Source organism: Lepidochelys kempii, chromosome 1 (assembly GCF_965140285.1).
Source record: "Lepidochelys kempii isolate rLepKem1 chromosome 1, rLepKem1.hap1, whole genome shotgun sequence".
Classification (NCBI taxonomy): Eukaryota; Metazoa; Chordata; order Testudines; family Cheloniidae; genus Lepidochelys; species Lepidochelys kempii.
Window position 1 is genome coordinate 231,521,182 of NC_136380.1, and position 483,264 is coordinate 232,004,445.

Below are 483,264 nucleotides of genomic sequence, written 5' to 3' on the forward strand. Positions count from 1 at the left end.
CTGATGCAGAAAGAAAAGTGCCACCTCGAGCCTTGCAATCTGTTAGGACCTGATTACAAGTATCAGGTTCAGATGTGAAGACAACCTACTCTCTCAGACTTGGGTTGGGTTCTCTGATCATCTCCTGCTGCCCCTGAGGTTGGCAGCTCAGTGGCAGCTGCATGCCCTGCTCCCACTGACTGCCACCACCTCGCTGCTCTCAGTGTTGTGCAGAGTGAGTGTGCCAACAAGTCACAGCACCTCTCAATCCACAGTGCACACACAGAAGTGAGGCAGGAGCAGGGCACATGGGCCGGCACATGGGCCACCACATTGCCAACCCCATAGGCAGGAGACAATTGGAGACAAATTGCAGTCACAAGATGTGGGGAGCGGGAAGCTTCCATGAGGCCAAGCCTCAAGGATGAGGCCACAAAGTTAACACAAGTTTGGGGGAAGTGTTAGTCATGTCTGAAAGCGACTTGACATGAGTTTGGGTTAGTTGGGTTGAAGATGGGCTTAAAATGAGGCCAGCGCAGACCTATATTGCCATCCTCACTTCTTGCAGCACCTAAAATTTTATGTCTGTTTCTCATCTTAAAACTTACTCAGCCTGAGATCACTGCCTGATGTGAACTTCCTCTTGTCTATACTGAAGAAGATTTTAAGTCTGGAAGCTGAGCATTTAAATGTCAACATTCAGCATTAGTTGCTGTTATTTGTAAAGAAACATCAAGCAGAAGTGCTTCTCCTTTGTATCTGGGCATTTTCTACCTGTCCCATCCTAATGTTCCATAAATATTAGGCTGCACACTTAACATATTTATGTGAATATTTAATCACAGGAAGAGAAATCCTGCATGTTCTGTTAAAAACAAACCTACTGCATAAACAACCCAAATAAATAGCTACATGATTCAATAAAAATACTTTGCTCTTCTGAAGTACTTTCCATACAAGATCTCAAAGCACTTTACAAACAAATGGGCCCCAATTCTCAAGGTACTTTAGCATGTGCCTAATGTTAAGGACATGAGCAATCCTATTGAATAAATTAAGGGATTGCTACATTTCAAAGTAAGGCATGTGCTTAAATTTCCTGCTGAATTGGGGCCATAATATCATTTTAAGCTTCACAACAGTCCTGTGAGGTAAGTGAGCTTGTTACATGTATTATATGCTATATTAATTATCTTTGTTCTGCCCTTTGGATGCTTACCGAACCCCACCCTTCCCCTGCAATAGCCCCTTTGAAGCCTCATACCTCCTCTCTGGAGAGGTTTTAATAAACTTGCATGAGGTGGTCTTTTGGGTCAAGATATTCAAACATGGACACCAAAATAAATAAATAAATAAATATTCTCAAAATAAATGGCTGGATTTTTTCCTAGAGCTGAGCACTCGTCAGAGATGATGTTCTGGACTTTTAACAGAAATTAAAGGTTTGGGTGACTTTCTGTCCAAACTTTCACCACATTTTAACCTTTTAATGGCTGTTCACTACATAAAAAAATAATACTGTAGTTTTAGGCACAATGCTATATTTAAGTGCCAACAGCGTGGTTGATGCTGCACAAGAAACATGTGAAGACAGTCCCCTCACCATGAGCTTACAATTTACAAATACATCTATTATACATTGCTACAGCTATTATAGTAGCACCCTCAGGCCACCATCAGGATTGTGGCCCAAGATACAGTACAAATGCGTAGGCACATAGTCCTTGCCCTGAAGCTCTTACAATGTAATTTGAAACAAGACTCCCAACGTGAGTGTACTGAACAAAAGGAGGAAAGAGGGAGAGGGATGATAAGATCCGGTGGCTGCATAGGTTTGATCCTGCTCCATAGAAGTCAATGGCAAAATTCCTATTCACTCCAGTGGTACAAGTTCAGGTACAGGTTGACTGCTCAAAATCATTTGACGTTTTTAAATAAATCCGATGTTCCCAAATGTTGTTCTGCCTACCAATTGGAGGACCAGGTCCTCAGCTGGTGCAAACTGGCATACTTCCATTAATTTCAGTGGAACTATTCTGATTTACATCAACTGGAGACCTGGCAACCAACTGGTTGGCTTCTTCTGGGTATTTCAGCAGTTGTCCTGAGGAAGAAGCTTGTGGATAAATGCAGCACTATAATCCTGAACTAATGCAATCAATTCATACAACAGATCACGTCCAGCAGAGGGCAACAAAAATGATTAGGGGACTGGAACACATGACTTATGAGGAGAGGCTGAGAGAACTGGGATTGTTTAGTCTGTGGATGAGAAGAATGAGGGGGGATTTGATAGCTGCTTTCAACTACCTGAAAGGGGGTTCCAAAGAGGATGGATCTAGACTGTTCTCAGTGGTAACTGATGACAGAACAAGGAGTATTGGTCTCAAGTTGCAGTGGGGGAGGTTTAGGTTGGATATTAGGAAAAACTTTTTCACTAGGAGGGTGGTGAAACACTGGAATGCGTTATCTAGGGAGGTGGTGGAATCTCCTTCCTTAGATATTTTTAAAGTCAGGCTTGACAAAGCCCTGGCTGGGATGATTTAGTTGGGGATTGGTCCTGCTTTGAGCAGGGGGTTGGACTAGATGACCTCCTGAGATCCCTTCCAACCCTGATATTTTATGATCATCCTTGATTCTAAACCAGGGTGTTGAGGCCACATTCACAATGATTCAACCGCTGTTACAGAAAAAGAACATAGCTCAGTGGCTAGGCATAGGATGATACTGTCAACAGTTTCAATGCTTCTTGTTCACACCAGCAACTGTGGTGCTGTTCGAATAGTCTTCAATATAAATTAATGATACGTTCTCATTAGCTCTGGAAGTACATTTTCCATGATGTACCCTGGTACATGCAGTCACAATGTCTAAGCAGATGAAGAAAAGGGGACATTTATAGGTAGTGCCTATTGAAAAAAGCCAATCTCACCATCAGCTATAAAGCAAGTTTTGTTACTTCTATATTAATCCACATTTTATAGCTCTATCAAGATTGTTCTTTTTATTAGCTATTTCATTGTGTTCTAAGTGCAAAATATTATTACTTTTACTTTTACAAGAGCGTAGCATTGGCAGAGAACAAATAGCTATCCTAAGAGGATTTACTTTGTAGCTGTTGGTATATTTGAAGGATAGACATATTTTTTCATAGTTATAATGCCAGTGGGTCTCATGGCCCTTTCCCATCAAAGTCTTTACTATTTTAACGTGGTGCAACATCACAGCAGAGTGCATTTCATGGATGCGCCCTTTCCCAGAGTGCTCTATAATGTGATCCTATGGCATTTCAAAAAAGCATAAAGTGGAAGGAGATGGTAATTTGAGGGAGAATTTCTACAAGTCTACAGAGGTATGTGTGAATTAGTGAACAATTTAAATATCTTGTATGTTAGATTATAACACTGTGTGGTGAACTTTCAGTTTGTTGGATATACATCTTACATATAAATTCTTTTCCTTATGGCTTCTTTGAATATGTCGTGGCACTGGAACCAAGATCTTGAGCTGATCTGGTCCACAGTGGAGAGTGTGAGCCTGTGCAGTTTTCATTGGCATAATTGCCCCCGCGATCTTCCTTTAAAAACACTGCTTTGCTTTTATAGTTTATGAAATGGAATGTACGTGAGTTTCTTGTATTTTTTTTAATACCTTTTTAAATACAGGTTTGAAAAGATTGGGATACAAACACTTAAATATCCAGAGTCTCCCAGAGTTTCTTTTGCTTCACCCAAGTCTGAGACGAGTAATTAACAGGTAACATTTTCAAATGCACCTAAGTCCCATTTTCAAAAATAACTTAAGCATTCAGGAGCCTTTGTTCTATTGACTTTAAGTGAGACTTAGGCTCTAGAGTCTGGATCCTCAAAGGTATTTAGGCTCCTAAATTCCAGGAGCCTAAGTACATTTGAGGATCTGGGCCAATGTCACTTAGGTGCTTTTGGAAAATTTACCCAATATCTATAAAATGTGTGATTACGACCTAATGGTTAGGGAAGGGGACTTGGGTTCTTTTCCTCATTCCCATCATCAGCTTGCTGTGTGAGTCTGGGGAAGTTATTTAAGCATTCTATAAAATGGGCTGATATTTCTACTCCAGTTTTTCAGAATGTTCTGCGGCTTGACACTTAAAATATATTCAGATCCTCAGATGAAAGGTATGAAGTTTTTGTTATTAATAAAGAGGGAGAAATCTTTCATAGAGAAGTAGAAATGCTATTCTGACCTGAAGAGGTCATTTAAATCAAGATATATATATTTCTCGGTGTTGTAGGGGGGTTGTAGGGGCCCTGACCCAAAAAGGAGGTGGGGGGGTTGCAAGGCTACTGTAGGGGGGTTGCAATATTGCCACCCTTCTGCGCTGCTGCTGGTGGCAGCGCTGCCTTTAGAGCTGGGCAGCTGGAGAGCGGCGGCTGCCGGCCGGGAGCCCACCTCTGAAGGCAGAGCCGCCGCCAGCAGCAGCGCGGAAGTAAGGGTGGCGATACCATACTTTTGCACTGCTGCCTGCAGAGCTGGGCCTTCAGTCAGCCTCTGCCACTTTCTGGCCGCCCAGCTCTGCAGGCAGCAGTGCCGAAGGAAGAGCGATGTGATACGGTGTTGCCACCCTTACTTCGGCACTGCTGCTGTGGGGGACACTGTCTTCAGAGTTGAGTGCCCGGCCAACGGCCACCACTCTATGGCTGCCCAGCTCTGAAGGCAGCGCAGATGTGAGGGTGGCAATGTCATGACCCCCTCTTACAATAACTTTGTGACTGAGCCCCGCAACTCCCTTTTGGGTCAGGACCCCCAATTTGAGAAAGGCTGGTCTCCCCCGTGAAATCTGTATAGTATAGGGTAAAAGCACACAAAAGATCAGATTTCACAGCAGGAGACCAGATTTCATGGTCTGTGACAAACTTTTCATGGCCGTGAATTTGGTAAGGTCCTATATATAGGCACTGTCTGAGCTGTATCAGTACTTGCCTCTTGGCAATCCTTCCATATCAATCTGTTGCTTCAAAACAAACCACTAACCTTTTGGTTTTTTTACCTAAATCTGTTTCTTTTGGCATCTTGCATTAATTGTTAGTTCCAGAATTCTGTATTGTAACATCACCTTGTAACTTTTTTAGGGTTTAATATCTTTTTCAAATTTAAAACAGAATACAAAGTTAAGACGCTTATCATTTGTGCATCTTCTTCCTGAGTAATAGACAAACGTGCCTCTTTTGAGGCAGATTCTTAGTATAATCCAGATTTAGGGTAATCTCTTCTGTGAATATTGCCTTGGTCACTGCAGCTAGTAATATCTACTTTATAATGAGGTGGGAGTTGATATTTTGGAGGCTGGAAAGGTGGTAGAGACTGAGGCAGTCTTGAGGCAACAGAAGTTACATTGGGCCTGCAAGGTTGCTCTTGGGAAGAAGGTGGCACGGGGATCCATAAATGCAGCGTGGGTGGAACCTCCCGTTGAAGTACAGGCACTTTGCGGGGTTTCAGCATGTCCATTTCCAGGTCAATATAGTCAAATAAGGCTCTTCCCTGAAAAGTCATAGACCGTGATTCAAGAATCTTCTTGTGATATTTATAACAACGGTGGGCAACAATTATCAGAGCCACCATGACGGTTGCACATAAGCTAATTAGCAAGATATTTCTAATCCGAGAATTGCTCTCTTCGTTATATGTAGGAAAGGTACTGTTTAAAGTCAAGGATCCATTAAATGGCTTTGTAGTGGGCAAGCAGATTCCTCCATATGAAACCTTCTCAACTATGTCAATTTTGTATTCTGGCAACATTGCCTCAGCAAAGTGTGGGCTGACATTCCCATCAGGTACTCTTAGTTTATTCAGCACTTCCTGGATTTCATCTCTTGAGCACCAGCTCAGTGATCTGTTGGTTCTTGTACACAGAGATCTGTTGTACCATGAGATTACAGTGGACCCAGGTCTGAGGGCAGTCAGTGTGATGCTCTTGAGACTGCTGGAGTTTAAATATTTAGAAAGCTTGTCAAGGAATAAACCAACCCTTTCTCTCTGTCTCAGGAATGAGCAGTAACTATTTTTCGTTCTGATGGTATAAATATGACATGGAATGCTGGTGGGCTTCAAAAGCTCAATGATGAGAGGTTCCCAAACAGTTAGACCCCCTGAATCTGTGGCAGATAGTACAAACTCCTGAGGTGAATACTGAAAATCGGTACTGAGTGGATAGCCATACATGGCTTGGTGAGACGCATTAAACTGAAGCCAGCTTTCTGGCCCTGATGGTGAGCCATCGACTGGGTTTATTCCAAGGGTCAACTGAGTTGAGTTGCCATCTTCCTGATCATAAAATGTGTCAGCGGGTACTGAAAAATGGAACTTGCATCCAATAGTTGCTGTTATGAATTTAATGGAGTTAACAACTTTAGGGAAAGTGTTTGTTTGACCTACAAAGGATGAAGTAATGGGGAGGGAAAGTTACTAGAAACAAACAGCCTGGCTGACAGTGAATGATGATAAAGAAACCTGGTAAAACTTATGGCAACTAATCAGTCACACAGATTTTTATCTGGGGTCAGTGTGTCCCTGCCCCCTCTCCAGTGCATCCCTTGACCCATCCTTTCTTGAGCACCACAAATGACACTTTCCTATGAAATAGGTAACATCTACCACATGCAAAATGATGCTTGTACCTATGCTGAAGATAGCTTGAAGTCCCTTCAGTCACTTCCCCTCTTACTGATTCATCAGGAAGCTATAGCCTTGCACTTGGGTTTCTATAATATCCATAACAACTACCTTCCCCTTAACTAGGAGGGTCACGTAATCTTGGATGGCAAGGTATGATTCAACCTCCAGTGTCTTCTTAGATGAAGAATGGCTCACGTTCATTAAAGCAATAGCAATTTCTGAAAGATCTGGGCATCACAGACAGCCTTCATTAAAGTTTCGTATTCTGTGACAGTTGTACCCAAAATCCAAATCCCAGACTTGAATTACTTTTCATTGCTTTGAGTCTCCTCTAATTGCTTCTGATTGGTTTCAAGTTTGACGGGTTTTTTTGTCTACATTCTTTGTTTCCTTTACACTAATGACAGTAGTTCCTCAGACCATTTCAAAGGGAAAAAAGCTATTTCACTTATTTTATCTGCATTACGTTGGGTAGCTATCCGGGCTTTTAGAATGCCTGGCAACCACCTTGCAGGGCCTTTTGAACTTCCATTCTGGGAATGGTGGGTACAAATGGGAGAAGGGAAGAGGAGGTGGAAAACAGTGTAACACTCCAAGAGGCCAGGGAAGGAAATGGAGATGATATTCCCTTTTCTCCAGCTGTGCAAGTAGGGTGCTATGGTTTCGTACGCCGTACCAGCAAGATATTTATAGTTGGTATGGCATACTGGAAAGAGGAGCAGTAGAACATGGAGCCGCTAAGCGGCCCCACACCTGTGGCTTCTCCAGCACAGCTGTACCGCCCCCAACCCTTCCACGCAAGGTCTCCTCCGTCTGTACAGCAACCACACCGGAGGACAGGGCTGGGGGTAGTACAGCCAAGCCGGAGAAGCTGCGGGCATGGGGCCGCCCGGTGGCCCCACGTTCTGCTCCTTTCCACGCTGTGGTTCCTGGGACAGCCCTATGGGGCTGGAGGTGGTACAGCCACCAGAGGAGCTACTGGCATTCTGCTTCTTTCCTCGTTGCGGTTCCCAGGAGACCCCTGAACCACAGGGCTCTCCCGGGAACCACAGCAGGGAAAGGAACAGAACATGGGGCCACAAGGTGGCCACACACAGGCAGCTCCTCTGGCTTGGCTGCTGTCCTGCCCCCAGCCCTGTCCTCTGGTGCGGCTGCTGTACAGGTGGAGGAGAACCTGCGTGGGAAGAGTCAGAGATTAGATCAGAGGGGCAAGAGATTTTAAATTCCATGATGGAGCATGAAGAAGTAGGAAGGAGACTTCTGAATTCTGGAAAGTGCAGGGAGGCAGAGGGATCTTGCAAGACTAGAAAAATACGTTCCAACTTCTGACTATGGCTGATATTAGAAGGGAGGAGCCACTCTGCATTTGGGAGAGACTGAAGTTTGTTATGCTTGTGCTTTTCAAAGTAATTGTGTATATTACCTGGAGTTATGTCCTGAGACACCTGTGACACAGAAAACAGAGGATGAACCCATGCAACTTTTGTAGATTGCAGTGATTCATATGTGGGGAATGGCAAGCTGCTTGTATCTTGGTAGACCAATGAAGATGACATCTGTACCAGCTCTGTGAAAATGAAATGATTAATATTTGTTACAGTATTAGAGGAGATATTCTGGCTTTAAAAAAAACCCACATTTGTTTTGATAAGTTCCAGTGTTAGTAACACAGAGATAAGACTTTTTTAACCATGTGATTACAAAAAAATAAAATCTAGTGGAAAAGGTGTGTGTTGAGGCAGAAGCCACAGGAGAATGGAATGTGAATTTCCTCATTTATGAGTTGGCAGCTACCTAATTCTGCCATTGATTCATTGTGTGGTCTTGGTCAAGTTACTTAACCTCTCCATCTTGATTTCCCATCCTTAAAATGGGAATGATGCCAGGTGGCAACAGTGGTACTAAGAATCAATTAATTCATTAATTAACATTGAATGTGTAAAGCCTATACATGTGAGGCATTAATTTATTTTATTAATTTATTTATTATGCAGCGAGTTGATATTAAAGGTCACTTTGGTCTCAAGTTGAAAATATGTATAGCCAAGTGTTCAGTGGGAAGAGGGTAATGGGAGAGTTGCTTGACTCTGGAGCACATGCACTCCCCGCCCCCTCCTGTAGACACGGCTGACTGAACCGGCACCAGGATGGTTGATGGTTAGAAAGATACTTTTGAAAAGCACCGAATGTCATGTCCTTTCAAACATATTGGTGGGAAAATCTCTCAAGGGTTGTGTTGCTCCCCTGTGGCCTTTGATAAGTGACTGAACACTGGCAGCCTCAATAGTTAGAGCTACAAATTTTCACTACTTGTGCATCAAAATAGAGACTGAACGTAATAAAAACCCTTTTGTGAAGGGCAGTTACTGGGTCATACGCTGAAAATGGCCAGACTGACATAGGCACTCAATTCATTCCAAAATCTAGAAATATGAACCAAAGATGGACCAAAAGACTTCACATCATTTTGCTAGTATTTAAGATCTGCCGCAATTACCACTTATCGTTTTTTTTTTTTACAGGCAAATTATTATCCACAAAGGAAGCTGCATGAGCAGTGGCACTGCAAGCTTCTTCCAATGGCCTGAGAAATGTACTACCTCAAGATCTAGGGTATAGCAGAGTCTCTGAGTCCATTCAGTTGCTATCCCCTCTCCTCAGGTTGCTACGATTAGGTGTTTTGAGAGTGGATGTGGGCTCATGTGTGCTAGAATCAGGAGAGAATCCACCAACTCCCTTCACATTAGTCGGCATTTCCATAAATACCATGAATAACAAGACACAAACCTGAAACGTACCTTGTGCATTGTTGTAGAGATGAGAAGTGGCATTAAATATAGTTCTCGCAGATATTTCTGCAGTGTAGGATGGGATGTTTGACATTTCAGTCAACTCCAGGGTAAACATTGTGACGGTTGGCAAAGGCATTCTGGTTCCAAGAGATTTGTCTGAATTTAAATCCTTTGTGCCACTAGGTAAAACACTTGGAAAATGATTTTGTGTTCTGAGCTTGCTGCTGTCATAAGAAGTAAATATCTTTGTTGGTCTGGACAGCTCAGAGCTGTCAAAGCCAGCAAAATCTGTAGGTAGAGTAAGCAGTGGAGCATTACCAGGATAGGACTGAGCTGTCAGACCTGTTTCATGAGAAGTTCCAGCATCACTGGGGAAAGTGCTACTTAAAATAGAAGAACCCAATATGGGGGTAACATGGCTTGAGTTGGCTTCTCTATCCCAAATCAATGTGTCCATGTGGATTATAGAAGGAACTGAGGTTTTTCCTTCAGAAAATGGAAATCTGTCCGTCTGTGGGATAGTCATAAAAGAATTAGACATGTATTCATAGCCATTAAATAGCTCCTGACTCAGATGGCTACTACCACCTGATAAAAGTAGAAACATGTCATCAGTAGGAGGTGTAAAGCCAAATAACGTAGTCAGTTGTACTGAAGTTGATATGAACGTTGAAGGGAGCTTTTCTGGAGAGATGGTTGCACTAGACGGTATTCCAAATTCAGGAAAATGGGCATAACCCGAGATGCTGTCCTCCTGACGGCTATAAACTGATGTAATTAATATTTCTTCTGGAAAATGTGTTTGAGGTGCTGTCTTAACAAGAGATACTTCTGGAGAGATTAGAGGCCATTCGTAATGTGTCTCTGTCACTAAAGTGTAAATGGGTCTTGAAAACTGGCCTTTACCAGTTGGCTCAGCGATGTCAAAAGAAAGGACTGATAGAAAATGGTGCCTTGATGGCTCTGATTTGCCAGACTGCAAAAATGCATCCAACTCTTGCATGTGAGATTGTGGTTGCTCTAATAAGAGTGGCATACTGGAAACTGTATTCTGCGGCCCCTTAAATTCTGTTGATAGAGAGGTTGCTGTAATGATCAAAGAAGGTGAAAGTTCAGGAAAAGCAAAAGCAGAGAGATCTTGAAAAATAGTACTAGACATTGGTCTTTTACTCTGAAAGTTCTGTGATGGGTCCATTTCTAAGACCCCTAAACTCCCTTGGCTTGTTACCAAAAGTGGAATGAGATCCGTGTAACTGGTGACAGCTGTGCTTGCTTTGTGGAAAGAAAACCAAGTCTGACCAGGTGATACCGCAGTCTTTCTGTGTAAGTAAACAAGTGAATTTGGTGGCAAAGTAGTGAAGACATCTTCCCCAGTTGGCTTCGCCATGGTTTCAGTCATTTTCAGTGTAGGTGTTGGTGTAACCATTAACTGTCTGCGTTGTCTTCCTGAACGTTTTCTTTCAAATCCTTCTCTTTTAATTATTCTCCAGCCTGCAATTTCATATCCTAAGAGCTGTGAGAGATGGTGTGAATCAACATTGTGTCTTAGAACTTGAATTAATTCATTGAGCATTGCAAAAACTCCACATCCAACGGGCCAATAGAGTCCTATGTAATGGCTTTCCATGAAGCTGATGTGTCTAATATCTTCAGCCAGTATTGTTAGGTTCCTCCTGCTTGTGTGTATCGAACCCCGATATGGATTTAGGGCCAATGAGGTGGGATCCAGATGGAGATACTCTGCCATGGTGCATACCAGAAAGAGGCGTTGTTGAACGTCCAGCGATTCAGCTGCAGCATGGATGATGATCTCGGCAGAGGTGAGAGAGCTGTCCCTCCTACATCTTTCAGAACTGAAACTGAAAGTCCAAAAATGTAGACAGTAAAACTCCTTTCATCTGACCCCCTTTTATGTGAAAATTCCTGTTGTTTGAATTTAGGCATGTCCCCTGACATACATCAATTACATGGGAAAACTCTACCTCTTAGCCAAGCTCCCTCTTACCTGGATAAATTTCAGGTCCCCATTCCATTCAGGCAGTATTTGTATATAATTACAGTTGTTTATATTTAGCTTCATGATCTCCTATTCTGATCTCACAATAAACAGTTTATCAACCATACTTTTTCTGGGTCAGAACAGGTCCTGGCTCCTTTCTGGTCATAGAACATTGTAGTACTCATTCAATTACTGTTTCTTCCCTTGCCCCGCCCTGCCCCCCACCCCATGCATTTGATAGTTATCTATCATCTGTAGGTTAGGAAATTAAAATTTCTTCCCACCTCTTAGCTCTCCATCCCAGTGTTGATTTTTGAGACGCTCCTCACCCCATACAGACCCCAGCTTCCTTGATGATTATAGTCCCCAATCTAGTGCCCACTAAAGTCAATGGAAAGACTCCTTTAACTTCAGTGGGTACTAAATCTGACCCTGTGTCTGCCTCCTTCCATTCAACCCACACTTCCTCACCCTTTTCTTCAGCTTCACTTTCCTTAATAAACAAATCCTGCATCGGGTAGATGCATCCACATTTTTTGGTGCTTTTGGCCAAATGCATTTGTAAGTTGCTGACATTAAGGATACTCACATATTGCCCTTGGGCATGTGACTTAAGCCAGTCTCCTTTTCTGGGATCAGAATGCTATCCTGAACATGAAGGGTGAAATTTACATTGGCTCTTGGTGTTTTCTGAACACACCCATCTTCCTGGGCGGCTATATTCAGGTGGTATTCTCCATTCTCCTTGTTCATTGGCAGTCCTTGCAGTGTACTTGTGTTAGGATTGAACTCCAACCATTTTGGCAAATCTGCACCATTAGCCAACGTAATCTATTCCATAATAGGACAAAAGATGTACTGAGTTCTAGGAGCAGAACATGGACATCACTATGATAGCTGAAAAGTATACAACAAAAGCTCTGTGCAGAAAAGACTAAGCTAGTCAACAGAATCAGCTGCAGATGTTCTTAAACACAGCTGTAAGCTATCAATAGGGTTTTATTTAATTACAATTGTTTTTTTGTCTTGTTTTGTTTTGCAACTTTTTATTAAGGCAAAGTTACAATAAAATGTTAATGTACTACATCATTTATTACTTATTCAGGATCAGCTTAATATTCAAAGAAACTGGCTAAAGATTCTGTTTTGCTGGCTGGGGACTCATCCTCCTGTAAGTACAGTAAAAAGGAAACCAGATTTCTAAAAACCTGTCCTCCTCTTGGCCTATTTCTTGCATAAGTTCTTGGTGTGAAAGCTTTTCCATTACAAGGACAGTCCATATTTTACTATGTATGCCACAGTTCCATTGGAAGAGAAGTCATGTTTTTGCAATAATGTGCAATACAAAGTCTTGTTGCTAACAATAAAAAATAAATGTGTCTTTCTGTCTAAAATGTAGATAATGGAGTATTAAATGATCAGGTCAGAGGATCTCTGGAAAAGCTGACATTATTAAAAAAAAAATGTTTTTGAGACTGCAGTCAGCAGCCATGTTTGACATTAAAGACTATTTAGTGCCTAAAATATGTTTTGGGTTTTTCTTTAATACATAATTAATTGTTATGCTGAAATCGAAGTTAGGTTTTAAAATAGTCTTATTAAAAATCCCTCTCCGTGCAGGTATTCCTGAGCTGTATTGTAATTAACTAGAAATTATTGAAAAGATCTAGAGTAAATAATGTATTATACAGAAGAGTGTATTTAACTCAGTATTACCTTGTACTGGGTTATCTTTCCCTGAAAGGCAAATGGTGGTACTGGGTAGTAAAATATTTTCCCCATAAAGGCTATTGTGTCCGGGATGCCTCGAAGGATCTGGATCTCCTCACATGTGTTGTTTGATTCCCTGGCAACCACAGCAGGCATGATTCCTGAGAGAGATACCAGTGCAAGAAGCAGTAGTGTTGGTAAAACTCGCTTCTCCAGGGACAGATGGGACCCGGAGACAAGAAGCCTGTCACCAGCATCACTGTATATCCTCAAGGCATCCATTCTCATATTGTATGTATGTGCCTCTGAGGTAACCAGAGGCTGCTGCTTCATTGCATTTCAGAGCTGAAGGAGGGGGGAAAAATACACATTTACAGTTAGTCGGCTGCTGCTTGTGGGGAAGCAGAGAGATTTAAAGCTTCCTAAGATTTAAACTGTGTTAATTAGAACCCACTTGTTTAATTCTAGGTGAGCAATATCCAAAATGATCAATTGGTTTACAGACTTTGAGCCACCTTTAAAAAGCTACAATACTCACCGTTACTGCTCAGCTCAAAAGTCTTTCCTGAAAAACAGTGTAGAGACACAAACAGCCCCTTATGCTTTTTAGCATGGTTTCCTTTAGACACAGTGATGCTCCCATTTCTGCTTCTGTCATGAGCAAAGACCACCTGGTCTCCAGGAGATGAAATATTAGACTAGGGCCTCCTGAGGGGGGCCTTCAACATATGGCTTAGAGAAGTGCCTGGGAAACTGCAGTGCCGTAACCTGACCTGGCATGCTTTTTTTTTTTTTTTTTTAATGGTAGCAAGGGGAAAAGCATTATTACGGGACCAGAGGCAGTTCAAGGGTTAACTTGTCTGTCCGGTTTCATCCTTGATGTCACCCCATTGAGGTCACTGGAGTAGCAGTGGAGATGAATTAGATCCATTATGTTTTGAGGTACCTTTTTTCACTGGGGATAAAACTATTACAAGTAACACAGCATAAAGTAGTTCCTGCGGATGGAGAGATTAACTGGCTAATGTGGACCTGTCAATGGGGGTAAAAGATGTGTTCTACTTGTCCAGAGAGAGTTACAGTATATTTGATCTGTACTGGTGGCCAGGCAAAGCATATTCAAAACATGGTTACAGGCACCATTCTTAAATGGTGTTTACAATGGCTTATTAATGCCATTTTCTCCCCACTGTAGATGAGATCTTTAGAACACCGCTGTGGATGGAAACATTGGTTAAGATCCTATCAGGGCTGACTCAGTCTTTCATCCTCCTGAGTTAAGTAGTTTATTGTGTGGAGTGGATGAAGCCTTACAAATCAAGATGCTGTCCTCTCTGCACAGGCATTCAAGCGTCTCTGAAATGTGGCCACCGTGGCTGTGGCCACCATGGCGGTTTTCCTGCAGCTACTACAGAATCCTGGGCAGAGATGAGGGAGGGGGCAAAGCACCCAGGGGCTCCAGGGGAGGGCATCAGTCCTTCCCTCCCATCTTCAGTCGCGGGACTCAGAGCGGGCTCCAGTCCCCCTTGCCTGGTTCAGCCAGAGGCTCCAGTGGTGGGCTTCAGCCTCTCCCTTCTTTCCCCAGCTAAGTCACAGGGCTAAAGGGGTGGGCTTAATCCCCCTTCAGCCTTAGGCTCTGGTGGCAGGGTTTGTGCTTCAGCCTGCCCCCATGTTCTGGGCAGGGCTCCAGGCTTCCGCACCCCCCAGCTCCAGCTACAGGACTCCAAGCTCAGGGCTCTGGGCTTCAGCCTCTTCCCCGGCTCCAGCTGTGGGGCTCCAGCTCTGGATTTTACTCCAGGGCAGCAGGGCTTCAGCAGGGCCGGCCTTACTTGGCAGCATGGTCAAGAGACAAGGAGCAGGGTGAGCTTGGGGTGCGAGGCCATGGAAGGGAGCTTGGGGCAATGCGGGGTGGAGGAAGCAGCAGGGCCCAGGGGTGCAATGGGTAGCTCAGGGTGGGGTGGGGTATGAGGTTGGGGGAGGCAGTGGGGGCCAAGGGGGGATCCATGGGGGGTTGGGGGAGGCAGCAGGAACCAGAGGCAATGGGTGGGGGGTCAGGGGAGGCAGTGGGGGCCAGGAGCACCTAAATACAATGGTACATTATTTTTATTATTGAGTTTCCAAGAAAACCCACCCTATATAAATAAATTACAATGATTTGGGGCATGGATATGCACATATCCATTTGTTTTTCCTAAAGTTAATTATATTTTAGGGAAATGTGTCTGAGCGGCCACCAGCAAGAGTTGTGAGAACCCCACCCAGTGGCACTTTTCATGAGAACACTGATGTGCCCTGCTGGCTTTGGCCAATGGTTTTGGTTTTGCATTGGGCTTTGTATCAATTGCAGGCCTTCCTGCCACCCTCCCCTCTACAGGTGCCTGTGTTTTAGCAATGGTATTCTCTGAAATGCTTTGGGATCCTTTAAAAGATCCTATATAACTATAAATTAATATTAATTCGCAGATAAGACCACAGAATCCTGTGGCATGGAAATGCATGTCCAGCTGCTGGAGCCCACAATGTGTTATGTTTGTTATAGGTGGCACTCTGCGCAGCAAAGCAATATTTAATTCCCCATTACTTAACTGTATACAGCTCAGTGAATATGCTTGAGGCTATGTAGAATTACAGGACTCTTTTGGAATTAAAAGGATCTATGATCAAACTAAATGTTGATTGCAAGGGTTTTTTTAGTTAAAGCCATGATTGGCTATGACTAAATCTAAAGTTCTGTTCTTTATGATTATGATTAATTGTTTTGAAAAAGAAGTTGTGACACTGAACTCACTGTTTTTGCCAGTCTCAGCAGCATCCTTCAATAATCCCTTTAAACAATTTACTTTATTAGATGTGATTGGGGGAGGGTGGAAGTACTAGTTAGATGTGAGAATTTTTATTTAAACTATTTAGTGCTTGTGAAAGATGCTGGCTTGATGAGTCTGGAAACTGAAACCCCGTTTATTTATAATTAGATATAGCATAAGCATGTGTCCCCTAGGGACCCTGGCCCAGCAAATCACTTAAGCACATGCTTACCTTTTAAGCATGTGAATAGTCCCATAGACTTCAATGGGGCTACTTGCAGTTTAAGCACGCACATAAATCTTGCAATTTTATAATGAATCTCACGATATTGGGTTTGTTTTTTTCTTAAAGTCTCACCTCCTACAGATAAGAGATTGCATGAGAATCTCAGATTTCATTAAATAAATAAGCATCCTAGCCCTCCTGATTGGGCAGAACAGCCTGAAAATGTAGAGCAAACATTTCCTAAAGGCTCAGAAAACAGAAGGCAGCTAAAAAGAATGGAAAATGTATTTGGCTTAAAAATTAAATTGCTTTAAAGCAATCTCATGATTTGGGGCAGGGGGCTAACATGATTTTTGAATGCTTGGGATTGGCAGTACTGGTGATTCTTTGAAGGCTTTGCTATGAAAAAATATGTTGTTTCTTTGGTCTGTTGGAATGGCAATCAAAACTGATCTACAGCATTGCTAGATTTGTAATATTTTAAAACTTTTTATTTTGTTAAATGCCCAATTTTGTTTAGCATTGTAAGGATACAATAGCTATGACATTGTGTTAGTATGGGTGTGGCTAGGCAAATTAGATGATGTCATCATGTCCGTATAAAAGTGACTGTGCAGACATCTGTATTAATCCTGATCATGCCCAGTTATGAACTAGCTATTTCCAGATGGCTCAGCAGACTCCAAATGAGCTGTGTCTTGGCAGTTGTGTAAAAGTGCTGTGCCTCCTTTCTTAACCCATCTGGCTCCTGAGTGTTTAGTAACCGTTCTGTAATGACATACTGGTCATCTGTCCCCTCTCAAATGGCGGGAATCCTGTTGTCACAAGATTTCTGCCATTTTGGGCTGAATCCAAACCAAATCCAGAAAAGAGGCCCCTTAGAGCTTTGGACATAAAATCACAGAGCCGAATTCAGATCCAGGGATTCAAATCCAAACCCTGAAATTCAGGGATCAGGGAATTGAAACTGGTGTTTCCCCTATTTTGGTCCCTCTTTAATTTCCATCCAATTAGTGACCTGCTAGAGCTGACTGTAGCAAACAATGCTTATTCTCAATTTGCTTTGTCTGTGGTTTCAAATGCTACTGATCCATTTGTCAAGAAATGTGTAGATATATATTTACCCTCACAACATGCTGCCTTAATACTCCAAAGGCAAATGTGCCAGCACCTTTGTATGAAGGTGGTAAGGAAAAGACCATCAAATCTCCAGGAGGCTGATCAGCAGTTCCTGCTGCAGTACAATCACTGAGCTCAGTTAGCTCATGCTTCATTTTCCATTTAAAGTGTAACAGTGGCACGTAGGCCTGAATTAGGTCAATGCCATTTGGTAAAGCAGAAGACAACTTGTTCACAGTGCTCGCAAACACAAAAGGAAAAAACCCTGCGTCTGTTCCCACTGTCTCCTTCCAAGGCCAGAAGTGACAAAATGTCTCAGGTAAAACTGGCGTAACCAGAAGCAAGTTATTTCTGGCCAAACTGAATAATATCAGAAACCTCATGGAGAATTTCTATTCTCACAAGGCGTCCTGCCCAATTTTGCAGACTCAGCTGTTTCAGGTATTTTAGATAAGGATGGATAAATGTAATCCAAAGCTCTGGGTATTTATCTAAATGAAACTGAATCTTTAGAGTGTTCACCCATAAGTACTTGCAATGAAATAAAAAATAAAATTATTTAAAAAACCGGGCAAACTCATTGCTCCATTTCTAGATATGAGCATGCGCTGATTTCCTAAGTGTCAGCTTTCCATTTTCATGTGTGTGATTCTGAGATAGAGAAGATTCATCCCTAGTGAAAAAACTATCAAATATACTCGAGCTACACCACAATTTTCCCAAGAGATTACAGAGGATCAGAAAAGAGAGACGGAAACAGATCCATAAACTAGAAATCATTATTAAATGGCTTGTTTCCTGGGCTCCCCCCAGCTGTCTGGCTGTATTCACCTGTTGTTCTCTTATCTTACACTTTTAGATTATGAACTCTTTGGAGGTGGGGACTGTCTTTTTGTGATGCTTGTGCATTCCTTAGCACTATGGGGCTGGAGCCTCTAGGTGCTATCACAATACAAATAATTCCAAATTGACAAGTCTCACAATATTTGCTGTCTTTCTGAAAGCCCCAGTGGCTGGAGCCGAAAGACTGCTTGAAAATCTTGCATTTCATTTCAAAGGAAGAGTCTTGTCCTGGAGGCATATAGAGAAAAGCTTGAAACTATGAAACTAGGGTACCCCAAATACTCAGAAACCAGAAGGTGAATAAAAAAAGAATTCAAAACATATTATTTTAAAAAAAATCTTCTTGTTTTGGGGGTAGGGAGTGCTGACTCACGATTTTGAAATGCTTCAGCTTGGCAAAATGAATAACCACAGATCCCACAGCTGGATAATTAGGCTGGCCATTTCAAATTGTTTTGCAGTGATGGGACATTTAGGAAGACCTGTGACAATACTTTATCGGATGAATTGCAGAGCATAGAAAAGCTGGAAAGGTTTGTTCACTCGGTTCCTTTGACTTTTTCAGCATGTTCCAGGAGAGGCCTCTGTGCTTGAGTTGGTTGGTAACATATACAAAGGTACCTGCAGGTTGGTTCTCTTGTTGCAAGAATTTTCTAAGCATGCTAATTCCTGGGAGAAATATCAGAGACGGTTTTGTTTGGACTGTTGCAATAAACCTAATCCTGCAAAACAGAAACAAAGTAACGTTGACATAGATACACGAAGCACAGGAGCAGAATTTTATTTGCGTCTTATGTACTGAAGATTTTCTTTTGTTTCTGAATTGGATAGAGTTCTCTGTGCTATAGGCTAGCCAGAACTAGCCCTAGTCAACACACCCTATAATGCAAGTACAGGAACCTTCAGGGCACTAGATACATTAATCTTCCAGTTATTTTTGCTCTACCTCAGTCTCCTTGCAAGAGTTTATTTTAAGCAATTCCTGCTGTGCATATATGATTTAGGTCAGTGACTTTCAACCTTTCCAGACTACTGTACCCCTTTCAGGAGTCTGATTTCTGTTGGATACCCCAGGTTTCACCTTGCTTAACTACTTGCTTACAAAATCAGACATAAAAATACAAAAGTGTCCCAGCACACTATTACTGAAAAATTGCTGACTTTCTCATTTTTACCATATAATTTATAAAATAAATCAATTGAAATATAAATATAGTACTTACATTTCAGTGTATTGTATATAGAGCAGTATAAACAAATCATTGTCTTTATGAAATTTTAGCTTGTACTGACTTTGCTTGTGCTTTTTATGTAGCCTGTTGTAAGACTAGGCAAATATCTAGATGAGTTGATGTGCCCCCTGGACGACCCCTGCATACCCCTAAGGGTTCATGTACCCCTAGTTGAGAACCACTGCTCTAAGGACTTGTCTACATGGGAAAGCTAAGCTAAAGTATGAATAATAATATAAGCTACGTATGAATTTAAACTAATACACTGGAATTAACCCCCCGCATCATGTGGACACTTATTCTGATATAAGAATGCCTTTTTATGGTTTGCTTCTGTTGCTTCGGAAGCAGTTTAATGTAAGATGAAAAAACCCACTCTTATTCTGAATGAAGAGCATGCACAGGGGGATTAGGCCATTTATAACTATATCATTTTACCTACTCTGATATAATTATACTGATATAACTGGTAAAACTTTCTCATTTTTCCCTTTCTCCTCAAACTGTCCCTCTGCCCCTCCACTCTTTCCAGCATGGGGAATAGGGGGGAGGGCTTAAAAATGGAGAGAATTGTTCCAATATTTTGAAATGAGTTTTTTCAAAAATGTCAAACTTTGACAAATTTTTCCATTTCAATTTTTTTGAAAAACAAACAAAAATGGGCAAAAAAGAAATTTTGCATGAAAAAAATGGTTTATTTTAGTTTAAACCCCATTTTTTGGTGGGGAAAAAAACTTTGATGATAAAAGTTCAACTGGCCTAGACATTTGAGAGCTAAGCCATCTGACATTTTCTTGGTTATGATCTTCATTGATTAAATGGTTACTAAAGTGTATCTGAGATGGGAGAAGTACACGGTATTGGGAAGTGTTTTATTATATTGCTGCAGCCTGCAAGCTCTTAATTTGGTCCTACATGTAAGAGAGGGTGTATAAACTAGTGGTTAGAGGAGACTGTGACCCAGGTGTCTGGGTTCTATTCTTCACTCTCACTAATTCACTGGCTGACTTTGTAACTCACTTAGTCTCTCCCTGTCTCGATATATTATATAAATAACCTTACCAAAAGACTTCTCAGAAACACCTTTTTTTACAATTGTTCTGAGCAGTTCTTCATGGCCCACATGGCTGCGAACTGCCAGCTTTTAGCAACATACCACCCTCCTGGATTTGCCACTTTGTAAAGTGCAGAGGGCTGAACTATACAGAGGTTTGTATAAACACGGCTACAGGATGGGAACCTATATGCCAAGTTTCAGCCTTATATGATTTTAAATGGGTGGGGTGTGTACAAAACAACTGAAACAGGGCTTATAATGGCCATGCTGACAGAACCTTATATATATATATATATATATATATATATATATATATATATATATATATATATATATATATATATATATATATATATTGCCTGGTACGACTGGGCTCCGCTTTATATTAATTGGTGTTTCTGGCTTCCCACTGCAGACTTTCAAATAGATTGTTATAATATCCTAGTTATGTTTCTGTGTCAGCTGGTGCACCAATTTTAGCCCTAGTGTTAGAGGATGTGACTCCATTGGACGGCACTCCACCCACTGGCACCAGGTCTGAATTTAGCTGAAAACATTTGGTGTAATTTTAGGAGGCTTTCCCCCCCCCACCCTTCCCAAAGCCAAAGCTGTAACTTTTTCTCCTGAAATATAGAGGCTACTGTTATTGGCTGTGCCATGGTTCCATTTTCATTTTGACAGTTCCTATCTCCGCTGCTGGGAAGAAGTGAAATCACATTTCCCATGTTGTTTTCAGACCTTTCTGATGAATAGTGTTTCTTCTGGCTGCTGGCCAATTTCTGAAAACCATGGGAGAAATAAATATCAAACAACAATATTTCCCAAAAGGTGACAGGTTCATGTAGCAGAACAGAGTGCAATGCAGCTCAGAAGCTGATAAACTGCTATGGAGATGACCTGCAAATAGGGGTGAGGAAATTGGACTTGTGCCCCCTCCTCCTCTTTTGCAGTTGCTTCTTTAAGATGTATAATAAAGTCCTGAACATTTTTAAAAATATCCCCTGGTTGTCTTACCTTAGAACTTCAGGTCTTTCTGCATTGGAAGAGTTTAAACTGTAACATCCCAGAAGCCATGAGAGGTGAGGGGAAGGGATTTTCAGCTGGACTCTTTAAGTAACTTTATTTTTTGTATGGTTTGATTAATGCATTTATTCAATCACTAATTTAACATTTGGGATGAGGGAAGCCTTTGTTAAAGGTCCATTCCATTACGTTACAGACGTTCACAATAAAAATCCTTGATTCCCTCATGGATCCTTTAGCAAAGGGGCTGTCAACTTTTCCAGACTGCTGTATCCCTTTCAGGAGTCTGATTTGTCTTGCGTACCCCAAGTTTCACCTCATTTAACTACTTGCTTACAAAATCCATTATAAAAATACGTAAGTGTCACAGCAAATTATTACTGAGAAATTGCTGACTTCCTCATTTTTGCCATATAATTATCAAATAAATCAACTGGAATTAAATATTGTACTTACATTTCAGTGTGTAGTAGATAGAGCAGTATAAACAAGTCATTGTCTGTGTGAAATTGTAGTTTATACTGACTTTGCTCGTGTTTTTTAATGTAGCCTGTTGTACAACTAGGCACATATCTAGATGAGCTGATGGTACCTCCTGGAAGACCTCTGCGTACCCCCATGCGTACACATACTCCTGGTTGAGAACCACTTCTCTAGCAAAACCAGGAATGGATGAATTTGACATGCCTGACTGTGATGGGTTTCCCCCCTCCTTTGGGTGCCTCCTGGGACTGGGGTACCACTGAGCCCGCCTAACCCACCAGCCTGAGTTCCGTTTACACTGTACGGCTGTGCAGCCTGTCAAACCCTTCCCCAGGCTTCAGACTGCACTTTTCCAGCACACATACAGGTAGGGAAACAACCAGCTGCAGCTATACACACAGATGCTGAGATCAGCTCTGTATTGGAAGGCTCAGCTAAGGAATTGCCCAGTACTCAAGTGTGCACGCCCCTTTAGAGGGTAAACCCAAAATTGTACTGTCTTGCGCTGCACAGAGAACTGAACAGCGTAATCTCATGCAATTCGCCCCTCCCTTAGTGTGGAGAGGGATATACATAGCTTTCTGCCCCAAGTTATGATTTCCACACACTGGCTTTAGACAAAACAAAACACGTTTATTAACTACAAAAGATAAGTTTTAAGTGATTATAGGGGATAGCAAACAGATCAAAGCAGATTACCTAGCAAATAAGACAAACACACAATCTAAGCTTAATATACTAAAGAAACTGGTTATAAGTAGCAAATTCTCATCCTAAATGTTGTTTTAGGCAGAGAGTTTTGAAGGCAAGCAGCACTTGCTTGTAGCTTAAAATGCCATATATTCCTTTCACAGGCTAGACAACCTTCTAGCCTGGGCTCAGTCCTTCTCCCCTAGTCCATCTTTTTGTTCTCAGGTGTTTCCAGCTGTCCTCTTTCTTGGGCAGGGAATCAATGAAGAACGAACCATGATGTCACTCCCCTGCCTTAAATAGTTTTTGCATATGGTGGCAATCCTTTGTCTACTAGTGTGATCCCCACCCCTGGTCAGTGGAAAAATACTAGTATTATCATGGAGTCCAGTATCCGGTGACTTGGTCACATGTCCCTGCAGCCATAACTCAGAGGCTTCTTGTAGCGTCCCCAGGAAGGCTTCCTGGAAATTAGCATCTTCAAAGACCTGTTGTTCTCCCTAATGGCCCTTCCCAGCAAGCCATCCAGACTGATTGCATTCTGTCTCGTGGGCATTCCCCAGGTGTAAACACATTTGTAATAGATGCATAGACAATATTCCTAATTTCAGATACAAAAATGATACATGCATACAGATAGGATAGTTATGTTCAGTAAATCATCACCTTTTCAATGATACCTCGTGACCTATCTGGTATAAAATACATCATAGTGATAACATAATCATATCATAACAATATCTCTATGAAGAATATGGGGTATAATGCCACAGTAATATTAAAAACTTTATAACAAAACAAACATTTCAGACTGTCTTTATCATTAAAAAAAGTGCAAGCTGAGTTTTTAAAAAAAGTCATTTATAGGTTGTCTTGAAATAAAAAATATTGTAAGCTGTTTGTGGTAGGGGCAGACTTTTTGTAGACCATTTATATGAAGATGACTGACATTTATTTTCAACATGGCTTACCTAAGTGTGATGATGCTCTAATCAATGGTGGGATTTGGTTCCTGCCAGTAATCACTCTGCTCCTTTCCTCCTACCTAACTCAGCAACCTACTTGCTCCTTGATGATCTGCACTGTTTCCTCTTCCAAAAGGGTATCCCAGTCTCTTCTCAGCCACACAGATTGCCCAGGTAAGTCATAGTCAAAGAAGTGTTCCTCTTAGTGAGTTAATACAATCGTCTCAGAATTATTGGGGTTTACCAGGAGATAGAGCCATAGCAGGCTGCTTCCATATTTTCAAGAAAGTTGTGACTTACCTCCTGGACTAATTTCATAGTTGGTTTCTGATGAAATAAGAGTATTGCATGAATAAAGAAGAAAATAATTGTCATATTTCAGAGTGGGCTTGGACTTCTGTTGTAAACAGCAGTGAACAGGTAGATGACTGACATGGGTTACTCAAGGATCTTTTATCAGGGCTTATCTGAACATGAGGGGGACCCTCAACAGTAGACACACCAGAAAAAGGGTACTGTCTGTGGCCTTTGCTTAACATTGTTTTGGGTGAATCTAGTGCTAATGAAAGTAAGTGACTAACAATGGCCAGAGCCATGTATAACACAAGCAAGTGCTGTGAAAGCTTCCCTGACAGAGTTCTATCAATGCCTCTCAGTCTTGGCCACTTTCAGTAATAGATACTAGCTGTTCTACGATTGATTTATTCTTAAGCCAAGACTGTGAATTGTGCCTATTTGCGTGGTGTGGTTTTTGTCACGTTCACCAATAGAGACTAATACGTGGCCCACCAAACATATTGTGACCTAAGCTACCATTTGCACCCTTTTTTCCACAGGTGAAAGGCTAGTGCTATAACCTGTTGCACCTAGCCCTCAAATGGGAATGGTTGGGGGACAACCAGAGGAGTTTTAACGAGCATAACTGCTTTTTGTTGTAGACCCATATGGGGTCTAGATTTTCAAAAGTTAAAGCCTTAACAGTAGGCTCTTAAATCCACAATGAGGCACCAAATAAGAGGTCTGACTTTTCAGGGAAGCTGAGCATGCAACAATGAGGTTGGGTGGAGCTCTGGCTGCACAGAACTTCTGGAAAGCAAACCATTTATTTAAGGATTTTTATGGATCTAGGAGCCTAATGTTAAGCTCCTACTTTGGGAAATCTTGCTCTTGAGTCTGTGGGAATCCTTTTGCATGGTTGTGGGTGTGTGGTCACTTGAGAAATTTAGGTATGGTGCTCTTTGATACAGTGGCCACTATAAAAAAGCCATTTGCCCACAGTTATCACACCACAATAATACTGTTATTTCCTTCTTAGAATATAGACAAATATTATAGAGGAAGAAGCAATGTGGTCTAGTGGATGGGGCACTGGACTGGAAGTCAAGGGAGCTGGGTTCTATTCCTGGCTCTGCTGCTGAGATGCTGGGTGACTTTAGTCAAGTCACTTCACCCCTTTTTGCTTCAGTTTCCCTTCCCTGCCCTTTGTCTATGTTGTCTGTATAGACAGTCAGTGCCCTGAAGAGTTTATAGTGTGATTAGTACAATAATTGTCTCCAATACCACTGTGGGCAACTATTGTTGACATTCTATTGGCAAGCACTCCCAATGGCTTTTGAGGAAAAGAGTTTAACTCTAATCTTCCTATCGTTCATCCTGGTGCCTACTTTGTGTTCACTTTTTCTATCCGCAAACCTTTACCCGTTTATGAAGCAGTAAGCATGCTCTGAGCTGTCAAAATGATAACTATCCTCATACGTTTAATAAAATGAACGACATGCTTTTTGATAATAACACCACCATCCCTTTTATACAGTGAGTTCTCTTCACCTGTCGATCTCCAAGCACTGGCCAAAGGAACTCAGTATTATTCTCACTTTAAAAATGCGTAAACTGAGGCACAGGGAAGTGAAATGACTTGCCCCAGCAGAGCCAAAAATAGAATCCAGGTCTCCTGAGCCCCTGTTCAGTGCCCTACCCAGTGAGTCACTCTGCCTCATGTATTGGTATGGTATTAATCCTTACAGGATCAGGCCATTGGAAGCGTCTGGAACAGAGCCTGTATATCTCCAAATTGTGCTTCTATTTGTCTGTTTGACAATCAGACCCAACCTCCTTAGCTCATGGTACCCTCTTGGGGCATGACTGACAGATTTATGGTAGAACACAGTTTCCTCTGTTTGTCTGGCAGGGACTGATCAGGCTTTGCGATTATGCAGCTGACTTCTTGCTTGGCTAACACTTCCAGTTGGATTCAGAAGACAGGAAATGATTTAGCTAAAGGCTTTCAGTGACAATTAACAGAATTCCTGCTGATAATTTTTCCCTCCAGTGTATTTTTTTTTATATAATAGGCTTTCAGTTGCTACAAAGTGCCATTGTGTAGGTGGTTACAATATAAATATTTGAGTACTTTTATAAACACCCTTTCATTTATGTTTCTGTTTAAAGTACTTTTTCATCCTCCAGTTCCCTGCTATTCCAGTCAGTGGCCACAGCAACACTAACACTTACATTTGTTACCAGACAGTCTTCCTGAAGCGCAACCCAGCTAGTGCTGACTTCCATGTGTCAGCTTGATATCCAGGCTTGCTCTTAATTTCTGCTGTGCAGGTCGGCCTCATGCAAAAGGGTAGCTATTGTGAGATTAACCTAAATAAGTGTGTTATCTGGGAATCACAACCTCTGGCTCATGATCCTGGATGAGGGCCATTTCATGCCTACATCAGAAGGGTGCAGCCTTGGAGTGGGGTGGTTACCCCCCTCCAGCCCTGAAGGGGTTAAAGCAGCCCTGGAGAGGGCCGCAGCTGGGGAAAAGCTAGGCTGGTTGGGGGAAGCAGACACAGCTGGGGCCATGCCCCAATCAGGCCATAGCTGGCCCTATAAGAGGGCTGAGAGCCAGACGCTTGAGGAGTCTCACTCTAGCCTTGGAGTGGGAAGGGCTAGCTGTCTGAGAGTGAGGTACCGTAAATGGAGCAGTGCTGGGGGGCTCCAGCCTGGTAAACCCCCAGGCTGCAGGCCTTGGAAAAGACCCCGGAAGGTACTGGGGCTTCAGAGGGGCAGCTTGGGAATAGGCAGAGGCAGCTGGTCCTAACCCCTTGCCTGTGATGAGTGGCCATTACACTGCAGTCTGTCCCAGTGAGCGGGGCTTAGCTGATGACTGGCAGCAGCCACTGAGGCAAGGTGGGTTTAGAGGGTTGGGGGTTCCCTTGGGAGGGAAGACCCAGAGCGAGGGGGTACTGCTAGGGCAGAACCCCGAGGTAAAGGGCACCAGGGTCCAGGAGGGACACGGGACCAGTGGCAGGTGAGACACTGGCCTGCAGAGGGTGCTCCATACACTGGAGAGTTAATTCCCTGGACAACCAACAGGAGGCACTGCATTGGTGAGTCGTCGCCTCGCTACAAGCCTGAACTGTAAACCGCTGACTTTGACAGCAGTGGATTTGGGATCCTGATATAGGACTTGTGGTGTATAAGGAAAGGGGCTTGAGCTAATGGTGTGGGGGTAGCAATAGCACTGTGAACGACTGAAATTGTGTTTTTAAAAAATGGATTTCCATGGAACTGTCTGGGGCGAGGTGCTTGCTCTTGTGAAGAGGGAAAATGAGACTTTCTATTATGGGCGAACAACTTATGGCTGTGGCGGAGAAAGCAGCATATAGATCCTGGATATGCAGGTTAGAAAGTTACTGGAGTTGGGCCCAGGACCCTATGACATTCTGAGGTGCAGGCCAGGCCAGGGAGGGACTGTGTCACCACTTGCCCTGCAACTTGGGGTTTCTCACAATGCTTTGCTGCAGCGCCCAACCTGGGCTGTTCAGAAACAGCATGCAGGTCACACCCTGAGTATGTGTGTTGGACCAGGGCTGTGGCTATACACACCTCATCCCTCATTTCCCCCCTAAAATGTTTGTTCTGCACTGACTAGCCCTCTCCTGGACAGTCCAGATTTATTCGGCCCGTTGCCCTTCTAAGGGGATCAATATACAACAGTTTGCTTCCAAAAATGGAGTTACCCACTCAGTTCAGTCTAAAGATAACACAGTATTAGTTTTAATTAAAAAATAAAACCAGTGTACTTAAGTACAAGGAGAGAGGTTTTAAGTGAGTATAAGTTATTCAAGTCAGAAGTGGTTACAAGAGAAATAAAGATAAAACACATCCTAGTGCTAAACTGAACATGTTAGACTCAGTTCAAAGTAACATTCTTACTACATGCTTCTAGCAACAGGGCTGCCCAAACTTCAGGTCAGGATCTCTCCCCAGGTCAAACAGGCTGGTTTCTTTCCTCTTCTTAGATGAAAGAGCAAGAGATGGGAAGGGAGAGATAACTTGGGGTGTGTTTGCCCCTCATTTTTATAGTTGTTATCCTTTGAAATACTTTTTCCTGTGGATTACCCCTACATAAAGTGCATTCCCACTGCCAGGACAGAGACGAGGCATCTTGTGGTGAAAGAGGTTTCATGCTGTTTGCTAAGATGTGGATGTTTGTTCTTGCCCACCTTCCTTGCCAAAGCAAGGCCATGCAATAGGTGATTGCCCATCAGCTTTGATGCCTGGCTAGAGGTGTCAGCTTTGTCTTTGAGAAATGGGTTTACCCACTCCTCAGACTTGTCTAGTAAACACACTTCAGTCATGATTTCTGTTCTTTCTGTTCATGACTTTACATTGGTCACAGAAGCACAGTTGGGATCCAGACCTTTTTAAAGCTTGGGACTCTTTATATCCAAAGTCTTATTTGGCTCTTTTAAAAAGAGACTGACCAGCCACAAAGCTTGGATCCCTTATTTAGGCTTCCTCTCCACCAAGAGGAACCCAAGAAATTATGCAACTGGGGAATAGAGTGCAACAGTCCAATTTTTAACAGAACCATTACAATTCTGGAAGTAAGGCATAAGTGAAATGGATATTCATGGTAGGGTAAATTCAGCCCTGTTTGGAGATCCCTATCTTGAGAGCTTAAGAGGTGAATAGGCTATGTGCTGAGGGTATATTTCACCCAATAATGTTTATTACAATATGGTTCTCTGAATAGGAAATCATTAAAAAAATTGAAAGCATGATAAAATATTTATTTTAGGCTTGTAATATGATTCAATTATTCATCATTTCTTTATTTTGTCATTGACACATTAAGGAAGTGCTGTATGTAAAAATGACAGGGGCTTTCCTTGTATGTATATGGTGCACAGGGAAACTGTTTTTGCTTAACTTCACACCAATTTGAATATTGAGGGTTCAGATGTTCAGCTTCTCTTAACCTGACCATCAAGGGATTTGCATTTTGTGTAGAAGAAACTGAGAAATGAAGCAGAGATGGGAGGGGTAGAAGATGTATTGAGTTACTGCTGTAAAAAATTGCTTTTAGATAGTTGGAGTAGGTGGGCAGGGAGGGGAGAGAGACAGTGGTGTTTCAAATTAAACCATTTAAAAAAAAAACCCCACAATAGCCTGTGAGATTTGCAAATGCTTGACTTCTACAAGGTTCCCCCATCCCTAATTATAAGTGATATCTGGTTCATATTTGTGTTGCTATGTATTACATTTGTGGTTTTGCGTGACACTCTCTCTTTTGTGGTTAAATTCTAGCTACTTTTAAGTTTCTATTTATCTAGGGCTTTTATGGCATCCCTCCCCATGGTATCTGAGCAGAAATAGGTAAGCACAACAGTTGTAGCCAGCACTTATGTGGCGGGTGAGTGGAAGGGCTAGGAATAAGAAGACCCTGTGGCCCCATCCCCTCTAACATGGCCTACATAAGGACTGCCCAGAATCATAGTCCCTTCACTCAGAGGAGAGGGTAGAAGGCAGAGCTGGCCAGCCACACAGAATGAGTTTGCTGATCCCCTTGAAGGGAGTGGAAAAATACTCCCCACCCTGTCCCTCACAGCACAACAGAGATGCAATAGGACAGCATAACCCTTTGTTATTAAAACAATAAAGCAGTCTGAAAATACTAGAATGTCCCTGCTTGATGATAACCTGTTTCTCTTTAGTCACTTGGGTGTAAATCCTGTGCTCTTTACTTAGGCCAACTCCTGTTGGCCCTGTATCAGGGATGTGTGCCACGTATGCACTACTGAAAAAACTAAATAAAGGTCCAATGATCACAGGATGTTAGAATAACCAGATTTATAACTGAGCTATGAGTCCAAATAACTACATGGAGTACAGTAACTCCTCACTTAACGTTGTAGTTATGTTCCTGAAAAATGTGACTTTAAGTGAAACGATATGAAGCGAATCCAATTTCCCCATAAGAATGAATGTAAATGGAGGTGGGGGAGGCGGTTAGGTTCCAGGGACATTTTGCCGTACAGTACTATAGTTGGGAGGTGCCCCTGCCTTACCCCACACAGGCCCAGCCCACTGGCACTGGGGACAATGAGGAACGCAAGAACGCTGAAGGTGCTGTAGGCTAGGAGAAGCACATTGTGTCGCAGCAGCTTCCCCTACTCTTCAAGCACCAGGGCGGGGGGCTCAACCCTCATCCCCCCCCACCTCTTCTTCCCCCTTTCCTTTGCACGCTGCGTGCGCACTCCTCCCCTGTCTCCTGTCCGTGGCAATCAGCTGGTTTGCGGCGTTCGGGAGGGAGGGGGAGCCTGCATGCCGTGTCCTCACTCCTTCCCCCATCCCTCCTGAACGCCACAAGCCAGCTGATTGCTGCAGGCAGGAGGCGGGGGGAAGGCACCGATCCATGGGGTCTGCTGGCTGGCGGGAGGTGCCGTGTGTGTGTGGGGGGGGGTGGAGGGGCTGCCAGCTGTGGACAAAGCAGGCAGCCCAATGACATTATAGCAAAGCACTGCACAACTTTAAATGGAGCATGCTCTGTAATTGAGCAGGGACATGAGATTGAAACAATGGTAAGTGAGAGGACGTTAAGTGGGGAGTTACTGTATAGTGAACCCACAGGCTGCTGATATGAGAAGACAATGAGGACTAAATCTTTGAAGGTGACTATGGCAAAGGTCAAGTTTGAAGGAAAAACTGTAATGGCTGAGCTAATTACTCCCAATATTTTAGTCCTAAATCTCCACCTAATTCCAGAGGAACCATGACAATTTTTGTCTCCTCCAAGCAACCTTTGCATGCAGTCTGTGCTTGTTGGGGAGCTACCCAACTGCAGTGCTACATTTAATAATCCTTTTTAAAAGAAGGCTAATGGTGTATCCTACTCCCATTTGGCTGGATGCAGCTGGAAGGAGGAGACTAATTGGCAATGCATTCAGCTGTCTGTAGCTCTCCAGGCCTGCCTATACCCACCCTTGCTCTTAAATGCCAGGTGCCTTTGGAGTAGTGTGTCTAAAACCCGGGGTGGGGGGGGAAGGGGGTTACTTTTTATCTCCTAATTGTACACCAATGCTGCTTCTCTGTGTCTGTATAAATATAGCTGTAATAGAGATACACAATGGAGTGTGTGTGCATGCATACATATAAGTGTTTACATGCTGAAGGAAGGATGTCATTGGAATTTGCACCAATATAAATAAGAGAGGAATCTGACACCCTCATTAGGTTAATCCTCATCTTCTGAAATTACCATCTCGTTCCTCTATAGCTGGTTCCTAAGGCACAGCAGCAGGCAGTGTGGGCTAGCTTGCTCTGCCAGGATATCTGCAATATTTCTTTTATGCAAATAACAAGAAACCAGATCCTGCAGTCCTCACTCAGGCAAAACTCCAATTGAAACAAAAGTGTGAGGTTTTTGCCTGATTCAGGTCTGCAGGGATTGGACCAAATCACAATATTTTCAATGCTCTTCCATTTCTGTATGTTGGTCTCTCTTCTCTTGTTCTGATCTTTCAAGCCATGATTGGGGTTTCCAACTCAGTTTAGCTGCTGTCAATTTACAGACCTCTTTTCTGTCACTCGTGGCATTATGGATGACCTAGTAGAATTCTCCAACATCTCCAGAACACCTCTTCCTTGATTAGAATGGCTACTGTTTTAGACCCCAGAGGTGGCTGAGTGATCCCTGTGTATACCTAGTGAAAATCTATTTTCAGTTAGCCTAGGGCAACAGGACTGACACCAACAGGATTGCACTGGTGTAATGGGGAGTAGAATTTGGCAGACGTTTTGTAAACCAGCTTGGAAACTTTCTGGATGAAAGGTGTTCAATAGAGGCTGGAGAATTCTATCATTTTTCCTAGTAAGGATGAGGTAATGGTAACTGACTACTGGGAAAAAAACCTGTAGCTTTTTGTAGCAACAAGTCTCTATTCAAGCAACAGTTACTAATTCCCCCCTCCCCACCCCGATAGGTTGAAATAGAAGATGACGGCAACAGATAATTCTTACTTTTGCTTTGTAGCTGTATGTTAAGCTTTCTCCAGTTGACTGTGTTACACTTCACAAACTCAACCTTCCCTCACAAGTTGAGACACTTGAGACCTGATCCTGCCCTCATTTAAGTAAATAGGAGTTTTGCTATTAACTTTAATCAGAACAGGATTGGAACCAGGGTGTTGTAGATGGCTTTGTGCCAAATGAAATAAAAAGGGGAGGGGAAAAAGACATCCAGCTCCTAGAAGCATCAGCCTGCGATTTTTGTGTAGACAAGAGGCAAGCCAGTATGTTTGTATGCTTGAGTTAATGAACCAGTTGTTGGAGTTGTTTATACAAGAGGGTTCTCTAAGCACAAGCACTTACTTTTGCTTATATATGGACCCCATCTGCTAATCTGGTGGCAAGGAAACAAAGGCTGGAATGAGAACAAAATGTCTGTTAGAAATATTCACTGTGCATTCCTCAGTGCCTCCATGCAAAGATCTACCTGTGTGGACTCTAATAGAGGACTGAGGTTTACTTGTGGTGTGTATGGAGCTTTAAGAACCATGGTGACTCTGTGCAATGGTGGTACTCTCAGCCCCTTGCTCCCAGCCCCTTCAAACTCTCAGCCCCTTGCTCCCAGGCCATCAGGAGGTTGAAGGACTGCACTCTTTGCAGAAAAAGGAGGACCCTTTGCTGTATTCTATCCTCCTGACTCAGGAGTGGCAATGACCAGCGCCAGAGAGAACTGTGTCCAGGCATCTTTAGCCGGAAGGCTGGCTGTCCGGATGCAATGCTGAATTGAGAAGGTTGAGTCAAAAGGGCAGAAGAAATTATTTTATTTTGATTTTTCTGAAGGACGCTTTTAAAGGATGTGTGTCAGATATACAAGACCCCTTTGCTTTTGAATGATCTTGAATAAATAATGGCACAAAACAAAATATCTTCCTTTCCTGGTCAGACTTGCAGAAAAAGGGTGTGCATCTGTCCTCTGACACCCACTCAGCAGAACAGTGGAAGGGTTTCTGTTATGCCCAATCGAGCTGTAATTTAAAAGCTATTGTAACCTTTAGCGGAGGGAGGTTCCCATGGTTCCTACACTGCTTGCTACCTAATTAAAACAGGCTTTTGGAGTGCTGTCTGCTTCTGTCTGCCCCATCACCTTCCACCAGTCCCCTACCGCTGTTGGGTGGAAACCCAAAGTTGACCACTTCTCAGACATCCTAGCAGGAAGTTGCACTGAACTGGTGGATAGTCTATTTTGCAAAGCTGAAGACCTCCAAGTTCAGACTCCAATAATTCATAACAGGAGGGGCTGTTACAATTGCCCATAAGAGAACTTGTTTTGAAGCAGTGTGGCTCAGTGTAAAGGGGATCAGACAAAGCCTCAGCAGTCCTGGTTCTAATCCTGATGCTGCCATTATCCTGCTGTGTAACCTTGGGCAGATTACTTTATCTCCATATGCCTCCATTTTCTCATCTGTAAACTGGGGATAATGATGCTTAAAGCACTTTGAGATCAATGGATGATGAATACTGTGTAAGAGCTAAATGTTGTGCAGAGCCAGAAAGTAGGACTTATTCCTGGTTTGAAAATCAGGCTCCAAGGTTTCCAGCCTACCCAAAGGATGTCATTTTTTTCAAAAACAGAAAACACCCCAGTATTGTCATGTTGGATAGTTACTAACCCTGACTGGGTTAGGCTATGTAATTCCGGTTCTGGCCCCTCCATTTCAGAGGTGTAACAATGCATAATTGTATAGCTTGAGCTGCAGCTACACCGATGTAAATCATCCAAGCATGTTATCTCTCTGTTTAATCAATTATTTGTTTGCCATTTGGGTACAAGAAGTGCTTGAGTCTGTTTTGTTAGAAATAACTTGGATACACTTCTGTTTAGGAGCATCAGCATGAAGTATCGAATAATTCAGCAGATATATTTGAGTATTTCTTTTTTAAGCAAATGTTCTTCATTTCCCCTTAATACTTCATGCACTGAACAACCAGTTAGCTTTGCACAACTGTAATGCAAAATGGTGCATGCTTCTGCACCTCTCCTGTTTATGGCTTCTCTGATTAATCTTTAACTTTTAGAAACAGATGTACTGTTTTCCTGCTCTTGCTGGAAGTTCACCATGATTTGAATCCTGCTTTTCATTTTCTGGGAAGTCTGTTTTCGATATTAACCCCCATTGTATGTTCATCACAGCTCCTTTTCTGTGGATCAGAAACTGAATATTGAATAACTGGGGTAAGAACCTCCCACCAAGCTGTTACCTGGCCAAGGGAGTTTAAATAGGTCTTGTTATGACTTGTAACCTAGGTACTTTGTGTTCTGAAGGCATGGCTAGAGAAATCCATGTGTGGGGGCGAGGATATAACTGCGCTATGGAGCTGATTCAAAGCCTACTGAAGTTAATGGAGAAACTTCCGCTGACTCTGGATTTTGGATCAGGCCTTCAGTGAATACTTCAAATTTCCCACAATTATTTCATAGTATTGGCAAAAGATGCATGAGAGACTTAGATTGCAAGCTCTTTGGGGGCAGGGACCATCTTTTTGTTCTCGTTGTCCAGTGCCTGAGGGCCTGCCCCAAGACTAACTCCTAGGCACCCTAGTTATACAAATAAAGAACAATGGTAACTCTTAGGCCTTTCAGTAGGTGATGGTTTTATTCTTCTTGCATGGTAGTTAAACGTTGGTTGTCTATTTTTTTATTCGTAAATGCAATGCAAACCTTGTATTTCTGAAATCCTTGACCTCTCGTATTCATTCCACAACTTGCTGTATGATGAATAGGTGACAGGAGTAGCTGAGAAGTTTTCCACAATGTAATGAGTGACATAGCAGCTATTTTGCTGTTTATCAAGGCAGACATGGTGGCAGACATTTGATTCTGGGTGTAGAGAACTGAACCCTTCTACATTCCCTCTCCCTGGCAGCAGGAATTTTAAAATGAACACTTAGAGCACTGGGATGTTCCAATATTACAACCAATTGGTTTCCTAACTGAGAGGAAGGATAGCCCAATGGGTAGGGGTAGGGCACCATGCCCTGCCATGGATTTCTTGTGAATTTGGGCAAGTCATTAAGGCCCAGATTTTTAAGTAATTAAGTGTTGCTCCAGTCAGCATTGTAGCCCCTAAGTAACTTAGATTACTAGATACCAAGCCCAGAAGGGACCACTGTGATCATCTAGCCCGACCTCTGGTATAAAACTGGCCGGAGTACCTCCCCAGCATTATTCCTAGAGCAGATCTTCTTGGAAAAGCAATACATACCCTTAGTCTCATTTTCAAAAGTGAATTTGGCATTAATTGAGACAGGTTCCTAACTGCCTATGGGACTTAGGCACCAAACCTTCTTAGGCACTTTGAAAAGTGGGATTCTCTGAATCTTTAGATGCCTAAATACCTTTGAAAATCTGGCTCTAAGGTGTTGCTATGCCTAACTGACTTAGGAGCTTAAGTCCCATTGAAGTTAGGTACCTAACTTGCTTAGGCGTTGTGGGACTTTCAATTAGGCAACTATATGGATTTATCGGTACTTAAATACCTTTGGAAAATCTGGTCCTTGGATCTCTCTGCACCTCAGTTCCCCTATTTTTTTGTGTGTTAGCTAGCCACACACCTATGTGCGCACACACAGGTAACAGTACTTCCCTACCTCAGAGGGGTACTGAGGATAAATACATTGATTGTGAGGTGCTCAGATACTGGTATGGCCCACTTTACTGTAGTATCTTCTAGATAGTGCTCCCTTTTAGCTACCTAGGGATCACTAAGGGACAGGTATGTCTACACAGAAGCTGGAAAGTGTGATTCCCAGCTCGGGTAGATGTCTGTGCATTAGTTCTGCTTGAGCTAATGTCTCAAAAAGCTGTCACTACAGTGGCTTGGGCTAGCTGCCTCAGTACAATCCCATCTGACCCCCAGGTACATACTTTGATGACTAGTCTGAGTCACTGTGGCCACACTGCTATTTTTAGGCGCTAGCTCAAGCAGAGGCGGGTGTGTGTGTGTGGTCTACCTGGGCTGGGACTCCTACCTCTCAGGCTGTGTAGATGTGACCTAAGGGTCTATGGCTCCTGGAGAGAAGGTTCCTTCTCTCCACCCAGTCTGGAAACCCTCTCTCTTTCTCTGTCCTAGGTGGAAGGTGCCTCTCCCTGATGCCATGAGCCACCTTCTGCTTCAAGCAGTGTTGTGGGAGGGGGAAATAGAAGCTTCCTGCCACAGAATTATGGAGTAGCCCTGTGGCTCCAAAGGGAGTTAGTTCTAGGAGGTGGAATGGGCATGGGTGTATGGTATTTAAGGATTAGATTCTGGAGCACAACTCTGCAGCAAATTCCACAGCCAAGTAATTGCAGAATCTACAGGGCTCTGACCACTGCAATAGCTTATCCTTCCTTTGGATGCAATAAAAATAGGTTTGTTTTGCTTTTGTATTCCAATGCATACAAAGTTCCTCTAGTGCAATCAGACATTTATGAACCAGAGTGTCTGCCACTTCCACAACAACAGAGGTGCTTTAGCAATTGCTTTACTCCCTTCTGCGATGTTGTGTTCAGATAATTGCGTATCCCTTGCTGCATTATTAGAGAGCCACCAAATAGCCCCATGTGGGAAGGAGAATGTTTGGAGAGTTTACAGAAGTATACTGTTGCTATGGGAATCTGCCTCATGTATCTACTTTGATATGTAGATACTCATGTATCTACTGTAAGTGTGTTTCTTTCTCTTGGATCTCAGAGAGGAAATTGTCGTGTGGTGAGGATACAGATAGTTTTAAACAGGAAAATTCAACTTGTCTTTACATCCTTGTCTTTACATTCATATTTTCCCTTAGAAATTAGCATTCTCCCATCTAGCCTGTCTTCTGGCATAGACTAGCCCCTGCTCAACATATGAAATTTATTGAGATTGTATCTTGATGTAATATAGCTGCAGGCATTAGGAGTATGCAACACAGGTTAAATCACCCATAATTTTACACCTCTTAAGCGAAATTCTGATCCAGTCACTGAAAAATCCTACACTGGCCACAGTCAGACATGATACTGAAATAGATGCACAGACTATCTGGGCTGCTGTGGTGAGCCACTGAGACTTACATTTCCCAAGCACTGTCATGTGTAACCTTAAGATTAAATCAGTGTCAGTGCTGTAATGTAGCACTGATCAGTGAAGTTCAAGTTCCAACACTAAAGCTATGCCTAAATAAATATATATAGGTCTCATTTTCTTCCTAAAAGCTGAGAGACTCTCCCATACACAGATGATAGTAAAGACTTACAAGCATCATTGACTATTTAATGTGTTTCACTTTCTACCCGGGGTGAATGTCTCCTTCTGTATTGAGGAAAAAGGAGAAGGAATCATTGATCCTAACTCCTACCTGGATGCAGATATAGCACAAAAAGGATTATTTCTCCACCAGTGGAGTAATTTATCCCCTCTGCTGCTGATTCTTGCTTTTTCTGGATTAATAGATGGGTGCTGCTCCTTTTAAATGATGCTATTTTACTGTTACCTACATGTGTTAGACAATTTTATATAACACTTCCATGTCTCTAAGTGCAACAATGAATAAAACCCAAAGCATTTTTCAAGAAAAGTTAAGTTCTCTGGATGATTTATCTTGTACAAATATTGAAAGAGTGGATTGCTTCTTTAATTCATTGAGTGCACACCTCATTTAACCATTTAAATATTATGTAGCTAAAGGAGGTGAGATTACACCTTTCAACCTGCCAGGGCTCAAATGTGTTTACACTAGTGAAGACACCAAAATGAGTTTTCAGTTTCTGGGTTTTCAGCTTTCTGACCAAAAGACGAAAAAAAAAAAATGTTGAGGAAAGCAGACACTCTCTGTAACAACTTTTGTTTAGTCAAAACCTCGGTTTTCAGTCCGCCCCCAATTTTTTTTGACTGAAGATTTTCACCCAGGCTTAGAGCAAGAGGCTTTCACCAACAAGGTTGAAGAGGCCTGTATAGTGCTCAGTGTGGTGAAGGATAGAGCATAATTAGGGAGAATTCTCCACTTAATCTTATTCCAGGGTCTCTCAACCTTTCCAGACAACTGTACCCCTTTCAGGAGTCTGATTTGTCTTGCATTCCCCCAGGTTTCACCTTACTTAAAAACTACTTGCTTACAAAATCAGACATAAAAATTACAAAAGTGTCACAGCACACTATTACTGAAAAATTTCTTACATTCTCATGTTTACCATATAATTACAAAAATAAATCAACTGGAATATAAATATTGTCCTTACACTTCAGTGTATAGTATATAGAGCAGGATAAACAAGTCGTATGAAAATTTAGTTTGTACTGACTCTGCTAATGCTTTTTTTTATGTCACATTTTTTTTTAAAAAGTGGGCAAATATCTAGATGAGTTGATACCCCCCCAGAAGACTTCTGCACACCTCCAGGGGTCCATGTATCCCTAGTTGAGAACCACTATCTTATAAGACACTGACTTTAATTACATAGCAGTTGCCTTTAAATTACAGTGATTTTACACCATATTGATTGTTTTGTTCTTTTTTTGAAAACTAATTACCACTGAGTCATATAACTGGAATGTTAATTGCATTGTGGAACCCATTATTGCTACAGCTGGTCCAAAAATGGGGATTTTTGTATGGAAAATTTGCCCCTTTTTTCCATTGAAATATTTAATTTCGGTGAAAGTCTCAGTCAAAAGTTTGAAAATTTCAACAGAATTATTACCTCTTTTTTGTTTTATATGCAATACACTATTTTATTTTTGGGGTACATTAGTGTCAATGTAGTTAATCACTGTCATAGTTAGATTTTCTTCTACAAATTTAGTAATTACAGGCATCCCAAAGTAATTCCAGTGCCGCTTCATAATACCATGACTGTAAGTGATGGTTGGGGATGGATCAGGACTAAGGAGCAGACTGGTACCCCTATAATGAGAAGCTGAAAAATGAGGATATTCCTTTTCATTCCCGTCACTGAGGAGGATTCTATTTGTTGCCCTTGTTCTAAGGGTGAAACCTTGCACATGGTAGCTCCCACTTCTTGAGGGTTTCTAAAATGCTTATAAAAAATTAAAACCATGTCTGTATATCTATATCTTATAAAGAAATAGTTCATTCTATACTGTCGAGAAAAGAGAACCTGAGAAAATCCCAAACCCCATTGATTGATTGATAAGCCTCTTGTGACTGACCATGGATTCTGGGTGATTGAATACAAACTTAATGTTACTATTGGCCCTCATTCTACAAGGGAATAATAACTTAATTTTGGTTTGCTTCCTGATGCTAGCCCTGCGGTTGTGAGCTGCTAGAAGGCAATGCTGCTACTTCCTGAATCCTCTAAATAGTGTGCTTTCTGCACAGATGCTTTTAAAGAAAGGGAACATTGTATTTTCTGCTTTGATAGATATTTGTGGTTCTCTGAATGAACAAGGTTAATTTAAAAAGTAGAAAAATACTTGAACAGGTTTAAATATATTGCACTGAAGAATATCCTCACTTGAATTGTTTAGAACAGCTGGCAGAAGTTTATATCACACTTGCTTTTTTCTACTGTTTGAGAGGTTTCCATTTTGTTTTGTCTAAACCCTTTGTATTTAGACACTAAGTTGGCAGTATTTTTCATTATTTCTGGGTTTGCTACTTTCAAGAAAATATTATAGTAAAACAACAAACTTCCAAGAAAATATTATAGTAAAACAACAAACTTCCAAATCCTAAAATAAAAATGAGCATGTATCAATTCAATGATGAGAGGAGCAAGTGTATCTGTCCTATATATTGCATAGATGTTATAATGTAGGCAACTACTGTGCAGAGGTAGTGGCAGACAAACTCATCCGCACCTTCCTGAGCAGGAAAGATCACCTCTGAGTTGAGAGGGTTATTAATTTTCCATGGCCATTCATTACTTAGGCCTATTTCACTAGAATGACCGTGATATCGGACCACCCAGTTATGGTGGGGAACTAGAATGAGCCCTCCAAAGTCAATTCATACAGATAACTGAATTAGAGTACTGGACCAGGACTGAGGAGATATGGGTTCCATTCCTGGCTCTGCCTGCTGGGTGACCATGGGCAAGCCACTTCACCTCTGTGCCTTGGTTTCCCATCTGGAAAAGGAGGATAATGATACCAACTTCCTTGTAAAGAGCTTTGAGATCTACAGATCATAACTAGAGATTATTCATATTATATTATCAGGTAGCCGTAATTTTGTCACTCCAAAATGGCTTGGATATAAACTGACTAACTAGAGGTGAAAGATTCTATATTCCATTTGTATCTTTCTTGATCTGAATTATTTCCAAATAATGATCCTTCTAAAACTTATTAGAGCATTATTTTATGTTCCATTGGTTTCTTAATTGAATAGGTTTATAAAAATCACATTTACCATGTTAGATTAATTCACTGAAAAAATCAATATTTTTCTCTTTATTCATAATTTTCAGTACTAATCAATACCTAGGTGTTGATTTAAAAAAGACAAGTTAATCCCAAAAGGAGAAAAAGGGACAAATTAACCCACATAGCTATTTTTAAAATTTATAAACCAAGAAGTCATATAGAGTTGTATTCTGGCATTAATTGCAAACAAAATGAAATAAAGCACTGCCAATGATAGATTATTCAGCACTACCTCCATATGAATAAATTTATCACATCTTTCTCTGACCCATTCTTAAAACAGGTCCTCTTGGTCATCCCTTTTATTTGTGCATCCAAAAATTCGGTAGCATCATAATCAAGGAGGACATAGCTCACTGTGGATTTTGCCATAAAAATAATCTAGGCACCATGTGCCCATATAGGAAGACATAATTGCTTACCCCTAAAAACTAAGACCACCTTGTCTTAAATCATCCTTAATTATACAGATCTTGAGATAAATCTATTGAAATATTACAGCAACAGCTCAGCCCAAGCCACAAAATTCAGATCTGTTTTCAAATATCAAAAACTTCTAGAGTGTTCAGAGTCTGGTTTTTATTCTGACTCATTATGAAGACAGGAAATAGCAGCAAGATTTAGGGTCCAGAATCTAAACTATGCTCCACCTCCCTTCCAAAGTTCAGAGGTGTTTGGATTCAGGATTTTGGTCCTGTCTCATCTCTAGCTGTTATACTATGCTTCAGCAACACTCCTTTCAAAATTTTCTCCTGCAGCTGGAAAGCAATATACTCTGCTTCCATTAAAACAAACATCAATGCTGCTTATTATATAAGCCTCTAATTTCCCTGGTCTGCTGTCACTTGAATGCTGTGTATCTATAGTTTTAAACAAGAGGTGTATTGTGTAGGTGCAGGATGAAAGCCTCTTGAATTAAGTATTTTGCACAGCAATTAGATACCATCCTTCTCTAAGGAACCTTTTCAGCTTATACAGGATGGAAAGGAAATACAAGCATCTTCCTAAGAGTGAGGAGGAGTTAGAATGTGATATCAGCATATTTAAATTTTGTTTTACAACTTCAAAATATTTTAGACCTCATATTGCACATTTTTGCACCTAAGTTGAATGTCCAAATCTTGCATTTGGATGCTATTATTGACAGTTAGGTAATTACATGCCTATATTTTATGCCTTAAGGTTATTTGAGCATCGGGATCTGGGATTTGGAGATCATGGTCAAGCTTCTCTATGTCAAAATTGGATCCATGGTTTTGCCATTTCTTCCCCAGATTTCATATTAGACGTCCCTCTAAATTTAACCTAAACTGTTCTTTGTATGAAAATAAATAGACTTGGAAAGAAATTTGAGCAGGAAAAGACTCTGACTTGTACTCTGTGCAGGGTAGTTTGTTCACTGAAGCACAATTTATCAGCACTAACTGGTGACTTTTTTGCATCTAGGCACTATTTAACAGAGACGCATGTATCTTTGCAACAAAGGATTATCAAAGATGAAAAAAACCAGAAAACTTGTTATGTCTATTGACTCAGCTGCCTCACCCTCACCCTGAGGCTGACTCCAAGGTTAAGAAACATAATAAAAACACCCCCCACCCCTATATTTTAGCAACAAGTTTTGTTCAACTTTCACTCTGGAGAACACTCTAGGCATAAGAACATACATAAGAATGGCCATATTGGGTCAGACCTATGGTCCATCTAGCCTGGTATCCTGTCTTCCAACAGTGGCCTATGGGAATGAACAGAACAGATAATCACCAAGTGATCCGATGGCACAATTCCATCATCATCTTGGACCATATCCTCCTTTTTCTTGATAGGCTTGTTATGAAGAAAATCTCAAATTCAGTGACTCTTTTTTTAGCCACCATCTTCAAAAAAATTTACATTCAGAGATGAGCAATCATTTTTAGAAGAGGATTAATGTTTATTAATGCTGCCATATTAGCAACCCTTAAATCTCAAGTTTTCTTGCTGTAAATGGGCATTGGCAATGCCAACTTCCATCAAATTATTTTCCCCAGTCAGCCCTGAGGGTCAAAACTGTTGGTCAATTTTGGAGAGAATCCACCTAGGAATATGAGTAATTTAGTCGTCATACTGATTTAAATCCCAATCCAGTAAAGCATTTCAGAGTGTAGTTAACTTTAAGTGTGAGTAGTCCAGTGACTTCAGTGGGGCTATTCATGTGTTACAAGTTAAGCATGTGCTTAAATATTTGCTGGATTGGGGCATTTGCCTTAACTTTTCTCTTTTTTTGTAAGCACCTTTTTAAGCAGAGTTAATTAATGCTAATTATCATTAACTGTGAGCACCTGTTTTTGAGGGAGTGGGGGGAAGACTGCTAATTCTTTTCACATATGTCACTGAGCTGCCATGAGAGGGTAACAAGTTTCAGTCACTACCACCTACTAGGCCCAGATTTGAACAGTTTGGCCTAGAAATGAAAGAAGATGGGATCCATGCATTGGCTTTCTTGTTGAAAAAGAGACGATCCGATGTGCCCACATACTCTGCAAATCAAAACACAGCACGTGGTACCACTTCTGTCCTATCGGTCTTGACTCTGCCCCAATAAGTAATTCCTTAGTATAAAAAGGGGGAGAGGGGGGGTTAAAAAAACAAACAAACCTTAGTTAGCCCTCTCACTTGGAATTCTTGAAACTCAAAATAACAGGATATTGTGGATATAAATACTGTGAAAGGGCAATTTACTCCCAGGGCCATTGTATGACCAGTGTTGGCCCAGAATGAACAGTAGTTGAGGTCAGGCCAAATTCTAAAGTTTTATTCAGGAAAAACTCCCATTGACTCAAACTTCAGAGTTTCCTATGCTATTAATAAACACTGATGCAGGGCCATTTATATGCATGGCACTTCACAGAATATAGAAAAGACAATCCCTGTCCTGGGGAGTTTACAATCAAATCAGCAATAATACGTAATTTGTACCTGAATTATAAATTGCTGACAAATCAGTTTCAGTAGTGTCTAACTCAACATTGTCCACACCAGGCTTCATATTTTCATTTTGCTCACTTAGAAGATCCTCCATATCTTCACACTTCCAGTTTACTAGTCAGTTCCACAGTGAAGTCTATCTACTTCGGAAGGAATTTCTGCATCTTGCTCCACCTATGTATCTCTCATTTGCCCCTCCTCCTCCTGTTCCCTATGCTCTTTTTAACCCCCAAATTTTGCTATTGTCTTTTTCCCATCTTCTATCACTCTTCTCACTACTCCTAAAACACTATTCCCAATCATCATCTCACCTGCAATTGGATCTATGTGGGATGGACCCCTCTGCCTGCACAAAGTCCTATAGTCTTCAATGGGGCTCTCTCTGGATACAAACTATGCAGATCCCATTGCAGGCATGGGCTCCGGGTTTGCAAAGAGCTGTACAAATTTGACTGCACAAAATATTTTATAACAACTCTTTGAGCACCTGGCATGTATATAATTTAACCAGTCCCCCGTTATGACAGTGTGCCTACTGACTACACTTCCAACATTTCTTGTCTTTTCCCTAAGGAATGTATGCATCAGGGCAGATCCTCAGTTGGTATACATTCTGATGTCTTCAGATGAAATGAAGACAATTTATACTAGCTAAAGATTTGTCCCATTATCTTTGTGTGTTTTAAATCTTTGCTGTAAGGTAGGCCCAATGTAACAATCTAACATTTTAAAGTTTCATTACATTAGACTTTGAGACTGTCATATCTTTCCCATACCTGTTCCTATTGGTTTTATATTCCAGACTAGTTCCAGGCCCTTAAATTGTAGATTTGATCCTTCACATTGCTTCTATCTACTCTTTCAAACTGCACATGCAGACAAAATATAAATGCCAACTTGTGATGATGGTTTTTAAGTATGTAAATACTAAAAAAGCACAAAATGAAAAAAAGTAATGAAAAGTTGCAGAGGGAGGAATTTGGAATGTTAGATTATCTATTTCTTAAAATGCTAAATGCATAAAGCTTTCTCTTGCCCTCATATTGAAGATTCAGCATTTTCCAATGTCAACATTTTCATAAAGAATGGGAACACTTGGTTTTGTGAGCGTGGGAAATTAAATGAGTGGAAAATAAAGTTGGTGCACTTTGTTTGTTACTCATTCCCAAAAGGTTGGAGCCTCTCTCACGCACATGTAAGTTCTTACCACTTTGAAGTAAGCAGCTGATCATGTTTTTCATTTGACCACTAGGGTGCATGTCACAGCTTGCATTGAACATGGTTCTGCTTTATACAGGCAATAGCAGTGGGAAAATAACACAATTTTGGGGCCTTGTGCTCTACTACTCAAATTCCCATTGGGAATTTTTGTTTGAGTGGAGACTACTGTAATTTAAGATTTAATCTTGTAATCTTTTATTATGTTACAGGTCTTTCTGGAGCTCCTATTTCTTAATCTGAATTTTGGCTATCCTTATTAAATCAATGGCAACTTTCTAGAGTCAGGAATTGAATTATCTGTTCCAGTAATTCCTCCTAAAGTGATCAGAATGAAGGGTAGAGGTTATTTTCTTCTTAAAGAAAACTTTTTATTTTTATATAAAATATAAACACAATGAAACAGAACAAATAAATACATGCAGAACATAGAAATAACAAAATTCTTGTTCATTATTTGCAAAACCTGGAAACAAATAAACAACCCTCAGCCTGTACAGGTCATGCAGGGCATCAATTATTGAAGTGACTACATAGATAAATAAAAGGAGTACTTGTGGCACCTTAGAGACTAACAAATTTATCTGAGCATAAGCTTTTGTGAACTACAGCTCACTTCATCGGATGCATTCAGTGGAAAATACAGGGGGGAGATTTATATACACAGATTTCAGAGTAGCAGCCGTGTTACTCTCTATCTGCAAAAAAGAAAAGGAGTACTTGTGGCACCTTAGAGACTAACCAATTTATTTGAGCATAAGCTTTCAATTTATTTCATAACTCACAAAAGCTTATGCTCAAATAAATTGGTTAATCTCTAAGGTGCCACAAGTCCTCCTGTTCTTTTTTGCAGATACAGACTAACACGGCTGCTACTCTGAAATCTGTGTATGTAAATCTCCCCCCTGTATTTTCCACTAAATGCAGCTGATGAAGTGAGCTGTAGTTCACAAAAGCTTATGCTCAGATAAATTTGTTAGTACTCCTTTTCTTTTTGCAGATACAGACTAACACAGCTGCTACTCTGAAACCAGGTCAATAAAGGAGACCCTAGCCTGTGAGAACTGCACTAAGCTACCACTGTATGTAATCATTTCATATGTAACCAAGAATTTATTTTCAATAAAAATGATTTGGTGCCTGAGTTTTGCATCATCCTAAAGGGTGGGCCAAATGAAGAGCATTGGAAACACTGATGCCCAAAAGACAATGAGACACCCTGAAAAAGAACAGAGTAGGAGAAAATTATACATACTCTAGCACTCTAAATGTCCTTTTTTTCCTTTACTCCACTCTTCCCCTAGCCTGCCATGCTCCCCAAGTTAGAGTGTGGGGTCGAACAGGCGGAAGGGATCCGACCAAGGGATTCACTGGTAAAATTCTGCCCGGGGGAAAGTGTTGGGGGTAGGGGAACACAAGGATAACTGGTGAAGCTAAGGTTTAAGATAGCTAATGTGCCAATGATGTAAACCAGAGCCAGATCTATCTATATGTGGGGAAATCCGATGTCTGAGAGTGGGGAGCAAATGCAAGCAAGAAACTACAGCCCTGCAGTCAACTATGCACCGACCTGGTTCCCCCCTCCCCACTCCCGAAGGGCTCCTGGCCCTGAAGCCTGGCAGCCCTGGGTGAACCTCCTCACAGCGCCTGGGGAACACACACACCTTGTTGCATTTCGGCTGTCTGTGTCTCCTTGCCCGCCCCCCGACGCTGCCGCGCTCTGATTGGCGGGGGCGCCCGCGCGAGCCCCTCCTCCCGGGCGCTCAATGCGAAGCCGCCTTTGCAAAAAGTTCAGTGGGGGAGAGAAACTGTGAGCGCTTGAGGGCAGCGGCGGCTGCCGAGCCTAGGAGGGGGAGGTGGAGGCAGAGGCAGGAAAGAGAACCGAAGAGGGGCTGAGGGAGGAAGCAGAGAAAGGGGGGGGGGAGCAGGGAGGACGAGGGGAGAAAGTGAAGGGAGGAGGGATCCAGGAGGACACTCCCCCCCATCCCGCAGCGAGGGAGAAGGAAATGAGCAGAGGACGGAGCAGTGCCGCAGCCCGGCGCAGATTTCCCGCAGCAGCGCGAGCTCCGCGGGCGGCGTGGTGAGAGGAGAAGGAAGCTGCTAGGGGAAGGCGGCGGCAGCGGCGGCGGCTCAGGATCCAGGCTCGCCCAGCAGCTGCGGGCGGCTCATGCCAGGCTGCGGCCACCGCTTCTCCCTTGGCGGCGGCGGCGGCGGCTGCTCCGGCTTGGCAGACAAGCGTCGGGCTTCGATCGCTGCCGGGCGGCCCCCCAGCCCCCGCGCCAGGCGGTTCGGCGAGCAGGGGAATGAACTGGCAATGAGCAAAAATGTCTGACAAAATGTCCAGTTTTCTGTACATCGGGGACATCGTGTCCCTCTACGCGGAAGGCTCAGTCAACGGCTTCATCAGCACCCTGGGGTAAGGAAAGGGCTGGGGTGTGCGTGGCTGCGGCTGCCCTCTCTGCGCAGCGCATGTAGTTGTTTTCTGGCAACACCCCCCACCCCCACGTACATGTCAGGCTGTGACATCTCGCTTCAGGACAGGGACCCGTGGAGAGAGCATTACACATTGCAGCACAGGAAACAGAGGGGAGAGGAATGTGCTGTCTAGCAGCAGCAACAGCTTCACAGCCTTCTGTAACGAGAGAGATAAAAGTAGGAAGTGATGTAAAAAACAAACAAAAACAAAACCAAACTTCTCCAAAAAGGCCTGGGGAAGTAGAGCACTTTAACAGCTTTGCTGGCAAGAGGCTGTTACACAGCGACACTTTCTTTTATTTATTCTCACACCAGCCCTTCCCTCCTCAGCTTGATTTACTAGCTAGAGCAGAAGCTGATTGTGTTAGGGAATAAGGTTAGCCCTCTCTGAAGTTCAAAATCAGTACATAGAAAGAAAAGAAAAAGTTTCCATGGATTTAAAAAAAAAAACAAAAACAAGTTAGGCTTTTTTTTTTTTTTTTTAAAGGAGCATATCCTTCTTGGGGCTGTTGTTACTGAGCCAAACCTGCTAATCTCATGCATTTGGCCAGTCTTGGGAGCATTCAGACTTCTGGAAGAAGTATGCCCTAGCAGCTGTTTGTCATCCTTTTAATAATTAAACCACCAGCACCTGAAATCCAACAATCTATTATATTTAAATACCTCAGGGCAGTGGAACTCTCCATCATACAGCCTTCAGGATTCTAGAACCAAGAAGCATTTAGAACCTTCTAGGTTTTAGTCTGTATGAGTGAAATCCTGGACCCATTGAAATGGCAGAACTCCTGTGAACTTCAGTGGGGCCAGGATTTTATCATCTGCCGGTGCAAAACTTCATAGACCCAGGATTCCTCTTGACCCACCTCTGAGAGCGCCCTGAAGAAGTTGGTTAGATAACATGGTAGTAGAAAAGAATTGAAATAAAGTTTAAAACCTATGACTTTTTCTAACAACTTGAGTGTTCAGGTTCTGTTGTGAAATGGAAAAGAGTAATTTCTTATTAAAACCTTATGCTTAAAATATTAATGTAGGCATCACAAAATATGGAACTTGTCTAGGTTTTCTGATTATCTCTTAATAAGTAATGCCATTAACATTTGTATCAAGTTGGTGTACAAGGCCCTGATCCTGAAAACACTTATTCACTGCTTAATATTAGGCACTTGACTAGACCCATTAACTTCAGTGGAGCTATTCAGTTGCCTAGAGTTAAGCATGTGTTAGGGTTTGCAGGATGAAGACCGGAGGGCCTCACTTGTAAGTGCTCAGCACCATCCAACTTCTGTTGAATCCAGTTGAAATATTGTCGAATGACTACAGACTCGCGTCCCAAAATTTCTCCCTCCTGTAAGGAGTGCAGCATGGGGGCTCTTTAAGACTGTACTTAAAAAAACAAACAAAAAACCCAAACAATACATTTTGCAAGAACTTAGTTCACAGAGAAATCTAATTCTTTAAAACAAACACATTAGGAAAAGGGAATATGTTCATTATTTTTAACTGCAGCTACTAAACTTGTTCTACGCTACTTCGTACGTCATACTTTACAATTGTTAATAAAGGCATGCAAGGGTGAAAACTTTGAATTTCTTGCTCCCCTTTGTAACCAACTTGTTAAATTTTTCAGCTGCACTTGTCTAATTACATGTTTGTGTATCCATTTGGTGGTGGATTTGATTTGCCTAAAGTCGTTTCTGTTTTCAACATTGATCAGACATTTAATTCCCTGGGAATGATTTTTCCTGAATCTCTCTCTTTAAAAAATGACTTACTGAAGAAAAGCTACTTCAGTGAGTTGTCATTAACCTGAGTGTTTTGGATCATCCTTTCAGTTTTATTTTGAAAAATATCCAATATAGAAAAAATCTACTGATGATGCATATAAAATGACATTGATAATACATTATTATGAAACCAGCATTGTTACAGTGACATGTCAAAAGGCTTTGGTAGTCCCCACTGATGTCAGTGGGAGAGTCAAAGCAGTGCCAGTGATTTTTTTTTTTTTTTTGGTAGCAAGTCCAAAGCAAATGTGTTCTTAATGATCTGTCATTAGAAATGTCTTATGGATTGTATGAACCACAATGATTCCAATGGCACATATTGGAAACAAAGCAGCTCCAAACCTAGGAGTTCCAGTGTGGGTTGTTTTTTAAACAGTGGCTATTAAACATCAAGCACTATATTCGGAACTAATAGTTAAGGCCTAATCTATACCAAGGGAAGATAACAAAATTCACTGTTAAGGCTGTGACTTCATCCTCTGCTAATTAACCCTGTTGTGCCTAAGTGTTGCAGAACATACGTAAGGTTGCTCATCTTCTGAGACTCCTACACCAGGAAACTTTGTGGTGAAGAAAGGATGGAGTGGAAGCTTTAATAATGAATTTTTGTGGTTTTTGTCTGTCACTTATTTGTTTAATGCTACTGGAAGGCAGTTGGTGTTCATTGTCTTTCATACCTTTCATCTTACTTCCTGTTAGCTCACTTCGTCTGCTTGCAAACATCTTTCCATGATGTATTCCTCCCTGTGTGCATTTTATGTCTTTCCTCTTCCACTTACAACTCTGGTATTCATTTCACATCTCTGTTTTGCTGACTCTTGGAATTTTAAATCCCATCTCAAAACTTCTCCTGTTTTCTGCACCTTCAAATAATTGGATAGCTCTTCCTGTTTTTGCAAGCTCTGTATTTCTTCTCAGAACCTCTTGTTGAATTGTTTGGGTCATAGTGCTAGGGCTGCAGGTTTGTCACAGTGGTAAAAATGTCACAGATAGGATGATTTTTCTGTTTGTGACTTTAATAAAGCAGTGTTTCCCAAATGGTGCCTTGCTAGGGGAGGTTTGCTGGAGGAGGGGGCCAGGTCAAATTTGACTGAGTGGCATTGGGATGTTGGGCAGACCTGGGAGTGTTGAAGTTATGATACCCTATAATATGTTCTGTGGCAGTGGTTGCAATTATTCCCTTTAGGTTGGTAGCAGCTATGTGGGGGTAGTTTCACCAGTAGTAGTTTCTGGGAAGAATTCTGCTAGGAAATCTGTCCCGCTGAAAGGGGAACAAGCTGTGGAGTGTGATTGTTCCTGAGTTCCTTTCCCTATTTATCCCCAGGTCTGTCTTCCATCATTCAGAGCAGCAGAGCCTCTTTCATATACAGGTGCTTCTTATGTGTCTGGAGAAAGTGGGGAGCAGGCAGTGGAATTGCTGCTCTCTTCACCTGACTGATTTGGGCCCTCATTTCCACATTTTGCTACCGTCCAGACTGCATAGCAAATGGTAGCCATGTAGCCCAGTATTTTGAGAGCCAGCAGGAGAGGGAGATAAATTACCTTGTCACCCAGTGTCTGGGTTATTATATAGTCCACCAGGTAGCCTAACACGGTTGCAGCAACTTTAAATCCAGCTCAAGTATACTGATCGTGAAGAAAAGACTTAGTTCTGTTTTATTTTAAGCTGCCAGAGGCTAACTGTTCCTTAAACAAAGCATGAGTGAGGCAGATCTATAAATAAGACGTAAACGTGCACAGTATCTCTTTAAGCAGGGAGGTCTGTCACGTAAACGGACATCGCTCCTTACAGAGTTGAATGAGCCAAGTAAGTTAGTGTGAGGAATGGAAGTTTTTAAGTGGATGCTTAATTCCACAGGTTTTTCTAAGGGGGGTGTTTTTTTTTTTTTGGGCTGACCCCCCCTCTTTTTTTTTTTTTTTTCACTTTCCACACTCAAAGTTTCCCAGAGGAAATAGAATTTAAAATATATATATATATATAACTCCAACGATGAGCAATTAAGATCAAGTTTGCGGTCAGTTTAGTGCCTGGTACATCCTAGAGCCAAGAAAAGTGTATCCTGCACTTGTGGTGCGGATGGAGCTGATAAGCTAATGATCATGTAGGAACTCGGGCACTTAGATGCAAATGATGGGTACGGTCTAAGAACCTAAATTAGACAGCTAGCTGTTTCTCCCCTCATGATTTTATTGTTACTTTAAAAATAAAAAAGAAGCCCTCATGTTCATAAACAAGAAGATCACATTGCAATGTAGTGAAGCTGGCCATGAACCAGAATTTCCATTCCATGAGAACACCTAGCATTTTGATGGTATTTTTTCATTCCAAACCAGAACAAAAGGCTGAAATTTCCCACAAAATGAAAATTCTGAGCCATTTCAATTTGGGACCATCAAAATGCTTTGTTTCAATAATATTTCAATTCATTTTGTTTCCATTTTTATTTTATGTTATACATATAGGTATAAGTGTACTATTGCAATTAATATTTCAATATAATATAAAAGTGGAAATGAAATGAATTGAACCAAAAGTTTTGAGTTTGTCAAAGTGAAATGTTTTGACTTTTCCCTCTGAAATTTTTTGTTTAAATTGATACAGTCCTGTGACACACTTTGATTCTGATGAAACTGTGTTTTTCGACAGGAAACTGTTCCATCGACATTTTTGTCAACAGCTCTACAATTTAGATGAAAAAATCAGGGAATGTTTTCCTTTTTGTTGTTGTTTGTATTTCAGTGCTGCTTTGTAGCTTCTACAAAGATTGTGGCCCCCTTGTGCTAGGCACTGTATGGACACATAATAAGAGACGGTCCCTGTCCTGAAGAGCTTATAATGCAAGTAGCTAAGACCCACAAAGGGTGGGAGAAAAGAAGTATTGTTATTACTGTCTATAGTTTTGGAAAGAGAGAATGGAGGCACAGAGAGACTGAGGTCCGGATCCTCAAAGGGATTGATTTAAATGGGTATTAGATGCTGATCACACAGGAAGTCTTTGATGGAGCTGGGAAATGAGCCCATGTCTCCTAGGTCCTAGTCCGGTGCCTTAACCATGAGACAAGTCTTCCATGTTTTAAGAATAAAATTGGAATAGTATATTATGAAAATTTTTATGAATGGAGAATTAAATTTCTGTAGTCTTCTGGTGCCATGAGAAGAAAAAGTGTGTGTGTGTGTGTGCGTGCGAGGGTGGGGGCAGGCTGATGCTGATGTGGCTCGGGATTGGGGGGAGGGGGGAATTAGTGCCAGCTCCCAGCCTGCTGGTTGGGAGGTTTGGCTGATCGATCCATTAGTCAGAAATCCAATGGGTACATGCCTGTCTGGCCTCAGTAATGCTGCTCTGTGCAACTGTAGATGGAGACCTCACGGAACATCGTTATGGAGTGCACTGCCTAAAATGCAGCTCTTGGTGGGGAGGGACAGGTAGAAGAGCCCTAAAGAAGAGCAAAAATGGTGTAGCATTTCAGTATATGCATATTTTTTCCTTTAGTTTGCTGTTCTGTGTTGTCTTTACCTGCTTCTGTTAGCTCCTTGGGACAGGTACCATACCTTTCTACATCTTTCATGAAGTCCCTAGCACAATTTCAGCCTAGGCTTTGTAAGACCCACATTGAGCATGATGTGGCTTTATTGAACCCAAGCTTTGTGCATAGACTGTATTTGTTGGATTCTGGAGCGAAAAGGTCACGTAGAAAACTGAGTGTTAGTGGAACAGTGCTAGCTTGAGTACTACAAAGACCATGCGAATTAAAATTAGTAGTGCTGGTGGCCTGAGAGGAGTTATGGTATGAAAGTCACAGTGACCAAGGGTGCTTAACAGTCATTGATGTAGCATACATACTATTCCCATTCCCTCCCAATCCTACTGCCTGAAAATGTGAGTGAGTGGTGAGGCACGTGGTGCACTGGCTCCTGTATTAATGAAGTTTTATTCTGCTTTTATGAACAAGAGAAATGTTAATACTTAGAATGAGTGACAAATTAGTATCAGGTGCAAGTCTGGTAGTTAGTGATTTCAAGCTGTCTAGAGTGGCTCACAAGCATGAGTGCCAACCTCACGGAAAAGTGGGTCAGGTAATATCTTTTGTTGGACCAGCTTCTGTTGGTGTGAGACAAACTTTCGCACTTACACAGAGCTCTTCTTCAGGTCTGGGAACCTAACTCAGACTGTCAAGAAACAGGATCCAGATTGGTTGTGTGTTCTGTTCTTAGATTTCACCAACTAAGCGGCAAGTGAACTCCCTCAGGCACTATAACAGCCTTAACATGGAGTCAGTCAGTCCTCTTGGGCACGATTCTGTCTCGCCACCCAGGCAAGCCTGCCTTTGTGATAGATGGTCCCTTACACCAGAAAATCACAGCAATATTTAGATTACTCCCAGTTCCAAAGGACCAGTCACTTATCCCAAGTCAGTTGCACTTCAGATCTCAAACCAAAAACAATGTTTGTAGCCAATCATATAATACTAAACTAAAGATTTATTAACTAAGGTCAGGTCTACACTATAAACTTACATCGGTATTACTCTGTTGCTCAGGGGTGTGAAAAACCTACACTCCTGAGCGATGCATTTATGCCGACCAAACTCCCGGGGTAGACCGCACTATCTCCAGAGGAGAGCGTCTTCCATCGATATAGCTATCACCTCTTTTGGAGATTAACTACACCAACGGCAGAAGCTCTCCTGTTGGCATAGCAGCATCTTCACTGAACCGCTACACAGTAGACCTGCCCTAAGAAAAAGAAATAAGACTTATTTACAAGGTGAAAGCAGGTAAACATACGCACAAAAATGAGATAGTCTTAGGTTCCAAAAGATGACAATAGCTGCTGTAATATGCAAGGTCTGCATGTCTTTTAGGGCTAAGCCAAGCAGCTTGTGGTTCCCTTGCTCATACTTAGAAATGTTGCCTTCTCCGAATTCCAAGCAGCAAAGTGATAACAATTTATCCTTAATAGATATTTTAATTCTCTTCCCCTAGCGTTCAAGCTGTGATGGGACGCGGGCCTTTGCAAATATCCTCTTCATGGATGTGGGGGAAGCAGTCAGCAAAGTCTTGTTCACTGATGTTCCACAGTGGTTTGACTGGTAGGCCTTTTGCTGGGAAGGAGACACCACTTGTGATAAACTAGTATTTCACACTTGGTCAGGCTTCTTGGTTTACAGTCTTAGCAAACATTTTTGATAGTTACAGAGCAAACACTTACATGTTACCTTATAACATCGGATACAGATATTACAAGTAAGAGTAATACATGTAGCATCCTACAAGTATTTCTTAAAGTCTAAACACATTCTTATAACTCTAATACCTATTTTAACAATACCAAGACACAGGTGAGCCAGATTGGTCTCCAGCAATGATTTTTTCAGTGTTCAGTGGGGGCTTGGCATAAGCTGGCACCTTGTCTGCCAGTGTCACAAGTGGTATAAATACTCAGAATTGCACCCATAATTTATTTTGCAGGCACAGTTTTATCAAGGCAAACAGCAGCCCCCAAAAAGGAGAATGAGTCTCAACCCTGCTGAAAACATATGAGTCTGGGGTCAGAGGGTGTTTTATTCTCCAGGCCCTTTGAGTCACTGCCCTCCATGCTGATAATGCCAGTGGAGGTGCTGATTTCGAGGGTGCATTTTGTGATAAAGACACTTGTTTGCTAACAACTTTCTTCTCGCCAGGGCCAGCCTTACTGAAAATGGTGTCCTGGGTGAACTTGTATTTTTGGCACTCCCCCTCCCACCATCCCCCTGGCTTCTAATACCAACACTCCCCCTCCCCCCGGGTCACCTCTGGGCCATTATCTATACTTCATATGAAATGTCCACAGGAAAGTCATTTCAGTGTAGATGGGCATCTCCCATGGTCCATTGTGAGTTAAGTGTCCCTTGATGAGCCACTTACTTTGACTAATTTCAGAGTAACAGCCGTGTTAGTCTGTATTAGCAAAAAGAAAAGGAGTACTTGTGGCACCTTAGAGACTAACCAATTTATTTGAGCATAAGCTTTCGTGAGCTACAGCTCACTTCATCGGATGCATACTGTGGAAAGTATAGAAGATCTCCTTATACACACAAAGCATGAAAAAATACCTCCCCCCCACCCCACTCTCCTGCTGGTAATAGCTTATCTAAAGTGATCACTCTCCTTACAATGTGTATGATAATCAAGTTGGGCCATTTCCAGCACAAATCCAGGTTTTCTCCCCCCCTCCCCCCCCCCCACACAAACCCACTCTCCTGCTGGTAATAGCTTATCTAAAGTGACCAGGCTCCTCACAATGTGCATGACAATCAAGGTGGGCCATTTCCAGCACAAATCCAGGGTTTAACAAGAACGTCTGGAGGGGGGGGTGTTAGCCGACGGCCAAGGATGTTTGGTGAGGTGCCAGCTATGCCTGTTTATACCATCCGTGACTTTAACCGCTAGGACGCACGGTCCCTTCGCGGCGGGCAGCCCGGGCTAGGCTGACGGATGCCCCAAGGTCCTAACCACCCGTGACTTTAACTGCTAGAGCTCAGAGCTCCTTCGCAGCGGGCAGTCAATACTGACTGACAGGTGCCCCAATGGCAGCACTAAGAGCCTCTCCACACCCGTGACTTTAACTGCTAGAGCTCAGAGCTCCTTCGCAGCGGGCAGCCAGGATTGACTGACAGGTGCCCCAAGAGTTTGCCCCGTGGAGGCGGCACAACTCAACGCTAGGCTCTTAGTACTCTCACCTAACGGCCAGGCTTTAGAGCCAAAACGGCTGAGGTTCTTTAATTGTGTTGGCTGCTTTACAGTAAACCAGAGAAAACAAGTCAGGCTTATGCACAAATGGTTACCAAAATTTATTAAGCTAGATTCTAATCATGTGGTTACAAAATGGCTAGTGCCTACTTATTTAAATGTAGAGATGTTACACACACAAACAAGTTACAAAACTGAAGCCACAATCCCAAAGAAAGAAAACAAAGTATAGAGCTCTATTTCAAAATATGTGTACACTAAAGATAGGAGATCAGGTGTGGGTGCTTCTTACCCTCCTTGCATCTCTCGATTCCAGCGGTGCCAAGCCAGGATCGGTCACTCAATTCCGCGGAAAGACGAATAAGGGACAAGGCGTAGGGACCCTCTTAGCTGCAGAAGCCTTGGGAGGCTGTCACTTATCTGACCAGCAGATAGATAGTGAAAAGCACTCAAAAATCATGGTGCTGTAGGTCCCCTACTTATACCTCTGTACTCCTTTATTCTCTTTCTCCTTTCTTATGCCAAATTGAGGCTGGTCTGTCTGGTTGACACCAGCTTTCGCAAGAGTAGTTTACCAAGGGAGAGAAACAATAAGTGTCGACTACTGGACATTTCTTTTATCAGGGTAAATATTTTCCCACCTAGGATGTTGGTGTGTGTGCATCACGCTATTTAGTAGGGGCTACGAGCCATGTCTGTCACAGGGCCTCTGCCTGCTGTGAGCTTAATCGTTGTATCTGTTCCCAGAGGCACATTGTAGCAGCACACCTGTGCTTTCACAGCTTCAAAGGCTGTGCTGGAATATATGTTAAGTGCCCTGTTCCGGCTTCCTCCTGTGTTTCCAGCAATGCTGGTCTGAGGGGGGGGCAGGGGGGCTGGCTGTCTGGCTACAGGGGGGTAGGAAAAAACAAGGGGAAATAGGTTACCTTGCATAATGACTTAGCCACTCCCAGTCTCTATTCAAGGTGTGTCTGTGCGGATTTGATCTTGTGCTTTTTCAGGGAGTTTCTTGAGCAAATGCTGTAGTTTCTTTTGGTAGCTCTCAGTGGGATCAGAGGGTAATGGCTTGTAGAAAGTGGTGTTGGAGAGCTGCAGCACAGCCTCTTGTTCATATTCCGACCTATTCATGATGACGACAACACAAGATCAAATCCGCACAGACACACCCCTGGAGCCCTGACCTGGGATATTCTATCTACTACCCAAGATCCATAAACCTGGAAATCCTGGGTGCCCCATCATCTCAGGCATTGGCACCCTGACAGCAGGATTGTCTGGCTATGTAGACTCCCTCCTCAGGCCCCACGCTACCAGCACTCCCAGCTACTTTCGAGACACCACTGACTTCCTGAGGAAACTACAATCCATCGGTGATCTTCCTGATAACACCATCCTGGCCACTATGGATGTAGAAGCCCTCTACACCAACATTCCACACAAAGATGGACTACAAGCCGTCAAGAACACTATCCCCGATAATGTCACGGCTAACCTGGTGGCTGAACTTTGTGACTTTGTCCTTACCCATAACTATTTTACATTTGGGGACAATGTATACCTTCAGATCAGCGGCACTGCTATGGGTACCCGCATGGCCCCACAGTAAGCCAACATTTTTATGGCTGACTTAGAACAACGCTTCCTCAGCTCTCGTCCCCTAACACCCCTACTCTACTTGTGCTATATTGATGACATCTTCATCATCTGGACCCATGGAAAAGAAGCCCTTGAGGAATTCCACCCTGATTTCAACAATTTCCATCCCACCATCAACCTCAGCCTGGTCTAGTCCACACAAGAGATCCACTTCCTGGACACTACAGTGCTAATAAACGATGGTCACATAAACACCACCCTATACCGGAAACCTACTGACCGCTATTCCTACCTACATGCCTCCAGCTTTCACCCTGACCACACCACATGATCCATCGTCTACAGCCAAGCTCTGCGATACAACCGCATTTGCTCCAACCCCTCAGACAGAGGCAAACACCTACAAGATCTCTATCAAGCATTCTTACAACTAGAATACCCACTTGCGGAAGTGAAGAAACAGATTGATAGAGCCAGAAGAGTTCCCAGAAGTCACCTACTACAGGACAGGCCTAACAAAGAAAATAACAGAACGTCACTAGCCGTTACCTTCAGCCCCCAACTAAAACCCCTCCAACGCATTATTAAGGATCTACAACCTATCCTGAAAGATGATCCAACACTCTCACACATCTTGGGAGACAGGCCAGTCCTTGCCTACAGACAGCCCCCCAACCTGAAGCAAATATTCACCAGCAACCGCATACCACACAACAGAAGCACCAACCCAGGAACCTATCCTTGCAACAAAGCCCATTGCCAGCTGTGCCCAAATATCTATTCAGGGGACACCATCACAGGGCCTAATAACATCAGCCACACTGTCAGAGGCTCGTTCACCTGCGCATCCACCAATGTGATATATGCCATCATGTGCCAGCAATGCCCCTCTGCCATGTACATTGGTCAAACTGGACAGTCTCTACGTAAAAGAATAAATGGACACAAATCAGATGTCAAGAATTATAGCATTCATAAACCAGTCGGAGAACGCTTCGATCTCTCTGATCACGCGATTGCAGACATGAAAGTTGCGATATTACAACAAAAAGACTTTGAATCCAGACTCCAGCGAGAAACTGTTGAATTGGAATTCATTTGCAAATTGGATACAATTAACTTAGGTTACCTTGCATAATGACTTAGCCACTCACAGTCTCTATTCAAGCCTATTTCCCCTTGTTTTTTCCTACCCCCCCCCCCACCTCAGATGTTCTTGTTAAACCCTGGATTTGTGCTGGAAATGGCCCACCTTGATTGTCATGCACATTGTGAGGAGCCTGGTCACTTTAGATAAGCTATTACCAGCAGGAGAGTGGGGTGGGGGGAGGTATTTTTTCATGCTTTGTGTGTATAAGAAGATCTTCTACACTTTCCACAGTATGCATCTGATGAAGTGAGCTGTAGCTCACGAAAGCTTATGCTCAAATAAATTGGTTAGTCTCTAAGGTGCCACAAGTACTCCTTTTCTTTTTACTTTGACTAGTCCCTTCAAGATGTGCTGGTTAACTACCTTGTGGGCGTTACCCTAGGAGCAAACATTTGAAATACCGGTATAGAGCCAACACTCATAACTTCAGATACAAAAATGATACATGCAAATAGCATAAACATATTCAGCAAATCATAACCTTTTCATAGACACCTTACAGGCTGCATTTTGTACAAGATTTGTTGCAAATATGTAACAGTGTTTGCAACAATGATGTACATGGTCAGGTTTTAATCAGATAACAACACAACGAGTAACTGCTACAATAGCAAATTCCTAGGCCACTGTCAGCAGAAGTAAGGGTGGCATGTTATATGGTGTATTGCCACACTGACTTCTGTGTTGCTGCTGTGGCTTGTGGTGCCTGGCGCTTGGCCTGCGGTTCAAGCCAGGCTTTGCGCTGTCACATGGGGGCTGCATCTTGCCAGAGCCCATGGCCCTCCCACAGCCCTCTGGCCATTCCTGGCTCACCATGAGCATTTTGACAGAAAGTACTAAGCAGTAATAACAATAATATTACAAGTGTGTGTGTCAGAGCGAGCCTGTGTGTGTGTGTGTGTGTGTGTGAGAGAGACTGTGCGTTGGGGGATTGTGTGACATTGTGTGTGTTGGGGAGTGTGAGACTCTCTCTCTCACACACATGCACACAATCTGTGTTTGGGGACTGAGAGACCGAGTGTATGTGGGTGCGAGAGCCTGGGTGTGTTGGGGAAGTTTTTGAGACACAGGGAGTGCACTGTCGCTTTAAGTCCTCCATTCCCCCCCTGGCTTGGCCCGGCTCCCACACCCCACCCCTTACTCATGTGGAAGTTTTGCTCCTCCTGGCCTGGATGGTCCCCGCTGGAGACCGAGCAGTGCAGGGCTGCAGGCAGGGAGGGACTTGGCTCTGCTCCGGGCAGCGAGCGGTGGGCCGCACCGCCAGTGACCGGCTCCGGCTGCGCTGCTCTGGGATCCCTGGGGCTGGGGTGGAGCCGGAGCGAGTGAGGGAGGAGCCAGGGGGCAGGGGCAGGGACAAGTCTGACAGCCCAGTGTGGGGGAGGGGCTGGAGAAAAGAGGAGTCTGCACGCAGCCAGCCAGGGGAAGCCCGAGCCCCTTGTGGCGCCCGCTGGCTATGGCACCCTGGGCATGCACCCCATTTGCCCGGCCCTGCTTCTCACTGATATATTAAAGGTTCTAGAAATGTGCTGCTCTTTATGTCTTCCTACTGTAAAATGACTGGTCTGAATTCTGCTCTGATTGGTGGAGTTACTCTAAATTTACAACATGTAGCAGAACAGAATTTGGCCCATTAAGTATTATTTTTCAGCTACCTGGTACATTGCATTTCTGATAAGTAACTATTCCCACTTAAACACAGCCCATAATATATATTGTACTAGATATTTGTATTGATTTTACAGTAATCACAACACACACACAGATGTAAATGTATAAATAAAACTCAGTGGCTTCCATTCCCTGCAATACAATACATTAATCAAACCTTGGATCTATTTTAATGCTCCCACTTGAAGTAACAGCTATAGAACACCCTATTTTAATTTAGCCCTCCATAATGAATTTCTTTAAATGCCTATCTGAAATGTGAAGTATTAGTGGTGCCATCTTTAGTTAAACTGTAACAAAAAGCGTCACATAAAACTCTCTCTTATGAGAGCTGCACAGGTGGTAAACTCCAGAGCTGGATTGTCTGTATCAGAGGTTTTTGCTTGTTGGAGGCAGAGCATACACTTTTAATGTATGGGAGCAAAGTATAACACTGAATAATTTTTATCTGTGAGAGCACCCACTATGTGTGGATGCTTTCTAAATATTTAGGTAGTACTGTCCCTGCTCCGAGATGCTCACCACCTAAGGAAAGACAGACAAGTCTACAGACAGTAGGGGAAGGGGAGAAAAGGGCAATTGATTTATATAAAAGTTGATTTTAATAATTATAAGCAGAATGGAAACAGTGTGACTTAAATGAGAATAAGAAAAGGGTCTTGCCAGCGCTGATAATTCTCAATAAGGTTATAGGAGATAGGTGGCCATAATCAACCTCTCCTTAGTTTTAGGACTAAGGCCCAGATATTTAAAGGCATTTAGGTGTTGCTGTGTTCCACGTTGCAATGCCTAACTGATTTAAGAGCGGTTTCAGAGTAGCAGCTGTGTTAGTCTGTATTCGCAAAAAGAAAAGGAGTACTTGTGGCACCTTAGAGACTAACCAATTTATTTGAGCATGAGCTTTCATGAGCTACAGCTCACTTCATCGGATGCATTCAGTGGAAAATACAGTGGGGAGATTTATGTACATAGAGAATATGAAACAATGGGTGTTAAAATACATACTGTAACAAGAGTGATCACTTAAGGTGAGTTATTACCAGCAGGAGAGGGGGGTGGGAAAAAACCTTTTGTAGTGATGATCAAGGTGGGCCATTTCCAGCAGTTGACAAGAATGTCTGAGGAACAGTGGGGAGGTTTTGGGGGGGATAAACCTGGGGAAATAGTTTTACTTTGTGTAATGACCCATCCACTCCCAGTCTCTATTCAAGCCTAAGTTAATTGTATCCAATTTGCAAATTAATTCCAATTCAGCAGTCTCTCGTTGGAGTCTGTTTTTGAAGTTTTTTTTGTTGAAGTATTGCCACTTTTAGGTTTGTAATCGAGTGACCAGAGAGATTGAAGTGTTCTCCAACTGGTTTTTGAATGTTATAATTCTTGACGTCTGATTTGTGTCCATTTATTCTTTTATCAAGAGACTGTCCAGTCTGACCAATGTACATGGCAGAGGAGCATTGCTGGCACATGATGGCATATATCACATTGATAGATGTGCAGGTGAACGAGCCTCTGATGGTGTGGCTGATGTGATTAGGCCCTATGATGGTGTCCCCTGAATAGATATGTGGGCACAGTTGGCAATGGGCTTTGTTGCAAGGTTAGGTTCCTGGGTTGGTGGTTCTGTTGTGTGGTGTGTGGTTGCTGGTGAGTATTTGCTTCAGGTTGGGGGGCTGACTCCCAAGATCTGTGAGAGTGATGGGTCTTCCTTCAGGATAGGTTGTAGATCCTTGATGATGCGTTGGAGAGGTTTTAGTTGGGGGCTGAAGGTGATGGCTAGTGGCGTTCTGTTATTTTCTTTGTTCGGCCTGTCCTGTAGTAGGTGACTTCTGGGTACTCTTCTGGCTCTGTCAGTCTGTTTCTTCACTTCAGCAGGTGGGTGTTTTCTAAAGGGATTTAGGCACTTAAGCACCTATATCCCATTGACAGTTAATGCCTAACTACTTTTAAAAATCAGTACACGCAGGGGGAAGAGATTTGTATAAAACACTTCTTACTCTCATAGATACTGTCTCTCCAGCAGGGCTGTTTACAGGTGCCAGCCTCATTAGGAGTCAAAGGTGATTGGATCCCAGGGAAGGATGGATTAATTACAAACCAAGTTCTGTTTCTCCGTGTGGGACTCACTACTAACTTTATCTAAGGATCCTTAAATGCATATAAAACCTTTTTTCAGTTTTCTTGTTGTCATATGGAAGTTTGTGTTTGTGTTATGAGAGAGCGGAGATTGACCCGCTGACCTGTAGTGTTAAAAGGATGAGTCTCGACATGTTGAGTTAGTCATTCTTATCACCAGAATCTGTTAGGCTTCTGTCCTCAGTTGATTTGTCGCAGATGGGGAGATATGTAAGACATTGAGCAGAAAGTTACATTTGCTTTGAAAAGGTAATTATTTCTTGCAGGAAAAAAAAACAGATGCACTGGTCTATATAAACATTATTTTTATTATTTGAATTGCCATAGAACCTAAGACCTTAGTCAAGGACCAGGAACACATTATGTTAGGTGACAGGTTTCAGAGTAACAGCCGTGTTAGTCTGTATTCGCAAAAAGAAAAGGAGTACTTGTGGCACCTTAGCGACTAACCAATTTATTTGAGCATGAGCTTTCGTGAGCTACAGCTCACTTCATCGGATGCATACCGTGGAAACTGCAGCAGACATTATATACACACACAGATCATGAAACAATACCTCCTCCCACCCCACTGTCCTGCTGGTAATAGCTTATCTAAAGTGATCATCAAGTTGGGCCATTTCCAGCACAAATCCAGGTTTTCTCACCCTCCACCCCCCCCCCCCCCCACAAACTCACTCTCCTGCTGGTAATAGCTTATCTAAGGTGATCATCAAGTTGGGCCATTTCCAGCACAAATCCAGGTTTTCTCACCCTCCACCCCCCCACACACAAACTCACTCTCCTGCTGGTAATAGCTCATCCAAAGTGACCCCTCTCTTCACAATCTGCATGGTAATCAAGGTGGGCCATGTCCAGCACAAATCCAGGCTCTCTCACCCCGCCCCCCCATTTTTCCCGGGGACACACACACACAAACTCACTCTCCTGCTGGCAATAGCTCATCCAAACTGACCACTCTCCAAGTTTAAATCCAAGTTTAACCAGAACGTTTGGGAGGGGGGTAGGAAAAAACAAGGGGAAATAGGCTACCTTGCATAATGACTTAGCCACTCCCAGTCTCTATTTAAGCCTAAATTAATAGTATCCAATTTGCAAATGAATTCCAATTCAGCAGTTTCTTGCTGGAGTCTGGATTTGAAGTTTTTTTGTTTTAAGATAGCGACCTTCATGTCTGTGATTGCGTGACCAGAGAGATTGAAGTGTTCTCCGACTGGTTTATGAATGTTATAATTCTTGACATCTGATTTGTGTCCATTTATGTTAGGTGCTGTACAAAGACAAATAAAAAGACCATCCCTGCTCCCAAAGAGTGTACTGCCTGAGGGTATGTCTACACTACAAAATTAGGTCGAATTTATAGAAGTTGGTTTTTTAGAAATCGGTTTCATATATTCGAGTGTGTGTGTCCCCACAGAAAATGCTCTAAGTGCATTAAGTGAATTAACTCAGCTGAGCGCTTCCACAGTACCGAGGCTAGAGTCGACTTCCGGAGTGTTGCACTGTGGGTAGCTATCTCGCAGTCTCCGCTGCCCATTGGAATACTGGGTTGAGATCCCAATGCCTGATGGGGCTAAAAGACTGCCGTGGGTGGTTCTGGGTACATATCGTCAGGCCCCCATTCCCTCCCTCCCTCCGTGAAAGCAAGGGCAGACAATCGTTTCGTGTCTTTTTTTCCTGAGTTACTTTGTGCAGACGCCATACCACGGCAAGCATGGAGACCGCTCAGGTAACCGTCACCGTATGTCTCCTGGGTGCTGGCAGACGTGGTACTGCATTGCTAGTAGCAACCCATTGCCTTGTGGCAGCAGACGGTGCAATAGGACTGGTAGCCATCGTCGTCATGTCCGAGGTGCTCCTGGCCACTTCGGCCAGGAGCGCCTGGGCAGACATGGGCGCAGGGACTAAATTTGGAGTGACTTGATCAAGTCATTCTCTTTAGTCCTGCAGTCAGTCCTATTGAACCATCTTATGGTGAGCAGGCAGGCAATATGGATTGCTAGCAGTCGTATTGTACCATCTTCTGCCAGGCAGGCAAGAGATAAGGATGGCTAGCAGTCGTATTGTATCATCTTCTGCCGAGCAGCCCTGAGATGTGGATGGCATGCAGTCCTTCTGCACCTGCTGCTGCCAGCCAAAGATGTAAAAGATAGATGGAGTGTATCAAAACAAGAAATAGACCAGATTTGTTTTGTACTCATTTGCTCTCTCCCTCCCCCCCCCCCCCCCCGTCTAGGGGACTAATTCCTCTAGGTCACACTGCAGTCACTCACAGGGAAGGTGCAGCGAGGTAAATCTAGCCATGTATCAATCAGAGGCCAGACTAACCTGCTTGTTCCAATAAGAACAATAACTTAGGTGCACCATTTCTTATTGGAACCCTCCGTGAAGTCCTGCTTGAAATACTCCTTGATGTAAAGCCACCCCCTTTGTTGACTTTAGCTCCCTGAAGCCAACCCTGTAAGCCGTGTCGTCAGTTGCCCCTCCCTCTGTCAGAGCAACGGCAGACAATTGTTCCGCGCCTTTTTTCTAGCGGACACCATACCAAGGCAAGCATGGAGGCCGCTCAGCTCACTTTGGCAATTAGGAGCACATTAAACACTACACGCATTATCCAGCAGTATATGCAGCACCAGAGCCTGGCAGAGCGATACCGGGCGAGTAGGCGACGTCAGCAAGCACTGGTGCAAGCACTGGTGGATCACAAGGGACGTTTCACCAACATCAACGTGGGATGGCCAGGAAAGGTACGTGAACTCTGGTCTGTTTCAAAAGCTGCAGGAAGGGACTTTATTCCCAGACCAGAAAATAACTGTTGGGGATGTTGAAATGCCTATATGTATCTTTGGGGACCCAGCCTACCCCTTAATGCCATGGCTCATGAAGCCGTACACAGGCAGCCTGGACAGTAGTTAGGAGCTGTTCAACTACAGGCTGAGCAAGTGCAGAATGGTGGTAGAATGTGCATTTGGACATTTAAAGGGTCGCTGGCGCAGTTTACTGACTCGCTTAGACCTCAGCGAAACCAATATTCCCACTGTTATTACTGCTTGCTGTGTGCTCCACAATATCTGTGAGAGTAAGGGGGAGACGTTTATGGCGGGGTGGGAGGTTGAGGCAAATCGCCTGGCTGCTGGTTACGCGCAGCCAGACACCAGCACAAAGAAGAAGAGCACAGGAGGGCGCGGTATGCATCAGAGAAGCTTTGAAAACCAGTTTCATGACTGGCCAGGCTACGGTGTGAAAGTTCTGTTTGTTTCTCCAGGATGAAACCCTCCGCCCCTTGTTTCACTGTACTTCCCTGTAAGCTAACCACCCTCCCCTCCTCCCTTCGATCACCACTTGCAGGGGCAATAAACTCATTGTTGCTTCACATTCATGCATTCTTTATTCATTCATCACACAAATAGGGGGATGACTACCAAGGTAGCCCGGGAGGGGTGGTGGAGGAGGGAAGGACAAGGCCACGCAGCACTTTAAGCACAGCACTTTAAAAGTTTACAACTTTAAAATTTATTGAATGCTAGCCTTCTTTTTTTTTGGGCAATCCTCTGTGGTGGAGTGGCTGGTTGGCCGGTGGCTCCCCCACTGCGTTCTTGGGCGTCTGGATGTGGAGGCTATGGAACTTGGGGAGGAGGGCGGTTGGTTACACAGGGGCTGTAGTGGCAGTCTGTGCTCCAGCTGCCTTTGCTGCAGCTCAGCCATACACTGGAGCAGACTGGTTTGGTCCTCCAGCAGCCTCAGGATTGAATCCTGCCTCCTCTCATCACGCTGCTGCCACATTTGAGCTTCAGCCCTGTCTTCAGCCCGCCACTTCTCTTCCTGGTCATTTTGTGCTTTCCTGCACTCTGACATTATTTGCCTCCATGCATTCGTCTGTGCTCTGTCAGTGTGGGAGGACAGCATGAGCTCAGAGAACATTTCATCACGAGTGCATTTTTTTTCTTTCTAATCTTCACTAGCCTCTGGGAAGGAGAAGATCCTGTGATCATTGAAACACATGCAGCTGGTGGAGGGAGAAAAAAGGGACAGCGGTATTTAAAAAGACTCATTTATAAAACAGTGGCTACAGTCTTTCAGGGTAAACCTTGCTGTTAACATTACATACATAGCACGTGCTTTTGTTACAAGGTTGCATTTTGCCTCCCCCCACCGCGTGGCTACCCCCTCAACCCCCCCACCCCCTCGTGGCTAACAGCGGGGAACGTTTCTGTTTAGCCACAGGCAAACAGCCCAGCAGGAATGGGCTCCTCTGAGTGTCCCCTGAAGAAAAGCACTCTGTTTCAACCAGGTGACCATGAATTATATCTCACTCTCCTGAGGATAACACAGAGAGATAAAGAACGGAAGTTGTTTGAACGCCAGCAAACATACACTGCAATGCTTTGTTGTACAATGATTCCCGAGTACGTGTTACTGGCCTGGAGTGGTAAAGTGTCCTACCATGAAGGACGCAATAAGGCTGCCCTCCCCAGAAACCTTTTGCAAAGGCTTTGGGAGTACGTCCAGGAGAGCCGCGAATGCTAGGGCAAATTAATCCTTTCACATGCTTGCTTTTAAGCCATGTATAGTATTTTAAAAGGTACACTCACCGGAGGTCCCTTCTCCGCCTGGCGGGTCCAGGAGGCAGCCTTGGGTGGGTTCTGGTTCTAGGTCCAGGGTGAGAAACAGTTCCTGGCTGTCGGGAAAACTGGTTTCTCCTCTTGCTTGCTGTGAGCTATCTACAACCTCCTCCTCCTCCTCCTCATCTTCTTCGTCCCCAAAACCTGCTTCCGTGTTGCCTCCATCTCCATTGAAGGAGTCGAACAACACGGCTGGGGTAGTGGTTGCTGAACCCCCTAAAATGGCATGCAGCTCATCATCGAAGCGGCATGTTTGGGGCTCTGACCCGGAGTGGCCGTTTGCCCCTCTGGTTTTCTGGTAGGCTTGCCTCAATTCCTTAAGTTTCACGTGGCACTGCTTCGGATCCCTGTTATGGCCTCTGTCCTTCATGCCCTGGGAGATTTTGACAAATGTTTTAGCATTTTGAAAACTGGAATGGAGTTCTGATAGCACGGATTCCTCTCCCCATACAGCGATCAGATCCCGTACCTCCCGTTCGGTCCATGCTGGAGCTCTTTTGCGATTCTGGGACTCTATCATGGTCACCTCTGCTGATGAGCTCTGCATGGTCACCTGCAGCTTGCCATGCTGGCCAAACAGGAAATGAGATTCAAAAGTTCGCGGGCCTTTTCCTGTCTACCTGTCCAGTACATCTGAGTTGAGAGTGCTGTCCAGAGCGGTCACAATGGAGCACTCTGGGATAGCTCCCGGAGGCCAATACCGTTGAATTGTGTCCACAGTACCCCAAATTTGACCCGGAAGGCCGATTTAAGCGCTAATCCACTTGTCAGGGGTGGAGTACGGAAATCGATTTTAAGAGCCCTTTAAGTCGAAATAAAGAGCTTCATCGTGTGGACGAGTGCAGGTTTACATCGATTTAACGCTGCTAAATTTGACCTAAAGTCCTAGTGTAGACCAGGGCACAGAGGAATATGTTGGGGCACAGGGGGAAGGAAAGTGGAATGGCAGTTCATGATTTTTGCAGGGAGGGTAGTACATTTTAGTTATACATTTGTTCAGTTTTTGTTGTTTTATGTATAGATGTCCATTAAAAATAGATTGAGGAAAAAAAAGAGGAACAAAATTATGTTCTTTTATAATCAGTGGGTATGAAGGTTTAATCAGATTCCATCTAATTATTGGAGCTGGTAGCATTACCTATACCTAAGATTGCCTAGCACTTCCCATTAGGAATCCTGTTTTCAGTTTCCTGTAACTTTGCAAGTTTGACCATTTGGGCTGAAATATTTCATACCAGGTATTTTTCCTCAGGCTGATTTATTATTATTATTATTATTATTATTTTTTTTTTGGGTAAGTTTCAGTTAAAATGCTTCAGCCATTTCAGAGAATGACATTAGGGAAGAATACATTGTTTGTACAATTTTTTGTTCTCTTTAACATAGGCAACCATTTTGTTGGGAAGCTCTTTTGCTACCAGGCTTTGGATCAGAGTCTTGAAATTTTGGCTGAGGTGTTGTCCTAGTGTCAGGGATGGGCCTTTTGGAATCCCCATGAAAACCTGGCCAAGTTATAAGCCTCTGTTAGAATTTGGCCACTAAATTCACCAAAGATTCCGTCTGTGGTGAGTATGCGCCAGACACTCAAACTCCTATATGCTGACCAGACTGGACATTTTATCCCTGCAGAACAAATGAGCATACTCCATCCCGGGGCTACAGGGGTAGAGCCGGACTTTCCCTGCCATTGCTCCTCTCTGCAGCTGGGAGGGCCTGTGGTATCAGACATGGAACTGAGAAGAGAGATGGTCTTTCTTGTGCTTTGTGCTCCCCCAGATGGGGCCTGTAGGAAGAGAAGGTAGTCACACTGGAATGCTGTGTGGTGAGTGTGTGTGGGGGAAGGAGAAGGGGTTGCAAGAGTCAGAGGATGGGGGGGTGAGCAGAAAGGTAGGGTGACAGCTGGTATTTGAAGGTAGATAGTAGTGGGGTGGGGGGAGAGGAGGCAGAAGCCTCTGGTTGTGTGTGTGTGTGTGGGGGGGGGCAGGGGTGTAATGAATAGGAACAGAGCAGCAGGGAGCCAATGGTTGGATAGGAACAGAGGAGAGAAGGGAAGGAACTGGGAGCTCTATATTGCTGCTGTCATAAATATAAAGGGAAGGGTAAACACCTTAAAATCCTTCCTGGCCAGAGGAAAAACCCTTTAACCTGTAAAGGGTTAAGAAGCTAGGATAACCTTGCTGGCACCTGACCAAAATGACCAATGAGGAGACAAGATACTTTCAAAAGCTGGGGCGAGGGAGAAACAAAGCCTTTCTCTCTATCTGTGTGTTGTTTTTTGCCAGGAACAGAAAAAGAATGGAGTCTTAGAACTTAGTAAGTAATCTAGCTAGATATGCGTTAGATTCTGTTTTGTTTAAATGGCTGATAAAATAAGCTGTGCTGAATGGAATGGATATTCCTGTTTTTGTGTCTTTTGTAACTTAAGGTTTTGCCTAGAGGGATTCTCTATGTTTTGAATCTAATTACCCTGTAAGGTATTTACCAGCCTGATTTTACAAAGGTGATTTTTACTTTTTCTTCCATTAAAATTCTTCTTTTAAGAACCTGATTGCTTTTTCATTGTTCTTAAGATCCAAGGGTTTGGGTCTGTGTTCACCTATGCAAATTGGTGAGGATTTTTATCAAGACTTCCCCAGGAAAGGGGGTGTAGGGTTTGGGAGGATTTTGTGGGGGAAAGACGTTTCCAAGCAGGCTCTTTCCCTGTCATATATTTGTTAGACGCTTGGTGGTGGCAGCAATAAAGTCCAAGGGCAAAAGGTAAAATAGTTTGTACCTTGGGGAAGTTTTAACCTAAGCTGGTAAAAATAAGCTTAGGGGGTTTTTCATGCAGGTCCCCACATCTGTACCCTAGAGTTCAGAGTGGGAAAGGAACCTTGACAGCTCTGCTGTCAACACATAGCTATGAACCCACTGGCACACTGTATATCTCATCGCCTCTTGTGATTAGTCCACATAGAGGCTCTAAAGGTCCAGACCCTGGTGATGACCCAAACTGAGGGTTCAAGATGGTTCCATGTATTAGAATTTGTTTTTTTCAGGCTTTTTTGTATTCGGAAATTACACTAAAAACCCCCTACATTAAAAGAATGTTAAGGTTACAAAGTGAAGCTCTCAAAGGGTAGGAAATGCCACAGTTAAGGTAGCCCATGCAATCTTAATTTGCCCCCTTGTGCATATGCATTATGACACAATCTTTAATTCATGATCACAAAACCCCTACCGCATTGAATATGCAGGGTGGACAATGCGCTCGGAATGAATCAGGGTTGTGTAGTGAAGGAGGCTGTTGTAATCTCTATATAAGAGAGTTTTGGACAGACAGGTTTGCATAAACTTCCTTTAGTTTGGTGGCCACCACATGCCAAATAGCACGCTGTTGAAACTGAGGTGAAAATATTTTGAAACACAGGGAGACTATAAAAACACATCCAAATGTGATTTCCAGAGTTTATCACATTGAACTGGATTTACTGTAGCTCCACTCAGTACGAAGAAGAGGTTTCAAGATCGGAATTGACTTTTGGTCTTTGGCCTCCTGACAGATAAAATAATTATCACAAAAATAAAACTGAAACTAGACAACTAGAGTGAATCACGGAATACAGAAACTTGCTAAGGATGTATGTTTGGAGTTCTTATCTTGATTTTCTTTTAATGGCTTGTTTGACTTTGAAACTGTAGATTTTTTTTTTCCTCCACTTGGTACACACATCTAACAAATGTACTAAGGGGAGCTAAGAGCGTACATGCATAGGAGAGTAAATATCTCTTAAATGTACTGTTAACCCCAAATTTTCAACCTCGGGAGCCTACAATTAAAACCTAGTACCTGATTTTCTTTGTGCCAAGCTCTGCTTATGCAGTGGTGTGGAGGTCAGGTAGGCAAAGGTGGTTATAAGTCACTCGGGGTATATCTCTACCACTGCTGGGAGTGAGTCTTGCAGCCCAGAGGGACAGACTTGTGTTAGTGGGACTCTTGCGAGCATGCTAATAAGAGCAATGTGGATGTTCTGGTTTGGGCTCTGAAGCCTGAGGGGGAGTTTGAGAGGCTGACTTCCAGCTTGAGCCCGAACATCAAAGTAACTTTTACACAGCTATCTTTAGCATGCTAGCCCAAGCTCCACTAAGGCAAGTCTGACCCAGGCTGAGAGACATACCCATATCAGCGTTTCTGCCTCCCTTTATCCTAGGACTGAAGCAACCCCTGGTATAAGAGTACCTACAGAGCCTGTTCTGCTGGCCTAGGATCACTGGAGCACAGTACACTATGGCCCCACATCCTTTATCCCGAGTTGTATCACAGGAATCCCCAGCTACCCCTGCAGGGCAGCTTTGAGTCCACTTGGGTTTTGGGTTTGGGCTGAACATCTGGTCCCTAAATCCACCTGCAGCTCAGCATCTCTGAAAAATCAGATAAATTGTTTAGGTGTTTAAACTTGAGGCACTTAGGTTTGACATATTTGGCCAATTGGTTTTAGAGGACTACCATTTACAGTGTTGCCAACAGGATTGTCTCACAAGTCCAGTCGATAGTTGATGTTTTTCTTAAAGCCTCAGCTTCTGGGGTCCTGGGATTCTTGGGGTAACCTCAACTTTCATGTAAGAAAAAGTAAGCTTCTAGCTGTTCTGGCTGTAGTGGAAAGCTTGAAAATGTGACTCCTAAAGGCTCAAAACCCAGAACCCAAGTAATTCTTATTATTTTAAAGAATCTCATGATTTTTAGCTACGCTCCTGGTTTTTTTGGGTTTTGATTTATAATATTGGAACCCTTGGGGTTGGAAATGCTGCTTTTTGCATGACCTTGCTGATAATATTTTTGAAGTTTGCTGTATTGAGATTGCCAGAGTGTTATCAAACTGCTTCAGACTAATTGACCAACAGTGCACTTTGGCCAAGTAATAGGTAATTCCATATGGCTTTTTTAGTACAACAGGATTTAGAAAATAATTAAACAGGAAAATAAAACTGATGTACTTGGAGGGACTGGAATGGAAATCTTTAAGGTAGTAAAAGCAATGTGATTTAAAAAAAAATCAGATAGCAAATTCATTATTCTAACAATAAAATAAAAATAACAAGACTAACCACAAAGTTTTTAAAAGGATTAAAAAATTCACGTATAGTGAAAAGGTTAACTACTTATTAAGGGTATTCGCTTTGATGTCTTAGATAAATTCCAACTTGGGTAATTGTGTTTTGCCAGTTTAGAGTCTATCCTCCAGTTTCAACTGAATGCGTTCTTTTCACTTCCTATCCTGAACTGTGTAACTCCATAGACTTCAGTTGAATTACAGCTGTATCAGCCCATTAATGCATGATATTCCTCACCTATACCTGTATGTTTTAAATCAGGAGTAAATGAACAGAAGTTTGAATTACATTGTTCTAAGACCAGTATAAGTAAGAGCAGAAAAAATAAAGGAGGGAAGGTGTCTAGTGCTCTTAAGGTCAAATACAGCTCTCAACAGGCCAATGTTAAAACTAAAGCAGGTTTCTCAAGTAATAAACTGAAGACGTAATAAGTGTTGCTAATTCGAATTTCACTGTATCACCCGTCAAGGTTACGGATGCAATGAACAAAAGAAGTTCACATCTCAAATTTGACTTAATCAGTCTTTCAGATAGTTTAATGGGTCAAGTTGTTTATAAAATCCCTTTGAATATAATTAAAGTTCTTAGCATGTCATTTAAAAATTATAAAACATGCATCCAACTTAATTTATTTTGGTTTTGTTGGCAGTGTTGAGGCAGGAATTTTATTATTATACCAGACTACAGACAGCAGTTTGTTATGTAGTGTGTATTCTGATTCACAGCCATAAAATAGTGCCAGAGTCTCACAAATTAATTTTTTACAGGTGTGCTGCTTAAAAATAATAAATAAAATCTGTTTAAGGCCCTGTATCATTAGAATACATTGACTTACAAATGGTAAGTAAATTTTAAGACAAAATTTTGGAGAGTCATTTCCTCTTTTACTTACCTGTCAAAGACCTGAGTTAAAAGTTCTGTTTTTCCTGCTAGAGTTACAGGCATTACTAATGACAGGTTTCAGAGTAGCAGCCGTGTTAGTCTGTGTTCGCAAAAAGAAAAGGAGTACGAGTGGCACCTTAGCGACTAACCAATTTATTTGAGCATAAGCTTTCGTGAGCTACAGCTCACTTCATCGGATGCATTCAGTGGAAAATACAGTGAGGAGGTTTATATACACACAGAACATGAAAAAATGGGTGTTACCATACACATTGTAAGGAGAGTGCTCACTTAAGATGAGCTATTACCAGCGTGGGGGTGGGGGAGGAGAAAACCTTTTGTAGTGATGATCAAGGTGGGCCATTGCCAGCAGTTTACAGGAATGTCTGAGGAGCAGTGGGGGTTGGGGTGGGAAATAAACATGGGGAAGTAGTTTTACTTTGTGTAATGACCCATCCACTCCCAGTCTCTATTCAAGCCTAAGTTAATTGTATCCAGTTTGCAAATTAATTCCAATTCAGCAGTCTCTCGTTGGAGTCTGTTTTTGAAGTCTTTTTGTTGTAATATTGCAACCTTTAGGTCTGTAATCGAGTGACCAGAGAGATGGAAGCGTTCTACAACTGGTTGTTGAATGTTATAATTCTTGACATCTGATTTGTGTCCATTTATTCCTTTACATAAAGACTGTCCAATTTACTAATATATAACTTAGGCCTCGATCCTGCACATTGCACAGAACTTTTGTTGACTTCAAATGGGGGAGGTATCTGCATGGAGCTGCTACAGGATTGAGTTAGCTGCTTGCTCAGTGTATATATTAGTGGCCTCTCTTGCAACAAACAAACAAAAACGCTTCTGGGGTTTCGGTATTCAGGTCCTGGCAGGTAGAACATTTTTGTTCGCCTGTTACCTTCATAATTCTTAAATCTAAGCATGTTTCTCTGCTGATGCATTTTGATCTTAGTTACTTCGTATTTTGTGTGTAATAGCCATGAAATATTTAATCCATTATATGCAAAGTTCTGTGTTATACCTTTGTATTTGGATGAGGATTGTACATTTAATCTATAGGAAGTGTTTGTCCCAGGTTGGGGCTGCTTTTATAATCATCACTCATGAATATAACTCGATGTTGGACCGTCCTGATTCCAGCACTCTAAAATGCTGATTTAAAGAGGTGAGGAACTATCTCCTGTCATTTGGTTCCTACTGTGTTCAGGAAGACAGGACTTCGTATTGTCTTTGTATATAAATAGGATTGCATCTACAAAGTATCTGCTTCCATCATCAAATTCTCTCTCTAATGGAAGCAATCTCTAGACCCCTCCAAATTGGCTAACTGGTGAAGTCAAAAAGAGGTAATATGACTGTCTATGACGATACCCGAGAGAGAGAGTCACAGTGAAAATTGTTGAGCAATCTGTCATTTCTAGACATGAATGTTAAACACAGCCCCAACTCCCAGTCCAAAAGGTTACTTCACTGTTTTGGGGTATCCATCCATCCATGGGTTCATATTGCTGCTCATCACTATACTGTTTGAGTGCCTTCCATTATAAAGCCAATAGCAAAGTCCCTAGTACACTTCATGAAGTCTCTGGAACTTTTCCCTTTATGGGGTAAGAACTTTGCTTGGAGTAGCGTTTTTTTGTGGGGGGCAGGGGCATAGGGGTTGGTAGGAGTTTTGAGATGAGAAAGGAGTGTTCATAATGAGTGTCATTTATAGTGGAAAGGCTTTCTCAAAGAGGAAGGTTTTGGAACATTTCCTAAAAATGATCGAACTCTGGATTTGCCTGATCCCTTCTGACAGGTTGTTCCATAGCCAGATACCCTTGACAGAGAACATTTTGTCCCTAGCTCTCATGTGCTTGGTGTTGGGATCTGCATTGTCCCATAGGAGTGCAGCTGTTGCAGAGATTCATACTGTGCTTAATTTGTGATGAAAGAGGTGCCGGGCTCAAGCAATGGTTTACTTTCAAACCTGATGTGTTAAGCTCAGTGGTGCCGGGACTATGAATTGCCAAACCTAGAGATGCCAGCCAGGGCTCAGCTCTGGCAAGCCCTGGGACAAATTAAGCACTGGATTCATAGCTCAAAGTTAGTGTTCTGACGTAGCTGGGGCATGGTATATTAATTGCTTTGGAAATTGGAGCCAGGGCCTTATACTGGCATTGGAAGCTGACTGGAAGCCAGTGGAGGGACCTGATGGGCTCATGGCAGCCTGAGCCACGGAGAAGATAGGCAGGTGCATTCTATACCAGCTGGAGCATGGGCATCCCCTTCACATTCAGTTTGATACAGTGACTCTTTCCATGTTGTAGAGCATGTAGTTGTAGCCTCTCCTGTCTGGTAAAAGCTAGTGAACATGGCTCCATTTCATACTCAAATATTTTTCAGGGTTTTTTGAGCTTTGGCGTATGTGATGGGACCAAACTCAGCCAGGGATGGCAGAGCAGATAATACAATCTGGTTAAGGTGGAATTTTGTTTCTGAGTTAGTTCCATATGTATTCAGTTGATCTAATCAGTGAAGTACGTAGACAGCTCTCCATAGTGGTTGATGGTTGGACTGGTGTTTGGATTGTGCAGCCTGGGTTGATTAGCTGGTTCACTATGTGAAATAACTCCTCTGGCTGTGATTCTGCCATGTTCTATGTGAAGGAGCAGAAGGCTTGTTTTTGTTTCCTTTATTGCAGTGGTGTAGTCCTGTAAGAGTTGTTTTGTGCTGCTGGAAGAGGGATTCAAAGTGTCTTTTGTGCCATTGGTATTTTAGCTTTCTGGCTGTGCGCTTCATCTGCCATAGTTCATCTGTGAACTGTGGTAATCCTTCTTGCACAGTGTGGGGGGAGTGCATGGCTTGGGCCAAAATGTTGGTGGTACTGGATATCAGGTGAGTCTTCTATTTGGGTGACTTATTCTCCTAGGGCAAGTTAAAGACCTATGGGAGTTCAGGAGTCTTCAGGGGTGGACCATCTTTTGTTGATCACTACCCTGGTGGGAAGGAGGGAAGGCTCTGACTTTTGCTTGCATGAGGTGGTGGTAAGGCCAAGGGAGTGGTATGTTGGTCCTAGGCTGAAGATAGGGTCCAACATATGTCCTGGCTGCATGTGTAGGTTCAGACTGCTTGGGAGAATCCCATGGAGGCCATGAGATCAAGTTCTACTGTATCATTAAGATTATCTATGTAAATGCTGAGGTCTGAGGGATTCCAGTACCATGATGGGTGGCAGCTCTGCAAGTTCATCCAGGAAGTTGACAGCATTGCTGTCTGCAGGCCTATACACCACTAGGAATTCTATGTTCCTCTTGTCCTTTACCTCACAGATCATATGGATGTACTCCTGTGTTTTTGTTTCTGGGATGGAAAGTCTTCTGCATCTGAAGGGGAGCAGGACTACTACTCTATTCTCCCTCCTTTTGTCTGGTGCATTCTGAGGTCTGTTCTGTCTTCTGACATATGCTGGTGTTTCTCCTTGTCTCTGTGACATGATAGTACTGAGTTGGCTCTAGGCCTGGTTATAAAGGTTTATGTTCTCTTCTGTTTACATCTGATCAGGGAGGGTGGAGTGGCCTCTGGGAGTCATTTATGGCTCTGTGATTTTTCTGGGCTGATCTGTGCCAGCCCCATGATGGGTTACATCAGCTTTGAGGTTGCTCTGAGATACATCAGCTGTTAATAGTCCCCCAGTGATTCTGTCTGCTGGGGCTTGCTGGAGTGCACTATGGTCTAGTTTCACCTCTGCCCCCTCTTGTGCAGCCAGATGGGGGGTAATTTGTACCAACTGAGAGCTCCTTCACAACGGGAGAATTCTCAGCTGGATAGATCAAGCTGCTTTCTGGTCCCTTTGCAGTGCCAGAGAAATGCAGAAGAGGATCTGTCCTGAAACCTTGGCAGAATCTTCTTAATGTGATTTCCAGTAATTTTTGCATAGAATTAGTGATCATAAATATTATGGTATCTCTTTCTTGTATTGGGATTGTAAGTACATAAAAATCTGTCTTCATGGCACTTTTATATAAAAATTATAATTATTTTGGTCCTTTTTTTTGGTGCTTTAAAAAGTCACCCACTACCTTTAAAAATTTAAATAAATCAGAATGCAAAATAAAATAAAATAAAACCTATTCAGACTCTGTGTGCACACATGCATGTGTAAAAAAATGAAAATAAAAAAAGAACACAAAAAGTCCAACTTTATCCCCAACACCTACACTTGCTAACACAACAACAGATGCAAACCACATAAACTTAATGTTGCAGGGAAAACTAAAAAGTATTCGGTATTGGCTTGCAAGACCCCAAAATCAACCTCCATGGAGACAGAATACCAAACATGCTGCCCTCTTATGGAGTGATTCCTGCTTCCTGGCCTTTCAAAATTATTAGTAATTTTGAGTTTCACCAATTTCAGTTATATTAGGCCAGGAATCATCTCCCAGGGTCCTGTTTAGAGCATTGCACTCATGTGAAATTCATAGGTGAGTGGAACTGTGGCATTAGAGGTTATTCATCAGGAGATGGGGCCTGATAGTTTTCCAAACCACTAGTTGACCTGAAAGGAGTGAATTGTTCTAAAGTACACTTTAATTATTTCATTAAATCAGGCCAACAATATCTCACAGGTAGTGTTATCAAATGTAGCTTGCAGATCAGATATCCATATGTAACTGTGTCTCAAACTCATTGCTGACAGCGAGTCATACAGCCCACAAACAAATGGTGTGTCAATGTCGTACTGAGGCCTGTTGCCAAATCAGAGATCCCACGTTGTCTGAAATATGTTGGCAGTCACCTTCTCAGAGAGGAACATTTGAATCTGGCTGATAATAGAATAATAAACATTTGAGGGGGGCTTTCTTAGCAGGGGGGCCAAACCTTGATTGACACAGCATGACTGACACAGTGCCCTCTGACAAGGGTTGGGGAGAGGTAGTAATAATTTAACAATTGAACTGTTCCATGGCAGTGTATGAGAGTATTCAAGACAATATATTGGAAGGTTGCTGGAACAATTTGTATAATGAGGGGGCTGAGAGCCTTTGAACCAAACTGTAAATCCTGTATATGACAGAAACCGCTTCAAGCCAGGGGGTGCAGCAGCACCCCTAGTTCCAGCACACCTGATACGTTGCTTCCTTGGGGAGAAGAAAAGCTTGTGTAATCAGTACGCAAAGCTCGCTGCAGAGAGGGCTGAATGGCTTTTGATTATGCAATGAAATCTAGAAGAGTGATTAAAACAATCAGAGCTAATATTGGGTGGGGTGACTTCAGCTGCACTGAAGAGATAGTACAGCATAGTTTACTTTTTGGGTATACATGAATGACTTGGGGAATTGTGACCAGGGTGATTAGAAGGCTTTTAATCTCCATGCCATAGGCAGTGGCATAACTACTGATAGTGGTGTAAAGCCGCCCAGAAAGGGGTGTGGAACCCTAAGGAAAGGACTTGAATAGTCTTACGCTTCTGGACATCATCGCACAATATTAGATTGACTTCCACAAGGCTGTTTTTAAAGGGGTCTGTGTATATTAATTAGCTTAACTAGAAACTAGGTTTACGCTTTGGTATACTCTTTTGGCCTCTGGTTGTAGAGAAAGGATTCAGTAACACTGCAGCCTTTTTAGCACCATTAAGTGTGACTATGGAAACCAAAAGGACGTGGATTTCACCCTTTGAATCCTAAGGTTGAACACAATTGTCTTTAGGAGTACACATTGGAGTAGAGGAGCTGAGTTAACTAGAATAAGTTGAAAAGTGAAATGTTCCCCCAAAATGTGTCCCTTAATTTTTTCATTGAAAAATTCTGAATTTTGACGTCTTTAGACCAGCTCTAAGAGATGCTGATGTTGTTTTTATTGTGTGTTTGTACAGTGCCTAGCACAGAGGGGTCCTGGTCTATGATTTGGGTCCCTAAGTGCTACCATAATATGAATAATAATGACCATTATTAACTCATTTCTTGCCTTCTGCTCCTCTTTCCTTCTTTGCTGTGGTCCTGTGGCTCTCTGCAACCCAGATCTGTCTTTCTCCCTCTGGTACGTTCTTTCCCACTGCCTATCTGTCCCATGTTCTGATCACTGCTCTCCTTTCTTCTCCCAGCAGGTAATGAACCTTCCACACTCTTCCTGCCTCCTCTGCCACTGAGTGCTTTAGGGCTCTCTGCCAGTGTGTCCCCTTCCTTGGCCTACCCTTCCCAAGCAGAAAACCTCCCCCTGCTGGTTTCCAACTTGAGAGAGCATGTGGGCACCAGCTATTGCTCACAGGTTGTTCACAGTGGCAGGCCAAGCTAGGAAAGCAGGTGGCTCCTTGTAGGGACAGCTAGGACTCTGTATAAGGGATATAAATAAATTAACCCTTCCTCTCAGTGGCCAGAAAACTTCCTTTCTGCTGGCCCAAACTAAGCTGGCCAGTATTTTAATAGGTAGCAGAGTGACTGGAGAGTGGGAAACGTGCTTTTCCATGTATGCAATAAAAGGAAACCTAATATACTGAGTGAAATAAAAAGCTTTCCCAGCACATTACCTTGTAACAACTTTTTTTTTTTCATCCTGTTTCTCTGTTCCAAGTCCTTTTTGGAAGACCTGTGCTGATTACTAATTCCTTAGGAAACACTGAGAACGTTCACGTTAGAGTTTGGCCTGGTGACAGCTTGCTTGTTTTGCTGCCAGCTCTTTGAGGCTCAAGTTTCTCAGCTAGTGTGGTGGGGATCTGGTGCTCGGTATCAGATGAGGGGCCTCTGAGCATCCCGCTCGTCCAAGTGCTACAGGCTACCAGAGTGCTTAAAGTAGATCGATGGGAAGCTCTCCGTTCACCAGCTAACAAGGAGGGGGAGCTCTGTGTAAGCCCTGCTCAGCCAAGCTGGGGAGAGGAAGGGAAGCTTTTGCTTTGTTTTAAGTAGATGAAGAGGAGCTGTGCTCCTCTTGCTCCTGTTTGCCTTAGCCTCTAGCTGACAAGAGCCAATTGGAGCAGCACCCTGCTTGCTGTCGAGGATGTGGGAACAAGAAAATGGCTGGGAGTAATGTTTTGCAGAGTAAGACATTCACCATGTTTCCAGTGCTGGTTGTGCAAAAGGCCTGAGTCAGAACCCCCAAAGTTATGAGATTGGTTTAAAAATCATGGGATTTAAAAATTCTGATTTTTTTTCCCTTTTGCTTTTTGAGCCTCTATAATGCACTTGCCTCACATTTTCATGCTTTTCTGAACAACCAGGAGGGCTTGAAACTTAAAAAAAATCTAAAGCTGAGATTCCTACATATTCACTTGACTCCAGGAACTAAAGCATTAAGAAAGACACCATATATCACAAGACTTGCAATAAAATCACAAGAGTTGGTAACACTGATACCATTTGTGATCTTTTCTAAATTCTCCTTGGGCTCATTCGCATTGACTTTGGGTCAGCCCCCATCAGATGCTGTTGATTTTTCATTTGATTTATAAAATATTTTAACTGGCACAGATAAAGACAAACTGGACTGTAGGCAAATACTCATTAGAACGTGTTTGAAATAATAATGCGTTCAACTATATAAATCATGATTTACACAGGGAGAGGTCAGAGTCCTCTTGAAGGACCTCCCAGGTTTGGGGCAAGACTTGCCTTTTGAAACCTGTGCATTTTATGTGGACTGTGCCATCGGTGTTGAGAGAAAATGAATGCATAGCACTAATATACTGATCAGCAAGAATAAAGTGGACTCCATTCATTCATTTACCGTACCCCTAAAGTACAGGCTTTGCAAAAGATTCCATTTTACTTCCTTTTTGGTTAACCCTCCAATTAGCAGTGAGTTGTTTAAAGAACTCCAGGAGTTTCTCCAGGTAGGAAGTGATTATTTGCAATCATCCATGGTCTCTTAGGAGGCCAGTGTAAACAGTTGTGAAGAGGGCTGAAAGTTGTTTGGGGCTGAGGCAAAAGAATGCTGGAAAGTCACAGGAAACATAAGAGCCTTAAAAACAAGGGGCCAGATTATCCCTGTATAACAAAGCTTATAGTGAAGCTACTCCTTAGTAGTTGTTTTTGCTTTTGGAGAATTGACAGCAAAGCCATAGCATCATTGTTCTTCACAGTTAACATTGAGCCACAGCATTGGAAGGCTACCTGGTGGTAATAAAACCTGCACCAAGTCAACACTAATGTTCTCATTATTGCTAGCACGAGTGGAACTGCTAAACCATTGGCGGGAGAATTGCCTACAATTCTTAAAGGGACATCATTAACTTGGAATCTGGTCAGTTTAAGAAATGAATTGCAATCAGTATTTATTATGAAACCTGCCAATATGTCATGAAAATGTATGGTATTATATTTTTACAAATGTTCTGTCTCACCAGTTGCTGTGTGAAAGACCTACACAAACAGCAGAGACTGATTAACTAAGGCCGTGTTGCCACTAAACTTTTTCTTTCCCCTTATATTTACCACTGTTGGTAACCAATGGTGCCCTAGTGCAGTGGTTCTCAAACTTTCCAGACTACTGTACCCCTTTCAGGAGTCTGATTTGTTTTGCACACCCCCAAGTTTCACCTCACTTAAAAACTATTTGCTTACAAAATCAGACATAAAAATATCGAAGTGTCCCAGAACACTGTTACTGAAAAATTGCTTATTTTCTCATTTTTACCACATAATTATAAAATAAATCAATTGGAATATAAATATTGTACTTACATTTCAATGTATAGTATATAGAGCAGTATAAACAAGTAATTGGCTGTATGAAATTTGTTCTGACTTTGTGAGTGCTTTTTGTGTAGCCTTCTGTACATCATGGGAACACCCTACACCCCCTTGTTCATCCTTATAATATGATTTTGTGGTATCTAATGCAAAGTTTGTCATGTTGGGTGTCTTCAGAAGGCTCATGATGTACTGAGCATTGTTGTTATGGTAATGTTATAGTAATGTTATAGGTTGTTATTTCATGTATATTAGTTATGAGGCTGAAAATGTGTCCTCATGGCTTAAAGCAAGCCCAGGCAAAAACTTCCCAAGAGCAGAGGGGCAGTTCACACCTCATCAGGTCATGTATGGGACAAACCCAGCCCAGCCTCATAGGAACAAATGACACTGGCCTAGGCAACAACAAAGGATCTGTTGGACTCTTGAGTGAGTCACCCCCCTTCCTTTGATCAGTTTGGGACTGCGATGAGGTAATGGTCTCCTGACCCTGAAAGTGGGCGGGGGGGGGAGGGGCACGGCGGCAAAGCCAAGAGGGAAGAAAGAACGTGATAAAAGGGAGAGACGTTTGCCATGCTCTTCCTTGCTCTTCCACCTCCATCTACAGACACCACACCAAGTGACTGAAGCACTGATCAAAGGGGAGAGCCTGGCTGAAGAGCAGCCAGCCAGCCTTTGGTGAGAAGCATCTACATTTGTAAGGGCATTGGAAGTGTTAAGATCAGCTTAGAATGCATTTTGCGTTTATTTCATTTGATCAGATCTGATTTGTTGTGCTTTGACTTGTAATCACGTAAAATTTATCTTTGTAGTTAATAAATCTGTTCGTTTGTTCTACCTGAAGCAGTGTGTTCGGTTTGAAGTGTATCAGAGACTCCCCTTGGGATAACAAGCCTGGTACATATCAATTTCTTTGTTAAATTGACAAACTCATATAACCTTTCAGCGTCCAGCAGGCATAACTGGACGCTGCAAGGCGGAGGTTCCTAGGTTATGTCTGGAACTGGAGATACTGGCTAGTATAATTCGTTTGCGAGTAGCTGGGAGCAGCTTACATGCCAGAGGCGCTGCATGAACAACCCAGGAGTGAGGGTTCTCACAGCAGAGCTGGGTAAGACTGGCTCCCAGAGTTGAGGATTGGAGTGATCTAGCAGACCACCAGCCCAGATAACATCAGGGGAATGTCACAGTATAGCCTGTTGTAAAACTAGGCAAATATCTTGAGGAGTAGATGTATCCCCAGGGGTATGCATATCCATGGTCGATAACCGCTGTCCTAGTGTAGGCAGCTGTCTGCTGAGAGCAGATCTGGAGGACGTAGTATTTAAAACATCAGCAGTTGCCAGAAGCCTTTCCACAAGAGCACCTCTGTTATTGTGGCCACCAACAGTTCTTCCTATTGTGGTGGGAAAATTTTAAGAAAGGATCTAATATATAATCGGTTAGGTCTTGTTTACAGGAGAAACAGTGGAACTGAGTATATACAAATTTACAAAACAAACAAAGGGGGGCGGTCCCTCTAATTTTGTTGTTACAGCCATTTTAGGGGTTATTTGTAATAACAGGGAGATACATTGTTTTACCTGACAAAAATGTGATTTTTAAGATTATGGTGTCCCTCTAGTAGGGAGCTGCTCTAGAGGGGTCAGTATTACTGATCTCGTCACACTTTTTGACTATGTGTTGCTGAAGACGAAGAAGGGCTTTTTCTTTAGTTCACCGGATCATTTTGTGGTGTGAATTCCTGCACATGCACATTTTACTCTTCCGCTCGGAGTAGGAGGAGAACAGAAAGCTCCATATGAAGGTTATTTCTGTGTTTCCAAAGGGGACTGTTTGTGTAGAGCAGGAGGAGTAGGAGTTCTGGCTTTTGGGAACTACTCCTGCAACTGCCTCTGACATACTGTGTGCGTGGCTGTCAGTATGTTAGCCTTACAGGGGTGTTCTGAGGCTAAACTAATGTTTGTTTCCTGTGATTATTTATTATGTATTTCAGCAGTGACTAGAGGCTCCATTGTGCGAAACTCGATAGATGTATTAAGAGACAGTCCCTGACCCAAAGAGCTTATGGTTTAAAAAGAAAAGACAGATCAAAGGCATGAAAAAGGAAGGATTTTTATCTCCATTTTTACAGATGGAGAACTAAGCCACGGAGATGTGAAATGACTTGTCCTGGGTCACACAAGAAATCTGTTGCAGAAGCTGGATTTGAACCCAGATTTTCTAAGTCCCCAGTGCTTGAATAACAAGACCATCCTTCCTCTTTCATGCCTTAAGATCATTGTTCAGTGACCAGGCAGAGAGAGGCTGGTTGTGGGTGGAGCAGAAACCTCTGAGGACTAGTCCAAGTTAATGCGAGAACAACTCTGAAATGATCTGGAACAGCTCCCAAAATGATCTGCCAGTAGGAAGCAGGCTCACCTTACTTCAAGAATAAGTAAACAAAGTCTATGTAATTTCTCCACTGTTTTTCGCCTGGAAGGCAATTTTTTTTTTCGTGACGCAAAAGAAACAGGAAAGCAAAGAGAATCTGCAAGTTACTTGGCACGGCCATTAAATGTTTTAAACATTTGTCATTGCAAGGCAAAATTTTAAGTCTTGTTTAGGAAATTGAAACGTGTTCATGTGTGGGGGGCTTCTCCCTTTGAAAAGTGTGCATTAACTCCCATTCACATCCGTGACCGCTGGGCACATATATCAAAGGATAAATAGACCTCTTTCAGTGGATTCCTGCAAAGCAAGTCATTGCCCCTGGAGGCAGAAACAAATGCTGAAACCAGAAGTTGAATTACATGTCTGGTACTGCTTTTGTGATTGCTGTTCGGTTAAGTTGCAGGTTGTCTAATGCATCAGAATGCCAGGCTGGCTGAAACAGACTGCCAAACTCAAGAGCCTGTGTCTGCAGGGGACCCAGGGTTGGAAAGGTTCTTGTTCCAAGTGGTAAGGCCCAGATTTGCTCTCCCCATTCCTGTCAGAATGCACTGTTCTTGCCAAACAAAAGAGAAATGAATCTGTAATAGAACTAAAAAATCAAATCTTTACAAATTATTTAAAGGCATCCGACCGGCCCTATTTCTAACACTGAGAAGTAGCAGGTATTTTGTTCAGAGATACTGTTATCAGAAAAGGAGGACTTGTGGCACCTTAGAGACTAACCAATTTATTTGAGCATGAGCTTTCGTGAGCTACAGCTCGGGGGGGATGTGAGAAAACCTTGATCTATGCAGGAAATAGCCCGACTTGATTATGTAAAGAGTTGTCACTTTGGATGGGCTAGCACCAGCAGGAGAGTGAATTTGTGTGGGGGGGTGGAGGGTGAGAAAACCTGGATTTGTGCTGGAAATGGCCCACCTGTTGATCACTTTAGATAAGCTATTACCAGCAGGACAGTGGGGTGGGAGGAGGTATTGTTTCATGATTTCTGTGTGTATATAAAGTCTGCTGCAGTTTCCACGGTAAACATCTGATGAAGTGAGCTGTAGCTCACGAAAGCTCATGCTCAAATAAATTGGTTAGTCTCTAAGGTGCCACAAGTCCTCCTTTTTCTTTTTGCGAATACAGACTAACACGGCTGTTCCTCTGAAACCTGTTATCAGAAAGAAAAGTAGCACATTAGTCCCTTAACAGCAAGATTTTCAAAGGAACTCAAATGTGTTAGGCATCCAGCTGGGAGTTGGGTGAACACAAGAATGGCCAGACTGGGTCAGACCAATGGTCCATCTAGCCCAGTATCCTGTTTTCTGACCTTGGCCAATGCCAGGTGCTTCAAAGGGAATGAACAGAACAGGGCAATTATCAAGTGATCCATCCCCAGTTACCCATTCCCAGCTTCTGGCAGTCAGAGGCTTAGGACCACCCAGAGCATGGGGCTGTACCGTGACCATCTTGGCTAATAACCATTGATGGAACTATCTTACATGAATTTTATCTAATTCTTTTTTGAATCCAGTTATAGTTTGGCCTTCACAACATCCCTTGGCAACAAGTTCCACAGGTTGACTGTGCGTTGGGTGGAGAAGTACTTCCTTTTGTTTGTTTTAAACCTGCTACCTATTAATTTCATTGGGTGACCCTGATTCTTGTGTTATGTGAAGGGGTAAATAACACTGCCTTATTCATTTTCTCCACACCATTCATGATTTTATAGACCTCTATCATTTCCCCCCCTGAGCCTCTTTTCCAAGATGAACAGTCCCAATCTTTTTAATCACTTCTTGTAAGTAAGCTGTTCCACGCCCTTAATAATTTTTGTTGCCCTTCTCTATACCTTTCCCATTTCTAATATACATTCTTTGAGATGGTACTGCATGCAGTATTCAAAGTGTAGGTGTAGCATGGATTTATATAGTTATATTTTCTGTTTTATTATCTATTCCTTTTCTAACGGCTCCTAACATTCTGTTAACTTTTTTGACTGCCGCTGCACATTGAGCAGTGAGGTGGTCGTTTGCAGATAGTACAAAATTACTCAAGATATTTAAGTCCAAAGCAGACTGCAAAGAGTTACAGAGGAATCTCACAAAATTGGGTGACTGGATAACAAAATGGCAGATGAAATTCAATGTTGATAAATGCATATTGGAAAACATAATCCCAAGTATACATACAAAATAATGAGGTCTAAATTAGCTGTTACCACCCAAAAAACAGATCTTGGAGTCATTGTGGATAGTTCTCTGAAAATATCTGCTTAGTGCAAGGCAGTGAAGAGTCATGTTCCCTACATGTATTCAGAGCTATTTACTCTACGGACAAAATTACATTTTTTTTTTTAAACTTAAAAAAATTTTTTTTTTTTTTTTTTACACAGATGCCATACTCTGGTCTGCAGCACTTTTATTACTGGTGCTGATGCAAAATAAAGAAGGAACCCAGCTTGACTCTCAAGTCTGTCCTAGGCTCCAGATTGAGTTTTCAGTGCTGACACTTCGGGGGGGGGAAAAAGTTTAAAATGTAGTTTGCTTTGTCTGTGTTTGATTTCTGTTGTAGAAATCACTGAGCACAATAAACAGAGGACTCCAAAAGATGCTTATAACAGAGTTACTTGGTGAGATTAGGATTGCACTTTAAGCAACAGTGTACTTACACCCTGGCATCTCCGGCTTTGTGACGCATCTTTGTGTCAGTGAAAAGCTTTTCTATTGTTTCTGTCCTTTGGCATGTGCCTCCTTTTCATATTATGGGTTGACTTTTTGATGTTTAAGTGTGAATGCCTTAATTAATGTATGAGGTCATTTTTTTGATCAGTAAACAGATTATGGTATTTCTCAACTGGACCTTTTGAGTACATTTATTTTCCAGACCTGTTCTATGCAGTTTATCATTGTGATTCATTAAATAGGGTTTACAGCCTTTCAATTTCTTCCAGGTAACATGTAATACTTCAAAGAAATTGTTTGAACCTGGAGTAGATGTTTAGCAGTTACAGACATACTGCTTTAGGAAACACCTAACAAATAATTAATTCTCCTAGTGTGACTGTCTGGGCTGGTCTTGGAATATTTTTCAGTTATACTTCTGTTCTCTCTCTGTACCCAAGTTCTCCTTGCAATCTCTTTTTGAATGGTTAGCCATGAAACAAGATTTAGGGTGGGATTTTTTTAAACGCTCCTGTGTCATTTAAGAACATAAGTCCTGTTGATGGCCTGTGTTCCTAAGTCACTTAGGCATTCTTGAAAATTCAGCCTGTAATTCACAGTGGTCACAATCTGAAAGTAACTGTGTGTCTTCAGTAACTTCTTCATATTGAATGAACAGGGTTCTGTTTGTCACAACTTGCACGTTAGAGGTTCTGAGTTACAAAGTTATCATCGGTAACTATAAAGAGGTAGAGTAAAGGGTACGTAGTCAATCTTGATTTTCTCATTTCCAGATACTTGCAGATTAACTAAGCACCCTTAACATTGTGTCAACATACCGCCAAACCCTGCAGTTCTTAAACAGGTTTTGTAGTCCGTAGGAATCTTGCTTGTATAACAACTGAGTAAAGGGATTGCAGCAGTGATGTCAGAGATTTTTGCACGTGTGCCTTAGAAATGACTAAAATAGATAAATGATTTGTAGAGTACCACAGTACTCATGGTTCTTTGCCAAACACACACAAAATACAAGGTACCTGCCTTGAAGAGCTTAAACCCTCCATCAAATACTGTAGGTGGGACAACAGTTCACATTGAAGAAATCATGTAGACACAGTCATGAGCAGATAACATTTATTGAGTTATATATGGACGATTATATATTCATTGAGCTACAATATATTTCAATAGTGCAATACAGAAAGGCTTTAAGGTCCTATTTTTAAAATAAAAAGAAAAGGAGGACTAGTGGCACCTTAGAGACTAACCAATTTATTTGAGCATAAGCTTTCGTGAGCTACAGCTCACTTCATGGAATGCATCCGATGAAGTGAGCTGTAGCTCACGAAAGCTTATGCTCAAATAAATTGGTTAGTTTCTCAGGTGCCACTAGTACTCCTTTTCTTTTTGCGAATACAGACTAACACGACTGCTACTCTGAAACCTATTTTTAAAATGTTGGCTTTGAATTACTCAGTTTCTGAGTTCAAATGTAAGTTAATGAGAATTAATATTTTTTGGCAATCTTTCCTGCAGATTTCCAAAGTTTTGCTTAGCTTTAACTATAATATTACTTCACAGCTCTGTCAGTGAGGAGTAGTTTAGCAGGCTTAACTTAAAGTTAACAGATGGTTTTTTTGCTCGGTATTAGTATCTTTTGAAACAAACCATTTCAACAAAGAAATATACCCATACATTATGGGACATATTTGATATGTTTTCCAGGAAGTCTTAGCAGCTTTGTTTAGAGGGACATGTTCTCAGGGTGTAAGCACGGTAATGTGCGTGTTCTTTGATCACTGCAGATCTGGTGATGACACTGTGCTCTGAAACTGCACGGTCATCAATCTAATCCTACTCGGTGTTAAACAGATGTTCTGTTGGTGGAAGAAGGCCTGAGGAACTTCTCACCCATGCCCAGCATATGCAGATTACACAGCACAGGATAAGCTGTCAGCACTCTTATTAAAGCTGGGAGAGGGGCCTACTAACTGCTTCCTGGTACTCCATAGACCCAAGAGGACAAGGTCAGACAACTTGAGGATGTGTGCAGGTGCCCGGCCCCATCTGCATGTAAACTGAATTTGGCAGCAGGTGTGTTTGTAGGAGTGTAGCGGCGTGGTTACCTGCTCTTGCCCTGTGGGGTTTAAAAGCCAGCCCTGGGAGAGAGCCAGGGCTGAGGGCAAGAAAGGCTAGGCTGATTGGGGAAATGGCTGCAGCTGGGCCACGCCCCAATTATGCTGCAGCTGAGCTTATAAAGGGGCTGCTAGGCTGAAGCTTAGCTAGTCTCTCTCTGCGTTCAGAGAGGGAAGGGCCTGGCTGCAGGGACCTGAGGGAATACCTAGATTGGAGCAGGGGAGCTCCGGCCTGGAAACCATCAGGTTGTGAGGCTGAGATTAGGACCTATTAGGTACTGGTGTTGCAAGGGGGCAGCCCATGGGTAGACAGAGGCAGCAGGTCCAGACCCCTTCGCCTATGAGTGGCTGATACGCTGCAGTCGGCCCAGGGAGCAGGGCTAAATGAGGACTGGCAGTAGCCAAGACTGAGGTGAAGTGGGGATAGTGGGTGGGGGCTCCCTGGGGAGGGGAGACCCTCAGGGATTGTTGGGTTTTACTGCCAGGGGGTAGCACCCCAGTGGGAGGAGGCACCGGGTCCTGGGAGGGACTGGGGCAAGGGGTCAGGTGGATCACCGGATGGCAGAGGGCGCTCCAGAGGTTGATGAGCTAATTCCCAAGGACAACCAGCAGGAGGCGCCACTGGGTGAGTCCGGCTCTATTACAAGGTGCTATGCCAACCATAACCATACTGCTGTGTGCCAACAGGGTGGCTCCCAGACTTGCTTCTCACCATTTCATTTCCGCTTTCCTCCACAGTGCACCTTTTAATCATGGGGGAGTTTTGTCATTGATTTCAGTGGGGGTAGGGTTGTACCTGTGCATTTGAGATTGTAATCTTCCGGCCAATGCAGAATTGTTCTCTGATCTACACTTAATAGAGTCTTGCCCCATCTAATTTAAATGTCCCAAGTGATGGGGCTTCTACAAGTTCCTTTGGGAGACCAGTCCATGAGCTAATAGATCTCGCGGTTAGGAAGTTTTCCTGGTATTCATCTTAAACTTTTCATTTTGTAATTTCTAAATAACTTCTCATAATTTCATCCTAAATAATGTATTTTCCTTTGTGGTGTTTATACCCTTCAGATATTTATAAGCTATTATTATCTCCTGCTAGCAGGGCAAGATTTTGCCCTTTGTATTTTTTAAAATAAGAATTCTCCTTCTTTATGTTACAGGAACATTATTTGGCTTCAGTACAGAGTAAAATAGATCTGAAATATGGAAATCGATGTAATATAAATTTACTGTATATGGTCCTTTTGGTGCAAAGGTTTTTAAACCTTGTACAAACATTAATTTACAAAATCCTGTAATATTGACAGGTATCATTATTCCCCTGTACACATGAGGAAGCAGTCACGAGAATTTGTTACTTACCCAAGGTGTCATAGCAAGTCAATGGCAGAATTAGGGCCAGAATCTAGAATTCTGGTTCCTGCCTCCTACTGTAAACATGGCATAATGATACCTAATTATTAATTAATTTATATTATTCATTTACATAATGTTATAAACATGGTACTAAAAATAGATCAAGTCTAATAAACAAATCCCTGAACATTTTACAGTCTAAAGGCATGAGTGGGTACAGCACAGCACAACACAAGACAACAGAATGGCTTTAGGACATTATAGCTGGAATTGTTCATGGAACAACTGAAACATCCTACTTTTTCTCTGGTACACAAGTTTACAGGTGACTGGTAACAAGACAGTTGAAATTTCTCTTGCATGGTCAAATAAGAGAACGTTCAACACTGGCTGCTCTTGCTCTATTCCACTCTTCCTGTTTCTGACGCCTTGTTTCCTTGGTATTTGATACGCTTTTGCAAGTCACTTTGAATTGTAATATCTCAATATGGTAAATGCAGTTCTTAATCTGAGTGGCTCAGGTACACTACGCTTGCATTGCTCTTTTATATAGCAGAAGGTATATGCTTAATGATCACCTATTTAAGACATTTTGACAGGTGCAGGATATTTTTAGGTGTGTAGAACTTTCTGTGAAGAGCTGGCATTTATTGAATAGCATGTTGCAATCTGGGCTTTAATAAATTTGTATTTGTAGCAGTTTAGAAAAAAAAATCTTCTAAAATAAGTGGCATACAATTACTGAAGTTAGAGGCAGCAAAGACCTACAAAATCAGGTTCTCTAGCCTATTTCCTGTGCAGATTTACTCAGACATGTAGGCTATGTTGTCACACTGTCTGGAGTGCTCACGACTGTGAGTGCCTACATCAGGGCAGACACCCCAAATTGGTGGTATGTTTTATAATTAGATTTCACCAACCCAGTACCGAATGTGAACTTCCAAAGTTCTACAATAGTCTTATGGAGTCACAGACCGTTCCTTTAGACACTCCAGTCTATCTTGCCACCTGGGCAAGCTGGACTATGTTATAAATGGTCACTTACACCAAACATCACAAAATATTTCAGATTACACCCAGTTCCAAGAGACCAGTCAATGACCCAGGTCAGTTTGCATCCTAGATCTCACCAAAGACAACACTGTTAGCCAATTCTGTAGTAAACTAACTAAAGATTTATTAGCTAAGAAAAAGGAATGAAAGTTGAGGGGTTAAAGCAGGTAAAAATATATGTACAGGTGAATCACCGTCTATATATCCAAATGGTAATACCGACATAGTACAGTAATCTGCCAGTTTCTCTAAAGTCTCTCAGGGCTACCCAGGATAACTATGGGGATCTGTGTCTTCTCGTTCAGTTATTCTGCCCTGTTAGAATTGAAACTAGTCCAGAGATGAAGAATTTTTCCTTGTGTCCACACTTACAGCTTCTCACAGAAAAACAAGTTGGCAGTTCAGCTGCCCACGTGGGCTCTTTCTTTGATGACTAAGAGAGAAGAATGCATTTAGAATCTTTGATCTGCAGTCTTCATACACAAAGACCACTTGCTTTGAAATGCCCAAGAATTAGCACTTTGCTGTTAAAGTTCTTCATTTGCCTTATACAAGAATGCTTTCTCATTTGAGGGGTTATTTAGTTACATGGGTATATATAATGTAAATGTTTGCTATTACATTATAACAGGTTACAGGTAAGTGAAAACAAAGCATACGGCATCCCATTACTTGTCATGAAGTTTAAACACAAAATATATTCCTATATGTTTAACAGTCTCTCTGATTTATACTAATACACAAGTGAATTGGCTTGGCTTCCAGCCGTGAGTTTGTCAGTTCTCTGCTGACACCTAGGCTTTGCCTAGAGCAGGCACTTGGCTTAACAGCGTGTCACACACGTTTCTCAGATGAGTTTGTATGGAAGTCTTTGAATGGATTTTTGATAGTTAAATCTGTGACCAGGAATGCTAATCTGGAATATGTATGTTTGTGTGTGGTTAACTATGGACCTTGGTGGATGACTCTTATTGTAATGTGTTAAGGTATGGAAATATACAGTTAAGTCACCAATATAATCTAATTCTGTCCTAGAGTGACACTAGGGGAGAGGGAAGAAAATATTTTTAAAAAAGCAGTTTAATTGGGAATGGTTATTGCTTGGTGTGACGACAGGGCAAAATTAAGGTGGTTTGGCAGCCTTAAAACCTACAAAGATTTTTAGGCTTTACAAACTTTTACTGAAGGCTTGTTTTGAATTTTTCAAAACAACCAGAGGCTCTCACTGCCCTACTCTGATAAAAAGCCCAGTTCCATTGATTGCCCAAGGCCCAGCATGCATTTGAGGAGTTGAAGCTTGCCTTCACCACCACTCCAGTATGGCCCACCCAGACATGATGCAAGTTTTCATTGTGGAAGCTGACGCCTCCGGTCATGAAAACCTGGAGTACCTGCACAAGGCCAAGGCCCTAAACCAGTGACCACTCCAGTGGGGCCCTATTTTTCTCTTCGATCAGCCTTATCTTGACTGTCTGCCCTGGAACAAGAAATTGCAATGCAGACATTTCTAAAGATATGGCTCCAACCCAGGAGGCCCTGGTCTGGAGCCAGCCCACATTCTCAAGTCGCATAATTTCCTCAGTGTGACTTGCTGCCAGGATCTGGGCACGCTCATCCGTTCTGCTTCTGTCTCCAGAATTCCACCCAACGAATTGGCCGTTATCAACAGAGAACCACATGAAAACCGGGAAGGAGCACGTTCTTAAGGAACACTGCAACTGTGTTTTCTCCCCCAGCCCTGCCAGAGTGGCAGTTCTTCAACTGTGTCATGCTTTCACCCTGGCAAGACACTTAGGGTGATACAAAACCTGATGCTTAATGTCCTGTTCCTTCTGGTGGCCCCGAATGTGCCCCACAATAGAGACTTTTATAGCTTCCTGCCAGGTACATGCCTTCCACTCCAGAAACCTTCTGTCTCCTCCAACTTTTGGACACTCTCTATTTCAGCCCTGGGGGGCTATTTCCTTGGACTTTTTGGGGGGAATTACCAGGATCCAGTGGTTTCATGACTATCCAGACAGTGGTAAATTGCTTTTTCTAGGCTCACTTCATTCTGTGCATGGATTTACCCTTGTGGGGGAAACCGCCTGGCTCTGAATAAACAATATAGTCCATCTTCCTGGCCTCCCAGATTACATCACCTGTGACTTGGGGCCCCCAGTTTACTGCCTACTTCTGGCACAAGGCCCTATGTTTATTAGTAGTCCTATCTCCTGCCTACCATCCTCAGTTGATTGGCCAAATGGAAAGAATCAACCAGATCCTCTAATAATACTTATGATGCTATATCAACCATCACCAGGATGACTGGTCTTCACTGTGACCCTATGCTGAATTTTAGTACCATAACACAGACCATGCATCCATCGGCCCAGCCCCTTCTTTATCAACTATGGGTACCACCCCCAATTTTACCCACAGTTAACCGCATCCTCCCCCAACCCATCTATCCTTTACCTAGTACAACACATCCATCACATCCAAGAGGAGGTGAAGGGACACCTTGAAAAGGTGAGGGAACACTACAGAAAGCACGCAGACAAGGGTAGACAAAAGGGTCTCACCTATTCCATAGGACAAAAGGTATGGCTTCGTACAGAACACATCTGCATGGACAGACCCTCTTAGCCCATACTGGTTTCAGTGACAAATCAACCTGGTCACCTTCAAGCTCCAGCTCCCTCAATTGCCTAGAGTCTATCCTGTATTCCACATCTCACTTCTAAAACCATACACCGAGAACACATTTCTCCGTAGAGCCCAGTCATCACTCCTACCGGTGTGAATACAGGGTCAAGAGGAATATATTGTTCATGAAGTCTGACTCTAAGATCAAGCAGGGCAAATTATGGTGCCTGATTTGATTGGGAAGGCTATGGCCTAGAGGAACTTGGGACCCAACTGAAAACATTCAGGGTGGCTCCTATTGAAGGCCCGAACCAGGATGAAATCATGAATTTGGCTCCTGCCTCAGACCATCTGGTATCCTGACACAGCCTGACTCTGGTTCTTGATACCTGGTTTTAATCTCCAGTTTCACTTGCTTCTGACCTCCCGGTATCCTGACCCAGTTGACTCTCTCCTCTCATGACTGTGGACTCTGGCTCTGACTACTCGGCCTAGCTACTCATGACTTAACCATGACAGCCACTTTACAAAAAAAATTAAAAAATAAAACTCAAGGCAACTTCAAAACAAAAAGTGGTTTCACATCAAAAAGTCAATGTTTTGAATTGAACATTTCAAAATGAAACGTTTTGATGACTTGGTGGTTTTTTTTTTAAGTAAAACGGTTTTCCAGAATCAACATGACTTCACAAAATGTTTTGGTTGACCTGAATACCCATTTTTTGCCTCTAAAAGTTTTAATCAAAAACTTTCACCCAGCTCTAGTAACAGGTTCCCTGTGTGATGGCGTGGTGGTTGAGTTAGGTGTTGTGTGTTTGGGTGGACGGTGATGGGGGTAAGGGTGGAGCAAAAGAGGCCCTCTGTGGCAGGGAAAGTTTGAGGGCAGGCTATTCATGTGTGAGAAGGGGTTGAGGGCAGGTCGTCTTGGAGACGTGTCTTGAACATGGCTTGTCCTTGGCTATGCTTGTAGTTAAACTGTCCAGCTGCACCTGTTGCTGACAGGTATAGTCAACAATGTCCCCTCTTCCTGTGCTGACCAGGCTTATGCTCATTGGAAAATGAGTGAAACCATAACCTTAAGGGCTAAGGGAGTGAAAGCTGAGCAACTGAGTGAGGAGGAGACTGTCTGTCTCAAGCTCTCTGTGTACCAAACTGTTTGAGGAGCAAGACTTACTACTCAGAGTAAGTAAAGGTATTAAGCCTGCCCTGTTGTATGGAGCTCTAAGTCCCTTATGGGCTTCCAGAATACGTACGTGTGTGTGTGTGAGTTTCAGTAGTAGTTTCAATTAACTACCCGGCTACAATAAAATTCCTTGGCCCTTTCATATCATCCATAAGTCCCTCAAAGTAAGTTAAGGATGTGCCTTCAGGTCGTAACTGGCCCTGTGCATTTTGGCAGTTCATGAAAGAACTGCCACTTCCCCAGCACACGTTCCTTACCCCCCAACCAACCTGCCCCTCTCATCATTAACCATTCCTGCTCTTATTCCCATTCCAGCTCCCCCCCACCACTCATTCTTGCCCCACTCATGTATACCACCTAACTCTTGCTGCCCCATATGCATATTCCCATACCCATACTCCTGCTTCAGACCCCACCTCTTGAAACAGAATTCCTCCCTTCACATATCCCTGCTGAAACCCTCCCGCTGCCCCCTTGTGATGTATTCCCCAATAGAGAGATGGGATTTATGGGATTTCACTCTGGACTTGTGTCATAATTCCAGGGGAGAAGGAGGTCTTTGGGGGTGGAGGAGAAGATGGGGTCTGTTTGTTAGGAGAATAAGAAAGTTTGTAATAAAGGTGTTTGGCATAATGAATGATATTACAGTAGAGGGAGCACTTCTGTTCTTGTAGTACAAAAATGGCAGGACATTGAATGAACTTGAAAAGCAGCAAATGTAAAACTGATAAAAGGAAATACTTTTTCACACAGTGTGCAATTAACCTGTGGGATTAATTGCCACGAAACATCATTGAGGTTGAGAATTTAGTAGAATTCAAGATAGGATTTGACATGTGAGCCATATCTATACTGCACTTTTCTGCTGGCACAGCAGTATCAGTCCAGGCTGTGAAGGGGTGTGAGCTCTGACCAGTGTAGCTGTGCAGGCATAAGGTCCGAGTGGAGTTTTTCCAGTATAAGCTGTGTTCACACTAGAAGTGCTTTGCCAGTATGGTGTACCAATATTCCTGTACTAACAAAGTGCTCCTAGTGTAGACATGGCCAGAGATGGATAATGAGAACATCCAGAGTTACATTAGGTAGGATTTAAACAAATGTCTGGAAGGGATATTCTTCAGGGCATAAGCCAAAAACTCAGTAATGAGGATTACAAAGGAACTTTCCCTGCGGGCAGGTTATTCCATAACTACCTACTGCAGGCTTCTTGAATCTTCATCTGAGGCATTGGGTCCTGGCCACTGTCAAGACAGAATGTTAGGTTAGATAGATAAGGGCTCTGAGTCAATATGACAATTCCTATGTTCCTAAAAATTAACACCCCCCTCTAAAGCCAACGAATGGGGAACCATTGGAAACGGAAGAGGAAATCTCCTGCAGACTTTTGCTTTATGGACAATGAGGAGTACGTTGTATCTTCTAGGCATATAGATCATTATTTTCAAAGGTTTCCATCTTTGCGTAGCCTGGTATTGTACACGGTAGCATGGAGACAGCAATGCAATAGTGGCCAATTGTACTGAATTGACCAGATTCTCAAAACAGTTTCCCACTGAAGTAAATAGGAAAACTTCCACTGACCTCATTGGGAGCAGGATTGGGACCCAGGATAAGAGATCCCCATTATATTGTTGCTTTCAGAATCTTTTTCCATAATGGCTGAATGTAGGGGGTGTAAGTAAAGGTCCAGTTGCAGAACTGTTGTCTTGTCTTCTGGAGCTCTGATGGTATATTTTAGGCTGCACTGTATTACTACACAACTTAATGACTACAGTTAGAAAAAATGGGTGTACAGCATCCACTCATAGGCATTGTACATAAAACAGGTATTTATTATGTTTAAAAAGAACATGCACAAATAAAAATCATGCCATAAACAAGCAGAAAATTCAGTTGTCTCCTATAAGTAGTCAACATGTGCAGAGCTGAAATGGAATAATGTTGTACCTGCTATGTTCTGTATTACAATATACAGTACAATGCAGTATTGTCTGTTTCCAGTGAGCAAAAGAATAAAGCTATTAAGCTTTTTTAAGCTTGCCAAAACTTCCTTGATGATAGAATAGCTAAAATAGTTGCTTTACAACTTTATTTTAAAGAGTTAGCTCGGTATATTGTATAATGTAGCCAGCTCGTTCTCCCCATTCCAGGTTTTTAAATTCTTTATTTGCACTATAAAACAAAACTGCAAACAAATGAAATTAAAAAAAAATCAGCTTATGTCTTTGGAAGTAGTTAAAAAGCTCTGAACCTGAAAGGTGCTTGTATTGCATTGGTTCAGTCAGGACTATTATTAACATCATGCATTTTAAAGTAATTATTTTGCAAGCACACAGAAAATGAATCATTTTGTTTGTTTGAAAACCAAATGCAGCGACCTAGTATGTTTCAGAGTCTTTTAGGCGTAACAAAGCAACAGATGCTTTTTATCTTTTTATTTATGAAATGTAGGCTAGGAATATTGATTCTGTACTCGGAGTAAGTGCTGTAAGTTTGGGAAGTATATATTTTGATTATGGAGGCATGACCAGTGCCTTCATAATCAGTGTGTGTGTGTGTGTGTATGTATATGTATATAATAAAAATAATAAGCAAGTGATTACTGAACTTTTTTTAAAAGATACATGAACATTCTTTAGGACCGAGATGTAGAAAAATGTCCATATATTATATGGACAAATTGGAACTTAGTCCAGGTTTTGTGCGGTGTTGTAAGATGTTTTGCAAGAGAGAAAGTGGTCAATGGTTAAAGCTCTGGACTGTGATTCAGCGGATGTGGGTTCATTTCCCAGCTCTGCTATAGACTTTTGTGTCACCTTGAGCAGGTCACTTAATCTTTCCATGCCTCAATGTCCCCCCTGTAAAATGGGAGTGATAACTTTTTCCTACCCTGTATCTCTCTGGTCTGTTTAGACCCTAAGCCCATCGTGACAAAGGGCTTTTTTTTTTCTATGTGTCTGTATAGTGCTTGTGAGGCCCTGATCGGGGTGGGGCTTCTAGGCATTCCAAATAATCAATAATCAAAGTCACTGAGGTTTGGGATAGAAATCAGTTATGCACATTTATTTCTTGCACTCTTAGAACACCAATTCAGGCTCATGGTGAAAGCCCACCATGCCACATGTAGGAAACTCCGTTGTTGTGAGGGTGGAAATGTAGGGGTGGTTCCTGTGGAGTCCCTGTTCCTATTCACCCCCTTTACTCCACTCTTAACAAGAGTCCAATCACACTCCCATCTATTTTAAAGGAGTTAGGGTCTGAGTCCCCATTGCCTGCGCCCTGTGCACATTGACCAGTATAAAGTGGGTATAAACCACAACTATTCTCATTTGCTAACGTTTTACACGCATAAAGTGTGGGACAGTGGTGAGTCGGGCCCTTTCTTTTTTCTCTGATAGAATGCCAGGGAAGGGCTCTTTTGTTAAGAATCAGAAGGTGTGGACCAGAATTAGAAAGGTGAACATGGCTCCTCCTCCACACCAGGTATTTCCCCCTTATTCTTCCAAGCATCCAGAGATTTACTCTGTAATCCCTCCATCTCCTTTCCTGGATGATGTACCATCCATTTTTAGGTACCCTTATGTGGCCCCCCGTTACCATACCATCTTTGGACCTCAGAATCTTCAATGTATTTATCCTCTCAACACCCCTGCAAGGTAGGGAAATACTACTGTCTCCATTGTACAAATAGGGCCCTGAGGCCCTGAAGAGTTTACAGTGTAAGTATCCAAGACAGGCACAGAGTAGGAGAAAAGTATTAGTATAACTATATTCCCTTTATAGATGGGGAGAGATTAAATGGCTTGCCCAAGATCACACAGGAAGTCTGTAGTAGAGCAGAGCTAGAACCTAGGTCTCAGGCTAGCACCTTCATCACTGGGCCATCCATCCTCTCCTTTCCCGATTTGGAGAGGTTGGGGAACTTACAGCAATGTCTAGCATAGCTAGTGCCCAAGAATCTTCATTCCCAAGGAGTGGGCTTCGTAGACTGGAAGATCTAAAAAAGATTTCCGTTTGAGAAATCATGATCTTAAAAATAGTTTGAATTATATTGGAATGGAAAGAGCAGCCAGTCAGCCTGTTGTATGCAGTACAGTGTCAAACTAAAACTGTATTAAACTGGGTATTGGGCTGCAGAACCAAGAGTATTGCATGCGTAATTGAAAAATCTTGTATGTAGCTTGAGGGCTAATTAATCCTTGGTGCAACTCCATTTACATTAGGGGTGATTGTGGTCACTAATTACTGTAATACAACTTTATGGCATTTTATCTTTGTCTTCCCAGAACATACAAAAGAGAGTGACTAATGTTAATTAAAGTTTACTTTCTATTATGCTTCAGTGCCTTGATCATGAGAACTGCTAAGTGCCCTCCACTCCTATCAAAAATGGCTGTTGAGGGTGCTTGGCATCTGGTAGGAAGTAATCAGCACCCTGCAGGATCTAGCCCGTAGCTGCGTGTGTTACTTTGCTGTAACGATGTGGCTCTATAATGGAGAAGGTAACAGTCTCTCTGTCTAGTTAAGGCTGCAGTTGAGGTCTTATTAGACGAGCATCCTTGAAAATCATACCCCAAATCCCCTACTTATGGTGCGAGTTCTGAAAACCATGGAGAAAATGTTGGGTTAGTTTTGAGACTAAAATATTTAGAAATAGCTTCTTTAAACATTTTTACAAAAACAGCAGAACCTCAGAGTTACGAGCACCTTGGAAATGGAGGTTATTCATAACTCTGAACAAAACATGATGGTGGTTCTTTCAAAAGTTTGCAGCTGAACATTGACTTAATACAGCTTTGGCACTTTACTATGCAGAAGAAAAATGTTGCTTTTAACCATCTTAATTTAAGTGAGACAAGAACAGAAACAGTTTCCTTACAGTGTCAAATCTTTTCTTAAACACCCCCACCCCTCCCTTTTTTTTTAGTAGTTTACATTTAACACAGTACTGTACTGTATTTTTTTTTTTGTGGTCTTGCTGCTACCTGATTGCATACTTCTAGTTCCAAATGAAGTGTGTGGTTGACCAGTCAGTTCGTAACTCTGATGTTTGTAACTCTGAGGTTCTACTCTAATGTTTCAAATTTTGTGGGATTAAGTGAATTCAGAATAGAAGATCAGAATCATAGGTGGATTTGGACATTGGCTTCTACCAGTCCGTTCAAAGGGCAGAGATAGTAGAATGTTTATAGAATAAAACATTATAAAGATCCTGTCCCCTTTTATCTGTCAGTGAGCAGAGGAATCTAGTATTGGTCCTGTGCTAGAGTAGAAGATATTCTGCAGCAGAGGAGGCCTTAAATTCTGCCCCTAAACTCCTGGGGGCTTCCTGCACTGTAGCTGGGAACGAGCCTCCCAGCCCGGGTTGACAGACTCGTGCTAGCAGGGCTTGAGCTAGCATGCTAAAAATAGCAGTGTGGGATGTTGCAGCACCGGTGGAGACTTGGGCTAGTCAGCCAAGCTCAGATCCAGGGGGAAGGGGAAAGGTGGGCTTGAGCTCTGCTGGCTAGCCTGAGCCGCCGCTAATGCTGAAACATCCATGCTAGCTCAAGCCCTGCTAGCGTGAGTCTGACATACCCGTAGCTCTGTATTGGATGCTTCCGGGAACTGGGAGCCAGACTTCACTCCCTCCGGCATCTGCCCTTACTGGTTTGCGGTGGGGTTTGTGTCCCTGTCATCCCTCCCTCCCCACCCCCCCATACTGCTAACCAACATAGCTCTTCTAGGAGAACTTTTAAGTGTAGTTCGGGCTCTACTGTCAAATTGCTCATTGAATGTTAACTGCTGATTTCCATAGTTGTTGTTTGTAAGTTGTTTTTTACTTTTGCTTTTGGGAGTGAAGGTAAATCTGAGCGGCCTGCTCTTGTTTCGTATGCCAGTGAGCTGCTTGTTGTTGTATTGTTTGTATTACTATAGTACTTAGGACCCATAGTCAGTGACCAAGACCCCATTGTGCTAGAGGCTGTACAAACACAGAACAAGAGAGCCCCTGCCCCAAAGAGCTTATAATTTAAGTATAAGAGAAGAGACAACAGGTGGAGATGGACAGGAGAGTACAAGGAAGCAATGAGACAATATCGGTCCATGTGAGAGGCTGTGATCTCAGCACACCAGCAGCCAGGTGGTGGGAAATGCATGTGCGTATTGACAGATTGCTCCTGCTCTCATTGTGGCCAGTGGCACAGCTCCCATCGACTTGAGTGGGAACAGAGTCAGGCTCTTCGTCTGAATGAACCAGATACTTAGGCTTGTCAGGATCAGGTTTTAATCGATAGGTGTTGGCAAACGTCATTTTCAGTTGGTACACTGAAATTGACAGGGGGAATATTCCCCCCCCCCCCCATCAGTTGGTGTGAGTGCAGCCTCTCCCCCTGCTACCGGCCTGTGCCAGCAAGAATCAGGTGTCACCAGCCCTGCAGCAGTACAGAGAGCCTGCTTGCTTGCTAACTCCTGTGACAGCCCGGCTGCCTAGAGCTCCCTGCTGCAGGGCTGGGGACACCTGATCTCTGCAGGCCCAAGGAGTGGGGAAGGCTCACTCACTCACCAGCCAGGCGTATGGGAGCCATCCGTGGGGCTGGAACCTCCAGGGCTGGGGGGTCCATTGTTGTCCGTGCTGGGGCTCTTTGATCTGTTGGGCTAGGATTGCAGCATCTCCCCACCTTGTGCCTTGGTGTCTTGGGCCCTTTGGCCTTGCAGGGAGCTCCCTGTGTCCCCACTGTCAATGCTGCTCTAACACTAAGCTCTACCCCTTTCCCACCTTAATTTCCAATAACTGTAAAAATAGTGCAAAATCTTAAAAATAAAACCCAATAAAAATAAAAAAACCCTTAAAGATAAAATAACGAGGAGTCCTTGTGGCACCTTAGAGACTACCACATTTATTTGGGCGTAAGCTTTCATGGGTTAGAACCCACTTCATCAGATGCATGGAGTGAAAATACAGGAGCAAGTATAAATACATGAAAGGATGGGGGTTGCTTTACCAAGTGTGAGGTCAGTCTAATGAGATAAATCAATTAACAGCAGGATACCAAGGGAGGAAAAATAACTTCTGAAATGGTAAGAGACTGGCCCATTACAGACGGTTGACAAGAAGGTGAGAGTAATAGGAGGGAAAAATTAGTATTGGGGAAATTAAGTTTAGGTTTTGTAATGACCTAACCACTCCCAGTCTCTGTTCAGGCCTAATCTGATGGTATCCACTTTGCAGATTAATTCCAGTTATGCAGCTTCACGTTGGAGTCTGTTTTTGAAGTTTTTTTGTTGAAGAATTGCTACTTTTAGGTCTGCTATTGAGTGATGAGAGAGATTGAAGTGTTCTCCTACTGGTTTTTGAATATTCTGATTCCTGATGTCAGATTTGTGTCCATTTATTCTTTTGCATACAGACTGTCTGGTTTGGCCAGTGTACATGGCAGAGGGGCATGTGGCACATGATGGCATATACCCCATTGCTAGATGTGCAGGTGAATGAGCCCTTGATGGTGTGGCTGATGTGGTTAGGTCCTATGATGGTGTCCCTTGAATAGATATGCGGACAGAGTTGGCAACAGGGTTTATTGCACGGGTTGGTTCCTGGGTTGGTGTTTTTGTTGTGTGGTGTGTAGTTGATGGTGAGTATTTGCTTCAGATTGGGAGGCTGTCTGTAAGCAAGGACTGGCCTGTCTCCCAAGGTCTGTGAGTGTGAGGGATCGTCCTTCAGGATAGGTTGTAGATCCTTGATGATGCGCTGGAGGAGTTTTAGTTGGGGGCTGTAGGTGATGGCTGGTGGCGTTCTGTTACTTTCTTTGGGCCTGTCTTGTAGTAGGTGACTTCTGGGTACTCTTCTGGCTCTGTCAATCTGTTTCTCAGATAAAAGTAAATATTGTTCATTGAAATTAGAAAGAAATAAAAAATGAATTCTGCTAAGCCTACGGATATTGCTTTGTCTGATGCCTTCTCCCAGAAAAGCTCCTAGAACTGCCATCAACTACTGATAGGGTAGCAGAGTTTACTTAAGTATGATTTTCCTGTGAAATTGTTTTAAATGGGGCAGATTGTTTACACTAGACTTCCTGAAGGCAAATTGAATTTGTTTATAAAGAACAGTACTAAGGTTAATGGTTTTTCTATTAAATGGGCGTAGTCATTTTTAAACTCTTATTTCACTTGCAAAATGTCATGACAACCACTTTGTTTTTCGAGTAAACATATGAACCCACATTAGCATATGAAAATGTGTTCTTGTTGTCTATGTGACCAAAGATTCAGACCTATATTTCACACCTCTCTATTTAGAGGGGAAAAATGGAAATTATAAAAAACTAAGGTATTAAGATGACAAAATCAGGAAATATTAACAGTGTAATCAGCCTGATCCTGCAGTCCTTTAATTCAAATTGCCAAAGCACTATTAGATCAATAATAGGTTATATGCATTTAAGACTATGTTGTCTTGGTGGCACCAATTTACATATCACTATCAATCCGTCTAGGAGATGAGTCAAAATAATGTCTGTGCTTGCTATATGCAGAACAGGTGGCATATATAATGTATGTAATAGTTATAGTTAATTTATGCTTGTAGAAATTGGTTATTACGAGTACTACCTTCAGAGGGAATAGTGTCTAATGGTTAGAGAAGTCAATTGAGAGCAGGATCTCTGTGTTCTAATTCTGGTACTGCCACTAGCATGTTGGTGTAGCGCGGGGCAACTCACCTAAGATCTGGTTAATTGATAGAGGGAAGATAATAATTGGCTACCTCATGGGGTGCTGTGACTTACAGTTCACTAATTTTTATAAAGTGCTTTGAGATGCTCAGTTTATTATTAATTATTTGTATTACTGTAGAGCCTAGGAGCCCCAGTCCTGGACCAAAGCCCAGTTGTGGTAGGTGCTGTACAAACAGAACAAAAGACAGTCTTTGCCCAAAGGATCTTACAATCTAAGTACAAGGCAAGAGACAACAGATGGATACAAAGGGGGGGATGCAAGAAAAGAATATACCAGAGAGAATATTGGTCAGCATGATAGGCCGTGATCTCAACACACCAATGGCCTAACCAGTGTGAAGAGAGACTACAGAACAGCGCAGAATTATTATAGCATTTTAAAAGACAAAGTTTATTTTGAAAATTTGAAGTTTTAACTTTATATTTTAGAAGTCTTTCATATTTTTTTAAAAAAGCCTCCTGGCTAATAAAGACAAATGCCATTTTGTGGCTTCTGTGACAGAATCTTTCAATTTATCTTCACAGTTCTGGGTTCTGTCCCCACCATAATGTACAAGGCAATATGTTTGGGTAGTTAATAGATACCATTCACATCTGCTTAATTTTGGGCAAATCGTTACTCCTGAGAGCATTCTGCGCCAAAAAATTAAAAATTCTGTGCACAATATTTTAAAATTCTGCAAAATTCTTCAAGTTGTATTTGTCAAATAAACGTGGAGGCGCCAGCATGGCGTTGGGGAGCACAGGCCACTGGCTGCACAGAGGTGGGAGATCATTTTGAAGATCCCACCCAGGACACAGATTCAGCAGTGAGGCTGCACTCAACCCTGACACAGCACAAGGACTAGGCCTGCCCCAGAAACACCTTAGGGCCCTGTCCTTCTGTGTCAGCTGTACCAGGTGTGGGCGGACAGGCTCAGCCCGGCACAGTCCAAGTGTGGAGGGGCTTAGTGTGGGGGGATCCAGGTGTGTGTTGAGAGGGTTCTGTGTGGGGCAATCTGGGTGTGGGTAGTTTGGAGCGGGGTCTGGGTGCAGGGGGGATCTGGATGCACAGAGGCTTTTGGGGCATTCTCGGTGCAGCGGTAATAGGACTCTGCAGGGGGTCCTGGTGAAGGTGATTTGGGCTCAGTAGGGTGGTCTGGGTGGGGGGGATTTACTGGGGGGGGTCCAGATACTGGGGGAGTGGGGCTCAGTGAGATCAGGATCCAGGTGCAGCTGGTTGGGGCTCAGTAGGGTGAGGATCCAGGTGTGGGTGGCTCATTGCGGTGGTCCAGATTCAGGGAGGAGTGGGGCTCGATGGGGGGTTGTTCTGGGTTTGGGAGGCGTAAGGCTTGGTGGGAGGATCTAGTGGGTGGGGGGGAGCAGCTCCCTGTACAGTGATCCCTCCCCCTGCAGCTGAGGAGTGATGGGCACAGGAAGCAGGGTGGGGGAGTTTGCGGAGCTTCCTGCAGCCTGGGGAGAAATCTGTGGGGGGGTCCGACCTGGCCCCGGATGCTGGGAAGGGGAAGTCCCATCCTCCCTAGCCCAGCCGAGACTAACAGCTGAGCCCAGCGAAGGGTAAGAGCCACCAGCCAGGTCTTCCCCAGTCCCGCCCCCTGTCCCACAGTGATTTACCTCTCTGCCGGCTGCCTTGGGCACCCAAAACATACTGCTGGGGAGGGTCACATGACCTCTCTTGTGGCTTTCCTTTGCTTCCCCCTCAAAGTCATTTTTCTGTGGGGAGGCAAAGAAATCTGCAGAGGACATTAATTCTGCGCATGTGCAGTGGCGCAGAATTCCCCCAGGAGTAAAATAGTGTAATATCTTTTGTATGGCACCTCCATTCAGATAGTCCAACCACTAGCGGCAACAGGAGGGCACACATATACTCTCACTGTGATCATAGACTATCAGACCTACTCAAGTGTATGTTGTCATTTGGCGTTCAAGTAGGTGCGGCCTGCAGATCATACAAAATTCTATATTTGTAAAGGGCTGTCCACAATCTGTCCAACATTTCACTATCCTGTGAGTTTACTGGAAGAAAGTTTCATCATCGCTTCCCCTGGGAGCGTTTGGAAGAAGTATTGGGCAGCAACAAGTCACCAAAGAACATATGTCCCAATCATGTAAACAGCCTCCTGGATGAACTCCTGCATCAGCAAGGAGCCCTGTTGCCGTTGATGAATTTAAAGAGGCGCTGTGTGGATGTAGAGATTGGCTTGCATGGAGCTGCTTGCAGAACTGAGGCCAAAGTTAGCAAGTTGTACTTTAAATGTAGCGCTTTAAATCCTTTTCTTCATGCTGCAAACATGGGTGCTTCAGCCTTCCTCTTCAAGGCCTAATCTAGAGCCCATTAAAGTCAGTGGGAATCACTCTATTGAGTTCACTGGACTTTGGATCAGGGCTCTGGAGCTTGGCTATGAGAATCTGAGAGCTGCCCAGAGGCAGACTGTTTATTATTCAGGGTTAATGTACCACTGAAAATGAAAGCTAAGAGTTTTGCACATAATATCAACATGCACATTGCAATGAAAGGGACTTTGGCCAGTTTTAAATGAAGCGGGATCTGAAATAGCTGCTTTGAATTAGTGCTATAAAAGAAATCCTCTTATGCAAGAGGAGAGCACAGATATTTGTTCTTTCCTTGTGCTGACATAATACAGGTTGTGATTTTTGGTTTTCATGTTTTTTACTCGAAATGGAAATGTGAGAACCCTGCTACCTTAAGTGTCATGGATATGTCTACACAAACATACATATGACAACAGTGAAAATAATGTTTAACATGTTTGTTTTTCTAGGTTAGTGGATGACAGATGTGTGGTTCAGCCAGAGGCAGGTGACCTTGCCAACCCTCCTAAGAAGTTCAGAGGTAAGTGAATGAGAGTTGCTTTTATTTCACACACGGGCTACAGCTGGATCTGTAGTTTACGAAACTGATCCACATTCTACTTTTGGGCAAAGATTTGCATTATAACACAATGGAAATCTCCAAATTTGCCAGTGCTGTAGGACTGGGCCACTGACTCTTGAAGTTGCAATATAAATGAAAAATTAATGTACAATATAAGAAGGCGAAGAACATGAAGAACAGTTGGAAAATATGGGGAGGGGGTTAATTTTCATTTAAACTGAGGCCCATTTACACTACTCTGGCAATCTAACATTTACAGTCATTTTAAGACCCCTTTATGCTTCTGAAGTGCCATTAAGACTCCTATTGTAAATAGGAAGCAAGCACAAGATGTTCATAACTACCAGAAATGGCTGATTCTTCTTCTTCTTCTTCTTTTTTTTTTAAACAGACAATTTTTAGGTGAAGTTTTTTGAAAACATTTCTCTCTGGTTTTTTGTCCAGCTCTACCTATAACCTTTCTTGCTTTTCTCCACTTCTCTGAACATATGCGTATGGATTAACCTAATATTTTGAGAGGTTTTTTTTCCTTATGCTTAATTTTCATGGGGGGGGGGGAGATGCAGTTTCTGTTCCTTTAAGAAAATTTTATTTAAAAATAAATACTTTAAATGTAGCTCTACGTACTGTTTGCATGTGGAGGGAGGGGAAATAAAACCTTTTAATGCCTTGTCCACACTTGAAATTACCCTTGATTTCAGCCATCGATATAACTGCACCAAAGCAAACCCAATGTTTCCTGATACAGAATCCTTTGAAGTCAGTAGTAGGTGCTGTTAAAAGAGGGGAGTGCTACCTCGAGTTTATACACCCTTATGCTCCTGCACCCTCCATGCACAGCCTGTCTCTGGTCACCCTAGGACAGATAGCAAGTGTGAAAAATCGGGATGGGTATTAGGTTGCCTATATAAGACAAAACCCCTAATATCAGGATGGTTCCAATAATTGGGATGGTTCTGATAATATCAGGATATCTGGTCACCCAACTCTGCCCTGCTCTCCTCCTATCCCTGCAACCCAGGCTCCTGCCACCTTCCCCTGCCCCCTCCTCCTCTTCTCCTCTCCAATCTCTCCCACCAGCTTCTATCCCCATCCCCTTTTCCTGCCCCTCACTGCTACTTCCTCATACCCCTTCTGGCTATGTTCCTCTCTCCCTGTCTGTTTCCCTCCCCCCTCTGGCTCCTGCAAACCTCCCCCCCCATTAGTCACCCCCCCCTGCATTGTAAGTCAGGCTGCTGCTTCCTTTTCTCGACTGCCTGGGCCCAGCAGGGGGGAAGCATTGAAATTGCAGGAGAGAGTCTCCTGTTCTCAATTCCAGTACCTGTTCCAGTAACAGATGCAGAGTCAGCCCCTGCATCCCTAGGATGGAGCATGCTCAATCGCTCTGGAGGGATGGTGCGTGTGGGGCCTGGTCAGCACAAGGAGCTGAGAGAGGCTTGAGTGTGCTCAGGGAAGACGGAATTTAGCCACCAAGCTCTTAAATATCTGCTGATCATGTGCAACAATGTGTTTTTTCTCTAACCTCGTTCTCAGAAATGACTGAGCTGTTTTAACAGAAACTTAAAATAAATAAATCAAGCTTAGGCAGACACGTGGCATGAAAAACTTAAGCCTGAATGTTTAAAATTTGGCAAAGTTATAAGCAACTGACAATAGGGTCTAATAACATGACGTGTTGGGCAATTTTAACTATCAGTATTGCTACCTGCACCGGCTACACTGTTATCATTGGTGGCTGAAATAGGGATGGATTCTTAGGAGCCAAGGAAGTGTGAGAGAGTTTCTAATATTGCTCTTACTCTCCGAGAACTGGCTCTGAAAAAGGTATCATGGGGGACTATGATTGTTGTTTTTTCAGTGATGCTTTCTCAATTTTGCTCAGTTTTCAAATAACCGTGGGTTTTTTTGTTTTTCTATCTGCCATACAGTATCTCTCCTATAGCGTTTGCACAGTTCAAAATTGAGTACTGATCTGCAGGGCTGAGTTGAAAGCATGTCCCAAAATAGTATACAGTTTCATTTTTGTATGTGTGTTGACTTTCTCTTTTAGGGTGAGTGGTGCTGCATTATGTTTCTATTTCAGATCACCTGGGATTGAGTATTGTTCAGTTAAACAAAGCTGTGGTTGCCTTTCCTTTTGGGGCTATTTAAAGATACCATGTGCCAAATTCTGCTCTCAGTCACAGTAGTGTAAATCTGGAGTAACTGCACTGATGTCAGTGGAGTTACTCTAGGCTTACACCAGCATGAATGAGAGCAGAATTTGGTCCCATGGGTGTTTCCTGTAGTCTGTTGTCTATTCACAAGAGCTCTTAGTATCTTGTGGTTGAATTATGCCCTACTATGTAAGGTGCTGTGGGCTCTCGTTTCCTGTTGAAGTGAAAGGGTATTGAGGGGTCTCAAAACCTTAATGGAGGTGCTCAGCACCTTAAAGAATTAGCCTCCTAGTGGTTATGAAAGGTGCTGGACTGCCAGCCAAAAGTCCTCTGTCCACAGAACAGGTACAATGTGGGCAGCAGAAGTGCAAGCTTTCTTAAACTGCAACCTCAAACATACTTCAATTAATTTAACATGTAGTTATCTCCACTGGGAAATACTTTTAGCCTCCAATAGATTACTATATACAATTGACCACAATTAAAAACACATACAGCACAAATATGGCAGCACTGGGGAGCACAAGGCCCTTCACTGGTATCATGAAGCATAGAAATGTAGGGCCGGAAGGGGCCTCGAAGTCATCAAGGCCAGCCCCCTGTGCTGAGGCAGGACCAAACAAACCTAGATCATCCCTGACAGGTGTTTGTCCATCCTGTTCTTAAACCTCCAGTGATGGGGATTCCAAAACCTCCCTTGGAAGCCTATTCCAGACCTTAACTAACCTTGTAGTTAAAAAGCTTTTCCTAATATCTAGCTTAAATCTCCCTTGCTGCAGATTAAGCCTTCTTGTCCTACCTTCTGTGGACATGGAGAACAGTTGGTCACTGTCCTCTTTATAAACAGCCCTTAATGTACATGAAGGTCCTCCCTGAGTCTTTGTGTCTCAAGACTAAGCATGCCCAGTTTTTTTTACCCTTTCCTCATAGATCAGGTTTTCTAAACCTTGTCATTTTTGTTTGGCTGGGTGAGCAGGGATCCTGTTACACTTGCTCGCTCAGGTAACATTGCCTGCTGTATTGAGCTTCTGTGCTGTTGGATTTGTGCCCCCTCTCAGGGTCACTTGGACTATCAAGTGATATCGGTTGCATCCTCTGAGGACTCTCTCCTGCACTTGCTGAGGAATGGACTCAGTATTATAAGTGGGTGTTTTCCAACTCTTGATGTCTATGACTAATAAATGACTGTTTCTTTATTAAATAAAATAAATTGATGCTAGTATTTAAATATAAAAATACTGTGGCTACCTATCAATCCCAAAACTTCTGTACCCCTCCTCGCTTTCTGAGGCATTTACAGGTGATTAATTTCTCCCAGTCTCCGACCTTGCATCTGTTTTATAAAAGGCCTTCTAAAGTATCTTTTGACAATCCGAAGTTTAAACCAGTTTCAGGAGAATTGTAGAAGAGGTGGGTAGATTTATAGTAATCCTAGATTTAAAGATGACCTGCAAAGGAAAAGAAAAATTGGCTTGTGCCCTTTTTGGCTTTTATATGATTTCGGAAGTGAGTGTGTATGTGTGCATGAGAGTGTTTTTCTTTAGACATTCCGATTATGTCTAGGCTGGAGGATTTAATAATGGCTCGATATCTAGTAAAATGGTGACATCACAAGGGTGAAACAAGCGAAAGTTGAGCAGTTGAAGTGGCATGGGCTTTTTAATTGTACTGTTTAAACAATGTTTGTTTTTTTGTTAAGACCTATTTAACTTCAGTGACTCAATAGTCTGTTAAATAAAGGAAGCTTTCATTAGAGTCATCTCTCCCACTTCTTCAAATAACGTGGTGAGAGTTTACAATAAACAATGCTGAAAGTGCCCAGAGGTCCTCCAACAAAACTGGGAGAGACAATGTTGTCTAGTGGGTAGGGCAGTGGACAGGCAGTCATCAGGAGAGCTAGGTTCTATTTCTGGTTCTGCCACTGGCCTGCTGTGTAATCTTGGGCAAATCAGTACATTTTTCTGTGCCTGTTTCCCCTCCCACCCTATGTCTGTCTTTACTGTTTAGATGGTAAGCTCTGTGTGGCAAGGACTGTCTTTTATCATGTGTTTTTGTGCAGTTTTTAGCACAGTGGGGGCCCAATCTTAGTTGGGATTTCTAGGCGCTGCCATAACACTAATATTATATATTATTGTTTATTACTCAGGAAAGACCTGACTTGACACATTCACTGTTTTTTATAATGTAAGAAATAAGCAGGGAGAAACCTAAACAACCAAAAACATTCAGGGTTTTTTGCCACATTATCAAAAAGCAAAGCAAGTGCACAAGCCTAGTTTTAATGAGGAGAAAAAAAATCCTTTTATAGGTCAGCTTTAAGGCACGGGCTTGGGACTAAGGAGGATTGCATTCATTTCACAGCTTCACCGCAGTCTTTCCTGTGTGGCCTTAAGCAACTCACCTAGTGCCTCCTTTCCTATACCAGGGAGAAAATAGAATTTCCCTATCACAGAGGGAAGAGAACAGTGTATTGGGCGGATAAATGCATTAATATTCAGGAAGTGTGCAGATGTTATGGAAACGGAGGGGCGGGGCATATAAGTCTAGATGGGCTCCCCATCTTCTCTTCCCCGTTTAGTTTATCTGCACAGTGCATGGCAAGTTTTTTTGTCAAGTATTTCCTTCTGCAAGGGTTGACTTTTTTTTCTTCATCTTGATAGGTGAGTAATTAACACAGAGCATGTTTGTTCTGATTAAAATACACTTAACATCAAGTGTAGATATATAAGCTATATTTTTCAGTAAATTAAATTGAGACATTTAGTCTGACTGGGAGTGGTATTTAGGAGTATAACTATGAAACAGTTGGATTACAAATGTCTGTATTTAATAAGGAAATGGTGTGATACTGCAGCATTTTTGCGTTTGCTGGTACTGACAGCTCAGAACATTGTAAAGCTATTTCCCTCTTTTCACCTATTGGTTTGTGTCAAATATGGAGGAAGTATTTCAATTGCATTACTGTTGTAAAGTCACGATGTTTGCAAGATTTGTTCATGTGATTTTTTTTTTTTGTGGAGGGGGGGGGGAAGATCTGCAGAGTATGTCTTTGCATTATAAAGCAATGCTTACTGGACTTCAGAGTTCAAAATACCAGTGCTGCCAAATGCTGTTGGTGTCCCACCTTTTAGAGGAGTCGCAGGGTTGGGAGCAAAATTTCCCTGGGAGTCTTTGTGTTCCATGAGTTTAAAGAGCCAGGCTTTCTGATCGCTTTCTGCTGCTACAGAGCTTTCCCCTGGTGAGTGGAATCTGCTGTGATTTTTGATTCCTGGCTTTTTTTTTTTTTTTTTTTTAAACCACTCTGAAGTTTCCTCTTGGGAGGATAAATGCTGCCATAATGGTCAGTAAAAATTGATTTCACATTAGTGTGTCATGTTTCTGTGCTATATAATAGGAACGACTGTACATTGTAGTGGAGACATTGCATGGAGTTGTGTGTTTACACAGCTAAGAGGATATGGATGGGGAGTAACTGGGGCCTGGAAGCAGATCATACAAGATGGTGGTAGTTCAGAAAATATCAGGCATCAGGGATATAAGTGTTGTATAAAGTGCTCTGAGAATGAGAATTTATAATTTATAGAATATAGGTTGTTATGCAAAATAATAGCTGACTTTGATCTAGAGGGCAAGCCCTGGATACTCAAACTTAGTTTTTCAACCTACAATATGGTTTATTGGTATGTAATGTTTTGTATTTGTTTTTCTTCTCCTCAGAGTTCAAAGTATTGTAAAAGTTCTACAAACAGCTATCATGCACCCTAGTTTATATATTGTGGTTTTCATTGTAAATATTCCCACTTCAAACTAAAGCAAACATTGCTGCAAGGTGGCATGGTTTGCTTTGCTAATGCCTGGTAACTCTTTCTTTTAAGGAGCAGCCGCACAGAATTGAGATTAGATACCCAAAATCCTCACTGTTTTGCTAAGTGCCAAGGAAAGCACCACCACGTTGGTTTGAATATAAATCCAGTTTCGAGCCCTTGAATGCCCAAGCAGGGCCTATTGCTATGAGAAAAAGGGAAAGGAGAAGTTTTCAATGAAAGACTGAATTTAATATAGTGTGATGGCTGGCATCTTGGTCAACATATCAGGGCTTGAACCAGGGATCTCCAGAACTAAAAGCATGTGCTGCTACAACTCAAACTAAAGAGCCAAGGCTCCTTAATCAGCAATGTAACGGACTCTTATCCACTAGGGATCAGGCATAGAGGGGTGTGCATAATATACACTTACCAGAGGGCTACAGTAGTATCAGAAAATTAGTGTCAATGGAGACGGGCTATAGTTGATTGAGGTGGTGACAATCAGGGCCCCAAAACATCACAGAAGTAGCTGCATTTTAAAAAAATGAGAATTTATTTTGCTTCCCTCGGAAACATAGGGACTACCTGAGCCGTACTCGACTCCTTCCCCCTTGTGTTCATGCTGTCTTTGGACTTCTTGCTGTGTTTCGGTTTTGCTAACTATTCACTTGTTGAGCGTGAGAGGATGTGTACAGTGAGCCAGATTCTGTTCTTGTTTCCACTGTCGGAGAACTCCACTGAGTTCACAGCAGTGAAACTGAGAACAGGATTTGCATCTGTTATCTAGTATAGCCTAGAGATAAGTTCTGAATTTGACACTTGGATGTCACCTATAAGTCTCCAGTGATGAAACAGGATGTACTTCCTACTACAAATAATGCATATGGGACTTTCCATATCTGTTTTAACAGATTAATAGGCTGTGCTTGAGAACTAGATACAGGGTAACTGCAGATGTGAACCTCTTTATGGTGAAGTGTCGTCCACAGCTGATCTAAATAGGTGGTTAAAAGCAGCACATTGCCTATCTTTAGTTCCCTAACATCTCAGAGGCAGACTTTTTTTTTTTTTTTTTTCCCCCTGATGATAACAAATGAACAGGTAATAATTACCTACATTTTAAAATATGCAAATTATTGAAAATATACAAAAATATGTAAGTTATATTTTTCCATAAATTAAATTGAGACATTTAGGCACTGATCCAGCGTAGTATGAAAGCATGTGCTTAGCTTGGGCATTGCATATGCTTGTTAATATTGAGGTGCTTAGAGCTTCAGTCCTAACTGGTATTGTGTGGGAAGAAAGCATTTTTGGCAGGGTGGATAAAAATCAATGATTTAAAAAAAAAAAGATTTTTTTTTATTTGAATCGGATTTTGAGGAAAAAGCCCATCTAAAGATATCTTTGAGCTATAATGTATCTTAATTAAAACTATCTCATCGTGGAATAGGGATTATAAATTTTAATTCTATAGTATGAGACAATCTATTCATGTAATGTTGAAGAAAAGTTTTGTAAATCAGTTCCAATAGTTTATGAATTAGGAACTCAATTTTATGGGGTTCCAGGGGCTTCTGTATAGAATATTTAGGTTAATCTTCCTATCTACCCAATGGGACTCAGTGCTCAGTCTAGAAGATACCATTTTGAGAAATCTTTTGGGACCTGGAAAAGCAGGAGAGCTTGTTTTTCTTTTCCAGATTATGAACAAACAGGAAAATGAAGGTGAAGATGACTGAGTTAGCTGCAGAAGCCAATATTTTAAGTTTCTCATGTTGACCTGGCTAACAGTCGATATATATATTTTAAATATTTCATTTAACAAAAACAAACCTGATTTTAAAACACTTGAATGTTTAACTAAATTCAGAAATTCATATGCTTGTTTTGTTATATTATGATGTTTGCTGTTGAAGAATAAATCCAGAAAATCCTCCAAATATTAATGATAGTTCACCTCCCAATGACTTAATAAATATCTGCTTCAATTACCTTTTGGTAAATGAAATAACCAAACAATGATTCATTTTCTGATACAGCTATAAAACTAATCTGAAAAGTTTTCAAAATAAATCACTGTTTAAAAATGTATAGTATGTACCTTCTAAAAATGAAACCTACATCCATCTCTGAGTTGTGAAGAACATGTATTAAGGTTATAACCAACAAGGATGCACTTTTGTGTAGAAATCCATGGTGAAATAGTTTTCTTGACTTAAAAAAAAGAAAAGGAGTACTTTTTGGCACCTTAGAGACTAACAAATTTATTTGAGCGTAAGCTTTCCTGAGCTAGTCTTTAAGGTACCCCAAGTACTCCTTTTCTTTTTGCGGATACAGACTAACATGGCTGCTACTCTGAAACCTATCTTCTTGACTAGTGATTTAAATCAACTTAATTTAAATCAACTTCACCCTGATTTTTGGGGGTAGGGAGAGTCTTTGAGACAGTTTATTTTGAAGTGGTTTTTGATGAATATGCATTATGCCTGTGTGAGCACTTAAATATAAGTGCAGTAATGAATAAATAAGCAAACATACCCATGGACCAGGATTCTCCAGCCTGCTAGGAAATAAATTTGTACCATATAAGCTGTGCAAAGTGGCCTTGAAACTGCCAGTGGAGAATTCCCACTCTGCAGAAGAACTCTCTGCTGGTGTAAAGGAGAGGAAGTGGCTTTGATTACTCCAGCACCAGTTGCACCCTTATCCCTAACGTAACACCCCCTCCTTTCTCTTATGTGGGTGACTTGGGAGGCATGTGGGAGCAGAGCTCCCTTATTCTCAGTCCTCTACTGAAATAAGATCCGACATCAATGCCATAAGTCAAAGCTGCTCTTGTACACCTCCTCTGAAAATCCCAGCGATAGGTTATTAACATTATGATTAGAAATAGTTATAAAATGTGATCATCATGTCTCACAATATTATTTTTTTAACCTTTTAGTTTAAATTACCCAGCTTTATGGAGTGTGGAGATCTGCGTTAGGCCCACTACCACACACAACATCACATCGGGTTTTATTAGCTCTCAAGCAGCGTGGTTTTTGTTTTTTAATTCCCTGGCTATAAAATTTTAATTGACAATTGATGCTTTTTTCTCATTGATTTCTAGATGCTGAGGGTGAAACAACAATTACCAGCATTTGCTGTTTAAAACAGAATTCTTCCGAGCCTAGCTTTGATAAGTTTCTGATAAAAGAGTACATAGGAATAAAAATAGTTTAAATATTTGTAGTTCTGAAGGAAGTCAAACTTGGGCAAGTCACTTAATCTTTCCATGTTTCTCCCCCATATATAAAATGGGGGAAAGTCCCTTTCTCCTGCCCCTTTTCTGCTTTGTCTATTTTGATTGTAAACCCTCTGGGGCAGGGGATCTCTTATTATGGATTTTTACAGCACCTAGCATAAAGGGGATCTTAACTGAGGCCTCTAAGCTCTACTGTAATTTACTAGTACTAGAGAACACACTGTGCTGTGTGATGCTGGCTGTGCTAGCCTGCTGAAAGGGTGGTCCTGTGGTTAGACGCTAACTTTGGATTGTAGAGTCGGAGTTTAATTTTCTGCCACACCACAGACTTCCTGCGTCACCTCAGACTATTCACTTAGTCTCTCTCTCTCCCTCAGTTTCCCATCTGTGAAATGGGGCTAATGCCAGATAGAAGTTCTGTCTCTCAGGGATCGTGTGGGGATAAATACAGCAAAGGTTCTGAGATGCTCATATCCTAATGTTAGAGGGGCAGTGTAAGATAGGTCATTACTGAGGTCACTAAAAAATGTTTGTTGTGTATGTGACTGCAGTATTGTTGTGTACAGTCCGTGTATATTTTCCAGTTTGCCTCGAGCAGCAGAATGCCCTGTAACCAACCCTGCTACCTTGGAGTAATGAGCAGATACCATTTGCAACTTCTACATGTGACATTCTGTCTCCACTAGGTGTTAAGAAACCTTAGGTTGGAGAGCAACTTTTGTCCCTTTGATACCGTTTTGTTTACGAACCTTGGGGAAAGCACACATGGAACTGAACAGTGTTAAAATTCCTAATATTCTTTGCATCTGAATGGCGATAGTTTTTTATTTTAGCACTGCCAACAGTATAGGAGGAGCAGATCGCTGAAGTCAAAAAGTAGTGCACTTATCCTCAGGGTTTCAGAAGTCACACACCTTCAGTCGTCAATACATATATAAAGCCATACCAGAGCAAAGAAGAATAAAGGGGGGAAAAAGCATGGAATTTTGCATATTTCTTGCAGGCTTATGGCCTACAGCCCTTCAGAGAACCTGCATTGAGTGGGAGGGTGTAGGAGTTGTTGAAAGATTTATAGTTGACTCTTCTATTTCCCCCACGTTTATGGTTTCATTACTGTCAGACTGTTTTCTATCTAATCTAATCCCAGACATTGTGGTAGCTAGGCATTGCTGGAAAAACAAAACAAAGGAACCCCACCCAGACAAATAAGGGAAGCATCTTTCAACATCACTTTTTTATAGGTATTTTTTTCAATTTTTTGCAGATTGCCTTTTCAAGGTGTGTCCTATGAACCGATATTCTGCACAGAAGCAATACTGGAAAGCTAAACAAGCCAAACAAGGAAACCATACAGAAGCAGCGTTGCTTAAGAAACTACAAGTAAGAGACGTTATCTGAATCTGTAGGCAATAGAATCACAATAGAATGAAACAACAATAAAAAATATCTGGAGAATTGCCATGTTGAGTATTATGCCACCATAGCAACCCCACTTATGTACCCCTCGCTCCACCCTCCTACTGCCTTGACTGGAAGTGTTGCCCTCTACATCCTGTCTATCTTGCCTTAGACTGTCAGTCATTTGGAACAGGACTGTGTCTTTTACTCATTGTGTGAAGCACCGGGGACTCCTGTGACATAATATTCATTTATCAAATAACTGACTTAATAGGAGCAGCCCTTTCTTTTAATTTAGTGTGTCACTTTAGGTCTGAATTCTAGAAGTCAAGCGAAGGGACATTTAGAGAACCTTTCCACACCTTCAGCCTGAAATATCTCCAGTAAGACTGTTTTTATTGCTTTCAGTCTAGGTGGTGGCACTTTCTCACCTATTCATCATTGGACACCATACACCTCCTCCTTTGCATCAAACATTGAATATGAGGAAAGGGTTGCTCTGTCACTGAAAAAGGGTCTGCACAGACAGAAAAATCAGAGGGATGATGCTGGTTGGGTGAAACATGATTACCTATTGACATAATTTCACACAATGAAGGGACATCATTCAACACTACTTTCTAAAAGCAATGAAGAAAACATCCAATGGAAGGAGGTGTAGATAGAACAGGGGACTAGGAGTCAGCATTGCTTGGTTCTATACCCATCTCTGTCACTGACTCTGTTTGACCTTGAGTAAATCACTTTAAACTCTGCGCCTGGAACGTGCAGTTTGTGAGCTGAATGCTGCACTTGAGCAGAGTCCCATTAAAGTCAGTGGGGGTCTGTGTGGGTACAGTAGCCTGCCCGCATGCCACACGTTGCAGGATGAGGGCCTCAAGAAGCTATAAAATTACTCAGTAAAACTTCCACAGTATTGCAAAGATTAATTCTATAAAGATTCGTAAAATATTTTTGAGAATCTTGGGTGAAACATACTATATAAGTGGCATTATTACTGTACGATTCTTTTTCCTGTAAGTTACTTCTGATATAAGTAGTAGTGTTTTGGTTTATACTGTCCATATATTTCATGCCTTTAAAAAAAAAAACCCAAAAAACATTTCAAGTCTTAAAGGAAAAGATGGGAGGGTGGAACTGCTTCCCCCCCTGCTTCCCCCCCCCCAAAAAAAAATTCAGGAGGAAATAAAACACCAGGAAATATATTTCTTCTTATTGAACTTCTAAAATAGCATGCAGCTAGGACATGATCTGTAAACGGTGAATCGTTCTATTTTGGGGAATATAAACCCTGCATGATTGTATGGCATCTGTGTGTTTATAGTGCACAAAATTATGATGCCGCAAGAGACTGGTTGTAAATGGTTTATATCAATAGTGCAATAATAGCTGTAAATCGAAGAAGGCATTTTTAATGTGATGCCATTTCCTTTACTTCCTCACTATCCCAAGAGCTGAATCCTAATATTGATTTGCTATTGAAATAAATAATGATTCTTTTGCAGCATGCGGCAGAAATGGAACAGAAGCAGAATGAATGCGAGAACAGAAAGTTGTTGGGCGAAATCGTGAAATATAGCAACGTCATACAGGTAAGCCACTGAGATGCATCTGCACTCTGAGCTGAAGGGGAAATGGATGTTTCATGTCAGGGGTGATTGGGAACATGAAACTAACGTTGCAATTCTTGTTGTGTCAGAGCAGGTAAATAAAACTTGGTAAAAGTTGTTACACTGTATTTTTTTTTTTAAAGATTACCAGAAGTACTGTATATTCATTTTCTAATGGTGTGCCACAATAGTATTTATCAATATGTAGTTATTGTTACTTCAGTCTGGGAAATGGATGTAAATATACATTTCCATGATGTATGTTGCTATCCTCATTGAAAAAATACTATGCAACTTCATCTCAATCACAGGAATCATTTCTCCTTCTTGACATAAATGTGAAAGATGTTATATTCTCAAGCTCAGTAAAACCTTTCCTTAACAAACAAGGGCCTAGAGTTGAATAATCTCATTAAAGGGCTAGTGACATTAAGAGCAGTCCGAGGGAAGAGGGCAAGGGGCACGCAGATATCTAGTAGTGAGTTTCAACTGGCCTGACCATTGTATCCCAGCTCACTATTGTTATAATCTGTATCTAAGAGATGTGGTGTAATATGTCATTGGAAAGCTCATAACTCACCTGTTAATATCCTTGTGTAATGTTAGGTGCAAACAACTGATGCAAAGTTAAGGACATAAACTGAAATCATAATTAATAAAATGTGTTTGCCAGTCAAACAGGAGTCACTCCACCCTAAGCAAAGGAATGTAGTTTCACCTCTGGGCAGTTACTTCTAAAGTACTTTGAAAGACCATGAAACTGTATTTACATATCAGATCAACACAGCTAACAAGTGGGGGGAAAAGAAACGTTATCCGCAAAAGCAGCGAGGAGTCCAGTCCGGTGGCATGTTAGAGACTAACAGATTTATTTGGGCATGCTCGGGGGTCGCATAACTAGTTAGCATTCCAGTCTCATTCGTTATCAGAATTAACCAGACAAATCACTCCACCAACTAAGAACGGCCATGTAAATCTCCTAGTCTTCAAGGTGCCCCCAGACTCGTTGTTTTTGTGGATACAGACTAACACAGCTACCCCTCTGAAACTTTATCTGAGCTATAAAGATCAGGGAGGGGGATCTAAACCTCAAATAGTAAGCAATTGAATCCATGGATTGAATACAATATTAGTGTATCATATAAGGAGGGCCCTACCAAACTCTTGGCCACGAAAAACCTGTCACGGATCGTGAAATCTGTATCATCTAGGGTAAAAGCACACTGGGGAGAAAGTTTCTCAAATTGGGGGTCCTGACCCAAAAGGGAGTTGCAGGGGGATCACAAGGTTATTTTAGGGGAGTAGCAGAATTGCCACCTTACTTCTGTGCTGCCTTCAGAGCTTGGTGGCTGCAGAGTGGCGGCTGTTGGCCAGGCACTCAGCTCTGAAGTCAGCACCCTGCCAGCAGCAGTGCAGAAGTAAGGGTGGCAATATCATACCAGGCCATCCTTACTTCTGCATTGCTGCCGTCAGAGCTGGGCGGCTGGAGAGTGGCAGCTGCTGACTGAGGGCCCAGATCTGCAGGCAGCAGCGCAGAAGTAAGGGTGGCAATACCATACAATGTCATCCTTACTTCTGTGCTGCTGCTGGAGACATCTCTGCTTTCAGAGCTGGGCTCCCAGCCATAGGCGCCAACTTCTCCTGGTGCCGGTGGGTGCTCACACCCCTATTCCAACCCCTTCTCCAAAGTCCCCGCCCCAACTCCCCGTCCCTGCCCCTATTGGACTCCTTCCCCAAATCCCCGGCCACGCCTCTTCCCTCCCTCCTCCCTATAGTGCATTGTGTTCCCCTCCTCGCCCCCTCCCTCCCACAACTTGTTACACCGCGAAACAGCTGTTTTGCAGCTATAAGCACTGGGAGGAGAAGTGGGGAAGGCACGCTCAAAGGAAGAGGCGGAGGCAGAGATGAGATGAGGTGAGCTGGGGGGGGCGGGGCAGGCTGGGGAGCTGCTGGTGGGTGCAGAGCACCCACCAATTTTTCCCCGTGGGTGCTCCAGCCCTGGAGCACCCATGGAGTTGGGGCCTATGCTCCCAGCCAGCTGCCCGGCTCTGATGGCAGTAGCGCAGAAGTAAGGGTAGCAATACCATAACCCCTCCTACAATAACCTTGCAACCCCCTCACAACTCCTTCTTGGGTCAGAACTTCTAGAATTACAACTTTGTGAATTTGCAGATTTAAATATCTGAAATCATGAAATTTACGATTTAAAAAATCCTGACCATGAAATTGACCAAAATGGACCCTGACTTTGGTAGGTCCCTACATATAAAGCCTTTTATGAATGTTTGTAACACAATGGTGATTAATATAATTGTAAAATGTAGGTATTAATACCATAGGAGGAAGTATGGGTATTTATTGATATTATGTTGTAAAGTATGTGGCTGAACAAAGGGAAGAATAGTTCCCGTCCGGACAGAAGTGGGGTTGGGGGAGGTGGTCTGGGAAAAGCTATTTACCTGTCTTCTTTGTAAATTAAATGGAAGCCCCATTTATATACCGGGGGCAGCCCACAGGAATGGAAGAACAGCATGAGGTCAGCTTCCTGGTGGGCACAGCAGGCTGGGCACACAGGAGGGCTTCCTGCCTCCTGAAGCAAGGTCGTTGAATTTTGGGAGATACAAGCAAGGACAGGAAGCTGTTTTAGGCATCCGTCACTAGGCAGACACACGAAGGCAGAGCTCTTGAAAGCTGAGAAAGATGGGTCCTTCAACCAAGTGTGGGTGGGGTGAAGTCTCTGGAACTGAATATAGATGAGAAACCTGCTTAGGCAAAGAACTTTCACCTAGGAGGACAAGGGAAACCAGCCCCTTGTGCTTCTGAGAAAGACCCTGACTGAGGGAAAGTCTGCCACAGCTGGGAAGAGAACTGACAGATGAAAGAAACAACTTGAGCAAAGCTTGTATCTTGCTAGATTAAGTTCTAGACTTTTATTTTCATTTTATTGGCTTGTAAGTCTTTCTGAATTTATTCCTTTTACTTGATCTCACTTCACTTATGTCCTATTGTAAAATAAAACAAGTTTATTAACTGCAAACCAACTCAGTGGTGTGTTTTGAAGGGAAGGGTGTATTCACACCAGTTAAGTTAAACTGTGATGTGTTTTTGTGTCTTTGGAGGAACAAGTGAACCATATTTCTCTGACCTGTCCAGGGGAGAGCTGGACATTGCCGAGCACATTGGTTTTGTGAAAATATGGGACTGGCTGTAACCAAAACTGGTGGAAGCTGCTGGGGCATTGCCGAGATCACAGCTGCTGAAGCAGGGTTGTCTAGCGCACAGCCATTCAGGGTGTGACCTGCATGCTGGTAGGCTGCTGGTGAGCTGCTGAGGTTGGGAGCTACAGCAGCAAAGCATTGTGAGGCACTAGGGTTACAGGAGGAGGGTGATGAACGCATCCCACACTGGTCCGGATTGGCACCCTGCACTGGCCAGACTGTGAGCCGGGTGTATATACTACATGTATAACTGATCACTACACTGTTTTCTTTAGGATCTTATACAGTAACTGTTTCCTTGGTTTATTCCAATGTACTTTGATCTCTTTTCTAGTTTGATTTTTGTCTTCATTTATTTGTTATGAAAAATTGCCAAAAGCTTTTAAATAAACTCCTGACAGAAAGGTAAGAGGAACCCTAATTATTTCTGTTATTGACAGTTACTGCACATAAAAAGCAACAAATATCTCACCGTCAATAAGAGGTTACCAGCTCTCTTGGAGAAGAATGCTATGCGGGTGTCTCTGGATGCTGCGGGGAATGAAGGGTCCTGGTTTTACATCCAGCCATTTTGGAAGCTGAGGAGCGAAGGTGACAATGTAGGTGGAAAATCTCAACTAAGTTGTTTAGGGAGAAAGCAAAGGGATGTAAGAAGAAGAAGAATTTCTTAGTTAATGGCATAAATCAGGACTCAAAAAGCACACAGAGTTATTTCTAAACAATGTCTTTGCTGAATATATAGTACATAAATTAAATACATAATGCTGCCTCAAATGCAAGAGGGAAGATAACGTCCAAGGTTTGGTTCTACACTGGTGATGCACAGTGGGTAAGAGTGTCAGCTGGTGTAAATTGGTGTAACAATGACATCAGTGGTGCTACACTGAATTACACCGGCTGAGAGTCCATCCCATTGTATATTGGGGGGCTTGGAGGGGGGAATATAGGAGAAGAACCCGTAGATTCTGAAATAAACTCACAAAAAGCAAGAACATTCAGCATAAAGGGCAAAATTCTGTTCTCAAGTCCATAGAGCAGCTTTCTAGCAAATATGCTGCACTTTTTCCATGCACTGAATTCCCTGTGCCCTCTCAGGAAAACTGTGCCCAACTCTAAGAGGGAATTGGATTTGATAATCGGGTGGGTCTTTTCCATCTCTAGCTAGTATGATCCTACTATTGAGTCCAGGCGAGTTTTACATGCTAGCTAAAGATAGAATTTAAGTAGAGATCATGACTCCAGATCTAAGAGAATTGTGTGCTAAGCTTGAAACTCAGTCCTCAAATCGTGGTTTCACATCCACTATGCCAGTTCAGATCCACTTCTGACAGGGCCAAGTTCTAGGTTTGGCAGCTTCATATTGCAGACCTGACTGGGGATTCCCAGGCAGGCTCTTCATTTGTGGAGTGCTAAGCAAATCTCTCATAAGCAGTAGCCACAAACAGTAGTGCTTTCTTAGACGACAATGGTTTCTTATGAAAATATACTGGAGGAAAATGTTTATCAAGTATGCTAGAGGGAGTTGTTAGAATGTATTTGATTTGTCTGATAGGTCACACTGTCACCTTTGATTCAGATTTCCCATTAATATGTTTAGATGCAAAATGTAAAAATAATATAAGCCCAAGGCTGGATCCTTGATTTGGTTATAGGTAATAAATTTAAATTCAGTTTAAGAACTGTGAGTGATACAATGAGGATGAAATTCATATTTTATTATATGATAAAACGAAAGCAAGCATGCATCAAAGCATTGCAGTCTAACAACTGAACTCTACATTTATGCTCACATTCCTAAGATGAAAAGACACCAAGGGGTGATCTGACCCTTCATTTAAGCTCTGTATGATGGTGTCTGCAACTCTCCATAAATTGGAAGCTACCCTATTTATAGTAAATAATAATATATTAATTAATATTAAATCCACCTTTCTACCATATGTGTTCTTCAGCTGCTGTATTTAATTATCTGTACCCCAGAACCCAAATATCTTCCACTTCTTTTTTGGCTATTATCAAACAACATTATAATGATCATTTGCATCAATGCAAATTTCTGCAGTTATCAATATTCCAAAAGATCCAAAAATTCCCCTACAACACTTGCTAAAACCAGTTAGAACAAAAACGTATTTACTACGTGACCCAAGGTTATGCCTTGTGTCACTACTATTAATACTTTTTATTCACTCATACGAACAAACTTAACTTTAGCTAATATGAAGCCTAAACTTTAGGCCTAAAGGCCTATGCCCTACTTGCATTTCAACACATTTTCAGTTAGCATAAGTAAATATTACCCTCATGGCTTACAATGCTTAGCATTGTGAGATTTTTCTTTTAAAAAATAATAATAATAAAAAGATTTTAATTTGATGTTACGCTGACTTCTTTGGAGCACTTCCATAGATATTTGTCACAGTGATTGAACCATATTACATAATACATTCTAGCAGTCTAGTTAGATGTTCTAGCAACTGCATCAGGGGGCTGGGCAGAAGAGGGTTGCATAGATCTGGTGGTTGGTCTTTGCAAGAGGAGTCTTCAGATGCCCTGTTAAATCACCTTTCCATAGCCTCTGCACCCTGAGATCTGGCCCAGAGATTGTAGGGACATATTTAGGCTCTCATTAAAGTCGAAGGATAGATTCTCATTGATTTAATGGTGAATTGCATCAGACCATAGAAGATACCTATTTGGGTTAGAAAGTGAAAGAGTTTAGACCAGGGGCTCGTTAATTAATTACTGAGACAAAGTGAGAGTGAGAAATGAAACTAAACTGGTTCAGGTGTTTGTAGGAGTCAGTTCCTTTCCAAATCTGTGCCTAGGGTAGCACAGCTATGTGCCACTCCTTACTTCTGGCCCTCCCACACCCATGTGAAGTCAGATATTGGTGCTCAGTGAATAATTCTTTTTTTTTTTAAAATGGGATACTTGGTTATGTGTTGTCTCAGTAATTTTGTTGTTGTTATAATCCAGCTGTACTTTCAATGGATTTTGAAGTCCTGATTCAATTCTGCAGGATACAAGCCTGATGGTTTATTTTGGTTTATGAATTGTCTGATCTTAACTTCTTACATGGCTGTAAGTAAAGTCTGTATGAAGCATGGCATGCAGGAATGTATTGCATAAGTAATGCACTTTAAAGGCACTTTTTTTCATCGTTGTTTTGGATTCCTTTAGTAAACTTCCTTGTTTTGGATCTGCTAGGATTTTGACATGTATTCTGAGCATGAAAACACCTTGTTTTGTTACCAGTATTTATTTAACTATTGTTAAACAACTCGAAACCTGTTTTCACCCCCCCACCCCGCAACCAATGGGCCAGATTCATTGGCTTTGATTTCAGTGGAGTTACATGAAGGATGAATTTGGCCCAATGTGGTGTTAATTGCATTAAGTTAGCAAATGCAGACATCAACTTTGTGTGTTTGTGTTCCAAAAAAGCATGGCTCTCTCAGCATTTCTCATGACACGGATCACAATTTTTAGTAGTCACTTCCTAGTTTTTGTCTATATGCGTGCTTAGACTTGCTGTGAACACCAAAACCAAATCCAAGCATCAACACCAAAGTTTGAACTGGGCTAATAGTGTTGTTCTACTTGGATTTAAAGTATTTCCTTTGTTAGGTGTGAGTAGAATTCTTGTCACACTAATCTGTTGTTTTTTAGGTTGGAGACTGTTTTCCATGTTGTTTTCCCCAGATCTGGCTGTTTTGTGTAGTTCTGGCAGTGCACAAGAGCTGGAATCTGGCTGTAGCTGACTGGCTGGCAATTCCTCCAAGAGGGAGGGATCTATCAGTTGGCATAGCTGGCATCTGTGATCACCACCCCCCCATTGTGTAGATGCCTTTCAGGACAGGGGGCAGACCATGATTTGATTTTCAGTTGGTATATGATCCTTTAGGGCCCACAGCCAGCTGAGGTAAGTTAGAGCACTCCTTAGGCTGTTCTAACTCAGATCAGGCCGGGGGCTTCACTGATTGGACAACAACCATTCACTTAGGCTGATCTGATGTTGGCCAAAAAAACAAAACAACAACAAAAAAACCTGGCCCCAAGCCTCTAAGGCTGTTGTGAAATCAAAGACCTAATGATGGAGAATTTTGGCTGATAGCAAGGGTTGGAGAGGGATCTTTCTTTCAAACTCTGGACTATTTTCCCAAGTTTAACCTACCATCTGACTGGCAGTACATGGGAATGAAGAGCAGTTAATGCAGTTTTTATCTGGATTGGTTTGTTTTTATAGACATGGAATTGATAGGTTCATAGGGCCATTTTTCCACCTACAAATCCCTACTGAATCAAGCAGCAAGCTTCCTGAGGGTGCTGAAACTTGTTGGGATGACATTTTGAACTTGAGCTGCTCACTGGGGATGAATTTGCTTACCTAGGTGAAAAAAATTCCATGGTCTCTGAATTGTCCTCAGAATAAGTTGGCCCGGCATAGGTTCAAGAGCATCATCCGCGATGAGCCCTAAAAAGTGTAGCATTGCTCCATTTTATTGGATAATTACATGTGACTAAATGGCTGTTTATTTCTGGCCTCCAGATAGTTGTGGGAGACAAAGTTGTACTGATGCCAGTCAACGCGGGGCAGCCTCTGCATGCCAGCAATATAGAACTGCTAGATAATCCAGGCTGCAAAGAGGTGAGTTCAGCCTAAGAGGGGTAGTTGGCAATTCAGAATGTGTATACTTCCTCCTTTTTTTTTTGGTATGCTCAGCTCCAGCATGAGCTAAAAGCCAGTAGCATGCACCAACTCTAACACTGCTGATACTACCCCTGAGAGAATGGCCCAGCTACTTGATAACCTAAAGGTAAAACAGGCCTGATTCTGCAAGGCACTGACAGCTTCCTGGGAGTTACTGAGTACCTGACACTCTTACTGATGTGAATGGGTGAGGCGGGTGTTTAGTACCTCTCAGGATCAGGTCTTTAGGGTCTCCTGTTAGTAAGCACTATAACCAGTCGTAAACATTTGGCCCACTCTATATTCATCATCATCATTGCCACCCATTGTTATTTATTAGTGTTACTGTATTATATGGGAACCCAATTCATGGACCAGGACCCCATTGCCCAGAACAAAAAGATTTTACTGTACCGTTTTATGTATTAAAAAGACTAAATCAGTGTTAAAAGAACAAACACCCTCAACCTATAGGTGTATATATATTTTTAACAGGTAAATGCTGTTAATTGCAACACAAGCTGGAAAATAACTTTATTCATGAAATACAGTTGCTACAGAGAAGACGTTCTTAAAGGAGTAAGTATGAGTCACACATTTTTGTAATCTTGTTTGTATTGAATTTCAAAATTTGTAACAGATATGCAATATTCAGGTTAATGGCACCTAGGAGAAATATTACAAAGAACTGGACCCGGAAAACTACCTTACAGAAACAACCATAGCTATCTTGCATTATCTAGGATCCTCCACCACTCTCCCACACCACTCCTATATAATAATGCAAAGGAAGAATACTGGCTTACTACTGATTAATCTAAAGTTTTTGTCTGTATTGTAGTATATCCCAAAGGCCCCCATCAAACTTGAGGACTCCCAGGGCAAGATATGGTACAAACACACGACTAAGTCTCTACCTTGAACAGTTTCCCCCTCTTAGTTTCATCCAAGATACAGAAAGCAACTGTAACCGGTAGTAGGAGGGAGTGGGGCGTGGATGGTGAGAGCACCTGATATAGGATGATGATGCTATAAAAGTGAATGTTGTGCACAACTTGAGAGTTCTGAATCGCTTACAGTTTTATTTTAAATAAATTAATAGCAGTAGTCCCCACATGCTCCCTAACTAGCCATTATCAACAGGCAATTTCATGGTGGCAGTGGGTTTTGAGGAGGAATGTGAGGGAGAAGGATAGGTGCTTTACAGAACTGTTTTTGGGGAGGGTGTTTCATGCTTACAGGAGAGGTGGAGGACAGCAGGAAGATGCCTTTGGAAGAAGCGGGTGCTGGAGACCGACATTGTTAGCACAGCAGAGGGGGCAGGACGCAGGAGCAGTATAACAAACAACAATAAACATGGAGGGGTAGACTTGTGAAGTGCGAGCAAGAAGCTGGAGTCTGACGCAGTAGAAAAGGGGAAACCGCTGGAGGGATTCAGAATGAAAGAGGGGTTACAACAGGCAAGGACATTGATCTGGAGAGGTGGAGGGCAATGCAGGTGCCAGGGAGTGCTGAGAGGAGGATGTTGTAGTAGTTAGGATGGGAGGTGATGAGGCTGGAATAAGAATTTTGAGCTGGGTGGGCGGAGAGAGAAGGTGGAAGCTTTAAAATGTTGTGGAGGAGGAAGAAATAGCATGACTTCAATGCAGCTTGGATGTGTGGGGCAAAGGAGAAGGAGGAGCCAAAGTTAACACTGAGTAGCAGGGAGGACAGAAAAAGTGCAGGGAGTGTGTAAAGTTTTGCGGGAGAGAGACCAAGGTCCTGATCCTCCCCTACCCTGGAACCTTATGCAGTAATTTACACTTGTTCCTAGGCCACTTGACATGATGCCAGATCAGAATTTCTAGCAGTTTACATGCAGTTGGCAGAGGTGTAAATGACCACACAAAGTATAAGACAGTGGAGGATTGGATCCAGAGTTCAGCTTTAGTCAGATTTAGTTCCAGTTGACGCTAAGACATCCATGAGGAAATGTCGGGGAGAGAGATGCTGAGATGAGGGGAGGACAGGTCAGGAATGGAGCATAAAGATGGTAATTGAAGCCAGGTGAGTCCGTGAGATCCCCTAAAAATAGAATGGGGAGAGGAGAAGAAGATCAAGCCCCCTCTCCACTACCAGAAAGTGATAGGGGAGACGGAGAAGGCCCCATTGAAACAGACATTGCTGGAACAATCAGATAGGCAAAAGGAGAACTGGGAGAGGACAGAGTTGCAAAAGCAAATGATAAGTTGTTAAGAAGAAGAATATGATCAATAGGGTCAAAAGCATCTAAGATTTCAAGGCCTTGCAATTTGGCAAGCTCTGCAGTGAACATGACTCTCCATCATCGCAGCACCAACGCTCAATTCAACATAATTAGCAATCTGTGTTAGAAAAGGCCTAGAAGAGGAATAACTGGGTATTGCTGTCTGTGTTGAGGTGCATTGGCAGAACTGTGTGAAGGGGAAGCGTGTATAACCCCTGGCTACAATATGCCTTATTCACACTTCTAGAGTGTGCTGCCAGCTATTCATTTTCACCAAGCACTAACTATGTTTAATCAAAAATAGAAAACCAGTTAAAAAAATTCCTTAAACTTAAAAATCACCCCAAGGTTGACTTGTCATCTTTTCACTGTCATGCTTTGAAATAGATTTTATTTTCATTAACGTTTCACAGGGTTTCTGTAAGGATAGACTTTTGAGTCATAACCTGTCTACATCCTGCAAAACCAGGATGTGTTCTCCCCTTTCCATGAGTCCCCAGCAACAGGAAAAAAAAAGTCAAAGGTCCCACTTACAGCAGTGAAAAGTCACGTGGATTCATGTGGCTCAGATTCTGGATTCATATGGATCAAACTCTGGCCCGGCATTTCCAATCGCCTTGTCTTCCATTTGGTAATACTTCCCTTCCCTGTTCCTTTAGGGGGATGTTGTTAGACTGTTCCATGCAGAGCAAGAGAAGTTTCTGACCTGTGATGAATATGAGAAGAAACAACATATTTTCCTTCGTACAACATTGCGTCAGTCAGCCACTTCTGCAACAAGTTCTAAAGCACTGTGGGAAATAGAGGTATTTTTGCCCATTATAAATATTTTAGGATGCAAAGGGCAGTGCTCAGTAAAAATGCATCATTCCTGGCCATAGTATCGCCATATACCTCCCAGTAACTATTCTTGTTTTTATGAAGCAGTTTGTGTAGGATGAACATTTAAGAGATGCTTTATTGCTACAGTTGTGTGGGGGAGAAGATGTTTTCTTGGCATAGATAGCTGCACAGAAGCAAAGTAATGGAGGGTCAAATTCAGACCTGGCAAGGTAGGTATATATGGAATCTCATGGATGCACATATTTGCCATTAATGACACATGGCAATAGAGTAGGGCCCTAATTCAGCAAATTGATTCAGACCATTCCTCTTCAGCAGATCATGTGCTTACAGTTAAGCTTTGCTGAATAGGAATGATTTGCTGAATTAGGGCCTAGAAGATTAGCAGGAGTTTTTGTTCTTGATAGAAGAATATGGGGCAATTGATAGGTCTTAAAACCTTTACTTCCATCCTGTGCAAGGATCCTAAACTGCTAGACAAACCTTACACTGTGAAAACAAAAGGCTTTTTGAGCAAACCCACATTTTTGCCTGGGTAGGGACTGCAGGAGTGGGCCCTGCATATCTAGAGATCACTTAACTCGTTAATGAGAAAAAAGGCAACACCAAACTGGAAAGTAGTTAGTAACACTATAAAACCGTGGAAGACATAAAGGAAAGAATACCCTGGCTAGCTCAACTGACAGTGAGGAGATTTGGCCAGACAGAATGTAATTATCCGGGGGTCCTATATCCAGAGCATCCTGATTTTTTGCAAAAAGTGCTATGCAATTTTTATTGTTTGTATTGGTGGTATAGCCATGTTGGCCCCAGGATATGAGAGAGGCAAGGTGGCTGAGGTAATATCTTTTATTGGACCAACTTCTCTTTCAGCAACAGAAATTTTTAATAAGAGAAGGAGACACAGTGTAATCTGATTTTAGCAATACCCATGTAAATGTGGAGTAGTTCCATTTACTCTGTTGGATTAAATGGAGTAACTCTAGATTCACACATTATAGGAGGCACATTTCCTTGCAAGCAGTGAAATATAAATGTAAGTAGTTATGATCTGTGGCAGATTCAGTGTAAGCATATAATTTCACCCTGTAGTAAAATATTTTATCATCATGGAATATGCGTTGTAAAGAATATTGACAGCATTAGCTGTTAGGGTTGCCAGTTTTGGTTGGACGTATTCTTGGAGGTTTCATCACACGACATAATCTTTCATTAAAGATTATTCTTTAATTTCTGGAGACTCCAGGGCAATCCTGGAGGGTGGCACCCCAATAGCTATAGTACAATTAGTATTTCAGCATAATGAAGACAGCAGTTTCTCTGAATGGGCTGTATTTGTGTGGTCCTCACGATGGCTGGTATGACTAATAATCTGTATTTCTGTCTGTAGGTTGTACATCATGATCCATGCCGTGGAGGGGCAGGACAGTGGAATAGCTTGTTCAGATTTAAACATCTAGCCACTGGGAACTACTTAGCTGCAGAGGTAAGAACAGCATCTAAATAATAAGTGGAAGCATGTAACAAAACTGGATGTGATCCCCACATTCCAGGCAACCTTGTGCTGTGTATTCTTCTAATTCAGAACTGCCAGAGTTTTCTCTATTACAGGACAAATGTAAGCTGGTTTAGGACAACTTCTGTCTTTAGTTTCAACTGTGCCATTCACTGTTGGGTCAGATTTTGTCACCAGTTACACCAGTGCAAACCCTACTGATGTTCATCGCTGTATTTTGATTTAAGATTGTTGCATTTTTTTTTTATTTCTGTGTCCTTGCTTCCCCTTGGTCTTGGGAATGTTGTTAGGATAAGTCCAATATTAATTTTTGCTGGCCCAGACAGCTGCATACAGGTTAAAGCTTCCTGAGTTCAACTGAACACAGGATAATTACTGAGGCTGATCAAAGAAATGGGAGAAGGGACAGTAATGCAGTTTCTGTATGCGATGCTGACAAAAGAGAAGCCCTTAGGTTTTCTTTTCTTTTCTTTTCTTTTCTTTTCTTTTCTTTTCTTTTCTTTTCTTTTCTTTTCTTTTCTTTTCTTTTCTTTTTTGGGTTGAAAAAGATTCCCATCATGCTAATGAAAACTAGGGGCCAGATCTTCAGGTGATGTAAAGTTAATGGAACTACATTTATTTACCCCAGCTGAGAATCTGGCCCTAGGTGTCTTAGAATTGTGCTCTGTAAGAGCTTGTCTTGAAGGACAAACTTGTTAGGTCATGATAGCCTGATATTTGTGTCACAACAATATGTTGTCATTAGACCTGGTTTTAAGTTTTTTAAAATTCAGTTAATTTTGAATTTTGACCAATAACCCCTGCCCTCACAAAACATCCCTCCCAAACACCTACCAGACTGTTCCACAATTATTTTTTGGGGGGAGGGTGGGAGCATTTTTTAAAATTAACTTTAGTTCTGATGTGGTGTTTTATCTGCCCCCCAAAAGCAACAAAATATCTTGCAACACACACACACCTGCCCCCCCCCCCAAAAAAAAACAAAAACCAAAAACTATCTGGAAAAATCTGGAGGAGAGCAGTCACTGAAGAGCTTCCTCAGTGGTGATCTGGAGTTTGTCTTATTGAAGTAGTTATGAGCTTTATTGATCCTGTTTATCTGCTGTTTTAGGCCTGGTTGTACATGTGACATTGTACTGATATAATAATTAAAGATATGATTTTCGTATTGATCTGGTTAAACCAGTGCAGTGCTATATGTGGACATTCACATCAATTTAAACCTGGTTTATATCAATTTGGCTTGTGCTTGCAAAATAGCTTGTGCTTGTAAATGTTCACATGCAAGCTATACTCCATTTAATCAGTTTTAAACCTGTATGAGAGAGTCCACACACACAAGTTGTACTGCTTGAACTAAACCAGTGTAAGTTAAGCCACTTCTCTGTGTGTAGACAAGTCCTTATATCCACGCAGTACTGCCATAACTCCCAGAATCCTGTCCTGACATGCACTGAGTTCAGATTGAGACCAGTTTTGAATTATCAGGAGCATTCTCATATCTAGTTATTGCCAAACCCAGGTCAAGAATACGAAGGGTGTTATCATAGAATCATAGAATATCAGGGTTGGAAGGGACCCCAGAAGGTCGTCTAGTCCAACCCCCTGCTCAAAGCAGGACCAATTCCCAGTTAAATCATCCCAGCCAGGGCTTTGTCAAGCCTGACCTTAAAAACCTCTAAGGAAGGAGATTCTACCACCTCCCTAGGTAACGCATTCCAGTGTTTGACCACCCTCTTAGTGAAAAAGTTTTTCCTAATATCCAATCTAAACCTCCCCCACTGCAACTTGAGACCATTACTCCTCATTCTGTCATCTGCTACCATTGAGAACAGTCTAGAGCCATCCTCTTTGGAACCCCCTTTCAGGTAGTTGAAAGCAGCTATCAAATCCCCCCTCATTCTTCTCTTCTGCAGACTAAACAATCCCAGCTCCCTCAGCCTCTCCTCATAACTCATGTGTTCCAGTCCCCTAATCATTTTTGTTGCCCTTCGCTGGACTCTCTCCAATTTATCCACATCCTTCTTGAAGTGTGGGGCCCAAAACTGGACACAGTACTCCAGATGAGGCCTCACCAATGTCGAATAGAGGGGAACGATCACGTCCCTCGATCTGCTCGCTATGCCCCTACTTATACATCCCAAAATGCCATTGGCCTTCTTGGCAACAAGGGCACACTGCTGACTCATATCCAGCTTCTCGTCCACTGTCACCCCTAGGTCCTTTTCCGCAGAACTGCTGCCTAGCCATTCGGTCCCTAGTCTGTAGCTGTGCATTGTTCTTCCGTCCTAAGTGCAGGACCCTGCACTTATCCTTATTGAACCTCATCAGATTCCTTTTGGCCCAATCTTCCAATTGGTCTAGGTCCTTCTGTATCCTATCCCTCCCCTCCAGCGTATCTACCACTCCTCCCAGTTTAGTATCATCCGCAAATTTGCTGAGAGTGCAATCCACACCATCCTCCAGATCATTTATGAAGATATTGAATAAAACCGGCCCCAGGACCGACCCTTGGGGCACTCCACTTGATACCGGCTGCCAACTAGACATGGAGCCATTGATCACTACCCGTTGAGCCCGACAATCTAGCCAGCTTTCTACCCACCTTATAGTGCACCTTATCCTATTCTACCTATTCTACCCACCTTATCCCCAGGACATTACAAATACCAGTCCTATTTTTACTTTAACAGCAGTTGAAGTTAGTAGCCTTTTTAAACAGCTCTGGTATAAACTGTGCATAGTATAACTGGGACCCTGGTAAACCTAAACTCCCTGTCTGGGTGAATGTGGAGCAAGGTACCTGAGACAGATATTGCAAGTGCCTGCAGTGTCTTTGGGAACCATACTGTTTTAAGTTTATGAATGGTTTATGTATCATTGTGGACCCGGGATTGTATGGAACTCCGGGGCGGGTTACCGCAGCTCCTCCAGGAACTAAAAACCGCAGGGGGTGATTAAGGCTAATCATTAACACTGTGAACACCTCCAGAGAGGTACCACCCCTTGGTTGGCTTGCAGATACTGGGTCTTCCAGCCACCAACAGACAAAGAAGGGGCTTTTGGTATAAAAAGGCTGAGTTTAAATTGGCACAGGGCTTTTTTTTTTTTTTTTTTGATTCAGTAAACAGGAGTCTCTGTTTGGGTGGGGGTTGGGAAACTTTGCAGAAGGGTTGGAAGGACTTTGGCTTAAAAGGGCCCATAAGACTGATGGGTGGCCTCTGGTAAGCTCTTAGCACAAGTATAGGAACATTTTTTCCCCTCTGTACTGCTTTTATAAATGTATTTTGTTTTGTGAAGGCTGTTTGGTTACTGGTACACACTATTGTATCCTCTGGAGAGAGATTAACCACAGGTGCTGGACCTTGGTCAGACCCTGCTGGGGAAATCACAGTGAAGTGCAGAGGGACTGAAAGTCTAAATCCCTGGTCTGGAGGAGAGAGACTTAGGTCTCTGCCCGAGATAAGTGGTGGCTGGGAGACTGAAACCTTAGCCCTCAAGGAAGACCGGGAGGGAGGTCAAAGGTTCAAGTTGATCCTGAAACTGTGGCCTGTATGGTGGTAGCGTGTGCTGTCTATGACAATGGGGAATTGCCAGTAAAGTGCCAACAGCAGCACTGAGTGCAAGCAGTGTAGAAAGGAAAAGCCCAGAGAAAATCCTCCTCTTTTCAGGAAAGGGATAGCAAAAAGAGAGATGGGAGGGTGGGGGGAAATAAGTTATGAACAGCTTAAAAAAAAGTCAGCTGGTTGAGAAATGCAAAGAAAGGCAGCTCAATGCTGAGGAGTGGACAAAGGCACAGCTAGTCAATTGGATCTACTGATATACTTTGAGGACTGGAAAAAGAGTGATGCTGCAGGAACACAGGGAATGCCCACTCCACTTGCAGAGAATCCAATGGGCAGGGAGAACTCTTGAAGACACCTCCCTAAAAGGAAGCAGTGAGGAGGCTGTCCGAGGCTGCAACCATGCTGCCTCCAGACTGAACACACTGCTACAATAGGAATTGTGGACAGACTGACGGTCAGAGCAAAAGAAGCTACAGCTGGAGAGGGAAAGACTGCATCTGGAAGCCCAGCGCTTGCGGATTGGGAATCGGAGAGAGAGCGGATGAGGAGAAGCAGCATCAGCATGAGAGAGAGGAGGACAATCAGGAAGGGAGGAGAGAGAGCAAGAAGGAGCATCAATATCTGCTCAGTGTGGAGAGACTGCACCTGCAAAACTCCGCTCCAGTAGGTGGAGGCAGACTCCATGTGTCTATCCCGGCTGGGTCACCTCCAGATTATTTCCCTGCTTTAGGGAGGGGGTAAGAAGGATGGATTTCAAAATGGAGTGTGAGTTGAGCAAGGTAGGGCAGGAGGACATGGTACGGTATCTGACTCCGTTGCTGTTGTAGAAGGCTCTAGATATTTTCACCCATACGGAAATAGGGCACTGTGACGGAATATACCAGGCCCTGCCACGCTTCGCCCCAAAAAAGGGCAGTGAAGATGGTCCTCCAAGCTACTCTAGAGTGACAATCAGGGCCCAGCAGCCTAGTATAAGAAGAGCTGCAGAGCCACTATACTGTGCTGGATAGACCAGGGGCTGGTAGTAACCTGCAGCGCTGGCAGGTCGCATTGGCCCCATCTGCAACAGAACCAGATCTGGCCTTGATGGTTCAGTCAGTAAATCTGACTTGTTCAGCCTCCAAAGGGAACTCAACAAAACATTCTTTCCTGGTTGAGGTGGATGGGAAAAGGCCGAGGGATGGAGGGATACTGGACTGAAGCAACTCTGGTGCTCCCTAGGATGGTGGACCACTCGAGAACTATCCCTTATAGACTCTTAACCATTCAGGGAAAAATGGGAACCTTCTTTCCAAATCCTGGCAACTCAGATCTATCTGAAATTGGGTGACAGTCAGGGACCTAAGGATGTTGGCATGCACTCCCAGCTGCTGGTAGAGGTCTTGTTGGGGAAGCTTGGCCCCAAGCCACTTATGTAATTTCTCAGAGCCAAAGGCACAAAACAGCCAGGAGCACCAGAAGCTCCAGAGAAGTGGGAGCACAACCGATACCCAAATGGTGGCCCCTCCCTCAGCCCCGCTTCTCTTCCCTCCACCCCCACCCCAGCCCTGCCTGCCGGTCACTCCTCTCCGCCCCCTTCCACCGTCTTTCCTTTAAGGCAGGCAAAAAGTGCTGGGGTTGTGGCCCCCTGGACCCTCCGTTCCAGCACCCCTGACAACAGCTTTTGGCTCGGACTCTGATCTGAAAGCCGACAGGCGGAGCGGCAGCTCTGTGCTGGTGCCTGACACTGAGTGCATGCCCTGGGGCTGAGCTGGGTCCTGCTGATAAACTGACCTCAGAGGTGGGGAAGCAGGTCCCAGGAAGCAGGCTGAGCCTAGCCTCCCAGCTCCTGATATGCAAATCAAGCAGGAACAATTGACTGACCCTACCCTAGAAAAACCTAGGGTGGTTGCAGCTGACTCCCTTGTGGCCCCGGGACAGGAGGGCACTTAGAAAGGTTTCTGGGGGATATGGGGCTGTTCTGTAGAGCGTGGAGGTCCCCCGAAGAATGTTGAGCCTTGGAGAATATGGAGACTGTTGGTAGCACCACAAAAGTACTGACTTCGGCTACTCGGCCTAGCCCATGATATATCCTTCTCAGGGCATAGGGGAATACATGCACTTCAGGATTTCCACTGGCCTGGGTTTTTGAGTACAGAAATACTGTGAATCTTGTGACCCATCCCAGAGAATGGGGAAGGGCCAGGACAAGGGTAAGGGTGCCCTAATTCCTCATTCCCGTCCTAGAGGAACGCTTTCAGAGGATCGCTGTGGACATTGTGGGCCCCTTAGCAAAGTTGCTTGTCTGCGGAAAAAGTGTATTTTGGTGGTAGTAAATCACACCATCCGCTGACCAGAAGCACTAGCCCTGTCCTCTATAGAGGCAGACAATGTGACTGATGCTTTGCTAGAAATATTTAGCCGGGTCAGGTTTCCCCCTGAGGTTTTGACCAGAGGGTGAAAGTTGTCTTCCCTACGTGGAGGTTTTTGGGAGAAATGTGGGGTTCAGCACTTTTGTTAATCTCCCTACCCCCCAGACATAGGGGCTGGTAGAGAGATTTAACAGAACCTTTAAAATGATGTTGACCATTTCTGTGGACCAACACCCTGGTGACTGGGATAAATGTTTATCATACCTGCTATTTGCCTATCATGAGGTTCTTTAGCAATCCACAAGATTCTCTTCTTTTAATCCGCTCCATGGGAGGAGGCTATTGTCGTTGTAGACTTAATGCGGGCTGAGTGGGAAGGTACATCCTCTCTGGTAAAATCATCTGATTCTGGTAAGCCCAGGCTTCGACAGCCTTTTATGATGTGCACAGACACCTCTGACACCGGGCTGTGTTGGTGCAAAATTATGAAAAGTGGGGAGATGCCCCTTTGAGTATTGGAGCAAGAAGTTGCTTCCCCAACAGAGAATACCATGCAACAATTGAAAAAGAATGTGTGTCTACAGTGTGGACCTCCAGGCAATTCCAGCCGTCTCTGTTTGATTGACATTTAACTGTGTACACTGACCACTCATCCTGTTGCATGCGATGAAAGGGACAGATGCCAAATTGCTATGGTAGAGCCTGATGCCCCAGGCTTATGATGTGGAAGTGATTCATGGGGAAGGAAATGCAAATTTGGTCACTGATGCTCAGTCCAGAAAATAAGCCAGTGGGTACCTCTAGGGCACCAAACAGACACCTTTACTAATAACTACTACTTTATGGGGGAGCTGTGACAGATACTGCAACTTCCTGCAGTGATTTAGAGCAACCACATTATGTGAAGTTTATGAAAGTTTTTGTGTGTCACTGTGGACCAGGGATGGTGTGCTGCTCTGGGAGTAGGGGAGAGGAGGGTTTGCACAGCTCCTCCAGGAGGAACTAAAAACTGTGTAGGAGTGAGGGTGATTAAGGCTAGTCGCTGAAACATAAAACACTTATAGTGAGGTACCCCTTGGTTGGCTAGCAGATACTTGTTCAAACTGGGTCTTCCTGCGACCACCAGACAAAGAAGAGGCTTTTGGTATAAAAAGGCTGAGTTTAAATTGACACAGGGCTTTCTTTTGATTCAGTAAACAGACAGGACCCTCTCTCCAAGGGGGGGCCCCAACCTTTGCAGTAGGGTTGGAAGGACTTTGGTTTACAAGGCTGCATAAAACTGATGGGTGACCTCTGGTAAGCTTTTAGCACAAGGAACATTTATAGCATAGGGAATGTTTATTGTTTTTTCATATTTTTCTCTGTACTGCTTTTACCCAAAAGAATAAACGTATTTTGCTTGGTGAAGGCTGTTTGGTAACTGCTATGAACTGTTGTGGCCCCCAGGGAAAGGTTAACCAGAAGTGCCCAACCTGAGTCAGACCTGCTGGGGAAATCACAATGAAATGCAGAGGGACTGCAAGTCTAAACCTCCAGTCTGGAGGGAGGGTGATAGGTGATGGCTGGAAGCCTGAACCTTGAGCAGGTGCCCTTGAAGAAAGCCAAGGCGGATATCAAAGGTGCAGTTAACGCCGAAACTGTGACAATCCCTTTGTAGCTTGCTGGCCAGTCTCACTCCACTGCACAGAGTGCAGCTGTCTAGCTTGTCTGAAGCCAGCTGGCTCTATTCTATATTTATTATTTCTATTACAGTAGCGGCTAGTGCCCCTAGCCGAGGTCAGAGCCCTGTTGTACCAGGTGCTATGCATACATGAAGAGCGTGCACACTAAATAGACAAGACTAGAGTAGAAGAGAGGCATTTTCTTCACTGCCCTTTTGAAGATGGGGACCTGAATGGAAATTTTCAAGTGCACTTTCAAGAGTGCTGGCTGGCTCTGCTTTCATCTAAGATCTCATGTGTCCAAAGGTTTTAACAAGGGCATCCTAAATGTTCACGTAAATGGGGTGTACCTCAGTGTGTGCTGATTTGGAGTTTAGAATCTTTAAACCTCTGTATTAGCTTTCCTGAGGAAATCACTGGCAATAAGGTTCTCAATATGGAGAGTAGCATAGACTCAGTGCAGTAACAGCTGGAAAGGAGTTCAGGTTGAACAAAGGTTATGCACTGTGCCTTGAAAGCAGCATTAACTACTACATCTGTGAAGTGTGAAAAATCTGCTAGGGGAGATATTAAAGGTAAAGCTATAATAACCTGTGAACCGCTTTTTGTACAGTTCACATGTCAGGCACGACATGCCAGCCAGGCATCCACATCAAAGATTTATAAACAAGCAGGCAGACACGTAATGTGTGTGAGGTAACTTTTAAATCAGTTGGGAAAAGCTTACTGAGTGCTTATCTGTACTCTTGCAGTGGAGCGATTACTCATGCCATGAATTATCAACCCCGTCACACATTGGCATCACTTGTTTTTGTTTGAGCCTCTACGATAAAGATATCTAGCGTGGAATAATAAACACAAACAAAACAAAAATTAATGACTAACTTTAAACTTTTTTTCCTTCCCAGTCTAATGGTACAAGTTCTGTCACAGTTGAGCTATTGTAAATCATGTTTCACAACTGGTGTTTACTTGTTGCATCCTTCTGTACGTCAGCTTGGTACGTCCCTCAGATGGCTCTGCAGTAAAATGTGGGTGGGTGGGAGTGGCTCCCAAGTGATCAGTGTTCAGAACTCTAATCCCTGAGGCCCAAACACTCCCCAGACTGTGAAATAAAGCAGCACTGAGCCAAATCCCCTGCTGGAAAAATCCACCGGTGAAATCCTGGCTCCACTGAAGTCAAGGGGAATTTTGCCATTGACTTCAGTGGGGCCAGGATTTCACCCCCAATGAACTGAGCCAAATCCTCATCTGAAGTCAGAGGATCTAGACCAATTTGCACCAGCTGAGATCCAGCTCACAGAATTTTATTCTGATCTTCATGGAGTCAGTAGTGTCTAAGGTTCTTTTCTAGTACTGGATATAGCAGGAATTCTGCAAGTCAGTTTTAAATTACTCCCTCCACTCTCCTCTGGTGACCAGATAGTTAAAAATCAGAATGGGGGAGGGGGCGGGGGGGAATATTTTGCCTATATGACAAAGCCCCTAATATTGGAACAGTCCTGATAACATCGGGACGTCTGGTCACCCTACCTCCTCCGCAGATGGTTTGTAAGTTTAGGTGAAAAATTATGATGCTGCAATTTCCCCATTTTTGTAGTTCTTTCAGTACATGTCTCCGGTATAGAATGTTCCCAAATCTGTGTCTGTTGGCTTGGAGCTGGCTGCATTCAACATGAACAGCATTTCAGATGCTCCAGGTTAGGACCCATACAGCTGTGTCTTTCTCATGACCAAACCTAACCTTTTCGGTATTCTAATCACTAGGATAAAAGTCTCTTTCAACTGGTGGTGGCTTATTGACTGTGTTAAGCTAAAACACACACCTCTGATACTGGTGCATGTGGGCCACTGGTTTTGTGATTACAAAACTGAGAAATCTGTATTGGAAACTGTACCGACACTTGCTAATCGAGGACTTTAAAGGCACCAAGCTAGAAATTTTGGGTTAAGACTATCATTCCATATTTAACGTCTCCAGTGGGACTCATGCATTACCACACTAAAATGAACATAAGTGCTTGTATGAATATCAGGTCAGACCATGTTCAGAGACCTCTGGGTAGACAACCATAATACAATGAGACATTGTAAATGCAGACAAAAATCACAAGACATCCTGGAATTTGTTAGGAAAGTTCCTGATAATTCTCTTTTACTTTGTTGAACAGAATGGGGCTTTTGGGTACCATTGCCAGATCTGGCAGTAACGGTGTCTTTTACTCTGCCAGAGCTATATTCTGGTTGAGTTAAGATGAAGGGGTTAAATTAGTAACTTTGAATTTTATAGGAGCTTAGAAATTCGAGATAGAAATGACCTGCTAGATCATTAATGCATCTCCCTGCAAATGCACAATACAGTCTTCAAATCAAATCATTATTATTTTAGTTATATTCCAGTAGCACCTTGAGGCCTCAACTATGATCAGGTCTTCACTGTGCTAGGTGTACAAACTCGGAGTAAGAGACAGCCTGTGCCCTGAAAAGCTTATAGTGTAAAAACAGACAAAGGGCTAGCAGAGGAAACAGATGTGAAATGACCTGCACAAAGGCCCGTGGTAGCTAAGAACTAAACCTCGGGGTCTCCTGTCTCCAAGACCAGTGCCATGTCCACTGCTTCAGCAAAGCCCTTAAGCATGTGTTTATCTTTGAAGTCAGTGGGACTTAAAAACATGCTTATGGGGCAGAGGACTCAACAGGTATTAAATGCATGTGGCTGGGGTCTTCATTCATGAAAAAATCCCATTACTTCAGTGAGAGTTTTGCATGAAGACTAGGATTGAAGCCTTGATGTTAGCCAAAAGATCATTTAAAATTTGCACCTATAAATAGTATATATGATATCTATATTCCTCTATGAGAGCTATGTGTATCCTGGTTGTTTGATGGGTTATTGAGGCATATATTAATGTTCCATAGATCTCTTTGATTATTGGGCTGTGTTGCCTTTTTGATCTTCTTGGGCAGTTTTTTATTTGAGATGCTTTATGGCATCCAAGTACATAAAGTATGAGTGTCCCATAAATACAATTTATTATCCCTTTATTGCTGTTGCTGTTTTACATTTAAGTCAGACTCTCAGTTATAACTTCCCATATTTTACTTTTGATTCCAGCATCCTTGTGGTAAGGTAATATAAGTACAAAGGGCCAAATCCTGCTCTCTGACACACCAGAGTAATTCCTTCCAAGTCAGTGGAGTTTGAACCTCCGAGATGAACCTGGCCTGTTATTTCTCACTCAATACAGGCTTAGGCTTGAATCTTGCAGTCTGATCCGCCTGTACAGACACGTGCCCATGTGAAATTCCAGTGACTTTGCACAGGCATCTTGGTGTGCCTGCATCGATCAACTTTCAGGATGTGGGCCTTGAACTGGAACAGTCCAAGAGTTAGAGTTGTGTTCTGAACTATAGTCTAGCTCAGGGGTGGGCAAACTACAGCCCGGGGGCTGCATCCAGCTCTCCAGACATTTTAATCCGGCCCTCGAGCTCCTGCTGGGCAGTGGGATCAAGGGCTTGCCCCCCTCTGGCACTCCAGCTGGGAAGCAGGATCGGGGGCTTGCCCCACTCCATGTGGCTCCTGGAAGCAGCGGCATGTCCCCGCTCTGGGCCCTACATGTAGGGGCAGCCAGGGGGCTCTGCACACTGCCCCTGCCCCAAGCACTGCCCCTGCAGCTCCCATTGACTGGCAACTGCGGCCAATGGGAGCTGCAAGGGTGGCGCCTGCAGACTGGGCAGTGTGCAGAGTCGCCTGCTGTGCCTCCACGTAGGAGCCGGAGGGGGGGACATGCCGCTGCTTCTGGGAGCTGCTTGAAGTAAGCGCCGCCTGGAGCCTGTACCCCTGACCCCCTCCTGCACCCCAACCCCCTTCCCCAGCCCTGATCCCCTTCCTACCCTCCAAATCCCTCTGATCCAGCCCGGAGTAACCTCCTGTACCCACAACCCCCCAGCCCCACCCCAGAGCCCGCACCCCATCCGGAGGCTTCTTGAGCCCCCTCCCACATCCTGAACTCCTCATTTCTGGCCCCACCCCAGAGTCCGCACCCACAGCCAGAGCCCTCACCCCCTCCCACGCCCCAACCCCCAATTTCATGAGCTTTCATGGCCCGCCATACAATTTCCGTACCCAGATGTGGCCCTTTGGCCAAAAAGTTTGCCCACCCCGGTCTAGCTGGAGGAATCATTCATTACAAATACCAAACCACACAGAGCATGCTCAGTTTTGGGGTTCATTGTACACATGCAAATTGAGCCAGTTTCTTCAAAAGGTTAGCTGTGTTTCAGGTTCAGCTATTGTCTGAAGTATGGGTTTGTGTGCAAACTAGGGTGAAGTTTGGCAGCTCCTGGGGTTTGACTTTTTGGGCTCGTTTGGAGTTTCTCTTTGAGTTTCAGATTTAATCAAAACTATTGAGTTTCACAAAACTCTGTTCTAAACTACTTGCCAGCAACCCTTGCATCAGAAGTCATTAAAAGTTATTCACGTTCCTCTTTTTTTCCCCCAGGTAATTTCCCTCTCTCCGTCCCATGCATTCATGCTAAGTGTCTGTAGAGAAGCTTGTGTCCAAGAAGTTGGAGAGAAGTTGATAGAAGTTCATTTTCTCTTGAAAATGAATTTGAGAACTGCTGTTTTACATCTATTAAAACTTATTCTTGTTCATATTATGTCCGTTAGTTTTAAAAAAAAAGCTTTCGTAAACCATCCTGTATAATAAATTACAAAGTGTATGACCTTTATGTGGATGGTCAGGGTCAAATGAATCCTGGTGTATCAGTATTAAAGTAACTAAAGTTGTACCGAGGTGAGTTTAGGCCAATACAGTTTAAAATTAAAATGGATAGAACACATCACATAATTCAACAACACATAATTAACCCATGAAACTCACTGCTACAAGGTATAGAGGATTAGAAAAAGTTAGTTATTTGTATGAGTAAGATCCACCATGCTAGACTAGGATAAAAAAATAAAAGGGAGATCAGTCCTCATGCTTTAGGACATAAGCAAAGATGAACTTCTTGGAGTAATGAAGAAATTTCCCCTGTATTCAGGGTATTCTGTAATGGGTTTTCTTTCTCCTTTTTCTGAAGCAGCTAGTGCTGGTCACTTTTGAGACAGGATACCAGACTACCTAGTCCAGTAAAGCTGGACATGCAAAGTCCATTAGCTTTGACTTCTTCTCTTCCAATTTTTGGAAAGGGGAGTTTGAATTTGTATCGGGGATCTTCATGCTGAAGATGCCAAAAAAGAGGCCAGTCTTTGCCGGCAATCTTCTTGCCCCCTTTTTCAAGGCACCATGCATCAGCCTTTAGGTACTGTGGTAATACTAGAAATGCTTATACATCTGTTACATGGATAAGGTAAATAATAGGGACTTAGTCATGTGGGGACATTGTGACATGAAGCTTGCCATAAAGCTTGGATATATAGAACCAACTATATTTTATGGACGTGAAACGTGGATGCTGAGGAAGGCTGAAGAACGCTGGGTTGACGTTTTTGATTCTTATTGTCTTTGTCAGCTGCTCCATGTTAAATGACAGGACAAGATCAAAAACAAGGATATTTGAAGCTGAACCCAGCAACTGCCTCCATCAGCACTAATTTGGTTTCGGCCGCTTTCTTAGTATTGACATATTATTAGAATGGAAGACCAACAAATTCCAAAGGAACCAAGGAATGCCACTACAAGCCCGGTGATCATGTGGGTGACAAAAGTTTCAGGGACACAATAAGATTGCCCATGATAGACATCAGCTAAATATCTAGCCAGGTCACCTTAAAGACCTAACTGGAGATTGATCCGGGTGGTGCTCAGTTGACAAGGAGGCCATGTCAATCTTGGGATTTCCCATGATTATGATGATTAGTAGTGAATTCTTCAAAGTCCCTTATCTCAATGAAGCAAATAACTTGAAATGAATAGCTTTATTTGAGCATGACTGTAGATTATCTTTTCCTTAGGGTGTCTGTCAGTTATTTGCAAACAGAAAAAACCACCACCAGATGGCAGTCCACACTCAATCCTTAACTCATCAGATAGCCACCACATTGGAATAATTTTTTTTTTTAATTTAGTTTCATGATACAACACAGTAGAATTCAATTATTTGAAGGGTGCTTCAAAATCCGCTCTTTATTAAGACAGTGGCTTTTTTATGTCCTTGTTAAAAGTCAATATAATGTTCTGATAAATTGTATCAGTTGGGCCTTATGATCAAAGGGAATGCCAGAATTACAGTGTGAATCCAGCATTCTGCAGGGTGTATCTTTTTAACTGTCTCATGGGTACAGGTTTTTTTTTATAAAAAAACCCACAATATACAAGGAATGAAGAATAATTTAGTTATGCACGAAAACCTGGAGCGGAAGGACCCCCACCGCCTGAATTGCTTCCAGGCCCCCTGAATCCTCCGGGTGGCCCTGCATGTTACTTAGGGTATGTCTACACTATGAAATTAGGTCGAATTTATAGAAGTCAGTTTTGTAGGAAGCGTTTTTATACAGTCGATTGTGTGTCCCCACACAAATGCTCTAAGTGCATATAGTCGGCGGAGTGTGTCCACAGTACCGAGGCAACAGTCAACTTCTGGAGTGTTGCACTATGGGTAGCTATCCCACAGTTCCTGCAGTCTCCACTGCCCATTTGAATTCTGGGTAGAAATCCAGTGCCTGATGGGGCTAAAACATTGTCGCGGGTGGTTCTGGGTACATATTGTCAGGCCCCCCCTTCCCTCCCTCCCTCCCTCTGTGAAAGCAAGGGCAGATAATCATTTTGCGCCTTTTTTCTTGAGTAACCTGTGCAGACGCCATACCATGGCAAGCATGGAGCCCACTCAGCTAACCGTCACCGTATGTCTCCTGGGTGCTGGCAGACGCGATACTGCATTACTACACATCAACAGTTTATTGCCTTTTGGCAGCAGTGCAGTATGACTGGTAGCCGTTGTCGACGTAGTCCAGGGTGTTCTTTTAACCGACCTCGATGAGGTCAGGGGCGCCTGGGCAAACATTGGAGTGATTCAGCCAAGTCATTTCCCTTTTAAGTTTTGTTTCATGGCAGTTCAGTCCTACTGGCAGTGCACTGTCTTTTAATCTGCAGCCAGCAGAAGACGATGGCCAGCAGTCATACTGTACTGTCTTCTGCCAAGCACCCAGGAGATAACGATGGCTAGCGGTCATACTGCACAGTTTGCTGACAGCAAGATGTATAAAGATAGATGAAGTGGCTCAGAACAAGAAATAGACCAGATTTGTTTTGTATTCATTTTTTCCTCCCTCCCTCCGTAAAATCAATGGCCTGCTAAACCCAGTTTTGAGTTCTGTCCTTAAGGGGGCCATTCTGTTTCTCGCAAAGCCACCCCCTTTGTTGATTTTTAATTCCCTGTAAGCCAACCCTGTAAACCATGTCGTCAGCCGGCCCTCCCTCTGTCAGAGCAATGGCAGACAATCCTTCCGCGCCTTTTTTCTGTGCAGATGCCATACCATGGCAAGTGTGGAGCCTGCTCAGATCACTTTGGCAATTAGGAGCACATTAAAAACCACGCGGATTATCCAGCAGTATATGCAGCACCAGAACCTGGCAAAACGAAACCGGGTGAGTAGGTGATGTCAGCATGGTGACGAGAGTGATGAGGACATGGACACAGACTTCTCTCAAAGCACGGGCCCTGGCAATGTGGGCATCACGGTGCTAATGGGGCAGGTTCATGCGGTGGAACGCCGATTCTGGGCTCGGGAAACAAGCACAGACTGGTGGGACCGCGTAGTGTTGCAGGTCTGGGACGATTCCCAATGGCTGCGAAACTTTCGCATGTGTAGGGCACTTTCATGGAACTTTGTGACTTGCTTTCCCCTGCCCTGAAGCACAAGAATACCAAGATGAGAGCAGCCCTCACAGTTGAGAAGTGAGTGGCGATAGCCCTGTGGAAGCTTGCAATGCCAGACGGCTACCGGTCAGTCGGTAATCAATTTAGAGTGGGTAAATCTTGGGGGCTGTGTGATGCAAGTAGCCAACGCAGTCAAAGATCTGCTGATATCAAGGATTGTGACCCTGGGAAACATGCAGGTCATAGTGGACGGCTTTGCTGCAATGGGATTCCCTAACTGTGGTGGGGCCATAGACGGAACCCATATCCCTATCTTGGCACTGGAGCACCAAGCCAGCGAGTACATAAACCGCAAGGGGTACTCTTCAATAGTGCTGCAAGCACTGGTGGATCACAAGGGATGTTTCACCAACATCAATGTGGGATGGCCGGAAAGGCACATGGCACTTGCATCTTCAGGAGCTCTGGTCTGTTTCAAAAGCTGCAAGAAGGGACTTCATTCCCAGACCAGAAAATAACCATTGGGGATGTTGAAATGCCTATAGTTATCCTTGGGGACCCAGCCTACCCCTTAATACCATGGCTCATGAAGCCATACACAGGCAGCCTGGACAGTAGTCAGGAGCTGTTCAACTACAGGCTGAGCAAGTGCAGAATGGTGGTAGAATGTGCATTTGGACATTTAAAAGCGCGCTGGCGCAGTTTACTGACTCGGTTAGACCTCAGCGAAACCAATATTCCCACTGTTATTACTGCTTGCTGTGCGCTCCACAATATCTGTGAGAGTAAGGGGAAGACGTTTATGGTGGGGTGGGAGGTTGAGGCAAATTGCCTGGCCGCTGGTTACACATAGCCAGACACCAGGGTGGTTAGAAGAGCACAGGAGGGCGCGGTGCGCATCAGAGAAGCTTTGAAAACCAGTTTCATGACTGGCCAGGCTACGGTGTGAAAGTTCTGTTTGTTTCTCCTTGATGAAGCCCCCCGCCCCCTTGGTTTACTCTACTTTTCTGTAAGCTAACCACCCTCCCCTCCTGCCTTCGATCACCACTTGCAGGGGCAATAAAGTCATTGTTGCTTCACATTCATGCATTCTTTATTAATTCATCACACAAATAGGGGGATAACTACCAAAGTAGGCCAGGAGGGGTGGTGGAGGAGAGAAGCACTGGGAGGGGTGGTGGAGGAGGGAAGGACAAGGTCACACAGCACTTTAAAACTTCTTGAATGCCAGCCTTCTGTTGCTTGGGCAATCCTCTGGGGTGGGGTGGAGTGGCTGGGTGGCTGGAGGCCCCCCCACCGTGTTCTTGGGCGTCTGGATGAGGAGGCTATGGAACTTGGGGAGGAGGGCGTTTGGATACACAGGAGCTGTAGTGGCGGTCTGTGCTCCAGCTGACTTTCCTGCAGCTCAACCATATGCTGGAGTATATTAATTTGATCCTCCTGCAGCCTCAGCATTGAATCCTGCCTCCTCACATCACGCTGCCACCACTTTTCAGCTTCAGCCCTCTCTTCAGCCCGCCACCTTTCCTCCAGGTCATTTTGTGCTTTCCTGCAGTCTGACATTGTCTGCCTCCACGCATTTGTGTGTGCTCTGTTAGTGTGGGAGGACAGCGTGAGCTCAGAGAACATTTAATCGCTAGTTTGTTTTTTTTTCACCTTCTAATCTTCCCTAGTGTCTGGGAAGGAGAAGATACTGTGATCCTTGAAACACATGCAGCTGGTGGAGAGAAGAAAAAAAGGACAGTGGTATTTAAAAAGACACATTTTATAGAACAATGGGTACACTCTTTCTTTCACGGTAAACCTTGCTGTTTACATACATAGCACATGTGCTTTCGTTCCAAGGTCGCATTTTGCCTCCCCCCACCGCGTGGCTAGCCCCTCATCCCTCCCCCCTCCCCGTGGCTAACAGCGGGGAACACTTCTGTTCAGCTACAGGCAAACAGCCCAGCAGGAATGGGCACCTCTGAATGTCCCCTTAAGAAAAGCACCCTATTTCAACCAGGTGACCATGAATGATATCACTCTCATTAGGATAACACAGAGAGATAAAGAACGGATGATGTTTGAACGCCAGCAAACATACACTGCAATGCTTTGTTCTACAGTGATTCCTGAGTAAATGCTACTGGCCTGGAGTGGTAAAGTGTCCTACCATGGTGGACGGAATAAGGCTGCCCTCCCCAGAAACCTTTTGCAAAGGCTTTGGGAGTACATCCAGGAAAGCCACTAATGCCAGGGCAAATTAATCATTAAACATGCTTGATTTTAAAAAACATGTATAGTATTTTAAAAGGTACACTCGCCAGAGGTCCCTTCTCTGCCTTGGGTGGGTTTGAGGGGTACTGGCTCTGGGTCCAGGGTGAGAAACAGTTCCTGGCTGTCGGGAAAACCGGTTTCTCCATTTGCTTGCTGTAAGCTATCTACAATCTCATCATCATCATCATCTTCCTCGTCCCCAAAACCTGCTTCCGTGTTGCCTCCATCTCCATTGAAGGAGTCAAACAACACGGCTGGGGTAGTGGTGGCTGAACCCCCTAAAATGGCATGCAGCTCATCATTGAAGCGGCATGTTTGGGGCTCTGACCCGGAGTGGCCGTTCGCCTCTCTGGTTTTCTGGTAGGCTTGCCTCAGCTTCTTAAGTTTCACGTGACATTGCTTCGGGTCCCTGTTATGGCCTCTGTCCTTCATGCCCTGGGAGATTTTGACAAATGTTTTGGCATTTCGAAAACTGGAATGGAGTTCTGATAGCACGGATTCCTCTCCCCATATAGCGATCAGATCCCGTACCTCCAGTTCAGTCCGTGCTGGAGCTCTTTTGCAATTCTGGGACTCCATCATGGTCACCTCTGCTGATGAGCTCTGCATGGTCACCTGCAGCTTGCCACGCTGGCGAAACAGGAAATTGAAATTCAAAAGTTCGCGGGCCTTTTCCTGTCTACCTGTCCAGTGCATCTGAGTTGAGAGTGCTGTCCAGAGCGGTCACAATGGAGCACTCTGGTATAGCTCCGGAGGCCAATACCATCTAATTGCGTCCACAGTACCCCAAATTTGACCTGGCAAGGCTGATTTCAGCGCTTATCGGGGGTGGATTAAGGAAATCAATTTTAAGAGCCCTTTAAGTCGAAAAAAAGGGCTTTGTCATGTGGACGGGTGCAGGGTTAAATCGATTTAATGCTGCTAAATTTGACCTCAACTCCTAGTGTAGACCAAGGCTAAAGATCAGATTTTCAAAGGGATTTAAGCACCTAAAAATGCCAACTGGTGCCGAGTGGGATTTTCAAGAGCACCTAAACAGTTTAGGCATCTAATACCCATTTAAATCAATGTGAATTAGGCACCTAGCCTATTTTTGGGCACTTCTGAAAATCCCACTAGGCACCTCTCTGCATCTTTGGATGTCCAAGTATCTTTGAAAATCTGGCCCTAAGAGCAAGGGCTTTGTCCAAGTGTTCTTAGCCATGTTGTATTGTGTAGTGAGCTGTGTACCAGTTTCCTACCAGGTTATTTCCATCCAGCCCAGTGTTGGATGTATGTCAGCGGTGCTTGTATATATGTGTGTGCTTTAGCATGCAAGGCATTGTGGAAGAATTAAATATTATGTTGATTGTTATTTAATGGTTATAACAACTTATTTTTATGAAAATAAGTTATTTGTTGGTTTTCTTCTTTCCTGTCTGGCACTCATTTCATTTTGCTTCATTTTCTGGGTAGCAAAAACTTAGAGGGTTTATCCACTAATCTATTTCTTTTTAAAAGATGACATGAGGATTTTTTTTTTTAAATTGGACTTTTCCTTTCCTTCCGAAGAAGGTCCGGAAGGATTTGAGAGGCTTTTTTTTTTTAGGGGTTTCATTTGTTTGTTTTTCACTGTAGAAATATCAATAATGTCAAATCTGGTCTTCCCTAGTTGTGTTGAACAATAACTGGAAGGTATAAAGCATACTTAGGGTGAGATCTTAATCCCACGAAGAGGTGAATGTGTTTTTTCCATATGATCGATATTGAGGCTAAGGACCATGATGCTCTTCTAGCTTATGCTGGGGGATTACCCTCACATACAGGAAAGTGAAAGGGGAGCTTAAAGCCACCTTTTTCTCCCCCTCACAGCTCAGCAGAGTTTGGGTGGAGCTGAGAATCAGAATCCATGGGGCAGGTTCTCCACCATGCCTGAGTTCCAGGAGGACAATAGGGTGAGGGGCGGCAGGGACCTTATGGTGCCAGTTGTGGATCCCTGATCCTCAGCCATGCTGCCCCTGAACAAATTGGAGCTTCATAGGAACAGCTGTAATTGGTGCCACTGGAGCAAGGGCCCCATCTTAAATCAATGTAAATTTGGGCATAGCAGAGTTGTGCTCTGCTGCTGCTTCTTCCCCTTTCTTCCTGAAATACCCCTGATATGCTGCCGCCTTTCTTCTTACACCAGGGATTGGGGAAGAGCTGGCACAGGATGGGTTAAAGCTAATTCTGTTCCAGCTTTCCACTGGCCTATTGTTTATCTGCAGGGGGGAATTTCTCCACTGATCTGTCCAATTCATACCACTTATGCGTCACAAAGTAGCTTTAACAGGGTGTTTTCTCCCTGAATGCTGCTCTGGTCTGTTTAATATGTTTTCTAAGCAGTGCCTCCAATCCAGCTCTTCTTCAGCCAAGAAGAGTAAACAAGGCTTATTTGGAAAAAAAAAAAAAAAAAAAAATCCCGCAGTAAAAGGCTTTGAGAATTTAAACCTACTTCCAAGGAAGATTGTCTAGAGTATCGTATCCAATGATCAATCAGGAACTCTGTGCCAAATGCTTCAAGGATGTTGTATAGAATCTATCTAAGCATAGACATAACCAAGATTTCTCCAGCAAGTTAATATAATAACAAAAGTCCTGTTGAATCTGTGCAAAAGTCCTTTGGATGTATTGAAAGCTAATCAGTGTACTGTTAGTAGAGAACAAAGCAAGCTTAATGAAGATGATAGATATGGGAAGTGTTTTTTCTTTTAGTATGTTCCCCCTGTTGATTGGGTACAGTGTTAATGAGTTGGATATCAAATGAAATGGAAATTGCTTTGTGTTTTGAATTATCTCCTTTCATTTTTTGTCTGTCAGTGTTTCCATTAGAAATCCCGTTTTTAACCCAGCCATTAAAATGCTCCTTGAGTTGAAATTTAGCAACTTCGTTTTTTTTCCTGGATAGACATTTTAAATGTTATTTTCCTTTTAAACAAAATTTGGTTAAAATCAGTATGGCTTTTTATCTTCCCCTTAATTAGGGAGCATCTAAAAATAGCCTTTTCAGGCACTTTAACTGAATTTCCCTGTTTTTAAAAGCAACTTATTTTCTAAATGTGACAGTTTCAAGCCATTCATCCGCAATATACGCTGAAATATGTAACTTAAATTGCTAAATGTAAAATATATCTTATGACAGAGAGATGCAGGAAAATGGCACCAAAATATTGAGACGTTAATATAACCAATAATATGACCTTAGTAGAGGATTCAAGATGATTCACACGCTTAAGAAACTTTAAAACTTTATTTTCACTGCAGTAAGTGTGATGATCCTCCAGTGGTCAATGGGGATAGAGCTTGGGACCTTCAGGACTAGGTCTTTTACCATTTGATCTAACAGAGTAGCTCCCTTAACTGGTGGTAATAGCAGGCTCTTATCCTTTCTATGGACAAGCTCCTATAGGTAACATACAACATGTCTGGGCACAGTATTACATGCTCCTCTAAGCAAACAAAGTGTGCAGGAAGATGCTCATGTGGGTAAGGCACTGGGCTGGAATTCAGGAGTTCAATTCCTGGCTCTGCAACTGACTTCCTGTGTGGTCTTGGGCAAGTCACTTAAAAAGCACTATTTCTGACTCGGTTCCCCATTTGTAAAATGGGGCTGCTGCTAATGTCTTCTGTCTTTCACTCTTTGTCTCTTACCTATTTAGATTGTAAGCTTTTTGGGGTAGGGCGGCCTCTTACTAAGTGTTTGTAACAGTACCTAGTACAGCAGCCCTGCTCTTATCTGGGGCCCCAGGGTGCTCCCAGAATATGCATGATAGGTCATCTCATGCGCCACCATTTTGTGAAAGGCTCTACCAGTGCACACTATCAATAGGGGTTGAGCACGGGAACTTCAACACCAACATCTGATCTTTTCAACTGGAGTGAAGCTCTTATCCTTTAGATGGACTAGCCACTAGAGTGAGACTTCTCACACTTAGCCAGCATGTTACATAAGACATGGAGTCTTATGTACATAACACAGTCTGAGTACATAACACTCTGCAGATGACAGGATTTATTAGTACTGTCTAGATTTAAAAGAAGGTATTACATTCTGTACACTGTGAATCCCTTTTATTGTAGATGCTGATCTAGTAAATTCTGTTTCAGTGAAACTCCTTTTTAATTGTTCGATCCTGTGAGGTGCTGAGAGCCTTCATGTGGTGCTGAGCACCCTCTCTCCTCCTTCGATTTCCATTCAGTAACCACCCTCAAAGCCCTCATCTCTCTGCAGTTTCAGCTCCCTAGTGAGCTAGAATCAGTCACAAACTGTTCCAATGAATTACACCGTGCAAATTGCAGTTACAATTACCAGTGTGCACATGCTCGTAGGACCATAGACTGGAGGAAAACTCTCACAATGCCTATTGACGTCAGTGTGAGCCCCATGTGTGCACACGTGCATCAAGTCAGAATATAGCTCATTGTGCTGTTTTGTGAAAGAAATGATACAGCTGTACTTCATCCACTCCATAAGAATCTGGAGGTTAGAGGTGGGCTGGATGTTGTGCAGAGCTGGGTCTGATGAATCTGTGACTGCTTGACTACGTGCAAAATCTCCCCCATCTGTGTGCACCGATTCCGCTAGCTCTGGGTCTGCAGGAGTAGCAGTAGAGTGCGGCTTTCCTTATGAATGCTTAGTTGACCCTCTTTATTTGGGTATGGCACAGGAACCAGGATATGCCCTTGTAAGATGATTGCTCTATAGTTACTTGTGCGTTTCCTGGATCAGTGTTTAGGTGTGGAACTGAAGTGGCACAAAGCTTGCCACGTAATGAAACACATTTTCTACTCTTTCTCTTAATCAATTTTCAGTAATTAGAGGTCTGAAGCCCAGACTATTATTTTGTGGTACTTTTTTTTTTCCTTCCCCCCTAGCATAGGCTAAAAATGCCCAAGTCTGAAATTGTTGAAATACAAGCTATGGAGGCCTAGTATGGTTGAGTTATTGGTTCTTCATTACAGGAGCTGTTGGAAACATACTGTACTACTTTTAAAAAGTAGCACACAATGAAGCTGTTTAAATGATGATTTATGCAGTCCCTCTGATCTGAGCTATGTAATTCATAATGCATGGCAGTCATACTATATATTAGCTGCATACTTCTCCTTATGCTGGCTGTTTCTTTGAAATACAGTTCTGTATGTTAAAGTAACACTGGAACTGTAACTGATCCATTGACCTGAAAATGCCTGAAGGATCATTTAGCTCAAGTAGGGCCTATTTTAGTTCTGTTTTCATATTTATAGTCTAAATATCTGCAGAGAAATTGTGGATTTCTACAATAATGGAGGGAACTTTTTACTAGCATTCTATTTGCAACTCTCCTATTCTTTGCTAGGCTGTTTGAGGGACCCTGAAAGTGTACTCTATAAATCAGGAAAAGGAATGGATTTGAAGCATTAAGACTTTATCCGAACTTAACTTTGTGGAGTTTATTATAGCTTTTGTGGTAGTGGGAAGAATACTGTAATTAAAGATGCACCTCAGATCTGCCCAGGCAGCGTGATCTGCCCAGGCAGACTACTAGCCCCACGGGGAGCCCCATAGACATCAACAAGGCTATGCAGATTAATGGTAGCTGAAGATTTTGCTCTGTATTTAGAGTTTTTTCTCTCTGATTCCTCCAGTACCAAAACTAAAAGTTGAGCCAGTTTGCTTTTCTTTTGTGTGTTATCAACAGAACTGTTAACTAAGTTCTGATTGTAGGATCAGATTCTGTCCCCAGTTACACCTGTGCACTTCTGTTGAAGAGAGTGGAGTTTGCATACTGTAACAGAGCAGAGTTTGGCCTGAGAACATTTATTGCTCCTGATGGTGGACCAAGCAGGAAGAACCCATCTTGACCTGGAGAATCAGGTTGTTTTCAGAACTGGCATTTAAAATAATCTTATTTAAGTAGTTTATTTCAAGCTCCTTGAGGCAGGGGCTGTCTTTTTGTTTTGTGCTTGTACAGCCCCCAGCACAGTGGTGTCCTGGTTCATGACCCGGGTTCCTAGGTGCTACCACACCACAAATAATAGTAATAACATTTGATTTTGGAGTAAATGCGAGAAAACTTAAAAAAAAAATCGATTGTCATGCTGTCTGGTGCGGCTCACCACTCAGAGTACCATCCTCAGGACAGACTATCAAAAAACAATGCAAGAACTCCAAATTGGTTGTGTGTTCTGTGCTTAGATTTCACCAACCACGTAGCAAATGTGAACTCGTAAAGCGCTGTCACAGCCTTAACATGGAGTCACAGACAATCCCCTTGGGCGTCCTCGTCTATCTTGCTGCCTCGGCAAGCTTGCCTTTTGTGACAGATGGTCCCTTACACCAAATATCACATCAAAATTCAGGTTAGTCCCAGGCCCAAAGGACCAGTCACTTACCTCAGGTCAGTGGTACTTCAGATCTCAAACCAAAGGCAATGCTTGTGGCCAATCCTGTCAACTCAAGGTTTATTTACTAGGAAAAAGAAATCAATTATTTACAAGATTAAAGCAGGTAAACATACACACACACGAGTTACAGTCAGGTTTCAAAAGGTAATAGAAACTGTTACAATATGCCAGCTCTCTATGTCATTTAGGCTAACTCAAGCTAAACAGCTGAGGACCCCTTGCTTATGCCTAGAAATCTTTGCTCCTCAGAGTTCAAGCAGCAGAGGAATAGTTTCTTCTGGTCAGGCATTTTTATTACCTTTCGTCTACCATTCGAGCTGTGATGGGATGGAGGCTTGTGCATATACCCTCTTCAGAGGTGTGGGAAAGCAATCAACAAAGTTTTTTGTCTCCTGACGTTCCACAATGCCTTGTCTGTTGTCTATAGGCATTCTTTTGTTGGGGAGGAGATAACACCTCTTGTGGCAAACTAATATTTCACACTTGGTCATGCATCTCCCCTGGCTGTAGCAGGCATTTTTATAGTTACAGAGCAAACACTTCCCTGAGTGCTCCTTTAATGCCTTGGTTGACTAGTGGCCTACTGTATGTTGGGCAGGCTTCCTATTTCTGATGTAAATAAAAAAAAATCTTATTGTTAGTTTTTGCAACTTTAGCAAGTTGCTTCTCAAACTCTTTCTTGGCCTACCTTGCTGTACTTTTACACTTAACCTGCCACAGTTTGTGCTCCTTCCAATTATCCTCATTATGTTTGACTTCCAAATTTTAGAGGATGCCTTTTTGCCCATAACTGCCTCCATTACTCTGCTGCTTAGCCAGGGCAACATTCTTTTGGTCCTCTGATTGTCTGTCTTTTCTAATTTGGGTTATACATTTAGTCTGAGCCTCTATTATGGTTCATTTGAGTAGTCCCCATGCTGCTTGCAACCTTTTAATCCTTGTGGTAGCTCCTCTTAATTTCTGTTTAACAAGCATCCTCATTGAGTTCCTCTTTTTAAAGTTAAATGTTACCATGGTGGGTTTTTTATCACCTCTACGAGGATGTAATGGTTGCTACTATCGAGCAGTTCAGCTATAGTCACCTCTTGGACCAGTTCCTGTGCTCCACTTAGGACTAGAAAAAGAATTGCCTCTCTGGTTTTGGGTTCCAAGGCTATCTGCTCCAACAAGCAGACACTCATGGTGTCTAGAAATTTTACCTCTGCATCCTTTCTTGAAGTGACACATAACCAGGCAATATGGAGATCATTTAAATCCTCCATTATTATTGAGCTTTCTGCTTTTTGTAGCCTTGCTAACCTCCTGTAGCATTTCACAGTCTCCATCCCCATCCTGATCAAGTGGTCAGTAGTTTGTTCCTTCTGCTATACTCTTATTGTTCAAGCATGGAATTTCTGTCCATAGAGGTTCTATGTTACAATTTGTTTCATTTAAGATTTTACTTTATTTGACTCTTTTACATATAGTGCTACTCCCCCACCAGTGTGACCAACTGTGTCATTCCTATCTATTTTGAACCTGGTATTATCATGTCCCATTCATTATCCTCATTCTCCCATTCCTGTTTCTGTGTAATAGAGCTATTTTGGAGTTCTAGTTGAGAAGTTATGGGGACCAAGAGCTTGAGACAGGATTTAGAGTGGGCATCATAGAGGGAAGAAAACAAGCTGTTAAAGCAGATTTTCAAGCCTGTCATGCTGGCTAAAGGAAATACCGAAATCAGTCAGAGCAGCAGAGCAGTCTCAGTACCGGACCTACAGACTTGTGCAATGGCACTAAAAATAGCAGTGTAGATGTTCTCACTTGGAGTGGAGTTCAGACTCTGAGACCCACCTCCCTTGCTGAGTTTGAGCCCAAACTCCAGCCTGAGCGGGAATGTCTGTGCTGCTATTTTTAGTGCTGTTGCCTGAGCCGAAGTCTGTACACCCGGATTCTGAGATTTGCTGCCTCAGGTGTGGTTGTTTTTTGAGGTGTAGATGTACCCTTGCCTACCTCAAACTTATGCCAGTAAAACCACTATACATACTTATAACCTTTATACATGCACACCACACTGTTCGTGCTTAAAACTGACTTGTTTAGATAACTATATAATGTCATCACAGTATTTGCAATATTGCATAGGTATTTCTAATACTGGGGAATGCTGCAAATACTGAGGTAGAACTGTTTCATTATCTTTCTTGAAAGTTTTTTTTATGTGCAACCATCGTGTGTCGGTGTTTGTCTGGATTTATGTCTACCTACATAAATGATCATCTCCTTGCCTATGTCTTCCAATGTCAAAAGTTAAATTGTAGTAATGCCGTTAAACAATAATACTTTGTGTTTTATTATTGTGTAGCATCTTTCACACAAGCTTCTTTCACTACTTCACAATAGTTTAATTCATTAAGCTTCACAATCCCACTACAACGTAAGTAAGCATTATCATCTCCAGTAATAATGGCTAAACTGAGTCACCCAGCAGTTAAACACTGTCCACTTGACTACGTCTTCAGTGCAAAAGAGGTGTGTGTTTATATATGTCTGTGTGTATGTGTGTGTGTAAGTAAAATCCTAGTGGAGACAATGCATTCTAGTTTTACCTCAGTGTAGTTAGTCAAGGGCAAACCCAGGTGGGAGCTGAAGTGTTGACTTTGACTGGCTACCTTGAGATAAAAATTACCTGTGCCTTGTCTCCACTAGGGTTTTACATAGTTAGCTCTATCTCAATGGAAAAACACCCCCCCCCCTTTTTTTTTTTTTTTTTTTTTTTTTGCACTAAAGATGTAGCCGGTGGAATTGAATCCTGGAATTTTGATTTTCAGATGCTGGCTTTAACCGTTGAGTCAATGTGCATAATAGGTGACTGAGCAAAAATAGGATACTTGCTGAGTATAAAATCAGTGTAAAAACGATGAGACAAAGTTATAACGAATGCTTTTCTTTTTCAGCTTAATCCACACTATCCAGATGGGAATACTGAAGGAAAGATCGTGGTAAGTGGAATGCTTTCTTTAAATGTACTGCAGGATATTTTGTTGTATTCTCAATCTAATATAAAGTATCAGCCCCGGGTGGAAGGGTTATTTTTGTTTTACGTACATATGAAATACAAATTATTCAGCCTCTTGGTGTATCATTGTAGCCCATCAGGGTACTGGGAGGTGTAATTCATTAAGGTTCGTAAAGTACTTTGAAATCTTTGGATGGAAAGTCCTATAGAACTGCAAAGTGGTGGTGGTTGTATTTGTCTAGTCACCTTTTCCTATAAGGCCAAAACACTGTTTCAGTTCTCCAGAAAGCAGGAGAAGGAAAGGGAAAAAGAAGAGGGTCACGGAGTATTGAAAAGATCACAGCAGCACTTTTGATTACTATAGCCTCTATTAGAGTAGATTTCCTTCTGCTTTGAATTCTGCTACCGCCGACCTTGGGCTCTCTGTATAAACAAAAGCACAACTAAGAACTATTGTTAGGAAAAGTTTTTCTCTTGCTTAATAAAAATGTTTGGTTTCCAATTGCAAATGGAACACTATGATACCTCTATACTATATTGGGGACTGAGTTGTTCAGAGGTTGGTAATGGGCTAGGGAGTCTTTCATGTCTAAGTTACTTGGTTGAATCCAGTGTCATATCGGCATGTACCAGCTGGTAATTGGTATTAACCAGTCAGTACTGTCTGGTGGTTGCATATGTGTCATTAATTGGTTGTCTTAATTCTTCTCAAAGTTGACAGATTTCCACATTGCTCTTTAGCACTGGGCTCTTTAGCAAAGAGACCAAGGACAAAATAAACTTGGTTATTTGTTGAGTTCTGAATCCATGCTCAGAGCTGTACAGATCACAGAGAAGACAAAGTCTCTGTCCAAAAGGAGCCGATAGCCTAAGGTCTGACTCTCCAAACGTTTAACCAGTGCATGACACGTACTGTCAAAGTCAGTGGGGCTGTTCATAGCAGTAAGTGTTACTCCCAAATGTATTTGCAGGGTTGGATCCTTAGAAAGGAGTCTATAAGCTCATACATGGAGCAGTGAGACTGAGCTACCCTAGCATCCCTAGAGATTTTCTTCAGATCATTGTAAATGCACATGAGAGAGTATAAACGCTTTGGCTTACAGTTCCTACCCCATCCAAAGCAGAGCATATGGAAACGGTGAGTAGGTCTACGCTGCAATCAAAACCCTGTGGCTGGCCATGCCAGCCCATTCGGTCTCACAGGGCTCAAGCTAAGGGGCTTTTTAATGCAGTGTGGATGCTTGGGCTGGTTTCTGGGCTCGAGGACCTGGCAAGGCAGGAGGGTCCCAGGGCTTGGGCAGCAGCCCAAGCCTGAACATCTACACCACAATTAAACAGCCCCTTAGCCCAAGCTCTTTGAGCCCAAGTCAGTTGACACTGGCCAGCTGTGGGTTTTTAACTGCAGTGTAGACGTACCCCTCTGTGGCCTAGTCTTGCCTAGGATTTAAAGATGTGATTGATGATGATAGCTAGCTCGATCTAAACCACAACTTCTAAAATGCTAGGCACGGCAAGGCAAGTTGAATGTTAGCACATGCTAAGGTGGTGGAGTTAAAGCCTGCTGGGAATCTGTTACCAACCAATCCAAGTATTCAAAATAGTGAGTCAATCCTGTCCCGCTCACCAGCCAAAAATCATGAGATTGACTTAAAAACTACAAGGTTTTTAAAAATAAATGTGGGGACATTTTTATTTGTCTCCTGTTTTTTAAGCCTTTAGGGAACTCATTTTCAAGCTTTTCTCTGTGCTAGAATCTTTTTAAAATGATTGCTGAGGTTCTGACAATCACATGACTCCAGAAGCTGGAGCTTTAATAAAAATGCCAAATGCTTTGAGGATTGACAGCACACTTCCTCATGTATGGCTTTATTGGTAACTCAGCAATACTAACCCAACATAAACCTCAACCTACAGTCACTCCTAGTTTTTCCTTCCAGGACCTCCTCTGTCCTAGTTCCCTCTGCACCCTCCTTCCCTTTATATCCAGGTTGGAGCTAGATGGCCCCATCTGCTAGCATGATTCATCAGTAACTACTTTGAATCTTTGTGCAAGCAACTGAACCTAGTGTTTCTGAACAGAAGAACCATGCATTCTTACACAAGGTTTTCCATTCTGCTATCCCGTTAGTGTGGCGATATTGGCAACTCTAATTATCGCAAGCCTCAGGATAAAAATAATGAATGTTTTTTTCAAAGCCACAACTCCTGTAGCTGAGAATCTTGCTTTTGTTTATAAAATATATTTATATTTCTAGCCCTCATGGTTGTGGAGAAAAGTCTGAATATGTGAACTAAGTGCATCCTATAAGGCACAGAAACCTAGAAGTCTAATAAAAAGAACTCCAGTCTTTTAAAAAAGCTTATGATTTTTAAGCCAAACTTTTTGGGTTTGGCTCATGGTTTCTGAGTGCTTGCCACTGACAAAGCTGGCGTGGGGAAGCCTGTTCTGTTGCTTCCCATACTGTAGCTCCTAAGGTAGAATAAAGTTAGAGGTCTGTGGTCTGTAGGGTTGTCAGTTTGGATGCTTTTTCCAAAGTATATAAAAAACAAACAAGAAGTAACTCACTAACCCCTCCATGCAATATTGGGGTTCATTTTCCAGTGCTCCAGTAACTAGAGCTCTGTGCTTGTGACAAACAAGCACCCCATTTGCAAGTTAGGCACCCCAAGCCCATTGGATTTCAATGGAAACAGGGCACTTAATTCTCTTAGGATAAAATTTTCAAAGTGCCTAAGGGCTTGTCTACATTACCTGCTGGATCGATGATCGCATCTAGTCCAGACACGATAAATCGACCGCTGAGCGCTCTCCCGTCTGCTCCAGTACTCCACTGGAGTGAGAGGCACAAGCGGAGTCGACGGGAGAGCGTCAGCCGTTGATTTACCACAGTGAAGACACCGTGGTAAGTAGATCTAAGTTATTCATGTAGCTGAAGTTGCATAACTTAGATCGATTGCCCCCCGCAGCGTAGACCAGGCCTCAGTGACTTATGAGTCTTAAGTTCCATTTTTCAAAAGTGAATCTGACACTTAGGAATCTCTATATTACAAATCAATAGGGTTTAGGCTCTTAAGGGCCTAATTCATTTTTAAAATGGGAGTTGTCACTTTGTCCCTTTTAAAAATGTTACCTTTAGGTTCTTTTGAAAATACTGCCAAATTGCCTAGTGAGGAAGAGCTTTAAAAATCCTGTTTCGGTTTCTGGTAATATTTGGCCTTACAATGAAGGTCAATACACTTGTTACATATTTTTCCCCTCCAAAGCCTAAGAGACTATGTAACATGAAGGTCTTCCTGTAATTTAGAAGCCTTTATTAAATGCTGCCTTCTCCAGCTTTTGAAGATTGGAAGGTTATAGTCTATAGTGCATCAAAAAGTCAGCGCTGTATGTTACAGCTCCCATTTAAATTCAGAATTGGTGTATTACGCTGCAAAGAAGTCTGTTATTTCCAATCACACAAATGTATAGCATCCACAGGGACACCATAAACATTGGGAAAATGTCAAGAACAGCTGGGAGCCTGGGTTTCATTAATTCCTTTCCCTAAGAAGGCTGTCGCCTTTGGAAGGGTAAACTAACTCCCTCACAAATGAATCTTTGTGAGATAGCACTAATCCTAAGTATTTCCAAACTGGCATTTACTGTTGTGATTTCTTGGCGGTGATTTATATATATATATATATATATATATTTTTTTGCTTGAATAAATAGGGTATTTCTGCCATGGAACCAAAAGGCCAGATCCTCAGCTTGTGTAGTTTTGACATAGCTCCATTGAGTTCAATGGAGTTTTGCTTTACATCAGCTGAGGATCTGACCCAGAGAGTGTTTTCTTTCTTATATAATTCCCAGGTGGAATTTTTTAAAAAATACTGTGTCTCTAAAGGCTTTTTCCTTTTGTCTTCCAGCAACTGAGCTTGTTTGTTTAAAAAAACAAAACAAAACTTTAATTAAAATTTTATTATGTGTAATGCAAGTCATCTGGTTTAAACAAGTGGAGCAGTATTTTAAAAGGCTCAGCTAGGAATTAATTTGGTAATAAATAATCCAAAAAGCACAGTTTAAAAATAAGTGTCTTTAGCTTTAAAATGGTAGTGTGTCTGTGCTTATCTAAAGCCAGCAGTCAGACCACTTGAGAGGCTCTGCACTTGCAGTGAGAGAGAGAGAGAAACACACATGGATGCTGACACTTTATTATTCTGCTGTTGCACACAGGTCTGAATCAGCTCTGAAAACGCATACATTGTTTCTTACAGAATGTCTCTGGCTCCTAACAACAGAATTGCAACGTGATGTCTCTGCTAAAAATGGGATGACTCACAAATGAGTCAATAGGGAAGGTGTTATAGGCGGCTAACTGCTGTGCTGTCTGCCAAGGTTCAGTAAAATGCAGGAGCAAGGGTAGCCATTAATTTACTCGTTTTTCATATAGAATTTTTTAACTCGTCTAACCTAAACAGTTCTGTTCACATTGCTGCTATATGAAAATGCTGGTTTTCTAAGAGCCTACTAAACTGGGTTAACATATTGAGATATTACGTTGTACTGGATTTAACAGGCATTTTAAGAAGTCTGGCTGTTGTTAAATTTCATTTCTACTGAAGTCTGTATTCATACAGGAACAGGGCATTATCCCTGTCTGTCTCTATGCCACAGGAGGTGGTTTTACCAATTGGAATTGTAGATTGGGTTTGCATTCTAAAAGAAATGATCTTCCAGGTCTGTCACATTTTTGCACTGTTCTGTGCAGTTAAAATGAATGCTCCTCCATAAGTGAAGCCACATGCAGGTCTCCTGAATTTTAGGTATAAAAGACTGGGGATAGGATGTAGTTGAACAGTGGTGTCTCTTGAGATCTGTGGTGGCGCATATCTACTAGCAAACCATGCTAGTCGCTGTGAAGTAGAGTAGAATCATAGAATCATAGAATATCAGGGTTGGAAGGGACCCCAGAAGGTCATCTAGTCCAACCCCCTGCTCGAAGCAGGACCAATTCCCAGTTAAATCATCCCAGCCAGGGCTTTGTCAAGCCTGACCTTAAAAACCTCTAAGGAAGGAGATTCTACCACCTCCCTAGGTAACGCATTCCAGTGTTTCACCACCCTCTTAGTGAAAAAGTTTTTCCTAATATCCAATCTAAACCTCCCCCACTGCAACTTGAGTAGTCTAGTGGGCACTTGGAAATATCCAGGTATTGGGAAGGAGAAGTCTGATTTTGCCTGATTTATGTTACCTCTGGTTGGACTATAGTATTTGGCTCCAATTACATTAAACTTCTGTTTCACAACATAAAGAAACATTATATGTTTTAGAAAATTCCTTCCTATATAATATGATATGTCAAACCAATGGCGGTAATCCAGTATCTGTGAAATTTTCTGTATTTTATATATAATCTACTGTAATTGGTTTAAAAATATGCATAATGGACTGAAATTTACAAGTCTTCTCAATTTTGTGCCGATGTTTTTTTCCAGATTGCATACATGACAGTGTTATCCGTTGTTTAGGAGTACCAACTCCATAAAGCTCATTGCCATCCATGACCACCTCATCTGTCACTCCTCCAATCTCGCTGTACTCAATGAAACCTGGATCCCACTCAAATGCTGCCTCTGCAGCCACTCTCTCTTCTCACACATCTCACACCATGACTTTAAAAACAAACAAATAAACAAAGATACCCTGGCAAGGGTGTTGGGCTTTTCTTCTTCCACATTTGCTGATTCCATTCCCTCCCTTGCCCCAGTCACTGTCTTCCACTGGATGGTACACCAACTGGATCTCCTTTCCCCTACCCATCTATGTAGCTAACTCTGACCACGCCTGCTAGTGCCTCTTAGAGTATTCTCTATAGTCCCACACATCCAGGCTGCCATTTTTTCTTTTCGAAGGGCAATTCTACACTACAGCCGGGATCGATGCTCTGAGATCGATCCACCAGCGGTTGATTTAGCGGGTCTAGTAAAGACCTGCCAAATTGACTGCAGATCGCTCTCCAGTCGACCCTTGTACTCTACCCCTGTACTCTGTGAGAAGAGTAAGGTAAGTCAACGGGAGATTTCTGCGTTATTCATGTAGCTGGAGTTACATAGTGTAACGTAGGTCGACTTACCGCGGTAGTGTAGACATAGCCTAAGATCCATCCTTTTCCTTCAGAGACCTAAAACTCTGGTCCAGGTTCTTGTCATTTTATGTCTTCATTACTGTAATCTCTTCCTCCCTACCCCTTACCACCCACATCACCTCTCTCCAATCCATTCAAAACAGAGATACTGACATCATCTTCATTACCTCTGACCGTATCACTACCCTCTCTGCATCCCATCTTTGTCTCCCTCTTCTCACTGCATCTAGATCAAGCTTCATGTCCTCACCTTGAAGGCCCTTCACAATTCTGCTCCTCCTACCTGTCCACTCATCTTTCATTCCAATGATGGACACTTCATTCACTTATTTGCCAGTTTCTCACACATACAAACAAATAAAATACCTTCTTCCATGCTGTCCCTTCTGAATGAAATGCCCTTTCTGCACTGATCAATAAAACTGACAACACAATAGGCACTGGATGCCCCTGAGGAAAGTGCAGTTACAGGAGGATTTCTGCTTCTCTCCCTTGTTTAGAGCAATGGGATGGAGTGTTAATATTTTCAGGGTTGATAGAAGAAGTGAATATTTAGCAAGGATTTGAAAAGTTTCTTCTCCTCTGGGCTATGAAGGGGAACTAGTTTCATCTGAATTGGTGAAATTCATTGCAATTGTGATGGCTAATCAACAGGCAGTATCCGTAATCAAAGCACCACCCAGATTATCTCTCACTATATAGGTCTTATCAAACGACTAATGCAAAGCAAGTGTATCCTTTTTATATTGCTTAGCACGTTCCTTGGTTCATGACACACTATAAATCATGTTAATCACATTTCAGATCTCCACTGTCTGATTTTCTTTTTTGGCATCCTTGGCTCCCCTCTTTCTCTCTCTCTCTTCCACACCATATATTTTGTGTGCCTGATGTGCCAGGAATTGTTAATCTGAAACTGATTGCAAATCTTTGATAATATATATAATTTAAAGGCCTGATCCTGCAGTCCTAACAGAAGGAGTAACTGTTACACAGACCAGAAGTCCTGTTGACTTCAGTGGGGCTATAGATGTGAATATGGATTACTCCTTTCAGAAAGGGTTTGCAGCGTCAAGCCCTGGGAATTTAGTATTTTGGGCCACATTTACAAAGATGCAGATAGGCATGCAGTGGGTTTTAGGTGTCTAGCTCTCATAGGTTAAAAAAACTGGGCATTTGTAGTCTTGAGAAACCACTGAGGGGGAGCCTGATAACAGTCTTCAAATATGTTAAGAGCTGTTATAAAGAGGACTGGGACCCCCATGTCCACTGACGGTAGGACAGGGAGAAGAAGTAATGGGCCTCATCTGCTGCAAGGGCGATTCAGGTTAGATATTAGGAAAAACTTTCTAACTATAAGGGTAGTTAAGCTCTGGAATAGGTTACTAGGGGAGGTTGTCCAAATCCCAGTATTGGAGGTTTTAAGACAGTGGTCCCCAAAGTTTTACCTTGTGTCCCTTCCCCCCAGGGCCAGGAATGGGGCTGTGGCTCTGGGATGAGGGGACGCATACAGGGGTTAGGGGGCTGAGGCTGGGGCTGGCAGCCAGGGCCCCGGGGCAGGCATGGGGCTGGCAGCTGGGGCCCTGCTCATTGATTCTAGGACCTGTTTCTGTTAGTTGATGAGCTCCCTCAATTCCACAGACATCAGTGGGATTTGGGACCACTCAGCACCAGGCAGGATCCAGCCCCAGGCAGGATCCAGCCCCTAATGTGCTGTCTGTTTACACTGAGAATTTTAGTCGAGTCCAGCTGGCTGGCTATGCCACTGCCAATCCATGCAGTGTCAGGTTGATTGTGAATGGAGCAGCTGCCTTGGCCGCTCTCATTTATCAGGTGCTATGATTATGACCACAAATGGGAAAAGAAAACGGACTCTTAGAACAGCAATTGAACTAATCTTTCTTTCTCTTTACATTTCGATTTTCATCCATTCTTTGCTTTGATCTTTGGCCCCTCCAAACTAGTGCAGTGTAATTACATCTGATGGGTGGCCAGGGTCTGCAACTACAGCACATTTTTGAAGTGCTGGTGTCAAGTAATAATCAGAGCCGGCTCTAGGCACCAGTTTTCCAAGCAGGTGCTTGGGGCGGTATTTAGAATGGGGCAGCAGTCTGTGTCCTGCGGTGGCAATTGGGCGGCAGCTCCGGTGCTCTTCCCACCGCAGCAGCTTTCGGCGGCAGCTTTCGGCAGCAGCTCTGCCACTGTTGTGGCAGCGGCAATTCAGCGGCGACTGCTTGGGGCGGCAAAATTGGTAGAGCCACCCCTGGTGGTAATGTATGTGGTACTATAGTCTCTCTGCAGTGTGTGACCTGCTCCTGTTGTTATGACTTTCTGAGACCCTGTGTCCACGGGGCAGATTGTATCCTCTGTGTTACGCTCTCCAAAGCTGGCCCTAACGCATCCTCACTGGAATGTAAAAGTAAAATTCAGATGTATTACTTGTCCACAAGGTAATTGGAGAATTTATAATAGGGCCCAGTGCAAGCAAAAACCCTTGTGCCTAATCAACAGAGAGACGGCGACCTTGCTGCTTCAAAGAAGAAACGGCAAGCAGGGGAGAAGATTATGTATACTTTGGTCTCTGTACCACATGGAAATGACATCGCATCTCTCTTTGAACTGGATGCCACCACTCTTCAGAGAGCTGATTGCCTGGTTCCAAGGTAAAAATAAAAATACTGCATTGACAAGGTTTCTCTCTAGCATTATACTGGTGAGTAAAGCTGAAAAATCAAACATATGCATCCGATGAAGTGAGCTGTAGCTCACGAAACCTTATGCTCAAATAAATGTGTTAGTCTCTAAAGTGCCACAAGTCCTCCTGTTCTTTTGCGAATACAGACTAACACAGCTGCTAGTCTGAGACATATGCTAGTGTTATTCTTCAGGTGAAATTGAGGAGCATTCCCAGATAAACAAGAGATGTATAAAACATGATCCTGCTGCTGTGACTAGATAAAATAATTATTAGGATAAAACAAGTAAGACTTAAAGGGACACTGCCAAGATATAAAAATAGTGGGGCAAACGTTGCACAGGTGTGATTGAGAGCAGAACTGGGCCTAGTATGCTGTTTGAAAAAAAATGTACTATTAATAAATCTGAGAGAATCATTCCCAGTAAATAATTTATGCAATGAATTTTGCCTTGTTTTCTGTGCATGCACTGCCCGTGACAGAGCATGGTTTCTTGGAATATATTTGTTGTTCAAATTCATTGAACAAGTAGTTTTTGAGGTTTTTTAGTCCAGAAATTAATTGTGAATATTTGAAATTTTGAACAGTATTGCGTAATTGTGATTGGTCAGATAAGTCATAAGGGTTTTTTTCTGTTCCATGATTGAACATTCAGTCACTTGGGGGCAAATTCTCCTGAGTCAATTTAAAATTTGGTTTTTGATCATATTTGTGTATGCAACTTTGAAATTTGTTTTCTGTGCTCCTTTTTCCTAGCACAATTCACTTGCATGAATATTCAGAGTGTGAACATGAAAAGGGAGACTGAAAACTTGGCCAAAGTGAATTAATCTAAAAAAGTAGAATGAATAGTCACTGAAAAATGTTTGCATTAATTGCCCATCTCTAACACCACCACAAACTGAAAGAATTTAAAAAATCTAATTCATGCTGTTTGTGCACTTGATTCTCAGCTTATGATTGATACTATAAGTGCTTGTTCACATGAGCGTTCTTATTGAAGTCAAGCTTACTCATGTGAGCAAGGGTTTTCAGGATCGAGCTATTAGACTGTGCCTACTAATGTGTTGCTGTTCTTTGAGGGTCACAACTCTGCAGAAGACTGTTCAAATAAAAGAAACATGTTTTCATACTTGGCTGAAATTCACAGAAGTATTTCTGTTCACGTTAGATTTTAGAACCTTCCCCTCATCATCTTTTACTTAAATAACTTTACTCGTGGTCTCTCTGTCATATTGTCTCAAAACATTCTGAGGAACAATGAAGTGTGTAGCTTCCATCATTTTTTCTCCAGACCTGTTGTTTTACTGTGTTTTGTCTTTAGGAACTCTTATGTTCGGTTGAGACACCTATGTACTAATACTTGGGTGACCAGTACTAGTATTCCTATAGATACAGAAGAAGAGAGGCCAGTGATGTTGAAGGTAAATATTGATACAAGTGTACTAACTTTCCAAACTCATTCCTATAATTATCTGTGAATGATTTAACTTCCCTACATATAAAGTTATATAATAATTCAGAGGAAGATAGAGGATTGCTCACCAAAATTAAACTCTGTTTAAAAAAAACACACTATTTCAGATTGGGACTTGCCAAACAAAAGAAGACAAGGAAGCTTTTGCCATTGTATCGGTTCCTCTGTCTGAGGTCAGAGACTTGGATTTTGCCAATGATGCCAACAAAGTTTTAGCATCCACTGTTAAAAAGCTGGAGAATGGAACAATAACACAAAATGAAAGGAGGTCAGTAATGTGGTTTTTTTTTTTTCCTTCAGGTCATTTTCATATAAAATGAATATGTATGTTGTCCAAACACCACAGTAATGGGGACACCAGTAAAATCTAGATAGATCGGTAGGAAGGCAGGTGAGGAAGGTGGTTAGGGTGCTAGCCTGGGACTTGAGACTGGCTGTGCCACAGGCTCCCTCGATGACCTTGAACAAGTCACTTAATCTCTCCTGGCACCTTAAAGACTAACAGATTTATTTGGGCATAAATTTTTGGGTAAAAAACCCATTTCTTCAGACGTATCTAGGTAAATCTTAGATGCATCTGAAGAAGTTGTTTTTTTTACCCATGAAAGCTTATGCCCAAATAAATCGGTTAGTCTTTAAGGTGCCACTGGACTCCTCATTGTTTTTGTGGATACGGACTAACATGGGTTACCCCCGATACTTAATCTCTCCTGTGGCTCAGTTCTCCGTGGGTGTAAAGGGGACAGCGGCACTGCCCTATCTCACAGGAGTGTTGTGAAGATGAAGTCATTAAAGATTGTGAAGTGCTCAATACTATGGTAATGGGGGGGGGGGGCTTAAAATGATCTAAAATAAGGAGAAATGTGAGTTTCAAGATTTACCTAGATTATAGAGCAAACTTTAAACTGTTTGCATTCTGTAGCATTTGGATCCAATGAGCCTGATTCTCATTTATATTAAGGACCTTTACCCCACTCTGGCAGTGTAATTTATACCCCCTTTACACTGCCAGAAAGGTGAATGAGAGTAAATGAGAATCTGGCTCAACATCAACTCTTCTCCCTTCTATCTATAACCCCCTGTCCTGTTCGTCCCTCCTACTTTCCATAGCCTCTTCTAAAGGCTGTTTGGAGTGGGTCTGCCCTTTGCATTCATCCGTGCTTCAACTTCAGTGCTATTGGAGTGTCTGCTCTTTACACCCTCCCAGGAATTAAGGGACTTTGTTGCACATTGTAGCCAAATATATCATACTGCGCTGGGTGTAGTATGCTAGTTATTTTCAACGCTCTCTGGAAAAATTAAATGTTAGATAGCATCTTTGGGTGCTGTTTAATTTGTAACTCTCATTCTGCCATGGAATATACACACCTTTTTATTGAAAATGTTAATTTTTTGGTGATAAAATTAAGCTTCTGTTGACAATTGAATCAAGAGGTTTTTGTTAATAAGAAATAGATTTATCCTAACGTGGCATGCTATAATGGCCTAAGCATTGGTACTTAACCCTAAAGAGCTGACAGGCCACTTCATCACTGAATAGAGGCAGAGAAGCACAAACTAATTAATTGGAGTGTGACGTAACAACAGTGCATCTCGCTATTAGGCTTGTGACCGTGAAACATTGAGATTCAGCATCATCGGGTAGTGGGGCTATTGCTGTAATATAGTGCTGAAAATATTTCATAGTGCTTTCTGGATGCTGGCATTATTTTTGTCTCTGTGATTTCCTGTGAAGGCGTAGCAGTCCTCATTCTTCCCTTCCCTGTCCCTTTCTGGCTTATAAAGGTAGGGTTCCTGCCAGCACCAGACTAGTTGGTCAGCCCTACAGTCGCATCCTTTACCTTTTGCTGCTTGGGCAGCACTCGTGTACTATAAGCCTTGTTCTACTCGGATCAGGTTCTAAACAGATTGATGTACTCCATGAGATCCACAAATGGGCTGAGATTTTTCAAAGCGGGCTAGGAGATTTAGCACATGGTTCCTCTTGAGAGTAATAGAAGTTGTGTGTTTAAATCCCCTAGTCTGTTTGTTTTTTTGTTTTTTTTAAATCTCAGCTGAAGATCCACATGCCTCTAGACCCTATAGTTTAGAAACCTGGGTCTAGAATATATGTAGTAGGCCAAATTCATCTGACACTTGGGGGTCTGTGGGTTTAGCTGCAGGCAGAATTTGGCCCACTCCTTGTTGAAAGCTTTTATTTTTCTTTCCTCCACTTTCCCTATGAGCTGGTCACGAACACCGAAGGTTTAGTTACTGAGCCCACATGGGATCATCTTGGCTTTTTACAGAGCTGCTGCTGGAAAGCCTGTAGCCCTTCTCAGGGATGTTTGTTAAAGTGGGTCTGTTGTCCATTTGAAATTCAAAGTTCCATCTATATATGTTCTGCCATATGCATGTACAACTTACCGTTTTTCATCTGCCTCCTTCAGGATGGAGTAACCATTTTCTAGTATTAGAAGTACCCCTCCCCTTTTGGTGCTGTTTACCATCACCCTTTCCCTTTAGCAGGGAGTGCAAGACGTGGTCTTTTGCAAATCCACCTTCAATACCTCCTTGGCCAGTAGGGGTACAGAATAGGAGGGGGATGCTTGCATGCTCTTCCACTGCATACAGTGCAACCTATCTAAAGTGGCCAGCATTAATGGTTACCTGAAAAGCTCTAGCTAAGCTGCATATGAAAACATCTTGCTGCTGTTGCTGGCATATTTGTGTAGATTACTTGTTTTGGGATACTGTCCATCAGTTCCACTTGCTTCCTGTTTCGTTGTGGTTCTTTAATGCTTTGGTAAACATCCTTGTGATGGATTTAAGCCTCTGCTGATTTAAGGTCTTGAATCCTTAAGCACGTGTCAGACTTGGCTTTGCAGTGGTTGAAGTTCTGCTGTGCCACAGAAAGCCTGTTCTAAAATGTATGGATTTTTTTTTTAAATGAATCCTAGCAAGTGTTGAACTTGCTAGTAAGGATTTCTCTACTTGTTCTAGGTTTGTAACCAAGCTGTTAGAAGATCTCATTTTCTTTGTTGCTGATGTTCCTAATAATGGGCAGGAAGTTTTGGATGTGTTGATTAGCAAGCCAAACCGGGAAAGACAAAAATTAATGCGGGAACAAAATATATTGGCCCAGGTATGTTTTGGATATTAGCAGTTTGTTTATATATGTACCTATTGGGGAGCTCCTGAAGGAAGATGGTCGTTTAATTAACGAGGCTACATAGTCCTTTGTTAACATCCACTTGGGATTTCTAGGTGTGAAATTAGCCACATGGGGCTCACTTACTGTTGCCTAAATGAAAATAGGAAACATTTGATGAGGGGAGAATTGAATATAAATGGCTATATTCTTTTCTGAGCTACGCCTGTGCAACCCCACTGCATCATATGGCTATAAGAGAGAGTAAAGTCTTGCCGAAGGATGATAAAGTGGAAACATGTTTTCTACTCTAGTCCCCAGTACTGTAAATGACTCCACAGCTGGTGAACCTCTGCATTCTCATAGAGCTGGAAGGATCCAGTTTATGCTAAGATCTGTGCACTTGTGAATCAGACTTAATATTCTTTTTAAGTAGCTTCTTTAATAAACAATGGTGAATAGGCTGGAAAAGAGGAATAACAGAATTGTCCTTCCCTTTGACTGTAAATGTATCCAAATTTTTTCTACACGATGTCAGTGAGTAGATCAAAATGGGACAATGTCACTGTTTTAACGTCTGAGATTGTCAGGATCCCCCACTCCCCCATCACATTCAGTCTTATGTAGATGGCAAGAGTGGTGCCCTATTTCTTACCTGGTTTAAGGTACTCCTGCGACAGTTAATGCAAATATGAATAGAAATGGCCAATGACAGTCATACAGAAATGTTAGTTTTGTTCTCATACTCAGTGATTTTGATTCTGAACAGATATTTGGGATCCTCAAAGCTCCTTTTAAGGATAAAGGAGGAGAGGGATCAATGCTGAGACTTGAAGATCTAGGAGATCAGAGATACGCTCCATACAAATACATGTTAAGGCTATGTTACAGAGTCATCAGACATTCCCAGCAGGACTATAGGAAAAACCAGGTCAGTTGTAGCCAAGATTTTTTTTGCCAAAATTGTTACATAATCGTATACTCTGGGTCTGACCCTGTGCTCTGTACTTGTATTTGGATTCCTGTTGTATTCCAATGAAACAACTCTTGTAAGAAGGGGCTGGTGGACTGGGCTCTGTGTGCATTAGTATGTAGCAAATCAATCATTAAAGTATTGACTTCTCTTGCTGAACAATGGTATTTTTGTTTAGGAATTTTTACAAGAGACCAGTGAGATGTTAGGGTTTCATTTCCCCGGCATGTGCTCCATACCATTTCTTCCTCTTTATAAGCTCCAGAGGTTCAAGCATGAGAATGGGACTCCCAGTTTGTGGGTCTCTGCTGTATCACTAAAATTATGCTCTTGGATGTCAGACTAGAAAGTGGGAGAGTTGCAGGGAATTCTGAATTCTTCTCACTGACAAATTTGTGAAGCAGAGTAATAGGGGTCTCAGAAGCAGGACTGATTCAGTCAAGCTGCCCAACCTACCGCCCCAGAGTACCCTTTATGAGTGGGAGAAAGTTCAAACCCATTCAGTCCAATATTTTTATGAACTAGAGTTGAGAATGAGTCATCAACCCAAGGACTTGGCAGGCATGGAGGGACTAAAGATAAGGTGTTGAAATGATGTGTATGACTTCTATGATTTCCTTTCTAGAGCCTTTCAAAATATTTCTTGCCTCTAAAAACAAGAAGAATACTTCTTCAAAATAATGTAAATCCCAAATTTTCCGTTTATTTTCTGTGTGTTTGGAGCTGGGGGAGGGGACTGTAGAAGACTCAGAAGTGTTGGCCACCCCTAAGACAGCTAATTTTTTCTTGGAGTATATTATTCAGTGATCCCAGATTTACTTCACTTCATGCCACTAGTGAGATATGTGTTTTGAGTATTAGTTTGAGGGATCAATTGAGCTGAATGTTGCTGATCCTAAAAGAAAGATGCTGCTTCTTACAGGCTGTTGAAGAGATCATCCTGAGGCTTTTTTATTTTTCAGGAATATATTGCTAAGAACTTCTGCATCATGCAGTCCCAGATTGGTTATGATATTCTGGCAGAAGACACCATCACAGCTTTGTTGCACAACAACAGAAAACTACTTGAGAAACACATCACGTCTAAAGAAATAGAGACATTTGTTAACTTACTGAGGAGGAATCGAGAGCCAAGGTTTGAAGTAGCCCACATACCTTTCTTCTGTATTGATACTCTTTTATTCTTGTAACAGCTGTGAATCTGCCTTCTATTTGCTAGTTTGTTATCTCTCTTTCATGGCTTAAATATTTTAATCCTGGCAGAGGAAAAAAAACCACACTACTCATATTGTGTATAAATTGTTAGACTAGAGAGAGCAGAAATTCCTGAAACTCTCTTGGTTTCACCACTGCTTCCTGTCTGAATGTAAAATAAATGGAGTGTCTAATGAAAAAAGGATCTTTAATGAAAAAAATGACTTCCAAATGTAAACATACAGTAATAATGTAAATGTATTAAATCAATGTACTGAGGGCCAAATTACTTTTATGGGAGCAATTTATAGTACTGCTGGGGGATGTTGCATTGCATCGCTATAATTACTCTGCATATATCTGCAGCCATATCACCTGGAGCTGTGATTTCATCACGTGTCCCAAGCTAAGCAATGTTGGGCTTGGTCAGTATTAGAAGAGGAGGCCATATTGGTACTGAGCCAATTCCCTGGTTCATTATTAGAAGGGGACAGGACCCTTAACAAGGTACAATTGACCTTGTTTATTTAAGATCTCACATCACTTTTTGCAAGAGGAAGGATCTTAATTTGATTGATTGAATTTATTATTTGAATGCAAAAACTTCACTTGTGCTTAAACCCTAGGTGCAAAAACAATTCATGCTTTAAAAGCACACCTTACAAAACAGTTCAGAATGACCCACTGTTAGCAGTTAGGACCTGCCCCACAGCACTGACTCATGTGAAAAATCCCACAGACTTCCATGGACTGGTTTGCATGAGATGAGGTATGCAGAACTGAGCTCCAGAACACATACACACACTGTAAAAATTAAAACCTTCCTCAGCGTACAATCAGGGTACGTGATTCCCACCTGCCAAGCCTGAGTAATTACATTCTGCCTACTCAAATTTCCACCACATTTTCAATCAGATTTAGTGGGATTTTTTTTAGTTTTTTGCTCTAAACTGTTATGTAATGTTGCTAGGTTACTTCCATTTTAGCAAGTAGCAGGTAATTAACTTCATTTTAATGGTGGAGGAACTGGTTCCTGAATATGATATACTGTTGCATTTAGACCTTTCATTCAAAAATACTTTATGAACACAAACATTCTAGAGTTCAGCTGTTGGTATTGTAAGTGTAACCTGGGGTAGTCAATTATTTTTTGTCAAGATCCACTTCTTTTGGTCAAGGTATAGTCAAAGTCCAGACTCCAGAGAAAATAATAAAATAATAATGATGATGATAAAAAGATTTCGGGGTCCGTTCAAAAGCATCTAGCAGTCTGGATTTGGTCCACAGTACACTTATTGACTACCCTGGTGTAACCTATGCTAATACAATGTGGTGATCTGTCCCCCTTGAGTGGCTAGGCTACATAGAAAGGTTTGTGAACCTGCTACTGGCTTCAGGCTAACGGTCCTTGTGGCAGAGGCTCATGTTTTCAGATAGAGGTCTTGGGTTTGATCCCTGGTCCTCACTAAGTGCCTGTGAGGCAGAAGGCATTTAAAGTTGCCTTAAATGGGTAGTTGTGGATTACTGTAGCATAGGGGATTCATTGGATGGCATAAACTCAGCTACACCTGGTTTATGTCAGTCACTCCCCCATCCTTGGTATTTAGATTAGGGGACAGTAAGTGGCAGGTGCACTAGAGTGGGATAGGTGGTCCATAGTACAGAGTACTCCTCTGGATCCTGGGCCAGTGATGAAGTCCTTAGTGGAGTAATCCCACAGGCACATCTTAGAGCATCCTTCAGTCTGGTGTAAATTATAAGAGGGACTGTTTGGGTCACCCTTGCCACACTCAGCCTGAGCTGCAGGGATTGAGAGCTCAGCATTGATCTCAAGATCTTACTCCTCTTTAGTGGTTAGAGGTTGTAATAATATGAATAAACAATGATCAAAGTTTCAATACAGCATGTATTTAGAGAACTCTAGCACTAGGGGCTCCCTTGAGGTGAATGTTTCAGAGATGAGCACTCTAGAAAAAATGAAGATCGACAGGTAAACAGATTTCCTTTGTGATGCTTCTGTGTATAATATTTTGTTTGCTTTTTTCCTGTCCAGATTCTTGGATTATCTATCAGACCTGTGTGTTTCTAACACAACTGCCATACCCGTAACTCAGGAACTCATCTGTAAATTTATGCTGAGTCCAGGGAATGCTGACATCCTCATCCAAACCAAGTAAGCAGCTGTAACTGAAACATACTTGTCATTGTTACCTTGCCTTTCTTGCCACATCGGTAACAGGGTTTGTGTAGCTACAGTTTGCGTTATTTATTTGAAGGCTGGTTTCAATGCAAATAGACAATCCCTTGGAATGCACCATCATCCCAGAGGATATTGATGAGGAGGAGGTCTGGCTCTACTGGATTGACAGCAATAAGGAACCACATGGCAAAGCTATCAGGCATCTGGCCCAGGAGGCTAAGGAAGGCACAAAGGCTGATTTAGAAGTCCTTACCTATTACAGGTAAAACAATATTTTTACTATTCAGGGAACCAGATGCTACTCCTGTTGAAATCCATTGTCATTATGTTAAACTGGAGCAAGGTCAGATCTATGCTCCGTTTAGAAACTGGATCTAAGTTTGTGATCCTTCCTACATTTAAAAAAAAAAACAACAACAATCTCTCCAATATTTTCCAAAGAGTGTTGAGGCTTCGATGCTTTTGATGCATCCCTGTGCTCTCAAAGTGCTGTGGTTTCAGCTCCTCCCTTCTCTAGCAAGTGGGATTACACAACAGCTACTTTAGTATACTCTTGCAGACCAGGTGTGCTCTGAGCTGTTGTCCAGAAGCACTGAGAAATTAGCACCATCAGCACTTCCAGGTTCCAGGCACTGGAAGGCAGGTGCATGAAACAGTCTTAAATGTATTGAAAGTGAATAGTTCAAGGGTTTTATCCCACAACTGCTGTTCTGTGTGGGGGACTTTCTTTGAACTCCAGTGTGAGTTGGGTATAAAAATCAATGGGGATAGGAGCCAAATACTAGTGTTTGCAATGGCAAGTCAGCTTCTTTGCTAACAAAGGGGCTGTATTATTTTCATTATGTTACATTGGAATGGCATAGATCAGGCTCCTGAGAGTATATTCTCAGGTATGTTGCTTTGTGCCATTCAAAAAAATCCAAGATACTACTGAAAGTGTAACATTATTTTTATTACCTTAAGGTACCAATTAAACCTCTTTGCAAGGATGTGCCTGGATCGTCAGTATCTAGCCATTAACCAGGTTTCAACACAGCTCTCAGTAGACTTGATCCTACGATGTATGTCTGATGAAAGCCTCCCTTATGACCTCCGGGCTTCTTTTTGCCGTCTTATGCTGCACATGCACGTTGACAGAGATCCTCAGGAGTCTGTAGTACCCGTTAGATATGCCAGACTGTGGACTGAAATTCCTACCAAGATCACAATCCATGAGTAAGTTTAAAAAAACAAACACCCCAAAGCATTTTAAATGGATCAGACCTACTCAGAATAAAATTGTAAGTGGCTGTAATTTTAATGCAACACACATGTGAACAGATATTTTGCTGGAGAACACAAACCATTAGGCACCATTAATCCTGGAAATTTAAAAGGGTCACTTTATTCGTGAGTGTGTTCTTTAAAATGCATTGTGATAGGGGAGATGAAATGGCCTTTTCCTGGGAACGACAAAGGGTGAAGCCATTACATTCAATTAAATATTACACCCTCACTAGGCTGAACCTTAGTTTTACAATTAGAGCTTTATTGTGGCTTTAAAGCCACAACCTATAGTCAGTTGAAGCAGTTCAGAGGCAATGGCCTCAATCCAGGAAAGCACTTAAGCACGTGCTTCATTTTAAGTATGGGAGGAGCTCCACTGACTTCAGTGGGAACTCTCACTTGCTTGATTGCTTTGATGCACTGGGGCCTTTATGTATGAGTCAGGCATAGTAGTTCTGGGCAGTGGCGTAGCCAGGTGGAGGAAACAGGGGCAGTGGAGATGATTAAAAAAAAAAAAAAAAAGACGCCACCCTCTAGTACTCACCCGGCGGCGCTCCGGGTCTTTGGCGGCGGGTCAGGTGGCACTCTGGCCTCGTGTCCTTCACTCACTCCGGTCTTCGGCGGCACTGAAGGACCGCCCCTCCCCCCACAACGCTGCCAAAGACTGGAGCGAGTGAAGGACCCGAGGCCGGAGTGCTGCTGAAGACCTCCGCCGCCAAAGACCCGGAGCGCCGCCAGGTGAGTAAAAATTTAAAAGGCACCAAAGAATTAAAAAGGCACCACTTCTGCTCAGTGGGGGAGCGACTGCTGCCTTGTTGTCCCCCTAGCTACGCTACTGGTTCTGGGGGGCATGTGCCACAGTGCAACAAATACTGCTGCATTCTTTCACAGGGTGCAGTGTCTGCCCCCCATCCTTACCAGCTCATTTCTTTTTTTTTTTTTTTTTTTTTTTTTGGGTGATGGAAGGATTGTGCAAAAAGGGGAGTTGATCATGGACTTAACTTCTTACCATCTTTTCTACTATCACCACTGGTGTTGAGTCCCCCCCAGACCTGTGCCACAAGTGGAGGGAAGATTTGTTTGCATCCTTTGCCTGCCACCCTGGTGCACACAAGCAGGACTAACTGCGATCTAGCCCTTTTCTGCACCAGAGAACTTAAAATAAGGTTAAAGCATCATGAGTGGTTGGAGGATTTGGTAATTTTTTACATTACAGCTCATCATATCAATGGAAGAGGTTAATTTTGCTTCTCCCTATGTTTTGCCTGGTAGGTATGATTCTTTCACAGACTCCTCGAGAAATGACATGAAGAGGAAATTTGCTTTGACCATGGAATTTGTAGAAGAGTACTTGAAAGAAGTTGTAAATCAGCCATTTCCTTTTGGGGACAAAGAGAAAAACAAACTTACATTTGAGGTACTTTTCAGTTATCTTTGTCACAATTTATTGTACCCCTTGAATCAAACAATGAAGTGGTAGGGCATAACTGTTAGCTGTATTAACCAGGTTTTCTTTTGAAAAGAAAAGTTTAAGAACATATTTGATTATACAGTAGAACAAGGGTTCGGACCCCTCGGGGGGTTGCGAGATTATTATATGGGGGGTCGTGAGCTGTCAGCCTCCACCCCAAACGCAGCTTTGCCTCCAGCGTTTATAATGGTGTTAAATTAAACACACATTTTTATATATTTATAAGGGGTGGAAGTCACACTCAGAGGCTTGCTAGGTGAAAAGGGGTCAGTACAAAAGTTTGAGAACCATTGCAGTAGAACTGCCTGAGTTATGAACACCTTAGGGATGGAGGTTGTTTGTGGTTCTTTCAAAGGTTTACAACTGAAAATTGATTTAATGCAGCTTTGAAACTACTATGCAGAAGAAAAATGCTGTTTTTAACCATCTTAATTTAAATGAAACAAGCACAGAAACAGTTTCCTTACCTTGTCAAATCTTTTTTTAAAACTTTCCATTTATTTCGTTTAGTAGTTTGTTTAACACAGTACTGTACAGTATTTGCTTTTTTTGGTCTTTCCTGCTGCCTGATTGCATGCTTCCAGTTCCAAATGAGGTGTGTGGTTGATTCGTAACTCTGAGGTTCTACCGTAGAATGTTCTTTAAGAAATATCTTAATACCCACTTCCTTAATTCCACTCTTTTTGCTTCCCGCTTTTGTTTTGTATACTGTACTGTGTGCTGTTAAACAGCTGCAGTTCCTCACTACACCAGAAGTGGCTGCATTTCAGTGGCAAATGAAGTGATTTGTATGTGGGAGGGGTGTATACACACATGCTCTGTGTACTTAAGAGGTTTGAGATCTTTAGGGTGAAAAGTGCTGTATTCTGTGTCGGATGTGGTAATAAGGGAATTGTATTGCACCACATAATCTTGTCCTTTATTACAGTCCAGAACACCTAACAGAAGAAAGGGTTACGTAGGATTGAGTCTTCTAGAATCAAATTAAAGAACACTTACAGCTGCCCTAGCTTAAACTGCCTCTGGCCATGCAGCATTGCCTCCACTATCTATTTACCTTTCCACAGTCTGGCGGCTGCTGTTTCAAGATGCTTCTCCACTGCAGCTGTTGCCATCTGGAACAGCCTTCTGGCTTCTCTCTGCCTCATAGACTTTCCTTCTCATTTCTTTTCTCCAATGGAACTAGATCTCCCCCCAGCTCTGCCTAAACCTCATGCTGTTTTCTCTCCTGCTTTCATTTAACCCAGTAATTGCATTATCTAACTCTGAGAAGCATTTGACAATTAGGGGCCTGGGCTCACATCGATGGAAAGGCTCCCATTGAATTCATTGGGTCTTGGATCAGCCCCATAGTCTGTATGAAAGACAAAAGGACAGGACAAAATATAACTGTATTGTACAGTTCAACACCACTAATGTTGCAGAGGTTGTTTTCATTGTGATTGTTTTTTTTCCCTCCCGCAGGTGGTGCATCTGGCTCGAAATCTCATATACTTTGGCTTTTATAGTTTTAGTGAGCTGCTCAGACTGACCAGGACACTGCTGGCTATTCTAGATATTGTTCAGGGTCCTATGTCATCATACTTCGAAAGACTAAGCAAATTTCAGGATGGAGGTGAGAAAAAGCAGTGAAAAGTTTTTATTAAAATGCATAATTCACTATTTGGGAAGGAAGCAATTTATGCTATATGTCTTTGATCTGTCTGTACACACATCCATCCAAATATGTGGACAGCAGATGATTTCAGAATGCATAAAAATGATCAATTTAAAAGAACTTTTAGACTGATTGACTGATACAGTATCACATGGTGCCACATGGGATACCGAGGCCTGGAACCTGGTTTGGAACGGTCAGCTCCAAACAAGTGGAGGGAGTAGCAGCTTTCTGGGTGTGGTGCAAGCAGTTGCACATGTATAGTACCGGCATTTACCAGTCATTGAGGAAGATGCTTGTCCACTTTGAAGTGAGATGCTGTGCTGGCAGCTGTTAGTCATAGAATCCTAGAAGGAGCAGATGGAAAAGACCTATTAGCCATCCTGTCCGTCTTCCTGCTGATGCAGGATTGTTCCCTAATGAACACTTTCTTGTATTTTGGCTAGGTCAGAATTTAAATGCCCTAAACAATGGGGCTTTCACACCTCCCTGGGGAAGAGTATTTCACAGCCTCACTGTCAGAGAGTTAAATTTTCCTGTTCTTAATTTTATTAGATGATATGCTCCATCTGTGTCGCACCCTAAACAATTCCTCTTCCTCCTTGATGTTTATACTCTTCAAATATTTATAGACGGTTACCATGTTTTTCCCTTTTGTCATCTCTGAGCCAAGCAACACATATTTAGTTCTTTTAATCTTTCCTCAGTCTCTGGTGTTACTCTTCTCTGATTTGCCTCCTGTTTGTCAAAGTCTTTCACAGAATGCCGTGCTCTGTACAGAACGCTATATTCCAGGTGATGTCTAATCAGAACTTTACAGAAAGGGACGATTATCTGTTACTTGTGGCCGCCATTTGAATTGGCTGTTTTTGCTGACATGTCGCATTGCAAACTCATAGATTCATAGATATTTAGGTCAGAAGGGACCATTATGATCATCTAGTCTGACCTCCTGCACAATGCAGGCCACAGAATTTCACCCACCACTCCTAAAAAAGACCTCACACCTATATCTGTGCTATTGAAGTCCTCAAATTGTAGTTTGAAGACCTCAAGGAGCAGAGAATCCTCCAGCAAGTGACCCGTGCCCCATGCTACAGAGGAAGGCGAAAAACCTCCAGGGCCTTCCAAACTCATTTCTAGAAATGGCCCCAAGGAGCAAAGTTTGTTTCTAGAGCCAAACTTTCACAGAGTCTGCGGGAGCTGGGCACTCAGATCTGTGATTTTGGGTCAGTCTGATCTCTGTGCACATCTGTAAACCTGGGGTCTCCCTCCACTCATTGTCTTTACTCACTGCTGTCACCCATAGCTCTGTTTCACCAATTCTGTGTTCTCCCTCCCTTTGACTGTATGTGTTTCAGGCTATTCTGGAGGAAGGAAAGTTACTCATTGAGCACAGAGGGTCAGGTTTTGCTCAGTTATGCTGATATAAATCCAGAGCAAATCCATGAAAATCCAGAGCTACCCCAATATAACTAAGATCAGAAAGTCAGGAGTTAGAGCACTGAAAAATACAAATAAGATCTGTGAGAATAACACTGCACCTGTGGGAATAACAGGTCCCGATGATACATATAGTACACTTAAGTATAGTGCTATTTAGAGAACAGTGAAAGTCCGTGGAGAAGATCAAACATAGGTGTGGGGGGAAAAACCACCTATTTCACTGAATTAAATCTATGCACAACACCTAGACAGGTTCACTGGATACAGCACTGTTCTTTAGTAATGTGTCACGTGCCATTTCCTCCATCTTTATCTCCACTTTCTTCAGCAAGAGGGTGCTGTCAAAGTGTTTTGGTCCCTGTGGCTAGCCTCCACCTTTGTCTGTGCTGACCCTTTTTAGTCTCCTTCTTGGATGTAGTTGTTTCCACGGATGTAAGTCTGATGAGCGCTGCAGATGGACTGTAGATGTGTGTAGCTCTGGGTACAACAGAGAACCTGTGTGTGTGGGACTAGCACTGCCTTGAGAAGGACTGACTTCTTAATGGTGTTTGTTTGGACATGGCCCCTACTCTGCCTTCCCCTGCTAGTCAAGTGGCAAGGAATCCTGACTCTTCTGAGAGAGTTCCTTGCCATTTTGAACTGGTGTCAGTCTGTTCTGCATCCTTAGGTGTGCATCCTGCGGAGTCATTAGGGTGTGCTGGCATGGCCTGGATATTTGCAATAAAATCTTGCTGTATAGAGATAGTCTTTCTTAGGTTGGAATAGCTTGTGAGACTTGCTGGACATCCCACACAGCCATTTCTAGAAGATGAGGATGTGCGTTTTCTCTAGTTGACCATGCCTTATCTCTAGTGTGTCTTCCCCTTTTCTAACTTATGCATCCAAAAGAATATGCGCTGCCCATTATAGTCGCTACTGATGTGCAGAGTGGTACTGAATGTGGAAAGACCTTTACCCTTGTGTAACCTGGCCTGCTCCCAGGCAGCTCTGCATTTCTCCCTTGCTCCTGTGGATGTACATGCTTTTGGCATGGACAAAATTAGGTTCTCAGGGTGCATCTATTACAAGGATGCATTCTGAGAGTGATTTATCGCGGGCCATTGAGTATTCTCAAGGGCTATGTTGCAATAGCTGCATAGCTGAAGATCTTAGTGCAGCGAAAAAGGAAAGTGCTTTTTAAAAAACAAAAACAAAAAAACCCAATCATTGTTAACTTTAGAAAAGATTAAAATAAAGGGAAAACTAGAAAGCAGTTCCAGGTATTGTAGTTGTTGACATTCAAAAGACAGCTGGTGTGGCTGAAATGTCAACTATTTATAACTTCTCCATAAGTTGATTTCTTGCTATAGCTTTCTGATGAATGAATGAATTGGACCTACGTGCTAGGTCCTCAGCTGGTGTAAATTGTTGAGTTCATATCCTAAAACTCAGGATCAAAGAGTCACTAACTAGGTTGTGACATGATAGACTCTCTTCCCTATGAATTATATCAGTAATATATCTTGAACATTAAGGAGTCCTTAAGTATGCATTGCAAAAACAGGAAGTAATGGCCCAGAAGCAGTGGAATAGCTGCCCTTTCTTTTTATTTTTTCCACATGATTCTGTGTCTTAGTCAGAGACATGAACATCCCCACTTTTTCCATCCCAACCCTCTTTCCCCACCCTTAGAGATCCATATAAGGAACAACCTCCGTCCTTGCAACCATGGAGGAACTGACAAAATTTCATCAAGTCCTTCGGTACATCTTTCTGGTTTGCTAGAAGGTTTGCTGTTGAGCACTTACTCCTCCTTTCTACGCCTAGTCTTAAGGCTTGTCTTCACTACTGGGGTAAGTCGACCTAAGTTACGCCACTCCAGCTATGTAGCTTTGGTTGACTTACCCTGGTGTCTTCACTCCGCTGTGTTGACGGGAGACACTCTCCAGTTGACTTACCTTACTCTCCTTGGAGAGGTGGAGTACTGGGGTTGACTGGAGAGCGCTCTGTCATTGATTTTAGCGGGTCTTCACTAGACCCACTAAATTGATACCTGCTGCGTCGATTGCAGCAGCCAAGAAGACAAGCCCTTATAGCTGTAGGATTGGTTTAATGCCATTGGGAGTCCTGCTTATGGAAGGGCTACTGGAAAAGGCCTATATGGGCTGAGCATGCTATCACCATGAAACTCTCTCATTCCTGATCACCCCAAATGCATCAGCATGAAACAATGTAGAGAGCCCCTCTGACTAATATGGTGCTGGCTGCTCAGAAACCAAAACAAATGAGAGCAGTATTAGAATAGAATAGAGGGGATTTGGACCCCACATATGGACTCCAGCAATCCTGTCTTCTGCCCCTTCTGCTGCACTTGGGGGTCCTCTGCCACTAAAGAAAAAGGGGCTGGATTTCATCCAGGGCCTATTGAATTGATGAGATGGTTTCTAAGTCTTGCATATATATCCATTTGCTGCTCCTTTTTATTGTTAACAAGTCTAAACATCATTTTGAGACAGGCTTTGATTAGCAGCACTAAGGCAGTTCCTACCTGTCAGACTGGAGAGATGATTTATCCCAACAGTTTTAAAAAAAATTATTCAGCAGACTATTTGAGGATTAACTCTTGGGAAATTTAGGCAGGCTGATCACAGATTTCTATAATGCAGTAATTGCTACATCTTGTTGACTATTATTTGGACAAAAGAAAGCCAGTACAAGTGGGAGTTACTTCCCCTCCAGATATGTTTGATTTTCTGGAGTGGAATATTTCTCTTTCATAATTATTTTTTCTGCCACTAGACCTGTGCCCCTATGTGATTCTGAAGCACCCTCCTTTTCCAGGGACCCCATACAACATACATTTACCCATCTCGCCAACTAGAATTCCCATGGAGATTCCCATGATCTTTTATGGCTTCGGGGCAGCATGCTATTGCAGAGATTAAATTCCCTGCCTTCCCTCCTCCCCTGTTGAAAAGTTGAACTTTGACAACACTTTCTGGTTTTCTGGTCCACGTAGTGGAAAAGGAAGTAGTACCACAAATGGCAGACCCTCACAAAAAGGGGAGAGTTGGTGGAGTTTCTTGGTAGCTGGAGTAGGTTGCTGGCAAACTGGAGGTGTCTGAGTTGTGAATACATGGAGGAGATCCAGTTTTATTGGGGAGTTGGGAGCTGGATGTGGCCTCACGTGTATTTTCAGATAGGGCCCCGTGGAATGTAGAGCTGGCCCCACTCTCTCTCCTTTAATGTTATGTATTATATTTCTAATAGGCTAACCTGAGGTCAGCTAGTTATTGAGGGGTGAATCATGGTTTAATGAAGAAATAAAGTGTGATGTTCGTTTGTTTATGGTATGTTCTACAGCCTTTATGAGCAAATTCTGTGGAAAACCTGTAAAAATTAATACCTCTTTTACAAATGGAGCTATAAGGCTTTATGTTCCTGGCAAATAATATATAGCTCAAAGGATTTGAAATAAAATGTGCTCCTTTAAGTATTGAAGTGATGTTGTTATATGTTTCATAAATGGCTATAACTTTTCATGCACAAAAATTAAATTACATGAAGAAATGTGGCCAGATCAACAAAGGCAAAGACATTTAGAGTTAAATTAAAAGCCCCATAGCAGCTTTATCTTATAGTAACTGGTCATTAGAGCACATGTGGCGCTCTGCCAGAGGACCCCATAGTTCTGGCCAGTGTTACATGCCCTTGGCTGGTTCTATATGAATAAAACTTAAAAAGCTTACACTGAATCAGTATTAAGAGTCTCTCAGGAATCCACAAAAGCAAGGGCATTTGGAGTTGATTCCTGTTCCAGCTGTAATTCACCTAATTGCAGAGGCCCTTACTGGCTAAGGGCCCATTCTTGATGCTGGTTTGGGCCTCCTGTGAAGCACAGTCAACCTTGAACTGCAGCTGACTTCTGTGGAAGTTGTGGGCTCTTAGCAGTTCTTGGGATCAGGACCAATGTAGGGAGGAGCGGCCTCTGCTGTGATCTTGGTTAGAGCGGGGAAACAGGCAATCCTTTGGAGTCAGGGGTTCTAATATTCAAGTGATATCAGATATCCAGACCTCAGAATCTAATCTGATTATCCACCACAGCTCAATTGTCTCCAGAGCCCCCTTTTTCCTAGGCCCCAGGGGCTCCCTCTCTCTACCAGGCTTCATCTGTTTCAGGAGTGAGAGGGGAATTAGCTGAGACATTTAGAGATGCTGAGTGGCTGCTCCCCCACATCTTCAAGGGGCAGTGTTTTAAATCCTTCAGTCCTGAAAGAGGCTCTGGCAAGTGTGTGTGTGTGTGGGGGGGGGCTCAAGCCTTGATAGAAGAGGGACAGTAAAACCTCTAAGTGTTTAGTATCCCTCCCATGGTTCTGACAGATGCAGCTGAGCAGCAGCCAGAGACTTTCTTCCATTCTGCCCCCTCTCTGAAGGAAAAAGGATCTTTGGGGGTGGGGTGTTCTGAGTCTTTTGGGGTCTTTTGTGACTGGAGTTCGGATGTCCGACAGCTGTAGTTTTCAACCTTTTTTCATTTGTGGACCCCTACAAAATTTCGACTGGAGCTGCAGATCTCTTCAGAAATCTTAGATGTAATCTGAGGACCCCCAGGGGTCCATGGACCACAGGTTCAAAACCACTATCCTACAGAGAGAGAGAGTTCGGGTAGGAGTGCAGAATATAAGTAATTTCATGATGATGATCAGAAATATTTGGCTCCACAAACAGGGACGATATTTGGGCTCATTGGGAAGTTTATTATTACTCATCCTTTCCTCCCAGTCTCTGTCAGTATGGGTGAGAGATGAGGTGCCGAAGCATGAAATTTCTACGTAGCACACGCTGCCAGATTCTTATTACACTGCAATGGGAGTGCAGCTATCCAGAGGACACAAGCACCGTGGCAATACAGAATATATTTGCAAGACCTCAATAAGTTTGGCTGTACAGTACTCAGTAACAAAAATGCTGAGGTAAAAATGTTTCATAGAGAGTTTGGCGTTGTGTGACACTGCTCACATAAAAATAAATAAATTTTTTGTCTGCAAAACCACTCATTTGTCCCCCCCTTCCCTCGCTTTTTTTTTTATAAATAAGATTGACCGACGTGTTGCCCTTTTACTGGACACGTTAATGAGCAGTTGTCAAAGTGCATTTGTTCTCTATCTGATCATTAAGCACCAGATTTTAAAAAAGACTCCATCACCCAGTGACGCCCATTTAGGCACCTAAATAAAGATTTCCAAAATTGTTCAGCACCCAGCAGCTCTGTGTTCTTAATGGGAATTCCTGGCTGCTGAAATCTGCCTGAAAACTTGGCTGCTTTTTAAAATGCCTTACTGAGAGCTGAGCACTCTTGAATATCTCGCTCCAGCAGTGAGTGCTGGAGCACTTTTGAACCCTAGGAATCCAATCTTACTTGTTAATGGCCAAACTTCCATTGATTTTAATAGCGGTGGGAACAGGCTCAGTCCCTTTGTGACTGATACGAACAAGAATAGAAATATATAACTGGTAGTACTAGGTATTACATTTAACCAAGTTTGATATTTTTGGATTGAGTCTTGTGTTCAGTCAATGATATTTCCGCAGAAAATATTTTCAGGCTATTTTTTTGGTAAAGTAGTCTCAACTCTCTTTCTATGTACTACCTTCTAAGGTTTCAAATAAACTAAGGGCCAAATAATGATACCTTCCTCATGTGGAATAGTACCTTTTGCCATGAGTGGTTCCACTGATGTCCAGAAGGCTACTTGTGCAGAAAGAGTATTACTCGCTCTGAGTAAGGACATCATAATCTGGCCCTAAGAAACATTAGGGTAAGTAAAATGTGTCAGCTAGCGAACTGTGGAGACTGAAGTCCATTGTTTATCTACAGCCCGGGTATGGCATGGGGCCCCGCTCTCTCTGAGCTTCCTCACACTAACTCATGTATCTCATCTCCACGTATACTTCATCTTCCATATCAGTCCTAGCCTCACCACTGAGACTGTCAACAAGGGTTCCTAATTGTGTCAGTTGTGATGCTGCTTGTAGTGTGCTTGATTCTTGTCCACTGGGAGCAGGACAGAAACCACCACATAGCCACTGGCTGGGAGCAATATTAAGACAAGGCATAGTTTGCCAATTCCTTTCCTAGTGGCTTTTCTCCTTGAATATAGCTTTGTCATTTAACATCCATGCTATATTGCATAGCACTTTTCTGTTTGTGTTTATTTTGCTCTTAAATAATTTACTGGTCTGAACAATTCTATCAGGACATATGTTTTATGCAGGAAGTGAGGTGTCCCATTATCCAACATGTCGATTGCATGTTCTTTATAACTTAACTCCTCTGAAATCTCTCTCGTCTCAGAGAGGCCATTGTGTTGTCAATCATGCCAAATTGTATGAGCTTATGTGCCACAGGTTTGTGACAGAAAGTGATATTCATTAGGAAGTTGTGATCACTATAATACAATGCAATGAAAAGGAGGTGCACAGTTGTCTTTCCAAAAGATGACAAACATTCTTTTTTTCCAGCCCCTCGTTTTAGTACCTGTCAGTCTGTAACTCCTTTAAATGAGCATCAGAACCTACCTTGATTTCACTCTTTCATTGTACTATATATTGGTGAATAAATCACTTATCTCTAACTCCCTGGACACATTCTACACTAGAATTGTGAAACCATAATAGGATGCACTTGTGGTTCTTGACAGTGCAACTCTGGGTAAGAGTCTCACAAAATACATTTTGTGCTCTCTTCTGAGAGGCATCTGCTCAGTAACACTCAGGATTTAGCCCAATTAGTAACAATGGAGGTGGTAGGTTAATTTATTATTTATTAATGTATTGTGGTAGCACCTAGCGCCCCAATGTGTTAGGCACTGTACAAACACTTAATAAGACACAGGCCCTGCCCCCAAGAGCTTACAATCTAAATAGATGAATGAGACAAAAGGTGGGAGGGCAAACAAATGCAGAGAAATGCAGTGACTTGCTAGGAATAGTACAAAGGGCTCTATCCATTGGACCATGCTGATTGGATGTAACAGATCTGAAGTACATACCTACTCTTGGTTAAACTTTTCTATAGATCTGATTTACCCCTTCCTCCTTCTAAGGCCGATATTTACATTGAGTGGCATGTAGATCACTTTGTTTAGGTCTCTTGGAGGAGACCTCTTAAAATCAAGTTTCTGTCTAATCTTCATGGATATTCCTAAAGCACAGGTTCCTTTGCGTGTCTTGTGCCCTCTCTGGCGCCCCATGCTTGTGGCACTGTGTACTGGTTGACGGTCACCCACCACCTGCGAGACAGTTGTGTTTCAGTGGTGGTCTGCATATACAGGCATACAGCTTGTGAAATATTTTGGGTTCTTTCACTTTGAAAAGTATACTGGTAACTAATTGTCCTAAGTGCTATTTCATTTTAATTCCAGAAATTTTCTCCCCCAAACCTGCTGGGTGTTAATTTAAAATATAATTGCTGATATCTTGCTGTTTGCTAAGATGCTGTATGAGATTGATTTGCCTGTTCCTCCCAGCCTTGCCGGTATTGTTGACAAAAAGAAAAGTATATTGGTTTAAAGAGGGTCTTAATCATTGCAGCTATAACTACTAAAATTGATTTAAACTGGCTTTTTCCCTACTAAAAACACTTTCAGCTGTATTAATGAAATACAACCGAAAATGACAACCTTCTTTAGTGGATCTTCCTCTAGCTTTTAGTCACACACACAGGTTGATGTTCAAGGAATGTTTGGGAGGAAGGAGTGTAGTGAATCCAGTGTAACTTTTCCTTTGTTATAGGTTCAATTGTGAAGCTGCCTTGCATCGCCCTTGCACTTCCTACCTCTGTTGCTAGTCTGTGCATAGGCTCTGACTCTGTGGGTGCTCTGGGGCTGGAACACCCACAGGGGAAAAAATAGTGGGTGCTCAGCAGCCACCTGCCAATCAGCTCCTCCCTGCCTCCTATCAGCTGTTAGTCAGCGGGTCGGAGGAGCGGAGTGGGAAAAGGCAGAGTGAGGGCAGGACATGCTCCGGGGAGGGGGTAGGGTTGGGTCTTGGGGGAAGGAGGGGCCTCAGGGCCAAGTGAGGGTAGAGCACCCCTGGGGAAAGCTGAAAGTCAGCACCTGTGAGTAGGGGCAAGGGAAGGAGGCTGCCTCTTTTGTTTTCTTTGGTACTCTTATAATTCCCCTCTCTGTAGTATCTGAGTTCCTCCACAATCTTTAGTATATTTATTCTCACAAGAGCACTCTGAGGTAGGGAAGTGCTATTATTCTCCTCACTTTTCAGATCGGAGAATGGAGAGAAAGAGATGCTAAGTGAGTTGCCCCAGGCCACACAGGAAATCTGGCAGAGTAGGAATTGGACCTGGGTCTCTCATGTCCTAGACTATCCTCCTAACCACTGCACCAACCTTCTTCGGACGTTTGTGGGGTATCTTCTCCCCTTGCACATGTGTGGGTGACAAGTGAGGGAGCAGAAGTGGGGATTGGGCATAACCTTGACTTTATCCCCCTCCTCCCCCACTGAACGTACAGAGCAGCACCGCTGATTTGTTGCAGATGGGGAAGTGATTACTCTTCACTCTGGAGCAAGAGAGGGACCAGCCCATACTGTGACTGAGTCACAGTTTGATTTCTGATTTGCTCCTGACACAGTGCAACTATGCATTGCCCTTGATCGGAGCTCATGGTGGGGGGGAAGTCTAATCCTATATTGCATAGTACCTGGGCCTTTGCTATTTCAGCAGGATTTATCTTAGAGGTTGGAATGATTGAAATATTCAGGGAATTTCCAATCCGAAATTGCACACTTGTATACTGAATACCTACTTTCAGTGGACCAATTCCTGAGAGGACTGCTAGGCACTTGCAGATCCCATTGACATCAATTAAAAGTACCTCTCAAGATCTTTTTTTTTAGAAAGAAATTGGGTTTGACATAAAAATCTAGAAGACTATCTTCTTGTCACTTTTTTTCAATTTATTCTGACTGGTTCTTCACTCTGCAATACCAGTTGTATTGTGCTGTAACTCCATTGACTCTTTTTATGCAGAATTCATTAACTTCTGAAATCTCCATTACTAATTGGGAAAATTTTTACCTCCATATACATTTTTCAAGTAATGGGATGACAAGTCACCAAGGAGTGATGCAGTCCCATTATCTTGTACTGTGGTCTTTCCTTTTGTTGTTGTTGCTCTGTTTCTTAAACCAAGGGGATACCTAAAAGTCCTACAGCTGCACTTCACTGTTAGCAGACTGTGCAGCTGAAAGGACAGGGTGTTATGAATGAGATCATCTGTTTCACAAATTGGTGGTAAATAGTATTTAAAAAAAACAACTTAAATGGAGCCACTTTAAAGGTCAAGGGACCTGATTCTTCTCTTCGTAAGCCTGTTTTACACTGATGTAACTCCATTGTAATCAATGCAGATAAACATTGTTTAGCATTTTGGGGGGAGGTGATCCTAGTCTCACGTTTCATGCAGTTTAAAGATCAGTTCTGCCAGATATATGATTTCCAGCACCATGCAGTAGCCAGGAGGATATTTGGAAACATTTTTATTACCTTACTTATGTGCAGGCAGTTAGGAGGATCTGCCTGTGTATGACCCTGATGTTCGGATTTAGTCTTCAGTCTGATACCCAGTGCTTTTCTTCCTAGCATGATGCAAAAACGGCCAGAAATTATTCCCCCCTACCCCCCCTTAACTTGTATGGACGTGAAGGAGTATTTTCAAAAGCCCAATTCAAACAGATTGCACACCAGACTGAATGCTGAACAGGACCTGAAACGTGACACTAATGTGTCTCATTCACTTTGAAAAAGCACATTCTTTCTTCTTTTTAAGTTAGGGTTAAAGGCCCCCTCTTTCCTCACATACAATACGTGAACTCCATGAATGGGGGCAAAAAGGCATAAGGGGAAGATATTGCTAGCAAAATATAATAGGATGTTGACCTTTTGCTGCAGATTATATAGAAAGAGGGTTATTGTGATGTTGCTGTTGCCTGCTGATTAAAGTATACAGAAGACATTCAAGGAACTACTTAAGCCTTCTACCAAATTATATCTTCTCTTCCAGCCCTTGGTTTGCTTTTGCATACTCTAGGTATTCCCGCTTAGAGGGAGGATCTCTTTCCACCATTGTCTCATTGTCTTATCCATTAGTTCGTATCTGTGAGTTACGAGTTATGAAAAGACTAATTCACACTGGTAGGAATCGTTATGTCCTGTCCAGAGCAAGACCCAAATTCCTCCTTCTCCTCCTCCTCTTCTTCCCCCATCCTAGAATGAAGATGGTCATTCGTTCATAGAACTGTTCACGTCAAAAGTCAGAGTAGAAGAACAGCAGCACAGTTTGTCTGAACAAACAGCATCCTCATGTGTTGTTTGATCCAACTCTTAGCAGAGTCAATAGAATGGATGGTTGAACTGGGCTCTTAGGGCTAGATTAAACTGGAAAGCTTAGCTCTGAGGTGAGTAAGTTTCTTCCTAGGAGGAGCCCAGGCAAGGAACTGTAACTGTAGAGCAGCGGTTCTCAACCAGGGGCCTGGGGCCCCCTCCATGGCCATGAGCAGGTTTCAGGGGGGGGGGACGCCAAACAGGGCCAATGTTAGATTTGCTGGGACCCAGAGCAGAAAGCTGAAGCCCCACTGTGTGGCGCTGAAGCCCAGGGCTCCTAGCCTGGCAACCTGGAGCTGAATTCAAAGCCTGAGCAACTTAGCTTTGTGAGGACCCCTGTGGTATGAGGCCCTGGACAGTTACCCTGCTTGATACATCCTATAAAAGCCAGGACCAGCATTAGGCAGAAAAACAGTTGTGGCACTGGCCAGCCATGGAGTTTTTATAGCATGTTCGGGGGGCCTCGGAAAGAAAAAGATTGAGAACCCCTGCTCTAGAGAATATTTTGACATTCAGGTCAGGCTATAAGGTCTGTCCCTTTCCCAGGATTTTTCTGAAGTGGGAAGGTTGAGCAAATGGGGCTGAGAGGTGGGAGAATCTTAGCTTGTGAGAATGTGGAGGCTTTTGCAATTTGAACATTGGTTCAGCTTGTAGGCTGTATACGTTTTATGAAGTGTGTGTGTGTGTATGTGCTCAGAGCTGTGGATGGGAGTATGTTGAGTACATCCAAATAAATGTTTCAAGATTGGTAACATAATCAAATGGCCAAGGGGTTTGGTAATAGGGGACAGCATACAAAGCTTTTTCTATCTCTAGGTCACTGGTTAAAATCAGATTAAGTCCGTAGAGACCAAAAGTCCGGAGAGACCAAAAGTCCTTACCAACTGATGGCATCTTTGTGTCCCATTTTAAAATCATTTGTTGGTCTCAGTCCAGTTCCTACGGTGCAGGTGTCTACATCCCCATCGTTGGAAATTTGAAAGAACAGGCTGGACAAATACCTGTCAGGGATGGCCTAGGTATACTTAATCTTGCCTCAGAACAGGAGGCTGGACTAGATAACTTATGATAACTTCTCGAGGTCTCGTCTAGCACTACATCTCTGAGATTCTACAATTCTATCGCCAAATCCACCACCCCAATTGGCAAATCTTCATGGAGAAGCCAACAAAGAGAGTGGGCATGGAAACTGAACTAGGCACTCTTCTCCTGAGGTGTTCCCTGCAGAACAAGGTTATGAGCACATTGATGGGGTGAACGAGTGTTTGGGGACCCTGGTCTCTTGGCCTTTCCGTTGGCCTGCAAGTGTGTCCTTTGCGGAACGGTGATGTGGCAGATTTATTTGGCTCCAAAACCATAGATATTTTGACTTAACTCTTTCCCTCCTGTGCAGCTGTAGCTGGAAAGAGATGATTTAGTCCTTAGTAGATTTATTAAGATTGTTGGGGTATTTTTGCCACATGAAGAACGTGTGTGTGTGTGTGTGTGTGTGTGTGTGGGGAGGCAGGGAGGGAGGGTTTGAAAGAAAGGTTCACCAATTGTATGATTTCTTTTTAATACCTAGGAAACAATGTTATGAGGACCATCCATGGTGTGGGAGAGATGATGACACAAATGGTACTGAGCAGAGGATCTATCTTTCCCATCAGCATACCTGATGTACAGCCAAGCCTCCACTCGAGCAAGCAGGCCAGCCCAGACAGTGAAGATGTGACTGTGATGGACACCAAATTAAAAATCATTGAGATCTTGCAGGTAAAAACCATGATGGAAAATTACAAAGCAGCTAGTTAATTTTAACCTACTTCTTTATTTACTTAGGGGCCAATTCTGCGACCCAGTCTTTCTCATTGAGGAGTACCTTTCTCTAATGGTCGTGCCTTGGCATGGAGAAGAATACCGCTCAGTGTCTGTAAGGGTGACAGAATCTGGCCCTTAAAACTATCCCAGAAATATTCTCTAGACCAGTGGTCCTCAAACTTTTGAATTGGTGACTCCTTTCACACAGAAAGCCTGTGAGAGTGACTCCCCACCCCTTGTAAAGTAAAAACAATTTTTTTTTATTTAGCACTAGTATAAATGCTGGAAGCAAAGCGGGGTTTGAGGGTGGAGGCTGACAGGTCACGACCCCCCGCATCATAACCTTGTGACCCCCTGAGGGGTCACGACCACCGTTTGATGAGAACCCCTGCTCTAGAGACAAAGGATATATTTCCAGATTAATTATCCTTGTCTTACATCAGTATAATTTCATTGACTTCAATAGTTACTCCTCATTTCCATCGGTGTATCTTAGAACAGAAATGAGTCCAGACACACTGGAGAAATGCAGGGCCAGACATTCTGGAAGCTCTCTCCAGATGTTCACTGGTGGAACTGAACAGAATTTGGGTCAGTGTCGTTGTATCCTAGCCATTCCATGAGGTACATCCACTAGCGTATATCTTTAGGGTTCTCACCTTGGGCTGCTGTAAGTTATGTGCCACACAGTGTCTATTATTCTGCATACCAACTCCCACTTCCAGGTACACACACTCTGTAGAAGTTTTTTAGTATTTTTTGTAAATTCTGCTATCTGTTGATACAATTTGTCACTTTTGAAGCTTTCCATTTATACTGAATGTTTATGAAGTACGTCTTTTATATTTCCTTAATTACAAGTTGCTGAAAGACTAGCAATTGTTGGGTTATGCTTACTGTAGCATATAATTGTTCAAAATGTGATAAACTGCATATTTCAGAGCTCAGAAATGAGCATAGGGTGATGCTAAACTGCACTACTTTAGGGAGAGCCCTGGGAAAATATTACTATCTGGAGTGTCACTCCCACTTCCTTGCTCTCTCCTTGTTCTGAGAGGAGCAGTAAGCTATGACACCGCTTTTGGGATGCAGCTTACTTTCCCTTCATACCTGGCTGGCTCTGCTGGTTGGCACTTGGGAGGGCAGAGCCACGGTTCCAATTTCTTCCTGCCCACTCCCTACCTGTATGCTCACAGGAGAAAGATTCAGGTGAGGCAGCTCCTCCTTTCCCTTCTTCTCTCTAGCCTCCATCCGAGCAGGTCTAATGCAGTTCCACAGGGAGTTGGAGAGGCCTTACCCGCCACTGTTACTCTCTGACATGGCTACGTAACACTAGGGCACAATCCCGTCTCATACAGGACAACCTCAGCATTACAGACCCCTCGGGAACGGAGGCTGTCCGTAACTCTGAAATGTTCGTAACTCTGAACAAAGCACAGTTCGGGTTCCAGATCCAGTAGCTGATGCTCCAGGCCAGGATTCAGCAGCAGCTGAGCTCTCTACTCAGCCCTAGCATGAGTTTTCAAACTTGGCCCCCTCCAGGCAGGGGTGTGTGTGTGTGTGTGTGAGAGAGAGAAAACAGAATGTTTCTCTCCCAGGGAGGGGGGTTAAAAACTGCATGTCCCCCTCATGGGGAGTGGGTGAAAGATCCCCGGTGCTGCACGTGCTCTGCTGGCTTCAACTGCCTTGGGCTGGCAGCCCCAGCGTCTTGCTGCAAGTGGTTGCCCCGTGAGTGGGGGTGGGGTGGGGGGGACAGGCAGCCCAGGTGTGGCTACCTTTAAGATGCAATACAGGCACAATATAGTACTGGCTGCTTCTTTTTTTTTTTTTTTTTTTTTGGTCTCTGCTGCTGCCTGATTTGTTTCTCTGGTTTCACATGGTGTCCGGTTCACTGGTCAGTCCTTAACTCTGATATTCGTACCTTTTGAGGATCTACTGTATACTTATGTGTTAACCCCCCTTCACACCAGTTTTATACCACAATACAGGCACAATGAGAGTTAAGCACACCTAAAACAGGGAAAAAATGTATACCCGTCCAAACCCTGCTGCCCTTATGTGAATATTTTCACAGAGCCAGATTCTGATCGCAGTTACCCTGTTGTAAATCCAATGAGCAAGTTACGTTTGTTTAAAAAAGTAAACCTCAGAAATAATCCTTTGTCCTTAGGTTTATATTCACCACAAAGTATCCTCAAAAAGCAAACACTGGCCAGGATATCACCACTAGTATTTTGCACTGAAAAATAAATGATTTGGCTTTAGTGTTTTCATGCAGCTTTGGGCAGATGGGCAGATCTCAGAGCTGCGGGACGAGTCTGAACTGACTAAAATATTCATGGTGAAGGAGGTGCAGCCTAAATGCCGCAGCATAGTGTGGGAGGTCAATCCCAGGAAAGAAATCACAAAAATTATCATTTGAAAAACATAGCTGTTTTATTTTCAGTAATAGACTTAAAATTAGCTCCTTCCCCCGTCAGAAAACAGGTTAGAGAGAGAGAAAACTGTATCTTATTTTAAACTCTTGTCTTGTAGTTTATCCTTAGTGTTAGACTGGACTATAGAATATCCTACATGTTGTCTATCTATAAGAAAGAATTTGGAGAAGACAGCGAGAATGTTGATAGCTCCACCACCTCTCCACCAGACACACCAGGGTTTGTCTCAGGTAACTGTTGCTATTGTATTGCAGTTTATTGTTGCGGTAATTTTAGTAAGCAATGAACTTAACTACTTCAGAAAGCTACACATCGCTCCAGATTGAAAGCTAGAGGGGTGCCCACAATAATGGATATTTGCTGAGTTGCTGCTCTCTAATTAAAATATGATTCAGTTTTCCTATGACGGTTATTTATTTATTCATTTGTATGCTTCCCAAAGGTTTGCTACATGACAAAACAAATGAGTGAGAACGGACCATGGAGGATGGAGTGGGGATGGATAGAGTTAAGCGTTGCTCTGTTTTTCTTTCTCGTGTTTTGCGTGCCTTGTGGCAGAACTGAGGTTTTCAGAGGGCTTTAAATGGGGGTGGGGCTGATGAACTGGTTTACAGAGAATGTTTATGGATAGAGCAGTGGTACGGAAAAAAGCCCGGAACTGTCTGAAGAGATGAGAAGAGGGTATTCTGGTTTTGCTGACAGAGCAGAGCAGGTGGGTGCAAAAGGAACGGCAATTAACACTAATTCTTCAACAAGTTTGTGTCATTGTCTGCTGTTTTGGGGGGTTGGTTACATCAAAGAAAATATGAAAGATGCAGCTTGCAAAGCCTTTGGGGGCATGGGTCGTCTTTGTTCTATTTGTACAGCGCCTAGCACAATGGGGTCCTGGTACATGACTGTGGCTCCTAAATGCTACTGCAATACAAATAAGAATAATTAAGGCCCGATCCTTCCCTCCTTATTATGGGAAAATTTCCATTAACTGCTTCAAATGGAGTTTTGCCTGGCCAAGGAGTCCATAGTTGGGCCTTCAGTTTGTTGCACATACTTAAACAGAGACCATAGTTTCTTTAGCTGTGAAAACTAAATTGTGGTCCTGTGTTTTGTTTTTTGGCAGCAATTGTTCCGGACATAGATGAAATTGCAGCTCAGGCCGAGACGATGTTTGCTGGCAGGTATGCTCTCTGAAGGTTATTCTTGTGTCTGTATGTGCTCAATAACACACAACATCTTTCTATCCGATTTTTGTTTCTAATTGACAATTTCTGTTTATTTTTTGTGTATCTTCCTCTCTCTTCCTCTCCTTTTACTGGTTCCTGTTGCCACATAGCATAACCTCCTACAGAGGAGGTGGTGGCAGTAGTAGCTCCACTGTAGCATAGATGTTCGACCAGGGCCATGAAGTTCAGATCTGGGTTCCAAACACCCTAAAATTCAAGTGTGTATGGATCTGGTTTGGCCAGTTGTGGGGTCTGGATTGGACACTCTACCCCCGAAGTTCAGGAGGGTTTGGATTCAGGTTTTTGGCTGGTTCCCATCTCTGCTGGGGCTTATCTGCATGGGAAAATTAAACTGGTATAAAGGAAGGTGTGAATTTGAAGTACTATAGTTATACTGGTATAACTCTCTGTGTGGATACTCTTATTCCAGTATAAAAGTTCCTTTTTCTGGTTTAGTTTTGTCACTTTGGAAATGGCTTAAGATAAACCAAAAAACGCCACTCTTATTCTGGAATAAGAACGTCCACATAGGGGAGTTGTGCTGGTATAACTGTATCAGTTTAACTCTGTTGGTACACTTGTATGAGTATAACTGGAAACATTTCCTGTGTAGACAAACCTTTAGATGCTAGTGATTTTCCCAGAACTGAGGAGAAGGGGGAAAGATGTCTGAGATGGGTGTTCTGAACTTTCCTCACCAAGTATGTCCCCTATGTGTTCTTAGGCTTTGCCAAAAAGGGGAGTGTCCTCAGTCCTGTCCCTGAACTCCTATAATGAAAAACAACACACCACTCTGGTGTGGCTGTTGGCACCTGCATCTTTCAATTGAACACTGACTGTGAATGGCTTCTTGGAACCATTATTTCTGCTTTGATATGCTAAATGTAATTCTGCTTTCTGTCTTCCAGATTATAAATATGATCCAGAAATATGGTGCCTTTGGCAATTTTTACTGGTTTTGTAGTTCATTTTTCCTACATTTAATTTTAGCAGCAGCGGATAGGGGACGAATAAAAAGGACAGGGCCAAATTCATCTTGGGTGCAACTCCATTGACTTTGGTGGGCTTGTACCAGCGATGAGTTGGTCACCCAGACGTAAAGTGATGTGTTTGCAAAATGGAGCTTAATCACAGTGTTTGATGCATTTCATACGTATTTATAAATTCATAGATATTTAGGTCAGAAGGGACCATTATGATCATCTAGTCTGACCTCCTGCACAATGCAGGCCACAGAATTTCACCCACCACTCCTACAAAAAAAAACCCTCACACCTATATCTGTGCTATTGAGGTCCTCAAATCGTAGTTTAAAGACTTCAAGGAGCAAAGAATCCTCCAGCAAGTGACCCGTGCCCCATGCTACAGAGGAAGGCGAAAAACCTCCAGGGCCTCTTCCAATCTGCCCTGGAGGAAAATTCCTTCCCGACTCCAAATATGGCAATCAGCTAAACCCTGAGCACATGGGCAAGATTCATCAGCCAGATACTACAGAACATTCTTTCCTGGGTAACTCGGATCTCACCCCATCTAATAGCCCATCTAATAGCCCATCACAGGCCATTGTGCCTATTTATGAATATTTAATTACCAAAACCATGTTATCCAATCATACCATCTCCTCCATAAACTTATTGAGTTTAATCTTAAAGCCAGATAGATTTTTTGCCCCCACTGCTTCCCTTGGAAGGCTATTCCAAAACTTCACTCCTCTGATGGTTAAAAATCTTCATCTAATTTCTAGTCTAAATTTCCTAGTGGCCAGTTTATATCCATTTGTTCTTGTGTCCACATTGGTACTGAGCTTAAATAATTCCTCTCCCTCTCTGGTGTTTATCCCTCTGATATATTTATAGAGAGCAATCATATCTCCCCTCAACCTTCTTTTAGTTAGGCTAAAGAAGCCAAGCTCCCATGTACTTTCAGACAGTACTGGCGATTCTGCTACAAGCATCAGATTGCCACAAAGAAAATAACCCTGGCATTGAAGCTTCTGTAAAATGAACTAAAGTGGGGAGTGGTTTTTAATTTACATCTCACAGTTTGTCCTGTTCGGTTTTAAGAGCGCTGTCAAAGTGTGTGTGTGTGATTTGATTTGATTTATTGATTTACACCACAGGTTTTTAACTTGTTTGGGCTTTTGCAGAAAAGAGAAAAATCCAGTGCAACTTGATGATGAGGGGGGCAGAACATTTCTACGAGTCCTCATTCACCTTATCATGCATGACTACCCTCCTTTGCTGTCAGGGGCCCTACAGCTGCTATTTAAGCATTTCAGCCAAAGAGCAGAAGTTTTGCAAGCATTTAAACAGGTACAGGTGCAATGGTGTTTCATGAAATCTACTGTGTGAGGAAAAAGGAAGTCGTCTCAAAGTCTAGTAGTCTCACTTAAACTGCCAGTTACAGTATTAGAATGTCGCTTCCTTATAAATTGAAGGTCCAAATTCAGCCCTCTTGCTCCATGGGAGCTGCACATAAACAGTTGCACATAAGTGAGCCAAGCTCCAGGTGTCTCAAGGCAGAGACCCAAAAACGGAGACACCTGGAATTGGAGCTGCTGTTGACTATGTAGGCCTGAGTGACTTGCCCACGGTCACATAGAACAGCAAGTGAATAACAGAGCCAGGCATAGTACTCAGCTGTTGTTCTGTCGACTAGATAACACCCCCATTTCTGTATAAATTTTTAACATGTTAACCCTAATCTATTAAGAAACCTGATGTAATGGGTTTAGATAATAGAGGACTTTCTTGGTTATGGTGACTGATAATTTACCTTTTTTGAGATAATTTGATGCTTATTTCAGGAGTTCACTAGCATGTTGCCACCTCATTATGTAAAAGGTGGTGGTTTTTCTTGTCGTAAAACCAGGCAAATGATAAATAGCTGGAAAGCCTTTGTTGTAATACTTTTGCAGAGTTGCATACTGGCCTCCCACCAGGATATTAAAGCGGGACCATGCTGATTAGGTGCATAAATAGCTGCTATTCCTAGTTAAGTGAGAGTTGCATACCTAATATGTTTGTTTGTAAAAGAAAGGAAAAGTCTAACTGGCAAATAAACTAAAATGGCTGTGGAGGAAGTGGAATGTGACTATGTATGTGGACGAGCAGCACTCATCAATTCAGTAGGATAACAAGTCTGTATACTGTTAAGCAAGCAGCCTATGAGAACTTCAAGATTATATTCTAAAATAGTGAATATTTGTCTGTGAACGGCAATTTTAAAAAATATATATTATCAATGTTCTTATCTGCCATGTGACAATATTCACTTGATGTGGCATTTTCTTTTACAACAGTTTGATTTCTTAGTGGTGGTTATTGGGTTATACAGGGATCATTGTTAGGTCAAATTTTGTTGAATCTCTTCATTAATAATTTAGGAGAAGGAGCAAATAGCCTAATAGGGAACTTTTAAAGATGATACTAAATTTGGAGGAGTTATGAACACCAGTGAGCAGAAAGAAAGATTAAATATATGGGCAGGAAATGAAAAAATAGATTCATCTGGAAAAATGCAAGCGGTCATAACTGGGGGTAAATTATATGAGATGTGTCAAGCATCAATGCTGAAAGAGATTTAGGTGTGTTTCCCTGTAGCTGGTAATGAAAATTAGGTCACATATGTTTGTTTTGTTTTGTTCCATTTTTAGTCAAAATGTTAATGATCTTTATAATTGAAATTTCAATATTTGGAAAATGTTGACTATCTCTACAGTTCACGTTTGGATCTCTTGATTTCTTGTAATGTCAATCTTGTCTTTCCATGAAATATTATTTACATGGGATAAACTGCTGCTTACTATATTCTTTTAATACCAGAAGGAGCATAATCCTGGTGTCCCCATTAGCTCTGCCATAGATCTCAGGGGTTTATAGACAGTTGTTTACATTGCAAACATTTTGCAGTGTGATGATAAAGGGAGCAGAATGTTTTAAACATTGTAACAGTTTTGCTTTGGGCAAAACAGTCTTCAGTGGCAATAACTTCAGTATGACTTAAGTATGTGATTAAAGGCTTTGCTCAACTGAGGCCAAAGAGACTAAGAATGGAAAATTTCAGTTCAAAAGATGATAATTTCATAAGGTCATGAGGGAGTGAAACCAGGGCATTAAAATGAAAACCATTAAACAAACTTCACTGCAGCTGGCTCTGCTGTAATATAACTGTGGATTACTGTATTTTCAGGTCCAGTTACTGGTGTCTAATCAGGATGTGGACAACTACAAGCAAATCAAAGCTGATCTTGACCAGCTCCGACTGACTGTAGAAAAATCTGAACTGTGGGTTGAAAAGAGCAGCAGCTACGAGAGTGGGGAGCTAGGTGACAGTCAGGCGAAAGGGGGTGAAGAACCGATAGAGGTGTGTCTCTAAAGTCCTAGGCCACCTGTGTTCCTATATAGTTAACATATAGTTTAATAAACCCTCTCTCTCTCTCTCTCTCTCTCTCTCTCACATATATATTATTAAACTAGAAATTCAAAATGGTGCTGCTGGCAAGCAGGTGATATCCAAAATGCTGGGTAAACGTTAGTATTAAAGAAGGAAGAAGACAAAACCAAAGGTGTTTTTCTAGGAGTTCTCAGTATTCTCCTCTGCTAAGTTTAATAAGAGCTATATTGTCTCAGAGAGAGTCTCCTTCAGTTTGGTCCAGCAAGAGTGCTACAGATCTGTTTGTGACATCACTCTGTTGCTGTGCAGGTGATCCAGAGGTCATACTTCCACTATTACAATGACTATTGCAAAATTGAATAGGAGGGGAAGGATAGACTTTCCCCAAAACTTTGGCCAACCCCAAAGTGAGCATTGATGTGAGAAAGGGGAAGGAGATAAAGGACCCTTATTCAGTTATGCTGGGTGGTGCTACACCTCTATCCAGATCTCAATTCTCATGTAGTTTCCTTAGATACAGGGGATTATAGAAAGTGTTTATAGAACAAGATGATGGAACCAACACCCAGGCAATGCAGGGTGGGGCCCAACAATGATGCCATAATCACAAATCACACGGAGAATTATAAGAGCTGTGAGGGGGAAATAATCATCTCTATGAAATAGAGTCTATGCTGGCATAACTCCCTACTGCAGATTCTGTGTATGCCAACAGGAGTTCTTCTGCTGACTTAGTAAGATCAGCTCCCCAAACTACTTTAGCTAACTCTACAGAAACACTTTTTTCTTTCAGATCAGATGTGGCTACACTAGGCATTCTGCTGTCACGGCCGTGTCTCCTTGGGGTGTGAGTTTTTTGTCACACTGCTCTCAAACATGCTTATGTCAGTGGAACTTTATAGAATATGCAAGGCCTGAAATTCAGTGCAGGACACTTGGCCACCCTTGTCACTTGAATGGAAGAGACAACATTTAAGTCTTGTCTACACTTGTAAGTTAATTTGGATTAAGGTAGCATGTGAATTTAAAAGTTCAATAGCTATTTCTTAACTCCATATGTGGATGCTCTTATTCTGGAATCAGTGTCCCCATACATGGAGTTATTCAGGAGCAGTTATGCAGAAATAACTATAACTTCATGTATAGAGAAATCTTTAGTTCCCCCACTCTGCCCCTGCTCTGGCTTCTGATAGGTTTGATTGTTGCCCTGAGTGTGTTTTGGGGAACATTAATTTCAAGCATTATGTATATTTTAGGGTTATGGGCCCAATCCTACAATCTTTACTCATGTAGTGAGTAAGCACTGGGCACCTAACTGTGCCATCCTTACTTGCGTGGAACAGTACCGTGCCGTCCGTAGTCCCATGAAAATTAATGATCCTATTTCAGTAGAAAAGTATAACTCAGTGTGAGAGTGGCAGAATCTGGCCCTGGCTTAGGGCTGTAGGATAGGATCCTATAACTGATGAAACAGTAGTAATTGCCTGTGAATTTTACAAATAGAGCAAGGAGCCATTTTTAGAAATTCCCACTCTCTAACAACACAAATATTCAGAATAGAACATAGATTAGTACAGGCTCTGTGACTTCTTTGCCCCCTGTGGAAAAGCATGACAGAGAACGTCTATCACAGGGCATAACAAGGCAAGATATGCAACCAAGTGCCTCTGATGTCCCAGAGGTGTGATTATCTCTTGATAACTACATCCCTGGAATACTCTTACAGGTTCAATAAACAGTTTTTTATTTTGTTAAGAGAGAGGATGGATTTAGTTTAATGCTGATCAGCACTTCCAGATAAGATGTATAGTTCTCACGGATTATAAAACTACTTTGACTGAGGAAAAATGCTGATAAACGTAACAGGTAAATTAATCTTGGTTAACCAACAGTCCCAGGGCAAAGGAGAGTGGTTAAATTATAGCAAAGAACCTGAAATATCTTCCACAACATCAATCCAAACATCTACTAAGAGGCAACATGCATATTAACAAACCCTAAACAAATAATAGTCGTCTTGTTGTTGCATAGATGAACACAAACATGCCAAATAACAGTGCTGACATTGTTATGAACTGTCATGAATGGCCAAGCAGCCTAGCTTTTAAATTTTCCGCTTTTAAATTCATTTCCACATCACCCAGAGATGAGCATTGAAGCATCATCTCTACTGGAGGAACATCTTCAATCCTCATAGTGGCCGGCTGGTGCCAGATTATCAACATCCATACACCTTATGTTCTTCATGCTTTTGAAAAAAAAAAATCTATTTATCTTTACTGCAAAGATTGTCTTCGTCTTATTCTCCAGATCTGCTGTGTTACTCACTTAATTTCAGTCTGTAATCTTTCCAGGTCCATTAGAGATAGGCTTGGACCAAATACTATCTATCTAAGATACTCATGACTTCCATTGCTATCTCATTTAAACATTTTACAACCTTTATTACGTTTAACCTCATAACACCCCTATGAAGTAGGGAAGTGCTATTATTATGAGGAAATGAGACAAAGTAAATTGTCCAAACATAACACACGAAGTTTGTGGCAGAGGAAGGAATTAAACGCAGATCTCCCGAGTCCCAGGCTTGCACCATAGCCTTTGGATCATCATTTCTCTTCTCTATACTTCCATTTTGCTCTTACCTGTTGTTGTTGCTCCTCTTCTTTATTTGTTGTTGTTAAAAACAGTTCGCTGATATTCAGTCAGTTGCACTAAAAACCATTTGTGGTTGTGTTTAAATTATAGGAACCGAATATTTTAAGCCCAGTGCAAGATGGGACCAAAAACCCTCAGATTGACAGCAATAAGAGTAACAATTACAACATTGTTAAGGAGGTTTGTATACCTACAAATGAGGTATAGTAGATTCATATTTGTTATTATGACACATTATATCCTTTACATTTGAATTTTGTGGGGGGCTTCGGGTTTTTTTTTTCCTCTTCCAGATTTTGATTAGACTCAGCAAACTCTGTGTCCAGAATAAAAAATGTCGGAATCAGCAGCAGCGATTGCTGAAAAATATGGGAGCTCACTCGGTGGTGCTGGACCTTCTGCAGATACCCTATGAAAAGGTTAGATTAGTTATTACTTATAGTAAAGTACATGAAGTTACTGACTGGACAGTCCTAAAAAGACCTGATACAAAGCCTTTTGAAATCACTGGAAAGATTTCCATTGACTTCAGTGGGCTTTGGAGCAGACCCAAAATCATGATATCCTAATTCTCTACTTTGACAATAAGGAAGCTGAGCTGAATTTTTAAGCATGGGTGCTGAAATACTGAGGACAAAATTGAAAACATGAATATTCATTACCTCAGGTACTCAAAATAAAGGTGGTGTCTTCTCATACTTTGAATAAGAGACCCTGTACTACTGCAATCACTCTGGGGGAGAAGGGACAGGCATTGACTAAATGGAACCCTACAGCGGGATGCACAGATTTGGGTGCTGAGATTGGTACTGTACGTACATAACATGGGCATTTATATGTCTCAGGACCAAACCATGTAATCCTTATGAAGTCTCTACTCTTGCTAAACTCCAGAGTTTTGCCTGAGAAAGGTTAGCATGATTTGGCCCCGTTTTACTGATCTGACCACCAAAATGAAGGATCTAGATGTCCTTTTCAGGAGCCCTTGTTTGAAAATTAGGTGCATCCATCTGTAGTAAGCACTGAAAAAAGACATGAATCCATTTGTGATATCCATTTACATTATCCTGAATTTGATAGTCTGCTGTTCCGACTTTGACACTGGGTTCAGTTCTCTTCAGTAGAATAGTTAGCTGTAACACTTCGTCATAGAATGGCTCACTACATGCTTGTTAACGTGTTATTCTAAGAGTGTAGAAACTAGGTGCCTAAATCTAGTCACCTAAATGTATATTTAAGCACCTAATTGGTCTGATTTTCAAAAGTCAGTGGGAGCTATGGGATGCACAGTACCTTTGAAAATCAGACCACTTGATAGGAGCCTAAATATGGAAGTAAGAGCCTAAATTTAGGCACTCATAAGAAAATCTTGTCCTTAGCTGTATTATCTTTGATGTACCCTGTTTATTATATTATTTAGTGGTAGAGCCAAAATAAAACCGAGTCAACAGCCTGGGCAAAAAAGGGCAGACAGGAGCACTGGGAATGCAGCACTTCATGTCACACTGTGGTGATTCACTGAAGAAGGAGCCATTGATGAGCTCTGGAGAAAAGTGGGTTCAGCCATTCTTGCTAGGGGGCAAGTTGCCATCTTTGGAAGGCACAGGAAATTGGAGGAGAATTGGCACATTACTGATCAGATTGTGTTGTGGAGTTTTAGCAAATGTTTTCTTTTTTCCCCCTTTTGTTGTGTTTGATGTTTTTATCTGTAGACCGATGAAAAGATGAATGAAGTCATGAATCTAGCCCACACTTTCCTTCAGAATTTCTGTCGAGGAAATCCTCAGAATCAAGTTCTCCTCCACAAAAACCTCAATTTGTTCTTAACTCCTGGTGTAAGTATTTCATGTGATTTATTGTTTAAAATAGATTAAGCTGATTTTGATTCACTGACATGTATTGCCAAATAAGTACATAATTGGTTTCTTTTGTTTGTTCTCCATTAATTTTCTCTCTCCCTTTCCTCCTTCCTTCCTTCTTTCCTTTTTCCTGTTACGATTCTTTGTCATTGCTTCTAAAGAGATCCATTTCTGAAAGTGGAAAGCAAAATTGCATTTATAATTTACCTGCCATTATCTGCAAGCATGATGTCTCATTGTCAAGACAGAGTATCACACATGGCTTGATTCTGATCTCACTTACACCTCTGTAAATTGGGAGTAACTCCAGTGAAATCAGTGGAGCTACTGTGATGTAAAACAGTGTGAATGAGATCAAATCAAGCCCACAGTATTTTACTCCTACATTCAGAATGCTGCTGCCACCAAGATCATTTTCCTAGCCTGTCACTTTGACCATGTCCCCCCCTGTTTTTATATCCCTCCACTGTATCTCCCTTCTCTTTGGTATCCTAAACTACTTGTCTTCACTTTCAAGTCGCTTCATAATCAATCCCCACCCTGCCTATCGTTTCTCATTTGCTATCGTGCTGTTGATGCTCACCTCCACTCAGCCCAGGATGTCAGCCTCCACTGCCCAGCCTGGTACATTTTCAAACAAGCACCGTTGTGCTTTCTCCCATGGGAGGCACTTCCCATAAACATCCACAAAGCTACCTCGTTCTTCACCTGCCAACCCCTCCTCAAATCTTCCCTTTGCCAAGATGCCGACAAAAGACGACGTGGGTTAGACTGTTAGTGTACTGGGACTACAGCCTATCATGGTGACCGGTATTGTTTCGTTGTACTCCTCGGTCTATCTGTATCAATCTCTTTGTTTTATACTTCAGTGATAAGCTTCTTGGGGCAGGGACTGTCTTTTTTTTAATTTATTTTTTTTATTTTGGGTTTGTACTGTGCCTAGCACAATGTGTCCTGATCTATGATTGGGGCCCCTGGGCATTATGGTAATACAAATTGTTGTTGTTGTTGTTCATTTTATTTATTTATTAACTAATCAATATTACCTGTGTGTCGTCCTCCTTCAACTAACCCAAAACTTGACCTCTTGTTTAGATAGGCTAAGATGTGAAAAGTGTGGTATTAATTCACTTCCCTTCCCTTTTAGTCAGTCTCCTCTTCCCATCTATCCCCCAGATTTTTTATTTGTTTCATTTATTGTTAGTGAGCCATGCATTGTCATTGAGAGCCAGGATCTTTTCAGCTTACTGGTTGAGCGGCCTGCTAAGCAAAACCCACTTTCGTTAGAAATAATATAATCATATTAGAAGTCCAGAATCTTGACAGACCATAATGGCCTAAGTACATCCCTCTAGAATTAATATGGTCCATTATTTTTTTTATTTTTGGTGTGGATTTAGTGCTGGTGAAGGGTGCTGGGCTGACAGTCCTGGAGACTAAGAGCTCAGTTATCCTAAAGTCCCTTTACAGTGCTCTAGCAGCATGTAGGTCCTTAAAGTGGGTATGAATTTAGTTTGTGACAATTTTAGGCCTTTTTGCACTTTGGAAAAGTAGCCTAAAGGAACACCAATATAAATGAGAATCAGTCCCTAAAGCTTCTATTTACCCCTTGAACAGGCACATGTTGGGGATTGGCCATGATGCCCTTTCAGTGTGTCCTTACTCTGACCTGGAGACTTCTGATCCCCTCTTCCAGTATCCATTCTCAGGACATTATATAAACTAGCTCTGCCATTCTGATGAGGCTGTCTGATTTAAATCTGTTTAGCTGCTTGAAGCTGAAACCATGCGGCACACCTTTATGAACAATTACCATCTGTGCAATGAAATTAGCGAGAGAGTAGTGCAGCACTTCGTACACTGCGTAGAGACACATGGCCGACATGTGGAGTACCTGCGTTTTCTGCAGACGATTGTAAAAGCAGATGGCAAATATGTGAAGAAATGCCAGGATATGGTAATGACAGAGGTAGGTTTACTGTTCAGGTTATATCTGTTTAACACACATACTAATATTCTGAGGTTGCTTTCCTCTGCTGTTAATGCCAATGAAACATGCTGGCATTATAGGTTTAGAATTTTAAATGTTACCATGAATAATGAATATTTTAGCGTACATATTTTTGAGTTAAATCTAATTTAGAAAGGCCATCTGTATCACTACTAGCCGTAAAATGCAAGAGCTACTGTGATGGTATGCAGAGTTCTAGTTCTGGGACTTGCAACAGAGAAATATTTGAACTCCATACTCAGACCTTCATTCTCCTGCACTGTATCCCATCTACCCAGGAAAATTTACCGTTTTGTGGCACTGCATTCTAACAAAACGTGCTCCTGCTTACATAAATTCGTCCAAACTTTGTTATGATCATTTTATGGAACCCCATTACAATCCCAAAGGCCAGATTCTGATCTCCGTTCCATTGGTGTCATTCTGGAGCAACTTTGCTGAAGTCAGTGGAGTTACTGTGGATTTACCCAGAGTAATGGAGTTCAGAATTTGGCCTGGTAAATGTCACTGCGTAGACCAGCTCTCTGAGGGCCAAAGCTTTATGCCATTGAAGTTAGTAGGAAAACACCAATTTGACTTCTCATGGGAGCACGATTTGGTACACACAGGGGCGGATTAGGGTTTTGTGGGGTCCTGAGCCAGAGCAAGTGGGGGCCCTCCCTACCCCTTCTGCCTGCAGTCCCTCCCACCCCTCCATGCTCCCGCTGGGGAGCAGGGTCAGGGCGTGGAGGCTTGCCCCGCTCTGCCTGCCCGGCTCTCCTGCCGGGGAGCAGGGTCAGGGCGTAGGGGTTTGCCCGACTCCATCTGCCCAGCTCTTCACACACTTATTCATGCATCTAACTGTAATTATGTGAACTTCATTAACTTCAGTGAGACTGCTCCATGTGAGTAAAATTACATATGAGCTTAAGTGTTGATAAGATCAGGGCCCAAGTATTATTTTCATTCCTTTGCAATTTTTTTTTCCTTTTGGGAAAAGAAACTCTAGGAAGAAAACAGAGAGGAGCAATAGTCCTGATTTAAGCAGAGTTGAGATGTACAGAAAATTCTCTTTACAGCAATAAAGAAGAAAAATTTCTAATTAAGAAAATAAAACTTCATCCTACATGGATAACCTTTAATTAATTCCATTTCAACTTTTTCAGTTTGTCTGAAGAGTTTTAATATGTAATATCAATTGCAAGCCTTTGCTTTACGTAATTCAAACAATTCTTATGCATTAGCGCTTTTAGAGTTCCTTCCCTCCTACACTCCGTATCATATAGGTTTTGAGCTTCTTATCATACAGTTTTTTTTCTTTTTTTTTTTCAATTTAAATACATTTTGTCAGTGAAGAGAGGTATTGCCATATTACCTCTTCAGACTGATTGCATGATGAAAAGAACTTAGCTCTGACATTTGGATCACAATTCCTTCAGGAATTAGCAAGAAAGGAACCATTTTGATGAGGGGGAAGAAAGAGGACCATTGTGATTTTAGGCAAATGACTTATTTTCCTATGCTTGTCTCCCCATCTGTAAAATGGATGTAATGATATTTACCTAGCTCAAAGACTCCTGAGAGGCTACTGTTAGGGAAGTGCTTTGAGGTTCTTGGATGAAAGATTGCCATATCAGCACAAACATTATTACAAAAGAGAAAACAGGACTTATTTAGGGCCCTTTGACCCAATCAGTGGAACAACAGAGCTTTCTAGTATGTCTTGTGTTCCAGAATGAAGTGCATTGCAGAATGTCGACAGCTAATCCAAAACTGATCATCCTTGTTGATGTTTACCTAGACTTCTTAACTGCTTAGTTGTGACTTACTCATATGGGACAAAATGCTGCAGCATTTTCTCAGTCACAACTGTGAGTGGGAATTTTATCTGACCTTATGTTGGAGGCTTCTTAGAGTTTCTTTAGTGAGGACATTCAAATGATAATTTTATGCTTGGATCCATGTTTGGTTCCCTTTGCAGGTCACCTTTAAACTGGAGGGGAAATAGTTGGGTGGGTAATTTGGAAAATAAGATACTTTTCTGCTTCCATTACCTTTATGATGATCATTTTGTTCCACTTGCACTATAGTTGCTGATGCAGCACCCTCTCTTTTATGTGTGTTCATGTCTTCACATTGAAAGTTCCCTCATGGTCACAAAACAAGTAGCTCTGTGTTCCATTGCCTTATCCAACATCTTGTTTCGTGCATTCAATAAATTAATCTAATTTTTCAGCAGCTGATCATTCTGTATACAGTGTAGGGGATATACTGCATTCAAGGCACATTTTAGGAAGTGACTCTGGGCCAGGTGATGTGTGGCTCTTAAATGGGGCAGCATGCAAGGAATCTGTGACAGGGCCAGATACTAGACTTGGTTGAAATATGGAAAAATATTCTCATGAAAAATTTCAAAGTTGTTTCCCTCTTGCAGGATTTGATATGGAACAATTTCTTAATTATTTTGTGAATTATTTTTTGAAAAAAAGTCAAAATTTCACGTTTTTGAATTTTGATTTCCCCCCATTTCTCCATCCTTTTTCATTTTTGTCACTTAGAACAATACAATAAATGATGTTTGGGTTATTACTTCCCCCCAACTTTATCATTTTTCCTTTTCTCATTCTAACTTTTCCAAAACTGAAGAAGTTTTCTAAACTTTTTCAGTTTTGGAAAACTTAAGATGTGGCAAAAGGGGGTGGGGAGAAAAAAAATGGGTGGGGGAAAAAACCCGAGACAACATTAATTCTGTTGCATTCAATGACTAAAAGAGAAAAAACAAAATTCAGAAGATTCTGAACTTCAAATTTTGAAATTTTCCAGTTTTGATGAAAAACTGGAAAATTAAAAAAAAAAAAAAAACTACAACTTTTCATTAAAGTTTTCTCTTTCCAAAGAGCCTATTTTTTATCCCTGCCATGTGCAAAAAATGTCAAATGAAAAATTTCAGGCAGCTCTACCAGGTACAATTGCCACCCTTGCACTTGGGGATGCATAAGAACTGCCTCTCCCCTAAGAGTGCACTATACCCCAGAGAGGATGGGGAAAATGCAGGGCTATGGCCATGTATGCACTCTGTGCCAGCTTGCTAAGTAGCAGTGGCACAGTAGAGGGAGTAAGCAGCAAGCCCTCAAGGGATGTAGCAGCAGGTACATTGAATGCCCTGGGAGAGCTCAGAGAAGAGCTCTGTCTACTTGGGACAAAACTTTTCCCTGAGATCCACCAGGATGTTGTTGTACCACGTGTACCTGGGCTCTGGGATGTGTCTAACTGGCATGTCTGAGCGCTCCAGGATGAGTGAGTTACTCCTATTACTCACATCTCAGATGTCTATAGCTGCAGCCTTTTTTTTTTTTTTAAGGGAATCACTGGCCTTACATTAACAATATTAGGATACAGATGGTCTCTAGTACATAGAGAAAGGAAGGATAGTTATGTGTTTAAGGCACTGGCCTGGGACACAGAAGACCCAGATTCAGTTCTTGTATTTGCCACCGACTTGCTGTGTGAGCTTGGGTATGCCATTTAATCTGTGCCTTATTTCCCCATCTAAGAAATGAGGATAATAATACTTCCCAACTTCACATCAGTGTTGAGGTTACATTAATTAATGTTTAAGTGGCACTTGGGTACTCCGATGGGAGTGGTATACCTACTAAGATAAATGTAGTCATAGACAGAAATCTGGAGTAACTCTGTTGAATTTCACTCTGCATCAACTGACTTCAATGGAGTTATTCCAGATTTGCAGGTATGCAACTGAGATAACGTATGCTCAGTTAGCCGTATTCTATTTTTCCTAGTGCTCTGTATATAATCAGAGAGCAATTTTGCACATTGCAAGACAGAACGAATCATTAGAAAGTGAACACGATGTGGGATACTTGAACAGTTGGGCAGACTTTTGTACTATCATTTCAGCTGATAAATGGAGGTGAAGATGTGTTGATATTTTATAATGATCGAGCATCATTTCCAGTCCTCCTACAAATGATGTGCTCAGAGCGAGACCGAGCAGATGAGAGTGGACCCTTAGCCTACCACGTCACGCTTGTAGAACTGCTAGCAGCATGTACAGAAGGAAAGAATGTATATACGGAGATCAAGTGTAATTCACTCCTGCCATTGGATGACATAGTGAGAGTGGTAACCCATGATGACTGTATACCAGAGGTAAGCTTGACTAGACAGTGCGGCAACTGAAGAATTATTATAAAGAGGAAAAACATTTGCAGAGCTTCTAAAAGCAAATAGGTTGAATGTTTGTCCAGAAAGCAGTCTTACCAGTTCACCTGTGCTGTTTGTTAAGCTGCACAAATGAGAGAGTAACATTCAGAACATTTTCCAGAAGTAAACTGTTCAATGAAACAATACGATGATGATTGAGTTTGCCATGCTAAAATATCCCCACTGCACGAGTTGGAAGGTATGAGGTGAAATCCTGTCCCTATTGAAGTCAATGGGAGTTTTGCCTCAGTGGGGCCAGGATTTCAGCAAGGGTTTCAAGTGCCTTTATTCACAGCAAGTACAGGCTCAGTCCTGCAAACACTACCAAGCATAGTTCAGCAGTGCTGTGAACTAAACTGTAAACCCTGTATATAATAGAAACCACTTCAAGCCAGGGGGTGCGATAGCACCCCTATTTCCAGCACCTGTGTTTCATAATTCAGCAGGAGCTGGCTCAGACTCTACACTTTGGTCAATGAAGTCAGTGGGACTTTGTGCAGCAGTTGGCCCATGAGTTATCAGTTGGGGACTGGGAATCTCTGATCTTTTTACAGGATCAGGTAATTTGCCAATAAAGAAGCACATCGTACTTTGTGGTCATCCTTATCACAATAAAATATTTTCTTGGTTGAAAATATGTATATTTATTTAAATTACTGCCATTAGTTTAGGAAAACCTCCCAGCTTTTCTGTTTACTGCATTTAAATTTGTCTATTATCCCTACTTTGGACTGTCGAAAATTTAAAAATATGTTATATGTATGTTACGTGCAAAGTGTGTTAAAAGAACATTAAGAATGAAAAGCCAAACATTCAAAAATTAGAAAATGCCAGAATTAAGGCTGCCCGTGCAACCTTAATTTGGCCCTCTTGTGTGTTATGGATTATGATACAATTTTCACACGATCACACAATTTTTTCCACAAGACCCCCTGTCTTATTCAGGGAACAGGATAGACAGTGCTCATTTAATGAGCAGTTCTTCCATATTTTGTTTTATCCTCATTGTTTAATATGTGGCCCCAGGCCTTATTTACTGTATTAACATTCTTTTAATCTAGGGGTTTTTGTATATAATACATATATGCACATTCACCTCCTGAATATATGAAAGGGCCATTTCTCTACCCTTATTTTCCTTAACATGGCTATTACCTTCAACGTGGTCACACTCTCCTTTTTTGTCTGGGCTTGGCTTCCATGCCTCTGCTTCTCCCTCTTCTCTCTTTGCCGATGGTTTCTTCATCGTTTCCTTTAATGGCTCCTCATCCTTCCCTCTTCCTCTTCTGATGATCCCTCATGGTTCTTTACTCCGTCCCCTACTCTTCCCTCTTGGCAATCACCCTGTTGATTGTACCCTGACTTAGCCCTGTCTGTCCAGTCTTACATCTTGAGTAGCCTTTCTGTCAGGCACTGTAGACTTCAAACTCAAGCCCACAGAGCTGCTGTGTGGGAGCTTTACCTTCTGCACCACCACACTGCATGGGCTGAGGAGGGAACTGCTGCTAATACCCCACCATCAGAAGCTGACTCAGTAGGGTCAGATGACTAACAGCAAAATGTTGATTGGACCCCGCTGGGTGTAAAGCTTCCTGTTCCTGTCCCATCCCTTGTCTGAGCAACTAGACACTAAGCTTGTTGCTGCCCAGACCTCTGAGACCAAGTTCCAAGACTTGTTCCTGGTTTCTGGTTTCTCTCTCTGGCTTTGATCCTTGGCATTATCCTAACCTGGACATTACTCCTGGCTCAGACCACTAGGTCAGATCACCCGTGTTAGGGGCCCTGACAACTTGCTCAGACCAACCTCAGTCTCCTCTGAGACTTATCATTGAATCCCTGGACTGAGTATGGACATTGCGGGGGTTCTCACCTTGCCATCGCTCCAGGGCCCTGTGAGTCCACAGGAGTAGATTGTTGCCTTCCAAGCAGAAAACCAGAAATTGAGGGACAAAATACAACAGCTGCAGATGGGAAATGGTTCCTTGCAGGAGCAAGCTATAGCACTTACGTTGAATTTTTGGGGTTCAGCCTGTCAGCAGATGGCCCTCAGAGAGTATCTGCAGTTCAGGATTGGGCCAAATCCTGGAGCATCCAAAAGATCCAAAGGTTCATGGGGTTTGCCAACTTTTACTGGAGTTTTATTCCAAACTTCTCAAAGGTCACAGCCCCTATAACTGTCATTCTCTGTAAAACTCCAAGCTTTCACTGGGCCCAGAGACCTGCAGGCCTTCAAATGCCTGAAGATAACTTTCACGTGTGCTGGATGTCCAGTTGCCATCTCAAATTCCTTCTCTCCAAACTGGGCTTATCTTTCCTCCTAACACATTTATTTTCCCTCTCTTGCAATTCTACTATTCATTCTGTCTCTTAGGCCTGCAGCCTTTGTCTAATCTTTACTCTCCTCTGAATCCTCTTGCTCCTGCTCCCAATCCTGTCATTTCTTCCTTTTTAACGTCACCCAAATCTACCCCTTTTCTCTTTGTCCCCACATCATTCTCAGGTCCTCTCTTTTCTTTATCACTGCAACCTCCTCTTTGGCTATTCGGCACATCAACTGGCACATTTCAGTCAGTCCACAATGCTACTGCTGACATCGTTTGCACTTTACTCTTCTTCAAATTCTGCATTGGCTTCCCAGCTTTCTGCATCTCGTTTGTGCTTTTGTTCCTCACCTGCAAGGCTGTATGTAATTTTGCCTCCAAAGACATTTCTGCTGTCCTTTCCACCTACTTCCTTTCTTTCTTCTATTACTCTTCCCAGTCTTCTCACCTTATTGCTCTTCATCTCTTCCTCTGCCAATCACCCTTTCTTCTTCAGCTTTCCCCCTTGAGACCTAAGCAGTCCCTCCCGTCTTCTCTTTATTAGGAATCCCCACATCCTCCCTTGTCTAAACTGGTGTCTGTTACCTTGTCCTATTTGTCCTGACTTAGACTATAGGCTTTTGGGAGATGGTTGTAATCTCTCTGCAGAATGCCTTGTAAATAATGGCATTATATAAATAACTTAATATATTGAGTTAGTTGTACGGAAGGGAGAGCATCTATCCTGTGTTATTGTGAGCAGTCAACCACTTTGCTAAATTCCCAACACTGTAGTCCTGTTACTACGTTGCATGCAGACTGGGAGCATTAGAGGAGAATACAGAACCAGAAAGAGTTGAAAAGAGAAAGCAGGGAAGGTGGCATGGCTGTCTGCAAATAGCAGACTGAACTTTCTGTGAAATGGCCCTACAAAGTTTCCTTCTCTGCAAATTCCAAAGACACTAAAGCTCTAGGGTCTCTTGTATTTAATCTGCCTAGATTTTGAGTCTCCATTTAGTGTTACAGGGATGATCTGGAAGAGACCCCTATTATAAAGGCTGCCCAACACTTTTGCAATTACTAGTTCCCATTTTAAGTTCCTTGTATCTTTGCCAAACTTGCCATAAGAATAGAAGTTTTCCATCTTTGTGCTCTACCTCAGGCTGCAGTTGTTTTGGTAGTTTCAGCAAAAGTGGCTTAACTGCCTAAGGGAAAATTAGATGGTTTTGCCACTGTTAAATTATTCCAACTGTTTCTTTGAAGTGCTCTGCTGCCTTCAGGATTTGGAGCAGGAGCTTGAATTTAACCAGCAACGATCCAGTCATCAGAAATATGCCTTTTGTTGTCCCCATGAAAATACACCCAGATTTGGCAGTCGGAAGCCTCTGAAAATCGCCACTTGATAATACTCAGTAGAGATTTTAGTGGCAAACCTCTAACATTTCATCTGCACTGAGAATGCTCCAGCTCTACAAATCTTCCTAACATGCCAGGTGCATGAGCACGTTCCAGGCACGGAGCTAGAGTTCCAGTTGGCAGGATTATGCAGCAATAACAGCTGCAGCTGCCACCCTCTCCTTTGGCCTAGGTGAGATGTGCTGTGGACCAGGAGGAGCCTGAGTTAGTCTTATTTCTTCTCCTGACTGGTGGCAATAATTATATGTATTTTACACTCCTGTTTTTTTTTTATTGAGCCAGGCTTCATAACTCTTTGGGAGCAGGCAAGTATCATTCCGCCATTTTACAGCTGAGGTAACTGCGAGGTTGCACAAGGACACTTCTAGCAAAGCTGGCTATAGAATCTGGGACCATATTCAGTACCGCCTCCCCTAAGCGATATAGCATGGAGTGTGCAGCAGGGCTTTAAGTTACTTTTGTGCATCCCAGATTCTGGGCTGTTTAAGGGGCCAGCCAAGACACCAGTATAAGCTAGAGCTGTTAGCAGCTCTAACTTAGAGCAGTGTTACCTAGTTGCTTATGGGCTTCTTCATAGCCCAGAATTGCTGAAATACTCTGTGCTCTGGCCACTCCATTAAGAAAAGGAGTACTTGTGGCACCTTAGAGACTAACAAATTTATTTGAGCATAAGCTTTCGTGAGCTACAGCTCACTTCATTGGATGCATTCAGTGGAAAATACAGTGGGGAGATTTATATACACAGAGAACATGAAACAATGGGTGTTATCATACACACTGTAAGGAGAGTGATCACTTAAGATGAGCTAATAACAGCAGGAGAGCGGGGGCGTGAGGGGAAGAAAACCTTTTGTAGTGATAATCAAGGTGGGCCATTTCCAGCAGTTGACAAGAACGTCTGAGGAACAGTGGGGGGGAGGGGAAGGGGAACAAACATGGGGAAATAGTTTTACTTTGTGTAATGACCCATCCACTCTCAGTCTCTATTCAAGCCTAAGTTAATTGTATCCAGTTTGCAAATTAATTCCAATTCAGCAGTCTCTCGTTGGAGTCTGTTTTTGAAGTCTTTTTGTTGTAATATTGCGACTTTTAGGTCTGTAATCGAGTGACCAGAGAGATTGAAGTGTCAAACTAGACAGTCTCTACGTAAAAGAATAAATGGACACAAATCAGATATCAAGAATTATAACATTCAAAAACCAGTCGGAGAACACTTCAGTCCCCACTGTTCCTCAGACGTTCTTGTCAACTGCTGGAAATGGCCCACCTTGATTATCACTACAAAAGGTTTTCGTCCCTCTCCCCCACACACTGTATTTTCCACTGAATGCATCCGATGAAGTGAGCTGTAGTTCACGAAGCTTATGCTCAAATAAATTTGTTAGTCTCTAGGGTGCCACAAGTACTCCTTTTCTTTTTGCGAATACAGACTAACATGGCTGCTACTCTGAAACCTGGCCACTCCATTGCTGCCTCCAACATTGAGTGCTATGAGGTAGATGAAATTCTATGTTGATAAATCCAAAGTAATGCACATTGGAAAACATAATCCCAACTATACATACAAAACCATGGGGTCTAAATTAGCTGTTGCCGCTCAAGAAAGAGATCTTGAAGTCATTATGGATTGTGCTCTGAAAACATCCGCTCAATGTACAGCAGCAATTAAAAAAGCAAACAGAATGTTAGAAACCACTAGGAAAGGATAGATAAGAAGACAGTAAATATCATAATGCCACCATATAAATCCGTAGTGCACCCACACCTTGAATAGTGTATGCAGTTCTGGTTGCCCCATTTTAAAAAAAAAGTATTAGAAATGGAAAAGGTACAGAGACGGGCAACAAAAATGATAAATAGAACAGCTTTCTTATGAGGAGAGATTAAAAAGACTGACTATTCAGCTTGGAAAAGAGACAACTAAAGGGGGATATGGTACAGGTCTATAAAATCATGATGGTGTGGAGAAGGTGAATATGGAAGCGTTATTTACCCTTTCACGTAACACAAGAACCAGCGGTCATTCAGTGAAATTAATAGGCAGCAGGTTTAAAACAAACAAAAGGAAGTACTTCTTCACACAGCGCAGCCAATCTTTGGAATTCGTTGCCGGGGAAGTTGTGAAGGCCAAAAGTATAACTGGTTCAAAAAGGAATTAAATAAGTTTATGGAGGATAGGTCCATCAATGACTATTAGCCAAGATGGTCAGGGATGTAACCCCATGCTCTGCATGACTGCCAGATGCTGGGACTGGATTACAGGTAGGGTGACCAGATGTCCCGATTTTATAGGGACAGTCCCGATATTTTGGGCTTTGTCTTATATAGGTGCCTATTATCCGCCCACCCTCTTTCCAGATTTTTCACACTTGCTGTCTGGTCACCCTAAAGATGGGATGGATCACTTGATGATTGCTTTGTTCTGTTCATTCCCTTTGAAGCATCTGGCCTTGGCCACTGTCAGAAGACAGGCTACGGGGCTAGATGGACCCATTGGTCTGACCCAGTATGACTGTTCTTATGTAAGTGGGGTCAATGTAGAGCCTCAGATTCCAGCTTCATGCTTCCATTTTGCTGATGAAACTTGTAACAGGGTTCACTCACCACTGTGGCACCTTCTGCTGCCTGTTTGGGAATTAGCTCTGCATGTTAACGCTTCCTCTTCAGGTGTTGCCTCGCCGCCATCATTCCTGTTCTAGAACCCAGGTCTCTCTAAGGACTGTGGCATCCTCTTCAGCAACACAGCCCCCTGGCCATGTCACACACTGTGCTCCCCACTTCAGGGGGACCTGCAGTCCACTGTTCAGCCAGTTCCCTTAGTGGCAACTGCAGCAAATTGTCTGGCCACTTCCTCATGGCCCCAGCATCATCTTTTCTCTTGCCTCAGGGCCTCAGCTTGCAAACTCCAGCAGCCAGAAGGAGCTGTCTCTTTCTCTCCTGGTCCCTGCTAGCATCACTGCTCTGTCCAGGGTGATGGCAGTTCTCTCAGCCCTTCACAGGCATAGTCCTTCCTCCCTGGGCTCCCAGCAGAGAACTACCTTCCTCTGCCCTGCAGCTCCCTTTTTATATGGGCCTGCTTGGCTGCTCCCTTCAGCCCTTCTTTGATTTGCTGCTTCTGGCACAGCCTCCCTAGGGCTGCTTTTAACCCCTTTTCTGCCAGTGGGGGGCAGCTGCCCCATCACAGAACTCTCCTAGGGAACAACTCTGCCTTTCATTTTAAAGCACTAGATTAGGATGCAGGAAATTCTGAGTTGTATTCCTAGCTCTGCTACAGACTTCGTACGTTATATTGGGCAAGTGTGTCATAATACATATGCACAAAGAAGTCAAATTACAGTTGCATTAAAACATTTAACACGCTGATGGCTTTCATGGTCATTTTCATGAGGTTTTTTATATTTGATGCTCTTACAGGTGAAGATTGCATATGTGAACTTTGTTAATCACTGTTATGTGGACACTGAGGTGGAAATGAAGGAAATCTATGCTAGTAACCACATTTGGAAATTATTTGAGAACTTCCTTGTTGATATGGCAAGGGTAAGCTTTATGATGCATTACATATTACAGTATGCACATTCAAGATAGCTGAATGGGCAATAACTTTTCTGCTTTAACTTCATATGTTCTATTAACCATATTTTCAAATGCACGAGAGTGAAATGAATGAAATCTAATGGTGCATAATTTCGATTAAAATTTTCTTATCATTATTTAACCTGTTTTATCTCAAACATCACCACCCTGGAGATTCTTTTTATTTTTTAAGATAAAGGTATAAACTGGATTTGGCTGGGTTGTGGGTGTGAGAGACTCAGTGTATATCAGCAAGATCCATTTCAAAATTACTGTGGGTCTAGGAGCACACTGACACTTTTGTCGGTGAAACGTATGTCAGATGGGGGTGGTGTTTTCACACCCCGACCGACAAAATTTTACTGACAAAAGTCCTTGTGTAGACGTAGCCTTGGTGTCCTCATAGTTGCCATTTTATGTATATTAGAAACAGTCATAACTGATGGTCTCTGCTTACAAGAGGCCTAGGAGGTAGAATAACAGGTGTTTTTGCAAGTTTAGGAAGATTAAGATGTACTGGCAGAGACATGGGGAAGCTTGTGTAACCCAGGGGTTTACTGTGTGGTTACATGTCCCCTTTCTAGATTAATCTGCATAAGTATAAGAGCCTACTACTAATGCTAATGGAGTTACTTCTTTAGTTTAAGTGGTAGAGGTCCATGCTTTTAATGCTGAAAGCCATGGATTCAATCCCTGATGCTGAACAAGTGTTTGGAGGTGAGAGCTGTTCTGCTTTTACAGCACACCTCTAAACTGGATGCCTGGCTTTGTCCCCTACATTTTATGGCACTAAATTCTCACTCCTTGTGTTTTCTTTAGTTTAAATTAAAGAAGAGGTGAAAGAACCGCAGTTCAATTCTGTGGTGGGCTTTCACACCAAAGTAATAGCGCCTCATGAAATAGTTTCTTTGAAACCTTTCACAGAAAATAGCACACTCCTGTAGTTAGCACGATTTATAGCCTAGAGAAGAATAAGTTCAGATATTTGTGCAGTACAATAGGTGCGGAAGCCTCTTCACCTCTGTGAAGCAGAAAAAAATGGAGTTTTATTTATTTATTTTTCTGCTAAGAGTTTCAGGGAACAGGATAATGCGAGTGTGTGTGTGCGTGCGCTTCTCTTTTAGAGAAGGCCATCAGTAATGAGACCTCTGCAAACCCTACACAGCTGCTACCTGTCTTGTTTCTGTAGCTGTTCCTACAGTGAGGCCTCTTCTGGGCACTCCAGGCTCAGTTGAGAATGAAGATCAGAATTCGTGTTGGAGGGGATTCTGTGCTTTAACCTCTCCGACTTACAGCCAGCAGCATTTTCTTCTGTTTAATCCCCTTCCCCCAGAGGGGTTGCTCTTATCTGACATGGCGCAGTTCTGACCCTCCAGCAGGAGCATTCACAAACCTCTCTTCACTTTATCTCTGTAATAGGACCATTTTTATAGAAGCAGACATGTATAGGGAGGCACTTCCCTACACATTCTGCTACTCCAACCCAGAGACTTTCCTTGGCAGAGACCACCGATCGCGTTAAATTGTGCCAAATGGTTTAGCAGTATGGACATCAGATAGAGGTATGATGCTTGGCACTACCAAGCTCATTTGCACTTAGTCCTCTAATAAGAGAAATTAAACTCCAGATTTTCAGAGGGGAATAGTGAGTGTGTTGTTAATGCATTGTGCTGCCCAGCCCACCAACCATCTCTTTATTCTTTTTTGTGTGTGCACGCACACATGCTCCTTTTTTTTCTGAAAAAGAATTGCAAAAGTGCACTTTTGTGTTGCTCTCCTGCAGAGCCCTCTGGGTAGCTGCCTAATTAGTTCCTTTTCATTTCCTGGTTAGTAGATCCTTTTCTTTTCCCCCCTCAGCTAAAAGAGCATGTCAGAAATGCTCTCTTCTGCTCCATGCTTCAGCCAGGCCCTCTGGATATCCAAATCTTCTAGAATGTTGGGTGTATTTGCTCAGATCTGCTTTTCGGGGCTGAGGCAGTGTCCACATGTTGCAAATACGTCAGCTTTATGTAGCCATCAGGACTGTCAGAAGGCTCTTAGCTTCATGAAAAGATACTATGACAGCTCTCAAAAGAGTTAGAAAGAAGAACCCTTTGATCCTCTATGTTCCAGTGAGCTAAAAGAGCTGCTACGGGTGGGAGGGAAGGGGGCTAGAGGGAGGGAGGGAAATGCTTTTCTTTTAGCTGCTACAACTGCCTGTCAGTGGTGAGTCTGGGAACTGAGTCTGTGTTGTTAGAGAGCGCTAAGGTGGAAGATGGCTAGAGGTATCCTCCAGCTGGATTTCTTTCTTTTTCCATTTGAGAAGTTGACCTGGTTTTTGTTATCAGATTCAAGATCCAGTAAAGGCTGGGAGATAATAAGGGGTGCGGGAGGATCATAGGATTGCCATTCTGTTATGGGACCTGTGGTGGAGGAAGATGGACCCCTTCAGTGGCTTTCTAGCAATGTTTTTTTAGACAAGCGAGGGGGAAATCTTAAAAGCATTTTGCAGTTTTTAGTTTTGACAGTTGGTAAAATCGCCATGCCAGCACCATGCAGCTCCCTGTATTCCTGTTGGGATCCTGAACGTTGAGCCTCAAAGCTACTGGTTCCAGCAGAAATCGGCATGCTGCTTAATTAAAGGCAGAAGAACATCCAAATGGATTTAGGTCTGTGTCTTTTCAAGAAGTTTTGATTAGTAACTGAACCTTTGTTTACCTCCCCTAGAGCTGTGGGAAAAAATGTCACACCTCTACTGACCCTAGAGGGTTTTTAATCTCAGTTTTATGGAATAGCTACTGTTGCTTTTCTGTCTACGTAACCATTCCCTTTCTTGCTGTTGGGAAAAACACTACGCGCACTCCATGCCTTGATGATCTTATACATTAAAATCGAACACGCCTTTTCCAGGGTCCTTCATGCACCTGGGTCTTACCTTGCTCTCTGAAGACTCCCCTAACTGCCTCATGGCAATAATGTGCCTTGTATTGTCCACTCATACAGTGTTCTACTCAAAATTATTTGTATTACAATAAACTGCTTTTTTAAGTAGTGTCCCTCTGGGTGCTCCACTGTAGCTGTGCTTGCATCCCTGTGCTGCTGATCAGAGAACTTTGGTAGCAGTGTCCGTTCGGCCCACACATGTGTTGTCCCCCTCGCTGTGCTCTGCCATGAGGCTAATCAGCATTGGGAGAGCAAATCCTCCACAGTTCCTTCTCAACCGCCCCTGGCTTGAGACGGCGCTTTTAGCTGTCCATTTATTGGATCATTAACCCACTAAATACTTGCTAATCATTCTTTTAATTTCTTTTGTTGCTATTACTTAGTTTCCTTTGGATTTCTTTTTCTTTTTGTTCTTAAATTGTGTTTATTTTAATTTTTATTCACCCTCCTCCCTTGTCCAGGGACCACCTTGGGATGGGATATGCTTGGTTCACCAGGCTTTAAGAGGTGTCTCAACTTGAAAGAGGCCATCCTGGTGATGGACAGATATCCTCATTGTGTTCATTGCCTTGGGGAAAACCACATTCCCCAGAAGTGGTGGTTTCTGCCAGCAGCTGAAACCATGGTCCCAAAAGGACTGAGAGCTGAGACTTAAACTCCTAATGAAAGCAGCTCTCCAACCATCTTCAGACCCAGGCAGCAAGGTTCTTCGTCACTACCCTATACATTCAAGGGCGATGAGCATACAAAGACAACTATGAGCCACTCATACAAGGCTTCTAAAAAGAGGGCTGTGAATCCCCCAGAGTGAGCCCTGAACCAGCTGAAAAAGATCACCAGCTCATTTGGTATCATCGGCACTGACAGCACTGAAGCCATCCAAACGTGGATGGAGCAAAGTTGGGCTGCCTAAAGACCCGATGGGCATTGGCCAAGACAAGGACAGAGACCTTGCCTTGGGGAAGACTCCATCGGCGTGGACAACAGCATTGGTACCGTCAATGGTACGTCAAACACCACTGGATCATTTAACCCAGACTACATCACCAATTCCATCAGTAGTCATCCTAGCACCGACAACCACTCCTGGTACTGGTACCTGTGGCACCACAAGACTTCAGATACTGAAGAGACATTACAATATCTGACATACCTGAGTCTCCTCTACTCGGTACCAGGGCTCCGGAACTGAGTCTGCCTTGCACTCTAGATTCCCCTTAGGTATTGTGCCGTGCACCCCTATTCTTCAGAGGGGAGTCAGACAGTGAGCAGGAGGAGGTGGACTCCTGTCGTTCCTTCCACACAACTTATAGTGCTCGTTACCAATCCGGACCTCCTCAGCCATACCATCCGTCTGATTCTCAGCCTCCCTGGTAGGGACAACAATGGTTCCCACCATCCTAGTGGCCTTACTGGGATCCATGGCAGGCATATAGACATCATGCCTCCCGAAGTTCTAGCATGGCCCACTAGGAACCTATGAAGTGCCCTCAAGAGGTGATGGAGGAACTGGAGGCTGATATTGAGGAAGAGGTTCCACCTTAGACCAACATCTCCTCTTCCTCACCAGGTGAGGCAGTGGTGCCCCCTCCATTGTCCTTTGTAGAAGGTTTTTTAAACTTTTTCAAAGCCTAGCTAAGAGGGTGTCTGACACACTGCAGTTACCACTACAGGAGGTGAGAGAATCACATCATAAATTGCCGGACACTTAGCACTCCTCTTTCTCATCCAAAGTAGCTCTCCCCATCAACAAGGCTATGTTTGAGCCAACCAAACTTGTATGGCAGACCACTGCATGGGTCCTACCAACCTTTAAACAGGCTGATAAATATTATGTGCCAGCGAAGGACACAGAATTTCTTTTCTCCCATCCACCCTTAATTAAATCATTGTGGATGTGGTAAATTCCAGAGGTCTGCAACATCAGGTGGAATCAGTCCCCTATGGTTGGGATTGGAAATGCCTCTACCTATTTGGGAGAAAGGCTTATTCATCTGCCACTCTACAATTCCTCATGGCAAATTTACCAGGCCCTAACAGCAAAATATGACCATATCAATGAACAAAACTCCATTCCTTGATTGAGCAGGTTCCAGAATCTCTCAGAGATTAGTTAAGGGCCATTCTCAGTGAAGAGCAACTGCTGCCCAAGATGGCACTTCAGTCAGCACTCGATGCAGCTGATATGGTGGTGTGATCCATCTCCACTCCCATTGTGATGTGTTGAGCCTCTTGACTTCCCCGAGAAAGTGCAAACAATGTTGGAGGACCTTCCCTTTGAAAGCACAGAATTGTTTGCAGAAAAGACAGATGCATCTCTCCACACTCTTAAAGATTCCAGGGCTATTCTTCAGTCGTCAGGGATTTACCCACCTGGGCAGAAGAGGAAATACAGTCCTCTGCCCTCATTCAAATCTTGCACGGCACACTACCCAACCCAATGCTTTTATGAACAACAGAAGAAGAAGTCTAGGTTCTCAAAATACCAACCATCAGGCCCACAGCCTGCTTCTTCCCAATCATCTACCTCAAAACAAAATCAGTTTTGACTGGTTGGTTGGGGTGCTGACAGACTACTCCCTTCAACACCATCTAACACTGGTCAACCCTTTGCATCGGCTCGCTCTGTTCTGCAGCACTTGGGAACGGATAACATCTGACAAATGGGTTCTGGGGATCATTCGCGATGTCTGTCCATTTCACCTCCCTCCTCAACACCCTTCCCCATTTTTCTTCAGGGACCCCTCTCACGAGAGCCTGTTATATGAGAGAGAGAGAGAGAGAGAGAGACCACCTCCTCAGTTTAGAAGCCATAGAACCAGTACCTCAACATCTATGAGGCAAAGGTTTTTATTCCTCATTACTTCCTGATACCCAAGAAAGAGAGGTTGGAGACGCATACTAGATCTCAGTGCACTCAACAAATTCGTCAAGACTTAGAAATTCAAGATGGTCACTTTAGTAGCAATTATTCCAGCGTTGCAACAGGGAGATTGGTTCTTGGCCCTCGACCTCCAGGATGCTTATTTCCATATTTCAATCATACCATCCCACAGATGATATCTCAGATTTACGCTGCGGCAGGACCAGTACCAGTCCAGAGTGCTCCCCTTTGGCCTTTCATCGGCTCCCAGAATATTCTCCAAGGTCCTCTCTGTAGTGGCAGCCCACCTACACTCCCAGGGGATCATGATCTATCCTTACCTGGACAATTGTCTCCTCACTATGTGCTCCTTCAACAAAGCACTGTGGGTTACCCATACGACTGTGAACTTGTTCAGAAGCTTGGACCTACAAATCACGTACAAAAATCAACAAGAGATTAGAATTCATAGGAGCCAATCTCAACTCTGTACAAGTGAGAGTGCTCCTTCCACAACACAGATTCCTCAGTGTTTCCGCACTCCTAGAGACAGTGCAAGCCCACCATTGAATATCAGCAAGACATTGCCTTCAGCTTCTGGGGCACATAGCTGCGGGCACATTTGTGATAACTCATGCCAGACTTTGCCTAAGTCATGGGTCAGCTCAGTTTACAGGCTGAACAAAGACAGCCTAGACAAACCGCTATTGCTACGCACCAAGGTCATACAACCCTTGAAATGGTGGAAGGACCCAGAAGGTCTGCACGGTGATTGCGTTCACACAGCCTCCTTCGTCACTACTCCTCACCACCGACGTATCTCTCATAGGGTGGGGTGCACATCTCAACAACCTCACAGTACAGGGCAAATGGTCTCCCTATGAAGTGTGTCTTCACAACAACCTCCTTGAACTAAGAGTGGTCAGCAATGTGTGCACTCACTTCCTTCTGCTGATCAGAGGCGTGCACACACACAAAGGTCGTGACAAACAACATAGCGTGCATGCACTACATAAATCGTCAAGGGAGCTCCAGATCACCATCCCTTTGCGTGGAAGCACTAGAGCTGTGGAACTGGTGCATTTCCCACCAGTGTTACAATATTAGCAGCCTACCTACCGGGAGTGCACAACACGACAGCAGACAGTCTCAGTCACAATTTCCCACATGACCACAATGGGAGATGGACTCAGTGATACTCCATGACAAGCTGATGGGGAACACTGATAATAGACTTGTTCGCCACTTACCTGAACAAGAAATGCCCATGATACTGCTTGAGAGCAGGCCTCAGATAACACTTCTTAGGGGACATTTTCTTTCTCTCATGGGACAAGGGCCTTCTTTACACCTTTCCCCCATTTCCTTTCTTACTGAAAGTTGTATTGAAAATAAAAAGAGAGAGAGAGAGCAAATATCAAACTGATTGCTCCTACCTGGCCAAGACAGAGGTGGTACCATTACCTGTCACAATTGGCGACGTGTCTTCCAATCCCTCTTCAACTCGCTTCTTAACTCCTCTCGCAGAACAAAGGATGCACTCTTCATTTCAACCCACAGATACTGCAGCTCAAAGCCTGGCTCCATTGTGGTTCCAACATGTAGAGAGATCCTGCTCTGAGGAGGTACAGGAAGTGTTACTACACAGCAGGAAATGGACTATCTGTCGTACTTACTTACGAAAGTGGACCAGGTTTCAGACCATTCCAGACATATTACCCTGGCATCTGCTACTTTACCACTAGCCTTAGACTATCTACTGACTCTTAAGAAATCTGGACTATCTGTTAACTTGCTCAAGGTACATTTTAGCAGCAACAGCGACTTTTCACCAGCAAATAGAAGGGTACTTGGTCCTCTCGCACCCAACTACATAGAGGTAGGTTCCTTAAAGGCATAGCAAACTTCTTTCCCCAACCCAGACATCCTACCTCACCATGGGACCTGAATTTAGTATTAAAAAGACTGACCATACCATACTTCAAAGCCATGGCCACTTGTTCACTCATGCAACTTTCAATGAAGATGGCGTTTCTGGTCGCCATCACCTCAGCGAGAAGGATTGGAGAGATAGCGGCTCTTATGGTGCACCCCTCATTTACTGTGTTCTTTCCTGACAAGGTTATGCTAAGACCGCACCCGAAATTCATCCCCAAGGTGACTTTGGCCTTTCACATGAATCAACTCATTCACCTCCTGACCTTTTGTCCCAAACCTCACCAGGATAATAGGGAAGCCATTCTACACATGCTAGATGTAAGGAGAGCCCTGGCCTCCTTCTTGGACAGGACAAAGGCTTTTAGGAAATCTCCTAGGCTTTTCCTCTCCATTGCGGTTAGGTCTGAAGGTGCAGTGACATCAGCCCAGAGACTCTCTAAATGTGTCCCGAGCTGCATCAAGCACTGTTGACAGGCTCGTAATTTAGTACCTCAATGTGTTATCCGTACCCACTCCACAAGATTGTTTTCCTCCTTGGTCACCTTCTTCAAGGATGTCCCCATCCCGGAAATCTTCAGAGCAGCTACTTGGGCATGTGCACATACCTTTACAGAACACTATGCCATCACAGTGCTGATGCTAGCTTTGACTCCGCAGTATTATTGTCCATACTAGACTCGATTCCAGTGCTCCAGCCTTCCATGGGGGGTGCTGCTTGGGAGTCACCTACAGTGGAGCACCCATAGGAATGCTACTTGAAGAAGTAGTTACTCAAATTGTGCAGTAACGATGGTTCTTCGAGATGTGTCCCCATATGGGTGCTCCTCGACCCATCCTCGTCCCCTCCACTTCAGTGTTCTTATCATGGACTCTGCAATAGAGAGGGAACTGAGGAGCATTTGCCTGCGCAATGCTGATTAACCTTGTGGCAGAGCACAAGGGAGGAACAGCGCATGTGCAGACCGAACGGATGCTGCTACCAAAGTTCTCTGATCAGTAGCACAAGGATGCAAGCACATCTACAGTGGAGCACCCATAGGGACACACATCTTGAAGAACCATTGTTACTGCACAAGGTGAGTAACTTGTTCATCTCCCAGCAATGACTGGTGCTGTTTGAAGTCTCCATAAATGTCCTTTAAACACTTCTGGCTATTTTGCCAAAGTTTCTGGCTTACAAGGTTCATGTGCCGTTACAGTACTGCGTAATCAGAAAGCTGGATGGCCTGACCTGGGATATAGGTCTTTATGCTCTTTCTAGCCCTGCCACTGAGTTTTTCTCTGTGAGATTGAACAAATCACTTACCCTCTCTGTTCTTCAATTCCCTAGCTATCAAATCTCCTCCCCCACAAAAAAAATCCTCAATTTCTTTTTACCATAAATGTATGCAGCATAAAATGATGAATGTTGTAGAAGAATGTTGTCTTCTAGGACGCTGTACAGAAGTTGAATCATTCCACATTCTTTCACAGCCCATTAATTGGCCTTAAGAAGTACTTCAGTTCAGCTCCAACCCTCTCTCAATGTCCTCCTATCCCCTCTTCTCCTTCTTCCTTCGTTTTGAAAATCTCTCATGTCTTACACTTAACACTGTGACATGATGAATCTACCATGTAGCTCACCTGGCAGAGTGGGTGGGTCTTTGACCGTTTTTGCAGTTTGTTCCTATGGAGGCCTGCTGACTGAATGCATGGGATTTTGCTTTTGTTATATCTGTGCTTGCTTCCTACTTGTCCTTTTTTGTTTGCTTGGTTGGTTTTGGTTTTTAAAGCTCTTACTTTGAAGGAGCTCCATCTTTCCCATCTGGCTGTAATAATTGAAACCAGCTCCAAATTCAGCACCCTTTGAGATCTTTCTCACTCTTCTAATAAAGTAGGTTTATCTTTCCATCTGTCTAAAGTCTCCTCCAACCCACCTGGAGGAATGCTCCTTTTTCCTCCTGAGTCTGTCTAGATGCGTAAGGTGGCATGTGATGTGTGGGCCTACAGGACTGACCAGTGTTATCCAACAAACTCATTTGTTTCATGGCGAGGGAAAGAGTAGCCAACTCAACTAGAGGATCTAGTTCAGGAAAGGTAGGGATCGGGAGGGAGTGGAGCTCCCAGGAACAAAGATAATTAAACAGAATACAACTTGACTACAAGGTAGGTATCTTGATTTTATATGTTTAATACAAAAATTAACATTTTTGAAAAAGGATTAAATATCAGTTCTCTCTCTCCTCTGTGTGTGTGTGTGTGTTTCTCTTTTAAAATGTTCAAAGATCACAAGTAAAAAAAAAAGCTAATATTTTCCTTTTCATTGTAGGTTTGCAACACAACTACAGACCGGAAACATGCAGACACATCTCTGGAGAAGTATGTCACTGAACCAGTAATGAACATTGTGAGTGGCTTCTTCAGTTCTCCATTTTCAGATAACAGCACCAGCCTCCAGGTAAGAAGAAGGGAGACTGCAACAAATGTGTAATTCAGATAATTAATGTGTCATCTTCCACTCGCTGGAGGGGAGTGCTTCAACTTTTTTTCCTTCTTTATTTCCTCTCCCACTCCTCATGATTCACACTGTGTAACACCTCCTGTAAATATGCCCTTGACAAATTGTACTCCTGATTACCCTTATCCAGAAAAGGACTCTTTCTCCACAGAGCTTTACATCTGACTTCTGTGACTTCATTGGGACTTTGCATGACTGATCTCTTTGCAAAATCAGGGAACTTTTCTTTGTGTTTCTAAAAGAGGAAATCTTTGTGGCCCAAGTTGGAAAGTTTGCCACGTGTTTGGGACCCAAGAAATCTCCCCGTTATTTTTTTGCAGTATGCCATTTTGTTTGATATCAATGGTAATTTTGACTGAGAAAGGACTGCATGATTTGGCACTCTATAAGAATGCCAAACTGGTTTATTTTTCATCCTGTATTGAAGAGTGATAACGGTTGAACTGAGTTGTACTTTGATTATAGAGGCTAAAAGTTATGCATGTAATTTATGTGGTGCATAACCTAGGGTAATTGTAAGGAGGATTTTAAAGTCTAAAACTAGTTGCTTACCTTTTTGTTTTCAGACACATCAGCCAGTTTTTATTCAACTGCTTCAGTCTGCTTTTAGAATTTACAACTGTAACTGGCCAAACCCAGCACAGAAAGCCTCAGTGGAGTCATGTATCAAAACTTTGGCTGAAGTGGGTAGGTGCCAAGTTTTTACTTAATAATTCTTCACTGTGTTTTAAATAAGCCTGAGTTGGGATCCATCCATTATTTTTCGGGTTGTAGCATCCTGGAAATCAAGGCACTGATAATACTAGAAAACTGTGTTATAATTTCATAAGAATGGCCATATTGGGTCAAACCGAAGGTCCGTCTAGCCCAATCTTCTATCAGTGGCCAATGCCAGAGGGAATGAACAGAGCAGGTAATCATCAAGTGATCCATCCTCTGTTGTTCATTTCCAGCTTCTGGCAAACAGGCTAGGGACACACCATCCCTGCCCATTCTAGCTAATAGCCACTGATGGACCTATCCTCCATAAATTTCACAATGACAGGTTTCAGAGTAACAGCCGTGTTAGTCTGTATTCGCAAAAAAGGTGCCACAAGTACTCCTTTTCTTTTTGCAAATTTCACAATGTAAGTCTCGGAAGCTCTGACTTTCAGGTCTCATTTCTTCCCTTACTTATACGCCATTTGAATCTGTCTGTTCAATGGGGTGGTTCAGGTGAATGGTCGTGTTCAGTGGTGTAAGTGAAAGTAGAATTGGACTCCAAGCAGGTGGCATTCGTCTACACTATTACATTAAGACCTCATTTTCTTATATAGAAATGATCTTAAACTGGGTCAGACCATAGGCATTCATAATCATTAAGGCCCTACCAATTCACGGCCATGAAAAATGCGTCATGGACCATGAAATCTAGTCTCCCCATGGCGAAATCTGGTCATGTGTGTGCTTTGATCCTATACCATACAGATTTCACAGCAGAGACCAGTGTTTCTCAAACTGGGGATCCTGACCCAAAAGGGAGTTGCAGGGGGGTCACAAGGTTATTTTAGGGGGATAGCAGTATTGCCACCCTTACTTCTGTGCTGCCTTCAGAGCTGGGCGGCCGGAGAGTGGCGGCTGTTAGCCGGGTGTCCAGCTCTGAAGGTAGCGCCCCACCAGCCATCCTTACTTTTGCACTGCTGCTGGCAGCAACTCTGCCTTCAGAGCTGGGCTCCCAGCCAGCAGCTGCCGCTCTCCACCTGCCCAGCTCTGAAGGCAGCACCACTGACAGCAGCAGCCCAGAAGTAAGGGTAGCAGTACTGCAACCCCCCACTCCCTACAATAATCTTGACACCCCACCCAACTCCTTTATGGGTCAGGACCCCTACAATTACAACACCATGAAATTTCAGATTTAAATAGCTGCAATTGTGAAATTACCAATTTTTAAAATCCTATGACCGTGAAATTGACCAAAATGGACTGCGAATTTGGTAGGGCCCTAATAATCATTGTGGACTCCATTCTGTGGTAAGGCACAGCCCATAGTAATAGGTGGTATATAGCTGTGTCATCCTTGGAAACATCCCAGGGAAGGAATTATGGACCAAGCAACCAACATTCCCTCCCTTGTTCCCCTTTGTTCCTGGGGGATGTTGAGTTATTGCTCGCCTGACTCTTATGCTAGCTCAGTTGTTCTGGCCAGTGAGTTGAAACCCAACCCTGATCTTCCCTGATCACTCTTTATTCTCCTGCTCAGGGAAAGGAATAAGTAGGTGCCCTTACATACCCTTTCACAACGTTGGTCCAGGTAGCCTGCCTCAAGGTGTACAGTGGATTCTTACTGCTCTGCCTGTGCACATACTCCCAATCCGAATTTGGCCCTTAAGTCAACTACATAATTTAGTAGTATTGAGCTAGAATTCATTAAGGGCTAGAGTATTCAGTCCTTACTCACTTTGAAACCAATGGTACTACTTGTGAATAAATGCTCATCCACAAAAGTAGCCCCAATCTAGCCCCAAACTAGTAAATGCTCCAGAAAAAGACCTATTAAACAATTAATCCATAAAAATTTGAAGTTTTAAACGGAATTAAAATATCATGTTGTCTGTGTCAAAGGAGAAGACTTTAAATTTTCTTCTGTGGGAATTTAATCCTAAAGAAGAATGGTTACAGGTATCTAGGTGACATTGGCAAAGGTTCAGTTTTAGGATTGAATTCCACAAAAACATTATTTTAAAGTCTTTTACTTTGTCACGGAAAAGATGATTTGATGTAGATATTTCTTTAAAAATGAGCCATGTTGATTGACATTTTCCAAACTCTCCCTATTTTGAAATCTGCTCAGCCAAAGCAAGCCCAATCAGTGCTATTATTCTAACCCCATTTTGTGGCACTACTCACTTTCAGTATTTTGAAAGCAGCTAGACAACTTGTGGACAACATGAATAAGAAGGGGAGGGAGGGACAGGATCATGATGACGATAGAAAAGCTTGATAGATATAGTTGCTTTAATTTTTTTAAAAAGTTACAGTAAATAATAGCACCACTCTGGGATGGTCTCTTGGACGTTTGCTGCGTCTGTAACATTGCAACAACTGACTCTAAATTTAGATTTCAGATTTATGTTACAGTAGTTTCATTTAATGCTTTTGCCAAAGCATCTCATTAACATTTTGTGTGAATTAGTCTAGCAATTTAGCAGTGTACAATTTTTATTTGTTGTGCAAACTGGTTTAATTATGGATCCATCTGGCAGGAGAACTTAAAAAGTTGAAGATGTTCTTTGTTCCTTATTCCACTGATTTTTACAGCTTCAGATAAAGGACCCAGTCCTACAAACCCTTATTCATATGACTAATGCTCACGCATGGCAATAGCCCTTCTCTGCTCCTCTGCTGCACTCCTGGTATAAGCGATCAGAAAATTACTGCCTTTGGGAACTAGGAGCAAACAGAGAAGGAATTGAGGGGCTGAAGGATTTTTGTGTCATAATGTCCCCTCGTGGATTAGTGTTCAGTGTTCCGCTTGTTCAGATCTGTACCTAAAGTGAAAATCCAGCCCACTTAAGTCAGTGGGCCACTTCATATCTACATGGGTACATAAAAGGTTTAGTTTTCTCTTGTCTGTGGCTCTCTTGTTTTTTCTGGGAGGGCTTATGTGATGCAAGTAGCAGATGTGAGGTTGACCTTGACTTTTCTTCAAATTGGTGGATTTATTCCATATCTTCTGGAATTCCTACATTCCTCTATTGTACTGTAATCTATTGTATTCTGTTTTCTCACATACCTTGTATTGCATGGAGATATTTAAAATAACACTGCTAGATTGTGCTGTTGTAAACGATAAGTCCAATAAAACAGAGGGCCAGATGTGAGTTAACCCTTGCATTGGTACATGAGGGAGAGGAGAATGGCTCGAAGAGCCTCCCCCATACTTTGGCCTCTCTCATGTGCTGATTGCATCTAAAGCCCTTGCAACCCTTCAAGGGCAATGGATGTTCAAGGCTAGCTTCACCTAAAGGGGTGGGGAAGAGATGAGGCCATGGCTTCCGCTACCACTGTGGAGTGGAGCTGGGCTGCCACTGAGGAGCCTCACACTGTATCCTTCTTAGGGGCTTCCTTAAGCACAATCCCTCCTGCAGCGCCTACTGGGACAGGGATCTTTGTACTACCTCTTAGGGCAGGGGTCGGCACCCTGCGGCTCTGGAGCTGCATGCAACTCCTTGCAGGCAGCCGTTTTGTGTGGGGGTGCGAGGTACAAGCTCTGGCCAAGAGGTGCTTCCCACAGGTGGCTCCCGGCTGGTGGCACAGCAGGGCTCTGGCCCCATGCCGCTCCCGGAAGCGGCTGGCTGCTGGCACATCTCTGTGCGCCCCTGGGGGGGAGCGAGGCAGCGTGTCTCCGTGAGCTGCCCGTGTCCTCAAGCACCACCCCTGCAGCTCCCATAGGCTGGGAACCGGCCAATGGGAGCTGTGACGATGGTGCTGGGGGCGGGGGCAGTGTGCAGGGGCACGTAGGCAGTGTCCAGGGGCACATAGAGACATGCCCAGCAGCCAACTGCTTCTGGGACGGAGTGGGGCCAAGGCAGGCAGGCAGTCTGCCTGAGTCTTGCTGTGCTGGCTGGGAGCCGCCTGTGGTAAGCGCCTCCCAGCCAGAGCCAGCACCTAGCACCCCTTCCCACACCCCAACCCCCTGACCCAGGTCAGAACCCCCTCCTGTACCCAGACTCCGCACCCCCTCCTGCACCCCTGCCTCAGCTTGGAGCCCCTTCCTGTTTATATTCAAATTCAAATGGCAAAAGTTGCATTAAAAGTATTGGTGAGTAATTTTAATACGTTCAATTATTATTAGATGATAAATTCTAGCTCTACAAGTAGCTTTGCATGTGATGCGGCTCTTGAAATATTTTGGTCAAAGACAAAAGCAAAAAAATGGTCCCTCTTCTTTGAAAGGTTGCTGACCCCTGACTTAGGGCTATGTGTCAGGGACACAGTCTGGTGATGATGTGCTGATTTCCCGATCTGCAGGGACATAGTATTTGGGGATTTAAAATATGCACTAAAGTGGTGGTGGTGGTGGTGTTTTGCTGTATTTGCAAACCAAAAAGATTGTGATGGATGAGGAGGAGTTTGGATGAGGCATGAACAAGTGAAAGCAAAGGTAAGGAAAAATTAGAGCTTTTTGCTAATAGCTCTGTATATACATTTAGCTAAGATTTAAACCTAGCGTTGTGTGCAGAGTTTGTAGACATGGTGCTAAATCCTGCTGGCCTTTCCTATGTGAGTCTGATTCTGTGCTAACTGAAGCCCACACAGCCGAATTGAAATCTGTAGGTTTGCATGAGGGTAGCTGAAGTCAGAACTTGGCCTATTGGAGAAGGACTAGCTGTGTAAGTAGGGGAAGCTAAGTGAGCCAAATTCTGCCTTTATATATTTACTATACAATTCCATTGAAGACAGTGGAGCAAATCCTACATACTTTACTCATGTGGTTAGTTCCATTGACTTCAAGTACCCATGTAAGTCAAGGATTTGGCCCACTGGGGTTGCACAGGGTCACCGCAGAATTTAGCTAAGCATAGCCAGATTTTTCAGCTGCTCAGCACCCACAATTGAAGCCAAATATTCAGAAGAACTCAGCATCCACTTAGGCACCTACATAATGCTTGGTACTCCGAAGCGTCCATTGTGGTGCTTATTTTGTTGCCTGGATAGGAGCTTGAACTCTTTGGAGAATCTGCCCCCAGATGCAGTTGCTGAGCATGTTTGAAAATCTGATCCCTAGTGATAATGTATATTGTACTCCTTTTTCTGTATGCTGCTCCATCGAGCACAAAATTCTGCTGCATGTCCACATGAAGAGATAAGAAAAAAATTTCTTCGTTAATACAGACAGCCATACCAGGCTTGACTTTAGGCTAGATATGTGAGCACACTCTTATCTGTTTCTTTTTAAATTGAGTGTTTGACAGTTTCAGTGTTAGGACCTTCATGTTTCACAGCATGGTTTTTCTGAAAACTCTGAAAAGATTTTGCCTGTGTCAAGCCAAAGGTGTACTGGGCAGATTTATAGCAGGGACCAAAAGTTTTTGCTGGAAAATAAATTTAGTGTAGCGTTGAATGAACAAACATAATTTTTATTCCTTTCGTTTTGTGGTAGCCCTGGGTTCAGAAATGAATCGTAGCAGGTACAACGATCATACACAGATTTCCCAGGATATAAAAGATCCATATGATAATAAACTTTTAAAAGCCCTGTTTCAGAGTAAGTTTAAGAAATGTACATTCTACTCGGTGCTGGCAGGTGGATGTAAGTATTGCCTTAAAAGTTTAAGATCATTACATCTGTTGTCTTATGAGCACGGCAGGAATGTATGTGATCTTCCAGGTCAACAAAAGGCAAGGTGCAAAAGCTAATTTCTTATCTCCCTGAGTCTTCAACTCCTCTTGACTATCAGGGAAAAACTTCATAAGTATTTCAGGCTTCCCTTACTACTTTTGTCTCCAGGCAGATTTACCTGCCTTCAGTTCAGAAAGGAGCTATAGGGACTTGTCTCCTTTTGCAGACTTTTCTCAGGCTCTACCCTTCTCATCACTGATACTTTGTGTGTGCTTCTTAACGCTACCTGTCTTTAGCCATCTGTCCATATTTCACTGTTACCTACAGTTATAGTGCAACATATATAACCGAAACCCGCCCCCCTAAGTTCTGAGCTCAGTTAGACTGGACAGTTGCTGGGCAACTAAATCCACTCTGCACAGTGACTGGAGGTGAGGGCTCTGTGTATCTGTGTTCTCACTGGCACATCTTGAAGTAAATTAACTACCGTATTTTATATAACACATTGCCACAAAGTTTTAAATCTTTGTCTGAGTAGACTATTATGGGTACGCATACCATAGTTTGGGAACACCTGCCATAAAAATTTGGAGGGCTTGAGGCCAGTCCTGAGTTTTTTGCATTTTAAACAATCTTGTGAAGTATCCGTTTTTCCACATGGTAATGTTGCAAGATGTCACCCATCCTCACCCCAAAGGGACTACGCAGTAAGCATCCACTTTCTGGTTACTATTTTCTCATGTTCCCCAACCCAGTTGTATGCCGATTAACTCAGGTGAAGAAAAGCATGTCTGGGTAATAGAGCCCAATCCTGCTCCCACTGAACTCAGTGGCAAAACCCACATTGATTTAATGGTGTGGGATCAGACTGTTAGTTTCCAAGCTAACCAATGTTCCAGGGTCCCTTTCAAATAGCTGGCATTGCTGCTTAGTTAAGCAATGACTGTTAGTGCATCAGACTCCAACACATGCTTTTTCTTCTGCTACGAGATCAAACAACTGCAATATATGGAATTACATGCTGGCTAAACCTGAATATATTATCCCCATTTTCTATAAAATATCTATTAGCATTGTTCTGTATTTCTCCACCCTCAAGGAATCAAAGCTGTTCGCCCTAGAGGCTTTTTATACAGCAATTTTGCATTGCACACAGGATGTCTGCTAATCTATTTATAAAGGTCTTCGTTATAGCTTTTTATCATAGAGGTCTTACTTATACCTTATTCCTTGTATGCATCTTGTCTACATCTCAGATAGAGAACGCTTTGTAAAGGACCTTTTAGTAGCAGGAGCATGACTTTACTATTACCATCATGACTGAAATAAATGGGATTACTCCACAAGTAAGCAGTGGCAGGATCAATCCCTACATTTTATTACTTCAAAGTAGGGAAGGTCAAAAAAATCTTCTGGCCTATTTCTTTAGCTCTTCCAAGGCAAGTGATGTCAGTCATTACCAACTCAGATTCTAGGACAATAGGTGGTAGGATGCTGTATGAGAGAAACAAAAAGAGAATTCCAATTACCATCCTACTGGAGCAGTGGATGCTAATGATAAGAATGCTGTTTCAGCTCACTGTTATTCCACTATAATGGTATATAGAATCTGGGGAAAACCTGTAAGGTATTTTCCTTCTACCATAAAAAGTAATGAATAGGAAACATTAAACTTGGAATCTAGGCTCAATATTATTGTCTTTTTGAAATGATTATTTGTGTGTTAATACCCATATAGATGGACTGTCCTTAAATAATTCCTTCACTTCAGCAGACTTCATTTGACTCCCACTTTAGTTTTTCACAAAATGGAGAAGGAAGAAAACTCCTCTTCCATTTTCAATTTTTTTTAGTTCAAATCAAATGATTATAATATTGTTACATTTCTGACAGCAGGGAGAATACATTTCAGACAAAGCACATATTTTATTCTATTCTAACTGTTTGTGTTTCCCTAATTGCAAGAAAAAAATCAATGATGATCTTTTTGTGGAATGATAAATATTTTAACTTAAGTTTTCAGCTGGAAGAAAATATGTGCTGCCAATGAAAGGTACCAGATTGGCAGCCTTGTGCCTTGTCTACACAAAGCTTTTATTTCCTGTAGAATTTCCTACTGTTGCTACCATCAATGTCTTTCCAACCAAATTTATTTATTAAGCAGTAAGTAAATGAGTAAGGAGCTAGAGAGACTGATTTATGAACTGAGATTAACTGAAATAAATATGTGTTGCTCAGTTAAGTGCCAACGGGGCTGGCTGGGAGAACACAATAGCTGTCTGTTTACACCCTGTAGGTACTGGTAATGAGGGAGTGGCATTGTTTAGGTTGGTACAAAGGGATATAAATTACTGTAAAAGATAATGGGATAAAAACCTCCTAACAGTGAGACTTGTTAGTCTGAGGAATAATCTTCCTAGGGAAGTCAATGGTGACAGCGCCATCCATGGAAATTCTGAAAATTTAAACTGAATGTAGCCGTAGACAAGGCAATGTAGTGGAAGAACAATCCTTCACCAGCAGGGGAATGGAATAGATGTCCTCCTTGGGTAGGGCCTGGTCTAATTCCAATTTCTGTGGTTCTGTGAGAGAACCTACATGTACATATTATTTTTCAAATATAGACACCCAGCTTCTAGGCCAGTATAGTCCTGTTGCTGGTGGGTATACAGTGCTCTTTTGACTTCAGTAAGTTAAGCCCACCTGCACATAGGACTTGAATTTAGCTATTTCTTATAGTGAATGTAATGCTCACTCTTTATTTTGGGTCCCATTCTGCCTATATACCCAAGCAGTTTGCACAGTGAAGGGAGCAGAGAAACTGGTGCGTTGAGTTCATAAGAAACCATTCCAGAATTTTTACATGATGGCCTAGCTAAGTGCATTGTCAGCGTCACTTTTTACTTTGGTCTTGGTGCTGGGCTGTGTGTGTTGCTCGTGGGAATATGTGTGCACTAGTGCAGGGGTTCTCAACCTTTTTCTTTCTGAGCCCTGCACGCCTCCCCGCCCCAACATGCTATAAAAACTCCATGGCCTACCAGTGCCATAGTAATTGGTTTTCTGCATATAAAGCCAGGTCTGGAGTTAGGGCAGGGCAGGGCAATTGCCTGGGGTCCCATGCCACAAGAGCCCTCACAAAGCTACATTGGTCAGGCTTTGGCTTCTGCCCTGGGTGGCAGGGTTCAGGGCCCCGGACTTCAGCCCCGTGCGGTGGGGCTTTGGCTTTCTGCCCTGGGCCCCAGCTAGTCTAACACTGGCCATGCTTGGAGGCCCACTTGAAACCTGCTTGCAGCCCCCCAGGGGACCCTGAGACCCTGGTAGAGAACCACTCTGCTAGTGGGAGTATATGTGTGTGCACCAACCTGGGAGCTACTCACATCTCTTTTTCCCAGCAAACCCTGCTTCCTCAGACAGTGAGGCACAACCCAAGTTATTAGAGGTGAAATTCAGCCTCGTGCAGAAGTGGGACTGAGATGGTATACAGGCCTGTGCTGACCCTCTACACAAGAGTGAATTACACTCTAGATGCGCATATGTTCTAGTCCATGGTGGGATTGTGGCTGGGTACACAGGTGACATACGAAGCTGCTTGTGCAGTCACACAATAGATTTAATCCTTTCCCCGCACTGCACATCAGTCACCCCAAGGACAGGATTTAATCAGTTTCTGGCCTCTTCTTCTTTTGATGACCCTAGTTTGCAAGTTGTTTGTCTGTTTTCGAAAAGTATTCCAAAGTGGAGCAAAAACAAACATGCTTTTAAATATTTCATTTTCATACTTTAAGGGAGATTGACACGTTTTGAAGAGGAAAGCAGCCTACAACACCTAAATTAAAAATAAATATTTATGTTCACATTTGTTCGTCAGCTTTCCAAAATGTAAAAATATGTTTCATGTTGTTTTAAATAATGAAATGTGAAACAAATGAAAGATAAACTTTCTACAAGCTTCAAGGAAATAAGAAGATAAATAAAGCCTTTGTTTATAGCTTAGATTTCAACAATGCCCTTTGACAATCAATGCAACTCTTAATTACAAATGGAATTATACATATAAGAACTGTTCAAAACAAAGGAGCATTTTTTTTTCTGGTTTTCTTTGTGATAGTTTTAATTAGCTGCAACTCTTTGAACAATCCTAGTCCTTGACTGCTATTCAGACACTGATGGAAGTTGTTAACTTCAAATAATGCGTGAATGTAGAAGTACAGGTGTTCCCGCACAACGTGCTCTGCTGTTAATAAATTCTCAGGTATATTGGAATTCTGCATACCTAATTTAAGTGCAAATTAGCATTATCCCATAACTTTCCAGTGATTGACATGCTAGGGAAAAATAATCCCGGGAGAATAACGTGCAGAAACAATAACTACAAATAATGGCCAATCATACACTGTGCTTTTCTCTTTATGACCACTTACCCCTTCTCCAAAACAAATAGAAGTTGAGAGAGAGAGGGGGGCAACTGGGCTGCCCCGTGAAAGCAGCTTCTCTTGATACTGGTGATGAGTGGGTTGTGCAGCTGCTGGGAAATGCATCTTCGGCACAACACAACTTCTTAATTCCCCAAGGCAAACTCTCCTTTAAGGAGAGTGTCTACCAGAGATGGAAACCTATTCAAGGGGAGCTGTACCTCCTGCACCAGTTACGCTCAGCTGCCTGTGCCCCAGATGCAAGCATGGTTAGGCATTGGGATATGTGTGGACCCTTGCAGAGTCCTATTGAAATCAATGGGTCTCCGCACTAATAAGTCCCATTGCAGCACTGGGGATGTGGAAGGTAGAGCAATCTTGCTCTAGTCCAGAAGATTATTGGTTCAAGTTCCATACCAGGATTTGGGTTTATTCCAAGTGCTGGCATTGCAGTATAGTACTTGGGGAGAGGGGGAGGTCTCTGCTGGTCTTCAGAGATGCATTGTCCTTGCCAACATATGCCCTAATCCAATAAAGCATTTAAACAGCTGCATAATTTTAAGCATGTACGTAGTACTTTTGAGGCTGATGCATACACACTGAAGTCAACAGAAACCCCCCCACTGACTTCAGTGGGGTTTGGATCAGGCCCAGTGGTACTTTTTGCATGATCAAAGTTGTACATGTGTTTAAATGCTTTGCTGGATCAGGACCATGTTCTGTCTCTCAGTAATGTGTACTAACTGTGCTAGAAAACATTAATCTTATTACAAAATGCTTTGGGGAATACCTTACTCAGGTTTTAAGAACTTACTTCAAAGGCAATGTTGGTGTAATAAGAAAAACAGGCAGCTTTTAGATATTGGTTTATTTACCTGAAGAACACTAGCAATCTAGACTATTTATTGTTACTCAGACATTTATTAAGGATAACACTGTGCTATGGAAATTTAAGTAAAGTCATAAATAAAATTAATAGGTAGAAAGGCAGTGATTCCTATCTTTTCAAGTACATGTCGGAAAATCTGCCCCCTGTGTCTGCTGTGTCTACCTGACGTTACTTGTTGAATCTCAGACATTCCACATAGACGCTTAAAAGAATGCCTCTCTGGTCCATTGCAGCATGGAGGGATCTGTGTAACACAGACTTCCTACATAGAAGACAATACATCAGAATTATTTATGGCATTCCCCTTTTTTGAAAAGGCCATTCAACATGCACAATTAACATGGCATTAGCTGAACTATCGGTGCCTTGTAGGAACTAGTGCAAGATTTCTCTTCCTCTTACCCTCAAATCTAAAAATCAAATTATTCTCCTGGATCTGCTAACTGTACAGTTCGTCTATTTATTAATTACTTTTTTGCATCATGATAGAACATAGGAGCCTCAGGCATTGTACAATACAATCAGGTGAAGGGTAGAAGTGTGCAGGGAAACAAACCCAAGCTGAAGTCCTTTTATACATCTAAGTAGTTTAAGTGCATAAAACATGCAGGCAACAGTGGGATATGTTGGGTAAATGCATATCTATGTCTAAGAAGACTAAAAAGATGATTTTTCAAATTTACTCTTAAATGGATTATAAGTAGCTACTGAAATAACAGTTACTAATTTTGCTGCTTTTGCTAATGTCTTTGTAATTGATTTCATTTGAATCATTGCAATTGATTCATTCTTTAAAGCAGAGATATACCTTTTACCTATGAGAAATAAGAAATCATGGACCAGATCCTCAGCTGGTATAAATTGGTGTAGCTTTATTAACTTAAATAGTACTACACTGATTAACACCAGCTGAGAATCTGGCCCTTATTTTTAAAGGGTGAAATCCCAGCCCCACTGAAGTAAAGGGCATAAGGCTCCCTGCATGGGATCTGAATTTCACCCAAAATGAATTGCAAAGGATCCGAAAGCGTTCTTTATTGTAAATGTCTTCTTCTGTTTAAAGCAAAGAACCGTGGGATTGCAATACCAGTGGATTTAGACAGCCAGGTAAATACCCTGTTCATGAAGAGTCATTCCAATATGGTGCAGAGAGCGGCCATGGGATGGAGAATGTCTGCCCGCAGTGGACCTCGTTTTAAAGAAGCTTTTGGAGGGCCTGCCTGGGATTACAGGAATATCATTGAAAAACTGCAGGTATGGTAGCAAATGCCTGATGCTGTGTGCGTGACCATGCATTTTGCCTAGATATGTTTGAGACAGTAAGAACAACTTGAGGGCAAGGAGCACTCTGATATCTAACAGTGAGTGTCAGCTGGCCTGAGCAGCTCAGTATATCCTAGCTCGCTGTTGTTATAATCTGTATCTAAAAGGTGTCCTGTAATATGCACACTGTTTTGGGGAAATTTGGGACTGGGAGTGTGTTGGGGTCATCTTGCTGGTTGTGACCAAGCTGGTGGAAGCCCGAGTGGTGATGGGGAGTGTAGACAAGCTGTTGGGGTCAGAGCTGCTGAGCCAGGGCTGTCTAAGCACCCAGATACGCAGGGTGTTTACACACCCCTACTACAGGTGCAAAAAGTTTAGAGTGGTGTAGGAGTCGCTACATTGCTTTGGTGTCACTGTGCTGGGAGATCATCCCGCGGTGTGAAATGTACTGGCTTTAGAGACACTGTATATTCCGAAGAGCTTAGAATCTTGTCTGCGTGGTGCAGTAATGCACACTAGAGGGGTGTGATTTCTAAAGCGTGGCAGCATGTTGTGCTAACTGGCCTGACAGACCTGCTGGCACAGACCAAAAGCTCCCTGGTGCACGTCAACATAGTGCTCTTTGAAAGGGGGCTATGTTAACGTGCACTAGGGCACCTTTAATGCACCCCAGCAGGATCTACGTGGGCCTGTTGGCATGCTTTAGAAATCACACCCTTCCAGTGCACGTTGCTGTGCCTTGGAGACAAGAGGTAAGCATAAGACTAAGAAGTAGATACAACAGGTGGATACAGGCAGGTAGGGGGAATACAAGGAAAAAATGATGCAAGGCAGTGGTTTCAGCACAGAGGTTTCCTAATCGTTGTCAAGTTTTTTTGTCAGGCCCCTGGTCAAGGAGAGTTTTGAAGGAGGGCAGGTAGGTAGTTCTGTGGAAGTTTGTGGAAAGCTGCTCCCAAGTATGGTGGGTAGCAAAGGACAAAGCCTGGAGGTGCTTGTTTGGCAGTGTAACAAGTGGGTGGTAAGACGGGCATCATGGGTTGATGGGAGGTGGGACAACAAATGACAACAAATATTTGTCCAATAGTTCATTCACATAATATGAAATTCATCAACTAAACCGTTCAAGTGTGATTGGACCAGCTCTTGCCATAATTGACATCCTTCTGCTGCTTCTTTATTTAGGATGTAGTATCCTCCTTGGAACAGCAGTTCACCCCCATGATGCAGGCTGAATTCTCAGTGTTGGTTGATGTATTGCATAGCCCTGAACTTCTCTTTCCTGAGGGGAGTGATGCAAGAATAAGATGTGGTGCTTTCTTGTCCAAGTAAGTGGCACAAAAAGAATCCTGGTTTCTTCTGTTTGTTTGTTTTTTTTTCTTGAAAATACAAGGATAAAATTTTGAGAAGCGCCTAAGTCCTGTTTACAGAATGCCCTTAGGAGCCCAAGTCTCACTGATACCCTTTGTTTAAATTTGTTTGTTATGTACGTTGTGTCCCATTCGTAAGGGAGTTGTATGTGTGACATAGTTAAAACGAAAACCCTTGCGGCTTGCTAAAATTAAGACAGTCTCAACAAATTTCTGTTTTCCTTATCACCATTTATGTTAAATTGCCCCCAAATACATTGCAAGGTCTCAGGCATTCCATGTTAGAAGTGTGTGTTTTTAATTCATATTCTTTGGGGGCATGCTGAGCTACCTTTTTGAGACAAAGTCAATAAATCCTTTGGTTTTATTTTAAATTGCAAACTCTGAAATAGCTCTTGTAAATGTACATTTCACTGGTACCTTTGCATGGTTTTGAATTACAGGAGGTTTTATTTGCAGTTTGGGCATTGGAAGAGAGCCTTTCAGTTTTGCTATATTGGTCCTTTAGTGAGATGCCCTATTTGCCCTTGAGGAACTATATAATTTAGAGGTAACTTGAGGGCACTGAAAATTTGGCAGGTTTCCTGATTCCTCCGCTTTTTGCATATTCTGCACAGGTAGCATCAGATACTTCATATGTTTTAAAAAAAATAAGACTAAATGCTGCATTTTTTCCCCTTTGTGTCAAAACTTTCACTGAAAGTTAATGGGATTTTTGACTTGAGTAAAGACTTCAGGATTTGACCTGTGGTGTACAAGGAATACAGTTGTTATTTTAAATATCTACTGTTGGCCAGTGATACTTTGCAATACTATGTAAATAGCACTATTAATATGCAGTCCATTTTAAAATTATGGTTACCAATATGATTTACATTTAGACTATGGTGAGCTCATCTCATGAGCCTGGTCATCGCTTGAATGGGAGACTTCCAAAGAAATCCCAGCATGCTGCAGGAAGTGATATTAGTACTGAACCCAGCATGATGATAGGGGGCATGGTGCTGTGGCTGATGCTCTCCTTTGGATTAGATGTAAATGATGCTTTATGCAAGATGTGTATATTAGCTCCGGTGTTTTTGCCTAATTCTGATTTGAGCAATGCCTTTCTAAACTCCTATTGAGTTTTATTTGGAGGCAGAATTCTACTTTGCTTCCTGCCCTAAACTGCCCTGCAGAGTTCCTGTGTGCATTTAAACAGCTGCTGCATTCCATACCATACAGAGGTGACTGCATTTCTGTGCAGAGCAAAGTGATTCTATTACAAAATTTTCTTAAAATACTTTGGATCATTTGGGTGGAAGCCACTGGATAATTGTAGAATAAGTATTATTACTACCATAAAACTTAAAGTTCCTTTTGAAGTTTGTAGGATAAATGATGCAGATAACATAATAATTTTTAGAAAAAGATAGGCCCAAATGGCAGAATTTGGATCCTGGTCTGATTTCAAACCCTCTAACATGTAGTTGTATTTGGATGTGGGATTCTCTTTCTGCTCATTACTTAGGCACCTGCAGCAAAATTGGGTGCAGACTCCAAACACCCTCAAAGACCAAGAGAGTTTGGGCTGGGGCTCATTTCTTTTTCATGATACCTACCTGGTCTGTTTCCTTCAGGAAAAATATAGTAACAAACAAACCATTTCTACATAAAGTGCATGTTGTCTGGCTTGGAGGTAAGGTGCAATACTCTACATAAGGTTTAATGTTTTACTTTAAGGTTGATAAATCACACAAAGAAACTAATGGAGAAAGAAGAAAAACTTTGCATTAAAATTCTTCAGACATTACGGGAAATGCTCGACAAGAAAGACAGCTTTGCGGAAGAGGTACTGCTGCCCTTTTAATATTAAAAATAAAACTTTTCATCCTGGCATAGAATATTGGCCCTAGAATTTCAGCAGAATGTTATGACTCTTAACTCCTCACATGTTAGAGGTAATACATTGTCTCTGAAACAGAAGTTACATAATAGAAATTTAGTCCACTTTTTCTAACACTCCTCCTGGCCCATGGCAGTCTACGTGTTGACCAGAGTCAGTTTTTCCTCCCGCCTGGGATCCCAGCCCTTTATAGTCAGTAAGCATTTTTGCTGCTGAAGGTATGGTAGGGAGTAGGTAATGTTTAATGAGATGTACCACTGGGGGGTGGGGAGGAGGAGGAGAGGGAGAGTGGAATCGACTCTGAGCTCTCTACAATGCCTGCTGTTTTCTGTATCTGCTAACATCCCCCTTGTTTAGCTCCAGAACTGTTTCTTCTCTCAACATCTAGGTTTCCAAATGCCCTTTTGATCTTACATGCACCTTAGGGTCATGGTGACTGGACCCTGGTTTTCATGTCAATTGGTCCATGGCTAGAGGTTTTAAACTCATTCAAAATCCATCTGTCTTGACAAATTTTTCATGTATCGTTTCCTCGCTGGTATTTCTTATAATTCATTCTTGATATTAATACTACTTTATATTAAAATGAATCATAGTGATTAATTAATGTGTCACAGAAATCATTTACGTTTGTCAGAATCAATGCCTATAGTCAAGTATATACACTGGAATCACTTTAAGAAAAATTGTTGACCTCAGACAGCACATTTCCCCTCTCCTTGTCCCCATGCTCCAGTATATACAGATTTTAATGTTCTGCTGGTCATCCATTTTACAGTACCTACTAGAATTATCAACAATCAGGATATACCAGGTAGTTTTAATGTTGAATATAAAGCTCCCAATGATGAAGGGAAGGTTTTGTGTGTAGTGAGATGGGTACATATTCCTGGGTGATTTGGATTTTAGTCCTTAAGTTCCATGTCTCAGTGCTGTCACAAGATAGCAGTACTTCAATTTCTTCTCTTATGGTAGATAACCCATATATGAAAAATATGGTGTATTCACAGTGCATGTGTTTTGATTATATACTGTTTTGATTTCAGCATATATCACACAAAAAGAACGTTTTGCCCAGGCTCTAGGCAGCCTACAAGATCGTTTAAAAAAAACAAAAACAAAAAAACAAAACCCAGTCAAACCAAGACAAAGACAGCAGTAGTAAAGCAGTGCCCTTTCTTTTCACAAAAACAACCCATCCACAGAGTGAATTTACCTCCTCCTCACCTTCTGCAAAGAATTTTGCTCCAAGAGCAATGGACTCAGTCCATGGCAGATAGTGATTTTGTCTTGGTGTCATAGCAAAATTTTCATGGCTGAATCAGATATTATTATTATTCATTTGTATCCAAACAGCCTTAATTCTTACATACCCAGGAGTAACATGTAAGAACGAAGTTTCCTTTTGAAACTGTTCACATTGGGGAACTATGCTAAGCCTTTCCAAAATAGCCACATACCCACCAGAAAATAAGACCTCAGAAAAAAAGGAAAGAGAAGACAATACCTTGCTTTATAGATATTCAGCAAAGGCTTGTCTGGTCAGATACACCTTTTACCCTGCTCTGGAGGCTGATCCACTGAGATTAAGGCAAACCACCAGAGGGAGTAAGTTCCACAGTTAGGGATCCTTTAACAAGACAGCCTGGTTTCCAGTCCTCAAAAGTGCGCATCTGGGGACTTCAACAAAAGCAGCTCAGTTGTGCATTGTTATCTTGATAGTGCATAGGGAGATGGTACATGTTAATGATTTTAGGGAAAAAATAAAAGACTAATACACCCCACCCCACCATCCTGTTCTTTCTGAGACCCATGCATTTTATAGTGGAGAGGGATAATAAACCAAAACATGTGACTTATTGTATGGTTTTGCAAGTCCTTTCCTCACTTACCACTCTTGGGAGTCGCAGCTTATGTTATGGACTTCAGAAAGTTCATTGTGCTATTTTTAGCCTGTCTTTTGTGTACTTTCCATGAAACAGTACATCACTGCATGCAATTGTACTTTACTGTGTAATCTAAATACTGAAAAACACAGAATTAGGGTACATGGGGCCAAATGAACTTTTGACAGCAGAAGGCCTGAATGTACGTTAATCATGAGTCTATATTTTGTGCTGTACTGTATTTGGAGCATTACATTGGGCACAAGCTATAAGCTTTCAGGTAAAGATTATTGCAGAACTTCTCATGATGAGAAACAGGGAGAGAATCATAATGCAATCTATTGATCAGTTGTGCTTATCTGACCCATATCACTTTAATGTCATATACTTATCCTCACCTTACCCTCGGGAGGTAAGACATTATCATCCCCCTGTTTTATAGAGGGGGAACTGATGCACAGAGAAACTAAGTGATTGTTTTTCTAAACTTTCTTTAGAAAATTTAAGAGCTTGATTTCTTTTCATTCCCTCCATCCCCCAAAAATAGCTTAACACAAATTATATTGAGACTATAGATGTTCATATACATTCACTTCTAGAACACTAATAAAACATAGCAAGCGAATGAGTTGATGGTATGTAGTAGGCTGGTGCTTCTAAAAAGACAAAGAATGCTGGAAGGGTTTATGGCAAAGTTTCGCAAGGTGTGGGACAAAACCCGTGGGATGTCATGGAAGATGTATACATTTAAGCTGGGTATGTCTTTACTAACACATGGTGAAGTTGTGGAGGGGTTGGATGGGGAGCCCTGTCAGTTTCATTTTCCTGAAAGGAAGCTTTGCTTTCAAAAGTTTGGTTTGGGGAATTACAGTAATAATGGGATATAAAACTTCTTCGTCATTGATTTGACTTCGATAGGTAATGACGGAAAGCTGTTAACACCGTAAGTCTCAGTTCAACACTTGGTGAATCACTAGCAAAATTAGTGCCTTTCTGCCTGGGCAGGAAGACTGAAGTCTCCTTTCACTTCTTTAAGCAGCCTTTCCATGGGAACATTGCAAACTTTGGTAAGGCATTATGGGAGGAAGCTTGTGCTACCATTACCCAGGCTCCAATTGTGTTGTGAATAAAGGTGGACTTTGATTTCCACAAGTTTGGTTTGTTTGTTTGTTTTTAAAGAGAGAAACAGATTAAAGAGAATAGGATTTTGTATTAGCTCTGTCCTGTCAAAGTTTCGATTTGAGTTCGGTTCAAGCTTTATGTGAAATCTGAGGTCAATTCTTACTCCAGCCACAGTTCCATCCCTTCTGTTGAATGGGTAAAATTTTCAAAAGTGCCTGTTACCAAAAACTCCTAAGAGCTTGGAGCTTCTGAAAAATTTACCCTCTGATTATGTGAGTGTGTATATGTAATGACAGGTTTCGGAGTAGCAGCCATGTTAGTCGGTATCCGCAAAAAGAAAAGGAGTATTTGTAGCACCTTAGAGACTAACAAATTTATTTGAGCATAAGCTTTCGTGAGCTACAGCTCACTTCATCGGATGCATTCAGTGGAAAATACAGTGGGGAGATTTATGTACACAGAAAACATGAAACAATGGGTTTTACCATACACACTGTAACGAGAGTGATCAGGTAAGGTGAGCTGTTACCAGCAGGAGAGAAAAAAAACAAACACCTTTTGTAGTGATAATCAAGGTGAGCCATTTCCAGCAGTTGACAAGAACATCTGAGGAACAGTAGGGGGGAAAGATTTACTTTGTGTAATGACATATCCACTCCCAGTCTTTCTTCAAGCCTAAGTTAATGGTATCCAGTTTGCAAATTAATTCCAATTCAGCAGTCTCTGGTTGGAGTCTGTTTTTGAAGTTTTTATATTGAAGAATTGCCACTTATAGGTCTGTAATCGAGTGACCAAAGAGATTGAACTGTTCTCCGACTGGTTGTTGAATGTTATAATTCTTGACATCTGATTTGTGTCCATTTATTCTTTTACGTAGAGACTGTTCAGTTTGGCCAATGTACATGGCAAAGGGGCATTGCTGGCATATGACGGCATATATCACATTGGTAGAGGTGCAGGTGAATGAGTCTCTGATAGCATGGCTGATGTGATTAGGCCCTATGATGGTGTCCCCTGAATAGATATGTGGGCACAGATGGCAACGGGCTTTGTTGCAAGGAGAGGTTCCTGGGTTAGTGTTTTTGTTGTGTGGTGTGTGGTTGCTGGTGAGTATTTGCTTCAGGTTGGGGGCTGTCTGTAAGCAAGGACTGGCCTGTCTCCCAAGATCTGTGAGAGTGATGGGTCATCCTTCAGGATAGGTTGTAGATCCTTGATGGTCTCTCTCAAGCGTTCTTACAACTGCAATACCCACCTGCTGAAGTGAAGAAACAGATTGACAGAGCCAGAAGAGTACCCAGAAGTTACTTACCCCAACTAAAACCTCTCCAATGAATCATCAAGGATCTACAACCTATCCTGAAGGACGACTCATCATACTCACAGATCTTGGGAGACAGGCCAGTCCTTGCTTACAGGCAGCCCCCCAGCCTGAAGCAAATACTCACCAGCAACCACACACCACACAACAAAAACACTAACCCAGGAACCTATCCTTGCAGCACAGCCCATTGCCAGCTGTGTCCACATATCTATTCAGGGGACACCATCATAGGGCCTAATCACATCAGCCACGCTATCAGAGGCTTGTTCACCTGCACATCTACCAATGTGATGTATGCCATCATGTGCCAGCAATGCCCCTCTGCCATGTACATTGGCCAAACTGGACAGTCTCTACGTAAAAGAATAAATGGACACAAATCAGATGTCAAGAATTATAACATTCAAAAACCAGTCGGAGAACAGTTCAGTCTCTTTGGTCACTCGATTACAGACCTAAAGGTGGCAATTCTTCAACAAAAAAACTTCAAAAACAGACTCCAACGAGAGACTGTTAAATTGGAATTAATTTGCAAACTGGATACCATTAACTTAGGCTTGAAGAAAGACTGGGAGTGTGTCAAGGTTCCTCCCCCACTCTGAACTCTAGGGTACAGATGTGGGGACCTGCATGAAAAACCTCCTAAGCTTATCTTTACCAGCTTAGGTCAAAACTTCCCCAAGGTACAAAATATTACCCCCGTTATCCTTGGAATGGCCGCTACCACCACCAAACTAATACTGGTTACTGGGGAAGAGCTGTTTGGACGCGTCCTTCCCCCCAAAATACTTCCCAAAACCTTGCACCCCACTTCCTGGACAAGGTTTGGTAAAAAGCCTCACCAATTTGCCTAGGTGACTACAGACCCAGACCCTTGGATCTTAAGAACAATGAACAATCCTCCCAACACTTGCACCCCCCCCTTTCCTGGGAAATGTTGGATAAAAAGCCTCACCAATTTGCATAGGTGACCACAAACCCAAACCCTTGGATCTGAGAACAATGAAAAAGCATTCAGTGTTTTACAAGAAGACTTTTAATAAAAAATAGAAGTAAATAGAAATAAAGAAATCCCCCCTGTAAAATCAGGATGGTATATATCTTACAGGGTAATTAGATTCAAAAACATAGAGAACCCCTCTAGGCAAAACCTTAAGTTACAAAAAAGATACACAGTCAGAAATAGTTATTCTATTCAGCACAATTCTTTTCTCAGCCATTTAAAGAAATCATAATCTAACACATACCTAGCTAGATTACTTACTAAAAGTTCTAAGACTCCATTCCTGTTCTGTCCCCGGCCAAGACGACTACAGACAGACACACAAACCCTTTGTTTCTCTCCCTCCTCCCAGCTTTTGAAAGTATCTTGTCTCCTCATTGGTCATTTTGGTCAGGTGCCAGCGAGGTTACCTTTAGCTTCTTAACCCTTTACAGGTGAGAGGAGCTTTCCCCTGGCCAGGAGGGATTTCAAAGGGGTTTACCCTTCCCTTTATATTTATGACACGCCCCCCAAATCTCAGCTAGGGTGAAACACTGGCTGGGATTTCTTCCTGGAGCTCTAGGAAAACAGAGTTAATAAGACACATGCATCTCTAAATATACTACCAAGTACATAAAGACTAACAATATTTTCCACATCTCAAGGACGATTTTAACCAGTTGATTCTGGGAAACTTTCACGGGAGAGTGCATCAGCCACTTTGTTAGAAGCTCCTGAGATGTGTTGGATGTCGAAATCAAAATCTTGGAGAGCTAAACTCCACCGAAGAAGTTTTCTGTTAGTTTCTTTGACGGTGTGAAGCCACTTTAGTGCAGCATGGTCGGTTTGCAGGTGGAAACGCCGTCCCCAAACATATGGGCGTAGCTTTTCCAGAGCGTAGACAATGGCATAACATTCTTTTTCAGTGACTGACCAGTTGCTTTCCCTCTCAGACAGTTTTTTGCTGAGAAACACTACAGGGTGGAATTCTTGATCAGGTCCTTTCTGCATTAAAACTGCTCCCACAGCACGCTCGGATGCATCTGTGGTTACTAGGAACGGTTTGTCAAAGTCTGGGGCCCTTAGTACAGGGTCAGACATGAGTGTCGCTTTAAGCTTGTTAAAGGCCTTCTGACACTTTCCGGTCCACTGAACAGCATTTGGCTGTTTCTTTTTGGTTAGGTCTGTCAGTGGGGCAGCGATTTGGCTGTAGTGCGGTAACAAATCGTCTGTAATAACCGGCCAAGCCTAAGAAGGATTGAACCTGTTTCTTTGACTTTGGGACAGGCCACTTTTGGATAGCATCCACTTTGGCCTGTAGGGGGCTGATAGTTCCTTGACCCACCTGGTGTCCAAGGTAAGTCACTCTGTTTAGGCCTATTTGACACTTCTTAGCCTTAACAGTTAGTCCTGCCTCCCTTATGCGCTCAAGGACTTTTTGTAGATGTTCCAGGTGGTCTGCCCAGGAATCCGAAAATATGGCCACATCGTCAAGGTAGGCGACTGCATATTCTCCTAATCCCGCTAGGAGACCATCTACAAGTCTTTGGAAAGTGGCGGGTGCATTTCGCAGCCCGAAAGGGAGTACATTAAATTCATACAGCCCGAGATGTGTGATGAAGGCTGACCTTTCCTTGGCAGATTCATCTAGCGGTACCTGCCAGTACCCCTTGGTTAAGTCCAAGGTAGAGATGAACTGGGCCCTTCCCAGTTTCTCTAATAGTTCATCTGTGCGTGGCATGGGATAGTTGTCTGGGCGAGTTACAGCATTTAGCTTACGGTAGTCCACGCAAAAACGTATTTCCCCATCTGGTTTGGGAACTAGAACCACTGGAGATGCCCATGCACTTTCAGAGGGGCGGATTACACCCATCTGTAACATATCCTGGATCTCCCGTTCTATAGCAGTTTTAGCTTGAGGAGACACCCGGTAAGGTTGGACCCTAATTGGGTGAGCATTACCTGTGTCAATGGAGTGGTATGCCCGTTCAGTCAGTCCTGGGGTGGCTGAGAACGTTGGCGCGTAGCTAGTGCACAGCTCCTGGATCTGCTGTCGCTGCATACGCCCAAGGGTCATGGAGAGGTTCACCTCTTCCACACCACCAGCACATTTCCCTTCGTAGTAGACACCTTCAGGCCACTCAGCGTCGTCTCCTCCCTGGGCTGTAAACTGACAAACCTTTAATTCTCTGGATCGATTAGAAGCGCTGAGAGGCGGTGGGTTGCTCCGTGCCGCCGTCCAAGCTCTCTGGAGGCTTTCATCTGCTTCCTGTTCGGTCTGGAACTGTTCCCTTGATGCTGGAGACATCAGTTCCTCATGGGATTGTGGACCTAGGCTTGGTCCCTCTGGAAGCGATATAGGGGATGGAGCTGTTTCTGTTGACTGTGAACCGCTCTCCGCTGGTGCACTATGTTGGGATTCAGGCTCCGGCTGAGCCTCTTGTGTAGGGTTATCGGCTGCTGCCAGTTCAGGTTCGGTGGGGCCCTCTGGTGTTGAGGTTGCAAGTACTGGATTCAGTGCTGACACGGGGTCTGGTGTTGGTTGTTCGGCTGGTTCCGGTTCTGGGACTGGTTCCGTCTGGGTCTCTGGGACTGGATCCACTACTGCTGTTGCAGACATTGGCCTGGGGTCCAGGTCCATCACCTCTGACTGGGTCCTGATAGAAGTTTCCGGAACAGAGCTAGGCCTCACGGCTTGTTTAGCCTGGTTGCGGGTGACCATTCCCACCCTCTTGGCCTGCTTCACATGATTGGCCAAGTCTTCCCCCAACAGCATGGGGATGGGATAATCATCATAGACTGCAAAAGTCCACATTCCTGACCAGCCCTTGTACTGGACAGGCAACTTGGCTGTAGGCAAATTGAAAGAGTTGGACTTGAAGGGTTGAATCGTCACTTGGATCTCTGGGTTGATTAAATTGGGGTCCACTAAGGAAGCATGGATAGCTGACACTTGTGCTCCGGTGTCCCTCCACGCGGTGACCTTCTTCCCACCCACACTCACAGTTTCCCTCCGCTCCAAGGGTATCTGGGAGGTATCTGGGCCTGTGGACCTCTGGTGTGATTCCGGTGCAATGAACTGTAATCTGTTGGGGTTCTTGGGGCAGTTGGCCTTTACATGCCCCAGCTCGTTACACTTAAAACATCGTCCAGCTGACGGGTCACTGGGGCGAGGAGGGTTGCTGGAGAACGGGGTGGTGGGACGATAAGGGGTCTGGAGGGTTCTTTGGGAGGTAGGTGGGGCTTTGGGTGGCCCCCGGTAATAGGGTGTGGTCTGGGGTGGTCCCTTCTGGTCTCCGCTCCAACTGCGACCAGTTTTCTTCTTCTCTGCCACCTCCACCCATCTGGCTCCAATCTCTCCTGCCTCAATTACAGTTTTGGGTTTCCCATCTAGGATGTATCTTTCTATTTCCTCAGGAACACCCTCTAAGAATTGTTCCATTTGCATTAGGAAGGGCAAATTTACTGGAGATTCAACACTTGCTCCTGATATCCAGGCATCCCAATGTTTTACAATGTGGTAGGCATGTCGGGTAAATGACATGTCTGGTTTCCACCTTAGGGCTCTGAACCTCCGACGAGACTGCTCGGGTGTTATCCCCATTCTGACTCTCGCCTTGGATTTAAACAGTTCATACTTGTTCATGTGTTCTTTAGGCATTTCAGCTGCCACCTCAGCTAAGGGTCCACTGAGCTGCGGCCTCAGCTCTACCATGTATTGGTCAGTAGAGATGTTGTACCCAAGGCAGGCCCTTTCGAAGTTTTCTAAGAAGGCCTCAGTATCATCACCTGCCTTGTAGGTGGGGAACTTTCTGGGATGGGAAGTGGTACCTGGAGAAGGATTGCTAGGGTTTGTTGGTATATTCTGCTGGGCCTTTATCCTCTCCATCTCCTCCACATGCTTCCTCTCTTTTTCCTTCTCCTCCTCCACATGCTTCCTTGCCTCCATTTCCCTCTTGTGGGCAGCCTCTTGGTGTTGTTCTGCCTCCCTTTCTTGTTCCTTCTTCAGCTGCATGAGTTCTATCTGTCTTTCATGTTCCCTTTGTTTTTCCTCAGCCTGAAATTTGGCTAATTCCAGCTGTAGTCGAGCTGAGGATTTGGCCATTCTAACCTCTCTGTTTTTAACTAACTTTACACCCGAGGTTTAGAAATAAACAAACAAAACTTGGCTGTAAAATTTTGCTGTGCTGGAATAGAATACCTATTCTCTGATAGTGATTGTCAGCCTACAGAAAAAGACAATTCCCTTGTCTCTGCTCTGGGCCCAAATTAAAGCAAAAACCCTCCAACTACTTGGAAACCTGCTTACCCAGCCCAAAGAAGAAAAAAAATTTCTTTTCAAACCTGTGCTCCTTGTAAAACAAAAAAAAAAATCAAAATCCTAAAAAAAACCCTGCCACTTTTGTCTCCAGGCAAATGGGTAGAGCACACACCCCCTATTTACTTTTAGGAAGAAAAGAAAAAAAAAAAAACCTCTGGGTTGGAAGACTGTGAATTTCCCTGCAGGAGTTAAGTACCCTGCCTCCAGGCAAAGAAAACCTGCAATTCACAAGATAATCCCCTTTTGTCTCTGCTTGGCCACAAAGCAGAGAGAAACCAAGCTGCTTTCAGTTTCAAAGCTGCCTTCTGGACTTCCTAAAAATTCCTTTTTAAAATCTGTATTTCTAGTTCAAAAAATCTCAACTGGATCTCAAAATGATTTCAGGTTAATCCCACCACTGTGCCACCATGTCAAGGTTCCTCCCCCACTCTGAACTCTAGGGTACAGATGTGGGGACCTGCATGAAAAACCTCCTAAGCTTATCTTTACCAGCTTAGGTCAAAACTTCCCCAAGGTACAAAATATTACCCCCGTTATCCTTGGAATGGCCGCTACCACCACCAAACTAATACTGGTTACTGGGGAAGAGCTGTTTGGACGCGTCCTTCCCCCCCCCCAAAATACTTCCCAAAACCTTGCACCCCACTTTCTGGACAAGGTTTGGTAAAAAGCCTCACCAATTTGCCTAGGTGACTACAGACCCAGACCCTTGGATCTTAAGAACAATGAACAATCCTCCCAACACTTGCACCCCCCCCTTTCCTGGGAAATGTTGGATAAAAAGCCTCACCAATTTGCATAGGTGACCACAAACCCAAACCCTTGGATCTGAGAACAATGAAAAAGCATTCAGTGTTTTACAAGAAGACTTTTAATAAAAAATAGAAGTAAATAGAAATAAAGAAATCCCCCCTGTAAAATCAGGATGGTATATATCTTACAGGGTAATTAGATTCAAAAACATAGAGAACCCCTCTAGGCAAAACCTTAAGTTACAAAAAAGATACACAGTCAGAAATAGTTATTCTATTCAGCACAATTCTTTTCTCAGCCATTTAAAGAAATCATAATCTAACACATACCTAGCTAGATTACTTACTAAAAGTTCTAAGACTCCATTCCTGTTCTGTCCCCGGCCAAGACGACTACAGACAGACACACAAACCCTTTGTTTCTCTCCCTCCTCCCAGCTTTTGAAAGTATCTTGTCTCCTCATTGGTCATTTTGGTCAGGTGCCAGCGAGGTTACCTTTAGCTTCTTAACCCTTTACAGGTGAGAGGAGCTTTCCCCTGGCCAGGAGGGATTTCAAAGGGGTTTACCCTTCCCTTTATATTTATGACAGAGTGGATGTGTCATTACACAAAGTAAAACTGTTTCCCCATGTTTATCTTTCCCCCCTACTGTTCCTCAGACGTTCTTGTCAACTGCTGGAAATGGGCCACCTTGATTATCACTACAAAAGGTGTGTTTTTTTTTCTCTTCTGCTGGTAATAGCTTACCTTACCTGATCACTCTCATTACAGTGTGTATGGTAACACCCACTGTTTCATCTTCTCCGTGCATATAAAATCTCCCCACTGTATTTTCCACTGCATGCATCCAATGAAGTGAGCTGTAGCTCACAAAAGCTTAGGCTCAAATAAATTTGTTAGGGTATGTCTGCACTACAAAATTAGGTCGAATTTATAGAAGTCGGTTTTGTAGAAAGTGGTTTTATACAGTTGATTGTGTGTGTCTCCACACAAGTGCTCTAAGTGCATGTAGTCGGCGGAGTGCATCCACAGTACCGAGGCAACCGTCGACTTCCGGAGCATTGCACTGTGGGTGCCTACCCCACAGTTCCCGCAGTCTCTGCTGCCCATTTGAATTCTGGGTAGAAATCAGAAGATGCGAGCGTCATATACCTTTCTCGGCCATCCCACATTGATGTTGGTGAAACGTCCCTTGTGATCCACCAGTGTTTGCAGCACTATTGAAAAGTACCCCTTGCGGTTTATGCCTGATGGGGCTAAAACATTATCGCGGGTGGTTCTGGGTACATATAGTCAGGCCTCCGTTCCCTCCCTTCCTCCGTGAAAGCAAGGGCAGACAATCGTTTTGCGCCTTTTTTCTTGAGTTACCTGTGCAGACGCCATACCACGGCAAGCATGGAGCCCGCTCAGCTAACCGTCACCGTATGTTTCCTGGGTGCTGGCAGACGTGATACTGCATTGCACAGCAGCAGTTAATTGCCTTTTGGAAGCATACAGTGCAGTATAACTGGTAGCCATCATCAACGTAGTCCTGGGTGCTCTTTTAATCGGGCGCCTGGGCAAACATGGGAGTGACTCAACCAGGTCATTTCCCTTTTAAGTTTTGTCTCGTGGCAATTCAGTCCTACCGGCAGTGCATTCTCTTTTAACCTCCAGCCAGCAGAAGATGATGACTAGTCATCATACTGCACCGTCTTCTGCCGAGCACTCAGGAGATGATGACTGCTAGCGGTCATACTGCACATTCTGCTGCCAGCAAGATGTGTAAAGATAGATCAAGTGGCTCAAAACAAGAAATAGACCAGATTTGTTTTGTATTCATTTTCTCCTCCCTCCCTCCCTCCTTCCTTCTGTGAAATCAACGGCCTGCTAAACCCAGTTTTGAGTTCTAGTCTTGAGGTTTTGAGTTCTAGCCTTGAGGGGGCCATTCAGTTTCTTGCAAAGCCACCCCCTTTGTTGATTTTAATTCCCTGTAAGCCATGTCATCAGTCGCCCCTCCCCCGTCAGGGCAACGGCAGACAATCGTTCCGCGCCTTTTTTCTGTGCAGACGCCATATCACAGCAAGCATGGGGCCCGCTCAGCTCACTTTAGCAATTAGGAGCACATTAAACACCACGTGCATTATCCAGCAGTATATGCAGCACCAGAACCTGGCAAAGCGATACCGGGCGAGTAGGCGACGTCAGCGCGGTGACGTGAGTGATGAGGACATGGATACAGACTTCTCTCAAAGCATGGGCCCTGGCAATGTGGGCATCATGGTGCTAATGGGGCAGGTTCATGCGGTGGAACGCCGATTCTGGGCTCGGGAAACAAGCACAGACTGGTGGGACCACATAGTGTTGCAGGTCTGGGACGATTCCCAGTGGTTGTGAAACTTTCGCATGCGTAAGGGCACTTTCATGGAACTTAGTGACTTGCTGATATCAAGGGTAGTGACCCTAGGAAATGTGCAGGTCATAGTGGATGGCTTTGCTGCAATGGGATTCCCTAACTGTGGTGGGGCTATAGACGGAACCCATATCCTATCTTGGCACCGGAGCACCAAGCCGCCAAGTACATAAACCGCAAGGGGTACTTTTCAATAGTGCTGCAAGCACTGGTGGATCACAAGGGACGTTTCACCAACATAAATGTGGGGTGGCCGGGAAAGGTATATGACGCTCGCATTTTCAGGAACTCTGGTCTGTTTCAAAAGCTGCAAGAAGGGATTTTATTCCCAGACCAGAAAATAACCATTGGGGATGTTGAAATGCCTATAGTTATGCTTGTGGACCCAGCCTACCCCTTAATGCCATGGCTCATGAAGCCGTACACAGGCAGCCTAGACAGTAGTCAGGAGCTGTTCAACTACAGGCTGAGCAAGTGCAGAATGGTGGTAGAATGTGCATTTGGACGTTTAAAAGCGCGCTGGTGCAGTTTACTGACTCAGTTAGACCTCAGCGAAACCAATATTCCCACTGTTATTACTGTTTGCTGTGCACTCCACAATATCTGTGAGAGTAAGGGGGAGACGTTTATGGTGGGATGGGAGGTTGAGGCAAATCGCCTGGCTGCTGGTTTCGCACAGCCAGACACCAGGGCAGTTAGAAGAGCACAGGAGGGCGCGGTGCGCATCAGAGAAGCTTTGAAAACCAGTTTCGTGACTGGCCAGGCTACGGTGTGAAAGTTCTGTTTGTTTCTCCTTGATGAAACCCACCGCCCCATGGTTCACTCTACTTTCCTGTACGCTAACCACCCTCCCCTCCTCCCTTCGATCACTGCTTGCAGAGGCAATAAAGTCATTGTTGCTTGACATTCATGCGTTCTTTATTCATTCATCACACAAATAGGGGGATAACTACCAAGGTAGCCCAGGAGGGGTGGTGGAGGAGAGAAGCACTGGGAGGGGTGGTGGAGGAGGGAAGGACAAGGTCACACAGCACTTTAAAACTTCTTGAATGCCAGCCTTCTGTTGCTTGGGCAATCCTCTGGGGTGGAGTGGCTGGGTGGCCAGAGGCCCCCCCCCACCGTGTTCTTGGGCGTCTGGATGAGGAGGCTATGGTACTTGGGGAGGAGGGCGGTTGGTTACACAGGGGCTGTTTGGGCAGTCTGTGATCCAGCTGCCTTTCCTGCAGCTCAACCGTACGCTGAAGCATATTGGTTTGATCCTCCAGCAGCCTCAGCATTGAATCCTGCCTCCTCTCATCACGCTGCCGCCACCTTTCAGCTTCAGCCCTCTCTTCAGCCTGCCACTTACTCTCTTCAGCCCGCCACCTCTCCTCCCGGTCATATTGTGCTTTCCTGCACTCTGACATTGTCTGCCTCCACGCATTTGTCTGTGCTATGTTGGTGTGGGAGGACAGCATGAGCTCAGAGAACATTTCATCACGAGTGCGTTTTTTTCACCTTCTAATCTTCACTAGCCTCTGGGAAGGAGAAGGTCCTGTGATCATTGAAACAGATGCAGCTGGTGGAGAAAAAACATGCTTGCTTTTAAAAAACATGTATAGTATTTTAAAAGGTACACTCACCAGAGGTCCCTTCTCCGCCTGGCGGGTCCGGGAGGCAGCCTTGGGTGGATTCGCGGGGGACTGGCTCCAGGTCCAGGGTGAAAAACAGTTCCTGGCTGTCGGGAAAACCGGTTTCTCCACTTGCTTGCTGTGAGCTATCTACAACTTCATCATCATCATCTTCCTCATCCCCAAAACTTGCTTCCGTGTTGCCTCCATCTCCATTGAAGGAGTCAAACAACACGGCTGGGGTAGTGGTGTCTGAATCCCCTAAAATGGCATGCAGCTCATCATAGAAGCTGCATGTTTGGGGCTCTGACCCGGAGCGGCCGTTTGCCTCTCTGGTTTTCTGGTAGGCTTGCCTCAGCTCCTTAAGTTTCACACGGCATTGCTTTGGGTTCCTGTTATGGCCTCTGTCCTTCATGCCCTGGGAGATTTTGACAAATGTTTTGGCATTTCGAAAACTGGAACAGAGTTCTGATAGCACAGATTCCTCTCCCCAGACAGCAATCAGATCCCATACCTCCCGTTTGGTCCATGCTGGAGCTCTCTTGCGATTCTGGGACTCCATCATGGTCACCTCTGCTGATGAGCTCTGGCCCGCGTGGCAAGCTGCAGGTGACCATGCAAACAGGAAATTGAAATTCAAATGTTTGCGGGCCTTTTCCTGTCTACCTGGCCAGTGCATCTGAGTTGAGAGTGCTGTCCAGAGCGGTCACAATAGAGCACTCTGGGATAGCTCCCAGAGGCCAATACCATCTAATTGCGTCCACAGTACCCCAAATTCAACGCGGCAAGGCCGATTTAAGCGCTAATCCACTTGTCAGAGGTGGATTAAGGAAATGGATTTTAAGAGCCCTTTAAGTCGAAAAAAAGGGGTTCATCGTGTGGACGGGTGCAGGTTTACATCGATTTAACACTGCTAAATTCGACCTAAACTCCTAGTGTAGACCAGGGCTAAGTCTCTAAGGTGCCACAAGTACTCCTTTTCTTTTTGTATATGTAATGTATTCATATCATGATGATATATGTGCTTACTGTGATATTAGTTAACTGATGGATATGTTTAACAAATGGTAGTACATTTTAAAATGCATGGTAGAATGGTAGGAACCAAACCTGCAACTCTCATGGACACTAATAGTTCCCACTGAAGTTAATAGTATTACTTGCACGAATAAAGACTATATGCACAAGTAAGGGCTTCTTATGCTATAGAACACAGTTTATACTGTTTTTGCAGTTTTAGATATTGAACCGCAGTATGAATGAAAAATTAGAGTACTGTTTAAGTATCAGTGGGGAGGAAAAAAACCTACAAGCTATTCAGTTGTCTATCAAAAATATGAGTACCCCTAGTTTTTTTCCTTTTTTTGGAATACTCCTGAAAATCATTTCCCCACTTCTAAAACGTTTTCACTGTTTCTTTTTCTACCACACAACTAGATTTCTGTTGAAATATTAAGATTTCTTTATTCATCTTTTAGCTACACAATGGGCAGGTCTATACTACAGCCTGGATCAATGCTCTGAGATCGATCCACTGGCAGTCGATTTAGCGGGTCTAGTGAAGATCTGCGAAATCGACAACAGATTGACCCCCGTACTCTATCCCCAACGAGAAGAGTAAAGTAAATCAACAGGAGAGTTTCTCCCATCGACCCTCTGTTATGTAGACCCCACGGTAACTCAACCTAAGGTACGTTGACTCCAGCTACATTATTCACATAGGTGGAGTTGCGTAGCACAGGTCAGCTTACCGCGGTAGTGTAAACATAGCCAAAGTTAACACCCCTTTTGTTTCTTGTTTTATCAGTGACAATAACAACAAAGAAACAGGTTAGAAATCTTTTACAAATGTATATTATTCCCTTAAGAACCTGTAGGTCACCTGTTGTTGCCAGTAAGGTGGTAATATATTCTGCCTTTCTAAGGGCCTGATTCTTTTCAGTTGAAGTCACTGGCAAAAGCCCAGTGATTTAATCAAGGGGCACATTCCAGATTCTGCCCTCATGTACATGAAACCAAAGGGAGTTGGATCCCTTTATCTGTTGGGAAAATGTGTCTCTTAGTAATCAGTTGGTGTTCCTGTGAGCTACGGCAGTATGCCATTGTTGCTGCTGCTGTTTAAATCAAAGAAGCTCTTAACTTAGTGTGCTCCATGATCTAGTCTAGTCCATTCTAGATCACTTTACTTATTTGCATGTATTGAGTTAAACAGTATTTAGATAAATCACAATAAATGTCGGCAAAAATAAATGGAAACAGGAATCATTCTGAAAACGCCAGTCTGTTGTGGAGTGCAGTGTAATTTCAAGTGACTTTATTATTTCAAGTGGCAGGGTGGGGAGAAAGGGAGAGGAATTCCATTACCTGTGTTACTAATAGCAGTTTGGATTAGCAGCACTGCAAGCATTTAAAAAAATCTAATTTAATTTTCACCACTTATGCTGTTTTGTTTTGTGCTCTGCTTTATGAAAGACGGTGCACTAGCCTATTTCAGTTTTATTTCTGGTCAGTGGACCAAAAATTGCTCACTTTACTCTCTGGTTTAGTTCAATGTGTTTTTCAGATTGTTTGCTTCAGTGCTGCGGTTGCAAACACTACAGGGAATATTTAAATCCAATCTAAAAACTTCTAATTGAAAATTTAAAAAAACTGGTGATATTTATTAATATTGGGTTTTGTGAAACATATTAAAACATGTTGTAAATCACCCTAAGATGACAATATCCCTTTAAGGTCTTTCTAACATAAAATCTTTTTGCTGTAGAAAAAGAAAAATTAGATTTGGAAATGAAAGTATTTAAATATGTAAGAAATCACAAGTAGTCAGCAATACAATACATTTATAAGCAACTAGAGCACACCTTCAGTGGGGTTTTATAGCATAAGGTAGAAGGTCAAATGACTTTTAACCACCTAAGAAGTACAATGATATTGTAGAAATTCACCACCTGGATTGACTTTTCTGTTACCTAATGGAGTTTATAAATGAAAGTAAGGGAAAGCATCAGACCTGTGCATTTATTGGATATCATTGGTAGAGGGATGATGTCATTGACAGCCAATTGGAGAGGACCATTAGTGATCAATGTTCAATAGAGATTTCATAATATGCTGACATCAGTGCAACCTTCTACTTTAGTGGTTTCATAGGTCACCTGCTTGCCTTTTGTTTCCTGCCTGTCATCATCATATTGCCTCATTCTAATCTGGAAAGTACTTAGAGATGTTGACTGATTTGGTGGAGTTTAATGAAAAACTGAAAAGATTTGGCTTTTAAATGCATGGTCCTGTGTGCTTGTTCTAGTGCTTGTAGGTGAGATTTATAAATTAAAAGTCAAATTATAAATGGTAGGGGCCAATGAGGACAGATACAGACATCTGGATTTTTTTGGATCCATAACCATGCCTTTACCTGTCTGTTATAAACATTAAAATATGATACAAGGCAGGGCATGTTCACAGAAAAGGCTGAATTTCTTCTATATGCCTGTTTCTCAACACCACATGAGCCTATGGCGGGGCCCAGGGCTACCCAATGAGAGCCCTTCTCTTAGAGGACTGTTGCAATAGGACAACCCCAGGAGTGTGTGGAGTTCCCTGTGGGCCCCACTTTGCAATCCCATGCTAGCTAGGAAGGCTAGTTAGTGTATGTCTTTACTTCGACATTCAAGAAGCCAAGGTAGTGCATGTGATATGTCAATTTAAGCAACAAGATGCGACAGTTTGATTGCGACAGTTCTTTGACATCCAGGATAATTTCATGTACCACAATGACGGCTTATGTAAAGTTGTGTGGTGTTCAGTGCCTGAGGCTGAGCCAGTGTGTTACAACGGAGATTTCAGTCTCTTCTGTTGCAATGACTGAACGAAGCCACTAATTTTTAGCAGCCGTCATGTGAGTGTATTGGGATACGTATGACCAAACACAAAATACTTTTCAAATCCCCTACATATGGTAATTTCTCACCAAACCCACATGGTGGCACTTTAAAAGGAAAAGAAATAAAAAGTACGGAGAAACAAATGAACAAAATTTGACTTCTTCCCCCTCTAAATTCCAAGTGTAATAATTAAACAAACAGATACTACAGAGCATGTGATGTTTGTGTATTAACTAAGTGTTGGCCATGATGTCTTAGGCCTTGTGACATCATCCACTGAAGCATGCTGTATTGAGTATTTCTGGCACATTTTTACACACACACACCCCCCCCACTCCCCCCAAGTGGTCTGCAGTAATCTCGCCAAACCTTGTAGCATTGTTATGTAACACATAGTGTTTCGGACTTTACAATAAAATGCGGCACTACTATATTTATAAGGTAAAGTCCTTGAGTGTCCTACTGGACTTTGTGTATTTATTAATATTTATAGAAATGTTTATTATTTGCAATAATCTCTAAGTGCATCTTTATAATCTTTGGTGGAAAAAACTCATAATGACAATGTTGTTCTTAGCGGCAGTAATAAGAGACAAGCCTCCCTGCTCCCCTTAATATATGTCCCTTAAAACCTCCTCACTGAACTCAAGATTAAGCAGATGTTTGAACAAATTGATGAGGTTGGCACTGACCTCCTGAAGGTCAAGAAATAAAGCAGGCTCTGGTGGAGCGTAGAGGAGGCAAGCGCCACAGCAAAAAACTTTGCATCAAGAACTACAGAGTTTAACTACAGAGTTAAAAGCTAGGAATGGTCCATAGAAGCATCTCTGCTAATCTAATAATTAAGAATGGTACACAGGGAGAGAAGTATTCTCATTCTGTAGGTTTCAGAGTAGCAGCCGTGTTAGTCTGTATTCGCAAAAAGAAAAGGAGTACTAGTGGCACCTTAGAGACTAACCAATTTATTTGAGCATAAGCTTTCGTGAGCTACAGCTCACTTCATACTGTAGGTAGCCAGCTCAGGGAATATGTAGGACTTTATAGATTAAAACTAACACTTTGGATTATCCTCAGAAATGCATAAAAAGCCATTCTTCTTCCTGGAATCAGGTATAAGGTGCTCATTGTGGCCTGCTTCAAAGATCGCCTCAAGCAGAGCACATTGTGCTAATCCACCCGGAGCTGACAAAGGAAAAAAACTAGGATTGGGGTATTTGTATGTGCATTCCTCTCTGTGGAGAATCCAAAACCCAGTAATGTAGATGGAAAGATTCCAACAGACTTCAATGGGTTTTGAACCAGGCCCTGTTACTCCTGCTATTGATCAAAAGTAATTGGAATAGGGGAAAGCTGTTAACTGCTGAAACCTTCATCGAGATTTGGGTAAAAATTCAATTCACCTTATTTATGTATATAAACTCATGGCCATCAACAGGACTACAGTGTGAGAAATACCAATGGGATGTTTGCCCCTTTTTTCTTCGAATGATGGTCATAATGATTTCACTAGATACTTCCAGGTGTCTGGAATTCAAATTACAGGCCAACCATGGCTATTTGGATCAAGCACTGCATCATCAAAGCATATGCAGCTACAGATAAATCAGTTCCAGAAAGGATCAGACTTCTCTGGCAGAGGTTGTTTTTGTTTTTGTTTTGTTTAATGGCAGATGTATGAAGCATCTAAGTGTTTTTAGGAAGTTAGAATAAATTCCTAGCAGATGGATTAGGGGGTATAGGGAGGTGAGGTGGTCAAAGGAGCATACTAAATTAATGTATAACAAGGCTCTGTAGTTTAACACATGGACCATCCTCTCTGTATGTGTGAAAATAAATAGTATATATTTCAATACCTTACTTCCTTTCAATTTCTCTTCCTCATGAGAACTGCATTACCTCAAATGTGGAGTTACGTTAATTGATCGGGATTTTTAATGCTCTCTGAGTCACTTAAAACAATGGAAATGTAATTTCCGTGGCCACCCATTTTTAAGTGATTGTGGCACTTGTTTAAAGCGTCAGCCCTGGAGACCTGAGTCATCTGGTGATCTACAGAACTGGAGCAACGCAGGCAGCTACAGCACAAGCTTTCCCACCCTGTCTTGCTAATGTGCCTCCTGGGCAGGGACCACCTCCAGGGAAGAGAAGGCTAGTTCAAAGGGACACGTGAATTATGGATATAGGGACAGAAATAAATTGCAGACAACCTGGAGTTTGAGACTCTGAAACCTGAGGTTTTATCTGTACGTATAAAATTAAAAGAGAATAAAAGCCCCATGGGGCACATTCAAAGATAGGGCTGGCATTGTACCCGAACATCTCCTGCATGCTTACCTCCTTGCCACCACACGAGTTAACCTCTTCTTCTAGATTGTGAGCCAACAGAATGCTGAGGAAGGCTTTCGTGCAATGGTTGCCATTAAAAAAGTCCACATTTACTAGCAGCTACCATACTGTGGTATTTGAGCGACTGTAAATATTTTCCTTAGTAAGGCTAGAGAAATGTTGCAGTATTTCAGACACCAGTGTGTGGCAACTGGGAACTTTTACAGTATGACCCCGGGGTCTCTAGGAGAGGCTCAGCTATGTCTCTGCACAAATGGACTCCCTCTACAGTCAAATGTCTGCAGCACACAGAGGGTGTGAGAGGAAATGTCTGCTCTAATTTTCAGCTCCCTTGGGAGGGGAGGGTGGATGGGTCTTGTTGACTGTCTCAAATTTAATGTTGCTGTATTTAATAGGTTAGTGCAACAGCCCTGTTTGTACTTCGCAGTTGCACCAGATATAGCAGTGAGCAGAATTTGATGCACTGTATTAAGGATAGGCAATGAATATTTATGATAGTCCTAGGGAGCCAGTAATAAAAATGAAATCAGCATGATGCCACTAGCTCCAAATCTTTGACCTGCTTTAAGAGGAAGTAGAATAAAAAACAGGATAATGGACTTACGATGATGGAATGGTTAGTTAGGGTTGGTTAGAGCAGTGAGAATAATTAAGCTTTTGTTGCTTTTACAGAAGTCTGTAGTCTGAGATGTATGACTCAGCAGTATGCTTTCAGGAATCTAAATTACATGGAAAATATCAGTTTATGGTATTTTTTTTTATTAAATAAAAAAATGTACCTCTCTTTTAGATGTCGGGGTAGCTTGTGCCCTTGTCTTATTCAGCCAAACAGAGGAATATGGACGAGCAAGGCCCCCCTCCATCCTACCCACTCCTTTGCTTGTGCTCGGATTATGAAACACTACCCTGGCTCTCCAGATACTCCCCCTGCAAGCAAATGGGTGGGATAGGGGCGAAGAGGCAGTGGAGCCTTGGCTCCGCTCGCTCAAGGGGATGTCTACACTGCAGTTAGACACCCGGGGCTGGCCCATGCCAGCTGGCTCAGGCTAAGGGGTTGTTTCATTGCAGTGTAGACATTTGGGCTGGAGCTCAGGCTCTAAGACTCTGTGAGGTGGAAGGGTGCTCTACACAGCAATGAAACAGCCCCTTAGCTCGAGCCCAAGTCAACTGGCACTGGCCAGCCGTGGGTGTCCAATTGCAGTGTAGACATACCCTCGCTGCCAGAATTACGCAGACAGACACGAGGCACAAGTGATCAGCACCTTCTACATAGCTGCAGGAGCTCACTCAATACCCCTAAGCAAGAAGGGACAGAGGCTGCTCCTGGGGCACAGGCCCAAGCTGATCCTGAAGTCTGATGAGCCATAAATGATTGAAAAAATGAAAAATTGCTATTTTCTGATCTGTTTCCTGCATGTGTAATTTCAAAGGGGTGTGATTTCACTGATTGCATTTGGCCAGTGATAAGTCCATAATGTAGTTTAAAAAGAAAGTATATACTGTATTCAACTTTGAAAAGCAGCTATTGTGCAAACACAGTAAGTGCTTCTGATGAGGATTTTACCCTGTCTCTTTGGCCTGGGAGGAATGCCCGGATGATATTGCCAGCTGGATGTGTCACAGCTGCTTTGTCTTCAGTCCCAGAAAAACAGAAGCCTTGAGGGTGGTGGTTCTCTCTTGTTTTCATGTCTGCACTTACTCAGTCTTGCCAGTCCCACCTGCTCAAAAATCACGAGTCAGGCTCCCAAAATTATGAGATTTTTAACAAAAAATTCGTTTCAGAGTAGCAGCCGTGTTAGTCTGTATCTGCAAAAAGAAAAGGAGGACTTGTGGCACCTTAGAGACTAACCAATTTATTTGAGCATAAGCTTTCATGAGCTACAGCTCACTTCATCGGATGCATTCAGTGGAAAACAAAAAATTAATATCTTTGGGGTTCTTTTTATTTGCTTTCTGGTTTTTGAGCCTTTTGAGTTCATGTTTTCAAGCTTTCCTCTGCAAGCACAAAGGATAGAAACTTCATGTTTACTTAAAATGAAAGTCGAGAATCTCTTGTAATCATCTGACTTCAGGAGGTGGAACTTTAAGAAAAATGGCCAGTTTCATAAAACTCATGATAAAATCCTGTGGGGTGGCCACACTGCTTATTGAGGGCTAAAAGTCTTGGTGCCATTTTATTCTTTGTCCTTTCAGTGAAAAAAGCCAAGGTTTGAAGGTATTCTTTCACTTTCTTGAATTGTGCAATTTGCACAGGTTCTGCCTCGTTTATCTTGTTGGCAGTCTTTCCCAAGCAACACATGTCCTCATGACAGGTCCTGATTATTGCAGGTACTTCCCGTTAGGGCTTCACCATTGTTCATGGCTTCTTGCGAATGCAGCAGCGCAGTTGCTCATGGCCTTGAGCATGTTATGCTGACTTGCATGCTTTGCACTGGATGCCTGGGAGATGATAACTTGACTTAAAATTGGCATGATTGTCAGGAAAGAAAATGTATGCTACTTCCTGTGATTGAGGCAGCAGCTGAGCTGGCATTTGGGGTAGGGGAGAGGACTGTGTTGCCCTGAGAATTGCCTCGACAGAACTCAGCAGAATTCTGGTCTCCAAAGGGCTACAGATGGCAATAGCAGCTCTCCTTCAGACTTCCTTTTTTCCCATCTTTTATCCCTTCTTTTTTAGTCCTTTGCCCCCCCTCATCTGCAAGCTTTTTCTTGATTTTTGGACACTTTTTAATTGGCTTGAGTGGCTTTTTTTGTTTCCCCACTTTTCCTTCTATCCACTCCTCTCCCAGCCATTGCTGGGGTGGGGCCTGTGAGACCTTGCAGCAGGTTTAGACTTTCATTATCCTGAGTGTGTCAGGGGAGTGATGTGATTCCCTTGCTCTCAAATGACCCCAGTGGAGAGGGAATGGAGTTCTCAGAGGATGGGTAGGCAGCAGCTGCAGGGCTCTCACTCGTTATCTCAGATGTTCTCAGCAAGGACTATAAAGGGGAAGAAGCATGCTAGGAATGCCCTTTCTGAATTCCCTTTCTGAATCAGACTGCCTTCCGTCCCCACCCCAGCCGTCAGGAACATGCCAAATCTCAAACCCTTCTTTGCCATCTCTCCCAGCAGGTCCCCAGGTGTCTCACTGGAAGTGGTATGCGCTGGATGTTCCTGGCCATAGGGAACCTCCCAGATCCTGGGGGTGCAGTTCAGCACCTTTGAAAATCTGGCCTCATGTCTGAACGTGGATTTAAATCCCTGCCTTTTGGTCACCTAAGTGTGAACCACTTAGCATTAAAACAGGGCTCAGAGGGGATCATAAAGCCTTGTGTGAGCCCTGTGCACTGGCGTGAGTTTTACCCTCTTTGATTGGCCCCAAATATTTCAGTGCAGCACTAGGTCCTACACAGGGTGTTTTTTTGTTCTTTTTTTTTTTTTTTTTTGAATGGACTGGAAAACATCACTGAAGAATGGAGTATGAAGTTTCAGCACAGTGGATTATTTGAAGAATACTATGGTAGCGAAGTTTTTTTTGCTAGCCAAAGTAGTAATTGCATTGATTCATTGTTGGCAGTGCAAGCACGTTAGCTGTGATGGTGTAGTGAAATCTAACATAGGGTTTATACAGTGGGCTGTTCTCAGTTGTTTCACACTCTTTATGAAATGTTTTCATTGTGGTTGGAAACATTTTATTCTCAACCTTCCTATATTAATCTGAAAAAATAATAATGAAATAAATGTTATTTTCAGAAAGCACGGTAAAAAGTGTGAATCTGAGCAACTGTTACTGTCCATTTGTCCCCTCCCTCCCCCCCAAATACTTCAATGTTCTTGCAGTAAATAAAGTTATATGCGGGAACAGCTGTCTCATATCTCCAGTTTTCTTACGTGGGTTTGGCTCTTTGTCCTGGTGCCATGTGAGCTAATGTCTGCATGAAAAAACAGTAAGAGAAAGAGTCTGAGAGATTTCCTTGGATTCTGATGTGTTTTATTCAGAAACAAATAATGTGCAGTACAGAAATCTGGTCAAAGCATTGCCTACTTCTGTCTGTGTGTGTGCAAATAACCTGCTACTCCACACACCTAGAGTGAGTGGAGTCCAGAAGAAAATGATACCTTCAGAACACACGTGTTCATAGCATGTTCCATATACAGACCTTTACAGATTAGCAATAGGTGGATTTACTGGCTAAGGTTGCAGTCTCACCTGATGCATTGAGAAGTTATGTACAGGTGCTAACTATCTAGGATCCTGACCTCGCGGTTATACACATGTGTATCTTTACTCACATGACTTAAATGGGGCTATTTACATGAATAAAGTTGGTATGTGTATGTGTTTTTTTTGTTTGTTTTTTTTTTGCAGGAGCTTGGCCTTATTCAATATCAAGTACTAGCACATTGGATAGTACGCTAAAATATAGATAGTGACTTACTGTTTTTAAAAGTAGACTATGTGATCTAATTTAATATATATAAAAACAGTATTTTTGAAGACAACTATATCGTGTATTCCACTGCCTTTATAATTGCCTTTGTCTTTACTATTTTCCCACACTTCCCCTTCTTTCCCTTTTCTCTTTGTTTTGATCTGATTTTGTGCGTGAAGAAAGACTGTTTGAATATAGGAAAGCAAGTGTTCAAGGGATAATGTTGTCTTTTGAGCCAGCCCACAGGTTATGGCTTCTGTTTAGGTAAGTTTGGTACTTTGATCAATAATCCGTCAGTTTTCCACCCGACCACTATGTAGTGGGGTTTTGCTACTGGGGCAGCTGGAGCACTGTCCTCCTCAAAACTGTAAGATGATAAAATCAGAGTAAATTAAATTTGCTTTCTCAAAACCCTATGTGTCATTCAAAGATGTTAATTTAACATCCCACTTCATCTGAAGAAGCTGGAAACTGCTTTATTGCCCTAGACTAGTGGTTCTCAGCCAGGGGTCTGGGGCCCCCTGGGGGCTGCGAGCAGGGCTGGCATTAGACTTTTTGGGGCCAAAGGCAGAAAGCCAAAGCCCCACTGCCTGGGACTGAAGCCCAGTGACCCAAGCCCCGCTACCCAGGGCTGAAGCCAAAGCCTGAGCAACTTGTGGCGTGGGGCCCTTGGTAACTGCCCTGCTTGCTACCCCCTAACATTGATTCTGGCTCTTATATGCAGAAAAACAGTTGTTGTGGGCTGTGGAGTTTTTATAGCATGTTGCGGGAGTGGGACCTCAGGAAAAGGTTGAGAACCCCTGCCCTAGACTGCATATTGCGCACACTCATTTCCAGCAGGGGGCTCTAGAGTAGCAGCAGGAAGAAAATGAATAGTCTGTCAGCCACAGCAGTTTCCAAAAGTTTCTTTCAGAAGCCTCTTTAATAGGCAAACACATGTGCGACTAAGACAAATTGTGGTGTCCCACATAAGATTTTGACCGAGAGCTTTCCCCTGTGAATCAAAACTTGCTGTTGGTGAGTATAGATTCATAGATTCTAAGGTCAGAAGGGATTACTGATATCATTCAGTCTGACCTCCTGCATAAGAAAGGCCAAAGAACTTCCCTGAAATAATTCCTTTTTAAACCAGAGCACACCTTTTATAGAAACAGCCAATCTTCACTTAAAAATGGCTAGTGATGGAGAATTGTAAATTGCTCCAATCTCTCCACTGCCTGTTTATGGCTTGATTAAAAAATACAAGCTTAAACCCACCCAGCATTTAGTTATACTTTTTCCACAATGAAGTAGATAGTTGATGATCTGCTTGGGGAAGGACTGGTGGAAACCTCCAACTCTTTTCTAGTCTGTGCTTTAACTAGCTACATACAAGCCACTTACTTTGAGGTGAGGTTTCCTTTGGAACTTGTCAGTGCAGCACATTAAACAGACAGAGGGGGCACTGTTGAGGAACAAGAGAAATTTCCTGCCTTGGTTTCCCTTCCACAGGGCGAAATGAACTTCCTCCATGCTACAGTCTGGAAATGGAACCTGAGCCTCCCACATGGCATTGCAGAACAATAGGACAGCTGGTGTGAACTCCTCTTTTTTCCCCCCTCTTTAAATCAAGCATACAGTATGCTCCTACACTTTGTGAATCAAAGATTCATTGAAAAAATGGTAGAAAGCCTAAATAAGTACTGATTTTTGAATGAATTTGGCTTTGTATTATCTACATAAATTCTTCCATACTTGGCTCCTATTGGAAAAAGCTGTGAGGTTTTTTCCTGCCTGAAATGCTGGCATTTATGAAAAGACTCACTTCTTCTCTAGTGGCATGGACTTCAAAGATCCTGCCTGCTAAATTGGCCTAACTTGAGCTGAAGTGTCCATTCTCCTGGAAGAAAAATTTAGTGTGATACTGGTTCCAAAGACCTGCAGCAGGTAGTTAAAATGGCTCGATAGGAAAAACACAGGGATGCGTATACAATCCCGTCTTCCCCTTCCCTTTCATAGAAGCATTGTTATCAGGGAGGGATGATGGCTACAAGGTTCTGATTTGTTAGATGGTACACAATGTGAAATGTATGCAGGTTGGGGTGATCATTAAGTACTCACATTGCTCAATCTCTGTCAGATGCCAGTTTATATTTGGGGACAGTTCTGCAGCTAGTGTAAATCAGGCTAATTCCATTGATTTTAGGTGGATCTAGCTCTTATTTTCCACGTGAGAAGGAGATTGCAGCATCATGAATATTTTTTTAAAAAAAATAAAGCGGCAAATATTAGCATCAGGTCTGGTGGTTGAAAATCGCTCCGGGTAGTTATTCCTTGTGTTTTGTGTGGGCACGTGAAGAGGAAGAAGGCGCTCACCCTCATCCCAGGGCACTTGTCTGATAGTTGGGATTACAGCCTGGCCTTCCCTTGAGTGGTAAGCTGGGAGAGCAGCTATCCTGCCTGCTGGTGCTCCACAGCTCCAATGGCAGGGGGGCGGGGGGGGTTGTCTGCTGGGTCAGGGGCTTGCCAGACTACTGCACAGATACAGTGGCAGGCACTAAATGCATGAGGTGCGTTCCTAGTGCTTCTTTCGGTAGCAGCAGGAAACTGTGCTGCACAATGCATTCCCTGTCGATCTCTCCATCAGCAGGATGGCTCAGAGACCCGACATGAGGCCAGCTTGGTGCTGCTGTCCCCTGTGGTGGTCTGGCGAGTACAGGGTAGGGTTTTGCCCTTCATATTATATATCTCTTAGCTGGTTGTAATCTTCTTTGCCTTGTGAGTGATTTAATGAACTGTTTTGCCTTGTAGAGGAAAAAAAAGTCCCATTCTCATTTGCTGCTGCAGAGGTCCTAAAACATGTGACTGTACATGTGAACGCTGTGTGCGGATTGAAGCTGCAGGGCATGATTGGAGGAGACGCTGACTGCCAAGTCGATGAGGCGACTGAGAGTGCAGTCCTTCTCAGCCAACAACAGCGTGTGATTATGTAACGCCTGCAGCGTCTGGCACTGTTCTCCACTGGAGACACATCACGTGTTGTGCAATGCTCTTGGCTCTGAAATTCAATTAGATTGGTTTGAATGATCGTGAGTCTGCATGAGATAAGCTTTTAGTGTTATACACTAGAAAGCAAATGGGTTGATTAGCTGCACATGAATTGATAAATTGCGGTTAGAATTCCAGCAAGGATATTTGCATTGCATATACATCATCATGCCACCCAGAGCTGAAATTAAGCGTTATGTAATCTGGCTGAACAACAACAGCAACAACAAAAGGAAATAAACAATCTCCTCCCATCCCATAGATTGCAGAAGAAAACATCTTGTTACATATGCTTACCCAACGGACTTGGATCCTCATACCTTATGCCATTGCAATGAAGAAGCAGTTCGACAGGCTGGGAAACTGATTCTGTACTGTGCTTGGTGGCTGATTGACGGTTTGGTAGTTGTTATGTCGACAGTTTTGGCAAGGGATGTTGTTTTGCAGATACTAAAGTTTGTGAATGCAGGTGGCCTGTTAGCACTCTTCATAAATTATTGTATATGTGAGGCTCCCTTGTGGCTTTACGGAGTGCTATCTCCATGAAATTACAAACTTTTCTGTCAATAAACTTCTTACCTTCTAGCAAGGGTCATTGAAGAGAAAATGTACTGTGACTATGGAGAAATGAAAGTAACCAGGGCAAGGGAGAAACACTTTTTATTTTATTAACAAGCAGTTGAACAAATTGACACGAAAAAGCTGATGACACAGGAGGTGATCCCCCCCCCTTGTGTTTCAAATAAACTTCGAAAAGTTCAGCATGCAGCCCCCCAAGAGAAGCTGAAAGCGGTGTGAAATCTTCTTTGCCTTTTAAGGGCCACATTGTACATTGATGAGCCACCAGTTTGCAGGGCAGCCAAAGCAAGTTTTTTGAGTATAAGAAGAAAATTGGTCATGTCCACTTTGTAAAAATCTGTTTGATGGGATAGGATTTTGTGTGCAGATTTTGCATTTGGGGAATTTTCAGTAAGATGATTCCTTACTGTATAACTTTATTTGAACCCCACCCTCCAGTATTGTATTTACAAGTAGCAGCCATGGGAGTAATTTTTTTTTTCACTGGCAATCACAAATCATAATATTTTTGATGTTTCATGAGGATTTCTGCTCTACATAAGCCGTTAACATGCTGATGTTTTCATATGAATAGCAATGTAACTGTATACTTACTTATACCTGGCTTGCAAAAGCTGAGAGGAGATCTCTGGCTTTCTCGGGTTTCTTAAAACTAAGTATAAAAGATATTTTTATGGGTGACCTACCACTGTTTAAAAACAAACAAACAAAACCCAGAAAGAAGCATACGTAAGAATAATTTTATATAAATCAGAATAAAATGTCAATTATGGTTCAACAAATTTCATATGCTACACCTGTTAGCCATTAGTCTTAAATTTAACGCCAGACTGTATAACTGTGTTTGTTACTGAGTTGATTTAATGAGTTGGTGATGCATTCAGTGACTGCTCATTATCATCAGAGAATTTAACCTACTGCATCAATTCAGAAAATAAATGACTGTAGTTCGGATTGGACTATACCATAATTGAGTTGAGATCTTTCTCTCTCTGCGTCTTTGGGTGACATGCAGTTACCATCATTGTAAATTAGGCTGGATTCTTATGCTCCTTGGGCACTATTTGGAATCTTTTTCCAAGCACTGCTAATTGAGGAGGAACATTTGGGTGAGCTGGCTTGATGGCCCAAAATCCCTTGCTCTTTGCAGGCTATCAGTGGCTTAGAAACAGAGGCAGCATCCAAATGGATAGTCAGTCTCAGATTTTGACAGTTGGAGATTAAAAAGGTGCATCTTCTCAGAACAAATCACCACTGCTTTAACAGAGTGTTATTAGCAAGACTCCACTTACTATACAGTAGAGATTTACATATACAGTACAATGTTGTATGCTGAAATTTGACCAGTTGCATTGCACAATATGTAGTGTTCAGGAACGTTAAAGGTACTGCATACACCAAATGTAACTGTAGCAATTGAGAAAGCGATGTAACAGGGTGGTTAGACAAGGAGACTGGGAGTCAAGATTCTTGGATTCTATTTCCAGCTCTGCCACTGACTCATTAGGTGACTTTGGGCAAGTCACATGGTAACTTTCAAACATTTCAGGTTACCATATGTAAAATGCGCATAAAAATACCAATTTATCTCATGGCTATCGTAAGGCTTAATTTGTGTGTGAAGGACCCTCAAAATTCTTGGATTAAAAGATTCTCCAAAAGTGCATTGTATTAATAATAATGATTGTGAAGTTTATTATTTTATTTTTAATATTAAATAGTCTCTTGGGGAAGCCAGAAATCACATTCAGGAAAAAAAATACAAAAATTGCAAGATATTTGTATAAGGTTCTTAGAACTCAAGATCTTTATACTATATCATTAAAACATAAATAGAATTGAGTTGTCTTGGAAGAGATCACGTTTCTGCCCCCCTCATCCTCTAACACATTCAGAGCCAGATTCTGCTTCCAAGTGCTTTGGTCCCATTGCAGGATTTTAACACAGCGCAGGGCCTCTTGGATGTAAGCAATGAACCTTTAAAAATGCACACTGAGTTTTGGGAATGTGCACCCTGTTTAAAAAAACCTGCCAACCTACAGAGACTTTAAAAATAGCCCAAGTCCACCAGGAATTCAATTAGAAATGCCTGCCAGCTGCTTCCTCTGCCTGGGACTAGCATATTTCTAGCTACTCTGTTCCTCTGGATGTTCCATGCAGACAAGCAGTTGCTGTGACATGACTGAGGAACAGGCACACAGATTGGAGAGAGTGGTGCTCAGATGTGGCCCCCTCCCCCACCTGCTGCTTGGGCTGCCATTTCACAGTCACGGTTTGGACTGTGTGATTGTGGTGCAGTGTGGATGCTGGCTGAGCAGCTATTGCTGGGACTAGCACTTTATTCTCATGCTATGTACAGTGACTTTTTGAAAAGCTGTTTATTTAGGCCCTCTAGCACTGCATCTTACAAAAACCACAATAGGAATCTCAGCCCCTTGGATTTCTATTCTGGCTGAGTCCACAGACAACATCCAACTACCCCCCTTTTGCTAAAACACGTAAGTGCAGACCCCGTGCAAAACAACAGGCTTCTTTCCCCATAAAGAGTCGTGCAGATTTTAGTGTATCTGGCTATAAATACATAGATTGGGCTTTCCTTAATAGAGTCTGTACTACTAAGGCAGTGTTTCACACCTAGTGATGCAGCTTCAGAAAAATCTGTGGCTACTTACTAAGTTACGTGGACTGCCTTTTGTTGTCAGTAGCCTCCTTTTCTATGTTCTGTAGAGCTGGCTGCAGACGTGAAATTGCTCGTTAGATAATTCAGCTGTCCACTTCTAGGGAAAAGGTGTCCAGTAATGGCATTTGGATGTAATCCTTTTATATCCTTCTGTCTTACCCCAGACAATGTGTGTGGGGCAATGGGTCCAGTCTGTCTGCAGGATTTCACTGATTCTGCACTGTGTTGCCTTCTTGGGTGTCATTTTACTTTGTGATTGAGAAGCATATGGTTTGACTGTCTGTGGTAGAAATTCTTGGGGGGGAGGGGGAGGAATAATTCCATGTATTATGGACCGGGATGTAGGTGGTCTAGCCTAGTAGTCAGAGCAGGAGTCAGGCCTAGTGGGCGAAGCAGGTTTCCAGGTTGGAGAACAAAGCTAAGGGTCAGCACCAGAGTCAACTACCAATTACCTGAGCCAGGAGTCAAGCCAGAGTCAGGAATCAAAGCTGCGGGTCAGAGCTGTGGTCAGATGCCAAATGCCAGGACCAAGGATCAGGCTAGAATCAGGGTTAGAAGTCGGAGGCTGGGGTTAGAGCAAGGAGTGGTAACTGATGATTGAAGTTGAGGAGTAAGGGCAGGAAGTGGAGGAGAGTCAAGGCTCAAGTACAGAGCAGGAGCATGGTGGGAACAGGAGGGAAGGCAGGAGTGGAGCAGGAATCAGGAACAGGGCTGGGTGCAGGAGGCAGGTACAAGCAGGGTCCGATGCTGCCACCACAGGAAATTGCCTTGTTGCTCAAACTTCCTGTGCTGCCTCCTGGCTTTAATAGCATGGTTGGAGCCAGGCGATCCTCCAATCAGGGCTTCTGGGAGTGGTGTCTTGGCCTAGGTGACTAGCTCCTTGGCCCGCCAGGTTTCAGCAGATGCTGCATGGAAGCCAGGATGCAGCAGTTGTCTGGGGACTCTTAGGTCTGGGTTAAAGACCTGAGACATCACACCATGGTACAGAGCGACAGTCCTCCAAGATGACATAGTCACAGCGCTTGGTGTGTTTGTTTTTTGAATCACATAGTCACCAAATCTTTGTATTTTCCAAGTCTGTTGTGTTAATAGGTGTGGTTATGAATCCAGGGACAGATACTGCCATCCTTATACTGTGTAGTACCCTACTTCAGGAGCGATCCCATAGATTTCAGTGCGATATTACTCATAACCTGATAGCAGAACTGGGCCACCAGAGAGCAGAAAGTACAACATTATGTTTGCCTGTCAGTTTTGGTGTATTTTTAATTTTCATGTAGGAATCCAGAGTTAACTTAGTTCACTGACGATCTGATTGAAAGCTTGTTGAAGTCAACTCCCATTGACCTCATTGGGATTTGGATCAGGCCTTTAGTCTCTATTGATGTAAACACATTTGTTGTTAAGAAACAGGATTATTTTATTTTCCTGAAAGATTTAAATTAGGATAAACATGCAGCCTCCAACATTGTCCTAAAAAAAAATTCTCTGTAGTTAGCTAATAAGTAAATGAAGCCAATGTTTTGAGAAGTGTAACTGCAGAGAGCAAGTCACTGGCACTGACAGGTTTCAAAGAGTTGTAGCTGGTTATATAAGACACTAGAGATTGTTTGATGTGATGCTATTTCCAGATGGAGCTGGGATTGCATGTGCCGGTGCTGTATGCTGCCAGACAAAAATCACAGCAATTTACCCTCAAAATAATTATCACCTACAGCAAGTCTAGAAGCTTATGAATAAAAAGGAGTGGGATTCTTTAACTAAGAAAACACCACCTAGTGATCTGTTCTCTCAGCTAATTCTGTTAGCACATCTACACCTCTCAGGAAACCAGTGCAGCTGCAAGGAGTTGTGGGGCAAAATATGGAAGGATTCCATGATTTCTTATTACATTTGACTGTTGGAAAGCTCTCCAAAAAATTAAATGAATGCCTGTTGTTTGAATATGAAATACTCTAGATATACACATCTGCAGTTAATTGAGTTGATTATGTTGAACTGACATGCATGTATCTGAATGAGATAATATTAAATTCAGGGCTTGTCTCCACTTACCGGGGGATTGATCCACAGTGATCAATCCATCAGGGGTTGATTTAGCTGGTCTAGACCTACTAAATCGACCACTGATCACTCTTCCGTCGACTCCAGTACTCACCTTATGCTTCTCGTTCTGGTGAAGTCTACGGGAGAATTTCTTCCATCAACCTAGCGCGGTGTAGACACTGTAATAAGTCAACCTAAGGTACGTTGACTCCAGCTACATTATTCACGTATACATTATTCACGTTAGGTCAACTTAGCCCCGTAGTATAGACCTGTCCATGTTTCCTTCTTAGTTTATAAGCAGCAACTCCGCAAGCATCTTCTTGGTTGTGTGCTACATGTTGCCAGAGACAATTGACCAGCATAGTTTTGTGCATGTAGATTTTGTAATCCTTTTGGAAAACAATATTCATTAGTAGTGTAAATACAAACTTATGTTAGCCACATGGGTTGACCAGGAGCTGTGGGCACCTTGTACCACCACAGTCTTTTTTGGGTGGACTTTCTGTTACCTGATGCCTTACGCCACATTAAACAAGGGCTGAATCTGTCTGTATATGTGTAATTGAATACCAAATACAATAGGTGTCATTTTTTTTCCCCCAAGTGATTTCCGGTGAATATTAATGGTCGGCAAAAGAGGAGACAAATTACTTCTCTGGCTGAAAAATTATTGCATGTTTGAACCAGGATCAATTCTTGGTTCCATTATGTATCCCATTAACTGAGGTAAAAGACATGGCTTTTCAGAGCACCCACCTGCAAGCTTCCAAGATGTTTCCAAGGTGCCTGAGGCTGTTGGACCATATGTCTGCTAGCATGCAGGTGGTCCAGTTTTCAAGGCTGTGCCTTCACCCCTGCCAAATATGGCTTAGAATGGTTTACTGTCAGACTCTTCATTCCCTGTACAGATTCCTCAACTGGTCCTGGACTCCTTGCAGTGGTGGATACATCCTGAGGGAAAAAAAGTTTGGCAAGGGCCGGACAAAGGGAATGCCCTAGCAACCAGCAGAGAGTCCTGTGGCACCTTCTAGAGTAATAGACTCATTGGAGCATGAGCTTTCGTGGGTGAATACCCACTTCGTCGGATGCATGTAGTGGAAATTTCCAGAGGCAGGTTTAAATATGCAAGCAAGTATCAGGCTAGGGGTAACAAGGTTAGTTCAGTCAGGGAGGATGAAGCCCTCTTCTAGCAGCTGAGGTGTGAACGCCAAGGGAGGAGAAACTGCTTTTGTAGTTGGCTAGCCTTTCACAGTCTTTGTTTAATCCTGAGCTGATAGTGTCAAATTTGCAAATGAACTGAAGCTCAGCAATTTCTCTTTGAAGTCTGGTCCTGAAGTTTTTTTGCTGCAGGATGGCTACCTGTAAATCTGCTATTGTGTGTCCAGTGAGATTGAAGTGTTCTCCTACCGGTTTTTGTGCATTGCCATTCCTAATATCTGATTTGTGTCCATTTATCCTTATACGTAGTGTGACAAAGTTCCTCCTCTACCTTGGTGGGTCTTGCGCTTATTGGCGGATTTGCTCGCCTTAGAGCTTCTCGGTAGCCCTCAGTTTGGCTGTTTTCGTGAACCCACAGTCCAGGACAACTCCTCCTGTTGCTGACCAGGAGTTGGGAGGCTTGGGGGGAACCCGGGCTCGCCCTCTACTCCAGGTTCCAGCCCAGGGCCCTGTGGAATGCAGCTGTCTAGAGTGCCTTCTGGAACAGCTGTGCGACAGCTACAACTCCCTGGGCTACTTCCCCATGGCCTCCTCCCAACACCTTCTTTACGCTCACCATAGGACCTTCCTCCTGGTGTCTGATAATGCTTGTACTCCTCAGTCCTCCAACAGTATGCATTCTCACTCTCAGCTCCTAGTGCCTCTTGCTCTCAGCTCCTTACACGCGCACCACAAACTGAAGTGAGCTCCTTTTTAAACCCAGGTGCCCTGATTAGCCTGCCTTAATTTATTCTAGCAGCTTCTTGATTAGCTGCAGGTGTTCTAATCAGCCTGTCTGTCTTAATTGTCTCCAGAAGGTTCCTGATTGTTCTGGAACCTTCCCTGTTACCTTACCCAGGAAAAAGGGACCTACTTAACCTGGGGCTAATATATCTGCCTTCTATTACTCTCCTGTAGCCATTCGGCCTGACCCTGTCACAGTAGGCACTGTCCAGTTTGGCCGATGTGCATAGCAGAGGGGCATTGCTGGCACATGATGATATATATTACATTGGTGGACGTGCAGGTGAATGAACCGGTGATGGTGTGGCTGATCTGGTTAGGTCCTGTGATGGTGTCGCTGGTGTAGATATGTGGGCAGAGTTGGCATCGAGGTTTGTTGCATGGATTGGTTCCTGAGTTAGAGTTACTATGGTGCAGTGTGTAGTTGCTGGTGAGAATATGCTTCAGGTTGGCAGGTTGTCTGTGGGCGAGGACTGGCCTGCCTCCCAAGGCCTGTGAAAGTGAGGGATTGTTGTCCAGGATGGGTTGTAGATCAGTGATGATGCGTTAGAGTGGTTTTAGCTGAGGACTGTATGTGATGGCCAGTGGAGTTCTGTTGGTTTCTTTCTTGGGCTTGTCTTGCAGCAGGAGGCTTCTGGGTACACGTCTGGCTCTGTTGATCTGTTTCCTTATTTCCTCATGTGGGTATCGTAGTTTTGAGAATGTTTGGTGAAGTTCTTGTAGGTGTTGGTCTCTGTCTGAGGGGTTGAAGCAAATGTGGTTGTACCTCAGCGCTTGGTACAACCACGGCTTACCCCTCTGAAGCTAGCAACCAGGTCTGTTGTCACAGATGCCGCCCTGATGGGTTGGGACCACACCTGAGGTCTCTGAAAGTCCAAAGTCTGTGGTCCAAGCAGGAGTCCTCACTGCATATCAAGGTGCTGGAACTCTGGACATCTACAATAGATATCATGCTTTTCTAGACCATATCAGGGGCTCATTGGTTCACATTCTTACCAACAATACCACCGTGATGTATGATGTGAAAGAACAAGAGGAAGCACGCTTCCGGATGCTCTGCCAAGAGGAAATAGGTTATGACAGTTCTGCATCGAGGAGAGCATTATTCCGATAGCCGACCTCTTGCCAGGGTTCCAGAATCATCTTGCAGACCGTCTCAGCAGGAATTTCCCCTGGAGTCACAAGTGTTCTTGAAGACAAGCATCCTCCGAGTTATCTTTGCAGCTTGGGGCATCCTGATGATTGATCTGTTTGCTGTGAGGGACACAGAAATGCCATCGGTTCTGCTCTCGAGGGGGCCTCATTCTAGGCTCCCTGTCTAACACTTTCCATCTCAGCTGGCAGTCAGCTCTCTTACAAGCTTTTCCCCCCAGTCATCCCACAGGTCATCCTCAAGATGAAGGCAGATTGCGTCAAGCTCATTCTCATTGCCTCAGCATGGCAGAGGCAATGCTAGTTCTCCAACCTTCTCATGCTGACAATTCAGCCTCCCTTTCCATCCTGACTCAGAATTATGGCCGCACCTTACATCCCATGCTCAGCTCCCTGCATCTCACCGTGCAGCTACTTCATAGCTAAATGAGGAGGAAGAGCGGTGTTGGCAGCTGTTCAACGCATCTGACTCAACAGCAGAAAGCCCTCTACCAGAATGGCCTGTTCTGCAAAATGGAAGCTGTTTTTGATGTGGTCGTTGGCCCACGGAATTCAACTAATGCTGGCTTCTAACCAGGGCATCTTGGAGTACCTGCTGCTCCTTCTGTCACTGAGGCTTGCGCTTAATTAATTGAAAGTGCATCTGGCAGCAATATCAGCATTCATCTCCTCATTCAGGAAAGATCCAATGCCATGGGACAGTGCTTCTTCATCTCCATCCTCTGGTCCAAGAGCCGGTTCCTCTGTGAGACCTGAACCCTGTCCTACTGGCTTTAATGGAACCTCCATTCGAGCCCCTGGCATCTTGTCCCTTTCCACTTTTGTGTCAGAAAACTGCATTCCTGGTAGCAATAACATCCTCAAGAAGAGCGTGAGAGTTGCAGGCTTTGATGATGGAGTCTCCTTATATACAGTTCTCCAAAGATAAAGTGACTTTACGACCACAGCCCAAATTTTTGTCTAAAGTGGTTTTTCGGTTTCATTTGAACCAGATGGTGTATTTACCTGTGTTCTTTCCTAAGCTGCATTCATCTCCGGAGGAGCTACATCTCTATGCATTGGATGTCAGGTGATGTTTAGCCTTCTATAGGGACAGAACTAAACCATTTTATGTTTTGCCTCACCTGTTTGTGTCATATGCAGATGGTATGAAGGGTCAAGGTGGTCTCCTCACAGATGATCTCTAAAGGAATAACATCCTGTATCAAGACTGCATATGAAATAGCTTTGGCTTCATCTCCTCAGCAAGTCATTTTACGGGAGCACAAGCAATGTCAATAGCATTCCTCAGTGACATCCCAATACTGGACATTTGCAGAGCTCCTAGATGGTTATCTATCCATACATTTATGAACCACTGTGCCTTTGCCACATCTTCCAAGGCGGATGCAAGTTTCAGTAGGGTGGTCCTGCAGCCCTTGTTTAGGTAGATTCTGAGTTCTTCCTTCTCGGGGGTACTGCTTGCGAGTCACCTTTGTGGAATACATGGCAGCATGTACTTGAAGAAACGGTTACTTGCTGTTTAACTGAGGTTCTTTTGAGATGTTATGCAGATGTTTATTCCACAACCCACCATCTGTCCCCTCCGCATTGGAGTCTTGTCTCTGGGCATTCGGTATGAAGGGACTGAGGGGACTCAGGGTAGTGTCACCTCATATAGCCAAGACATGAGGCACGAATGTCCCCCCTCTATGGGTACTGGTAGGCAAAATTCTCCAGCTCTGCTGTGCTGGGCATGCACCCACCTAAGTGCATGGCTGTATCATATCTTGGAGGACCACAGTTACAGTAAGTAACTGTTTCTTGTCTGAAAAATTTTGACCAGCTCCACAGTAGATATATCCTCTCATGAATTTGGGGCAGAGTTTGCCAAAAGCATTGGCGGCCTGGCCAACACAGCAGGAAATTTTGGTGCCCTTTCCTGTATGTAATAAAAAGGGAACCTAGATGCTTGGTGGTATCTGGGGATATTGTCTGTTTTAATGTAGGTGTATGATTTAATGTAAAATGATTGGCTTCTAATATAGCAAAATGACATATTGTGCTGTTTTTATAGGAAGAAAGGGCGTGGTGGAAGGTGTGATCACTTTTTGTTCTACTGTAATGGAAATTAGTTTGAGAAGAACTGTAAACTGAAGTTTCCACATCAGCCAGGATATTTCAGTACAGTACTGTCTGGATACTAAAAAGTCTATTCTTTTGTGTGACTATTTGGTAAAGTGACAGGTTTCAGAGTAGCAGCCGTGTTAGTCTGTATCCGCAAAAAGAAAAGGACTTGTGGCACCTTAGAGACTAATAAGAGATGCTCAAATAAATTTGTTAGTCTCTAAGGTGCCACGAGTACTCCTTTTCTTTTTACTTGGTAAAGGAGGCTTATGTGAGAACATAGGAATTACGAGACTGGCTCAGACCCAAGGTCCAGCAAGTCCAGTATCTTGTCTCCGATAGTGGCCAGTGTCAATTACTTCAGAGAAAAGTGCAAGCACAGAGGAAAACATGCCCCCAAGGAAAGTGGTTGGGTTTTTTTCCTTCCCCCTACTCCTTGATGGAAGCATTATTTAAACTTTGGCTGCATCTCTCGCTGCCTATGCTGGATTGGCCAAAATCCTGTTGTCCTCACTTAGGCAAAACTATCAGTTAAGTAGGACACGAGAGCTGTATCTTGAGAGAAGCTGCACACCTGCAACTCCCTTGTCTTCAGTAGGAGCTAAGAGTACTTGCACCTCTCAGGAATATGCCTAAAATAAGGCCTGCAGGAACGGACAATTTTCTCATCAATCTGTTTTTGTATTTTGCCTACAGTATGAAATTCTTATTCACGTGTCAGAAAACAAATCACAGGAGTTCTTTCCAAATTCATCGTTCCTTTTGCAACATTTTTGAGGAGGCTAGTATTCTAATGCCACCAAATTGTTTGTAATATTTAGCTTACACACCTAAACTAGCGAGGTATCCATGGTAACTGTCTAGCCTATACGTGGTACTCTAGTCTGCCTCCCCACTCAGGTCAAGGCGCACACGTTCCCGGATACTGACTCAATTTATTGTGCCTTAAACATCAGGCAGTTTTAACAAGGAACTGGTTCCAAATTAATGCATACAATTTCATATTTAATTAACAGCGTGAGCCTCTGCATTTTGATAGCAAATGTGACGTGCAAAGCCTCTGCCATTGTAAATACATCTGTTGCCCAGACCTGTTCAAATTAAACAAAAACCCTGTGCTGCAAATATTGTTAGGAGTTTTGCAGCAAGGAAATTCAACTGTAAAGCTGCTGGTGTGCCATTAAAGAACCTCATCGCCATTCTGAAGTGAACTTTAATACAACAGCACCCCTTTCAGGGCCAGATCCTCTGAGGTGTTGAGTGTCCCCATTTCTCATTGACTTCACTGGAAGTTGAAGGAGCTCAGCTCCTTCAGTACGAGATCCTAGAGTATTACCTACATGCATGTTTTGTATTTCCTTCGCAATCATTCTTGATTAGCAAGATATCTGTGTGTCAGTGAAACTCTGTTCCCATTCTGATCAGTGTGAGCCTTTTGCCTGGTGTCAGTAGTGCTCATCTGTGGTATCCAGGGCTGCATAAAATTGGAATCCCACATTTGGGACTTTTCTACACTGCCAGTCTTCACTAATCTCCAGCCGGTCTGCTACCCTCCACCCATCTTTTCCGTCTACTCTGGGCTGCTCTGTCAGTCCATTCCTCTCACTCATGTGTTTCTGAACTATGCACTCAGGATATGGAGCTGAGAGTGTAGAGGGGAATGTTCCATGCTCAGTTTAAAATACAAACACTCCTCTTACTGGAGCTCAGCTCCCCTCCAGCTGTGTCAGACAGGATAGGGAGTGAGGATGACTGGATTTACTGAGAGAGTGTAGTTGGTCCTCAGGTTGCATGTGTGTGGTACACCTACGTAAGTACAAGTAGAGGGCGGTGAGGAACAGCAGAAGATGGCTAGGTTCAGAAGGGGCAAGGGAAAAAATTGGGAAGAAAACAAAACAGGAGAAATACAATCCAAATCCACAGCCAGTCTTGTACAACATCCCTCCTGCACCTCCTTATAAATCTCTGTCTGTCATCTGGCTAGAACTTTTGGCAGCTCTGGATATAGTGGCAAGAATGTTAATACTTTCATGTGTAGCACCTTACGGTGAGAGAAGGACATTTAAATACGTAGGCAAAAGTGTCTGGATAGGTGACATTCAACCTTTAGCAGTCGAAAAGCTACTTCATCATCAAATGAACTCATGGAGAGACAGAAAGGAGTTTAACATGCATAGGAAACAAATATGCATAACAAAGTCATTACACAGTTGTAATTAATCAAAAGAACTAAATAAAGGTGACAGTCTGTACAGAGTTATTTAGGCCTGAATAAGAGGCCAGGCATTCATTATCTGTCACCAGTATTGAGAAGTGAGATGCTGTGTCTCTCTGCCATTCAAAGACATTTTTTCAATGTGTTTCAGTGTCTGAGGGGGCTATGTATTTTGGACTTACTTGTACCAGCAGAGAGAAATCAGCTGTAGTAGGTGGAGAAAACCAGGGAAATGTAATGTCTGACAAGCTTGGAGACTTACCCACACTCAACTTCTCACACAGGTTTCTGGATACTTTTGTTTCCAGTTGCCATGTATCCTTGCAGGGACGTCATAAAATGTCTCACTCAAACCCTCAGGTTGTGAAAAGCTGCATGTGGCTCCCAGACAGGATCAGACCCAACATCCAGTATCCTGTGTAAGACAATGGACAGAACCTGCTGGTTCAGTGGAAGATAGAGGAAACCGCACAGTAGGCAGAAGTAGGGTTATCTGTCCTCCATTACAGTCTTATGATAATCCCATGAGTAAGAGATTGGTTTAAACCCTGAAACATGAGTGTTGGAAGGAAGTGAAAACCTCCTTTTTGTTAATATATTAACTAATATAACTCTTTGCATGGTGTCAAGTATCAGGGGGCAGCCGTGTTAGTCTGTATCCACATAAACAACAAGGAATCTGCACCTTAAAGACTAACAGATTTATTTGGACATAAGATTTCATGGGTAAAAAAAACACCTCTTCAGATGGCCACCGGTCTCCTTGTTGTTAATATAACTCTAGATATTGTCCAATCCCTCTTTGAATCTTCCTAAATTCTTGGCCTCAGCAACTTTCTGTGGCAATGAATTACCCAGTCTAATTCTGTCTTGTGTGGAAGAAGAAAAGGAGTACTTGTGGCACCTTAGAGACTAACCAATTTATTTGAGCATGAGCTTTCGTGAGCTACAGCTCACTTCATCAGATGTTTACCGTGGAAACTGCAGCAGACTTTATATACACACAGAAATCATGAAACAATACCTCCTCCCACCCCACTGTCCTGCTGGTAATAGCTTCTCTAAAGTGATCAACAGGTGGGCCATTTCCAGCACAAATCCAGGTTTTCTCACCCTCCACCCCCCCACACAAATTCACTGTCGGGCTATTTCCTGCATAGATCTATGCAGGAAATAGCCCGACTTGATTATGTAAAGAGTTGTCACTTTGGATGGGCTAGCACCAGCAGGAGAGTGAATTTGTGTGGGGGGGTGGAGGGTGAGAAAACCTGGATTTGTGCTGGAAATGGCCCACCTGTTGATCACTTTAGATAAGCTATTACCAGCAGGACAGTGGGGTGGGAGGAGGTATTGTTTCATGATTTCTGTGTGTATATAAAGTCTGCTGCAGTTTCCACGGTAAACATCTGATGAAGTGAGCTGTAGCTCACGAAAGCTCATGCTCAAATAAATTGGTTAGTCTCTAAGGTGCCACAAGTCCTCCTTTTCTTTTTGCGAATACAGACTAACACGGCTGTTCCTCTGAAACCTGTCATTGTGTGGAAGAGTATTTCTCTTTTTTTTCCTTTGAATATCCTATCTTTAAGTTTCATTGAACGTGACCCCTTCCTCTTGTATTATCAGAGAGAGAGAATGGAAGTTCTGATCTAGCTTCTCTACACCATTATTTTATATACTTCTACCATGTCGCCTCTCACTGGTCTCCTTTCTAAGGTAAATAACCCAGTTTTTTCCATTTCTCTTTGTGTGAGAAATGTTCCATATCATTAATCACTTTGATTACCTCTTGGAATCCCCTCAGATTCTGCAATATCATTTTTAAGATGGGGTGACTAGTATGTCACACCCTATTCGTGGTCACACCACGCTATTGATTCAGAGCATAGAATTAGAATTTTTTTGGTGGTATTCTCCATCCTCATGAAAGATCTGATCAGGTCTTCCACAGCGGTGTTCTTACTATGTATTGATGAGAGGCTATGTTAAGACTAACAGGTTTTGTTAGTATATTGTAATAAGAATAGGTATATACTGTAGGTTATGGAGCCTAACAGACTTTAGTTGGATGTTGGTTAGTATTCTCCCAAAGCATTGACTGAATGAACTGTAAGCAATATATGTCTCCACAGTTAGCTGAACTGGAAGGTTCATCTTGGGTTGTCAGTTGCTGTCAGTTATGACATCTCTGTGATAAATGCCACAAGTGGTGATGTCAGTACCCTTGCAACATTGTAGGCAATGTCACATTATAGGGTCTCCAGGTCTGGATTCTCCCAACACTTGGGTTGATGTGTACAGTATAAAATGACTCCATAGAAGGCTATAGTGGTGTGCAGTTTCTTGGCTACACGCTGAAACAATCATAATGTACAATGCCTCTTTGGAATCAGCAAGAATTTGTGTATTGAATAGTAACAGCTCCGTAACAAATGTGTATTAAAATGTGTTCTGGTAGATCAGCTACCGTACATGTGCAGCAGTTTGATTTCTGTCATAAATAACTCAACAGTTTTAACAAATATTAAATGCTAAAAGAGAGCACTTACTATTATGGGCTAACAGCTTGCATATTAAATTTTATATAAACATGAATCTGTCTTTTAGCTGTGGGAATGAAAAAAGCTAATACAGCCAGATGAAAATGTCTCATTCTTTCCTCCCCCCTCCCCCCCACCTCTAACTTAAAACTGCTGGTTTAATTTCAACCAAATTTTCTTAGTATTTTAAAACAAATTCTTGGGGTAATGAAATTGATTTCTTTAGTTCAAGCTAGAAAATTTCAGTGACTGAATTTCCTCAGCCTATGAAAACTGGCATTTAGGAATGGCTGTCGTTCCTGAAATACCACAACATCTAAGAGACTCTTGAGTCTTAGCATGACAGCCAATATACCTCTGAATAGTATTAAAAACAAAATGTCTCTGTTTCATTCTGCAGCTCCAGTTAATAAAAAGGTTTATGAAACCTCTGCTGTGGATTTATGCCACAGAGTGTCAGAATTATTTCCATGACACACTTCAAAAGACTTTATTAGGTTTATTTGTTTAAAATGATGAAATGCTAGAATCCAAGAGTAGGAAGCTAATATCAGAGTCTAACTTAGAAACAGAGAATGAAAACTGCTTCACAAAGAGCTCACAATGAAGAACTTTTGCTAGTAACAACGCCTTCAATCTAAATATTACATCATTTGAATGTGAAGCACCGTTACTGTGCGCCCTGTGTGCCCTTGAATCAAATGCAAAAGTCAGGTCACATTCTAAGGCATTCAGATGAGCACTAGCAAGAAACAAACTACCATTGATTTTAGTGGAAGTTGAGGTACCTCAGCATCTCACAGGATCTGTCCCTAAAAGAGCAACCAGCCCCCCACTCCTGGAGTGCAGCCACGGCAATTTGTGTTTCCCGTATGATAAGGAATAGAGGCCTAAGATATCCCCTAACCTTAGTCTCCCAAATGGCAGCCCATCAAGCTGCCATGAAACTAAAGGGGGCCAGACCTCAAAAAGGAAGTTAATTGTGAATTTGTTTAAATTCCTCCCTTTTCCTGATGTCTCATACTCACTTTCTAAAAGGGACCCTACCTTCTAGGGTTTGATGGGATGGTCTTACCCCATAATTCTAGGATGCCATTAAATCTCAGTTGTTTGGGCCCCATCGTTGGCTCTGTGGTGATTTACTGAACTGCTTCTTGAGCAGGAGAAGTGGTGCTTTGCTGCCTTTGAAACTGTAGCCACGTGTCACTGCATCCATATACAGTACCAGGATTTGAATAAGAGCCAGATTGCTGACCAGGTCATGCACAAGTGAGGATCCAAGCCTCTTGCAGTGCACAGGATCAACATATCTCATCCAGGATGTTCCTGAATTCATACTCAGTATTGCCTACCTCCAGCATTCAAAATCATGTGTCAGGCTCCAAAAGTCACGAGATTCACTTAAAAATAGTGAGATTTTTAAAAAATAAACTTTGAGTTCTCTTTATTTGCCTTCTTGTTTTTGAGCACATAGGGTTAATATTTTCAAGCTTTTCTCTGCAACCATAAGTGCTAGAAACTTTTTTGATATTTTTTTTCCATGTTGTAAGAGCTAAGATTTTCATGTAATCCCATAACTCCAGAAGCTGGGGCTTTAAGCAAAACACCAAACATTGCAAGACTCGCAATAGAATTGAGAGTTGGCAATAATGCATATCCAAGCGCAATACAGGAGGAAAGTTCAAACTACCATTGCTTCATCAAGGACACTAATTCTAAATGTCTTTAACTCATAGTTGACGCCCATGACAGTTATTAAAGACCATGGGCCAGATTTGTTGCTGTGTCCAGCTTATGCAGGGTACAGTGTGGGGTATCCATCTGGAGGCTCGGTACAGCTCCCTGATCCTCTGCCTGCCTCCTCCCCCAGCTGCAGGTTAGAGCAGTGAGCACATTGCAGTCTGGTTACTCCTACTTCCCCATCCCTCTCTGACCCGGATATGCTTCCTGTGCTCAGGGCTGCAGTGGAGTCAGTATAGGTGCTGGCTGTACTCCAGGGGGGAATTGCCTATCCCTTGGTAGGAAGTTAGTGAGTCTCTGGTTCCTTTGTGCTGCCTGCGCAGTGCAGAGGGAGTGAGTGGCAGTGAGAATGTGTCCCCGTATCTGCAGCGTACTGCAGCATAACATCCATTTTCTACAGCGTACTGCATTGCTCTTAGGTTCTGTCCACACAATTTTTAACCCACCATGGTTAGCTCCGAGCATGGTATGTGCCCACATTCCATGTGGTTGGAATTCTGTTAGTAACCCTGTCAATTTATGGTGTTTCACCCCAGTCAGAAGCCTAGACTGGCATGAGTTTGCTTCCTTTAACCATTTCAGCACAGTTATTTTTATAGTGTGAATCGACAGGAGCTTCTAAATATGTTTATGTAACTGGTTCTGGCCAGTTATCCTCCCTTTTAGTAATCTGATAACATCCCAGAGTGCATTTCTGTATTTTCTGTTGGCATTGCTCTGCGTGCATGTCCTTCAGGAACTCAAATAAATAGGAGCATAAGTCCCCAAGTCACTTAGGACCAGACTTTTAAAAGCATTTACATGCCTAAAGATGCAGATAGGCATCTAGGCTTTTTGGAAGTGGCTTGATTTCAGTGGGATTTAGAGAGAGAGAGACATTTCTGAAAATCCCAGTAAGCATCTGTCTGCAACTTTGGACACTTAAATACATTTGAAAATCTGGCCCTTTTGAAAAATTTACCCAGGATCTCAAACCACTTTTAAAAAAATAAAAGATTAAAAACTGTAGTATGGACAGTATCTACGTACATATTTTTTAAATGGTATGTGATTGTAGGAAGGAGACTCGCTAGCAGAGAAACAGTTGTCTTTAAGGTCTCTGTGCTGACTTAAGAACAAACATATCCAATAGATTCTTTTGCAGTGTAATGACAGGTTTCAGAGTAACAGCCGTGTTAGTCTGTATTCGCAAAAAGAAAAGGAGGACTTGTGGCACCAGTCGGAGAACACTTCAATCTCTCTGGTCACGCGATCACAGACATGAAGGTCGCTATCTTAAAACAAAAAAACTTCAAATCCAGACTCCAGCGAGAAACTGCTGAATTGGAATTCATTTGCAAATTGGATACTATTAATTTAGGCTTAAATAGAGACTTGGAGTGGCTAAGTCATTATGCAAGGTAGCCTGTTTCCTCTTGTTTTTTCCTACCCCCCCCCCCCCCAGATGTTCTGGTTTAACTTGGATTTTAACTTGAAGAGTGGTCAGTTTGGATGAGCTATTACCAGCAGGAGAGTGAGTTTGTATGTGTATGGGGGTGGGGGGGATGTGAGAACCTGGATTTATGCAGGAAATAGCCCAGCTTGATTGTCATGCACATTGTGTAAAGAGTTGTCACTTTGGATGGGCTATCACCAGCAGGAGAGTGAATTTGTGTGGGGGGGTGGAGGGTGAGAAAACCTGGATTTGTGCTGGAAATCACTTTAGATAAGCTATTACCAGCAGGACAGTGGGGTGGGAATAGGTATTGTTTCATATTCTCTGTGTATATATAAAGCCTGCTGCAGTTTCCACGATATGCATCTGAGGAAGTGAGCTGTAGCTCACGAAAGCTTATGCTCTAATAAATTGGTTAGTCTCTAAGGTGCCACAAGTCCTCCTTTTCTTTTTGCAGTGTAGTGAACTTTTGATGGTTAGTCCTCCTGTAATCTCATTGTAAATGGCATAGAGCTGCTCTAGCTGAAATAACAGGCATTAACCAGATACCTCTGTAAATATTTGGGAAACTATTGACCATTAGAACTGAATGAACCTCCCACAATGAAACCCCAAACCAGGAAAAAAATTAGTATTTAGTTACTGAAAAACCCAGTGCTTGTGCCAGGTTCACTGAAAAGTTTGCGGGAGTTAATTAACCTGTGCTGTGCGTTACCAAAACTTGCAGTTTTCTCGGAAAGAATGAAATTTGGGGAATTGGAACCCATGAAAACCAATTCTGATGAAAGTTTGTACCGAGTCCTGCAAATTGGAACTGAGGTGTTATATAACTCAGTGGAGCTAGTGGGTGGGTGAAATTGACACACAAAGATGCCCTCTGAATCAATTAGTATCAGCAGGTGGAGATCATAATGTATCTGATTCAAAGTAGGGTAGGCAATAAGTACTGTCTGCCTTGTGAAGCTCCCACTGCTAAGCATCCATTATCTAGTAGATCCAATATCTATAGTACTTTAGCATTGAAGTTCAACATAATAGCAACATACTGAAACAGAATAATGTGATGAAAACACTTTTTAGCTACTCCTGTTATTTTTTCCAAGCTACCTATCTAATTTTATCCTTAAATGTCAAAGCGCAGTAGTGCTCCTAAGTATGTAGCTGGAAATTAAGTGTGTGTTTTGCCAGGGCACTTAGGCGTAAATTTTCCTAGCAGGGCATGGAGAGTTCCTCACACAAATCCTGTTAACAAATAATAGGATCTGTGTGGAAAACTCCCTCTGCATCACTTTGAAAATTTACCCCCTGCAGTACGAGTTAGATGATTTTAGCCTTCAGAAATTATGTATTTCAGATCCAGTCTGTTTCCTTAGCATTATTGATGCTAAAGACATAAATGTGTCTATGAATAAATCTTGATCAGATCTCAGATGGTCAGTGATTTAAAAACTTATTACAGTGCATCCTGGTATTTTATTGTCTAAACGGCAAATATTTAAAAATTGTGTAGGTGTAAAAATTGGCCTATTTTATATATACAAGTATTATGATTTCACAGAGAAATAAATGTAATCATGCAAGCAAATGGACATGCATAACATTTGATGGACTAATAGTAAAAATATTCTAGACTCTACAAAGTCAATCTATTATTTTGAATGATCCATTTGCAGCAATTGGCACAAATAAATCTGAATGCCCCAGTGTTGAGGTGTACCTATCCCTAATTTATATTCTGTGCTGCTATATTTATATTGGACATATTAGTCTTTTTATAATTTAGTTTATTTTTAATATTAATATTTTTATGTCACCCAGTTTAGTTTGTATAAGTACCCCAAGAGTTCAGGCACTTTTCTGAACTTCTTGGGTCTGCAAAATTGGGCTTAATACCAGGCAAGAACCAGTTTTCATGCGACATATCTAGTTCTCCCTAGTCTATCTAGACTAGAAGTACCCAGGCAGCAGCATTTGTTTTTGCAATATTTTGGCACTTATGCTTCCCTTCTTAACTGATACCCAGAATTGCCGAGGCAAATAAAATCCAAGAACAAATACATCAATAATAAAATCTAAATGTTAACTATTATTTTTTTAAACCACAGCAATTTGGTTTGAATTCAGGTTGAGTTTTGAGAGAAGGGGTAGGGCATGTTTCTGGATTCTTATTTTATCTGAACTGATTCACTCATCCCTACAATAGCTGTAACCTCAGCTTTAATCATTTAGCATTTCTGATGGAGGCAACTTGGATTAACACAAGTGGGATTTAATACCAGATTTGTGTAGCATTGAAACAATAGTGTGTTTAGAATGTGGAACATCCCTGCTTAATGAAAGAGAGTTGAGAGGTGTGGGTCGCCAGTTCTTCTATGCTAGGAGAAACTGTGTAATAAATTCTGGTACATATTTTTGATGTTCTTTTTACAGTTCTGTAAAAACTTTTGCCAAAGCAAAGTACAGCCCTGCTCCTTCTACTGAAGTCATTGCCAAAACTTCCTTGCTTTAATGGAGGCAGGACTGGATCTGAGATGTACATGATCTGATTTTTAAAAGCACTCTCTCCTCATAGAGAATGAATGCCCAGGTGCACAAAGATTAGCTTTCAGGTATCCTACATTAATTATCAGTGGAAACGTACCTGTGTCACCCAGTCTATTATTGGTGGAAACATCTTGTTTATAAAACAGAATCTGTATTTGCTGGAAACACACAGTAAGGATAGAATTTTTCCACTGGTTTTTATGGATGGAGTTCAGGGGACCAGGGTCAGGACTTACAGATTCTATTAATGGCTGTGCCATTTACTTGCTGCATGTTATTGGACACCTTTGTGTCTCTGTTTACCCATATCTGAAATGGGAAGGTAATTATGCTTAGCTACCTCACAGGAGGGTTGAATCTTAATGAAAAATTATAAAACTTTGAGAAAGTTGGGAAATGGGAAAGATTTATATAAAACTATTATTGTTATTACATACATAAAAACTATGGTTAAAAACATTTAGGCTGCAAAATCAATCACTCAAAAGTTAGGAGATGCCAGATTTAAGGCTGCCTGTGCAAACTTAATTTGGCCCCCTTGTGTGAATACATTATGATAGTCCTTACATGATGAAGTATATTTTCCCACAGGACCCCTGCCTCATTCAGTGCACAGGATGGTTGGTGCTCACTTAATGAGCAGTTGTTCAGTACTTTGCTTTCTCCTCATTGTTCAGTGTGTGGCCCTAGGTCTTATTTACTGCACATTATTCATACCCTGCTCTGAAGACAGAATTGTTAATTTCCTCATGGGCTTTTCTGTGGTGTTTGTCACTATGGTATCTGAGTGCTTTATAAATATTAATTAATTTATTTTCTCATCACCCCAGTGAGATGAAAATGTGGTATTCTCCTCATTTTACAGATGGAGAACTGAGGCACAGAGATTAAGGTCAGATGTATCCCAATTTGGATGCCCAATTTGAGACACCTAGGACCTGATTTTTCAGTGTTCTTAGTGATATACAGCACCTCATATGTTTAAAGAACAGAGCGCTCAGCATTTCTGCAGATGAGACTCAGGGTCTGAAGTCAGGAATCCAGAAAATGAGGAACATGCAATTAGTGATCACATGTGAAAAGTGTGGTTTAAGTGACTTGCCCAGTATCACAGGGGAGCCCTGTGGCAGAGACGGGTAGAATCCAGATATTCATGACCTTATTTAACTACCTTAGCCATGAGACCATTCTTTCTCTACCAGCAATCCTCTGCTTCATTCACTGCACAACTTTCAATTTCTGGAAGAAGTGTAGCAGGGGTCCAACAGACAACAGCCTCCTTTACTGTACAGCCCTTATTCATCCCCAGAGCAGGACCATCCTGTGCCACTGAATGAGTAGTTGTAGGTTGCCATCCTATATGTGGATGGACATAAGAAGGGGATGGGACAGTTTACCAGGGGTTCACAGATATTTCCTAACAGCAGAGGAATGATGGTACTCAGGAATCTTGGGGAGCGTGCTCTAGTCTTTCTGCCCATTGCCCACAGGCTTGACCCCTTCCAACATGTCCCAGCTCTGCCCCATCTCTTCCAACCTCTTCCCCATCCTTGACTCCTTGTCCCAGTCCGTTTCTTCACTAGCCAGTCCTGGTTTCCACTCCTCAAGCTTCTCATTCCAAGCCCAGCCTTGCCAGTCCCAATCCCCCCTCCAGCTCCTTGTTTGATTTGTTCCCCCCTGCTCCCCTGGTCAACATTTCCCATCCCCACTGACTCCCAGTCTTACTTCCAGGGCTTCTCATCCAATCTGTGTCTCCTCCCCACTCCTGGCTCCTTGTCCCAATCCCTTTGCCCAATCAGTATGTTTTCCCCTTGCACCTCGACTCCTCATCAGATCTGTTTCCCCTCCCCACACAGCATTGGTTTCCAGTACCAGTCTCCCCCAGCTCCTCATACAGTCGACCCAGTGATGCCCAGTCCCCCACACCATTGTCCTCTTCAGCTTCCAGCCCAGCAAGTCCTAGTCTTACCCCAGCTCCCAGTACCAGTCTCCTTTACAGCCAGTCCCAATCCCGCTGCAGAACAGCTAGTCCCAGTTTCCCTCTCCCCGCTGTCAGCCTCCAACTCAAATATGCCTCCCAGGCTCCTGCTCTAATGTACTCCCTCTGCCTCTCCAACCCCCCCGCCCCCCAGCCAGGCTCTTGGCCCCTCTGCATTCAAACCAAGTGTTTTCCTCCTCAACACAGCCCTGGCCCAGCAGGGGGAAGCAGTTTCATTGAGAGCACAGGAGAGAAGTTTTCCTGCTCCCAGTTCAGGTGCCCAAACCCAAACTCAGCACAGCCTGCAAAAGCCCAGTTCCGCAGTTGCAGTGAAAGTCCTGCTCAGCCTCGGGCTGGAATATGCCCAATGTGGATGGAATCTTTAGGGAATTTAACTGCTAAAATCTAAGACGTCTTTACTGAGCATGTGGAAACTGATTTTTTCCCCCAGAGGTTTATAACTTGACCAAATGTGAGCAGATTTTCATGGGGAAGGCAAAAGGCACCTCTTTGACACAAAGCACCCTCTCTGCACCTCCCCCCTGTTCTAGAGCTTCTCAAAGAAAAGGCAACCAGAACTTTTTAACATAAATAAAACAACTAACTGTGTTCTCAGACACAACTAGAGTGTTTTGACTGAAGTCTTCTAAAGAACATTCCTCCTGCAGCAGACACCCAGTATAGAAAATTGAATGGTTGGGGAAAGCTATCAGCAACTGAAAACTGTTTCTTATAATAGGAGGTGTTGGGCAACCTTAATAATAGGCCATGCCACTTGTCTTGCCGACAATTACTAAAGTGAAGGAATGGCAGAATATGTATAGATTCACTGAACCATTTTGTTTTAGCCAGACTTTAGTAGAAAAGCAATTAAAAAATTGCTTACAAGGTTAACTATTCCCTTTTACAACAGTAATGACAAGTATAATGAAATATGGACTGAGAGCAATAAAATTTGTACCTATTTGCTTCTATTGAATCCATATTTCCCTTTTGGAAATATTTTTCTGTCAGTCAGTGGCTATTTAGAGCTCCAATAAAGAAATATTTATAAATTGTTGTTGTTGTCTTGTGTCCTCATGTCTTTTCCCTTCAGTAGCTTTTGTTAGAGACAATGCAGGGGCATTCACTGATAACAATAAGACTGTTATGTTTTATTGTGTTCCTTCAAAGCCGTGATCAGCCTATTTTAGCTATTCATTACATAAGTAGTGAGGAGTCAGCTGAGTTCTGTTTATATACCACTTCCATGTATTAATAAAAGCTACAGAAGAAATTCCATTGTAGCCAGCAGGAGGGAGAATCAGTTAGGCAGGATTTGGGTCCAAAATGTGAAGAAATACAAGAAGGTGACAATATCGCTGCACTATCTGTTATTTTAGACTCTGTGCCTATATTAGGAGTTTTGGTAATGTTTGTTGCAGACTGCTAATTCAAATTGCATTGGTGATTGTGCCCTTGCTTTGGTACTGAGCAAGGAAACTGTTACAGGGACATGGATTGCATAAAATGGTTGATTGTCTCATTTGCTTCCTTAACTTTCTGCATCCACATGACATCTCTGTTTTTGACTGACCTATTTTAGTCAGCCTACAAAAGCCCACTATACAACCAGGGCTGTCCCAGTGCATCCTGGGATTGTCCAGTTACCTATTCCATAGTGTGCAGCACTTTTGCTGGGAGTACGGGCTTTTCAGCAAAATGGTGCCCCATGGAGTGAAGCTGTGGGAGCTTAGGGGCATTCTTGGAATTTTGCATATCTCCGAGTTCCCCAGGCTCAGTCAATATTGCTATACTGCAGAGAAACAGTGCTTGCTCTTTACACTGGCAGCTAATTTCATGACAGAATGGATGGCTTGGCAGAGTCACATGGCTGTTAAAGGTCAGAAATGAGGTAGGTGAAACTCATGAGGAGGCTGAAGATCTCAAGATTGCAATCATGTGGGACAAGCTTGAGGCTGCATTTTTGTCACAGCTGTCACGGAAGCAAGGGATTCCATGGTCATCTTTCTTTTCAAACAAAAACATCCTTGACTTTTCACATTTTGAGAACTTTGAGAGCTGCCAACTCAAAGCCTGAGCTTTGTGGGAGTCTGAGAGAGGGAGCAAGAGAGAGACAGAAAGCAGGGACTCTAATAGTTAAAGCTAGTAGTATGTCATAAGACGGGGCATCAAGCATTCTGTGATTTATGCGGGAGGGAAGTCTTGGAGTTACTGTGACACTAAGTACCTCTGAATAATCTTGTAATAATCTTAGTACAAGATATGCTTTGTGTGGTATCATCTGAAGACTAATAATTCACTGATCATTAATATTCTTGCAGGATGTATGTATGCAATGGGTATTAAGAGTTATGAATGTATGCTGAAATGATAACTAAAGTGTGTGTGAACCAGGTATGTCAGGGGTGTTGTTAAACAGATCTGTCGTTTTATCTCAATTTGTGTATAAGTAGTAAAAAGGTTCCTTGAGACAGCATGGGCAGGAGATGGCAGGAAGCAGGGTATTTGGATTTCAGCAAACACAAGTGGGGGAAGAAAGAGCATGGAGCCTCCTTCACCAACAGACTCTGTCACCTCCTCTATTACTTGAATAAACAATACTTTGAAGGGTAACTCTCAGAACAATCCATGTCAAAGGTTCACTGGAGTGTAGAAGAAAGAGGTAGAGAAGTTCTCTCTCTCTCAGCTAAGATGAGAAAGGCACCAGCACCTTTGGAACTCTGGGAGAGATCCTGACCAAGCAAAAGTCAGTCACCATCTTCCTGGAAGACTGTGGGTGAGAAAGTCCATCTTGAACAAAACCTTGAATTGAAACTTGCTAGATTAAGTTTCAAACTTCTAGGTGTCTTTTCACTTTTATTTGCTTTATCTCTTATACTTGGATTCACTTAAAATCCTATCTTCTTTTGTTAATAAACTTTTTTTACTCTTAATTCTAAACCAATTCAGTGCTATTTAACTGGAGTTACCAAACAGCTCAGTTTAAAGTAGCAAATTGTTGAATATTGACTCCTTACAGTGGCAATGGATCTTAGTATATGAACCCTCAACAAGAGGACTGGACACACATTTTGGAAAAATTTGGGACTGGGGGTGTGTTGGGGTCACCCTTCAAGTAGTAACTAAGGCTGGTGGAAGCCAGTGTGTGAATGGAGTGTTGCTGACTGGCTGCTGGGAATCAGAGCTGCTGGACCAGGGCTCTAACTATACACAGCTACTCAAGGTGTGACCTGCATGTGAGTGGCCCAGGTTGGGAGCTATAACAGCAAAGCATTGTGAGGCACCCAAGTTTACAAGGCAGGAGCTGACAACCCCTCCTCACTGGTCTGGATTGCTCCCCGGAATGTGACCGTTGCATAGCTGCTTTCAGAAGTGTCTCCATAGCATTGCTCTACTGCTGTCTTTGTAGAGGACAAGACAGGTAAGAAAGGATGAAGAAGAGGCAGCAGTTGCTGTCTCCTGAGCAACAGGACTACAGTTGTAACTCATTCTGAATTATTAGACAAATGTTATTATATGGACTTAAACAGTGTTTGTTTTAGAATGACGATGTTTTGATTGAATAATGAAATAATAATGAATAATGAAACACGTGACATTTGACGTTGTTTTTTAAAACTATATATCAATGCCTTTTGGTCTTCTTTCCCATGACGGCACTGTGACTTTTGGTATCGCTTACCATGGCACTTTATTAGTTGTAAGTGCATTGCATGGGTTGCGGTCTAGGATGTTGCCCCAAGACAAGTATTTAGTCACGTGGCCTGACAAACACTGTCCTTTTCCACTGTATGGCCATTAAACATTCTCAAATGTATTGCCCATTCTGGAACAAGTCCCAGTCTGTGGAGATGGGAACCTGGTGTCTGTGTCTGTGAGTAGCTGAAGATAATCTACCTTTGTGTAAAGCTTTGCTTATAAAATGAGAAATTCAGACCCTGTGGTCTAGGAAATAACTATTGTTTTGTGCAGGCTGGCTACATGTATAGAATATTGCATGCCACTACTTGCTTGGTTCTAACAAGTCCATTATGTCTGAGATGTATATAGCAATGAAGTCCTACAGAGTCCTGTGATTACTGTTAGAAATATTGCTGAGATAACAGAAATATTGAGTGGGGCTTCCCAGCTGTTCTGGAGGTATTGGTGAGATTCACCTGCCTCCTTTCTGCCTACCAGAGTAATCACAGGAGTATGTCAACTGGAAAGTCTACTGACCCATTGCTTTGCAAGTCCTGGAGACCATTTCCTGTTTCATAGGTTTTCAAAAACTGGTTTGCACAAGAAGGCATGGAGAAGAATTTGTAAATTTTAATAGTGTGCAGTGAGAATAGACTCTCTGTTTGTATGGCAATTCTTGGAGACCCTGCCTGGCTTCCTTGGTTAACTAAACCGAACCTGGATTACATCAGCACCTGTCATGATAACTACCACCTCATTAAGATATTAGCTTTGTCTGAAAGTGTTTTTGGGAGGGTGAAAGCAAGATGAAAATGCCTGCTGAAATGCAGTGAGAAAGGCAATGCCTGCATCCCCATTTTTAATTCCTCATGTCATGTTTTACAGAACATGTGTGATACAAAATGGGAGGTTTTCTGCATGGAAAGGAATAGAGCAATAAATATTATTGCTTTATATTTAGAAGTGGAGGGACAAGGAGGTACAGGAATAATTTTGTGACAGCTTAAATATATCATTCTTTGTCATACCTCTCTTTTTGTAATACTTCAGTTACGATGCAGCTTACTCTAATTGGTTAATACAAATGTACCGTGTTAGCCAACTGCTTTTAACAATTCTGATGACATGTTATCTACCCTTGTACACAGGATTGATGGCTCTGGCTCTTTTCTCTTTTTGTCATCCTTTATTACAAGCGGCACGGTAATCTTTCCACCTGAGTTTAAGATCTTCCTCCTCCATGAGGACTTAGCCATCATGATCTTTTATTATGTTTGATTGAGGGAAAAACCTTGTGGTAAAAAATCTGACCACGGTGATCATAGCTCTTGTATTATTACTCTCTTTATAATTCTCAAGTTCCATATATTTTGCTCTTGTATATTCACTCGTCTCATCTAGTCTGCCTTTGAATTAGTCTGTTCAGTTCCTTATGTTCTTTCCTACATTCCCGTCTCCAAGCCATCTTCTTTCACTCTTTATCATTTAATTGCCAGCTCAAACACCTTCTCAGTTAATCTTGGATCATATGAAACAAAGGATAGAAGCAGAACTACCACCACAACATGCTAGTTTCAGAGGCCAAGGCACATGTGACCAAATCATGAATATCTGTTACATCACTGAAGAATGTAGGGAGTACATTCACCCATTGATCTTGTGCTTCACTGACTTTTCAAAAGCTGCTGATATCATCCAGCTCAGCCATCTTTGGAAGATATTGGCAGATGTGGAGATTCCAAAGGTTCTCACTGAACTCATCACAAGTATCTACAAACAGGCAGTTGCATGAACAGGAGTCTGTGACAGTGAGTGCTTTTCCATTGTTCAGCATGTGAGACAGATTTATTTTGTCTCCATGTCTTTTTAACCTATATGCAGGATTTATTATGAGGCAAGCCTGTGAGGTTTTGACAAATTGGAAGGACCTGGGATCTCCATTGGTGGACACCTCTGAACTATCCTCAGATATGCTGATGACCTGATGCTCTTTCCTACAACCACCAAAGCAATGCAACAAATGTTGGAGTTTGTAAAAACAGTTAGTGAGGAATATGGACTATTCCTGAATGCGATGAAAAGAAAATGTCTGTGCATTGACATGACTACCGAAACATGATGAAAGCAGGTATCCCAATTAATGGACAAGCTGTGGAGGAAGTAGATTAATTTAATTATCTGAGGTCATACATATCCAGCCAAGGAGGCTGTTCCAGAAATCAGAGGAAGACGAGGGATGGCTCACTCAGATATGCCCTCTCTTAAGAAACTGTGGAAAAACCATGGCATCTCAAAATGTCTGACTGTGTGACTGGTGAAAAGCCTATTTTTTTTTTATGGGATGTGAATCCTGGGAAGGTAATGCTGCTGACACGAAAACAATTGAAGCATTTGACATGTGGTGCTGGCGAAGAACCATGCGTATCTCCTGGATTGAAAAAAGACAAATGCCTATGTTGGAAATATTATGGGAAAGAAGCAAGACCCTGATGTCAGAAGTCAACAGATGTATACTTGGTTGCATTAGCCGTAGAGATGGAAATAGCTTTCCAGCATAATAATAATGTTATTATGGAAGGAATGGTGAAGGGTCATTTATAGTAGGGTACAACCAGTGAGGAGATGGATGGATGGTGTGTGGAAGATTAGTGATGGATCATGAAGGCTTCAGAAAATTCTGTTATATCATCAGCAATATTTAGACATGAATAAATTGTTTTACTTATTTTAATGTTTCCCAAACAATGTGTCCCAATCAGGCACCAGATCACAATGACACTCGTTCAAATTTAGCCCAGTCATCCCTCTGTCATGATGGAGGGGTGGCCGGACCAGAGTGGCACTGTGCCTCCATGTGCCAGGCAGTGCCCAGAGCGGGGAGTCGGAGCCGCTACTGCGAGGTGTGTGTGTGTGGGATGGGCTCATTCTCTTACTCTCTTCCCCCAACCCACTCCAGTGCCTCCCCTCTGCATCGGACCAGGATTAGGGTTGTGGTGCTGGGGTGGAGGGTGCATATATGTAATGGTGGGTTGCAAAACAATATCAAATGTAGTTGGTGGGTTGCCTTATTAAAAAGTTTGGTAACTGCTGCTCCAGGTCAGGGGTGGGCAAACTTTTTGGCCCGAGGGCCACATCTGGGTGCGAAACTGTGTGGAGGGCTGGGTAGGGAAGGCTGTGCCCCCCAAACAGCCTGGCCCCAGCCCCCTATCCACCCCTCCCACTTCCCGCCCCCAACTGCCCCCCTCAAAACCCCTGACCCATCCAACACCCCCTGCTTCTTGTCCCCTGACCACCTCCTCCTGGGACCCCCGCCCCTATCTAACCCCCCCACTCCCTGTCCCCTGACTGCCCCAATGCCTATCCACACCCTCGTCCCCAGACTGGCCCCCCGGGACCCCACCTCCTATCCAATCCCCTCTGTTCCCTGTTCCCTCCCCCCCCCCCCGAACCTCTGCCCTATCCAACTGCTCCCTGACTGCCCGCAGGGACCTCCTGCCCTATATTCAACCCCTGTCCCCGACCCCCTTACCATGCCGCTCAGAGCAGCATGTCTGGAGCTGCGCCACCTGGCCGGAGCAAGACACACTGCCCTGCATGAGCACGCAGCCCCGCTGCCCAAAGCGCCGCCCATGTGGCGGCGTGCCTGCGGGGGAAAGGGGAACAGCGGGAGAGGGGCCGGGGGCTAGCCTCCCCAGCCAGGAGCTTAGGGGCCAGGTAGGACGGTCCCGCAGGCCGGATGTGGCCCGCAGGCTGTAGTTTGCCCACCTCTGCTCTAGGTAATAGTCTATGAGTTCATACAGCTGGGATATACAGTGTCAGTCAGTCTGAGTAATATAAGATGACTCAAGCACGGAGGGGTAGGAGACAGCACAGTCAAGGATAGGTAGGACAAAGGGAAAGGAAGAACACGTATCTGTCTTTATGGATCCAAATGAAAAATATAGGCCTTAAAGACCACAATTAAAATATTTTTTTTAAAACACTTGATTTATTTTGAGTTTTAAAAATAAATATATTGAAAAGCAAGTTAGAAAATTTGCCATGAGATTTGTTAGGTAAAACCATACTTCTCTCAGCTACCATCCCCATTTATATATTTGCTGTTTATCTAAAACTGAGTTAGCAGAATATTACTGTGGCAAACGGCTTGTTTTCCAGAAAGCAGAAATTGGCAGCTCCTGTAATGTCTCATTGCTATTTTTCATCCTTCTCCTAAAGGGCAACACTTTAAGGAAAATACTTCTAAATCGTTACTTTAAAGGAGACTATGGAAGTGGTATGAATGGGCCTCTGTCCGGCAGCTACAGCAAAACTGCACAAGTGGGAGGTAAATCAACAACGATCATTTAAGAAAAATAAAATGTCACCCTATTTTCTACTCAGGTGCATGGTAAATGCTAAGGGGATTTAGTCAGTAAATAGTTCAAACAACTGTTGACCTGTTGGGAGAGGAGCAGCGCCAAACTGTGTTAAATTGCATGCACCTGTGTCAAACAGTTGGCTTGTGTTTGGCAATCCCAAAGAATAAAAAATAAATATACAGCTCAATCCAAATTCAGACTGGCTGTGTGTAAGCATGTGCCAGAAAATCTGCAGCCAGTAGGCAGAGCAAAGCACAGAAGTTCTCCACACGTGTCCTGGTGCCACTCAAAACTCATGGAAAGGATTCTTGGCTTCACAGACCCTTCACTACCAAAGCAATTGAGGGGTCTTCAAGGAGTATGATTTGAAGGTCTGTATGTTGACAGTAGTAATTTAAGTAGGGCATGGGGAGAGGACTGTGCATAGAGCCAGATTGTGATGCACCTTAATACTACTTTTGCAGCATATACTGTATGTACGCCTGCTTTTGTGGGCCACATTTCCAGATGCTGATCCAGATGTTCCTACATAAGTTTCCAGATGTTGGCCCTATGGAAATATTTACAGTCGCTACTCTGTGGACCAAATTCTGCTCTCAGTCAGACCCTTGTAACCTGCTGAAGTCAATTGGTTGCATGTGTACAAGAGTAGAATCTGGCACTGTACATTTACACTGTGCATCTGTATGTTTGTACAGTTCATTTGTTAGTGAATATGGTGGTGACTGAGTGTGTATTCTGTTTAGCTATAACAGACGTAAGTTCTGAAGTTTATAGAATCCAGTGGAGAACATAAAATGTAGCTAGTATTGATGAGACATCATACGGGTAGCTACAGTCATACTAATGCCATTATGTCACTTAGATAGTAATATGGGTGGTTGCGGAGGGGCAGAGATTTTTGTTTTCTGCTTGCTTTTTAAATTATAAACGCAGGTACTATCAGGACTGGAAGACTTGTGGATGACTGGAGTACTACAGAAATGGTGACATAATGAGCTAAGCAATGGAGAGGGAAAGGGATTTTCGGACAGACTGCTTGAAACCTTTTCATAGATTCATAGAATATCAGGGTTAGAAGGGACCTCAGGAGGTCATCTAGTCCAACCCCCTGCTCAAAGCAGGACCAATCCCCAATTTTGCCCCAGAACCCTAAATGGTCCCCTCAAGGATTGAACTCACAACCCTGGGTTTAGCAGGCCAATGCTCAAACCACTGAGCTTGATTTTATTAAGGCCTGTTTAATTTAAGTGATTCATTAACACTTTGAACAAAGGTAGTCTTTTGTTCAAGATCAAATACTGTTAGTGTCAGCCCTCACAATAAAGATCCTTAAGACCTCCCAAAGGTTCTCCAGCAGAATCAGGGAAGACAGAATTTGACGTTCCTGAGGGCTTATCTATGCTTAAAACACTGTAGTGAGCTGTGTGTTGTAGCACTTCAGTAGAGACACTACCTACATTGGCAGGAGGGGCTTCTGCCGTCAGTGTAGGTACTCCCCCTCCATGACCGTCGGTAGCTGGGTTGACAAGAGAATAGAAGTAGTGCTGTCTATACTAAGGGTTAGGTCAGTTTAACTGCATCACTCAGGGGTGTGGATTTTTCACACCCCCTGAGCGATGTATTTATACTGACCTAATTTCATAGCGTAGACCAGGCCTCATGTTTTTAATGCCTTGTTTACACACACAAAAGTTGTAACATTTTACTGTGGCAGTATAGTTCAAATGGTACAATTGCCCTAGTGTAGATTCAGTTATATCCATACAGGTGTTTATACCAGTATAATAATAATAATTAATAATACGTAGCGCTTATGTAGCTTCCCCGTAAGGGCAGGTGAATAAGCTGTACTTGTGTAAGACACCTTTATGCCAGTATAACTGCATCCAAACTGGGGGGCCAGGGTTGTATTTTTTAAAACTATTTCTACCCCTAACCAAAACAGTATTATCACTACAAAATCTGGGTGTAGACTGTACCTTAGGGTAAAAAAACCAAACCCATCAAGATAACCTTTCAGCCCATGTTGATAATTTATTAAGAAGCAAAAGAGGACATGGGTCCCCTGTCTTCAGAAGCCCTTGCAGCTCTGCTTACCTTTCAAATATGCAATAATTCAAATAAAAATGCATTTCTGTGAACAAATCACTGGGGCTCCATCATCTTTGTTGTTGGAATTACTCTGTGTTACTACGGTTTTGATCATACGTTATTTCATGTTTTTTTATTCTTGGGTCCCAGCCCTAAAGTCATTATTTATGCGAAATTATCATTTAAATCAACGGGAGATTTCGCTGAGGAAAAAAATATCAGGATTGGATTTGTTATATCGCTACTGTAAACTGAACACTTTAGAAATTAATATCCAGTTATGAGGCAGTTTATTTTAACATGTATACACAAATAGCAGTATAAATGTACAGGATCTATATTTGTCATATTTGCAGGTGGCTTTTCAGGACAAGATTCAGATAAGTCTGGGATATTGATGTCTGATATTCAGTGCCTTCTGGATAAAGAAGGTGCATCGGAACTAGTTATAGATGTTATAGTAAGCACCAAAAATGACAGAATTTTCTCAGAAGCCATCTTACTTGGTATTGCATTGCTTGAAGGTGGAAATACACAAACACAGGTATTTACTTATCATTCATTACTTTTGAAATGCACGTAGTGTGGAGACAAATGAAAAGAATTTTTTCAGTGACTTCTGTGAAAAGTTTCTCTCATGAACCAATGTATCATTATAATACAAATGCAAATGTGCTTTTGCTAATAATGCAATATCTTATGCTGTAGACTCGTCAATAGTGGAAAACACTTTTTAACTATCTTTATGTATGGAGTGCAGTACAGTACTTTTTTAACTTGTCCTTTGCCTTATGGCCGTATGAATATTATGTCCAGTTGCTTTATGTTTGTGTTTCTGAATTTAAGAATTTTGAAGAGTGCTTTTAAATAAACCATACCATCAAGTCAAAAATAGCAACAAAATTAAGTTACTTTCTGAAAAAGTTTGACACTTCTCAAAAGCCTCAAAAACCGAATTAATGTAAAAGTGACCAATATTCCATTTTGTAAGTAATGCATAAGTAATACTCTTAGCTTAAGGATTCTAATTTTTGTCCCGCAAGAATGATGCATCTTAGGGAGATCATTAATTCCGTTCCCTTTGAAAAAGAGTGTCCCTCTGAAAAAGTCTGTAGATTTAAGTTTGAGAAATAGCATCTGACAAAGAAAACTTAAAGAACGTGTATAGTTTAAGCTGTAGTACTATATATACATAATTATTATTGTTATTAAACGGGAATAATAAATCACTAGAACTGTTAGAAAAATGGAAATTTCACAAAATAATTTCACTCTTTCATTTTCTTTTCAAAATTTAATATTTTGAAATGTGAAAAATTGCAGCTTACTCAACAGGCAGTCAAAATAGCATTGAAATTTTCCTCAGTTTTTCCAAAATTTCAAAATGTCATTGAAGTTTCAAAATTTGAAACATTTTGACCTGCTCTGTATATTAATTTATAAAAGAATCAGGTTGTCAATACCCAATATTTGTTTTTTGTTAGTGTACATAATTTAATGATAATCTAGAAATTACTAGTTTTGTGGAAACAATGTGTTTCTCCTTGTTTAAAATACTGACATCTAAAGGATACCTTTTCTTGCAGTATTCTACTTACCAGCAATTGAACGAGCAAAAAAAGTCAGAAAAATTCTTTAAAGTTCTGCATGACCGCATGAAAACTGCTCAGCAGGAAATACGATCAACAGTGACAGTCAACACTATTGATTTGGGTAGCAAGAAGAAGGATGATGATAGTGACATAACCATATCTGCTCCAAGAAAGAGAGGTAAAGGGGATTTTCTCTAAAATAGAGGCAAAAGAAATGCTTTGTATACGAACAGAATGTATAGCATCACTGATACCATAGCTGCTTTTCAGAGCAACAACAGCAGACTCCGGGCTGCTGAAATAAAAGTAGCTGTTTGAAAATTGTCTCTAAATTATGGGCTAGATCCTCAGTTGGCTATATCAAAATAGCTCTATTGACATCAGTGGTGCTACGCCGATGTACACAGGCGAAGGATTTGGCCCTGTATTTTTATACAAACAGAAATAAAGCTGAAACTAATAGGGCTGTTTGTGAAAGACTTATTCCAGCATAAGAACTGAATTCCCAGTCGGTGGTTCATCCATTGTTCTCATCGTTTATTGTATGTGGCGGAAAGACAGTGTTTTTTTGTTTCAGTTTTCTGTTTCAGCGTTCGTGGTTTATTTGGAAAACATTATTCTTTTGTGAACATGGCTCTGATATTTTTTTATGTGTTGCCTAGAGGTCTTTAGGGGTTGAGTGTAAAAAAAAAAAACAACAAACAAACAAAAACCCCAAACACTGTTGTTGTTCATTATTTATTAATGAATCGAGCCAGGGGGAAAATGGGAATTATCGTCTTCATTTACAGTAAGGGATTCAACACTGCACCTGAAACAGGGCATGAAGGGGCAGTTAACAGAAGCGTCTTCTGCAACATCCAAAGCTTACTCTGTGTATAGAAGAGAAATGGACCCAGAAATAGATCTTATGGGCTCAGCAACAGATACTACAAACACAGAAGAAAAGTCCACGGAGGAAGCAACAATGAGCCCTGCTATCACAATCATGCAGCCAATACTGAGATTTCTTCAGTTGCTATGTGAGAACCACAACCGAGAGCTCCAGGTATGGTTCTGTAGAATAGGTGGAAAGATTGTGCATTTGACTTAATTTTTTGTATTTCCTGAATTCTGAGTACTTAAATTTACAGGTTTTTTTGTTTTTTTTTGGTGCGGTGAAATTTTCACCTGTTCACAAGGTGTCAAGGCTAATTCCCCACTTTGGCACTTATAGAGTGCAGAAGGTGGGGGCCTTCAAGGATTCTAAAAAAATTAATACTGGCCACTCCAGACTTGTATTAAACTCCCAAGGTTACAGCTTTCTCTGACCTTGGATGGGTAGATGCTGCCACCACCCAAGTGCAAAAACCCCTTTGAGAACCCAGGAAGGCACACTTGGGAATTCCTTCCTGTGGGGTACACTCAAGCCCCTTCTTTCTCTCTCTCTCTCTCTCTCTCTCTCACGCACACATACACACACCACACACCCTCTGGGGAAGAACTGAGGAAGAAAACAAAGGAAATCAGCTGTTTCTACCAGCTAATTAAACAACATGTGTGCACAGACCTCTTAGGACACAAATCCAATCCTGTTCTTAAAAAAGGTAAATTTTATTAAAACCAAAAAGAAAGAAAATACATCTGGAAACTTAGGCTATTGCTAGATTTAAAAAGAAACCCACTTACAAAAACTAAGCATCAAGAATAACCTTCTTGAGGTCCTGCTTAAAGGTTACAAGCAAAACAAAAGCATTTGGGATTAGCACAGAGGAGTCCACAAGCCATAAAGAAATAAACCTAATTGCGTCTTCTGCGGGTTTCAAGTGAGTAGTTTCTAGTTATGATTTGATGATTTTTCATGCCTGGTTCAAGCTCTTACAACATAACTGCAGTCCTGTCTTTCTGCTTCTCCCCAAGAACCACAACAGACAGACAAAGGGGAAGTTTTTTCCCAAAAGTTCTAGGCTTCCCATTGGCTCTTTTGGTCAGATGCCCACTCTCTTCCTTTTACCTATGCAGGGAGACTTTTTAACCCTCTACAGGTAAAGCAAGTAGAGAACAGCTACTAAGAGGGATTTTATAGCTAGCTGGCTGGCTGGGTCCATAAAAGGGAGCTTCCCCCACAGCCTCCACCTTCATTTATCACACCAGGTAAGTGGAGAATTGCCATTAAAATGTAAAGCTATTCCGGTGTGGTGCCTAATCTCTTATTTTCTTTTCAGACCTTCTTAAGAAATCAGAACAACAAAACAAATTACAACCTAGTGTGTGAGACTCTCCAGTTCTTGGACTGCATTTGTGGAAGCACGACAGGCGGCCTGGGCCTGTTGGGGCTATACATCAACGAGAAGAATGTAGTTCTGGTGAACCAAACCCTTGAGAGCTTGACCGAATACTGCCAAGGCCCATGTCATGAAAATCAGGTAGCTGGAATAATCGTTTTTTGGCAAGGAAGAATTTACCTGTGTGTCCATGGGCATTACATAACCTTTTCATATTCTTAATAATTCAGGACCTGATTCAAATTATATGGCTGGCTGTACCATACTTGAAGCCTTCATAAGGTTTAAGATGCCTTTGAAAATGCACTTTTATAAGAGCTTGGACTCGTTTTGTCTAATCAGGTCTTCTCTGTAGTACAATCTCTCAGATATAGGTGGGGTGAAATCCTGGCCAAATTGAAATCAATGGGAGTTTTGCTATTGGCCATAATAGGGCCAGGATTTAAACCAAACCTCCCCCACACAGTTTGAGAGTCCTTTCAGGTTTTGAACTGTAATTGTGGCAGCACATGGCAAAGTCATTAGTAACCAAATAAGCAATAAAACCTAAATCTCGCTCATTTCTTAGCTTTTATCTGTGGTGGTCTTTCTGCAGGTTTCTAGAATATGATGACTGTAGTTCATATAGTTCCCAAGTGTTTAATGCAGCATTCTGCTGTACTTGTAAGACCAGCATCTTCAAGACTGGGTAGTGGTGATGCAATTCTTCAGTCAGATGTCAGGGATTTTCCTAAAAAATACACTCAGAAAGAGGCAGGTGTGAGGTGTACGCTGCCATGCTTTTCTGTCCTCAGCAGTTACTTTAAGGTGTGTTCAGTGTTTGCTGGCACAGATTTAGGGACCTAAGCTTGTTTGACTTTAAACACACGAATGGTCCTGTTGAGGACTTATAGTTAAATGTGTGCTTAAGTGCATTGCTGGATGGAGTCTATAAAGTCATATACCTGAGTATTTTACATCACTGTACTTGGCCTGGGTAAACGAAAGAAAAGATGTAACAGCAGATGTAATTTCACAACTTTTGTTATGGATTAGGAATGGAGAAATTTGCAGTGGACAGAATTACAAAATAAAAGCATGTTTCTTAATACTAAAATGGTTAGCTGTTGGATCATACAGTTAAATATTAATGTTACTTCCTAGCATATATCTTGCTTAACTACAAAGTGTGTTTGTCTGCAATACTGACAATCAAGCAGCCTTAATTCATACTTCAAAAAAGCTAAAGTGCACTGAAAGATAATCATATTTGCTTAAAAACTCATGGGTCAAACTATTTGAAAATACAGAGATAATTAGAGTGCTGTAAAAGGAAAGAAAAATGTGTTTTCAAGTTAACTTTCTATCTAGCTTCACAGAGAACACTGGTAATGAAAAAATATGATTGATTGTTTAGACTTCATTACCTAGACCGCTGTGAAGTAACTAAGGAATGAAGTTATGCTCTTTTACATCAACTGAAGACGTGATCTTGTGTATTTCAGAGGCAGATACTCAGTTCTGTCATTTCTATCTCATTTTCTCTGCTTTTTATTTTTAAGCTTTTTCTTCTCTAATGTTATATAATGTTTTTAAAAGAAAAAAAATCCACAAGCTTTTTTAGCCTGGTGTTTGTTATAGCTGAAAAGGGCCAGAACTCTAGTTGTGAAAATATTCAGAATTACCGTTCGCCACAGTTGCAAATTTCAGATGCTGTATTTTTTAAAAAAACAAAAACAAGCACCCTCCCGTGTGTGTGTGTATATAAAATATATAAAACCTGCATTTGTGCACACAAATCATATAGTCATGTAGGCTACGTCTACGCTACTGGTGGTAGCATGTAGTATTATGTGTAGCTACCCGCTGCAGAGAAAAATAGGCTGTGTCCATACCTCAGTGTGTACGTGTAGCTACACAGTTCAGACAGAGGCTCTGGCAGAGGGGCGGCAGGGGGGAAAGGCTTCAGTAGCTCCCCCACCATTCAGAGTCTTTCCCCGGTGCTGGAACATTTCGCTGTGGAGGGGGAAGGGCTCTAGCAGCAGGGAGCTGGCGGACCTTTCCCCAAGGCCAGAGTCTTTTCCTGAGGCAAGGAAGGGTTCTGGAAGGGGGGAGGCAGCAGGGAAAGGTCCATCAGCCTTTCCCCGCAGAGGGGAAGTACTCCAGCAGCAGGGAGCTGGTAGAGCCTTTCCCCCTTGCTTTCCTCCTGCCAGAGACTTTTCCAACTGGGGGACGTTGTTCGCCCCAGAGGAGAGAGGCTCCAATAGTGGGGAATCAGTGAGACACCACAGTGCTAAAAATAGCAGCGGGAGGTAGCAGGGACTTGTAGCAGGGATGGGTGGTGACATGTTGGCTCTACACAACAGAAAGCTCCTGCTCCACGGGGGTGATCCTCCCTCCTATGGCCAGCTACCGTTGCTTTAGGGCCACTTTGCACTGGCCATTGGGTATAATGCTGCCACAGAGCAGCCTAGGATCTGAGCCCTTGTTTTGAAAATATGCTCATATGTGTGCATCTCTCTCTTTTCTTTTCATTTTAAAAAGACCTGCATTGCTACCCATGAGTCTAATGGAATTGATATTATAATTGCACTGATCCTGAATGACATAAACCCTCTTGGCAAATATTGCATGGACCTGGTGCTTCAGCTAAAGGTATGGAAAATATTTTTATTTATCTATTCAGATTCAAGTAATGATGATGATGATGATGAAAATGCCTATGCAAGAGTGCTAGGCATCCTGACACTTACTTAGTGTCATGACGGCATAATATACCTGGTGGCCTTAGTAAGCAAATTAACTCGATTCGGCTCAGCTCAACCAGTGAATCAGACACAGAGACATTCCTTTCTACCCACCATCATATCCAGGAACTTGCCTTCAACTTCCTCTAAAAACCTTATCAAATAGATACTGTATATCTGGTATGAAGAGTCTGTGTTCTGGATATAAAATCTGGTGGTGTGCTTCTCAAGTAATGTGACACTTCAGGTATTGCTACATATGAACAGAACTGGTCTAAATTTTTTCATCAAACATTACAAAATGCCAGGAATAAGGTTGCCTGTGCAACCTTAATTGGGTCCCCTTGGACATCTGCATTATGATACCATCTTTTAATTGTATGATTACATACTGTTTTTTTCATAGGACCCTTCATTGCACAGGATGGATGATGCTTACTTAATGAGCAGCTATTCAGCCTTCTAATTTCTCCTCATTATTCAATGCCCCACTCATTTGGGGTGCCCAATTTAAGACACCTGCGACCTGATTTTTTCCGTGTTCATAGCATTGTAAAGCACTTTATATGTTCTGTAAATCAGTGCTCAGGGGCTCAAGTTGGCCACCCAGAAAATGGGCACACAGTGACCACCTGTGAAAATTTTTTTTATAAGTGACTTGTCCAACATCCTGCAGGAGCACTGCGGTAAAGGGCTAGAATCCAGTTCACCAGTGCAGTATTCAACTGCCTTAATCATGGGACCATCCTTTTTCTTCCTGCAGTCTCCCACCTCATTCACTGCACAAGTTCCAACTTCTGGAACAAGTGCAGCAGGGGTCCTACAGACAGCAATCTCCTTCCCTACACCACCCTGATTCGTCCCCAGTGCAGGTCCACCCTGTGCACTGAATGAGGCAGAAGTCTTTTGGAAAAAGTAGTATGTCATTATGTAAATAAAGATGATCTCCTTATGCTTGATTCCTCCTGCCCTGTCCACTCCAACCTGTGCCTGTCTTCTTGTCCCAGGCCCATTCTTCTCATATACCCAGTTCCAGTTTCCACTCCTCTGGCTTCCTATCTCAGTCCCAGTCTCCTTGCCCAGCCAGTTCTTATCTTACTCTCTAGACACCCCATCCCAGCACCTACCTTCTTTCCACCATATCTTGTGCCCAGTCTCCTTGCCCAGCCAATCTCTGTTTCTCCCCCTCCGCCCCAATGACTCTGTCCTTTGTCTCTCCCACACACACGCTTTCCCTGTCCCCACTGGTTCTCAGTCACTCTCTTCCTCCCCAGGTTCCTCCTCCAATCTCAACCTGCCCCCACATCCTCTTTGGTTCCTTGTTCCTGGCTCTTTGCCCCACTGTCTTTGCCCAACTAGTGCCAGTTCTCCCCCCTGTGCCGTGGCTCCTCATCAGATCTGTCTCCCTTCCTCCCCATCTCCTTCCTTCCACCCCACTGGTTCCCAGTTTCAGAATCCTTGCTTAGCCAGGCAGTCTCCTTCACCAGCATCTCATCCAATGGGACTCCCTCCAGTCTGCGGCTCCATGCCCAACCCATCCTACTCTGCCCCCCTTCCTCCTGTCCCAGTTTCCCCCTAGGGTTCCTTGTCCAACTGGGACTAGTGTCTATGGTGGGGGGGCTCAAGAGAACAGGAGTTCCAGTGACTGACTTCAGCACAGCCTTCAGCATCTCAGTACGTCAACTGCAGAGAGAGTCCTGCACAGCCTTGAGTGGGAACATGCTTCACTGTGGACAGAACGCTTTGAAGATTTTAAAGTTGCCAAGCAAGTCTCTACCAAGCATGTGCAAACTGTGATTTTTTTTCCAGAGGCTTATAACTTGGTGAAATGTAGGTGGATTTTCATGTGGAAAACAAAAGGCCTGATCCTCCCACAAAGGTCACCCCCTTCCAAATTTCAAGTCCCCACTCCAAAGCATGGGGGTTATAGAACTGCTCAAAGAAGAAGTCACAAGAATGTTTTAACATGGGCAAAACAATGTTTTTTGCCTCATTCTTGAAAAGGGCTGAACTTTTATGGCGGAAATTTTCCAAAATAGTTCTGCCTGAGGCAGGAACCCAGCGTGTCAAATTTCAGCTCTAACAGTTAGTTTGGCAAATTGATAAGCGACTGAGAACAGGATTGGGAAATATTGGGCAGCCTTAATAATAGGTGCATTTCCAGCTGTGCTTCTAGCAAGGGACGCCATTATGCCTTCACATTTTCATACAGGGGACCTCTTGGGGTTAGCATAGTATCTCAGCAATTCACAAACACAAATACATTTAGCCTCACAACATGCTTGCGAGGTGTAGAAGTATTATTATCCCCATTTTATAGATGGGGATCTGAGGCGCAGAGAGGTTTTGACTTGCCTAGGATCACACAGGAAGTTTGCGGCAGAGCTGGGAATTGAACCAAGGTCTGCCCAGTATAGTGCTTGAACCATGAGACCAACCTTCCTCCCCAGTGGACTCCAATTGATTTTAATTGGAGCAAGATCAGGTCCCAGACTCTTGGAAGTTATGGAGCTACTACTGTTTAAGGACATGGTATTTTCTCCCTGGGAGAGATCTGAGTGAAAATCTGATAGTTAACACTCCTGCCAGGAGTCCAGGAATATGCTCAGTACTTGGTATTCAGATTAAATTTGAAGATTATGAAATGCATGAAATCTGTTGATTTTATAGCCTATCGGGTAATTAATTATGCTTTAAAAAACAAAAAGGGAAGGAAACATGCGTCATAGGCAAAACCTTTTGTATGGTACACTTTGTAATTACCTCTGCTCTCAATTGTTTAACAAAATGACAAAAACTGTGAGCTGGGCAATAAGAACAGGAAATGGGATCTCATTTGTTGTGCTCAATGCAGAATAAAGCTTTGTATTTAAAAGTCAGACATTTTTCAATATTTAAAATACCCCTTCCAATATATTATACGTAGTTAGTTATTTTTACAGCACATTGACATTAAAGTCAGAGGGCAGCTATTTACAATGTCAATAACATAAAAGATGCAAGCAGTTTAAAATCGTATCCACTAAAAAAAGTGGTCCTAGTAATTTCAATTAAAATGAATGCAAGGATCGTTAATCCATGAAATAGATTTTACATTTGCATTAACTTGGTTTTGTATCTCTAGAACAATGCCTCTAAGCTTTTGCTGGCTATTATGGAAAGCAGGCATGACAGTGAGAATGCAGAAAGAATCCTTTTTAATATGAGACCAAGGGAACTGGTAAGAAAACTTCTGAATATTCATAAATCTTTTGGCTATACCCCACCCCCAATAAACTCTATCGTCAAAATATTTTGTAAAGGATCTGTGTCTAAACTGAACAGTAATGGCTGCATATAGGGATATAGCATATCAAGCTAGTACTAATCCTCCAAAGGTATTTTTGAAGGATCAAGCATGCATGATCTCATTCTTTATGACTTCATTATTTTTATCCGTTCCAAGCACTTTTCTGTAATTGTTTCCTAACTAAATGATCATACTCCAGTAAACTGTCTTCAAGTACATTTTGTCAGTAGCTGGGAAATTAAGCTTATACTATTTGTGATACCACACTAAGAAAAAAAAATGCACCTCACAGGCAAAACAAAAAAGTCAAAAACATATTTTTACTTTTATCTTTGAATAGGGATAATATTTGTAATTGTCCCCCGTGAATTTCTGTTACGGTGGAAAAGCTGGGGGAGTGGCCAGTTCCATCCAATATGGACAATTTGGTGACTGGAAAAAACATGATCCCATCCTGCAGTAAGATCTGTGTGGATCTCCCCTAGTGCCTGTGCAGAGCACTTTGAGTGAGTCAGGCTCCACCCTGCCCCCATTTCCTCTCCCCTGGATCTCATTGCAGGATCAGGGCCTGTGTGAGGTACAAAGAAATTATATTTTCTGTAAACTCTCTGAGAGACCTTAAGATCCCTGACCCATCCAACATCCTGTCCCTGATTCCTACCTTCCCTTCCTCTTTGACTGCTCTTCTATACACAGCTTGCTGCTGTGTATACACATGTTGCTGCATGCTTCCAGCCAGGAATAGGTTGCAAGTGTCCTGCATTATAAGTCCCATCAACAAGGCACTGCCTGCAGTGTCAGCAATCTTCCTTTAAACATACATTTCAAAAAGCGCCCTTTCTCGAGGCCCAGGATTTGTGTTGATTTCTCACAGAAGTTTTGTTAGTGAAAAACGTTGCCATTTTGAGCTTCACAAAATTTAGTAGAAATTAGTGGGGGGGGGGGGGGTTTCAAAGAATTTGCTAAAACAGAGTAGATCAGTGGTTCATCTAGTCTGGTATCATGCTTCTGGCCTTGAGGCTTTGAGGATAAGACCAAATAAACTAAGTAATTGTGCAGTGTTGTACGTGGAGAGAAAAATTCCTTCCTGACCCTTGCAAAGCCATTAGTTTATCCCTTGAAGCACATGACATGATTAACTTGGGTTTTAAAAATGGAAAAGGTGAATTTCACAAGCTCTTCCACACAGTTCGTTGTTAGATTTTAATCTTAATTGTAGATAACTTAATTTTTCTTGCACTCTCTCCCAGAAACCCATTTTTATACTGTTTTACTGGTGACTATTAGGAAAAAAAATCAATGCTTGAATTCCTGGCGCTACTGAAGTCAGTGAAAGTTTTGTCATTGACTTCAGTGGGGCCAGGATTTCACCCTGTCAGTATGTAAGACATTCAGAAGGTTAAAATGCGGCCCCCCGTGTACAAAGTTTAAGAAACCAGGGATGGAGTGGTACAAACTTCCCTCCCAACATACAGCTAGGCCGTGAGACTGTAACACAACCCCTCCAGGGCTGCTATTCCAGCCTACGGGAATAATCATTATCCCTCTGTGTAAGCATGGATTCAGTCACCCTACTCTGCCCCGTTCCCTGTGCCCCCTCCATATCAGCTTGTTAGTTATTAATGCAGAAATCCCATATGGCACATACAGCGGGGGGTCGAGAATAATCTGCACAACCCCCTCTTTTCCTCCCCCAAAGCCCCACAGCAGGGCTTCACTATCTGTCTAGCTAAAGTACCTATTGGGTCCCCATTACTGCAGTAGATGGAGAACCAAGGCATAGAGAATATAAAGCCGAAATCCTAAAAGGTGTTTAGGCACCGAACTCCTATTAAAATCAATGGGAGATAGGCACCTAAACACCTTTGAGGATTTGGACCTTGTCCAAGGTTACACAGGAAGCTGTGGCAGAGCAGGCAACTGAACCTAAGTCTCCTGGACCCAGGCTTGTGCTCTAGCCATGAACCATCCTTCTACACTGGTATCCAAAATCCTCCACGTCTGGATTAATTTCTCCTGAAATACACAGACTCAATTTTTGCTGTGAACTTGGCAGTTTGTCTTACAATGGCAAAGAGGAAAAACAGCAAAGCAGAGTGCAATTGGTTGAGACAAGAATAAACCGAACACCTTCTGAGACTGCTGTTCATTCAGAATGTGCTTTTCGGCGTACATCATCTTCTTGTAGGACTTCATGGGACCTGTCCAAATTTGAGCCAAGCACAGTGAGCAAATCTGAATGCAGTTCACATTTTTCATGGAATTAAAATATTTGACAGCCCTTTGATTTTATTTGTTTTAAAGGTGGACGTAATGAAGAACGCATATAATCAGGCTCTGGAATGTGATGATGAAGAGGAGAATGGAGATAATATTTCACCAAAAGACGTTGGCCACAATATATACATACTGGCACATCAGGTATGTCTTTTGTTATTGTGTGTCTGAGTCCATAAAAGAGAAGTGTTAAAGGCTGCAAGATGGCATTCAATTCTACCCTAGATCTGTGTGCATTAACAATTGAAGTTTTGCCTAAGTAACGTCTGTAGGATCGAGCTTATATAGGATATCATTTTCTCTAGTGTGTCTTTGGGGCCAGGATCAAAGTGTGTATGGTTTTGCTGTGTGTGTGGGCTGTGCCCATGATGTGTGAGTACTGTTGAGATGTAAGTTATAACCTAGAATGGAGCAAGTAATGTACACTCAGTTTATTTTCTTTTGTCGTTTCCTAGTCTGGGAGTCTTTGGCTCAGATCAGCATGTAAAAATAATTTATCTTAATTAAAGCATAAATTGAATCAGATTATCATCAATTAGATTTTAATTCATGTTTTATATTCTTATATGAAATGAATATTAATAAAATACTAATATTATTTTACAGCTGTTAATTTTACATTAATAGTATGGCCATATGGGAATTTTGTTCCTTTTGGGATATGCAGTTGTTGCGCAGGGCTCTCTTATCACACATCTTTTGTGCACTGTAAAGGTGATCATACAGATTTTTATTGGTACGCCAATAAAGAGAGCGAGATTTCCCTCCCCCTCCCCCCCGGTGGAAAAAGGAAAGACTGCAACTTTAGTAATGAAGCCCTGTAATAAAGATGGTACAGGCCAATAGTACTTGCTGTTCCCTGGTAGGAACCTTATCTTTTGTTTTTAATTATTTTTTATTAGAGCAGGTGCATGTTAAAAATGTAGAGATATGGGAGTTTCTAAATAAATTGGCAGAAAATACAAAGTTAAGCATATTCCTTAAAATGTGAGTAATATTGACTAGAAGAAGAAAAGAGAACAGGTTATAATTACACTAATAAGGTGAAAAATGTGAATTATGTTCATTTTTGTGTCTTCAACATGTTCAATGAAGAGCTCTCATTGCTATTATGTTATGGAGAGCCATGTTCTACCCTTACGCTGCCTGCAATGCCCCTAATAATGACAATGGGAATTTTGTGGACCTTGCACCTAGTATAAGCAGTTGCACCACCGGGAACATTTTACACCCACTTCGTGCTTAGTGTGCCTGGTATCAATGACTACACAAGGTTCAGGACAAAGGGGAATTAGGGCTAAAGCTATGTAAGAAAAGATTGTTGAGATACTGTTGCCCTGCCAGGAGCTATACAATCACTACTAAGAAAGCAACACCAATTCCGTATGTCTGATCCTTGGTGGGGCATTTTGGTCACATCCTGGATGTTGGCAACGATTTACAATTTATCTCCTTCATGCCCTGCAGAAGACAACGGGGATATTGGTTTGGCAGGAAAACCTATGCTTGATGTATAGATTTTACAAAACTGACTGATTTCCCTTCCTGTAGTTGGCTATCCCAATGAACACATCTATTTATTATTATATGTACAGCCATGCTGAACACCATACAGCCACATAACAGAGCATTAAACGATTAAACCATGTTGTTTAGGCCCTTCCCCCGACCCCTGTTAATGAAAAGCTGATTTTTGGCACATGAAAACAAATCTTTGACTACCAAACTCTTTCTACTGCGTCCTTTCAATTACTCTGGGCTGGGTAGGATATGAACTTTTGTCCCTCATGAGTAAGATCATTGTTGCCTAGTTCCTATCCTGTTCTCTAAACACCCTCTAATGCTGTCTTATGTATAAACAGCGTACTGGTGACTGTACTCTCCGCTCTGTGTAGCTGACCTAATTTACATCATATTTCTTTGCTTTGCTCCTTGCAGTTTCATTGTTAGTTTTTTACCATTTTCACAATTGGTATAGCTTTTCAGCTGCTTCCGTGTGGCCACCTACTTTGGCTACAGCATCTGTACCATTCTAGCAGCAGAGTCCAGATTAGAGTTCCTCTTTTTATGATCATAAACTCATGCACAGACAGTTTATTTTGGAGCACTCAGACTTTCCGTTTTTGTCGTTGCTCTTTTAAAGGCTGGAGTGGGTTCTGCATTTTGCCACCACTACATCCTTCCCTGCCCTTCCTGTGGTTGGTTTTACCAGAAGCAAAAGACTTTCTTGTAAATGTCTGACCTGCTATGCACAGAAAGATATAAATACATCACAAGAAAGGTTGAGGACTTTGTTATGGCCCCACACTGCAGAGCAAGACACAGAAGACCCCTTACTGTTAACTGTGCATCATCAAGTTGGTCAACATTTCTTCTTCTCCTCACCCTGCCCTCACATCTCTTGTCTATCATCCCTGTCCTCCTCTACAGACCATGTGGGACCATTGTTCATGCTGGTTCCCCTCCACTGACTTCATCCCTTTCCTGGCACTACTGCTTCCCACTCTTCCTGTCCCGTGCATTGTAAGCAGAGTGGGGAACTCAAACCAGAGGAAACAGAACTGAGCCATCCCCAAGGGACCAGCATAATCTTCACTCCCATCGTACAGTGGAGTGGGGGCAGATTCCAAATGAAGCCTTTCTGTTGCCCACAGCAGTACAGAGTAATGACGCAAATGGGTGCTCGCTACTACGGGCTGGAAACCCCCCCATTATTACCAGATGGACAGCGTGCGTGATTTGTTTCACAAGAATCTACTGTGGCCAAACATTCCATTTGTCTGTGTCATGTTCAAGCTCCTTGCTCAGAGCCAAACCTTGAGTTTTTCTCAGTTACTTCTTTTTCAGGTTCCTCCAGCACTCTTGGATGAATACCGTCCAGTCCTGGTGAGTTCTTGATGATCAGTGTTCGTTCCAGTACCTCCTCTTTTCACACCTCAATCAAAGGAAACCTGCATGGTGTTTATAATAATAATTTAAAATATAGATTATGCTAAATCAAGCTGACTTCTCGTTTGTGATATTAGAAAGGCTCTCAGCAAGGAGAACTCAGATGACATGCTGTGTCTGTGATGTGATGTAAATTTAGACTTTACAGAGGCTTCTGAAACAAGTAGCACATAAAAGTTTGATCTGTACACTGGCCCTTCGAAGTCTGGAATGTCAAACCAGATAGTCAATTGGTTAAATTGTGCAACAAAAATGTGACCGTGTATAGCACAAAGAAACCATCCTGATTTTCACATTATGAGAGTGATGGGTCGTCCTTCAGGATAGGTTGTAGATCCTTGATGATGCGTTGGAGAGGTTTTAGTTGGGGGCTGAACGTGATGGCTAGTGGCGTTCCGTTATTTTCTTTGTTGGGCCTGTCTTGTAGTAGGTAACTTCTGGGTACTCTTCTGGCTCTGTCAATCTGTTTCTTCACTTCAGCAGGTGGGTATTGTAGTTGTAAGAACTCTTGATAGAGATCTTGTAGGTGTTTGTCTCTGTCTGAGCGGTTGGAGCAAATGTGGTTGTATCGTAGAGCTTGGCTGTAGACAATGGATCGTGTGGTGTGGTCACTTTCACAGATCGTGGGAGACAGGCCAGTCCTTGCTTACAGACAGCCCCCTAGCCTGAAGCAAATACTCACCAGCAACCACACACCACACAACAGAATCACTAACCAGGAACCTATCCTTGCAGCACAGCCCATTGCCAGCTGTGTCCACATATCTATTCAGGGGACACCATCATAGGGCCTAATCACATCAGCCACGCTATCAGAGGCTCGTTCACCTACACATCTACCAATGTGATGTATGCCATCATGTGCCAGCAATGCCCCTCTGCCATGTACATTGGCCAAACTGGACAGTCTCTATGTAAAAGAATAAATGGACACAAATCAGATGTCAAGAATTATAACATTCAAAAGCCAGTTGGAGAACAGTTCAGTCTCTTTGGTCACTCGATTACAGACCTAAAGGTGGCAATTCTTCAACAAAAAAACTTCAAAAACAGACTCCAACGAGAGACTGCTAAATTGGAATTAATTTGCAAACTGGATACAATTAACTTAGGCTTGAAGAAAGACTGGGAGTGGATGGGTCATTACACAAAGTAAAACTATTCTCCCCCCGCCCCCCAGCTGTTCCTCAGATGTTCTTGTCAACTGCTGGAAATGGCCCACCTTGATTATCACTACAAATGGTCCCCCTCCCCCCCCCCACTCTCCTGCAGGTAATAGCTCACCTTACCTGATCACTCTCATTACAGTGTGTATGGTAACATCCATTGTTTCATATTCTCTGTGTATATAAAATCTCCCCACTGTTTTTTCCACTGAATGCATCCGACTAAGTGAGCTGTAGCTCACGAAAGCTTATGCTCAAGTTAATTTGTTAGTCTCTAAGGCGCCACAAATCCTCCTTTTCTTTTTGCGGATACAGACAAACACGGCTGCTACTCTGAATTCAATTAAAGTGGGCTATTATCAACAGGAGGAAAAATCACTTTTGTACTGGTAATCAAGGTTGCCCATTTCAAACAGTTAACATGAAGGTGTGAGTAACAGTAGGGGGAAATTAGCATGGGGAAATTAGTTTTTAGTTTTTGTAGTGCCCACTCTGAAACCTGTAATTTATTTGTTAGTGTATTTCAAGAGGTTGACAAAGATCACTTGACCTTCAGGGATAAGGGTGTGCAGGGAGTGGGGAGAACCAGATTTTCTTTGTTTTAGATTATAATAAAATTTTCAATGCCTCATGACCCCCCACATTCCCTGTTGCATTTCATGACACCCTTTTGGGTCACACTCAATGGTTAAGAAACACTGATGTAGGGTATCATCCCTCTCAAGATCATGCCTTGAGACTTCTGATCCAGCAAAGTATTTAAGCAAATGCTTAATATTAAGCCCATGCTTGAGTGCTTTGCTGAATTGGGGCCAGAGAGAGAATAATTATGAAACGCCACAATGCCCTTTATGAGCAGATTATAGCTTCCTAGAAAACAGAAGATTTTTTTATAAGCTTAAATTAAAAGTTTAGTTAAATACCAAGGGAGTGCCAGAAGTATTTATGTAAATACTACAATCTCCTGATGGTACCGAGATCTGATGAAAGGATGGTTTCCTCCCACCCCATGTGGTTAGAAGAAATTAACACTGCTTGATATCTGTGCAGGTATGCTGCATAAACGAACATTGGCTTGAACCAAACAATCTCCTGATAGCCTGGCACAGTTGGAAGTTCCCTTTCATTGATAAATTCTTAAAATAAACAAAAGTAAAACTAAACATACAGTAGCAATTTGAGTTAATGGGTAACTCATACACATTCCCATCTGGTGCTAATTATCAATGGAGTGAGGGAAACAAGTAATTCAGCCTTGTACATTTGAATTGCTAAAATATATTAGCAGTAGAATAAAGATTCGTTGATCAAACGTAGCATGAAATATCTAATCTCCTTATTGCCATGTTTACTATGTGTAATGGTAGATTAATAGGTATATGCATAAAGAATATTTGTTAAATAGACAATTGATGGCCTGCATTTATACTTTGGGAATAATAGTACCCTACAGTCTATTTAATAAAAATAATAATTTTGTCAGTTCAAATAAGATTGGTTTGATAATGAGACCTTTATTAAGGAAAAGTTTCAAGTAGTTGTTGAAATTCTGGTTACCCACATAGTTAAAAATATAAGCAGTGCACGGCCATATAGGGGCTTGTTCTATGACTATCTACTTAAACATATTAAACTGTGAAATTTCCTCCAATATCTCTGAGCATAGCAGGGGCAGAGACCATCCTTTGTTCTGTGTTTGTACAGTGCCTGACACAACAGAGTTCTGGTCCACGACTGGGGCTCCTAACTACAGCAGTACAAATAATAATAATTCTGGAAATATTTAGGAATCACATTTGTCTTTTATAGCATATTCTTTTTGAGGGCTTCAAAGCACTTTAAAACATTAACTGCCTACATTTTCCCAACAACCCTGTGAAGTAGGATGCAAAAGAGATGAAGGCAACAAGTCATTGGCCGTTATGGGAAAAGAAGCCAGGTTGCCTGATTTCTAATCCTTTGCACTAGCTGGTCCGCTTCTCATGCTAACTCAGTACCACCTACTATACTAATGAGGAGGAATTGACATTGAATACATCAGAAAGGCATCATTGCTGGTATCTTACCATTCCTTAAAGGAGACTGTTAAGCCTATTTTTAAATATGTACTTTCCTGTGCTGCTAATAATATAGATTGTTAAAGCTGGGAGAACTTTAGTCATATGACTGGCTGTTTGTGCGCGGGGGAAGGTGGTACTGATTTTTACTGGGGGGAGTTATTTTTGGTTTGAGGGTGTAGAGCAGCTGTTGGCTTTCTTTCAGTTGGTAACACTTTTGAATTTTGGCAAAGGTACGTATAGCTCTGGATAGGCTCTTTCTTGTATATGTTATATACATGTAAATAAATAAAAAGAAACGTATTGAATAGAGACAAAAATTATTTTGTGTCAGGGCAAAGGAGAGTCACAAGTAGGAGATTGAAGTGATGGAGCTAAACAGGCTTTCCATGATTCAATGGCTGTGGAAGCTAAGGGGCATTTCTGTAGTTGTGTACAACCAGATCCAAGGTAAGATCACTCAGTGCATCTTGGCCTTTGGCATAGGAATCCAGGGTTTCTGAATTGACTATGCAGGCAGCAGTAGACAACAGAGCAGTGTTCCTCAGGAAGGAAGTGTGACCGGAATCAGGAGTACATTTGTGGTGAAATTGACTGACTGGGCTGAAAAGAAATGCTACTGAAGAAGAAGTGGGTTACTTAATGAAGCATTTAAAAGAACCCACAAGAAGACAAAACAAGGAAATAGAGTGTGAGAAGGGCTGTAATTCTCGCAGTAAGGGTCTCCATTAACTGTGTGACACATGAACACCAGGTGATTCCAAGGAAAAGGTGTGGGTGGGAGCCATGGGAGAGAGCAATGTCTTTTCCCCTCTCCTCACTAGTGTGTCAACGTTTCCTCCGTACCATCTGCCGCATAAGTAAAGCACTACTGAGGTTCACTACGCTCCAGAGGTTTCCAGCTGTGAGGAACAGCCTTAAATTCCAGCAAGAACCCCTTGGTTCACGGTACATCTACGCAGCCCGTGGCAGTGAGCCTCCCAGCCCAGGTCGACGGACTTAGGCTCACAGACCTCGTACTACTGCGCTAAAAACAACTGTGTAGATGTTGCAGCTTGGGCTGGAGCTTGGGTTCTGACACCTAGAGAAGGGGGATGGGCTTCAGAGCCTGAGCCCCAGGCTGAGCTCAGCTTCAGAGTGCTGTCTACACATCTGTTTTTAGTGTGGTAGCACAAGCCCAAGTCTTGGGAGGCTCGATTGTGTGGGCTGTGTAGACAGACCCATGGAGTCTGGCAGTGAAGAGTGCTCATAGAATATCAGGGTTGGAAGGGACCTCAGGGGGTCATCTAGTCCAACCCCCTGCTCAAAGCAGGACCAACCCCAACTAAATCATCCCAGCCAGGGCTTTGTCATGTCACATGAGACATACTGTGTTAAAAGTGACCCATGAACTACTTAAAATTGTTTTGATCATTTGATTTTTTTTTAAATAAATCTGTGGCTAATTTACTCTAAAATGTATCTGATATATATGGGAGTAGGAACTCCAGAAATAAGGCACAAGTACAAAGTGACTGATCTGCAGGTGGTGTAAATGAAGCTACCCTGATTTACAATAGGTGAGGATCTGACCCTTTTAATCTATAGGTAGCGCCAATTTTTGTACAGCCAACTATTTCCATATTTTGCAGCACGGTGTGAGGGTTCTCAAGACATTTAATGAGAGTGTCTCCTCCCAAACAGCTGTTTGTGCATAAAGAAAAGCATTGTACATACTTACAGGAGCATCGCTAAGTTTTTAGTTCAGAGTATGATCCAGTGGAGATGGCACTGGACTGGGAATGAGAAGATGTGGGTTTAGGTCCTGGCTCCAGCCCTGACTTTCTTGTGATTTTGGCCAAGTCACTGCACCTGTTTCCCCTCCCACCCTTGATCTGCCTTATCTATTTAGCATGTAAGCTCTTTGGAACAAGGATAGTCTTTCATTGCACGTTTTTGCAGCGCCTAGGAGAGCAGGGCCCTGATCTTGGTTGAGACAAATAATGAGGAATCTTAGAAGCCCACCAGTCCTGCGGGATGAATTCCATAGAGTAACCCTGAGTTCCTTTGAAAAAGTCACTCTCTTCCTGCAAGGCAAGTGGAATTTAAGGCTTCAGCACTATACTTTTAGTGGGCGTTTTCTGCTAGGAAGGAAATCTGCAAGCCTCAGCAAAGCATTAGCTGATCACATTGCCAAGGCAAGGAGCTAATGGGGACCTGCCCCAGGAACCGTGACTGTCAGGGGACTTGTATCCTGGCCTGCCAGACCTGAAACTTCTTGTGAAACTTTTATATTCCACATATTGTTTTGTAGTTCTCGTCCTGATGAGACAGTCTATGGCATCAAAATGACACTGGCTAATTAAATGTCAGCAGAATCAGAAGCTGTTGCAAGGCTTTTACACTCAGATTGCCAAGATTGAAACAGAAATCCAGGAGGCACATCACCCTCCCTGCAGCTCATTAAGAGGGTATTTATCTCTACCTTCAACCAGCTCCAGTGTATAGATCCAGTATGGAGACTGCCACAGGGCCTTGACACTAATGAGCCCCTGAAAGTTAAACAAACGTCTGAGGCTGCCAATCCTTGGCAACTTGTTCTGCAACTTTTTCTTTTCCTATTTTTTTGACATTGGCTTCCAGCTATTACCCCATCATTTAAGATCCAACTCCAAAATGGAATTGAATAACATGGGTCCTAGTGCCTCTGAGGAGTCCCACTGACTTCAGTGAAGCTCCTTGGGGTTGGAAGTGGCCATGCTTAGAGGATCCCACTAATAGGCTTTGGTCCAATGGGTGTTGCTTACTTTCATTTCCCTCAAAATTTTTAATAAGATCAAATGTTATCAGCTGATATCACTCCTCTGTTTGGGGACTGTGTATTGCATTAACATGGAGGTAGACATGATTAACTGGACAGGAGTTTCCTACCTCTAACTTCAGTTATCCTGTGTCCATATTATTTATGGTTTTTAAGATCTCTGTATCTGGGAAATACAATTTATTGTAGAATAGGGGCCCATAAGGCATACTAGAGGGAATACCACGAGTATTAATGTGTGGTTCTGCTCTGAAAAGTGGCTGTGTAAGATGCTACTCTCTTCTTCGAGAGACTTGCTGCTCACTGTATGTATCCACCGTCCTATCTGCTCACCTCAGTGACAAAAGTATAGTTACTACTTTTTTAGGAGAAGGAGCTGGATTTTCTTCTGACTCCCATTTCACTAGCAGAATTTTTAGCTGAGTTCCTACTGCAGGGCCAGTTCCTTTTTCGGCCAGATTCTCAGCTGGCGTAAATTGGAATAGCTCCATTGCAGTCAAAAGAGCTACACTGATTTGTACCAGCTGAAAATTTGTCCCATTGCCTTCATGTTCTGCTCTCGGTTACACTGGTGTTTTCCATTGACGCCATACGGTCAGTAACAGTGTAATGAAGGGCAGCACTTACCCTGCAGAATCCTCATTACTGATGGCGATATATGAAGCAGAAAGAACACGGCTCAGTTTTCAGGCTGAGTTTGCAGAGGTGAGAATTATAGGGAGAAAAATCATTCTACCTGTAAACTGAACAAATCTGATCTAGAAGTCTTTGAGAGAGATTAAATGTGGAATCCCACAGTGCCATTTTTACACTCACTTTTCAAAGTGGACTGCACTTTGTCACCATAAACCACAGTGCCTAATATTGTCTGCACAGAAATATATGTAATATACCACTGACATTGTTTATATTGCAGCAGAGGCACCCTGATTAATAGATATATACATGATATTGAATTGTAACCATACTACCATAGACAAAGTCTTACATCCGAGGCTGAGCTGGGACTGATGCGTTACAGGTGATCTGCAAAGGACTTGCATAAAATGGGGTTATTCCCCTTTCGTGAGGAGTGTGATCATGTTGAAATTTCCAGCTAGCAAATTCTGGTATAACAGCTGGCTACGTTTTCTTTACATCAAGAATAAGATGGAAGATTACTTAGGACACCAGTAGTATCTCAGGGTGGAAACAGACACTTAATTATGGTGGCTCTTACTTTCATGCATAGGGTTGTACAAACTGGGGTCCAGTTTTCCCACCTGGTGTATGGCTAGTGACATTAGGATGATTTTTCCTCTGGATCACCTGCTGGATCACATCCCACGTCATTCATAGAATCATCGAATATCAGGGTTGGAAGGGACCTCAGGAGGTCATCTAGTCCAACCCCCTGCTCAAAGCAGGACCAAACCCCAACTAAATCATCCCAGCCAGGGCTTTGTCAAGCCTGACCTTAAAAACCTCTAAGGAAGGAGATTTCACCACCCTCCTAGTGAAAAAGCTTTTCCTAATAGCCAACCTAAACCTCCCCCACTGCAACTTGAGACCATTACTCCTTGTTCTGTCATCTGCTACCACTAGAACAGTCTAGATCCATCCTCTTTGGAACCCCCTTTCAGGTAGTTTAAAGCAGCTATCAAATCCCCCCTCATTCTTCTCTTCTGTAGACTAAATAATCCCCGTTCCCTCAGCCTCTCCTCATAAGTCAGTTCTCCAGCCCCCTAATCATTTTTGTTGCCCTCTGCTGGACTCTGTCTAATTTTTCCACATCCTTCTTGTAGTGTGAGGCCCAAAACTGGACACAGTACTCCAGATGAGGCCTGGATAGAGGGGAATGATCACGTCCCTCAATCTGCTGGCAATGCTCCTACTTATACAGCCCAAAATGCCGTTAGCCTTCTTGGTAACAAGGGCACACAGTTGACTCATATCCAGCTTCTTGTCCACTGTAACCCCTAGGTCCTTTTCTGCAGAACTGCTGCCTAGCCACTCGGTTCCTAGTCAGTAGCAGTGCAATCATTGATTTGTTGTGATTGCCAAGGATGAGCATCAGTTGCTCACCAGTCTCTTCTTTCTATGTTTCTATCTGTTGATCATCATTTAATTGCTGGCTAACATCAATAGCACATATCTGATGAGTAGGACTAAGAAGTGTCTGTCTAGGATGAAGGTTGCACCCCCACTACTCACTTTCCTTTGCTTTCTTAGCATATGCTGCTAATTCATAGGTGGCTGGTGCAAATATTGTCCAGATGACTGCAGTAAAGAGGTGGGATTTGGAAAGGAAATATCATCACATTTTGTTTTGCCTACTCCTCTCCCCATTGCTAAGCCCTGAAAACAGCTATTCTGTTTTTTTGTTCTGTTAAGTGGATGGATGAGGCAAAAGTCCAGCAGCACTATTTAAAATGGTGGGAAGGCTGTGCCATACTGGCTGCTGGAAGAAGCATCTCGTCTGATCTCCTGCTCCTTTCTTTCATGTGGTCAGCCCTCCACTCCTGCCTCACCTCCCAGTATGTGCATAACAGTCCCCACTGGTGAACAGAAAAAGGTGATTGAGTTTGGACAGTTGTGAATTCTCTTTGCAGGGCTCAGCTGCCTGTTCTCCACTTTAATCCAATTTATCTTTGGGCAAGAGAACTTTTTGTCACAAAATAATTTTCTGTGCTTTGAGAAATACCTGTTAAAGAGGTTGGGATACTAGCAGGATTGGCCGTATAATTTGGAGGACCCGAACAAGAGCATGGTCCCAAGCAGGAGATATCATGTCGCAAGTTGCACTTGTCTTTCTGGCAGAGCAGGGGAGGTTGTCTGGCAGTATCCTTTTTCCTCTGCTTCCAGTCCCACGGCTGGAGAATAAGGCAGGGCTATCCCAAGACTTCAAGGGGATGTGGGGCCCCCAAAAGAGCAAGGTAGTAAGCAGCTGCCTACTTTGCTTGTGTGGATATGTAACTTGCTTTTTTTAGACTCTATTTGTTAGACAGCTGTAGATAGAAAGATTGCAGAGAAGTGTTATTTCCCATTCTACTTCTGCTCAGAATAAGAAACCAAAAAGAGGAACATGCTTTCAAGCAATAGAATTGAGAGCTCCTGGAAGGGAGATGCTTTCTTTTCTCCAGTTTTTATATTGTCCTGGTGGCCTTCATGAGGAGGAGAGAAGCTCTTCCACTCTGCAGACTGGGGATCCTGTGGGTGGGAACCTACCTGCTGCAGCTCTGCTTGGAGTGGGCACTGCTTTCTGCTGGTTGGATGCTGCGCAGTGTGCTGGCCTTTCAGATGAGCCCATAGTGTTCACTTATTCTGGGCACTTTGGTTTCTTGGCCTCTCATAGAAGTTGCAAGTGATTGAAATCTTTCCCCTTGCAGTGGCTGTGAAATAGACCCCCACTGGTAAGGAGGGGATCTTCCCAGTTCTGTCTCCACTCCTCTTTGTCCTCCACCTCCCCATATTCATTCTTTGCTCCTCCTTCATCTCCTAGGTCTTTCCCTCTTGCATCCCATCCACCTCCTTCACTCACATAGTTCACAGAGGTTAGTCTAAGAAGGCTGCTATGCTACGGCCTGATACTTGCACTTCCTCCCCAAGTGAATTTTGTTTTGTCATGAAACAAATTTTAGCTACGGGCCTGAAAATAGTTTCACACAAATGTTGCTAGCTAAAGGGGCAATGAATAAGACAATTTGCAGTTGGGTTTCTAATTCACTGAAGTATGTGGAAATAATTTTTCCTGCTCTTCATGCTGCTCTCATCAGGCATAAAAGAAGCAGAGGAAACATTACTTCAAAATGCTCAGAGAGTTACAAACATTATAACAAGAATAATTTGTACTTAACTACAGTAGTCTCTTGCATGTGAGAATGTTAGTGTTTCACAGGCTTTAATTCTTCCTACCTTGTAAGCTAGATAATTTATTCCCATGTTACAAATGTAGAAACGGAGGCCCAAAGTGGTTAGGTGATTTGTCAGAGGTTACACAAGAAGTCTGGGAAAGTCACTCGTTGATAATCCAAGGAGCCTGGACTTCCAGTGCCTGGCTGATACCACAAGCTGCCAGGGAAAGATTGGCTCTGAACTCTTTCAGCTACTATATATTGTATAATCATCTGAATGAAAATCTCTTAATACTTGATTCTAGGGTCTCCCTTTGCTCAATCCCGGCTGTTCCCAGTATTTGTTAAGACTATTTGCTTTGGGTAAAGTGCAAAGGTGCTGCTCTCTGAAACTGTAAAGACTCTTGGAAAGGAGGCTGTTCTGTGCATTGGCAAAAGCTCTGTTCAATTCTGATTGGAACATGGGGAGTTGAGAAGTTGTCATTACTGTTATCAGAGCCAGCTGGAATAAAAAATTCTGCTTACTTATGTTTAAGGTGATATTTCAGTTTTTCTTTCTTTCTTCACTAATGGCTCTGTCTTTTCTGTCCCATGTACAATGAATTGGCCTATGAGCACCCCTGTGCTCCCATGTCCCATCACCTTGTGCCTCATTTTCTCTCTCCTGTCTCTTTCTGTTTCCTTCTCACCTTGTTTTGTAGTCCTTTTTGTCTCTCTGGTTACTTTCCCATTGGCTCTTCTTCCTCATTCTGTCTCTCAGCAGAAAGCTACATCTTCCTTGGGTTGGCAGGAGGAACCATCAATGTTGATGCTGTGGTACCAAATCTTACGCAGCTTGGTGGCTCTATTGAGTTCCCAAGAGGGCAGGGGAAAAAAGGAATAGCTTGCAGACTGTTCCCTAGAGCCACCGCCTTTAAGAGGCAGTGCACAAGCAGTAGCAGCTTTCAAGGATCTATCTGCTTCTACTCACAGCTACAGGAGCATTTTTGCAGTAGCAAGGTGGGACAGAACTGAGATTATGCAGTTTACTCTGCTGCTCTCACTTGATCCCTTTCACCCTGGAGAAATTCTAGTGTTATGTAGGTTGGCAACACAGTCTGATTACCTGTGGAATAAATATGAACATGTTATACAAATAATTTAAAGAGAGGGAGAATTTTTTCCAGTTTATATAATTTCTTAATAGTAAGTGACGTTAAACATTATACATCCTAAATTGTAAACACTTCTAGATACGGAAGCTGTTTTTGTTTATATTGGTTTAAGAACATAAGAATGGCCTGCCTGCATCAGACCAATGGTCCAATAGACCAATGGTCTATTTCACAGCCACTGCATCAGCCCAGAATCCTGTCTTCCTACGATGTCTGGTGCCAGATGCTTCAGAAGGAATGAACAGAACAAGGCAATTTATTGAGTGATCCATCCCATGTCATCCAGTCCCAGCTTCTGGCAGTCAGAGGTTTAGGGACATCCAGAGCATGGGGTAGCATCCCTGACCATCATGGCCAATAGCTTATCTAATTCCTTTTTGAACCCAATTATACTTTTGGTCCTTACAGCTTCCCCTGGCAGTGAGTTCCACAGGTTCACTGTGCCTTGTGTGAAGGTGTACTTCCTTATGTTTGTGTTAAATCTGACGCCTGTTGATTTCATTGGCTGACCTCTGGTTCTTGAGTTATGTGAAGAGGTAAATAACACTTCCTTATTCACTCTCCAGTCCATTCATGATTTTATAGACCTCTATCATATTCCCCCCTTAGTTGCCTCTTTTCTAAGATGAACAGTCCCAATATTTTTAATCTCTCCTCATATGGAAGCTGTTCCATTCTCCTAATTATTTTTGTTGCCCTTCTCTGCACCTTTTGCAATTCTAAGGGTATGTCTACACTACGGAATAAGGTCGAATTTATAGAAGTCGGTTTTTTAGAAATCGGTTTTATATATTCGAGTGTGTGTGTCCCCACAGAAAATGCTCTAAGTGCATTAACTCGGCGTAGTGCTTCCACAGTACCGAGGCTAGAGTCGACTTCCGGAGCGTTGCACTGTGGGTAGCTATCCCACAGTTCCCGCAGTCTCCGCTGCCCATTGGAATTCTGGGTTGAGATCCCAATGCCTGATGGGGCTAAAACATTGTCGCGGGTGGTTCTGGGTACATATCGTCAGGCCCCCGTTCCCTCCCTCCCTCCGTGAAAGCAAGGGCAGACAATCATTTCGCGCCTTTTTTCCTGAGTTACCTGTGCAGACGCCATACCACTGCAAGCATGGAGCCCGCTCAGGTAACCGTCACCCTATGTCTCCTGGGTGCTGGCAGACGCGGTACGGCATTGCTACACAGTAGCAGCAACCCCTTGCCTTGTGGCAGCAGACGGTACAGTACGACCAGTAGCCGTCATCGTCATGTCCGAGGTGCTCCTGGCCACGTCGGCTGGGAGCGCCTGGGCAGACATGGGCGCAGGGACTAAATTTGGAGTGACTTGACCAGGTCATTCTCTTTAGTCCTGCAGTCAGTCCTATTGAACCGTCTTATGGTGAGCGGGCAGGCAATACGGACTGCTAGCAGTCGTACTGTACCATCTTCTGCCGAGCAGCCATGAGATGTGGATGGCATGCAGTCCTTCTGCACCGTCTGCTGCCAGCCAAAGATGTAAAAGATAGATGGAGTGGATCAAAACAAGAAATAGACCAGATTTGTTTTGTACTCATTTGCTTCCCCCCCTCCCCTGTCTAGGGGACTCATTCTTCTAGATCACACTGCAGTCACTCACAGGGAAGGTGCAGCGAGGTAAATCTAGCCATGTATCAATCAGAGGCCAGGCTAACCTTCTTGTTCCAATAAGGACAATAACTTAGGTGCACCATTTCTTATTGGAACCCTCCGTGAAGTCCTGCCTGAAATACTCCTAGATGTAAAGTCACCCCCTTTGTTGATTTTAGCTCCCTGAAGCCAACCCTGTAAGCGCCCTTCCCGGCGTCAGAGCAACAGCAAACAATCGGGCATCTGAGAGTGCTGTCCAGAGCAGTCACAATGGAGCACTCTGATGGGGCTAAAACATTGTCGCGGGTGGTTCTGGGTACGTATCGTCAGGCCCCCATTCCCTCCCTCCCTCCATGAAAGCAAGGGCAGACAATCATTTCGCACCTTTTTTCCTGAGTTACCTGTGCAGACGCCATACCACGGCAAGCATGGAGCCCGCTCAGGTAACCGTCACCCTATGTCTCCTGGGTGCTGGCAGACGCGGTACGGCTTTGCTGCACAGTAGCAGCAACCCATTGCCTTCTGGCAGCAGACGGTGCAATACGACTGGTAGTCGTCCTCGTCGTGTCCGAGGTGCTCCTGGCCACGTCGGCTGGGAGCGCCTGGGCAGACATGGGCGCAGGGTCTAAATTTGGAGTGACTTGACCAGGTCATTCTCTTTAGTCCTGCAGTCAGTCCTATTGAACCGTCTTATGGTGAGCGGGCAGGCGATACGGACTGCTAGCAGTCGTACTGTACCATCTTCTGCCAGGCAGGCAAGAGATGAGGATTGCTAGCAGTCGTATTGTACCATCTTCTGCCAGGCAGGCAAGAGATGAAGATGGCTAGCAGTCGTACTGTACCATCTTCTGCCGAGCAGCCATGAGATGTGGATGGCACGCAGTCCTGCACCGTCTGCTGCCAGCCAAAGATGTAAAAGATAGATGGAGTGGCTCAGAACAAGAAATAGACCAGATTTGTTTTGTACTCATTTGCCTCCTCCCCTGTCTAGGGGACTCATTCCTCTAGATCACACTGCAGTCACTCACAGAGAAGGTGCAGCGAGGTAAATCTAGCCATGTATCAATCAGAGGCCAGGCTAACCTCCTTGTTCCAATAAGAACGATAACTTAGGTGCACCATTTCTTATTGGAACCCTCCGTGCAGTCCTGCCTGAAATACTCCTTGATGTACAGGCACCCCCTTTGTTGATTTTAGCTCCCTGAAGCCAACCCTGTAAGCCGTGTCGTCAGTTGCCCCTCCCTCCGTCCGAGCAACGGCAGACAATTGTCCCGTGCCTTTTTTCTGTGCGGACGCCATACCAAGGCAAGCATGGAGGCCGCTCAGCTCACTTTGGCAATTAGGAGCACATTAAACACCACACGCATTATCCAGCAGTATATGCAGCACCAGAACCTGGCAAAGCGATACCGGGCGAGGAGGCGATGTCAGCGCGGTCACGTGAGTGATCAGGACATGGACACAGATTTCTCTGAAAGCATGGGCCCTGCCAATGCATGCATCATGGTGCTAATGGGGCAGGTTCATGCTGTGGAACGCCGATTCTGGGCTCGGGAAACAAGCACAGACTGGTGGGACCGCATAGTGTTGCAGGTCTGGGACGATTCCCAGTGGCTGCGAAAGTTTCGCATGCGTAAGGGCACTTTCATGGAATTTTGTGACTTGCTTTCCCCTGCCCTGAGGCGCATGAATACCAAGATGAGAGCAGCCCTCACAGTTGAGAAGCGAGTGGCGATAGCCCTGTGGAAGCTTGCAAGGTCAGACAGCTACTGGGCAGTTGGGAATCAATTTGGAGTGGGCAAATCTACTGTGGGGGCTGCTGTGATGCAAGTAGCCCACGCAATCAAAGATCTGCTGATATCAAGGGTAGTGACCCTGGGAAATGTGCAGGTCATAGTGGATGGCTTTGCTGCAATGGGATTCCCTAACAGTGGTGGGGCTATAGACGGAACCCATATCCCTATCTATCTTGGCACCGGAGCACCAAGCCGCCGAGTACATAAACCGCAAGGTGTACTTTTCGATAGTGCTGCAAGCTCTGGTGGATCACAAGGGACGTTTCACCAACATCAACGTGGGATGGCCGGGAAAGGTGCATGATGCTCGCATCTTCAGGAACTCTGGTCTGTTTCAAAAGCTGCAGGAAGGGACTTTATTCCCAGACCAGAAAATAACTGTTGGGGATGTTGAAATGCCTATATGTATCCTTGGGGACCCAGCCTACCCCTTAATGCCATGGCTTATGAAGCCGTACACAGGCAGCCTGGACAGTAGTCAGGAGCTGTTCAACTACAGGCTGAGCAAGTGCAGAATGGTGGTAGAATGTGCATTTGGACGTTTAAAGGCGCGCTGGCGCAGTTTACTGACTCGCTTAGACCTCAGCGAAACCAATATTCCCACTGTTATTACTGCTTGCTGTGTGCTCCACAATATCTGTGAGAGTAAGGGGAAGACGTTTATGGCGGGGTGGGAGGTTGAGGCAAATCGCCTGGCTGCTGGTTACGCGCAGCCAGACACCAGGGCGGTTAGAAGAGCACAGGAGGGCGCGGTACGCATCAGAGAAGCTTTGAAAACCAGTTTCATGACTGGCCAGGCTACGGTGTGAAAGTTCTGTTTGTTTCTCCTTGATGAAACCCCCCGCCCCTTGGTTCACTCTACTTCCCTGTAAGCTAACCACCCGCCCCTCCTCCCTTCAATCACCGCTTGCAGAGGCAATAAAGTTATTGTTGCTTCACATTCATGCATTCTTTATTCATTTATCACACAAATAGGGGGATGACTACCAAGGTAGCCCAGGAGGGGTGGTGGAGGAGGGAAGGAAAATGCCACACAGCACTTTAAGCACAGCACTTTAAAAGTTTACAACTTTAAAATTTATTGAATGACAGCCTTCTTTTTTTTGGGCAATCCTCTGTGGTGGAGTGGCTGGTTGTCCGGAGGCCTCCCCACCGCGTTCTTGGGCGTCTGGGTGTGGAGGCTATGGAACTTGGGGAGGAGGGCGGTTGGTTACAGAGGGGCTGTAGTGGCAGTCTGTGCTCCAGCTGCCTTTGCTGCAGCTCAACCATACACTGGAGCATACTGGTTTGGTCCTCCAGCAGCCTCAGCATTGAATCCTGCCTCCTCTCATCACGCTGCCGCCACATTTGAGTGTCAGCCCTCTCTTCAGCCCGCCACTTACTCTCTTCAGCCCGCCACCTCTCCTCTCAGTCATTTTGTGCTTTCCTGCACTCTGACATTATTTGCCTCCACGCATTCGTCTGTGCTCTGTCAGTGTGGGAGGACAGCATGAGCTCGGAGAACATTTCATCGCGAGTGCGTTTTTTTTTCTTTCTAAGCGTCACTAGCCTCTGGGAAGGAGAAGATCCTGTGATCATTGAAACACATGCAGCTGGTGGAGAAAAAAAGGGACAGCGGTATTTAAAAAGACACATTTTATAAAACAGTGGCTACACTCTTTCAGGGTAAACCTTGCTGTTAACATTACATACATAGCACATGTGCTTTCGTTACAAGGTCGCATTTTGCCTCCTCCCACCGCGTGACTACCCCCTCAACCTTCCCCCCTCCCTGTGGCTAACAGCGGGGAACATTTCTGTTTAGCCACAGGCAAACAGCCCAGCAGGAATGGGCTCCTCTGAGTGTCCCTGAAGAAAAGCACTCTATTTCAACCAGGTGACCATGAATTATATCTCACTCTTCTGAGGATAACACAGAGAGATAAAGAACGGATGTTGTTTGAATGCCAGCAAACATACACTGCAATGCTGTGTTCTACAATGTTTCCCGAGTACGTGTTACTGGCCTGGAGTGGTAAAGTGTCCTACCATGAAGGACGCAATAAGGCTGCCCTCCCCAGAAACCTTTTGCAAAGGCTTTAGGACTACATCTAGGAGAACCGCAAATGCCAGGGCAAAGTAATCCTTTCACATGCTTGCTTTTAAACCATGTATAGTATTTTAAAAGGTACACTCACCGGAGGTCCCTTCTCCGCCTGCTGGGTCCAGGAGGCAGCCTTGGGTGGGTTCGGGGGGTACTGGCTCCAGGTCTAGGGTGAGAAACAGTTCCTGGCTGTCGGGAAAACCGGTTTCTCCGCTTGCTTGCTGTGAGCTATCTACAACCTCCTCCTCATCATCATCTTCTTCGTCCCCAAAACCTGCTTCTGTATTGCCTCCATCTCCATTGAAGGAGTCAAACAACACGGCTGGGGTAGTGGTGGCTGAACCCCCTAAAATGGCATGCAGCTCATCATAGAAGCAGCATGTTTGGGGCTCTGACCCAGAGCGGCTGTTCGCCTCTCTGGTTTTCTGGTAGGCTTGCCTCAGCTCCTTCAGTTTCACGCGGCACTGCTTCGGGTCCCTGTTATGGCCTCTGTCCTTCATGCCCTGGGAGATTTTCACAAAGGTTTTGGCATTTCGAAAACTGGAATGGAGTTCTGATAGCACGGATTCCTCTCCCCAAACAGCGATCAGATCCCGTACCTCCCGTTTGGTCCATGCTGGAGCTCTTTTGCGATTCTGGGACTCCATCATGGTCACCTGTGCTGATGAGCTCTGCATGGTCACCTGCAGCTTGCCACGCTGGCCAAACAGGAAATGAGATTCAAAAGTTCGCGGTTCTTTTCCTGTCTACCTGGCCAGTGCATCTGAGTTGAGAGTGCTGTCCAGAGCGGTCAGAATGGAGCACTCTGGGATAGCTCCCGGAGGCCAATACCATCGAATTGTGTCCACAGTACCCCAAATTCGAGCTGGCATCGTCGATTTAAGCGCTAATCCACTTGTCAGGGGTGGAGTAAGGAAATCGATTTTAAGAGCCCTTTAAGTCGAAATAAAGGGCTTCATTGTGTGGACGGGTGCAGGTTTACATCGATTTAACGCTGCTAAATTCGACCTAAAGTCCTAGTGTAGACCAGGGCTAATATACGTTTTTGAGATGGGGCAACCAGAACTGCACACAGTATGCAAGGTGTTGGCATACCACAGATTTATATAGTGGCATTATGATATTTTATGTCTTATTACTTATCCCTTTTCTAATGGTTCCTCACATTGTTCGCTTTTTTGACTGCTGCTGCATATTGAGTAGATCTCTTCCTTGAGTGATAACAGCTAATTTAGACCCCATCATTTTGTATGTATAGTTGGGAGTATGTTTTCCAGTGTTCATTACTTTGCATTTATCAACATTGAATTACATCTGCCATCTTGTTACCCACTTTAGTGAGATCCCTTTATAACTCTTCACAGTCAGCTTTTGACTTGACTATTTTGAGCAATTTTGTATTGTCTGCAAACTTTGCCAGTTTGTTTCCAGCCACTTCTTTGTTTCCAGATCATTTATGGATATGTTAAATACCACTGGTCCTTGGGGAATACATATCCTTGGGGAATCCTATTATCTTATCCTTTCTCTGCTGTGAAAACTGACCATTTATTCCTACTCTTTCTTTCCTGTCTTTTAACCAGTTACTGATCCATGAGAGGACCTTCCATTACTATTCTAGTTATTCCATGACTGCTTACTTTGCTTAAGGGGTTTTAATGAGGGAACCTTGTTGAAGGCTTTCTGAAAGTTCAGGTACACTATGTCTACTGGATCACCCTTGTCCACGTTTGTTGACCCTTTCAAAGAATTCTAATAGATTGATGAGGCATGATTTCTGTTTATGAAAGCTGTGTTGACTCTTTCCCAACAAGTCATATTCATCTGTATGTCTGATGATTCTGTTCTTTACTATAGTTTCAACCAATTTTGTGTGGTACTGAAGTTAGGCTTACTGGCCTATAATTACCAGGATTGCCTCTGGAGTCTTTTTTTTTAAAAATTGGCATTACATTAACTATCCTCCAGTCACTTGGTACAGAGGCTGATTTAAGTGATAGCTTACATACCACAGTTAGTAGTTCTGTAATTTCATATTTGAGTTCCTTCAGAACTCAAGCCAGAGTTTAAAGCACTCTTCCCCAGGAACTAAAACATATAAGATAAAATCTACAAAACTTTTATTCAGCACATTTCCAGGGAACTGCCTCTCTCAGAAGAACTAAAGACATTTTACCCAGTTATTTTGTAAGATACCAGGCCTGACTCTCATTAACACCAAAGCCCCTTTACACCCTTCTGGCAGTGGAAAGGGGCCTTAAAGTTGGCATAAATTATATTTACATTCACTTTTGCGCCTTTAAACTGCTACTGCTAAAGGAACTGTAATATAAATTGAGACCTCATGTCCACCATCTATATCAACTTGTTGTTTCTAACACCTATTTATATGACCACTCCCACCTCACCAAACCTCCTTTAGAACCTGATCCAAACCCAGTGAAATCAATTGGCATTTTTCAGTTGATTTCACTCGGTGCTGTATTAGGCCCCACATGCCTGTGAGAAAGGATGTGCTCTCAAGCAAACCCAGAAGGTTAATGAATTAGGACAAGGAGATGACATAAAATGCTTGACAGTGTGTGGAATTTGTTTGTTTTTTGAAGATAATGGAAGGTGAAAAACTACTTCTGAAATATCATTTTCCTAACAATTTTTCAATGTACATTTTCTGTTTTCAAGACCATTCGGTATCCCAACTCAATAAACCATATGAATTTCTCCAGATTTTAAATCACTTTTTATTTAGAAAAACTGCATATTTTTTCAAAGATATCTTGATACAAAACAAAACGTATTTTGTTTTGACACTTTACTGCCCTGTTTTCCAAAGTTCTGAAAGCTAATAATCTTTCAGGAAATTGACCAGCGTGTCCTTCCATGCAACTTGCTAAGGTCTAACTATTATAATTCATATATCTTCTGCAACTGCTAGGCACCCCCCATCCCTCCCCTCATACCCCCTGCAAAAAATCAAGAGGTCTGCCCATGCACCACCACTGGCTAACCTTGGAGGGCCTGCCCCACTCTTTGGAAACTCTGGTTTGCTGTATAATAGAATCACAGAAGTTAGAGATTGAAAAGACCATTCTCTCTACGTTCCAATGCAGGACTGTCCCCTAAAATATATTTCCAGTGCTTTGTATCAGCACTCCATACCACGCAAACGCTCTTTGTTTAAGTTATCAGTTTGTGATTATATTACCACTGTTATTACTATGGCCTTGATCCTATGGAAAGCTCTGGACAGATGTGAGGGGCTGCTGGCATAGAATGCTTTACACATCTGGCCCTATAAGTTCTTTACATAACAAATGTACAGGCATGAAGGTAGAGCTATAGACAATGTTATGGTTTGCTAAAGTAAGAGACTTGTGCTATCTTGCCTTTATTCGCTCTCTCTCCTGTTGGGTCTCTGTCTTTTAAATGTGGACCTTGGCAGGTTGTTGCCAGTACCATGTGTTCATTCATTTTATAATTATATTATATATATTCTCATGCCCAGGCTCCCCAGTCATGGGCCAGGACCGCATTGTGCTAGGCACTGTACAAAGACAAAACAAAAATACAGCTGCTGCCCCAAAAGAGCTTACAATCTAGACAAAGCAACAGAAGGCTATATAGTCGTAAATCCTATGGCTACTGAGATTGAGTGTGACTAAGAACATGTTACATTGAACCATGGTGCACAATTTTAAAATGACTTTCCTTCTGCTCTCAGTCAGGCTCCTTAAATTGTCTCAACACTTCCTCATCTTTCAAGAATGTTGTTTATTAGCAGCACTAAGACCATCTCTGAAATCCCAAACCTATTCTTCAGATAAGTTTGCTTCTCTCCAGTTTTAACTTTGGCCTTGTCAGCACCCCGTTGAGCAGTCAGTCAGTCGCAGCTGTGTAGCTGCACTGGTGTAAACCCCACGAGTAAACCGGAAAAGCCACCATTTGTACTAGTTGAGTTTACCCTCATTTTAATCAGGGGTAAATCCTTCTGAGATTTGCACTCCTGCAGCTGTAAGGTTCCTGCCTGCTGAATCCCAAGTGGTGGTATTATAAAGCCTAGAAGCTCTAGTCAGGGCTCAGGACTCCATTGTGCTCAGCGCTATACAAACACTGAAGAAAAAGATGGTCCCTGACCCAAAATGCTTACACTCTAGACCAAGTGTAGTCCAAGCCTTTCAGAGAACCTGGGTGTTCTTCACATGCACAATTATCTGATAATGAATTATGCAATGCTTTTCAATTGGTTCTGAGAGTGCGCCTCTCAAAATCATTAATGATCAGCTAATATCATAGAATTATAGAATAACAGAGTTGGAAGGGACCTCTGGAGGCCATCTAGTCCAACCCCCTGCCCAGAGCAGGACCAATCCCAACTAAATCATCCCAGCCAGGGCTTTGTCAAGCCTGACCTTAAAAACTTCTAAGGAAGGGGATTCCACCACATCCCTAGGTAACGCATTCCAGTGTTTCACCACCCTCCTAGTGAAAAAGCTTTTCCTAATAGCCAACCTAAACCTCCCCCACTGCAACTTAAGACCATTACTCCTTGTTCTGTCATCTGCTACCACTGAGAATAGTCTAGATCCATCCTCTTTGGATCCACCTTTCAGTTAGTTAAAAGCAGCTATCAAATCCCTCCTCGTTCTTTTCTTCCGTAGACTAAACAATCCCAGTTCCCTCAGCCTCTCCTCAAAAGTCATGTGTTCCAGTCCTCTAATCATTTTTGTTGCCCTTCGCTGGACTCTCTCCAATTTTTCCACATCCTTCTTGTAGTGTGGGGCCCAAAACTGGACACAATACTCCAGATGAGGCCTCACCAATGTCAAATAGCGGGGAATGATCACATCCCTCAATCTGCTGGCAATGCCCCTACTTATACACCCCAAAATGCCATTGGCCTTCTTGGCAACAAGGGCACACGGTTGACTCATATCCAGCTTCTCATCCACTGTCACCCCGAGGTCCTTCTCTGCAGAACTGCTGCCTAGCCATTCGGTCCCTAGTCTGGTAGCGGTGCATTGGATTCTTCCGTCCTCAGTGCAGGACTCTGCACTTGTCCTTGTTGAACCTCATCAGATTTCTTTTGGCCCAATCCTCCAGTTTGTCTAGGTCCCTCTGTATCCTATCCCTACCCTCCAGCGTATCTACCACTCCTCCCAGTTTAGTGTCATCCGAAACTTGCTGAGGGTGCAATCCACACCATCCTCCAGAACATTAATGAAGATATTGAACAAAACCAGCCCCAGGATCGACCCTTGGGGCACTCCGCTAGATACCGGCTGCCAACTAGACATGGAGCCATTGATCACTACCGGTTGAGCCCGACAATCTAGCCAATTTTCTACCCACCTTGTAGTGCATCCATCTAGCCCATACTTCTTTAACTTGCTGACAAGAATACTGTGGGAGACCGTGTCAAAAGTTTTGCTAAAGTCGAGGAATAACACGTCCACTGCTTTCCCTCATCCACAGAACCAGTTATCTCATCATAGAAGGCAATTAGATTAGTCAGGCACGACTTTCCCTTGGTGAATCCATGCTGACTGTTCCTGATCACTTTCCTCTCATCCAAGTGCTTCAGAATTGATTCCTTGAGGACATGCTCCATGATTTAGATTTCAGAGTAACAGCCGTGTTAGTCTGTATTCGCAAAAGAAAAGGAGTACTAGTGGCACCTTAGAGACTAACCAATTTATTTGAGCATAAGCTTTCGGATGAAGTGAGCTGTAGCTCACAAAAGCTTATGCTCAGATAAATTGGTTAGTCTCTAAGGTGCCACTAGTACTCCTTTTCTTTTTGCTAATATATTTATTGTACCCAATATTTCTGCTCACTTGACACACTGACTCATTGCCATCACTAGGCTATCCTTTATATTAATCTATAAATGGATGATTGTTTTATACCCAATCAATCCTGTCACAGTGCAGAAGAAATGGGATAGAGCAAATGATTCTATGATTAAACTGAGCTTCAGTTATTGATACATATCATAGGATATTTTTACAGTAAAATGTGAAAAGTTAAAAGCACAACTATAATAAAAGGAAAGTGCTATATTCTGAAAGTTCACATGGTTGGTATGAGACATTTCCTATCCGGTGGGCAGTGCAAGTTCGAATACATTTAGAAATGAAGCTTTTCATTATGTTGGTGGACATTTGTGAATTTATAGATGGTTAGTAGTAACATCTTGCTGCAAGGCAACATCATTTTCAAGATTTGGACTTCCAGTCATAAGAAATGGTAAACCAATTTCCAACTTTTTTTCTATTATCGAGAAGAAATTCTTAATGGGTAACAGTAGAGGAAAATGGTCAATATAGTAGCAAAGTTTTTCTGTATTATAGCAAGATGAAAATTGGTTTACGTTTGCTTCTATTGGTAATAATTCATCACCCAAAGCAGTTCTCTCTTCAGTTGTGTTCATTCTGTCTCAAAGAAAAGATACAGCCAAAATAGAGGGCAGTCGGAGATGGGAAATAAAAAATTATGTAATCACAGAGACACTTCTTTATGAGGAGGGTGATTTTTTTTTCTTTTTATTTGAAAAGGAGACGAGAGGACAAGATATTGATATATACAGCATGATAAATGGTGTAGAGAAGGTGAATGGGGATCTCCTACTTGCCCTCTCATAATAAAGGAACCAGGGAACATGAAACTGAAAGGCAAAGGATTAAAGGAGTTTTTTTTAAAAAAAAAAAACAATGCTTAAATAGACTGGGGAACTCATTTCCACAATATATCATTGAGGCCAGATCTTATTATGTATAGGAAGGTTTGAAACTTATTTCGGAGTATGGTGGATTCTCCTTTACTTGAAGTCTTTAAATCAAGACTGGATAGCTTTCTAAAAGATATGCTATAGCTCAAACAGTAAATATGGGCTTGCTCTAGAAATTACTAGTTGAGGTTTTATGGCCCGTTATGCAGGTCAGTCTACATTATTACAATGGTCCCTTCTGGCCTTAAAATCTATGAAAAAACTATGAGTAGTAAGAATATCCCCAGTTGAATTAGGATAAAAAATATGTAAGGGATCTAAACCCTCCTGCTTTGTGTCATAAAACAACCACTGATTGACGGATGAGAGAGAAATTTTCCCTATTGGCAGGTTACTCCATAATTGTCTACTGTGTGGTTTCTTGCATCTTCCTCTGAAATATCTGCTTCTGACTGTTTTCAGAGATAGGGTGCTGGACTAGATGGACCAGTGAGTTGATCCAGTGTAGAAATTCCAAAGCTCCAGCTTAGGGCAGAACAGCATTTTATGCAGCTACAAAGTGATAGGAAATATTTTTTTTCTGGTTGGGTTTTCGTTAGGGGTTTTTTTTGTTTGGGTTTTTTTTTTTTTTTGCATTCTCTTATTTTCTGATGCAACATTTAATATTTGTCATTTTTACTTTGTAAGGACGTTCACAGATTAAGAATAAATTCAATTTGTCCACTGGTTCTTGGCAATCTCAATGTACTGGAAAAATTGCATACACAGGAGTTTTTATTAGATTAAAAAATGGAGGGATGAGGTTTGCAAATATCCAAATAGCCTAGCAATGAGTTTCATGACTGGCCAGGCTACGGTGTGACAGTTGTGTGTGTTTCTCCTTGATGCAAACCTGCCCCCTTTGTTGATTTTAATTCCCTGTAAGCCAACCACCCTCCCCCCTACGATCAGAGCTGACAAAGGAAATAAAGTCACTATTGTTTTGAATCCATGCATTCTTTCTTTATTAATTAAAAAAAAAGGGGGGAGATAACTGATAAGGTAGCCCAGGTGGGGTAGGGGAGGAGGGAAGGACAAGGGCACATTGCTTATTGTAGCCACACTACAAATCAAAACTGTTTGAATGACAGCCTTCTGTTGCTTGGGCCATCCTCTGGAGTGGAGTGGCTGGGTGCCCAGAGCCGCCTCTTCTCCCCACCGCCCCACATTCTTTGGCGTCTGGGTGAGGAGGATATTGAATTTGGGGAGGAGGGCAGGTGGTTGTACAGTGGATGCAGCGGCGGTTTGTGCTCTTGTTGGCTTTCCTGCCACTCCACCAGATGCCTGAGCCTGTCCGTTTGCTCCCCAATTAGCCTCAGCATTGCATCCTGCCTCTTCTTATCGCGCTCACTGAATGCCTCCATGCATTCAGCTGTGCTCTATCAGTGCGGGAGGACAGCATGACCTCGGAAAACATGTCATCGCGAGTGTGTTTTTTTCGCCTTCTAATCTGCGATAACCTCAGGGACGGAGATGATAGGGGCAGCATAGAAACATTTTTACCTGCAGGGGATAAAAAGGGAGAGTAAAATTTAAGGTGATACATTTCTGAGAACAAAAGGGAGACTCTTTCACAGTGAATCAAGCAATTCACAGCAGACAGCACACGTGCTTTAGGTACAAGGTCGCATTTTGCATTTTATATTGAGCGCCTGCCGCTATGGTGACACAGCACATATGGCTGGGCAACAGAATTCGGTTTCCAGGCAGCCATGGTAAGCTAAAGGGTACGTGGGTTTGGCTTCTAACACCTTCATAACATGTGGGAATGTTTTCAAACTGCAACATGCTCCTTTCCCATAGCCACCAACGCCGGTTGGGTTTGCCATTTAAAAGGAGGGGCTGCGTTTTTTGGGTGTATGTGCAGCACACACCTCCCCTCACCCCTCCACGTGGCTATTTGGGATGATCCCTTCGCCGCTCCCCCCACCGTGTGGCTATGGGATGATCCCTTTTAGCCAAGCGCAAATAGCCCACGAACGGGGTCCTTTTACTGTACCCTTACAAAAATTCCCCTATTTCAACCAGGTGACCATGAATGATATCACTCTCCTGAGGCTAACACAGAGATAAAAACCAAATGTTGCTTGAATGCGACCAAAACCCAGGACCATTCGCTGCCATGCTTTGTGCTACAGTGATTCCAGACTACTTGCTACTGGCTTGGCGTGGTCAAGCGTCCTACCGTGGAGGATGAAATAAGGCAGTCCTCCCCAGAAACCTGCAAAGGCTTTCAGAGTACCTCCAGGAGCGCTTCATGGAGACGTCCCTGGAGGATTCCCACTCCATCCCCAGACACATTAACAGACTTTTCCAGTAGCTGTACTGGCCGTGAATGCATTCCAAGTCTTTAGGGCAAATCACTTAAAGTTAATAGTTAATAGTTAATAGTTAATAGTTAAACACTATTGCTTTTAAACCCTGTACTGTAGTTACAAATGTGCACTCACCAGAGGTGCCTTCTCTTGCCTTCAGGGTCGAGGATCCCGCCTTGGGAGGGTATTGGCTCAGGGTGATGAAAAGATCCTGGCTGCCGGGGAGAACAGCTTCACTGCTTGCCTGCTGCACATTCTCCTCTTCCTCCTCCTCTTCCTCATCCACAAAATCCTCCTCCATGTTGCATGAGACTCCCCCCTTTGCAGGTGTCCATGAACAGTGATGGGGTAGTGGTAGGGTGCCCCCCCAGAATGCCATGCAGCTGATCACAGAAGCGGCATGTATGGGGCTCTGACCCAGAGTGACCGTTTGCCTCCTTTATCTTTTGGTAGGCTTGCCTGAGTTCCTTGACTTTCACGCAGCACTGCTGTGTGTCCCTGGTGTAGCCTCTGTCCACCATGCCCTGTGTGATTTTGGAATATATATTAGCATTTCTTCTTTTTGATTGGAGTTCTGCCGGCACAGATTCTTCTCCCCATACAGCAATCATATCCAGTGTTTCCCATTCACTCCATGCTGGAGCTCGTTTGCGATTCTGGGGGGACTGCATGGTCACCTGTTCTGCTGAGCTTACCACGCTGACCAAACAGGAAATGAAATTCAAAAGTTCCCAGGGCTTTTCCTGTGTACCTGGCTAGTTGAAAGTGCTGTCCAGAGCGGTCACATTGGAGCACTCCGGGATAGCTCCCAGTGGCTAATAACGTCGATTTGCGTCCGCACTACCTGAAATTTGACCCAGGAAGGTTGATTTTAGTGCTACTCCCTGCAGAAGTCGATTTTAAGAGCCCTTTAGGTCAACGGAACAGGGTTGCTTGTGTAGACGTATTGCTTTATAAAATCGACCTAATGCGGCTAAATGCAACTTAATCCTGTAGTGTAGACCAGGGCACAGACTCATGAAGTGATAGTACATTTACTGTTGTCTCTCAATAATAACAGACTTTTACATTTAAGAAGACCTTTAAACAGGGGTGGCCAACCTGTGGCTCCGGAGCCACGTGCGGCTCTTCAGAAGTTAATACGCGGCTCCTTGTATTGGCACCGACTCCGGGGCTGGAGCTACGGGCGCCAACTTTCCAATGTGCCGGGGGGTGCTCGCTGCTCAACCCCTGGCTCTGCCACAGGCCCTGCCCCCACTCCACCCCTTCCCACCCCTCACCTGAGGCCTGCAGTGCCCTTGTTTCTCCCCTTCTCCCCGCCCCCAGAGCCTCCTGCACCACACGAAACAGCTGATTGGGAGGTGTGGGGAGAGGAGGGGGAGGCGCTGATTGGCGGGGCTGCCAGTGGGCAGGAGGCACTGGGAGCGGGGTCGGGGGGAGCTGATGGGGGGGGCTGCTGACGTATTACTGTGACTCTGTGGCAATGTACATTGGTAAATTCTGGCTCCTTCTCAAGCTCAGGTTGGCCACCCCTGCCTTTAAACATCTGACAAGACCTAAAGTACTTTTTTGAATATATACAATATATGAGTCATTTTGCCCAACACGGAGGTCAGCTGCCTCTGGGGTAGGAAAACATCAGTTATTTAACAGGACCAGCAACATCGTACAACAGCATATTGACGAATAACTTGTCCATTTGAAATCATGGGGGAAGTTTCGAATGTAATTACCTAATTTGGAAAATCAGCACTGTCAGAGGTATGCAGATTTTATATCTGAACTTAACTGGGCAGTGCTGCTGTTCTAACCTTTTGGTGTCTCTGAAAAACCCTCCAAAAAGACATGGACTGCTGGCAGAGTCAGCATTCATAAAATTTAGCTGAAGACTTGCTTATTTAAACTGGCTTTTTAACATCAAATTATTTATATGGTATCAGCAAATGGCATTTTGGGTTATTATTTACAGAAAGAGGCCCATTGGGGCATGTTTGGAGGGGGCGTGTAAGTGGAGATGGTAAACCAGAGAACAGGAAATAAATCAAATGGTCTTCTTTTTTCTAGTTGGCTCGCCACAATAAAACATTGCAGCAGATGCTGAAGCCAGGGTCTGATCCAGAAGAAGGAGATGAAGCCTTGAAGTACTATGCCAATCACACAGCACAGATTGAGGTAAAAAATTCCTCACCAAAAGGGAAGCTATTGTGGTCTGAGGCCAGTTTACTTCCTTCAGAGCTTCTCCTTTAGATTTCTCCTGAAAAACAAAACATATTTAAATAGTGTAGCTTACTTTGAAAGGGAAAAAGCTGAATAATATCATACTGGGGAAGGGAAAAAAGGCCTGGATGTTCTTTAAAATTGGCTTGGTATATTTCAAACAATTGTCCTACCGTTGCTCCCCTGTGGGATACGGGACATTTCTTGTTATGGAAATAATGACTGGGGATAGCAGTAGTGTCTTGTAGACAAGAATAGTTCTTTGTAGCACATCAGTCACATAAACGCTGCTTTTCAAGTCAAGGAGGTTTATGGATCAAATGAGAACTTTGGCTGTAGTACAAAGTTTTTGAAGTGGCTTGAAGATTCAGTGCAGTTTTTGCCTAACAGGATGAGGTGGGTCTGGTTCATCAGCTCCTTTCCATATTGTAAACAGCATTCACCTGTTGGACGGAAAAACATTTCTTGACTTTGGCGGTAGTAAAAGGTGTAGAGTTCAAGGGTGGCAGCTTTAAGGGGATGTGCCTGCGAGGTGTGCAGGGCTGTCATTTGGAAACTGTGACTATCTGATGCAAATCCAGTTGATTAAGGGTGAGTAATTGCACGTAGACTCTCGTGTCAAACCACATCCTTCTTGGGGTCTGGTTTATTAAAAGAAAATCACAGTTCAGTGTCATTTTAAGTGAAAGCCAGTCATTCCCCAGCTCTTCAAAGTTCTGTCAGCTCCTGCTGGGCTCACTAGCTCCTTCCCAAACCCAGTTCCTGCTCCTGGCATTTCCTAAAGCCTCTTCCTCTTCAGGCCTCTGCCCCTTGTGGCAGGAGGCATCAGCCAAGCCTGTGGAGAGCCCTTTCACAGATCCTCTCTCACCCTGGGTCTCCTGCAGGTGTCTTGCTGTGGAGCAGCTCTCTCAACCCTCCTGCTCCTCTGGGTCTCTTTCCTAACTGTACTTAAGCTGCCCTTATATCCCCCCAGCTGGCCTAGTTGTTAGTCATAGGCCCCCATCGCATGACCCTGGGACTGAGAGGTACAGGTGAGGTGTCACCCAGGACTCCCCTAAAAGGTCAGAAAGAAAAGGAGTACTTGTGGCACCTTAGAGACTAACCAATTTATTTGAGCATGAGCTTTCGTGAGCTACAGCTCACTTCATCGGATGCATGCCGTGGAAACTGCAGCAGACTTTATTTATACACAGAGAATATGAAAAAATACCTCCTCCCACCCCACTGTCCTGCTGGTAATAGCTTATCTAAAGTGATCATCAGGTGGGCCATTTCCAGCACAAATCCAGGTTTTCTCACCCTCCACCCCCCCAGACAAATTCACTCTCCTGCTGGTGATAGCCCATCCAAAGTGACAACTCTTTACACAATGTGCATGATAATAAAGTTGGGCCATTTCCTGCACAAATCCAGGTTCTCTCACCCCCCTCCCAAAAACCACACACACAAACTCACTGTGGAGGGGGGTGAGGGGGTGAGAGAACCTGGATTTGTGCAGGAAATGGCCCAACTTTATTATCATGCACATTGTGTAAAGAGTTGTCACTTTGGATGGGCTATCACCAGCAGGAGAGTGAATTTGTGTGGGGGGGTGGAGGGTGAGAAAACCTGGATTTGTGCTGGAAATGGCCCACCTGATGATCACTTTAGATAAGCTATTACCAGCAGGACAGTGGGGTGGGAGGAGGTATTTTTTCATATTCTCTGTGTATAAATAAAGTCTACTGCAGTTTCCACGGCATGCATCCGATGAAGTGAGCTGTAGCTCACGAAAGCTCATGCTCAAATAAATTGGTTAGTCTCTAAGGTGCCACAAGTACTCCTTTTCTTTTTGCGAATACAGACTAACACGGCTGTTACTCTGAAACCTAAAAGGTCAGCTCACCCATAGACAGTACTACATTCATTGTGCACCAATACCCAGACACACTCACACACTAGTTTTGCTATCCTTGAGGTGAAGATACATAAATATATTGTTCTTAAATATCAAGCCATTTCAGAATGGAGAGAGAAGGCAACTTTTTGCAAAACAGCCACAGCTTTGGGGACTTCCTGAAAATGAGGACGTAAATGACTCTGAGCCCAACACTGCTTCTGTTGAAATAAGAGAGAGGTTTGCCAGATCTGGGCCAATTGTGGAGTTCCAGATATATAGTCTGTCAGCTCAGCATACACAATTTGTTCAATTTGTAACTCAAATGATGGTTCCATGATAATGAGCTCTCCAAAAAACCTGGGATCTGAGATCCAAGGTGTGTTTTCCTCCTAGTGCTGCTTCACCAGTAATACAAACTCCACAGTCAGATTCAGCAAACATTTCTAATAGAATGGAATCCAGCTCACTCTCAAGTAGTTCTGTTGGTTGTGAAGGAATAATTGTAGCAATATCTTGGGTTTTGTCAAGTAAGCAGATAAAACCCTAAGGCACATAGAAACTGGCACTATCTGAGTAACAAGGTGCTCCTTTCACATAGCCCCTTTCATGATTTACAACCTCATAGAGATGGGCTCAAGCTACAAAATGAAGTTCTTCATCCAAATCCTAAGCCCTTTAAAGTCTGAGAATGTTTGGATATGAAGTTTTGCTTTAGCTTATTATAAATATGGGGGCAGTTTGCAGGGCTCAGATTTGGAATGTCCTCAAAGATTGGGGATACTTGGATCTAGATTTTTTATTTAAGGCACACCTCATTTTAAGGCAGGTTTTTGAAGGCAAAGAAAATTTTAGTATAAATTACTTAGGTAAGTATTTTTTAATGTAGTGTCTTGGTGTAATTGAAATTTTTAAAATTAGTTCAACACCAGTTTGTAAATAAAAGCAAGCTCTGAGTCAGAAGGGAATCACAGCATGACTGAGAAGTTTCTGACCCTGAAAGACACATACATTTGTATTTACAGATTGTCCGTCATGATAGAACCATGGAACAGATAGTCTTCCCTGTCCCCAATATTTGTGAATTCCTCACTCGAGAATCCAAAAGTCGTGTATTTAATACAACTGAGAGAGATGAACAAGGGAGCAAAGTGAATGACTTTTTCCATCAGACAGAAGATCTGTACAATGAAATGAAGTGGCAGAAGAAAATTAGGAGTAAGTACTATCTGTAGTTTCAAGGATTTAGTTTCAGGTTGTCTAATTGTATTTAAAACCTGTAAGTCACCAACCAAGTATTTTCCGTTTTCATTTTTACTTGTTTCCAATCCCTTTGATATTACAAGAAAACATTTTCCAAACCCAAGATTGTAAGTCACTGGAGATGTGCCACCTGGGGGGGGGGGAAGAGAGATACATACACAAAGAAGAAATAATATGGAAAAGTGACTAATGAAATCATCTTCTGGGCTCTCAAGACCAGAATTGAGTGGTGGACTAAATGGGTGTAACTTCACTGAAAATTAGTTGACCCAATTATGCCAGATGGAATTTTGGCCCCTAATGTTTAACAAGAACATGTGTAGTTGTGTACTTATACTTTTAAATGTAATTCACTGAAAACGTCTTTCACCTTGGGCCAGATCCTCAGCTAGTGTAAAACAGTGTGGCTCCCATGAAGTTAGTGGAGCCCTGCCAATTTATACCAGACCTCTTTGCACTGAGTCATTATTTACTATTCCTGGAGAATGATCTGTTTTCTTAGTAATAGTACTTTGCATCCCAGGATCTTTTAAAGCACTTTACAAAAATCCAGCTGGCTTAATTCCCAGCAGAACCCAGTCTGTGAATCCTTGGTGGCCAAGGGGACATACCTACTCAAACTGTTTACAACACCCATTCCACTGGAGGGCGCAGCTCCAGCTGGCACAGGCAAGAAAGTGGGTGGTGCTAGTTTCAGAAGGGACATTGCTAGAACACAAAGGGTCAGCTGGCTGGTTCCCTGGGGGTCTCTCCCAGGAACCCCACACAGAACTTATAGCTGCTCCCCCAGGATGGAGTTCTCAGGGGAGGCAGAAGATTTGCTGCCATGTGACCTCCCGTAAGAGTGAAGTTGTTTCTAGCATTTCAGGAGGTGGTAGATGGCAGCCCTGTGCACCTTCCAGGGTAAATCCAGCCTTTTCACAATTAAGCTTCACAGCATTCCTGATAAGGAAGTGGGATATAGATCTAAGGATCTCTTCATCCACCATTAACATGCAGATGCCTGAGAGGTAGAATACAGCAGCTCTTGAACAGTTCACAGCAGCATTGCACAACCAGTTAGGAAGGAAGTGAAGAATACCAGATATGGACAGAACTGCAGGAGGATTTGGCTAGCTAGAGTGGAATGAATTAATTGGAAGCTTTTACCACCACTAAAAACATGATGTTGGGTTGTAGTTTTTGTGAATTTAATTCCCAGGGTGTAGTTTCTATTTCAAAATAATTCTGCTCACACAGTAGGACTGGGATCCCAGTTAAAAGAAACACCAACAAACAAACAAAAATCCCCAAGTGCTGTCTGAGAGAGCGCAGACTTGGATCTGACCTCTGTAATGCTAAACAAGCATAGATTAGGGGTTTTTTTAATCCAAAACAGAAATGCCCACATTTCCTTCCATAGATGAAACACTTAACAAGCGTCCCTATTATTTTGTTTGAAAATGCAATATACATTCAAGTGCTGTTTAATCTTTACCCCAGTGTCTGAGTTGCTATGTTATCGTACAATGCTGCATTGCTTGAAATGAGAGGATGCCTCATGCAAAGGCTCCAGATCCTTAAAACCCAGAAGTTAACAGCCTAATTTTACCACAAGTGAATCTTAATGTTTAGTCTGAGCTGACTCTAAATGTGGGTAATTAAAGCTGACCTTACTCTGAGACAAAAAGATCCAGTTTGGGGAGTTGTCTGTTTCTAGGAGTCAACTATGTTCTTAGTCATTTCCAACAGTATGTTAACAAGTGAAGTCCTACAGCCAGCAGAAAGATCCAAGAAGGTCAAGGGTGCATCTTTTATGCATACAGGAAATTCAGAGCATTCTAGGAGTCTTTATAATTTCCTGAGAAAAATGTAATCTTCAAATAGTTAAATGTCACAGGTTTTAGAGATTTTGAAACACCATATATTAAGATTTAATTGGAATTAACATTTTCGAACACTCACCTCGTGGGGTCCTAGAACTTAGACTCAAGCCCAAGCCCAAATGTCTACTTCACAATTAAACAGTCCGTTAGCCCAAGCTCCATAAGCCTGAGTCTGCTGGTATGGGCCAGCAGCAGGTGTTTAACTGCAGTGTAGACATACTTTAACTGTGTTTGTACAGCCTCTAGCACAATGGAGCCCTGGTTTCAGAAAGGGCCTCTAGGTGCTATTACAAAAATAGAGCAGATCTATTTAGTTATGAGGGAGGACTTAGAAGTGTGAGCACTGCATGTAAAATACTAAGACTCCTCAGTGATTCTCAGACTTTTTTACTGGTGACCCTTTCCACATAACAAGCCTCTGAGTGCGACCCCCCCATCAATTAAAATGCTTTTTTATATATTTAACACCATTCTAAATGCTGAAGGCAAAGTAGGGTTTGGGGTGGAGGCTGACAGCTCACGACCCCTCATGTAAGAACCTTGCGACCCCCAGTTTGAGAACCCCTACCCTAGATCCTTATTGGCAGGGTTGAGCCTTCCTCTCTCCCTTAGGTAAATTGTGATTTATGTGGTTTCAGTGGGTCTTTTGGAAAAGATCGTAAGCCTGAGACTTTGACTGTTCTGTGAGGTCATAAAAAACCCATTGCATTTTTTGTAACAGAGGGTCTGTGTTCCAGGATCTTTGACCAAAACATCCTCTTCCCTCCACTCTTGTGAAGCATACAGGGAGCCATTTGTCCACAGATTTCCCCTCTCCTTTCGCTGTCAAGTGAAATGATTCCTTCACAAAAGGTCCAGTCCTCCAAACTTAAAATAGGTAAAACTCTTGTTACTAAGCCCCGGAGGGTCGTAATTTATAATAGATTACTGGGATCCTTCTGGGTGGAAAAGCGCCATGTAAATACAATATACTAGGACTATTCAACCTGAATATTTATTTTGGACTTTACTGTTCTCCATTAAGCTGCATTTCTTGTTTGCATGAACCTGTTGCTCATAAGCTCATGCATCTCCTTTTCATTTCTCCAATGCTGCTTTTCTCTCCTGCCTAGATAACCCAGCCCTGTTCTGGTTCTCCAGACACATCTCTCTCTGGGGGAGCATTTCCTTCAACCTGGCTGTATTCATCAATTTAGCAGTTGCTCTCTTCTATCCATTTGGAGATGATGGAGATGAAGGTAAGTGATCTTTTTTTTCCCTTATATTAGTGAACATTTTCAGTTATAAAGCAACACAAGCCATTCCATCACCAAATAGCGATTCCTATGACTCTCCTTCTGCCTTGCAAAGCTCTTGAATAACTTAAACAGAACAGGTTTCAGAGTAACAGCCGTGTTAGTCTGTATTTGCAAAAAGAAAAGGAGTACTTGTGGCACCTTAGAGACTAACCAATTTATCCAAGCATGAGCTTTCGTGAGCTACAGCTCACTTCATCCGATGAAGTGAGCTGTAGCTCACGAAAGCTTATGCTCAGATAAATTGGTTAGTCTCTAAGGTGCCACAAGTACTCCTTTTCTTTTTAAACAGAACAGCTAAGATTTTCAGAATTCACTAGTCATTTTGGATGCCCAGTTTGAGCCACCTTAACGGGGCCTGAATTTCAGAGGCCGGACGCTCAGCACTTTCTGCAGATCAGGCTCTGATAAGATGTCTCAAATCAGGCACCCAAAATCACAGGCACAGCTGAAAATCCAATTCAATAGACTTAGTTGCTCTTGAACATTGTTGTATGATATAATATGAGTTGATTCTATGGTGTGTTTTTATATACTGTAGGAATCTCATGGGAAAAAATGTGCTGGAATTGTTAGGCATAGTATTAATTGCTGCCATCGGTTTGGGCAGCTGCCAGTGTGGTATTTGGTATCAGTCCTATGACAAGGACAGTATTAGTGACCAGAATTACAGCGAAAAATCTCTAGCAGACATTTGGGTGCTATATAAATCACTAAATGAATATTAAGAATGAAAAGAAATTTGCAATACTGGCAAAGGAATCACGCAGTCTTAAGTTTGTGAAAAACATGAAACTTTTTTTTGTTCTCGTCTCAAATTTTTTGCAGAAATGAAACGTCTTATTTAATCCTCTCTTGTGTCTTTGTATGTGTAATCTGGACTCTTTGGGAAACAAAAAAGCAACACTACCATACATCAGAGAATGTTTTCATATATAAGCCTTGAATATAAGCCATACATCAGAGAATGGAAAGTTTTTTTTTCATTGATTTCAGAGGATTTTGGATGTGGTCAATCATCTGCATTTCTTTGAAAACGTACGGAAATATTCAGTGGCCATTTAGGAAGGCATGATATGGAATGAAATTATTTTAAATATGTTTCATTTGTCAGTTTTTGACTGCTGTGCTGCTATAAGGATAAAATAACACATCATTTGCAAATGGTAGATTTATTAGATTAAAAAGCAATGATGTATTTAAAAGCAAAGTGATTTTTGGCTCTGGTTCATAAGAAATATATTGAATAATATATTCCATCAAATGACTACTGTAGACTTGTTTTTGTAGCCTAAACATGCTTAAATGGGGACAAAGGGGACTGCATGACTCAAGAGATTGGGAATTGAAATAGAGAGCCATTCATCTCTAGGTCATTGGTTCACATCCAGTCCAATTAGTAATGTGACTGAAAGTCACTTCCATCTGATGGCTCATGTGAATGGAGTGGGTGGAATCAGTCCAGGGTCTAGTGGATACATGTGCTCTTCCCAAACGCCACTGCCATAATTGGCACAAACCGATGGGTCTGGTTGGCAGACTCAACAGAGAGGCAAAGGATTAAAGTGGATTGGCAGGGAGACTGAACTGCCCTTTAACCCCCTGAGGTGGTCTCTGCAGGTTACAGAACAGGCACATCAGCAGGGTTATGTAGGGAAGCTTTCAGGGCCGAGATTCCTCCTGTATATAACTGCTCTGTAAAGAGAAGATTCTAGTCTCCACTGCTCTCAATTTTCTAAAGTCTAAACTTGTTTCAAGTGTATGTGTTCCAGACCATAAAGAATAACAGAGAAGAAATAGAGAGTTCAAATTATACCACTTAAACTAAGACATATTTACCTAATCTGAGAGTTTTACAATGTGTAAAATCCTCTGGGCTGCAATCAGTAGGTATTAACACTTAATTTGAACTGCAGGCATGTCTAGTATTAGTTTAAGCAGTCCCAATAATCCAGTGGTTTCAGTGATAGTTCAGTTCACTTTTCTAAATCCCATAATTCCAGGCAATTGTAGATGTAATTAGAGATTTATTGACAATAAACATGGATGTGGCGAAGCAGGAATAGTCACCAGACAGACTCCTTTCTCCCTCCTCCCCTTCCAAAAAAAACTAACTCTAGAGCCAGGGTTTATTTCACGTTTTTTTCCCCTTCTCCTTGAGTAAATCAGCCCACAGCCATGTGTCTGAAGTGCTCGGGTTGATCTAATCAGCCTAAGAATGTTCTTTTAATTTACTTCTGCTATTCCAGCATCATATGATATAAGTGAAACTGCTCTTCAGACATCGGCTCCTTGCCTCAACTGTGCAAGTCCTGTTAAATTAAATTGATTGACCTGAACCAAGGAGGGGGGAAAATGACATTTTAAAGGAATATTGAGGGCTTTGGACCTACCTTTTAAGGAAGAACTCACGTCCAGTTTAAAGGTATATTCCAGATTTGGTAGAAGTTTCCCATTCTAGTTGGTAGCAAAATTATTTTACAGAGCTGGACTTGAACCAATTGCCAGGATATAAACACCCTCAAGTCTGGAGAAAGTTTGGATGCACTCTGAATTTGGAGACCAGAGGCTGTCTCTGTTTTTTCCTAATCCCAGTGATATTACTTAGCCCTGGAGCTGTTGCCATTGTTTCTGTGCTGAGCCTATCTTAACTGCCTCTTCACATTTCCCAGCCACCACCATTTCACCTCACCCATACTGGATGTGCACTTCATAATGTGAAAAATAAGTGTACTACATTGACGCAGTCCAAATATTTGAATATACTGTTTCATGGTACAATGATTACACTAGAGCTAAGGTGCCCTAATGAGCTTTGCAAAAGGGAACTGATTGGCAAATCACTACAACAGACTGTCAAGTTGTCTCTTCCGAGCAATCCACAGATTTAATGAAGACTTTATTACCTACCCTTATTGTTAGCTGTGTGAAATTAACCCTAATACATTAACAGTATTTCCCACTATGATCATGCGAAGTTATGGTCAGAAGGTATGTTGCATGATTCATTCACTTTGGTAGGTAAACTGGCCAAGGAACCAAGCTTTGCTCAGGTTTGTTTCTTGACACATAACTGATTTTCCAAAAGGGTTAACATTTCCTTTTCTTCCCTTTCCAGGCACGCTTTCTCCATTGTTTTCAGTCCTCCTTTGGATAGCACTGGCAGTCTGTACAGCTATGCTGTTTTTCTTCTCCAAGCCTGTTGGTATCCGACCCTTTTTAGTGTCTGTAATTCTCAGGTCTATATACACAATAGGGCTTGGGCCTACGTTGATACTTCTTGGTGCTGCTAATGTAAGTACTTTAAAACTAGCATAATTTCCATTTCCATAGAAGCAGCAGTGTTAAGGGCCATACTTTAAAAAAGCAAGGTCTGAGATCTGTGTACTGTTTCACATCTGCTTTTGCACACACATTTAGCACGACTGGGTTCATGATCGTTCTAACAAGTATCTGTATAAGTTTCTGTTGAATCACAGCAGCTTTATGTTATATCAGAGCTGGGATGGGATTGGGTAGCTGCAAGCTGGCCCTGTAGCTCTAACGTGCTGGTTCAGAAGTTTGATTGAATCATTTTTTTTAAAGGGTATTCTAACTAAAAATAGAGTTGCAAAAAAAAAAAAAAGAGAGAGACAGTCCGCAGCCACTGAACGTGGATTACAGTCCTATTGTTCATTTCATGGTGGCATTTCTACATACTGTTGCGCTGGTTCAGTTCCAATTTCTTTGCAAAGATTTCATTCTCTAATTGTGTTTTAATGTTTTATGGCATGAAAGAAGCCCTAGCAACCTACTAATGACATAGAAATAGATCACGTAGTAACAATGTACATTTTGCCATCACCCCAGGGAACTGATCATTGTATAGATATACTTCATATATATACTGTTCAATCAGACAGGTATTGAAAGTACAAAGCCCAAAAAGGGCAAGTTGTTAGAAGCATAATCAGCTTCTTAAGATGAGCCAGGGAACTAAAAGAAAAGGGCAGGAATGCTATTAAAAATTCAGTATTTCATTGGAATCAAAACATTTCCCAAGTCCTGATTCTGTTTAACTTACAAGGGACAATGCCAAGATGCATACAGTGGTTGTCTTTAAAAACTTTTCAATTTGGCCTTTTCAAGTAGATAGGGTTTAATGCAAATACCACAATAACACTAACTTCCCTGTAATTAGTAAAAGGAATACCTAAGAAATTGAGCAAATACTGACATAACATTTAGCTACAAAGATAACTGAGAAGTTTTAAAAGGAATATTGCTGTATACAGAGGCACCGACTTTCTGATTCCCTAGGGGGTGCTCCACCCCCACACTGTGTCCCAGGCCCTGCCCCCACTCAACCCCTACCCCCTAGGTCCCACCCCTGCCCCACCTCTTCCAGCCCCAGAGTGCACCCCGCCCTCACTCCACTTCTTCCTGCCTCCGCTCCTTCCCTTTCCCCCTAGAGCCTCCTGTCCACCACTGAACAGCTGATCCTCAGCAGGCGGTGGAGGGAGGAACTGATTGGCAGGACCCACTGTTGGTTGCTGAGCACCCACGGAGTTGGCATCTATGGCTGTATATGCAAAACAAATTTTGGAGAGGAAAGAGCAGAACCAAAAATTCCATAGTAAACAGCAGATCACATTCTGATCTCAGCTCTGCTTTCTTAAATCTGGAACAACTCCATTGACTTTAATGGAGTTATTCCTGATATACACTTTATAACTGAGATCCAGTTCTGGCCCAGGCTGTCTAAAACTAATGGCATTGTATGCAGTGCTAAGATGCAGTATTTTTAATTTGAATGTACACTATAGGGACCTAATCTTGCACCCATTGAAATCAATAGGAGATTTGCTATTTACTTTAATGGGACAGGACCAGGCTTGAGGCTACCAAAATAAAGTCACTTAAGCTATATCAGAAGTAATCTCCATTGCATGGCTTTGTTTTCTTACCTAATGTGTAAACGTGTACGCTACACATGTCTGACACAGAGATATAGATATAGATATATATAAAATAAAATGTGAATGACAGTTCACTGGTTTTTGCACCTAAAGAGTATTAACTCTGATTTTGCAGCACCCCTTAAGTATTCTATATATTAAATATAGAGAACAGCTTTAGTAACACTATCGAGGTGCCCAGTCAATGTGAAAAAACTGCTAATGGTGGCTGCTGCAGAGTAATATTGTTTAATGCATTGTGCGTGCCTTATATGACATTACGTAGTATCCATGTGCATATTTAGAATAAAGTGGAAGGGCAAGGCAAGGGTTTTGAAAGGGCTTTTGTGCAAAACAGCTCTGCAAACAGCTAGTTAAGTCTGGCCATCTGCACCTGTTGTCTCTTGTCTTATGCTTTGACTGTGAGCTCTTTGGGAGCAGAGAACGTCCTTTTAATCTCTTTGTACACTTGGCGTCCTGGTCCATGACTGGGGCTCTGAGACGCTATCACCATATGAACAGATGATGCTAATATTGTTCTAATGTAGTAAACCTAGCCTTGTAATCTCCCCCCAGCTTTGTAACAAAATAGTATTTCTGGTGAGCTTTGTTGGAAACCGTGGCACGTTCACTCGAGGCTACAGAGCCGTCGTTATGGACATGGCCTTTCTCTACCATGTAGCGTACGTGCTGGTCTGCATGCTGGGCCTCTGTGTCCATGAATTCTTCTATAGTTTCCTGGTGAGTATGTGCCGCCGGGGAGCGGGAGACCTTGCAAAAATAGAAAATACCATTACCCTTGCAGCTGTCTTTGATTTCTTCCTGACAATCATGCCAAATCATGGGTATTTTTAGCATACCGTTATGTGGCTGCCCATTAGAAGCTACTGTTTTTGTTAGGATTTATTGCCTGTGTTACAGAGGTCTGTCTACACATTTCATTCCAGAAAATCATTAAACAGCCTTCTCTTTGCCCCCATCCCTCCCCAATTCTATGTTTGTATGCTATATCCTTTCCACTACCCTCTGTTTGTCTTGTCTAGTTAGACTGTAAGTTTTTCAGGACAGGAACTGTCTACTATTCTTTATTTGTACAGTGCCTAGCACAATGGGCTCTCATTCTCAGTTTGTCCTTAGTCAGTAGGTAATAAATGTAATGAATTATTTTAATAAATTGATGGGACTGTTATGCAGTTGGTATGGGATGCTTCTGACATGTAGCCTGAAGACATTTTAAATATATTTTCTTCAATTCTACTGACACAGGTAGAATTCCTTTCATGATACAATACAGGTGTACTGAAAGTAACTCCATACAAAATATGATCTTGAAACTCAACTCTTCAAATCGAAGAGCATTTAAAAAAGCCCTTTTTGATGCTCTTAAGTAGTTTTTAATCACTTTCATTTTATTCTGTGGTGTGTAAACCTTTTGGACAGATTTCATAAACCCCTGTACAGTTCAATGGCTTTCACCTTTCATTATATTCAGTTTTCTGAACAATCGAGTCTGTCCAGTAGTTGCAGAGTTTCATATAGATCCTGCTTTCAACACTAAAGGGCTTCAGTTCTTGCTCTAGTAAAACCCCTACTGAAATCAAACTTTCAAAACCTATTTCTGTGCTTACACATATCTGTCCTGTTGTCACTAAAGTTAACAGGAGTTGTGCTAATATGTGAGGACATAAGTAGGCTCAGTGGTGTAAATTTTCGAGATGTGGTACAGATTCTCTGGATGAAATCTTGGCCCCAGTAAGTCAATTGCAAAACATCTATGGACTTCATTAGGGCCAGGATTATACCTAGTGTTTTAGCTGCTGGTCCCCTTTAAAATTAATGTGACTTGTTCCTGAAACAGTATACAAGGCCTGGCTTTAAAAATGTATTCCTGAAGACTCTATTATTTGTTATATATGGTGGGGTTTTTAAAAGTACCCAAGTGACTAAAGAATATATGTCCCATTGAAAGTCCTCACCCATCCCACCTGTAACTCATTCATGCTGGTGAGTACTCACATTCTCAGTGTAAGAGACCACTAAACACTGTGTAACTAAGAGACAGATTCACCAAACTAGCAGTTAGTTTTAATATTGGAGATTTTTTTTAAACCAAAAGAATTGTGAAATGTAAGCTTTGCATTTAGGGGGCATAAAACAGGCAGTAAAGTCTATTTGTGAAAATCTGTCTTACAGGGTCTTTATTTGGTATAAATTCAACTATGATCAAACTTTTAGGTAACACCGAAATTACAAGCATAGCAAACACACCAGATGATACAATCAATGTTCAAAGTGACCTGTATTGATTTAGAGCAGAGGGGGCTTACAAGACATGAAAGGGCGTTTTGTTTTAATTCTCCCTGGATGTAGGATTTTACACTAACAGCAGGGAGACAAAATAGAGACTGTAACTGACCACCTATACACAAGGCGTTAAAAGAATTTTATATTGTCCTAAGGTCACTATGTTATAATAATGTTATAATATGGATTACAGTAGCTGCCACCGAGGTGGCGTGGAATCAAGAACGGTCTATCGGGAGGGGAGGTTGTCCATGGAAGGATCTCAGTCCTAAGATAGAGACTTCACTGTGAAAAAGTTTAAGAAATACTGATATGACTACGTTTTTGCTGTTTTTGAATGGCAAATGTCCATGATTCATTCATGGTATAATTGTAAACATTCCCTAGTTACTTACACATATTCACTTGGTAGTGGAAATACTCAAAACTTATTTTTGTTCCTAATTTTTTTCTCTGTTGTTAATCCTCTCACAAGGGTGTGGATTTCCGATCTCATGAATTATGACTAATACCTTCTACTATGGACGATTCTGATAAATCATTCTGTGTCATCTCATAGCTGTAATCTGTGTATTTTGGAGCTGAAATACATATATTGAAGATAAGACCCAAAGAATTTTAGAACACTAATACAAACCAGAATTATAAAAGAAAAAAGCTATAGTTTCTTGAAAGGGGTTCATCGTTATTGTTATGTTTAGGAACTTGACATTAAAAAAGTTATCTTTATGTATGCTCCCCTTAAAGTTAAATCCTAGCAACACAGGTGATGCTACACAAATAGTACGAATTTTACAAGGGTTATACGAAACAGTAAAATTAATTTTACTTTTTCATAACAAAGTACAGCCTTCTGACACATCTGTAACTTTAAATACCAAAACAGCCCATCAGCTGAATGGACTGTAGGTTATTCACGTGCATGTTTGCAGAATCGAGGGCTTAACTATGTGTGTGTATATAGTAGATGGGCCCAAAATGCAAAATTTTAAATCTAGATCTGGACTCTTCTGCATACTGTGGGGACATTGGGATTTTGGTCTAGCCCATTATACTTCTGGGGGAAAACTACTAAGTTTGGATCCCGATTCTGAATGTTACCGAAGTATGGATCAGCTCATATCTGATGTATAGCATTCCTCTTAAGTTGGTTGTACAGTAATGTGTGTTAATAAAGTTTATCATGCCAAATTCTGCCCTCTGCCCACAGATATCAGTGGGAATTGTATGTGCATGTTTCTGAGGTCAGGATTTGGCATAGGTGTATTTCCTGAGTTGAGGAGGTGTTCCCAACTAGCATCTGTATATTGTCACCTTTATTTGGATTTTCCTGTATTATATTTTTTCTAGTTGTTCGATTTGGTGTACAGAGAGGAGACTTTGCTCAATGTCATCAAAAGTGTTACCCGAAATGGCCGCTCCATTATCCTTACTGCAGTGCTAGCTCTCATCCTGGTCTACCTCTTCTCCATCGTTGGGTTCCTGTTCTTGAAAGATGACTTCATCATGGAGGTGGACCGGTTGAAAAACAGAACACCTATTGCAGGTATTGCTTTTACCTCAAATTATCATCATCCTGCTGAAATTTAGCATTTCTATGAGGATAATTCTGCTCCCTTTAAAGTCAATCTGAGGGTTTTTCCATTGACTTGTTAATAGATTAACTCTAGTAGGTAAAATTATTCTGCATAGGTTTGTTTCAGACATAGGCTCATCTATTGAAATATTACTAAAATATCTCACAAGTTAATTCATTCACTTTTTTCCCATTCCAATTCATGTTGGAATTTAAGAAACATTACACTCTTCACTATTGTTTGAGAAGAGTAAGTCATGGCAAGTTAAATATAGCTTTTTAATACATCTTGTACACAGAATGTATTGTTTTATGCATGTTGCACTATACTGACGTATACCATTTTAACAGATTTAGTAGACGTATGACTGATTTTTTTTGTTTGTTTGTTTTAAATCACCAGGTGGAGATTTTTTGTTTTAAATCACCAGGTGGAGATTTTTTGTTTTAAATCACCAGGTGGAGATTTTTTGTTAAATATACACCTCTCATGTATGGAACGTTCATAGAACTTCTGTTAAATACACTGCAAGTTCTATACACAGACTTCTGGGGTAAAATCCTGACCCTAATAAAATCATGGAGTCAGAATTTTACCCTTAGACCAAAAAAATATGGGCTTATGACTAATTCCCTCAGGGGCTGATCCTTGAATGCTTGAGCACCTGCTACCTAACAGAAGGCACTTGGCACCTAGCAGTATCTAGTCAATACTGCACATGCTCTGTACACTATCCAAATGTTCATAACTTTATTTCAAAACTAAATGTGTTCAAATAAGGCAAAGTTCATTCAGGATACTGAGCATACGAAAGGAGAAGTATTAATAAAGCCATTTTGAAGCTGTCTGACATTAACTACACCTTGTTTTCCATATTTGGATCACTTTAAAAGGTTGGGTTGGTTTACACGTAACTTCCAAGCTGAAATCAAGAACTTGAAATTTAATTTCAGAAGGTTTCTGTGACCACTATTGGAGACAGGATACCTAACTATATGAACCACTGGTCTAGGGTGGCAACCCCTATGTTTTTGTGTTCCCCTTGTTGGGCTCTGTGGAGATTGTGTGTGGCTTGTTGCGTTCTTGCTGGCATTCATACACGAGAATCTAGTCAAGAAAATATACAGATGATATTAGAAGATGTCAGGTTAGCAGAATATTGTACAGCAAAAATTCATTTAAAATGTTAGCTTAAGACTCCTTAGATGGGAAGAAGTCAGACTGAATCTATTTTCACTGCTTAAACAGCCTACTATACTTTGGACTATTTGGACTGAATGATTTTTGTCATCATTTTTGCTCCTTAAACTTTTTGCAACACTGATTTGAAATGCAGTAAATTGTCTGCAATGCACAGGGTGAAATTGGTGTTCAATAAAATCAAGCTGATGTACACGTGTACCAACTTTGGGAATGTTAAATTAGTGTTTTACTCAAACCCATACATATTAACAAATGAGTACCAAACTGTGTTTTTATCCTTGAAAACTCTTAAATATTCTAGATTCAGGAAGACTGAATATCAGCTCAGTGTCCTGCTTGTCAGCCTTTGTGAATAATTTATCTAATGGTTTTAAAACTGACATTATTTTCAGATCTGACAGTTGTCTGTTGCTTTGAATACATTTTGTTCCAACTAGAAGTAGTGGCATTTGATGTAATGGTGGAATAGCTGTGATGTACTGCAACTGTAAAATAGTGTGTAAGTCTTCCTTGAGATCATTTTGAGCTGTTCATGCTGAATGCTTTCTTTCTGCTGTGATCTAATTTGTTCTTGATTTTTTTTTAAATAAATCAAGAATTCATTTCAAGAGATTTGTGGTTTTAAACTTTTTGTCAATGTGCTTGGTATGTCTAATAGATGTACTTTACAGCATGTGCCTCTTGATCAATATCCTGCTTTTCATTTTGTCAGGTATTGGTGAAGTTCCTACCACAACTCTAACGTCCATGATGGAAACATGTGCAAAAGAAAATTGCTCTAATGCCTTACCTATTGCGAACCCAGGTTAGTATAAAAGTCCGCCAAACTGTGATAAATTTAAAGTAGAAGTGTTTGTAAGTTACTATTACACAGGAGAGGCTTTTCTTGTCAGGAAAATTGACTATCATTATTCGAAGTCAGAAGTGGCCACGTTTTTCTACACTGAGAGCTGTGCTGGCAACTTGCCTAGAGTGCAAGTGCTTCCCATACTGGATTTCCAAATACGCGGACATTTATTTGTTATCAAAATCAAATGCTGAATCTTAATACTGACGTGTGCAAATATCTTCCTTCTAGCTGAGTTCATGGATCACAAAAGCCAGCAGCTGACCAGCTTTATCCTTCCCTTGAGTGAGAAACCAGCTGTGAGCTCCATCTTAGGATCTCATAAGTTGGTCTTAATAATGCAGCATACACCACTGAATGCCTGGATACACTTTTTCTGCAGTCCTCATCTCAGATGCAATTTAGCTTGAAGAGCTAAGTTAAAGGGACATTGTCAGCATGTTTCAGAGTAACAGCCGTGTTAGTCTGTATTCGCAAAAAGAAAAGGAGTACTTGTGGCACCTTAGAGACTAACCAATTTATTTGAGCATGAGCTTTCGTGAGCTACAGCTCACTTCATCGGATGCATACCGTGGAAACTGCAGCAGACTTTATATACACACAGAGATCATGAAACAATACCTCCTCCCACCCCACTGTCCTGCTGGTAATAGCTTATCTAAAGTGATCATCAAGTTGGGCCATTTCCAGCACAAATCCAGGTTTTCTCACCCTCCACCCCCCCACACATAAACTCACTCTCCTGCTGGTAATCTAGTCAAAAAAATTTTTAAAACCTTAAAAGTGGTTTCACATACTATAGCCCTCCACTACTTATGTGCACTAAGTGACTTTTAATCTCTCCTGTTGCTGAGAGAGAAAAACTGAGGAAACTGACTATATAGGGGAAATAGTGAACTAGTTTGCTTATGAGACTGTTACGTAAGGTTGTGCCAAAAGCCTTACTAAAAATCAAGATATATTAAGTCTACTGCTTCCCCCCCATTCATGAGGCCAGTAACCCTGTCAAAGGAGAACGTTAGGTTGGCTATAACTAAGTGCTTACAAATTATTTAATAACTTGTTCCAATATCTTTGCAAGTATCAAAGTTAGGCTGGGGGGGTCTGTAATTCCCTAGGTCCTCCTTGTTCCTCCTTTTTAAAGATAGGTACAATGTTTGCCCGTCTCCAGTTCTTGGAGACCTCACCCTGTGCCCCATGTGTTCTTGAAGATGATTGCTAATGGTTCCAAGATTGCTTCAGCTAGTTCCTTAAATACCCAGAATGAATTTCACCAGGCCCTGCTCACTTGAGTATATCTAACTTGAACCTGTCCTTCCCTATTCTGGCTTGCGTTCCTTCCCCCTTGCTGTTAATATTCATTGCAGTCACCATTAACCTTTTTAGTGACGACTGAAGCAAAATAGGCATTAAACACCTCAGCCTTCTTGATGTCTATTATTAGTTCTCCTTCCCCACTAAGAAGTGGACCTGAACTTTCCTTTGTATCTCTTGCTTCTCGAAGTCAGAAGTGGCCACATTTTGCTTCTACTGTATTATAGATCCTCTTTCTATTGCCTTATGTTCCTGGCTACATGTGACCCATTTTGTGCCTTAGCCTTTGATTTTCTCCTTACCCTGCTTGTGCTGTTCTTTTCTACTCATCCTTAGCAACCTGTCCATGTTTCCATTTTCTGTAGAATTCCTTTTTAATCTTCAGGTCATTAAAGAGCTTCTGATGGAGCCATATTGGCCTGTTACTGTTCTTCCTATCTTTCCTTCATAGTGGGATAGCTTGTTGCTTTGCCTTTAATATTGTCCCTTTGAGAGTGCCAGCTCTCCTGAACTCCTTTTTCCCTTAGTTTTTCTTCCCATAGCACCTTACCTACCAGTTCTCTGATATTATACTATTATTATTATTATAATCTAGGAGGGAAGATTGACAAATATCTATACCGATAGTGTATTAGTGCTATAGGTCATTTGGGTTCAGGGACTTACCATCCATTACTTTGCCTTTCTTTCTGCTAACCTGTATTTAAATCAATATTGATATAAGGCATTATCCGTAATGTGAATTTTGGTTTACTGAACAAAGGGTTTTCAGTCAATCAAAGATATCTCAGAGCCCAAAGTGTGGCACCTTCACAGTAATTTCTTACATTTACCATTTCAGTTAACCAGGGAAGTTGAAAATTGACATTTATTAAATTGTATTATTTCTGAAAGCTCCACACTGAAAACCAGCACATGGAAGAAATGGGAGAAACCCTGACCTTGTGCATCCCAAAGAGAGAGTAGGGCCCTGTGCACTTTCATGCTTATGGCCCAACCTACATCTTTGTAGCCTGGCCGCAGTGACTCAGCAATTCTGTGGCATACATAGGAATAGAACCCAGGTTTCCAGGCCTCTATTGCCCAATCCAATACCTTGAGGTCAGTGGGTGTCTTTCGTTTTCTTCAGCGGGCATGCTCTTAGTCCTCTGCCCTAACCCTGATCACTGCTAGAATGAGTCACACATAAGCCAGCCGCTGTTTAATAGCTGGAAATGATGGCATTACTTGGTTTATATGTGGGTATGTAGGGGAATGATTTCATGAGAGACAAACTTCTGAATGTACCTCTAATTCCCATACATCATGTCTCTCTCTGTCAGCTATGCACTCAGGGATCCATTGAAGCCAGTGGGAGTACTCGCATGAGTAAAGAGTATTCTCATGAATAAAGCTTGCAGACTTCGGATATTAGCGGGGTTACCTGTGGGAGAACAAATAAGGATTCTCACCACCTCTCTGTCAGGTTAAGTGTATTGCTGTCAAAAAGCTATAATGTTGTGGCTTCAAAATTGATAGGGATGATAAATAATTACAGCTGTAGAATGATGAAAGGCAAATTACATTAGCAGCCACTTTTTCGAATAAACAGAGTGTCTATTGCTGTGTTGGGAGTGATCAGTTGATGCTTTGGTTTACAAGCCTTTCTTTGTTGTGGCTGTAGGTGAGGAAGAAAAGGAGAATGGAATTGAGAGGACCTGTGACACTCTGCTAATGTGCATTGTTACAGTATTAAACCAAGGCCTGAGAAATGGCGGTGGTGTGGGGGACGTGCTAAGAAAGCCTTCCAAAGATGTAAGCATTTGTCTAACAGAATGCAAGTATATTTTCTCATGTGCTTCGTGAGCTCTGAAATCAACTTTTACAGGATATAGGAAATATTTTTATCTAGTCAACTCGAATGTCACGCAGATGATTTATCAAATGTAATTTTAACATACCGGATGGAATGCTCAATGAGAAGAGCAAAAGCTCAAGGCAATGATTTTACATGAAGAAGGGAACTCCAGGTGCTAATTACCTTTCTGGCAAGCTGGAGCATATTATAACCTTCCGAGCAGTGCTAAGAATTGTTGCCAGATTGGATCAGTTTCCCATTACAATAGGAATCAAATGCAAACCTTTGAATGGGGTTGATTGATGATATATGTCAAGACTCTCGGTTGTGGTATATCAGGTTTATGGTTAGCTGAGATTTAGTCTAGCATTTGCGTTGGAATAGATCCTATTATTTACTCATATCAAGCAACATACTCTAACAAAGGCAAAAGAGAATTTCAAATACACCAATAAACTTCCAAAAGTTAAAAAAGCAAAGGGGACTTGCTTTTGTTTTAATGCAATACATTTAAAATAAAATTAACAACTTCAACAAAATGACTTTTTAGTTCAGTATGCGCAAGGACACCATAACAGCCTCGTGGTTGGTGCTCTGCACTGTAAAGCTCAGGGCTAAATTCACAAGTATGATCTCTTGCTAACCAAACACTGAGGGATGACAAGCGCTGCAGCTACAGAGCACTCAGTTTTGGGGGGAAAGAGCTCCTTGTGTTAATAATAGTAACCTAGGTCCTGATCTGTAGTCCAGTGGAGTCACTGCCCCCTGTCTGCCTTGATGGGCAGAGGGCCTTATGGTTCTCTTAAGAGTCCAATCCAGCCTTGCTCAGAAGGAACATTAGTGCAACGTGGAACCAGGAAGATGGGGAATGTTGGCAGCAATAGAGAACTACAGAAAATCCAAAGAGGAGAGGATAAAAGCATCTAAAGCCAAATCCTGCCTACTCTGCTCATGTGAGTAACCCTTTTTGGCTTCAGTTAGACTGCTGATGTGAGTAAGGCGTGTAGGGTCTGGCCGAAGACATGCATCTGTGCCTTGCTTTACTGTAGCTAATATTCTGAAAAAGTACCTGGTGGTTTAATATTTTAGTTGTGTGCTATTTTTATATCATACTGACCCTTTCTTATTGTTTCAGGAGCCCTTGTTTGCTGCCCGAGTTGTTTATGATCTTCTATTTTATTTCATCGTCATAATTATTGTTCTGAACCTCATCTTTGGAGTCATCATTGATACATTTGCTGACCTTAGGAGTGAAAAACAGAAAAAAGAGGAAATCTTAAAGACAACATGTTTTATTTGTGGTAGGTGCTATTGAGCTACAGTGGTATTTGGTGGGGAAAGCAATAAAACAGAATACTGCTCCATAAATGAGAGAGAGTCTGAAGGGCAGTCATCCCTTGGAAACTAACTCTGTAAAAATGATGGAGTGGGATTCTACGTTTATTCCTTCCTGACAGCAGTTTACAAGTCAAAAGATGACTTTTCTGAGTTCCACTTGGGATCTGAGAGTCAAGCTGTATTCATCCCACTGTTTGCATCGTCACCAATAATGAAGGCTCTGCAGTGGAGCACAGTTATTGATTTTGTTGAATAGCGCAGCAGATAAAAATACAACACACTCTTCTGTAGCAGTACAGGCTCCACAACGTTAATTGTAGCACAGCCTGTCCACTTGATAAGGAGAAGTGACTCTGAAGACACACAGGAGCAGATAAATTGAATAAGAGGTGTCATTACATACAACTTTTCTGACTATGATTCGCCCTTGCTGGTGCAGAGAGATGCAAATCACACCTCCACATGAGGGAGGGAAGCTTTAATCTCTGCTCGGGTCTCCATAGGAGAGCAGATCGGGGAAATTGTAACAGATTAAATAATTCCATGCATCCCTGTCCTCCCTGGCCATGACACTCGGCCACAGTTTCTAATCTATTGCACAAGTGGTTACAACAAACAGTTTTTCTCATGATTTGAGCCTCAATCCTGCAAAGACTTACACGCATTTAACTTTAAGCACACATGCAGTCCCTCTGAAGCTTCAGTAGGGCTATTCACATGCTTAAAACTAAGCATGTTAATAAATCTCTGCAAGATAAGGGCCTATGTGGCAATATGACAGGTTTCAGAGTAACAGCCGTGTTAATCTGTATTCGCAAAAAGAAAAGGAGTACTTGTGGCACCTTAGAGACTAACCAATTTATTTGAGCATAAGCTTTCGTGAGCTACAATAATATTTAATTATATTGTTGTTGTTAAGAGGGAATATGATGAAAGAATAAATATGGGGCTGATAGAATTTTGCCAGAAATGCTTTAGTGTCTCGAGGTCTTGCATAGCAGTCACTGTCTGTAATTATAGCTTTTAAATTAACATCCTTTCTCTGACATTTTCCAGAGCTTATTTTTACACAGGCAGTGAAGATAATGTGATATTCCACCTGATCAACATTTATGTTTTGTGTCTTTTGCAGGACTTGAGAGAGACAAGTTTGATAATAAGACCGTTTCATTTGAGGAGCACATAAAGTCAGAACACAACATGTGGCATTATTTGTACTTTATCGTTCTGGTCAAAGTGAAAGACCCAACCGAATACACTGGTCCTGAAAGTTATGTGGCTCAAATGATTGTGGTGAGTCGTGTGTGTGAGCTGTGCTTTATGCCGCTGAAAGATGTTCCTTGCAGATATAGCAGGGATGTTTTTTTCTCAACAATGAGAAGCTTTGATCTCTATTTTTAAAGACATTTTTATACATCTGCAATGGACTGTAGCAAAGCCCAATCTCCATCATAATGAACAAGAAAAAGGCTATAGTCTTTACATTGGCTCTCCTGCTCTGTGGGTTCCCCTCATTAGCCAAACCAGCCCAAAGAGCATGGATCAGAACATCTGCTACTGCTCCTTTGTCCAGGATCACTGGGCTACTATCCAGCAAAATGACCCCTGCTGAGTAACAGAATACAGGGTCAGCACTGAAAACTAGCTCTCTCCTACTCCTCCACTGAACTATTAAAAAGACCAAGAAGAGCTGCTGTGGTGATCAGAAAAGCTGGAGGATGTCCTTTGCGTGGCTGCACCAGTTTAGATTCCCCGGGGAATTACATTCCTGCAGCTGCCTGGCAACCTAGAGGGAGCCATTTGAGGGAGAGATGGTAACGTTGCCATGGCCACCCTCCCTTCAGAGGTTTCCACTGGGGAAAGTAGATTTCAGTTGTATTCAGGAATCCAGAGCAGTCCCACTAGAGGCGGTTGTTCAGGAGATATGCCAAATTGGCACAGCCCCTAGCTCTCCCTTCCAGATTTCCAAGGCTGGGGTCTTCCACTAGGATCTGTGGTAGCAGAAGCTGACCTATGAATATGACCAAGGATTCATATATTTATATCCCAGAAAAGGATGTAGGCAAGCGTGTACCAGGCCCTGTGTGCATTTTTCATTCTCTAGAGCACCATTTCTTCTGATGACTGGCTGATCTTATGTTGTTGTTGTTCAAGCTTTTAATTATATATACTGCTCATTTTCACTAGCTGACTTCACTTGCTATATTTTAGTCCACAACTCACTTAAGAACCTGCTTAACTTTAAATGTGTGAGTAGTGTCACTGACTCAAGTGCTTAAAGTTAAGCAGGTGCTTTGCTGGAATGGAGTCCTGTTGAATACGAACCATGTAATGGTATCCTGAGATGATACGGGAATGCATTGGGCAGTGACAGAAGAGCAGGCATGTACATAGGAATTTCAAATTGTCAGCGACATCCCCAACTGTGAATGGTGCAAGGAAATATTGAATCTGTACTTTCCAATAGGGTGGAAAGAACAGAAAATCGGAGTAAAACTGTCCACTGTTCTATGTGGATAAATCATTTGAACATAGTGGCAGAAGCCTTTAAAAGTTACCCTTTGATCTGTTTCTACTTTATCCCAGTGGAAGTCGGTATTTAAAATCATGGACTGACAAAATTATAGGTTAGAGTTCTCTCCTGTGCAGTTTCCTCTCTCCCCTTCCGACAATTTTTAATTTTTAAACTTTGGAAGTATTAATATTTATTCATAGTACATATGTTTATCCTCTGATGCCAGCAACTGGATTTTTCCAATGCAATGCACTAATGTCGGGTGGCTCCAGACTCACATCTCTAAAACATTAACAAAGGCATCAAACTGCCTTTAACCTCAAGTGCTGAACTGATCAGTTTGAAAACTGATCAGATGGCTTAGCTTGTGGAGGAGTCAGTTTGTTACTGGGGGGATTTTTTTTTGAATGGGGACGTATTGTTTGTTTTTCATGGGGGTATTTAAAAGCAATCATGACATCAGTGTAAGGAGGCTGCTTCATGCAAGTGTCTGCATACTGCTGACAATGGGAGAGAGAGAGAGAGAACTGTAGACTACGATCTAGGAGAACATTCATAGTGCAGAGGAGAGAAAGGAAGTTGGAGGTAAAGAAAAGAGATGCAGGTGTTCAAACGAGACGTGGTTGGAAGATGTTGGGAGAGAGGGCAATTTATTTCTCTCTCTCTGTGAAATTCAATTTCATTGGAAACTTTTTGGCCCGTTCTAGTTAAAATGTCAAGATCTGTACAGCCACTCCAGTGGCTCTCGCTGTGGAGGGAAATACAAGGGCTGTTAAAATGGATATGCAGCATGGGAGGGAGAAGTTCTACACCTCAGCACTATCAAGTTGCCAAGCACCCAGTCCAGCTAATTAAGTTGGTGTTGAGGAGCTGATCCATTGCCCTCCATCACATTTTTCCATTTACAGACAGTCAGCTACTGAAGCTGTCCAAAAAAATCACCAGCTGTGCAAAACCCAGAGAGGGATATGAACATAGTTATTAGCTGTGTAATGGGGTGAACCGAAAGCCTGAGTCCTCACACTGCTGAGCTTTGAGGCTCAGGCTGATCTTGAATTGTATGAAACTTCGGGGTATCATTCAGTGAATGCTGAGGGTTAACTGAGCTTAGTTTCAAGTATCCTTCCTCCCCCCACCTCCCAGCAGGTATGGAATAGCTAGGTATTCTTTATTTATTTAAATAGCAATGGAAAGAGGATACTGGAAACATTCAGTATTGCACAATTGGGGGGTGGGGGGGAAAGAGATACAACATTTCTGGCTGTGCTTGTACCAGAAAATGAGATTGGTTGGTGGGATCGATGTATCTTAATCTGTGTGGTGACTCTCTTCCTTCTGTGTCAGTTGTCCAGTGCACTAGCTGTTGTGGGATCTGTTTAAGATATTGATGATATACTTAAAGGAAAGACCAGATGTGTGTGGTTTTGGTTTTTTTTTTGTACTAGGCTAAAGTTTGGCAAACATGATGTCAAGAAAGAAGGGAAGTGTTTTCATTTGCCCAATTCCTTAATTAAAGCTATAGCTTGTCTGGTGGTGTTTTATACTCCTGTTAACTCAAAGCACAGGTTTGTAAGACTGTCTTTTGCAGGTAGTTACTGCACAAGTGATGAACATGCAGATTAAAGCTTAAATTTTCAGTCCTTTCTTTTATGGGCATAAACTGCACCCCTGAAACTTAAACCCACATTTTGGGACCTGCAAATAAAGTGGATGCAAAAGTTTGCCACAGTAGCCATTGCATTCATTCCTAGCAAATCAGGTAGATATGAATTAAGCTACTTCATTGTTGTGGGATTAAACAAATGCAGACAAATTGTGCCCACAAAGTGGGAGACTAGATTTTCTCAAGCTAGCCCTGAAAGTTCTGTGGTGCAGGTGCACTGGCCACCATTCATAGCAAGTTTCATAACAGTTTTTACGAACATCTCACTACATGTCATAATATAATTATGTAGGTATTGCTTATTTACACAAAAGTATGTAATTAGTATAATTACATAATCAGCTAAATTCTGCTCTAAAAACCAAAGTGATTGAGACAGTCAAAAGCACAGGCAAAGAATGTTGGGTTAGGCCAACTACCTAAAGTAAGGGAATCCCCGGTGAAAGATTATAGGCCCTATCCTGCTCCCCTTGAAGCCAGGGGGAGTTTAGGCTCTTCATAGCTAGCTATAATGGGATACTGCTGTAAAATATCCCATTTCAGCTTGCTGTTCATGGACTTAAAGCATGAGCCTGAGGTGAAAATTATTGACACTTTTTGTTGCCAGAAGTGCAAAGCTATATGTAATATAAAAACCCATGAAAAAGAAGAAAGCAAATTTTGGGGAGTTCTCAGAACAAGTCACATCAAATATCTCACATATCCTTCTATAAAATCCCTCCCTCCCCTGTCTTTGAGTTACAGTACTGCTACCTCCTCTAAGTTTGTGTTAGCTGAGCAATGGCAATGTACTCCTGTTAGGCATGCAGCAATTCTCCCAAAAGGGCTGTAGTTTTAATGCACAGACACCCACTCTGTATCATCTGAAAACTTATTTTACATATGGTTAGATGAGGTATGATACAGAGCTACCAAGCAGTGCTGTAAGCCTGTAGGCAGGTGAAACAAGGTACCCAAAACGTGTGCATCATTTTTGCACAATTCAAGAAACACAATTACAGTTAAGGTATTGAAATTAACATAAACAGTAAAGTGTTGTTTATTGGTCAAAGCTACCCAACATATTAAGATTTGTATGGATTTTGGATGGGCAAGTTTATTTCCCCCAAGAAATGATGAGGCAAAAATGGCAAATACCAACATTTTACAATTTACGAACATAAAATGTTTTCACATTGGCTATTCTTAATTGTCAAAAAGCAGCTCACAAGTCTGTCATTTTCCTCACATTGCAGGTTGTGAGTTGCAGTAGATTGCACAGCATAGGGGATAGATAATATGAATTCCTACTGCTTCTCCACTTGTAAGCTTTTTGTACATACAATGTAGCACCTGGGCTGCCTGCTAGGAAGTTTGAGTTTGTTGTTGCCTATGCATGCACTACTAGCCTTTGAAATGGTCTAGAAACCAACCTTTTATTTCACTGACACTTATGCACTGGTCCGTGTTAGCAACAACAGTACTCACCTTCATATTATGAATACGCAAAAGCTATGAGAGGAGGAATGGCCTGACATGAAGTAGTGAAGGCAAAGTCACACCTCGGCCCTGAAGAGGATGTTACAGCTCTTACCACCTATGTCATATCAACAATGTGAAACTCATTTAACCCTGTATCACATCCAGGTGTGCTTAACAACATATCTAGTCGCTTGCATGTAGCAGCAGCAGATGTTGGTGAAGAAAAAGTGGACAGATTGAGAGGTGTACTTGATTGTGATGGGACATGGCGCTGCTTCAGTCCAGTCAAGAAATCTGGCATCAAAAAATATTTGCTGATAGGGCCAAGAAGACCAAATTGAAGTTTGGCAAGAAAGGGACAATCACAGGAGCTATCATTCCAGAAATTTTCTGCAGAGCCCTTTCCTTAGCAAGAATCAGAGGTGCTATTTCAATGGCAGTTGTTCTTAGTCACCCAATAGGACTCGTGTCTATACCCCTCCTCCATGCTTATGGAACAATGAGATGGACAAAGTTGAACGAATCCGTGAGCTAAGAGCAGTGTACAGCAAAGATGCCATGGCTGGGAGACAAGTTTCACACATTCAGTGAATTGGCTGCTGAGTACTTGAGGCACATCCTGTAAGGATTTGACAACGCTAATTTTGTAATCAACATTTTTGACATGTGAAAACTGCAGAAAGACAGTGCTGGATCTAAGGTTGGATGCAAGAAATACCAGGTGATTGGTAGATGCCCAGTGCCTCCATGGAAAAAGCTTCTAAATGTGGCATCCAACAAGTAATCACTTATAAAATTCTTCTGCGAATATTTCATTCAAAATTCACCTGAATCATAGAATCATAGAATATCAGGGTTGGAAGGGACCCCAGAAAGTCATCTAGTCCAACCCCCTGCTCGAAGCAGGACCAATTCCCAGTTAAATCATCCCAGCCAGGGCTTTGTCAAGCCTGACCTTAAAAACCTCTAAGGAAGGAGATTCTACCACCTCCCTAGGTAACGCATTCCAGTGTTTCACCACCCTCTTAGTGAAAAAGTTTTTCCTAATATCCAATCTAAACCTCCCCCACTGCAACTTGAGACCATTACTCCTCGTTCTGTCATCTGCTACCATTGAGAACAGTCTAGAGCCATCCTCTTTGGAACCCCCTTTCAGGTAGTTGAAAGCAGCTATCAAATCCCCCCTCATTCTTCTCTTCTGCAGGCTAAACAATCCCAGCTCCCTCAGCCTCTCCTCATAACTCATGTGTTCCAGTCCCCTAATCATTTTTGTTGCCCTTCGCTGGACTCTCTCCAATTTATCCACATCCACCTGAGTGTAGGAGCACACCTAAAACAGACACTCCTGCTTGCTGGAGGTTTTGCCAATGGTGAAGTAGCAAAATCCATCACCAGTAGAGGTACTGAAGAAGCTCAAGACTTCTACAGTACTCAAGAGCAAGCAGACAAAAAGATGTTTCTACATGCTGTATGTGCCAATATGGCTTTTGGTCAAAAGGAACCATAGCAATTAGATCATCTGCTATAAATATTTTGATCCTTGCTGTTTACTACTTCCCAAAAATGGAACACCCAACACATGGATTAGGCATCATTACCAGCACAATGAACAAGTCCCACTCCATACCTGTGCATGCAATTTGTGACACACTCACTCCTGACTTCTGCTGCATGTGCATTAACTGGATGTGGCTGTGTCATCCCTATTTGGTATTGAGGAAAAAAACATCTGTTTGATGTTGTCAAAAGAGAGGAAGCTTACCACTTCAGAGATCTTGCTAAGTTGGGAGAGAGTGACACAAACCACAATCTGTGCAGCAAGGAATGTGGTAGCAGTGCTGTGTGACCAGAGCAAGCCCCAAACTACTTGAGCCTGAGTCAAGCCATCAAAAAAGTACAAGTCACTGGCCCAATTCCCACCAGTGAGGTCAGTTTGGAAGAACATGTCAAAAGAGCATTTTGGCAAACAGAGAATTGGATGTCTTTGCACATAGGTAAGCTAGATATGGGATCACCATTGCTGCATGGATGGAAAAATGTTGATGAACCACTTCCTGTATTTTTCAAGGGCCCCATGGCATCTGAGCTTCTACAAGACCTTATTTGTGCCTATACCACTAAGGGTCACTGCACAATCAACCGTGTCTTTGTCAGAACAATTTTCCCTGCACAGAACTGTGTACATGCCGAGGCAATGAAGACTGGTAACTCATGCACTGAGACCGAAATGATGAACAATGCTGTTGACTAGAAATGTCAGCAGCACTATTGCATTTCACTGCTATCTATACACATTTATTAGATTTTCATTTTATCTTTTAGATTGTGACCTCAAAGCAATCTAGTTTTATGTCTTGAAATAAGTCATTTAAAAAAACACACTTTCAAATATCTGCATTCCTTTAACATGTTGGTATCATTGTTTATCCCCATTTCTATGGTAACAGCACCCTGTGACAACTCTCCATCATACCTCATCTTAAAGTAGACAAAATAAGCTTTCAAATTATATGTGAGGGTGTGGTGAATGGGTAAAATTAAGTTGAACAAATTGGTGGTGTCTGCTGCTCACCTGTGTCTTCAGGCCTCAAAAGTGCCCTCAGATACTGCCACCATCAAAGAGAATTGAGCCCCAAAGGCAGTTGTCAGGTGCTGCAGGGTGAACAAACTTCCCTTTAGAGGAAGTAGTTAAAGAGGAGGTTACCGAAATAGAAGTAGGTGGAGAAAGAGAAAAAAAGATGTTCCAAAAGAAAGAAGAATGGGGTTCTCAAGGCAAGCCACCATGGAAGAGAAGAAGTTGTGGAGAAAGGGAAGAGCTGCTCTTTCCTTCCCAATTATATTTAAGGTTGTAATAAGAGTGTGTGTGTGTATAATTTAAATAAACAAAAGGGGATGCTTAGTTCATAGCCAGCCATAGTGGCCCCTCCGGGTTTAAAGTGTAATATCTATTGGGCAGTAATACTCAAAGCTTTGACTTCCAGGATTTCTGTACCCTGCTATCAGTCACTTTTTCAACTCATGGGGCAGTAGTTGTCCTGCTAATTCTGTACAACGCTCACTAGATTTTATTATGCTCTTCGATTGCTAAACACAATCCAGTAGCTGAGGCAGAGTCCTACACCTGAAACAGAGAAACTTCAGCATATGGTGATACTGCACAACAAACTTAGGCCTGAAAGATACGTTGATAGGCTCACTATAAAAAAGCTGTATTGTTCAATTCTCATAAATACTAGTGCACCCCTAGGTTCCTGATCCAGCAGTGCATTGACTTCAATGGGATTATTCATGTGCTTAAGTACTCTGCTGGATCACGCCTACGTTGGCTTTATGGGATACTAATAATGCATTTTACCTTGAAATCCGGCCGCCTTCCATGAAATTAAAAAAACCCCACAAATGTTATCAAAGCATCCGTGGTAAGAGTGAGACTTATGTATATATCATAAAGCCATGCAACTTTTTGCTTAATAAGTTTTTAATGACTGATAAGATGCATGCCACACTGAGTAATTAGTTACCACAGTAGTGAAACCAAATAGCACAAAATCCTGGTGTTAAATAAGATCTGAGGTCTCACTAACAGAGTAATTTCCAAGGAACTACAATAGATTTTTCTGCAGTGGGTTTTCATAAAATAAGCCATCAAAGAAATCTGCCTAATTTTCTAACTTGGACACTTGTTTTGTTTCTTACAGAACAGGAAAAGAGTTAGCATACACAAACCCATAGAATATCAGGGTTGGAAGGGACCCAATGTCATAGAACCTAATAGAATCAGACCTGTGAGTAAAGTTATAGGATTTGTTTCAGGTGATCTGAGAGCAGGAGATTCTCTATTTATTTGTATCTTTCTGCAAGGAGTGAATGAAACTCACATGATCTCAGAGAGAGGGGAAAAACCCACCACCTCATCAGGCACCAGATTCAAGCAGTTGCAATATGTGGTCCCTCAAATGCAAAAAAAGTATACTAGCTCCCCAGTTTAGCAGGATGTTATCCAGTTCAAGCATGTGTCAAGAATGAGAGGCCACTGATCTAGGCTACTCTTTAGGGGTGTTCCCCCATCTTGTACTAGACGTTTTCCCCAGAAAATAACTACTCCATAAAATCCCATTACTGTGCAGGGATCCTATCCTCCAAGCATCTTCCACTCCCATCCAGGGGGCTCAGTCACCCCTTGCAGAATTGTTCTCCAGTCAACCCACAAATAGTTTGCTGACCTGGGGTGTGAGACAGAACAGCTCTGCTTGACTAGATGATGAGTTGATTAGACATGGGCCCTTCAGAATAGGATACAGGAGGGAAAATTAAGAAGGAGTCCATAGGGTAAATCTACCTCCAAACAAACCTGGTGGCTAAAACTTATGCAAATTATTTCCAGAAATCCAAAATTAGTAATCCCCGTGCTGTTGGAATTTAAGACAAAGGGCCTGTTCCCTTCGAAGTTAATATAAAAGTTTATATTAACATCAATTGGACCAGTATGCAATCAGGCTCAACTACAGCTGTCATACTAATTTTTCAGCAAATAGCTTTTGCCTTACACACCTCTCTTGCAGCATGGCACAGGCAGAAGTCAAACCAAGAGTTTGAGGGGGGTTAAAAAACAAAACCACTTCCTAGTAGAAGAGAGTTATCCCATTGCCTGCAGCTATAATGAAGTCTTTAAAAATAACAGCCCTGAGCTTTTTTTTTTCAGGGAACAGAAACAGTGCTTTGAGATGGTCCAAAAAGACTAGTTGTTCCTGGCTAACTAGTGGTAGAGTGGCACAATTCCAGGCTGTCTATTATTTTCTCTGCATTTGAAAGACTAATAATGCCTGTCTAGTGAGCTACACTAACAGGCTGTAAGAGGCTTACTTCACCGTTTGGCCTTCAAGACTATTTCTGCTATGAGAAATCCAGGAGACTGTGCCTTGATTTGGGAACTCAGATCCCCTTCTCCCCACTCCCACTTCCTCCTGCCAATCTGCCAGAGTCCAGGCAGACCTTCCACACATGTGGCAAAGCTCCTCTTCTTTAAGGCTCTTGAGGAGGACGTAGGCTGAGGTGGGCATAGTTATGGGCAGACTTGTTTATATTGTGATTCTAACTTATGGGATAGACATCTTGAGAGCTGGTTTGTCTCTGAGCTATCCTGAAGACCAGAGAGAGTAATACTTGGTGGTTTGGATCACTGCCCAGTGCTAGTGATATATTTTCAGAAGTTGACACTAAACAAAATTACATCCTTTATTTTCCACTCTGTTGTGGGCAGAAAAAAAAATTTACAGAGTCATATCTCTCTGTTTAAGCTTACTGAATTTGAATAACTTGTGTCTCATTGCACCATTTATCTTTCAGAATCTGCATTAGGTGTTGTGTGTCAGATTTTTCTATTTGGTTGCAAGGCTGGTTCATGAAATCTCTCTCTCTCTCTCCCCTTTGGTGGATGTTTGTATGATAAAAAGCTAAGATTATATCTTCTCCTTTATTAAAGATGATGTATAGCATGTAGAAATCAGATTACTTGTAGAGAAAGAAATCAATCAGGTTGGCAAATGGTATCTGTGGGACAAAGTGTAAAATGTTTGTTGTGTACAATAGTTTTGCAAAAACTTGTTAAGACGGTTAAAAATGCTGTATCAAAAACAGGAACCTTTGTGTTCAATTGAAATGACAGTGATGTATTTTTCACATCATGAAGCCTTGCAATATTACCAGCACAATTGGCTCAGAGGGCATTTTGAGATAGAAGTATATATCAGATTGCAATTTGGATGCAGCCAATTTATATATACTAGAACCCTACAAAATTCAGTTGATCAGGAATTGTATTACAGTTTTGAAAACTTGGTATCGTAGCTTTAAAGAGGCTCCAGAACAAACAGGAAATTTTAAATGATATTTAGTGAACATCCTTTTTGTGTGCAGTATTTTATTTACACAGGATTATGATTTTCCTGTTTTGAATTTCCTTGTCATGATTTCACTTGCAGTACCCAACAGAATAACTCTGGGTATGTGAAACTAAACAGGTGGCTGTTCTCAACATGGAAATGTGACTAGATTGTACAGTATAGAACTATTTCTAATTGATAATTTTTAAAACAGAACTGGGCAGCAGACAGTTCAAATATCCTATGTTTGCAGAAAAAGAGCTAAACAACAGTATCAGCTGCTAAAGATTCACAAGGTAACTTGTTTTTCTTTTGTTGATCTATGTTTACAACATCTACAATAGAACATCATTCAAGATTTAAGTGAGTAGATATTTTAAACCGAAGACAAACTTTTTCTAGTTTCTGAGCACCTCCCGAAGTTAGTGCGGTAGATGATGCTTGGTATGTCACAGGAAAACACCCAGTGCCTTGCAGGATCTGCCTCCAATGCAGGCATATTAGGCAAAACCATCAAAGGTACCTCTGTTTGGCCTTCATTTTTGTGCAGGGATCTGTGGATACAGCAAATGAATGCACAAAATCTACATGGGCCAGTGGCCTGCACATTTGAAAATTTGACCCAGCATGACTTAAAGTTTGTCATGTTGCTTGGTGTCACTTTCAAACCATCAGGTTTGAAGTAAACACAGGATTTTCTTCTCTGCTTTGAGTGGTTAGGCTAGAATATCTATGTATGATGAGTATTTTAAAAAATATTGTAGTTCTGTAATCAATAGAGTTAAAAAAAGTGTTGTATTTTAAATTTGATATTGCACTAAGTATCTGTGTCAAAATGGGCCCAAAGCCCAAAATTCAGATCCAGATTTTAAACAGTGTTTAGGAGTATCTCAATTTGGAATAATGCCATTGCAGTTAAGGGAATTATACTGCAATGGCATTATTCCAAATTGAGATATAACCTGTGCAACTGAGAACAGAGTCAGGCCGGAAGTATCCAACAGAAAAGTCTTCAGCTGTGTTTTTAAATTACCTAGAGACTCTGCTACACCAAACTGAGGTTACAAGTACTCTGTTTTCATCTTTAAAGTGCAAACTGACTGGGCAAGAGAATTAAGGTTAAGTGTAAAGAATATATATATATATATATATATATTATATATGCAACAAGTATGAAACCAAAAGATTTACTCAAAACTTTTTGTACGATAGTGGATAGCAGCAAGGTTTTACACCTGATCTTTGTTCAACTATATCAAACCAGTACTTCCACTGACACTAGCTGGCAAATGTTTTTGGCACTTCCTGCAGAGAGGCCAAGGACTGAATGAATGTATACAGAGACTACCTTGGTGATCTTTCCAGGGCACAGGAGAAACCTATTAGAAGGGTAGCATACAGAATGCTTGCATGGCAGTTACCCACACAAAAGCTGAGAAAGTTTGAATCGTGTCTACAGTCTTCTCATTTTGGCACCTTGCATCAATACCAAGTCAATGATTTTTTTTTTAAAGTAGGATATTGAGTACACTAGTACAGATAATTTGGTAATGTGTGAATAGCAAGAAATGGCCCAAGCAGAAATATACAATAGGAGTCAATCCAACCAACCAATGTATCCACTAAAACGTTCTGCTGGAAGTGGGTGGAGGGGAATGAAGTTAACAAATTAAACCTACATGATTTAACAACAGGACCAACTTGAGTTGTAAAGGACAATTAGAGAGCCCTATGTACTTTTCCACAGTGATTCACATCACATTACCTGTTCTTCCTCTTTCTGGTGGGGAAGTTGAAATTAAGGTGAATCATATGCATGGTACATTAAAAAGCTCTGAATTTAAGGATACATGCATTTAATGCCAGAATATTGAAGGCACATCCATGTAAGTAAAGTGAGAGCTAAAGATGCATTTCAGTTTCAGATGTAATAGACTGTTACTACTAAGCAGAAATTTACTATATCTACATACAGGCTATGATTTACATTGTGTTTTGTACCAACATCTGTTTTAAAAACCCAAGAACATTTATCATCTAATGTCTAGACCAGATGATGTTGCTTAGTATATAAAAGCCAGGGATTATTTTAGAATAATTTAGTTAACTCTAATTTAAAGTGTTTCTCTCAAAACATAGCCACTACCCATGCCTGACAAAGCTGTAGATAGGTGCAAAGTAAATGTATGTGTCACATCTACTAGTAACTTTGGGAATTTAAAAGAAGCAGCAATTATTAAGTGCCAAATTTTATGTTGAGAGGATGTCATTGGGAGCTATGAAAATATGTACACGTGATCAATCCTCAGGTTTAAGGTAGAGATAAGACAGAGAAATAGAAACAGCAGAGGAGTGAGAAATGAACTCTGTGGAGATGCACCAGAGGAAGGAGAAAGATGTAAGAAGATGGAAAGGGAAGGGAGTCTGGAAAGAACTTGGGCCGTATCTGTACATAAATTATGCTGCCAAAACTACACCAATATAGTTAAAAGCTGTACTTCCCCCAACCCCACTGGATGCAGTATGAGCATATTTATACCAGTACAGCTATTCCCGTACAGGATGGGGAATAAGCAATACCACTATAACTGCATTCACACTAAGGGTTAGAATTATACAAATGTAGGGCTGGAAGGGAGCTTGAGAAATCGTCAAGGACCAAATACCCTAGGCCTCCTTAAGAACACGTTGGACAACCACTTGCCAAAAGCTTCCAGTGATAGGGATTCCACAGCCTCCCTTGGAAGCCTGTTCCAGAGCTTAACTATCCTTAGAGTTGGAAAGTTTTTCCTAATATCTGACCTAAATCTCCTTTGCTGCAGATTAAGCCCATTACTCATCCTACCTTCAGTGGACATGGAGAACAATTGCTCCCAGTCCTCTTTGTAAATAGCCCCTAACATTTCAAGGCTGTTTATTAGGTTCCCCCCCTCAATTGTCTTTTCTGAAGACTAAACATTTCCACTTTCTTTTATTACCTTATAGGTCAGGTTTTCTAAACCCTTCATCGCTTTTGGCTGCTTTCTAGAAGTGTGGTGCACAGAACTGGACACAGTGCTCCAGCTGAGGCCTCACCAGTGCCAAAGAGAGGGGGACAGTTACCTCCTGCGACTTTCATAGGATACTCCTCTTAATACAGCCCAGAAGGATATTAGTCTTTTTCACAACTGCATCACGGTGTTTGCTTATGTTTTAAATTCATGATCAACGGTAACCCCCAGATTCTTTCCAGCAGTACTTACCACCACCAGGCAGTTGATGCCCATTTTGTGCATTTGATTTTTCCTTCCTATTTTCATCGTGTTGATTTCAGACCAATTTGTCAAGATCGTTTGGAATTCTAACCCTATGCTCCAAAGTGCTAGCAACCCCTCCCAGCTTTGTGTCACCTGCAAATGGTATAAACAAACACATTCTTCACTCCACTATCCAAGCCATTAAGGAATTGTTGTAGGGGTATAACTACTTTAGCAAGAAGTTACACCCTTAACTGACTTAATTATACCAGTAAAAAAAATTGTCTGTAGAGCTTGCCTCAGATGCAAGGAGTAGAGGCGTGTGCACAGAGGAGGAGGACAGGGTATTTCAAAGTGGTGCATAATTAATGACAAAATGTTTGCACACAGGGGGAGTGGATAGATTCAGCAAAGCCACTGCCTCATGTGATTGTGATTAGTAGCAGTACAGTAGCCTAGTCAAGGTTCATGGCCCCACTGTGCTAGGTGCTGTATAAACAGGTCATTAAGGTAGGCCCTGGATCAGAGAGTTTAGGATCATGACAAGAGGCAAGAATAGACAGAGGGTGGGAGAGGAGGGTAAAGCAGATTTTATTCATAATGCATAAGCATCAGTCACAGCTCTCTTGAGGCAGTGGATGAAGATGATAAAAATACTGTAACACAGAACCACAGTATCCCAAATGAAGTTAAACCGAATGCAGAGGGACTAGAAAACCCAGAAGTTTGCACTAAAATTTCCTTTCTGGGGGGGAAGGGAATACCCATTTTCACAGAGGCTTTGTGCCTCTGCACTTCCTCCCAGCCTCCATTGCAGCAGAGCTCAGACAAAGCCACAGTGCCATGGATTCTAGCACCACTTCTGTCCTGGACCACCACCCCCATCACGAGGATAGTAGCGGGACGTATGGTGTAAGAGCATTGGCAGGAAACCTCCTTAAGTACGTCCACCCTGCATGCCACTGGCCGTGGCACAGAGTATGCATAGCTACATGCTGTAGTAAAAAGCAGACTACTATGTCCACACTACGCTGCGTAGCTACACGTGTCAGTGAAAGGCTGCTGGAGCCTTTCCCCACTGCCTCTCCCTGCTGCCAGGAAAGGCTCCAGCAGCCGGGACTTAGCAGGACATTATACTGCTAAGGATAGCAGGTTAGACATGGAGAGAGCCACACAGGGTTCATACCACATCTTTACTTGCCTGTCTACGTTGCTATTCATACCTGTGCTAGGGGGGCATGCGGTGTATGTACTCTACGCACCACCGTAAGGAGTATGCAGTGTAGACATACCCTAACTCGGGCAGGGAATTAAAGGGGGAACAATGCTGTTGGGAGTGGCTAGTCTCCTGCCACATCCCCCAGCTCATTCTCTCCCAACCTGCAGATCCTCAGCTTTGTGTAGCACCTAGACAGGGGCTTCCACGGGGTCAAGAAGTAGTGTGAACAGTAAATAGGGGGGTGCCCTCTTCTTCCACAGCCCCATGCAGAGCTCCTGACTTCTTACCCTCCACTCACAGCGGCAGCAAGGATGATTTGGCCCATAGCTGGAGACGAGGGCAGCTAGAAATTAGACAAGTAGCAAGAATGCAGGGTTGGTTAGAGCAAACAACAAAAGCACAGTAGCTGCAGCAGTCCACATGCAGAGGAAAGTAAACAGAAAAGTTCTAGCTTAATACAGCTGTGGGAGGGAAATACTGTATTCAATTGTACTAAATATGATTCATTCTGCACACGATGGCCAAGATTGTCAAAAGTGATTTTGGGTGCCCCCCGTTTTTGGGTGCCCCAACCTTAAAGGGGCCTAATTTTCAGGAATTGCTGGGCACCTTCCCTTGGAAAATCTAGGCCTGTTAAGATGTCAAGTTGGGCCAAAAACAGAGGCATCCAAAAATCATTTTTGAAAATCTAGGCTATTGTATGCTTAAAAAAAAAACCAAAAAACCACACCTCTTTTTCTGCCACACACATAAGCACAAAGTCACCCAACACCACATTGAAATGCCTGGATAATAGTCATGCAGTGCATCTGGTATTTTGGAATCAAGGCTATACTCTACTATAGTCCAGAAACAAATATTTAATCAAGTGAAGTTAGTAAAGCAGGCTGCAATTCTAGGTGTCGATTGCAACCTCGCTCTCGTGGCAAAAATATTTCTATTGTTTTCTCTCCCCCATGCCCATGCTGTGAAGATATGGAATGGATCAGCACAGTGGTAGCTCCAGCCATTAGTGTTCTTACTGTATAAAGATTTATCTGTAATTGCTGAGTTATCATTCTCAGAGCATACAGATGCTTAACAGTTTGGAATTCTCTTCTCTATATTACAAAGGGCAGATTGCTTATCAAATACAGTCTTAACATTAAAGTGTCAAACAGGATTTGCAGAAAGCTATTTTGGTTGTAGTTTAGGGTGAATGTTTATCAAACGATGGATTAGCTGAATCATGCACTGAGCCAAATTATTATTGACTTTAATTAAATCACAAAATGGTTATAGCACTATGTCATAATGCACAAGACAGTTTGAAGATTTAAACTCCTTTTTTCTACAGTGGCTGTGGGAGCTCTATAACTAGAGATTTTAGGACCATATCTTGCCCTTAAACCTGCCTGGGAATTTGAGCAAAGCCGTGTGCTATAAGAATCTAGGTGTGAAAGGGACTTGCAGATCTATGCTTTGGATATAGATCATAGTCTAACTGAAACCAGCACTGCCTGAAGTTTGTGTTCATGCTGAGACACACCTGATGGATCCAGATGGATTATTCCCCAGCAGTATATCCTAATAATGGTTCTGATCATATAGACAGACCCAGGGTGAAATCCTGGCCCCACTTACTTCAGTGAAGCCAGGATTTCACCACGAGAGTACAGAACTGGAGAGTTGTTTATGACTGTGTAATGTTAGAGGCCGGAAAGCATTGTGTACCTAAAGCTGTAAGAGGCTTTGCCCATACAGCATCATAATGCCCCTTCAACATCCACTAATTAGTATGCCCCAAAACAGTGGAATACTTAGAGCACAGCAATGCGGCATTCCTGACTAATATGTAGCGAACATTACAAAGACTACTGTAATAGACCTCACAGACTTTAAAGCCAGAAGGGACCACCATGATCATCTAGTCTGACGTGCACGTTGCAGGCCACAGAATGTCACCTACTCACTCCTGTGAGACCCATAAGCTCTGGCTGAGTTACTGAAGTCCTCAAATCATGATTTAAAGACATCAAGGTACAGAGAATCCACCATTTACACTAGTTTAAATCTGTAAGTGATCCATGCCCCATGCTGCAAAGGAAGGCAAAAAAACCCCCAGAGTCTCTTCCAATCTGACCCTGGGAATAAATTCCTTCCTGATGATAACTATGGTGATCAGTTAGACTGGAGCATGTGCGCAAGGTCCACCAGCCAGACACCGGGGAAAGAATTCTCTGTAGTAACTCAGAGCCTCCCCATCTTCGTGTCCCATCACTGGCCATTGGAGATATTTGCTGCCTGCAGTCACAGATGCAATTGTAGGCAGTCTCCTCATACCATTCCCTCAATACAACTTATCAAGCTCAGTCTTGAAAACAGTTAGGCACCCCCTTCCCCCCACTGCTCTCCTTGGAAGGCTGTTCCAGAACTTCACTCCTCTGATGGTTGGAAACCTTCCCCTAATTTCAAGACTAAACTTGTTGATGGCCAGTTTATATCCATTTGTTCTTGTGTCCACATTGGCACTTAACTTAAATAACTCCTCTCCCTCCCTGGTATTTATCCCCTGGTGTATTTATAGACAGCAATCACATCTCCCCTCAGGCTTTTTTTTTTTTTTTTTTTTGGTTAGGCTAAACAAGCCAAGCTCTTTGAGTCTCCTCTCATAAGGTAGGTTTTCCATTTCTCGGATCATCCTAATAGCCCTTCTCTGTACCTGTTCCAGTTTGAATTCATCCTTCTTAAACATGGGAGACTAGAATTACACACAGTATTTCCAATGAGGTCTCACCAGTGCCTTGCATATTGGTAACAACACTTCTCAGTCTCTACTGGAAATAAGTTGTTGCTAGATAAGTTCAGAGGTCAGTCAAGTCTTTGTCTGAGGCTCTCGAAACACTTTAGCTCTAGGAAGTAAATAAATAACCCTTTGTAAGATGGGTTGATACACGATGATACATGACTTGTCCAGGATGCTGAAACAAGTAGCATTAGAACCTTAGAGCCAATTTCCCAGTGTAACGCTCTAACCACTAGACTGTGGGCATAACCCAACGGTGTAGGTTATGCCCACAAATCAGCCACAACCACTTTCCCTCTCTAGCTAGATGGGTGGGGAGCGTCTCAGCTTTTTATTTTAACTTGGGATCACGGTCTGGGAAAAGCTAAGAACCACGCCACCTGCTTTCCATACACATCAGTGCAATAAAAGGCATATCACAACGTGACTGACATGGCACTCCAAGCTTGTGTTTAAGGCAGTCAGAAAACACCCATTAAACTGGCTTCATTTTTCTAGTTTCCCCCTGTCCTATGCATTGGCCTATTTTCTCTCACTCTTCGCTAGTTTTTAAAAAGCTCAGCCCAGTCTTTCCTGCTGGTTCCTGGTGATCTCTCTCTCTCCTCTATCTCACTACACCAGAGATCTCTCCCTCCAGTTACTCAGGAGGCATGGACTTAGCTCAGCGGGAGAGCTCAGCTGAAGCCAGTTGGCTGCACAGAGGGATGGTTTAGCAAAGACTTTGCCCAGAGTTTCTATGCTTTGTTAAATCCTTGCAGTCTTTTCTCCTATTGAAGTAAAAAAAAAAAAAAAAAAAAAAAGCCAAAGTTTTCCCCACGTGAGGACCAAGGCCCCAACTCTATTTCCACCGAATAAGCCACAGGAGGGAGAAAAATGTATAGAAAGCTTCATGAGGGCAGATGTGCAGAGCTTCTTCTGAATACACTTCCTCGAAGGGAAAGGGCTGGAGGTGTCTCAAGCAAGGCAAGTAGCAATGCTTCCAAACACTACAGAGCCTCATGGGTCTGTGTCAAAATTTGTAGTCCCAGCAAGCAGCATGCCTCCATCCCACTGAAGGATTCAGCAAGACAGGGCAGCAGTAATGTCTGTGGAAGCGCTACTGGGAGAGGTGGGGAGAAGAGCTACTGACTCACCGTATCAAGTATCTGTCCTGCTTGTGCACAGCCTCTGGATAGCGCCACCTGCTTTCTTCAGCTGAGCTGAAGAACTGATGGGATGAGGCTGCAGATACTTTCTGCCCCAGCAGCCTTCCCGCCTGGCTGACATTCCACCCCAGGATCCCAGCACCTGGGCGTGCTCACTCTTACACGGGCCCTGCTCCCCTACGGCACATAAGCTTTTCATTGTTTGTACAGGTCCATGACTGGGTCTCCTAGGCCCGAGCACAATGGAAGTGGTAAAACACTGGCAGAAACCTGGCTTGAATTCAGCCCTGTTTAAGAAACTGTGTTTAAATTCTTAAATTGTTCCTCTGCTGCCCAGCCAGATACAGATGGTTCAGACTTTCCAGCCATAGAGTTTACTCTCTCGGAGTTTGCCTACGCTGTACTTTATCTCAAGTTAATTTGTTGCCAGTCATAAGCCGAGCCCTAAGCTAAAGCACAAACATTTGTAGCCTGGAACAAATGTTTGCAGTGTTTCCCCACTAGGTGTTTCAGACATGTTGACTGGCAATCTGTTAAATTGAAGTAAAGGTCTATGTAGATAGGGCCTCTAGAGCTTGTCCATACAAAGGAGAGAGGTAGTTTTTAAACTAAGGGATAGCGAATGCGCGATAGATACTAGTTTTAAAGTCCTAGGATGAAATCTTGCCCCCATTCAAGTCTATTAGATTTCACTCCTTGCGGAGACAGGGCAAAGTCGTAGTTTTAACATGTGCTAGGTGGTCAAGGTGAACCCTAGGCTGAGCTCCAGAAACACTGATGTCCCAGAGCAAATGTCAGGGAGTAGCATTCAACCTAGCCTTTACAAAAAAAAAAAATTAACTCAAGTTAGCTGGCAAGCAATCAACTGAAGGTAAAAATAACTCCAATGCAGATAAGCAGTCAGTGTGCCAGTCTTCCAACAATTGCGTAGACATTTCACTATAAACCCTGTCTGCAAAGAAACCGCTGCAATTTGCATTTTGAAATCTTCTAGAGTTGTGTGATGCATTATTTAGTCTCCATTAGCAAGTGCTGTCAGTAAGGAGCACTATAGCATCACCCATGCCCTGGACCATCTTTCCACACTATCTTGTGATAGAACTTTGCAATTCACAATGCATCGAGAAAGTGAGTTAATATTGACCAACAGAAGTAAACAATTCAGCAAGGGAATTTAATAACTGTATGTGTTATGAGATTCAGCCTATTCAAAGCATATATTTATAAATGACTGGTGGAACAGAATGTATTTCCTACTGTTCTGATGAATTCCAAATCCACTTAAAGTTTTGTGATACAAAAATGCACAGTTTGACTGTACTGTGGATGGGGTAACGTTAGCCTCTGTGTGTGGTCAGCAGCCAAAGAGCAATATTCTGCCTGCTCTGTAGATAGAGCTCTGAACTGCCAAATGAGAGACCTGTGTTCAGTTGTTTGACTCATCACTTCTTGGGCTGCCAGGAAGTGCTATGCAAAAGTCAACACTTTCACTTCACAGGGTCACTTTTCCATGCAAATGCATCAGCTGGCTCAGGTCCTCTCAAAACAGTCCAAGCTCTTGGTCTAGCACAATCTTTTGGCTTGACTTTGTCCAAGTCTCCTGGTTTGTAATTAAAGCCACAGCCCAGATGAAATGGGTTTTGTTAAGAGTTTTTCACAGCTTTACTAGCCAGTGCTGGCACTCTGTAGAAGCAAAGCTGAGAAGAGGAGGGGCTTGTAGTTCACGTTCACTGATCCTGGAGCTGAAGTGATTTAGAGCTGCTCTAAATGATGCCAGCAGTAAAGGACCCATAGGGACCACTGTCCAATCTTCAGCTAATGCAGAGTGCCATGTACTCCAGCCCCACCTCCCTCCCCACCCCCACACACAAGTCCTTTATTCAGAGGGTGGGGGAGTAAGTTGGCGTGGGGGCATAGAGCAGGCAGACTGAAATTATACCATAACATTTCCAGCACCAAAAATTATTTCAAATATATATCACGTTCCTGTGACTATTTCAGTGCTGTATAGGTTAAAAAACATGGGGGAAAGAAAAACTGCCCTAAAACAAACCCAACAGCCACTTAAAAAAAAAAAAAGACCAAACAAAGCATTGTATTCTGGAGAAGCAGAGAATAGGAAGAACAATGGGCATTTCACAACACTGACATCAATGCTCAGCAGTACAAGAGCAACAAGTCTGAAATGGCTCCCATCCTGCCAATCTTGGTCAAGAAAGTTTACCTTGATGCTCAGCCTTAGCAAAAGGGAGTAGGTACCACAGCTATTTGCTGCCTTCTACGATAATGCAGTATTGTGTTTCGTAAAGCGAGAGACACTAACAGGTAAAAATATGACAGTTTTCCAGGAATATTCCAATTCAAAAGGAAGTAGCTTCAATGGTATTTGCTGCACCACTTTTGAAATTGTATTCTGCAAATATTCTGTCAGGTGAGTTTATGGACAGATATGTTGGCAAAGATAGGCACCAGTCCAGCAGTGCACTTTCACATAAGCTTGACTTTAAGTACCAGGCTGTCCTTTCAGTTAAAGCATATGCTGAAGTTCTTTGAATACTAGAATATTCATGGAAAATTAATGTTAATCTTGTATACGCCAGAATCATGGAACAGAAAATACCATGCAATCTGTGTTCAATTAAAACTCACCAACAAAGCTGGTGAAATAAGATTTTGATTTGAATGATCATCCACAGAAAAGTGAATTGTGCATGCACAATAAATCATCCTGAGATCCCTATGTTTTCAAAGCACGGGACTAGGGAAGGCTGCATTTCACAAGCATATGTGACTGACAGCTATGTACTGCAAAATGTAATGAAGCTGCACAGTCTAACTCCCTTTGCATTGTGTCGTTTTAGTGTGACAGGACCAGGAACAGCTGGACAGAAATTTATTTGAAACCTCAGATTAAGTAGAGAAAACCCCCTGAAGGTTTCAAGTTTACTTTTAGATTTTCATGGTGCAACCAAAATAAAAGTAGACTAGCAGTCTATGGCTACATTCCCCTTTGCCCGCATGTTCTTCAAAGAGCAAAACCTAACAATATTAGGTAAGCTCTTGGCTCCAGAGCACCTTGGGTTGGGTTAGGCTCCAGAGTATGCAACTCTCATCTGTCTGGGGAAATAGATCTAGGTGGGTGGAGGCTTCCTAGGGTATAATGGGAGCCTAGAAGGTACATGCTCTAGAGCACATCTTGTCCTTTAAAAAGGAGCCACATGCATGCCACTACACTTACGTGCTGCCAAAAGGTACGGCTTTGATCTAACCTACTTCTGTGTGGAAGACAGAGCCCCTGTGATGTAACTTACCACCAGACATGGGAACCATTTTCCCATTTAAGGAACACTAGATTGTAATCCTGCTCTGAAACTGCAGGACTTCTTGGGCTCCTCTTCCCATTCCCCACACAGGGCAGTATCCTCCCCGCCCCCCACATATCCATTATATCCTGCATGCATACTCAAGAACAGTGCAGCCATCCCAAATGAATGCTCAAAAATACCCTTTATGCTACTCCACCCCATCTTCCATATCCCACTCATTACATTTTTTACTGTGTCTAGATCAGTGGTACTCCAACTTTTTCAGTCACACCCCCCTTATCAGTAACAGAATCTGTCTGCACGCTTCCCCCTCCATTACTGCACAGTCAAGGCTTCCCTCAGCAGAGGAGCTTGGTCTGGGGGCAGAATTGGGTTTGGGGGAGGGGCTGCAGCTGGGGGCAGAGAAGGAATGACGGCAAAGCCTGGCTGGAGGCGGAGTGGAGCTGCCACTGGGTTTGGAACTGGTCTGGCAGCAGAGTGGGAGTGGGGCAGGTCTGGGCCTGGAGCTGGAGCAGGACTTGGGGCTGAACGGGACTACGGGAGGAGAAGGCTGGGGGTGGAGCAGGGCTAGAAGCATGGTGCGCCCTCCCCACCCCCTATGGGGGCTGGCCCTGGCCCCACCACATGGCACTCCTGCCACTCCCAGCATTCTTCTGTGCCACCCTAAGGGTGAGCACTGGTCTATATTTATACACTGTGAGTGTACATAAAGGTTGGATTCCAAGGATAAGGTGGCAATATCTGTTTGTCTTGGGATGAAAGATCTGGCCTCACTGAAGTCAATGGGAATTTTGTCAGTGACCTCAGTGCAGCCAGGATTTTGCCCTAGCTGGTTTCTTTTTAGCCAGAAAACATTTAATAGTGTAAAATATTAAAATATTGTGATTTCCTGTTTTAATGTTTCTTAATCGCTCTTGCTGTGTATCAAACACAGTAGAACCCCAAATGATTCTCTTTCTAGAACTTCAGGCTAATAGCATTAGATAAACCCAGATTAACATTTTTTAAAAATATATTCACATGTAGGAGAAGAATTTGGACTGGTTCCCTCGAATGCGAGCCATGTCCCTGGTTAGCAGTGAAGGTGACAATGAGCAAAATGAAATTAGAAACCTGCAAGAAAAGTTGGAGACAACCATGAGTCTTGTAAAACAACTGTCCAGTCAGCTTGCTGAGCTTAAGGAACAGGTAAGTGTTTCTGAGCTGGGTAGAAAACGGACCTATGAACACATGCTTAGGATATGTCTACATTATGAAATTAGGTCGAATTTATAGAAGTCAGTTTTTTAGAAATCGGTTTTATATATTCGAGTGTGTCCCCCCCCACAGAAAATGCTCTAAGTGCATTAATTCGGCGGAGTGCTTCCACAGTACAGAGGCAAGTGTCAACTTCCAGAGTGTTGCACTGTGGGTAGCTATCCCACAGTTCCCGCAGTCTCCGCTGCCCATTGGAATTCTGGGTTGAGATCCCAATGCCTGATGGGGCTAAAACATTGCTGTGGGTGGTTCTGGGTACGTCATCAGGCCCCCCTTCCCACCCTCCCTCCGTGAAAGAAAGGGCAGACAATCATTTTGCGCCTTTTTTCCTGAGTTACCTGTGCAGACGCCATACCACGGCAAGCATGGAGCCCGCTCAGCTCACTGTCACCGTATGTCTCCTGGGTGCTGGCAGACATGGTACTGCATTGCTACACAGCAGCAGCAATCCCTTGCCTTGTGGCAGCAGACGGTACAGTAGGACTGGTAGCCATCATCGTCATGTCCGAGGTGCTCCTGGTCGCCTCTGTGAGGTCAATCAGGAGCGCCTGGGCAGACATGGGCGCAGGGACTAAATTTGGAGTGACTTGATCAGGTCATTCTCTTTAGTCCTGCAGTCAGTCCTATTGAAGCATCTTACGGTGAGCGGGCAGGCGATACGGATTGCTAGCAGTCCTATTGCATCATCTTCTGCCAAGCAGCCATGAGATGTGGATGGCATGCAGTCCTTCTGCACTGTCGGCTGCCAGCCAAAGATGTAAAAGATAGATGGAGTGTATCAAAACAAGAAATGGACCAGATTTGTTTTGTACTCATTTGCAACCCCCCCCACCCCCCGTCTAGGGGACTCATTCCTCTAGGTCACACTGCAGTCGCTCACAGAGAAGGTGCAGCGAGGTAAATCTAGTCATGTATCAATCAGAGGCCAGACCAACCTGCTTGTTCCAATAAGAACAATAACTTAGGTGCACCATTTCTTATTGGAACCCTCCGTGAAGTCCTGCCTGAAATACTCCTTGATGTAAAGCCACTCCCTTTGTTGATTTTAACTCTCTGTAAGCCAACCCTGTAAGCCGTGTCATCAGGCGCCCCTCCCTGCGTCAGAGCAATGGCAGACAATCGTGCATCTGAGTTGAGAGTGCTGTCCAGAGCAGTCACAATGGAGCACTCTGGGATAGCTCCTGGAGGCCAATACCGTCGAATTGTGTCCACAATATCCCAAATTCGACCCGGCAAGGCCGATTTAAGCGCTAATCCATTTGTCAGGGGTGGAGTAAGGAAATCGATTTTAAGAGCCCTTTAAGTCGAAATAAAGGGCTTCATCGTGTGGACGAGTGCAGGTTTACATCGATTTAACGCTGCTAAATTCGACTTAAAGTCCTAGTGTAGACCAGGGCTTAGAGAACTAGATGTTGTCTTGGGTCATGGTCAGGACTTTTGTCTCAGAAAGGTTTTATTCCTGACTCAATAAAGCTTAGAGTAGGTGCACAGATACGGTTCCGGAAAGAGTGTTTATTCCATTAACACAACTAGAGAACAGGTAAGCAAGAAATTGAATTTTGAAAACCTAACAGCCAGGTAGGGGGAATCCTGTTACTAGAGAATGTGACTGCAAAATATAGTCGAGCTTTGTATCGGAAATAGCTGCAAACTAGTTGAAATCGTTTTAGTTTGACTCTCTGAAGTTACAGCCTATACCTGTTCCCCCACCCCCATCATGCACATATAAGTCCATTATTTGCATGACACAATCTCATACTTCAGTGAAATCCTGTACTCAGTTTTTAAGGCTAAAAAAAATTGCAGTTATTTTGCTTATATGCACTTGGCAAAAACGTCCTTCTCATGCTGTTGCATTGTGAGTGCATGTGCTGCTGCTAAATAATCGTCAAAACCCTCTCATCTTTCTCTCCCTTTCCACCGTAGATGACAGAACAAAGGAAAAATAAGCAGAGGCTGGGCTTTCTTGGATCAAACACACCCCATGTGAATCATCACATGCCACCACACTGATACCATGGGGAGAAGCCGTGACTAGCCTTTCATCAGTATTCCTGCTTGATTACAGAATAAAAAGCTGAGATCGAGAGGAGTGAACAGTGCCTATTGTTGTAAAGTTAAAAACAACCAAGTGCCAAGATGTTAAGTGGTTTAGCTCTGGGAACAATTTGTAACGGTTTTTCATGGCTGAAAGGGACCAAAACCTAGAATGCAAGAAATACAAGGGAATTCTTCTGTATTCATTCTACAGGCTAAACTCTGCTGGGTTTACACTCTCTGCAACTCAATTGGCTTCAATGGGAACTGTATACAATGCAAGTCAGGGCCGTATTTGGCTCTTCTTGAAGTCAATTTAAGATTTCTTCTCAAAGTAATGGAAGAACCAAGATATGGGGAAGGAGCAATAATTTAACACCACAAATGCAACAGCCTCCTTCACAGTCAATAGAAGTTATTTCTTGTTTTATTTACCAGATAGCAACATCTGTTATATTTGCTTGCATTTACTTTTTTATTATTATAATTACCATAAATACAGCAGCAGGCGCAGTTATAACATCACTGCGAGTTAACTTCTGTTAGAGAGGCAAATCAACTCTACACTCAGACTAAAAAAAAGTGGCAAAGAGAAACAGGAGTTCTTTTGAATTTTAACCGTCATCATGCCATTTCTTATTTATGACATGGAGCACAATGGATTTACAGCTGTGGGAACTTGGAATTAATGCACAGACCACTGACAACATAAAGTGATTTTTCTCCTGGCGTCAGATGTTCTCTATTCATGTAGCTGCAAGTGGAGATTTCACATATTATGATGTTAAATCATGTTTTAAATTCAAGCTCAAAAAAGGATTTAGAACAAAAGGTATTTTAAAATTTGTATTGAGGTGACTTTTTTGGTAAAAAGCTTAAAAATACTACCTAGAAGGAATTGTAATGGAGTCATTACCTTCCATAAACACACCGTAGGCACTATTTGACATAAGTGAATCAGGGCCATATCCTGCTGTCTGTTACTCAGTCCTAGTTTCAGTGGGAACGTTGCCTTGATTATAAATCAGTTCCTGCTTGCCCTTCGGGCATGGAACTCCTATTGACGTCAGTAGAAGATGATCTTGTTGGACTGGGCCCTCAAGACAGGACTGTAGTGTCCAGCTGCAAGAGTGCACTTTTCAGCTATTTTATTCTAACTGTTTGAAGAGAAAATTATAGCTTTTGTTAAACTCCAAGAGACTTTCAGACTTAGGGGGAGGTTTTCAAGGTACAAATGGGAGTTGGGGACTTAAATCCCTTTGAAAAAAATCAATAGGAGTTAAGATTAACTGCCCTTTGTGCCTTTGAAAAGTCTCCCCTTTAATTTTTAAGAGCAGGGTATTTAGCAGGTATCAGTAAGGGTTTTAAAGAGGCATTCATTAGAGCTGCTTGGGAAATTATTTCTCTGTCCCCCTGCCCATGAAAAACTTCAGGGGGGCAAAAAAAGGGGAAATTCAGCAAAAATGAATGTCAAAAGACTTAAGGTTTTCAATCACTGAAAAGCCAAAAAATTTCATTTTTAAAGCAGAAATGGATTTTTCCAGAAGGTTTCATTAAAAAGCCTTTTATTTTCTTTTTTGGTCAAAAATTCTGATCAGTTTTTAACTAGCTCCAGTATTCATTTTTTTAAAAAAGGGTAAATGTTACTGTTATAAAAGCAAGTCAGGTGAGAACTGCAGGACTGGAAGAAAAGATGGGACGTTTCTCTCCTCTAACTAAACACACGTGCACCCCACACCCTTATATGGCTTCCAGTAACAGCCATATCTTTCACATGGGATAAAGGGAGATTTTAGGGCCTCACTTACAAAAAGGGAGCTCTGTATATGTCTTCAGCACTTTGACACTCTATGGGTCCTGACATGGGCTTAATTCTGAGAGGCACTAAACACTTCCAGGATCAAGTTGTGTATTTCCCTATCAGAAATGCACATCCCAAATTGAGCCTAGCCTGTGTGCAGTGGCATCCACGTGTGTGTTACACACAAATGTGTACCATTGTGTGCCACTCTACATGAGTGAGCAGGATCTACAGGGGTGAAGTTTACCACCTTCAGAAATCCTCAGACTATACAGCTAGGACTTTGAACCTTATGATCTGTCCATAAGGCCAAACACCTCACCCTAAGGAGAGTGCAATAGAAGCACCATGAGGGGAGCCTCTTTTCCCTTCAGAGGGGCTTTCAACATGGAATAGTATAATTTGGGCTTCACTAATTAAAACTAATGAACTTCTATCCTTATCTTATACAAGTAACATGCTGGAGATCTACACTGGGGTTTGTAGTCTCCAATATGGCTGTCATGGTGCAAACAACTAGTGTAGATGCAGTGGACCTGTGTACACCATGACTTGCTTGAAACCAAGATAAGCTGCACCAGGGTCAGTTGTGGTTTACACCACTGGATTGCATTCATACTGAGGCCTGGTCTACACTAGAAAATAAGGTCAGTTTAACGACCACAGTCAGGGATGTGAAAGATCCACACCCCTGGGCAGCATTCTCAAGCCAACCTATGGTAAGTCCCCATCTAGACAGCGCTAGGTCGACGGAAGAATTCTTCCATTGACCTAGCTACCACCTCTCAGGGAGGTAGATTACCTACACCGACAGGAGAACCTCTCCCGTCGGCAGAGGTAATGCCTACATTGAAGCGCTGCAGCAGATCTCTTAGGCTATGTCTACACTAGCACTTCTGTTAGTGAAACGTATGTCGCTCAGGGGTGTGGGAAAAAACCAAAACACCCTCCCAACCAACAGAAGTGCTGGTGGACAGCGCTGTGTCAGCAGGAGACGCTTTCCTGCTAACATAGCGACTGCTGCTCATTGAGGGTGGTTTCATTATGTCGACAGGAGAGCTCTCTCCCATCGGCACAGAGCAGCTACACGGGAGGTCGTACAGCTGTGCTGCTGTAAGTTCTGTAGTGTAGACCTGGCCTCAGGGTATCACTTCAGCTACATCAGTGGCTGAAACCAAAATTTAGATAAGGCCAGATTTTTCTCTTCTCACTTTCCCTGATGTAAATAATGAAGTCAGTGGAGTTATAGTTGTAAGACTGGTACAAGTTAGAGAATCCAGCCATGCATTTTTAATTCACTTTAGATTTGATAAACTGTGTAAAGTAGTCAACTCTATTTCAATATCAATTCCCTCTTACACTCCTCGGCAGTATATAGTAACATTTATTGGAACTAAAACACGTTTATGATTGTTATTAGTGGGAGGGGGAGTGGGATAATACTGGAAGTAGCTGGCACTTGTTTACAGTTAGAAAAGCAACCAAATGATTGCACAAGAAGGGAGGTTTTTGCTGTATGAGCTGGAAAACTTGAGAACAGACTTATTTGTGCACTAAATTCCATATTGCAGTTCCAAGCTGCAAGAACTCTCTCTTCCCTCAATCCCCACTAACATTTCCCTCCTCACAAGAACTCCTCTATTACAGTACTGCTGTTTAGATGAGATCTAAAACTGCAAAGGAAAAGAAAAAAAGTTGTAATAGACACCAGCTAATGTTTGCCACAGTGCCTTTCTGATGTTTATTGCTTCTGAGACAGACCTCTTTAATCAATAAGAGTAGAAAATGCTACTTGCACAGATTGTAAATATCTTTCATTTGTGTTTGACATGCTTGCTACTTCTGCTGGAAGATCACTGCAGGCCTTACTCACATGAGTAATCCTTATACGGGCAAGTAGTCCTGTTAACTTCAACAGGGGACACTTACACGATTAACAACTGCAGGACCAATTTCCAGGCCTTTAAGGGTTCAAAATACAACCACCCCCCATTGATGAATCCATGAAAGATAATGGGGTGGGGGGGAAAAATCACTTTTATACACATTTGTATGTATATCTTTAATGAAGCCAAGATGTCCTATTCCTAGGCAAGTATCAAAAACATATTTATACAAATTGATTGAAACTATAAACATCTATGAACTATCAATGCCTTAGAGGGAAAAACTAAACTATTTGACAAAATCTATGTATGTCCATTGCTGCTGACTAACTTTTTTATTAAAAGTTGTCATTTTATACGTGTTCGTTTCTGTATATTCCATTGCAGAGCCATGTGCAAATGTGTGTTGCTGAATTAAAATCTTCTTAGAAGAGTTGGGGTGTTTGTACTGTAATGGTGTAGTCCCAGGGTCAGCAACCTTTGGCATGTGGCCCATCAGGGTAATCCCTAGTGGATTTTTAATCCACCACTTCCAGCAGCTCCCATTGGCCTGGAGCAGCAAACCGCAGTCACTGGGAGCCGCAATCGGCCGAACCCGCGGACACAGCAGGTAAACAAACTGGCCCGGCCCGCCAGGGGCTTTCCTTGCGCAAGGAGCAGAAAAAAATTGGGAACCACTGCTCTAGAGCGTGAAGGCACATTAGCTCAGCAGAAGGGAAAAGCTTTCACTGCCCTGTCTGCTATACTTGTCCTGTGGATACAGGGCTTAACTATTCAAGAACTTGAACACCATCAAAACACTTATTGAGGTAAATAGGAATTGAAAATGCTTAGCACCTCACAGGATCAGACATATAGAGGACATCACAGTCGGACACCTTTCATAAGCATTGAAAAACAGTTGACATTTTTAGAAGATATATTGCATTTCCAAACTGAACTTCCTAGTTATGCATAGGAAGATTCATTGCAGACATCTCTTCTTCTCGCCCGAGACGTCTATTGTGGAGATTCACCCATCAAATAATCAGTGCACATGGAGGTGGTTTAAAGGTCCCTTCAGAGTAATGATTGGTGGAAGTAATCTAATGTGATCTACCAAAAAGACTCACACCCCATAGAGATTCTTCAGTTGGAGAGGTTTTAGGTTTGAAGAAACATATTGAAAAATAGCAGGTTGTTCCTCCCCATCAAAGAAAGGCCAAAAATAAATAAATAAATAAATAAAAAACAGCCAAAGAAGTCACCTCTGTGAGCTGGAGGAACTGGTATGAATGGAAGCTGTGGTCAAGGGTTAGGAGATGATGTATTGGAGCATGTTGAGAAAAACACCAATTTTGCTTCAGACTTAGTTTTAGAAAGTCACTCTCAGAAAAGCGAGACAACGTGGATGAATCCAGTTTAAATTTAACAAACTGGATGGCTTCTGTGTAATTTTGAAAATATCCTGTAGAATGCTTAAGCACATGTAGAACTCTCTTAGTCTAAAGGATGATTTAAAAATTCTGTAGAAAGGATACACTGCTTTATGGGGCTTTTTCATAAATGATGTCGTAAGAATAACTGTTGGCCTAGAAGATTAGTCTTAAATTGGCATAAGATTTAAAAAAAAAAAAAAAAAAGATTAATTTTAGGCTAAGCCCAAATAGGCGCCAATAGGTACTCAAGGTTTCTGGGGGGAGGGGGGGAGAATAATTAGGCAGATGATATATGTTTAGGAGATTAATTTTAGGTTTCTATTTCTGATAAATGTTGATCCTAAAAAGATCTCCATTTTGTTCACTATCCACAACTGTGGGCAGATTAGTTCCTCAACTTCAGCCACACTGACTTATTCAGTGCGTTTGCCCAGGTGTGGTTTAAGGAAGAGTTAGGCTCCTTGTCTTCTACAGTTATTGTTGCTGTGTTGCTGGAATATCATCTTTGGAACAGCCTGTCTGTCCTCTACGGACTGCAACCAATTTTATTTTTAAGTAAAGAAAACAGATTTTTAGGTCTACTGACCTTTTCTTCCTCCCAGAACGCCTATAAGAACCACTGACCATATGATTCCGATTTCATACAATCATAGACTGAGCATTCTGTATACTTCTTTCATGAAATTTATTGAAATAGGTATGAGCAGCTAAATAAATTCAAGCTCAAGGAATTTTAAATTGGAAGCATGCTGTTATCACTTCATACTCGCCTATTCCATCTGTACACTGTACTTTTCTGTCTTCAAGGAGAAAGTTGAAATTTGTCTTGTGCCTTGTCTTTATAAACTTGCAATTTCAAAGTTGCTACAAACAGCCAACTATTACCTTTCTCTTTACACAGAAGAATATTCTATCATCTCCCTCTTTTAAGACTGGGAAAGCAACCACTCAGAACATATAGAACACAACACAGATTATTTGTCCAGGATTTCTCAGTCAAGAATATTAGCGTTAAGATAGAGCACTCACCATCGTGTGCTTATAAGAACAGCCATACTGGGTCAGACTAATGGTCCATCTCGCCCAGTATCCTGTCTTCCAACAGTGGCTAGTGTCAGGTGCCTCAGAGGTAAAGAGCAGAACAGGACAATTTTTGAGTGATCTGTCCTGTCAACCAGTCCCAGCTTCAGTTGAGGGACACCCAGAGCATGGAGTTTCATTCCTGACCACTTGGCTATTGGCCACTGGTGGACCTGATTCTTTTCTGAACCCAGTTATACTTTTGGCCTTCACAAATCCCTTGGCACAGGGTGACTGTGCATTGTGTAAAGAAGTACTTCCTTATGTTCTAAACCTGCTGCCTGTTCATTTCAGTCGGGTCACCTCTGCTTCTTGTTACGTGAAGGGGCAAAGGACACTTCCTTATTCAACATTCATGATTTTATAGACCCCTATCGTATGCCCCAAAGACATCTTTTCTAAGCTGACCAATCCCAGTCTTTTTAATTCCTCCTCATATGGAAGCTGGTTCATACCTCTAGTAATTTTTATTGCCCTTTTCAGTGCTTTTGCCAATTCTAATATCTTTTTGGAGATGTGGGGACCAGAACCGCATGCAGTATTCAAGGTGTGGGCATAACATGGGTTTATATAGTGGCATTATGATATTTTCGGTCTTATCTATCCCTCTCCTAATGGTTCCTAACATTCTTTTAGCTTTTTTGACGGCTGCTGCACATTGAGCAATCCATGATAACATCAAGATCTCTTTGAGTAGCAGCAGCTAATTAGGTTTTCCAATGTGCCTTACTTTGGGCAACAAAACGGCAGATGAAATTCAATCACCCAGTTTTGCAAGATCTCTTTGTAAGTCTTCAGAGTCAGCTTTGGACTTAACTATCTTGAATAATTTTGTTCATCTGCAAACTTTGCCACCTCACTGTTTACCCCTTTTCCAGATCATTTAAGAATATGTTGAACAGCAGTGGTTCTAGTACAAATCCTTGGGTGACCCTACTATTTACCCCTCCGCACTCTGAAAACTGAGCACTTATTCCTACCCTTTGTTTCCTTTTCACCAGTTACTGACCATGAGCGGACCTTCCCTCTTATCCCATGACTGTTTACTTTGCTTAAGAGCCTTTGGGGGTGGGGCCTTGTCAAAGGCTTTGTTAAAATCCATGTACACTATATTAACTGGATCACCCTTATACACGTGCTTGTTAACACTGTCAAAGAATTCTAGCAACAGGTTTGTGGAAGGCAAGATGCTAATATCAGGTATAGTATTTCTTTCCCCTTCCTTTACCTCAGCTTATCTTTCTGCGGTTATACAGACCAGAGTAGTGTCTTTTGAGGACATATATAATACAGATTTAAAGTCTGATAGGAGAGCAAACAGTCTCTAAAGGAAAATGTTTACTGAATCTATACATGAATACATAATTGTACTTACAACCCTTGAAACAACTGTCTGTTAGAATTATTGTCAATTTTCACAGCACTTTTGGGGATACTTCCTCCTGACAAGTTTTGTACTTGTTGTTATCATCACTAGTTCAAATGCAAAAATATAATTATGTGCATGTACATAGATTCCCCCTGGAGAAGAGCCCCAAAGGAGTGATTTACCCTTTTCAGGCTCTATAGAAGTATCCAAGCTTTCTGTGACGCATGCAGGCTCCTTAAAGTCTGGGAAACAAGGGATAGTCCCCCAGCTTCCTTCAAACATCCCCCAAGTCCTTGCAATGATAGTCTGCAATTTGCAAAGCCCGCAGCAAGTTCTAGTCTGCTGCTGCAGTTAAAAGAGGAATCCTGCACTCTAAATTCAAGAAAGGAGTACAGTCTAGGACCACAGTCCTTACAACAAACCCTTCTAGTCCTTGTGCTGTGCCATACCTGATTCTTTTAAGTCTGATTCCTCCTCTAACAACTCCTCCCTCTCCCCTTGGTTCCATTCTCAAAAGAGAAACTCCAAGTGTGTCCTGCTAGGCATATGGAAGTCACTTGAGTGGCTTCGAACAGCTAGAGCACACCTAGTGCCTTCCACATCCAATTTCTGTATTATTCTGGCCCATCCTGCAACCACCCTACCCAACTCCAACAAGCCCCCAAAAACAAAAGGCAAAAATTATGTATCCTCTCCCACTCTTTTTCCACTTATTGACACCACTAAATGCTGCAATGCCAGCACGTGGGTTGCACTTGCACCATAAAAATCCCTCTATTTACAATTATAAATCATTTGCCAGTTAATACAATATATAACACAAACAGGAATTTCTTAAGCGCTATGTGCAGCATATTATAGCACATTACAAGCAATTTTCAGACTTGGCTTGATCTTTAAATCTCAGTAAGATCTGATAAGCAAGTTTTGAAGAAACTCAAACTGGGAAGAGAAGCAGACCGACAAACCTAGGCCTTGATCCTGCAATTGGATCTGGGAGGGTAGACTGCTTGCTTACATGAAGCACCACTGGAATCGGATTGATTTTGTTTGCAGATTGGGGGAGGGGGTGAGTTTCATCTAGGTGGATCCAGTTGTAGGATTGGGGCCCAAGTCACCAGCCAGTATTTTTTTTTCCTTCTGGCCCCCAAACTGTGTGTTATGCATTAGCTCCCAACAACACTTGATACGAAGGCTCAAAAATCCCTTTGTGAAGCCAGCCCTGTCACTTTAGGCACCTAAATCCCAGAATCAGGTCGCATTGGAATTAGTGAATCCCACTCAGCGGCCACCAAACCCTGTAGGCACCTAAACTCACTCGAAGCTTGAGGTCCAAAAGGTCTCTATGTTTCTGACTCTGAGCACGTACACTGCCACCTCCCTCTAGATAGCTGAGCACCTAAGCCCCACAGCCATAGATAAGCTGGGAGAAGATAGGCATCCCTCTGCCTAACGTGCTTGCAGGCCCAATCCAGTCAGCATTTTCAGAGGCCACTTACCGGACCAGGCCATGCACGAGGGCTCACACAAGACAGCTTAGGGGTGCGAGGAGGACAACCTCCCTCCTTACTTCTAGCCCAGTGGTTTGGGTACTCACCTGGGATGTGGGAGACAGCCCCATCTCCCACTTCAAGTCCACCCTCCCAAGTCATTGGGCCAGAAAGAGAGCCTAAGAATGACTCTGTAGGCTGGTGGTTAGAGCGCTCAGCCAGGAGGTGGGTGACCCAGGGTTGAGTTCACCTGTTCCAGCAATACTTTAAATAGCCACAGCAGAACAGCTTCAACAGAAGAGACTGAGAGAGCCCCACATGAGACTATCAGTGATGAGGGTACTCATCTGAGAGGTGCATATCCCTGTTCAAATCCCCCACCACCCCACTGAGGAAAGAAGGGACCTGAACTGGGAGTCTCTCACATCTCAGGTAAGTCTCCAGTACACTGAGCTGGGGGCGCTGAGGGAGGTTGTCCTCCCTGCCCCTGCAAAACAAAACAAATGCAGCCTAACTCCAAGGGAGGGTTTGCAGCTGAGAATCCCAAGCAGAGGGAGGTGTCCCCCTGCAGCTCAGATTTAGGCACCTATTTCCATGAAAGAACCAGGGCTTAGGACTCAGCCCTCTCCTTGGCATCCCTCATTGGCTAGCTTACTCAGGGAGCCACCTGGCTGGCTTTTGTGACCCCTAAGTCACCTATCTCCCTCCATTCCTTCCTGGACCAAGGTGCCAAACTCAGGCTTGGTGAATCCCAGTGGTTTTCTAGGCACCTGAGAGTTAAGTGTGGCAATGCTTAGCGTCCTCACACCTACCTTACACTTGGAGCTAGATTCGCAGAGGAAAACTGCGGTCTCAGGCAGGCTGTCATAACTTTGTGTAATTTATTTAAATAGCTGTACATTGAATGCTCTTAAGAAGGAGATTATGAAATTCCAGTCAATAACAAAAGGTATAAAGATATTACTAAGTGCTATGGCATCAGGTTAGGGTGACCAGATAGCAAGTGTAAAAAATTGAAACAGGGGTGGGAGTGTAATAGGTGCCTACATAAGAAAAAGCTCCCAAAATCAGGACTGTCCCTACATCTGGTCACCCTACATCAAGTAGCCCTTAATTTTGTTCATTTGGGCAAAGTTACACTGAGGGGTTCAGGACACCGAACCCAGACCAACTCTGAAATGAAGTATTTTCAGTCCTGATCTGGGCTCAAGCCACAACATTTGGCTTCTGGTTTGTATTTTCATATTTGAGGATATTGGGATTTGGTTCAGTCCCTGATATAATTATTTGTTTAGTCAGTCAACATACCCTAAAAGGACTAGTTTTAAAAGTGGCCTCAACTTGACTTCTAAACTTTTTACTTACAATTTGCTAGAGGGGTCCAATTTCTTAGTGTGTCTTAAAAAAAAAGAAGAGAATCAGATTTTGGTGTACTTGATCAGCACAAATGATTGCACAAATCAACTGCCTGTATGCACATTCTAAAACATTCACATACAGAACTGAAAGCACGGATTTAGAGGTGGTGATTTAAGGCAGCCTTCAGTAATCCAAATTCTGACACCCTCACAGGCCATACACTTTCTGCCTGGAGGAGGTCAGGCCTAAGCAGATGGAGAGGAAGCATGAGATTCAGGTTCTATTCCTGAAAAGTGTGACTTTAGGCAAGTCATCTCTCCCTACCTCAGGTTGCTCAGCTGTGAAATGGGAATAGGAGAAGGGGCACCACTGCCTCCCAAGCAGCCCCTTGTGGTGGAATGTGTCTCTGCAGTGGCCTGCCTCACTTACCCCTCAATGAGGCCATTTTAACAGCCCAGTCAAGGAGAAGCCAAACACTCTATAGCAGTATCTCTCCCTTTAGTAAAGCCTCCCAAAAGGAGCACTTGTACAATCGTTTAAAGACTCTTACCTTGGAGCCCAGATAAAATGGAAATGTCCCAACACAAGAGTCTCTGGATTCCAGCAACTCCTTCCACTGTAACGTCTCAGGCTTCTCTGCTGCCTGGAGAGCCCTACAGTCTTTCCCATGTGTGCTCAGGGTCTCTTCAAGACCTCTTTACCTAGGAAGTTCTGTAATCCTTTCTCTCTCTGACTTACAGATACCGCATCTGCCTAGTTCAGGCTTGCTAGAATTTCCCCTTCCTCCAGAGCTTCCTTTCTCCTCAGCAGCCTGCTGAGCTTAAGGCTCTATTTGGATCATCGTTAGCCTCCATTCCCTGGCCCTTCTCTCTACCTGGAGCCAGGCCAGTTCCTGCTGCAGCCCAATCAACTGATCAATATTTTTCTTCTATAAGGTGCTGACCTCCGGCAATTCTTGTTGGCACTTTTCAAGCTGCTCCCACTGGCCTTGGGGCTGGTTAAGAACTTCCTCTCCTCGCCCCTTCACTCTCCTTACTCAAGCTTCCAGCCCTTAATTTCTTTCCCACTTGATCTCCCTGTCCTGGGCTGTTCTATTTTCTGTGGCATGAGGAGTGAAAACCACCCAGTCTCACCCCAGAATTATTGGCCAGGGCAGATAGTTGGCCACCTTGGTGCACATCTGACCTCCCCAGCCCTGGAATCCCAGCTCAACTTCTTCCATGGGGTAGATGTGGCTCTTGCCACATACCAGAAGATTTTGGTATACCTTGTTCACCCTTGCCCCAGCTTCCCAGACATAGGTACACCCATAACCTGACTTCACCAGTCCCTTGACCATCGCTTCTCCCAACCTAACTGGTTCCATATACAGCTCAGCCCCCCTAACTTTCTGAGTGGACTCACAGCCCCTTTTGCAGCTGTGGTAATAGGCTAGATAATCATGCTCCATGACTGGATGTCCTGATCTAATATGCTCAGGCTGGCCACTCCTGAAGCACACCTGTGGGCTCCCCAGCCACTCCCATGAGTGTTGCCACTAGATTAGGGGACTATCTCGACCCCCAATAGCTCTTGTGTATGCCCCAGTTTCTGGTCTTTCCCCCTTGAGAGCTTCCCTGGGCCACCCCCCATTGGGCCTCTGTAAATTTATGATGTCGTGTAGGCTGCTTGTCTCCCTCCAGCATCCAAGGTGGCCTCTTCCCATTCAACAGCTTCCTCTACTGAGGCTGGCTGAAAGTGCCTTACCCAGCTTTGGGTTCCCATGAGCAGAATCTTTAGGAACTACTCCAGGACAGTTTGGTCCTGGATACTACTCAGAAAGCTGGCCTCGGGGCAGAGCCACCAATCCACAAATACTGTAATGTCCGAGAGTCCCTCACAGAAACCATTTCACATAAAGTCAGTGTCTATATGCCGCTAGAGTCAGTCCCAATCAGTCCGGCATGACCATCTTCACCACTGGCGAGGAACTTGCCTGTTCATTGCTTGGTAAGTGTCTTGCCACTTGGTAAGCATCTCGCCTGTCAGGAACGGTGCTACGCAGGCTACCCAGGTCAATTCTTCCCATCCCACAGTACTTGCCACTCTCCGATGTCCAGAGAAAGGTTTGGAGTTGTCCTCCCAATTTCACCAGGCCTGGGATCAGCAGGCCCAAATCTCATTATAAAGAAAGTTGCCGGACATCCCTTGGCCCGGCTGCTTTTGTAACCACTCTTGTTGGAAGTTGGCCTCTTGCCACCTCTGCTGAGCAGCAATTTGTGCCTCCTACTGCTTCTGCAGGGTCTTCATCAACTGCACGATCAGAGCCTCGGTCTGCCGCTCCTGTCCTTTGTTGCCACTGGATTGTCTATCACCTCCTCCATTTTCCCCTTAGTCACCCAAATGTGGTGTGGGTCAGGCACTATTACGAGTTCAACTTTCTTTTCACTAGGCAGCAAACTATACTCTCTCTAGTATCAGGGGCTGATTGAGTTGCTCACATTCTCCACCATGTGACATAACAGGGCTTCTTCCCAGCTTCCAATCAGACACTGCCATGCCCAGTCTCCTTTAAGTTGTTTTGTTGTCCATACACAAGCAAACAGACAGACAGTCCCTCAGCTCACCCTTAGTCCTAGGGTTTCACAGTCTCCCCTCCCAGGGGTCTCTGGTGATCCTGCTTCTTGCAGCCTCTCAATCCCAGCCAATCCTTATTCAGTGAGCTCTGTTACTCTTCTGGAACAGCTGCTCCAGGGCAACCTTCCTAAGCATCTGGTCCCTTGCTTCAGGGACCTGCCACATGTATTAGTTTCACTCTTCTATGGTCCCAGGTAGAGCCTGTCTCAATAACTCCCTTTCTTCCTGTCCTCTGACAGGCCTTTGCAGTCCCATCCCCTTTGATCAGCTTCACTGGCCACAACTACTCTGACACAGCAGAACTGGACCACCTCTGCTTGCAGGGGTTTGCTACCCTGTGATAGGGATAATAGTGCTTCTTACCAAGTATGTGCAAGGACTTAATTGATGAATATTTGTAAAGAGCTTTGAGATCCTTAGATGCAAGGTGCTATAGAAGTGCAAAATATTAATAAGAGTGAGGAAATACTGCAAGGAGGGAAAGAAGAAATGGACAGTGGAATTCTTATCTTTAGGGCAAGGCCCATCTTCCCCCCTCCTCTCCACCCCCCAAAACTGGAAGATGGTGAGATGAACAACTCAGATAGTGGTTGCACTGGTGGAATTTAATACACTTTTAAGTAGTGTTATCAGTAGCTGATGGACTGTTTATAGACGTCTTTCTAGAAAAGAGGATCTACACATCAGCCAGAAGCTATGGGCTTGGTACAGATTCTATGGCTTGCATTATGCAGGAGGTCAGACTAGATGGTTATAATGGTCTGAAAATCTATTAACTGTATTTTTAAGAGTCTGTCCAGGGTGCCCCATTTGGGATGAGCGCTCTTAGGTACTGACAGCCAATCTAAATAAGGAAAACTACAAACTGATCTGGAAATTTACAGAGTACAAGCAGTCTTGCAAAATTGTCTGTGGTTCCTGGCTCTGGATGGGTTGGAAATATGACAAGACTAGCCTCTCATGTTAATATGATACTTCTGCTTCCGGGCTTAGCTGAAAGCAGGAGGTGGAGGAATTAATGAGAATGGAAAAAGAGAAACTAAAGCAAAACCGAATCAAGCTTGTTTTAGACTTGAAACAAATAAATAGATTCAATAGGGACCATTATGATTATTTAGTCTGACCTCCTGTATATCAGAGGCCAAAGAACCTCACCTCATCCTTCTGCATCAAGCCCATAACTTCTGTTTGAGCTATAGCCTAGGTTTCCAAAAAGACATCCAGGTAGGATTTAAAGACTGAGTGACAAAGAATCCATCACATCCCTAGGTAAATTCAGGTTTGGTTCAAACAAAGTTCCAGTCCAGATGCTGTACCTACTTACGTGGTGGTCTGGCACACCATAATGCTTATCATAAGGAGGTCCCTGGCACTCTGCACATTTTTAGCTGACTGAGAACTCCCTTTCAACTAAAGGTTCAGAAACAGAGCCTCTCAATTCAACAGATCATCTGGCAGAGCTCCTGTGTCCTTTCCAATGAGTTTGATTTTGGAGACTTATCTCCAAGTTACATAAATTATGATGGGGAGGAATAAAATGTCTTCCATATTTACAATACATGGCCTACACAATCAGATATTGCAGTAATTTGGCTCATAAGGATCTAGATACATAGACATTTCCTAGTGGTTAGAGCAGTCCTATTCCCTACTCAACTACTGGCTGCGTGACCTTCAGACAGTCACTTCACCTCCCCCATCTATGAAACAGGGAAAATTATATTGTCCCACCTTTGTCACTGCATGGAGATTCTCACCCCCATCCATGAAATGTTCAAAACCCATATGCGGTCTCTGGAAGGAGGCAAACAAAAGGCCTGCTCTAAAGCCTATTGAAGTCTTTCCATTGGCTCTGCTGAGCTCTGGAATAGCACCATAACGAGCTGAGCATTTAGCTCAGAAGTATTGTTATTGCATGAAGAGGCAAACAGGACTGGATCATAAGTGATGGTGCCACAATACAAAAACAAGGACTAGTCTGCTTATTCAGAACTTGAAGCAGCTGGCTAGTACAGTTTACAGCTCTTACCTGGAGAGTCTATTCCTTGAATAAAGATATTATGGTCTTTAAGGAGGCAGAGATTTATTGCTCTCTCTAATGGGATGTGCTAAACCAGAGTATCCCAGCTATAAAGGCAGCAGCAGCTGAGTTGCAGCTCGTAACAAAGCTATAGATCAAGGTCCAGAGTCTCCTCTCAGAAACACAGGCCCAGCTCCCATTGAAGCCAGCGATAGCTGCCTGCGCACATACCTGAAGGGAGAAATTATCCCAAAAATCAGGGGAGCAGGTTTTCAGGCTATAGCTTCATACTGCAAGCGTGGTTGTGAGGGACATAAGAATCCTTGATGATAATTGGATTCTCTGGATCAAAGTATGCCAGCCAGCATGTGTTTGATACAAGAGCTAAGTCTGAGCCCCACTGAGGAAGTTGCAGCCCCTGCAGTCCTGAGGGGGGGTAGGGGAAAGGGGGCAAGCATCCTAGATTTTACCTAGCTGAGGTAAAATCTGTTCAGTGCTGTCTGACCACCACCCCCTCGTCCGTCTTTACACTCTTGCTTCTAAAAGGTTTATCCCCAAGAACGAGAAAGTCAGTCAGACTGAAAAAGAGAGTCCAAGTGAACATACAGTTACAATTACCTGAGGTCTGGCCTTCTTCAAAGTACGTTTAGCAAAAAGCAGTACTCTGTACCCATACCCTTCCTCCACACATAGCAGTGCTGAGACTCCAGAAACTTGTGTTTCATATCCTGCCACCCATCCTTATACAATGAAGACCCCAGGCTTTGCCCATGTCTCAGCCTTGACCTACAGGGACCATCTCAAGGGAACACAGCTACGCTCTCACCCCCAAGCTTAAGCAGGACGTGGGTCTCTCTGCTGAAACGGCCAACAAAGTTATTAGTTGTGATGGGTTTAAGTGATGCCTTCTGAGAACTGGACTGAGACCATCAAAATCAGTTCAGGGGGATCATCAGATAGTCATTAGATGCCAAGAGCTTTCAGATACTATTAACATGGGCTGGTGACCTGGATGCAACAGGTTTGTTATATTTTTCAACATCCCCCTGAGTCTTCCAGTCCCTTGTTATTTGTATGTATTAGTGAGTTCCTCACACCCCCATCCATGAAGTGTTCAAAACCCATATGCACTCTCTGGAGGGAGGCAAACAAAAGGCCTGCTCTAAAGCCTATTGAAGTCTTTCCATTGACTCTGCTGAGCTCTGGAATAGCACCATAACGAGCTGAGCATTTAGCAGTGAGAGTTCTGCCACGGAACTCCTATGATGTGACACTCACACCGGTAATGGCTTCAGGCCTCTTTTGTGGATGGCATCTGCAGACCTAAGAGTTCTGATGCCATTTACTTTTGACCTAAGGAAGCTCAGTGCAGAATGCAGCCTTTGATTTTTCACTGAAGTCCCTGCTACATTTTTGTCCTGTTTTACAGTAGACTGAATGAGGCAAAAGGAGGTCAAGTGATTTGCTTAGAGTCACCTGGTGAGAGAGAGAGACTCATCCTGCCTCCCAAGCCTTTTTTCAACACCCAAGGCTACCTATTGAATAAGTAGAGCCCTGCAGGAAACATGCTGTATTGGCTAAGACTAGATCAAGTACTTGGCACGTTGCATTTGTGAATATCAAATAACGAACTGGCACACAGGAATCATTCACAGGGTGGTGAAACTGGCTTCAGGAACAGCTCCTTCCCTGCCCACATCTCCCCCCTCCACATCCCTTCCCTCTGGGACTGCCTGATAAGCAGCTCATTGCTAAGTGGCGGGCTGGGCTATTAAGGGTAAGTCAACTCTTATTACAATAAGAGCTTGCACTTCAAAAGCTCTTCCCTTCTAAGGATCCCAAGTCTTTCACAAAAGTATTATCACCATTTTACAGATGGGAAACTGAGAAAGGCACAGATCAATAAGGTTGACTAGCCCAAGCTCATGAAGGTCCTGATTCTGCCCCCTTATCCATGTGGAGGAGTACTTTATAATGTACGCAGTCCCAATAGACACTGCATAAATGTGGCAGATTCAAGGATAGAAATGAGGGCCTCAGCAACCTCCGCCGTGGTCTAACCATTAGACAACATTGCCTCCCAGCTCAAGATTGAGTTGTGATATCACAGCAGGCAGATGAATGCTAACATCATGCTAAGTGGAGGGAAGGGCCATAAACACTCTGCTACAAAACTATGTTTGGAAGCTGTATTTCAGTGTCCACATGGGTACCGAGGCAATGTGTCTTCTATTTTAAGCTCCTACAAGTCAGTAAAACTGTACATTTGATTCTACCTATAAAGTAAACTTATGGTAGATGCGAGCTACCTTGAAAAGTACACCGCTTTTGTTCAGACTGCCCCTCATGCAGCATGCATTGGTGAAGCCATAATCTTTGGCGAGATGCAGCAGGACTGTCCCCAAAAAATTGTCAAAGAGCTAGAATTGCTCATTTCTCTTGCACTCTTTCACACGGATACCATTTGGAAAGTAGCAATATTGTGATTGTTACCAAGTGATGGCTGTTGGGGGCAGAATTGAGTTGAGTGCAATGGTCTAGGTTCGTTTCCTAGGCCAGGGCGAGATCACGATGCCCTTACACTGACTTGTACCTTATTCCACAAGGTAGTCCCATTGACATTTGTGGGACTACTTGCAGAATAAGGCCCTACCTTTCCATTGCAAGTAAGGATATAAGACTCCGCCCCATGTGATTTCTACATTAACCAGCACCAGCACAGCTGGCGCTAATTGTTGCCATTTTCAGCAGTATTGGCAGGAAGAGAGAGGATTCAACAGGCCATGGAAACTTAATTACCTTCTCATGCCTGGAGAAGATCCCTTCTATTAGGGCTGAAGCACCGACCATGCAATGGGGAGAAGCTACTGCAGCCACCGCTAATGCTGCATTAATTGCTTTTTAAAATAGAACGCTACGAGTATAAGCTCTAGGGTCTGCATTTTACTAAAAACCCCACACACAATACAGTAATTAGTTGTAACTCTTGACCTGGCTCTGATTTGTGAACTGTATATTTTAAAGAATTTGAGTAAGTTACCTTTAGCCTCTTACAGTTGGTATGGCAACTTCCACCTTCTCTGTATGTAAATATCTATCTTCTTACTATATGTTTCATTCTATGCACCCGACGAAGTGAGCTGTAGCCCACGAAAGCTTATGCTTCAATAAATTGGTTAGTCTCTAAGGTGCCATAAGTACTCCTGTTCTTTTTACCTTTTCCCGTTATCCTTAGATTAGGAATTTCAGTATTGGCAGGGTCATGCCATTATGCCTGTTCTTTTATGATATCCACCGTACAGACTATATTCATGATTCTGCTCTCATTTACTACAGGTTTGATCCTGCACTACTGTCAATGGCAAGTCTCCCATTGACTTCACAGCAAAAGTCAGTGGAATTATAGCCACGTAGAGCCTGTATGAGTGTTTGCAGAATCGGGCCCAACATCTGCAGTTACAAGCATAAACTGCCATCCATGCCCATTCATTTGAGCTGTCAGGGAGCCCTCAAACTTTGTGGAAGCTGCTAGCACCAGTCCCCATAGGATAGTCTGTTTATAAAACTTAAGAAGCAAAGTCAAGAATTGTTGTTTATTGGATCCAAGTTCTGCTATAACTGTTTGTTTTATCACAGCATTCACTAGCTGTGCTTCAGAGAGTGGTACAAGCTGTATGTAACTTGAAACAATGACAACGAAGAAAAGGGCAAGGATTCGGTTCTTAAACTGAACTGAATTTGACTAAGGTGGATAAATATGAAGTACCCATCCTTGTAGAAAAGGAATGTGTACTTAATGGATTGCATTTGCAAGGAAAGGGAAATCAGCTTAACAATGATAAATTCTTCCCCAAAGATATTAATTGAAAATGATAAATTCTTCCCCAATAGCATAAACACTATTTTATTTGGTAAAATGTATATTTTAAAATCTCGGACAACCCTGTGAGCAATTTAAAGGCAAATTTCCTCTTTGAGCACAAACTCAGAAGGAATAAGACCCCCCAAGTCTGGTGGGCAAAGCATCATGGACCACAGATACCATTTGCCCATGATCAGTGCGTAGACACCATTTAGCAGTTTCACTTTGCACTACAGCCAAACAGTATTGCCAACCCCACACATTCACAATCATAACGCAGGCCACCCAAGACTCAAGATACATTTTTAGAGTTGCAGCAACATAAGCCAACAAAATGTGGGGATCTTTTTATTTGCCTCCTGGGGTGTTGGAGTCAGGGTTCATGTTTTCAGTCTTTACTCTGCAAGCAGGAGGGCTAGAAGTTGCCTTAAAAGGAAAAGGAAGCCGAGGATCTCAGGTAATAAGAGTTTCAGCAGCAGGTGGAATCAGCTAAGAAAACTCATCAAAAGCTGCAGCCATTGGCAAAACTGGCAAATGCAGGTAAACTAGATGTAAGCTCTTCGCGAGAGGGAGTGTCTCTTTCAGTGTGTTCATATAGTACCTAGTGCAGTGGGGTCCTCATCTCAGTTGAAGCCTCTAGGTGCTACTGTAAAAATTATATTTTTTCCCTTGTGGTAGTGTTCGAAGGCCCCAGTCAAGACCACTGGCCATGCACAGGAAGACTGCAAGCTCTTTTGGGCAGGACTATCTAAATAAGACAGAGGGAAATGTATTTTTCTCCACTGCCACCAATTTGCGTGGGAAGTAAGCACACACGTGTCCACTCCCATCAAGACTCTCCCCAGATCCTTTGGGGGTATAGGTGCTCCCCCTCATCATAGTGCTGGTCAGGCAACAGTCCTTTGAGACAGCATCAATCTTTTCTGTCTAGTCAGCCACTGCTGCTGGCCCTGCCCCAGTGAATGAACGTACTTGAACAGGGGGGTGAGACTTAACACTATGAAGGTAAGAATGGCCATACTGGATCAGATCAGTGGTCTATCTAGCCCAGTATCCAGTGCTAGATGCTTCACAGAGAATTAACAGAACAGGGCAATTATCGAGTGATCCATCCCATTGTCCACTCCCAGCTTCTGGCAGTTGGAGGCTAGGGACACTCAAAGCACGGGGTTGCATCCTTGACCATCTTGGCTAATAGCCATTGATGCACCTATCCTCCATGGACTTCTCTAATTCTTTTTGGAACCCATTTGTACTTTTGCCATTGACTAATGGCAATGAGTTAAACAGGTTGACTGTATGTTTTAAACCTGATGCCTATTAATTTTATTGAGTGGTCCCTAGTTCTTGTGTTATGTGAAGGGGTATATGATGACACTTCCTTATTCTCTTTCTTCACACCAGTCATGATTTTATAAGCTTCAATCATAACCTCCTTTGTCATCTCTTTTCTAAGTTGACCAGTCACAGTCTTCTTACTCTCCCCTCATATGGAAGCTGTTCCATACCCCTAATCATTTGTGTTTTCCTTCTCTGTACCTTTTCCAATTCTGATACCTCTTTCTTAAGAGGTGGCAACCAGAACTGCATGCACTATTCAAGGTGTGGGTATACCATGGATTTATGAAGTGGCAAAAAAATTTTTTTTTATTATTTATCCCTTTCCTAATGGTTCCTAAAACATTGTTAGCTTTTTTGACTGCTGCTGCACATTCCCCACCCCCCCCTAAAAAAACCAAACAACTATCCATGATGATTCCAAGATTCTTGAGTGGGCAGCTAATTTAGACCCCATCATTTTATATGTATAGTTGGGATTATTTCTTCCAAAGTGCATTGTTTTGCACTTAACACTGAATTTTATCTGCCATTTTCTTGCCCAGTCACCCACTTTAGTGACTCTTTGTAAGTCTTCACTGTCAGTTTTGGATTTACCTATCTTAATTAAAAGGAAGTGGGTCAATTAGAGACTCTTTAATGGTCCAAAATTAATGTTAAAAATAAATGCAAGCAAGAGACCAAGATTGGTTATTTACTCACCTTGGCCCTAACTTCTTAAAATCTTTCACTTGAGTGAGACTTGGGAGTGGCCTACAGCTATCTAGGTGTTTAAAACACCATTCATCCCCATTTGTGGCACTAATTTCACATAGGCCACTGAGCATCTGGGAAGGCGGTCACTACTGGAGCTGTGCACATTTAAAACAAACAAAACAAAAACTAAACAAAACACAAACCTATAGAAATTCATGTGAAAATTGTTGCCCTTTGCTTTGCACAGTCTCAGCTTTCGCTTTGAAGACATCTGTATAATGAGCTGAACAAACCACCCCCGATCCAAACACCCCCACAGTTCGGAAGAGTTTGAACCTGGATATGAAGGTGGTGGTTCAGGCCCACCCTTATTCTCTCCTAGCTTGCTCTGGTTGCTTCCAGTTTCCCATAATCGGATGCTTGCCTGAGGTTTCAGGTCAGCAACATCAGAACTGACTTAAAAAAAAAAAATCTGCATCTAACCATTTTTGGTATCCACTTCATTATAGGTAGATATGAAGATGGAAATATATTTTTCTAATATGTGGGTCTGGAATTGGGGTTCAGCTCTTTTATATTTCAGTGGATCCATAAATTAATGCAAGAGTTTCCTATGTGGATCATTAAAGTCTGATACAATAGCTGCTTCCAGATTGCATTCATGTAAAGTCAAATTTCTGTTTTCTCTTGCCCTTCCCTTTTTGTGTATTAAGCTGACTTTAATCAAAGTCACGCACTGATGTCTAAATGTGAAGTCTTTTTCCAGATTGCTAAAAATGTAGTCTTTTTTGAGAGTAATTGTAAGAGAACATCCACTAATTTCCTTCCTATGTTCAAATATTTTAAGCTCTATACATGCAAAGCTTTCTTGACAAATAAATAGAGAGAAAGAAACAAGCCTGATGCACAAAAGCAGGGATGGAGGCTGTCCCATTAAGGGGATTTATAAGAACTCTTAATATAGCTTTAGCAACTGTGTGTTTATTTAGGTGATGGATGTCTGTTGAACAGTAATCTTTTCCTATGGTATATTTTAGGTTTATGAAAACTTAAGTTATTCACGAGTATTTGCATGCAGAGGAGATATCCCCTGTAAAGTTGCAGGGGATTTTTGAGTTTTAATATCAAAGTTAGCACAATGCGAGGTTTAGCTTCCCAATATGTAATTGGCCATTTCTTGCTAAGGGAAATAATTAAGCTGCTTATTATAATATACATCATTGTAAAACAATTTTTATCCTTTGTTTTTATATACAATAGAGCTTAAACCCTTGTGAAATGCCATTAAGCCTGCACTTTACAGTTTGTCATATTGTTCTTGCTTACAAGTGTTACAGTAGTACCTGGACCCCAGGCTAGGCCAGGGCCCCGTTGTGCTAAGCACTGTTTACACCCCTAACGAGACAAAGCAAACAAAGGGTGGGAGAAAGAAATATTTCTATCTCCATGTTACAGATGGGGAGCTGAGGTCCAGAGAGATTATGGCTGAAGGAATTGGCGGCTGTGATTGCAGAGCCATTGGCCATTATCTTTGAAAACTCGTGGCGAACCGGGGAAGTCCCGGATGACTGGAAAAAGGCTAATGTAGTGCCAATCTTTAAAAAAGGGAAGAAGGAGGATCCTGGGAACTACAGGCCAGTCAGCCTCACCTCAGTCCCTGGAAAAATCATGGAGCAGGTCCTCAAAGAATCAATCCTGATGCACTTGCATGAGAGGAAAGTGATCAGGAACAGCCAGCATGGATTCACCAAGGGAAGGTCATGCCTGACTAATCTAATCGCCTTCTATGATGAAATTACTGGTTCTGTGGATGAAGGGAAAGCAGTGGATGTATTGTTTCTTGACTTTAGCAAAGCTTTTGACACGGTCTCCCAAAGTATTCTTGTCAGCAAGTTAAGGAAGTATGGGCTGGATGAATGCACTAGAAGGTGGGTAGAAAGCTGGCTAGATTGTCAGGCTCAACGGGTAGTGATCAATGGCTACATGTCTAGTTGGCAGCCGGTGTCAAGTGGAGTGCCCCAGGGGTTGGTCCTGGGGCCGGTTTTGTTCAATATCTTCATAAATGATCTGGAGGATGGTGTGGATTGCACTCTCAGCAAATTTGCGGATGATACTAAACTGGGAGGAGTGGTAGATACGCTGGAGGGGAGGGATAGGATACAGAAGGACCTAGACAAATTGGAGGATTGGGCCAAAAGAAATCTGATGAGGTTCAATAAGGATAAGTGCAGGGTCCTGCACTTAGGACGGAAGAACCCAATGCACAGCTACAGACTAGGGAAGGAATGGCTAGGCAGCAGTTCTGCGGAAAGGGACCTGGGGGTGACAGTGGATGAGAAGCTGGATATGAGTCAGCAGTGTGCCCTTGTTGCCAAGAAGGCCAATGGCATTTTGGGATGTATAAGTAGGGGCATAGCGAGCAGATCGAGGGACGTGATCGTTCCCCTCTATTCGACATTGGTGAGGCCTCATCTGGAGTACTGTGTCCAGTTTTGGGCCCCACACTTCAAGAAGGATGTGGATAAATTGGAGAAAGTCCAGTGAAGGGCAACAAAAATGATTAGGGGACTGGAACACATGAGTTATGAGGAGAGGCTGAGGGAGCTGGGATTGTTTAGCCTGCAGAAGAGAAGAATGAGGGGGGATTTGATAGCTGCTTTCAACTACCTGAAAGGGGGTTCCAAAGAGGATGGCTCTAGACTGTTCTCAATGGTAGCAGATGACAGAACGAGGAGTAATGGTCTCAAGTTGCAGTGGGGGAGGTTTAGATTGGATATTAGGAAAAACTTTTTCACTAAGAGGGTGGTGAAACACTGGAATGCGTTACCTAGGGAGGTGGTAGAATCTCCTTCCTTAGAGGTTTTTAAGGTCAGGCTTGACAAAGCCCTGGCTGGGATGATTTAACTGGGAATTGGTCCTGCTTCGAGCAGGGGGTTGGACTAGATGACCTTCTGGGGTCCCTTCCAACCCTGATATTCTATGATTCTATGGCAGAGAGCCTTAAAGACAGAGGTGGCCAACCTGTGGCTCCGGAGCCACGTGCGGCTCTTCAGAAGTTAATACGCGGCTCCTTGTATTGGCACCGACTCCGGGCCTGGAGCTATGGGCGCCAACTTTCCAATGTGCTGGGAGGTGCTCACTGCTCAACCCCTGGCTCTGCCACAGGCCCTGCCCCCACTCCACCCCTTCCCGCCCCCTCCCTGAGTCTGCTGTGCCCTTCCCCCCGAGCCTCCTGCATGCCACAGAACAGCTGATCGGGAGGTGCGGGGAGGGAGGGGGAGGCGCTGATCGGCGGGGCTGCCAGTGGGCAGGAGGCGCTGGGAGCAGGGCAGGGGTGCTGACATATTACTGTGGCTCTTTGGCAATGTACGTTGGTAAATTCTGGCTCCTTCTCAGACTCGGGTTGGCCACCCCTGCTTAAAGATAAATCAATAGGAGTTAGGCACCTGAATAGTGTTGAGGATCTGGATTTAAGTGACTTGCTCAAGGTCACGTAGGAAGTCTATGGCAGAGCCAAGCATTAATCCTATAGTTCTATGAGTCACAGTCCCTTGCCATAAAACACAAGACCATCCTTTCTACCATCTATTTTAGGCCAAAACCTGTGTCCTGGTCAGGGCCAGATCTTGCAAGATGCTGAGCAACTTGCTCTCCCATTAAAATCACTGGCAGTTGAGGAGATCAGCATCTCACAGGAGGCACTCAGCACCATGCAGACCCGGTCTTTGTTCATACTTATGCAAAACTCCCATACATTTCAATCAGTGCTTCACCAGAGTGAAGATTTAGGGCTTGATCCTGCTTCCACTGAAGTCAATGAGAGTTTAGTCTTTGTCATCAATGGGGGTGGGACTGGGCTGCATGCTCGGTTTCACCTAGGATAGTCATTTCTAATGATGTTTTTAGTTTAATGCAGATTAACTCCCTTCTTCTACTTCAGCACTTCACACAGGTTGACAGAGGAAGTGTCATACTGAACGGCAACATACGTCTATCTAATCTGGGACCTTGCCTTTGCCAGTGGCCAGCATATGCTGCTTCAGAAAAAGGTGTAGGAAGCCTGTAGTACCCACAGGGTATACTTCCTATCCTCCATTAGCTAGAGCTGGTTCTCTTAATTCTATCATGGGAAGATCACTTCTATGTTTATGCAGCATCTGCTGGATTTAAATGTGTTTGAAAGAGTTTAACAAACAGGGCTTCACCCAAGTGAAGGAATAATTGATTTCTTTGGACTTTCAGTTTTTCCTAGCTAATCTGAAGGATGATTTTACCAAAAAGCCCAATCCATATGATTTTAGAGCCTAGCCACTTCAGTTAATGAAACCTTTCCATTAGGTTTTAGGAGTGATGTTATGGATAGTATGTTCTGAAGTATTCAAGTGGAGCTAGCTCATGCATAGAGACAGTCAAGTTATATTTTGAGATTGATTTGATTGTTATATTTCAAGCGTAAGTTATAAGCAAAGATAAGCATTTTCTGATTATTTGCCCAGTTTATAAGGCTGGGTGGTTATTTCAAGTATACGCGCCCATTGACTGTTGAAGTCAATGGAAATCTTTTCCCTGACTCAGGTAGGCTTTGGATCCTGCCCCATGTACACATTTGTCATAGGATTCAAATAAACTGCTGGCAAATGATTCCATTTCATTATTTGCCCTCCACTCTATTCATTAACTACATTTAAAACAAGTCTGTGATTAGACAAGCATGCAAGAGAGAGAGAGAGCGCCTCAAACAGCAAGCATTGCTCAAAGCTATTTCTGCTGGGGAGAGGATGAGAGAGGGCGAACAAACCACCTGTGACAGGTGTTAGTCAATCACTTCGTGCACTACTAGAAGGCACTCGGATACTATGCGATGAGTGCGGTAGAAGAACCCCTATTGAGTAGAACGGAAGGGTGGCATTAGACTCTAGGTGGAAGGGGGTGGGAATAGGGAAATAGGTGAGCACCTGTCATATTATTTTAAAGGATGTAGCAGAAATTGCTGTGACCCATGCTTCCCAGATACTCTCAGAAACACTGCACCAAGATTTCCCCACTGAGTGGGAAAGACTTTCCTCCTCACCCACAGTGCCAAGCAGTGGCCAGAGAGCCACAGCTTAGCCCATGAAATTATCCTGAATATTTCACTCACTCATTTAAACAAATACAGGTCAGAGCCTCAGCTGCTGTAAGTCAGCAGAGCTCCTTTGAAGCCAATGGAGTTATGCCAGTTGGCACCAGCTGAGAATCTGGCTCTTCTTGTTCTCCCTGAATTGCATCTGGATGTGTTTGGAAATTTGTCTCTGATGCAGTTGCACAGAGAGGATAGAAACAGAATAGGTGGAGGCTTGCAAACTGTCCTCTGCTGAAGAAGCTAAAGCACCACAGAAAAGTGATGGTTTAGGTCTCATTTAGGCATTTACTTTTCCCTCCTGGATTTTAAAGGTGTCAGCTTCACTGCGATTTCTGATCACAGGGTTCTTTGTTGGGCGCATGTGTACAGTGGTTTGTTTCTAAATCTGGTCCAGCTGGACACTGCCAGATGGTACAAAAGCTTACCGGAATTTAATTTTCAAATAAACCACAAACTTGGATGAGCTAATGTTGTTCCACATAAAAGCCACAAAAACATGACAAAGTGATGGTGTTTCAAGTAGAGAACATGGAGAGGGAGAGAGAGAGAGAGAAAAACCAACCAGTCTTGTCTGAAAGAGCTCTCATACAGAAGATATACCTGCCTGCCTGCCCATTGTTTTGGAAAATGCTTGCCTACAAGCCCAGGGAAAACTGCACTGTAGCAAGGCTATAGTTTAAAAAAATTCCTCCCGAGCTGTTGTCTGCACAGCAGAACACTGGCAGAATGACACAGAAACCACATCTGGTCATAAACTTTGTTTTATGTTTAATGCTCATGAAAAACAGATCCCCAGAGGCAGTCAGAGTGCTCTTTACCCCAGGACAGCTACAGCATAGGCAGGGGGAAGAGCATGCATCCCACCATTACTTTGCCACCGCATGCTGGGGGTGGTGTGGGAGATGAGAGGATCTCTGTTGCCCTCCAGTCCTTGGCACCTTTAAGACTTGCTACTAAGAGTTAATGATAGTAGTTTCTTTGCCAATATGGACATCTACCCACTGGGAACAGAACTGAGACTCCTGACTCATTTCACATACCAACAGCTATAACAAGTTTCAGATTTGATTGCCTTAATTGGATTTAAACTAGCAGGTTAAAGGCAAAAGGGCTTTATACCCATTGCCCAATTCCCTAAGCCATCCACTAAAATATCTTAGTGCATAATTTCTATCCCCCAGAAGCACCAAAGCCACTCACATGCATGTGAGATGGGGGCTTTTCTCATGGCTGTGTTCCTGCTTGCGTGGGACAAATGAGGCGGCCAAGGAGAAAGGCAGGGGCCTCCAGGATCTTTACCAAGGTCCTCAAAATGGATGGCTTTGTTCCTTTGGCAATCCCCTGTGGAGGTTGGAGCCTGAAAGCCTCTGTTCCTTCCCTGGGAAAGGGTAAGTTGTGCCTGAATTCCTTGTCTCCTGGGATGAACTGCTGGTTTGGCAGTTTCCTGTGGGACCACCTACGGCACAGCCACCACAAGAAATTTCACTAGCCACATGTAAAATAATAAGAACTTTGTTTCTATTTTAAAGAATGTCTTACTAGTGAGAGGCTACTGTGACCTGGCCCTGAAGAGTCTGCCATCTGTCCACTTTTCATCCCACATTCAGTTCTCCTCCAACGCCACACTTTATTTCAGCCTAGGCCAGCCCCAAAGGGACATTCTTTTAAAACAAAAACCAGGAATCTCTGCCCATGAATTGGTTAAAAAATCAGGTCCACCCTTAAAAAGGATAATTTCCGTGACTCTTTTCTACTAAACTCTGTTAATTTTACCATTATTTCAGTCCCCCAAGCCAGCCCCACCCAGTTTGTCTGTTTTGTCCACCTGTTGCATCCTGTTGTGATACAGATTATAGAGTTATGTCTCTACAGCACACAGCACAGTGAGGCCCAGATAAAGAACAAGCAGTGGAGATTGTTATTAACTGAGGAAGGAGACTAGAAGGAGAACTTGGATGAGAGATTAGCATGGCATTCAACAGATTCCACCAGGAACATTTAGAAAATAATAGTGGAAGTTAAATAAATAAATACCCCTTTTAAAAGAAGATCACAACATTAAAACAGCTACCTTTATATTGGAGATATAATACAAGTTATGGCACCAGTTCTGCCAACACTTCCATGCTTAACTTTACCCACACAAGTAACTCCAAGAAAGCCAATGGGACTACTCACGTCACACTTTGAGATGGGGGCAGCCAGGCACAGTGGTCAGAGCAGGGGCCAGGAAGCCAGTAACCAGAGCCAAGGAGTTGGAGTTGGAGTTGGAGCTGGAGCCAAAGCCAGGAACTGAAGCCAGGGGTCAGAGTCAGGGAGCCAATAACCAGAATTAAGGGATCAGGGCCAGAGTCAGGAACCCAATCCAGTAGGGAAGCAGGACTGGAGCTAGAACCATTACAACTTCACACATAAACCTTGAGCGGGCAGCCCTCAGTTGTTGCTGTTGAGCTTCAGAGCAGGCTTGCTGACTTCCTCAGTGAATCAGGCAGAGTAGTCAATCAGGTAGCCCTGCTGTGCCTCAGGTGTGCTCATAGGCTGCCTGGAGACTGGGCAGGCACAGCTGCAAGCCCTCAATCCTGACAACTCACATGACGTACTAGCCTGACACATGGTCTGGCCAACTGCACAGAGAATGAGATCTATCCTGGAGTATACACACTAAATGGTTTCCCTCTAATGCAGTTTCTAAAATATGGGCAGCCAGGAGCTTAACCAGAGAGGGTACTGTAAGGGATGAATCCACAGTAGAGACTGTAAGAGCCACTGATTCTTGGACCATTTCAGTCTCTGGAATATGAGACCTTTAAAAATCTGTCTTTCCAGCCCTTAAGGCAGCTGCCTGTTATCAGCAAAGACATGATGCTGTTGCTATTTTTCTTTATACTTTCAAGATTTGGGGATAGATTTCAATTTCATCTTTATAAATAACTCTCTATTTCACACTTACCTGTTCATTCTCTGCCCTAGTTAGAATCAATATTGCAGATAATTATCTGTCAGAGCACTTATACATCCCTTGGAGGTGATTAACAAGAAAGAGTCTTTTGCTTTATTTTAAAAAAAATGTTTTCAGTGAATTAAATGACAATGAGAGATAGTAGATCGATGGTAGCCAGAAACCAAAGAGCTATGTATCCACAGCCTGACTCCTCCACACCGCCCCACAAGTCATGGGCTTGAGTGACCACCTCCCATGGTGATTATTTTCTTTTCCTGCTGCTCTGGTCCTGTCGTCCACGCACAAGGGTCTTCACTGGCTCACTTTAATGTCAGCATCAAGTGCAGTCTCCTCGTCAGAGCTGCCACACCTCGGTCTTTGTTTCTACCTGCATCCCAGACTTTGCCAACTCTTCTCACTTTGATGCTTCCTTTCTCTCCTAACATTTGCTCTGCTGTTTCTTCTCTTCATGCTGCCTGGAGCCCCCTCCGTCCCACAAAACACCCTCCCTCTCCACCTTCACATTGCTCCTTAAAATCCATTTCTTCCTGCTGGTTTGCCACACCTGACCTCTCCACTGTGTTTCCAGCCCTACAGAGATCTCTCTGTTTCTCACCCCGCATTAACATCCCTGGTTTTTCTCCTATGCAACACTAGATGAATACTTCATATACCAAATGTGCTCATTTTACTGGTAACCTGTCCTATCTCCCTTCCATTTGTTCCATCCACCTGTTGCATTCTGCCATAATTCTATACTGTGAGCTCTGCTTTGCTCAGGGACCGCCATCTTCTCATTCCTTTGTACAGCATCCAGAGCAATGGGGCCACGATCCTGGACTGGGATCCCTCACCTCTAATGTCACACAAGCAGTTAATAATAAATTAGCTGAGAGGATAGTTCAGTCCCCAGGGTCAATCAGGCCAAGGTCTTTCCACGGAGGCCCCCTACAAAAGAGTCAGTTTTAACAGCAATTTTAGTAATGTAGCCGCCTGAACACTAGGAATAGGGCTGAGAGCAGCAATTCATTTCAAGGGGGTCACTAAATAGCAATAGTTAATGGTTGGGAATCCCACCCTACTTCAGTGAGTTTGTGGCAGACCCTCCTGAACACCAGATAAGCCCCACTGAAGCTCTTAATGCAACGTGGAAGTGATGTGGAGGGTATTGCACTGAGAAACGGACCTTGCTAGGGAGCATTCACTTCATTGGCATGGGATTTGACAGGTGTAGGGGTAATCAATTTGTGTGAAAATAACCCTCTGGAACATAGGAGAGATTTTTTCTTTCTTTTAAGGGGAAATTCACATCTGTGTAAGGCCCTGCATATAATTTCAACCTTAAATACAGGGCCTCAATGGGACTTAACTGGTGCAAAGGGCCTTGTGCAGGCCTTCTGCACAGCGATGAATTCCATTCTTAATGTTTCCTTTAAGCTTCCTGTTTGTCTGCAGTTACAGCGTAAGCCATCATAACTGTTTTTTCTTGTCTCCCCGTCCAACCCAGTGTAACCACTATGTTTCTATGGTCCCAATCCTCCAACTGGGTTTGTATCGGTGAAACCCTCCACCCAGAGGAGCCTCACTGGGGTCTGTCCGAATGGCTCCACCTTCAGGATTGGGGTCTTTCTTTGCAGTACGTCTGATATTTCATGTGTCTGAAAGGGATAGGGCAACAAAAATGATTAGGGGCCTGGAGCACATGACTTATGAGTAGAGGCTGAGGGAACTGGGATTATTTAGTCTGCAGAAGAGAAAAATGAGGGGGGATTTGATAGCTGCTTTCAACTACCTGAAAGGGGGTTCCAAAGAGGATGGATCTAGACTGTTCTCAGTGGTGGCAGATGACAGAACAAGGAGTAATGGTCTCAAGTTGCAGTGGGGGAGGTTTAGGTTGGATATTAGGAAAAACTTTTTCATGAGGAGGGTGGTGAAACACTGAAATGGGTTACCTAGGGAGGTGGTAGAATCTCCTTCCTTAGAGGTTTTTAAGGTTAGGCTTGACAAAGCCCTGGCTGGGATGATTTAGTTGGGGGTTGGTCCTGCTTTGAGCAGGGGGTCGGACTAGACGACCTCCTGAGGTCTCTTCTAACCCTGATATTCTATGATAGGCAGTTACACCAAATGAACCACAAATCATGCTCCTTTTCTTCTTGTATGTTAAACTTAAATCTTGGATAAGATGGGTAGAGCAGTTGCTCAATAGCTCTCTCCTGTGTTTTGCATGTTAGCTAACAGCTAATCTATCACAGCAACTGTACGAATAAAGTATGCGTCCTGCTTCCCTCTTTCCCAAGTTGCTTGGGGAGCTATATGACAACATTGTTTTTTCAAACCCAGGTCAAATCCTCAGCTGGCGTAAATCAGCAAAGCTCTTTTGAGTGGAGCTATGCTGATTTACACCAGTTGAGTTTCTGGCCCATGAAATAGATTAAAAAAATACCCTCTTATTGTTGAAACAGACCAGAATATTTAGTTATTACTATTATTTATTATTTGCAGTAAAATAGTGCTCTAAAGGCCCCAGTCAGGGCTGGGGACCCATTGTACTGTACAAACACATAAGAGTCCCTGCTCCAAAGAGTTTACTGTCTAACTAGACAACTGATGGGAGGAGAAACAGAAGCACTCGAAGGTGAAGAACCTTGGCCAAGGCCAGCAGGTCAGAGCTGGGAATAGAACCCTATACACCTACACTGCAACAACAACAAAACCCAGCAGTAAGTCTCAGAGCTCAGATCAACTGATTTGAGCTTGCGTGGCTCACGCTACAGGGATAAGAATAGAAGCACAGATATTCCCACCACAGGTGGGTTTCAGAGCCTGGTCTCCTGCCCTACCAGGAATGTCTACACTGCTCTTTTTAGCCCTGTAGTGTGAGCCCCACAAGCTTAAATCAATTGACTGAGGCTTGGAAACTCACTGCTGTGGGTCTTTTTTTGCAGTGTAGATGTACCCCAGGTCTACTGACTCTCAGATCACTGGTGCCTGAGATCCACCCAGCCGCCCTTACATGACATCAATTTTGAAAAGGCTTCACAAGAGTGATGAACCTGAGCCATGACATTCAGATCAAGAGCTGGATCCAAATCTGGGGCATTGCTTGGAGCTGAGTATTTGATTTAGGCGCATCTCTCCTTCAGGTGTGTGCAGGTAGTTATGATTCTGTTTCCTAGGCACTGAACTTTTAAATGTAAAAAGGCTGTGTGCCTGTGAAGGCGTAGGGCTATTGGGCATTTTAAGGTGGAGTGAGAAGTACATTACTTTCTATCACTCATGGAGAGTTTTGTATTTGTTCTTTCTTTGAGGTTTTTTTCTTCCTCTAAACTAAAAGTCATCTAGGTTGACTATGCATTACATGCTCCTTGTATACAGAAACAAAAACATTAGCAGCTGAATCTATCCATCTATCCCTAATCCCTACCTACCTAGTTAGGCAGCTCCCATTGTTGGTCAGAATCATGGAGACTGTACATAGATTCATATACTTTAAGGCCAGAAGAGACCATATTAGACCATCAAGTCTACGGAACTTCATAAGGAAGAATGGAATGTTTGCAATTGTTCCCAGGTTGTTTGGTTTCTTATATGGAACACAGTTCAGAGAAAGGCTCAGTAGTAACCCGCTGTAATGCCAACCAGGGACAGCTAGAGGGAAGAGGTGTCCATTTCAATTTGGTATGTTTAGGAAAAAGGTAAAGGCTGGTACCGCACCTTTCATTGCATGCATATAGCACAGCTCTAACAAACACCCGTTTTTTTCAGAAATGGGCCTGCAGTGCAAATTTGAATCTGGATTTCAGATGCCCCAAAGGTCAGGAGTGATAGTTTCCATGGGTTTCATTCAGGCCATTGTAGAAATGGAAGCTATGAAATTCAGGTCCAAGTCAGGGTCTGGATTTCAAACAATAAGGTGTTTAAATCTGGGCTTTTGTTTCTCAGGCCCTGTCTACATTAGTGAAATTTGCACTGGTGCAAAGTAGGGCTTACACAGTTTAACTGACTCTTGCAAGTCTTGCAATATTTGATGTTTTCTTAAAGCCCAAGCTGCTGGAGTCATGGGATTGCAGGAGTATCTCAGCTTTCATTGAAAATAATAATAATAAAAAGGAGCTAGCTTTCATGGTTATACAGAAAAGCTTGAAAACATGAACCCTAGCAATTAAAAAAAAACAACCAGAAGGCAAATAAATCCCCCAAATAATTATTTCTAAAATCTCATGATTTTGAAGCCTATTTCATGGTTTTTTGGGGAGGGCTGAGTCATGATTTTTTGAATGCTTAGGGTGGACAATACTTCTTACCTTGGTGCAAATTTTTTTGAAAGTTTTCTTAGACAGGGCCTATTTGGGTATGTCTACACAGCCTTTTGGAGCGAGCAGGAGAGACCCTCCCAGCCCCGCTCGCTAGACTTGGGCTAGCAGGGCTCATGCTACAGCTCAAAAAGAAATCGCTGCAACGACAGTGCTTTGAAGCTGTGGCTCGGGCTCTGAAGCCCACCCAGCTCCCTAGGCTTCAGAGCCCGAGCTCTAGCCCAACCCTGAATATTTACACGGTTATTTTTAGAGGGCTAGCCGAAGCCTGCCAACCCCAGGTGGGAGGCTCGCTCCCAAATGCTGTGTAGACAGACCCTTTATTTCTACTTTCATGCCCGAGGCTTCTCCAGTGAGAATCTTTGCAGGGATGAACTTGCTATTTCAATTGGCCAAGTCTGGCAATGACTAAGTACTCAGCTCACCATCTGAAGGACACCACACCCTGGCGTGGGCTGCAAACCTCGGCGTTACATAAGGAGGAGTTCTGCAGCTGCTGCTTCAAAACGAGACTGAAAACTTCCCAAGTGGAATCCCCTTCCAGGAATGAAGTTACTCCTCCCCCTCCCCCAGCCCCAGCCCCAGCCCCAGCCACAAGCCTATCACTGGGGAACAGGCACATTAGGAACTTACTAAGAGGGGTGCGGTCTCTGGGGAAATCACTGCCCAGCTGGTGCTACTGAACAGCTCATTCTTCACCTCGTTGCCAGGCACTGCTAGTAATAATAAACTCCCACATGCCTGTGATGTTATCTCTTGCTCAGCTGTGCTAGGTGGGAGCTGACTATATGTGCCAACTCAAGTGAGGGGCATCCTCCCAGCGCCAAGCTGCCTGCCCAAGTAAAACCACATAACAGTTCCAGTTGGGGGGATCACAAAGAGAATGGGCCAGTCAGGGGCAGTTTTCTCATGCTGTTATATAATAGCTGTGACAAAAACAGAGTAGCAGAATGTTAATGTCTCAGACACCTTGTTTTCTATGTTACGCTAGGCGCTTGACTGCCTGTGCTTTGATTTGAACTGGCTGATCATTTATGTTAATTTCATTTAATTTCTTCTGTAAAATGGTTGCTCTCACAAGAATTCGTCTGCAGCCAAACCAGGGCTTTGAGCCTGCAAACACTTACACATGTACACAACTTTTCTCATGTGAGTAATCCTGTTGACTTCAATGGGGCTACTCATATGAGTAAAGGAGTAAGTGATGCTGCAAGCATGCAGCTGTAGGAGACAGAGTTTTATTAACTGTGGCTGAGAGGCCAGTGTTACATACTGAGGTTCCATTGTTTGTCTAGGAGCAGCCAGTTCCACACTTGAATTTCAAGTCTTTGGTCCCTGGCCACTCTAGGTCCCTCTTGAAACCTAATTTTCCTTCACCAGTTCCATCCATCAGCCTGTAGGGTTGAGGTGCAGAGCTAGGATCTTTTGGTTTTCAATCTGAACTGGAACTAAAACGATAAGGGTAGATGTATTTTTGAAAACAAAGGGCCTAATCCAGCAAATCCCCCTCCTTTGAGTAGTCAAATCCCACTCAAATGTAACTATGTATGACTCATCGGGGTATTGCTTTCAGCGGCTGGCCAAAATTCCTTACCCCACTAATAACACCTAAGTCTATGACTTAGGGTGTGATTCCCAGCTGGTATAGACATACTCACACTAGCTCTCTTTAAGGTAGCACACTAAAAATAGCAGCATAGCCGGGGTAGCAGCAGCAAGTGGTGGCATGGGCTGGTCATGTCAAATACAAACCCCCCTGAGCCCCACAGGTATATATATGGAGCGGCTAGCCCCTGCCACTGCTCCTCTGGCTACACTCTTATTTTTAGCACACTAGCTCAGTGAGAGTTGGGAATCGCACTCTTAGCTCCAAGTGTAGACACACCCTTAAATTGTTATTGATAAATAATTAAAACAAAGAATTAACACTCTATAGCGTTATCACTTTTGACACCCTGAAGTGAGAGGCCATAAACAAAGAGCCATGCCTTAAGCAGTATCTAGAGAACGCCTTGAGCAACAAATCCCTCTTTTTATTAAACTCTTTTCAGTGGTCCTGTCCAGTAACTGTGGAGGATCAGAAACTCTATAACTACTCCACAATCTCTAACTTGCTTTTCCCCCATCAGTAATGTTTCTTACTTCTCAGGCACTGGAAATAAGATGGCTGCTTGAACGCTCTGGGGAAAATCTCCTTTGGTGTGGAAAGGTATGGTTCTGTTCTTGTCAAAGGAGCTCTGCCAGTTTGCACCAGCTGAGCAGCTGGCCCCCTGTTTCTAGTCACGATGGGATTCCTACACACTAGGGAAATATTTAAATTTCACTTTCCTCCTCCCTCGCCTCCAGGAAAAAAAAAAAACATCCGATTTCATTTATTTGCTTTTTGGATTATGAAAACTTTTCTATACATATACTGGTTGCTGTAATGTAAGCTGTGGCCCAGACCAGTGCCCAGAGAACTCAAGCATGGGGAGAAGAGAAGGCAGCAAAAACATGGCTTAAAACCAACCTTCCCCATTACACCGCACCCCCCCCACCAGCTGACTTGCACTAAGTGCTTCTCGCCTGGACCTCAAACCACACAGCATTTTCTCTCATGGTTTTTTTATTAATATGTTTGAGGCCTGTTAAAAATTAGTTCTTGATGTCATCCCCTTCATTCCTCTTGAAATCATTCTCTAAAGTGTTCAGAGTAACAGTCGTGTTAGTCTGTATTCGCAAAAAGAAAAGGAGGACTTGTGGCACCTTAGACTAACAAATTTATTGGAGCATGAGCTTTCCTGAGCTACAGCTCACTTCATCGGATGCATACCGTGGATACTGCAGCAGACTTTATATACACACAGAGAATATGAAACAATACCCCCTCCCACCCCAGTGTCCTGCTGGTAATAGCTTATCTAAAGTGATCATCAAGCTGGGCCATTTCCAGCACAAATCCAGGTTTTCTCACCCTCCACCCCCCCCCCCCCACAAACTCACTCTCCTGCTGGTAATAGCTTATCTAAGGTGATCATCAAGTTGGGCCATTTCCAGCACAAATCCAGGTTTTCTCACCCTCCACCCCCCCACACACAAACTCACTCTCCTGCTGGTAATAGCTCATCCAAAGTGACCCCTCTCTTCACAATCTGCATGGTAATCAAGGTGGGCCATGTCCAGCACAAATCCAGGCTCTCTCACCCCGCCCCCCCATTTTTCCCGGGGACACACACACACAAACTCACTCTCCTGCTGGCAATAGCTCATCCAAACTGACCACTCTCCAAGTTTAAATCCAAGTTTAACCAGAACGTTTGGGAGGGGGGTAGGAAAAAACAAGGGGAAATAGGCTACCTTGCATAATGACTTAGCCACTCCCAGTCTCTATTTAAGCCTAAATTAATAGTATCCAATTTGCAAATGAATTCCAATTCAGCAGTTTCTTGCTGGAGTCTGGATTTGAAGTTTTTTTGTTTTAAGATAGCGACCTTCATGTCTGTGATTGCGTGACCAGAGAGATTGAAGTGTTCTCCGACTGGTTTATGAATGTTATAATTCTTGACATCTGATTTGTGTCCATTTATTCTTTTACGTAGAGACTGTCCAGTTTGACCAATGTACATGGCAGAGGGGCATTGCTGGCACATGATGGTATATATCACACTGGTGGATGTTCAGGTGAACAAGCCTCTGATAGTGTGGCTGATGTTATTAGGCCCTGTGATGGTGTCCCCTGAATAGATATGTGGGCACAGTTGGGAACGGGCTTTGTTGCAAGGATAAGTTCCTGGGTTAGTGGTTCTGTTGTGTGGTATGTGGTTGTTGGTGAGTATTTGCTTCAGGTTGCGGGGCTGTCTGTAGGCAACGACTGGCCTGTCTCCCAAGATTTGTGAGAGTGTTGGGTCTCTACGTAAAAGAATAAATGGACACAAATCAGATGTCAAGAATTATAACATTCATAAACCAGTCGGAGAACACTTCAATCTCTCTGGTCACGCAATCACAGACATGAAGGTCGCTATCTTAAAACAAAAAAACTTCAAATCCAGACTCCAGCGAGAAACTGCTGAATTGGAATTCATTTGCAAATTGGATACTATTAATTTAGGCTTAAATAGAGACTGGGAGTGGCTAAGTCATTATGCAAGGTAGCCTATTTCCCCTTATTTTTTCCTACCCCCCCCCCGGACGTTCTGGTTAAACTTGGAGAGTGGTCAGTTTGGATGAGCTATTGCCAGCAGGAGAGTGAGTTTGTGTGTGTGGTTTTTGGAGGGGGGTGAGGGGGTGAGAGAACCTGGATTTATGCAGGAAATGGCCCACCTTGATTATCATGCACATTGTGTAGAGAGTTGTCACTTTGGATGGGCTATTACCAGCAGGAGAGTGAGTTTGTGTGTGTGTGTGGGGGGGGTGGGGGTGGAGGGTGAGAAAACCTGGATTTGTGCTGGAAATGGCCCAACTTGATGGTCACTTTAGATAAGCTATTACCAGCAGGACAGTGGGGTGGGAGGAGGTATTGTTTCATGATCTCTGTATGCATATAAAGTCTGCTGCAGTATTCACGGTATGCATCCGATGAAGTGAGCTGTAGCTCACGAAAGCTCATGCTCAAATAAATTGGTTAGTCTCTAAGGTGCCACAAGTACTCCTTTTCTTTTTTCTCTAAAGTGTATTCTCTAAAACCAACAGAGGTTAAGCAAGTTCATTTGGAACCTGCACAGCTTCCTCCTGACCAGTAGATTTTCCTTGAGCCAATTTATTTTTATTTTAAATCATACTTATTAGCTGCAACCAAGGTATTTTATGCTCAGCCCAACATGTGTTTGCCGCTGCTAATGTCATTCCTCAGAACAGTTCATTTTCTCAGAACAAATACCAGCCAGAACAGTGTATTTAGCTGAAACTTACCTCTTTTAACTCATGCCATTTCCAGTGGGGCCTTATCCAAACACCATTGAAATCACTGCAAGTCTTTCCAGTGATTTCAATTGACTTTTGATCAGCCCCGTGCTTCTCACTCAGTTAACATATATTGATGCCAACAAGTTAGTCTGTGTTATTTAAGACTGTCCAAAAGAAATACAACAGCCCAGATCAATGTTCAATCCACCACATCCAGAACTTGGAGCTAGCAATTGGTTTTGTTTTCCCTTTCACCCAGCATCAAATGTTACGTTTCTGTTTATTTTTTATCTTCAAGACCGTCCCTTAATCAAACACAAGCTTTCTGTAATCTCCAGTGTTGTGGCTAATGTGATGTAGCAGAGATGAATGCTTTAGATTAGGAAAAGGAAATGTTAGTTAGGTCCATAACTAGATGGGATTTAAAATAAACTTCTTATATGGTGTGGTGCAAGACAAATGAACTCAATAGGAGTATTTCCATTGATTTCAAGAGGCACTGAATCAAGGCCTTTCTGCCCTATGGAAAAAAATATCAGGGATAAAGTTCATTTCAGTAGGAATGAGGTGCTCCATGCTCTAATGGAAGAGTTGAGCCTCAGTAGTTGATCCACACTCGCACAGAAGAGAACCAATATAACTCTTGTCCCTTCCAAATTTGATTGTAGGGTCTGACTGTTTTTTTCCTACTCAAACATAATAAATGTAAGATTTGAAGTTTAGGACTTTCCAGAGTTAGGCGCAGATGGTAAAACTGCCTTTTCCATAATATAATGCACTCATTTCAAGCTATGATGGGTTAAGAGATGTCAGAACTTAAACCTAGTACTGGTGAAGAACTGAATATTACCCATTCTGGGCTTCAGGCCAGTGTAATTTTGTGGAGGGAAATTCACTATCTGCGAGGAAACAAGGAAACATTTCTCTGGAAAGTTGTTTAAAAAATAGGAACTGTTTGAATACACACTTGGGGAGGTGCATGATAAATGAAGCTTACCACAAGGCTTCGTATATTACCATGTGGCCATCTCTACCGCAGACTCAGAATATCTACTTGTATAGATTAGTCACTTAGAGCCAGATGCTGCAACCTTTGCTCACATAAGAAGTCCTTCCCTGGGTCCCTCCGTTTACTTCATTGAAATCTGATTCTGCAAACTCTATCAGATGCAGTACTTCCTACAATGAGAGGTCCCACCGACTTTTGTGGGAGTATTCACAGGAACAAGCACTGTGTTTATCAGTCTCTTTGGCAGGATTGGGTCATTACATTATACATTTCTGAGGGTCTGGATTGGACTTAAAATTTGACTAACACACATATATTCATGTATAGAAAGAGATGTGCATACTCATTCAACTCCTGGGTTCTATGGCGAGAAAGGACAACTGTGATCATCTCTAGGATGGTCTGACCCCCTGCATAACACAGGCCATAGAACTTCCCCCAAATAATTCCTGCTCGAACTAGTGCAGTAGCAACACACACACAGAGCAAATCTCCTTCCAGCAGTGACAATGGAGCAGTTGATATGACACTCCATCACACAAGATGATGTTGGCTGAATGGTCTTAAAGATTGCATTATAAAATGCCAGCTATTTCCAGGACAGGGGGTTGTATGGTATTTTGATTAGAGACGAAGACTGTGCACTAGGAAGCTGCTAGTTTCTAATCCCCAAATAGAGCCAAACTTCAGTGTGTGATCCTGCGCATGACACTTGCCACCGCATACAAAAATTTTTGGGCGGGGGGGTGGGGTGGAACAGCAGGAGCTCAGTGAAAACTACCAACGCTGAGGTATGCTGGGTAAATCTTTAAAAAAAATAAAATAAAGGAAATGCTCGTTATCACCTCACTATGTCAACATTTGGACGATTTTAATGTAAATAGTTTGGTTTTTTTCCATTCTTATTTGCTAACACATCTTCACCATATTGACTAACATGACTAGAGAGCAAAGCAAGTATCGGTGGTTACTTTGTGTGTAATGAATGCAGAAGCCATGAGGTCTTGCAGAACTCAGCCTTGATGCCGTAGTCATTGGTCACCAGTAACGCTCATGGGATCTGGCAGTGGTGGGACTGCGCGTTCTGCATGAATTCTTCCTTCCTGAACTCATTGTAACATACCTACCTAACATGGTGCCTCATTACCTTTGTCAAAGGAGTTCAATAACACTATCACTTCTGTGACAACACCCCCTAAATATTCCAGGCTCAGGTCCACATTCTTTCTTACCCCAGATAAGACTTCCACTCAGTTTAGTGGGAGGGTTGCCTGAGTCAGGATTGCAGTTCAGTTCCTTCTTGTTCTTACAGGTATATATACACATAGCTTCACATTCTGCTTCAGTAAATGAAATGCACTCATACTGTATAATTAGCCTACAGGCCGGTGTAATCTTCAAGCGCTGGTTTCCTCTTCTGTTTGACAATTCACTATAAACAATAACGTAATCATAAATATAAGCAGATTTTTAGGATAGTGGATTCTTTTGGGAGATTTTACCATCCTGTAACTCATCTCTTCCAGCTATAAGTCTAGCTGCCCATACGAAGGCAATAGTCTCCTAATTTTCTTAAAACTGATTGCAGAATTTGGTGAAATAGACCATGGGGTAATATGCAGAAGAAAAGTCCAGTTGCCTTGGGAAATAGATAAAGAAACAAAAATGCAGAAGCCAAATTGGAGCAAATGAAAAGATTTTATTAGAAATGCAGTAAAGATAAAAGTATTTTTAAATCAGAGGCATAGCTTTTACTATCAGAAGTCATAATTTTTTATTTATTTTTTGCACACAAGAACCTCAGTCTGGAAACAGCTATCTTAACAAATAGGATACATATGAATGTATATGAATGTGACACAAACAAACAAAATTAGATTATAAAGCTTAATTTCAGTTAAAATATCAAAGGACATTGCTAAATAAAATGGATTGGCCAGCTCCTCAGCTGGTGTAGCTTAACCGGCACTGCACAGAGGTACAGCAGCTGAGAATCTGGCCCAGTGTAAACTGGTTAAAATTCCTGACCCCCTGCTATTAGTAACACTTTAGGTAATTGAAATGGAATGAGTTACTTTAAAAACAAATTCTTCTTTTTTTTTTTTTTTTTGTTTAAAACAACTAGACTTGGGTAGTGAAAGTAGACTGGACAGTTTCACTCTCCAGTCTGTTTCAGTTGCTGGTTCTTTTATGTTAGCCCAGCGCTCTTGCATTTGGATTCACAGCACTGGGGTGCAGGGGGCAGAATGTTTAAATTATTTTAAAAATATTTCCATTGCAGCATTTTTAGAAACATTTCATTAGGACCAGATCTTCAGCTGGAGTAAACTGGTATTGCTCTGTTGAAGTCAATGGAGCTAGACTGAGTCACATCAATTGAGGATCTGGCCCTTACACTATCATTGGGCCATATATCCAAGAGGTGTCAAACATCTGCAACTCTCATTGAAAGCTCATCAAGTTTTGTAACTCTTCCCCCTGCTAAACTCCCCCCCTCCCCCCTGCAATTGTTTAACATGGTCTAAATCTGAGGCAAAAAGTACTTGGCACTGTCCTTTGAATATTGCCTTCTGTTGATTTTAACGTAACGTGCCACAAACACCTGGAGAGCCTTTCTATGCATATGTGTAACTCCAATTTGAGTCCACACGAGTTGCATACACATCTTTATGGGCTGACTTTGGCCCAGTGTCAGAATCATGGCTATTTTTCAATAGGATTTGCAGCACACTGCAGGGCATCATCACTTCCATGACCAGGAAAGAAGAGATGGAAACGTCAAGTCTCTCTTCCCCTCAAAGCTCCCAGTAAAATCTATGGGAGCCATGTGTATGTATGCTAGGCAACACTGGATCCCAAACTGACAGGCTTCTTTAAGGGAGAGCTCACTACTGATTCCATTCTAGCTGTATCCACCAGGAGCAGCTGGCTATGGGGAAAATATCCAGTATAGATTTCTTTTAGGTACAGTTCTGGCAAAAGAGAAATCCTTTGTTATATCCCTATTCTATTAACTTTGGAACATTTCAGAGAAGATTCTCTTTGCCCAACTGAGTGAAGCTCAGCTGAAAACTGGCTTGCTAAAATATTCCATTGTTAATATAACCAGGGCCCTCAATGCTGCTGAGCTCTGGCTTAATCTGTGTCATTCTCCATACATCCAGCAACTTGAGGTCAGCACAGTGCTTGTCATTCATAATATATCTGACTGAAGGATGTGTGTGTATTCAAGTCATCTTCTGCAGATTATTCCCCCAGCTCACTCTCTGTTCCCATTTGTCTGCACATTAGCAACCCAACCTTTTAACATTTATGCAACGTGCTAACCTGGAGACAGTGGCAGGAATATCGGAGAGCAAATGAGCATTAACTCCTTTCAGCTGAGAATCCAGTTTTTGAAGTAGACACTAATTTGTGAGTTTTGATGTATCTCAGCTCATACTCTCTCTCTGCAGTCAGTCAATTTAAGCACACTTTAATAGCTGTGCTCAAATGTAGACAGCTTCATGGAATATAGAAGCATTATGTTAACAAATGAAATATGCATTATACATATCCCCTTAAAAAAAAAACCCCAACCCGAAATACATTTAAATGAATCTTTTAACTGTTTCTTCAGACAAAGGCATAACATTACACATACACACCCCCATCAATACAAACCTTTGTTTTTGTTTATATTTGTATAGACCCAGCTTTCAGACTACAGATTTGAATTGTACACATGGATAAACATTAGTGATCACTGGGAATTGTAGGGAAAAAATAAAAATTGCTATGGTAATAACTATAGACTTGACACAAGAAAGCTTCACAATTAATAATTCCAGACAGCTTGCCACAGGTGCTATAATTAAGGTAAGCATGTATTAGTAACTGATACAGCTTTGTAAAAATCTCAGCAAAAGTTAGCTAAATATACAGTTCCAACCTGTTATAACTGGTCAGAGATCTTTGATTAGCAGAGTAAAAATGTGGAGTTCTCTCATGATTTATGATAGAGGAAGATGCAAGGCCAGATTCTAGAGTTCACCAGAGTTATGGTGATTTACCCTAACTGATGATCTGGTCCACACACAATATTTCTCTCTATATATATAGTGTAAGTATTATAGAAAGCCACAATGTACATACTGGTAATAGTGTTCCATCTCCTTAAGGAGGTTTTTAAACTTCATGCTTAAATAGTGCTATACTGTTGTTCCTCAGTGTCTCCCTTGAATACCCCCCTACCCACACACTTTACTAATATCTAAAAACATTTTCCAGACATAAGCACATGTGGGTGTGTGGAGGGAGTGTATGAAAATTTCAAGGGGACCTGACATCCCAGACTTAAATATAGAATATATGCATAACGGCTTCTAACACACAAACATAATGGTTTCTGATTTTAGAAGCCCCACGGAAACATTATACAATTTAGCAGACACAGTAGGTGAAAAAGTTAGTCCTAGTACTTAACTACGTTTCCAGAGCTCTTCTGTAGCTCTCTGTTTTAGGCAAAGCTCCAAGTAGCTGCCCACACAGAGCTAGATGGAGCTGGCAAGGCTCAGATGGTGATCACGTGAAGGCACAGTCAAAGAGTGAGCTTGCTTACAATGTCTATACATTTCAGCTGCTGTGTTCCTCATCTGTCATGTAAAGCCAAATCGCAGCAGTTCCCCTTCCTTCAAAGTCTAGTTTCATTTTAGTACTAGCGGAGGAGGAGGAGGAGGAGGAGGATTGTGCAAATCTCAGAGATTTATAGTTTATAAGAAAAGGCCACTGCCTTGGTTCATGGTCAGTTTTAGAATGAGACACTTTGCTAAGTAGTATGCTGTGTATCTCAGTTCCTTTTTTGTTGTTCTTATTATAACTTTAGTATTTGCATACCACAACATCAAAATATCTCAAACCCAGAGCAAAGCTGATGCTTTGTGTGTTATGCATGCAACATCCCTGCTTACATATGTTCCGAGGACCGCTTGCATGACTAAGGGATAAATAACCAGGCCCCAGCCTTCTGGAAAAGTCCAACCGAATTTAGTAGAGAATGAAGATCTTAAGCTTGGCAATAGAATGCAATGGAGAATTATACCCCACTACTGTAGTTCTATAAAACGGTCTGAAACAGTCTATAGAAAGATCTTTCTCCATGAAATTTTCATTTACAGTAAGGGCCTGTTAGCAATATAAAGGGGCCATAAAGTGAGCACAAATGTAATTTATGCTCTCTTTAAGGCCCATTTCTGCTGCCAGAACAACGGAAAGTGGCAATAGTGTAAATGAGAATCAGGTCTGTTTTGAGTGTAGACTATATAAACCTTTCTCAATTCCTATGCAACCAGATTGGTTTAATCACTAGCCAGTTTTAGTGGGCTTTTCCAGAGGATTCATTTCCAGGACTGATTTTTTTTCCCCCTTCACACCTCTTTAATAGCTTGCAAGAGCTTTAGGTCCCAATCCTCCTCCCACTGAAGTCAAGGTAAATTTTTGCTTTCTATTCACTTTCTCTGGAGCAGGATCTGGCACTTTCTGAAGACTCTAGATCAAGAACTTTTTAGTTTTGCTCTATCAAAGTTCTCAGGATTTCATGTTTGGAACAAAATGCATATTGTAAAACCATGGCCAGGAGACCGCTGGTTCAAAATAGCTCCTGTGGCTGTTTCCTGGTATGACCTCTATGTTCTGGATGTATGACCCTGATAGATAGATACATCTAGAGAGATAGAGAGATAGATAGAGAGAGACATAGAAGTTTATCGTTTGCTAGTTCAAAATACCTATTAAGCAGGAAATATTTTAATATACATGATCAATATTGGGGTTTTTCCCCTTTCAGAGCAAAGAGGCAAGCTGCAATGCACTGTTTAATATACTGAATTCTACTATGCAGTTTAAAAATTCAGGTGGGTTGCTATTAGAATACACAGAGTTCTAGGGAACAGGCATGTTTCCCCAATACATTCACTGTATTTTCTGTAGCCACCCTCAGATCTTTCACCGCAAATGTATGTTATCCCTCACCATTATGATGGATTCAGTGGTGCCAAAGGGTGCCAACCTATTTAAATCATTGGATTGTGGCTGGAGCCCTCTATGCAGCAGCTTCCCCCCTCCCCCACCTTCACATGCGGGAGGAGGCACAGGACCTAACAGATTGCAGTGAACAAAAATGAAAAACACAGGATTGAGATGAAGGTCAAAGGATTAAAACTGACAGGTCCGGAGAGTGAACATTTAGCTATAATGGAAATATGGCACAGGCAGCAGCAGATCAAACTTCCCATCCTGCCCTGCCACTCAGCCTCCTGTGTGGAGTGAGAAGGTTGGTCAGTCTCCATGTCTATTCAGTCCTTGGCCTTGCCACTGATAGTGCGAGAGATACCAAAGGGTGCCGGCTTTAGTGGTGGCAGCCCTCACTCTTTGAGCTATCCCCTTTGAAACAGTTTAACAAAACCCTTTTCACAAAACTAAAATAATTCAGTTATTCTCACCCCCACTACTTCTTCCCTGGCCAATAAAATCCCCTGGACGTTGGGTAAGACACCAGTCTGATAAAGGCATTCTTCAAACAAAGGGAGTAAAATGCTTGTATTTCCCACCAGAAATTGTAGGTAACATTTTCAAAAGTGCCCAAATGAACAAGACTGAGATTATTGAGTACCTAAGCCCCTTTTGAAAATGGCACTTCTTAGACACTTTGAAAAATGTTATCCCACAGCTGGAACAGAGCAGCCCTGAGAGCAAGCTGTCAAGACTGCTGTGGGGCTGCATCCTCTGGATCTCCAGGGGTTCCCCATTTTGAGGGGTGAATCTTACACTCTTTTCCATCTCTGGACTGTGCTTGAAAGATGGAAAGGTTACTTCCACATAAACGTCTCCTTTGGAAAGCTAAATATTCCATGGATCCACATGCAATGGCTATTCAGATATAAGGATCAAGCAACTTCCACTGACATCAATAAGATACTTTCCACTGACATCAAGGAGAGATGGATCAGTCCCCAATGTGGTGGTGGACCCCAAATCAATCTTTTTAATTGAATTCCACTATACCTGGCTTCTTCCCAAGGTTGTCATTACCTCAGTTTTATCTGAAGACCATTTGGAGTCAGATTTGCTGCTTAGATTGCACCAATTTACCTGCACAGTTAATGCTGATACAAAATTGTACAGTACCCACAAGTACTTGTTTCTGCAGGTTTGTGGGCACAAAAAGGGAGGCCCGGTTGAGGCTGGTCTCAAAAATTACACTTTTGGGGTTCACTGCTTAAATAAAATTGCCAGTGTCCTAACAATCGGATGAGGGATCTCTAGATATACAGGGCAAGATTCTCCACTGCCTTGGCCCTTGCCCTTTGTGCATCTGTGCAAATGAATGTGTGCAAAGTACGACCAAATCAGAAGTCTTTGTTCACTCACACAAGTTTTATATCCAATTTACAGAGGCGCAAAGGACTATACAAGGAGCAAATCTGTAGAGAATCAGGCCCATAAACTATAAAGCACTTTTGGATCCTAACCTTTGGGATACAAACCGATTTTAAATGCAGTTTGCAATGAATGATTATCTTCACCACCACTCATTAGGAAATGATTATGCTCTTGTACTCAGATTATGTTCTTAGGACACTGGCAATACCTTCTCGGAGGTCCCCTTTTTATTTATGCAGTGATATATCTTTCAGGGTTGTTGGGCCAAATCCATCCCTGGTGCAGCTCTGTTGTCTTCACAGGAAGTACACCAAGAAGGCATTTGGCCTGCTGCACTTGGAGGAAAGTAAAACTGGAGTAATTGGGTGAAAATCCTTTTTATATGCAGTGCTATTACAATCATGTTGATACAAGCTTTCCAAAAGCCGCTAGCTATTTGGGAGCTTCAGTTTTAGGTGTCCAACTTGAGAGAACTTACATTGGTCTAATTTTCAGAAAGTGCTAAGCACTGCTCCTGGAAAATCTGGCCTCTTTAAGGGATCTCATTAGGCCTTTTGAAAACCTTGACTAGAGTTTATACTGTTACCAGCAATAGATTCTTATTTGTTGCTGGTCTTAGTTTCATTTGGAAGGGTCTCAACCTTCCCTCATTGCTCACACATATACAGTACATCCCAGTAATGATAATGTGGGATATCCAAGAGCACAACTCCCTAAGCATGACTGGAATAATTTCACTTAAACAGTCTGGACCAGATCCTCAGCTGGTGTAAATCAGCATAGCCCCACTGAAGTCAATGGAACAGACAGATTGACACCAACCAAAAATCTGGCCCATTGTTTGTTACCATATATAGCTCAGCAGAGGAATGCCAATAATTATCAAAACTGCCTTTGTCTGTGCCTATTAAAGATGCTCTTTGGAGAATATTTGTACAGCCACATCTTTAGAATTTTTGAGATACATCTAGCTCTTCCCACAAGGGCCCTTGGCAATAGCAGCCATAAAAATTGCTCTTCAAATGACTGAAAAATATAAATATATTCATTAAAAATGTGTGAATGGTCGTCTTTGTCAAAAATCTTTAAACGCTCATCTATTTGCGGTTTCTATGGTGGTAATAGCCTGACATTTGTTATTCACTCTCTACAAAACAAACCAGAACCACCCCCTATACTTTCTGCTGCTGGATTTCAGTACCAGTTAATGAGTGTAACCGAACGCCCACATAAAAGACCTGATATCTGTGTTTCCACATCACAAAGCATGCCAACAAACACACAATGGCTGTGATCAGATTAAGAACCATCTGCAGTAGCAGATACAGATGGAAAGTGCCAGTGACACTGGTACAGTCAGATACATCATGGTAAACGAAGGTCCTACTGAGGGGATCTGAAGTGTCCAGTTTGCACTGGCAAGAGTTGAGGACGGCATCACAGGTAAACTGTGTAATCTGTGAATAATGATGTGCAACAAAAGCCACTGCCAGAACACAGGTAATCAGACTCAGGGCGCTCAGTAGAAAGTACATCAGCTGAAATAAAGCAAAAAAGAAAAAACATTCTTTTCCAACTACACGGAGAACGGGGCATATAACCAACACATGCACACAGATTTTTCTAGTGAAAGCGTGCATTTGAGGAACAGTTTATACATTTCATGCTCATGATTTGCAATAAATATGTAATTCTGGCTTGATGAAGAGCTGTGGGTGCTAAAAGCAGTTGCAAGTACATCAGCCCTCCCAAGGCATATTTTACTTACTTCGTATGAGGGTTGGAATATAATTTTCAGAACAGACCTACTAAAAATAATATCAAGGAGTCTAACTTTTTACAAAGCTGCATGCTTAATGGAGCAGGGTGCGCTTTTGTGGTATTGTTCATGCTGCTTTGACTAGAGTTGCAACAGCCACATATTCAGGTAAGGTAAATTGGTGTGGCTCTATTGAAGTCAATGGAACCACAGCGATTTACACAAATTGAGGCACTAGCCTCAAATATTTAATGGCAAGCGGTGGTGCTTACAAAAGTGCCGTCATTATCCCACTGACAAAGGAATTACAGGAACAACTTTGTGCATGCATCTACTCTTGGCTATGTTTCGCACACACACAAAAATCAGACTTGTGCAGGCATATTGGACAGCTAGGTGTCTAAATGAGCGGGGACTGCAAGGGCACTTTGCTTGAACTCATCTGAGTTTCCATGTGGAAAATAATGATAATTACAAAACAGGCACACGAACTTATAGGAGTGAATTTGTGCCTCACAAAGGCCCCTTTGGAAATCTGGCCCAGGAAGGTGAAAGAGAAGATTTCAAAGGCACAGAAGGAAGTTAAGTTCCCCTTAGTCTCTAAGGCTACCACTTGCACGGAATAAAGAGGATAGAGTCCTTTTTCAGTCCCAGAGGGAAATGTAATTATTTGGAGCCTGGTCCTGTGGATGGAATTCTCAATCACTGTGAGATCATTCAGAGCCCCAATCACTTCAGGTTGCAGGAGTGGAGCTTTGATTATTATATGGTATGGAATTTCCTGACATTTGAGTTCTAGATGTGGCAATTTTTGTATTACACTCACACTACTTTTTGTGAATATATACATTCAAATATAACTCTGTGCATAGTGCCAATATCATTTCTGGTTCTGCTGAGCAGGATGGAGACATTTATTTCTCTTGGCTTCTTACCTATCTGTCAGCAATATGGCATGGTTGGGAATTTGTTATTTTAAATAACAAGGCTTTTTTTTTTTTTTTAACCTCTGCACTATCAATACATAAGCATTTTTTAGGACCTTCAAGCTCTAGGTATGCATGTTTGGATCAAATTCACTCTCTGGGTATATTTGTCTTTGATTCACACTGTAGATCTATCTTCCCAAACATGTGTCAGTTTGGGGGGAAATAGTAGGCTTGTAGGAGATATCAAAGCAATATATCCCTTCTGTCCCCAAAATAACTGAATTCAAGATATCTAGATCTTCATTTAGAAGCCATGGCTTCTATTAAGTTTAATGACTCTCCCTGCAGTCTTAAACTTAGGGCAATTTCTAAAGGAAGGTGGCTTTTATTAAATTTAATTACATTCCCCCTGCAGCTTTCATGGTAAAGGCCCACAGTAAAAGTGAAGTTACAAAATGAGGGCAGCTCCTATTAAAAACTGTATGGTAAAGGGGCAGCTACTAATTGAGGGCAGCCTCTAAACAAAGATATATGGTAATTTATGAGCATGTGATAATATTTCAAAAGATGACGCAAACATTTTTAAAGGGAAAAACATGCTGGCAACAGATAATTGCATGAATGTTGATATTCATGAGGGAACCAATTTTACTCGATTATCCTGGTGTAAATCTGTGGCAACCCCACTGAATGGAATGGAGAGTAGAATACGACCTCATTACATGAACTTTTAAGCCTGTATGTACCATGGGTCTGCTTCTGCACTGATCTGCACTGCATGCAGATATCAACACCTACAGAAAGGTAGAGTAAAATGGCATCAAATCAATAAATAATCTAGACAGTACTTCTTGTATGGTCACATGTATTTGCATGTTATGCACCAAAATAAATACATTAAGTAAAATGATGCCATACATGAAGGAAACCTCAGTTTTCCTTCCAAATGCAAAATATCCAGGCAGCCCCTGCAGCAATCAGCTGAGACACACAGAGTCATATGGGGGCATTAGGCAATTGACAAATAGCTATTATCCTCACGTGGTGTTTGCAGAAGAATTTTCTTTGCAATTAGATGAAAGCAAACACATTTCTAAATATCAAAGGTGAGTCCAAAGAAAATACTGCCTGGGAAGGAGCACAAGGCAGTGAGTGCACGGACCCCATCAGAAGGCTAATCACATGACAGACCCAGAGGCAACTCCAAAACGGCAAATACAACTGCTTAGGGAGTTCTGCCAAGGAGCCGGAATTTCTCCCCAGAAAAATGTTTTTCACCGCTTGAGAGCTATATAGGTCCTGTGATTGCTGTCTAAATAGTGTGACGGGGCAAGGCCAGATGGCTATAGAAAAGTAGTGGGAGATAGATATATTAGCTCCAGGCTAAACACATCCCTGATACCAGGATAAGTTAAATAGCAACTGCTCCAGGTCAATTAAGACACCTGGGGCCAATTAAGAACTTTCCAGAAGGCAGGGAGAATGCTAAGTTGATCAGGACACCTGAAGCGAATCAGGGGCTGGCTGAAACTAGTTCTAAGAGTTAGAGCAGCTTGGACTATAAGACCGTGAAGAGGGGCTAGAGGATGTCAGAGCCACCCTTTATACCAGTGTCAGTGCTACCTGCCGAGGGGTGGGTGGATGTAGCTCTGTCACCTGTGTCTTTGCAAATCTTCCCCTTGAATTTTATTCATTATCCTTTTCCATTTAATTCTTTCACTTATTATTCCACACCAGCACAACAACAAGAGCCTTTGAAATAAAAGTAATCTGGAGAAAAGCTGCTACAATACTCCCACTGGGGAAAAAATTTGGTGCGCCTCAGAGTGAAATTCATCCTCCTGCAGAGGGTTGATGCAAGGCCAACGAACTCCATAACTACCATGCTGTTGCTGTTTTGAGAACTTAAATGGGACATCAGTGGTGCATAGTCCTTGTGTTGCTCACTGACTAAATGTCTGTGATACCTGACACAATATGAAGCAAGACTACATAGTTTAGATGGGTTTACTATATATCCTTGGTAGGTGGGCGGGCGGACAAGTAGGGGGTCTTCCCCCAAGCCTTTTAATTTGCACATGCATATGTAGTCAGCATCTAATTTTATGGGAAGGGGGAAACTGCATACTAGGTGGGACTTAAAATCAATCCTAAAATGTCAGAAATAGATACAGTAAAGCCCTATTTATCTGAATCCCTTTAATATGAAATTCTCTATCCTGATAACTGATGTCTCCCCTTACCCAATAACCCCCTCAGTTTTGGAACCCTTGAGCCCATTTATCCAAATGTCTTTGATATTCCCCAAAATGTTGGGGATAAAATGGGCTCTTACCTGAAAATAAAGTATTTATCAGCATATCTTGACCTAGAATTCCTCTTTTATACAGACTTCAGATATGCAGGGTATAGTATAAATCCTCCTAAGCATTTGTTTGATTGTTGGCATTTGCTAGACTGCCAATCTAAGGGTTAAATTTTTGCAATTTCAAGCACAATCTGGCTTTCTTTTATATGGGGAAAATATCCAGTAAAGCAGCTTGTGATTTTATACACACACACACGTGTGTGTGTGTGGGGGGGGTGAGATTTTAAAAAAATTACACTGTACCTTTACAGCAAACTGGAAACAGGTCTTCTCCTCAGGCTGATATGAAACACAAAGCATCACCATTCCCACTAAGGCAACCACACAGACCTGCAAAGGAGGAGATTTAAAGGGACAATGTCAAGATAAAGATCTTATTTTTCCAAACAAAAATGTTCTATCTGTATTACCAGCACCTTAAAATAAAATAAGTTTTAAAATGTAATAACCTCGCTGTGGTATTTATATGGCCGAATAGCATCTGAGTACCCCACAATCCTACAACATGGCTCTGAAAAACGTTTATCCTCACTACACCCTTGTGATGTAGGGCAGTTCTATTATGTCCATTTGACAAATGGGAATGGAGGCACAGAGTGGCTAAGTGACTTAAGGTCACATAGGAAGTCTGTGAATGAGCTGGTCTCACAGCTCCAAGGCTAGAATTCTAACTACTGGGAAATGCTGCTGCTCTAAATTTAGCCCAAGGTTTTCAAATTTGAAAGCTTAAAGTTAGTCTCCCTCAATCTATATTAAGGCATCTAAATTAATGGCCTGGTTGTCAGAGGTGTTGGGCACTCACCACTCCAACTGGAATCAATGGGAGCTGCCTGGCTCGCCATTTTTGAAAATCAGGATACTTATGTAGCTGGCTAAACATTTAAGGCCTAACCTTAGGTGCTCAGCTTTGCAAACCTTGGCCTTAATTTATATGGCTCCATTTATGCTTGTTTACATTCTGGACTTCATTCGGCTAATACACTAAAACTAGACAGTTTATTTATTTGTAAAATTTAACTCAATGCAACAGTTATAACTCAAAGGGAGAAATCCAGAGATTCCATCAAGCCTACCATGGGATTGGCTATTGATTTCACATGGAAAGTGCTCAGATACTGGATGGATGGATAGTAACTTTTGGGATGGATAGCCCATCTGGATAGCCCTGTGTAGGTAGAGAAGAGAACACACAGGATCCAGGCAAAATTTTGCCCCTACTATTCCCAAAATGCCATCTAGGTCAGCTAGTGCGTCCAATGACATCCCACAGACATATCTGGGGTAGACAGGAGAGTTGGGGCATGGCCAACTCACCGTGCTCCTTGCACATCTGCTACTAACAGATGAGCACAAGCTGTTTGTTTTCGAAGCATCAGTTGCTTAGTGCGCTCCCTTATGTCCAATGAGCCATTATGCCTTATTTGCCCTTCACAGGCAGAAAGGTTCAGAAAAACCTTCAGCTAGTTGCTATGCTCCACTCCCCTTTTCAGAGCTCTTCCCAGGAGACATACCATAATGTAATCTTTTGTTTAGGGGTTTGTCTATGCACATAAGTTTCACCAGTTTCCATTTTTTAAACCAATTGATTAAATCAAAGCAAAACCTTGTTTGAACTCACTTATTTTGGCTTAGCTTAAAACCTGCCCTAATCAACATAAACTTAATTTTATATAAGCCTAGTGTAGATGGATTTAAGATCATACACACAACTTTTTGCAAAAGTTAAACTCCTCTTCTTCTTCACCTTGTGCCATCAATTGGGGGGTCACCTTGTCCCATCAAGGCTTCGTCTCCAAGTGCATTTTCCAAACTGGAACCAGCCTTCTTCATGCCCTCCTTCAGTGTCTCAAACCATCTTTCCTTGTGATCTTTGTCCTGGGACTACATCTCATGTACTCTCTGGCCAACGTATCCCACATCTTGTAGTCTCAGGATGACCCAGCCATCTCAGTTGATGCTCTCTCAGCTTTTCAGCGATAGGGGCTACGTGCATCATGGCTAGTACTGTTTAATTGTGTATTCTATCAGTTCTCTTCTTATCCAGAGTCCACCTGAGCGCTCATTTTGGCAGTGTGAAGTAATTGTTCTTCTCTCTTCCTCATGGGCCAACATTCAGACTGTATATCATGGCTGGCTTAATCATCTTATACATTTTGTTCTTTAGTTTACTTGGCATATTCTTATCACAGAGAATTCCCTCCATTTATACCAAAATGCACTTCATATGACTTTTAACATCCACAACCACATTCTCATCATGGCACAACACTGAACTGAGGTATTTAAATTATTGCACAGACTTAAAGCTGATAGAGTTAACTGGCTTCTTGTCGTCCCTCTTAATGAAATGTATGTATTCAGTCTTTTGTCACCTGATTCAGAAGCCATTGTCTTCTAATGCAGCCCTCTATAGTTTGAGGCCCCTTTCCCGTTTGTATTTATCTTCATGGAATAAAATATTATTGGCAAAAAGCATGGTGCATGGAATCTCTCCCCAAGTCTTCTGCATCAAGGGGTCCATTACAATCACAAACAGGAATGGACTTAAGACTGTTCCTTGATGTAAACCTATCTTTACAGTGGAAGGCTTACTCTAGACATAGCTGCTTCTCACAACTGTTGTCCTACCCTCGTACGTGTCCATTTGAGAGAGAGACATATTCAGACTGGCAGATTGTGTGACAGCAGGTACCATAACAATTGTCTAGGAACTCTGTCATAAACCTTCAAATCCACAACACTAAGTGTAATTCCTTGAATTTCTCCTGCCATATTCAGGCTGCGAACCTTGCAAACATTGTTGACGCTCCTGGCATAAACCTGAGTTGATTACTTGGTGCTCCAGATCCTCCTGATGTCTTTTCTCAGTGATTCTCTCCAGCCATTTAATCATGTGACTCATTAACTTGATGGGTCGGTAATTACTACATTCTGGCACGTCTCCTTTATGCTTGAAGATAGGGACCAATGTGCTCTTCCTCCATTCATCAGGCATTTTTCCAAGATGGAGAATTAAGCAGAAAAAGTTCACCATCAGCATCTCTCCCTCATGGCCTAATGCTTTAAATGCTTCACCTGGTCTGCTGTCTGATCCCACTGTCTTCCCCACTTTCAGCATCATTAGCGCTGCCTGAGTCACCACCATGGGGATAGATCTTGTGAGGTTGTTGCTTGAGCATACCTCCCTCAAGGGTTTCTACATGTTGTGGTACTGATCTTCCACCAGCACTTTCATTGTCATCTCTGACAGATTTCACAGCTCCCAAGTCCTCTATTTTTCTTTGCCTAATCTTGGCTAATCTATATATTCCTTCCCCCCCGCCCCACACCACTTCCTTCATTAGTAGTTCTGCGTATATTGCTTTAAATACCTGACCTTTAGCTTCTCCAACTGCTGTTTTTGGTATTTTCTTTACCAGCTTGTATTTCTCAGAACCTTCCACGATTCTTATTTTCTGCCATCACTTAAATATTTCCTTCCTCTTCTTTACTGTCTCCTGCACATTGTTTTACCACCACCACAGCTCCTTGCCAAGAAGTTTCCCTTTTTTCATCTGGCCATGGGCAGCTTGTGAACTTTCCGTGATATGTTTGGACATTTCCCCCCAAACTCATCAGTTTGGTCATGTCCAATCTCTGTAGAACCTCATCCTTACATCTCTAACTTCCCTATCTGTGAGCCTCCACCACTTTGTTCTTTCTTCCACAACTCATCTTTTGTCCCCCATGAGCCTTTTCACTCAGATGTCCATTAGAAGCAAATCTATGTTGCTCCCCAATCTGCTGTCCTGGGATCACGTTACAGCCTCTCATGTCTTTCAGATCTCTTCCTCTTGTCAGGAAGAAATTGATTTGGGACTTATTGGAACAGCTCTTGTACATAATTAAGTGCTTCTCCTTTTTTTACAAAGCATGTACTGGCAACAATCAAGCCATGGGCTCTGGCTAACTAACATTTTCTACCAACTTCATTTCTGGTTCCAAAGCCTTATCCTCTGTGACAATTGTCATAGCCCTCACTGTGTTCTCCCACATGTCTGAGTTCTGCTCTGATAATCAAGTACTCAGCTTGTGGTACTTCATTTATCACTTGGTCCAGCACTATCTGGAATTCTTCCTTTTCCTCAATTGTATAAAACATTAAATATTTTTTCTGTTCAGTGCCATTCTCTTTCTTTGCACTGCCTTATCCTGTAATATTTCTGCTTTGATTATTTCTACGCTATTCTTCCTTGCTACTGAGCCACAATACATTATGTTGTAACCCTCCTGATCACGGATTTCAACCCCTTCCATTTGGTCTCTTGTATACAGAGAATATGCACTCTTTCTTTTCAAGATCTCAGCAATTTATCTAATTTGCCAGTCATTGTTCCTACATTCAGGAGAATCAAACATAGTTCTTTAGCTCACTTCTTTAGCCACATGCACCCAGAACGTGGTAACCTTTTCTCATTTTTCCACAGCTGTCGGGCAAAGCAGTCTCATCACTTCTGAGGGATGCTCTAGCATTGTACTGATATACTCCCTGAAGATGAAGGCCATAGAGCATGCGTGCATGGCACAACTTTTACAAACTGGCTGGCCAGGCCCAATGTTCTGGCTTTGAAATTGGACTCCCTTCTCATAAGTGGAATCCCTACTACAGCTAATGAGCTCCATCTGTTTGGAGCAACCTAGTTATAAGGCACCAGCCTTTCAACCCATGTCTTCAGTTAAGAACATCTCCACCATGAGAAGGCAAGTATACTACACTGGCCACATGAGGCATTTCCTAGGGAGTGAGAGCTCATCCTCAAAAACCACCTTGAACATAACAATTCTTTAGTTTGCACCACTTTAACTAACTTTTGGTAAGTCAGTGCTGCTTTGCATGTAAATAACCTCTAAGCCTCCCTTCCAATCTGTGATGGCATTTTATTTTCTGTTTCTACTGCATGAGCCATTGCTGTTGTGTTTGGGTTTCTACCAATGCAGGAGAAACTTAAAGAGTAAAATTAGTTATCTTGGACAATATTTGCAGGCCACATCCTGAGATGTGTTTGACCACGTGCAATTCCAACTGATTTTAGTGGGCTTTTGATCAGCCCCATGTGAGGGTAGAATTTGATCAGTGATCTCCAGGGTGAGTTTCTATTTATATCATAAGTAACCACTGTCATCTCTCAAAGGATGGTTCAGGCTTGTAGGGATAGGATCATGAATCTAAATACCACCTATCCTCTTTGTTACAAGATGTCTCCAGGTTTTTTACAATACCCACCTGCTGAAGTGAAGAAACAGATTGACAGAGCCAGAAGAGTACCCAGAAGTCACCTACTACAGGACAGGCCCAACAAAGAAAACAACAGAACGCCACTAGCCATCACCTTCAGCCCCCAACTAAAACCTCTCCAACGAATCAAGGATCTACAACCTATCCTGACGGACGACCCATCACTCTCACAGATCTTGGGAGACAGGCCAGTCCTTGCTTCCAGCAGCCCCGTAACCTGAAGCAAATACTCACCAGCAACCACACATCACACAACAGAAGCACTAACCCAGGAACCTATCCTTGCAACAAAGCCCGTTGCCAACTGTGCCCACATATCGATTCAGGGGACACCATCGTTGGGCCTAATCACATCAGCCACACTATCAGAGGCTCGTTCACCTGCACATCTACCAATGTGATATATGCCATCATGTGCCAGCAATGCCACTCTGCCATGTACATTGGCCAAACTGGACTACGTAAAAGACTAAATGGACACAAATTAGACATCAAGAAATAGAACATTCAAAAACCAGTCGGAGACTACTTCAATCTCTTTGGTTACTCAATTACAGACCTAAAAGTAGCAATTCTTCAACAACAAAAAACTTCAAAAACAGACTCCAACGAGAGACTGCTGAATTGGAATTAATTTGCAAACTGGATACAATTAACTTAGGCTTGAAGAAAGACGGGGAGCGGATGGATCATTACACAAAGTAAAACTATTTCCCCATGTTTATTCCCCCCCCCCACTGTTCCTCAGACATTCTTGTCAACTTCTGGAAATGTCCCACCTTGATTATCACTACAAAAGGTTTCTCCCCGCTGTTACCCTCCGCTCTCCGGCTGGTAATAGCTCATCTGACCTGATCACTCTTGTTACAGTGCGTATGGTAACACCCATTGTTTCATGTTCTCTGTGTATATAAATCTCCCCATTGTATTTTCCACTGAATGCATCCGATGAAGTGAGCTGTAGCTCATGAAAGCTTATGCTCAAATAAATTGGTTAGTCGCTAAGGTGCCACAAGTACTCCTTTTCTTTTTGCAGATACAGACTAACACGACTGCTACTCTGAAACCGGTATTTATGTACTGTCACAGTCTTTATTAGCAGTATTCTATATTTGCAGTAGCACTTACTACATGCTAGGCACTTTTCAGTCACTTACAAAGGACAGTCCCTACTCCGAACTCGGAATCTAGGGCAACAAGTATTCTTTATTTTTTTTTTTAAAGGAATTAATTACACTGTCTTCTTTTGCTCTTCAGGGTGGGCTCAGCCCTAAGAATTATTCAGCGTTCCTGTGAGGTGATTAAAATCCTCAACTTCAGTGTGACTTCAATGAGAGCACTTAGCATCTCACCAGAAAATTCACCTAACCCTAATCCTGCAGGAGCCAAAGCTAGAACCATGTGACCAGCTCTCCATGGACTTCCAGCTTGTGCTCTATAGAACCTATAGCAGTGTCTCTCAGACTTTACAGACTACTGTGCCCCTTTCAAGAGTTTGATTTGTCTTGCATATCCCCAATTTTCACTTAACCTCAAAACCACTTGCTTATAAAATTAGACAGTGTCTAATGTGAAAGTGTCCCAGCTGATTTTACTGAAATTACTGAAAAATTGCTGACTTCCTCATTTTTGCCATATAATTGTAAAATAAACCAATTGGAATAGAAATATTATACTTCCATTTCAGCGTATAGTATATAGAGCAGGGTAAACAAATCATTGTCTGTATGAAATTTTAGTTTGTATGGACTTTGCTTGTGCTTTTTGTTGCCTATTATAGAATCATCTAGGAAAATATATAAATGAGCTGATGTACCACCTGGAAGACCTCTGAGAGCCGCCAGGGGTACACATACCCGAGGTTGAGAAACACTGCTCTACAGAACAAATACGTATGGGGGGGGGGGGGGAATTACACAATACTCACACCTTTATCATATCAGTAAGTGAAAGCAGGGGAAAAGACAAGACAAGACATTTTTAAAAGCTTTACTGCTGCCTAACTGGCTAAACACACCATGAAAAATGTACTCCCTGCGGCCCTGTGTTCTTGGTACTCCTTATTGGAGTTTTGATGTCCCAAAGTTAACCCTTCTACCTCTAATGTTCATTTTAACCTCTGTGCTCAGGAAGAATACAATGGCATTATTTGGCATGCCAACATTCAAATCCCACAATCTTGTGCCTCAGCACAGAAGACTGAGTGGTCATGAGTAACCATGGGATTAACATTGTTGATTGTTAAATTAAAAACAAAAAAGTCCTCCAGAAGTAATATCTGCAGCATCTCACACACTCAGTATGGTCTCAATTGTAGTAATTCATCTTTTTAGTTCTAGAGAACCTAGATCTTCTGTAATTATATTTTTAAGAGCCTGACCCAAGGTCTATTGAACTAAATGGGATTCTTTCCATTGACTTCCATGGGCTTTGGATCAGGTCCCAACAGATTGGAATGATTTCAACTGATCAAGTTTTTCTCATAACTTCTAAATAAATGTTAAATCTGATTCTGAAACCTTTGACTAGAAGTGTTCTATGTTTATGAAATTCCCACGTCTTAGATTAGCACTTGTCAGATGTGAATCTGTGATCCCATCTTGTGACTTCCTTTAATCTTCTCATTCAAAGTCTCATTTGGTTTGGTGGGGCCTACTGCAAGTTCTTTGTTTTTGTTTGTTTTTGATCACAAATGATGGGGGGAGGGGCAAGCTCACTGGTGAGCAAGAAGTGGGACAGCCAGAGCCCCTTGGATGATTATTACATCAGGTCTGTATGACTGCAGCATGGATGGTATACAAGCCCAGGACCTTAAAAGGGATCAAGTCTGAGAGTGGACAGAAGGAATTGTTATAGACCCTGTCTAGATTATGGGGGGAAAGGTATGTGTGGTTTTTGGGGGGATTTAAAACATGATAGCCAACATGAGTTAATGTGCACATGTTTAAGCACCACTGGGCACCATGGTGTTTAATGCCTTTGAGAACATGTTGGCTGGATGTGGTTAACTCTGGTGAGTTATAGGAGACCAGTTCAAGTGTGTGTGTGTGTGTGTGTTTTTAAAAGGTGTTAAATCCTGCCTCACCTAGGTACTGAGCAGTATTTTGTACATGCCTTACTAGTAGCACCCTGGATTATGAAAAATGGATGAATGTTAAAAATCTGAGGGCCCATTCCTCCTCCCCACACTAAAATCAATGGGGAAACCTGCATTGACTATAATGGGAACCCAGTTGGGTTCTAAGGTTCTTGTTTCTCTTTCATCCTATGTGTGTTTTGGAAGGAATTCTCTCTGCTTTCTCAGTGAAACTAGGCTGGTAGGTTTTGTTTCCTCTGGACCAGATCCTCAGCTCATGTAAATTGGCATCGCTCCAGGGAAGTCAATGGAACTCCCTTGGCCTGCACCAGCTGTGGAGCCGGACTTCTGTTAGTAGTTTCACAACCTGGTTTTCCCACACACTATCACAATGCTATTGTATTTGGGTTCCCAACACTGCAGGGGGCCATCTGAACTGAGGAAAAAAATACAAATCCAAGAATTTGTAAAATGGTATTGAATAAAAACATTCCTGTTTATGCTTTAATGGGAAAACAAATACTACCAACTGTTCTTCCATCAGTTTCCCTTTAGGAGGACAGTATCTCTGAATACACAGCAGTGTCCCTCCAAAACCTGTGTGAAATAACAGATTTACCCATAAAGTTGTCTTTCATGTCATTTCTGTAAGATATGGTTAAGTAGTATTGCCTGAGAACATTTCTAAAGAAAGCATCAGTGTTATTTACTCCTTTCCATGTCATGTGTATTTATGTTCTGGTCCTATGATTTGCACACTGTCTCCAATTTATTTGTTTTCTTTTTATTGCTGACAGCAATCATTGACAGGGTTGTCAGGGGGAACCTCCTCCCCCCCCATACACACACTTTCTTGGCACACTGGTCCTGATTTGCGCTCACTTATGAGAGAGTGTAAATTTGGCACAGCTCAGTACAAGCCAATAGGATTACATCAGTTTGAAACTAGTGCAACTGAGAGCAGAACCAGGCTCTGGTTCTATTTAACATGATATCTAATGATAAGTTAGGATTCTTTTACAGTAAAAAAAGTCCTAAAGAAATAGGAGCTCATCCAAATCCCATTAGGTCAGTGGCAAAACACCTACTGACTTGAACAGCAGCAGGATCTGGCCCATCTTCAGAAATCTTTCAATATGAAGAAGTATCATTCAAAAGAATTTCCATCCTGCATACACTTTGTAGGATTCCTCTGGGATTTAAATAATATACTAAAAGATAATTGGAGAGCACAGTTAATGGGCATTTATAAAGGATTACATCAAGTCAGGATTCAGGCAAGGTTTGAACAGGATATTTTAGAAGGCTTAATTGTGTTTTTTGTTTTTGTTAACCAAAGATCTGAAGAAGAGGGAGCTGGCAAGCAGCTGATGTTGACTGGTAAATAGAATAACTCCTGCCCAAATCTTAGATTTTTGGGGATTACAACAAATATCTAGTTTACGTTTAAGTTTTTTGAAAAGGTAGACTCTCTCTTTGAAGCAAACTTGAGTACAGAACAGTCAGAGAGAACAGTTTACATGTTTCTCTGTGTGTTATTAAAAGATCAGTTTTGAATTATGCCCATGAAGTGCAATAGAACAAACATCTTTTGGTAAATATTCTTAAAGACTCCCTCAGTGACTATGTTCTAGCATGTGTGTGTTATGGATGCTGCCAATGTTGATTATAAAATAGCATAAAGGAAATGTGACATTCTGAGGTTCAATAGCCATTGCAATATCTTAGCATGAAACAGACTTACCAGGCCTTATTGACTAAATATATAATGTAAGATGCACTAGCCTTAACACTGGGTTATCAATCAATATGCATTTGTCACACAAACAAAACAGATTCCATAAGAGTTATAGAATAGTATTTAGGAGTTTATAAGAGCTGATCTTATTAGCTGACTAACTAGGAATAAGCATTTCAACCCTGTGCAAATTTCAATCTGAGTTTATTTCAAGTTCCTGTTTCATAATTTTCCATATAAGCTAATACACCCCTCTTTGAACAGATAGTTGCATGAAAAGAATCCACAGGAGCTTAAATTTCAAAAAGTACTGCCTAGAAAAATACCTGGATGTGATACAGATGTACTTACAAAACTTACAGGTTTAATTTTGGCTACTACATCCTCTACCACTGAAAACACAATTCACTAGAGCTGGTTGAAAAATTAAAAAAAAAGTTTGTGGAAAATGTCAACGTTCTTTCCATCTAGCAGGTTTCTAAATGGATCCATTTTAGTTGTTTTTAATCAGTTTTTAAACAAAACCACTATCAAAATGGTTGAAATTGTCTGTTTTCTGAAAACAGGGATAGATTCTGTTGCCGTTGAAGTTATTAACTTGTTGATTTCAGTGGGAACAGAACTAGGCCCTATACTGGTACCTAAATACAATTACTTATGACTAGACTTGCAATGATTCCTTTCCAGGATAGCCCATAGCTTGTAAGACCTTTGGGACAGAAACTGTCTTTTCATTGCGCCTAGCACTGGAGAACTTGTCCCTGATTGGGAACTCAAGACAATACCACAAAAGAAATATTTAGTGATGATAATACTTTGGTGACTGACAAACTACAAATACCCATTTTACATATGCAGAGTAGATTCTAGCAACGTATGCAAGATGCCACTCTTTACATAGCTTAGTCATCTAAAAAGTGGAACGAAAGCAGTGAAAAAAGTCTTTCCTCCAATCTGCTGCAGCAAAAAAGCCAGCAACACCAACTTCATTTCTCACTGCCAAAATAAGGTCACATGCTGAACATCCACACCTGTCTTCAAAGGACAAAGGTTGATTGTTTTCCAAAAAGCATAGCCAGACTGGCAGCAGCAGAAGCACAAAAACATCCTCCTGCTCTACATGACTAATTGTCCTCCCTCAAACCTATTACACTCCTTGAACTAACCATGGCAACGAAGGGTGAGAAAAATATGGTCTCCAAAAGCATAATAATAAATACACACAATCCACTCATTCAGTAGGGGCCAAATCCAGAGGATTTTATTTTGATCAAATTCCCATGGAACTCACTAGTGTTTTTCTTAAGTAAGGCCCACCGGATATGCCCTCCCTATCCAATCACCCTTTATTTTAAGTTGCTTGTAACTTTCTCAGACTTTAATCACACAAGGTCTCAACACAAAGATGGAGGATAGATAGCAGAATACAGTCTGGTAATGATTAAGATGTTGATGTAATATATATATTATATATATAATTGGGTGAAGTATTAGTTATTGTCACACTCTGATATATGAACATGGTTTGCCTTATTCCTACAGCTGTCCAAACCATGGATTATTCTAATCTGCTCTTTTTTCTGCCTAATACATTATGAGGATTTGTTGTTGCTGAAATTTCAGCCAAAGTGTGGCCCTAAAAATAGGTAGGCCTCTCAGTCAAATGATGTATATTTGCCTTCCAAGAATTTCCTACAGATTTTGGAAAACATATGGTGCTGAGTTGGGAGAGGCAGGAGAGCTGAAAATGTCTGAAAAGAGATGAAAATCTGGTTTAAATGAGCATCTTGGGCCCTAACTCAAGACCTATCTGGAAACACTTATGCAGGTGACTAATTTTACTCATCTGCTCTATTATATGGTCTAGTTAGCAGGAATTTTAGAAAATAATCCTTGTAATCAAAAGAGTAAACAGTGAAAAGCAACACATTTGTAGCCTGTGGAACCCAATGACACATGATAACACTGAGGCCAAGAGGATTACACATTTTTATGGATAATGAGAATACCCAGAGTTATATTAAATAGAATGCACCTTTTTAAAGAGGAATATAAACCCTCATGCTACAGAAATAAGCCAACCACTAATAGATGAAGTTAGGAAGAAACTTTCCTTATGAGCAAGTTATTCCATAATCACCCTCTACACGTCACCTCTCACTATCTTAGATAGAAAAGGAGTACTTGTGGCACCTTAGAGACTAACAAATTTATTTGAGCATAAGCTTTCGTTAGTCTCTAAGGTGCCACAAGTACTCCTTTTCTTTTGCGAATACAGACTAACACGGCTGCTACTCTGAAACGTCTCTTAGATAGGGCATCTTTCCTTGAAACATCTGTTACTTGCCACCATCAGAGAGGGGATACTTACCTTCATGTCATGGCAGTCTTGGATGTTGTTTGATTTAAGAACACTTTCACTGCAGATTTGACAAAATGCAAAGAAGGTACCAATAAGAGATTTCTAAAGATGGCTACAGCACTCAACCCAAGGTTTAAGAACCTGAAGTGCCGTCCAAAGTCTGAGAGGGACGAGATGTGGAACATGCTGTCAGAAGTCTTAGAAGAGCAAACGCTTTGATTCAGAAACTACAGAACCTAAACCACCAAAAAAATCAACTTTGTTGGTGGCATCTGACTCAGATGATGAAAATGAATGTGTGTCAGTCCACACTGCTTTGGATTGTTATTGAGCAGAACCTGTCATCAGCATGGATGTATGACCTCTGGAATGGTGGTCGAAGCATGAAGGGGCATACGAATGTTTAGCACATCTAGCACATAAATATCTTGTGATGCTGGCTACAACAGTGCCATGCAAATGCCTGTTCTCACGTTCATGTAACATTGTAAATAAGAAGTGGGCAGCATTATCTCCTGTAAATGTAAACAAACTTGTTCAGCAAATCGCGAAGACGAACAAGAAGTAGGATTGACCAGACTTGTAGTTACTAAAGTTTTACATTTTGTTTTTGAGTGCAGTTATGTAACAAAAAAAAAATCTACATTTGTAAATTGCACTTTCACAATAAAGAAAGACTGCACTACAGTGCTTGTATGAAGTGAATTGAAAAGTACTATTATCTTTTTACAGTGCAAATATTTGTAATCAAAAATAGAAAATAATCACTACGCTTTGTACTGTTGTAATTATCAATTTGAAAATGTAGACAACATCCAAAACATATTTTAATAAATGGTATTCTATTATTTAACAGTGCAATTAAAATAGCAATTGATAGTGATTAATTTTTTAAAATCATTTGACAGCTCTAGTGTTCTGTTTTGTTTTTTTAAACCATCCTCTAGGTACCTTTGCCAGGCATATAAATTCTCTATTAAATTCTATAGTATGGTTCCAAGAAAAAAAACCCTAGAGAAAAAGTTACTGAAATTTATAGAGCACTTTTCTGTAATTATCTTTGTTGTATTAGGTCTGTTAATCAGCAATGAGGTGGTTATTTCTCCCAATTTAAGATTAAATTTCCACAGTCAATTGTATAGGCTCACAACATTATGTAGCTATTAAAACCAACAACCACAAAAGTCTTCTGTAGAAACTTAAATATGAGTTCCTATAGAAGACTTTTGTGGCTGCTAGTTTTGAGGGGCAACTTGGAGTCTTTTCATACTGCATCAACATTTATCTTTGTTGGGCAGACATTTATCTTGAATCACTAGGTGATAAATTTTAACCATATTGGGGGCTCACTCAAGGACCATGAAAAATTTAACAAAACAGGTGGTGGCATGATACACGTGCACCATGTCTGTGAATGTGTGGCAAGCATACCTAGGATTGCCAAAGTATATACTAGGGATGGGTGAACCAGGGTGAATAAAAGAAAAACCTAACTGAAATTTTTGCACAAACAAAACCCAAATCAGAAACTCTGGTGATTTAGCAAAGATTGCTTAATTTTCTGTTTCATTTCCAGGTTCCAGCTGGACCAGGAGTGCCAAAACACAGTGGTCACCACTAAGTCACTGTTTACTCAGTTACCCCACACAAGTACTGAGCAGAGATACTCAAAACCAATTCAAATTTTATGACAAAAATTTTGTTACATTTTAATTTTTAAAACAGGATAGTATTTTCACAAAAAATTCCCACTGTTTCTTTCCCTCCCAGCTCTAGTATTGAGACATGGCAGCGATTTCCAATTTACCATACAAGCAGATGCTGTGGTTACTCAGATACCAGTGCATGGTAAGTGCTGGTAAGTACTGTCAGGCCATCACTGTGCTATGAGAAATACAGCACTTAAGAACGGCCATACTGGGTCAGACCAGAGGTCCATCAAGCCCAGTATCCTGTCCTCTGACAGTGGCCAAGGGCAGGTGCCCCAAAGGGAATGAACAGACAGGTTATCATCAGGTGATCCATGCCCTGTCATCCAATCCCAGCTTCTGGCAAACAGAGCCTAGGGACACCAATCCTGCCCATCCTGGCTAATAGCCATTGATGGACCAATCTAGCTCCCTTTTGAACCCCGTTATAGTATTGGCCTTCACAACACCCTCTGGCAAGCAGTTCCAGAGGTTGACAGTGTGTTGTGTGAAAAAATACTTTCTTGTGTTTGTTTTAAACCTGCTACCTATTAATTTCATTTGGTGGCCCCTTATTCTTGTATTATGAAAAGGAGTAAAACACACTTCCTTATTAACTTTCTCTATACCACTCATGATTTTATAGACCTCTATCATATCCCCCCTTTTGTTGCCTCTTTTCCAAGCTGAAAAGTCCCAGTCTTACTAATCTCTCCTCATACGGAAGCCATTCTATACCTCTAATAATTTTTGTTGCCCTTTTCTGAACCTTTTCCAATTCCAATATATCTTTTTTGAGATGGGGCACCCACATCTGCACACAGTATTCAAGGTGTGGGTGTACCATGGATTTAGAGGGGCAATATGATATTTTCTGTCTTATCTATCCCTTTCTTGATGATTCCCAACATTCTGTTCGCTTTTTTGACTGCCGCTGCACACTGAGTGGATGATTTCAGAGAACTATCCAAGATGACTCCAAGATCTTTTTCTTGAGTGGTAACAGCTAATTTAGACCCCATCATTGGAAAACATAATCCTAACCATACATATACAATGTGCATTACTTTGCATTTATCAACATTAAATTTCATCTGCCATTTTGTTGCCCAGTCACCCAGTTTTGTAAGATCTTTTTGTAGCTCTTTGCAGTCTGCCTGGGATTTACAAAACTACAGGATAGTTATCATCCGCAAATTTTGCCACCTCACTATTTACCCCTTTTTCCAGATCATTTATGAATATGTTAAATAGGACTGGGTCCAGTACAGATCCCTGGGGGACACCACTATTTACCTCTCTCCATTCTGAGAACTGACCATTTATTCCTACCCTTTGTTTCCTATCTTTTAACCAGTTACCAATCCATAAGAGGACCTTCCCTCTTATCCCATGACTGCTTATTTTGCTTAAGAGCCTTTGGTGAAGGACCTTGTCAAAGGCTTTCTGAAAATCTACACTATATCCACTGGATCTACCTTGTCCACATGCTTGTTGACCCCCTCAAAGAATTCTAGTAGATTGGTGAGGCGTGATTTCCCTTTACAAAAACCATGTTGACTATTTCCCAACAAATTATGTTCATCTATGTGTCTGACAATTTTGTTCTTCACGATAGTTTCAACCAATTTTCCTGATTCTGAAGTGAGGCTTACTGGCCTGTAGTTGCCAAGGTCACCTCTGGACCCCTTTTTAAAAATTGGTGTCACATTAACTATCCTCAGTCATTTGGTACAGAGGCTGATTTAAATGATAGGTTACAGATGACAGTTACTAGTCCTACAATTTCACATTTGAGTTCCTTCGAACTCTTGGGTGAATACCATCAGGTCCTGTAGACTTATTACTGTTTCATTTATCAATTTTGTTCCAAAACCTCCTCTAAAGACACTTCAATTTGGGACAGTTCCTCAGATCTCTCACCCAAAAAGAATGGCTCAGGTTTGGGAATCTCCCTCAGATTCTCAACAGTGAAGACCACTGCAAAGAATTCATTTAGTTTCTCCACAATGTCTTTGAGTGCTCCTTTAGCATCTTGATCATCCAGTGGCCCTGCTGGTTGTCTAGACGGCTTCCTGCTTCTGATATATTTAAAAAAAAAATTGCTATTACTTTTGGAGTCTTTGGCTAGATGTTCTTCAAATTCTTTTTTGGTCTTTCTAATTATATTTTTACACTTCATTTGCCAGAGTTTATGCTCTTTTCCTCATTAGGATTTATCTTCCACTTTTTAAAGGATGCCTTTTTGCCTCTCACTGCTTCTTTTACTTTGTTTAACCACGGTGGCTCTTTTTTGGTTCTCTTACTAGGTTTTTTAAATTGGGGTATACGTTTAAGTTGAGCTTCTATTATGGTGTCTTTAAAAAGTTTCCACACAGCTTGCAGGGATTTTACTTTTGGCACTGTACCTTTTAATTTCTGTTTCACTGACCTCCTCATTTCTGTGTAGTTTCCCTTTCTGAAATTAAATGCCACAGTGTTGGGCCGCTGTGGAGTTTTTCCCACCACAGGGATGTTAAATGTAATTATATTGTCACTATTACCAAGCAGTCCAGCTATATTCACCTCTTGGACCTGATCCTGTGCTCCACTTAGGACAAAATCAAGAATTGCCTCCCCTCTTGTGGGTTCCAGGACTAGCTGCTCCAAGAAGCAGTCATTTAAAGAAATGTCAAGAAACTGTCTCAGCATCCCTTCCTGAGGTGATTTGTACCCAGTCAATATGGGGATAGTTTAAATCCCCCATTATTGAGTTTTTTATTTTAATAGCCTCTCTAATCTCCCTGAGCATTTCAGAGTCACTAGCACCATCCTGGTCAGGTGGTCTGTAATATAGCCTACTGCTATATTCTTATTTTTCTAGTATGGAATTACTATCCATAGAGATTCTACAGTACAATTTAGTTCATTTAAGATTTTTACTTCATTTGATTCTATGCTTTCTTTCACATATAGTGCCACTGCCCCACCAGCATGACCTGTTCTGTCCTTCCGATATATTTTGTACTCTGGTATTACTGTGTCCCATTGATTATCCTCATTCCACCAGGTTTCTGTGATGCCTATTATATCAACATCCTCATTTAATACTAGGCACTCTAGTTCACTCATCTTATTATTTAGATTTCTAGCATTGGTATATAAGCATTTTAAAAACTTGCCATTTTTTGGCTGTCCCCTATTGCCTGATGTAATTGAATGGGACTTTTTTCATTTTCTCATCAGATCCTCCCTGTATTTTATCATTTTCCATCCTCTCCTCCTTATTAGGACATAGGGAATCTCCATTTATAGATCCTCCCCTAAGGCAGGGGTTCTCAAAGCCGGTCCGCTGCTTGTTCAGGGAAAGCCTCTGGAGGGCCAGACCGGTTTGTTTACCTGCCACGTCCACAGGTTCGGCCGATTGCAGCTCCCACGGGCCGCGGTTCGCTGCTCCAGCGGCGCGGGCCAAGGGACATGCTGGCCGCCCTTCCCGCAGCCCCCATTGGCCTGGAGCAGCGAACTGCAACCAGTGGGAGCTGCGATTGACCACACCTGTGGACGGGACAGGTAAACAAACCTGTCCGGCCCACCACGGGCTTTCCTTGAACAAGCGACGGACTGGCTTTGAAAACCACGGCCCTAAAGGCAGTCCGAACCACATGCTCCTCCACACCTGTTGGCTTTCCCCCAGCCCTTAGTTTATTTAGTGGTAGTTCCAGACCAGACTATAAGCAAGTACTAGAAAACCCAAAAGCTCCTCTTTCACAAAATGTACCCCATTTTGCACAGCCCAGAGGTTCAGGTGGTTTGAAGAAGGTTAAATTAAACAGCCAAATTTCTGGGTATTTATCTGAAGCAACCCTGCCCCCCAACTCCAATTTTTGATGTTCATCATGACCAATTAAAGATGGCCTGTATTAAAAAAAAATAGATGCCTATATGGCTATGATTTCCATTAGCTACCTTGACTGTGCCAGTTTTAACTGTCACCTTTTATGAAAGATTGAAAGTAGTTTCTCTAATAACTCGTGAAAGTTAAAAACCCAGCCAGGTTGTATAGTAGGTAAAGCCTGACTGAAAGCCACATCCATAACTGCTGCTAGAATAGGTGTCCATAGCAACAACCAACCCATCCCCCAAAACCAGCATGGGTCCAAAGCTGACTAGAAAGTATCTCTCTTCTCTCAGACTTTGAGAAGTGAAGAAGTTTCCGTGGATTTAAATGGCCAAACCCATCATCCCCCAGATCAGTATAGAAGAAGATCAAATATTTCCTGCTCAAGCTGCTCATACTTCTCATAGAAAAGATAATAATTGAGGACAAAGTTGAGGCCTGAAATTTGGAAGGCCCATCACTGAGAAGCCAATGCATATGACTCATGCATAGCAATGAGGAGGATCCTGTGTTGTGGCCTGGAAAAATCAAGGCAGGAGGGGAGGACTATAGTTTGTTCATATGAATTTGTATTGTCTTCTTATACTGGTGAGACTGTGTACAGATAACGATCCTTCTGTAGGAGCTGTTAAGGATGTAATATGATTTAGATATAAATAGCTTAAATAAAGGGAGTGGTGGACATTATTCACTTTATCTGATCAGTTTAAGTTACAGTACGCCCTGTCCAGTCTATACTAGTACAATTAACACCACCTGTCTAGCTAGCCTCAGCCAATCAATATGACAATTTTAAGGCCATTTTGTAATTTACATTGCTTTATAGCATAGTAAAGTCCTTTTCACTGGCACACTCCAGTACAATAATATTTTATACTTTTATGACCCCTTTTGCCCAAAGATCTCAAAGCACTTTACCAACAATTAAGCAACAAAACACCCCTGTACATTCAATATGTATCATTGTACCAATTTTGAAGCTCGAGGCTCTGTTCCTCATCTCCTTTGTAAAGAAATTTTGCACTACACCAAAAGCACAAGTTGACCATAGAGCTGCACGGCATTCATTGGGAACTATGGGTGCTGGAGTGGTGTAGTGACCTTACAAAGGGTCAAGGAACAGGTGCTGCTTTATGTCCACCTCTACGTCCTCCAGCTCAAAGGTGAGTCATGTTCCTCTCAGGAATACCTGAGGATTGAGCTTTGAGAATCTGAAGACACAGAAAAATTAAGGGTTCGCGGCCTGATTTCCAGAGGTGCAAAGCACCTAAATTCCTATTGAGCCCAGCAGGTGCTCAGCCCCTTTGCAAATCAGGACACCCATTTAGATGCTTAAATATTGATTTAGGCAGCTAAGTTTGGCCATGAATGGCCAATGAAAGCATCAGCACAGAGCCAGGAATAAAACCCCAAGTTCAAAGTCAGAGTCACCTGCTTTAACCACTGGAAATATGTCAATTAAACATCTCAATTATGAGAGTCTTATTGGGATATGCAGTGCTGGGAGATATTTTTTAAAAGCCTTTTCATAAATGGGACTAGGGGCCAGCTCCTCAGCCAACCCAATGATTGGCTGGAATGACTTGCATGGCCTTCTGATTCTTCTCCCTAAGGTGCCTTCTCTCTCTCTCTCTTTCCTGAAAATCCTACCTCAAAAGCAGTTACCTTCAGGAACTATTCTTCACTTGTTCCCCCTCGCGCCCCCCCCCCCAAAAAAATCTTTCTATACCCTCCTTTACTGAACTGTTTGCCACATGCTTCATTGTGTCTTTATTGGTTTGGTCTCTCCTGTGAACTGCCTGAGGCAAAAAGCATGTCTCATTCTACTGAAGGTTTTACAAAGGGCCATATACATTTCTGGCACTACATAAATGAGGATTGATAACATTCATAGAACGTTGCATTTAAAACTCTGTGTAGCTTTTCCACCATAAAACCTGTATCAGTCTTGCTCCACTAGCTCTCAACCTAAAGTCAATAGCACTCAGAGGATGGAAGCCAGACCCTCCACAGGCTGCTGTGAATCAGCAAGCCAATGGCCACCATATTGCTAAACATGAGGGAGATTCTGGGAAAGAGGTAGAGTTCTGTGATGATGTGGGGGTGGGAAGAAATGTCCTGGTGTGGAACAAGACCATGGAAAAGGTTGAGAACGACTGGTCTAGTTAGTTTAAGGTCAAAGGTCCACCATCTTGAAGGAGAAAAAAAAAAGAATGTGGGAGAAAGGGCAGCAGCTTAAGAGTGTTGTCAATGGTAAGTATTTTCAACCAACAAGAGTGCATTTGTCGGCGGAGCAAAGAAAGAAGTTAAAGATAAGGGAGGGGAGGAGATGAAAGAGAATAAAGAGGCAAGGGCAGGAGGCTATGGGTTTGAGAGGCTGAAGATGAATAGGCCTCACTTTCACAGAATAGGGTGGAGGAGAGGGTGGACTTGGAGGTCCGAGATGGGAAGGAAAGGAAGGAATTTATGCCTAAGAGCCAGTCTTTAAGAAGTGCTCAGCTCTCACGCAGGGGCCAAAATAAGTCGCCAGGTTTTCAGTAGAGATCAACTCATTGTGTTCTGAGCTCTTAAAATATTTCCTATTAAGTATCACAATGGGAGCTGTAGGACACTGGGGGCTTTTTAAAAAACTGATCCTTATCGAAATGCCTAGATGGGAGCTCAACCCTTTTTTTTTGGGGGGGGGGGGGAATCTCTCGCCAACTGAAAGTGCTGAGCACTTTAAAAATGGTTGTGAGTAAGAGGAGCAGGTTTTATGCTTTAAATGCAGATCCCACGTACTGTTTCTTGTGTGTCCTGAAGAGGGGTTTTATTTTTTTGTGAATTCCACAGTTTTCTCTCTCTTCTAGAGCCTCTGGAGATGGGCACGGCCAGCTGATACGAGGGTTTGAGAACTAATGAGACTACAGTTCCTTTGAGATCTGCTGCACATGAGAAAGTGTGCCTGGGAATCTCAACAGCCCTGACCCTTCTCCAGTTTTCCCCTGGCATAACTCCATTTACTCCAGTGGATTCAGTCCTGATTCACACCAGCATGAATGAGAGGAGACTTGATTCCAAGAGCCTGAACAAGCTAGAAACAAAAAACAATGGTAATGACTATTCTCCTGTGTCCAAACAGATTAACCGGAACTATAAACAAAAGCCAGATCAGGTTTTTCAGACCAGAAGCTGAAAAGAGCAGTTCTATTTTCTTTTATGGACCACGGTAAAGTAGATCTTAATATTTAACCATAACACAATAAAATGTAAAAACAGATTCATCTAGACCTATAGTCTGGGAGGAACTTAGGTATCTGGGATTTTCAAGACTCCTAAAAAACCCAAATAATTAAAAAAAAATAGAGAATTAAAATGGGGGCACCTCAAAACCTGTTGGGCAGCTCTGATAAGCACCCCTGACTTATGAGTCCCCATGAGGTTTGGAGAAATAGCTGAACGTCTCAGGGGAACAGGCTTGCTTGTGAGATTTCTGACACGTCCTACTTCCAGTTATGGTGGAAATACTGTGAGAATAGACTTTCATGGAAAAATTCACTATTTGTGCTTCTAGTACGGACTGGGATCTGGGTGTGGAAAGGCCACAAGGAAATGAAAATGAACAAGAAGAATAAGAAGAATACATAATGCTTCTGTAGGGCTTTTTCATCAAAGCAAAAAGATGAATGGATAATCATTATTATTCCCATTTTACAGAGGAGAAAATAGAGAAGTTAAGGCCCAGGACTCACAGGTATTTAGATGCCTAATTCCCATTGATTTCAATAGGAGTTAGGGGCCTACATACATTTGAGGATCTGGTCCTAAAGTGACTTGCCTAAAGTAACATAGCACATCAGGACAGAACCTAGCAAATGATTCAGCACTCCTAGCTCAGCGCCACATCTCTTCGAAAGCCCTGCTTCCAATGGCAGGGCATTTATCTGAATATTTTCAAAATTGCATAAAAAGGGGTTCAGCTTGAGTTAAAGCCAAGCTCTGGACAGAGGTTTCAGTCATCTCCTGTTTTAGCTTAATTGATTTACCTGGCTCTAGTGATACAACAGGTACATTCTGCTTTTAACGGGAATAGGTCATTGAGACTGAAGCAGGAGACTGATAACTCCGCTTTTGCTCTGTGGGCACAGAGCCCAATAGTGCCTAGAACTACATTAAGCTCAGTGGTTTCTGCCCATGAACCTTTCCTTTGGTTTCTAAATAGCAACCCTTGTATTTCAAATGAAACTCAGCTGAAATTGCTAAGTTTCACCTGGTTTCATGTTGAAATAGTTTTAGTGTGATGTGGCTAAGTGTATCAATTCCCTCTCTAGCAGCTAGTCCACACAGAAGATAAGAGCCTACTACTGCTACTAATCCATGGTGTTACTGGTTTTGCTCAGGGGTAGAAGCCTGTGCTTTCAGAGCTATGGGTCCCAGATTCTGTCCACACTGATTGCCTATAGTGTGGTGGTGGTGAGGTGACACAGTAGCCACAGAACCAAAAAGCAGCCCAAGTTTATTCAACAGATTTGTGGAGTCTTATCACAACAAACTGAGGCTAAGTTTTGAATTTGTAATGAAACCTGAATCCACTCTAGATTTGCCTGGTTTGGTTTTCACTGGGAACATTTTGTTCTAGTTGTTTCACTAGACAAGTTCCCTTTCATTCATGCTAATAGACTAAAGCACTTTGTCACACTGTTCCTAACTGAAAATACCTTTACCACTAATAAAGCAAAAAATCAGTCAGGATCTATTTAACACATTAGCAGTTTTCCTTCATTTTTCTATCATATTTCAACAACAGCTAGGGGGTCAAATTCATTCCTGCTGTAATTCTGATGGAGTTACACTGGGGGTGAATTTAGCCCACTGTCTTTAACTTCATTAAAAAGGTCTTGATAATATATTTTACAGTTCTTAAACAGCTGGTGAATCTGAACAATAATCAAATACTTTGAAAAGAGCACTTGAGTGGGATGATACTAAAACAAGCATATATTGATATTTTACACCACCTCTTTCCGTTCTGCTGTGCTGCCAAGAAAGGCAATGTTGCTCATTTCTGCGTTAATAAATGAGTTCCAGAAAGATGCACTTTCTGCTACAGAATAGGAGCATATTTGTTTTATGAGCAAGACACACTCCATCCCATGCCCATATGCGTGAGCTCCAATCTCTAAACTGGCCTAATACCAGCCCAAAAGACTGTGAGCAGTATATCTGCACGCAGGGTGTTCTAACACAATAGATCTCCTCCATGGAGCACCTCATCTCCAAATTCTCTAATGCATAGTTTCCAGAATATTCTGTCCTACAGATCACCGGCAAAGGCCCTGGGAGCTACACTGACAAACTTTGCTCTGGCTCACAGGTTCTCAACCTTTCCCAGCCAGCGTCCCAACAAGTAGCTGGCATATCCATCACAGTGCAACCATATATAAACAAATAATGGCACAACTTCTCAGCTACCTCTTTATTTTTTAAGATCTCATGAACCAATATCTCGTAATCCTTTGCATCAGCTCCCGCAGCACTCCTGACATCACTTGAGCTCCACTTAAACATCGTCTCTCCTGGCTGCTGGGAGTTACAGATCCAACTTCTCAATCTCACCTCTCTCTTCCAGTGCCATTCCCCACCTCCTCCACCGGAGCCTGGCTGCTGAGAATGGAAAACAACATGCTTCTCTTTCCTCCCCTACATTTGATGTGTGTGTTTCCTCAGTAGCTCTCAGACACTTGTCTCTCCACTTCTCACTCTCCCTGAAACACATATATCAGGAAGAACATTCTCATGGTCACCACACCATTCAACTCCAAGACCAGGCAGCGTGAGCAGAAACCCGATCAGTGGCATGTGTAATTGTGCTGGTAAGGAATGTGCCTACACCAAAATCTGCTGGTAACCCAACATGGTGGAGCAACCCACAGACTGAGAGCTGCAAGTCTAGCCAACACATTATTATTTAATACTCTAGCTAGATTCTTAAATTGGCACCCATTACTTTTGTATCTTTAGGTCTTCTATATAGGTGTAAAGGTGAAATGATTGTAAAGCTCAAAGCAAAAAGATCCTAAGAATTATGTAGCCAGAATCTTGTGTTCCCAGTGTCTGTGGGAGCTCTGCCATCACAGAGGTCATGCAGGTTGATGTGTGCAAAACCCAGGAGTTTTAGTTCAGACTTGAGTTTTGCTTTGAAATTTTAGGCTAACTCAAAGTGTAAATGTACCAATTTTTGCCTGGCTTCAGGTGGAAGCCATGCAAAACAACTGAGTTTTGCATTACTTATACCCAGCCCACACCCATCCAAATGTCAGTCCAAATTCCTGCAAACAGTTCATAAATCATGGCAAATATTACCTGAGTTATGGGTTGGTCACAAAACCTCAATGACCATTGGCCTGGCTGGGGACTCCCTCTGGAAGGGTAGCACAGCTTTATGTGCCGATTCTCAGGTCTACCCCGCTTTTTTTTTTATGTTGGCTGCATACAGGCAAATCAAGGAGCATGCTCAGCAGCTGTAAACTTGCATGCCCTCACTGACTTCAATGGAGCAATGCCAATTTACTCCCACTGGAGACCTAGTCCTGAATCTTTGTGGCTGTTTATCTGTCCTTCTAATGAAGAGGTTATTCAAAATTTGGGAGATCCATAGTGTGGATCTGAGAAGAGAATCTGACCATCAGTGTTTGCAGAAACTTTAGGACACGTTAACTTAAAAAAACGAAGTGGAAATGTTGCATGCCCTAGTTTATTGTTCCCCTTTCACCCTCACCTTGTAATGGAGCAAGTCCTATTGGAAATTTCTCTTCTGTAAGTGAAGGCAGAATTTCACCATGCAAGACATAACTGAACTTTTAGATCTATATTTTGGAAGAAGAGAGAGAAAGGGGAAAGAGCTAATTAAAACGAGCCATTGTCTGTTTAGAAACTCAGGTCCTGATCATTCCAACTTTTTCAGGATTGGGCCTTTGACTTTTAAGTCTCAGAGATAATTTGATAAGGATTGCTAACACAAAGATGTAATTGTTATGTGCAGCAGCTGGATTAATACAATTAACCATAACAATTCAGGTCAAATAATCCTCAAACTAATAAGGATTTATGTTTATGTGGTACACTATACACTGGTCTACTGCATCAAGAATCTTTTCTTTGTTAAAGTGCCTAAACATGTATTTACTTGGTGGGAGATTGTATGTTCTATTGGTTGAATAATGCTCAGAATTAGTACAAACATGTAAGAATACATCTACTTGAAATATGGTCCTTTGGGGAAAAATAACAGGCATAGAAAACATGTATAATACACTCCCCAACACAGGAATGTTACCATAGCCACATGTACTGTCTCTCTAAAAATGATTAAATAAAACAAGGCCAAATCCTGAGAGATGCTGAGTGCCCCAAACTCCTAGTGACTTTTACAGGAGTGGCCTGTGCTCAGGATTTGGGCTATATTTCTTAGCTGATTGCATGTATGTGCATGATCATAATAGACTTACCAGGGACCCCACCCTTCACTCCTGCCACTGTGTTTTTTATGCCATTACTGCATTAGACAAGGCTAGCCTGTCACTCACAACTTCAAATTTCCTCGTTTTAGCTGGCTTGTGTCACACCCTTCAGACTTTACAGACTTACTTGTTTTGCATTTCATAGTAACCCTTTAGTCCCAAGAGCCACAGGTTGTGTGTTCTATGGCAAAGGATTTGGGATATGGCAGGGGGGGAACGAAAGGGTTTAAGTTACAGTCTTTTTTTAACTCATCACAGTGTGGAAGCTAAAAGAACAGCCAGTTCTTTTCTGACACTATTATAAACACATTGAATTAGAGGTTTATAATTATACTTTCACCCTCTTAAACCTGACTGGTTTTTTGGGGGGGATAACAACATAAGTAGTAAACATTTTTTTCAGTATTACTAACCATCATTTAATAGCAAACAGGTAAATAGGTAACATAATATACCTCTGGTGCACAGCAACCCTGTATTTTATTCAAGGTATTGGGTGTTTTGGGGAAGAATATGAAGGATTATATTATACTGCAAGTTTCCTTGGGAAAGTAAATTAGACACATAATTGCAGGAATATTTATAGTTAGTTTAGCTCATATATGGTGTAGGACATGCAGTTGGTTAGTCTTAAGTGTAGCATCATGCAGATTGCATTAATGTTGGCAAATGCACTTTATGTAGAAACAGACTTTATGCTTACAATTATCCCAGCCCAATATGGAGTGTCTCTGACTAGTAAAGAAGAGCTGATGCCTGCCATAATGAAGCCCAACACTGTTATAGAGATGCCTAACACCAGCTGCAACAAAGCAACGAGCAGCGGGAAACGGCAGCAACAACAAGTGTGGGATTCCTCCTCCTGGCCCGTTTTGGGATCCCCCTTGGCTTTCTTCTTCATTGCTGGCTCCTGCTGCTTGGCTGGATCGGTGCTTTTCTCCCCTTCAGGTGCCTTCCCTGCCTGGTTCTGGTTATTAAGGGATGCGTTGTTCTGAGGTTTCTTCTCCTCTTTTCTCATGTTGATGAACTTTTTTTTTCTGGCTGATGGGCGTGTTGAGGGGTTGTTTTTTTGTGTGTGTGTGCCCCCGAAGCTTCGCTTTGTGCTGGCTGAGTTGTTCCTGGTATTTGAATCAAGGAGGCTGAACAAATATGGAAAACATTTGGAGCAGATTGTCAGAGCTTCTAAATGCCACATATAGCCCGGAGAAGAGGGGGAATCAAGGGGGGTAGTGAACTCCCAACATGCAGAAGCAGATTGCCTGTGCTGGGGCTGGCTGTGCACACGAGAACTGTGCATATGTAATCAGAATCACCGCTTGTGTGAACTTAATTAATATGCAGGAAACCATTGTCTAGGTAGGGGCTGCCTGAGCACATGGGGGATTGATTTGATTTGTGCGTATGAAATTAACAGGCACCAGTTGATCACCACACTGCAACTGTGTTATTAGCCCGCAGAAGATAATAGAATAAATCAGTGGGGTGCTGTGCACACCGTGTGCAAGTGCGTGATTTTTGCCTGTGCGTCTGAGTGTGAGTGCAGAGGTGGGGAGACTGTATCTAAAAAGAGTGTGTCAGTGACATGAAGAAAATTCAAAGCCAGTTTCCTGGATTTCAAGCAATCCAGAATTTGCCATAACTTTAAAAGGCAATGGGAGGTACCGAATATTTAACAAATAGGAACACTAGGGACTCATCTTAAAAAACGTGTACTCCTTTTGCATGCATTATGGAAAGTAACAAGCACTGGTGACTATGTGCAGGTACCGATGAAGCATAAAGTATTTGTTGGTACCTTAACATTTGCTAGGGCCACGCTTCATCATTAATCAATCAAGGAAGAAGCATTGTATCACCCCATCACACTTTCTTATTTATGCTTATGGGTAGGATATACACAGAAGTGTACAGGTGAATGGTATTTTACACACACACACACACACACACACGGTCCTGCAATGGAATCTGTGCAGGTGGGCCCCTTGCAGAGCCTCACTGGGGGCTCCATTTGGACATGGGAGTGCGCTCATCCACAGAGATTTCATAGCAGGATCGGGGCATGTAACATTAAAGGGATGCTTGAGGATCTTGTATGTAAATACAGGAGTAAAGAGAGCTAGGTAATGAGCATTCTATTAAAAAACACAATCTATGTTTTTACCACTGAGAACAGAGTGCAATATTTCTCATATGGAAAGAAATCATACATCCATTTAAATGATACATAAATGCTCAAAAAAAGAAATACCAAACTGATATTAGAAGTATCAAACTATAAGGTCCTGATACATAAAGCAAGCCTTTAAATAGGAATTCAACTAACTTTGGGGGAATTACTCAAGTGCTTAACATTAAGCATGTGCTTAAATACCTCACTAGACTGAGGCCTAAGTATGTAAAGAATGACATATTGGCCAGAATTCAGCCATCACTTGCGTCCTGTGAAACCTGGCCCCGTGCCCGCAAAGCACTTAAGTGTGAAGCCGAGCAGTACTTGTGAAACCAGCAAACACAAGGGACCACATTCTGCTTCCAGTACACTGGTGAAAAGCCATTTAAATCACTGGCATAACTGATCAGAATTTGGGCCCAGCATTTAGAGAAGAGAATGTTTTCTTAGAATGAATGATAAGAACAAATGGAGAATTTAGAGGAAGGGAGTCATCAGAAAGTGTGTGTGCGTGGGGGTGGGGGTAGGGGGGAACTCACACAACCATCTTGGAAGGATACAAAGTCATGCTGGAGAGAATAACCAAAATGTTGAAGTACCCAAAAAGGATCTTACACATGCTGAGGGTGCATCAAGGAAGTCTTTCCCTTGAAATATTAGCAATATTTTCTGGGAAACTACACTATTTCCATCTCTTTATGGCATTTAACAACAATGAACTATGTCTGCTGTATTAATAAATTATGATGTCACCTTGTTTTATGGGTTAAGCAATATCCTCTTCAGATATTTATACTATAGGTGTACAAAAGAAAACTAGTCATGAAGTGATTTCAGACACTGTACATGCACATAACTCACAAGTGACATCAGTTCTTGTTACCTAAATGAAGGACTAGGAAATACTCTTAAAACAATAATAGTGAAAGACAAAATGAAAGAAAAAATTGGGAAAGATATCCTCAAATATTTGTCATCTATCAAACTGAGCTTTTATATCTTCTTAGTGACAATATTTTATAATAAGCATGGCCTATTCCTTTTTAAAAAAATCATGAAAATACTTTTCACTTATATCATGTTTTTCACCTGACACCTCAAAGTACTTTACAAAAGAGCGTAACTATATTTATGCCATTTTATTGATGGGAAAACTAAGGCACAGAGGGTTTAAGTAGCTTTCACAGGGTCAGACCTAGAGTCAGGGCAGAGCTGAGAATAGACTTTGGTTTCTTGATTCCCAGTTTCCGTCCAAGCTGGGGGGGGGGGGGGGGGGGGAGGCGGTGAGAGAATCAGTATACAGTTAAATAATTTATTAAATTGAATTTAACAGACCACTAATCTATAAACACAAGGAAATATTCTTTTGGAGTTTTCTGAGTTGCAGTTCCTCAACTGTGAGCAATCTGTGCTTGGAGAAGGATTTGAGGTGGTGGGCAAAAGTGGAATAAAGCCACCTTTGCATGGTGAACTTGAGGGAGTAAGTTAGAACAGCTCAGAACTGCTCATATTTATGTTGGTTGGTAATGCACGTAAGGGTTTTTTCCAGAGTTAGGCATGGTCAGAGATGACAGAGTTGGCTAAACCAGGAATCCCCAGTTGTTAGGGCAACATTAAGTTCTCTTTGAATTGTTGTGTGTTGCAAAAGGAGTGTGTTGGAGGTGGAGTATGTGGATATATTTATAATTTATTTACATATATTTTCCCCTTCCCCTCCAACTCAGATCTGAAGTGAGGTTTCTTTTTCAAAGAAAATGTCAGTAAGATTTTTAGCACCTGGATTCTGGTCAAATAGCTGATTAAAGAGAATATTCCACTAAAGGGGCCAAACCCCACCCTGCTTTATTCATGCAGACAGTGCTATTGATTTCAATGGGTAATTCATCTGAGGATTTGCATGACTGACTGTAATGACTGCTTGCTTGTCTACTGAATGAAGAATCTCTCTCTCTCCCTCTCTCATTTTTAAATAGGTGCCTAAATATATATATTTACCCAATAAGTATCTTAAAAATCTGGCTGTGCTCTCCCGGCTTCGGACGGTACTTCAACAATGCAGATCGTGCAAAGAGAATTTTGGTGTGGATTTTCAAAGGGGCTTATGGGAGCTAGGACCGTTCCCTTCTCCCACGGAAAGTCAGTTGGGCACCTAACACCATTTGTCCCCTTTGAAAATTCCAGTCTTAGGGCCTATTTCTGTACCCCATATGAAGGGAGAACTCAGTGGGACATTTTGTTTGTGTGAGGACTGTAAGGTCAGGACACGTGATTGTGACACATGAACGAAATAGGCTATAAAGCTCACCTTGTCACAAGCAGTTTGTTTTGCAGTAAGTACTAATGTAACACTATTTTTCTTAGGAAACTAAACAAAATAGTTCCCTTCTCAGCCAATCACTTCAGACTGTAAGGGTATGTCTACATGGCACCGACTCTCAGAACCCAGGTCAGCTGACTCGGACTCACAGGGCTTGGGCTGCAGGGACATAAAATTGCAATGTAGACGTTTGGGCCTGGGCTGGAGCCCGGGCTCTGAGACCCTCCCGCTTCATGGAGTCTCAGGGCCCAGACTCCAGCCCAAGCCCAAAGATCTATACTGCAATTTTATAGCCCCACAGCCTGAGCTTTATGAGCCCATCAGCTGACCCAGGCCTGTCACAGCTGCGTAGCGGGTCTTTTATTGCTGTGTAGACACACCCTTAGATTAGGGTATGTCTAAACTGCACACTAAGCCTAGGCTCTGACTTGGGTTTGAGCCCTAGCCCCACTTCTGTCCACACAGAAGTCGGTTTGACTCAGGTCAGCGAGCACTCAGGCCCTGGGTCCTCGGATGCTGTTAGGAGGGTGGCTCAGAGCCCAAGTTCCACTGAGACTCGGGTCCAAGCCCTGAAATTTAGCAGTGTTGACGTAGGTCAAGCCACAGACCTGAGTCAGAAGGACTGCGTAGTGCAGTATGGACACATTAGCAAGGCCTGAGTCCGGCAGCTGTAAACCCAGGTTTACAATGCAGCGTGGATGCTCAAGTGTGGGCTTGGAAACACCAAGTCCAATAAACCCAGGTCACACAGATCCGGGTTTACAATCCAGCATAGACATACCCTAATTTACCTCTCGGTCAGACGCTACATTCTGTCCTGATACAGACACTTCTCTCATCTCTATGAGCCTGATTCTGATCCCCCTATTCATGCTGGATAGCACTTCACCCAGAAGTAGTCCTGTGAGCTTCAGTGGGTCTATCTGTGGAGTAACATACTCTTGTTGAATAGTGAGGGAAGCAGAATCTGGCCTAATGTGGGAATTATTTAGACACATTCCACTTTGCAGTCCCTAGGTTATATGACAAATGTAACAGTCAGAAAACAGCTGACCTGCTTTCATTGGAAGAGTTTTGGAACTCCTATGGCTATTAATCAGCTGTTAAATAAAGCTAGTAGATTATCTTGTAATTTAAAAATATACTATATATGGCATATTTAGATAGTCACTATAACTGTAGCAGTACACCAAGATGTATTTTGTAAACTTTACTTCGTAATAAAACCCTTGAGTGGGAAAGTATATCTAGTAGGGGATTTTTTAAAAAAGAGAGTTAGACAACGGCTACAAGATGAGGAAACAACAAAGCCCTTTTTACTGTTGCAGACTCACCACTTCTGACCCAGTCCTGCATTTCTTGCACACTTGAAAATATTGAGTTCAACTGGGGCATTGGGCCCAAGCTTGGCCCTTCATTATTATAAACACTACCATATTTGTTAATTGTACTTGATATTGTGCATCTAGTGGAAAATCTGTTGTAGAAAAAATCAGAGCATTGCATGAGCATGTTAGAAATTAATATTGTTATTTTTAGAAATTAGAAGATTTAATAACATGAAACTTTCTAGATTAATTGTAATATATCTTCTGTATGTCACTTGGATTTTCTCAACAACAGAAGAACAACAGTTCCTGATTATGCCCAAAGATCCTGATTCAGGAAAGCACTTGAGCAGAGACTTAACTTTAAGTGTACACTAAGCACATTGTTTCATTAAGCATGTGCTTAAGTGCCCTTCCAAATAAGATGTTTTTGTGAATCGAGGCCACAGATGCATGTTACCATTTATCTCAGGGCATGGAACTCTAATTTTGGTGTACTTTACTGTGGTGTCCCACAGCTTTTTCATATCCAGACATTGTCTAATGTAAAACATTGTGCATCTTTTATTCTTTACTATGCCAAAAGAAAGCATGAAGCCAACAACCATGACAAAGTCAAAATGACCCCCATTTTGCAACGTATGACTTATTTTTCTCTTGTCCAGAACATAAGTGTCAAAAGGTTACAGCTAGGCTTGCATTGCTATGACACAGTCATTCCTATTTCTCCTCCGAATTACAAGGACAAAGATATATATAGAATTCCAGAAATCACTGACTTTTTCTCCACTACACTATATTTTGCTGGAAAGAAATTCACTCACTGATCTCATATGTTAATAAAGAAAGATATTTACACAGATATTTTTAAAAACAATTCTCCAGTAGAGCCAAATTGGTCTCAGAGTTGCAGTCTGGAAATTCCACATAACAACTAAGGGCTGGATTGAGACACTTGACTTGCAGCCCTGAGGATGGCATGGTGTGTGTAGCTGTGCCGCCCCAGGAGTAATTCCAGAAAGGAATTGTGACTCAGAGGCCACCCCTCTGAGTCACAGTTCTCCCATAGCTCCTTTGTACTGTGCAAATTGTGGGTGGGGGAGAGAACTATGCGGCATCTGGCAATGGGCTAGCCCAGCATACTCTTCCCTTCATACCCGGCAAGCTCTACCCTGGCTCACCCAGAAGCCATGGCTCCGCCTATTCCCCACTCCCACCCTTTCTTTCTGTTTGCACATGCAGTGGGAGAAGCAGTCCTGCTGAGCCTGAGCCAGGCAAGCCACGTGCAGCTGCCCAAGGAAATGGTGGAATTTATACCCTCATACTTCCCTACATGGTAGGTCAGGGCAATCTCTTCTATATGGGGACTTGATTGTTTTACAAATACTGTAAGCTTCCAGTAATGTTACTTGGTATGAATCAATTATAACTATTTCCACTCTGTGCATGAAAGGGTAGAGATAGAAGAGACCTATTAGATAAATTAGTCCAGTTCTCTGAGACACCAGGAGCATTCCTCACATGAAAAATGGAGAGAGAGAGAGAGAGAGAGAGAGAGAAAGAAAGATCAGTACACGTATTTGCCCTAAAAACCAAAGATTTAACTTAGACTTCTGAAGACTGTTGTCCATTGATGAATGATAATCAATAGTAATTAATAAAAACTACCTCTCAAAAG

At 42.5% G+C, this 483,264-nt stretch overlaps 2 protein-coding genes across 6 annotated transcripts; one reads left to right on the forward strand and one right to left on the reverse strand.

Moving 5' to 3' along the window:
* The first annotated feature begins 46,270 nt into the window (after nt 1-46,270).
* ITPR2 (inositol 1,4,5-trisphosphate receptor type 2) lies at nt 46,271-402,620 on the forward strand. Of its 3 annotated transcripts, none has more exons than XM_073317588.2 (57): nt 46,271-46,871; nt 106,195-106,265; nt 116,784-116,899; nt 118,423-118,509; nt 122,186-122,344; nt 126,298-126,396; nt 126,934-127,017; nt 129,343-129,489; nt 130,917-131,012; nt 158,048-158,092; nt 166,710-166,900; nt 168,258-168,357; nt 168,518-168,678; nt 171,393-171,534; nt 172,310-172,471; nt 173,476-173,648; nt 175,761-175,880; nt 175,984-176,169; nt 176,871-177,122; nt 178,446-178,590; nt 180,109-180,259; nt 193,687-193,877; nt 196,458-196,590; nt 197,478-197,535; nt 199,727-199,892; nt 201,772-201,945; nt 204,724-204,813; nt 204,927-205,052; nt 206,346-206,468; nt 208,261-208,461; nt 212,404-212,655; nt 219,840-219,965; nt 230,033-230,161; nt 230,788-230,908; nt 242,908-243,098; nt 244,290-244,432; nt 246,197-246,305; nt 305,271-305,379; nt 307,864-308,051; nt 309,094-309,277; nt 309,891-310,147; nt 311,304-311,504; nt 313,887-313,997; nt 317,214-317,309; nt 319,683-319,799; nt 350,243-350,350; nt 353,297-353,489; nt 356,512-356,637; nt 359,813-359,988; nt 362,208-362,372; nt 365,286-365,481; nt 367,428-367,520; nt 370,540-370,670; nt 371,849-372,014; nt 373,184-373,344; nt 396,310-396,471; nt 398,467-402,620. In XM_073317588.2, exons 1-57 carry the CDS (start codon nt 46,780-46,782, stop codon nt 398,551-398,553), a joined length of 8,139 nt encoding a protein of 2,712 aa, XP_073173689.1. In that variant the 5' UTR covers nt 46,271-46,779; the 3' UTR covers nt 398,554-402,620. The 3 variants fall into 3 exon arrangements, with proteins under 3 accessions (XP_073173689.1, XP_073173697.1, XP_073173706.1); XM_073317596.2 differs by having other exon boundaries at nt 166,749-166,900; XM_073317605.2 differs by lacking the exons at nt 46,271-46,871; nt 106,195-106,265; nt 116,784-116,899; ... (3 more) ...; nt 126,934-127,017; nt 129,343-129,489 and having other exon boundaries at nt 130,924-131,012; nt 168,326-168,357.
* Nucleotides 402,621-439,500: 36,880 nt separating this feature from the next.
* SSPN (sarcospan) lies at nt 439,501-476,958 on the reverse strand. 3 transcript variants are annotated; one of them, XM_073317627.2, is made up of 3 exons: nt 476,475-476,958; nt 450,500-450,586; nt 439,501-446,738 (listed from the first exon to the last, which is right to left on the reverse strand). In XM_073317627.2, the coding sequence occupies exons 1-3, from the start codon at nt 476,787-476,789 to the stop codon at nt 446,373-446,375; spliced, it is 768 nt and encodes a 255-aa protein (XP_073173728.2). In that variant the 5' UTR covers nt 476,790-476,958; the 3' UTR covers nt 439,501-446,372. The 3 variants fall into 3 exon arrangements, with proteins under 3 accessions (XP_073173728.2, XP_073173738.2, XP_073173748.2); XM_073317637.2 differs by lacking the exon at nt 476,475-476,958 and adding an exon at nt 475,030-475,115; XM_073317647.2 differs by lacking the exon at nt 476,475-476,958 and adding an exon at nt 474,615-474,685.
* Nucleotides 476,959-483,264: the final 6,306 nt, after the last annotated feature.

Coding starts and splice junctions, on each gene's coding strand:
- ITPR2 (XM_073317588.2), top strand. CDS start 46,780: ATGTCTGACAAAATGTCCAGTTTTCTGTACATCGGGGACATCGTGTCC. Junction 168,358..168,517: donor AGAGGCCAGTGATGTTGAAG/GTAAATATTGAT, acceptor ACACTATTTCAG/ATTGGGACTTGCCAAACAAA. Junction 171,535..172,309: donor AACAAAATATATTGGCCCAG/GTATGTTTTGGA, acceptor GATTCTGAACAG/ATATTTGGGATCCTCAAAGC.
- SSPN (XM_073317627.2), bottom strand. CDS start 476,789: ATGAGAAAAGAGGAGAAGAAACCTCAGAACAACGCATCCCTTAATAAC. Junction 450,587..476,474: donor CATATTGGGCTGGGATAATT/GTAAGCATAAAG, acceptor CCTCCTTTGCAG/GTCTGTGTGGTTGCCTTAGT. Junction 446,739..450,499: donor GTTTCCAGTTTGCTGTAAAG/GTACAGTGTAAT, acceptor GCTTTATTTCAG/CTGATGTACTTTCTACTGAG.